This window comes from Solea solea, chromosome 3, assembly GCF_958295425.1.
Source record: "Solea solea chromosome 3, fSolSol10.1, whole genome shotgun sequence".
NCBI classification, from domain to species: domain Eukaryota; kingdom Metazoa; phylum Chordata; class Actinopteri; order Pleuronectiformes; family Soleidae; genus Solea; species Solea solea.
Window position 1 is genome coordinate 11,001,517 of NC_081136.1, and position 573,999 is coordinate 11,575,515.

General features: G+C 39.6%; 39 protein-coding genes, 1 long non-coding RNA gene and 4 other non-coding genes across 64 annotated transcripts; 24 read left to right on the forward strand and 20 right to left on the reverse strand.

Moving 5' to 3' along the window:
• Positions 1-2,962: 2,962 nt before the first annotated feature.
• Positions 2,963-29,539, reverse strand: vax2 (ventral anterior homeobox 2). Its single transcript, XM_058623564.1, has 3 exons — positions 28,196-29,539; positions 23,816-24,003; positions 2,963-6,857 (listed from the first exon to the last, which is right to left on the reverse strand). The coding sequence occupies exons 1-3, from the start codon at positions 28,431-28,433 to the stop codon at positions 6,360-6,362; spliced, it is 924 nt and encodes a 307-aa protein (XP_058479547.1). The 5' UTR covers positions 28,434-29,539; the 3' UTR covers positions 2,963-6,359.
• Positions 29,540-36,027: 6,488 nt separating this feature from the next.
• Positions 36,028-55,742, reverse strand: LOC131457220 (adipose secreted signaling protein). The gene is made up of 6 exons (XM_058626121.1): positions 55,435-55,742; positions 52,965-53,058; positions 48,804-48,943; positions 42,415-42,553; positions 39,486-39,611; positions 36,028-37,442 (listed from the first exon to the last, which is right to left on the reverse strand). Exons 2-6 carry the CDS (start codon positions 52,981-52,983, stop codon positions 37,342-37,344), a joined length of 525 nt encoding a protein of 174 aa, XP_058482104.1. The 5' UTR covers positions 52,984-53,058; positions 55,435-55,742; the 3' UTR covers positions 36,028-37,341.
• Positions 55,743-56,204: 462 nt separating this feature from the next.
• trnak-cuu (transfer RNA lysine (anticodon CUU)) lies at positions 56,205-56,277 on the forward strand. The gene has a single exon. It is a non-coding gene; the product is annotated as a tRNA-Lys (tRNA).
• A 342-nt stretch (positions 56,278-56,619) lies between these two features.
• Positions 56,620-56,693, forward strand: trnan-guu (transfer RNA asparagine (anticodon GUU)). The gene has a single exon. It is a non-coding gene; the product is annotated as a tRNA-Asn (tRNA).
• Positions 56,694-56,874: 181 nt separating this feature from the next.
• Positions 56,875-56,948, reverse strand: trnan-guu (transfer RNA asparagine (anticodon GUU)). The gene has a single exon. It is a non-coding gene; the product is annotated as a tRNA-Asn (tRNA).
• An 848-nt stretch (positions 56,949-57,796) lies between these two features.
• On the reverse strand, positions 57,797-57,870 carry trnan-guu (transfer RNA asparagine (anticodon GUU)). The gene has a single exon. It is a non-coding gene; the product is annotated as a tRNA-Asn (tRNA).
• A 177-nt stretch (positions 57,871-58,047) lies between these two features.
• gba2 (glucosidase, beta (bile acid) 2) lies at positions 58,048-72,470 on the reverse strand. Its single transcript, XM_058624787.1, has 18 exons — positions 72,318-72,470; positions 70,032-70,724; positions 67,400-67,491; positions 67,039-67,154; positions 66,516-66,734; positions 65,546-65,785; positions 65,315-65,417; positions 64,998-65,151; positions 63,941-64,066; positions 63,605-63,789; positions 62,989-63,093; positions 62,784-62,891; positions 62,206-62,357; positions 61,269-61,375; positions 60,965-61,107; positions 60,582-60,697; positions 60,140-60,331; positions 58,048-59,658 (listed from the first exon to the last, which is right to left on the reverse strand). The coding sequence occupies exons 2-18, from the start codon at positions 70,223-70,225 to the stop codon at positions 59,428-59,430; spliced, it is 2,583 nt and encodes an 860-aa protein (XP_058480770.1). The 5' UTR covers positions 70,226-70,724; positions 72,318-72,470; the 3' UTR covers positions 58,048-59,427.
• rgp1 (GP1 homolog, RAB6A GEF complex partner 1) lies at positions 71,919-79,377 on the forward strand. Its single transcript, XM_058624785.1, has 9 exons — positions 71,919-72,150; positions 72,338-72,453; positions 73,840-73,973; positions 74,173-74,256; positions 74,804-74,953; positions 75,940-76,086; positions 76,926-77,053; positions 77,146-77,323; positions 78,690-79,377. Exons 2-9 carry the CDS (start codon positions 72,338-72,340, stop codon positions 78,911-78,913), a joined length of 1,161 nt encoding a protein of 386 aa, XP_058480768.1. The 5' UTR covers positions 71,919-72,150; the 3' UTR covers positions 78,914-79,377.
• Positions 79,378-79,849: 472 nt separating this feature from the next.
• Positions 79,850-81,754, reverse strand: msmp1 (microseminoprotein, prostate associated 1). The gene is made up of 3 exons (XM_058624786.1): positions 81,542-81,754; positions 81,304-81,412; positions 79,850-80,146 (listed from the first exon to the last, which is right to left on the reverse strand). The coding sequence occupies exons 1-3, from the start codon at positions 81,648-81,650 to the stop codon at positions 79,948-79,950; spliced, it is 417 nt and encodes a 138-aa protein (XP_058480769.1). The 5' UTR covers positions 81,651-81,754; the 3' UTR covers positions 79,850-79,947.
• Positions 81,755-85,269: 3,515 nt separating this feature from the next.
• pik3c3 (phosphatidylinositol 3-kinase, catalytic subunit type 3) lies at positions 85,270-98,279 on the forward strand. Of its 3 annotated transcripts, none has more exons than XM_058625985.1 (26): positions 85,270-85,687; positions 87,535-87,723; positions 88,158-88,301; positions 88,435-88,564; positions 88,764-88,790; positions 90,082-90,168; positions 90,600-90,695; positions 90,826-90,897; positions 90,995-91,099; positions 91,287-91,379; positions 91,503-91,688; positions 92,456-92,586; positions 92,941-93,022; positions 93,910-93,974; positions 94,054-94,159; positions 94,250-94,366; positions 94,961-95,092; positions 95,190-95,318; positions 95,543-95,612; positions 95,792-95,856; positions 95,948-96,032; positions 96,129-96,203; positions 96,297-96,465; positions 96,837-96,927; positions 97,531-97,656; positions 98,011-98,279. In XM_058625985.1, the coding sequence occupies exons 1-26, from the start codon at positions 85,623-85,625 to the stop codon at positions 98,023-98,025; spliced, it is 2,652 nt and encodes an 883-aa protein (XP_058481968.1). In that variant the 5' UTR covers positions 85,270-85,622; the 3' UTR covers positions 98,026-98,279. The 3 variants fall into 3 exon arrangements, with proteins under 3 accessions (XP_058481968.1, XP_058481967.1, XP_058481969.1); XM_058625984.1 differs by having other exon boundaries at positions 85,271-85,687; positions 93,907-93,974; XM_058625986.1 differs by lacking the exon at positions 88,764-88,790 and having other exon boundaries at positions 85,272-85,687; positions 93,907-93,974.
• Positions 98,280-112,101: 13,822 nt separating this feature from the next.
• Positions 112,102-139,067, reverse strand: tesk1b (testis associated actin remodelling kinase 1b). The gene is made up of 11 exons (XM_058626012.1): positions 138,845-139,067; positions 136,888-137,584; positions 123,309-123,430; positions 122,847-122,895; positions 121,296-121,442; positions 120,220-120,302; positions 116,686-116,776; positions 115,533-115,616; positions 114,515-114,601; positions 114,125-114,221; positions 112,102-114,047 (listed from the first exon to the last, which is right to left on the reverse strand). Exons 2-11 carry the CDS (start codon positions 137,083-137,085, stop codon positions 112,942-112,944), a joined length of 2,064 nt encoding a protein of 687 aa, XP_058481995.1. The 5' UTR covers positions 137,086-137,584; positions 138,845-139,067; the 3' UTR covers positions 112,102-112,941.
• An 8,971-nt stretch (positions 139,068-148,038) lies between these two features.
• faah2b (fatty acid amide hydrolase 2b) lies at positions 148,039-155,286 on the forward strand. Its single transcript, XM_058624886.1, has 11 exons — positions 148,039-148,334; positions 149,242-149,324; positions 150,005-150,141; positions 150,428-150,637; positions 151,247-151,366; positions 151,824-151,959; positions 152,279-152,396; positions 152,481-152,600; positions 153,147-153,258; positions 153,688-153,876; positions 154,930-155,286. Exons 1-11 carry the CDS (start codon positions 148,140-148,142, stop codon positions 155,109-155,111), a joined length of 1,602 nt encoding a protein of 533 aa, XP_058480869.1. The 5' UTR covers positions 148,039-148,139; the 3' UTR covers positions 155,112-155,286.
• Positions 155,287-157,537: 2,251 nt separating this feature from the next.
• Positions 157,538-164,457, reverse strand: nelfa (negative elongation factor complex member A). The gene is made up of 11 exons (XM_058624885.1): positions 164,198-164,457; positions 162,202-162,373; positions 161,568-161,729; positions 161,369-161,458; positions 160,310-160,437; positions 160,124-160,193; positions 159,942-160,036; positions 159,705-159,813; positions 159,288-159,616; positions 158,317-158,416; positions 157,538-158,231 (listed from the first exon to the last, which is right to left on the reverse strand). The coding sequence occupies exons 1-11, from the start codon at positions 164,405-164,407 to the stop codon at positions 158,047-158,049; spliced, it is 1,650 nt and encodes a 549-aa protein (XP_058480868.1). The 5' UTR covers positions 164,408-164,457; the 3' UTR covers positions 157,538-158,046.
• Positions 164,458-166,101: 1,644 nt separating this feature from the next.
• On the forward strand, positions 166,102-169,670 carry nicol1 (NELL2 interacting cell ontogeny regulator 1). Its single transcript, XM_058624887.1, has 4 exons — positions 166,102-166,207; positions 166,407-166,562; positions 167,242-167,330; positions 168,623-169,670. The coding sequence occupies exons 2-4, from the start codon at positions 166,442-166,444 to the stop codon at positions 168,692-168,694; spliced, it is 282 nt and encodes a 93-aa protein (XP_058480870.1). The 5' UTR covers positions 166,102-166,207; positions 166,407-166,441; the 3' UTR covers positions 168,695-169,670.
• A 7,994-nt stretch (positions 169,671-177,664) lies between these two features.
• nat8l (N-acetyltransferase 8-like) lies at positions 177,665-192,390 on the forward strand. The gene is made up of 3 exons (XM_058624319.1): positions 177,665-178,142; positions 180,180-180,344; positions 191,792-192,390. Exons 1-3 carry the CDS (start codon positions 177,833-177,835, stop codon positions 192,157-192,159), a joined length of 843 nt encoding a protein of 280 aa, XP_058480302.1. The 5' UTR covers positions 177,665-177,832; the 3' UTR covers positions 192,160-192,390.
• Positions 192,391-202,456: 10,066 nt separating this feature from the next.
• On the reverse strand, positions 202,457-258,003 carry poln (polymerase (DNA directed) nu). Of its 3 annotated transcripts, none has more exons than XM_058625301.1 (28): positions 257,909-258,003; positions 251,756-251,930; positions 250,884-250,971; positions 250,147-250,527; positions 248,735-249,813; positions 247,039-247,136; positions 245,208-245,867; positions 244,963-245,120; positions 244,727-244,839; positions 244,391-244,527; positions 244,112-244,180; positions 243,971-244,031; positions 243,232-243,296; positions 239,257-239,340; positions 239,003-239,095; positions 238,175-238,231; positions 236,756-236,812; positions 236,015-236,080; positions 224,921-224,978; positions 222,233-222,310; positions 217,264-217,375; positions 215,813-215,895; positions 210,439-210,570; positions 206,019-206,129; positions 205,079-205,157; positions 204,555-204,622; positions 203,990-204,051; positions 202,457-203,240 (listed from the first exon to the last, which is right to left on the reverse strand). In XM_058625301.1, exons 2-28 carry the CDS (start codon positions 251,871-251,873, stop codon positions 203,148-203,150), a joined length of 4,260 nt encoding a protein of 1,419 aa, XP_058481284.1. In that variant the 5' UTR covers positions 251,874-251,930; positions 257,909-258,003; the 3' UTR covers positions 202,457-203,147. The 3 variants fall into 3 exon arrangements, with proteins under 3 accessions (XP_058481284.1, XP_058481282.1, XP_058481285.1); XM_058625299.1 differs by having other exon boundaries at positions 250,884-250,974; XM_058625302.1 differs by lacking the exon at positions 236,015-236,080 and having other exon boundaries at positions 250,884-250,974.
• On the reverse strand, positions 252,099-257,911 carry haus3 (HAUS augmin-like complex, subunit 3). Its single transcript, XM_058625303.1, has 5 exons — positions 255,670-257,911; positions 254,819-255,028; positions 254,342-254,574; positions 253,684-253,969; positions 252,099-252,652 (listed from the first exon to the last, which is right to left on the reverse strand). Exons 1-5 carry the CDS (start codon positions 256,678-256,680, stop codon positions 252,425-252,427), a joined length of 1,968 nt encoding a protein of 655 aa, XP_058481286.1. The 5' UTR covers positions 256,681-257,911; the 3' UTR covers positions 252,099-252,424.
• A 73-nt stretch (positions 258,004-258,076) lies between the features above and the next one.
• On the forward strand, positions 258,077-262,552 carry ptgr1.1 (prostaglandin reductase 1, tandem duplicate 1). 2 transcript variants are annotated; one of them, XM_058625304.1, is made up of 9 exons: positions 258,077-258,164; positions 258,853-258,982; positions 259,150-259,195; positions 259,311-259,370; positions 259,857-260,024; positions 260,794-261,067; positions 261,331-261,436; positions 262,025-262,143; positions 262,275-262,552. In XM_058625304.1, exons 2-9 carry the CDS (start codon positions 258,877-258,879, stop codon positions 262,383-262,385), a joined length of 990 nt encoding a protein of 329 aa, XP_058481287.1. In that variant the 5' UTR covers positions 258,077-258,164; positions 258,853-258,876; the 3' UTR covers positions 262,386-262,552. The 2 variants fall into 2 exon arrangements, with proteins under 2 accessions (XP_058481287.1, XP_058481288.1); XM_058625305.1 differs by having other exon boundaries at positions 258,092-258,164; positions 258,850-258,982.
• Positions 262,553-264,242: 1,690 nt separating this feature from the next.
• Positions 264,243-268,298, forward strand: LOC131455746 (thioredoxin-like). Its single transcript, XM_058623517.1, has 5 exons — positions 264,243-264,403; positions 266,157-266,261; positions 266,558-266,617; positions 267,261-267,326; positions 268,024-268,298. The coding sequence occupies exons 1-5, from the start codon at positions 264,380-264,382 to the stop codon at positions 268,090-268,092; spliced, it is 324 nt and encodes a 107-aa protein (XP_058479500.1). The 5' UTR covers positions 264,243-264,379; the 3' UTR covers positions 268,093-268,298.
• Positions 268,299-269,476: 1,178 nt separating this feature from the next.
• LOC131455747 (thioredoxin-like) lies at positions 269,477-273,128 on the forward strand. Its single transcript, XM_058623518.1, has 5 exons — positions 269,477-269,830; positions 271,682-271,786; positions 272,265-272,324; positions 272,593-272,658; positions 272,983-273,128. Exons 1-5 carry the CDS (start codon positions 269,807-269,809, stop codon positions 273,046-273,048), a joined length of 321 nt encoding a protein of 106 aa, XP_058479501.1. The 5' UTR covers positions 269,477-269,806; the 3' UTR covers positions 273,049-273,128.
• A 104-nt stretch (positions 273,129-273,232) lies between these two features.
• svep1 (sushi, von Willebrand factor type A, EGF and pentraxin domain containing 1) lies at positions 273,233-369,868 on the reverse strand. 4 transcript variants are annotated; one of them, XM_058623514.1, is made up of 49 exons: positions 368,727-369,868; positions 340,888-341,143; positions 339,381-339,557; positions 318,616-318,774; positions 317,094-317,273; positions 312,914-313,093; positions 310,337-310,531; positions 306,554-306,672; positions 305,768-305,897; positions 304,742-304,849; positions 301,233-301,364; positions 300,511-300,702; positions 300,288-300,409; positions 299,841-299,946; positions 299,536-299,739; positions 299,106-299,339; positions 298,856-299,017; positions 298,528-298,689; positions 298,220-298,381; positions 297,771-297,859; positions 296,984-297,080; positions 296,335-296,448; positions 295,809-295,922; positions 294,960-295,161; positions 294,508-294,665; positions 293,709-293,907; positions 293,354-293,529; positions 293,061-293,185; positions 292,557-292,686; positions 292,089-292,259; positions 291,513-291,686; positions 291,269-291,388; positions 290,985-291,161; positions 289,380-289,464; positions 289,031-289,222; positions 288,738-288,905; positions 287,526-288,192; positions 284,221-286,937; positions 283,876-284,110; positions 283,345-283,500; positions 282,757-282,820; positions 281,669-281,842; positions 281,293-281,466; positions 280,372-280,554; positions 277,949-278,119; positions 276,638-276,733; positions 275,601-275,696; positions 274,373-274,466; positions 273,233-273,534 (listed from the first exon to the last, which is right to left on the reverse strand). In XM_058623514.1, exons 1-49 carry the CDS (start codon positions 369,276-369,278, stop codon positions 273,504-273,506), a joined length of 10,881 nt encoding a protein of 3,626 aa, XP_058479497.1. In that variant the 5' UTR covers positions 369,279-369,868; the 3' UTR covers positions 273,233-273,503. The 4 variants fall into 4 exon arrangements, with proteins under 4 accessions (XP_058479497.1, XP_058479496.1, XP_058479498.1 ...); XM_058623513.1 differs by having other exon boundaries at positions 281,293-281,469; XM_058623515.1 differs by lacking the exon at positions 277,949-278,119 and having other exon boundaries at positions 281,293-281,469.
• Positions 369,869-392,056: 22,188 nt separating this feature from the next.
• On the forward strand, positions 392,057-410,092 carry slc7a8a (solute carrier family 7 member 8a). Its single transcript, XM_058624766.1, has 11 exons — positions 392,057-392,934; positions 398,554-398,758; positions 401,285-401,436; positions 404,505-404,630; positions 405,662-405,815; positions 406,806-406,929; positions 407,266-407,369; positions 407,805-407,901; positions 408,104-408,253; positions 408,686-408,863; positions 408,952-410,092. The coding sequence occupies exons 1-11, from the start codon at positions 392,796-392,798 to the stop codon at positions 409,122-409,124; spliced, it is 1,602 nt and encodes a 533-aa protein (XP_058480749.1). The 5' UTR covers positions 392,057-392,795; the 3' UTR covers positions 409,125-410,092.
• A 1,907-nt stretch (positions 410,093-411,999) lies between these two features.
• Positions 412,000-414,215, reverse strand: nedd8 (NEDD8 ubiquitin like modifier). The gene is made up of 4 exons (XM_058624445.1): positions 414,043-414,215; positions 413,878-413,925; positions 413,693-413,775; positions 412,000-412,970 (listed from the first exon to the last, which is right to left on the reverse strand). The coding sequence occupies exons 1-4, from the start codon at positions 414,058-414,060 to the stop codon at positions 412,844-412,846; spliced, it is 276 nt and encodes a 91-aa protein (XP_058480428.1). The 5' UTR covers positions 414,061-414,215; the 3' UTR covers positions 412,000-412,843.
• Positions 414,216-414,451: 236 nt separating this feature from the next.
• Positions 414,452-420,118, forward strand: gmpr2 (guanosine monophosphate reductase 2). Of its 2 annotated transcripts, XM_058624443.1 has the most exons (11): positions 414,512-414,596; positions 414,765-414,835; positions 415,101-415,253; positions 415,633-415,752; positions 416,014-416,097; positions 416,198-416,371; positions 416,469-416,550; positions 416,930-417,036; positions 417,622-417,664; positions 418,174-418,333; positions 418,429-420,118. In XM_058624443.1, the coding sequence occupies exons 3-11, from the start codon at positions 415,167-415,169 to the stop codon at positions 418,613-418,615; spliced, it is 1,044 nt and encodes a 347-aa protein (XP_058480426.1). In that variant the 5' UTR covers positions 414,512-414,596; positions 414,765-414,835; positions 415,101-415,166; the 3' UTR covers positions 418,616-420,118. The 2 variants fall into 2 exon arrangements, with proteins under 2 accessions (XP_058480425.1, XP_058480426.1); XM_058624442.1 differs by lacking the exon at positions 414,765-414,835 and having other exon boundaries at positions 414,452-414,596.
• Positions 420,119-420,232: 114 nt separating this feature from the next.
• Positions 420,233-422,581, reverse strand: si:dkey-183c6.9 (tripartite motif-containing protein 16). Its single transcript, XM_058624440.1, has 2 exons — positions 422,492-422,581; positions 420,233-422,080 (listed from the first exon to the last, which is right to left on the reverse strand). Exon 2 carries the CDS (start codon positions 422,011-422,013, stop codon positions 420,454-420,456), a length of 1,560 nt encoding a protein of 519 aa, XP_058480423.1. The 5' UTR covers positions 422,014-422,080; positions 422,492-422,581; the 3' UTR covers positions 420,233-420,453.
• Positions 422,582-423,125: 544 nt separating this feature from the next.
• On the forward strand, positions 423,126-427,193 carry homezb (homeobox and leucine zipper encoding b). Its single transcript, XM_058624441.1, has 2 exons — positions 423,126-423,258; positions 424,493-427,193. Exon 2 carries the CDS (start codon positions 424,498-424,500, stop codon positions 425,569-425,571), a length of 1,074 nt encoding a protein of 357 aa, XP_058480424.1. The 5' UTR covers positions 423,126-423,258; positions 424,493-424,497; the 3' UTR covers positions 425,572-427,193.
• cideb (cell death inducing DFFA like effector b) lies at positions 426,220-429,185 on the reverse strand. Its single transcript, XM_058624444.1, has 5 exons — positions 429,032-429,185; positions 428,634-428,748; positions 427,773-427,931; positions 427,473-427,663; positions 426,220-427,009 (listed from the first exon to the last, which is right to left on the reverse strand). The coding sequence occupies exons 1-5, from the start codon at positions 429,121-429,123 to the stop codon at positions 426,868-426,870; spliced, it is 699 nt and encodes a 232-aa protein (XP_058480427.1). The 5' UTR covers positions 429,124-429,185; the 3' UTR covers positions 426,220-426,867.
• Positions 429,186-430,366: 1,181 nt separating this feature from the next.
• tinf2 (TERF1 (TRF1)-interacting nuclear factor 2) lies at positions 430,367-436,155 on the forward strand. 2 transcript variants are annotated; one of them, XM_058624129.1, is made up of 11 exons: positions 430,367-430,452; positions 430,672-430,734; positions 431,294-431,496; positions 431,613-431,717; positions 432,350-432,445; positions 432,550-432,660; positions 433,055-433,178; positions 433,289-434,132; positions 435,212-435,258; positions 435,352-435,431; positions 435,832-436,155. In XM_058624129.1, the coding sequence occupies exons 2-11, from the start codon at positions 430,707-430,709 to the stop codon at positions 435,949-435,951; spliced, it is 1,758 nt and encodes a 585-aa protein (XP_058480112.1). In that variant the 5' UTR covers positions 430,367-430,452; positions 430,672-430,706; the 3' UTR covers positions 435,952-436,155. The 2 variants fall into 2 exon arrangements, with proteins under 2 accessions (XP_058480112.1, XP_058480113.1); XM_058624130.1 differs by lacking the exon at positions 432,350-432,445.
• Positions 436,156-436,292: 137 nt separating this feature from the next.
• Positions 436,293-442,453, reverse strand: dhrs4 (dehydrogenase/reductase (SDR family) member 4). Of its 3 annotated transcripts, none has more exons than XM_058624131.1 (10): positions 442,361-442,453; positions 440,105-440,196; positions 439,784-439,919; positions 439,128-439,305; positions 438,872-438,973; positions 438,681-438,751; positions 438,543-438,594; positions 437,687-437,821; positions 437,545-437,600; positions 436,293-436,969 (listed from the first exon to the last, which is right to left on the reverse strand). In XM_058624131.1, the coding sequence occupies exons 3-10, from the start codon at positions 439,894-439,896 to the stop codon at positions 436,855-436,857; spliced, it is 822 nt and encodes a 273-aa protein (XP_058480114.1). In that variant the 5' UTR covers positions 439,897-439,919; positions 440,105-440,196; positions 442,361-442,453; the 3' UTR covers positions 436,293-436,854. The 3 variants fall into 3 exon arrangements, with proteins under 3 accessions (XP_058480114.1, XP_058480115.1, XP_058480116.1); XM_058624132.1 differs by lacking the exon at positions 442,361-442,453 and adding an exon at positions 441,242-441,258; XM_058624133.1 differs by lacking the exon at positions 437,687-437,821 and having other exon boundaries at positions 442,361-442,449.
• On the forward strand, positions 440,481-454,341 carry efs (embryonal Fyn-associated substrate). Its single transcript, XM_058624125.1, has 8 exons — positions 440,481-440,707; positions 441,190-441,398; positions 443,748-445,058; positions 445,192-445,311; positions 448,162-449,103; positions 449,580-449,651; positions 451,029-451,286; positions 452,138-454,341. The coding sequence occupies exons 2-8, from the start codon at positions 441,387-441,389 to the stop codon at positions 452,321-452,323; spliced, it is 2,901 nt and encodes a 966-aa protein (XP_058480108.1). The 5' UTR covers positions 440,481-440,707; positions 441,190-441,386; the 3' UTR covers positions 452,324-454,341.
• A 249-nt stretch (positions 454,342-454,590) lies between these two features.
• On the forward strand, positions 454,591-476,736 carry acin1b (apoptotic chromatin condensation inducer 1b). 3 transcript variants are annotated; one of them, XM_058624122.1, is made up of 17 exons: positions 454,591-454,751; positions 456,241-456,312; positions 456,427-456,538; positions 457,777-457,850; positions 458,039-459,421; positions 459,612-459,688; positions 465,385-465,505; positions 470,106-470,151; positions 470,876-471,021; positions 471,268-471,414; positions 471,906-472,077; positions 472,281-472,426; positions 473,470-473,577; positions 473,772-473,879; positions 474,312-474,678; positions 474,772-474,869; positions 475,284-476,736. In XM_058624122.1, the coding sequence occupies exons 1-17, from the start codon at positions 454,617-454,619 to the stop codon at positions 475,602-475,604; spliced, it is 3,633 nt and encodes a 1,210-aa protein (XP_058480105.1). In that variant the 5' UTR covers positions 454,591-454,616; the 3' UTR covers positions 475,605-476,736. The 3 variants fall into 3 exon arrangements, with proteins under 3 accessions (XP_058480105.1, XP_058480107.1, XP_058480106.1); XM_058624124.1 differs by having other exon boundaries at positions 459,615-459,688; XM_058624123.1 differs by having other exon boundaries at positions 458,042-459,421.
• A 137-nt stretch (positions 476,737-476,873) lies between these two features.
• ajuba (ajuba LIM protein) lies at positions 476,874-486,681 on the reverse strand. Of its 2 annotated transcripts, XM_058624128.1 has the most exons (9): positions 484,190-486,681; positions 484,010-484,111; positions 481,273-481,374; positions 480,496-480,563; positions 480,021-480,083; positions 478,553-478,683; positions 478,116-478,167; positions 477,928-477,996; positions 476,874-477,419 (listed from the first exon to the last, which is right to left on the reverse strand). In XM_058624128.1, the coding sequence occupies exons 1-9, from the start codon at positions 485,562-485,564 to the stop codon at positions 477,285-477,287; spliced, it is 2,097 nt and encodes a 698-aa protein (XP_058480111.1). In that variant the 5' UTR covers positions 485,565-486,681; the 3' UTR covers positions 476,874-477,284. The 2 variants fall into 2 exon arrangements, with proteins under 2 accessions (XP_058480111.1, XP_058480110.1); XM_058624127.1 differs by having other exon boundaries at positions 484,010-486,681.
• A 4,507-nt stretch (positions 486,682-491,188) lies between these two features.
• mrpl52 (mitochondrial ribosomal protein L52) lies at positions 491,189-494,351 on the forward strand. Its single transcript, XM_058625411.1, has 5 exons — positions 491,189-491,259; positions 492,502-492,571; positions 493,445-493,512; positions 493,954-494,018; positions 494,131-494,351. Exons 1-5 carry the CDS (start codon positions 491,226-491,228, stop codon positions 494,281-494,283), a joined length of 390 nt encoding a protein of 129 aa, XP_058481394.1. The 5' UTR covers positions 491,189-491,225; the 3' UTR covers positions 494,284-494,351.
• A 7,147-nt stretch (positions 494,352-501,498) lies between these two features.
• mmp14a (matrix metallopeptidase 14a (membrane-inserted)) lies at positions 501,499-517,375 on the reverse strand. The gene is made up of 10 exons (XM_058625241.1): positions 516,987-517,375; positions 507,927-508,075; positions 507,666-507,791; positions 507,008-507,315; positions 506,704-506,865; positions 506,103-506,242; positions 505,495-505,633; positions 505,256-505,406; positions 504,180-504,295; positions 501,499-503,779 (listed from the first exon to the last, which is right to left on the reverse strand). The coding sequence occupies exons 1-10, from the start codon at positions 517,068-517,070 to the stop codon at positions 503,460-503,462; spliced, it is 1,695 nt and encodes a 564-aa protein (XP_058481224.1). The 5' UTR covers positions 517,071-517,375; the 3' UTR covers positions 501,499-503,459.
• A 2,477-nt stretch (positions 517,376-519,852) lies between these two features.
• On the forward strand, positions 519,853-529,479 carry lrp10 (low density lipoprotein receptor-related protein 10). 2 transcript variants are annotated; one of them, XM_058625973.1, is made up of 10 exons: positions 519,853-519,932; positions 521,129-521,289; positions 521,456-521,488; positions 521,886-522,030; positions 522,115-522,311; positions 522,460-523,055; positions 523,642-524,078; positions 525,308-525,502; positions 526,558-526,687; positions 527,827-529,479. In XM_058625973.1, the coding sequence occupies exons 2-10, from the start codon at positions 521,241-521,243 to the stop codon at positions 528,454-528,456; spliced, it is 2,412 nt and encodes an 803-aa protein (XP_058481956.1). In that variant the 5' UTR covers positions 519,853-519,932; positions 521,129-521,240; the 3' UTR covers positions 528,457-529,479. The 2 variants fall into 2 exon arrangements, with proteins under 2 accessions (XP_058481956.1, XP_058481955.1); XM_058625972.1 differs by lacking the exon at positions 519,853-519,932 and adding an exon at positions 520,102-520,121.
• A 1,133-nt stretch (positions 529,480-530,612) lies between these two features.
• On the forward strand, positions 530,613-537,492 carry LOC131456183 (ciliated left-right organizer metallopeptidase). Its single transcript, XM_058624260.1, has 14 exons — positions 530,613-531,805; positions 532,050-532,143; positions 532,587-532,638; positions 532,775-532,924; positions 533,071-533,196; positions 533,296-533,380; positions 533,666-533,811; positions 533,895-534,078; positions 534,270-534,339; positions 535,277-535,373; positions 536,068-536,175; positions 536,270-536,401; positions 536,678-536,781; positions 537,336-537,492. The coding sequence occupies exons 1-14, from the start codon at positions 531,370-531,372 to the stop codon at positions 537,490-537,492; spliced, it is 1,941 nt and encodes a 646-aa protein (XP_058480243.1). The 5' UTR covers positions 530,613-531,369.
• Positions 537,493-537,716: 224 nt separating this feature from the next.
• On the reverse strand, positions 537,717-541,219 carry LOC131456186 (E3 ubiquitin-protein ligase RNF19B-like). Of its 3 annotated transcripts, none has more exons than XM_058624264.1 (7): positions 541,056-541,219; positions 540,837-540,941; positions 540,474-540,551; positions 540,101-540,182; positions 539,905-539,999; positions 539,310-539,480; positions 537,717-538,231 (listed from the first exon to the last, which is right to left on the reverse strand). In XM_058624264.1, exons 1-7 carry the CDS (start codon positions 541,116-541,118, stop codon positions 537,746-537,748), a joined length of 1,080 nt encoding a protein of 359 aa, XP_058480247.1. In that variant the 5' UTR covers positions 541,119-541,219; the 3' UTR covers positions 537,717-537,745. The 3 variants fall into 3 exon arrangements, with proteins under 3 accessions (XP_058480247.1, XP_058480246.1, XP_058480245.1); XM_058624263.1 differs by having other exon boundaries at positions 540,474-540,557; positions 540,837-540,935; positions 541,056-541,218; XM_058624262.1 differs by having other exon boundaries at positions 540,474-540,557; positions 541,056-541,217.
• Positions 541,220-542,315: 1,096 nt separating this feature from the next.
• LOC131456190 (uncharacterized) lies at positions 542,316-544,508 on the forward strand. 2 transcript variants are annotated; one of them, XR_009239883.1, is made up of 4 exons: positions 542,316-542,398; positions 543,240-543,466; positions 544,171-544,278; positions 544,385-544,508. It is a non-coding gene; the product is annotated as an uncharacterized LOC131456190 (long non-coding RNA). The 2 variants fall into 2 exon arrangements; XR_009239882.1 differs by lacking the exon at positions 542,316-542,398 and having other exon boundaries at positions 542,558-543,466.
• Positions 544,509-546,413: 1,905 nt separating this feature from the next.
• LOC131456187 (ankyrin repeat and IBR domain-containing protein 1-like) lies at positions 546,414-549,546 on the reverse strand. The gene is made up of 5 exons (XM_058624265.1): positions 549,424-549,546; positions 548,410-548,515; positions 548,220-548,314; positions 547,595-547,765; positions 546,414-546,899 (listed from the first exon to the last, which is right to left on the reverse strand). The coding sequence occupies exons 1-5, from the start codon at positions 549,424-549,426 to the stop codon at positions 546,414-546,416; spliced, it is 861 nt and encodes a 286-aa protein (XP_058480248.1). The 5' UTR covers positions 549,427-549,546.
• A 23-nt stretch (positions 549,547-549,569) lies between these two features.
• On the forward strand, positions 549,570-558,622 carry si:ch211-212k18.13 (ubiquitin carboxyl-terminal hydrolase 47). The gene is made up of 12 exons (XM_058624261.1): positions 549,570-549,707; positions 551,595-551,735; positions 551,825-551,921; positions 553,281-553,396; positions 553,543-553,613; positions 554,218-554,343; positions 554,428-554,523; positions 554,616-554,744; positions 554,857-554,985; positions 555,099-555,139; positions 557,034-557,068; positions 557,601-558,622. The coding sequence occupies exons 2-12, from the start codon at positions 551,663-551,665 to the stop codon at positions 558,317-558,319; spliced, it is 1,632 nt and encodes a 543-aa protein (XP_058480244.1). The 5' UTR covers positions 549,570-549,707; positions 551,595-551,662; the 3' UTR covers positions 558,320-558,622.
• Positions 558,623-559,362: 740 nt separating this feature from the next.
• Positions 559,363-562,339, reverse strand: LOC131456188 (uncharacterized). Its single transcript, XM_058624268.1, has 4 exons — positions 561,975-562,339; positions 561,712-561,812; positions 560,589-560,762; positions 559,363-560,177 (listed from the first exon to the last, which is right to left on the reverse strand). The coding sequence occupies exons 1-4, from the start codon at positions 562,051-562,053 to the stop codon at positions 559,692-559,694; spliced, it is 840 nt and encodes a 279-aa protein (XP_058480251.1). The 5' UTR covers positions 562,054-562,339; the 3' UTR covers positions 559,363-559,691.
• A 3-nt stretch (positions 562,340-562,342) lies between these two features.
• On the forward strand, positions 562,343-563,795 carry zgc:194655 (uncharacterized protein LOC794380 homolog). Its single transcript, XM_058624269.1, has 2 exons — positions 562,343-562,522; positions 563,212-563,795. Exons 1-2 carry the CDS (start codon positions 562,378-562,380, stop codon positions 563,343-563,345), a joined length of 279 nt encoding a protein of 92 aa, XP_058480252.1. The 5' UTR covers positions 562,343-562,377; the 3' UTR covers positions 563,346-563,795.
• Positions 563,796-564,268: 473 nt separating this feature from the next.
• On the forward strand, positions 564,269-569,306 carry LOC131455732 (trichohyalin-like). The gene is made up of 11 exons (XM_058623497.1): positions 564,269-564,376; positions 564,463-564,568; positions 564,666-564,787; positions 564,918-564,988; positions 565,127-565,252; positions 565,569-565,664; positions 565,750-565,881; positions 565,968-566,096; positions 566,200-566,237; positions 566,772-566,812; positions 566,922-569,306. The coding sequence occupies exons 1-11, from the start codon at positions 564,346-564,348 to the stop codon at positions 568,733-568,735; spliced, it is 2,706 nt and encodes a 901-aa protein (XP_058479480.1). The 5' UTR covers positions 564,269-564,345; the 3' UTR covers positions 568,736-569,306.
• Positions 569,307-569,600: 294 nt separating this feature from the next.
• Positions 569,601-573,593, forward strand: LOC131455734 (uncharacterized). Of its 2 annotated transcripts, none has more exons than XM_058623498.1 (11): positions 569,601-569,911; positions 569,998-570,103; positions 570,188-570,309; positions 570,582-570,652; positions 570,734-570,859; positions 571,079-571,174; positions 571,264-571,395; positions 571,492-571,620; positions 572,274-572,311; positions 572,401-572,441; positions 572,536-573,593. In XM_058623498.1, exons 1-11 carry the CDS (start codon positions 569,857-569,859, stop codon positions 573,384-573,386), a joined length of 1,767 nt encoding a protein of 588 aa, XP_058479481.1. In that variant the 5' UTR covers positions 569,601-569,856; the 3' UTR covers positions 573,387-573,593. The 2 variants fall into 2 exon arrangements, with proteins under 2 accessions (XP_058479481.1, XP_058479482.1); XM_058623499.1 differs by having other exon boundaries at positions 572,539-573,593.
• Positions 573,594-573,999: the final 406 nt, after the last annotated feature.

The window sequence follows — 573,999 nt, forward strand, 5'->3', positions numbered from 1 at the left end:
GTATTTTGTTTTCACGTCGTTGTTATTGTTCACTGATTAATGATGAGGCTATTCTTAAAACCTGTACTGAATTTTATTGTGATTGTGTTTGTATATAGAGTCGACCTACTGTGCACTGATTAACAATGATATTAATTGTAATTAATGGAACATCTCAGTTCATACGGTGTAATATTGCTTGTGGAAGGTCAAGGGTTTGTTTTAAACAAACAAACATCACCACCCTGTTATTCAACAGCCTTAAAGAGGCCATTTATGATCAGAATAAACTGTGCATATATTTAATTATACATTTACTGTAATAAGGTAGTAAACGTGAACTGAATGATTTTAATGAGCTCAAAGCAAAGAGCAAAAGATTCAAATCATTGTTTGATTTTCAAGGTAGAAAAGGCAGTTCCTTTAATTAAGGACTAAACATACGTATGCCTGGATATTGCTGCCTAGTGCTTTGTTTCTTATCTGTGTTATATGCACTTTTGTATTGTGCAATGGTATGTCTGATTTTCGTTTACAAAATGCACAGTTATCTTTATTTAACTTACTGAATATAGTTTAAATGAACTTTTTACACTGAAGTAATTAAAGTTTGTCCACAATGTCCTTTTGTCGGTGTATTGTTTACTGTACAAACACTAAAAGAGCTGTGTCGATTGAACTTTTTTTTCTTTTTTTCAGTACATAATGATTAGTTTATTCTATTGGCCTATTCTATTTAATTGTGTTGGACAATGTTTCTATACTGTTGAGCTGCTGTGCACTGTGACTTTTAAACGGAAGTCTTCTTTGCAATAATTATTAGTACAAGCACTGGTGGAGCATGTATAATATGGCAGCTAATGGGAGACTATTGGTTAAAAAACAGCAATAAAAACCCAATTATCTGAGTGCTGTTGCTCCTCAGTGAAGCTGTTTAGCACCTCAGTTTGCTGCTCCTGTGTGTCGCCTCCCTGCTCTGCTCCCCATCTTTAAATCAGGCCACCCATCTGGTCTCCTTTCTGCTCGCCCTCTCGCCTCTTCCTTTGCTCCAATAAAGGTGCCAATCACTGTAATTGGCACCCTGTGGATCAATTGTCCCGGCCAGGAGAAGTGCCCCATGCTGCAGTCTGCACAGAGGGGAAACAAGAAGTGTGTTACTTTTTTTACCGGCTCCGGGTGCAGATGATCGTGAATGGCGATGTGTCACTATACAGTTTAGTTAGTAATGATAAAATAAATAAAGACTAATGATTGATGATTTATTCGACATGAAGTGAATTCTTTTTGAATGATTCTTGAGTGTTGTTTATTTTTACTTTCCCTGGGTGCGGTTTACCTACAGGTTTCCCTTACTACCTTTACTTGATTTTCTCATAATTCTTTCTTGTATTTATGAGTGTAAAAACTAAATAAATAAAATTATACATAAGTTAAAAAACTTTCCAAAAAAATAACCCAATGCCAAACAGCCTTTCCTCATGACAAGGCATTATTTATTTCTATTTTCTCTACATTTTCTACTTGTTATGAGTATGACGTAATTTCCTGTGAGTTTGTAATTTTAGTATGTATATCTTGTTGCCATACATTTAATAAAGAGTGACTTGTTTTTGCAGTGTTTATCTCACCCCTGCATGTATATATCCCAATTTGAGCATTGTTTCCCTTGTTCTGTTTTTCTTTGTCTCAGTTTAATGTCCTTGCTCACTCTGCCTGGTTTTGTTCTGTTTTATTATGTTGTGTTTTGCTTTATCTCTTCTTCTTGTTGCATCACAATATCTGTCTATGTCCTGCATTTATGCTTGTGTTTTGTTTTGTTTTTTCCATTTCTTTGTATTTGCAACAAAGAAATTAAAAGAAAAATGTGCAAGCTTTGTAATGAAATTAAATTTGATTAAACTATTAAATAGTTTAATAAAATAAATAAGTGGATTCAAGGTTTCTTTTTTATTATTATTTTTAAATTAGAACTTTGTTATCTGTGTTTTTTCACTCTGAGGTTTTTATGTAAAAACCTCAGAGCTAAAGCATCCAGTGTGATTTAGGCCCCGACACAATCACAATAATGTCCAGAAATTAAAACTAACCAGGAACTAACCTGGTGTCTTCTTATCAAAAAGGCCAAATACACCAAAACAACACAAATGATTCATATGTACTTGGATTTGCTAAAGGTTCTGTTTGCTTCAAAGTCCTGCTCTTTTCTTGACTTCAGTTCAACCAACATATTTCCACATTAAATGACAAAGAACAAAAGGATGTTGTGTCCAGTGCAGATATTGCTCTTTCCGATCTTTATATTGAATGAAAAGGGACTTTCAAACCACAGATGAAAGCTTAGATTTGTAATTTTGGAACTATTTGGTGTGAACGTTTACTTTTGACTTCAGAATTGTACAATTAAAAACCATTTATCTTTTTCTGTGCCTGCTCGGGTCAATACAGACTCTAGTTTCTTTCACTAATTCACCAGGGGGGGAAAAAAACTCATTTAAAGTATCAGATTTATTTCATAGGAGCAGAAAAGCCTGAATCGTTCAATATTTCGCGGCGCGTAGTCTCACATTTTCATCCAATCTGTGTCCCAAGGGCATGTCCGCTGCAGTGTCTGTGTGTCTGTAACATGTGAACCTGAAAACAAAAAATTCAAAGTGCAAAGTATTTAAAAGGCACAAAAAGACCTGCAGAGGTGACATGGCCACCGCCTTGATGTTTACGCCACACTGATGGAGCTGACAAAGAAGTCAAGGTTTTTAATAAAGCTGCGAGCAAGGCCCCAAACTGTGCAGTGTGAATTGACAGAGCCTGGATATGCAGATGTCAGTGAGACACAAAGAGAATCTCATATATTCACTGAAAAGCTGTTGATTAAATTTTATGTGTCATTGTTGTGGATTTTTTTCTTCTTCTTTTTTTTTTAACATGGCCTTGAGGCCTGATGTGGGTGAGGGGAGAAAACAGAAGACAGGAGGCAAATTACATAGACATATTTATATGCATATGAATAAAAATACATATACATATTGTACAGTATCTCGGCCGAGAGTGAAAACAGCTCCGTCAGCCCAGAAACAGAAGTAAGCCTCTTTAAATAAGTGCAAAATGTTAATGAGACAAAGAACTGTAAAGCATATAAAGTTGTTGTTTTTTTTTCTGAACTGTCTTTCGCATTTTGTTTTACCTGTTAAATTCACACGGAGCGGACATGGAGATCACTTGTGCAAAGACCCATTTATATATATATTTATATATAAAGTTATATCTATGTACATACAGTAGAGCTTGGTCATCGTAAGTAGTAGCTGGTGAAAAAAAAACAAAAAACAGAAGTAGTTATGGCCCATGAAGGACCTTGGCTGTGCATTAAGAGAAAAAAATAAACCTAGAAGAATCTGTTTTTGCTTCTTTCTTTTTTTTTAAATAAAAGGAACATTTCACACAATCTCAAAGGACTTCATCCCTCGTGATGCCGTCGCGAGATATCTCTGAGACGGTGGAGTCACCTGAACAAGTGCAAGATGTCACAGATTGCACACGACAACAAAAAGCCAAGCCTCCGCAATAAGAAGAAGTGAAAGAAAAGCAGGAAACAAAAAAATAAATAAAAAAAAACAAACAGAAGGCTTGTGTTTAAGTGATGCAAGGCTTTAAAAAGTTCCACTCGGTGACTGTTTCCATCCAGCTGAACCGATCGAACCGCAGCTGCTTTTAAGGTAGTAACTACAGATGTACATTAGATTAAAACCATAAAGTGACAGGATATGGAGCGAGTGCTGAAACGTGAGGGAAATAAAGAAAAGTAGGAGTTTTTTTTTGCAACCACTGAACCACAAAAACTGGATATTTGCTTCTTCTTTTTTTTGTTCATTCAAAGCTAAAATATCCATGAACTTGAAATCAACACTAAAACAATTTAAATATTTCATTAAATATAAAAATCGGGAGAAGAGATCATTTTGCTGAGGGCACAGCAGGAAAGCAATTCAGGGAGGAGTGAAAGAAGCCGGTTGTAAAGAAGAGTAAAGGGGGGGGGGGGGGTGTTGTGAAAGGGTACATCAGCTGTACATGAGAAGCAAGCGTCCTGACCTCTCAGCTTCATCTCTCTGCTCAATATTTGATATCACCACTTGTGAATTATGGATGGTGCTTATAGAAAATAATACAGTGTTCAACAACAGCCCCGGTGCACCGCAGCAAAGAGCCATGAGCAGATAACAGGGTTTCCTTCGCAGCACTGCTGCTGAGCTCTGAACACAACAACAACAACAACAACAAATCACCATCTATGAGGCAGCGCCGCTACACGGGCGCAAAAAGGCCCCGGTGAGGCGACAGACGCCAGGGTCAGAACCTTTCTGTGCACTTCACGGGAAATGTTGTTGCAAATGGAAACATGCTCAGCTGTTTTAGATGCGGTCTGGCCTTTGCTTGGAAGTGCCGCGTTTTTGTTTTTTTTTCAAATAATGTCATGGGAGTGTCCCCTTTCCTTTTTTTCCCCCCTCTCCTCTTCACGGATGTCAAGTCACCGTCAGCGAGAAAAAGGGATCAAGGGAAAAGGGAACGCGTTCAACCTCACAATGAGACAAAAAGCGAGAGAAATGAGGACATAAATAGGAAAATGAGGCGCAGCAAAACGCATGACGGGATACGGATCCTCTGACACTGAAGGGCCAACTGAAGGTTATTGGAGGTGAGTTTGGATTTCCTTTGGAACATATGGAGTCCTATAGAAGAAAAAAAAACAGCTTCATTCACCCTGCCCTGCATTGAGCCTGAGGTCAATTTAGGGTCAAATCCATCAATTAATGATGAAAAAACTTTACTTTACTGGAGAAACACAGATTTCTTTTCTCAATAAACCAACTCAGTCACTATGGGTGACTTTCTAAACTGTGAGGGTTTTCAGTTTTTCCCATGGATCAGAGGTTCAAACACGGAAAAGGGGAGATACCAGAGGATGTATCAGAAAACCTACAAACATAAAGTGCTTTCATTGCTAAAGATGGTCCAAGGTAAAGACTGACTGACAGGAGGCCGAGGCAAAAGTCACAGGGAAACAGGAAACATGGAGCAAACACCGAGACATCAATTTAAAGAAAAATACAAAGCCATTACAAAAACCCTTTGCATGATTTTGCAGCTTACTGCAATATCCAGTGTGAAAGACCACGAGATTCAGTCTCATTGTGGATGTAAACTGACATTAAACTAGAGCTGTTTCCATTGTTGTAACCAGGTCAAATATATACGACAGAGACACAACAGCGTTTCGGCACATTTGAGAACATGGAGCCAGAGAAAATTGGTTGTTTTTGCTTTAAAATATGGTTAAAATGACTGAATGAATGCCGTCGATCGACCAGTCTATTTATGAAGTGACTTTTTTTATATTTTCCACAATCCTGTGGAACCGTGGGTGAACTTTTAAAAAAAAAAAAATCCTTCAAAGAGAAATATCTGTGAACCAAAGAGGGATCTGCGTTCAAAGGTCATTCGTCTCACCCTGACCTTGACTGGCTCCACTGAACCTTTGGAGGCTTTATCCATAAAAGCTTTGGCAGAGTCTAATCAGCGTCCTCATACCATTATTCTTCCTGCTCACCATGTTCTTTTATTTTGAAACTATCGGATCTAGATATGTGATTTGCACCGTCGGTCCAGATCCTACCACAAAAACAAACACAAGCAAATAAAGAATTTACGAAAACTACCGCTGGACACCAAACAGACTGATATCAAAATGCTACGATTATTTTTTTTTTTTTGTTCTTGTTTTTGTTTTTTTCAGCGTTTCTTGTGTTTTGTGATAGCACACCAACTAAAATCAAATGTGGCCACTCGAACAGAAACGTGTACAAACTGCTCTCTTTGTAAAAACCACTTTTCTCATTCAGATGCCGATTCAGTCTGAACTATTCGTGTCAAGTATTTTCTTTTTTTCCTGAACAGTAAATGAAGGCCTGTGTAGAGAGAGAGAGAAAAAAAACACACACGTACATAAACTCACTGGACAAACAAATAAAAAGAAGAGTCACTCGAAAACCACTGCAAAGACAGTGGCGATAGAAACGTCCGTCTGTAAGGGTTCACGCAACATACACACACGGCATTTATGCAAAAATTCACTAGTTTCTTTTTTTCTTTTGTGTGTTTTTTTTAATGGGGGAGAGTCTCCTTCACATCGAGTCCTTTTCACCATTTTGTGTCAGCGCTGCGGCACAAAATGGTGACGCGGGAGAGAAACCTGGTCTCATCTGGGCTGATTTCTTCCCCCCGTTTGCAGCCACTTGTGTGTCAACCAGGCAGCGGGAGGAGAAACCGTCGCTCACAAAGACGAGTCTCCGTCACCCTCATTGTCCCCCAAACAGGGACGCTTCGCTTTAAGAAACCGTCTTCTTTCCACCATGATCTGCCTCTTTCCTGTCCAGCCGCATGTACGGCTCAAACGCCGAGGACCCGCAGCCGTACGCGGATGTGAGTTCATGGTGAGCGCCCCCTAGCAGAGGCATGGAGAAGCAGAGGGAGTGTGGTGGTGGGACGCCCAGCCGCGGTGAAGGCGGGGTGCCGCCGAGCGACGGCAGCGACAAACCGAACGCCCCCCCTGGTAGAGAGCTGGGAGGAGTGCTGCTGCTGATTCCAGGAGAGGAGGAGGAGCCTCCGCCGGGGCTGCTCAGCAAGGAGCCGTTGGCAGGGTGATGCGGGGGCCCCAAGAGGGCGTTGGGAGGCGGGACGGGGCCCGCAAGGAGGCGGCCCTGCTCCAGAAGGCGCAGGATGTTGCAGGTGGCCAAAGACTCGGACGTGGAGGAAGAGCGTTTGTCCGAATCTTTGGTGGTGTCCTTCTTCTGTTTGGTGCGGCGGTTTTGGAACCACACCTTGACCTGCGACAACACAAACAGGAAGACACATTCACATTATTCACGTTGCAAACACACAGCTGTCAGTTGTGGAGTGTGCAAACAGTGTATGCTCATCATACAACCATTCATTCACTGACTGCACAAAATAACAGTTCTGCTCCATTTTTATTTTACATCAGGTGTCAAACCTCACCAGGTATCTATGTGTAGTCCTTTTGTGGGTCATGTTTGCTGTTGTTGATGGTTAATTAATAGTACTAAGAGTATTTTATTTCCTTTAATATTGGGTTGGCCCGAGAGGAAAATGTCACTTTAAAAGGAGACCAAAATAAAACGTTCTATTATCATGAATGAAATTGAGATTTCTATGGATTTTAAGAGTGTTCAATTTATAGTTAATCATCATATCTTCCAACCATTCTCTTTTTTAATCCATGTTCCAACTGTTTTCTATTTTGCAAACTGCTTTTGTTCAAATTAAATTTAAAAAAAGCAATACTATCTGACCTGACTGAGGGAGTGTTTGTGTGTATGCAGCAGCAGAGCAGGGGTGGTCGGGGACAAGAAGCATTTATCCATCAAACTGCTGAATGACCGGATTTTTTAAAGCAGTTGTAACTTTTCATGGACACTTCTTCTCTTTGTTTCGTTGCTGTCGTCTGTCTTGACATAAAACACATTTCTGCCTTCATTTCACAATAGTTTGAATGTAACAGTCATGTGTCACAATTGTAATTGGGCATGTCACTGATGTCAGAACATGCAGCCTCAAAAGCAGACAGTACCACAGTGTGAAAATGTGTCATAAATCATGGGCTATTTACTGTTATTTTCCTCGTTTCACCACTGTGAGGTGTGTGGATCACTGCCGTTTCAACATGCAGCCTTAATAGTGATCAGAAATTCATACCCTGACCGTTCACCCGGCCAGAAGTTGAAGGTTTTCCTACAAACTCAACCCACGATTGCCTTCTTTATGACCTCTGCACTTCTCCCACGTTGCATGTTGTGTGCGCTGATGTTTGCGAGCGATGAGACTAGCACGCAGCATCTTCTCCTTTAACCATTAGCCGTGTGTACGTGTGGAGATCTGTGCAGAACAAGTGGAGATGCTGTAATCCCCTGGCACCAGCCATTGGATCAACTCTGTTGTTTTTTCCCCTGCACATTTGATCAAGTGCACTCCATCTCTCACTCACTCCCCACCTCCAACAGGCAATAGATGCACATGTGGGAGTAGGTAATGGTGTTAGTGAGGGAACATTAGTTCAATTACTCACAAGTTTCATTAAGATGGCATTAAGATGCCTCTCAAGTCAAGTTGTTGGTCTTGATTTCACTCAGGAAGAAACAACGTCCTCTCTCACGCGGGCAAAACTTCAGTTCCACCACACGAGCCGTCACATCACGCCAGCGGCAGCGGGCGGAGCGGAGCCTGGTGAACTCTGCCTGTCCTTGTCGGCCATGTTTAATTGATGTGGCTCAGCGTAGCTTTAATGCATAGCGTGTGGAAAAGTTGGGGCTGGGTGAGATGTTGATTGGAGGGCACGGCGGGGTCACAGGAGATCGCCGCACGGAGGGAAACCGCTGATTGGAATCACACACATCAAACATTGATGCGGGCCCTGACCGAGTAGCAGTGAGCTCATACACTCTGTGTGTGTATGTGGCTCTGCAGAGGAGCACAGTCAGAGCTCCACGTCTGATCTGCTTTATCTTGTTCTGAGCCATGGTTTGAATGTCAATCGTGCATTTTCAGCTTTTACTGGAGTGATACGTACAACTCTATAATCCCCGTCTACCCCGAGGGCAGGAAACTGCAGAAGTACCAAGTACTCAGTGAAGACCAGAGGTGGAAAGCAATGAATTACATTTACTCGCGTTACTGTAATTGAGTAGGTTATTTGTGTACTTGTGCTTTTGAAAATGTGTAAATGTACTGTTTTTTTGGAAGCACTGTACTTCACTACATTTTAAATCGCATTGGTTACTGAATAAAGAAAATATTGGCCTGAATTTGGCCGCTAATTCAGGAGAAAGTTCAAGCGTTTGTGACCTTTGACCCATTTTGACTGATACGTTAGGTGTTTTCATATTTGATTTTGTCAGCACTTTAATTTGTAAAGGTTTCTCCTTGAATTAAAAGAGCTACGTGAACACGCTCACACTCAGAGAGAGGTCACATGGGAAGTGAACACGCGACATGTACACACACACACACACATTAGCTGTGATTGAATCTCTCACATGACCTCATCTCGGCTCATTACGTCGGAAAGTTGTCAAGGATTCAGTTTCACAAAAGTTTCGGACCTTAAACATCTTCACTTGGAGGAGTCACAGTGAGTCTCTGTAGTTTGAACTCAGCTTTCTCTGAATAAAAGGCCAGACTTAGACAGATAAACCAAAACAAAGACTTAAATGGAACAGACTATGTCACATCAGGCAGAAACAACCATATCTATGTGTGCGTCACGTAAACAAATACAATAATTATGAAAAATGCCATTTTTGCACTCGTGAAATCCTACACAATGACTTGGAAGTGTCCTAAGGTCATCTTCTCTCTTTCTTTCTGTATCTTCATTTGTAATCAGATAACTGAAGCCTAAGAAGGTATTTGTCTCAAGTTAAGGGATTTGTTGGCGAGTTGTCCACAGGGGCTTTTCAACAGGATGAAAAACCAACCAATCCCACACGGCCCCCCCCTCCCCCCCCCGAGATTTGACTCTTCATTTTCAGTTAAAGCAGTGAAACCTTTGGTGGTTTTTATTGTTGATGTTATTATTCTTCCTCTGCTTGGTCTCCATGAAGTGAAATGATATATAATATTATATTTAAGCTGTATTCTCTGTCAGGCAAAACCATCAGACCAGACTGAGGGAGTGTTTGTGTGTGTACACAGTGACAGCACACGCTGGGTGGAGACGAGATGCTAAACTGCTGATTTAATTAATTTCTGAAACTTTTTGTGTGCGCTTCTTTGTGTTTTCAGTCATATCCCTAAATTGTTAGCAGCCGTCTCTTGAGTTTAGGGAAATATCACAGTAATGGCAAAAAAAATAACTCAGCTTGAAAGATGAATAAACCCATTGGTTGTGGATCGAGATTGTAAATGAAAGTCCCTGTGGTGCAGCCTTTCTATTCTGAAACACATGAGTCAGTATGACTGTATGGGCATCAGCTGTTGATTGTGTGGAAGTCATCAGGCCGACTGGTGTTAGCTACAGTAACAGGCAGCTGGAGCAATTGAGAACATAGTTTGGGCCACTGACCGCGACATAGATAATGGGATCGGAGAGGATCCCACAGCTCAGAGAGGAATTCTGACGCCAGCACGTCTTACTGCAAAGACCTGAAAGAGGCACAGAGGGAGGAGCAACAGGAGGGTGGGGCAGGCAGCAGACAGCAGCAGGAAGCATTTTGTGTCCCTGCATATTCCCTCCCTGTTAGCTCACACAGCGCTGCAGCAGCAGCAGCAGCAGCAGCAGCAGCCACTCCCTCTCTAACACCCACATCCCATAAAAGGCTTTCACATCTCTCAACCAATCCGTCTCCATGTCTGGGTGTGGCTCTGTTTTCTGTCCACACCATAGTCCGCCTATCCAATACTGAGGTAAAAATAAAAGAAAAAAAGATCCTTGCTGTTGTTTTAGAGGGATTTTATTAGAAAGGAGAAACGATGAGAGGAGAAGAAGGCAAACCTGCCTATGGTACATCTACACTATTGGATGTAAATCCTTTTTAATGGGATCCAGGGTTCAGAGCTGGGGCAGAGATTACCAGAGGAGATCTAGATCTGCAGTGACCTGCATTTGCCCCGACCTCTGAAAGCCCCCCCCCCCCCCCCCCCCCCCCACTGAACTGTGGCCTTCCGGGGGGGCGAGGACATGATGAGCACCGAGGTGTAGAAGGTGAAAGTGACGACCAGAGCAGAGCAACATGCAGGAAATATCCAAGTATCACAGGCCCGGGCTCTTCTTCAAATCATGTTTCCAGGTCAAATCCCCATTGACACAGTCGCTTATTGTCCATCAACAAATCCCATTAAAAAGACTTAAGTCATAAAAACTGAAACATTTAAATAATAGATATAAAGGATGCATTTACTCATTTCAGGAGACATTAAAGGAGACCTAAGAGGCACTTAAGTTATCAAATGGATCCTCAGGTGCATGTTGTATTTATTTGGGACTATTTTCAGCTGCGGGTGAAGATCAGTCAATATTTATGACAGCAAGACAGTATGTGGAATTGACACAAAATTAAATATAATGTCATTTTATTACAGGTTTTTTTTTTTTACTTGTTTTCTAATGACGTGAAGCTCCAGTAAGTTACAGTACATGCACACGATCCTCTAATACCATGATCATGGGCTTTCTGTGACTTTAATAATCAAAACATCTCCACAATCAAATGTAGAATAAGATCGTCTATTTATTTCATTTATTTTAAATGACTTATTTATACTTACATACATTATTATTATTGTTGTTTTACATATTTACAAGAACAAACCAGGACTATACCGTATATATTATATATGATGAATTAATATCATCTTTATCTTAACTCCCTGGGTTCTATTGCAATTGATTGATTTATTTTAATCTTAAGACCTGACGCAAAAGCCGGTAATACAAATCAGGTGCCGCAATAAAAGATGCAGGGATGGGGTAAAAAAAAGAAAATGAAAGGATGGAGGGTGACCGTCGGCGGGTCGGGATGAATTCAAGGTCAGGCAGAGATGATAAGGCCGTCCTGCGTGAATGCACAGGCCAGTCGGGCAGAGGTCAACCAATCACAGTCCTGCGCTGTGAATCCACACAGCTGCAAACGTGAGTGACAGCAAAACTGGGCTAGAGGCAGAAAGGTTAAGCCAGATCAAGACCAGGGTACAGAGCAACTGGGCATCCATATGTGCCATCTATACATCGCCCTGTGTCAGGAGAAAATAAGTTCCCTCTGAAGCTGTTTTGTATTTTTGCTTTTAATCACGTTATTTCCCTGCTTTCGTTTTCCATCACGCCTTAAATCTGAAGTGAGCTGAGCCACAATAACGAAGGGGATCAACATAAACATGGAAGAGATCACACTCTCCTGTCTGGATGGAACAACAGTGATGATACCAAGTGAAATCATTCAGAAGGACACTTGGGCCCAGTCCCATTTCTGATTTTTAACCCTGTTCCTTGTCTGTTGGAAGTTAGTTACAAGCAGTGATCATATGAAACCCTCAGATAATCAACATGGTTTTTATGTCCCTCAATTAACAGGATAATCTTATATTTATTTAAATTTAAATGTATTCTTCTTTTTTAAAAGACAAAAGAATCTGCCAATGGAGTCAGAAAATGTTGCTTGGCTATAATATGTTAAAAAAGTGTAATGTGCTTTAAAACTGCACAATGCTTATGTCACTTAAAATAAAAAGTTTGAGTTTATAAACTTTGAGTTCATACCATAAAATGTCTTATATTTGCACACACTCCAGTGCTTTCATGCAAGTTACTGGTAATTACAGCTTAAAGTCAGCAGACTTTCTTAAAATTAGATTATTCTATTCTATTCTACTGAAATTCTTGTTTGACAAGATACATTTTTTCCTTTTAGGATTTTGTTTTTATTTTAAAATAAATACTTTCTAGAAAATTCAGTGGTTGCATTGTGGTAAGAATGCGTTTCATCAGCGTTCACTAAATAGGTTTTTATTGCTTAAACGGGAAGGAAAAGAAAGGAGAGGTCTTACTTCTTTTTTATTAAGTGCCTTAAAATCATGCACTTGCCCTGGAGTTTGAACGAGGAACCAAAATAAAAGGTTTGTTTTTATCCGTTTCTGGCGCGTTAGTGTAACACCACATTTCACGTAAGAGTTCACTGGAGTGAAAAATCTCCGTTTAAAAGACCAGTTAGTATTTCAACTTGCTAACTGGTTTTGTAGAGACCTACAAAACCCTTGTGAACCTTTGTGTGCGTGCGCCGTACGAGCATCGGAGGCGTCCAAAGCAGCTCCAGACACAAACCCTACAGCTACAGCTGCACATGAACAAACAGGGCTATGTTGTAGGCACAGAGGTGAAATGAGATTGAGCTGTAATGACTGTCTTTCACACTTTCAATGAGCTCTCCAGCCGCTCATTGATCCCACAGTGACCCCGGTCAGACCCCCCTGATCCTCGGCATGTGACGAGCTGCTGCAGCGCATAAGGTGGACCGGCGGCCATTAAACTGGGTGTAACAGACCAGCGGATACTCAACAGTGCCTCAGTCCACGGTCCGTGGTGGTTTGACATGAATATAACAAAATAGATACATCTACGTCTGTTTATTAATAAGATCAGGTTAATAAAAGCAAAACTCATTTTAAAGCAACTTATATGGAACAATGTAAAGGTCCAGTGTGTAAGAATTAGTGACATCTAATGGTGAGACTATAACAAACGCAGGACTCCTCCCTTTCCCATGGGCGTCAGGGAGCTACGGTGGCCTTCACATGCCAAAAATGATGTTGTTGTGTCCATTTAAAATGGGAAACACATGCGCTGGTTGTTTTTTTATTAGCACTGTAGCTTAGCCCTTGCCTATATTACATATGTATAGCTTTTTCTGACACCATGCAAACTAAACCTAAACAAACGAAACATTTTGGCCAATATACGTTCCTATACTGCCTTAAAGTTACACACTGGAACGATTAAAGGAAAAATTACAAGCAATGTTGAAGCGGGAATAAAATGCTGTCTGTGCTTAAATTTAGTTTTTAAAAAACGATTAAATCTTATTAGTGTTGCATACCATTTTTACTGTGAAGTCCTTATTAAATTATTACTATTGGTAGTAGTAGTAAGATCAGACTGTTCTACTTCTTTTGTTGTCTATACTGGTTTGTTACTTATTTTGACTTTTTCTTTTTTTAATTATTCATTTTCCATCTTGTAAATCTTGTCTTAACTCTCAGTGCTTACATGGCACAGATCAGTGCCGCAGGTGCACCCGTGGTAAATTGCAGCGGGAATAATACACAACTTTTGATATGGACATTTTGGTTGTGCGTGTGTTTATGGGTCATAGCTTAAGCAATTCTTTGTCTTCTTATGTGTTGTCAAAAGTCAAAGAGTCAAATTATGATTCATTTTAAATCGTAAATTGCAAAAGTCACAAAATAGAGCCTTTTTTTAATTTTATTTTTGATCATTAAAAAAACGAACCAAGCTTAACTTTGAACTGTGACGTATTTCCAAATTTCACAAATTGTGACTACTTTTTGGTCATGTGTGTTCATATAGTTGGTAAAAATGAAAGAAAATCACATTTTTTTAAAGGTTACTGTTGAAAATCTGGAAATCTTCACATTATCAAATATAGTGCACATTCTTATCGCCTCTGTATATTCATTTTAACACGGTAATGGCAAAAAGCTGCGTAAATGCTCTGTGTTCTAAGGGTCAATATTAACGTTAATATAAATTATATTTCTCGGACACTTGTATCACTTATCATATCTTGAGCCCTGTTATATACTTTTTGTTTCAGTTTATTTTGTATTTTAAGGATGTGTCACAGATTTTTTGGGGGGGGGTTCCTCCTGCACATTTCCAATTTTTTTCTTCACCATTTCTTTTCCAGCTCATATTTTTAACTTCAAATATCTTCCCAGTTTCCTCCTCTCTCTAATACCAGCACCCCTGAAACCTGTGCCACAAACCATCACCACCTCCACGTGCACCACCACATTTCACCTGACCTCAGTCAGCAAACTCCGCCCACATGAACCTGCTGTGGTCGTCCATCGCTGCAGCACATGTCCACTCAGGTTCAGCCAGAGGTTAACCCCGTCTTATAGAATCGCTGGTAGATATGGCTGCCTAATCCTCCTTAGCACAAAAGCACTTGGGACTGTTGTTAGGCCCACATCTTTCTCTCCACCTCCCCCTGACCCTCTCTCTCTCTCTCTCTCTCACTCTTTCTCTCAATCCTGTCCTCCATCCCACATTCCCCCTCTTCCCTCACAACCGGTGGTGAAAAATAAGCAAATAAATCACCTTCAACCAGAAAGAAAAGAAAAATAAAGTTGTCTTGAGGCAGAAAAGTGGTGGAATGGAGCTGATACTGTCCACCAGTGGGAATCACAATTGCTTTAGTTGTTTAATTGTATTTATTTAGGGTTCATAGACGATAGTATAAATATCCTTTTTACATCGGTCACTGAGTCAGGACTCACACATTTGTGATGGGAGATTTTGTTTGAGTCATTAATAAATTATTTTAAGCATAAAAAGGCCAGAAAATGCCCTGTGAGTAAGTGCTTTTGCCCATTTTTCCAGAATACTTTCTCAATATTTGGCAGTTATTTACAATTTACTGCATGTTAAAATAGTGTATCAACAATTTAAAATGAAGAAAAACAAAAGGTTTTACAGAAACACCAGATTTTGCGCACATACGTAAAATAACACTGGTTTGAGTTTTTGTCTCAATGTCCAAACACAGGCCATAAAATTGAAAATGTCTCAGCTTTCAGAAACATCACGTACTTACACTAATGCAAAGTGTGCCTTCGCAAACATGTCGTATATGCTTGAATAACACACACATGGGATCAATTAATCAAACTTATGTCTTTAAAAAAACGTCTGGTTTATCGATTCAGAAATAATAATAATGTGTTACAGTAATGGCAGTAATGTACCAAAGAGGATTAGCGTCATATGTGAACATTTTTTTGGAAACAAAATTCTTTAAAAAAAAAAAAAAAAGAATAAACAGGCCAGAATTATAAACAATTATAGTTGGAATTCTGAGTCGGAATTCGGAATTTATAATTTCTTTAATCTGATTTATTTCTCAGAATTCTGATTAAAGTTGGTCTCTGTGTTTTTTTTCCGCACAGACAGTAATACAGACATTCTGTCGTTGAGAAAAAAAAGTCATAATTCTGAGAAAATAAATTGTGACTTTCTGACTTTAATCTCTTTTTTTCTTTTCTTTTTTTAAAATATTGTTTTCAAAAGTATATTCACATGTGGACCTTATCTCCTTGCACACACTGTACAACTTAATCAATATGGATAAATATTGTGTTGCTACAACAGACAGAAAGTTGTGTGGGGTCTTTGTTAGTTTGTTTGTTTGTTTGTTTGTTGCTTGTGTGTCACTTCTAAACACCTGTCCCTGAAATAGTTACCAGGAAAACGTCTCATGAAGATTAAAAGCCTCTTTTTTAAAGAGAGAGCAGCACGTTACAGACATAAGAAAAGACAACATTTATATAAAACTGAAGACAGAAATCTTTACAATTCAGCTCATTATCTTTGTGACTTTTCTGCCATTGACTTTTTTTTTTTTTAATTTTTACACCACTGCATTGTTTCACATCAAGAGTTAATAAATAAAACAGACAATGAGCTCACAACAAGTGACGCAACAGGCATTTAAATGTGTGGTTAAGTGTAAGCAAATGTCCAAACAGAGTTTATTTTTATTATTTTACTGATAATCCGTCCTGCCGTGTAACTTACTGCATTTGAAGAATTTCAATAATTATGTTATAAAGGTAACAAGGTATGTAGCTAGTAAATAATTGAATAATTAATTATAGTTTTCTTCAGTTTTATGGTAATTTTCCTATTATAGAATTAATAGAATAATGTTTTTTTAATGAATGACCTAGTTTAAGATTCAGTTTACAGCTACATTTGTGGTTTAAAGAAACAACCATCACATCAGATACATGCTTCTCTGTGTGTGTGTGTTTGGAAACTTACACCATCCTTTTCTTCTTACACACACACACACACACACACACTTCACTCTGCTATAAACGAATAAAACGAGTCAATTCAATTACGAGAGTAATTAAGGACAAACTAATACTTAATTGCTCTTGGTTTGATTAGATAATCAGAGGCTGACACACGCTGCTTCGTCTCCCTCCTCTTCCTGACCGTCACCGTCACTGAGTCACACTAAAGCTTCCTCCTCTGAAGATGATGCTCTCGCTGGAGGTCAAGAGCATCATCTTGTCGTTATTTCTGTGCAACACACATTTCGACTGAAAGCACAAAGCAGTGACTGTGTCTGTCTGTCAGTCTGTCTGTCTGTCTGTCTGTCTGTCAGTCAGTCTGTCTGTCTGTTTCTCTTCCTATTCCTTTCTCTATTCAGAACGTGTGGACAATCGTGGCTCTGTGCAGCCGCCTCTCTGCTGCATCTGCACAGCCACGCGTCACTGGCCGGTTCCTCTGCGGCCCAGACGAGAGTCCAGACACCGTCTGCTGTGACCATCGTGGAGAACAATAACACACAGTGGTGACATTCACTGTACTGTGTGGACCCACCCCCACACACACACACACACAAACACAACCCATCATTTTGTCTCCTCCGTCTGCAGAAGCAAACCGAGACGTTTGGGATATTTTTACAGTGTGTGAAACACTGAACTAAGTCATTTTTATAACTTCTTGACTACTGTTAATAACCACACAGGAAGTAGCAGTTAGACAATATGGGTTATTCAATATGACTGATGCCACTTTTTGGCCCATATATTTAGTTTTTAACTAATGATGATGACAAATAATACCACGGTTGTGGGTTATGAGAGGTGAGTGATGGAAAATGTGCTGCACATACTGTAGATGAGAGTGTGACTGAATGGGTGAATGGGTGAATGGCAAAACTGTAGTGTAAAGCAGCTTTGAGTGGTGATCAAGACTAGAAAATATAAATACAAACCATTTACATAAAATTGCTTCATTTCAGTAACTATGGGTTACTGATGGTCTGTCTGCACTGCAGTATTTTTAAAATATCAAATACATGCTAATCAAAAAAAACAAACAAACATGGAATTATAATGACAGAGTAAAGACATAAATCAGTTTAAAAAGAATATAGAAAATACACATTTTAAAGAAATATAAGGACGAAGACCAGCAGGAAAGGGTTGAGATTTAAGCCGGACGTGTTCTTGTGTAGTACTAAGAACATTAAGAACTTTGTATAAAATACTAAATAGATATGTAAATATTTGGTGATGGGATAAAGTGAGTGATACATTGAGTTGTGTGTAATAGGAATGGGGTCAGAACATAGAAGTTCATACTTCTGCCTACTCATTGTAAATGTTGCACATGTGTTTGAAATCTATCTTATCTATGACTTGGCAACATTTATTGCGTTTATTAGAGCAAAAATGCATAATTTGTAAAAAATAATTAAAAAAAATAAAATAAATGCAATTGTCCGATAGTCCAACATTTGTTTCCAGGGGGGAAAACAACGTACTCGAACTTCTAAAGAGCTTGATCTCTAAGATTTAAAAGGCCCAGTGTGTGAGAAATAGTGACATCTAAAGGTGAGAATGCAGATTGTAACAAACGGAGGACTTCGCACACCAAAATGGAGGTCGTTCTTCTCCATTCTTGAAGAAATCTTGGCTGAGGGAGCAACATCACAAAGCGTCTATAAGACAAGATGCTTGTCCAGAGTAAAGGTTTGTTTCATTTTAAAGCAGTTATACTCTTTTATACACCAATACGTATAAGTCTTGTGCAGCTTCTCCCTTGAAGAGTCACCACAGCAGTGTTTATCCTAAATGTGACACACTCAACCTTCAAAGAACCGTAAAGGTCCACCGTGTGTAGACCTACAGGTTTAAAGTCACTCCAGGTGTGAAGCTGACCTTCATAGCGGGAAACTACAAAATAAAAGGCCGCAACAGAGAGTTCCCACTAAACTGTGTCAGAGGATGAAGTACTTGTCTGTGATAGAAAAGACAGCAGGCAGAATGTGAGGGGAAAGTGTCACACTGATCTCTGACGCTCTGCCACATTTAAATTGGGGCGGTGATCAAGTGCATGAGAACATTAACTAAAGAAAAAAAAAAGAATAAATGACTCTTTGGCAGCTATGTCTGTTAGTGGATACGCACTTTGTGGCACAAGAGCATTTCATCCTAATGATGTCGAATGTTGTCAAATTGAAATCAAAGCTGTTTGTTTGAGTTAAATGGAAAGCAAGAGTTCAGACAAAAACAAACACAGAATCAATGTCAATTGGCGGGGACACATAATAATATTATTTTCCATAATATTACAATAATACACTTCACTGTACACTAATACTGTAGCTACTTGTACACTATGTTCAACATTACCGCAGCTGGTTTATGAGCTACTACTGGATAATTGTTGCCAGTGTCTCACACATGTCAATTGTCTCCACACACACACACACACACTTAGGACACTGCATTGGCTAAACAAAGCCTAAACAAAGCCTTATCCCTAACTTTAACCAGAGCCAGTGAATGCCTTAACCTTAAACTAACCACAATTAACCTATGTTTCTGCCTCATTAGGACCAGGTTTTGGTCTCCATGAGGAATACTAGTCCCAACAAGGCCAGTGTTTATGGTCCCGATACAAGGACAACACACACATTTTAAAGACATAATGTAATCCAGAGCCAACACAGAACACAGAACCCTCACACTTGTAACCTAAACCAATTCTAACCTCAACCATAAAACCAAGTCTCTGCACAATGACAGTGAAGAAACGATAAAAAAAAAAAGAAAGCAGTGTGGTGTCTGCTGTGATCACAGTGAGTCAGATCAATTATTTCAGCCTCTCACTCCATTCGTTTGACGCTTGCGAGAGTGAACACATGATGCACTGCGTCACGCACAAACACACAAACACATGTAGGTTCATGTAGCCTGAGAAAGACAAAATCTGTGAATAACAATCCATGAAAATAGGTGAGCTTTCAGGAGATTCTTTATGATAATAACAGGAAAACAACATTTATTCACAATAGATAAGAAGATTGTGACGTTCTTCCCACTTTTGAACGATGGTGTTAAATGTACGGCCCTGTGTGAACATTTCACATTATTATTAGAATCTAATCAGGTTGTTCATAATATGTTTTGTAAAAAGATATTTCATTAAATGAAAAAACAAAGGGGAACATTTGGATTTTGGGAGTCCCTGTTTATTTAACTGGTCCGGCCCACTTGAGTCAAAGGACAATTATTATTGTGAACTATTGTGAACAGTTAAAAACCTGCTTGTGCCCATCATCCAACCACACTTTGGGTGGTTTGAACTTGCACACCAAATAAACAGAAAGGCCAACATGTGGTCACATCTGTGCATTGTGCCGCCAGCTTTACATTAAAGATTAAACGCGACTGAGCTCCCGTCCATTTGCTGCGGGATTAGAGCAGTTTTAGGAACCATTAAATCATAGCGTCTTTGTGGAAGGACTGAAGACAACAATGGACTGATACAAATACAGCCGCTGCACGATGTCCCAGAAATCTCCTAAAACCTCACACTGACAAACCTAGACGGAATATTTGGCAGATTATACCTCACCCAGTCTTTTTTTTTACTTCTACTGGAATACACTTAAAGGGCCAGTACAACCCATGAAATGCACCTTTCCACTTGGCAAAAAGTCATTGCAGCTCTGACCTCGTGACCTAAAGGTTTTTCCTGCCTCAAAATCACTTGGTTTCATTCATGAGGGTCAAATTTGGCAGATTATACCTCACATAGGTCGTTTTACCTGCTGGAATCCCCTTAAAGGGCTAGTACAACCTAGAATAAGTCCATTCCACTTGATTGCAGCTCCTATCTTCTAACCTTAATGTTTCTCATGTCTCACAAAATCACATGGTGTCATTCATGAGGGTAAAAGTTGGCAAAAATATACCTCATCCAATGGTTTTTACCTGTGGAAATGACCTTGAAGGTCCAAATCAACTCATAAAACTTACATTTCCACTTGCCAAACATCACCAAACATGCACTACTTCGGCACATTATGCGCACCGTTTACAGTTTGACGCATATTTGTCAGTTGAATGTTTGGAGTGTGACTGACCTTCTGATTGAAGGTGAGTTTTGAAGACAAAACAATAAATGAAACGTGGGTGGAAACTTGGAAAACAAAAAACATTTGGACGCTGGAAATGAATCGCGTTTTTATATGAATTTTAATCCAATTTCCGCCAGTCGTTGTTAGACACTCTGTGACATAAAGGTCTTATAATTATTATCAGTCATTTCGTTATTTTTTTGATTCAACATTGTGGCTTTTTGGCTGAAGTTTTTTTAGGGGGTTTTCACGCGTGTTTCCCTCATTGCGTGTTTCAATACCAAATTGGAATTGCTGCATTCTAGGTCAATGACAGAATCCATAAATTAACCTTTGTAATTACTATTTGTGTGTCGGTCTCACATTAACACAGGTCTGTATAAATGGCTTGATTTAAAAAAAATGAATAAATAAATAAATGATTTCATTAACTTCTGTAAATGTCTCATTAAAACAAAAAAGAACGCAATGTCTTATTTTTCTCTGATTAGACTTTTCACTTAAAGGAGAGACTAAAGACATGTCTCAATTTAAAGCTTATTTTCTGGGGGGTTCACTTTTGAAATGAAGTGCAAACTCGTGAAAATGTATTAATAGTTTTATCTTCTCTATTTTGTTTGTATTTTTAGATAGATAGATAGATAGATAGATAGATAGATAATACTTGAAACCATTAGTGAGAAGACTTTTTATTCTTGTGTGTTCTCTGTTGAAGGTCAGACACTTTGCTTTCAGCCAATCAGGAGCCGAGCAGCGTCTCCTCAGAAGCAGCAGGAGGCTGAGGCCCCTCCCCCTCCCTCCTCCCTCACATTAACACCCCGAGTGTCAGCACTAATGAGGGACACAGTGGCTGCTCTGTGCTACCAACACACACACACACACACACACACACATCACCTTTATGCAGTTAGTTTCACAGTGGTGCGTAAATTCCTCTGTGTGTGTGTGTGTGTGTGTGTGTGTGTGTGTGTGTGTGTGTGTGTGTGTGTGTGTGTGTGTGTGTGCACCTGCCCTCTGATGAGACAAGGGCCACTTTTAAAAGACATTTCGTTTTCCTCTTCCTCGTTTTTAGTGGCCCATAACTTCTGTTTTTCATTCATTCAATTCAATTACATGTTCACCTGAAAAAGGTGAATGAATAATAAATAAGAACGTGCATTATCATAATAATTAAGAATATGGCCCCGTTCACTTCCGCTTTACAGAGCTTTAAGCCTGAAATGGAACTCAGCCATCCTTCATTTTCATCATTTAAACACTTTGACATTATCTTTTTAGTGTCTGTGGAAACATTTTAAAACTTTTCACAGCACATGGCCTCAGGTTGGCGCGTTATTCATTCATGAGGAATGTGTGGACGCAGTGCGCGTGCACAAATGTGCGCAGGTTTAAATGTAAAATATGATCAATAGAAAATGTTTTAACTCTTATCTCATGGAGAGAACACTTTTATTCGATTCATGCAAACTCGGTTTTGATGCGTCTGTTTTCACTTGCGACTGCAATAACTAAATGTATGTTAGACAAACTGCGCGCTTTAATTAGATTATATAGTGTTTGTTCTTGAAATTGTTTAAATCTGCTGCAGAACTTTACACTGTTATTAACGACAAAGAGCTGCAACTGTAGTGAGAGAGTGTGTGTTAGTGTTCAAGTGATGACGCCACTGATAAACACACACACGCACACACACACACACACACACAGGAGGGGGGGGGGGGGGCGCTGCAGGAAGATTTGAATGAAGCAGACATGAGGATGAATATGATGAATGAGTGTTTAGACTGAGGAGTGAATTCACCAACAGGCCAGTGTCTGTTAAATCAAGCTGTATATATACTAATATATAACCTGCAAATCCGAAATTAAACCGTTCCTTTTCAATGGACATATTTTAGTATTAAATAAATGGGGAAATAGGATGTTTTTAAGTTTGTCAGCTCTTAAAATACAAAATACATAATACCAGGTTAAAAAAAAGAGCAAAAGGGCCTTAAATATTTATAAATGAGTCCTTTGAGATTAAAAGCATTTTCACAAGAAGACAGTACAAACAATATTAAAAATGGCAGTCATGACACAAACAACAATTGTCACGCGCAACAAAACAAGTCAAACTTAATGAAAAGAATGAATGAAGGCACAATATTAACAAAGATCGCTGAGAAACAACATTTACAACGTTTTCTCCATCTTTGCAAACTGATTTCATTCCTCAAAACACACACACACACACACACACACACACTAACTAGAAACATGGAGGCTGTTTAAAATATTTATACTTTAAAATACATAAAAAATATAATGTTGCAGCCTGAAATTAAGTTTTCTTTTTTGAATATACATTAAACTACATATAAATGTAGATTTTGCAGTAATAAAGTGACATTAAAAGAGTCTATTTAACACCAATTTCGATTTCATAAGAGAATATTGTCCAATTTATCTCATTTAGTTGAATGTTAACACTAGAAGAATTAAACACACTGTGAATTTATGTTACATTTAACTATTTTAGTAGCAAAAATGTTACATTTAACAATTAATGTAATACTTCATAGTATATATTTAGTCCTAATCGAAATTGGACTCTTGATTGTTACTGTAACACTTTTACTAGTTAAATGAAGGCCTTTGTCTTCGAGGGTAATTGATTTCTCACCCCTGCAGTTTATTTATATAATCTTTAATATGCTGTGTTCAGATTAAAAATTAACCAGGACTGTTAAAAAAAAAAAACAAAGACAAAAAAAAAAAAAAACATGGTGACTTGTGTTTGACCCTGAACTGACCCTTTGTTAAAAGGGTGGATTGAAGGAAACAGTTTTGGGGCGGGGCATAAACACTACACTTCCTTTCTGATTGGCTGAGGTGCCAATTAAAGAGTTTAATGCACCTGTGAGGTTAAAAAAAATCACCCAGGAGCGCGAGAGCAGTGATTGGAAACACCTGTTTGATTTAGGCCACCGTGAGAAAATGATCACCATTATGATTGATTATTTACTGTAAAGTTAAATAATCACAGGCCTTTATTTGGTGGAAATGTATTAAATTGTTTATTGTTGGCTCGGCTCGGCTCTTACCTGTGTCTCGGAGAGGTTGAGCTGCCGCGCGAGCTCGGTGCGCTCGCGGCCGACGACGTACTGGCACCGCTGGAACTCGAGCTCGAGCCGGTACAGCTGCTCCGCCGTGAAGGAGGTCCGCGTGCGCTTGGGCCGGTCCAGGTCCAGACCTTTGGGCAGGACGATCTCCCGGATGGTGCCTTTGGCATCTGCCCAGAAGAAGAAGAAGAAGAGTCAGAGGACTTCCTGCAGAAAGATCTCTTCTCGTTTATAAGAATTAGCCCTTTAGATAGACTTATATATTTAACCCGAATCAGAGAAGAATAAATGTAAAATAAATCACTCAAACTGCAACTGATGTAAAACAGAGTCTGGGTCTGAGGGAGATTTATTTTGGGTCAACAAATAAATGTTTTCAGCCTCATACTTCATAATTGTATAAATATACATGTAAATAGCATGTATGTAAGTTGTGGTTCATTCATGAATCAAACCTCTCACAATTTGAATCGTGTATTACATGGTGATTAAAGACTGTCATCTTTAATACGAAATATTTGGCAAACACTGCTATTAATTCTGTGTTATTTCTAACATGTGTTAAGTAGATAAGGCCTAATAACAAGGCCAATGTCCGCTCACTAGCCACTTTATTAGATACACGTGTTGAAAAGCATCAGACTGTGACATTAAGTTGTAAAACGAGGACAAACGCTCTCCTCTGTATTAGTGACTGTGTGCTTTCTCACAATAATACCTGAGTCTTCTTATGTATTAAACTAGGTTTATAGTCTTAAATCCGTAAAGATTAAAAACCTGAATCCCTGCTGTTGTATCGTGGCACGTAAAATACGCACGAGCTGGCCGCGTAACGTGACGTTCACACAGGTGTCTTGTTTTTCTGCTCTTTATATGAAAGTTAAGTGAGGGAAAAAATGGACAAGGAGACTTTATGAAGCGCGTAAATCCATCCATGTGCGTAAACGGGTCAACCCTGCAGGTGGGTGTAAATCCTAATGTGTGTGCATTTCTATTTGTTTATTTACTCTCCCCTCTGCTGTTTTTTCTAATGTAAATGTATTTGGAATAAATGGCTTCAAAGACAGCAAAGCTTAATGTCAAAGAACAGCGAGAACAACAACATCACGTTCGCCTGAATGCAGTTTAAAGTTGATCAAATATTAGTGAGAAAAATCATAGCCTTCAGTGCACTCCTGCGTCCAGAAACTCTAATATATACTCAAATGAATAGAATTAATTTCAAAATTACCTTTTTAAAACACTGTCTTTCAACAAAAACAATATTTCGCTTGTTGCTCCACAGCACCACATTTGTTCATATTTATCACATCCCAGACCAAACATGACCTCCTCCTTTGTCCAGGGTTTTCAAGTCATAAAATATGTAAACCCAATAAAATATGAAGCGTGTTGAATTAAACATGAATAAAAAGAAAAATCTAACGACCATGCAGGGACAGTGCGTCAAAATATAATCTCTTATATTTTTCAAGGATACAATTGATGTATGAATTTAAAAATGTCCCTAAACGTTTTTTGTTTTTTTGTTGTTTTTTTAATTTTTGGATGGAGAGAACGTGCGTAAAAAGACGGAATGGCGAAGGAATCCACGGAGAAAATAAAACATCAGATGTGTTCACGTGCATGTGTCTATATTTGTGGATGTTTTATACTGAACGTGTTTATTTTGGCCGTTACATGACTGCGCTGCGCAATCTCTCACACAGACACACAATACCTCCATCTTTACGCACAGATTCTCTGTCTTTGCGTCACGACAGCGTTCTAATTCGCGGACGTATACAGTGGCGCATGTTGGCACATTTGGTTGGGGGGAGAGAGAGAGAGAGAGAGAGAGAGAGAGAGAGAGAGAGAGAGGGAAAGAGAGAGAGGGAAAGAGAGATCCGGCCGCGGTGTTTACGCAGACCTGCTGACCTCCCGGTGACCCCGGCCTCTGTGCGTAAAACCATGCAGTCAGACTGCGCTTGAGAAAACAGACCCTGCTGCTGCTGCTGCTGCTGCTGCAGTAGGCAGAACCAGACTCTGTTCTCTGAACGTCATCAGAACTGAGACGTGAAACGTGTTCAGGAGAAATTTCAGGTCTATTTTTGCTCCAGACCCTCAGTGTGTTTGGCTAACGATAAGAATCTACACACAACCACACACACAACCACACACACTTCTCCGAACATCGACCAAGAAAACTGAGCGACAACTGAAGCCATGGACATTATTTTCAACATATAATCAAATCAAACAGAAGAACTGTGCTGAATCTCATGTTAGAGGCAGCATAAAAACAGAAATAATTCATTCAACTCACCCTGAAAGTTAAAAGATTTATGAACATTCAGAATTCATTGTAATTAAAATTAAAACTGCTTTTTCTCCCTTCCCCTTTACTGAATGAGATGTCTTCAAAACCCAGGAATGTTGTAGACTATGACTGAATAAAATGTAAAGGTTTAAATGTAATCTCATATATACATAAATAATGTGTGTACATATTATATATACGTATATATGTATATATGTATATATACATATATATCTTCTCTCTCTCGCTCGCTCTCTCTCTCTCTCTCTCTCTCTCTATATATATATATAAATACATACTTACATTATGTGTTTAAAAGTAAAGTAATCAATATAGAGAGAACATGTGGAGAAAAGGTGAGTTTATCAGTGCGTGGAGTGTATAAAAACAAAGATAAACCACAATAATAATTAAATATGATCTTTAAAAAAGAAATAAAGGGAAATTAATAACAATAATTAACTATTAAACATGTATAATAGTATTAATAATAGTCATGTAATAATATTTAATAAAAATGTGTCCCTATTGTTTCTGCGCAATTAAACAAACCAACTTAAAGAGAGAATATACTGTAGGTCAATATCTCACATCAGAAAAAAAACATGAATTTACCTTTAAATGATATACATTAATTATTATATATTATTATAGGGGAAACAACTCAAATGTGACGAATATTGTATTACTTTAATGAGCAAACTATATTACAATAAATAATATTATTTTATAGTTTCTGCACAAGTTACAGCTCCTGAACAAACACGGTGTTCTTTATTTTAAACAAACTGCATCCATGTCTTTAATTCCTCCTCCTTTTTCCTCTGCTCTTTTTTTAAATAATCCCTGACAGAATGGACGCTCCCTCTGTCTTCCTGTCTAACTTAATGAACTGTTTGACGACTTTCAGAGTTCAATAACAGATCAAACCAAAACAAGCAGCAGACAACATATCGACTGTTTTGCCTGTGAGTGAGAACTGATAGGGCCGATATAATATGGATTATGTCCACAGCAAGCAGCAAAAAGTCATATAGGAAATATACAATATTTCTTTCTTTCCTTTTTTAAAAAAATAAATAAACTTTTCCCAAATAAATGTGATTACATTTTGTTCCCGGAAGGCATAGTGAAATATTTCCTATAAAATAAAGAGAATTTCTAATTTTACATGACTTCAATGTTTTTGGTTTTATTTATTTATTTTTTATTTTTTGGGGGGGGGGGATTTGTTTGTTTTTGTAGATCATTATATACAAATAAAGACATATTTTCTTCATGTTTTTCTCGAATACAAGACATCATTATTGTGCATTGTATCTTTTATTCACTTATTTATTCTCTTTAAGTACATACAGCATTTGATCATTATGTTTGGGGTTTTATTTTTAAGTATTATTTTATTTTAACAAGACCATTTTCTGTATTTCAAAAACGTACTATTTAAACATCCTGCTGCTCTTCAATAACACACACACACACACACACACACACATTTTTATATCAGTGTTTTAAATGATTATTGATCACCATTTTAATATAGAACATGATGTGTATGTTTTCACATAAGCAAAGGAAGTTGACAGGAAACAATAATGTCATTCATTATTTAAATGATGCTACAATTAATGTAAAATAAAAATAGAAATAAATTGAATATTAGCAGTGTGGCCTGGTGTTGCACTCACTTTAGCGTGGCGGAAGTGAAAGTATAGCTCATTGTTTACCTCAATAGATGCTCTTTACACAGCGTTAGGTATGTAAATAAACATTATTTTATTTATATCTCATTGTTATTATTTAAAGGACGCCTAATTTATTCACAAAGATGTTTCATGTTTTATGGATTAGGAGCCAAATACATTTATTTTGATGATGCAAATGCATTTGTGTGTCTTTTAAAATAAATGAGGATTTCTGGAGGTTGCACCATCTCTCTTTAGGATAATAGCGGACATAACATGCATTTTTTTTTATTTCTCTCCGTTTTAAGGAACCACGTGTGTTGGATTCACAGGTTTAGGTTTAAAAATCAGGTGTTTGCTTTGTTGTCGCGCACTTACCCCTCACTAATATCCTGCGACAGTAGTCCGGGTCCGCTCCTAAAAGTTTGTCGTGTCCGTCTTCGCTGGACGAGGTCGGTGTGGACGCTGAAGTCCCCGGGGTGTCGTTGGAGCTCGGAACCGGGGAGCGGCTGCCAATGTCGGCGCGGCATTTTGTCTCCATCCGGTCCGGACACAGCGAGTTATTGGGTCCACAGCGGTGGTTCCCATCGCCCATAGTTGTGGCCTGATCGAACATCTAACAAGTCAGATGAGAGTCAGTGTTTTTAGAAGATGATCTCCTCCTTCTCCTCCTCCTCCTCCTCCTTTATCTTCTTCTTCTTCTGCTGCTGCTGCTCAAACTTCACGTTCTTCTCTTCACCAGGAGATCATGCCCTCTTCTCTTTTAAAAATAAATAAATAAATAAATCCAGTTACAAAGGAACCACGCGGTCCAGGAACAGGACCGTGGACTGGTGCAGGTGTCGTGGCATGACGCGCGGTCCTGTAAGTCCAAACACGGGCCAGAGACACAGTCAACACCTCAGGACGAAAATCTGTGAGTGGATTCTGCTTTAACTACAACAGCCAGGAGAAATACTGCTGCTGCTGCTGCTTCTGCTGCTGCTGCTGTGGCTTCTTTGCTGCTGCTGCTGCTGTTGCTGCTGTTGCTGCTGCAGCCTGTGAGGTACAAGAGGGCAAGTGGATCTGTGGAGGAGCGGGGAGGTGCCACAGAGGCGGTGCGCAAACCTTACGCACACTCACAGCAGTGGAAAGTTTCTCCTGGTTTGTCCAAAAATTCAGATGATCCACTGTTTCTACTGCTGCTGCTGTTGGTCCATGAAGGTTGGAGGTGAGAGTGTGAGTCTTCTGTGTGTGGACATGAAAGGGAAACTGTCTCAGGAAATGGGAACTGGTCTCATTTCATTCCAATAAAAATCTGAATCACACTTGTCAGTTTGTCTTCTTTATAATTTGTTTTGCAGCACGCACACACACACACACACACACACACACACGCTGTCTCTGTGTGTGTGCACTAACAGATGAGAGATGTTGGTTTGTGTGGATAATATTTGTGCTGCAGATTTACACAAGCAGGAACCCCGCACGTCACTTCCTGCCCACGTAGGCTCGACGCCCATTGGTCCCGCGGGCGGGGCACGTTTTGACAAGAGGATGAGCGGAGGAGTTGCAGACCGGGATCAGGAGCGGAGACATGAGCTGATGGCTGACCGTGCACGCGCTCTGGAGACTGCAGCCAAACAGTGCGCACAGCAGAGCACATGAGCCAGGGCTTTCCCCCGCACGACTGCGCCACTCACTGCCGCTTAAACCACGACCACGTTCCGTTGAAGGCCTCTATGTGTATGTTTCTGTGGAAACGAGAGGGTCAAACAAGCTTCATGAAATAGAGTAAATGCAGGAAAACAAATATCTATATAAGCAAATATAACTTAATCCTTTTAATGTCAAGAGTTTCAAAAAAATACAAGGACAGCAATAAAAAAAAACTTGAAGGTTGTAAAAACCTATAAACTACTGTACAGTCAGTTCATTTGAAACCTTAAATGGGCTTTAAATCCACATAAATTAAAACAAATACAGAAAAAAACTTAGCAAACGTATACAGGCCTTTGTATGTGTACAAAACTATAAACCACAGTAAATCACAAATCAAGCTCTTTAATATGAATTGAAATCCACATAAACATAAAAAAAAGAAAAACAACAAAAACCTAAAAACAAAACACTTGATAAAAACCTAAATGATTTCAGTTCATTCGCAGATTTTAAGAAGAAAACTTGCTCACTTTACTTTGAAAAAACTTAATGAATGGAGGTGTTACCAATTAAATCTGTTGTTTTTTAAGACTGTGACCTTTTCAGTGTTTACAGTAAGTCATTTTGTTTAGCTGTTACATGGTTCTATTAAAGTTTGACAAACTCAGTGTTTGTTTATGTGTACACAATTTATAATTTAACATTTAATGGATGTTAAAAACCTCATAAAACAAGGATAATAAGGAAAATCATGAATACTGGCCTTTACCTGTGTGTCTATGTGAACAAAGTGATAAAACATGTTTGTATAATGTGACATTTTTTGATTAAAATGCTTCATGTACCAACAGTTTACTGTTAAATATCCATATAAAGCGTATGTACTGGGCTGAGATGCATGAAAAAAATAATAGAATATATAATCAAACGTTTTTGTTGTGTAAAACGCAATCGGACAAGGCGACAACATCTGCAAAAGTGGCTGTTACGGATACAATAAATTATTGAATTGACAAATAAATAAATCATATACGAGTGGTTGAACATTTTGCGAATTTACTGCAGTGAGGGACAGAATTGCACACAGGTCAAAGGTCAGCGAGTGATGGTGAAGGTTCAGTGATCTACAGTAAATACACAGACAACAACAACAACAACAACAACACACACACACACACACGGAAAAAAGAGTCAATTAGATCCTGTGAAACCACAGATTTAACAGGTGTTTGTTATTTCCAGCTTCTGCTGTGCGTGCGTGCGTGTGTGTGTGCGTGCGTGTGTGCGTACGTGTGTGAGAGAGAGCAGAAACAGGTGCAGTCCAGCTCCATGTTGATGCTGCAGCCTGTGGTTTGTTGTGATTGTGAGATAATTTCACACTGAAACACTGCATGGGGAGGAATTTCCTCTTTACAGGTAAAACGTCTTTGAAAACACAGTGTAAAGGAGGAGGAGGATGAGGAGGTGGTGGGAGATAGAAGCATTTTAAAGGAAGGGGGATTATATAATTATAGTTTTGCTGTGTGTGTATGTGTGTGTGTTCTTATTTTTCTTATGTCCGAGGCCATAATTACCGCACACACACAGCCGCGGGTCGTCGTTACTCCTTTCAGCTGGACCTAATCTCACACTGGATGAATAGAAACTGTCAATCAGAGGCTGCACTCAGCAGCAAGACAAGAGGGGACTGATTGGTGCTGCTGTGCTACTACTACTACAACACACACACACACACACTTTTCCTCCTCTCTCTCTCTCTCTCTCCCCAGTGTTTCCAGTCTCTCTGCCTTCACTGATGCAAAACTAACTGATTTTTCTCTCAAACATGTTTTATAAGGGGCATAAAAATCCATACTTATCATCAATAGAGACTTTTTATTTTTATCATCATCATTATTATTATTATTATTGTTGTTGTTATTATGGCCGCTGCGTTTGTTGCTGTAAAGGACCTTTTCTGCTGTTTTTATCCTCTAAAGCATTTTTTTTTTTTTAAATAGGTCTTAGAGATAGGCAGGTAAGAAATATTTTTTTTTAAATTTTCTGTTACATTATATGTGTGCTTTATTTATCTGTTTTTATCCCATTTCCCATCACAAAAACACACCTGAGTGTTCAGTGATTGACAGATCACAGCCGACACTGCACTCTAAACAATAATAAATAACAATAACACATATAATTATGTAAATAATAATGCTTAAAGTATATGACATTGACAGGGTTTATTTGGTTTTTAAGTGGAATTCCATGTTGCAGATGAATATCCATCACATGTGTTGGAGAATGTGTCGCCTTCAGTTTGCGTCAAAACTCAAAAGATGTTTAGCTTGTCCTCTGTGGGCTGTTGTAAAAACATGCTGCTCCAAAATGGCGACGAATGTAGAGCTGACCCAGCTCCTGATAGAAATATAAAAAGTGATTGTGCAATTATAAAAACTAATAATGATGATTTTATCCTACATTTTGACCAAATTAAACATAATTTGGCCTACATTTTGACATACTGGCGTTACTTTTACATGATTATAAATGACATAATCAACCAGTGAATTTAGTTGTTTGTTTGTTTTTACTGTAAATAAGCTAAAACTGCAATTACATCTGTATTTTCTGAATGTTTGTTTTGTCAAATCTTCTCAATTATTTCTTTTCAAATCAGTTTCATATGTCAAATCATAACATTATTATATCAAGACCTTACACTATTTCTATTATCATTAGAGAAACAGGAGACTCAAATGTAATGATGTTATAACCAATTAGTTTAATTATTGAATGATAAGTTATAATAAGTGTGTGGGTTTTATTTTTTTTAAAGTTTGTGCCTCAGTGAACTGTGAAGTAATGTAATTAATATGATTTTTTTCATTCATCTGAAAACACCAAACAAACCCTGCTGCTGATCTTCTCTGTGTCTCTCTGTGCCCACAGGCCTTTGTGCGCGCGCGCGCACACACACACACACACACACACGCTGATAATCTGCCTCCTCTCTGTGTGATTGCGGCCTCGCGCACATGAATCTGATCAATCAGATCAATCAGCAGAGATGACTGTATGACTGTCCCCCCCCCCCCGCAGGTCACTGTAAGGTCACGCAGAGTTCACGCGTCCTCACACGAGCTGCGCACAAAGACAAACATCTGATGAACACGTGGAATATTTATTTTATTATTATTATCTGAACTGTGTTTTTAAGGCTGAGCTGCCGTGAAACGTGCAGGTGCGAACTCCGACCATGATTTCTCAATCTATTTACCAAAGTTTTTATAATAAAATCAATTAAAAACAGTTTAACGAGTTATTATATGCGACATTCATTTTTTGTTTGATTATAACTTGCCGCTTATTTTTTTAATGAACCCGCAAATCCCGTGTTTTTACAGCTGGTAACGCATTTACATAAACCCGAGTCGGAATTAAACCTTGCATTAAGGAGGAGAATCATTTTATGGTAAAGACGTGTCCAACTTTACGCATATGCGTATTTACGCACGCAACGCAGTTTATTATTCAAATAAACACAGGACAAGAAGTGTCCTCGCCCGCGTGATAACAAGTCAATGTGAGGACAAAGTCACGGTGACAGATCATCTATAGGAGGAAATAAACCCAATTAAATGTGTTTTTCCTGTCTTTCCTCTGACTCATGACTTTTTTTCTCGGCGTTTTATTTCTGATAAAGAGCCTAAAACGTAGTTTCTTGTCGTGTCAGACAAGTGAACGTAAGGTCTATAAATCTATACGTCTGTGTAGGACAAAGGACACGTATGTGGTGTCTCATTTCGGTTCCAGTCATTGATTGTCTTTAAAAAGCCAGTATTTTACTTCCCCATGGGCACCAAGCACAACTTCATTGTAACAGATGTAGAACACATTTGGTCAGATCGTCTAGTGGAGTTGTGAGTTTAAACAAAGAAATAAAATCTAAAAGCATTAATAAAAAACTAAATGCTAAAATAGTGTTTTTTTGTTCTACACCTTTAACGCAGACACTCATGTTCATCTATGTATATATATATACACACTTAACTTGACTGATTAAAAATGCATTATTATGAGGAATGAATGTGTTTTTCTGCCTAACAAAACAAATCGTAATTATAAAAAGGGTTTAGTGAAGACAATTTTTAATTAAGTCTCAGTATGTAACTTTTCCCCTTATATTTCCCTTATGTTTCTACAACATACATAACATACAATTATTGTTAATAACAATAACGAATAATTATTATCATTATTATTATTACAATAAATAAATAATGATAATAATAGCAGTGATAAAAATGCAGACTAAGTCAAGTTAATATGTCAATAATGTTCTTTTTAAGATACTATTATTAAAACTTAATACACAAGGGTTTAACTTCTGCTTTATAACATGAGCCAAAGAGATAAAATGTGACACTGTTTTCTCAGTTTAGATTCTCCTTAAGACTTTACTTTGTCTTTTTTCTGAATGATTTGGAGCACTACCACACACACACACACACACACACACACACATGCACACACACACGCACACACACGTTTGTACAGCTCTTCTCAGGACTCTGCATCAACTTCCATTCATTTGCTCAGCCTGAACAAAGCTTTATCCTCGGGCCTTAACCATAGCCAGTTGATGACTAACCTTAACATTAACCACAATTAACAAATCTCAGTCCTGAACTTAACCACTTTCCTCAGAAATGAGGTTGTGCCTCATTAGAATAAGTGTTTGGTCTCCATGAGGACGACCGGTCCTGACAAGGTCAGTGTTTATGCCAGAAAAGAGAAAACAAATACAAACACATGCACAGTCACGTTTGTGCGTCATTCATAGTGAGGACCCTCACAGACATAATGCATTCCTTACTCCCTTACCCTTACCTTAACCATCACAACTAAGTGCCAAACTCTAACCCTTACCCGAACTTAAACCCAATTCTAACCCTAAAACCAGGTCTTAACCCCCAAAAAGGGCTTTAAAGAAGTGAGGACCAGCCAAAATGTCCTCACTCTGTATGGTTTATATGTTTTTTGGTCCTCACAAAACCACAAATACAAGAACACACACACACTAGTCCAGTTTGTATCATTATAACTGGGTTATTCACAAGCTCTAACTGTGACAACTAACAACATAAATATTGTAAAATACAGTATTTGTACAGGGAAATACTGCTTGATAACACTAATATACTGTAAGGCATTACCGCTGTGAAGTTACAGTATTTATCAAGAAACTATTGTGTAAATTAGTGTGTATTTTCTTGCCTGTGTTTGATTTTATGACTTTTAAGCATATGTAAGAAGTCTTTGAGCACGCTTTAAAAGTGCTATATGATTTTCTTTTTTTTTAAAATGTATTATTAATATGGCAGCAATGTCAAAAAATGTGACTCTTCACTGATGTGACGCACAAAGTAAAAGTCACTTTGTGACAAAGCGGTTGTTGCTGTTGCACTTTATTCATTTCCGTCATTAGTTATAAAGCTGTTCTGAAATCACAGTCACTGTCAGTTCCTCTCAAAACCAGAGTGATTTCATAGATTAGTGGAATTATTGCTCTGTAATAAGCCGTCATGTCTGAAATCTAACAAAAAAGCATTTTAAATGAAAGTTTTCCGGGGTGAACAAGTGTGTGCCATTTTCATAGTTAAAGCTGGGAAGAGACTTGGTGTTTGATTCATGCAAAAAAAGGATGGAAATGAAGTTTATCCCTCAGGAATTAAAGCTGTAAGCAACTTGTGTTTTTTTTCCATGAAAAAGTCACATTGGAGTCATTTGCATGAAGATACATGGGATCACAGCAATATATAAAAAAGACAAAAAAAAGTATATCTTTTATTTATTTTGAATGTAAAAAAATGTGTTAAAGTACTTGAATTATGTCTCATATGCAAAGCACTTCCACACGTTTACTGTGTTTTCACTAACTTTAACCTTAAACCAACAACAGTGAGTTACTGACGTGAAGCTGCTGCACACAAATGAACACTGACCTCATCTTGACTTTCAAAATCATCTCCAACGTTGGTGCCTGCCTCAAACTGTCCTGGAATAACACCTGAAATAACACAGGAGAGATATATATATATGTGTATATATATATATATATATATATATATATATATATATATATATATATATATATACATGTGTATATATATATATATATATATATATATATATATATATATATGTGTATATATATATATATATATATATGTGTGTATATATATATATATATATATATATATATATATACACACAAACACACACACACATATGGCACTTGAATGCCACATACTTAGATGGTGCTGTGTTGGTGTAGACTGCCACCATGTGTCTCTGCAATGAAATGACAGAACTCAAGAGTATTGGTAACAAAAATCTAACTCGTGCATTTTTTTATTCATTTCTTCACATGAAAAGTACAAACCGTACGCACGCACACACACACACACACACACACACACACACACACACACACACACAGGGAGGAAATACCAACAGTCACTACAAAGATTTACAAAGTTCCACAATGAGACAGGAAAAAAAAGCAACATTTTTGACCTTCATCACGTAAGCAGACATCTAATAAAATCTACGCTATACCAACATATGGACATATTACACACAGTTGTTTCCTTTAAGGCTATAATTGCATTGAGACAGGAAAAAAAACAAATGATAAAGTGTGAGAAACAGGAGGAGGAGGAGTGGTGTGGTAGAAGGATGTCAGACACTTGCTCTTTACGCACAAATAAAGTAAATCAAGTTGCAGTCGACGACCACAGTCAAATCTGTGACTGAGGTCAGATGAGGAGCTGGATTGTAATGACAACACATTTATTCGATTTAAAAGATTTTCCTTCCATGTGAAAAGTCCCGACTCTCACGTCACACATTCACCTTCACCTCTGGATCCACACTGGTCGATGTGTTTGTCAGTGGACGGCAACACAAACCCAACAGTGTCACGAAAGGCACTTATGTCACATGTGTGTGAGTGTCTTTCTGAAGGCTTATACACATTTAAACAGAACAGGACTATTATAATAAGAATATTAATAATAATCATAATAATAAACACTGGACAGATTGAAGCAAGTCTTTCTTAAAGGAAATATCCGCCCACGAAAACACCATAAAGCTATTATGTCCCCTGTTGATGAAACAATTCTTGGATTAATACTTTGTTGTGTCAAAAGATGGAAAAATGATTGTTAAAAAATATATATATATATATAGGATTTTAGGGCTGTGAACTTTGCAAGTGACCAGAGTATAGATGACAATTAACCTTTTGTCTTACTTTGGCAAACAGAACCAATGTGTTCCAATACTTGGTTTTGTCTGATTAATGCTCCAAAAATGTGCAATCACATAAAAGAGAGAAATAAAGAGCATGAACCCGAGAAGATTTGCCTTGACTGGGCAGCAGAACATAAGAGTTCTGACACCGACACTGAGACATTACAGCCTCAGCACTGCCTCTCCATGAATTGTTCAAATATGTTCCTTTCTTTAGAGTCACTTTATCTATTAAATCATATGGGATCAAGTTTGCCTTCTTCGTGCATGAGGAGAACAGTGCACAGGAGCAAAAAACAGCGAGGGGAAGCTGAGGCTGTACTGATTTAAAAGCACTGCTGCCCCCTAGTGGCGCAGTAACGACAACACAGAGAGCACAGTGTGACGGGAGCCAAACAAACGTTGTAGAGCTGAAGAAATAAGAAGCAAAACAAAAAAAGTTCCTTCAGATGTTTTAACAGCAGAGGAATGTCATAATGTTCTCAGAGCATCTGTGGAGATGACATGGTGTGTATTTTGGAGGGTGTGTCTTCCTATGGCAGCAGGTATCTGTGTGTGTTTGGGTACTTGAGGACGGATTAGTCAAATCCTTGCCAGTCACTCTGTTCGGAGTCGTACTCCAACTCCACCCCGATGCAGCGAACTCCCTCCAGCAGCATGGGTGTACCATGATGACGATCTGAAGGAGAGGCAGAGAGAATCTTTAACCTTTGGGAGCAAAGGGATTTTCACATTAAAAGGTCCAGGGTGTGACATTTAAGAGGGTTTTATTGAATATACTACACAAAAATGTGCGTGTAAAAGTGTATTATCGTTGAATTTCAGTCCCAGCTGTGCACATATGGGGATTTCGATCAAAATAAAAGCAGCAAACATTGACTGGATTAAGATTCTAAAAATATAGTTACAGGGAAAATAAATCTCATAAAAATGTACATGGTGTGCACAGGCCTTTAGAATAAGTCTTTTACAGTATATGTACTTTATGTTTCTACATCAGCCCAACAATGAGTGTGTGTTTTGCATTTTGAAACAGAAACTTCCATCCATTTTCTACCGCTTTATCCTCCACATTAGAGTCGTGGGGGCTGTACTCTGCTAATCTCAGCTGACATAGGGCGATAGGCGGGGTACACCCTGGACAAGTCCATCACAGGGCCACATATAGAGACAAACAACCATCCACTCTCACACCTGCAGTCAATTCAGAGTGACCAATTGACCCAAAATTCCACTGAACAAATAGCAAAACAAAAACGTTTGCAATATTGTGCATTGAAATCGGATTAAAGACAGAGCCGAGCTGCACCACAGTGTTAGATTTGACTCAGTCACTGATCTAATCATAATCATGCCGTTCAGAGCAGCAGTAGCTGAGGCAGAGATTAAACTGCTGATCTGGTCGACATCTAGGCCCCAATTACGCTGAGACATCTGGACAGATGTGCGGGCTGTGCTTTGTGAGTAACAACACAAACGACAACACAAACATCATTCATGCTCTCACGTGCAAAAACACCATGTATGCCTATAAAATGAACAGTGGAGTAAAAACATACAGTATCTAAGTGAGCACAGATGGAAACGTCCCCGGTTTCTCCATCTGCTGACAAATGCCAGCGGCTAATGCAGTCTTAACAGAGACATTACAGGCTCAGCTCCACAGAGTTTTTATAGCACATAGCACAGCAGCAGTTACAGTGAAGAGAAGCATCTTTTAAATACAGTATCTACAAACCATCCATTCAAACAGCACTGCAGCAAAACAAATGTGTTATGGCATTTTATTTGGCCTTTCCACAATTAAGGATTGATATTTTTTTTGGTTTTACATTTTCTTACATTTTTAAGGCCATAAAGCCACCATCGGGCCGAAATTCTGACTCACCAGCAGGAGGCAGCAGTGGACTGCTGGAGACGCTGCACGTTCAACCTGCTTCTAATCACAACCCATGCAGATGAGACACTGCAGCTGTTTTGTTGAATCAGCCATCCATCAAGTGTGTGACTGGTGAAGAGTTCCTGTTTTTCTGCGTTTCAGTTGTTTGTACAACACATTTGGACTTTTTGGATTTAGTAATTAACAGGGAACCAGACGGCTTACTTACACTGTGAACATCTTTTTGGTGCTTGAACCACAAATACACCTTGTTATAATGATCAGATCTTCAGAGCTATGGGGTAAATTATGGGACCTTTAATGTTTTTCCACTAAAATGAGACTAATGCATGATAAATATGTAATAACCAATGACTCACACTAATCAAAACCCCATACTGTGCTTCTGTTCATCTTTTTAATACATTTTGACTACAGCAAAGAATAAAATTCCAATCTTTCTTTGCCATTATAATGATTGATGAATAACATCAAGGAACAGAAATACAGAATTTCTTCACACTTACTCACTTGTACTGTATATCATTTCTCATATAGCATGACCTTGGCTCATGTATGAATTACTGAATAGAACAGAATTTGTTCCTGAAAAGAGTCAGTGAGTTTCAGCATCCCCAAAGCAAAAAGCCATAATCAATATCAACATTGAGAATAAAATACTTCTTTTCTTTTAGCTTTTCAAAAACATTTCTTAACCTGTGGATTCACTCGGTTGTTTTTTTCAATCCACTTTAGCCTTCACTCCATAAACGCATAAAAGAGTGTGGTGCAGCAGGATTAACTGTACAAACAGACGGCACAGGAACATGAACGTGGCCTCACCCATGACCCTGGCTTGAACTTTGACTTTGACAAAGACGTCGTCGTTGGCCTCGCTCAGCAGCAGCACCTCCTCGCACAGAACGCCCTCCTGCAGGGCCATGTACTCGCACGTTACCTTCAGACCTCCTGGAGAAAAAAATAAATAAATCAAAAAATAAGTACAATTACATGACATTAAAAAAAAAAGATGTATTAGTCCGGCTGAAACTTCAGTTGGACCAGAATCAGAACAGTGACAGTGACAAAAATATGGCTAAAAAGAGGCTGCTACATTCGTAGGACTGATGAGGAGACTGATTGTATGCTCTGTGGGCTTAAATCATTTAAGATTTGTAAAGTTTATGGATGGTAGGGAAGACTCAAAACATGTCATAAATCATAGAGAAACACAGTTGATGGATGAATACATTTTTTTTTTTTTGCAAAAATACTACTCACACACGTACAGTAGACAAACATAGATGCACACCTGCTGCTTTTATAGTATCAGCTGACAAACACAGAGCGAGAGAGAGCGAGCGAGAGACCATAGTGTAATATGAGGCGAGGAAGAGTGACCTGAAAATAAATGTCAGTCAACAGACGTGGTTACAGTCACGTACTGGCCTTGAGTTGCAAAAACATTTAGGTTTCAACTTTGGCCCAGGCCGTTAAGTGACGAGGTGTAATCCAGTAAAGACTCACAGACATACGGTCCGTTACACTTCTATCATATCACGGGGGGTTATTTTAGTCTGCACAGGTTCCTTTGACAGTGGTTACAGGAATTCCAGGGATGAACCAATACAATATTCAGTATCTGTATAGTCCGATGCTGTTTGAAACACTGGATTGGGGGAGAAAAAATGTAATCTGATAAATTCCAAAAAGGCTGTAAAGACAGGCTTGAGTGTAATTTTGTAAAAAAAACAAACAAACAAACAAATTATATCAGACTGGTATCCATATTAGTATTCACGTTATTTGTATCCACCCCCGAGGGATTGAAGACAAAGAGGGAAAACATACTGTATGAACGTGAGTCTTCTTTTTGAGGGTTTCTCAGAGATGGATTGTTGAGTTAGTAAACTACTGTGCTAGTCTGTTGCTGTAATCCTGAGCCATCTGGTCCATCTGTTTAGCCTATAAAGAGACATCCACTCAGATCTGCCTCCAACAAAAACAAGCACACACTAAACTTGTTTTTATTGTACAGAACACTGAAATAGAAAGGGCTCCGGAAGCACAGACCTCTGTGAAAACTACTGATCTGCTAGAAGTTATTTGGGAACTGGTAAAAAAAGTGCATTAGTCAGCTCTTTTTTGGCCAACACTTTGCTTAAGCACATATTCATATGCAAATACGTGAACATAACATATATATATATATATTTAAAGCTTTTATAACAAAGACGGACTGTAGCAGGAAAAGAAGGAGAGAAAGAGGTTGTAGCTGTTGAGGCCTATAGCTTGAGAATAGATTAATATTTATTGAGACTAGATTTATTTCTGATCATGCATAACTGTACAGGGAATCACGTACAATACGATACGATACACATGGTCCACAATGCCAATAATATTACGATACAACAAATGTGTGATAATCAATATATTGCAAGACAAGCATATAGAGACACATGGCCATATCTCTCCAACTGAAGAAAACAAAACGTCTGAGAAAAGTTTAAAGTGCAGGATTTTAAAGTCTTTGTCATCTCTTAACGTAGCTTTCTCCACCATTATGCCGCCGTAAACTCCCTCTTCATCAACCAGGGAACTTCTTCCCAAGTTTTCCTCATTCATTTGAATAGCGCCACCGCGAGGAGACATGAAGTAACGACACCCAGCAAGTGAGACTAGCAGGGACTGTTTACTTTAGAGCGCCTTAATTAATTAATTAATTAAAATATTGGTATTTGCCCTGGTATAACGATTGTTATATTGCTGACAGGAAGGAAGGATGACAGTACATCATCAAATGGATATTTTTGACCCACCCCTAGTGGATGTAATAAATAATGTTGCACTGAAAGTGACTTACAGCTGGTGATATGTCGCAGCTAAAAATCCTCATATGCCTTCGTCTTTGAAAAGCCTTTCTGTCACAATCACTTTCATAGTTCTGTTTTGATTCATTTAGTAAAACTTGCTCTTATTTGTACCCAAATGTTTAAATGCACTTATTGTAAGTCGCTTTGGATAAAAGCGTCTGCTAAATGACATGTAATGTAACTTAATAACCCTTTTTTCATTAGGTGCAGATGAGAGAAACTGAGTTGATCACTGGCAGCAATTAAGCAAACTTTTTTTTTATCTTTTATTCTCTTCTCTCTGGCAACAACACACACTTGTTCGGCGGGTTGCTATGGTTGGAGGATGACTGCAGACATTAATCAAAAGGAATAATGTAAAAGCTGACCCTGTCCCTGCCTCATATTTTTATAGTTAATTACAAAACAGGACAGGATCAAGAACACAAATCAAACGGCTACATCGGAGATTGCGGATAAGTGATGACCTAATCTCCTGTTGTTGTTGTTGTTGGAGAGACAGATAGTCGGGAGGAAAGATGCAACACGGTCCAGATAATAGCAAAACCTATTGAGTTATATTATCGTAGACACATTTATTGAATTATATAATTGGATTATGAGCAGACTTCACTCCCCCACACCAACCTATTCTCCCTGCTGCCCTTCAGTAGGCGATACAGACCCTCCTGACTCACACCAGCAGGATGAGAAGGAGATTTTCCCCTCAGGCCATGAGACAATTGAATAAACAGTGAAATGTGTGCAACACCACATCTGTGCATCTGTACAGTAATTAAAACATAGTCATCTTTTAGTGTCCAGTGTCCCATTTGACACGTTTGACATATTGTCCACATCTAAAACTTGTTTCTGTTCACTGAGGTTGTGTTTTCAACATTCTGTTGCATTCTCACCCTCTGGTGCTGGTGTGATATCAGTTATGCGGAGGTGTGGACTGGGTACAGGCGCTGGACACACATCCTTCCCAAGACTTGGAACCTCAGGTAAATTGAAGATTATTTCATATCGATGCTGCGTCTTTAGAAAGCCAACCTGCAGTGCAGAGAGAGAGAGAGAGAGAGAGAGAGAGAGAGAGAGAGAGAGAGAGAGAGAGAGAGAGAGAGAGAGAGAGAGGGTGGAAGAGGGGGGGAGAGAGAGAGAGAGAGAGAGAGAGAGAGAGAGAGTTAATAAGGATTATATGCAGAGTTAAATAAAGATTTCACCACTTGGAGGAAATACAATTGCTTCTTTCAGCCTACGATTAACTTAGTACTAATCCAACTGTGCCACAGGGAGAGAGGGCTTGGCCCATAAAAGAATAATGGTAAGAGACGGATTAATAAAGAGTGGAAACAGCCTCTATTTTGCCCTCTGATTACAAACTTTATGTCCATTACAACTCAGTAGGCAAAGGATTATGGTTTTTACGAGTTAAAAAGAAAATTGACTCTCATTAAAAACGGCACCGCAGGGCGAATGTTTCCTTGAAAGACTTGTCTAATTGAAATCATTCATTATTGCTCTTGTGCCCTCACCTCTGCTAGATTGCCAATTTTAATGGGAAATTAACCTCAATATTTCCATAACACAAATCCCACATAAATGGATTTGTCAGCAGTTCAGACGTTTAATCTTGTTCGTGCTTATGCGACGTTCTACTTCAGCATGGAGGCTGTAGTGGAGACAAAGTTGTACAGTCGGAGTGTAAGGGTTGTGTGTGCGTGCATACATACATTTATACTGTGTGGGTGTGTGTATGTGTGTGTGTGTAATAAAACTACAATGGCATTTTCTATTTTTAAGTATATTCACATGTTAAACACAAGCAGAAATCCGGAATTAAGCCTCTCTTGCCTTAATACGCACAAAACAACAGGAAGGCAGAAACACACCCAAGCATGGAAATCACTGCCAAATCACATACTGAGCATAAAGTGGCAAGTTTTAATAGATTTTAGCTTTTGTTTTTTCTCCAAAGTGGGAAGCAAAGAGCTAAACATACACCCTAATCTCACTGACGTATACAGCACAACACATTTTTACATACAGTGAAGACTGAAGTGAACAGGGGAGAGAAACAGCAACAGAGAGACAGAATGTGAGGAGTGATAAGCAAAGAGAATAGCTAATGAGCAATTCATCACTCAGAGTGAGGACAGCCTTACGGAGGAGACGGGTTGTAAAGAGAGACATTGAGAGAGTAAGAGGGGAGGAGGAGACCGCAAGAAAAAAAGAGAGACGCGAGAAGAAATAAACCTAATGCCCCTGCAGCAAGAGCTGCAAACAACAGATTCAGCCTCGCACAACCCCAGGTTCAAGCCTCATTACACAGAGGAAACACTGGAGGACAACAGCAAAGGGAAACAACCGTCATTCTGTGAGCGTATTAGTCCCAATCATGTCCACGGCCTGTGAAGTGTCACTGAAATGTGATTTAATACGTAATTTCATGCTACGAATGAGAAAATAAAGTCATGACAAATCTCTTCAGTCAAGTATAAGAGAAATAACACACATTTTGTGCAAGTTGCACGTCATTCCATTTCAACAAGACAGTGTGTGTTCAGAGAGGAGGGAAAGCTTATGATACAAAATATCGTAAAGTTCTGTTGGACAGCAACACTCCTTAAGCCGATACCGTCACAGCTACGCATCTCCACGAGCCCACACAATGGAACATTTTGAATGCTTTGTGCCATAACCACGCCTGTTTTACGCAATTCAAATTAACCCTCCTCAAACCCGTATTCACACAGCTGTTGTATATGCATGCCGCTCCAAACCCACACACTCCCACCTCATCTTGGATGTAGCTGCAAACAAGTGCCACCCATCTCTGTTTGTTACCATAGCAACACCACCCCCCTGAGTTCCATGATAAGCTACAGCACCAGGCTGACAGTAGTCTGGACTCACTCTTGTACATTGCTTCAAAGAGCTTTGAGAAAGACTCAACAAACAAACAAACACTCACTCACTCACACATACATACACACACACACACACAGAGCAGGGTGTGTGTGTGTGTGTGTAACTGTGAAGGTCACAGTCAACTTGTTCATCAACATGCGCACAAAAAGCTTTTTTCGGTAAACTGATTTAGCTTTAGTTTCAAGTTCAACACTTAAAAACACTGCAAGAGAAAAAACCATGGAAGAAGAAACCGCTGCCTTCAATGAAGGTCTTTCTTCAGGATATTCTATTAGGGTAGTAATACCACTGGAAGTACTTAAAGTTCCTCTTATGACAATGATTAAATACCTAATATCTCGTCTGTTTCTAAAAATCCACATTTTGAGGATGTTGGGGTTGAATCCAGAAAGGCTGGATTCAACCTCTCTGTCATTACAACTTTGCCTGATTTAGTATTTGTAATTTTTTGAATATGCAAGCATCACCCACTCGTCAGCAGGCTACAGCTCTGTCCTAACTACACAGCTTATTTTCAGCAGATGTCATTATTTTTGTGCGAAGCCTCCACTTTGACATTTCCGGTCAACAGCTAGACAAACTTTGTAAGATTTAACAGCTTGTCAAAAAAGACATATTTTGTGTGTGTGTAGGCAGGGGTTGCCTGAACAGTTGGTATCAGCAAAAGACTTTAATGGAACAGGAATGTTTTGGTCATCGGGTACAAACAAGATCCAAAGTGCCCTGTGAACTTTTGACTCCTCCGAAGAACAAGGAAACACTTCCCTTGTGGCCTTAAACTTGAAGAAACCACCAAAAGGCCTGTAAAGATTTATGAGGACACGAGGATGCAGAGTGTGTGTATGTGTGTGTGTGTGTATATATATATATATATATATATATATATATATATAAGCATTAAAGATTTGGTTTTATTAATATTATTTTCAAACCATCCTATAAATCTTCCCATTATAAGACCAAACATAATTTCAATCATTCATTTTTGAAACTAGCATTTAATCATTTCTTTGTGAGGTTCAAAACCCTTTCCAACATATCATCAGCTAACAAAATGGAAGTGCATCAATACAGCAAAACTTCCTCATACATATGTTTTCATGTTATCTTTAAATGAATCAGAAATGAACATTCCAAATCCCCAAATGTGGACATGCACGACCCTGTGAGCATATTTGTCAACAGCAGCCTATTTACCCATACTGTATTTACATATTTATGGTACAGTGCACGTCTAACTGACACATACTCATCTACAATCCTTGGCAGCATGTGGTTAAAACTGAAGAACCTAAGTTTGTGGAGAACCCGTGAACAGAAGCTCAAGTTAAATGGCACAATCGATGATTATTTTGTCAGATGGGCCCACAGGAGCAGCTCATACTTCTCCAGCCTCTTTCAAAGCATACCTAGCTGAACCTAAAAAGTAATGACCAAAGTACCCATTTGGTTGGAGCTCACATCTGTGAGACTGCTGGAGAAAAGCTTATTAAATTAGACTTAGTTAGTAAAGTTAATTAGAATTAACAGGATTTTTTTGAACAAAAACCCCAAAGCTCTCCATCCACACCCAGGCCAACTCCTCATTCTTCTGACCAACTCCTTGTATCCGAGTTTCCATGAAACCAACGGAATAGGTGCTCTCTGCACGTACAGGGACCTTTTTGGCAGAGCTAGCTGTGATTCTCAATTTCCTTGCATCCTCCCACCAGTGGAACCTCCTGTGAGCTGGCACATTTATCCTCTTCTAATTTTATGTAAAACTGATAAAAAATGACATACATACATTTGAGGCCTCAGGAGCTTTGGAGGGGCTGTTTCCACCTGTTCTACTTCTGCAGAGATGCATTTGTGAAGGAGACTTCCAGCTCATCAGCTTATCAACATATAAAGACTGAAGTTGAATAAAAATGACACAATAATTATTCAAAGAAGTTTGTAGTTACATTTAAGATGTAATATGTAATATGTCAATTAATAAATCACAATAATTTAAGATTCATTCACTCAGTGGCCAATTGATTAGGTACGATTTGATGAAAGCTGTCACTCATAATCTCACCCACTGCAATGTATTAGACAGCACAGATGGTCCTAATGACGTGTTTGGTGAGTGTTTATTTTGGCACTGATGAGACGATTCATTAGCCTACCTTCCACAAGGTCGCTGCAGAATGGCTGCAAGACTTCTCCAGGAGCACCCAGCGGTCTCTATGAGGCCAGTAGATGTAGACGTGGTGAGGACCCACGCAAGGTGACAGTCAGACATGCTTTGAGTGGGTTGGACAGTGGCTTTTAAAACATTCCAAGTCCTCCACAATGCGGATTAAAACCGTACCAACTGTTCCTTGATGAAGGTACTTGTAAGTTTTTGTGCTTTTGTAATTTTCGCGTCGTAGAACTGTCTTCACCAAGTGACGGCAGAAAATAATTAAAAATGTCCTCAAATGTTTTAAGACGCCATTTCTTAAAGGTAGGGTAGGAGATCATTTTCTCCTCCTCAAAACCAATTTTGTACCTAAATTAATGAATGCATTGTGACAAAATGAAAAATCTCAGTCACCTGTGGAATGAACAGGCCTATAAAAACACCATCCAATCATATTGAACAGCCCGAAAGAATTAATATATCCCTGCAAAGTGATGACATAGTGGCCCTGTTTCTACTGGACTCCAAAAAAGGAGGCGTAGCTTTGGAAGGAAGTCTGAAGAAAGGGGCTTAGACTTAAATTCAAAATGTAGCCTGCTCAAACAGATTGTCCAGGATCTCCAACCCTACCTCTCATGTCGTCCTCCAACGCAATAATACTGTATTACACAGATGTGGTACCTATCTGCCATTTCAATGGCGATAATTACCGATAATTTCAAGTGAGTGCCGCACAAAAACAGAAAGTCAGAACCTGAGTTACTAAATTGAACCTCATTGAGAAATAAGGCCTATAATAACTGTAACCTGTCTTGGGATTTGAACAGGTGACCCTCCAGTTCCCAATTCCCTTCCACATGATGTGTGTCGAACCAGAGTCTGACTCATGCTGGCCTGGGGGCTATGCACGTACAACACGTGTCATACATTTTGTATTTTGTGATGGAAAACAGATGTATCTTTTACATGAGTAATATCATATTACTACTCTATTACATAAACTAATTTGGACTTGGATTAGGTTAAGCTGTAGCAGCTGTACAGACTGAGGGATGTATGCAGATTGAAGGAGAAATGCTGCAGATCCTTTTACAATTCAATGATGGAACGTGACGATGTTAGATGATAACTGAGCTTGGGGAAATAAAACGATTCACGGTTTCCTAAATGAACGCCTGCAGATCTTCTCTTTGTGTCTCAAGTGTAACTCCCTGAAATGAAATGGATTCACGCCAGATCGTTAAGTGACTGCAATATTTGATCCTTTTCTACAAAAACACTCTTAGCGCTGTGGTTTTTACAAAAACACGCTTTCACATCTCTGCAGATAAATGCTTATGTTATGCAATCTAAATATCACGCCAGAACTTGTGACTCACATGTTGCTGTCAAACATATTCATAACAGCTCCAGTGTCTTTTAAAATGCCCTGATTTATTTACATACTGTGCTCAAAAAACATTCCGATCAATATCAGTATTACTGTGGGTTTGGGAATTAGGTCAGCCCTTACATCTTTGTGTGTGTGTGTGTTTGTTAAAGCTTATTGAACAATTTTTGAATATGCGAATATGCGTGTGTCAAGACAAGTGAGATTCTTTGAACAATTTTGAGATGCTTGGCATAAAAACCTGAAGATTAAACTAGGAATACATTGAAAAATAGATGCTGTTTCCATTTAGCTAGACGTGGTCTGCTCTTCATTGAAGTCGTAAGAATTAACAAACACTGTGAATGTGTTTGTTGAATGTAATATCTGGAAACTACTGGAAAAGAAGCTAACTAATTTGTCTCCATCATCAAGGACCCATCCCATCTGGGTCACAGACTGTTTGTCCCCATCTTGTTGGGCAAAAGATACAGGACCATGAGAACACGCATTAGCAGACTGAAGAGCAGCTTCTTTCCCAGAGCTCCAGCCTCCATTACCCTTCCTAATAGCTGCTACTAATGCACTCATACACTTTACAACCAGGACAGCTTAAATGTGATCACTTCTGCAAACACACATGCAGTCCACAAACCAGATACAGTTGCTGCTGCTGCCACCTCATGGTAATAGATGCACCACAAATTAGGTAATCATTAAAGTTGTTTGTTTTAAATCAATGAAAGAGAGTCACCACAGAATCTAATTTCCGTGCCCAGCCATACTGATGGTGATCAAAGTATGACATTCAGTGTAACTCTGTCGTGTTGGGATTTTGCTTTGGTTAAACCCACCTTGACCATGAAGTTGCCATCATCCTCTGGAGTGACCATGACGATGGAGTCATGCAGCTTTTCTTCAAAGTGAACATGTGACGGGGCGGCGGCGGCGGGGGGTTCCTCTGAGAAGCGCACGCCTCCTGCCTTCTCACAACCTAAGAGGAAAGAGGAAAGAGTAGCTGAAGGCCAGAAATGAACACAGGTGAATTACGGCAGGCAATGCTTTTAGTGGCATCGTGAAATTTACAGCAGAGCACTTCACACTCACTCAAATCTGCTCCAGGAGTCTGGATGAGCTGTTAGAGCACGTATTTATGCAAATATACAGTGCGGACTCACATAATATTTCCATCATTTAACACTTCAAAGAGAGATGGTAAGGGCGCGGTAGAGAAGATAAGCTTAAAGACTGTAGAAATCTTTTCATATTTCTTTTTTAACAGTTTTTTAACTAATTTAATCCTTTAACACTGAGCGTATCGAAGACAACAAGTCTGTGCGAGTGAAATTTGCATTACTGTAATTATGCAATGTTTGGGCAGTCAGAAAAATTTGAACTTTTTTTTCTGAAAGCTGAGAAGTTGTAATTATTACGGTAATTTCACTCTCGCTGTTGCAGGAAGCCGGTGAATCAGCGCCTTTATCACCAGAGAGGAGAGAGTTGGAAAAACACCTGTACATATTTTTCGTTTGGCCTGTTTTTGCACATTGAGACAAAAACTCAAACAAATATTATTTTAAATACGTTTTATACTGTTCTCATTTCAAATTTAACATTTCAAATTTAACATGAAAATCTGGTGTCCATGTACAACTACAGCATTTTTTTGCTAAATAAACTCTGCTTTCCTTCATTTTAAACTGTTAATACACTATTTTAACGTGCAGTAAATTGCAAACGGCCAGATATTGAAAGTTATTCTGGAAAAATGGGCAAAGTGCTTAATCACAGGACACTTGGTCAGAAAAGGCACAGATGTGGAGTGGACATCTATCTGTGATTTACCTCATCTAAAAATGTTAAAAACCCTCAACACAATTTAGATCCAGAAATCAGTGTTTTTGCTGCTGCTTTTCTGGCTCAGATGTATTTTTAATCTGTCTCAAGAAGCCAAACCAACTATTTCAAAAGCTACTTTGACCATATTGACCCAGTCATCTACAGTATAATCTATATTATTAATTAAAATATAAATATAGATAAAAATGCTAAAAAAAATGGGTGAATGACTTACCCTTTAACAACAGCATGTGTAATGTGGAAGTGTAATTGAGTCCAACATGTCTTGTTCTTAGCAAAGAAACAATTATATGCAGCCTGGTAACAGTGAAGTAAAGCCAATTACAACACAGTGTGCGTGACAAATTTGTACATACATTGAGGTTACTATCAACACAATCCTATAATGGAGAATTGCTTCAGCACATTTAACTCAAGTCATGCCATGTAAGTCCTTGAATTACATGAAGTACGGGCCATTATTGTCCCACATGGGCTCAGTTCCATTAAACGTTTATTTAGACACATATTAGAGATTAGAAACCCTTGCTGCAAGCAATGTGGGTCACAATAATGAGTGCAGGATAATGAGTACATCACGTGGCATATGTGCAGGATCACTGTGCAGAGACAGAAAAGTAAAAAATGATGTTGTTTACTGCTGCTGATATAGAGAAAGTATAGTATTATCAGTTAATGGAAGGCCTAATAAAAGATATTTAAGACAAAATTTAAAACAGCATTTAATACTATATGTCTTTATCTTTAATACTTTAATAGTTTGATACTTTAATGTAATCTATGACCTAAGTCATTCTTAGAACGGAGACATGGTAATTCAGAAAGGGAATTAAAGCAGGAAAACTAGATTTTTTCTAACACAGTTCCACATACGCTGTGTTTATAATTAAACTGGGGCCCGCCAAAGCCTTAGAGGGGCCCCAGTTGTCACTTCTCGAAATATGTATACCCAAAACAATGTCCTCCACCCACTCTACAGTGTGGAACTGAGTGGTTTAGTCTTGTCCCCATTGACCCCGTTCAGACCTGATATCAACATCCATCCTGAGTGTTTCAATCAAGTGTAGGCCATTCGAAATACAAATCTGATTGCTCCAAAGCCAACCGGAACATATTGCAATTTAGGGAACGCTAATCAACATTTTTCAACATTTACTGACATTTTTTTAACCAAACAATTATTAATTTCATGAAGAAAAAAAATCAACAAATGAATTGATTTTGGAAAATAATCGATAACTGCATGTGACTGGATCCTTTAGGCCGGATGTTTATACCAAGTGTGAATGGGACCTTTGAATTGCATACTGAAGCTACTAGTCCCGTCAATTCAAGCCCCTTTTATTTATATACAACATCACAAACACAATAAGCCTCGAAGGGCTTTAAAGTCTGTAAAGTTTGTTTTAAGTGACACCCTCTGTCCTTAGACCCTCACTTCGAGTGAGGAAAAACCCCACAGAAACCCTTGTACAGGGGGAAAAATGGGAGAAACCTCCGGAAGAGCCACAGAGGAGGGATCCCTCTCTCAGGACCGTCCTGTCCTCAGATTTCCTCTTGACCAAGCCATGATAGACTGAACATACATGATGTAAGATGTAGCATGAGATTATTCAGAACTTCACTCTTTGGATGTTCTACTAATTAATATGGGAACGGTCAACTCTTTTGTACCTAAAAGCACAATTAATTCCTTTAAGGATAAACAAATACATCAATTAGAGACACAGTTTTATGCAACAACACTGCAGAGCAATTTCACTTTCAAGTCTCATTTCCGTTGTCACTAAGATTATTTTGATTATGGAGCAGCTGACAGCATCTTTGCTTATGCAGGAAAAACTTATCTGTCACAATTTACTGCAAGACTCCTTCCTCCTCTTTATTACTTTCAGCAACTTTTTTTTGTTTTTTTTTTACTGGTGTTCTCGCAGCGATTATATTGAGCAATTATTTGTGTTTTAATTTCCAAAAAGGTGTACAGGGTACCAAAAAGAGTGATGTGAAGATTAATAAAACTCTATTCTGTGAACTTATCAAAAAGCACAAAAGGCCTACAGAATGGTCCTCAAATACAACAAACATCCATACTCCACTGGGTAATACAGGAGTCTTATTCATGTTCGTAAAATAAACAACATGAATCGTTTACAACCGTCTGCCAGGTCTGCTTCTCTTGACTGCTTTGTTTACACCAGTGGGTTTTTGTTCTGCATTTTGAGGAAATGAATTTGCTCAGCTCAACAACAACAAATAATAATAAAGCTACTGGAATTGACTCACCCCCATTTACACAGCCATTTTCCCAAACCCAATCAAGAGTAGAATTGATCGTGAATTTAAATTGATTCGAAAATCCGTGTGTATAGTATATTCCTCCAGGGTGTCTCACATGTGAAAAGGTTAATTTGGGGCTCTCCAACACAATAAATTACACAATTTCCCCCCTTTCCCTTATGTTGCAACAGTCAATCCTCCTACACTGAAACACTCGATGCAGGCCAAAGATTAAGGAAGTCTAATTCACCCACAGCAGATTACAGGATAGAGGTCCAGACATTATGATCAATTCCGACTCAGTAAAAGGGCTTATATGTCATGGGAAGTAATCCACCTCCACATTTCCTGAATTATTTTTTCACCTGTAAACGTTTCTGTGGTATCAAAATAAAATACATTTGTTTAAAGTGTTGTTAATTCTTAAGAAATAACACAATTAGCATTCATTTGCAAAGTCTGCAAATGAATCCTTCTATGTTTGATTGTTCTACATTTTCTGTCAACTTTTTTACTTGGGTATTTTTGAATGCATCTCGTAAGGTGCTCCTGTTAACTCAGCACAATGTGAACTCTGCATTACTTTCACTGGCTCTCATGCACAGGAGTTTAGAATATTCACATATTCGACAAATAATATCAAATATTTGAATAGCATTTTTTAAAATGTCAGCCCCCTAATTCCCACTGGTCAGAAAACCAGTTTTATCCTGCATTGATTGGATGTTTGAATAATAGAAATTCTGGGTATTTTCAAGATATTAATGTTGCTACTACTTTTATTGTTACAGTTTGTTAATTTTAAATTGGACAACACTCATTTTGGTGTGAAAAAGGCTTTTATCACATTAATTGCAGTGATATAATAACTAACTCACTCTTCTTTGCAGCGGCCATGTCACAGGAATTGGTCACACTTGGGAACACGCTGTCACAGCCTTGTCATCTCAGCAGTCTGACCTCAGAGCGACCCTGCAAAACCAAGTTAGGACAAGGAAGGCAGTTAGAGAGATGCATTTAGGGAACAGACAGACAGAAAACAATTGGCAATGATGAGATCAACAGGACAGAAGTTAAGGTCGTACACACGAGAGAAATAAAATGGCAAAATCACCTTTAGCCACACATTAAGCTTCCTAGGGTACTTAACTTTCTAAATTAACGACCCATGGTTTGTCTGTGGTTCAGCTCAGACCACAGCTGTGGTGTGCCAGTCGAGTCAGGAACAGAATAGACTCCCGGCAGAGACCTCAATTAAAGGAAAACAACAAAAATGGCTAAGAGGATTAGCTAAGGGTTGAATCTGAGGTTTGTGGTAGTATGGAAATGGGTGGTACAATAATATTGCATACTGCAAAATTGAGCCGCGCTAAATTATTATGGCCCACCGTAGTTTGGACAAATAAAAGTATGTTAAAAAACATATACATAACTCATAACTAACTGAAGCTGTGTAGAAAGGAAAACCTAATATCTTTCTTATGGTAAGAGCTGTCTCTGCATGTTGAGGCTTTAAAGAATTTAAAGAGGCCATAGCATGGTCCTATCTCACTTATATGTGAGATATGGAGATCTACTTATAAACATGAAGTCATTTTTATGGTCAAAAACCTCCTACTCTCTGCAAATGAGCAGATGTAAATCTACAACGATTCAATTTAAAGGCCAATATTTCTGTTTATTTGTTCCTTTCACACAGAAGCCACCTCCAAGAAACACTGGTGATCTGCACCTCCTTAGACCAAGGCTTAGAACAAAGACACAGCAAACAATGTTTGGCATTATGGAACAGAAAATTTAAAACATCACATCCACTGAGAATGTTCCACCGTAAGCAGTGTATAACAGTGCGGTGATGAGCACCATAAATGGTCACTATATCTTAAAAACACCAAACATACACACTCTTCTGCTATGAAAGCATCTTGTTAGATGAAAGATTAACAGTGTTACAAACACTGTGCAATCTCATAAGTGTTTACATAAATGTTTTAGTTAACTGTTCACACTCTTCTTAAATAATCTGGCTATGAAACAGTGATCTGGAGCTAACTGCTTGGGCTGCGATCTTAAATAATAAGTGATTTCAAAGTTATGATGACAAGCACAATCCACAGAAATGGTGGAAACCCCTACACAAATGCAAGGTGTGAAATTTAAATCTGTGATTCACACACATGTAGGCAGGGGGGAAGAAAGGCAGCGTTATTGGCAGCTGCATGGCAGATTACGATTCATTTGAATCCTTATATGATATGAATTTACACAGTGATTTCAGTTGTATTAAACAGACTTGTTTCACCCTTCAACGGGCATCGGCACTGAACCTCATTCACCACCATTTTATACAAACCCTAAGGCCTGCCGGCTTTGTTAGCACTATCGTTCTCTCTCTGCTGTGTGTCACAGTTGTCAAAATAAAATAGTCAAAACAGTCACAGGGAGGAGCAACATGTACTCATTAACTGCTTTGAATTTGTGCTTGTTGTTATTTTTGGTAAGTGATTTCCTTCCTTCTCTTGTTTACTCACTTTGGATGGTCAAACATGGTTGTATTGGATAATTAATTTAATCTAATTAATGATGGACACAATTATTTTATTTTTATTTTACCTTTATTTAACCAGGTTAGTCCTATTGAGATCAAATAACTATTTTACAAAGGAGACCTGGACAAGAGGACAGCAGCATAATTACATTAAAAACAATAAACATTGACACTTTCTTACATAAAACACTTGCACACAGAAAAGGTCAAGTGTAACAACTCAGTCAATGTAACAAGGGCTTGAAGTTGAAGTTAAGATTGTAATTTGTTACATGTGTTAGGTGCCAAAAACCTAAATGCTTTCTTGTACAGTTCAGCTCGTATTTTGTAGGAAATTGCAGAGAATCCATAGATCGGAGATTGTGACTTTGATGTTTTAAAAGACAAGACAAATAGGAAGGAGTGATAGCCAGGATGGTTTTGTTAATAAACACATACAAATGACTGAGGCGTCGAGCACATAATGAGGTCCAGTTAACCTTAGAATAGCTGAAAAAGCTGAAATGGGGGTGAAAAGTGCGTAAAACATTTCAATCCGTAGTAAAGAAATATAACATACCACAACATGAACATACTCCAAACATGTACACTACTTGGGTAACTCTATCTAGCTGCTTTCCAACACTGGGTAAAATAAATACCTAAAAGTAGCACAAATGCACATTAACTTTAGCTGCAGTCAACACAACAGGAATGAATGCACGTTAGCTATCCCCTCTTAATGCTAAGTGCCTGAAAAGTTGCTAAAATTATCAAACTAACATGACTTCTATGTTGTATTTTTCATCCGCCATTCTTACCTTACTTCCTTCGGGACAGGTGAGAGTCGTTCGTGGGTGTAGAGACAGCAGAAACACGGGAGAGCCGCTCACAAGTCACAAATCACACGGATAATGAAACACACTCCTTTCTCTTTTTCCCTCACACTTTTTTCTGTCTCACAATTTCCGCATTTGATCACGTGGTTTGCTCGCGCCCCCCCACTTTACACTGCTTACAGTACAAGCTCTTTATGGAGGTAGTTAAATAATCGCTCTGGACGCTGCCGTTAAATATGTGAGTAGCGCCTCTCTCTGCTGCTCTGGGGAGACAGAGGATACAAGACGGTGGACGAACAACGGCAACGTCTCGATTTCAGGGCAGCGGTACTTTTTACTGCGGCGTGGTGGCGCCATCTAGCGGTGCTTTGTGCACATAGGGAAGTTATTGAAATAGCCTGTTGCCAAGACACCATTTGTCGTCAATCGTTTGCTTGCGGAAGAGTATTAGGGACACATGTAAAAAAAATTCAAAGAAAGAAAGGGAGAAAAAAAAGAAAGAAAACGCAGGCACTTTATTCGAGATTAAAGTCAGAATTCTGACGTTTTTCTCAGAATTCTGACGTTTTTCTCAGAATTCTGACTTTAATTTCAGAATTAATGCTGTTTTATTTTTTATTTCCTTTTTTAAAAAATAAAATACATTAAGTCGTTCAAATGCTTTCTTGTACAGTAATGTACACATAAGTTACTGGATGCACCTAACTCAGGTTGCACATGTAAAATAGACAACATTTCGGGACAGTCTCCATGCCCGGCTAGCTCAGTCGGTAGAGCATGAGACTCTTAATCTCAGGGTCGTGGGTTCGAGCCCCACGTTGGGCGCATACGTTTTTCTTTGTGTGTTAAGAAAGTAGGTCCGTCCACGCGGAAATTGTGTTTTATATTTATTTATACGCCTCACATTTCACTGACGTAAAGCCTGCCTCCACTTCGAAAAACTATGTCAACCATGATTAGAGAATTGCTCCCTACATTTTTAACACCAATAACTGTTCTTTCTTGACAATTGTTTTCAAACTATATGTATGAAAGACAGAATGTATATATGAATGAAATGACCTTTGACTTTTTCAGAGCTTCACTTTTAAAGAAAAAAAGAAAGAACGTAACTGTCTGTGACTGTTTATATACAATATGTTACAATTATTCTGTTATGCGAGCTTTGTCTCTGTGGCGCAATCGGTTAGCGCGTTCGGCTGTTAACCGAAAGGTTGGTGGTTCGAGCCCACCCAGGGACGCTGAAGTTTTCTTTATTTACTCTCCGTGTATGTAGGAAATTTCTGTGTAGAGTTTTATTTATTTATACCTGTATTTATTTATGCATCTATTTATTTCTGTACTTATTTATACATAAATCAGGTTTCGTCTTCCATACGTAGTATATACTTCACTATCGGTTTTCACCGTTTCAACTCAAAACGTCCCTGGGTGGGCTTGAACCACCGACCTTTCGGTTAACAGCCGAACGCGCTAACCAATTGCGCCACAGAGACGATGAACACCAGCAGGGGCGTGGCCTACAAGAAATGCCATCGGCCCATCTGTATTCAATAGAACAACTGCCATATTTAATCCCATATACATTGTGTAAAGACAGGAACAGGAAGTAGAAGAAGACTTTAAGAAAACATATACACCTCCACAGAAAATTAAAAATGGAACTGAATTATCTTGTAGCAGCATTTATAACTAGGGCCCCATCCACTTGGAAACAGCACGAAATGTAAACAATTTTTTCTTTGCCATACTGAAAAGTTTCCCGTTAATACAGCATTGTTTCAGGAAATGTCTCCGTCCACATGGAACCCTCTAAGAAGACTTAAAAGGCTGTACATATGCCAGGCCTGTAGGTGGAGCTGTAGCGCTAGAAGAAGATGTTACACACATTACAGGTAAAAAAAATAACATAAACGAGAGCCAGGGGAAAGAAAGGGAGATGGATCGAAGATGATGATGATGACATAAATCCTGTATTTCTGTTGAAAAATGTCAGCTGCAGCAACGAGGACAACATGTAAGCGCAGTATACATAAGGGAGGATCTCTCTGTAGTTATATAATACATACAGTATAGTATGGAGGACGAAACCTGACTTATGTATAAATAAACCTACCTCATTAACATATGGACTCAGCAATAAATAAATAAATGTAAGTGAACAGAAAAGTATAAATAAATGTAAAACATTTATTTATAGTTTCATTTATTTATTCCTGTATTTATTGATTGATTGATTTATTATTTCTGTATTTCTTTCCACATTTATACATAAGTCAGGTTTTGTCCTCCATAGTAAAGTCAAGTTTTTTTGACTGACATGTAATTTTTTTTAAACTCAAAACGTCCGTGGGTGGGCTTGAACCACCAACCTTTCGGTTAACAGCCGAACGCGCTAACCAATTGCGCCACAGAGACATACACTGCAGGTGAGGGCGTGGCTTATTTCTCGGCCCACTTGTATCCAAATGAAAAACTGTTATAATCACATATACATTTAAGGCTGAGTAAATTCATCTACTTTAGGTATAGGCCGTTTCATTTTACAACCCGTAATCCCCCCCCAGACTTAATATGGGTTATAACAACATTCAGTACAATGTAGAATCTTTGCTTTTAATGCAATTACTCATTTTCTTATATTCATAGATTTATTCTGCATCTCATACAGACTGATTTGTACAGCAATGGCTCAATGAAGTACTTCAGTGTATTCACCCGGCATCTGTGCTTGTCATCAGTGAGTAGGGGAATTTTAATACTCGAGAGGGAGACTGGAAATAGCAGTTGTCTTGAAAGTATGTGTATGGTAAAGGGACATGCAATTTCCTACATGTCAATCAATACAAAACTTTTTCTGACAATACAGAGAGGACGTGCTGCAGCTATGAACAGTGTGAATAGACCGATTTATTTTCTGAACAATGTAAAACCTTTTCAATAGTATCATAAATGAAATGCATAAAATTAGAACAACATGTGCCCCCAAGATTAGCTAAATTATGTCTAAAATATAGTTGACTGTAAAACACTTTGGGCTGACACACTTCCTATAGATGATTTCATTACATCGTGGTTGTTTTCAATATATTACACATCACAATCGGAGTTGGTTGCATCTTATTCAGCAAGATTGTCATGAGTATTAGATCTTTATAAAACATTAAATGTCGCAGCCACATTCGAGTTCTGTAGATATGGGCCAACATGCAACAAGGCACAAAATGCTATTTTTTGAGAACATATACATACATACATACACACATATATATATATATATATATATATATATATATATATATATATATATATATGCTATTTTTTGAGAACATATACATATACATATATATATTTATTTATTTTCAACACTTCCAACATCCAATCAAGGAAAATAAAATGTATCTTTTCAAGTGTCTGTTACTGTAAATCAACTTGATTTACACACAGACCTTTAGATATACTCATTAGTTTTAGACCACAATGCTGACATATGGCTGGTACAAGACAACAGCATATAAACTTGTTGCAAGTAAACAAACTTCACTATGTTTGTACTACGATTGTTAATCATTAAATGTAGTGTTTTGTACGCATGTCCAGGAGTACAAATAGAATTTTGCTTTACTTTTAAGAAGCAATACATACTGGCCCTTACTTGGACAGAGCCTGGCCAACACTCTGCACTGCACACCTACACCTAAACTCTACCCCACCCCTAACTTAACCAATACAATGGCTGCATACAGTAGTTGCTAACTTTGTTTAGAATAAACCATCGTAGGTTTAACCTTAACCCAAAAAAATAAAACACCAGAGGGAAATTCACAGTCCATCATCAGTAAAAGCCGAGCACTGCAGGAGGGGAGTGCATATAATGGTGGTGGCTTTAGAGGTGGTTTTCCAGGGAACTTCATGGAAATTACTCAAAAGTCAAGGTTGACTATAGCTGTTGCGCTGGTTGTTGTTTGTTTTGTCTCAAACGCCATCTCTGCTCTCATTTGTGTCTCCAGCTGATGTGGCCGGAGTCGTCTGTGAGGTATTTAAGGCTAGCTGCATCGCCCAGATGCTCAGAGGCCTCATGTAAGCCAGTGAGCGAAAGCAGCCCTTCTCACTGTAGGCTTCAGGAGTCTGGAACGCCATGCCACATCTTTCCCACACAGTCCGGTAGCAACCTTCTGCTGTTCGCATTCCCTCATCCCACATGCCCTGAGTAACAAAACACAACCAAAGATGAGTGAGACAGTCGTTTGGTTAGCATTACCCTATTCTTGATAATCCACAGGTCCAGTGTGTAAGAATGGGTGACATCTAATGGTGAGACTGCAGATTGTAACAAATGGAGGACTGGAGGAAACAGAGAAACTGTGGCCTCTTTAAAGCAAAGCCATTTTGTATTCTTAAGCACATGTCCACTTGTATAAATGCACTTATAAGTAGTACATTCATTTTCGGCCAGGTAACATAGTTAAGTTAACTTCTGAGAGAATAAACATGAGCGTAAACATAAGGGAATGGTTGAACATTTTTTGACAGACCTGTTTTCTCACAGAAATCAACACCAAAGCAAATGTATATGCAAAAAACAAAACACCATAGTCAAATGCCATTTTTGTGGGTTTAGCTTGGTTTGCAAATCCTGTGTATACCTATACTTATTTTGTGTGAAACAGGCTCCAGACAAACTCACCTCATGGATCATAGTGGCTGCCAGTCCATACACTACTCCAGTCCAGACCTCATCTGATTGGATGCTGGAACGGTCGGGGACTCCTTCAGGACGCATGCCGTTGACTGCCCCCATCTGGCCTCCAGCAAAGCTCATTACATTCAAGTCAAAGATGGATTTTAGTGTGGTCAGCATTTTTTCTTTTGGGAAAGCCTAAAGGGAGGAAGCAGTGTTTAGTGTCATAATCCTGAAAAAAAACATTCCCAAGTTGATGTAACACATCTTTCTTCCTAGAGCTGACCATATATTTACCACATTTAAAGCTGCACTGCATAACTTTTTAACATAAACAAATGTCGGTTTTATTCAAACCATTGTCACATGGAAATATTTGAGTCAAACCTTAATCATACGATCGATATTACATGTGCTTAGCTGACAAACATTTGCTGCATTTACTTGCCTGATAGTCTCCCTCTCCCAGCCCGGATGCTTTTAGGAACCAGTGGCCAGCACACTGGTCAGACATGACACTGTTTGAATGGTCTCCACCACTGCTGTCGTAGTTGTAGTACTTTCCTAAACATGACAGGAAAATTAAAAATAAAGTCTCAAGCAGCTGATTATCACCCATTAGTTGGACCATACTAAACCTGCAAGATTAATTACTGCTATGAATTCATTAATTTTTTTCATCTTTGTAAAATAAATATTGGCGTCAGTCCATACATGAGAATAAAAGTCTTAACCCATCAGTCTGTCACTGAAGACAGGGTTAGCGTGTTTCCTGCAGGTACTTCCATATAAATACTGCATAGTGCACAAGAAACGGGTGTTTGAACTCACCGTTCCACAGCAGTTTGTCGAACGCAGCACTGCCTCTGTCTAAGATGTCTCTGTAATATTGGTATGATTCCTCATTGTCCAACAGTCTGGCCATCTTACACATCACACACAGGGACGCCAACCACAGCCCGCCACAGTACGCACTGTAAAACACATCAAATCATAGGTGCACATTGTGGTCATTTGTCACATCCTACCTTGCCCAAAGATAAAATATTAAATGATGTTTTTTATTTAAAATATATAATTTTCAGATGTGTGTTAAAAGTCGGCCATGTTTTTTCCATCCTGTCCACACTCTCACCTTGGTCCAGTCACTGTCCAGCCATCATAAGTCTGGTCAGCAAATCCAGAGTTTTCTATTAGTCCATCTCCATCCAGGTCAAACTTGAGCTCTGACTCCATCACCACCTGACACATGGACAACAGTTGCAAATGATGTCAGTAAAATTACTCAAGTCCTGAATAAATAAAAAAAAAAAAAAAAATATATATATATATATATATATATATATACATATACATATACATATATATATATATATATACATATTTATACATATATACACATATACATATACACACATACATATATATATATATACATATACAGTATATACACATGTATAAAGCATTTAGATTAAGAAGACTTTAAGTGAAAAATGTTTTCTCCTTTGCAAGGAATTAGTAGATTAAACAGTTGGTATGATTAACACAGGAAAGGAAGCTACAGGAAAGGGCCTTGATGAGTTTCTGCTAGTGTAGTGTTGCTAACTAAAATCTGCTGGGGCGGTGCCTGACTTGAAACACCTGAAACCCATCAGTGGGTGAAACAGGTAGCACGGCTGGGCGAGCAAAACAATCAAAGACAATAGGGCTGTGAACGGTGAATCACCCCCCCCCGGCTTGGCTGACTCTCGGTGGGCGGTCTCGGCTGGGTGCAATCAGTGTCAGCCCCGGTGTTCAGCCCATGTCTACCTACGCATCACAACCCGTACAGCCGTATTTTAATTGGAGTCGTATTCTGTGGAGCTTGCCTGCTACAGAATAGGCCAACAGCAAGATTTAAGTAATCCCGATGTCTTCTCTGTTCAGATTAAAATCTTCACTTCCTCATTCACTTGCATTATTTGCTAAATACACAGTAAAACACCACTGATAACTGGAACTTATAAGCTTAACATCATGTGCTTCGATTGATTCATCGCAGAGTAAAGTGTTTCAAAGATCATCTGTTATACCTTACAGATGGGCCACATGTCCTGCAGGTACTGAGTGTCCTGGGTGAGATGAAAGTCCCTGTAGACCTGCAGGACAAACTTCAGGTTCAGGTCCTTCCAGTCTGCCGTGTCATGAATAAGGTAGGCATTGACCCGCTCCCACGGCTCATCATCTAGGAAAAGAGTCATCATAAGCCTTGTTACGACCATGGCGTACAGTTCAATACATTTTACAATTGTTTGCATTTGGATTATTAAAAGTTTAGGGTATTAAAATAACTGATGCGTACAGTCCCCCTAGTGTGGAGGCAATGCTGCCGTTACGTTTAGATCAGAAGTTAGAACTGGGAGTGGTGTCACGCATGAGTTCACCATGTTCCAGATGGAAAGTCGGGAAACATGTCTCGGACTAGCCACTATTAGCAACACAAGTCGATAACGATAGAAAAAAATTCCCCATGACAACCAAATATGAAGTTTTAAGACTTTGCAGAACTGAAAAGAAACCTACGGCTGCCTAAATTTAACCTATGTTGTGAAGGAACTAGTTCCTCCACGGGACTTCCCTTGGAGTTGTAGTATTGTAATTGCTCTCTTACCTGGGTCTCCTATGTCATGAGGCACCACATTTTTGGTATTCACATAAGAACACTGCCCACTCATCAGATGCACCCTCTCTGTTGTGTCCTGCTGAATCACACTGCCAGCTGAGAAGAGAGTGAGTCTTGGTATTGTACTTTATCAAACACACACACACATGCTTTAATAATTGGAAATACACTGACATTACAAATATTCACTCACCAATGTCGTATTGTATGCTCAGAGCGATTTTGGGCCACAGCATTATGAGGGCAAAAGAGGCATAGAAGTGCACATCATATGTATTGTACATTCTGTACTCCTGACCTGGGGACACAATCATTGTTCATTAAAACATGAATCTTTCGTTTAAATTCAACCAGCCCTGAATATACAGTGCTTCAAAAAATGTAGATCTACATTAACAGCATTGATAATTATCAACTGCAGCCATGTTCATTTTCTCATATGAGAAAAAAGCCTAATACCTTAAAATAAAGTTAATTTGCCCAACCCTAAAACATATCCCTTTACTAAAGAAGTGAAGTGTGTAACAGTTAGGAGGGGTTTCTTGGCAGATTGTATACAGTATACTACATGGAAGCATTTTGTATACGTGTATCAAACTTTACAAATAAAAGCAGAAGCCTTAGAATAAGCCTTGTACTGTATATGTACTTTTATATGGAGGTTGCCGTGTCACATGGTTCTACAGCAGCATTGCATGCTTTGAAGCAGAGGCTTGCTACACAAATGACCAACGACATCCTTTCTGGTATGCAAAGGCCACTATAGTATAATACTTCATTTGTTACAATCTGCACTCTTTGACGTTTACCTTCAAGGTAGGCAAAGCGTCCGTACTCCTTGATGACAGCAGGCTGAGCTGGAAGACCCCCGTCCTCACTGCGAATGCCGCCACTGATGTCTGCGTCCTCTGCGAGCTCGGTCCACACTGTCCCTCCATCCGTCACAAAGTACAACTCATTAAACAAGGCCGATTTATACCAGGAGGGGAGAGCACTGTAATACCAAGAGAAATACATGCCAAGTTAAGTCATGAGGTGATGTCACATGGCATGACCACTGGATGTCTAGCACTGAAACCTGTTTCAGTTGGAGGATCATTTTTATATTTCAACCTACACAGATTTATTTCCCAGCTGTCAGTTACCTGTTCTGCAGAATTGGTCTCTGCCACTCCTCAATGCTTTGTTCCCACTGTTTGTAATGTGTAAGAGCATAGTGACTGAGAGACGGAGACGCGTCGCTGTTGGTCCCAAAGTAACGAGTGTACCTCCTGGAAAGAGAAAACACCACAAAGTGGTCATGTCGGCACAATAAGTCTCTAAATCCATCAAAAGATGCAACAATTACTAAAACAGAAATGATTAGATTTGGACACTCAGCATTTAAAAAGCCTTTATGTAAAGTCATGTGTGTCTGAACTTTGTATTCTCTTACTAGATCAATTTGTTTTACATGATTTATGTTTAGGTTCGAGAAATTTTTTATTCAGGAATCTTAAAGCATACAGTACTTTAGCGCTGGGTTATAAAAACTATCTCAACATAGAATATGACAAAAATGTTAAGTTACATTTGGTAAAATTCCACATTGTTTGACACATATTTCCTGTTTATGTGTTTATGTCCATCAGTTAATATAGAGGGAAACTTTATTGTGGGAGCTCTTATTGTGAAGGGGGTGTGTTGATCAGAGGTGGGTCATGCGGTGAATGTGTGGAAGACATGGCGGTTGTCAATAAAGAAGTGGTTCAACATCCATAGTTGTTTTGTTTCCATTACCAAAAAACACACTGCCAGTCAGAATCTGCCATTTCAGCATATATATATATACATGTTATGTCCGCTTCCTCTTGTAAATTGTTGCTGGGGAAGAAGCAGAAATGAGTGGAAGAGGAGCAGCAACCACACCCATAGTATGTAAATATTGGTTCATGCTGGCAAAAGTCTTTCACACAGCGTGAGATTTTGGTCCAAGTTATTTTGATAGTCAGTAATTGTCTTTAGTTGATGTTGAAGTCAAAAAACCACGACAAAGCTCCGGAGTTCAAAGTGTTCCAAAGGTCCCCGTCTAGAAAACTTCAGCAGCAGCAGAGGAGAGATTCTCAGCATCACATGACAAAATAGGAACTACTGGTCCTCACCGCAGTAACTTGTTTTTTCATACACATGACTCAGAGTAAACAAGAAGCTTTAGCTGTTTACCTTATGTGTTCCCTCTCTCCAGAACCAAAGGTGATTTTGGGCATGTCCCAAGCCAAACAGAACTCCAGCGTGTTGCGGCCCTGAGCCGCCACCGAGCAGCCCTCAGCCAACGCCGCTGCCACCGTCTCCCCCTTAGACGTCGGTGGGCTGGAACCTGCAGAGGCATAGACGTGTGTTCCTTCACATCTGCTCAAATACTGAAGTGGTGCATTCTTGTAGTGAGTATATTACTTTGCATCATACTATGATGTTCATTTCTCACATTCAGTGAATTTTAACATCCGCTCCCTATGCATCAGTCTCATCGCTCCACTGACCTGCAGGAGAGTCCAGTCGTCCATCAGTGATGAGGTCACTCCACAGATCACTGCAGGTTCCCTTTGGGCTGAACGCTGTCTGGTGACTGGCCTCTCTGTCCGGCTGTCAAAATATGCACACAAACAAAAGTTCTCAAACACGCACCTGCCGTCTTGGTGAATCTAAAACCTCCTGCTCATTAGCACAGCAGATTTCAATAATTCCCTTCTTCAAACGGCTACTATTCATACCTGCTCTCTGGCTGCAATGCACAGCGTGTAAGGGTTCACTGTAGTGCAGTGATGCAACAAGACTCCAGACACCGCCTCCCCCTCCTTCTCCAGATGGAATGGTTCATTCCAGTGTCCCCCGCTCTTGTCGCTCTTGTCTCCCGAGCCGTTAACCACAGTAAACATGATGGAGACCTCTAGATCGTAGTCGTTCTTGTTCTCTACGTCCCACACAAAAACAGCCACCGGGAGACTTGAGTCCTAAAAAACATTATTTCATTATTAGATGTTTGCATGGAGGACGAGCTTTGAAACAAAACATGTCAACCTACACCGTCTGTGTTCTTTGATTTGATGAGAATACATGTAAACAGTTGTACTAAGATGAATTTAGAGTTGAAGTTGGACTAACACACTCAGATAATGCATGTATACTGTAAATTCAACTGGACTCAAACTGGCCTCGATGCTCTGCACATGTTCTACAATCCCTGGCTTTGAACCGGAAATAATAGAAAAAAACTGGTACACAGAAGACGACAACAGCACAACAGCAAGACAAGCATTGTGAAATCCAGACTGGTGTATTTTTGGACTGAATTTACGCTCGGTCACCTTATGGAATGAAATATTTTGAACTTAATGGATTGTAAAAAGACAAGGAATGACGCTCGACATGATACCAACTAGCTGCCAGCTAAATTTGTTTTGGTGTCTACTGGAAAACCCCAGATACTATCAGGCTGAATGGGGGGGCATATTTCATTCAGTGAATTGATGGAACAGTTGAACTACAACCATACCCTGACTAAACTGTGCATGTAAAGTACTGAGGGGGAGCAGAGTTGTCCTCCGTCTGTTACAATCTACCTCTGATCTAGTCTAATCCAAATCCATTATCTCATAACAAATATTCAGAATCGATTGGAAGTGCAAGCGCCAGACATCATTTGCATAACTCAACTGTTGCAGAGAGGGATAGTGAAGTTACCTGGTAGTCATGGGGAATAACGGGAGAGATCTGTCTGCACGTTAAGGTGACATTCTGTCCTGGCAGGTGGTAGACAGTCCAGGCGCGGGGGTACAAGGCGTGATAGAAGGCATATTCCCCACAGAAGCCCCAGTTCCAGCCTTGTAATGTGGACGGTCGCTCGACAGAGAGCACCTGCTGGTAAACTGTTTGTCCTCCGCGACGCAAACAAACTGTGAACTTAGATCAAGGAAAAACACACAATAGTAACGTATGACAGTAGAGAGTGACACTCCTTTTCAAAATAATGGCTGTTCATAATTCAGTCAGAAAAACCTGACCCATGAATGTAGATAAACACCCCGGTTCTGTTTCAACCGCGTTATGAGGGCCTATTTCACTTTCACCACGTGCCTTAATGATAAGTGACGACTTATCAGAGGTGTAAATCTAGCTCTAGCAGGTTATGGTGTCTGTTTGCTCAGATTAAATGACGTTGAAAATGCTTTTACATGAGTCTCAGTCGATTCAAGATCCTGTGTACCTGGTTGGCTGTGACAGTTGTGTAGTGATACATTCCTGGGTTGAGTTGCCATCTACAGAAATCTCCCCTCCAGCCTCTTGTGATGGTACCTCCTCCAATACCGCCAAGTGGAACACCTGCATATCAGGAGTGCGGAAAACACTAGGAGTTCAATTTGTTTTTTTTTATCCGTTGTGAGATTTTAAATACTTGTTTGTGTCATGTACACATATGCAAAGTAAGACCATAGACTTTCAAACTGACTTTTTTTTTGTAACCAGCAGAGGTTCCCCCCCTGGTGGCTACAGAAATGCAGCTTCTCACCATAAAACTTCAGCAAACCTCCTGAAAATACTGTGTTCTGACACAGACTTGAACTCACCATATATTTGTTGCAAGGGTAGGGGACGAAACATATCAATGAACGGAGCCTTCTTTTCAACACGGGTCTTCTTGTACCACCATTTTATATACCTGGTTGAACATAAACACAGTACACCAATCACATTACAAATCATAAGTGACAGTATGTGAATGCACCGAAGATATTTTATTTATTTTACTAAATGTCCCAAAAGCCTGCACCAGATTGGATAAGAAAAAGAAATTGTTCCACTTTGCTGCTCCAGTAGCTTGGAATCATTGGCAAAACACCAGAGAGCTGGTGTCAGTGGATGTTTTAAATTAACTCTGGATAACTTAGATGAAGTGTAGATGTTTGACTGCCCTGTTTATTCACTATATGTTCATAATTCTATGGTATATAGTTTGATTTTATAAGCATGCAACTGTAAGTGTTTACTATCTCTGCTCCTTGTGACTTCTGGCAACTTACTTGAGCTGCTGATCAATTTGTCTTTGCTAAGTTAAGTTGCAAATGTTTGTCTTGTTGCTATTTCTCAACTTCAATATTCAGGCACACACACGTGTGTTATCCTGTCTTACGGCACATTACGGAAGCCTGTTGGTTTCGATACTGTTGCAAAATGAGTATCTGATCCATTTTTAGTCTCAGTTAATATCCAATTATAGTTGTTTTGACAAAACTAATCGTCTGATATTGGCCCCCAAAGGTAGCCACACACCGGGACAGAGAGAGAAGAGGTTACTGAGCAACTGCACAATTTTAAAAACTCGTCTGTTTGTTCGTGTCTTTTTGTAGGGATATATACAGTTACAGGAGCCTGAGGCCAGAGGCTCCAAAGTTCAAAGTCTGTAAGTAATCTATTATCATCTACTATCATGAAAGGTTTTGGTTGAGCAGTTTAACACAGGTCTTGGGTTCATGATTAGTTCAGCACTAAAGTGACTGTGGTGCTTACAACATAATGCCCCTCAATATATTTAGTCTGAATAAGCTTAGCTTTTAGTTAAAGTCATGGTACACTGCAACATCTGAGCTTGTGTTTGCAAAGCTTGACCCTTGGATTTTCAGTGTTTGGTGAAGGAGGGAGGTAACTTTGTGATCAGCAATATGATTAAATTACACTCAACAACTATGGAAACACAACCGTTTTGTTTTTGCTCCCATTTTCCATGAATTCAAGTAAAAGATATAAAATATCTTAAGAAGTGAAGAGGCCTCTTGGAGGTGAAAAGGTAACTCAAACTAGTCCAGTTGCCTACAGCTAACTACGTAAGACAATTTCTTACATGAAAAACAAATCAGAAAAATTGCTACTGTATTAGCGAGCACTACACCTTTACTACAATAATCCATCCAACTGGCAGGTGAGACACATCGACATGCTGATTAAAGAACATGACTATTGCACAGGTGTGCCTTGGACTTGTCAAAATAAAAGGCTACTCTAAAATGTGCACCTTTTTCGTGCAAAAACAAAAATGTTGCATTCATATTTTGTTGAGAATATGAATTATTCATGCGTAACTTGAGAGAGATCGATCCAGTTCAGCTGCAAACCTGCCTTGCATGAAAAAAACAGCACCTGACTTTCCCGCAAACAATAACCTCACACGAAAGCACATTCTAGAGGGACAAAAACGGCCAGCGGTGTGCCAACACCGCTCCACTCATGAGCAGATCAATGGTAACTTTCTGAGCGTGTTATTTGCCGTGGGCAGATTCTATTGTCCTGCAGGTGGAATGCAATGACTGGTTCCCACCCTAAACTCAAATTGTGAATACAGGCCGAGTATACTAACCTAACCTCAATCTAAAGTCTGTCTGCATAGAGGGCCATTTTGTTTAAAACAACACAGGTCTAGTATTACAATGAAAGCAATGAATACAAGGCAATCCCAAGCTCAATACCAGAACACCTGTTCAACTGCTTTTTAGTGCAGCTATCAATTTATATGGCAGCTATTCAGTGGATTTGGGCATGCAGTCCCACAATATGTTGTTCATCAGTGTTTGTAGAAAATATTAACATAAATAAATGAGTCATGCAGGAAGTACCGAACTAATCTATTTAATTAACTGATTCTAGAACCGCTTTGCTCGTCACTAGTTGTGTATGTGTGTTGTGTATAAAACGACGCCACAGCAGTTTTGTGCAGTTGTGCCATGACGACCCCACCCACGTTGAGGAGGTACTAAAGTAACGGAAAACAACGTATACCAAACGTATACCAAACGGAGTTGAGTCAAGTAGTGCTGGAACTGTATCATAGAAAAGCACCTTAGCATAGAGTTGGTCTAGGAACTGTAGTTTGACCTATGTCGATGTGAATTGTAACCAGCAAAAGCAGCACAGGAAAAAACTGCATTGTGTTCAAACAGTGCACTGTATTGTTTAACTTAATTTTTAGACAATGTTTGTATGGGATGGGCCGCTGAATCATGTGACTGAGCCTCATTCTGGAATAATGAAAAACAATTATTCATATAATCAGATGATTGTACATTTATAAAAAAAAACAATATAATATAATTGTTTAATTTTCAAATTATTAATTCTGAACACAGATTAGTAAGATTATAGCCTTACTCTTTGTTTAATCTATCATCTGTATTTTTTGAAAGGAGGACAACAGTTAGTACATCTTACCTTAGACCAAGGCCAATGTGTTCCCAAATGTAGGACAGCGAGACATCACCTGCTTGATAGGGTTGTCTCTTCTCCTTGAACTCGTGCGCCAGACAGATGCGCCAGCCCTCCTCGGGTACACCATATCCCATCTCCTTAGAGACATACCTACTCATGAGGTCTGCTGTGGATTTCTCACCCCACTCTGCAGTCATTTTGGACGAATTTCCAGCAGCACAGAGCTTCAAATAGAGAATGGGTGTGGACAGGTCTTGTGGATACAAGCACAGACCTGTCACCACCTGATTTCAAGAGAGCCAAATGTGCCCGTCTGAAGTAGTTGTTGTGAACAGTTTCTGGTCTTCAAGATGAAGAGTTATTTCAGACTGAAAACAAACTGACAAGCTTTTAATACTTGCAGAACAGGTTTTCTGGTTTTACCCAGGAATTCCTTCACAGATGATGTCCCAATCCTACCATTAAGTAATCAGTGTCCACATGATCAATCAGGTCTCTAGATCTCCAAGTTGAGGGGGCAAATCGGCAGGGGCAAATTATATCTTCGTTTTCTTTACCACAACCCCCAGATCTCCAGTATTTTTAGAGATGACAGACCACTTTGTATGAAGCTCAGATGCCACTGTGCTGTCTGAATGGATGACAGCTCAAAACAGTCAGGAAGCCCTGAGGATCTCAGTCAGTAAGCTGGTACACCTACAGTGGGATCAGACAATGTTATGTTATATTATCAGAATGTGAACAAAATGATAAAACATCATTTTTATTAGGGCACAGAAATTGTTTTATTAATTCAATGGTTTATCAATTGAAAATAACTAGCTGTTGTATGACTGGCAAATTGTCAAAATGTTATGTTATGCACAAACTTGTCAACTTATTTTGTGAATAAGGTAACAATAATTTGTCATCTTCATGGCTCCAAGGCCCACCAGTTGGCATCCCACCTTTTGGGAAGCACCGGTTTAAAATGCAGTTATTGCATGTATCTGCTTATCATTAGGAGAGCACATATGAAGCCACCATATCAATGACCCTGCTATTAGCTGCAAGGTTATATCATATCAACATAAACATACTGTATATGCATAAGCTTAAGTAAAACAGCAGCAACTAACTCGACATCCAAAAAATAGAGAAGAGGATACTGTTTTTAAAATACCTCAGCAACGTTCTAGTCCTTACGCAGCTTTGTCATCACCTTGTAACACTGATCTATAATGTAAATAATTCACATTTGTCACATATCCGGCGTCTTTTGTCCTCGAAAAAAGCCTACCGTATGAGTTTCTCTCAGGCTTTTCACGGCTACGCTACCTCCTCGTTTTACTGCATTATTTACTTCAAATCGCAAACATACCTTTAAACTTCACTGAATCAGAAATTGAAGAATACTTAATATTTGTCAGTAGCTCTTACAATCACTGTAGATCGCCCGTGTATGCCTGACAGCCCTGTTCCAGGGGCTCAAATTCCAAACAGAGGCGGTGTGGTGTCTGCCGAGACTGTACCATTCGGTTAAAAAATGAAGGGTACATTAAGCTCCCTTTTTTATTTTCCTCTAAATGACAAGTGTCGTGAAGTTTCCGTCAAATATACAATTTTAAAATATGTTATATGTAACACTTGTCTCAACAATGTACAGTGTTAGTGTACAAAACAACGGCTATTTGTAAATATTTAATCCACTGGTCCCTACTCGCGTTACCTCTGCCACGCGATGTATTTTTGATGGCCGACAAATAACTTTCCCAGGGTTGTACTTTTTTGTTGTATTCTTTAATAAATCTATAGAAAGAAGTTAAAACACCATTATATTAATAATATATTAACACGTTGTCGACGCTAATATGCATTTCTAATTTTCTATTTTCTTAATTTTACACTTTTATTTTTCCGTGGTTTGCGGTTGGTCGCACGGCAACCGCTACGGCATACGTGCGCTTGAATTTTTGTTTACTGTAGTAGGGAATGGTGGCTAGCTACAGCAGCTAGAAAAAAAATGGTCAAGTCTTTCAGAAACACGGTCAAAAACGGAGTTGTTTTATTCAAAAAGTAAAATTGGGTGTGTTCCAGAAAAAGGCGACGCAACTGTCTTGCTGCTGTGTAATTTGAGGCCAAGGTTTGTGTTTGAATAAACCTAAAATAGGGCAAATAGTGAGTCGAATCTAACAAGATAACGTCTGTCTGCAGCCATATTTATCTAGCTGGGATAGCTAAACGTTTATTTAAAAATGCCATTGTGATTTGTTCTCCGTGTTAGAAGTCGTGCTTTGTAGGTAACGCTACCTTGTTGTCTAATGTTACAGATGATTGAAGTGTTGGCCTCCGTGGCCCGAGGTCCTGTGTTTCTGGCCGGGGAGCTCATGGAGTGTCTCATCACATTCACCAACCCAATGTCCCACTTGTCCACCTCTGCCACCAGGTACAACTTTCCTCCTTTCACCTAATTGTCAATCATAGAGCTTCACACAAAACATGCCTCATGAGTTTGTTGGTAAAATGATGAAAGGTTGGAAAAAGTATGGAATTAACATACAGAACCCAATTGCACCCGTTTATTAGTGAGCTACTTTGGCCAATTTAAAGCTTTAATGTGTTTTTGTAAAGCCAAAATCGACATTCGTATTTCTGCTGTATGTGACTGTGTGAATCATATTTATTTAAGCAGCATGGCAAAGGTGTGAGGGTTGTGGCATTTTAAATGTAAATGTTTACAAATAGTTTATATATAATTAAATGTATTTGCTGCAAGCTTTTTTATGAATTTATTTTAAGTTCAGAAAAAAAGTCAGTTTTGTTTGTTTCACATAATATGTCAGATTGACTTTAATATGGAGGTTATGTTTTGATGAGATTAAGAGTATGTGTGATAGCAATTGTTATTTTATTTTACTGTTTTGAAATTGTTTAAAATGTTCTGTAGCTATTTTGCCAGTCCTTGACAAAGTTATTATAGTTAATGAATTAACGAAAATTAAAATCAAAATTGAAATAACAATAAAAATAGAACAATAACTAACTAAAACTGAATTGTGTGTTTACAAAAACTAACAAAAGCAACACACTTGTAGCAAAATGTGCATAGTTTTTTTCGTCTTTTTAAATTAATTTCATACATAAGCCTACATAAGACATACTAGTTCTTATGATGTATATTATTTTTTTTCTCTGCCATCAATTTTGAAAGGTTTTATTTGAGACAGCCATTTCATTCATAGTAAAATGATGTTTGGCTGTGCAGTTAAACACAACATTTGTTATGTAGTTAATTGAGTTGAGTTGGTTCATCTAAGTGAAACAAACCTCTAGTCTAGGGGTTTATTATTTTTTTTAATTTATTTATTTTTTTTATTTTGCTCATGTTTTCTCCCAGATTGAGCTCCCTGAGACTCCTCATTAGCTGGGTTTTTTATGGCAAAATACCTTTTTGAATGTTGAATACTCCAGATTATAAAAAACAAAAAAAAACGAAGAATTTACAAAAATAAAAACTAGCAACATCACTTTAAAAACTAATTGAAACTAACACATTTAAAAAAAAAAAAAAAAAAAAAAAAAAAAGCCAAAACTAAACTAATGACACATCCCAAACTATTATAACCATGGTCCTTGTCCATGGTGACACATTTTTTATTATTGTTTTCTGCATTTCCTTAATTAATCCTGAATTTATGTTTATATGATTTGTGGCCTTATTATCGTGTTATCTAAGGTTAGCTGCTAGTGGACGTATTAAGCACTTTTTATCACTCATTCACAACATTCCACTTCGCCATTGTATAACCCTTTTTTTCCATTTGTCTCCCAGTGAGATGTTGGCATGGGCCAGTGCCCAGATTCACTGCCAGTTTCATGCCAGTGAGAGCAGAGTGGCTCTGCCAACCCGGGGCAACAAACAGGATGTCCAGGCTGAAAGTGACACTGTACTCATTCCAAGTAGAGGTCAGTGGGAGACTGGGGGAAAAAAACACTATTTGCTGATTAGTAGTTTTAGCATAAACCAATTATTTTTTGCTTAAAGAGGTAGTTTACACACAGGTTTAAAAGGATTTGGGATTTATTAGCTTGGTTTGAAATGAAATTCTTGCTTCATGTGTAATATGTCTACAATTTCTGCAACACAAATGTTGGTCTTTTACAGGAGAGCGAGGGCAGTGTGTGCTGGACACGCCACCTAAGATACTGTTCTGTGACCTTCGTCTGGACCCCGGGGAGAGCAAAACATGTAAGTTAGTGTTGTGTGTCGCAGAATATAGATCCACAACAGCAACATGTTTTTTTAATGAGCTAAATCTACCCGTGTACCACAAAGTTGGGGACTGGTGATAACATCACCCATAAGAATCTGAACTCCCATTGCATGGCCTCCACAATTAAAGTTTGGCCGGTGCCATGTTGTGGTTTTGCAACTGTTAGTTCAGAGACGTCCCCTGCAACCAGGTTGCTATTGGACAATTTATTGCCTGTTTTCCTCTAAATATGAACATAATTTAGAAAAGTGATGTTATGTTCTATTGAAGAAGAGCTTAAACTAAAGATTGAGACCATTAACTCCTCAGGAAAATGGTTACTGACATGATCAATTAAGTGAGAAGTAGATTAGAACCCAGAAGACTACATACATTTTTTTATATACAACCCAAGGATGTGATATAATAACGCTCGGAAGATCGCCGACATCTTTACAGGCCAAATACGGTATTTTCCTTCAGTGTAATGCAGCATCTACAAATGACCATATATCTTTCTGTTTGTGATTTGCTCTGCCACAGATTCATACAGTGAAGTTGTACCCAAAGATGGTCCTCCTAGTTTCCGTGGTCAGTCAGTGAAATATGTCTACAAACTGACCATCGGCTGCCAGAGAGTCAACTCTCCCATTAAACTATTGAGAGTTCCCTTCAGAGTGCTGGTTCTGCAGGGTGAGACGGCTGTTTTTCAATATCAAATGCTTTTGCACTTTAAAACCATCTGTGGTAATTACAAATATCTCTTATCTCACTTCAATACAAGAAAAGTGAAATGTTTATTTGTACCATAGATGTTAATGAAGATTATAATAAGGAAAATCATAGCACCAAACAAACAATTGCTTTTTATTTCAGAGAGGTTTGTGTTAAGTGAGTGTTAAGTGATCAGTAAGAACATTTCCTTCCCCATTTAACTGGCCAACTGTCCATGTCTCAGTATCCCAACACCAGCAGGGATCACTTTATTTAATAAAGAGTGTCCGCCTCCACTACGGTAGATAGTGATAGGCCTTGTTAGTATTAGGAGTTTACCTGCTGACCTATTACATCACAGACCAAAATAACTTGGCATCATGGAGCACCATTGCATGTCTTTCTATTAACCATTAACTTCAAAATGTTTAATTCTTTAAGCTCAGAGAGCATAATTTCAGTGCCGCTACTTCTTGGTACTGCATGTTTCACGACAGTTGTGGAACGACCATTAAATGAAAGATAACGTTAGTTTAGTGTAAAGGCAAAATGTTTATACAAGAAGTAGTAAAAAGCTGTGAGACGGCATTGACATTGTGCGTGAAGAAGTTGCACAACTAAAATGAAAGATAACATAGAAATGTGTATTTGTCTTATAAGAATGACTACTCAAATGAAAGATTAACATTTATTTAGTAAGAATAACTACTAAAATTAAATATAAAATATAATTTTATTTTATAAGAATAACTGCTATATAACTAATAACTAAATGCAGTTTGTGCAGAACAGAATCAGGTTTTTGGTACAGAGAAATTCAATTTATGTTTGAAAATCTGATTTTTTTTTAACAAGATATAAATGACTGTCTTTCTGTTTCAAGATACAAAAAGACAGGGGTCTCATAAGGTGATGGCCAATGTATTTGTACATTAATGTCTGACATTTTCTCGGCCGATCTGTAGGCATGCCAGAACCTCCATTTCCCCAGGATGAAGAGGTTTCCCCATCGAACCCGTTCCTAGAGGAAGAGGAAGCAAGTCGCAGAGACACTCGGTCTTTGGAGAGAGCGCTGGACATGCTTATGGTCACCACGTCGAGACGCTGCCCACGTAAGTCCCAGCAGTGGCTTTTATATTAGTAAACCCACTGTCTCTAGATCTGAAGAATAGTTTTTTCAGCTACAAAATGCGAAATATTTAGTATTTTTCTTAAAGCATTCTGTCGACAAATCAAATCACTTTGCTGGTCTTTAAGCTTCACTGTCACATAATTTGTCGTAATTGACACCTGCATGTGGTAAAAGATCATTTGTAATTTCACACATTATATATTTAACACTATGAGTAAATAAAATATGAACTATACTCACATGGAGAAAAACATTAAATTCCATATAAATGTTCTATGTTTAACAATATGTTTTCAAATCAGATTTATTGTCATTTCTTTCTCACACAGTGCAGACATAAAGAAAATCAATTTTCCTTGATGGATAAACATAGAGATGCCTGATATTATCGGCACAATGTCATTACTGGCCGATATTGTCTTTAAAATGTATTCTCAGATATCAAAGAACACGCCCAGATATGACTAATGACTAAAACTGTGGGCTGAATATGCTGCTACCTCCTTGACTTCTATGCTGGCCCCCGCTCCAACAATTTGTTTTATGTTTATTTATTTTCCATTTTTTGAAGTATGCTAAATATTATATTTATTTCACTACAGAAGAAACTATATGACGTCTGCAGGGGAAAACATATCAGTAAATAAAAAATACAGTAAAAGTAAGTTAATGAAGATTAAAAAAAAAGGTGGAACAGATTGAGACAGTAGAATGGTTGGGACCTAAATGTTACACAATGATCTTTGCTTGCATTCTCCACTGTCATTGGTTTGGATGTGTGCATTGACCTCATGACCTGTGGGTTTCTCTTTCCTTCAGACATGTTCAATATCACCAACATGCGAGGAAAAGTGGCAAAGTTCTGCATCTTCAAGACTGTTTACAGACTCGGGGAGGACATCATCGGCACGTTCAACTTCTCGGAGGGTGACATCCCCTGCTTGCAGGTGTGTTAAGATTTAGTTGTGAACGGCTGCACACATTGACTGGTGCGTGTAATGGCTGTGTGAGTGACGCCTTCCCGCTTGTGTTTTTGCAGTATTCGGTGAGCCTCCAGAGCGAGGAGGAGATCCAGCAACAGTACCAGCGACGTCCCGGCCACGCCGTCAGTGTGAGTGGACACGGGCGACATCTGGAGTCCTGCCTCCATACGGCCTCCAGCCACTTCTCCCTTCCCATCCCCCTCAACGTCACACCAGGTTTCAGCACAGATATAGGTCAGTCTCCTTTGTACAGAACCATGTCTGATCGCAAGTGCATGCTCAGACGGATTTGTCTATATAATTTTTATTCTGCCATTTAGAATTACACTTGTTAGTTTAATTAGATTTGATAATGTGAAGATTCCTGGGGCCAATGGTCCCTTCAGACATTTAAAAGTTACATGCAAATGCAATGTTTTATAACTATTTTATTTTCATTTTCACAAATATAAACTTTAAATGGCAATGTAATCAAATCTAAGCCATACAAGAGTGAACAAATGGACGAAAGCATCAACTTTACTTGCATAAAGTAACATATACAGGCACATGGCACTAATAGTGAAAACCTGATTTAAAAGTTTAATACAATATATGTACTTTTTTATAACAATTTAGCAGTTGGTGAATCTGTGTATCTGTCTGTCACTGCCAGGATGTGAATCCTGGACTCTGGTTTCAGGGCTCAACTCCTTACCAGCTGAGCTAATGGGGACAGCACATGATACTCGTTATAGTGCTGTTTAAAATGTGTGCGCGTGATCGTATATAGAAAAATGCCTGGGCCGATTTCCTGTCCCTGGCCATAAATAATACATTATAAAACTGAACCGAAGCTGCGGGCCGTATAAAATCTTTGGACACGCCTGCCTTAAATGTAACTTTGCTGTAGAACAATTGAAAATCAGAAAAAAACAGCCGCCCCCTAATGATGACGAAGCTGTTGACATCGTGTGTCATGCCATCGTGGCAGATCAGCACTCGAAGGTTTACGCTCAATTCGCTACACTCGGTGAAAACAAAGCGACTCTTGTCTCGTGTAGGTGCAAGTAAACGAGCAACTCTCAGCAAACTCAGCAAACACATATACATATAACATGCTTCTATAGAGCTAACATTCTGCTGCTGCTAACATCTGCAGTGTTCTCTAGGTCTAATCAATTATTAATCGATTACTAAACTAATCGTCAACCATTTTGGTTATGAATTAATCAGTTAGAGGTTTGGGAAACACCAACCAACATTTTCTGTGAACTACTTATCAATTAATTGAGAAAGAATCCTAAAATGTATCAGTTATGCAAATAATTGTTAGTTGCAGTCCTAGCACAGTTTAACAGTGAAGGAATGCTGGGTGTAAATATGCAGCTGCTTCCCTCAAACACTGTTAGCATTACTTTAAATAACTTAAAATGTATACAGCTAAATACTAAATAATGCCAAGCAAAGAAAAGTATCAATAAGTATATTGATAAGCATTGGTATCAATAAAAGTGTGTAAGAATTAGTGACATCTAATGGTGAGAAATGGTATCAAATGAACTCTCTAATCACATCATAAGAGGATATATCAAGTCCAAACTCTGTCCTCTTTGTTCAGTCTCTCTTCGGTGGCGTCTGCACTTTGAGTTCGTCACAGCCCGGGAGCCTATGGAACCACCCACTGTACTGCAGAACCAATCAGAGGTCACAGTTTGGGCCGGGGCGGAGCATGTGGATGTGGACACCTTCAGCTGGGATCTGCCTATCAAAGTCCTCCCAACCAACCCGGCCCTGGCATCCTACGTTTCCCAGTTTACAGGGAGAAACAGCATTAATATTTGACTCTGAGGTGATCAGGTGTTAATGTTTTTAATGGTGATATCAACTAGTTTGTTTTTGTTTCCAGAGGAGGAAACTGTTTCAGCACAGATGTGCACATTTCTTGATCAAAAATTTTTTTTGTTTCCATTTTTTATGCAGACCTCATATGTTAAGTATGCAACCTATAATTTGCCTTTTTTCTTGAGCATTTTACGATGCACCCGGACTTTGATTACATATTCCTTTTCAGGAAGTCTACCGCACATTGACCGTGTGAAGTGCAACTCTCTCTCTGTTGTGCGTGTCTGTATTTATTTGCTTTTTTTTAAACTCCTTGCACACTCGATATTTGTGGGGGGGGTTTTCTTATCCGAGATATTTCTACAGTTTAAGTGTCTTTCTTTTAATATAAAGTCTAAAAGAAGAAGGACTATACTGAGATGTAAATACAAGAGAATTAAAAGTGTGATTTAAATGTAAAAAAATGGCCTTGTTTGTTACCACACAGAATTCATCATCATCTTCGTAAACAACTTTATTTTGGGGTTAAATGAGTTACAGCAGAGAACAGGTCAAATTCAGTAGATTGTGTATGACACGGTATATGCTTATATGTACATCAAGCACTGGAATAATCTGGCATTTGGGATCATGTACATAGTTTTTTTTGTACAAATCTTTTATATCTTCAGCACAAAAAGCTCCCAGTATGAATATTAAAGTGAAGGTTTCCTCTACTTTAAAGCCTATGATGACCACAGGTAGACTGATCCTGAAAAGGGCATTTTATCTAATGAAAAGTCGATGCTAAATTTGTGTATTTGAAGCATCATGTTCTGTGATTTCTGCTGGAAAATTCTGAGGTCTTACTTAAATATTCCTTCACAGACAAGTGTCACATTTCCTTCACTGAAACTTATATATGCTGTTAATGATTTGTATTTGTACAGTATGTATATGACAATAGTAACTGTTATTTAGATGAAGTGAGTAATGGTTTCACAGGCAAACAGGCTGAACACATAGTCGCTGATTTTAGCAGCTTTCTATAGTTTCTACCCCTCAAACAGCTGCTGCTGAAGCTGCTGCTGCTGCTGCTGCTGAAGCGGAAATGACCCATGACTGGGATCCTTGAGGTGGTCACCAGGGAAACAGGGCAGACGAGGATCAGCCGTCTGCACCAGGGTCACTTTACAGGTCACTGGCTCCACCCGTACCTGACACCACGCGGGGAAATCTACTGGCCGATGCACCCTGCATATGCCGGGAGGTAAAGATAAACATTTGTAAACTTTTCCAAGTGCGCACACTGTAAACTTTTGTGCGCACACTATAAACTTTTGTATGCACCGATAGGAAGGTGAACATCAGCTAATGGACGTTCTCAGCTATGGCAGTGAAAATAATCTTGAACTCTCTATGCCAGATGCTAGAGAGTAGCTTGAGTACATTTATCTAAGCACATACTTTGTTGTTCAGTATTGTACATGTAGTCTACCACATTTATTCTGCACAGCTATAGTTGAATATTACTTTCTAGATTATTCTGCTGCTGTTTTTATTTCTTTTTTAAACATTTAGTGCAATTAGATCGTTTTATTATATATTATATATATAATATATATATATATATTCTGGATATATATTTTGAACTCTGTCATAAATTATAACTTATTGTTTAAGATAGAGGTCGACCAATATGAAATCAGTGCAGCTAATGGTCAACATTATCATGCCACTTTTGTTCAAGATGTGACTGGCTGAATTTATTTCCTCCATCAGCTAAAATACAACAGTTTAAATACAACAAAAGATGTGCAAAATTGCTCAAATTAAATGAACAATTGTGGTCTCTCTGCTTTTGTGTACTGCAGACATTGAAAAAAAACTAAAACATAACTTTGTCAAATTAACTATTTGATACATTTATGTATACATAAGCAATAATCAGTGAATGTTGATTATTAAAATAAAATGGCATTTGTCAAATGAATCCATCTACTGCTATTTTTATGTGTACCTCAATTGTCTACAACTGCAGTAAATTATATTGTATTGTTATTTATTAATGAATTTTACTTGTTTTGTTGTAATATTGTATCTTTTACCTGTTTGAATTGTTGTTATGTTATTTATTGTATTATTCTATTCTAGTAACAATAACATTTTTGAGGGAACACATTTTACTTGTAATGGGTAAGTACCTTTTCCCTAAATCATAGTAAAACATTGTATCACTGCTTCTACTTAAATGAAGGTCTGGATGTCCTCCACTGACGAATGCAATAACACAGATTTTTCCATGATGCATATCAATTTTAGATCGAGTGCTGTGAAGTAACTTCATTCCGTCCTTCTGAATCTGACAATGGAGTAACCGTGAGTAACATGCAGGATGTTTGTGTACTCACGTCTCGCAGCAGCCGACGCCAACCGGGTGCAGACACGTGCACTGCATGCAAGCGTTGTCCATCCAGGTTTCACCCAGTGAGAAGTGTCTTCCCTCAAACACACACCGTGCTGGAACAACATTTGGAGGTCAGAAAATTAGAATCAGAAATCTATTTTTTAAATAATGGAGATGTATGTTTTATTTTTTTTACATGAAGAAAAGATGTCCAGTGAGATGTTAAAAGTTTGAGGTCTCACCTCTTGAGTCGAAGTGGCACTCCATGGGTGCAGCAGATCCACCGCTGCTCCACAGGAGAAAGCCTGCAGCTGCAAGCATCAAGTGTGCTCTGGCAATTTCCATCTTCATCTGATCTGGACAGCAGACTCTGGTCCCTCTTCTGCATTTGCACCCTCATTTATACGTCTTGACTGCGTCCACCACGGCGTGGAGGTGTGGTCCACAGTCCAGGCTGTGCCATCCACTGGGAATGAGGAGGTGGTGTTTGTTTTTTAATTTTTTTTGAATGGAGAGGAGGGAGTCTTGTGTCTTCTTGGCACTGTTTTTGGCGCTTGTGAGATCACCTCGGTGCGCTTCAGCAGGCATGAACCTCCAAAGTGATAGAAAGAATGACACATCCATGCCATGACTAAGAGAGGGAAAGGAAGGAGTGGTGATATGAAGGGCAGGAGGAGAGAGAGAAAGAGAGAGGTGACGTCCAAGTAGAAGAGGAGGAAGAGATGGAATTATCAAACATGATTCACCACCGCTCGACCTCTCCTATGGTTTTGTAGGACATGCTGCTGTTCAGCAAGTAAAGATGAAACACGTGCACAAGTAAAGCAGAATATAAACCTACAGTAGACTGAGTGTGTCGCTCTAGGTTAGGTACGAAGAGGCCATGAATGTACAGACCCTGATAAATGGTTACAGATGCTCCCATACAAGAAACAAGTTGTCACTGAATGCTTTGATGCGTATGGAAATAATATGAATCATGTGCTATGGCTTTCACAGTCCCTTAATATCATCTCATTGCCTATGGAGGGTTGACGGTGCACGCTAACATTGAAATGAAAATGTCAAATGAGAAAACATCTTTTGGGAAAATTACTGACAGGGAGAGTTTGAAAAACATGTTGAGTTTGTGTCAAGGAAACAATGAAGCCCTTTAAATTGTTACTCATTCAGGTCCATTACACTGGGATGTACAAATGTACTCAGTGGCCACTTTATTGGGTACAGGCGACCTAATAAAGTGTCAGGAGTAACCCCTGGTGTGGTCTTATGCTGCTCTAGCTCATCTGCTCCTCTGAACTCTGGCATCAACAAGGCATTTTCTCTCAGAGAACTGCTGCTCATTGGATGTTTTTTTCTTTTTTTGGACCATTCTCTGTAAACACTAGGGATGGTTGTGTGTGAATATCCCAGTAGATCAACAGTTTCTGAAATAATTCAATATATTCAAAGTGTCATTCTTTTGTCATTCTGCTACTCGGTTTGAACTTCAGCAGGTTGTCTTTACCATGTCTATATGAGCTGCCATGTGATTGGCTGAGTGTACAACAAACACTCGGTATTCCTGTTGCAAAGAAACCCATTCATCAGGATCTATGGACAAGAAAAATTGTAAGAACCTCCACAAAGATGACTCATGTTCTCTTTGGAAACCTTTAAAAAGGAACTGAAGACATTTCTTTACAGGAAATCATATAAATAGGGCCTTTGGTTCACCATGTATTTTTTAATGTATGTTTTATATGTGCTTCTAACCTACATCTGTAGCACTTTGAGATTTAAAAAAATATATTATTATTATTCAAAAACATGTCTGCAGAAGTGATACGATAATGTAATGTAAATGGAAGTTATCGTTGTTTGTAGATAGATAGATAGATAGATAGATAGATAGATAGATAGATAGATAGATAGATAGATTTTCAACCATTTTCTTTTTTCAGTGTGTTATGTATTAACTTTCTTAAAAAAGTTCACCCCTGGAAAAAAATTGAATTTAACCTGGCTTGACATTTCAGCACAATATCACTCCATGGTCCAATAAAGTATTAGCTCATCTTCTTCCACTTGTGTGCTATCTGTACATTGACATTGGAAAAATCCTCTCAAACCTCTTCCACAAGGCCCCAGGGCCAAATGACATGTTTCTTCAAGTGCCCTTTCTCTGGTACCCCCACAGTAGTAACAGTGTTAACACTGTAGGTCATCCTCATCGGTGGTGCTGCAACAGTCTCAGTTTTATGACTCACACTTGCCTCGCTCAGGCTGCTCAATGTTTCTATGAAGACCTGTTGTCATTGATATAAACATACAGGTAATTAAAAAGGCCTGATGGAATAATTTGGACATTTCTGAGTTGGATTTCCTTTTTTACTCATTTGTTTAGTTTGGATTCCATTTCTACGTTGCAGTGGTATTGCTCTGCTACAATACAGTGATGACAAGTTTCTAGCCTGATGAGTGGTCATCATCACTGATGAAAAGGGAGGAGCTCATCAAAACAAAAGATGAGGATTTTCCTGTCACACGCCTGTTTCCCTTCACGGATATGAAGTTAATTGATGACAAGAGCATTTTAAGTGGAGAGGCTTTTGTGTTAAAATTTTATGAGAGTGGTGTCATAAAACCCTCACAAGATGATTGTTTTTTTCTGTTTTTGTCACACTGATTAACGTTTAATGTCAACAAACTGCCAACAAAATACCGTATCTATAGCTCAGCATTACCAGATAAGTGGTTGAGGTAAAAGTGTATTGCATTTATCTGATACCACAATAATATTGGTATTATTGTTAGTATTGACAACCATTTAGCTTACTTTAAAAACTTGCTTATTTTGTAGAAAAATGTGTCCTCTTTCACACAATGGGCTTTTTGTAGTTGTTAGAGAAGACTGAGAGGAGGACAAAAAAGTAACTCACTCCAGTGTTAGCTTCTCTACACTGGCTCCCCATACACCCCTCACTCAATGATCCAGCCCCATCACAACTTAAAGAAATAGTTTTTTCTTATCATCCCAACAGATCACGTCAGCCCCAAAATTCAGGCTTATTTGTGGTTCCCAGAATCTGTGGAAGTAGAATGGGAGGCAGAGCCTTCAGTTACCAGGTGTCTCCTGTGGAACCAACTCCCAGTGTCAGATTGGGAGGTAGTCACCCTCTCTGCATCTCTGTAGTTTGACTTAAAACCTTCCCTTTTGATGGTGATGCTGATGATAGTTAGAGCTGGCTCAGAGAAACCTGAACCATCTCTCAGTGATGCTCCTATAGACTTGTATAAACATGTCATAAACAATTCAGTAATGTCCTCTCTCAACCTATAACTTGATACAACTGTTATAAATCTGCTCCTGGTCTCTCTCTTCTGTATCCACCTTGCCTCCCCATTTCCTCCTCTGTTCCCCATTTTTCATTTCACCCCAACCGGTCTAGGCAGATGGCTGCACATCTTTGAGTCTGGTTCTGTCAGAGATTTCTTCCCATTGAAAGGGAGTTTTTTTTCTCTCCAGTGATGCCTAGTGCTTGCTCATTTTGTGAATTGTTGGATTTCTGTTATCTCTATAATATTGTAACGGTTTCTGTCTTACTATGTACAATGCCTTTGAATAATCTCTAAAGCCTTGAGATGCTCACAGTAACATTTATCAGTCATGTGGTTGGGTTTTGTGGACATGCAAGTATTTAGGCAGAGAGAGGGAGAGACAAACACACACATGGTGAGAGGATTTGTATTTTCTGAGGAAATGGACATATTCTGGTCACTTAAGAAAGCACGTTAAATCATGCCTGTTGGTACAAAACAAATTATACATTTAAAAAATTGGATCTCGTGTGAAAAAGCCTTTTGAAATTGAGGCTAATGTACCTTTAACAAGTATGCCGGAAGACGGAAACTCCGCCTCTTTTCTACTTCCCCTTTGCTCCACGAGGCTAGGCTAATCAATCCACGATACAACGATAGCCGGCCTAGTTTTAAGTGCTACAACATCTAGAATCGATTACTACAGTCGGACTGGATGTCAGTTACTGCGGTGTTGTTGTGTAGCTAACAAAAACACAAAATCATGTTCGTCAGACAGCTGTTAAAATAATATTTCCTGTAACAACAGGTGTTCATATGTATATGTTTTAACCCAGTGCAGGGACTGAAATACTCTCTAACCGTGTGGGCGGTGTGTATGCTGAACTCCGCGGACTGTTTTTGTGCTGCTACGGGGCCCTGTCTCAAAGCCAGCCGCTAGCAGGGGCTTCCAAAGCCGTCCGGGTGATTTCATGTTGAAGTCGTCCGGTTGTTGGTGAAAACTGGGTGTTTTCCTGTCGGAAGATGGACACTGATAAATTCAACTATGTTTACAGTTGTGACTTGGATATCAACGTTCAACTTAAGATGTAAGTTTTGGCTGAATTCGTCGCTTTCTTGGTCATGCTGTGTCAATAATCTGGTGTCTGGCGACCTGACAGGGTGTTTACTGTGTTGTGTATGCGAGTCTACATTATATTACCTCGTGGGGACATGAAACCAGTTTACACACTCACGTTATGCACAAAAGTTAAGTCTCCACTACGTAAATTAAAATATTGAATGTAATATTCAGTATTTAGGGGTGGCCCCCCGCGTGTTGCGTGTTAAGTTTTTTTCGGCTGTGAACCCATGTTATGTAGAGCTTCCATACTTTATCAAGTTTAACCGAATGTACCAGCGATGGTAATCGACACCGCAATAATCCTGTATTAACTAGGGCTGAACTACCTTGTGTAAAGTTTGGGATTTTTATGACAAATTGTAGTTGTAATTTGATTTATGATAGTGTTTCAAAGGTACAGCGTTTAAAGCTTTAAAGGAAACATTTTCAAGTTGCACGTTGCAGCTGGGTGGCCTTCATCTCGACCTCCCCTCCCAGGTGTGTTTATTAACCTGTAGCTTTCAGTTGGCATCAAAACTCAAAAGAAGTTCGGTTTGTTTGTTGTGGGCTCCTGTCCAAAATGGTGGTCTCTGTAGAACTGAACTAGCTTCTGATATAAATATGAAAAGCTCATTCTGAGGTATTTCATCAAAAATATCAACTGTTGCAAGGATGCAGGAACTGCATTTTTAAGTTGACATGGAGCGTAGGACAATATGAGATCTAAAAAAAAATAGTAACATTAAATGGTTTTGCAATTTGTCAATTGCATTACTTCAGTTTACCATTTTGACTTGATAACAATTCATTTTTCAGTTCTCATATTAACCACATAAAGACAGTGGTCTGAATCTGTGTGCTGACTGTCACAAACCTTTCTCTCACTCTCTCACAGTAAAAATCTGTTTTGCTTCTGGGCAGAACATGTGCCCAGGCAAGGTTTAGTCCCTATTTATAACCTCTTTAATTTTGGCTCCTACAAACAATAATAATAATAAACTGCAAAAGACAGGTGTACATCAGGAATAAAAATGAAAATCAACAACCTTTGTACTATTTTAATTAAGATCAATGGATGGATTAATGATGTCTGCATAATGGTAGTCACTGTCATTACAAATGAGTAAAACTGTGTTATACTTTGTAATAATTATCCACTTAAAAAGCGCCTTTCAGGACACTAAATTAGAACGTAATTGAGTAATTGATTCATAACAGATTAATCAAAGAATAATTAATAATAGTAATTCTCAATGAAAATTCCCTGACTGACCTACATTTGGAGTATAAGTAAACAACTCCTCACATTTGTTTTGTTTTATTTCATAATTAAGTGACCATTTTTACAATGTGTTTAGAGTTGGACCGAATTCCTAACACTTAAAGTAAACAATAATGTTTTAAGCTTATTCTCTCTCCAGTAAGTTGAAATCAACTGATTGAACCACTCAATTTTTACTTTTCCTCTATGGCTCAGACAGCATGAAGACTTCACAAGAGCAATTGGCTCTGAATGGAAATCATGTGTCTAGCATGTGAGTCTAATTATTGCACAATGATTATTAATGAAGTGGTTTTTGGATTTGGACAGCATCAATTAGGGTGTCAACATTGTGGGCACAGTAACAGTTTGCTTATCCGTGAAGGAAACGGGCGTGTGAAAAAAATCTGTTCACTTGTATTAAAAGTCAAAATAGTTAAAAATTTAAGTCACGAAATAGCTCAGCCAATTAAACATGAACTTTAGACTCGGTAATTTAATCCTATGAGGGTTTTTTTTAAACAAACATCTTCTGTGTTTCTTTCTTTTCTCTGTTTTCCCCCCTCCTCCAGAGGCAGTTTAGAAGGTAAGCGAGAGCAGAAGAGCTACAAAGCACTGCTTAAAGACCCTATGCTGCGGTTCTCTGGCCTCTACCAAGAGAATTGCTCCGACCTCTACGTTACCTGTCAAGTGTTTGCAGAAGGAAAACCGCTCGCCTTACCTGTCCGTACCTCGTACAAAGCATTCAGCACACGATGGAAGTGAGTTCCAGTCTCTGTGTTTTAAAGACAAAGTCAATAAATTGCAGATTTAGGTTCTCAACGGTTGTTCATCTTTATTAAAGTTAAACATTTTAAGAATGATTGACATCTAATGGTTAGACTGCCGGTTGTTTAAAAAAGTGAAGCACATATTTTGTAAATGATTACAATAATTAGAATTTGTGTAAAAATTCTTACTTTACATCATTTTCCCCACACCTGCCTGAAACTACACTAAAACATTCTTCTTTTTTATTTTTTTTCCATTTACAGTTGACAAGACTAAAACTTTCTTCCACAAGAGCAAATCATTTTTCCTTAAACTTCATAAAAGTTGTGTTTCAGTTACATTTAACAACATTTATTTTAGTATTCTGACAGATTCTCTCTCTTTTATTTGCTTTTCTTGTTCACTCTTCTGCTGTATCGTGAAGCTGGAACGAGTGGCTGCGGCTGCCAGTCAAGTACCCAGACCTTCCCCAAAGTGCCCAGGTTGCACTCACGGTTTGGGACATATATGGGCCTGGCAAAGCTGTACCTGTGGGGGGCACTACTGTCACTCTGTTTGGCAAGTATGGGTAAGTCTAACCCCTACATCATTACTTGTGGTGTTGTGATATGCCACGAAGTAAAGGTGGCAAAGGTTTAAATGCAGAAGTGAGCAAAAAAAACACTGATAACTCTGAAACATGTCATTCTGTCTTGTCCTAGTATGTTCAGACAAGGCATGCATGACCTGAAAGTTTGGCCAGGTGTAGAGGGAGATGGAGGAGAGCCCACCACCACACCAGGACGCACCAGCAGCAGCCTGGCAGAGGACCAGATGGGCAGGCTTGCCAAGGTACAACATGTTTCCAATCAGGAGAACAGGGTTAAGAGAGAAAGAACTGCAATGGTGAAGGATGTAGTAGGACTGGAACACGGAGAGAAAATATGTGTGGAAGAGAAAGGACAGAGTGTGAAAAGGAAACATTGTGTGCATTGGATAAAGAGAGAAACCCTCCAAAGCAAAGCCCTGTCTAAACAACCATCTGTTCCAGGGCCCTGACCTGGAGGTACTCAGTGATGTGAGTACAAGTGGAGGAGTTAGTGTTGGCCATGCAGAATGTGTGTGTGATGTGTGTTGTTCTGTATGTGTGTGAGTACAATGCTCAGGCCCAAAATGTATTTTCACATTTAATTTTTTTTTTTTTGTGCCACACAATATTTTATGTCACAGTTACCAGACTAAAATAATTCACCCTGTGTCAGGAAAGTCGATTCAACTTCTGAATAGAGGTCAGCGGATGGTTTTCTATGGCTGATGCCAATCTTAATAAATCAGTGCAGCTGATGGCCATAAAAAAGCATCATATATTGGCCAAATTCAGTTTTTCCTCCATGGGAGTGAAATATAATATTAAATTATAATGGTACAAGAATTGCGTCATTTAAATAAAATGTATTTAACAATATTGATCTGTCTCCAATCTGCATTCTGTGTCTGCACTGCAGTGCCCCTATGTATATTAAGTAGAAAATAATATATGAACTAAATATTACAGACATGAATTTTGTCAAATGTTTAATTATTTAGTGCATTGAGCTTTATTAATCAACAAAAATTTGTAAACTGCTAGCATTTAAAATACGCAAACATTTAGCTGATTAATAATTATATATGGTAAGATTAGGAAATTCTGAATTTAATATAAACCAGTATAAATACATTTTGGCTCTGGTGTGAAGACGTGTTGTCTGTCCACAGGTATGGCTGTGTTCTTGAACGCATCACACATTAGTTTTTATGTTTTCTGCTCTTATGATATGTTGGTGTATTTTGTGTAAGTGTATGCATGGATTTCTTTTGTTTGTGGACATGAGGGAGTTATACTCTAAAGTTGTTTTAAAGCATTTTTTTCAGAAGATGAGGTCAGGGGGTATGTTTTCATTTCATACCACCCGATTGGTTTAGATATTTTTTAAATCACGTATTTCTTAAAGCAGACAAGCTTTTGGGCTCAACAAGGTTGTTTCTTTTAGATATGTTGTTTTAGGAGTGAGTGCTAATTCTAACCTGCTGAGTTGTGGGCTTCCTGTTCATGGCAAAGTGTGTGCTTACATTCCCACACCCACGCTGACTGAAGAGTGGATTGGCTGCTGAGTTTGTGAGCAGAGATGCTGGACTGGCTGCTAGCACACCAGAGTTTGTGCATGATTGGTTGAGCTGTTTGCACACCAGTCAACATGCTGTGACCGGTACTGCTGCAACAGAACGTCAACCTGCGTATTTTCTTCATTTTCTTTCTTGTATTTGAGTAAAAAAAAAAAAATTAACTTTCTTCTTCCTGTCTTTCTCCCTCTCTTGTGTCCATCCAGCTGACGAAGGCCCATCGACAGGGTCACATGGTGAAGGTGGACTGGCTGGACCGGTTGACCTTCAGAGAGATCGAAATGATCAATGAGGTGGGATGATTTTCCCACCTTGAAGTCCATTTACTCAGGTTTATAAACAATCGTGAATCAGATGTTGGAATCAGAACTCTGGCCATTAGCGTTCAAAACGGGATTGATAACATTGCCCACGCCTCTCCAGGCTCGAGGCCCTCATGAGTTGCCATATCTTCTCTGAAATAAGGAGCTACAGGACTGGGTTACTGGATGGGTGGTACAAAAGGCCAAAACACAAACCCGGAGCGCTACTGTGAACTACTGGCTGTACCATTGTTATCAGTTCTCTCAATAAAATTTGTTTGGGAGGTGTTAGATATTATAAAACGAATAAATTATGATGACAAGGGGAAAAAGTAGTAGTATTTTGCCTGTGACCAGAGCAGGCCAAACAAACATGCACACACACTCTAATCTAAAAGTCTTCTTTGTGTGTGTCTCTGCAGAGTGAGAAACGCAGCTCTAACTTCATGTACCTCATGGTGGAATTCCCTCGTGTCAAAACAAATGACAAAGATTACAGTATCGTCTACTATGAAAAGGTATTTCCATATTTATGAGCATGAACCAAGCTTCATATTAACATGTAATGTCCACTAAGTGGGAAACGTCCTGTATAAAAAAATGTCTCATCTAACTGCTCTATTGTTCTGTATATGGTTTACCTGTTAGGATGGAGACGACACATCACCCATTCTTACCAGCTGCGACATCGTCAAAGTTCCTGACCCTCAGATGGGGATGGTAAGAGGACGCATTCATGATGACTTTGATGTTGTCAGGTTGTAAAAATTGGAAAATATTTTAAACTGTTGTCATTTTTTTTTACGTTTTTTCGTAGGAGAACCTGGTGGAGAGCAAGCACCACAGACTCGCCCGTAGCCTCCGCAGTGGCCCGTCGGATCACGACCTGAAGCCCAACGCTGCAACACGTGACCAGCTAAATGTGAGGAACTATTTGTCTTTTTTTGTAGTAGGAAATAAAAATAAATCATCATTAAAAAGTATGTTTATTAAAAGCCGTAGCTTGTCTCACATCCTCCAGTGTGAAACTATCAAGACCATTTTTTAGTTTCAGTGTCAATCACTGAAACTGATCAGTTTGTATTGTGTATATGTGTGCGTGCCAACAGATCATCGTGAGTTACCCACCAACCAAGCAGCTGAGCTCTGAAGAGCAGGACCTGGTGTGGAAGTTCAGATACTACCTCACCACACAGGAGAAGGTGGGTGTGTTGATAGTTCCTCCTCTGTCTTATCCACATCTACTGTTTTTTTTCAGAGCTCTCTCTCCAAACCTCACTTATTCTAACTAAATCCTCTTTGAATTTGTCCTCCTCATGCTTCAGGCTTTAACTAAGTTCCTCAAGTGTGTTAACTGGGATCTGCCCCAGGAGGCTAAGCAGGCTTTAGAGCTACTGGGGAAGTGGAGGCCCATGGATGTGGAGGATTCCTTGGAGTTGCTGTCGTCCCAGTTCACAAACCCGACGGTCAGACGCTACGCTGTGGCTCGGCTGCAGCAGGCTGATGATGAGGTAGGCACGGATGGCAGAGAGGTCGGGAGGAGTGTGTATGTCTAGGTGGATGATGATAGGTTAGTTTGTGTAGAGGAAAGGCTTTCATTCTCTCAAGTATAAATATGTTAAAAATATTGTCATGGAGGCCACTAATATGAAACGTCTAAAGGTCGAGTGCATAAAATTTAGCAACATTTAATAGTGAAGTTGTGTGTTTCAGCTGAATAACCCTCACTTTACCCTTCCCTTCCAAGCTTGTAGGTGAACATATGTAGCCTTCAGTTAGCATCAAAACTCAAAAGATGTTTAGTTTGTCCATTGTTGGCTCTACAAGGTGGTCTATAGTAGTTCCAGCTGTAGAGATGACCCAACTGCTGATATAAGTATAAAAGGGTCTTTCTGGTGTAATAAAAAACAAGAAATCAAACAATTGGGTTACAGCATCACTCTTGTTATATACGTGCTTCTGTGTGTCTTTATTTAAAAATAATGTACAGTATTTGTGCAAGCAAAAGGCATGTAACAGTGTTATATGTAAATACAGACCATTTACTGTGATTTGTGTGTTTAACCTTTAGCCTAGGCCTCATAATCAATTTTCCGTATTATTATTATTTACTGTAAATTAAACATACTTCAACAAAAAAAAAATAGTTTTAGAGCTACAGCTGAAATAGAACTGAGTCTGATATGTGCTGACATGTGCATCACTCCGTCTTAGATTTTGTACTAACATTCACACTTGTTGTAACATCATTATATTTATGCACTTTTCTCTTTTCTAGGACCTGCTGATGTATCTTCTGCAGCTGGTTCAGGCGCTCAAATATGAGAACTTCTGTGATATTCAGGGAGGCCTGGAGCCAGGCAGCAAGAGACACAGCCAGGGACTTTCAGATGACTCGGCACTGGACAGGTTAGTACTTTGGATTAGGAATTGCAACAGCTACTTCGGCTGTGGATCATTTATTTATCAACACTGTTAGCAGCTTCAGGAGGAAGCCACATGTGGAAGCTGTCCTGTGTTCATTTCTACCTCCAGTTGCATGGGTCTAAATTTATCCCAGTCATTCTCACTTGATTATTTTTCTTTTAGAAACCATTATGAAGTCATTGGGTTTTGTGATTTTTATTGGCATATCCACAGCTCAGCTGGGAGCAGAGAACTGCAACTCTCCAACCGTGTTGTCCTAAAAATAAAACTCACTTCATCATGTTCTCTGATGCATTATTATTAATCTGTTCTGGTTTCTTTGTCCTGTTTGTGTAGTTCCCAGATTCTGTCTGGCACATCTGTATCCTCCACTGCTCCACAGAAAGGCAAGGAAGGAGCTGACAGTGAGAGCCTGGAGGTACAAATGTATATCGCATGTACTGTACATATATATAAATTATGAATGAACAATACGATATTCAGTTTTGGTTTTGGTTTGATACTTGGATTTTGTTTTTATTTATCCGATATCTGATTAGTACATTCTCAAGGCTGTGATATCAGTCTAGGTTTCAGACTTGAAAAAGTGTTATGTAATCATCCCTAATATAAATCCCATTAGGTAGGTTTCCCTTAAAAAAAAAAATTCTTTAGCAAATATTGGTAATTAGTTAGTTCTCTGTGATGAGCAGTAGGAGGCAGAACGTTTGCATCACCACAAAAGGGTAAGACGCTTCAACTTGATAACCTAAAATGCCAAGCAAGACCAAAAGGCATTTTATTGTTGCTTCCATCTTTTATTGTAGTAACATTCACTTCTTGAACTAAGTGTCGGAATGTTGCTTTCCTCATCAATCCACACATTCCTCCTCTTGCCCATTCACGTTTTTTCCCAATACAGCCAATTCAGGTATTTCCTACAATCTCATAATATGATTTGTATCATAATCCAGAACCCACAATTTGATAAGATACAGTTTTTTGAATAATTATGACCATATCTTATACAGACGTCACTACAATAGGTGCGTTATTAATCTTGAACTGCATGGGCCATATACGATATAATATCGTATTTCTTTTTTTTTTTTCATTACACTTTACGTTTTTTAAATTGTCTGTATTTCCATTGAAGGTTTTTAAGCACAAATTGAAAATATGCTTTGAGCAGGTTGATAAAAACCCCACTAATCGAGAAGCACAAACTCATGAAGCAGAAGCTGGAGTGTTAATTGTGTTAACCTGTCATGATGATGTATGAGAAAAGTCAGCACTGTGTGTATGTGTGTGTGTCTTTTGTAGCAGGACTTGTGTACATTCCTCATCTCCCGTGCCTGCAAAAACTCCACACTTGCCAACTACTTGTATTGGTGAGTACACAGAGCAGTTTAGTTTATTAATGCTGAGTTTGTGCATCTGTAAGCAAACCTATTTGGTTTTCCCAACCAGGTATGTGATCGTTGAGTGTGAAGATCAGGACACACAGCAGAGAGATCCTAAAACCCACGAGATGTACCTGAATGTCATGAGGAGGTTCAGTCAGGCTTTACTCAAGGTCAGCAGATAGCTTTGCATTACACCAGAAGCATTTACTCTCCTCATCTCAGCATTTGTGTTATTTATTAATGCTCTTACTTTGCTCCAGGGGGATAAGTGTGTGAGGGTGATGCGGTCACTCTTGGCTGCCCAGCAGACATTTGTAGACAAACTGGTGCAGCTGATGAAAGCCGTGCAAAGGGAGAGTGGGAATCGCAAGAAGAAGGTAATAACAAAATGAAATTGCTTTTGAAACACCAACTAGCCATAAATATCCCATTCCTACTCGTCTAAAAAACCCAGTTCAAACATGTTTTTGACCAGTGGAAATGTGTCTAATCTGCATTCACACAGGTTTTTATCTGCTTTATTTCTTTCTTTTACATAATCTGTGCAACGCTGTGATGCAAATTAATGCTACATCTGCACATTTGAAAGCAATTGAACTGTAATTTTTTAACGCAATGTTCTCCATGTGGTTAATATCACATGTTGCAGTAACTTGCACCCTTACTATATTTTGTTTTGCACACTATATAAAGAAATCCTGCCCTTTTTTTTTCCTTTTACAGTAGCCTGACTTATTCAGTTACAAACACTGCATTGACTCTGGTTGTTGATTTAAACTGGAGCAGACACGGATCCTGTTGAGTCAAGTTTACGTGTGTGTGTGTGTGTGTGTGTGTGTGTGTGTGTGTGTGTGTGTGTGTGTGTGTGTGTGTGTGTGTGTGTGTGTGTGTGTGTGTGTGTGTGTGTGTGTGTGTGTGTGTGTGTGTGTGTGTGTGTGTGTGTGTGTGTGTGTGTGTGTGTGTGTGTGTAGACGGAGCGCCTGCAGGCTCTGCTGGCCGACAACGAGAAGGTGAACCTTTCAGAGATTGAGCCAATTCCTCTTCCTCTGGAGCCTCAAATCAAGATTAGAGGCATCGTCCCCGAGACAGCAACACTCTTTAAGGTACTTTATTCTCATAAATCACTTCCTCATCAGTTTTAATCATTGAGCGATCCTTAAATACAAAGGTTATCATTTGGTCTGTGTGTGTGTGTGTCAGAGTGCACTGATGCCAGCCAAGCTGATCTTCAAGGCTGAGGATGGAGCCATGTATCCAGTCATTTTCAAACATGGAGACGACCTGAGACAGGACCAGCTCATCCTGCAGATCATCTCACTCATGGACAAAGTATGAATACTTACTCACACATTCATATTAAAATCCAACTGTGTGACTGGTTAGTAATCTCTTTGGTCATCTCAGATATTGGTGTATTGTTTTGAGTTTGTGATGATTATTTTTTTTGTACCATCTTTGATCTTTGAATGAGAGTGTTGCAGGTGTAACGATGACGAGTATTCAAAATGTACACTTTTGATAATTCCACTTAAAAAATAAGATTTTGTCTTCAGCTTCTGAGAAAAGAGAATCTGGACCTGAAGTTGACTCCTTACAAAGTTTTGGCAACCAGCACCAAGCACGGTAGGATCAATCATTACTCAATCATTATTGCTAGTTCCATTGAAAACACATTTAAAAAAAACATAACTTTTGGTTCTAACGTCTATCTATCAGTGACCATTCAAACACACAAAAAACAGGCACATATTGAACATCTATCAATAAAAGAACATCTTAAAAAAATATTGTTTTTGTTTCAGGTTTTATGCAGTTTGTCCAGTCTGTTCCTGTTGCTGAAGTCCTGGCTACTGAAGGCAACATCCAGGTGAGATATAGTTGACACGTAATATGTCAAATGTAATAACACGACTCACAAAATAGTATTTTCCTTTGAACCATGCCATATGTTTTAACAGAGCTTCTTTAGAAAACATGCACCAAGTGAAAAAGGTCCATACGGCATCAGTTCTGAGGTGATGGACACCTATGTTAAAAGCTGTGGTGAGACAGTTATATCAGATGCATCAGTGTGTTGCTATGTTTTACTTTGGGAACACACTCACTAACAGTTCACATCTCTGACCGGTGTCCTTCCAGCTGGTTACTGTGTCATCACATACATCCTGGGAGTAGGAGACCGACATCTTGACAATCTGCTACTGACAAAGACCGGTGAGGCAAACGGCTCCACTCATGTTCTGTTTCAGTGTACATCACAGTTTGCTGAACAGTTGAGAAGGAGAATCTTCTCTCTCTTCCCTTTAGGGAAGCTCTTCCACATCGACTTTGGCTACATCCTGGGCAGAGACCCCAAACCGCTGCCTCCACCCATGAAGCTGAGTAAAGAGATGGTGGAGGGGATGGGAGGCATGCAGAGTGAACAGTACCAGGAGTTCAGGAAGCAGTGCTACACTGCCTTCCTGCATCTCAGGAGGTTGGCCTAAAAGCATGTTGTGATATGTAGCAATAATAAAGAAAGCATTGCTAGTTAAACAGTCTAACAGCAGCAGGGAGGAAGGACCTGCAGTACTTCAGTCATTTTCATGCAGTGAGGCATACATTATTATTATTATTACTATAAAATCCTGAGAACGTTATGCTGATTTGAATTAAGACCAGTAGGGATTGTCTTGAGCCAATGTTTTTACAATTGAGTTTCTGCCAATAATGATCCAGTATTTGTATTTGCCTAGATAACAGTACTGTGTAAAAAAAAAAATGTTACCTTTAGCAAAATGAATAATTTGATTGGGATACATCACCACCTTGAACTAAATTCAGTGAAACATCCATTTCATTCTGCAGATACTCCAACCTGATCCTGAATTTGTTCTCTCTCATGGTGGATGCCAACATCCCTGACATTGCTCTGGAACCTGACAAGACTGTTAAGAAGGTAAGTGTGTTATTACACTTGAATGCAGTTATTCTATATTTATCTTTTTATGTCTCAGTATACCGTTGTTCCTTTGGTATTGTAATGTGCCAACATTCTTTAAATATTGTGGCATTTTCAGTGCCTCGTGGGGCTGTGGTTTATGGTAGCATTTCAAGTTTCTGAAAATACTTATTACAATTGTTTTGTAATGTTACAGTGGTCGAAAATGGGTTGTCATAAAAAAATGGTAAAACTTTAGGTGCCAATTACCATACTATCAATGACGAATTTTGCCCCACATTTTCAGTTTAGTATGGTCAATAAATTGATTAGTTGTTTAAGAAAATGTTTTACAAACTAAAATGAATCAGTTTTAATGATTGCCTTCTAAAGAAACCAGGAAATATTCACATTTGACTTTCAAACTGATTGAATCAATTATCAAGATAGTTGATAATTAATTTATTAACCAATCAATCAATTGCTGCGACACTGGACTATGACTTTGTGTTGAATGTTTTGTTGCATCAGTACATGATTTCCTTGGCACTGTTGCCATTTAGAGCTGCCTAAAGTAAAGCAACACGTGACATTTGTATTGTTGACTGTTTTTGCCTCCAGGTGCAGGACAAATTTCGATTGGACCTGTCGGATGAGGAGGCGGTTCATTACATGCAGAGTCTGATCGATGAGAGTGTGGGCGCTTTGTTTGCCGCTGTAGTCGAGCAGATACACAAGTTTGCTCAGGTAAGATACAACACACGGACACAGCACATTAAAAAAAAAAAAAAAACAGCTGAGATGATTTGTCTGATTCCCATCACAAACTAAACTACCAGACTGATCAATAATTCAGAGAAATCACTGCTGCTCATATGCATATATACAGTAAGTGTTTCACACGTTTTAAATGTGTCATGTGGCTCATTTACATAATAACACATATTTGAATAAGCATCTTTGTTTGCCCATATTCAAAATGAAATTTTTGGGAGATTTTGGACAACATACTTTGAGTCGCAAAATTCTCATAGTATGAATGTCACTATAATATTCTAATCCCAGCTGACAGCGTTTAACTGTGTTCTCGTCTCTCTTCAGTACTGGCGTAGATGAGCAGATACTTCCGAGAGGAGAATGAAGATTGAACGCACGGCTGACGACGTGACTGAAGCAGTGTGCGAGAGAACGAAGTGAAGAAACGCATCGACACTGTAAAATTTAAAAAAAAGGCCAAGAATGCACTGCCAACTTTCACTGCAAGACGGCTAAACAGGGACATGAATACCTTTGTTTGCTTGTGTATATATCATGTATATTAATTATTGAATGAATGAACTGTATGGCCAAATAAAAGACTATTGATACAACTTCATTTGTTGGTGGTCATGTATATTTCTAAAGTGTTTTTAGCCCCCAAGAAGTGCTGCCATACAGTGTTTATATCAAATAATGCACTTGTAAATTGACATACTATTTTTTGACTGATTTTGGACGACATACTATACTATGACATTTTTGTCTCATTTTGGACAACATACTTTACTATGACTTCTTTGAATGATTTTGGACGACATACTATACTATGACATTTTTGTCTTATTTTGGACGACATACTATACTATGACATTTTTGTCTTATTTGGACGACATACTATACTATGACATTTTTGAGTGATTTTGGACGACATACTATACTATGACATTTTTGAGTGATTTTGGACGACATACTATACTATGACATTTTTGTCTTATTTGGACGACATACTATACTATGACATTTTTGAGTGATTTTGGACGACATACTATACTATGACATTTTTGAGTGATTTTGGACGACATACTATACTATGACATTTTTGTCTCATTTTGGACGACATACTATACTATGAAATTTTTGTCTCATTTTGGACGACATACTATACTATGACTTCTTTGAGTGATTTTGGACGACATGCTATACTATGACATTTTTGTCTCATTTTGGACGACATGCTATACTATGACATTTTTGTCTCATTTTGGACGACATACTATACTATGACATTTTTGAGTGATTTTGGACGACATACTATACTATGACTTTTTTGAGTGATTTTGGACGACATACTATACTATGACATTTTTGAGTGATTTTGGACGACATACTATACTATGACATTTTTGAGTGATTTTGGACGACATAGTATACTATGACATTTTTGTCTCATTTTGGACGACATACTATACTATGAAATTTTTGTCTCATTTTGGACGACATACTATACTATGACATTTTTGCCTCATTTTGGACGACATACTATACTATGAAATTTTTGTCTCATTTTGGACGACATACTATACTATGACATTTTTGCCACATTTTGGACGACATACTATACTATGACATTTTTGTCTCATTTTGGACCACATGCTATACTATGACATTTTTGTCTCATTTTGGACGACATACTATACTATGACATTTTTGTCTCATTTTGGACAACATACTTTACTATGACTTCTTTGAATGATTTTGGACGACATACTATACTATGACATTTTTGTCTTATTTTGGACGACATACTATACTATGACATTTTTGAGTGATTTTGGACGACATACTATACTATGACATTTTTGTCTTATTTGGACGACATACTATACTATGACATTTTTGAGTGATTTTGGACGACATACTATACTATGACATTTTTGAGTGATTTTGGACGACATACTATACTATGACATTTTTGAGTGATTTTGGACGACATACTATACTATGACATTTTTGTCTCATTTTGGACGACATACTATACTATGAAATTTTTGTCTCATTTTGGACGACATACTATACTATGACATTTTTGCCACATTTTGGACGACATACTATACTATGACTTCTTTGAGTGATTTTGGACGACATACTATATACTATGACATTTTTGTCTCATTTTGGACGACATGCTATACTATGACATTTTTGTCTCATTTTGGACGACATACTATACTATGACATTTTTGAGTGATTTTGGACGACATACTATACTATGACTTTTTTGAGTGATTTTGGACGACATACTATACTATGACATTTTTGAGTGATTTTGGACGACATACTATACTATGACATTTTTGAGTGATTTTGGACGACATACTATACTATGACATTTTTGACTGATTTTGGACGACATACTATACTATGACATTTTTGACTGATTTTGGACGACATACTATACTATGACATTTTTGCCACATTTTGGACAACATACTATACTATGACATTTTTGAGTGATTTTGGACGACATACTATACTATGACATTTTTGAGTGATTTTGGACGACATACTATACTATGACATTTTTGTCTCATTTTGGACGACATACTATACTATGACATTTTTGACTGATTTTGGACGACATACTATACTATGACATTTTTGTCTCATTTTGGACGACATACTACTATGACATTTTTGAGTGATTTTGGACGACATACTATACTATGACATTTTTGCCACATTTTGGACGACATACTATACTATGACATTTTTGACTGATTTTGGACGACATACTATACTATGACATTTTTGCCACATTTTGGACGACATACTATACTATGAAATTTTTGTCTCATTTTGGACGACATACTATACTATGACTTCTTTGAGTGATTTTGGACGACATAGTATACTATGACATTTTTGTCTCATTTTGGACGACATACTATACTATGACATTTTTGAGTGATTTTGGACGACATACTATACTATGACATTTTGTCTCATTTTGGACGACATACTATACTATGACATTTTTGCCACATTTTGGACGACATAGTATACTATGTCATTTTTGTCTCATTTTGGACGACATACTATACTATGACATTTTTGCCACATTTTGGACGACATACTATACTATGACATTTTTGTCTCATTTTGGACGACATACTTTACTATGACTTCTTTGAATGATTTTGGACGACATACTATACTATGACATTTTTGTCTCATTTTGGACGACATACTATACTATGACTTTTTTGAGTGATTTTGGACGACATACTATACTATGACATTTTTGAGTCATTTTGGACGACATACTATACTATGAAATTTTTGTCTCATTTTGGACGACATACTATACTATGACATTTTTGCCACATTTTGGACGACATACTATACTATGACTTCTTTGAGTGATTTTGGACGACATAGTATACTATGACATTTTTGTCTCATTTTGGACGACATACTATACTATGACATTTTTGTCTCATTTTGGACGACATACTATACTATGACATTTTTGACTGATTTTGGACGACATACTATACTATGACATTTTTGAGTGATTTTGGACGACATAGTATTTGGACGACATAGTATACTATGACATTTTTGTCTCATTTTGGACGACATACTATACTATGACATTTTTGTCTCATTTTGGACGACATACTATACTATGACATTTTTGTCTCATTTTGGACGACATACTATACTATGACATTTTTGAGTGATTTTGGACGACATACTATACTATGACATTTTTGAGTGATTTTGGACGACATACTATCCTATGACATTTTTGTCTCATTTTGGACGACATACTATACTGTGACATTTTTGTCTCATTTTGGACGACATACTTTACTGTGACTTCTTTGAATGATTTTGGACGACATACTATACTATGACATTTTTGAGTGATTTTGGACGACATACTATACTATGACATTTTTGAGTGATTTTGGACGACATACTATACTATGACATTTTTGCCACATTTTGGACGACATACTATACTATGACATTTTTGCCACATTTTGGACGACATACTATACTATGACATTTTTGAGTGATTTTGGACGACATACTATACTATGACATTTTTGCCACATTTTGGACGACATACTATACTATGACATTTTTGAGTGATTTTGGACGACATACTATACTATGACATTTTTGACTGATTTTGGACGACATACTATACTATGACATTTTTGACTGATTTTGGACGACATACTATACTATGACATTTTTGCCACATTTTGGACGACATACTATACTATGACATTTTTGCCACATTTTGGACAACATACTATACTATGACATTTTTGAGTGATTTTGGACGACATACTATACTATGACTTTTTTGAGTGATTTTGGACGACATACTATACTATGACATTTTTGAGTGATTTTGGACGACATACTATACTATGACATTTTTGAGTGATTTTGGACGACATACTATACTATGACATTTTTGCCACATTTTGGACGACATACTATACTATGACATTTTTGCCACATTTTGGACAACATACTATACTATGACATTTTTGACTGATTTTGGACGACATACTATACTATGACATTTTTGAGTGATCATGGACGACATACTATAATATGACATTTTTGTCTCATTTTGGACGACATACTATACTATGACATTTTTGCCACATTTTGGACGACATACTATACTATGACATTTTTGTCTCATTTTGGACGACATACTATACTATGACTTCTTTGAATGATCTTGGACGACATACTATACTATGACTTCTTTGAATGATCTTGGACGACATACTATACTATGACATTTTTGCCACATTTTGGACGACATACTATACTATGACATTTTTGAGTGATTTTGGACAACATACTATACTATGACATTTTTGTCTCATTTTGGACAACATACTATACTATGACATTTTTGAGTGATTTTGGACGACATACTATACTATGACATTTTTGCCACATTTTGGACGACATACTATACTATGACATTTTTGCCACATTTTGGACGACATACTATACTATGACATTTTTGAGTGATTTTGGACGACATACTATACTATGACATTTTTGCCACATTTTGGACGACATACTATACTATGACATTTTTGAGTGATTTTGGACGACATACTATACTATGACATTTTTGACTGATTTTGGACGACATACTATACTATGACATTTTTGACTGATTTTGGACGACATACTATACTATGACATTTTTGCCACATTTTGGACGACATACTATACTATGACATTTTTGCCACATTTTGGACAACATACTATACTATGACATTTTTGAGTGATTTTGGACGACATACTATACTATGACTTTTTTGAGTGATTTTGGACGACATACTATACTATGACATTTTTGAGTGATTTTGGACGACATACTATACTATGACATTTTTGAGTGATTTTGGACGACATACTATACTATGACATTTTTGACTGATTTTGGACGACATACTATACTATGACATTTTTGCCACATTTTGGACAACATACTATACTATGACATTTTTGACTGATTTTGGACGACATACTATACTATGACATTTTTGAGTGATCATGGACGACATACTATAATATGACATTTTTGTCTCATTTTGGACGACATACTATACTATGACATTTTTGCCACATTTTGGACGACATACTATACTATGACATTTTTGTCTCATTTTGGACGACATACTATACTATGACTTCTTTGAATGATCTTGGACGACATACTATACTATGACTTCTTTGAATGATCTTGGACGACATACTATACTATGACATTTTTGCCACATTTTGGACGACATACTATACTATGACATTTTTGAGTGATTTTGGACAACATACTATACTATGACATTTTTGTCTCATTTTGGACAACATACTATACTATGACATTTTTGAGTGATTTTGGACGACATACTATACTATGACATTTTTGTCTCATTTTGGACGACATACTATAATACGACATTTTTGTCTCATTTTGGACGGCATACTATACTATGACATTTTTGTCTCATTTTGGACGACATACTATACTATGACATTTTTGCCACATTTTGGACGACATACTTTACTATGACATTTGAGTGATTTTGGACGACATACTATACTATGACATTTTTGAGTGATTTTGGACGACATACTATACTATGACATTTTTGAGTGATTTTGGACGACATACTATGACATTTTTTAGTGATTTTGGACGACATACTATACTATGACATTTTTGAGTGATTTTGGACGACATACTATCCTATGACATTTTTGTCTCATTTTGGACGACATACTATACTATGACATTTTTGTCTCATTTTGGACGACATACTTTAGTATGACATCTTGAGTGATTTTGGACGACATACTATACTATGACTTCTTTGAATGATTTTGGACGACATACTATACTATGACTTCTTTGAGTGATTTTGGACGACATACTATACTATGACTTCTTTGAGTGATTTTGGACGACATACTATACTATGACATTTTTGCCACATTTTGGACGACATACTATACTATGACATTTTTGCCACATTTTGGACGACATACTATACTATGACTTCTTTGAATGATTTTGGACGACATACTATACTATGACATTTTTGAGTGATTTTGGATGACATACTATACTATAACATTTTTGCCACATTTTGGACGACATGCTATACTATGACATTTTTGACTGATTTTGGACGACATACTATACTATGACATTTTTGCCACATTTTGGACAACATACTATACTATGACATTTTTGAGTGATTTTGGACGACATACTATACTATGACATTTTTGAGTGATTTTGGACGACATACTATCCTATGACATTTTTGTCTCATTTTGGACGACATACTATACTATGACATTTTTGACTGATTTTGGACGACATACTATACTATGACATTTTTGTCTCATTTTGGATGACATACTATACTATGACATTTTTGTCTCATTTTGGACGACATACTATACTATGACTTTTTTGAGTGATTTTGGACGACATACTATACTATGACATTTTTGAGTGATTTTGGACGACATACTATACTATGACATTTTTGTCTCATTTTGGACGACATGCTATACTATGACATTTTGTCTCATTTTGGACGACATACTATACTATGACATTTGAGTGATTTTGGACGACATACTATACTATGACATTTTTGACTGATTTTGGACGACATACTATACTATGACATTTTTGCCACATTTTGGACAACATACTATACTATGACATTTTTGACTGATTTTGGATGACATACTATACTATGACATTTTTGTCACATTTTGGACAACATACTATACTATGACATTTTTGACTGATTTTGGACGACATACTATACTATGACATTTTTGAGTGATTTTGGACGACATACTATACTATGACATTTTTGAGTGATTTTAGACGACATACTATCCTATGACATTTTTGTCTCATTTTGGACGACATACTATACTATGACATTTTTGACTGATTTTGGACGACATACTATACTATGACATTTTTGTCTCATTTTGGATGACATACTATACTATGACATTTTTGTCTCATTTTGGACGACATACTATACTATGACTTCTTTGAATGATTTTGGACGACATACTATACTATGACATTTTTGTCTTATTTTGGACGACATACTATACTATGACATTTTTGAGTGATTTTGGACGACATACTATACTATGACATTTTTGAGTGATTTTGGACGACATACTATACTATGACATTTTTGACTGATTTTGGACGACATACTATACTATGACATTTTTGAGTGATTTTGGACGACATACTATACTATGACATTTTTGTCTCATTTTGGACGACATACTATACTATGACATTTTTGTCTCATTTTGGACGACATACTTTACTATGACTTCTTTGAATGATTTTGGACGACATACTATACTATGACATTTTTGTCTTATTTTGGACGACATACTATACTATGACATTTTTGAGTGATTTTGGACGACATACTATACTATGACATTTTTGAGTGATTTTGGACGACATACTATACTATGACATTTTTGAGTGATTTTGGACAACATACTATACAATGACATTTTTGACTGATTTTGGACGACATACTATACTATGACATTTTTGAGTGATTTTGGACGACATACTATACTATGACATTTTTGAGTGATTTTGGACGACATACTATACTATGACATTTTTGACTGATTTTGGACGACATACTATACTATGACATTTTTGAGTGATTTTGGACGACATACTATACTATGACATTTTTGTCTCATTTTGGACGACATACTATACTATGACATTTTTGAGTGATTTTGGACGACATACTTTACTATGACTTCTTTGAATGATTTTGGACGACATACTATACTATGACATTTTTGTCTTATTTTGGACGACATACTATACTATGACATTTTTGAGTGATTTTGGACGACATACTATACTATGACATTTTTGAGTGATTTTGGACGACATACTATACTATGACATTTTTGAGTGATTTTGGACAACATACTATACAATGACATTTTTGACTGATTTTGGACGACATACTATACTATGACATTTTTGAGTGATTTTGGACAACATACTATACTATGACATTTTTGACTGATTTTGGACGACATACTATACTATGAAGTTTTTGAGTGATTTTGGACGACATACTATACTATGACATTTTTGAGTGATTTTGGACGACATACTATCCTATGACACTTGTCTCATTTTGGACGACATACTATACTATGACATTTTTGCCACATTTTGGAGGACATACTATACTATGACTTCTTTGAATGATTATGGACGACATACTATACTATGACATTTTTGAGTGATTTTGGATGACATACTATACTATGACATTTTTGCCACATTTTGGACGACATGCTATACTATGACATTTTTGTCTCATTTTGGACGACATACTATACTATGACATTTTTGCCACATTTTGGACGACATACTATACTATGACATTTTTGAGTGATTTTGGACGACATACTATACTATGACATTTTTGAGTGATTTTGGACGACATACTATACTATGACTTTTTTTAATCAAACATCTTTTTATTGAAGTATCCATTCTAACAACCATTTCACTTGTACATTCTGAGAAGCTTTTTTTTAATAAATACAAAATTCAAGTATACCGTAAACTTAGTTTTACAACATGAAAACAAGGTAAAGTAAAAGAAGACAAACATGACAAAAAAAAAACACCATCAAACTGACCATGATCCCCCACACTAAGCCACCCTCCCATTCGCCCGACTAATCCCTTCCCATGTATCCCCATCCCATCCACCCTCCCTCACAGAGACCTTCACTTTAAACCCATTGTAATCATCATATATCTTGTGCTAGGATGTGAACTGCCGTGTTGGATTTGTAGTTTTGAGGTATGATATGAGGTGTTCCCATGTCTTATTGAATAGTCTGAGCCTGTCTTTAAGCGTATACCTTATCCTTTCCAAATGAAGTGAGTTAAATCCTTTCGCCACATCTTAGTACAATGACTTTTTTGACAGATTTTGGAGGACATACTATACTATGACTTTTTTGGTGTCATTTTGGACAACATACTTCTTTGAGAAACAAAGTTCTCATAGTATGCATGTCACTATAATCTTTTAATCCCAGCTGACAGCGTTTAACTGTGTTCTCGTCTCTTCAGTACTGGCGTAGATGAGCAGATCCTTCTGAGAGGAGAATTAAGATTGAACGCACGGCTGATGACGTGACTGAAGCAGTGTGCGAGAGAACGAAGTGAAGAAACACATCGACACTGTAAAAATAAAAAAAGGCCAAGAATGCACTGCCAACTTTCACTGCAAGACGGCAAAACAGGGACATGAATACCTTTGTTTGCTTGTGTATATATCATGTATATTAATTATTGAATGAATGAACTGTATGGCCAAATAAAAGACTATTGATACAACTTCATTTGTTGGTGGTTTGTGGTCATGTATATTTCTAAAATGTTTTTAGCCCCCCAAGAAGTGCTGCCATACAGTGTTTATATCAAATAATGCACTTGTAAATTGAGCATTGCTGACCATCTGTGGATGGTCACACTGTCGAGTCCACACTGGGGGTAGAAACAAAGCTGAAAATCCCCAGGAGGGTCAGTGAGTCAGAGAGACTGACTCAGCATTTCCCAACACAGGACGACAGGAAAAGTGAAGTTAGTGCATGTGATTTAAGAACAGGCTATACATTTACTACCTTCTGTTCTTACGCTGAGGTGGTTTAATCTGCCTTTCTTTGGTTAAATATAATAAAGCTAAGAAAAAGAAAAAGGAAAGGTCTTAATGACAGTCATAATTTCAATGTGTGGTGGTTTTTCATTTATCTGCACGCACAACTGTTACAATAATGCTGAGTTTGACTCGGATCACATGACCAATCACAAAGTCAACATCCTGAGTGGAACAAACATTCTGAAAATACATAGACGTCAGCATCATCTCCTAAATCATCACAAGTATTCCACCACATTATTTGTAGTGGATACATTTGGTTTTAATAATGAAATAAATAAAGAATAAACCAAAATATACCGACTGTCTCTCTGAATCACTTAGAGAAGGGGATCAACCTGCGCGCACAAAAGGGCAAAGGTTTAATCTATAAATGCAACGACTGTCTCTGTCTATCTGCCTTTTGATCACACAACTGTCCAACAGTTCACTGGACAGGCTTCAAACTTGACAGGTGACTTTGAGATCTCAGATCAAACAAACCTGACACACAGCTAAGGACTCAAGGAATCTTTTCAATCCAGCCGTTTAATCTGGGAAGAACTTTTTGATACCAGTCAAACTTCGTTCCTGATTCATGATTTTTCCATGTCAAGCAATGGCTTAATCCATATTGTGGCGTATAACTGCTACTTTACATTATGCTTAACATTATGTACCAACTGTAGTTAGTTTGAAACAACAACTACCACTTTGGGAATGAACAAGGGAACTTGGACTGTTTAACCCTAACCACAATGAAGTTCTGCCTCATTAGGACCAGGTTTTGGTCTCTGTGAGGACTACTGGTCCTGACGAGGTCAGGAGAGAGAGAGAGAGAAATCAATCTCAGTGGAGATTTTCTGGATGCTGTGGAGAACAGCAGCTCGACTGTTGTGTAGTCAGGTGCTCAAAGTGCTCGTGCCAAACCTCTTGCTTCATACATTAAGCCTCTCTCCACAATATAAGCGCTGTGTTTATTAATAAAAGCCATACCACTGGCCTGTTGTGGAGCTTTGGACAACCCCCCACGTCTCTGTGGACTCTGGACAAGGTAGAAGGGGAAACAAACAATGCTGGACGGCCAAACCTCCGAGGCTCCGCTGCAATGTTGCGGAAAAAATGCAACACCAGCGGAAAAAACACGAGGCAGGAAAGCGAGTTTGTCAAGATGTTCCTTGTTTTCGCGCAGGAGGCAGAATGAGGTGTCGGTCACGGGCGAGAGGCAGCGTAGCGCCAGTGGGGGGCAACTGTGAGTCAGAAACACTTTCAGGCAGTGAATGACAGAAAAATGCACCCTTTGTTATCACACTGGTGAAGGCAGAACGACACTGCTGGCTGCATGTGTGTCAGAAGTTTTCTTAGTTCTTGTTTATGGAGTTGAAGGTTTGGACTGGCCTGGTGACCGGCAGAGGGGGAAGAACCGCAACCAGATTTAGATATTTCACCGAATCTGTGGACGTATACGTGCACAGAAAAACAGCTCCTTCTGGAGCCGATAGATAAACTATCTCTGCTTCACTGGTGAATGTCACTCATCACCGTCAATTCTCTCTGACTCGTATCAGACTAGCCGACACTCAGAGCCACAGAAATGTGCTTATATATTTTTAAATTGGGGGCCACGTTTTGATGACTTCATGCTTCTAGTGGACATCATCTGATGGAAAACATGAAGCTCCTGGGTCACGACCCTTGTCACACTTTCTGCTGAGTGACCAAGGTCAGAGGTCAAGTACAGAGTACAACACACACAGAGCTGGAGTTGATTCATCACTTCATCATTCTGGGAGAAATGGAACAAGTGTGAACATCAACGTTTTTGACTTAAAACAAGCTCCTCAAAAGAAATATATATATATAAAAAAAAAAAAAAATGTATTCATATAGGTATACATGTATGTATATATTACTATTAGTAGTTGTAGTATCAAGTGCTACTTCAGTCAATTAAATCCAAGAGCATATTTTTTTATAAAATTAGATGTGAACAAATGTTGAAATACTGTATGCAGTAAAATTAACAGGCTTAAAAAAAAATATAAAAAAGTGAAATAAATGTAAATAAGCAAAATATAGTACTGAATATAAATGTTTTTTGTGAAATGAGTGGATGCAAATTAGCTTAAGCCTCAGTTTAACAAATTAGAATTTGTTTTCGTTTCATATATTATTATTTTTTTTAAATAAACTGAAACAAATAGTTATTTTTTGCAAATATGTCTTGAGCAACAGCTCGGTTATTTTAATATTCTTAGATGTGACTTGGTTTTCTGAGCTCAAACACATTTTAGTCCAAGGGTCAATCTCTTCTGAGATGGACAGTAGCTCTACAGACAGCACCTCCTGCTGGAGACACCGGGGAAATGCACCACCACCACAAACAGCTGACGATGAGTCCTGTGAGAGCAGAGAGAACATGCTGCACATGATCAATCCCATTCTACTCATAACAAAGTAGGTCCAGCTTTATTCATCACAAAAATAAAGGCATCAATGATACATTCACATGCAGTATGAATGTATTTTTGTTGTCCAATAGTTCAAGTGATTTGATTAAACATTTCATTTTAAACCAAAAGTAAATATATAGACTTATGTCTTTGTTAATTTAGAATTTTCCATTATGGATAATACAATTAATCAGGTATTCAGTTTATTCTCTAATGGGATATTTTAGATAGAGTTTGCATATATAAAAAAAACTATTATTATTTTAAAAAATCTATGAGGATAATTCCATCCAACATCAGTGAAGTATGTTGTGTGTGAAATGTTGTGTTTAATTTGGCAAAAACACAAGCGAAATCCTGCAAGTGAGAAGAAGAGACAGAGTTATGACACGTTTAAAGCAGCAGTTTTTAAAGAGTCAACAATCAGAGAAACAGTGTCAGTGTCCAGTTGTAGATACAGTGGATATAAAAAGGCTACATAAACCATAACAACATTCTCCACCTTTTATGTGACCTATGACCTTTACATCTCAATTGCAAAACAAACTGAAATCTTTTAGGGGGTGAATAAAAAAAAATAACTAATACAAACTAATACGTTGAAGCACCTTTTGATTTTATTACAACGCTCATCGTAAATGCGGTGCAATTAACTGCCTTTATCTACAGATGCTTTAGTGACAGTTTTCGTGAACTTACAGCAAATAGAACACAGTAAGTCTTACCCCTGCGTCTTAGTCTGTACAGTGTAGGTGGTTTTAGAGCTTGAATGAGGACAGGTCCGTCACAGGTGACGGCCTAAGCGGATTCCACTGCAGTGGAACAGACTACACTGGTGACGCTCATGGACTTGCTCACTGATGGATGTTGACGCCTTCGAAGAGAAGAGGACAACTTAGGAAGAACATTCCTGGGAAAAGGAAAATGTTACACTTCAACCGTTTGATCTTTAACACTCACCTTTAATGAGCAGGACCACCAGGGCACCTGATGTCTCCACGGCAACTTAGGTGACCTCAGGTCAAAGAGGGCAGGGATGTGACGGTCTTAAGTGAAGCACCTGGGGTGACGACTTATTTCAAAGACACACTATGCAACTTTTATGTTGATGGATCCCTGAGTGAGTGGAGCCTCTTTCATTCCCACTCTGCATCTGAATCACTAACCTGTACTAGGTTTATTTGGCAGGTGAGTACACACAAAAAGAAAGAAATCAACTTGCATTTGCGGTTATAATAAAATGTACACCCACATGAGTAGAATTTGTGTTGCTCTCTCTCTCAGTATCAAACTCCATAAAGAAAATCAGCAGTTTTTGTGTTTCACAGCACACAGGAGTTGTTGATCCACTGCTGCCTCCATCAGTATGTTCAAATGTGTCATTTTGTGACTTTAGTAAATCCAAACAAATCATTTTCAACACCAAAACGATACAAACTCACCAAACAAGGCAGCAGTGGACCAGAGGCTCCTGTATCCCAGTGACCTAAAAACACAGGAGAGATAGAACGCAGAGATATTCATAAGATATCAGACAAGTTATCGCTTTTCTAAGGTTAGCCTTGTAAAATGTGTTTTCCCCCGGTGTGAATGTGAGTTCAAAGCTGTTCAACGGGTCGAAAAAAGTTAGAGCCACCAACACTGTTTATGTTCAATCAATCAGGAGAAAATAACATTCAATCTTTTTATTCAATGCCATCTTTAAATAAGAACCTGTACATCTTAGACTCGTCTTTGACCATTCATCCAAAAGTAATAGACATCAATATAACAGTAATACAGATGAAGTGCTTAACCAGGCAACCAGGAGGGCTGACTGGTCACACTGCAACAAAAACAATGACACACACACACACACACACACACACACACTCACTCTCACACCAGCAGTGCATACACCTCTTGATAATTAGTCACTAACGCAAAACTGCCTGTTCATTCAAGAAACAGCACCAAACATGAAAAAAATATAATTGCAACAATAAGAATACAAAGCTTAACATTCCTCATTTCTTTATCAACATCTTCAGTTTTATCAGTCATAAGAATCTGTACATCTGCAAATATACAGGATATACAGGATCGAACCCACTGAACCCTGAACCGGACTGTTTACATGCTGATCAGTTCTGGACGCAGCCAATCATCAGACGCATATGCAGGCACAGCTGACGCCCTCAGCCCAGCAGAGGGCGACAGAAAACAACAAAAAGAAAGAAAAGAGTCACCAGCAAAGACAGCATCTCTTTGTCCCACAGCACTCACAGCCAGTCAAGCAAATATCCATCAGGAGTGTTTAAGGAAACCGACGTGGACCCTCTCCATCTCTCTGCACCAGAGAAGTGTGTCTGGAAAAGAAGCGGGGTATTGCTGTGATAAAAAAAAAAAAGAAAAAAGAAAATCTGTGCAAACTTAAAGATCCACTTCACTTCCGAGGGAAGAGCTTCTGGTGCAGAGTCCCCACACGTGTCTTTACTGTGTGTTTTTGGTGCTAAAGAGGCAGGGGGGGCTTATGTCTGCACCCCCGGCAAAGCCAGTCCTGGCTGCAGGCTGGAGGTCGAAGGAGCAGAGGAGGGCAGCAGAGCCTTCGGCCCCGGACTGAGAAGCCCGTGAGTCGCTGCGTGGTCCCCGTTCAGGTTCTTGTAAGGGTTCCTGCGCGGTGGAGCTCGGAGACAGATGGAGGGGAAGCGGAGGCCGGCGAGGCAGCAGCCGGGACAGGAGATGACCTCCTCCTGGTCCAGAGAGTGGCCGCTGCTGGAGCCGAAGGGGGAGGAGCCTGCGGGGTCGCCGGCAGGGGAGTGGGGGCCGTTGTTGTTGGTCGTCGTGGTAGTGTTTGTGGAGGGGGTGCTCCACCCCAGAGGGCGACCGACAACCACGTTGTTGTTGTCCAAGTGAGAGAGCGGAGGCAGACACGGAGGCCCGTTAGAGACCGCAGAGCCCCAGCCGTTGGACAAGGCAGTGGGGGAAGGTTGGAGGGGAGTGGAGGAGTGTGAGGGAGGAGGAGAAGACTTGGAGTAAGGAGAGGAGGTGCTGTCCTGTGTGTCTGGAGAACTGGTGCAGTCCATGGGCTCCTCCTCACCTCCTTTCTCCTCCTCTTGGTCCAGCAGGTCCAGTGACAGGGGAAGACCTGAATCACCAGCCTGGAAAGTCCCGCTCTTTGCTTCAAACTCCTTCTCTCCCAACAGTCGGTCTTCCTCGCGCTCTGAATCCACCACGCCATTCCTCTCAAACGAGGACTCCTCCTCGGTGAGAACCGTTTTGGGCGCCGAGGTGAGGTGAGGGGGTGGAGTACAAGGCAGCGAGTGGCAGCGCCGGTGCCTCCGGGGCAGGACGACGCCATCTGTCTCGGACGAGGAGGCGTCGTCGCAGTCCGGAAGAGGCGGCAGGGTGAAGGTCAGAGAGATGACAGACTTGCTGGGAGTGTCAAACAGCTTGATCTTGCCACCTTTCAGGTCCTCCCTTTGAGAGAAGGGGTTGACGCGAGTGGGAGGGGCCAGGTTAACGTAGGGGGGCGTGTCCGAGGGGTGAAGCATGTCAGATTTACTGCGGGAGAGGCGAGGATCTGACGGGAGGAAGAGCGATCGACGCCGCAGAGGGCCAATCACTGGAGAGACGGCTGTTAAGAAAAAAGGTAAAAAAGGTGAGATTTCAGAAACAAATGAGTTGATGTTTACACAACGACAGAAAACTCACGTTTAACAGTTTGCTCATCTTTCTGCTTCCTCTCTGCTTGTCTCCTCTCAAGCTCTGCGGCGATGTGCGAAAAAGACGGACGAAGCTTTGAATCCATCTGTCATGAATGAGCAAGGATCGCATGAACATCAGCCTTAAAATTTACAAGCTTGTGCATTTACAGCAATATCGGAAAGCCCTGATCATCTAATCATTTTGACTTGGTAAATGAATCATTTGTCTATTTGATGTTTGGTCAATTAAAACAAAAATCTCCCACAACCCAGCATTTGAGTGGTTTGATGGCATTTAGACTCTGTTCTGCTACATTTTAAAAACAATTATGACCAAACACACGACAGTGAGAGACTAAATCAGGACTAAATCATATGAATCACACGAGTTCCTTACGTTACAGCAGGTATAGGCCAGTTGGAGGAAGTGTGACGGACAGTCGCCCACCATCTGCTCAAAAGTCTCCTTATCCAAACCAAAGTCCTACAGATGAAGACAGACATTACACAAGGGTTTACAGTCACTTTATCCATGAATTATCACTTCTACATAGGTCAAACTGTACATGGCATATATGTATAATCACTTATTTCTGACATAAACACCACAAGAACCATTAATTTGAACATGGTGCAAACAATAATAAAAATCTCTTTCACAGCAGCCTCTGATGGCCTAAAGATGGTGAAGGTGACGCAGACGATGGACTAACTTAAACTGTTGTGTCATTAAATGGACACGAGGGGGCGCAATGCTCCTGTGACAACTTCATAGGTTTGTTTTTTAAGGAGTTTTCACAGTTAGAGGCTGCAGCACATTGTGCCACCAGGAAATAGTGCAATACATGAAGGCACGGATGTAAGTGCAAAATACTGACACTATTTCACAACAAGGGGGTTTTTTACAATATAAAATACACATGTTAATAGGGCTGCAACTAATGATTCTACTAATAATCATTTAATCTGTCGGCATGGTGATCGGCATTTTATTCAGTTTTAATGATTTCTTTGTCACATGGAGAAAATAAACCAATTAAGAAGCTGAAAAATCAAGAGCTTTTTTTAAAAAAACAAAAACAAAACACTCATCAAAGTAGCTAGCGATTGATTAATCGACGCAGCCACGGTTAATCACTTATTTTGAATCTTCTGTCACTTCTTGTTCGTCCATCAGATATGTTTCAAGTGATGCTGTGATGTCATAGAAGGGGAAGATATCATCCAAAATGACTTCCTTATTACATTTTTCCACATGTCAGACAGCTATAATCAGATGTTCAGTGACATGAGATGATGAGAAGGTGATGACAGTGTGCTTGTGTGTGTGTGTGTGTGTGTGTGTGTGTGTGTGTGTGTGTGTGTGTGTGTGTGTGTGTGTGTGTGTGTGTGTGTGTGTACACTGTCGTTCATACCGCTGTGCGTGGCAGGAAGTCTGGGTCGGCCTGTATCCTCGCAATAATCTCACACAGGATGATACCGTATGCAAACACGTCCACCTGCACAGAGGAAGACGAGATGACATTCAACAGGAAGACTTGTGTCGTCTTGCACCGACACCTTTCGCCGGCTTACAGCTGCAGTGTTTAACTTTTGTTGCCAGGCAACATGACATCAAAACACTGATACACTGAGAGAACGGTGTGGAGTCCATAGACTTCATCAAAATTGTGTGAATTCATTTTGACCACGTAACAGACATGTGTTCATTGACCAAACCTCATGAAAATAATGCTTCAACAAAACACTATTCTGGAGAACGAGTAAAAAAAAAAAGGTATGTCATTGATGAAAGACAAGAAAACCCCCAGAAAATCAAGCTAGAATTTCTGTCCACTAAATGATTTTTTTTTCCCCCACATAAACACTCTTTCACTAACTGGTTACTGCAAACATGACAAATTAAGACCAAACAGTATCTGTTTTTAAAGGCTTTCACAGTATTACAATACAGAATTCCATCATTGCCTCATACTTCAGAAAAAAATAGTGCAATAATAAAAGAATGGCATAAAGGAGTGCAATGGCATAACAGATCTCAATCAAATATTAGTGGAAAAGGAACCACAAAGGTAAACTTGAGGCGATTGTGTAAGACCTCAGACTTAGAACAACATTCTGTAATAAGAGAATGAACTACTGCACCTTCAATACATTTAAAACCCTTCAAGTAATGGTTAAAGATGAACACATCTGTTATCTGTCATTTTATAACAATAAGTGTCATTTATTCAATGCTGTATGTCGTCATGAAGTATGACAACACACACATTTGAAACATCAATATTTCAAATTTCTATTCAGTCCAATTTCTCCCAGGTTTTTGTAACATATCCTTGTTTATCATCATCATCATCATATAGCTGTCAATTGAAAACATGAAAAACTTAGGCCAACACAAACGTTCTATAACTGAATTCCTGTTTGCTTTTGACATAACTGATTTATTAAATATTTATTGCCTGACTTCACTGGCTGCTTTGCGGGTTTATGTGACCGGCTTCCGTCACACCCAGTGTGGACTCTGAACAGCCGAGGGGGTAAAAGAAGAAAACCATCTATCACTACCTTCTCATTATAAACCTCTCCTCGGAGCACCTCCGGGGCCATCCAGTAGGGGGAGCCAACGACAGCCAGGGGCTCCTGGTCCTCATCCTCACTGCAGAGAGGAGAGGGGAGAGAAAGGAGTTAATGGAGAAGAGAGAAGTGGTGCTTAAGAACTGCTTTATTGCATTTTTGTCAGTTTTAGCTTATTGCTTAATAATCTCAGTTGAAATGAGGGGGAAACTGATGACAAATCTTAAATGCTGGTCTAACACTGTCAAAAAATGTGATTTACTTTCAATTAAAAATGAGCTGGTTTGACCTCTTTATGAAAAGTCAGTTATTGCAGGTAGAAAAGTGATAAAAAATTCAATTAAAAATACAAATTGTTCCATTTCCTACTGCTTAAATGTAAAAGGACTCATGACTTTTTGTATTGTATAAATATATATTTTAATTCACTTAAAAATTAAGGTCAAAATTGTTATGAATGAACACATCTTCAAACGCTCATGTTGATATGAAGAATAAATGTGTAACATTCAGTCATTAGCCATATTTCACATAAAAACATTATGAATATGTAAACACAGTCCCTCGTCTGTCTGATACAAGCAGCTCATTTCTAGTTGCATCTAAAACTAAATCATCAGGTTGTGCATCTGTGCTTTTAGTCTTGGATGGGGCGATTGCAAACTATCACCAAATCGTCACAAGTTAATCAGTATATCTGCATCTTATTGCACAGTTTCCTGCCAATACACAGCAGCAATGGTGTGTGTATGTGTATATTTGCACTTTGTATCCTAGAAACCAGTGTTTTTCAGTTATCAGTTAGATATTGTTGTGAAATTTAAACTAAATACAAAAAAAGGAGGAAGGAACACGAACGTGCTAGGACAACATACTTGCCTGTGTGCACACACACACAGACACAGACACACACACACACACACACACACACAGCTGGCAGAGACTTCCTCTGTGTGCTATTTCCATCTGCTGTGGGTTATGATACTGCAAAAATTACAAGCGTTGACGGGATGGCAGAGGGAGAAATGAGACGCAGTGACGTCGACCAGTCCAATGTAAACAGTATTTGGAGAAGTGGAGCGACAGAGTCAGCAGTGCACAAGGAAACGGAGGAATAACACAGTAGCTGCAGAAAGTTTTCAAGAAAAAAACAAAACAAAGTATGGCAGCATGAAGGAGAAGCCAGGAAGAGATTGTGTACAGCACAATAGGGTGACTGGAATAGTTTGACCATATTTGGAGTGCTTTTCCTAAACCTCCCTTCATCTCCTCTCCTTCCATGCCACAAGCACAGTGGTGGGACTCCAACACAAACACACGTGTATTCAAAAAGAGTCAACACTCCGTCCATTCTCTCTGCTACAGGATACAACAGTGTTTGATTAGAATAAAAAGCAAACACGGCCTTGAAAACGACAGAAACACAGTTCAGCAGCTGCTCTGGAGATCGAGACAGAGCAAACAGAGGCCCTCGGTGTTTGACAGGTGCAGGAATGCAAAAATGACAGACGGGTGGAAATCACACCCCCATGTCAGTAATTGCAGCTGTATATGAACATATTTCACCTCGTTGGGGTGGATGTTGAGGATGTTGTGTTTTCAACAAAGCAAAATGAGACTCCCTGAGGTTACAAGTTCTCTCCTACACGACAATGACGCATTTTTGTGAGTACAAAGTGTGTTTGTGCAGAAAGGGCCAGAGGAAACAGTCACAACACAAACACAGACAGACAGACAGGACAAGACAGGACAGACGCAGCTGTCTCGTTTCAGCAAAAGTAGTGTGTTTACTAAATGACTGCAGAGTGAGTGACGAGGAGCTAATGGCACATCAGTGTGTGTCATTCCTTGAAGGTCAGCACAGACATCCCAATAATTCATCTGAGGCTCAACATGGTTTTTAACTCACTGACTGTTGATTTGTTAATGTCAACTTAAACTCTTTAAAGAATAAAACATGGACACCAGGGCTGTGGCTGCAGTTATTGCAGTATTTCTCTTGTTTTCCAATGGCTATCAGGATGTGAAGGATTTCGACAAACGCAGACTCTATTGAATATGCCCATTTATTTTTGGTTGCGATGCAAATTCTGGAATCATATCTGGAACGTTAGGACGTGCATTCATCTCTTTAACAACTTGGAACAGCACTTCCTTTCTTCATTTTATCAGTGACTCACTTGCATTTGAAATTTGAATGAGGGCCTGGAGTAAAACAAAAAACAAAATTGGTAACAAATGTAACGTCGTCACCGAGCACTATCGTATTGTTTTCCTTCTTTCTCAAACTCGTGTTATTTCTGGTGTAGTGACGTCATGTTTCGTGCACACTGAAATGTGGCGTCACAAAACCAAAGACACACCACAGAAATGACAAAAAAGCTTCACCGAGTGCGTGCTTCTGCCCCTTTTTCCAAGATGACTTTCACTTTCGATATCTGGCAGTTATTCAACCGTTTAGGAATTACGGTACTTAGAGGCTGACAATCACAAGCGTACGACACGCTTGTGATTGTGCTCGCCTGTGATTGGACGGTCGTTCATACCCCAAAAGGCGGGGGAGGTCACATCCTGGACAGGTCGTCAGTGCATAGTTTCTGAATTTCCCGGAGTTACGGTAATGAGATGTACGCATTTGGTAACCGAAAGGATAATCACCTTTTTTAGCAGGTTCACAAATTATAGGTAAATTTTACATAGTGTGAAAAGTATGGAAATACAATATCCTGTAATGGATTTTTTTCCTCTCACAGACACTGGGACATAAAATTCTGAAGACATTACTAATGAGTGCCGTTTTCATACATGGTTTATAGTAGTAAAGTAGCCTTTACTCCTAAAACGTCTGCATGAGTGAAATTTTGAGGTCAGGACTATTTTCTCTTCTTTACTGGAATCTTTCCCCCCACTGCGTTTAAGTCAAATAAAAAGAATTTGATCATCCAACACTATGGGAGACATGGCGTCACTGGAAAACCAGCTGTAGAAAATAAAAACGCACACCTGACGACGGCTGTAACTTTTGTCATTTACGGTGAGAACTGGCCGGTGGAGAATTGACGGCGCAGAACAAAGTGTGCCACATAAACGCCACGTGCATTTGAACACACAGCTGCAAACACACGGGGGAAGAGGCAGAGAGTCCGTGGTGTGTTATGGCTGTTGGTCAGATTAAATATTGACAACACCTCTGTGAGTCAAGCTGCCGTGTGTGCGACCTCCTCGGCGCTGCACAGGATTAATAATAATTGTTCCACAGAGAGGGGGATTAACCACAACATGTGCCTGAGTACTGTGGAAAAACCTGACTGAGCATTGGTGAAAGTCATGGGTTTAATTTTTCTGTGTAACCGTGTCTCATCGGGGGGAAAATGAGAAGCAGTGCGAGGCATTTCTTAAGCACTTTGCACAGACAGATATGGCATGAGGGATAAATGAGGCAAAGAGGAGCGGAGGAATGTGATTTATTGAGTGTGACTTATCTAATCACAGAGTGTTGATAGAAGTTTTGATGAATGGACTGACCTGTAATCTGGAATTTTCTCCGCCAGGCCAAAGTCTCCCACCACGGCCGAGCACACGGCGCCCTCCCAGCGCACCAGGCAGTTCTGCACAGAAGGTCACAGAGGTCACACATGTCACTTTATTAACAAGTAATAACAGTAATGTTTAAAAAAAAAAAAATGATGGTGTTGAGATTTTCATTTGCTGTAAAGTGTTTTAAAAAATACAGAGAAACTTTCAATTCCTGAAAAACAAATTCTACACAATGAAGGGATTATTTCACAATCTCAAGAACCTAAGCAGCCATATGACCACAGTTACAAGTCAAATCTAATTTGCAAGTAGAAAGCACTTTCCACCATATCAACACTTCCTTTGTAGATTTCCTGCTCGATCTGAAAACAAGCGTTGGTTTTTTTTTAAGTCTATATTTTGAGTCTGTTTTTCTAACTTGTGTTGCTGCTTCCTCTTTATATAGACAAACTGGTGTTGGTGGCTTATGCAATTCATGCAAGATGGAGAGTGTCCAGGTTCAACATCAGGCAAATACTAACCAGCCAGTTTATTAGGTACACCGGTCATTTCGGAGCCAAAAATGATAAAGCATGTAATCTGTAATTGCCTTGACCATAAATATTTACAGCGACACACAATGTTTAACTGCAGATATCTAGTCAGGCGATCACATTGCAGCAAATAAATGCATTTAGGGATGTAGATTTGATCAAGACGAGCTGCTGCTAAACCAGAAAGGTGATTGAAGTGACTTTGAACACGGCACAGATGTAGATTTGAGTATTTCAGAAACTGCTGATCAATTGAGATTTGAGAGTGTCCAGCAATTTGTTGAATCCATGCCATGAAGAATTGAGGCAGCTCTGAGAGGAAAAAGTCAATCAAGGTGTACCTAATAAAAAAAAGTGGCCACTGAGTATAAGATTCTAAATTCTACACACTCTTGTAGAGTGACCTTTGTCAGTTTGTCTTTGAGCATCACGTGTGTAGAATACAGTGTGGAGGTACATGTATATCAGTCTCTACAGACCATCAGTCTGCCCTGATGTTCACTCATACGTGTGTGTGTGTTGTGTCGTCACCTTGGAGGTGAGGTCCCTGTGGAAGATGCCCTTGCTGTGTAGATACTGCAGCCCGCGGGCGATGTCCAGAGCCAGGCTGATCCTCACGCTCCACGACAGGTAAATGTTGCTGCCCAACAGCTGCTCCAGGTTGCCACCGTTGATGTACTGGATCATCGGAAGACACGGCAACACAGGAGACTCGTTAGTAATGAACAGTCGGTGAAATCTGAACCGTTAAAACTCTCATGACAACAGCTTCGTAAAAGCCTGTCATCAATGTGTCATTAAAATTAGCATATATACACACACACACACAGTGGTACAGATCCATATAATATCTACACAGAGTAATCTATAAGATAATTGTAGATCAGTCTTTTCATTCTTCCTGCCCACCACAATGACATTAAGACATGTCAGGTTCTGTGTTGGGCTGCGACAACTTATTGATTATTAAACAAAATCAACTAGTACTCTGTTTCAGCAGTTTGAGTGTTTACTCAATCATTAAAACAAACTCTCTGATGTGAATAACTTCTGACTCTTTTCCCTACATAAAAACAAAATCATTAAAAGATTTTAGAACATTATTTCGGGCAACAGTGATCAACATTTTATGGACCAAACCACTAATATTTGACAGATTCATTGTTATTTGTGAGGGGAAACATGACTGTTTGATTTCAGCCATATACTGCTGGAGTGAAAACAAGTGTGCAATAATTGTGGTGTCAAAGACACCTGGACCTTATAAAGTTTGCATAAACAAACTTTCTTTATTGTGTAAATTCATGTGTTTTGGAAGGTGAGTCAAAAAAAACCCATTTAGTAGTAAACTTTGAACAACCAGTGACCACAGAAGCGCAGACATGACGTGTGATGAAGTCACCAGGACTATTTATTTTTACGACATTAGCAAATTAACACTTACATGAAGATTTCTTTGTAAAACAAAAACCTGCTGACCTTTGGGATCAGCAAAAAATCTTTACAAGTACAATCAGTGCAGGTGTCAGAGCACCTAATCCCCCTCTTAACTACTGATCTTTTTCCCATTTCACTGTTGAGCTGCTCAGCTACCATGGCAACACCAGGTCAAAGCATCATATGTAAGAATGAAACAGGTGAAGGGTCGTGAACTGATTGAACCCTCGTCAGCACGGCCGAGACATGATCAGAAGAAAAATATACTTTCAAAGCTTAAACCTTATGATTACCTTACGATTAGTAGCCATAAAATTCTGTGACGTCATAATATTGAAAATAAAAACAAGAATATACATATTCAAAATATTTTGGAAGAGATGGTGTTCTGCAAGACTGTATAACAATGTCATTCATTCAGAGCATAATATCTAAACCAACTCAATTTAGAACAAATACCGTCTTAAAATAATAATAAAAATCATCAACTGCATAAAACAGTTTCAGGAGATTTAGCTCGACACAAACCCATCTTTAAAAGAGTCATTGCCAACAAGTGTCACTTAAATAAAACTAAAATAAAACCCCACACATGAATCCTCTTTAAAACCACTCGGTGTAAAAATAATGTCATTCGTGTCTTACCTCTGTGAGAGCGTGGAGCTGCCCCTCATGGACACACACTCCTATAAACCTGGTGTTCAAAAAGACAAACACAAAACTTTATCAAGTCACAAAAACAGACAAAACAGATTCATAACACTAATGTGAAATAAACTTTCAGAATCAAACAAACAAAGGGAAGCAACCACAGCAGGACGATAACCTAAGAGTGAGTACAATAGCTCGATATTCTGATAAAAAAAAAACCCATTAAAATTAGGATTTTAAGAGGTTTATGACAAGTAGGAATGTATTTAATCAGCATTCCATTCCAGGTCATTGGGGAGGCATGCAGGTTTTTAAAATCGGCTTTGGAGGGAATGCAAGACCTGGTCACCAAACATGTTCAAGATGTTATGTAGGGATGGAAATGCTAATAGAAGGAAGTGACAGGAAGTTGGCCAAAAAAAAAGATGATCACTGACAGCAGTGAGTTTCAGTTACCTGAGTATGTTGGGGTGGGACATTCTGTTCATGAGCTGGACCTCCCTGAGCATGTTGGCTCTGTTACTGGCCAGGATGTTCATCTTCAGGGCCATGACCTGACCTGACACACGATGCTGGACCTAAAAAAAAAAAACAACAAAAAAAAAAAACACCACATGAATGAGTTATTTTAATCAACTGAAATAGTGAAGTGAAGAGATTTCAAAACTGCAAGTTCAACATTATTGGTGTAGAAATCAGAAAGTTGCGGAACTTGTGCAACTTGGCGGTCGAAAAACAATTTTCCAAAACAAAACACTTGCTCAAACTCTGGTCAAAAGTAGGACAAGCATCAACTCTCTCCAAACAAAGCTGATTTTAAATGTATTCAAAGAGGACAGACCAGGCCTGCAGCTTGGTGTTTCTAATGATAATTAATTATTCATAAAAACAAAACAGCACGAAACTTCCACCACACAGCATTGACAATATTAGTGCTCAGGTGTGTTTGGACACTTCAAGCATTAGTGGGTCATCAGAGTTCCATTCAGTTGTTGTGGTTGCTCCTCTGCAACAACCTGCTTCAGTGTCGGCTTGGTATAGTAACCATGGAAACATGACAGGTTAGTACGAACTTGCCTGGAAAGACTTGCACAATAACTCACACAAGAAGCAGACACGTCCCGTGGTTCTTGTGGCACATGTGAGACACAATGGGAACACATAGGTGCAACAAGACTTGGTGTCAGCTATCTCCAGAATCAATTCAGACAGGCCTCCATTGCTCCAGGCTTAATCCAAAGCCAATAGACAGCAGTGGTAACGATGAACTGTGTCAAAGCAAGCTCGTGGTGGCTACTCATCAGTCAGGTTTGTGCAGATCAGCTCAATGTGAAAGTCCAACTGGGGAACAGTAATCACAAATAAGGTTAACTCTCAAGAAATGCCGGAAAAGCCTAGTTTGGGCCTTTTTCCTCACCATTACTAGTTGCAATTGTGTGTCCAAGTATGGCCGGGTACATGTCGTACTGGTCAGTATCTATCCAGCAGTTGTGCATCTGTTCAGAGTCTGTCACATCAGCTTCCCGACAGCCTGCAGTACAGAAGCTTGCCAGGTTTTCCTGCTAATACTCGAGCCTTTCCTGCACGAGGCTTCTTTCCATCTGTGCAATCAGTCAATTTGTTTGGATCAAATTCTTATGTTCCAACCTCTGTCCAAAGGAAACACTCAGCTTCTGCTCCTGCTAGAAAAGTGTCTTCACCGTACAGTCCAAGCATTCTAATTTTTCACCTGCTTGGAACGAAAAACCTGAAAACCACAGCCAGACAGTTTCCTGTGAATGAAGGATATGTTCAACGAAGCTACAAGCCCACTTCGTACATGGTCTCAGATGTTGGGAGTTATTCTCAAGTACCCGATACAAGTAAAACGCTCCTGTTGAGTTTGCACCAAATCGTCTGGAAATGCCAACAAGCCAGAGGTTTAACTACAAACCCAGTTACGCCTCTGAACAGAACCAGGCCACTGTGAACGCTGGCTTTGCCATCAGGTGTCAAAGAACCAGTGAGAGCTGCAACTAACGATTATTTTCATAAATCGATTAATCGTTTGGTCCATAAAATGTGAGAAAATGTTGATCAGTGTTTTCAAACCTGGAAATGATAATCTGAAATTTCTTGTTTTTGTTATGTAGAGCAAAGAAACCTAAATAATCACATTTAAGAAGCTTTGTTTTGATTGTTTCAGCTGTGGAACCATCAGAACAAAAGGTCCAGGAACAGAAGCACACACCTGGGATTTGTGGGTCAAAGAAATGATTAAATACTGGGGAAAAAAAAAAAAAAAAAAAAGATATTAATGGTTATGGTTAACTTTATCAAATGTTCGGATGAATGTTGGTGAACGCAGAGTCTTAGATAAGCAGTGCAAAGCGGTGAGTGTAGGGAGAGATGAAAAGAGAACATTCCATATTGCTTAGAATTGGATGAAACTGTTCAACGCTTATGTAAATATTTAATCAGCCAGTCACACTGCAGCACTGCATTTAGACATGGTGAATTCAAACTGAGCATTAGAATGATAAAGAAAGGTGATTTAAGTGACTTTAAACGTGGCATGGCTGTTGATCCGAGTAAACCGGAAACTGCTGATCAGACACAACCATCTCTAGTGTTTACAGAGAATGGTCCAAAAGAGACAAAATATTTAATGAGCAGCAGCTCCTTGAAAGAAAATGCCTCGTTGGTGGTGGAGGTCAGAGTAACATGGCTCAGAGCAGAGGAGTAGTTTGAAATGATAGAAAGGCAACAGTAACTCAAATGACCACTTGTTGCTACCCCAGGAATGCTGAACATCTCTGAACACAGATGGACTACAGCAGCACAAAACCACACCACGGTTACTTTAATGTGTCCTGTGTACCTACTCTGGTTACTGAGCATATTCTCCATATGATTAAGAATTTGACTTGACCGATTGAACCAGCTCTAAATAGGAACAAAGAAAACCATGTTTACTTGGATCTATTTTTAGTATAGCTCTTCTGAAAATACGTCAGTTGAGTAATAGCATGTTGCCAACCAGTGGTTGTGGTTTTGCGATGACGCCGTGTGCATTTTGGATCAGGAATCAGACTTTTTACTGCCTGACTGCAAACCAGATTTCCTTTGAGCTATTAATAAAGTGTGACGGGCAGTGGAGGGGTTTCAGGTTGTAACTTTGTTAATGACATGAGAGTGAAATCAAAGACATGGGGAGCCCAAGGTCTGAAGTCACGAGTGTGCTGCTGAAGTTGGTGCGACACACGTCTGGATCACAGTGGTGATGGTGGTGAGGGGGGGGATCAAAGGCTATAAGAGACCAGACTAGACTGCAGCAAGTAATGCTGTTAACTCAGCATCAGGCTTCCTCTTCTTAACGGCCAGTCAATGAGAGTTAATCCTTTCTCCACAGAGACACCTGAGGATATCAAGAAGCTTTAGGCCAAGTGCCGTGCACATGCATGGATGCACACATGTTCATCACACACAGGTTTGTGCAGCTACTTTTCTGCATTGACTTCCACTCATTTGGAGCCTAAACAAAGCGTTACCCTAACCTAACTTAGCCTAACAAGTGGTTATTCGAGTTTGTGATATACTCCGAACCACATCACCTTCAAGGTCATTTAAATCCCTTTTCACTTGTTCCGGTGCTCGGTCTGAACTTTAGCAGCTCGTTTTACAGTGTCTATGTGTCTAAATGCAACAAGCTGATTACATATTTGAATTAAGCAGTTGAACTGGTATACTTAATAAAGTGGTTTTCAGCACAGATGCACACTACGCAAGTCAAAATCAACTAGCAACACAAGACGGAAAAAGAGACTAGATTTCCTGCTTGACCGCAGTGCAAGTATTTTATTTTGTTTCTTCAATTTTTTATCTATAAAGTAAATGTTAATGTGCTGGAAAGGTGCTTTTTACCTCATCAGATTTGACTTGTAGCTGTGGTCATATGGCTGTTGGACCATATATACACACACACAGCACTTTGAGGATGAGGTGGACAGATGAAGCCCTGCAGGCCATTAGGAAGGCTCAGTATACAGTACACACACACACACAAACCCTCCTCCTCCTTCCATTAACACTGATTTATTTGGCAAACACCACTGAGGAGAGTGTGCATGGCTGGGGATTTACGTCATACCTTTTTGTCTGAGCATATCTGCCGTCTACATGGTCATTTTCCTGACACATAAACACACTCAAATTAAAATGACATTGGAGAAAAAAAATAAAGTTTTTAAAATACATGTAGACATGTTTGTCCAACTGAAATTGTACTAAACAAATTGAGTCAAGCTACTACTACCACCACCACCACCACCATCATCACTGGGCCTGGGTGCTCAGCGTATGCGATGCAGTTCCCGCTCCCCACCTAATGCCCGGAAATTATATTAAAAGCCAGTACACTGAAGAATAAGACAGCAGGCCTTTAAATGTTTTTAAACTGACAAGGAGACTGATTTGATGCTCCCTCAGCTTAAACAAATAATACTAAAATACCAAAAAGCTGAAAGAGGGCATTTCGCCTACTAGTGGAGTGGAGAACACATGTCATTCAATAAATTGACTCTGCACTAGTGATTGCATACTGGGACGAGGACGGTCATCCAACTGAACGACGCAGCTGAGCTCCAAACGTAGCTTAACTTAATTGAACATGGAAACGTATTGACTGAGGCAGGTTACAGTGCAAATGTGAGCCAACTGCTACTGCTATTGCCGACCACTTGCCACTGGAATGATAATGTTCACACCTACAAAAAGAGATCATCACAAAGCAAACACATATTATACCAATGACAGACATCTGCTTGCATGCACATTCTTAGACACTCCCTAAAGCCCTCTTTCAAACACACTTGGCCTCGTAAAGAGCTGCTGTCAGCAGAGGAAAAAGGTCACGGGCATCCCTCATCCTTGCCATCTTGCTCGATGCAGCCATGTCTGTCATTAGCCAGTGGCCCAATGAGGCGACTGATGCAGAGAAACAAGACAACCTGTCAGCAGCAGCAGTTGGAAGATGCACAAAAGGGCAGAAGAGACATGTCCGCTCTGAAGTTAAAGTCTGGGTTAGTACGTCTTTAGATAGAATATATGAAGACCAGGTGGACATTTTTGTATTCCAATCACTAATATTTTTTTGGGGAGAATATCCTTAATAAAAAGTCAGAAATGTTCCCATTTGTCATTGTCCAAAACTAACTTCTCTCACAATGATAACCTAAATGTTGTGTTAAACCCTTTGTGCCAATGACAGGAGCTTTACTGAAGAAATACAGCAAAATTAAAAAAAAAATGCTGTACCAAGAATGAACATGTGCTAAACGCTACTAGGGCAGCAATGATTGATCTATTTATTAATAACCAATAAAATCAGCTCAAGTGTTTTCATTTCAAACCAAGTTCAAAATACTTGATGTTGTGGTTTCTCTGGTTCATATTTTTCAAAACAATAATTTACACCAAATTCAGAACCAGTTACAACAATTGCAGTTGGTTGCAGCCTGACTAAAATCAAAAACCTAAGAAGGTCAATCTAAAGGTCATTTGCTTTATTGTAACTTGAAATAAGAGTATCTGTAACTAACTTTTCAGGAGTCCACATAATTTCACCCGGTTTGCAAAGAGAGAAAACACTCAGCAGGACAAGTTACATGCTGCTGCTGCTGCAGAACTGGAGTGTGACCACACAACTAACTACACACCAACACAGAGCAGAATGACTTTGCCTCAGGACACTGGGTCAACTCTACAGGCCTCCTTTCCCCTCATGGATGTCATGGTTACTTCCCCAGTTCCCACCAGCAGGAGCTATTGTTATCATTTCACCAGCTGAACGCACACTTCCATAAACCTTAACCAACTTTTAAATGAAACCACACAGCGGTCTACGAGTATATTTCAAGGACAAATCCATCACAGCACCACATGACAGTACTTGAGACCAGAATGTACACCTCAAAAACACACATCTCCATCTTTAAATGTACAACTTTTAGCATTTAAAACCAAGCTTTGCATTTACAATGAGCATTTTCTCTAGAAAATCCAAAACCAGTGTCACACTGGAGCTTCATGAGGCGCGAGGAGTCCCGGAGGACGTGAAATACTCCAGTCACTCTGTAAATGTGTTAAAGAGTCGAGAAAATTACAAACGCCTACAAAACAACTCAGGGCTTCAGTGATCGCCTGAGGCTCTGCTACTCAATTAAAGCGTGAGGAAACACAAAGTGTGTGAGTGTCGGAGTGAGAACAGGCGAGTAAGACGAGGCCCCTCTGTGCAGTCGTGCTGTTGATCATGTTTCCCCTCCACTTCATGCATGTTTAAAATCACCAGCGAGCTGTTCCGTTAGCCACAGCTCTGGTTTTAAAATGGTGAAAGAGCGAGACGTGGATTAGCAGTTGGGTTCACTACAGCGCTCGTCATCTGGGGAAAACAGTTGCACACTGTGGCTGCTGATGCTTCACTTATTCTACTGACCTTATTAAGCAGATCGGCCATAAACCTTAACATGACCAATTCGCGTTAAACCGATTCTTGCTCAGCGCCATAAAATTTTATCCGTCCACCATTACTCTAATTCACAGCAGACATAACTGAACTTTTAATACCACAATGTAATGCTGTCACTTTTTCCAAAAATCGAATGAATTCAAAATTCTGCTCCTTAAATACAGTTACTTTATAGAGAGTATTTATAACATACAGTAGAGTAGGATGAACAAGAGAAGCTCCAATAGATTTTAACAACAAATTAATGAGGTTACATGAGGAGGGAGAGACTGGATAAATGCAGGATTCATCCCTGAGATGTTGAGGCATCTGAATGGCACATTGGGTTGGGGCATTAAAAGAATCATAAAGCACTTAGTGTACTTCCAGAGTACACGATGACGCATGAAGAACCTCAAAGTGGATTTCAAAGCATAGTAACCTCTGAAATCCAATAGAAATACTGGAAAAACAGCTCCTTTCCATCAGGAGGTTGTATTTTGTAAGCAACATGAACGTTAAGTACCAAAAAAACGTGGATTTTGATGTCATGTGACTTTAATGTAGACTTAAAGGTTGCGAGATTATGAAAAAATGATATGAAGTTATGTAGTCCTGTAGCTGGGTTTCTTCAATCGTCTTGTACCTTTTTAAAGTTTCCTTATCATTTTTCCCCATGTGATATTAAATGTTTCCATTAAGGACAAAATCTTGCATACAAAAATATTCAAATATTAATAATATTAATATATTGCATTAAGTATTCAAATGCAGAGTAATGAGGACAAACTTCCTGGACAGTGGTGCTGCCGTCACTTTCAACACAGTGAGCATCAGAGATTAAATTCCACGGAGATTGGAGGCAGAAAATTCCACTTCTGATCACAATAAAAGATAAGTGACTTTTTTTTTTTTATGAAGCAGTTTGATGAACTAACTTAAAAAAACAAAAAAAAAAAAACCCTAGGGGACTGTGTTAAAAGCTGCTTCACCACAAAACATCTGACAGTTTTTGTGACACTGACTAGACACACATGCAAACACACTGAGCCATTTGTTTACCTTATAACAAGGGAGTGGCTTTCCTTGTGGCCTGGCTGAGGACTACCACATTGACAACATGTGGTCATGAGGAAACACACATTGTGCTCTGGTATAAACATAAGCGCAGTGTAGAGAGATAGATTTTCTAAAAACACCGATAAGCATGAGGGAAGAAGAGGAGGAGGAGGAAGGATATGAAAACAGATTATTGTGCAACTCTTGCCCAACACTTCTCTATTTTGATCTCAGGTCCAGTTAAAATATTTTAAGCAATCAACATGGGGGTTCCAGTGAAGACAAGGACCCTTTCGTGTTGTGTTTGTATGGCAGCGCGGAACATAAACACAGCTGAATTCTTGTGCAGTGAATGACAGGGGAGCAGGTCCTGACCCGAGCAAGGAGGAATAATGAGAAAGGTTCAAAGCTAAGCCACTGATGTTCAAGTCTGCACTGGCTCACTGGAGAGACGCACACATGACAGCCTTCTAATCCTGAATGCTGAAACTGATCACAAGCGCAGTGCACAGTGTGATGTGATGATGGACTGGTTTGTGTGTGTGCAGCTTCTAAAAAACTTTCCCTCCATTGCTGCCGTTTGAACTGTGCAAAGACAAAACTCTTGCAGCAGCTTGGATATACAAAGAGCTGCTCAAACACATCTTGGGAGCATCCCAACATAATAATGTCCCATGCACAGCTTTAACTCAAAGTTAACTAGAGAAAGCATGCAAAACTCTGCCATGGCCGCTCCGTTTCCCAGTAACCACCCAAATCTAATCATTTCTTCCATGGGTCATATCCATAGCCCAAGAATATTTCTGTACAAATCGGCAACAACTTAATCATTGATGTGATAATGCTCATTTTCCAAGGCTGTGTCTTGACTACAGGTGGTACAGGGTAATAGTATGTGGAATATTCACAAGATGCACAAAAAAAGAGCAAGAACTGCATGAACTGTGATTATTGCACAGGTGAGATTTGTTTTGCCAAGAACTTACCACAAAAGGTAATCAATTATTCTTTTTTTTTTTTTTTTTTTTAAATCACATACCATTATTTATCATATCATGCCTAGCACACTTTACTTATGGCACTTTTCCACTATACAGTTCCTGCACCCCTCAACGAGATTTTTCTCGTTGAGGGGTGCAAGAGTCTGGTGTATTGAGCGACGGCACTGCTGAACGCCGGCATTGGTGAACCGAATCCCAACCCCTTGAACCATGTTTGAGTTCAGTGACTGTGCTCTAGTCAGACAGGAAGTACTGAACTAATCTTTTTAATGAACCGATTCTAATGATTCAGTACACCAAACACTTTGCTTTGCTCGTCACTTGTTTGTGAGATAGTGTCGCATATAAAACGTCACTGCAGTTTTGTGCAGCTGTGCTACGATGACCCCCCACGTTGAGGAGGTACTACAGTAATAGAAAAAGAAAAAAAACAATGAACTAAACCATATAGTGGAAAAGCACCATTCATTCCCCTACTCAAACTGCAATACCATCCTACCCAAACTACTTGGTGGGCAAAGAAATGGAACGAAATGTTGAAAATGTTGTAATGTAAATGACGCATATTGTTTTCAGTGTCTGGTGTCTAGGTAAGTTCATAATAAAAACATTTTATGTCACGTCACTGTTGTGGACAAAATAAAGAGTAGATAAACAAAACAGACATACACGTGCAATTGAACCATATCAGTATTTGGCAACAGTTTTTCCTCACACACGTCATATAAACAGCATTTTAAGCTCTGCAGACTGCCGTCTGTTTTAAATCCACTCTTTATCCAATTATTCTTTCAACTCATCATCATCACTCTTATGTGAGCATAAAACAACCCAACACACACACCTTTATGAATAAACTCTAATTGAACAAATCATAGTGGTTTGATAATTTCCATCATGACTGGCATTGTAATTAGGGAAATTTACTCTCTGGACTATTTTTTTTATTATCAATATCACAATTTTCCTCCCACTTTTTTGCAAAAAGACAGATATTTAAAAAAAAAAAAGCCACAAAACCATTCCGTCAGCCAAAGATACCGACAGAATGACAAGTCAAAGTTGTCGAATTTTGTGCCAAATGTATTTTTTACGTTATTTTGATAGTTTCAGTTCTTTAATCTTGCATCCGTTGGATTCAAGTTTATGTTATTTTGAAACATTTTCAATAGAAGTGATTTTAGATAAAAGATTGAATACAACACAAAAGAAAAACTACATTAATCCATTCAGGAAACATGCACGGGGCTAGGCTATAGATGCTAGCATTTGATCTTTTAACTAATGATGTTAAAATGTTAAATGATGTTTTAAAAATGTGGCATGCATCAGTCTGTAAAACTATGACATGAACAAAGAAAAACTTATTGTGTATTTTAACAAGCTAACTGGTAGAAATGTATTGCATCACTGGCTAAGCTAACAGGTGCCCCTTTAGATTTAGCTTAAACACAACTGTATCTTCTCAACTCGTTGCAGACAGGAAGATGAAAGACAAATCATTCCAAAATAACTACGTTTATGTGGCTAAAAGACCAATAATACCCAATATTGATAAACACACAACTTATGTAACATGACTTGAGGCACTAAGGCTGCCTTTGACTGGACTGAGATGCTCTGCAGGCTTTTAAAAACAATGTAGTAAGGGTTTCCAAGTATCATGTAAATTCTTCAGAGACAAATGAGAACCAAATCTGGCAAAAAAGGGCCTGTTCTATCTTTTCTGGACAGTGGGTGCCTTTTATACTAGAAAATTAAGAGCAGTGCCATCCATTCATAACAGCTAAAAAACATACCATTACTGCGATTGGTAAATTAACTATCTTGTGTTGAACCGACTGTATTTTTGAGGGGTTTTAGTACACAAAAGCAGGAGTCGTGTATAAGGCCAAAATAGGTGGTAGACATGGGGGAACTTCCCTTTGAAGAATATTTAAAAAAAAGGAAGATGAAACAGCACCTGAAGGATTCGTCTTGACATGTACGCTCCCTTCCTTTCTCCCTCTTTTTTGTCTTGTTCTTTTATATATTTTTTTCCCTCCAGGTTGCACAATTGCACAGTGGAGAGGTGAATGTCGGCCTGCTGCGAGGCCCCATTGATCTGCCCCGAGGACTGAAGCTCAACAACAGCACACAAGTACACACATATACACACTGAGGCCAGAGCCTTTGTGGTCTAGTATAGGACATCCATTTTAAAGCCTGGGGGTAAAGTATATGCATTAAAGGAAAAAAACAAAAAACAAAGTGGAGTTGAACCTTTTCCTTGGAACTTAAGCAGGAAACGGTATCACTCAGTCAGCGGTTTATGTGGGAACATTTTTGCATTTATATGGCACTATAAAAAGGGCAAGCTGATCCAAATTGAAGTGCCAATTTGACAAGGCAATAGTAAAGAATATCACATTTGCATGCTCATTGGTCATTCAAAGGGCAAAGCTGAGGGGAGTGGCTTCTGAAGGCTGAGAGGCCTGAAGAGGCTTTAAAAAGAAAAAAGAAAAAGACCTCACAAGAGGCAAGCGACAACACAATAAGTCTGAGGGTCCACTCGGCCGTGTTTTTTCAGTTGGATTTTTTTCCACATATTTTACAATAAATCTCAAAACCAAATGTTTCAAAGAAGATGGTATCAACCATTGATGCCATGTTTGAACTTTGACCACACAATCCTGTCTGTTGAGTCATACCAAACATTTAACCCATCCCACACATCGATCAATAAAATGAATACGCATCAGCTTTTACAACTAAATCAAATTAAGGCATAAAAACTCAGAAATGATGAAAGGTGCTCTAACACAATGATCCCAGTCAGCTACAGACCCACAAATCAAACACTCTCAGCCACTTTATTTAGTACACCCTGCATGTTGAGGCAAATATCTTATCAGCCTTGTCAGTCTCTTGACAAGAGGAAAATGACCAGACTAGTTCATGATAGAAAGGCAACAACCACTCTTTACAAAAAAGGTTATGCACACGTTCACCTCAAAAAACACAACACATCAAACCTTGAAGCAGACGGGTGTCAGTAGCAGACGACCACACAGGGTGTCACTCTGTGTACCTACTATAGTGCACTGTGAGTGTATGTACACAGACAGTATATACTGTACAGCAGTGACTTGGCACTCGAGAGCAATTAGACTTTTTAATCTCTTATTAACAAGGCAACTACATCCTAAGTGTGTTTAATGCTGAATAAAAGCCACTTCATGTCAAGTGTCTGCTTCGGGATCAGTTTAACATGTTGACTGTGGAGCAAATTTATAATTTTCTTCTCGTTTCAGTCGATTTAAAAATATGACAAAAGCTAATTCACCAACTTTTAGTCAGACAAAAGACATGAGACCTTGAGAACAGAGCGTTACCTGAGGCACAAAATATCTTATGACAAATCAGCATAACCGCAGTAGATCACTTGAAACTTCCCACATAAAAAAATACATATTTGCACATGCAGCTACACGCACAGGAACCATTGCAGCCAACCAAGAAGAATCTACTGAATAGCCACTGATTCTGCTGCAAAAAATAACTTCAGTAACAGCAGAAAATTATACTCCCATTTAGAAGAAGTCAGGAAAATAAACAAAGTACGACACATAGGAGAGGACACCAGGTGTGATTGACAGCTGGTATTGTCTAATAGGAGCCTGGTTGCAGGCAACGTCTGAATTTGCAGGTAGCAAATTTTTAACATGGCACAAATCTGGAGGTGTAAAAACGGGATTCTGCTTCTTATGGGTGACACCATGACAGGATGCCACTTGATAGGACATCATTTTAAATGTTATTATTGATTTCCTGCACATATGAAGTGTAGCGTGCAAAGAAAATGACTTGCCTGATGCTAAAACTCTTATTTCGGTTATCGGCTTCAGGTGCCATCAGTGTTGGAAACACTAATTGCAAATTGTGGCATCATTTATAGAATTTAGCAGAGGCTAACTACAATTAAGCGATAGAGACTAAGAGAGTTTGAACAAGGGACCAAAGTAAAAGTTACCAAGTAACACTGACCGTAACATTGTCACCAAGCTGTGTTGTGTTGTTGTCTCATCTCATGAACGTGTGACAGTGTTGAAAATGTTGAGCAAGTTTAACTTCAGTGTTATGAAACAAAGGCTGCTGATTTGGTCAGTGAGGCGAGTGTAGAGTTACCGACATGTGCCAGATCTACCCGTCCTGACCAGATCCACTTACACCCCAAAACACCATGTCCTCCTTACGCTCTGAACATGTTGAGAGGATGTTTAATGGTGCCCCCAAAAATCAACTTCCGCTAATAATAATAATAATAATAATAATAATAATAATAATCCACCACTGTGCAGCTTTTTCTCCTTGGTGTTAGTTCCTAAATGCACTGGTTGCCATAGATACCACTAGATTGTGAGCCATCATGTTGAGTCCACAGCAAGTTAGCAACTCACTGTGGACTGTCAAGTTAAATGAAGTTCACACTTTTTATAACAATCTTAAATGATAATGTGCAGACGGAAACTTTGATTGCATGTGTCCATGGAGACCTGGAACGTGTGCACAAAGCATCTCCAAACATATTTTTGTTCATTTTTAAGTTTTTTGGAAAAATGTTGCACACTTTCACATCTGAAGACTGGAAGCCCCGTTAAAATGGACACCAGATGGATTCACAATGTTTCTACTGCTGGTTAGTGCAAATAACTATTCAGCCAATCACAAGGAAGCAACTCTGTAGTGTTTACAAAGAGGGGAACTAAAAACAGAAAATATCAAATGAGTAGAAGTTTACTGAGAGAAAATGCCTCTGAGATCCCAGAGGTCATAAAGACATGGACCAGATTGGTTCAAAGCAGTGACTCAAATAACCACTCGTTATAAACAAGGTACGGCGAGGACCGTCTCTGAAAGCACAACATGTCAAACGTTGAGACAAATGAGCTACAGCAGCAAAAGACAACACTGGGCCACTTCATTAGGTACCTAAAGAAGTGGCCCAGTGAATGTGAATACTGTCCAGCTCAACTGATAGAAAACATGATTAGGCTCTTTAACTCTTTGGGACTGCCTATAAATTTTGAAAGAACAGTTCCCAGCTGAAACATTGCAGAATACCCCGGAGGGAAATATAAAAAAATCAAGTCCAGTTCAGATGGGTTGACTGGAATGATTCCAAACCGATTTGTGACTTAGGACAATAACATCATGCATCTACTCTCAAAAAGGACAGATGACTCTTGACATGAGCATTTACATTGTGTCAATGGTAATAAGGCATACAATTTCATATTCATATGTCACGTACAATGTTTCCACGCAATGTTTTACCACATGTATGCGATATATATATGTACTTTTTTATTATCTTAATACTTTTAATATGTTAATAACGAAACATTGGGAGGCGGTAAGGATAAGAGTGAGGGATCACATGAGTTTCTGCTAAGGATCTGTGTACATAACTATAGTGTGAGTAAGTGAGTCATAAATCATTCCCTCTCACCTTGAACACCTCGGAGAAGAAGCCTGCCCCAATCTTCTCACGGTTGAAGTCATCTAAGCGGGCCAGGCTGGACACGGCGCTGCGCAGAGCCCGGTACGAGGACGGTCGGATCCGGTTGGTTCCGTGGACGCTGTGCATGGGGGGCTCCGCCGCTCCCTCCTGCTCCGACTCGACCCTCATCTCCAACTCCATCTCCATCTCAGGAGGAGGAGGAGGAAGAGGAAGAGGAGGGGGCGGGAGGAGGACGTGGGATGTGTGCGTAGTTTAAAATCCAGCCCGACTACTGTTTACATTTCCCATGTCCACTGCAAGGCCACACAGAGGGGAACAAGAAATGAGGAGCGCTCAAAATGTCAAATGCAGCTGTGGTCAAGGACCAGTTAGTCTGAATTCTTCTGTCAGATTCCTACACTGCTCTCTGCTCTGGAACAGGCTTCAGTGCGAGCTGCAGCTCTGCCTCCTGCACAGTCGGTGCGCAGTTTGGCTCGAGTCTGTCATGCCGAGCAGCAGTGGAGGCGGTGCCGCTTCCTTTCTCTGCTGCTGCCGTCTCTCCTTTTTCTCTCTCCGTTTCCTCTAACAGCTGTGCTCCTCCTGCGGCAGAGGGAAAGGCCTCCCAATTCCACCAATTGAATCGTGGGGTTTCCAGTGCGCACAGAGCTGCCTCACTCCTCACTGATGCTGCTGCAGCCTATTGACGCTGGAGGAGAGAGGGAGGGAGGTGGGGTTATTTCACTATTAAAATCAGAAAGCATGTGCATGCAACACCGGTCCTATCACGTTGACTGAATGAGCTGCAGCTATAAAGGCAACATGAGCCAACTATGAGTTTGAGAGAGAAAAGAGATGGAGGGAGAACACAGTTGGGGAGTTGGGCAGGAGGAGAGAGATAACCGACTATTCCTTATAAAACAAATGTTTTATTGGTGATTGCATTTATTAAAATGCATATTTCTAGTCCAATTACGGGATTATTTGTGGGGCATACTTAGATTATCGCGAGGTGGCAACAAGCGTTAGTTCATGGACTCCATGTGTGTTTGCATAAGTGATGAAAATGAGAGATTCTTGAATGCATCTTGAAGCTGCTCCTCTAAAGATCAACACGCTGTAGATGTCCCAGAAGATGATGATGACATTTACCAGGGTGTGAATGTATGAATCTCGTTAGCTCAACACGTTAGTGCATAAATGCATGCATTAGCTTCACAAGCCTGCGTGCATTGGTTTGGAATATTCAAATGTGTGACAAATAATCCCACTGAATATTCAAATGGTGCCTTCCTGAGAAATGCCCAACCCTAATATTTGACATGTTATCAGTCGCAGAATAATAACAGCTGTGCATGAAGAAGCAGCACTTTATAAACCTGCACTTTTACACACACACTGCATTACCAAAGCAACAAAGCATCACCCTAATCTCAACCATAACCGAGTAATGCCTAATCCCAACTTTAACCTAACTACAATTTAAATCACTAAACAGATCCAGCTCTTAAGAAATGAGGATCTGCCGCATTAGGATGAGGTTTTGGTTTCAATAAGGACTACTGGTCCTGACACAAACTATCAGAATAATCCCATCACTCAGTGGAACAGTAGAATAAAAATGTATCAATGGTGGCTCGGTCACACTGAGGGTCTCCACTCCAGGCAGGAGCCCCCTCCTGGTGATGATGCTCAGCGGAAACCTGCATGTCGTGGATCTCCCCACAGCCTGACTGACTGATTTGACTGCGGCTGGTAAATTATGGATGTCAAACTGAGCCGAGTTAGCGAGCTCGTCTGTCACGGGCTAAAGTCCTCTCTGTCTGTACCACACTGATACACACACATACACGAAACACACTACACATAAACACACACACACGTATACCACAGTGAAAACGCTGACGCATAACTGTGCCGAGCTCGAACACAGACGCATTAAAAAAAAAAAAAAGAGGCTCGAACTCACCTGGCCTACTCCAAAACTGCGCCGGTGTTCTCTAATGAGTGCACAGACCCGGACCAGCTGCGGTGTCACGTTACCCAAGGCTTTATTTTACTAATTAATAACGTTTGTGCGCCGCCCTCACGCACACAGGCTTCTGTGGTTTCGGTTTTCTGTTCGTGCTCGTGCTCCCTCGCCGTGGGTTAGGTATTGGCTGCATGAAGGAAGAGCAGCGCTGACTTTTGCTGCGCTTTAATGGAGGCGGGGAGGGAGGGAGGGAGAGAGGGGAGGGGAGGGGAGGGGAGGAGGGGCGTGTCCACACGTGATCACAGCAACAATGCACCTGCGGGGACGCTAACATTACCCCACTTGTCACCTATTTATGCGTCTCCTACAGTAGCTAAGCTTAGCCTAATGTTATTGATTCTCCTCAGGCTTTTATTTTAAAATCTATTGAATATATGATCCCAGTCAATTCAAAATTATTATTATTATTATTTTAAGGGCTGGAGCATTCAGTGGTGCAAGGACCTATTGGAATTCCTGGAATTTTTTTTCTTCCAAAAATTTTGATCATTCGCCACAAAACAGGAAGTGACCTGAAACTTCACCGTACATTGACCCAATCTGCTCAAAAGTTCATGTGTGAGACAAGAGACCCGGCCAACAACATCAGCACATGACAACTGAATCAAGGGTTTAGCGACATCCTTTCTGGTACGTGAAGGCCACCATAGTTCCCTGACCTGCACCTGAGAAAGGGAGGAGTCTTTTGTCTGTTACAACCTGCTGTATCACCACTAGATGTCACTATTTCTTACACACTGGACCTGTGTAATAGATTAATACCATAACTCATGCATGAGCTAAAGTTGTGATTTGTTCAGCCATGTGTTTTTTAACATAAGGACATTTAATATTCATTTCAAAATGTAACGACTACAAAAGCAATTTCATGTGGGGTAAAAAGTTAGTACACCTTCAAATGTATTATTATTAGTTATTATAAATCATTCCTAACTTGTCTGTAAAAGGGATTGATCATTTGTTCAGCACTAATTAAAACAGTTGAAGTGAGCCAAATGTGGATAGAGTTTTCATTGAATGGCCCATTACATTGTGAAAGTGTATTTATGTTCTTTGAGACATAATTGTATCCAGGTACAGAGCACTTTTCAACGCAGTAAACGATCAAATTGAATACATTGCCAATTTCAGAAGTAAACACGAAAACATTGCAACCTCTGTGATAGAAGTACAGTTTATGATGACACTGGCATGGAGGTTAATGCTCTTCACAAGTGACTGTGAACACCTGAAGGTGTTAGCCAGTAAAAATATGTGTAATACAACACGGAGCCATATCACACCTCGCAGACACATACTCCAAGCAGTGACACACGGTTCACACATTCAGCGGGAGGTGTGTGAATCTCGCCAGGCTGTTCAGGACAGAAGGGTGTGTGTGCGTGCACACGCGTGCATGTTGGTTTCTGACTCCGCCCCTCACCCTGAGCAGATCTGTGGTCTGTCACTGCATTATTAATACAATCAGATGATTGTCTGCGTTCTAAAACACTGAAGTCACACCGCCATCTACAACAATAATAAGTACGTATTTATTATTTAGTGCTGCTGCTGATCATGTATTCATTACACAGAATGAAATATTTGCCAGGAGTCCAGGTTTTGAGCTTGAGTGAGCGTGTGTGTGTGTGTGGATCTCATTTCTGAGGAATGGGTTGAGATTATGACTAAGATTTGAATTGTGGGTAGGTTAATGTTAGGGTTAGGCATTAACTGCTGATGCACAAACCTGTGTGCATGTGTCACGGGTGTCATTTCTTGACAAACCGATTGTCACTACTTTATCTGTGCAAAGAGTAAACAACAAGACAAACAAAAACATTGTACCTTTAGGGCAAATGCTAAGCATAGATACTTTTCCTGATCGAATGCAAGTGCTGTGTCCAATGTCAATGTCCATACACTCATGATATGTTTATGAAAGCTTGAATTTTTCTGAGAAATGGTTATTGGGCTGTTTGAGGTCATTATTTACCTCCATCTGGAGATTGGTTTTAGTTAGGTTGTTTGCAGGATTACTCTAAACCTTCTGAACTGATCTCCTTGAGATTTTGTGGAGGAGTGGAGCATGTCTCAAGTGAGATCCCATTATACAATTGTGGAGCTGATCTAATTAAGTGGGTGAATACAGGGTCGTATTGGTTTATGTTTTATATACAGTTTGTTTCCATTAGTGTTGGGATATTTCTTCGACATAATGTAAATCAACTGACGTCTGCACCTTCTCCAGACTCTTTGGGCAAACCTGACTCATGACTGGAGACTTTAGGTCGTTTTACTTAACTGTTGCACACACAGTTAGAAAGACAATAAACATCATCCATAAAAGTGTCCATGTCAGAAAATTCTTATGGAGATGGAGAGTTTGCTTCAGGTCATCTGAAACTAGTGGTTGACAGCCTTAACTCCGTAGGAAAATTCTAATTTTTATTTTCTTTCTTTTCTTGTGTTCTTTTCACAACAACAAGTGTCTATTCAATGAACTGTTACATCCTGCTTTGATTTACCCTGCATATGAAACAAGTGTGTCCATCCATGCTCAGCTGAAGTGAAGACACCGGGACAGAGAGTTGTGATCCCAAAATGTCAGACTGAAAGACCTGATGATGAAATTAAACAGTCAACTGTTTTTTTTTCTGTGCATCTCGCCTACTGCAGCTTTAATCATCAGGAGAGGCATGTGCTGTTGGTAAAAAATCAGTACAGTCAAATATATGGGCATGGGCTCACCTGTGAGCCCATGCAGCCTTGAATTGTGGTTTAGTTTCTTATACAATGTCAATACAATTGAACCAAATCTCACATAGAAACATTGTTGACATGGCCAAATCAATATGTGACCCTAATAGACCTGCACTGTTAAGAGAAGGCTAAGTCATTTTATAATAGTTGTTAGACTGATGCTACAAGGACCATAAGGGCCTAAAATCAATGTAAATCCATCTTTCATGATCTCACGAGGGACAAAAAAAAATGTATTTTAATGACAAGGCTGCTTCGTGTGCTTCTTATTCAGATCCCCTGCTGAGAAGTTTTAATGACGTCTGTAAGAAAGGGATCAATAACAGGCTCTAACACCTGAGCCGTTCATACTCGGTCCTTTCACAGGAGGACGCGTCAATCTCAAAAAGCGGACAACGGGAAATGTAACTAACAGATCCACAAGGCAAAGGAAACAATATCCTGACTTCCATATAAAGAAATACAGTTAGTCTATCTTTCATTTTCCAGACAAGACATAATAAGATTTCTACACTAATGCATCACTCCAGCTATTATGATTTACAGCCAACAGACTTCTGGTCAGTGCTCTTGAAAACAGAAACCTTGGTTTTAATAAAACATTAAAGCCCCCCCTACCCCCCACTTGTGAAATTCCAATTTTCCACCTATACATCCAGGTCTGGACAGTGCAAATCTATATCCTGAACCTGCTGTGTCCCCCATCTGACCATCCCAGCACTGTGGCCCCTCGGTAGAGCTCATCTGTGGCTGCTAACTAACAGTCACACTCTGCTCTGGAGCCAGGCAGGGGGGCTGGTGGGGGCCGGGCCTTTGTAATTGGTTTTAGGAACACACCAGCTGTTTCATGTGCCCACACGCCAGTCCCCGAAGGAGTTAGAGGAGTGAGGGGGTGGAGGAGCAGCCACATGGTCCACACACCCCCATCCTCTTCACCCGCCTCACCCCATCTTGGATGAAAGACTGCTGCCAAAGAGACAAACAGACGTTTGGAGATGGGTCATGGTGCTGATGCTGCTGCTGCTGCTGGTGGGGGAGGCCACATTAATGTATATATAAATGTGCAGCAATATGAACACAAATATGGTTTCTATTACTTGAATTTAATTCAGGTACTTCTCCAAAGAGGACATGTGATAAGAAGAAAGTCACTTTTAAAAAATATTGGTGTTTTTTACTATCTTTTTGGCAGTAATTTGTTGTACCAATGCACCTTTATTTGACATAAACCTGTACTGGAGCCTGTCAATATCAGATAGCCGTAAAAGAATAAAGAGAAAAATTAAATAAGTGAAATTATAAAGCTTATAAAGCACTTGTTTCATGTTTTTTTTTGTTTAAAGTTAGTTTGACTCGAATTATGACAAAACAATTTCAGGTTAACACATGAAAACCATGTCTCCAGAGAAGACGATGCTTTTAAGGCCCCAAAAAGAACATACAGCGGAAAACTCCTTCCATGCAGTTCTAACGCAGTTTTCTTGTACACATGTCAAAACAAAAATAACTTTTTGCAAACTTTAATGCTGCTGTGTGTGATTAACTTGTTCAGACTGCTTCTGACGTGCAGATTAAATTTTCCCCTGCAGCAAACAGAGACTTTGGACTTGCAAAGAAACGTGTTTCAGATTCTCCAAACATTTTAAATGTGAAATTTAATTGGTAATGCATGTTGTTTTGACTTGAATTATTACAGTGAATTATTAGCTTAAGTTCAATGTACTTCATATTTATTTATTTATTGTATTTGTTTATTATTCACATATAAAAAAAGAAGTTAAAAGATACAATGAACAGGAAGTCCCACCAGAATGTGAAAAATCGCTTAAAGTAGCCCTTTCCATTGAGCATATTACAGTATGTATATAAAACGTATTAAAACATGAAACAAACATTAACCTATCATAACATTAAAAAAACAGACTTGAAGTAAAATAAGAAAATCTGTAACCTGATATCATTTATACAAGAAGAGACACAAAAGCGTCAGACACTGATTCGATCCAGTTTATGTAATGAGCCCACATGGAAAATATTGATTTGTTAAAAGAAATGATTTCAGAGTCTATATCTTGGGTCTTTGATAAAGTGAACAAAACTGTGACTATTGAAGAAGAGCTGAAACGGGCAATGGGAACCATTAACTGCTCAGGAAAATGTTTACTGACATTATAAATAAAGTTAAAAGTATGTGCCCATTTTCTCTCCTCATTCCAGGTTGGTTTCGGCGAGGAAAACTGAAGACAATGTCTATGGTTTTACCCAAAAAAAAATAAAAATAAAAACTTTTACATTTACATTTAATTAATGTAAATGGTCATTTAGGCTCAGAAAAGAGCCAGTTTCATCCCAAGGGACAGACATATCAGCCTTCACTGTCCCCAGGGCTATGGAGGTGCTGGAAAGTGGATCAGAGTGAAATGCTGCTCCATCCAAAGGGAACAGTAAAGTAAATTACTGTCCACTCAGAGATGAGTGCAAACAGGAGGGGGTTTCCACCGTGATCTCATTAGGATAATTAAATGTGAGGATACTTATATGTGACCAGGATACAATTTCATTAGTCTGCAAAATCTCCAGTGTTGGAGACTATTTCCTGTTGCACGTGTAAAATGTGAGTCGCCGCGATGGCCTGTAGGTTGACGCCATGTGTTGACTGTCCCACGACAACAATGGAGACACAGCCGAAGATGGGCAATCAATACAAAAGCGCCCAGAGCCATCCTGTATCATTTTACCCTGAAGGCCTTAAAGTTCCCATCAAACACCACAAGACAGAGTACGTGCAACAGAAAACCCGGTTACAATTACATTTAGTTTATATGCACTTTCCCTGCAGACAGCAGCAGACAGCAGCAGAGCTGCAGCAGCCTCACCAAACACTGTGGACACTGTTTCCCCCTTCCTCTTGTCTCTACTTGCCCGCTAGTTTTCTGAACCTGGGGTTTCACCTTACAGGTGAGGAATGATCTGTTTTTCTGCTCTTTTGCTGGGATTGTGATATGTTTCTGTTATGTGTTTTTAGACAGGGCGTTCCCCCAGCACGGAAGTATTTATCTCTTTAATTCTGTGACTGTCACGTTCGCTTTGTCAACAGAAACGCTATTTGCTCAAGACAAAGCCTCTCGGTGATGTTTTAATGGGTTGAGAGGTTGTAGGTCAACATCAGTGAGCAAGAGGCTGCACCTTTCACTGACTAAGAAAACAACTATGCTCATATACTGTATGTATGTCATGCCTCTGACTTTTTCCTCCTAATCTCAAATTTAGCTCCAATAAATAGTTCAGAAGGGTGTATAGTATAATTCTCTGGATATTATTGAGTTCATATGTCACTTATTCACACAGTCAAACCCTAATATTGCGTTTTCCCATCCATACATGTGCACAAAAAGCCGTTCTCATTGGTGAAACATTAATCAGGGCTGTTAAGTTGATTTTTAAAGGACATCCAAATCAAGTTGCGAAATTATTTGAGCAATTATAAACTGATTTTATCCAATACATTGTATACTAAGACAATTTAGATCTTCCAATTAAGTAGAACTATAAATGAGTGAAGCAATATGAGACACACTTTTGAAAACATGGCAAGGACGCAATTAGAACAAACAAACAAACAGATTTTTGCCTCTTAATAAAAGGATCACCTAATAAAAATCTGCTTACGTCTACCATAAAGCTTTTAAGCTACTTTTTGTAATAGCTTGAGTTTGTGGCTCTTTGTAAACTGCTCTGTCGTTCGCACCAAAGTCCAACGAAAAAATCTGTGATTTTATGCAATGACACACCATCAGTGAATTCAAAGGTGTTATTTTGTGTTTTTTTGTGTTTGGAATTCTTCATTTGAATCAACGTAAGTGACACAAACTTATCAAAGGAAGGATCAGTAGACCAGTAAATTGAGCGTCCCCTTGAGTCAAAAACACTGATTTTATCTATGGTCTTAGGTGTTGGACAGTGAACAGTGTCCAGTTAAAAAAAGGCTCTGTAACAGTGAGACTTAGATGTAAAGGTCTAGTGTGTAACATTTAAGTAACATTGTTTTTGTTAGGCAGAAATGAAAGAAAATTATATTTTTCCCCTGGTTGTGTGAATTGTTGTTTTCCATAATCCCACAATGAGCCTTTTATATTTATATCTACAGAGGCCTACAGAAGAGAAAAAAATTAAAAAGCCAGAATTCAGGCTGTTTTATTATTTTTTACATGTGGCCCTAATCCTCTTCTGCCATTTTGGACCACCATATATTTACAATAGCCCACAAGAGACAAATTAACATCTTTTGAGTTTTGATGCTACGGCTAAGGCCAAAGGCTACATACTGGGTTCTCCAACAACCTTGGAAGAAAGAGGTGAGGGACATTTAGCTGAAACATACAACTTCCCCAATAAATGTTGCAACATTTTCCAAACTGTACCTTTAAGCGGGTGACATTTTGTTATGTGGCTAAAATGGGTCTACCACGTCACATGGTCCAAACTACGCGAGTATCACTCACCAGCAGGGGGCGCTCAATGCTCAAACAGAGCTGAATAATGTATTCACACTGAATAGTCCCTCAACTATCACTTCAGTGTGCCAAAAGGTTTAAACTTAACACTAACATTTACAGTACAAATATATGAGATTATGATGTTGCTGTACAGTGGATTAAATGTAATGGTCTGTGGTGAAGCAGCAGTAGCGATTTGACCTAAATAAGACTTTAATTTGGCACTTTAACAATAACAAAGTGGGTACAAGAATGCATAAGTTTAATTTTTAAGATGCTTTAATTCACATTTTGTCTGTGAGTCATCTTCAGTCAGCAACTGAACTTGCTTGAGTTCATTTATATTTAACGTATCGTTAATTTAATTCATATACTATCGTGAGCCATAATCCACCCATGCACAGTGCACACATGTGTTGCCTGTGTAATGTGCTGTCGCTGCAGCAGCAGCAGCAGCAGTAGCTGCAGCAGCAGCAGCAGAGCTGACAGTATAGATTCTCCACTAACCCACTGACCTGCATTGCAGAGGCTGTCTCTTTCCTCCAAAACGTGCTGTGCATGTTCACATGGAGTGGTGTAGCTTTCAGCCATGCTGCCATCTAGTGTTGACCTATCCAACACATTGAACGCTAAAATGTCAGAATATTTAAACACAGGTGTTCATGTCTATTCAGTTATAACTTATTTCAGGCCTCACAGAGTGTGTTATAAAATAATAATTGATGCATTCATGTGTACATCACTGTCGTGACACAGCCAATTCTCGTTATAAAGGTAGAAAAGCTTGTAAATATCTGCCCAATTCTTATATCATTTCATCAAATGACATTGATTGGTAAATTTTCTGGGTAATTACTAACTGTAAAGAATGTAAAAGTACAAAGTCTCACTTCAAACAAAGAGCCAGTATAGGTTATTGTTAAATGATCTGTGGATATATAATAAACTCTGTTTTATATTTAAAGAGAAGTGATCTAATGGTGATAAAAAGTGCATTTCATTTTGAAGCCTTTGGGTTTTTATTACATTTGATTAAACATCCCCCTTTTTAGTCTTTTAGACAAATTTGTTATTTGGTTGCTGTTTCCTGAAACCAGGGTGGCGCCGCAAATTATCAATCATGATTAATACTTTTTTTTAAATTCATTATTTTATAATGTATGAATTACTAGTGAAACAGCAACTGGACCCATTCCCTTGCCTTATTTAGCCAAACAATGCCAAAGACACCACAATGCCATATTATCGCGATATTTAAGTCACGATACGATATTATCACGCTACTGCAAAATACTGAGTATTTGTGAAATCATATATTACGATGTAATGTGAGTGCTTGGCACCATCTAGTGGACTGAAACCTCAATTGATTTGTTTCTGATAATCCAGAAATCGTTTGTTGATTTGTAACATACGTTCAAAGCAAAATCATATGCTAAAATCAGAAATCATATTTCACTGAATGGATCGTCCTCCCCCCCACCCCTAACTGGTACCTTTACGAAGTAACCTAACAAAGTTTGAAGCCTGTCAAACGGCTATGCAATCACCAGACAAACGGACAGACCAAGTCAAAGTCCACACAACACTTGCTGGTGTGTTCTTTTATCAACTATCATGTTTACATGACATTAGGAAACCCAATCGCTTTTAACACTGACTGTTTCTGTTTACAAAGACCAGTCATATTAACATCAACAATAAAAAAAAAGTTACGCACTACAGTTTGAAAAAGAATAGGAAAATAATATGTTTTTATTTATTTAAATAATATGTTTTTATTTTATAGCGATTTTGCTATGTGGAGCCCACGTCATGTGTGTCTTTTATTGTGAAGGAAAGCACCACATGACTTCTGGTCACATAGTGGTCCTTGCTCACCTGCGCTAACTTAGCAGGTTTTGTTTCACGGTGCACTCTTGAGGTCAGAGCAGTGGTGGAGAAACAGCGGAGCAATAGCGGAGCCTCCGTCCTTCACTCTCCGCGATTCAAACATGGCTCTGAATATACTGGAAGCGGCTCGGAGAGTCATCGCCTCTGTCGTCATCACAGCACTGCTCAGGGTCTTTCGCTTCTTTAGCGCCTGGAAAACCGCCGTGCCATCCGCAATCAAGCGGGTCCCGCCCGTGGGCAACCCGCTGCTGCTGCTGTCAGCGACGCAGCTCGCCAAAAAGATCCGGCGAAAGGAGGTGTGTACCCGGCGAAAGCTACCGTATACTGCCGGGCCCTGTTCGGCTTCCAACTTCTGCTTGTTTAGTTTTTCTTCACGTCAATAACAGGTTATCAAATTAAACCATTAATTATAGAATTACTGTGTAGACTCAGAGAATGTATATATATATATATAGAAGAGCTGAGTCACGTTATGAGTTTCTTTATGCGCTGAATGCGTGTAGCCTATATAGGCTATAAGGATATATGTATATACAGTATGTGTATACATATATATACTGTATATAACCAGATAAAGGTGCACTCTGCCCCCTTTTTCTGTACGTGAGGCTCGAAACACCTGTGGACTGTGTATATGTGTTTAACAATATAACAATATAAACGCGATTAATTGTGTCCAATTATTGCAACATAATAACGGTTGAATGTATAGTCATAATGTTTACACACCGTGCAGACACACGTTCAGATATTCAGTGTTTTGGAGAAGTTACAACATTTTTTTTTATTCCCAACTGTCAGTCTTGCTTCCACACTGACTGGTTTCAAATCTCGACTAAAAACGTTCCCTGAACGTTGACTAAAGCTGGTAGTTTCAGTGTTCCCACTTTCATGCTAATGTTTTTGGTCAATTTCCTGATAGTACATGATTAACTTTTCTCAATATATATTTATTTTTTTTCAATTATGTTTGTTTATTTCCATCCTAAATTCTACAAAACTTCTGATGGTGATTTAATGACTATCATTGCTGCGCCTTGTCATTTCAGCCCCAAATATTTGTTCATTCGAGCTTGCTTTGGTGTTAGTTTGTCTTGCTTTAATGTCAAATCACAGCTAAAGTCAATCGTAGTTAATTACTCAACGAGTCAGCCATTTTGGTAATTCATTATTCAAGTGCAGCATGTTTTTCTGTGTGTGCAGGTGTCAAGTGTGGAGGTGGTGCAGGCTTACATTGACAGGATCCAAGAAGTCAACCCTCTTCTGAATGCTGTTGTAAAAGACAGGTGAGAAAGAATTGATTAATTGATTGATAATAGGACTTTTGTGTTGTGTTTGTTGCTCCAGCCACTTTATTAGGGACAATTGCTTGACAACAACAAAAACAAGACACAAAGAGACAAACCACAAATGTATTAACTGATAATAAACAGTATACAATAACATATAGCATAATAAATATATTGTGTAAAATCTATCTATGGTAAGCAATCAGTGAGTCAGCCATTTTGTAATTCACAATTTGAGTGTGTGTATTCTCTTTTTGTGTGTGTTAGTATATTGGAGTATATTGGCTAAAACAATCCACTACAGATGTGTAACAATAACGTTTTTTTATCCCGTCTTCTTATGTGTTTTGACTGGTACAAGCTTTCATCACCTTCTTGTCTAATCAGCGTAAGACTTGTTGTCCCAGGCTCCTCCCCTCTTTTATAAACGCTGGCTTTCTCTCTCCATCCTCCCTCCTCTCCCTCACTCAGCTCACTTCGAAATCAGGCCACAAATCTATGGCAGAATTCCTCACCGTAAAGAGCAAACATACAGGACAACATTTCCCATGTTCTCACATCACAAAACCAGATCTTTTGTTACTCCATTGACTGAAAAACCACAAGCAGCTTGTGTTTAAAATGAAAATATGGATAGGATTTTTGACAAACACTTTCTCACTCCTGTGTTGGTGCAGGTTTGCTGCTGCCCTCCAGGAGGCGGCTCAGGTGGATAAGCTGATAGAGGAGGAGACTGGAGGAGAGGAGGTGCTGGAGGACCGACTCCCTTTATTGGGAGTTCCACTTTCTGTCAAAGAGTCTTTTGCCCTCCAGGGTAACTATTACAGGAATTCAATCTCTTGTCTGCCACTTGAAACCGAGCACTTTGACTACATATATCAACTGATATGGTAACTGGTATTGAAGTTGACATTTGATATTAATAACACACATCCACCCACACCCACACAAACAAACACTTCTGTTTACACAGGACAAACCGCATTTTCATGAATTACAAGAAAACAAGAATCTTATATAGTAAAAATAGTTCTGTGAAACTTTTGTTTGTAGTGTTTTTCCCCCCCCACACACACACCTTTGAATCTCCATGTGTGTAGGCATGCCCAACAGTACAGGTGTGATCACCAGAAAAGCAATTCTGGCCTCCATCGATGCTGCAATGGTGGCCCTGTTAAAAAGAGCGGGCGCCATTCCACTGGGCGTCACCAACACCAGCGAGCTGTGCATGTGGCTGGAGTCGCACAACCACCTGTACGGAATCGCCAACAACCCGTACGACCTGGAGAGGACACCAGGAGGAAGCTCAGGTCAGCAGCTGTTGGTTCAACTACTGAAATGTTACAGTTCAGAAATATAATCCCACCATATTAGATTTCTCCACAGAGGCTCTGCACCCAGTCTTTAGCTGCAGGAATGTGGGGAGGGATTTTACTCAAAGTGTGAACATTTCAGGACTTGATCTTCACAAAACAAGTTTTTCTTTCTTTCCCCTTGAATCCATGAAACATGATCATCTGAGGCTTTCTACAATCACGGCAGTGGTTATCAACTTGCTTTGTCAACCTAGATTTTCCTCAACAGACTGTTTTGACTCATATTTCTTATCGCATATCACCTAAGGAGCAGGTTATCCAAAAAAATTGTATTATTAGTGGTTCTGGCTAATGAATTGCACATTGTGCTGAAGAATTTAGACCTAAAAAAAAATAGCAGACATAATAGTTCAGTAAAGGACAACCTGATCTTATTTTGCTCACATTACTCATAGATTTTACTTGTAATATATTCTTTTAGCTGACACTTTGTCTAATTAACTACAATGACAGAAGACTAGGTGTAAAGCAGATCTGGTTACTAGATCAGCCTGCTGGTCTTGTTCTGATGTGATTTTCCCTTCCCTCCTGTGATGTGGTCAGGAGGAGAGGGCAGCATACTGGCAGCAGCCGGCTCGGTCATCGGCGTAGGCTCAGACATCGGCGGCAGTATCCGTATGCCCGCTTTCTTCAATGGAATATTTGGCCATAAACCCACTCCAGGTAAGACAAACTTAATTTTTGAAGTGTATGAGGTACTTTTGCAAAACACATTTAAGCCACGAGTGAAAGTCAGCCAAGTCCAACAGAGGCCAGAGAAAGAAAATTCTGTATTATTTGTCAAGTTATATAGTGTTTAATATTAATTTTAGACTTACTGTAGTTTTTTACGTAAACTTTCTTATTTATTCTCAACTCTATGTTATCTTTAAAACCTATAATCATAATGAATTAAGCTGACGTAGGGTGAAAGGTGGGCAGGTCACGGTCCATCACATGGTCAACACGCAACCATGCACTCTCACATTCCCACCTGTTGTCAGTATAGATTGTCCAATGAACCGTTGCATATTTGTAAGTGTGTAAAGTAACAGAAGCTTCTTTTGTCAAAAACACTTTAATACTGGATCATCATAGTCTGTTCTACAGCCCATAATGCTGTGTCAATGTGTTTCTGCAGGCATTGTGTCCAATGAGGGTCAGTACCCTCCTGCTTCTGGCAGACATGACGAGTACATCAGTAACGGTCCCATGTGCCGCTATGCTGAGGATTTGCTGCCCATGCTCAAGATCATGGCTGGACCCAGAGTTCACATGTGAGAACTCTGCTCATTTTTTCACTGTATCATCCTTTCAGCTCTGTTCTTCTGGATTCATGAGAAGCTTTCAGTCTTTTCTTGAAAGCTTTATTTTGGGTTTGAGACCCCGGAATGTTTCTCCCTTTGATATGAATGATATTCCCAGATTTGAAGAGAAACTAAATTGTTTTAATAAAGATGTATCTTGTCTTATCTTAGTCCCTATCCCTAAAGGTTTTGCTCATGGTGGTTAGACGTGTCGGTCGGCTTTGTCTTAAATACGTTCAGCTCTGCTAATGTTTTTTTCTTTTGCATTTGCTCACACATACGCACACAGGTTGTCCTTAAACACCAAGGTGGACCTTAAAAAGGTGCGCTTCTTCTCCATCCCTGATGATGGGGGCAATTCTAAGTCCTACCCTGTCAGCAAAGAGCTCATAGACATTCAGAGAAAGGTGTGTTTGACATTAAATGAGTGCTGGAAATCCAAACATCCCAGGAATGTTTTTATAAATAAATCCTTGTGTGACGTTCTCCAGGTGGTGGAGCGTCTGGAGGCTGATCTTGGAGTCAAAGTTGAGGAAATGCGAATCCCTGAGCTCCGTTATAGCTTTGAGATCTGGAGTACCTACATGAATCTCCCTGATAAGGAGGGCAAGGTAGGTCCATCTCATAGCCTGACGTGTCTCCATGCAACAGGACATTTAATTAATTTCATATATTTTCCGGAGACACAGATTTACACATTCGTGATAACTGCAGGCTCTGAACTGGCCACATCCATATTGAAGGAGCTAGCCTATTAATAGCTACTGATTTGTTTGTTCCCAGAGTCTCATGATGCTGGTTTTGTTTGTTCGCACAATCTGAGATCTTGATGTTCTTGAAGTAACAATGAAAGTAAAAAAACAAAAAGCGCTAGAAACAAATGAAACATTATAGCATAGCGACAGAAGCTACAACCACAGTCATCTCAGCAGTCTCTGGGATTTGGTAATGAAATCCTCCATGCAAGTTCTAAGCTTTTTTAAACAGTAGGTGAAGTGAACCATCCCTAACTCATCCGGGATGGGCCAGATTATGCAAATGCTGTAAACAGAGCCCAGTGTCTCTCAGATCACTAGGTTTTTACAGTGTTTCTGATCAACAATACCAAACAAAGACTCTGCCTACTGTACCTTTAAAAGCAAGTTTCCTTACCTTAGCCTCCTACGTCAATGGCTGAGCTGATGGGGGAACCAGGACGACCAGTGTGGCCACTGTGGGAAATTCTGAAATCCCTGATGGGAAAGTCAGACCATACCATCCCCGCTATTGGTAAGAGGGAAAAACAACAACATATAAGTATAATTTATTTTAGTTGGTGTCAATCAGCAAATGTCAATACTGTTGTGATGGTTGAGTTGAAGACAGTCCAGTTTCTGCTCGTGTACAGGACAGATATGAGGTGATCATCTGACACAGAGGACAATGACGGACAGAGAGGGCAGTTACACACCCTGCATGCATCTCCTCTGACCACATGAGATCAGATCTGGCTTATGTCGCCTCTTTTATTCAAATACACACTGACGCCGTGACTGTGAAAACAAAATGACATTTTTAACAAGTGTGACTGTACAGATGCGTCTGGTGTGTGTGTGTGTGTATTTGTATTTGTTACCCTTTCTGGCATAAACACTGACCTTGTCATGACCAGTAGTCCTCATGGAGACCAAAACTTTATGATCTGTTAACACTCTTCAGCCTTCGCCCTGACTCAGATGTCCAGTGAGTCGGAGCCGTCACCCTTCATCGTTCAGCTGAGGGAGAGCCTGCAGAAGAAGGTGGACAAGCTCCTGGGCACTGATGGGATTTTGTTATACCCCTCACACCCCAGAGTGGCTCCTGAACACCACACACCGCTTCTCAGACCTTATGACTTCCCCTACACTGGTCAGTGATCATCAGCTCCTCATTATTTAACAGCGTTATGTGTGAAAGAAATTCTTGAGTCATCAGTGTTGAGTAAATCTTATCTTAACTGCATGCATGGATTTTTGCATGGAGGAGAGACACTGTCACCAAGGACGGTCTAAAATGGTCTCTCCCCTTCCTCCAAAAAGCTTCACCACGTATACACAGAACAAACACCATACCTAATGTTTATGACCCCAGTAAATGTTATCTGATGTTTGACCAGTTGCCATCATGTGCAACCCTCACGTTGACCTTTCCTGGTGACCTTTCCCTATCATATAATCACCCCAGCATTCATTTACAGCTTGACTGTTAATTGTTGTCTTAGAACATTACAGGAAACAAGAAGAAAACCAGTTATTTCCCACATTTGGCGATACACTTTCATTATCCTTGATATTTCAAGCTGTAGTACGTAACTTTTAAATGCTAACAAACGTCTATTACATTCAAACCATTTGTTGAATGAGTTCAAGCAATGCTGATGATGTTTTATGTTTTGAGACAGACTACAACTGCAACATGCGCCAGTAAAAAAGTGAGACTGAAAACACAAAGCAATTTGCTGGGATAAATGCCTCTTATCAACACCCACCCCTGCTCTGCTGTTGTATAAACACAAACACTTAAGCAGTTATTTGTTAGTCATAGGGATGCACAATGTTGGACATCTTGCTGTTATCTGATATGCCGATTTATTAATAGAGCTTGGATATAAACTCCTTTCCTTTCACCCAACTGCAGAGGTCTTCTAGTCTCTTCTGTAGTGAAATGAACATATTTTTCAAACTTATTTTGCAGCATGTGTGGATATAAAACGTCTCCATTGTGCAAAAATAAATAAGCATTTAAAAAAAGAAGAAGAAAAAGCTGTAGGGGGCGCCTCATTTTTTGGAAAAAAACAAACAAAAATCGGAATTATTTATGGGCCACAGTGTAGTCTAAAGTTTGACATCAGTGATAGAAAAACTCACATGGATCGACCTCCAGTGTAATTGAACTGTATCTTCTGTTCTTGTCTGTCTACAGGCATATTTAACATCCTGGGGCTGCCGGTCACTCAGTGTCCTCTGGGTCTGGGTGAAGAGGGTCTGCCTCTGGGTGTGCAGGTTGTGGGTGGGAAGCTGCAGGACCACGTCACTCTGGCTGTGGCTCTGTATCTGGAGAAGACTTTTGGAGGTTGGAGAGACCCTGGAGCAAGTAAAGCATAGTCAAGCCTTTTTTTTTTTTTTTTTTCTTTACCAAATCTCTGCTTGCAGTAGTCCACAATCATTTAGAAGTACAATCAATGCAGTAAAAAACATTATTTTGTACTAATCACATATCAGCCACTCAGCCATCAGCTAAGTGTGTGACTTTGTTGTTCATTTACACATGCTTGAAAAAGATATTGATTGATTTTGTAATTAGAATGATTTGAAATTGAGCATTCATATTATCACATGAAACTACAGTGGTCCTCCTGCACTTGAAATGTATCGTGATGCAATCGTTACTATATTGCAAGATACATTTTTAAAACAACCAACATCATTTTAAAATGACCAACATGCCACTTTACACTCCAGTTTTTACCTCATCTAGTTTAATCAGCAGCTACACAGTTAACATGTGTAAGTGCAATAGAAGCTCTGATACAGTTTCCTGCCTATGGCCAGTATATGATGGTTTAAATGACTTAATAACCCTCTGCACAGGCCCAGTCCACATGTAGGCAGGTCTTTTTTTACATGCTTATACATACATATTCAGTTTTACTTGTTAATGGTGAGTTCCGATTGATAGTTGGAAATTCTGAGGTCAATTACTCAGTTTTCCAACTCAGAATCTCGAAGCAACTTTGCAGAATGCAGTGAACTCGGAGGTGACGTCACTCCCAGTTCTGTTAGAAATGGAACTCGGCATTAGTTGCCTACTAGAACAGGTAGTGACATTTTGTCTATCTGTCTTCTGATTGGCCAACAAGGCTGTTCTGGTTATATCACCACCTGTTGTTTTGGCATGTTTGGCAACTTAACAGTAGCTTTTATATTTCCATCTGGATGCACTTGTAGTCAGGATTATTTTTAGACCCGGAGGAGGAAAACCTGTTTCAAAAAAATACACGCCTACATGTGGACAACACCTCAGGTTCAGGTTGAGTGGAGCCAAGATGGGAGATTGTCACCTGACCCCACTGTTGTATACAAGAACTTTAGGGCCTTTTTACAACAGATATGTTTGGCAGGTGTTCCTGTTCATACCAACAATGGTTCTATTCAGTGTAGCCTGGAACTGAGCAAGGTAAACTAAATTCATTTGAATATTTTTACTTACCCACACATTGAAATGTCTGCCATGAAAAAGGGCCATTTAGATGTAGTTTGTCATCTACCAACGGGTAAATATAATCTAGGAAGGTAGCGGATAAAGGCGAGTGCCATCAGTCAGTGTAATTATTATACAGGTGTGTGGACAATATAAATATTTAACTTCACAACATGTCCTGTGGAAGATAAAGACTTACCTGGAACCCGACACTAGAAACAAACAGAAGTTTTAACACAAAAAAGTGCGAAACCTCTGTTGTGTGATAATATGAATGTTGCATAACAGTGGTTTACCTGTGGTGCCTGTTTTATGCTGGAACTTCTTTGTATCAGCAATTAAATTAAAAAAACAAACAAACATCTGACTCTTTTACCTCATTCATACTTAACGTTCTTGATAACTGAACCGAAATTGCAAGTGTGTGTAACACAATGTGCTCAGCGGACATTTCTCAGAATTTCAAAGTTGCTAATTCAAACTTTGAAGTCATAATAATAATAAAAACACTACACATCTAGGCATTTAAAGCATATACACACTGAAAACTCTTGCCAGTACTTGCAGCCTAACAAAGAGCAAGCAAAAGGATCAGGTGCCGTTGTTTTCTTTAACAGTATGTTAATCCTTACATCTATAATGCTTTACGCACTTGTGATAGATGGACTTTTGTTTTGTGAGTAAAACGTAAAAATAACTCATGTACAATATTTAATTTTGCACAATAAGTGGTATATGGCAACTGAGAAAGATCCCTTTCCTCCACTACTACAACTACTCCTGTGTGTTTTAACGAACAGCTCAGTTCATGTGAATTTTCCTCGTTTGAAACTTGATTTTCCAATTATTACGACATCGTGTGAATGCACAAGGTTAAAAAGAAAAGGGTGTAAAAAGAAATTCCTGCCTGTGACTATGTGGTACCAAAACACAACATAAAGCCTCGCCCTTGGTGTAGTACAAACAGCAAGCTGGTTAGAAATAATGGCACAAATACATCAGCTGGGATAATACTCCTGGGAGGGTACAGACAAAGGAAACCTTGTAAGATTATTCTTTTTACACATATTTGAACCAGCTTAAACCAGTAAGCCTTGAATGATGGAGGATAAAGAAATGAAACAATTTTTTAGAAAATACAAATATCAACTCCCCCATGTTGCTAAAAACCTGCTGCGTTGCCTTTAGGTTATTGCAGAGACAGTAAACCCTGATGGAAGACATTCATAGTCATGTGGTCATTTTAAAATAGAGTAGAGAAAAGACGCAGTTTCAACACAATTAAAATACATGAAGCTACTAATAATTAAGTACTCAAATTGACAAAGAATGATGAGAACTGTCCTTGTCACTTTATTTTCTTTCCTTCTTTTGAAAAAGGATGAAAAATTATGAAACATCTACCATGACTCTGCTCTGAAAGGTAGAAGAATAAGCTGCTGGATGCCTCATGACACAGAAAAATACAGTGTCTTCTGTCTCGACACGTGACATGCTTGTACCTCAGAGTACAAAATGTTGAAAAGGTGCTCATCATGAGATTATGTCCTCTGTAACACTCTCTCCCCTCCTGACCACAGCATCACTCAGGTGGGAGGTGACTTAAAAACAGAAACAGTAAAAGGAGAACAATCAACAACAAAAAAAGACACAGTAATATTCTTCAGAGTCCTGCAATCTGCCAGTGCAGGAAAAGGGAGGATGTGTTCTCTCCTTGACGTTCTCTTGTCCTCCCAGTGCTTAATTTGGCCCAAGTGTGTCTGCAAATACTTGTTTTTTTGTTGTTGGTGTGGATAAGAAATTTGGATGTGTGTGTGATTTTGATGGGAATGAAGCACCTCAAGAGGTATTGGTAATAGGTTTGTATTTCTTGAGACGGGTCCACTGTCCTGTGGAGTAGTTCATTTCGAAAACTGTGTCCACCAGCATGGTGGTGCTGCCTGTGCCGTCGGCTTTGGGCAAAACCTCTGTGTGTTCGCTCAGCTTGATCTGGATGATGTCCCCCTGCTCCGGGCATGGGTTCTCTGCAAGACATGAAGGAAGTAGACGGGTTAGAACCAACTTTACCAGGTTTGTGTGCAAGTGTTACAAACAGAAAGTGTCCCGAACCTCTGGATCCAGCCATGAAGCCCAGGATTAGGGCCTTCTCTGGTCTGGTGACCTTGTTGGCCGTCTTGAACATCTCCTGGGCAGCGTACATCTGGTCCCTCTGATGACAAACAACATGTGGCAGAGAATTAAATTAATTAAATTAATAGACGAGAGCACTACACTAGTACAGAAGTTTTAAAGATTAACAAATGTCTTTTACATCACTCATTGTACATCACTCATTGTGAACTCATTGTCAAATGAGTTCACGCGATGCTAAATAAACCTAGCAGATCCACATGACTCTGACTAGTGTTTAGAGAATGACAGAAAACACAAAGAAGCTTCCACGACACACAAGATTCTTCTTAAGTTGCAACACAGTTTCTAAGGTGTTTTTTTTTTTTAAATTTCTGTTTCAATTCAGGCTGCAACAATTACTGATTACCAATTCAATTGCCAACTATTTTAATAATCAATTAATCTGTTTATGTCCAGATGAATGTGTTCTGGTTTCTTTGCTCCATATATAAAATACATCGTAAACTGAACCATTTTGGTTTGTGGACAAAATAAGACATTTAAGAACATTATCATTTAGAGCTTTGGAAAACACAGATCAACACTTTCCAACATTTTCTGACATTTCTTCAGCCAAACAAGTACTCAATTAATGAAGAACGTAGTCGTCAGATTAATCAATTACAAGAATGACCATTAGTTGCTGCTGTAGTTTCAATACATTTGAAATGTAGTGGTCATAAAGGGGCAGAACTATCACTATGTCCCTGTTAATCTCAGAGGCTGCTTCATCTCACCTATTAGTTTGGCTGCACTTTGAGTGCCCTCTGCTGACGTAAAGCTTAACTACACGGAACGTGACCATCTGGAGAAATTGCTTTTGAAGTTAAAATTAATGAAATTATATTGCGTGTTTCAATTGACTAGGTGGACTTTTAGGTGGTGTAGGCTCTTATTCTATGACTAACCGTGAGTGAGAGATTCTTTTTAGGCTGGGGCTGTGGGGGTGTAGGTGTTGGAGTTGGGGTGGTAGTCTGTGGTGTGCCGGGAGGCTGGGTGGGTGCCTCCGGCTGGCTTGCAGTTGCAGCAGCTGGGGGTCCATTGTTGGCTGGGGTGGAAGCCGGTGTGCTGGGGGATGTGGGCGTTGCTGGATTGGCTGTGGTGCTGGCGTTGTACATTGGCGTCCTCTGTTTGTATTGGCCCGGTAAAGTGGGGGTGGCGCCAGCGCCCGCTGTTGCAGACTCCTCCGGTTGACGAGCCGACTGCAGCGTGTCCCGACCAGAACCACCAGCATTTGCTTCAGAAAAGGTGGAAGAAGAGATGAGATTGTGAGGAAAAATGCGATGTTCCGACACAGACAGGATACCTTTGTGGTGGCGTCTAACCTGGCTGTGCCTCAGAGCTGGGAATGTAAGAGGAAGAGGGAACCATGCTGGGTGTAGCTGGTAGATAGCTGGTTGATGGCAGAGGATTCTCATTCAGCGCCCCCAGTTTCTGGAAAAACAACACAAAAATGTTGAAAAATGTATGACATACAGAAGATAAAACAAAAGACCACACTAAAGGGACAATACAAGAGAAATCAACATGTGAGTGGTGAGATAGCGAGAAACATTAAGTACCTGTGCAGAGACAAGTCCAGCAGCATAGTCTGGTGTGGTGTTTTCCACCACTGCTGCTGCTTCTTCTTTAGCTGCTTTCTCTCCAGCCTCCGCATCTACAGCACAAGGAAATGTAATACAAGCAAGAATATAATGACACATTCATTTCAGCTCCTCAACGTGAACTGAGGGACTATATTTACCCAAAGTCTTTCTTCTCCTCTTAGCTTCTCTTCCAGCACCGACCATTTCCAGCTCTGAGATATCCAACAGCTGAACGAGAAACAAAAGCAGTGGTGAAGACATTTTGACCCTCAAACACACACAGAACAGATCATCTGCTGTGATGATGAGGATGATGATGATGCAGCGCTTGAACCAAACATTACCTTGACGCCCCTCTCCTTACGCAGCGGAGTCCGTGCAGGTGCAATAGGTGTGCGGTTACTGGGAGGACTGAACATACTGGGAGTAGTGGGGTTGCGGAATGGGGCCTTGGGAATCCCCTTGAGAGGAGCTGTGATGCAAATATTGATCAAATAGTTATTTATTTTTAATCACATGAAGTGCTTATTGTATCTTTACATGGGTTAATAAGAATGTAGTAATAATTGAGTAAACACTCAGGGCTACATCCAACTCCATCCAAATTGGCCTAAAACAGTTCTACAACACAGTTAGGCTTTGTTTTTGTTTATTTACCAACAAAGAAAAAAACTGAGATTGTAGTTCAGTGGACTACACTCCAGCACTGTAGGTGGCAGCCGTTAAATTACACCGTTAACGTTGCTGCCACTCAACATTAAATAAAAGCTACGTGGCTAAGTCAACTAAACAAATGGCCAGAGTTGCTGAAAGAAACACTGAGTTCAAGGTAGTGACTCAAACATAAACGTGTCACTTCCAGTTAGTGTACCAGCAGTGAGTTGTGTTTATTCAGCACAGTGTAAACCAACAGTAGCAAATGAGGAAAATGAGAATTGCACCCAAAGCTCTGAAAAACCACATGTAATTTCCTTCTAGGGTAGTGTTAAAAAAAAAAGAAAAAGCAATGCATTATAATCAGAAAACTGTGAAAGTGGTGTTTTTTCTTCAGACAATAATAATAATCATTGCATCCCTAGTCTGGAACGGAGACCTCTGTAAACTATGACGCCATTTCCTGTTCAAACAATGCAAAAAACTCAAAACATCAACACTTGAGACATTTATACAGCAACAGTCACATGAATGAATGGCACAAAACTATGAATCATTCAGAAGGGTAGTTTGACACACCATCTCTACTCACACAAATAGCAGCATGATTATGTGACTAAATAAAGAAGACTAAAGAATTTGCATTGCAGGAAGAAACAGTTAGAGTCTAGCAATGATGAGCTGGTGCTCAGTCATTTTACTGAAGAAAAACTGGTAGTAATTAAATGTATTATAGGTCTTTAACTCACTAGTAGTGTCAATCTTTTTGACCAGTCCTCTCCCTTTGGCATGAAAAGGCACTCCAGCTGTCTTTTTCAGCTGCTGGGCTGTCTCTGTGGCTGAAATAGAAAAAAAAAAAGAGATGTAACCTCAACATTACAAGCCAAAGGGAACACAACAATAAACAAACCAATAAATAACACAGAAGACAGGTTATTTTGGATTTACATTTCTGGAGCAGTTCTGCTCTGAGGGTGGCGCTCTTCGGCTTCCTCTTCAGCTGGAAATGTTTGACGGGGGGTGTAAGTGGACCAACCAGAGTGGTTAATGCACTCTTGTTCAGGTACTGACACTCCAGAGGAAGCATTGCAGATGCCTCACATTCACTCACTGAGGAAGAGCAGATTGAAGGAGATGAAGGTCAAACTTACTTTCTTTGTGTTAGGATTATTACAACCGTTTCACAAATCAACAAGATCATATACACTGAAGTGTCTGGTTGCAAAAAAAGACTGAATTATTGAACATGAAACAGATAAATGAAATATGACACAGAGAGCGTGACAGGAAATGGCATTTTTTGCGGCCGTCTGGCGTAATTTGTAGGAGACATTGGCGCGACTGTGGTCGGACTTTAAGTTACGTGGGAGGGACAGAGTTGGTTCATGCAACCAAACCTGCTTTCTAATGCTTTCTTGTTTGTTTTTACCTAATAAAGTTGAGTGACTGTATCAAATGTTTTTTCTATTGATATCACGGAAGTGTCAATCGCGATGCATATCGTTATCGTATTATCGCCCAGCCCTAGTGTAATATTTTGATTTTTTGATGTAGTCAAAGAAAGGTATGACAAATTCCTGACCTTTCTCTCTGAGTTCGCCAAGAATATCTTGCACATTTGGATTCTGCTCCTCCAAGTCCAGATTGAGAGAGCCAGTCTCTGGGAAGGACTTGAGGATGTCAGCAACCATCAGCACCCAGGGCTCCGAGTCCACAGTAGCCAGCTGGATTATTTCCGACAGGGCTTCTTTCATCTGGCAAGAGAGGAAGGTGGTATTAACAGATTTAATGTCTTATATTGCCTGAAAAGAAAACAAACCCAGAATACATCACCATTTTGTTCTGTTTTGTTTCTTTATTTTTGCGATAGACCTCTCTTGTTTGTTTTTAAATCAACAACATTAAACTATGCCTCATCAGGAGCCTGAACTACCATTTCCAGCTTTTAACATGGTGCAAATACAAAAGGGTATGGATTCTTTTGGTTAAAAGTGTGCATTATTACACATTTATTGCTTTGATTTTGGCTTGAATTTAAGTTGAATTTTGAGTTTTGTCTGTATGTTTTTATGTTCAGTAATAAACCTAGTCTGAGCTACAGTCCTTTTGTGGGTGATGAAGGTACTGCAGATAGGAAAGGCCAAGAAATAATCTAATAGAAAGATGTATAACTTTTTGTTTTGTAATTAAGATTCCTCTTAAATTAGGAACCCCTGTTCAACAGCTTCTTAATGCAATCATCCAAACAGCTAACATGGCTGTAACTCAGCACATTTAGACATATAGATATGGTCAAGACAAGCTGCTGATTAAACAGCTTTGAACAAGCATTAGAATGTTTGAAAATGACTTTGAACATGGCACACTTGTTTCTGATCTCCTTGGATTTTCAAACACAACCATGTCTAACGTTTACTGAAACAAATTGTCCAGGGAGTGACAATTTTCTGTGAGAAAATTCCTTATTGATGCCACAGGAAAATGGCTGGACTGGTTTGAGATGACAGAAAGGCAATGGTACCTGATTATTAATGTTGTGATTATTACATTTATGACACTGTAACACCTGTGGTTGGAGAACATAGTTTTTCCAATCTCATTTCCTCCATTACATGCAACCTAAAAGCTATATTTGACACCATCAATGACACCGACATAATTGCACCTCCTTCTTCACCTATGCCAAATAAGGAGTGTAGCAATTTTCTCAACCACTGACACAGACAATCATCTCTTAAAGCACAACATGCCAAACCTTGAGGCCTACAATTTCCCCCCAGGGATTAATAAAGTATTCCGATTCTGATACAGCTACAGAGACCCAACACATTGCCTTAATTTGGTGTCCTGTCTACCCAATAAAGTGGGCAGTGAGTATCAGTTGTTTTTTTTTAACATAGAGCCAATATCTGTTTAAATAGGGACTCGATTTCATGTGTTGTATTTACATTTGGTTTGCTATTCAAGGGACTGAGGAAACGTGCCTTTCTCGTAATATGTTTTATTCTGTATTCCTTTTTATATAGGTCTGTGCCGCACCTGGAATTTTTCTGTCAAATTAAAATCACTTTTGTGATTATCGTTTGTGACAGTTGCAGTAATACATGTCGGCTACAGCTGGGACCGCCCTCCAGCGCTGTTACTTAGCTCTTCAGAGCCCATCCCACCATCATGTCTGGAAGACACTTACCAGGCTAATGTTTCCTGGCGCTGCTGGTAGACCACTATGTGAAAACGCTATGTAGAGCTGGAGCCAGGTTAGGTGTAAATAGCGCTCAACAACAAGTTGTGTTTTTAGCAGAATTGTTATTTTAAAACAGAATGATAAAAGTTTAAAATGAGTAGATTGACGCGATATCGATTAAAGGGCGCCTATAGCACCGTAGAGTAAGCTAACGCTAACTATGCAGATTTAAAAGAGCAATTGAACGTTCCACGGGTAAATAACAAAACACATAGCAAGACTTGTTTGTAAAGACCAACTTAACGGGACTGGGCTTTTCACTAACCACGTATATGTTAAATATTTACCTAAACTCGCCAGATTTACACCAAGCTAACATGCTAACGCGGCTCACCTCGTCAACGGTCCGCCTGGGGAGGTGCAGCATCCCGAGCAGCAGCTTCAGCTTCACCGGCGGCGACAGGCTCGAAAAGCAGAGCCGTATGTTGTCGATTACCGACACGGTAAGGAGGGAGGCGATGCTCGGGGGCGTCCAAAGCTCGTCCGTGGAGCCAAGCTTGTTGTGAAGCCACAGGCCGGTGTCGCTGTCCTTCATCGACGCCATCTTGGAAAAAGAAGTGTTTTGAGTTCGGGCATTTTAACGGGCTACCTAAGAAAACAGCAGTCAGGACCCCGCCCACAATGAGCAGTGGCCATTTGTTTACAAGCAGCGGAGCATGAAGCCAAAAACGAAACTGCTGTCTTTCAAATTTCAGTATAGTTTCAATATTATGACTAAGACTGGATTTATCTGGTGTATTTGCTCACATTTTGCAAAAGAGATAAAAAAGGTGTTTTTTTTACACTTACAACATCAAACTGTATCTTTATTAACAGGCAGGAAAGTGCATATTATTTTCTAATCTTTTTCTTTTGCCTATTTTGGCTTTAACCTGCTACAGTTGGCTTGATATTGTGATCAGATGTTTTCCAAAATAAATATGTATTCATTGTATTTTTTTATTCCTTGAATGCATTGTCTTAAACTTGCAGGGAATCTTGTAACCCATCCATCTTCTACCGCTTTCTTCTCCACATGAGAGTTGCAGGGGGGCTCTTATGCCAATCCCAGCTGACATAGGGCAAAACATGGGATCATACACTGAACAGGTCGCCAGTCCATCACAGAGACAAACATCCATTAACTCTCACAATCACAACCACAGTCAATTTAGAGTGTCCAATTTACCTAATCCACAAATGTGCATGCTTTTAGACTGTGGGAGGAAACCAGATAACCCAGAGAAAACCCATGGGTAGAACATACAAACATTTCTACTGTACTATAGTGTATATCCATTCAAGCAGCACTAATAACAAACCTTTATATTATAAGTCCATCCATCCATCTTCTACCTCTTTATCCTCCACATGAGGTTCACATCTCTTCTATAAAATACACATTACAAATACACAATGAAACATTTAAGAAAACTGTAATCATTCAGACTAATTGATATTTTGTGAAAAATTTCAATTCACAAAAGTGGACAAATTCTATACCTTCTCAGGTTGGAGTCTGACCATCAGTAATTTGTTCAATGGAAGACATCCAACTATTAATGAAGTTATCAAGTAAGTGTATTTAACCTACCACATGCACCCATGCATGGTTATTAACTTGCAGAAATGTGCATATTATTTTCTTTTGATTATTCATGTCTTGAAAAAAGATGAGTAACCCCAGGTTCAATTTGCTGCAGTTGCTTTGGAAGAGTGATCAGTCGGTTCACAAGGGGAACATGTGTTCTTTGGATTTTGCCTGATTTGGTTTTAAACGTGCAAATCACTTTGTAAGCTCTTATGACAAGTGTTAAAATGTGTTATTAGTATTACTGTACACCAATAACGAAAGAATACTGTCTGATGTGACAATCAGGGTCTCAATCTCTTGCTTTTCACACATCATAACATGATCTTGTTGTAAGTAGCAATAAATACACTAATATCTATGGGTAAGTAAAAGAGTCACTGCTGCAAGTGTTACTGCAGTACCACATAACACAGTTTCAACCCAAAGTTAGAAACTTATTGGAGGTGGGGTTTATTGTTGTACCACAGTGTTAATACAGTAGTATTGACAAGCTAAACCAATTATTGAGTAATAAGGATTAATTCTAAATTCATAATTAATTGTAGTATGTGCAATATAGTAACATAACTAAATAAATCAATACATAACACGATAATTTATTATGTTTCTTAATTATTTGCACGTTTATCATGGCTTTATTTTTAATGTTCACCGGAAGTCTGCAGCAAAATGAACGGTGACAAATGCGCATGCGCACTCCAGTAACCTACATTAAACGATCGTTGGTGAGCGTCCTGCCCTGATTGTTGAAACCTCATCGATTCATTCGCGGTAGGTCTACACACAATTTGTCAAATGAACACTACGCAATTTACGCAAACTGTTTGTATTAATGTTAATCTTCGCCGCTGAAAATGACTGGTTTTGTTTGTTTTATTAAATCAAGCCTGCTTAGGGTTGATGATTTTGTTGCGCTGTTATATTCCTTTAAACCAAACACCTGCCGATCTCACGTTCTATGTTATCACAGGTAAAAGAGATCGGAGCATCATCATCATCACCATCATGGCATCCAGCGGTTATTGTGTGCAGGCAGCGGTGCTGATGCTGATACTGACCGTGCAGCTGCTGTGTCTGGGTGCAGCTGATGCGGATCAGGAGACTGGGACTGTTATTCCCGCTGAAAGTAGGTGCATTTTTATATTAGAGAGAGAAAGCTGTGTTTCTCTCTGCTTTGTTCATTGTTGTCAGGTGCACTGACTGAGCTGTGAGGTTGTGTAACACCTGCCTCCACTGCCTGTTGTTTCTAATGTGGGGAATGGAAGGTAAGCTTCAGTGGCATGTGCAGACATTTCAAGGAGCAGGGGCTCAAGTGGAAAGAGGGGCACCCCTCCTCATAAGTTATAGTCGTTACAGTAGCAATCCTGTACTTAATTGTATATTTATTTCAGTATTTTCCAAAAATTCACTTAAATTTGAATCCCCTGCCACCGCGCCCCCACATGCTCCACAAAATCATGGTTTTCTTAACCGTATGCACAATTTTAATTAATAATTAGAATTAATAAATAATTAAAAAAACAATAATTGCTACATTATTAACAGCGTAACAGAGTGGGATGTAATAAAGACTGCGTTCTGAGCACTCTGACTTTCCGTTCTTTATCTAAAATATAATAAAGTTACATCCAGTAGCCGTTTATCAATGCAGCTTAATTTCTGACATTATTTGACAGAAACACAAGTCTGTCATCTTGTTTTTTATGATACTACTTAAAATACAGTATCGTGTACGACCTCATGTGCTGGGAGGGAGCATACTTGTATATTTCTGCTGTGTTTGATTTTTTTTTATTATTTCCCAGGTCGACCGTGCGTGGACTGTCATGCATTTGAATTCATGCAGAGGGCGCTGCAGGATCTAAAGAAGACTGCGTTCAATCTTGATGCCAGGGTAAGTGGGGGATTTCTCCTCTGCTGGATGGTTTAGGATGGCCGAGTTACACACTATGCAAATTTAGATTCTTAGTACTCTTTACATTAAATGAGCAAATAAAGTTTAATTTTTGGGATTTTCTGTTCGAAATTGGTAATAATAACAACAACAGCTCCTTTCTGTATTGGAATTCTCTAAACAAAAGCCCTGTCTTCATTACAAGCTTTGCTTTTTTATCAAGGCTTTATTGTTTCTCTGTTGAGTGTAACAGTATTAACTGCAGGAAACGATGGACAACAAACCTAATTTAGACTCTGTAAACCTTTTTCTGCTTTTGTATCACAAATGAAATGGCTGTTTTCAGAACAAGATTAAACTGTTCACAGTGATTTGTCTTGGCAAGATACCAGAGTATCTCTCATGTCTTCTTACTATTTATACTACCAACTGCATTGGGCATTGTATTCACTAAAATGTGTTCCATCTCAATCATTTGTGTTCTTCTTATTTTTATATGCACTCTGTGTAAGGAATTGAATTAGCCTGTGATGAATGAAGCAATTAACTTAATGGTCCGGAGTGTAACATTTATTAGGGTTCATTGGATGATGCTGTCTGTACGTATGTTTGAATGAGACTATAATAATCACTTTAAAATGAAACTATGTTTTTTTTCTATATAAATAGGATTTCATAGCCTTTAAGAAGACTTTTATGCCAAGGGCCTTGCTTCACAGAGGCTGCCATTTTGTGCTTCCCTGACCATAGATCATATATAAAAAATGGACGTGGTCCTCTGATTCTCTCAAGGACGCCAATGCGGAAGTATATATATTGAATAAAAAACTATAATAAATAGAACTCACATTGAATGGGAGTCTATGTCTATAAGCTTCTAATTCCTACTTGATTTATGACGGTAAACATTTTGCCGATGGTTTAGTGGTCTCGTTTACTTGTTTCACCTCTTCTTCAGCAGCACTTGTCAACCGTCACTTTTTAAAATGATGTCCTCATGTAAATGAAATTGATGTTACAGCACATGAGTGAACACCAGGAACCTGGTTAAACTGAAAATGTCAACATGGCATCGGCCAAATCGCCATTGTGGAGGCTTCAAAATGAGATTCTTAATAGGTGACATCACAACTGGTTGTCTCACCATTAGATGTCGCTATTTCTTACATACCGGACCTTTAAGCTGATTGTTAACATAGTTATATTCTGCTTCATTTTAAAGTGTAGTAGAGAGACGTCGGATAAAGTCGTGCTAAAATCTTGCGGTGACATTTTAAATGTTTCTCTCGCAGACAGAGACGCTGGTGCTGAGAGCAGAGAGGCGGGCCCTGTGCGACTGTATGCCCACCAACTCACTGCGCTGAGGTCATCACCTGAGGACGCGTCCACCCGTCACCACACACTGGCCGTCCCACTCTCCTCATGTACAGCCACTCTCGTCTGAAGTCACCCACACAAGAGGCACTTTATTTTCTTTGTCGTCACGTCAACTGTCATTGAGTGAAGCTTTGGTTTCATGTCATGCATCTGAAGGCATGCTAGTGTTTTTGCCTTATTCTGGGTGGATTTTGTTTTGACACCACTGACATTTTACATCGTGAAACACACACCTGTTAGAAGTGAGTTATTTTATCATGGTCATAGGATTTGGTTCACCTCTCATTTGTCTTCTCGGAAACAAAAACTTTTTTGTACTTTTTAGTATTTCACTGTATAATGTAGATATACTATAGTAGAATACATTGGTAAATGTTCTCATTGAATGTGTCGTATAAGATGAACGTTTACAGCAATTATATATAAATATATATATATATACACAACTGTAGCATCACATGGAATTTATCTGCTTAACATAAAATGACTCTAATTTCGCAGATTCAAACTGTTGGATTAGCAGCATAGCTTCATCTGCAAAATAACAAAACAAAAACGGGGGGTGGGTTTGGGCGTTAACTTTAAGTATCTATTTGTTAAAAATAATTATTTGTAAAGAAATGTCAGCAGGAAGAAATGTGAAATGATATTTTCTGATTTTCTTTTTGTAGTTTCTGATTTAGCACAGCACTGTAGCATGAATTCACAGCACTTTTTGTTAACCTGTAGATTGTATGTATAGTTTATGTACAGTATATGCACATATACTTCTGTGTACAGACTTTGTCTAAGGTGGAACGAGTAGTGACGAATGCCATTAGCTGCAGCAGGGGACATAGAGATAGATACAATAAGTGTCTTGTTGTTGCTTTTTCATAAATACCTTTGACATGATGTCACAGAAACACCCATCTACTGTCTACATGTTGAACCTTAATCAATAAAAACAAAGAGGGATCTGGATCTGATTGTCTCCTTTCTAAGTAGTAAACTTCGTCAAGCACACCGTTTCCATGAATTAGCCTGAGACCTAGACACTCACTTTCAACGCAACAAATAAAAAGCTCACCATAATTACATCTATGCCTGCCTACACCTGCTATATACCTTAAGAATATATTTGTCACCCTTTAACTAAAAACCTTGAAACAAACAAAGATCTACTGCTCCTGTTGCTTTAAAAGCACAGTATGCAATTTCTTCCAAGAGTGGTCTCTTTATCAAAAACAATAACAAAAGACGAGAGTTTGATGATGTACAAATATTGCAGACTTGCCTCAGAGGTTATAGCAGAGATGGTAAATCAGAAGATGTCATGCAGAAATACAAATTTATATGGAAAATATAATATTAGAGTCATTGTTTTTTAGATATTGTGATGCAGAAATGTTACATATTAAGTCTTTAAGTTACCTGGAGCCCTTGTAAATCGTGAAAATCCATTTTTCACTTTTCTTTCATTGGCAAACAGGCAAACTGACACATGTGTCTACTGTATAGTTGCAACTCTAGATTGAAATCAGTGAGACTGACATGTGCAGTAGCTGTTGTCAAGTGTTACAGTTTAAAATCTATGAAAATATATGTGAGTGAAAACAGATGACGTGTTGAGCTGAGGTGGCAGGAATCCTCTCCTGTAAGAGATGATGTTTTTACATTTCATTTCACACAGGAGGCAACAACACTTGTCTGTACTCATCTATCAGAGGAGCTGCTGCAGAGCAACAAGCCTGACAGTGCAGTGTGTGTGTGTGTGTGTGTGTTCTTTTATTTGTATCTTTGTGAGGACCAAAAAACAAACAAACAAACATCTTTAAAGGGCTTTTTGGGGGTTAAGAACTGGTTTTAGGGTTAGGTATTTAGTTGTAATGTTTAAGGTTAGGGTAAGGGACTAAGGAATGCATTATGCCTATGAGGGTCCAAACATGCATTTATGTGTGTGTTTGCACATGTATTAGTTACTTCTTTAGGACCTTGTCAAAACCAGTATTCATCATGGAGACCAAAACCGGGCCCTTATGAGGCAGACTCATCTCTGAGGGACTGGTTAAGTGTAGGGCTGAGATTTAAACTGTGGCTAGGTGAAGGTTAGGCATCAACGGGTTATGGTTAAGGTTAGGGGTGAGGTAAGGGTTAGGCTGTTCAATTGAATAGGAGTCAATACAGTGTCCTATGCAGGATAGCTAGGCAAACCTGTATGTGTGTGTGTGTGTGTTACCAGTCATAGAATGTGATGTCGTCAGGTCCTGCTGTTTTAGCTGACCTCATCCTCTCCTGCACACACACACACACACACACACACAGATAGTACACTCCTCTTTATTTATTTACAACAGGGATTAGAGCAAGGAAAAGAAAAAGAAATACCCTGCAAGAAACACTCATCTACACCAGCAGGAGGAGCCACAAGTAAAGAGTGTCAGTTGTGTCGCAGTGATGCAGCACTCTCCACACTTCCCATCTCCCCCATGACCTGATACAGCAGGTGGGCTGAAACACTGTAAATAAGGAGAGAGGAAACCAAGGAGCTACACTGGCCACTGATGGACCTGCAGTGACCTGGCAATAATTTCAGTCTAGGCACCTGTTTGTACGGACAGTGCCTTCAGAGAAAAACCTCGTCACACTGCACCACAGCACAGGAAACCCCATTTCTCCAGCAGAGGCAGCTTGTAGCTAATCTGGAGAAAAGTCAGAAGAAGTTTGACTTAAGCAAGGAGGGAATACAAGCATTAGCTGAATCACTTTGGAGAAAAAAAAATCCTTCACTTTCTTTCTCTCTTTCACTGCCTTGTTCTCCCATTTCAAAGGCCTCCAGACGTGTCTTTCATCTGCTCCTGCAGAAGCTGTTTGAAAGGTTCCAGCTGTTTGAAATTCACCAGCAGTGGAGAGCAAGCAAAACTGCTCAATATTTTCTTCTCCTTTCCATCCCTTCATCTTACTTGATGTGACCTTGCCACAAATGTTTTCTCACCTCGCCTTTAGATACCACACCCAGAAGAACAAACAGGTAAAATAACAAAGTTACAGTATTTAAAAATGTACACGGTAGACTTCTAATGTCTCTGAGTAAGTCTGTTCTACCAGATTTGTAACATTACAAATAAAGCTGCTAACACATGCTCATCCTTAATGAATATATACATTGAACATGTAAACAATAAAAACAACAATAAAACCATTCACATGACGTGAAGTCACCACAAGGTTTAAAGAAAATCAAAAGGACACCCTTTAGCCTGCAAACATGATTATTATGTTAATTCATGCAAAAATTCACGCTGTCTTTTTTTTTTCTTAACCACGTCATCTAACCAGTTTCTTAGTTTTGGGGAATTTCTGAGCTTTAAGTGACTGTAACAAAACCAATGACCAAGACTACTCTGATGTTTTGTGTATTTTTTTTCTAGTGATCTCAGGGGTTCAAATATGCCAAATCTAAAAAAATGTTTATTGAAAAACAGTGTGTGGTGGCGTGTCTCTGTCCGTTAGAGAGAAGCCAGAAGCAGTCACAGCGGGGAGGCTGGAGAATTTGCCATGTTTGCAGGGCAACATGAATTAATCATATGCATGATAATGCATTAAATATACATATGTATATTTTTGCAGGGCTTTCATGAATTAGACATAGAGCGACTATCTTAGAAAATGCACGACCAATGCATAGCAGAAGCGAAACAGAGAATGACTGGAAAGTGACAGAGGAAGATGAAAATGCTAAATCTTTCCTGACATTTTTCAGACACTGCATTGGCTCCCAGTCATTTGGACAGCCTAAATAAAGTGCTATCTCTAACCTGGACTATAACCAGCTAACCTTAAAATCTTGTTCCTAAACATCAACAGTTCCTCAGAAATTAGGTTTTGCCTCACTAGCACCAGGTTTTGGTCTCCATGTGGATGACTGGCCTTGACAACATCAGTGTTTATGCCAGAAAACGTCCTAAAAAGGTCTTGCACATGTGATCACATTCAGGTTTTCTGAGACATTTACACAAATCATTGCCTTATACTTGCAGCTCCAGCTCTGACACAGCTATTCAGAAAAAAGTTAAAGTATAAACTATAAACTTTTTCAAATTGACACAAACGCTAATTTTCTCCTCTATAGAGATGTTATGAAGCAATATGACAAACATAGCCCTCAGTCTGATACAAACACTTTTTTTCTCTTTAGTACGCCGTGGCTTTTCAAACAGCCTTTCAAATGAAATAATGAAATGAGGTGATGTTTAACAGCTCATTGACCTTCAGTATCTCACCTTGAACAATGTAGGAGGCGCAGAATAAATGAATCAAAAACATTCAAAGCCCAGCACTAGTGAGTCTGGCATTTAATGACCAACTCTATGTTATTGAGATTTGATATTTCAGTCGTCCGTTATGTAAGTACAGTATGTTTGTTTTGATCTACTCTGCTTTAATCTCAACTGGGAAGTGAGTAACAGAGGATGAGGTGGAAATAATATTAAAGGCAATACGAGGCAACGTTCTGTACATGACACCATTTACGCTAAATCAATACAAAATGCTTTCGTTCTACCAAGGCTGCTCACTCATGTCACTTATGTCATGTCCTTAATCCACATCACCAAACCATCATTTACACCCCCATATTGTAATTTTTGAGCTACACAGACAGACAAAGAATAAGTTAGAGGGTGGATTTGTTACATTTCTACCACAAGTGTGCTCATTTTGTCATTTGGTTTGTCCATATTTCTCGAGTGAGGCTCAGGCCCTCAACAATAATACATATTCATGATGCATGTGAAGGTCGATATCATCCATAACAATGAAGAGAAAGGGATTTGGTCCTGCTCCCTGTCAGGAATAACTGATACACCTGTGACCACAAGAGGGAGACAAGCCTCTGGGTATATCTCTTTCTTTCCTTTGTGAGTGTGTCAGAACTCTAAATAGTTAGATGAAAACTACATGCAGATACAAAGCTGCCACACTAAGAAGTGAGGAGACAATCCACCAGGTTTGTCCTGCATCTGTGTGGGAAACGGGCCGAGCAGAGTCCCGCTGTGCTGCCCGCCAACTTAAAGGAGTCAGAGGTCGCGGCAGTGAAGTAAGACAGGCAGGATGAGCAGCAGTAGTGTGAGAGGAGGAGGGAGTTAACTCAGCTGCAGGAAAACACAGAATGTCACAGGTCACAGTCAGGCCTCTTGGAACAGCATGTGGATAGTTTCAAAGGAATCGGTTACACTCAGTATACAGTATACTGACATAAAACAAAAAGAAGACACTGTGACCTGTTTCAAACTGTAAAGGTGTGAAAAAGTGTGTGTGTGTGTGTGTGTGTCCTGCTGTGTTTGTGGCCACATTTCTTATGTTCATATCAAATCAAATGTTTGAAAAAACTATATACAAGTACAAGATGCGTGTATTAAAATAAATATTAGAATAAAAGAATACACTAAGGGAGATAAAGACGGTGTAGAAATAAGAGGAAATTGTGTCTTTCAAAAGTAAATGGTCTGTATTTATATAAAGTGCTTTCCTAGTCTTGATGACCACTCCAAGCTGCTTTACATTACAGTTTCGCCATTCACCCGTTCACGCCCATTCACTCACACATTCATACAGCGCATCTATGGCTATGTATGTCTTGCCGAAGGACACGTCAGCATGTAGACTAGCGGAGTGGGGAATCAAACCCACAGTTGAAAGACAACTCGCTCTACCACTGACCTACTGTTGCCCCAAATACTAATATAAACAACAATAGTAAATTTCACCTTGTATACAAGAACACCAAGTGACTGACTAAGCGCTATGAATCGCATTATCCAGGTATATCCAGACTAGCTCGATTTTAGTCTTAATGTGTTTACACGACAGTAAGAAAACCAAATCATGATCTTAGTCCGACTAAAATCGGACTTTTAACATGCATGTAAATGCACTGACTGTTCAAATCAAGACTCAGTGCGAATTAAGTGCATTTATTGCACTGGGGACAACTTCTTCCAAGAGTGGGTGATCAGGACTGGCCAAGAACGACTGCACTTTGCGCAAAACCAGGCTGTCATAAAAAACAGTCAAACAAAGCTGCCGTGTGTCACGGATCTTGCAGACAGGCAATTTATGTTCTGTACTGTGAGGTTCCCCATACCAAGAAATGATACATTACGTTAAAATGGGCTCAATCAAAGATTTATAAAGTAAAACCAGTATTCAGTCAGTGCAGAAAGTAAAGTCTTTGCAGGCGTGTTGAAGTCATGATTCCAATTTTTGTCAATCACCGTTCCCAGGGTATTAATAGCACGCCACTGTCTCAACAAGTGAGCCTTACATAATAGTTGGTGAGGTTGAGAAGGAGGATTTTCTGAGGTCAAGGGCCATATCTTTAGTTATTTGGCCATTTAACTTCAGAAAGCGGTCGTCACACCGCTCTACAAAGTCATTCAGGAAGGGATCAACCTCTCCAACCCAGAGCAGGCCGATTAACACTGTATCATCTGTGAACTTCAGAAGATGCCAACCATTGTATTTGCCCATACAGTTATTTGTAAAAAAAAAAAAAAATACAATGGGGGAGACAAAACACACCCCTGTGGTGAGCCTGTGAATGACAACCGCTTCTGGGACCAAAGCACCATCCTGGAGAACCTATGAAGCCTTCAGTGAGCATCAAAACTCAAAAGGTGTTTAGTTTGTCCATTAAAAACAAACATCCATCCATCCTTCTTCTACTGCTTTATCCTCCACATGAGGGTTACGGGGTGGCTGTGCCAATCTCAGCTGACATAGGACGAAAGGCAGGGTAAAAACAACCATTCACCCTCACAGTCACAGCCAAACTGAGTGGTCCAAAATGGAGGCCTGCATAGGGAAGAACCACTTCTGATGTTGATATAAAGGGCTCACTCTGAGGTAATTCAAATAATATTTCATTCTTTCAGGTGATTGTACACTAAAAGAGAAAAACAAAACAGTATAATTATTTCATATTTTATTTCTGCCAAATTGACAAATAGAAACAATTTTACACACTGGTCCTTTAAATTGTGTCCTTTTGTTTCATGATTCAATCTTTAATTTGCACGTATATTTATATGAATATATAAGTATTCTAAATAAAGAAATGAATTAATACAATGTGATTATGCAAAGAAATTTGCTTTTGCTGACATCACAGATATATGTAAGATAATGACTCATCGGGTTTTTTTTTTTTTTAAAGTGATGCTTTGCTGTTTGCCGTTTCATTGTTGCGATATTACCGACGGCGCTTGAACGCACCACTGTCAGGAGTTTGATCAAAGGGTACACAGTGCGCATGCGTGTAACATCCTCCACACACACCCGGTGTCTGCATGAAGTCACATTTGTTGCAGACACTATTCACATTAGAAAACCCATCTTCCACTATTTAAAGCGCGGTTTCTTTGCAGAGTAGATGTGTGTGAATATGTGAAAACCAGCAGGATCACGTGATCACTGCCTACAGATCATCCTCCCCCGTGTGTGGAAGGAAGAAGAGGGGGACACCTTAAAGTATTTGTGCAGTGGGGGTGGATGCAGACTTATCAATAGCAGGTTTGCCACCGATGATCCAGTTCAAACTAGTTCTGCTTCTCCATGAGCTGCGACTGTGAATCTGCGGGGTTTCCTCACACACACACACGCGTTATTCATAGATAAACTCAATATTGTTTTTTTCTTGCTTTAATCTGACCTATTGTGTTTGTTTGTTTATTTGTAGGGTTTGTTCTGCAGCAAAACACCAGGAGCAAATTGGCAAGAAAAAGGTATCAAAGATACCCTTCACAACATAGTACAAACTGCTGACTTGCACTTGCCTCTATCAAAGAAAACTTCATGGCATATTATTCTTGTATGTGCCCTTGGTGCGCAATAATAAAATACCTTTTTATTATTTTTATTGCAGTAAGAAAAAACATCCTGTTTATATAATTATTGTCAATACTACCACTACTAATAATAATAATACTATAATAAATAATAATAAACCTTTTTCTAATTATTTTTTATTATATTGATGATTTCAAAATAAAAGCATACCAATAACTGGCTGCACCGTCGACGACGAAAGCGTCACTTCGTGTTATAAGAGTAACGGTTAATTAAAGGGGAGTGTCGCGGGACAACAAAGGAGCAGAGCGAGCATCTTCATCAACGCCATCATCTTTTTCATCATCATCATCATCATCACCATACAGCCGTTGTGATAGTCGCTGCCAGTGACCGGCAGCTAAAATTGTACGTATACAAAACAGGGTGATGGGAGGTTTGAGGTGCGCAGTAAAGGCGAGGTGTGAGCTCCATGTTGGTCAGGAGGACGTTTGACAGGAGGAGCAGGGAGACGGAGCGGAGAGAAGCCGCTGGAGGAATCACTGCAGTGCAGCAGAGCTGTCAGTCAGAGAGGAGGAGGCTCCTCTGCTGCTGCTGCTGCTGCTGCACACACTCACCACACCGACTGCACTCAACGCTTTCACGTGTCAATAAAAACGCCTCATAATAATCACCCCTTACATCCATGTGTTACCAGTGGCCTTTCCTATGTGCGCAACAGCAGCAGCAGCAGCAGCAGCAGCATCATATGTGATGCGTTCATGAAACAGACAATAAAAAACCCACCCAAACCTAAAGCTGCTTTTGTCCAGAAGCTGCTGCATTTTGACGCAACAGCCTCTGATTTACCTTTGCGCCTTTAGTGCCGCTTCTCACAACCACAGAGTCTCAACAAAGCGAGGGTCTTCCTCGTTCTAAGACAAGCATGAAGATAAACCTGATCAGAAACACACACACACACAAACATGCGCAAACACACACACTCACACACTGTCTCTCCCTCCTCCCTCACCAGCTAACGACGTATCACGTCCACCAATCTGGGCAGCGGGAGGACAAACCCCGAACCCCCGAACCCCTGTCTACCCGCCCCGCCTGCTTATAAATACCGCCTGAATCACGCCGGCAGATCTTGGTCGACAGAAACGCTCAGGGTTGCAGCAGAACATCCCTCTTTCGTCTTATCCCCCTTCATCGTCTCTCTGTTTTTTAAGAAAACCTCACACCACCATCATCAACATCATCCATTCTCACAGTTTGCCCCGCTGAACTGTAGTTGTTTTTTTACGGCCAGTTGCATGCATTTGTCGTCTCCCAAAATGGTTTGCGAGACTAAAATCGTTGCGGACGAACACGATGCTATACCCGGGACCAAAAAAGAGTCGATGATGTGGAGCTCCGCCGCGTCCGGCGCGGCTCTCAGTCCCGCAGCTGAGGCCAGGGATGTGCTGAGGAAAGATGCGGTTTTTATCCGAGAGTTCGAGTGCGGGGATCAGGAGGAGGTGCGCCGCATCTTTTACGAGGGTATTATGGAGAGGATACCCAACACGGCGTTCAGGGGACTGAAGCAGCAGCCCAAGACCCAGTTTTTGTACGCGTTTCTCACAGGTAAGTGCCTCCTTTACTTTGCATTAGGAAGATTTTTATTTATTCACCAACGTTCCACTTAAAAACAAAACATTCATTTGGAATTCAATCCATTATCTGGAGGCTCCCGGTCACAGTGAAGCCTCTGATGCGCAAACTAATGTGCCGTTATCTGGGAATGTGGTCTAAAAATGCCGCACAGTGTAACGTTTCTCTGCACGATCTGGCCCCTGCCGACGGCGCACACTTCAGGTGGAAAGTGTTGGCCGACCCCACGCTGTGCTGTGCGTCCGAACAAAAGGCATGACCACCAGGCACAGGTGTATGGTGCATGTGTGGAACCGGCGAGCCTGCTGGCTGCTGCTGTGACGACATGCCGGTGCCGTGCATGACTGAATCAATGGATGTGAGGATTGGTCCGCAGGGTGCGCGCACGTCTCCCGAAGCACACCCCTTATTACCCCGCGGCGCGCACACGCGCCGTGCACACACCTCCTCCACCTCCCCCGCTTCTGCTCAGCAGCCAATGCGCCACATATGCACTCAACCGATTTGACTTCAAATTACAGCATTTTCATCACACACTAGAATATTTTTTTTATTGCACCACCTTTAGCTTTGAGTATGGCATCATTCACTGTTCCCATAACATTATGCTATCTCACATTTATATCAGTCCCGTTGCATAAATGTGTTGCCAATATCTTGTATTTACAAAGGAGTTGAACACATTTCGTCAAAGTCTTCTCCAGCTCATCCCAAAGATTCTCAATGGCATTAAGGTGTTGATCCTGAAGTGACCAATCCATGTGTGAGCCTGATGAATCTTGGCATTGTCATCTTGGATTATGCTCAAAAAGAAACTGGATATTTAATATATGGTTATATATATATATGTTATTAACATAACACTGCTGAACTCAACCTGACCAACTGAAGAGACCCCAGATCCCACTAATACCCTAATGAAAAACAAACAAACAGAAAAACAGGCCACTGTAGTATGTTATAAATATGTTAGTGCTGCCTCTGCCTGTAATGTCCCCCATTAACTGTGTAAAACAGAGTCCTTTCCCCTCTATATTCCAGCACTGATGCTTCACACCATGCTGGGGTGCTGTGGTGTAAAGTAACTTCTAGGTTTGTGCCTGTCACACACTCGGCAACATGCTCCGCAGCACCCAGCAGCCTGCATGTTTAGTAGTGGGCGACCCCCAGCGTCACATCCCGCTAATTACTCTAATATTGCTGCTTTGATGAATTCAACTCATGGAATGTACAAGAGGGTGCTTCCCAAAGTTCTCCGCCGCATCCAGAAAACACCCACAGATTCTTCTGCCATGATTTCACTCAAATGTGAAACTGACTCTTCAAACATTTGGGGAAAGAAAAGGCTCAGTTATGTGTTTTATTTTTTTTGTCTACGGCTGTTAAGAGCCAAAAATCAAGTTCCAATGAATGTTATGTCACTTTACAACTATTTACTCTTCCTATGAATATACTTGGTATGAATTTGCAGAAATACAGCAGCCAAATTGACGTGTTAGTCACTTGATTTCTCAACATGCCAACTTTTCCACCTCCCTCAAGAGTAAAACAATTATCTATTTATCTGGTATTTCATTTTTGAATCTTTGGAGTTTCCTTTCAGGGTTTGTTTTATGTGCTAGTCAGATAAGAGTCTCGTTTAACTTTTGTCCACCAATAATCACATTTGAATTTTTGGGATGGGAGTCATGTCCCTCTATTTGGAGGAGTGAGGCCAAGAACCTTTTGAAGCACCCTCATACACACATACACACAGTGTCAAGGTGTGTGATTTGACTGCAGCTATGCTAATGTGCCTTAGAAATGTCACTTTTACCGCCATGTGTGAAACTAATCCCGATTTCCCCTTAAAGTGTTCATATTGTGTTTTGATGCAACTGTTTCACTTAATGATGCTTTGAAAGTATATTGTGCCTGCTCTGTTTCTTCTATGGTCAAATTCCGCCAAAATCAAACATGTGATTCTCTCTTCTGACAGGTTTCGTTTATTTTTCTTCCATTTCTCCATAGTAATGTGCTTTTTCGTCACCAAATCCGTCACGCTGACGTGCTGTGCGCCCCTCATTCTCATGGGTGCACGCTACTTCTACAGCAGGAAAGTTATCCAGAGTTATCTGGACTGTGCTCTGCACACGGACATGGCTGACATAGAGGCGTATTACATGAAACCCACAGGTAAGACGTGGGAGACACATCTCACCACAGTAGGGTCAGTAATCAATGTATTTTGTTGGGTTTGATCATTTGGCAATGCTCCACCACCAGCGTTAATTTAAAGTGATAGTTAAAGGGATTTTTTTTTTTTTTTTTTATTGTACACACACGCCTCCTGCTGGTACAGGTCTGTCATATAAACTAGAGCTTTTAAAGCCGTTTTATGGGGTTTCGCTCTTTAAAACTTTTAAAGAGCAAAAAAAGAAATAGATGGTTTAGAGAAGGTTCTGTTTCCATGTGGATAAGACCTAAAATGCGTACACCCACCCCCCACCAGACATATTTTTCTGTCCGTACTAGCGCACTTTCCCTTCAAAAGGTATCAATCGATAAGTAGAAAAGTTAAGGGCTGTGACTTTGCTGCAGCAGAAACGATAAAACACAAAGCCTTTGGATCAGGAGATGTAAGGGAGTGTGACTGACACACTTAAAGCTCTAACGCAGAAGGAGTCTTCAGGCAACTCATCACACATGCACATGATGTTTCTGCATTCCCTCTCTTCCATCCTTTTTTCTCACCACTCCTCCTCCACGCATCTCCTTCTACATTCCTTCCCCCTCCTGCTTCCTCTCTGGCCACAGGACTGGAGGTGGGGGTGCATCTCAGAGCAATTGATCTTGTGGAGGAAAACTGCTGATGCACTTTCTGCAGCAAACACAGAATTGGCAAGGCTCATTTCCTCCACTAAAACCTCTAATTGAACAAAGCGTATTTTTACTCAAGAGTTTCAATTTCATTTGGATGTTTTTGATGATAACACACATCACATTTGTTATACATTCCCTTTGTCCTAACTTACAGGACATCCTCTTTTAACCCAAACCACATGGCCAGTATAGAAAGCAGGGGTTAGTTAAACCAGTCAATTGCCCCCCATTGTGTCATTCTCTCTGACACTGTGCCCTCTGGTCTGATAATCCACTGCATACACAACTGCAATTTAGCATTCCTATTATTGCTGCATGGCTGTGATGGTTTAGGGCGGGTCAGGCCCCACCGCTCTTGGACAATGCTAACGATTACCTCCAAGCTGAATGAATGGACCCAAGGGGTGGGGGTGGGGGTGGGGGCACCTGGGTTCCAACACAAATTCCGGACTTAGAGGCACGTCTGTTGTGACGGTGTGTGTAATGTGTTATGCGTGAGCGTAGTTGCGCGTAGCACGTGCATGATTACGTGAGACAATGGCGCTCAGCACTGAGAACTTGCTGCGCTTCAAGCAAGTGGATCCAACATGGATGCCCAAGTTAGACCAGTGAGTGTGTGTTATTGGGCTTTAACGACTAAACATGTGCAATAATTAACCATTGTCCAACCAAGTCAGTTAAACATGACAGCAGCCATAATAGTGACAGGTATGTCTAATAAAGGCATGTGTGTATGATGATATGACACATTTTTGATTGGTCCCACTACAGGAGCAGCAGAAAACAATAATAAGTAGGACTCATTCATTATAAACAGCAGGAAATGTAAGAAATAATGAAAAATATTAACGCGGCAAAATACGGCATCAGATGAAAGACAATCAATTCAGTAAAGAAAAAGAAAGAGTCCACATACGCTTAAAAAACATGAATTGAACAAACTCAAATAAGTGAATACTGACCACAGTCTGCTTGGGACAAAAGAACTAACTGACCAACTGGAGCCACACACACACACACGCCGCAAATACACCGATCAATACTCTTATCTCCTATGTGTGTGTGTGTGTGTGTGTGTGTGATGAGATCACTTACTCTGCTGCCACTTAAGGCCAGCTGTCACCTTTTTCTTCACTCCACAATAAAATGTGTGTGTGTGTGTGTATGTGTGAAGGTGGAGGGGTTGTAAAGCAAATTCAGGGAAACAATGGATGGGAGTATAAATGTCTGTGGACGAGCGAAAAAACTAAGACAAGTCTAATACACACAGTACATTTTCAAATCAATCAAAGAACTAAATTTAACATCTCAACCCAAATTCAGTCATCATATGAAGCCATTCAGCATTTGCTGACATAAACGACCAATAATGAATCAACCTGGTAATCAATATGTCACCATACACTGTAGCTGTGTCCTCGTTGGCTTCTTTGAATGAGGCTGACGGTTTGCCTTCACCAGATAGTTTTAAAAATATCAGATTTTTACAATGTTTTGTCTAATTAGGGGTAAAAACCAGCAGTCAGGCTTTGAGGGGCGGGAAAAACGAAGGGGGAATTGGTGACTTATGCTGTGTTTCTATCATAGTGCAGTTGAGTTTCTTAAAGTACGGTGCGGTTTGGAACGGAAAAGCCCTGGATCAGACTTGTGTATTGACACAATAGTACCTTTACTTGGTAGGCGGGGTGTGTGCTGGGCCCAATGGCCACGTCAGGGAGATACGTAGCCCAACACACGGCGATACTGAAAGTGACACAAGAGACACCAACAACACAGTAGACAACAATTGAGGACATCCAGCAGCTAGTTTCTTCGTGCTTGGTTTGCGGCCATTTGCCTCAAGCTTAATACGAGAAGAGAAAGAAACACCGTTTTTTCTGTCACCCAATCAGCTGACTGTGGTGGGTGGGGCTAGACTGTCTCATTTCTCAGAGCGCCTGACTGTCTTCTAACTAAGACAGAGCTTGTATTTGCTTATAAAAATCACTGGAAATGAAAGCTGATTAAACACATAGGTAAGAAAATGTTTCCCTTCAGGTTTAAGCAGTATATTTAAACCATATCACTTCCTTTGAATTTGCTCAATCACTTTAGGTCACTGTGAGGCAGTGAAAAAGTGAAGGTAATATAATGAGGCCGACACTAGACACGGAGTGAAACCCTCCTAGGCTAAATCTGATACCCACTCAGTCATACTGGTGGTTCAGAGCAGCGTCATTACCATTGCAGGGTCTCATCCAGGCAGGAGACATGATAATACCGGCCGGTCAGTCTCAGTGTAGCTCTGTATTATGTGTGGGATGAGTTTGAGCTTGAGAGGAGCAGCTTCCCTCCAGTGGTACTGGGCTTATTTTAGCTCTGATCGACAGAAAGAGGGAGAGAGAGACTGGGACAGAAGTGGGAAAAACGTGCAAGGGGGGGGGGGGGGGCTACGTAGAGAATGGGGGCACTACAGAGCATGTGATGGTGTGTTCCTCAATGACATAAGATACAGTAAATGTTCTGTTTGTGAGACAGAGAAATAGAGCGTATGCTGATGAGCACACAGACAAAGGGTTCATTTAGGTAGATTTCAGAGCTGTCAGCTGAAGGACCCAAGATTAACAAGCCGTTCCTCTATCTATCCTTCCCTCCCTTCATCCCAGCTTCTTGTCGAACAAGGGCATTTTTTTCTACCCTACCTGTCCCCCTCCTCCTCCTCTTTCTGTCTCATCAGTGCAGCGGCCAACTGGGTTATCCATCATCCTGACACAGTGGAAGTGCTGCTTCCGCCCAGCTAAGGAAACACATGCAAAAACACAGAGCAAAGGAGTAACTGGCAGATCATAGTACACATTTACAAACAGTGCAATTCACAGTAAACTTGAATACGTTAACGAAACAGCAAGACAAGTCGCTCATGACGATGCATAATGATGAATGAAAAAAGCTCTATACTTGTTTTCAGCTTCTGACGTGTGGCAATTTGCTGCTTTTATCACCGTAACTTCACCGTAACATCCATCAGACATCATGTTGAAATCTTTAACTCTTTTTCATTGTTTACTGAATGAAAAACATTTATTAGTAGCGCTGTCCCAGTTTTATTGTGTATAACTGAAGCCGTCAGTGTCCAGTGTGTGACATTTAGAATCCTTGGCAGAAACCTTGTTTGTTTAACTGTGGTGTGTGAGTGTATAATCACTGTAAAATCATTTGGATTTCATAGCCTTAAAATAAGTCTTTTATAAATACTTTTGTCAAGGGTCATGCTTTACAGTCATTGGCTTACGCCGCCATGTTTCTACAGCGGCCTATACACGGTAGAGCAGAGGTCTCAAACTCGTGGCCCACTACTCAACATCAATAACAACCAGTTAAACTGAGTTATTTTTAAAAATAATTTTTGCGTTGTTTCATAGACGCCCAAATGCTTTTATTTTGAAATTCTGTGAAATATCACAAAAATTGTTTCTGCTATATCATGATTTAAAACTCATATCACCCATCACCACTGAACACTTTTTTTTTTCACTTGACCAGACTTCATGACCAGACTAGATGCTCAGTGGCCCCCAGGACATTTGAGTTTGAGACTCCTGCTGCAGAGTGTACGTTTCTGGAAGAAGAACAAAGTTCTGGTATATGAAGGCCACCGTAGTTCCATTTGTTACAGTCTACAGTCTCACCATTAGATATCAGTCATTCTTACACACTGGACATTTAAAGTACCATGAATGAGCCTAAAAGTACATAGAAACACAGAGGAAAGCAGGACAACGAAGAGGTTCTTCAGCTGTCACTCCGTTAGCCATGTAGTTGTTTACATGTTGGTCTGACTGCTGTTCCTCGACAGTACACTTCACAAGTCCATTTCCTCTCCGAGATTGTGAACACGTGCAGTGTTTTAAGGACATAAGAGTCGATCATTAATAATGTATTGAGATCTCACAAGCCTCAGCCTCTGTTTCAACATTCAAAAATCAATACTGAACAAAGACATTGGGGGGGAAAAAAAAGAAAAGCTGATGACGAGTGAACAGCAGCTGCACTAACTGCGACACAGTGCATTTTCCACACTACCGTGACTCTCTGGTGAGTGATCACGGGGCTTGATGGTGACAGATAACTGATTTTCAAGCCTATTATTGATAGGTGGGTGATTAGTTGTGTGGTGTATAGATCTGAGGTGATTTCATTTACAACATACAGTTGAGCCTGTCCCTCCCTAATAGCCTTTGAGCCTAGAGGTCGACCAACATGGGTTTTTCTGTGGCTGATGCCGATTTTTAGAAATCAGGCAGCCAATTGACGATAACTGACAGTCGTTTTTTTTTTTGTAACAATCAGTCCATGCTGATTTAAAAAAACAAATAAAAGAAGTAAAATATTGGCCTGATTAATTGGCCCAACTGATGAATCGGTCTACCTCTACATTCCCACTAGCACCTTTTTGAATTAAAAAGACTACAGTCCACACTACAGTATTTAAAAGGCAACAACAGAAAAGTTTAAAACACTGCAGGCAAAAACGGCGACCTTTTGACCTTTAAATCTATGTAATAGTCTCAGTTTCACTTCATCATCAGCCTCATTAGTGCAGAGAAAATCAGCTCCCTGTTTAGACCGGCATGTGTATGACCAGCGTACCTGAATGGTCATGTGATGGAACAGATTTCTTCTGAAACTGGACTTAGCTGCATGGATGTAGCCAGAGGCTCAGGCTGTTGCTATATGTGAGCAATGGCATGCTCACAGTAAAGGGTAGAATGTGTGTAAAATGTGGACAAGTGCTGTAGTAGCTGCGTGTTTGCATACAAACAACATGTGTAGATGGGCAGGGAAGCAGTAAAACCGAGAGTAAAGGGCCAGATAATGAGCTCCTCTTAGCTAATGGAAATGTGATGCGTGAGTCTCTGTAAAGTGTATACATTATAACACACAGGTCAGTGCATCAGTCCACCTTGCATACCGAGTTCACCTTTAAGACTATGTTAATGGCAGAGGCATCGTCAGTCTATCCAAGTAAACATGAATTATTCATTTTTCTGTAACTGCATTGCTGTAAAGCACATCACCTGCGTTCGCTCTCATTTACCCGTGATAGAGGACGAATCTGCTGATGTGTGGGTTTTTCATGTGACAGGCTAGCTCGATCATACTCCCAGCATGCACTCTGATCTGAAGAGAGGGTGTGATATAGCTGTATGTACAGTATATGACTGATTAGACCACTTTCTCAGTTCACCGCAACTGGCATCAGCTGCCTGTCTATGTGATTTAAGGCTGCAATTTATGATTGTTTTTTTTTTTTACTTTCTAAATTAAATGATGAGTGGTTTGGTCTATAGAATATCAGAGACATGCTTGGTTTTGTCCACAAACCAAAATAAATTTAAAGTTCAGAAAATGTTCACATTTAAGAAGCTGAAAAATATAAGTAAAATAGCAACATTTATAGATAAAATCAATAATCAACAAATCATAGGTAAGCAATGAAATTAGTAATTGATTAAGACCCTGTTCAGACCAGAAGGTCAGGTTTCTGAACACTCCCAATCTGTCCCAAATGTTTCTTGACATCCAATCACAAAAACCACATTCGGAGGTAATTTCCTGAGCTGCATTAATGCAATCTGTTTCAGGACATATAGTAATGTATATAATATCTATTTATTTTTTTACACTAATGAGCGCACATATGATGATTTCATTGTAGCAACTGCTACAATATTAAAACTGATTGCCACATGATTTCTCTCCCTAATTTAATCATTTCACATTCACACTCATTAAAACATAACTTTAACGTAACCAGTCATGCAATACTACCAGACCTGACTGAGGGAGTGTTATACAGCAGCAGAGCAGGGGGGTGGGCGGGGGCAAGAAGCTTTTATCCTGTCAAACTGCTGGACGACCAAGTTTTTAAAGCAGTTGAATTCACTTCTTCTATGAATTTTGTGTTTTCAGTCATTCTCTAATCTTAGTAGAGTATCCCGGGTGACACACAATTTAACACCGCTATACTAAGAAAGACAGAGAGAGTCGTGTGGAGCTGAGAGACTAAATGAGCAATGTGTGAACTCATGTGACAATGATTTGAATCTCACAAACATGTGTTAGTATTGAAAAGTTACGCTCATATGACAGGATCACGGAGGACAGATGTTAATACCAGGTCTGAGCAGGACCAAAAATAACACATACTTTCACCATGTGGCTATTAATACACAAAACAACTAAGAGGAGAACACAGATAATAGAGTAGAGCTACTTGTGTGCTTTCATCAGGACAAACTAACACCTACAGAAGTGAACTGCAGGGCGGTGTCTAGACTGAACGCTTATCAAGTGAATTAGCCCGCTAGGTTTCATCTGGAAGAAAAGAGAGTAATCGTGTTAGACGCTACAGCAAGTACGCAGGAGTCCATTTGCAAGTGTTGAAGAATGCGTGCAGGTTTTTTCATACAGGGTTCACGTCACACCATCGGCAAGTATTTAACACTACTTCAGTACTTCGCTGTAGGGGACCGGACTCTCTCATCTTCAGGACTGAATAAGCCTCTTGGATGAAACATCTTCAAGCTTAACACAAGCAAGTCCAGTCACCTATAGCTAACTACTGAAGACGACTATGAGCTGAATGAGTGAGAGGCTTCACGGACATATTTAACAAAGGCATATCCCTTTAAAGAAGTTACACAAATTAAATTAAGGAAACAGTCATAAAACTTAGAATCACTTATGTTATTTCCACAATACATAGCTCTTTCTTCTGGTTCTCGCCTTAATTTACATTATTTCTCATCATGAGCTCTTCAGGACCCCTCCCCCTCTGAAATAATGGTAGATTCTCTGTCCTCCCTCCCCCCCTTCACATTTGTATGCCCCTAGCAGCAATAATGGACCCTTTCAGACTCATCCTTATACTGTTAGCGCAGATGCCTCGCCTCCCTCCTCCTCTGCTCACGCTTTCTTTCACAGAAAACAGATGAATGACTTTGTCTTTGTCCTGCTTCACTCTCTTTTTCTTACTTAGCTGATTCAAAAGACGTAACTGACTTTACTTGTACTCATCGAAAGATGGATAATGCAATGACTGTAGTACTGGTGTCGGAAGCTTTTTTTCTTCGGCACTGAGCAGCTGGGCTGGAGAACAGCTCAGGAATAGCTGATGTGATGTGAAGGACTGAGCTGCCTCTTGTTTATTAAGTGATATCTAAAGTAGCAGATTGAGGCAGTAGAAAGATATGAAATAAGGCAGAAAATTGGCTGGATGCAAAGATACCGACATCCCAAAATCTTTAGCAGCAATAGGTAAAGATGGAGATCGTTGTCACTTGTATCTCAACACACTCTTCAACTAGTCTTTTTAATTTTGCAGCTTTAACTTTTGACTTTGTGATGCAATAATTAATCAACAAATGACAGACAGCTGGAGCCATCACCAAAATATATGATATATGGAATATTTTTTAAATTAAACAAAGTTCCGATTTCAGTCCCTTAAATGTAAGAACTTGTGGCAAATATAGCGAAACAAAAAGACCCCGCCCAGTAAAAATACTCTAAAACTAAAATCTAACACAATGATTCAACTATCCTAAAGTTATTGTTTCTCAAGTAATGATTTTTTTGAAAGAAAACTGAGTGAAGGAGTTCTGAGAAGCTGGTTCTTCATCAGCATGCTAACATACTCGCAGCAATCATCTCAAACCAATGTAATCCTCCTTAAAGCTCCCCTCTTTCATTTTCATTCTTTCTCTTTTTCTCATACTCATTCCCACTGGTTTAAGCCAGTGGGATTGTGCATCTGCGAGTTGGCATCCATGCAGGTTTATATGGGATTTGGCTCCAAGTGGCATGAGTGGGAACTCAAGACTTGGGTAAAAACTCAAATTTCTTCTTCACTTTTGGCAGTATAGCAAATTCCTGGGTAATTTCCAGCACAACACCCCTTTTTTAGCAGGTTGAAAAAAACAAACCCTGGGTATTCCTGCTAATTTTAGTGTAAAAGAGGCTTCAGTGTCTCTTAAGTGCTTATCTCCCTCAGTAGCACAGCTCTCAGTAGTAATAACGACAGCTCACTACAGTTCAGTAGTATCACTGTCAGATGCAGCAGATGTGAAATTACATTAGGACGCTTTGACAAGAAAAGCAGATCAGAGGGAGATAACATACTGTACTTTAGTGTGGGTCATTGTTGAGTAAGCTTTTTGAGACATGGTGTTAAGTAATGCACAGTCTGATGAGCAGATAGGCAGCGGGTGGTTGGCATGCATTCTTTCCTGTGCTGCCCTCATTCCTGGTACAGGCACAGTTCAGACAGATGGTCAGGAGGGCTTTGTGGAAGAGTGCCCCCCCCAGCTTTAACACACACACACACACACAGTAGTGTAATAAGGCCAGCAGAGCACCACATGACTTGACACTGCAGATTTGACCTCTATCTATATTGAAACATCATTCCATAGATATAGTGGATGCTGTGATTTGCACAGACAATCTCTCAAAACATCAATCAAACAACCATAAGACAAGCCTTGTTTATGTGCGAGGCATACCTTATGGTCAGCATGCAATCTGCGTCAATATGCTCTGAAACTGCTAGGTGGCATACAAAGAAGAGTTTTGTTTTCACATCACACGCATCAGATACAATAGACTAGTAAAAGAGATGTGGGAAGTCTCTTAGTCTCAATGTTTGATACAGCTTACATGTGACTTCTTCCCTATGCTTTTTTAATTATGCCATAAAAAACTCTTTATCTCTTTCCAAAACATTAATCGCCTCTGCGATCTAGACCTGCTATAAAGATAGCCCTCCCCCCACATAAATTAAATTTGTGAGCAACACACTCAGAAAAAAGTGCTGTGACAAATTCTGGAGCTTCTAAAGTCCCGGGCAGTCATCATGTACAGTACTTTCTCGAGCATTTATATAAACCATGCTTCAGAGAGTGACCGAGACGTGCCTGGGACACATCACCCCAACAGTGGGTTGTTGGGCAGCCAGTGATCATACTTATCCCTCATCAGGGTGGTGTGTGCTCCACCGTTGGACCTTTTTGGCTTTGTCAGGAGCTAAATGCTAAATCAGTGGTGGTATCCATCGACGAGAGAGGGAGAACTGTGATTGGCCGTTTGAAGACTTGCAAATAAGAGGGCACACTCCAAGGAGCTTATAATATGAACCCTCTTTCATGAAGGGATGTTTTTTCATTTCCTCTGTGCAGGGTTTTGCACAGGTAGTGCATTTACAATTTCAAGGAGCTACTACATGAATTCCTGCCCCCAAACAGATTAGTGAAACACTGAGAAGGCAGTAAGTCTGTCGGGTTTCCCTGTTGCTGCATCTTACATTATGAGAGTTGCTGATTCTGTAACAGGAGCTTAATTCAGGTCTCCAGGGGCACAAAAATAAAATGCTTAACATGCTGGGAATCCAACAGAAACATGGTGGCACTGTTTGTTTTTAAAATGTATGTGTTTATGAGAGAGAGACTCAGCAGAAATAAAGAGGATAACAAGTTATGTGTCAAGGCAAAGGGGAATGAGAGAAAGAATTTGGATTTAAAACTCTACATGCAGCTCAGCCTCTGCCCATCAAAGAATAGTCACATCTCCTTCATCTATAACAAAACAGATGGCACTGTGGTACAACTACTGCCAACATACAGTTGTGTAACAGAAACAGAACAATGAAAGGACAATTTGCCTTGAAAGATTATGATAAGTAAAGTGATTTTAGCTAAGGCTATGCACCTAAATGCAATTCATTTAAATGTATTATCTTGATGTACAGTACTTGACCAATTGTCTCGCAGCTAATGAAGTTCAAGTCTAATGACACGGCCAACAAAAGAAAACTACTACTTGATAATAAATGGGTTGATCTGTACTCTGGTGGAAGAGCATTGTCTGTTGACATTTTTATTTGTACTGTTCTAACCTTGTTTGTATGTCCAAATATGTGTGAGTGTTTAATTTCTCCCGATTGTCTGGTGTATTAACCCTGGGATACAAGCTGTTGTAAAATGCCGATCTTTTGACCCTGTCCTTTTCATTTGACAAAATAAGATTCAAATTTATGTCACACAATCATGAAAACTTGAAGAAAAATATATAAATGTATTCTTGTTCAGGAAAAGATCAATGAGCCTGTTCCATCACACCTGCACTTTAAATGGGGAGCATCTGACTGGCTAATGCCATTCGGCACCAGTCAGTCACTGGTCTCATCTTGTTTGAGCTTACTGTTTGACATGCTACAAAATGCTGCTAATAGAAACACAGAAAGTATATAATTAAATTACAAAGTGTACAGTGGAACAGCTACTTAATAATACAGTAATTAAATAGTAAGTATAGATCAGTTAACCCTAAAATAACTGGCTTGTCAAAATAGCAGCAGCCAATTTAGAATGACATTGAGGAAAATTCGGGAAATATGTTAGCTTAGCACAAAAACTGGAAACAGCTAACCTTTGCCACCTACCATTAAAGTTCACAAGATAATAAGAAGACAGAAGAAGTTTCAATTTAACCAAATACTTAGATTTCTACTCCTATTCTTACTCTTAATTGTGATTATTATCGAGTTTGATTTTGTTACCCATGAACCGAGTCATATTAGTGGTTTCAATTCATTATGCTAAGCTAACTGAACATTATTACATGTCACTATAAGAGATTAGATCGGTCTAGTTTAACATCCCAAATGATGAAATAATATTGATACTAATGTCATCAAACATCTCATCTCTTGTTTCTGTCAGGTTCCTGTTTCTGGGTGGCAGTGCTTGACGGACGTGTTGTGGGCATTGTGGCAGCGCAGGGCTGCGAGGATGACAACACGGTTGAGCTGCGGCGCATGTCGGTGGATTCTCACTACCGCGGCAAAGGCATCGCAAAAGCCCTGGGCCGTCGCGTTCTGGAGTTTGCGGTGCGCAACAACTATGCGGCTGTTGTCCTCGGTACGACGGCTGTCAAGATGGCTGCCCACAAGCTGTACGAGTCACTAGGCTTCCGGCGAATGGGCCAGAGTGACGACTACACGCTTCCCGGGATGAGCCGCACGCCTCTGGAGAGGCTCTTCTTCCAGATCCGCTACAGCCGCTACCGCTTGCAGCTCCGTGAGGAGTGAGAGGTGACAGAGAGAGGGAGAGAAAGAGATGGAGAGAGGGAGAGGGAGATGGAGAGAGAGAGGGACAGAGAGAGAGAGAGAGAGCAATGACCCTCCTTCACCCGAGAGCCCTGACCACATCCTCTCCTCTGACAGCTTTTATTTATTTTGTGTCGTTAGAGATAACTTCAAGTACAAATTAATACTTCTGCTATTTCATCTTTAAAGTCACTAACGTTTTTATTACTATTATGCTTTTGTTGCTGTTGTTTTTGTATTATACTTTTACATTTTAAATAAGAGGTGGTTTCTTTCCTTCTACCTTATCAATCAATTTTTTTTTGTACTTTAACACCTCCCTTTTTGTTCTGGGATTTAAAAAAATGGCATTCACAGAAGACTAAATGGCATCCCAACTAGGCACCCTCCTCGGCCCCTTTGGTTTTAAACCCATGTGACTAAGATCAATACTCCCTTTCATGACTATTCCACAGTTCCTCTCTATGCTTACACACACACGTTTGCTCTAGATTCACACTCAGTTCTGGTCTCATTAGAGCTGTGGAGAGGGTCTCTGATAGGTTGGAGTGACAGGAGGGTGGTGCTTTCTCGCCACAGCATCCCCCTGACAGATTCCAAGATACGATATAGCTGCACATCGGAGTTTATGTATGTGTGTGTCACTATTGGGAGTGTGTGACTGTGTATGTGTGTATTTGACGAGGACATGGTTAGACATTACTCCATGCCTCAACAGTTGACGATGAATTAAGCTGTTTTTATTTGGCGTGAACAGATGCGCACGTTTCTTTCTATGAGTCACGTATTATCTAACTAACATTACTACTTTCTACAAGTGCTTATAAATTGTTTACGGATTGAATCAAGAGGAATCCTAACATTTTGAATATGTTTACTATTTGACTGATAATTAGTAATTTTATAACTTTTAACACATATTACCACATTGTAATATGCAAATTTTCACATAGTAGCTGAAGTCTACACACCACATACTTGATCCAGGTTATAACTTGGATATGAAAGGACAACAGGCAATACTTGCAATCCCAGTTTCAGCATCCCAAAACTGAGCACAAATAGCAAAATGTTATTGAAACAAATATACTGGCATTAGCATTCCACCTCCTCCATTCACTTATGTAGAAAAACTGATGTAGCGAACTGAGCATCACATTTTCTCCCATAGCACCTCTCTCCATCTCCATCCTTCAAACATACAGTAGAACCAGCAGTAGATTCAACCATCCATGACTCTGAGCCTAAGTTGTGTCATGAAATTGTTTGTAAAAAGAAAAATATAAAGTAAAATACAAAAAAACACAAAAGAAGAAAAAAGAGAAAAAAAAAACAAAAAAAAAACAGAATATAAATATAATCCTCATGAAGTTCGCACTGACCCTCCTCACCTTTCCACCCTTTCCCTCCAAACTCCCCCAACCCCCCACTCATGGCTCTGTCTGCAACCCTGGGCCAGACCCCACACCTTCAATTTGAACCCCACACACCCTCTGCCAACCTTTGACCTTTCCTGCCCCTGGGCCTGACCCATTCCTCCATCACCTCTGCATGCGCCTCAGAGCCTTGCTGCACTGCTTTTACTCCATTTGAAGCTTGTTGGACAAACCCTAAACCCTGCCCCTTACTACTCTGATGTCATCTGGGCAGTACGATGCTGCCTCTGCAAATTCAGATTAGTGCCAGGATGCATGTGTGGTTATATGCGTGTAGGAGTGTGTGTGTGTGTGTGTGTGTGTGAGACGAGGTCATGTGTGTGTTGATGCAGTCTTTAAGGAACACTCACCAACTGCAGCACTGCCTGGATGACATCGTGCCTGTCAGCCAACCAACTGTAGAATGCAAAAAGCAATGCAAGTGTGGCATGCCTCTGTACCCAGTGTGTGTACGGTGCCTGCCCTGGAAAAGTACAGAAAAAAATATTAACTGATATACATATATATATATACCATATATATAAATACAGTACATATAAAAAGAAAATAAGCTTCTTTTTTTTTTTAAACTGAAACTTTTAAAGAAATGTGTTTCTTTTTTTTTTTTTGAAAAAAATTGTACCATTTGCATGAAATGTGTCTTTGAATGCAAATATCACTTTTAGGGGAGAAACCCCTAGCACATGGCATACAGTGGAACCATAGAATTTTTATAATGTTTTTTTTATTATTATCTTAAAGAGCAAGAATCATTTGGAGCCAGCTGACTATTATTTGTGAAATTATATCCCATTTTAAAATGTTTGCTAAATTGGAAAACAGGCCTTTTCTGATATATCAATCACTGGCTTGAGGACAATTGCTGGAAATCATCACAGTATTTCTAATGTTTAAGCAGCTTGCAGAAAGAGAATAACCTCCATGGATATTTAGTGAATGGCAAAAGAACATAAAATAAATTAATATGTAAAATAAAATAATGTAGTTCAGTATGAAAACAAGGTGAAGATGATTTCTTGTCATAGGCAGATAAAGGAAACACGGCCGGGGAAGGTCAAATGATGAGACTTCGCTCCAAGTGTCACAGGGAATTTGACATTTAATTTGCCTCATTATTTTTTTAAATAGCAACGTACATGAAGAAAACAATAGCTACTTGTTGCTCATGTATGTCAGGTGCCATGGTACTAAGGCTGATTTCCATCCCTTTACTTTTTCAAGCCACTGGAATCAGACACATCGACAAGAGCATTTGCAAATGACAACACTTTAAAGTTAAGATTTCCCTCTGAACTTCTACAAACAAACAAAAGGCACAAATGCACTGAAAGCATGTAAAAGTATTGTTTTCAAAAACACATTTGTTGATTTTTTCTTTGGGAAGGCCCACACTACCTTGATGCCTCTGCTTTGAACATGGCACTGTTCTGACATGGTATAAATATCCTTCCTGACTGATCCACGCTACGAAAGCTGAGAATGGCCGTTGTCACAAAAAATCCTTCTTCGCTCTGTCATCTCGAGATTATGGAATAATCGCCCTCTCGTTTTCTTGTGATAACGGGATAGGAAAAGATAAAAGCTTGTTGGCTCATCAGGTTGTACTTTAGCAAGGGTCTAAACACAGGCAGAACTCAGAAGTGTTGGGTCTTATCATGAGATAACCAAATACATTATCTTCTTATACCAAGATAATGCATTCATTTATCTCATTATCACAAGATTACAAGATGTTATCCAGAAATTATGAGAAATGATTTCTTAATCTCAAGATAACTGAATGAAATAATATAGTAGTGACCATGGCTGCTCTCGGCTTTCGTACCAATCAGCTTGTTAAAGATAAAACTGAAGGTTCCCAACCTGTCCTGTATGTGGCCTCAGATCACTTCTGAATGTGATTTGAGGACACGTGTGATGGATAAACTGATATCCTCTAACCTGAAGTTTTCGTTTAAACAGTAATCAGTTCTCATACTTTGATTTCCACCACAATATTAACACTGATCGCTTAATGATTTCACACAAACATGTTGATATGTGACAAATCTGTACAGTCAGACTCATATAAAAATGATTTTGTTCTTGTGAACAGATATGAGGGTACATTTTAATGCCAGGTGAGCACAGTCATACGTGTATGTGTGCTAGTCACACGTGATCACGTGATGTTAATACTAGATGCAAGTGGGGCCAGAGGGACCAGAATGTATTATGGTGCAACAGCTACTACTAAACTAAGCAAGACAGTAGAAAACAGGACGCAACAGCTAAACTACAGTGGCATGTCTGCAAACATATTAAATCAGACTGAACATATATATTTAAACATTTATTTCCACAACAAAAAAACAGTCAAATGTGATGTCACAAGCCTCAGATTTCATCTGTCAAGCGACTTAATGTCCATTAAAGGTCCATGTTCTTTGTAAGACCTGGTTGAGGTCTGGAGTTTGAGAGAAACGAGCAGGATGGGCTGAGCTTAGGCGGACTGTAAAATGAACTGTAGCCTGGATCTAATGGAAGAATGTGAAGCCTGTTAACGCTGAGCCATTTCTGCTGCTGCCAATGTCAGTGTTTGCCTGGTGAAATTGAAAATGCTCCCTTATATATATTTTGGGAGAAACTATAATTATCCTTATACTCTGAACAAAGGTGGTATTCAAAACGCCTTTGCCTTGGCCTTATGCACTGGACTCTAATAAGTTTCAATACCTTATGGTCTGCATGGCTTCAGGTGGTTACAAAGGGCAAGTTTGAATTGTAAAGCAGAAGTGCACTGACTATAATACATTTATGTCTGTTTTCATGTGAAAGCTATGCCATACACTGTTAAAGCTGCAGTGTGTAACTTTGAAATATTAACACCATTCAAATCATTGATTGATGAGTTCACACAATGCTGATTAAGCCTATCAGCTCCACACGACTGTCTCTCTGTGTTTCTCAGTATAGCATTGTTTTGTTTTCTTGTCTGTGGAGACACAGAGTGATGTGTTTGGCATCATGACTGATGGAGGGAAGGCGGAAGTGCAACAGCTACGCTGGTTAAGTGAGACTGCAGTGAAGTTTGGGTTAAAGAATACCTGGAGAAAACCATGAGTGAGGTGAAACCAATGTTGAAAGACAATTTTAGGTTAAGGGGTTAACCCCTGTTATCTGAAGCATGAGTGAGGTAGAGAGATACTGAAACAAATGCTGAAAGAGAACCGTTGGGAGGTGGACCAAGAGTCGTCCTTTCAGAAATCTCTGCAGTTTCAGCCGAGGAGTTGGGGAGTAATGACACTAGCAGTGTTTTGGGGACAGAAGTTACACACTGGAGCTTTAAGTCTCGCCTCCCATTTGAAAGTGGTATTGCATACTTAATGTTAGAATGTAGTAATCAATTAAACTGTATGCAACTTCAACCAGAGTGTAAAATGAGTTTCAAACCATTTCTCTGAAATGTTCTGCTGATGTACAATCCAAAAACAAAAAATCTTACACCTTTCATATTTGGTTTTCTGTGATTTCCTTTTTCTTCAGTAAAAGTGTGCTTTGCTATTGGTTGAGGTTTGACAACTGCCACATAAAGGCCTCCTTTATTTCAAAGTGCTTAACCCAAAAATGATCAGCTGGTGGTCTCACTCTGATGGCAGATGCAGAGGCACAAGCTGAGGCTGATTTTACACAGCAGCGATTTAGACATGTTTGTTACAGGTCATATTAACGATGGCTCCGTCCAGTTCTTTAAAGTCGGGACAGTGTGACAGTGAACCAGCACACACCTTGAAACTGAGGGAGTTAAATGGAACTTAGCCATGAACAATTAGATTTTCCTACTGTGACCTGTCAAAGTGGCTGCTGTGCAAAGGGCCCACTGACTTCATCCTCTGGCCACATTAAGTTCCGGTAAAGGTTAATATAAAAAAAATTGTTATGGTCTATATTATATTCACTTTGTGTATTGGCAAAGGAGCATGGAACTCAAAACTGCACAAATGTAGAGAACTCATGGATGCGTTGTGTTACTTTGATGGTGTGTGTCCATGCTCAATAGCCTGGGGGGAAAACTCTCACAGGTATGAATGTAAACTGACTGCATTTATTATTATTATTATTATAATAATTTTTAATGTTTTTGAATCTTTTCTGGTTGCTTCTTTTAACTTTATGGGTAAGAAGAAAAGAGGAAAAAGGGTGAAAAGCAAAATCGGTTCTGATTAAACCACTACATTAGAAGTTAGACATTTCTATGTAATTGTAAATAGCTCTATCTCTGCTATGTCTGATGTATTATTTGCTGCAACCTGTCATCCTTGGTGGTTTTAACCAATCCTGATGGAGTTCATTATTTTTTTTGTCTCAGAAGATGGCTGTTGTCGCCTGGAATGTTTCACCTAACGAGGAGGGCGAGGGAGGAATGTACCACATTGGCAGTTTTAAAGGGGAGAGGGGTGTGGTGGGGCGGCGTGGGAGGAGGTATTCAGAATCAGGGCTCCACAGCATGGACTCCCTCTCTCTCTCTACCTCTGGTGAGGATTTTGCTCCACTGCAGCAAAATACAAAAGGACTCAACTCTGGACTGAGGCCACAGGTGCCAACAACTCATAAGCACTTGTAGCACAACTGTGTCTTGTTTTGCTAAAACCGTACAGATAGGTTTTTTGTTTTAAATATTTCCTATACGAATATTCTCCTGTAATACTGACTGTATGTATCTTTCACATACATCATATTAAAAACATGTGATGTATGTAATTCATACTTTGAACTGAGGTGGAAATTTCAAAGGTGACAGTAACTGCTGCATTTTTATTACTTGTGTAGCTATATTTTGTTCAACACAACCCTATTTGGTATTATTTGGAAAGATCCTGCCCATGTGCCATCTAATTAAGCAATAAATACAAAAAATAGAAATAAAACACTCAAAATAATGACCCACTATGTACGAGGATGTTATTTAAATACACTAAATGCTGCATTAATGTTATATCCCTGATAATGTATCAGTTGGTGGCAGTATTGCAACATTGTCATTCATGACGGGGTGTTTGATTGTTGGTTGTTTCTGTTTTCTGTGTTTTCTTTACAAAGATGTGTTTTTAAAAAACTCAGAGTTAAAGTACACAGGTGTACCTCTGCATGTTTGTACAGATGTCAATAGGAAATGACAGGAGGGGGATAATGGATGCTGAAGAATGAGCAGATCAAGCAGACAGGAAGAAAGATGGCATGACTGCACTCTGTTTGCTGCTGAGTCTCTTAACAGAGCTTTCATTTAACCACAAAGACTTCCAATTAACTCGTACCACTGAGACGTGTTCTGCAGCCTTACTGTTGTTACGATTGAAACAAATCAATCTGATCATAATCACAACACACGAACCACGTTGACTTTTCTTACAAGTGAGATTCAAAGTCCTTTTTTCTTTTTGAATCTTCAAGTTAGTAACTGTAAAGTTGTAAAGTATATTTTATTGTAAATAGCATCTGGGGGTCATTTTTACTCCTTTTGTAACAAAAACTGTGGATTTAAAATATATAAAATATATTTTAAGGATATTTACAGCACTAATAAAGAGATTCTACAGTAGTGCAGGTGTCTTAATCTGTACTACCTCACAACAATTCCGTACAGAGTAACAGCAGCAGCTTTCAGAGGCTACAGTTAATGCCATCTTATCCCTGTTTCTGTTCAGAGGCAGCTTTCCCTGTCCTGTCCTGCCTGTCTGCTTGAACTCTCAAGTTGTCAGTGAGAGAGAGAGAGAGAGAGAGAGAGATTGAGAGAGAAAAAAAAAATGCAGCTGCAGCAGCTCTGGTCATGAATATCAGTGGCTCTGGTCTGAGTTATCTAGCTGTAGCAAACTGCTGCTGCAGTGCAACAAGACTCTCTCTCTCTCTCTCTGTCTCTCTCCCTGCCCTGCGGCCCTGTCATGGCTGTTGTCTGTTGCCAGGAAACCACAAAGCACAGCAGCAGGGGATTGATATGCAGCCACACTGTGGGGAGGCAGGCGGGTCAACCAGCCCGCCACGATATGGAGGAAGGAAAGATAGATAGATGGATGGTCAGACAAAGGGGGAAGGGAGATAAACTGCAATGGAGGGAACTTTGTAACTCCAGGGTTGGGGACCTGCGCAGGAAGGAGGGGTGTCTTTAACTAGGGTGAGGAATTTGAGTGAAGAGGCCCTTGGTCGTGTAAAGTAGAGCAATGAGTCAACAACACCTGAGGCCCACTGGGTCATAGAGGTTATGGGAAGAAAGGTGAAAAAGCAGAGAGAAGGAGCAGTGAAGAGAAAGGGCTTAAGAAGAAGGAAAAATCAGAAAGAGAAAGAGGGAACGTAGGTGCTGGTTCAACCGCTTAGCTCTGATCACAGTGAGATTGCACATTCAAACCTGGTTTTCTTTAGGGACTATGAGCCGTCCCCTCCCTTTCTGTCATTCCTTTGGAAGATTGCTGTATTACCACACTGGGATTACTATTATTATTGTGATTATTAACTCTTTCTTTTGTACTGACAACAACTGGAACACTGTATAGATGTAAAGGTGGGGTTTCTTGCATTATGACGATGATTGAAACATGGATGTACATAAACTGTATCAATTAAAATTGACGATGCATTAAGCTTTTATATTTTGTGACTGTAAACGTTTTTCTACCCAGAGTTAGAGATGATTCAAACTGTTTAAGTGACATAGTTATTCAAGCAAAAACGGTGGGGCTCATCATACACGTCTGTTACACTCGATTACAACTAGTATTGTCCAAGGCAAAGAATGAAATGAATAACACTGACTATTTCTGATTCCAAAACGTTTCTTTCTCGTTCATCAGACAAGTTTCAGGAAGAATAACAGCAATAAAACAGATGACTAAAAACTGGTTAAATCCAATGCCATTAAATAAATAAATGGAAAGAAAAGCTCAATAAAATGTACATCATGGGGAAAAACATAGTGGACAAAGAATCAAAATTACTTTTTTAAGTCCAGATGGGAAGAGACCATGAAGACTGAAATAACTGGTCAGTAAAAAGTAGAAAGATGGCAGATGAACTGGATTTGTATGGAAAAGAGGAAAATAAGTGTACATGGGCATTTCTACAAAATGTTTTGGAACTGATTGGTGAAGAATACAAATAATATAAACTACAACAGAAGTGTAGTTAGTTTAATGTTTTCTCTCTCTCTTGTGGCAGTCATGATGTGAATTGTTATAATGGCCACTCTGCTCAAAAAAACAAACAAAAAACAGCTAAATAATTCGTATAAAGATTTTACATGTGATTTAAAGTGACATAAATGCCAGCAATGACAACCGTGAGGTTATATGGTTTACCAACACTATACATACACATCTCTCGGTCACCATGGCAGCTGGGAGAAGCTCATGCTGTTGCCCTTGACAACTGGGCTCTTCATGGGGACCCTCAGGCGGTGACTCCTGTTAATGGCACAGACCGTTAAAGTCAATCAAATGATGCACCGATAACTGTATTCATGTCTTTAAAATGTTATTAAAGTCCAGGAAATATAGTTGAGCTTAAACAGGTTTTCAGTTGTGCATCATTTTATTGCATATAACTGCATTTAAATTTAGTAAAAAGTGTCAGACCTGGAGGATGGATCCGTCCTCTGTGGCTTTTCCAGAGGTTTCATACATTTCCTTCCTGTTAAAGGTTTTTTTTGGGGAGTAAACAAGAGTCTAAGGACAGAAGATGTCTATGGGTACATTGTAAAAAGGACAATAGCATGATCATACAAAAACAAAAATGTGCCAACTGTGCAGGGCTAGTATATGATGTAGCATCCTGGAATTAATGTTATTTTGAGTGTTTGTTTTACCGTTGTAGTTACTTTGAGCACCCCCACTCTAAAAGTGCTGAGTGCACTCTAGAATTTGCACGTACCAGTCACACACTCCCCTATGAAAAAAGAAGAAGGAAAAAAATGGTGGGGTCGGGAGGGGGGGTTTGCACCCCAAAGCTGCAGAACAATGAAAGAATGGAGGGGCAGATTTCCATAACACTGTCCACGTCTGCAGCTCTGAGCTGCTCATATACTGACCTGGTGAGAAAATGCTTCTCTCACGTCAGCACATGGAGATCACACTCCTGTTTGTGGGGTTGAATGGGGCAGTGTGACAGGTCCACACACTGAAAAAGAGAGGAAACTGGAAGAGTGTAAACACAAAAACAAGACAGGAGCGTTGGCAGTCTGGATATTCCTTTGTGCCATTAACAGTGGCATCAACATACCAACTATAATTAGGATGAAACATTTCAAATAGGTAATTGGGGTTGGGCTTTGTTTAAAATGTCACCGTGTGAACGGCTCAGCCTGGAATAATTTTGCAGGTTTAAAAGGGTTGTAATTGGAGGAGAGTATAAAGGGGCAAAAAGAGTCTCCCTGTGGCTGCCAAAGATGAGGAAACTCAGTCAGTGTGCCTGGAAGCCGGCTACTGAGTGGGAGTGTATTCATGGTGACTGTGTGTGGAAAAAAAAAAGTGGGCGTATGTGTGTGTGCTTGTGTAGGAGCATTTGTGGAATGTGTGTGTGTGTGACTGAGGCACAAACAAGACAAAGGGGAGAGCAGACTGGGGCCAAATGAGCAGATAAAAGATGAGCTGGACAGTGTGAGACGCTGCTGGACGCTCACACCTGAGCAAAATGAGATCATCTGCATTCAATCAGCTGAATGCAAGCAAAACAAACAAGTCCCGGAATATCTGCTTAATGTAAATGACTGTTTTTCCTGGACTGAGATTTCTCTATCAACAATTGACTTTGACGTGACTGTTGTCAGTTGAATTACAAGGTTAATTACGATTAACATTTAACATGCAAATGAGCTTAAATTAATTGAGTTTAAGTGCCCACACAAAGAAAACAGGCATGAAAAAAAAAACTCCCGTCACAGATTCTTTTTTTGTGTAAGAACAAAGAATACATGCTAATTTTATTCAGCACAAACAAAGCAAAACAAGGAAATATTAACGTCAAACGAAGTACAACATGTTTCATATCCAAATCTAACCAGTTTTATGAACCAATAAATATCATAGAGCAACAGCACTCCCACAAACATGGAGCTTCACCTTGACAACGAGGCAGAGAGAACAGTGTTGGTCTTAACAAGGTAGTGTGAAAACGGAGGAGGATAACTTTTTTTTCCAGCATGTAGAGAGATAGAGAGAGAGAGAGAGAGAGAGAGAGAGAGAGAGAGAGAGAGAGAGAGAGAAAAAGGAGAACTGGTGCAATCCAGTCTGTGGCTCCTGCCGTTGCCCCCGGATACGGATGAAGTGAAAGCGCAAATTTGGAGCTGGAAGGAGCTGCAGCTGCCTGGTTTCCATAGCGATGGTGGATGCAGTTCAAGTGAAGAGAGAGGCAGAGAGAAAGGCTATAAGACAGTAGGAGAGATGGAACAAGAGACTCAGAGAGAGATGGGATCACACTACGGTGGACAGGAGGGATCAAATATTTGACTGTAAACAGAAGTGTGGTGGACAGACGGGCAGTGAAGGGAGGGAGGCAGGGTGAAGGGGGGACTCAAAGAGGAGGAGTGGGAATTTCTGTAAGGACATTGAACTCAGACATGGACCCCCAGGACTTGCCACTGGAGATCGCCACCTTCAGGGGGACCTAGGAAACATGCACAACACACATAAAGAAAAGGGGAAGGGTGTCGGCTACATCGAATGCCATCACTGTCTGAAATGTTGTCCAACTCAACACCAAGATAACTGAGATTTTGAGGCTGGTTTTATTACAAATGTATTATCTCCCTCTGTCCTCTTACTTCACGGCGGGTTCGTAAGTCCTCCCCAGCCCCGTGGTTGTCTGACTGAGAGAGCCACGATACGGGCAGCAGAAAGGAAATCAAAACACCCTGACGACCTGCTTTCCTAACATTCTCTTCTCTCCACCTCCACTGCCTCTATCTCTGCAATCTCTGCCAATCAATCTTTCTATCAGACTAAAATTCAATCCTCTTTCTCTAACCCCATAAAACTTACCTCGATCTTCTCTAACCTCCTTGACCCCCCTGCTCCCTCCTCCCTTCTACCAATTCACTTTGTCAACTACTTCACAAAAAAAGTAGATGACATTCGCTCTTCTTTCTCAACCCCACCTCCTGATCTCACCACTCTACCAACCACAAATTCAGCTCCTTCTCTATCCTCTTTCACCCCTCTATCTCAAGATCAAGTTCTTTCCCTAATAACCTCTTGCCCTGGTTGCTTTCCTCTTGTTTGCACCCAAATGTTGAAATGCACTCTTCTTGTAAGTTGCTTTGGATAAAAGCGTCTGCCAAATGACATGTAATGTAATGTAATATGACAAATAACTCAAACTCAAAATGATTTTACTTTCAGGCTCCTGTCACTGACCTTGAGATGGATGCCCAGATAGTCTATATGCTGCAGGGCCTCCATGGTGCTCTTTACCAGAGCTGCACACACATGGCAACACAAATATTAATGACCAGGGTTGTAAATGATATATTATATATATATATATTGTTACATGAATGAACCAAAGCAGGCTTTGAAGGTCCAGCGTGTAACATGTAGGGCAGTTTATTTGAAGGAATGACATAAACTACACATAATTATGTTTAAATGAGTGAGTAATTTCTTTAAATTAAGGGTTACATTTAAGTTCACATAACCTTAGAAAAGGCCTTTTGTGTACTTAAGGAATTATGAATGCTGCCATCTTGGCAGCCTGAAGAAACAAATTGGCAGCCAATGTACATGCTCTCTTGACATTCGTTGTGGTATGTGAAGGCCACCGTAGTTCCCTGATGTCCTTGGTAAAGGCAGGAGTAGGTGGAGGAGTCCTTCCCATTAGTTGTCACTAATTCCTCCATACTGGACCTTCCAATGTCTACGATAAATCGATTCATATTGGAAAACTGATTCCTGAATCTGACACTGAATGCAGCGCACTCACCCGCAAAGCGCTCCACCTGGGAGTCCTGCACTTCGTACAGGAGCTCGTCGTGGAGTTGCGCTATCAGCCTGCAGTTAAAAACACATTCACTACAACTACTTAAAAGTTTCCTACAGTTACCAACAAACAACCACAACAACCTCAAGTCTACTTTCTCTCTACTCTCAACATTCTCCTCTGGATCTGGTATACTTTGGCTCATGCTTTGAGTGTGTTTACTCGAGCTGAATGTTTGGCATGTAACAGCAGCAATCATTTGGGGAAAAAGCCTCAGCTCTTCAAAATTAGTTGGCTGGCAGAGTTGTTAAAAGCTTCTTGTGTGTTTTGGTCTGACAGCCTCAGTCACTTCCAGTCCATGAATATACACGTTTTACCTAGATTCAAATAGATGTGAGAGCTACCGCATATTTTGTTGCAGTAAACGTATGAAATGAAGGAAATAGTGTTAGTTCTAAATATGGGAGATATATCTTACACATAATGTGAGCATCCTTAGTCAGTAGAGCTGTGTTTAGTGTTTGTACCTGGCCGTAACAAATGAGGAGGATGTGATGAGGTTGAAGATTCTGATCATGGCCATCTTACAGAGATCAGCAGCAGAAGCTGTGCATAAACCATAGATTGTACAAAAAAAGAGGACATAGGCTTCAGATTCTCCTGAAGATGCCAAAGCAAAAGTAAACAGCCTTTAGGGAGCGACTCTGCTGGTTGCAAAAGGAAGTCTGTTTGAATTGAAGTCTATGGGGAAATTAGCTTCAAAGTCTGCTTGATTTATAACATCATTAAACATTTTCTTGAGGGGTTAACGGCTTCAATCAAGTTTCAGCTCTTCTTCAATTAAATCATATTCCCATTTAGAGGAAAATAGATGAAGATGAACATGGAACAACGTTTGCAGGTGATGTCTGGTTGCAAAATGTAAAAATGGCGAGTGAGTCCAGATACTTTTCTTTAGATTTAACTGCTTAGATAATAGTAAACACTTAAAATGTCATCAAATCCAACATTTTAAAACCTAAGGTGTAACATCAGTGATGTTATGAACAAAGGTTTAATAATACTGGTAACTGGCTGTCTAATATAGTTAAACAGGTCATAGAAGTGCAGGAAAAACACTATGTTACCCACAGAGACATGGGCTCATGTGTGTATTCTAAAGTATTCTAAAGTGTGTAAGTGTGGCTCATGCTCACTGCTGACAGCATGTAATTTAATATAGAGAAAGCGAAAGATTTGTATTCTAAATGTAAATTGACTGTAAAAAATGGTATTGATCACTTATCTTTTGGAAAATAAGGTGAAATGTGCAAGGTGGTTGATTTACAGCGCTCCTGTGACGGTGCATGAGATACCTGAGCTGTGGTGTGTAATTGTAGCAGCCCTTTTCGAACTACAGTACGATTCTGTGAAAACTTTAAGAAGGTCCACATCAAACGGACCACACATAACTACAGGTCATCCTACCTTGGACTGTAAAGTTGACAGCCTGCCTCTCAGCCTGCATGCGAATTCCCCAATCTGGAGACTTAATGTTAGGAAGAATTCGCCGACGACCCATGATGGATAGCACGTACCCTTGAAAAGGCAAAAAATAAATATGAGCTATAACCTTTAGACAAATTTACATTGAGGACAAATGGGCGTTTGTCTGAAGGACTGGCCCTCTCAGGACCCACTGAATAGCAGCTATGCTTCTTTGAGATTCACAGAACCCAGAAACCAGCAAGTATTCTAGTTCTACTTTTAAGTCCGACTCCACATCAACACATCAACCATACCATATATTTATCTGTTTATTTTCTAAGTGTAAACTGATAGTGATAAAAATAATTCACTTGAGGCAATTTGTCACAAGGCTTTTTCAAGTCAGCAAAGATTCTCTTTAAAGCATGCAGCTGATGTAGAAGGAAGCTCAAACCTAAGACTAGTAAATACATTTGTCAATATTGATAATTAAAAATATGCTCAGATACGTATCGATATGGGGCCACACGGTGGTGTAGTGGTTAGCACTCTCGCCTTGCAGCGAGAAGACCCGGGTTCGAGCCCCGGTTGGAACAAGGGCCTTTCTGCATGGAGTTTGCATGTTCTTATATTATTATTATAATATATATAATTATTTTCAGTATTTTCCTGGGTATCAGTACTGAGTTTCTGAGATGCATTGTAACAACACTGGTAGCAAGTAATTAAGTAAAAAAAAAACAAAGCATGTCTAGACTGAAACATTTTTGTGATGACGAGAGAAAATGTCTGGACTGACAAAATCACAGTTTTGAACTTCGAGAAGACATGAAAACAGCCTGAGTGTTATTTAAAGAACAGCTACATGAAACCTCTACAGGAGATTATTGTAGGGCTACAATGAAGAGTTTTTACATCATCAATTAATCTGTCAATTATTTTCTCGATTAATTGATTAGTCCAGAAAATGCAGAAAAATATTGATTGGTGTTTTGTCAACCTCAAAATGATGATGTTCTCAAATGTCTTGTTTCATCCACAACTGAAATGATTCCATTTTAATTACCTCTGTTATATGAAGCAAAGAAATCAGAAAATATTCACATTTATGAAGCTTGTTTTATATATTACAAAACACTTCAACTGAATAATCGATTATCAAAATAGTTGGCAATTCATTTAATAATTGACTAATAATCGATTAGTAGTTTCAGCCCTAGATTATTGTCACAGCAAGCTTAGAATGACATATTCAGCCACACACCAAGTTTGTGCAGCTATCCATCATGGTGACTTTTATTTATTAAGCAGCCTAACCAAAGCCTTATCCAGAACCTGAACCTATTTTTCTTCATTCGGCTTCTCCCTTTAGGGGTCACCATGAATGCCTGACCCTAAACTTAACCATCCATTTTCTACCGCTTTATCCTCGACATGAGGGTTGCAGTTCCTCAGAAAGGAGGTTCTGCATCATTAGGACCAGGTCTTGGTCTCCTTGAGGACTACTCGTCCTGACAAGGTCAGTGTTTACACCAGAAAAGGTCCTAAAGAGGTCACAAATCCAAGTAAAAGCACACATACACACACTATATTATGCAGGTATGTAGGTATGCAGCATGCACAAACACACACATACACAGTGAGCCCAGTACATTCCACCAGCTGAGCAACAATGACATGGGCTTTAGAGCTAAATCCTTTAGAATCCGTTACGATGAGGGAAACAAACCATGGCATTAAACCTGATTGACTCTTCCGAGAACACACACACACACACACACACACACACGTGCGTGTGTGAAGCGTGAATACATAGGAAATAAGCACACACCAACACTGACGACCACAATACCTTACTCACAGTGAATTCATCAATGACACATGAGTGCAACCTTTTCACTCGGAGCGTGACCTTTGTTCTGGGGCCCGGTGACAGAAATGTGGCGTGTACTTTGTGTCAGTGAAAACACATCACATGAGTGATTCCACTGATGGGCAGGTATACTGGAATGTGGGTGTTGGTCAAGGTCAAGTTGGTTTTTCTAGTTTGGACATTGCTGTTCATGATGGCCGCGCAGTTTTCACAGTCAGTGCTACAAGGGGAAAGCGGGAGAGTAAGTGATGGGCAACACTTTACCATCTCATTTATTAAAACCTTGTGGTATTGCACTGTGGTAAAATATGGAGCCTCAGAAGGTACAGGGAAAGAAAAACGATAGAAGGTTGGAAAGCTTGGAAAACTGAAGATGTACTTATGTGAGGAAAGGTTTTGCAAGGTCTCACAAACTTTAAATGCAGAACATTGTTTATTTTGTGGTTGCTTGGTCATTTAGGAATTAGTCAAATGGGAGAGTGATGGAGGAAGGGCGCTTAAGAAAACCTAAGCACTGAGTCCTTGCAAAAATAAATTTTTCGTAATTAAATGATCATATAATATTGCTGTAAGTGACTGATTTCATGCTACATATAATTTGTCTTCATAGAATCAAAACCAAATCAGATAAAGGTGCATCCATCACTTTTTTATAAAACAAACTGACCTCAAATCTGCTGTAACTGTATTCAACTATATCAATCTTGTCATTACTATCAAGCTTTTGCTGTTGTTGCTTATTGATGTAAAATAATGGAGAGATGTTTATTCCATATGCATACGTATGATTCTGGTTTTTGGTCTTCCGTATTTGTTAATCAAGCATGTTTTGTTTTCAGATTTTAATTATATTAAGTGATTATAATATATTCACAACTTTGGTGACAAAGAAAAACCAATCAAAATATTCCTGTTTCTGTCCTTTGTTCCCTTCCCTCTGGGCTGCTACGTTTTCCTCTTTGTTCTCCACTACATCCTATTTCTTTTCTTCTTTGTTTTCTTCTCCCTCTGCCACTACACCCACACTGTGACACTGACCTCACCTTTACAATGCCCTTTCCCATATGCTGTATTTACATCCGATATTTTGACAGTAGCACAGCCAGCAGTGCTCACTTTGTTTCTGCTCAGTCTGCCAACATCAAACTGTATCAGATACCAATCGACTTCACACTCACTGCAGAGTGAATCAGGAGCCACAGCATTAATCTTTGATCCGAGTCACAACACACCAACCAAAGGCAGTCAATCTACTGTCATACTGTGCACCTCCTTCCTCTCTTCTCCTCCTCCTCCTCCTACGGCAGAATATTTTATCGATCAACTAAATTTCTCTTTGGGAATGAGACACACACACAGAAAAATGGAAAAAAAAGAAGACAAAAAACAGACGACAAAAGGAACAAAGAGAAAGAGCCAGACAGACTGAGGGACAGCAAGACCGAGCGTGTGGGATGAATGGGGCAGATAAATCCCAGCACAGTCTCCGATGGGAGCATCACCATGGTGATGAGCTGAATAAAAACCCACTCTTTGGCGCAGCATCACTCTGCCCCTGAGAACGAGGAAGCTTCTTCTGAGATCCATGTGCAGCATTTTGGAAGACTGAATCCATTACGCTGCTTCGATTTAGAGGCTGACACCGGAAAAAGAGAAAGTGATGAGTGGGGAAAGGGGCGTGTCATCACTGACAGATTGCAGTGGGTCAGTTTTTTTTGATAAAAGGAGTTGGTCATTCCAGCCAGCATTAAACTTCCCACAACCCTGACCTGATTCATCATGTTTACTTGGGGACAAGGTTATTTTTCACCACTTGTTTTGCACGATAAAATTAGCGTGGACCTACTTTTCTAGACAAAAACAGCCAGAGAGACGTGCTGAAGTTAACAGACACAATTAGATCTTTCTCACTGATGCCGACTAATCGGATTAGGTTGTAATTGGTTTACATCGTAACCTCTCGGCGGTTTTATTAGTGGGAACGTCAACACTGCACACATGAAATGAAGTTAACACTGGGTTAGATGACAAACCAGCTGGGGTCATACTCCAAACATCAGTTGGATGAATTGTTCTGGTGCACTCTGACTGACAGTGGGCTCATGTTGACGTGTGCAATCGGGGTTAAAGTGAAGACTTTACACTATTCTGAGTGAGCGTGTTCAGGTGTGCTGTGTTGGCAGTTAGTTGGAATATAAATAGATCTCAATAGATCAGCCCCTTCACAAAACCCCTCCCCTTCAATATCGACCCTTGGCAGTTTGTCTCATTCCTGCTAATGTAAGCACATCCGCGTCTTCCTCAGCCAAACACACAACTCCACAGTGAGCGTGGGTGTATTTGTGCTTGTCTAAGACACTCGACCTACCTCGTAGAAGTCGAGAGTGCAAGGGGAAACACGTTTTACGCTGACATTAATCCTGAGCTTAACTTTGACCTTGACCCTAACTTTTATTTTGCTATGGAGTTCTGTGAAAACCCATTTCCTCCCATTTTGAGGTAATCATTTGCAAAGAGGACACAAATAGAATATGGATGTACACAGACCTTGTTTGTGGCACAGCTGGATGGTCTTCTGGATGAAAGTGTGGACTTCTTTGTATGTTTGGAGGAAGCTGTCCTGGAACTGGCTGGCCTGGTCAGCACTCACCCCCAGGATCCCTGATAGTCGCTCACGGCCTGCAGAGAACATTTACTCATAAAATAACGCACATTTAAAAATTAAAACTTATATTGGCAGAATATCCAGGGGATGTGAAGCAGATATTAAATGTATAAAAATGTGTATGAGTAATAGTAGTTAAACTTTATTAGTTAATATCAATCTGTCGCAATAACTCTGGACAAGAAAGTAATTAAACACATCTCCCCGCAACATTGGACTATTCCTCTAATATCAATGCTCTGCGGTGATTTGCATCATGAGTGACCTTAGTGCCAAAGACCTTGAGGGGACACATGACAAATCTGAGAATTTTAAAAGAGCTAAATCGCCTTTATCGTGACTGACTGAGGAGATGTGAGGGGAGAGTGGAGAGGCTAAGTTGAAAGGACGAGAGGGAACAGAGGACAGACTGGACCAGAGGGAAAGATAAATACAGAGGAAAAAAGGAGTAGAGCCAAGTGAAGGGTGAGAGATGACAAGAGGACAAGATAAAAGCAGAGTTGGCAAAATACAGGGTGTATGCGTGTGTGTGTGAGTGAATTGTGGATTACAGCTCTGACGGGTGTTATGTTGATATTTGGTTAGTGAAGAGTAATGTCACTGTAAGCAGCCTGAAAGCTAATCACCAAACCTGCATACAGCAACACACACGCTAGCTTATTGTTATATACTTTCAATGTTGGACCAGAAACAGATATTTTAAGAATGTTTTTTAACAAAAGAGGTTTTAGACTTGATAGTGTAAGTAGGATTTCAAGCCAATTGCGGTTTTACCCTTTATATATAGGTAAGTTGAATCAAGTTAGTTTGATACATTAATAAAATTAAGTTTTCCTTCAAATATCTTATTATTAATCCAACTTAAACCAGAGGTTTTACTGAGGTCCATCGTGGTTGAAATGACGGTTAATTACTGCATACTTTGATTTTTTTTTAAATTAAATTAAGTAGTGTTAGTTACTTACTACATCATTTGTGATGGCAAAAATATCCAACATTTAATTTTAAAGAGTTAGCCTCAGAAATTGCTGAAACATGAAATGATCATGGTTATGTGTTTTAGGGTGCGTTGAGCATGAGGCCCGGCATAGACCTGGTTTTAACATTCTTCTTGTGTTATCTGATCACATATTGATAGCTCTAATACCCGATCACAAACGCTTCTAATCAGCACTGATATGTTGGTTTATATGTAACCACCGCCACAAATTAACACTGTTTGACACATTATTTCTTTTTTTTCTAAAAAAACATAAAACATATTTCATATTTCACTAACATGGAAGAACACATTCATCGACTCACACAGACGAGCATAAATAAGACACGTGTGTAGTCAGACTTGTTAAAAACAATGTGTTATTCTCGTGAACATGACATCAGTGTGTATTTGAATAAAGTATGGGGGAAGCCAGATGTGATCACACCTGGTCACAGGCGACGCATCCAGGATGCATTTTTATGCCAGGTGTGAACAGTCTTTCTTAAGGCTGTCTGCATACAATCAGATCACTGAGGATGGATGTCCTGATGGATGAATCAGGACTAATACGTGGGACACATTTAGGATTCACTGACCAGATCCAGAGTTCTTTTAGCAAGGACCGTTAACTATACGAAAATATTTCTACACTTCTCAGTGTTTCTAATACATCGGGTTAATGTGGCACCCAAAAACACAGTCAACACTGACCACCACATATTGATTTTCTAATTTCTGTCCCTATGTGAAATGAAAAGCTGCCGTCTAGCAAATTGGTTGGCTCAGCCCCTCCTCGCTTCTGTCTCTCTCTCACACGCACAGACACACGGACCTGCTCTTGTCGAATTTGATTACAAATGACTTTTATCTGCAAATAGAGTGTGGAAATAGGATCTAATCACAGGTGGTCACTTGAGATGCATGTGGAGACGCACTCTGATGTAAGAGTGCTTTACTTGAAGCAGTTCATTTATGACGGGATTGTCATCCGAGTTTAAAGAAAATGGTAAAATGAAATAGTGGCTTCACTGATAATAATGGCACAGTCAGTATATTCACAGTTTTCCATTCTGTTCATATTAAGTTAATGTAATTAAACATAAAAAAGCTCTAAGAACAGCTTGACCAGAGGAGAAAAATGTTGAAAGCTGAAAGGAATTTGAAGATACAGTAGATGCCAGTGTGGATGATTTTCCACTACATGTTCCCAGCTCGCCTCGACTCTACACAGTTTGGTTTGTGTTTCCATTACAATATAGTACCTCCTCAGCTTGGGCGGAGTCAGCACAGCACAGCTGCATGAAACTGCCGTGACTTTGTTTTACATGCGACACACACAAACAAGTGACTAGTTACTTTTTAAGCAGTTTATTTTGAGTGTACTGAATCATTAGAATCAGTTAATTAAAGAGATTAGTTCAGTACTTCCTGCATGACCACAGCACAGACTCTGTCTGACACTGGACACTGGACCGAAATACAGCAGCAGGGTTTGTGATGCCACTCTTGATGCCACCCATGTTTTTAGTATTGTAAAGTCTTTTTAACAGATCTACAGTTCGGCAATGTTTGGCTTGATTCTTGTGTCACACGTCTTGCTCACGCCACTTCCTATGATGGCGCTCTGACCAACAATGGCCGGCAGTCTGACAACGTCACGCATAGTGTTGACTCAGCTTGCTTGGAACCTCGTCAGAGCAAGTGCTAAACAAGTACCAGGTACCAGGTACTATCACTAGTGGAAAAGGGGCTTATGTGCAAATGTTTTACATATCTTACATATGGCCCTGTAATGCCAGGTCTGATCACGGCTTAAGCTGAATATGTATAGTAACAGGGACAGAGAAAGATGATGTAGAGTGCACACGCTCTGGATAAGTGCGTCTCTGTGTCTGAGTGAGGCCACACACTCCTGCTGAATGAGGTCAGGTCAGAGAGTGACCTTTAACCTCTGTTCCCTGCACGGCTCCGTTTAAAATCCCTGCTCAGGCTCTTTTGTCCTTTTAGTTTGCACTCTCTCATCTCATCTTCTATTACTGCAGCAACTTTCCTGTTAATTCTGCCCCTAAAAAGTTCCGATTAAATATAGCTGTTGCTCATTTAAAGTCTTCACCTGACAAATAATGTATCATATTAATCTGATTGAATGAACAGGGAATGATATTTAACTTCTCGCTGCATCTGCTTGTCTCACTTCTTTCATCTTTCTTTTAATTCTCCAACATCATCTCTTGGTCTTTTTTTTTATTAGTTGACCTATTTGTTTAATGCATGCATGTGTATGTGTGTGACTGTGCTTGAGTCCACAGCACTGCTCTGCCCCTCCTCCCTGGCCTGATTATTGTCTCTCAGAGAAAGCTTCCTTTTAGTATTCAGTATCCATGGCAACGTATCCTTCCATGAAGAGCTGTCTGTCTATGCTGATCAGGAGCTCCCTCAGCTCCTCTTCTCATTTCTCTTGCTCCCTGCCCCACCCACTCTTTACTCTTCCCCTTTCCCCTACATTACACTCTCCTCCACCAGCTCCCCCTTTCTTTTTTGCCTTCAGCCTACATTTTCTGCATCTGTCCTACACCTCGCACTGTCTCACTCCATCACTACATTTTACTTGAAATTCTGAACTCTATATTTCTCTTTCGCATCCCATATGTTTCCCAAAATGTCTAAAATTAAGAGGTTTTCCTCCTGACAGGCTGAGCTTTAGTGAATCATTTACCTGTGTGTGAGTGAGTGACTCTGCTGGTTTATTTTTATTAACACCTGCTGAGCTGCAGTTCCAACTAAAGAAGAAATACCACACAACACTCCACCATGAGCTTGAGAGCGCCAGATATAGATAAACTCCTGAATGCACTGAAAGCCTGAGTGAGAGATTGCCACTGGCCCACTTCCATACATATAGTAACTGATGCAAAGCATGTGCTTTAGAGTTACAGCTGATTGACTGATTAAATCAAACATATTTTCAGCAGGATGAAAGTAGTAAAAGTCCTGTTTTGATGATATACTTTGGCTGGGTCGGAGTGACAGAGGAGTACATGAAACTAACAAACAATATATATATACAGTATGTATGTGTGTGTATATATATATATATATATACACATATATATATATATAGCGTCATCTATTCCGTCATAGGAACTGGCGTGAGCAAGACGTGTGACACAAGAATCAAGCCAAACATTGCCAGCGTAGAACTCAACAACCTATTCTTCAGCCTGCCGTTTTAGTCATTAGTAATTATCGGGGATCTCAGTGTGTTTGCTGATATCCGATAATATATTTTGAAGCCACTATCGGCCTATACCGATAATAAAATTGGTAAATTTATTATGGTTTACAAATCAAATCTCTTGTCACAATTCAAGTAGTAAACGATAATTGTGTGCACATGTGTGTACAAAATATACAAGTTTTTTAAAATATACATTTATTTTTTATTCCAAAAAATTAACAGCATTATTAAGTGTACGTTAAAGCTGCTGTCATCTGACATGATCCCATTTTTCAAAATATATTTGACTCCACTGGCCACATGTGTGCGTTTTTTGTATGTAGGAATAAATACATAAATAAATATGTCCATGGGCACCAAACATTTAGTAAGCCACAAAACATTTGTGGCTTTTTAAAATCCACTGCCAATGACGTGCCACATGTCCACTAATGCAAAAACAAACACAAGCACACAGGTCTCTGTGTGACACCGAGTTGTATCACCCTGGTCATGTGTCATGTTAACAAAAACACATATATGTGTGAACTGCAAATGGCACAGAGTCTCTTTATGAACCACAGGGCTGCATTATACGTTAATTTTCCTCTTCCTCCTCCCTCACATCACCCATCTGTGTCCACTGTGTGCAACTGGGAATGTGTTTGCTTTATCTCAGTAAAGATCACTGGGGCTCTGTCTTCTTGTTTGTGACTTTTAACACAATTACATCCTTTAAACATTTAACTACGGCAAATTCGAAAACAATCATGAAATAGGTCTTGGAATGGGACGTTCTATAATATCACACGGCATTGTGATAAAAGAAAAAGAAGCACTTTTAGTAGATTGCAGTAAAGCTTCTTTATCAATATTATTGAGAATGGGGAAGTTTTTAGTTTTTTAATTTTTTTCACTATAGATTTTTACATTAGTAACATTTTTGTAACATTAGATCATCAGAGGGTTCACCCATTTATACACCAATACCGTGATTCGATCATAAAGCCCCACTGCTCTGTGAGAATATGTTTGTCTGTGTGTTTGCAGTACTCACCTGCCCCGTACACAACAGAGTACACAATACGTTTGGCATGTTCCCGATCCTCAGAGGTCACCTCGCCCTCACTCATCCTTTTCCTGAACGACATAGAAAAAACATATGAGGTGAGTAAAAATGAGGGAACAAGACTTTTAATGGAACTCAAGCTCTTGGTTGATCAGTTGGTTGAGTTCTGACAAATAAAGCAGGTACTGATGACCCTAAGATGATGCTTTCCTCCAAAGTTGTGACTGCGTTTTGCTTTCAAACATGAAAAGAAAAATATTTAATATTCAATATAGAAAAGAAAAATTAAATCCAACATTTTTTTTTAAATAAAGACACAATAAAAAGCTATGAGAAAACATGGATCAGGTTTTAATTACTTGTTGTCCATTTTAAACAAAAACAAATGAGGAAACAGAGACAAGTAAGGAAGTGGACAAGAAACAAACAAAGAAGAGGGGTAAAAAAAATTAAGAATATTATGAAAAAGACGACAAATAGAGAGATTACAAAGGCAGATTAAAAAGTATTAAAGAGAAATGAGGGAGGGAGGGAGAGAGAGGGAGAGAGAGAGAGAGAGAGAGAGAGAGAGAGAGAGAGACAGAGAGAGCATGAAAGAACAGAACTTGCATGGAAAAAAGTAAAAATACGGAATGTACATATATACCAAAGATAGAAAGACCAAAGAATATGACAAGGACGGGGGGTAGGTTAGAGGGGATGGGACAGGGATTGACAGACCGAGACAGTTATGTAATGTGACTTGTAGACAGTCGTAGTACTGCACGTCTGACAGAGAGGAATGTCTGCAAAGAGGCATTTCTGGAGGGACTGATGGAGAGCTGCCAGTGGTGATCAGTGTTGCGTGTGCAACACACACACACACACACACACAGAAAAAATGTTGTCTGTAGCCTCAGCTTTAATATGAAGTAATTACACATGAAATGCTAACTGTTGTCTCCCACAAACACACTCAAATCAGTATCTATCTGCTACATGTGGGGTTAAAGTCAATATTGGGTGATGTAATCTCAAAAAGGTAACTTAGAGGTGAGCATCTCCCCTTATTGTCCAAATAGGGTGAGAAAATCCATACTAGCTTTCACTGCCCCCTGGTGGAAAGGCATGAATCTACTGGAGACTCTAAATTCAGTATACATCATATTTTTGAAACACACTCGAGTTTGTCTTAAGCTTTCCTTAAATTGATTAATTGAACATGTTGAGGGTGTATGAGGGTGTCCTGTCCATGAGAGAATGAGGCAGTTGTCATGGTAACAATGTTAGAGTAGTGTTTGAAGTGAAGGAGAAGGAAGGCAGACTGGAAGTGAGAGAGGGAAAGAGAAACCCTGTGGATCATCAACACTGGCTTTTACACAGGTACAGGTATCAAGTATCAGGGTATTTCCAGTGTGTGTGTGTGTGTGTGTGTGTGTCTGTCTGTCTGTCTGTCTTACCACTGAGAGGCCAGCATGGTAAAGACGTCGGCCTGGGGGTTGCTAAAAATGCGAAGCAACTCAGGGTCAGAGGAGAGATGAGCCAAGAGCCGCAGCTCCACCTGGCAGAAGTCTGACACACATAGTATACACTCATTAGCCACTTTATTAGGTACACCTGTTCAGCTGCTTGTGAGCTACAATATCTAATCAGCCAATCACAGGGCAGCAACTTAATGTATGCAGGCAAGCAGACTAGTGAAGACAACCTGTTCTAGGTCATCAGAACCAGGAAAAAAGGTGATTTAAAGCCGCAGTGCGTAACTTTGGGAATTTTTATTGTTGTTGTTGATGTTATTATTCTGCCTCTGTTTGGTCCTTGTGAACAAAAATGATGTAAAATGATTTGTATACTGCATCCTTTATCTGAAAACAGGCTCTGTAAAGCAATACTATCAGACCTGACTGTGGAAGCGTGTGTGTGTACAGCAGCAGTGCATGGGCAGTCGGACAAAAGAAATACTTATCCCATCTAATTGTTCAATAACCAGGTTTTTTTTTGTGTTTTTAGTCACACTTTCAAATCATCACTTTCCTTGCTCAATGTTACTTTTCGGTGGGTCTCGATCGGTTCACTTCCTGTGGGCAGCGCTGGAATGTTGCCACAAGACACAAGATCTTATTACTGCTATGCTGAGAAACACAAACAGAGTCACGTGGAGCTGAAAGGTTAAATCAGCTTTGTGAGCTCATTTTTGACAATGGTTTTAAACTAATACAAATAAAAGGAAATATACAGTGAGCAGCATTCCTCTGTTAGCCAGACGTGAGAAGAAAATGACCAGACCAGTTTGAAATGATAGAAAGGCAACAGTAACCACTTCATTAGCTGTCCTGTGTTACAAATTAGTCATTCATATAGATGAAGAGAGCAATAGCAAACAGTGACACAGTGACAGCAAAAGAGCAAGAGTGAAGTGAAGAAACTCTTTGCCTCTTACATGTTTGTCCCAGTGTCACTGATGATCACAGTGTAAAGTGGTGAGCCTAAAATATGGCCAATTTTCCCTTCTGCTACCAAAAAAAAGCATAATGCTGACAAGAGAAAGCTAAACAATTTTGTGCTATCAAAGCTGATTTTGCCCTAAAGTGGAGACAACTTTGGCAGCTTTCCACTGTGGTCAAACCCACACATGTACAGCAGCAACTAGTACGCAGAAATAAAACACTAGAATAACACACTTATATATCTTCAGACATGAGATATACGACAAATAAAAGCAGTTGATTTTTACAATGAATGTATCCGAGTTTCCTCAACAGTGCCTGCCATGTACCAGACAAAAACTGAAATAAGTACGCCAGGCAAATTTAATTCAAGACACTTTATCCAGTGACAGCATCAGACCATTTCATTTTGAGAAGAATCAGTGAATGCCATGTAACTCTTTGCTGGGAACAACCTACAGCAAGTAAAAAAATTCTGCACAAGGAAGTACTGTTTTTGTTATCAGGGAGGAAATGGCAGATTATCTGCTCTTACTCAGAAAATCATCCATTAATAGAGTTTTAAAGTTTTTTTTAAAACCCCCTTCAGGGTCTAGTTCAACATCAAAATTTATGGAGGTGTTTCGTAAATACATAATCTAAGTAATTTAATCAGTGGTTGTAAAAATGTGAGCGTATGCAGGTGTCAAGACAGCTCACAACAGAGGTCAACCATGTGATTCTTCATGACAACACAATGACACACTCTGCATCTTCTCCAATCAACTCTATTAATGCATCAATATGATCAGACACAATTTTTTATTTAACTGTGTCTAATGCTAGAATTTGTGCCTAATTTGCGGCATGACATACGTACAGACAAAACGTATTCAGAACAACTCTGTCTCACATTTGTGACACACATGCGCCTACCACTAGTGACAGATAACATGTCCTGTATTGACAAGTCTACACCTGTCTTGGCAGCTTGGCAGAATGAAACTGTAACATCTCTCAAGACAACACATACACACACACACACCTACATCCAGACAGCAGTACACTCCACTACTGCCATTTTAACGCCTCACATCTCTCCCTCTGCTTAACTGCTGAAAGCCAACTAAAAGCAGGAAAACGGAGAAAAAAAAGAAAAGATTTTTTGCCCAGTCAGGATGAAGCAACCGTGTGAAGTGGCATTCTGCTTATGAGGCTAGTAAAAGAATCATGAAGGATGGGTGGATGGGATTTTGAAAGTAGAATTTCATGCGCCGATACTTTTACAAAAGGAACAGTCCCATTTATTTCTGGAGATAAATGTGACAATTTGTCAAAAAAAAGGTTGAGACTATGAGAGAAACTCCCTAGTCTGTTCGGGGTTACAATGCAGGTCAAACTCTATAAAAGAGAGAGAACCCCAGAGGGATGGATAAAGAAAAGAGAGAATGTTGGGGGGGGGGTAATTGTTGAGGTGAGAGATGAGGGGAAATAGCCGAATGGCTTTGGTTATGAAGAGGTGAAGAATGGAGTTTCTAAAGATATCCTCCCATCAATTATTTATGAGCCTGATCACATTTCCTTCAAGCATGGCCTCCAGCTTCAGAAACACTGCTGACCAAGATAAGAGTGTGTGTTTTCCTTCATCCATAGGAGTTTTACAGAAATAGAAAAGAAGGAAGTATATCAGGATGGATTTATATGAAAACGTATGTGTAAAATTATATAATTGTATAATGTATAAAACCAAAATTACACTGGAATGTGATATATACACTATATAACTCCTATGTGTCTTGTACATGTGTTCGCTTCCTCCTCTCTGTGATAAAACTGCCACAATCAAGAATCTTTGTATTGATCGGCACAGGAATAGCTCGAACCTACAGTAAGCAATGTATAGATTGACCCTTATATTAGAGCAAATGAATGTCATATCACTTTCAGAAATAACTATGTAACTATGAATGTATAGCTTTTAATGGTACAGTTCAGGTCTGATTTCTCATAATATATTAACTATTAATAATTTGAATATTCACCAGTGGTTTCCGCTTGATCTTAACTTTAAAACAGTTGTACTCAGCTAATGTTAAAGCTATCAACAACAAAACAATTACAGTCATGATACGATATTATGGTGATGTGACATTTTCCAGTTCAGACTGTTCACTGCAAAATATGTATCTTGTGTAATTTTTGGAAACGCTATTGGAAAAGCAATTTTTGTGGAACAGTTTTCTGCTGTATCAGTAAGAAAATATTGATGAAATAATGATGAAAATATGAATGCATGTCTGTTTTTGTGCACACTTTCCTGATACAATGGAAACCGAAATGAGCTTTGTTAATAATATAAAAACATTAAATGTTACAAATGGAACAGGTATAAACAAAATGAAGGCAGAATATGGAAAGAGAGCCCTGCCCACTAATCAAAGCCAAATTTTATTTTATTAAGTACCACAATAATATTGTGAACTGCCAAGTGACAAGACATCTTGGTATTGTTCCATGTGTGGTTGTGATAATTGTTAATTGTCTGCATTTATCATTATTTCTTTAAGAACCAAATTATTAATAACTACAATAAAGCAAGGTGATCTGTAATTAACACAATATTTTAATCAATTAAAACTTCAAATACATTATTATACTACACCAATCTACTTCCATTTAATTATCTATACAGGATGTATTGTTTCACTGTACAGAATAAATAAGTAGGGGTGTGCTCCTGCAGTTCCTTGGACAGCATACTAAGATACTGAGGGTACTAAGTCCTGTCTCATCAAATTTTAATGCCAACAGCCACAGTGGGCTGTGCAGTCCTCAGTGATGCTTTGCAGCACAGTGCATGGAGTATGTGGCTTATGGGTAAAAGCTTAGGAGATCAACTAAAACCTGCAAATCCTTATGAGTATGAAATGTCTCTTGTGTGTCAAGAGAAGCTTCGAGAAAAAAGGAAACATGGTCACATAGGTTTAGATTAAATGGCCTGGCATTGTCAAAACCTGGAGCTTCTTAGTTTATTTTTAATTGCATTCCCAAGGCCTGTTATCAATGAATACAGGGAAGAAGAAGGCAATAAAGTCCAGTTCATTTAAAAAAGAAAACAGTATAAGAGATTTAAAAGTCCTCTGGCAGCAATTTTGACAGTTAACAGCACACCTAAATACATGTGTGTGATTGTGTGGGCACGTGTGGGTCTGATGCTGTGCATGTGCCTGCCAGTGGCTGTCATGTTGTGTGTTTATGTGGGATCCTCCCTCTGATCCCACTGCTGCCCTCTTGCTAACCCTGATTACGTAAGTGTGCAACACACTGTCAGGGCCAGCAGACACCCAGCATTCCCCACAAAGCTCTTCCGAGCTGACAGGGTCACAGCTCTGCGTTTACCGCCGGCACAGCATGAACCAGTGCTATGGGCCAAAGTGACCTTACCCAAGCTCAGGAGGTTATGTCAACCTACGGGTATAAACTTCACTGGCAAAAATGACAAAAAGTAGCCTTAGCAAGGAGACTGTAAACTTACGTACAAAAACGGCAAAAACAACTAAAGGAGGACGAGACTGACCCACATATCCAATTTAAATGTGGTCAGCTGTCAGTGGACGCTCACACGTTTTCCACAATAACAGCAGAGCTAATGTTGCTGTGCTGGAACCCTTCAACTCCTGTAGGTTAAGCTAGGATGCAGATCATGAGTGCAATCACATGCCTGAAAGCAGCTGAATTAATGGTACTAATTCATTTATTTCAAAACATGTGAGTTAAGCATTTACAACAACAACAACAACAACAACAACAACAACAACAACAACTGAGCATTACTAGGAGGAAAATGATTTAATAACCTTAAGATAAAGTAAAACTAAAGAAGATAACTAGTTGTGATGAAAAAATCTTATATATATATATAATATATATATTCCTTATTTTATATAGAAGAGTGTAAAATGTTTCAGAAAATGATATATTTTGAGGTCATATATTGTCCTACCTGCAGCAAGGAAGGTCCAGCCCTTTTGTGGGATGAACATGGCTCGAGGGTGAACAGACAGCACCTCTTCTTCCTTTCCTGTGGGACCAAACACAGAGCCTTGAGGAACACCTCAGCACTTCATATCTAGTAACTTAAATTCTGTACATTTTCCTTAAAATAAAAACTCTGCACATTTTGAATGTGTTTCATTGGCTATGAGATATTAATTGTGTGACTTCTCAATCTCACCCTAAGAAGTGTTGGTTTCGGGTAAAGTCAGACAAAGCAAAACAACTGTCTGGTCAGTACACTTCTTTAAACTGTGTGTGTGTCACACAGACTGTGTGTATGTGTCCCAATATTCTATTTATTCATTTTAAATAACATGCATAAAATTAAAAATGTAAGTAACTTTCCAAAGATCTATCAGAAATGATTGGTTAACCAATTCAACATTATATTAGGTGTTACAGATATGGCTGTAAGTTGGTCGCTACATTATCGCAGAAATTTGCTCTCGTCTTTATTTATATTGTGATTTCGGTCACAATAGTTTGCCAGCTCCCTATATAAGAACTTTGGGAAACACTGTTTTTTTAATTATATTATTCCAATAAGATTGTGCATTGCATTTACTTTTGGTCATGATCATTTTGACATGAAATCAACATGAAACACCCAATTCTATGTTTTCAGAAGAAGTAGGAGACAAAGACGGCACTACTAACTAACAAACTATTTATTAACTGTTTATTAACAGAGTCAGTGACACACAGGGACTCAGGAAAGCACTGACACTGAAGGGATTCGGTGAAGCAACAGAAATTGAGTTAATACCGACATCTGACTTAATGAGTTAAGTTATGCAGCCACAAACCCCATTTAGTGGCAAATCAAAATCCAATCAGGATCAATACATCACTGCACACTGCATTGATGTGGCCCACTACAATGAAACATCACATCCTATGTCAGCATGGAGAAAATACTGCATCAGCACTACATGCACACACAAATTGCTATCAGAGGTGTTTAAGGTTGCAGACTCTCTCCTGAAGGCACAAGATTAAAGCTGATATGGAGATGACAGTAGGAGAGAAGGAGGGACATGCTGGCAGAGGGAAAAGAAGAGGGGATTTGATGACAGGGAGCTTTGGGGATCCTGTTTAAGTGAGGAACAGCGTTGCTGATGTTAGTTCCGATAAATCACTCAAACAGAGAGAGAGAGAGAGCGAGCCAAAGAAAGACAGAAACAATGACAGAGCATGGGACAGAAATAGAGCTGCTCAAGTGGTTCAACTTGACGTCTCAAAACCACAACCGTTATTAGGAGCTGATCATTTATCAAACGCTATCTGTGTAATGACACAGTGACATCATATTGGAATACACCAACTTAGGCTAACATTACAATGCATTTTAGGGAACTGAATTAGTCCAGAATTAGAGATCCTAAATGTCTGAAGGAGCATTATCGCAGGTCATGACTGTACAACATGCACTGCTCTCAGTAGACCACACAAAACAGTTACTCATCCAATGTGCTATATATATAATATACTTTACATTAGTGCAATAAACACATGCAATATATAATGTTCAACCCCTCTTTATACTGTAAATATCAAGCCCATATTGTATATACTTTGGTAACTGTCTATAATGTACATTCTATTTTTTACTTTTCTATAGTCCTATTGTTCATATCTTATTTATTATCTTTATCTTTACTGTCTTTGTTGCTGTGATGATGTACATTTTAATAAAGGACTATCTTATCTTATCTTATTATTTTAGGAACCACTTTCTTTTTAATCAAATTCTATTATAACAATGACTAATAAGGTAAAATGGGCTACATTATCATGTTAATCAATGTTAACTTTCTTAAATCAGTGTGGTCAAGGGTGTTAATTTAGCTAAAATTGAGTTGGGCATTGTAACCGTGTTATAACTGCTGCAGAGCTCTAAAGCAGCTGTCGCGCAAAATGAAGAAGCAGGCTGTTTTACCCAAAGTGTCAGCAAAGTGTTAGTGTGGCAGCCTTTATCAAATGATGACTGTGTGCCTCTTACAAGGGCAACATGAAGTAATTAAAACTTTCACCAAAAGAGAAAGATGCAACAGACTGTTGTTTGCGGATTCGGAGACTCGAGACACTGGGAGAAAAAAAATCAAATCAAAGGTTGTCAATTTGAAGTGTGTGTCCATATGGATTCATCTTCTCCCCAAGCTGTTACGGAGAAAGAAAAAAACTCCTCCTGAGGTAAAATGGAGGTAGATTGCAGTTGAACGATGGATTTGGCAAGTCAATTGAGCACAGCTGTTCGTTTTCTCAGATGTTTTAAAGTGCCTTTTTAACAGCATGTAAAATATACTATAAATCTTGGGAATTTGCTTTTGGTAGTTACCTGAACAACCACTTTTTGCTGTCCCCATCAAACCAGCATATCCTTTCATTGAGAAAAAAATGGCTTTGAGAAACATGATCAGGGCCAGTAGTCCTCGTGGGGACCAAAGCCTGGTCCTAATGAGGCAGAGCCTCATTTCTGATGAACTGGTTAAGTTTAGGGGTAAGATATGAATTGTAGTTGGGTTAAGTTACGGTTAAAGGTTAGGGATAATGGTTTGTTTGGGCTGTCTAAATTACCAGAATAAGTGTGGGGAGAGAGAGTGTGTGTGTGTGTGTGTGTGTGTGTAGACCTCACCTTGGATGAACTGCTTCCTGTTGATTTGAAGAGGCTGCCTGGGAAGGGCCTGAAAGTTCTAATTAAGGAAAAAAAATACATGTTGTAAAACAGCTGAAGTTAACTACAGCCACGTTCAGTGTAGCTATAGATACCATATCTAACAGTCTATCATTCCTACACGGCAGTGGCTCCTCTTTATAGCAGAGTTTTATATAGATAATAATGGTTCCCTATTCGAGAAAACCTGAATAAACTAACAAAGCTGTGTATAAATATTAAAGGTCATATACTGTGTCATCAGCCACTCTCAGCATGTCGCTTAGAGATGAAGGGATGGGTGAAAAGCTGCCAGGGGTGGAGGTGACCTTGTGTTTATTAATGTGTGGTAAACCAGAACAGTCTGACCCTGGGAGTACACACACGGGAGCACACACACAGAATTGGTGTAGTAATGTAATAATATGTCATTAAAGGTCCACTATATTTGAAAAAGAGCATAATGGCTAAATATAAATATAATTTGTTTTTCGTAGTCTTTATGAGCCTTACTTTATATATACTGCCATACTTCTATACCTGCTATGACTTTTAAAGGTGTTCCATTTTTCTGCAGCAAACAACTTAAAACTACCCCTAAAGACAAAATGTATGACCTTTACATGAGATGTAAAAGTTTCATAATCATATCTGCTGTTCTTTGCTTTATGGCACCTCTTGAAAATCCCTGCATAGTATTTAAATGGGGCTGGCTGTTTTCCTTGGCTATGATTAAGAAAAACTGAAAACCAGAGATTTCAGCCAACACTACGGCTCTTTGAAGTTTGCAGACTCACATCTTAAAATAGAAAAGGCCTGATGCTCATTGGGCTGCTGGCCCAACCTCCATCAGTCTACTGCATAACATGTTGCTGATAAACACACACATACACCTGTTTTCTACAGTTGTGAGGACACTCATAACTAGTATTGCACGATGATCGGCACAGTATCGCTATCTGCATTAGGCTAAATAGGCTGCTACCTCTAGAACTTTTATGCTAGAGCCCTCTACAACTATTATTTTCCATGTTTATTTATTTTGTTCAACGAAGAAATCTACATCTGCTGCGAGATGAGTAGGCAAGATATTATGTTAATTTGACCCTAATCTTAATTCTGCATTTATAAGTATATTTATTTATTATTTATAAGTAGTGTGCAACTTTTGGTGATTTTTGTTGACTTTTGTGCACCCACACATTGACACATTTGTTTTGCCTAAAGGAGGAAAGTGGACATGTGAATAGGTCCACCAGCAGCCACCTACACACACCCACACCCACTTATACATGATGAGAAGAAAAAATGCAAGTTCCGACTCAGCAGTTCCATTTTAATCCGTGTTAATCCCACTGTATCCACCTTTTTAACACACACACAGACAAAGAGGGGGGATTTGTGTGTAAGGAGGATGTTAAAAGTTAAGTAGAGGCACACCAACTCATGGACATGTACCACCCTGATTAACATTGAGAAGGACAGAGGTGGAGAAAAAGACACAGAAACATGGAGACAGACACTCACTCCCTTGCTCGCTCACACAGCTGATAACGGCAGTGTTCTCCATCATGGTGAGAATCCAAGTGTGTACCCAGTGAGTGTGCATGATTGTGTGCAAGTGAGAAAACAACTCTTTACTATTCCAACACTCATTCATTATTAGGTGGTGGGGGGATGGGGGGGAGAGGGAGGGGGGGGGGGGGGGGGGGAGAGAGAGAGAGAGAGAGAGGATATGAAAAGACAGGATTGCGGTGACAGGGTGTGGACGATGAAAACAATACACGGAGGACATAGCAACAGTCCCCTGATGTACCAAACACACACATAAACAAACAATTGTGTGTAACTGAACACCTATTTCTGTTAGACTTGCACGTAAGCTGTGGTGTGTATTTGGGGCAAAGAGGACAGAGAAGGTTGCAGGTTCTGAGGGTAATTGTGTATGTGTCAGCTTTGTGGGAATTTTGCCCTGTAATGTGACAGCCAGGTGATTCAGTGTGTCAGATATGAATGCTCAGCTTTCCCATCATGCTCAGTGTTGGAGTGATGGCAGCATAATCAGAATTTGACACACACACACAGCGCAGTGAATAGCCCGACAAACTGCCAGCACACTCGATCCTCATTTTTCCCAGGTATTAAAACGTTCACTCAAAACTATGTTTCCTGTCTGATATGGAAAAAAAAGAAGTCTCACAAAAATATAGAGTGATTTTGATGTTGTCATAAAGCAATTTAAGAACACTTCTATAGTTCTACAGTTGTGGGCTGGACAATATTTCATTCACAATATATAAAATAAATATTTTCTTCCATATAAATAGTTTCACAAAGTCTCAAGTCTCAGTCTTCAATTATCAGACATTTTATCATGATAACTATTAATACTGACGAATAACTTTTTTGGCCATAGAGCTCAGCCCTAATTGCACTAACATTGTGAACCAAAATTTTGGTCAGGATCATCGTAACATCTTCTTATGTATCTCTCTCTCTCTCTCTCTATATATATATATATATATGTATATATACTGTACATTATGAATTGGCTATTAAATGTGTGTTTTTATGGAAAAGTTATGAATTATAGAATCAGTTTGATTGCACCAAAGCATTGTATCTGGTTTTTAACGTTTTCATTTGTTGTTTGCTTTTGTATGTCTACCAGCATGTTGTGTGTATGCCAGTGTTTTGCAGTTGCAAAGAAACACATGAAGAAAAAAGCATGAGAAAGAGTGTACAACAATCTTAAATAAGAAATCATGACATCCTGCAGGGACTGAAAAAGATGTAGATGCCCCCTTGTGGCACAAAATCTTGTGTTCAAGTTACTCAAGTGAAATATTTATGATTTTCCTCATTTAAGATGATCCCACTGATGGAAATTAACCATGATCAATATATTGTAAGTTCCTTTTATCATGATAAGTGATAAAATGGTATCCCTAGAGGCAACTAATGTTGTGTCAAAGAGAGTGTTTTGAATTGCAGTCAATCCTAAGAAAATGAGCACAGGCAGATTATCACAAAGATGAAAAGATTGAAAGAATGAAATAATAAAGACACAGAGGGCTTCGGATAAAACGTGTCACTGCAGAGAGAGCGTGAGAGAGAGAGAGAGAGAGAGAGGATGAACATGGAATTGTAAAATATAAAATAGCCCAGGTCAGCTTCCTCTGCACAGTGCTGACCATACAGTTTAAAAAACACACACACAGAAGCCAAAGGACACGATCCATCTTCCAGCAAGGTTCAATATGCATAAAGATCGAAGTACACACACACACACACACAAACAAGCAAACACACACACAGCAGCACAGATACTGTGAGTATAATTCTTAATCCTCAACAAATAATCGTTTTTGGAAGAGAGAGAGAGTGAGAGAGAGATGATATTTATAATGGAGGCCGAACCAGGCTCCCGTTAAAGATGACAGGTAAAACAGAGCATGCAGACACGGAGGAGTCATAACAACACAAACATGACTGATAATCAATAGATAACCTATAACATGTACACAGACAGGCATATTTATAGTTTATACTCAAATTACATTAGCACTCACACCATCTGTACACTCTAAACCAATGAATTAGTGATCAGAAATGTATCTACCAACTGATGAAATCAATAATCTACAGCTAATCTGGTGATGTTGCCTTTCCTGCATCTTAAACGTATGATATATGATATCATTCAGCTTTAAACAGTAAGAGTTAGGAAAAAATAGGCAATGTAAATACAGTATATAGTAGAGTACTGATGTCTTGAGCAGAGAGTAATATCGTATTTGAGTTGTGGGGCTGTTACCCACGTTCACAAGCCCATTTGAACTCTCCACCGTCATATTCACAACCTGTTAGTTTATACGCGTGAACGGAGCAATAAACAGTAGTACGAGTAACAGGCCACGTGGTCGTGACAGAAAATAGTTCAAAGCTTCCAGCTGAAGACGATGCTCCTATTTTGCTTCCAAAGAAAGCCCTTATACTCCTGGACATTAAAAACGTCATGCATACATGGTCTGCACTAGGGCTGTCACTTTTTTTTAATCAGGGTTAGATACCAGTTCAAAGTTGGGAGAGGGTAAGTTTAAAATATCCAGCCACGTGCCTGAAGTAATTACTGTGTGGTCCATCAGAGAGTGCTGTGAGCACAGCTTGACCTTGATTCCGATTTCTAGAATAACACCTTAAATGGCGAAGTAACAATGATTGAGACATTAACACAACAGGGAAATGTTTTCTGGCGTTATTAATTAGGCCCATTTTCGAATAGACCTCCATTTACACAGAATTCTTTTTGCAACCAGCAGCTATTCACTATGTTATGACTCCCCGTTATGCTTCAATCAGCATACTGGAAGACTACATCAACATTATATACTGTCATGGTCTGCACATAATAACAATAATGTTAATTTTGGACTCTAAACCTCAAATACAGCACACAAACACAAAATCAGTGTGTAAAAAGGTACACTAATAAGTAATTTACAATGAGAAAAACACAAGCAAGGAACCCATTAATGAGTGGACACTGTGAGAGTCACTCTGAGAGAAGTTGATAAGTGGCCAAACAACAAATATCCACGTGGGTTGAGTCATCACTGCACTGCTAAATATTGAGATTTTAGACATTTAACGGGTAATTGTTGGAAAGTACCCCACGTTTTTAGGATTGTTAAGTCTTTTTAACTGATCTACAGTTCAGCATTGTTCGGCTTGATTCTTGTGTCGGACGTCTCTTCCTGTGACGAGAGCACTCTGACCAATCAGTGGCCAGCAGTCTGGCGATGTCATGCATAGTACCTACTCAGGGTGCTTGGAATCTCGCCAGAGCAGGTACTAAAAAAAGGACCTGGTACTATGCTAGTGGAGACGCAACTTAGCCGTGCCGTGCCGAGGCGGTGGAAACCCACCAATAGTGGACAAGGGGCCATAAATGTCTAAAAATTCAAGTATATAAGAACAGGAGCACAACCAGCCAAGATATCCTGCTACAGCGACCTCACAAGCAGTTGCACAGAGTGTATATGGTTCACTGAAACGCACAGACAGACACAGAAAAACAAACAGATGACAAACAGCCAAGCAATATCACAGGACAAGCTCCATTAAATGGCAGCTGCTGTTGTTGTTCCTCCTCCCCTAATTACATCACTGTGCATAAATTATACAGAGCTGACACAAATACATATGTTTTATTCTATGTTGCACACATCATAACTATTACCAAGCTGTAAAACATAAGCCACACACACGTGCACACACTGCTGGGGCTATTTACCGTCAAACATGCTCTTGTTTTCGTCTGCTGGGCTCATTGACTCTGAACAGGCCACTGAATCATGCAGATGAGATTGGTTTCTGTGTTGTTTTCTCCACTGCTCACACTATGCACCGCACTGTTCCCCACAACAACCTGGCTGCCTGTTGTCTTTATTAATATAGTGACGAAGTAATGAATTCCCCCTAACTGGTCCTCCAGTGGTGCTGCTCAGACCCCACAATAACCTGATGATGACACTTGTTTCATAAAGCACCCGTTAGTGCTGCTGCCCAGTATTTAAATTAGCATTGGGTGGAATATTCACAATGGCTCTTATTATTTCCATGTAACTAACATCAGAAGGATTTAAATTAAGAAATAACCAGAGTATACCAGTGTGAATGAATGGTACTGGATATGTATTATATTAAAGGTCCAATTAAAGTATGAAAATGAGTGACATCTAATGGTGAGACTACAGACGCCAACAAACGAAGAACTCCTCCCTTTTTCCAAGTGTGTCAGGGAACTCCTGTGGCCTTCATATAGCAGAAAGCCCAAAGGACGTCATTCTTTATTTGCATTAAGGCTACATTATTTTCATAATTGATGAATCTGTTTGTGACGAATCAAGTACTTGTTTGGTTCACATAATGTCAGAAAATGTTGATCAGTGTTTCTAAAACATCAAAAATGACGATGTTCTCAAATGTCTTGATGTTTTTGATAATACGGGGCAAAATAAATACAGGACCAGGAAATATTCACATCAAAGAAGCTGAAAAATCTTGTGGCTTAGTCTAAAACATACTTATTGGTATAAGCAATATCTGCAAAAAAACAAATCTATCTTTATGAGGTACATTTACATCTGGGGCCATCTTCAGGTCAAGTTTTTTACAAAAATATTACAAGTTAAAGACTTTTCTCAAACTTGCACTGTGGGACATGGAAAGTATTTTGAATCGCTCTATGTCAGTGCAACATATTACATTTTATTTTATTCTATTTTTTTATTCTATTTTTATTTATTCTATTGCAGTGCACAGGTCCTGCAAGTGTTCATTTTACAAAAGCTCCTACTTTAGCCTCTCACAAGTTAGCACCAGGAGACAGATACATGACTAAATAAACAATTTAAATGAGGCGTTTTACAAAAGAAGAGTGTACATTTCTAAAAGTATCCAAATGACATAGTATGATTATAGCTGTACATGCACCCTAAACCCATTGTAGATTCAACTATATGTCTGCTTATAAGTATTAGTAAAATATTGGACTAATCATTGTGATTTAAAGTGATTCCCAGTGCTACCGTCGTTGATCTGGCACAAATTACACACAGATCGTGAGCACAAATTGAATAAAAGTCGCACTGCAAATTTGCGTTGCGCTTTTAGAAACGTAAATCTGGTCCACAGTGATACATGGCGACTCTCAGAGGAGTAATGCCTTGTTAAACAGATGGGGTTGACTGAACCACTGTGCTGGCGTGGGGTAATTTAATCACACTGCACCAGTTTAATGACTCATCCCAGAGCACATGCACACACATGCTGCATAAATGTATCTTTATCCACATGCAGACGCACCCCAGCTTGCACACACAAACAGATGGACAGAATATTAAATTATCTCTATTTACGCTGCCACCACAAACAATCACACCCACTAAAATTTATATGCACACCAGTGAGAGAGACCAGCACATGGCAATGGCAACTGGCCTATCAATGAGTTGGCCACTGAGTGGAGGGCACTAAGACCCAGAGCAGAAGGAGTTCCCTGCTCCCACAGTGATAAATAAAATGATAGATGTATGTAATTTTATATGCAGAAGTGTGTTTTAAGCTGTGTGTGTGTGCACTACAGTCGCCAGCATGTCAGTAGGGAACATGACACACACTTCAATGAAGTGCTTAGATCAGCCCAGAGAGGGCTTATCTGTAAGTGCAAAACATTTAATGACTAAATGCAGAGCAATCTGAAACGAAGGCCAAACACTCAGCGAAGCCGAAAAGTAAGCTCAGCTGCCAGTTTGAGAAAAGGCACAACCACAAGATGAAGCACAACTTGGTAGGGTATGAAAATTAGTGAAACAAAGACAAATGTGTATTGTTTATGCATGAAACATTATCAATCAACTATCTCTGGAAATGGATGTTGCTGGAGCATTGGCCCCATATCTGGCCGTCGACAGCAACAGAGGCCCCCGTGGCTTTAACGTCAGTAAACGTTCAATATTGGCTTTAACGTCAGTAATGTGAGAAAGCAGTGCTCTTTCTGTATTTCTGTATCAAATTTTGTGCACCACATTAAAAGACTTTGATCACGTCTCAAATTGCAATTGTACCACATATTTTTAACCTAGACAACAGTTAAATTATGAAGAGAGAGGCAAATATGCACAGTGCAGAGGCACAGTTCCCTAGGATGAATTGTGGGGTGATGAATATTGCTGTGGGAGGACGTACAGCATATGAACAAGTGAAATGGAGACAAAAACAAATGGTTGGTAGTAAATCCCAAAATGACATCAGCTCAGTGTGCTCTCTCTGTATTTGCATGAGGGAGTGAGCGAGTTTGGCGCATTTGTGGGAGGCAGGATTGTATGACTCTTTGAGCGCCATAAAGGACTCGGGCACTAGCTGGGGAGAAAGGAGAGGAGAAGAACACACACAGCAGATGATATGTGGTGGTGCACTGCATCACATCTAGGAGCCAACACTCGCTTCTTAATGCACATCAAAGTAGAGGGAGGAACTGTTAATGTGTGAGAACGTGGGGAAAACAAAAAGAGTGGGAAGATATAACACACAGAAGAAAAGAAAGAGAAAGACATACACAGAGAGATGAAACTGAGGAAAAAGCACTCTACAGCAAGGTGGGAGTGGAATACATGATGGACTGGGAAAGAGTGGGATGGTTAAAAATGAACAGAGGTAGAGATAGAAAGAATGTAGATGAAGAAGGGGAAGTTTACAGGTTGATCATGTGTTTGCTTTAACCAGATGAAATCATGAGGTGGAGGAGAAATCCCCCTCTTCCCTCTGCAATGAGATTCATACTTTGCAGAGTTTTAAACTCAGCAGTACCATTTATTTGGCTGTCCTGCTTTAATGCAGGCTTTCCTTTTGTTGCTGCAGTGACGCTTCACCTCAAGTGAGCCCACAGATGAAAACTAAACCCCTCCGCAACACTCCTAATTTAAATGTGTGTGCGTGTGTGTGCACATGAACTGTATGTGTGTGCATCGAGTGACAGAGCAGTTCCATTTTCTCCCTTAACACCAAACTAGTGTATAAACCAGCACATTCCACTCCATAGATTTATGAGAATAATTACGAATGAACTTCATCTATGTGTTTATACAGAAACTGGCTATAAACTATTCATTACTCTCTTTGTATCGCTGCTGTTACACTGATTGGATCTCACTGATGGTTAGCAAAGGTGAGAGGAGCTTCAGTGAATCAAAGCTCTACTGAAGCTGCTGTAACTGCTGAAATGTGATTTAAGCAGAAGAAAATACATTTTGTTATTGGGACAGTGGCTTAATATATGAGTGCTGATCACAGTAAAAATAAAAAAGGGACAGAGGACGTCAGCACATTTGGTGTCAAAACCGACGCTCACGCAACTAAGGAATGTGGACATATCTGTCCTCAAACCACCTCTAAATGTGGTTTTTGTGATCTGATCTGAAGACACATTCAGTGAAGTTTGAGTTCAATCCTGAACTTAGCACAATCAGCACAAGATTGGATCACTTTGGACAGATATTAATACAAGGTCTAAACAGTTCATAAGTGTAGATTTATTTGCCATCACTCGTTTCCTATTAAATACACAAATAATTCACTGCCACATTCAGCCTGCTCCATAAAAGAAATATTGTGATTACTTTGCATCTCAAAATATTTCGGTTACTCATTTATTTAGCTATTTATAAGCAACAACCATTAGAGCTTAGTGGGAAAATGGGACGAGAAAAAAAAATGCAACATGAGTGCTCACTGGAATGGAAATGGGAACAACGTGGCTGCACTGTATATGACGCTTTTTAACCATTTAGCCACAAAGGCATCCAAAAACAAATCAACCTCACAACAAATAACTGGTGCTTAATCTGACAATTACAAGTAAAACTGAAAAGTATTGCACAGCACACAAATCAACGACTAAGTAATTAGAGCAGAGAGGTCAGAGCTGTTAAATTACAGCTGCCTGACAGTCATATATCATTCAATAGCAGCATGATCGATTCACCGTGTAGCTCACACCCGTCCCAAATTGCGAAGTGAGATTAGAAAAGTTGTCTCTACACTTATGTGTGTGTGTGTGTATAGGCGAGAGGAAGACAGAAAAGCATTCAGTGACAGAACCTCTGGACACCTGCCAGCCTGGCGAAGTGGAAATTAGCTATCGACCACCCCCTTACTGGACGATATAGAGGGAGGGAGAGCACGAGATAGACAGAGAAGAAAGGTGTGATATTTGAAATGACAGCAAGAAAAGAGACAAATATGTGTGTAATATTGACACATTGATATATTCTTTAGTGTGTTCTGTCTAGATAAGTAATTAGACTGAGAGAGAAAAAAACTGAAAAATGTAGTTTCTCCATGACCTACATATGGTAACAACACACACACACTTGTCTATTAATGTGAAGGGGCTAAAGTAAGTGTTATCCCTAACCAGTTAATGCCTAACCCTAAGCTTATCACAGTTCAAATCTTAATATTGTTAGCTTTTGCTGTCTGTAACATACATTTTCCGACAGTTGTCAAAAACAAAACCATTTACCAAGAGCAAATCCTACTTTGTGTTCATTTAAAAAAAATAATATGATTAAAAATGTTTACATAATGCAAGGTGCAACTTTCACAATAGAAAGTTCACATGAATAAAGTACAGAATTTATTGTATTATAGGTAAACAGTGTAACAATGTTGCACACAGTGCTGTGTTAAAGAGTCTGATGACAGTGGGGATGAATACTGTTTGATTTAAATCTGATTTCATTTATTTCTCGCTCGCACTCACGTTCAGCCTGCAGTTCAGAACATGGATAACTCCATAGCCTCAGCACTGGCGTCCCATTGAAGGAGCTGATTTAAAGCATAGTGTAGTTTCAGTTTATTCTTAACTGTGTACTTATTTGATTCTAACATATAGACAATGGTAACTTCACAAAATCTCCCGTGCACCACCTGGAACCAGCTTGAGCCAAAGACATTAAAAACTGATTGATCCTATATATGCATTCTTACGATACCGTTAAAATATGTTGCTGCTTTTTCACATTGTTGGCTTGCCTTTCCTGTTTGGAAATTTAAGTTTATGTTGTTGTTTTTTTAAACCTCTCACTACCAAAGGTCTCGGTACACAGGAGTTGTTGATCCACTGCTGCTTCCATCACTTAGTCCAAATGTGTTAATTTGTGACTTCAGTGTCCATTGTTCGGCTTTTCCACAATCCTTCCAAATGAGGCAACAGTAGAGCAGCAGATCCCATGTCCTTGCAAGCTAAAGCAAGCAAGATTTTCTCTATGGACTTTGGTGTGAGAAGTATTCTTAAATGGTTAAAATCTGTTAATCCTTGTGTCAGCCGGCAGTCATGCTGGCTGAATCCTGGCGATGATGAAGTCATTGCAGACTCTGTGTCAGTATCTCACACAACCACACCTCAAATAAATAAATAAAATAACTATAATTTTATGTAATATAACTAGTGAAACATATTTACAAAGGAAGAGCAATAAAAGGAGACGTGAGTGTGAAAACTAAACTTACTGGGTGTTTTGCAGAGATTCTCCCAGTTATGACACTTGTCTGGTGCCATGTAGAGGAAATGTAGTCCTGATGAGTTTATCAAAGAGACACACATCAAAAGTGGTCAGATATAAATTAATCAGACACAGTAGAAACCACACATATACAGTATAAGTATTTGCTTTGGTGAGTCAGCTGTACGATCAATCATGTTTCCATGGAGCTGATTCCAGTCCAATTCAGCCTATAAACAACAGCTGCGATACTCATTCACCTCATCAGGGATTCTGTGCTGACATGCATCAACAGTGAAAGACTAAGGTCACACACTTGACCAGTTATTTTTGTATTTGTTTTTGTCAACAGCACCCTGCCGGCACTCACCACCAGACAACTCAATGCCATCAGAAGCCAAACAGCTCTGTAGGGCCAGAAGGGATGATTCGCAGAGTTGAGTAAGCAGAGATCGACAAACACAAGCTGCTGAACCCTGACAGAGTCAAATTAATTCCACGCAGAGAGACGATCACACAGTGCCACATCTTTGCTTTGTCAACTTAACTCAGCACATTTATAGGTATAAGCACTGTTCTTGTGCACTAATGCAAAACTCTGTGATCTGTGAGTAAAGAAAAACAAAAGCTGCAGGATCTTATTGGGTCCGTGCAGTCTGAAGCAACCTCTCCAGTTTTTTTACAGATTTATGAACTGTCCTGTTTTTAGATGTTGTCGTGTAACTGTCTGAAAGCAGCTGTGGCTCACCTTACTCATCATGCATGAGAGAATCCCATCAACAAAAGTGGACTTGATCTTGTGAATCTAGGAATAAAAATAGAGAATTTTTTTCAAGATACATAAATAAAATAGAGAACATTATAATCTATATAATAGAACACATATTGAAAGGGATACTTCAACAGCTACAAATTAAACTGCTGCTTAATGTAATAAGTAAAATAAGGAATGAATAGGGCTGCAAGGATCAATCGCTTAGTAATCAATTACCAAATTAATTTTCTGCTAATTTGATAATCAATTTTGATTGGTTAGAGTGGGGTTTACAATCAAAACAGGTTGTCAGATTTTTCAGCTTCTGAAATGTGAATATTTTCTGGTTTCTTTCCTCCATATATCAAAGAATTCATTACAACTGAATCACTTTGGTTTGTGGGCAAAATAAGACTTTTGAGAAGATCATTATTTCAAGGTTTGGGAGACACAAATCTACATTTTTCACTACCTGTAGAGAAAAGATAATTGAAAAGACTTTTTTAGCAGGTCTAGGATATAGTGATGTAACTTACAGACATACTGCTGCCACCAACCTCAGGCCATTAAATTCCTCCCAGCTCTGAGATTCATTGCTGGCAACAGCTACACCAGTCATCACTGTGTCCTATGCGATAAAGTTGGCTGGCAGAATAATCTCTGGCATCTGTTCACCTTTAATGCTCTTATCAGAAAATTACCTAAACATTTTACATCTAACGGCCTGTAACTGTTTTAAATCATACTGACGTTTTGTGTGACTGCGTCTCTCGCTCTGCTTGGCCTAGTCTTAGCTTGATGTCTACTGTCAAACTTGTCATTGAGGGTCCCCCTCAAGTGATTTGTCATGCACTGTCAGTTATGTTAGTTACTTTTAGTTTAGTGTCACTTCCTGTTTTATTTTGTGTTAGTTTTAGTTCAGTGTTACTTCCCGTTTTATTTTGGTAAGAGTTTTTTTCTACTTCCTGTGAGCACCTTGTTCTGTGTCTCGCCTGATTCCCTGATAGTTTTTACCTGGTGCTCCTTACCCTCACTCCCTATACTCCCTTCTCCCATTTCCTGTTGCCAGAGCGTTTTACGTGTGTTGTCAGAGTCCGTGCCACTTCAGGTTACGAACAAAGAAAGAGATCTTTTGTTGGCATAGTCTAGGTTTTTGTTTATTTCTCAGTTCAAGGTCAAGTTTAGCTTAGTGTTTAGCCTTTTTTCAGAGCTGTTTCACATAGCCTTTTGTTTGTGGATTTAAGGAGTCAACAAAGCTTTTTTAAACCCTTCTCCTGTTTCTGGTCTCATGCATTTGGGTCCAAGCTTTGTGAGAGTTCCTAACATGATTTTTTTAAAGACCGTTTTAGAAAGAGTGGTGCTTCATTATTCTATTCTGAACATAAATGAAAAGGAGCTGAAAACATGACTTACCTGTCTGTACTCGAGAATGATCTTTGGCAGAGGATGTAGGCCCTGAAGCTGCAACAACTACAACAAAATCAGACACAAAAAATAAAGGATCAAATATACATATGTTTAACAGAGTCCCGTGTTTTATCCCGTGAATTATTTGTTATTTGAAGATCTAGTGCATTTTTGTCTCTTTATTAGATGAGATTTAGCTGTCCTATTGCATGTCTATTTCCTGTTCTACTTGGCCATTGTTAACCCTTTAACACCGAGCATATCGCGGACAACATGTTTGCGCAAGTGCACTTTGCATTAACGCAGTTACACAGTTTGTGAAAGCTGAGAAGTTGCACATCAAATCCAACATGTGGTTATTACGAGAGGAGAGAGTTGGAAAAACGCCTGCACATAGTTTAAATTTCTTTGGCCTGTTTTTGGACATTGAGACAAAAACAAATGTTAAAATATTTTGAATTGTACTGATCAAATTTCAAATTTAACATGCAAAATCTGGTGTTCATGTTCATCTTTATTATCTTAATAAAACTTTTTTGTTAAATTGTGAATACACTATTTTAACATGCAGTTAATTGTAAATAACAGCCAGATATGGAAAGTTATTCCGGAAAAAGGGGCAAAAGCACTTACTCACAGGAAATTTTCCAGCCCTTTTATGGTTAAAATAAGAACAAATTTTGAAGTTTGGGTGTTAAAGGATTAATTGAATAATTAAATCAAGAATAATGAACCAGTGTCAGTGCTCAACTGAAACTCGAGAATTTCAGTTAGATTCGTGTTGCTTTTCTCAGTTTAAAAAATATTGTCTTTGCGTGTGTGTGCATGTTGCACCGCAGCTTCTGATGTTGACTGCAGTTTGTTGATGGTCTTGGGAAGTTTCTTGTTCTCGCAGCGTTCATGGAGGCGCAGCTTCTCAAACAGAACCTTCAAATATTATGAAGAAGACATACATCCAGACATACAGCAACATGTGCTGGCATTAATTGGACACATACAAACACAAAAACAGACACAGAGGACATAAGAGACAATCCCTTATCTTTGGGACTGAGAGAATAGTTATGCAAACACCTGAAGGTACACACCGTTCGCAGCTGAGTGTTGCTCGTGATGAGGAATATTTGACCTGCTGCTTGGTGAGCTTCCTGCTCCAACTGCTTCATCTTAGTCTGGCAGAGGCAAACATAGAAAGAGACAGCGATAAAGCATCAAGGTATATTACACATGACCCATGGAGATATTTTACATGACCTCCCAGCTGTGTAAACTGTCACACTGTATATTATATAATACAATATTACCCACCTACCGAATGTTCTTTAAGATTAACAAAGGAGAAACAAAAACACACCGGAGCCATATACTGTACATTTAAGTTCCATCTGAAAGGAAATACATAACATTTCATTTTAGTATTTGTATTACTCACTGTAAAGGCAATTTGTAGATTCAAGAGGTTTAATCACAAAAAGCTACACATGGGGCTACATCGATTACTAAATGAATCATCTATTTTAATAACTGATTCGATCATTTGAGTGTTATCTGATTTTTCAGCATCTTGAAAGTCAATATTTTCTAAAAATAATCAAAAATGACTAATTCTGGATTGTAGACAATATTGAAAATAATTGTGAATCTTTTTTTTATATAATGCAAGATGCAACTGATCAACAGCCGTTTACATTTTATTCCATTACTATATTTCATGTTTTTTGACAGAGTTCTTCCAGATTAGATCTGTTTTATGGAATATATGAATCCAGTTAACATGGTTCACAGCAACAGGTAGCTGAATTATTTAAGTACGTTAAGTTAAACTCCAGACTTAAGTATGAAGTCTTGTCCTTTTAATGACAAGCAAAATCACACACAAAATATGACACACTTATATATACATATAACAAAGAGATACACACTTCAACTGATACATAGTGAATGTTAAAGACACAATGGTTCAATGATGTGACAATCCAGTACAGCATCTATATATGAACTAAAACTGTCATAAGCTGAAAGAAGGGCAAGAGAAAGAGAAAAGATTTGGCCAAAGGGAATAAGGAAGCAGGAGAGGTAGAGGAGAGGAGGAGCAGGAGAGGATATGATGAAATATGAAAAGGAAAGAGAAAAGGCGACTAAGGATGAGGAAACGGCAAAGAAACAAGGGAAGGAAAGCAAAAGAGAGTGAAGGATAAAAGCACGGAAAGATTTACCTTTGGTGACAAATTTGAAGAGTAAATGAGATAGATAGAGAGAAGTAAATGAAGGGAAAAGGGAGAGAGTAAACAAGCATTTGATTCCTGAATGTGTGTGTGTGTGTGTGTGATGACTGCCTTGACACCCACAAAGCAGCAAGTGTAAGTAATATTGAACAATAGTTTTTAATAACTTGATGAGCAAATGAGAAAACAAGAAAAAAGAAGCAGACCCCCGAATGGAAAAACAAACAGTTGGTTGGGGTGAGGTGATGAAATAGGAGACAACAAACAGAAAGAGGAATATAGTAACTTGCTGGAGGGAGTAGAAGAGTGAAATGATTGAAAGGTTAAAATATGACAGTGAAGGATGAGACAAATACAAAATGCGGTGATGATAGAACTTAATTTAAACCAAACAGACGAGCGAGACTAACAGAACTTGATGGCATGGCAGGCAAAGGCAGGAGAAAAGAAAATGGCAGAAAGAGCAATGAAGAAGAGGAGGGTAGAAACAGAAAGACACACTGCATAACTAATGTAGAGATGAAGAGAAAGAGGAGGAAGACAAGGACATGGCAGACAAATTCCAAATATGTATAGTACTTTCTGTGTTTCTCAATTAGTGCCCAGAGCAGGCTCCAGACTGCCTCATCAATATTGAATTAATACATATTCACACTCACACATCTCTCGCACACACACACATACACACAGAACAAGAAACAGAGCAGGGAACTAATATTGTTGTGCAATATTTCTTTGTTTTAAGATTAGTCTTTGCGTTGCATTCAAATGAGTTCATTTTTTATTCCGATACCTGATGACAGATTTTGTGCATAAATTAATATCAAGCAATTGTGAATATCATTTATTATTGTAAAGCTTTTGTATATTATCATATGGTGGGGGGGGGGGGGACATTCTTTAGAAAGTTTATTAAAAGGTTGAAGATGTCAGAATACTACAGGTCTGGAATAATACCTGCGGGCATTATAAGAGTCAGATGAATTCAGTCTGTCAGCTTCTGTGATACAGTGCCCGATGATCTTAACAAATTTACAGTGCATAGTGAACTCTGACACCTTGAAACCGGCATTCATTTTTGTAACTTTTCCTACATTTTTCCTTCTTTTTTTTTTAAAACAATAATTTTGTTTTTAATTTGTCAGCTTTCAAAAAACTCAAAGCTTTGGTCTGTTGTGCCACCCACCCAGAAACACAGCTTATGGCAATTCCACAAACAAGATGCCAGCAAAGTAAGCAGAGAGTAGCTAGCTGCTATCGTAAATACTAAACGCTATCAAAAAGCCTCTCAAAAATGTTGTCAAAAAAACGAGGGTGTGCAGTGGAGATATGTTATAATAAAGACAGCTGAAAAGGGAGAGAGGGAGTTGTCGACAGATGTGTCTGTGTTGATATTTCTCCTGAACAGGAAAGCAAAACTCGTATTCATATTCCAGTTCACCACGCCTTTCGCCTTATGTCAGCTGGGATTGGCACCAGCGCCTCCTGCGACCCTCATGTGGAGGATAAAACAGTAGGATATTCTAGTTCTCCCACCTCTCTCCAAACAGGTAGCACAACTGAACAACATCTAATGAAAGCAAATGACTCTGCATAAATACCATATACATGTCACCTTGAAAATCCCCAATCATCCTTTTAATTAATGCTGGTTAAAAACACAACACAACGTTTTGAGCAGCCTTGCAAGATGCAGCCTGACAGTAAAGAAGGCTCCTCAGCGTGGTGCTGAGCAGATAAGTTAGAAAGAAAACAAATTAAACACGACAAAGCGGAGACAAGCATGATTGTACTGGCAGGCTCTTATTACGAAAACACGAGTGCACACAAAACTCTGCAGCAGTCTGCACTTCACTGCCTGTGTGTGTGTTGTCAGAGGCAGACAGCGGTGCTCCCTCCTGCGGCACAGCCTCTTGGAAGAAAAAAGACAGACACCCCAGTCTATTTATAGTAACATGACAAGGCTCCAGGACTCACTCTCCACAATAATGTCTCTGCTGACTCATACAAGAGTTGTAAATGTGTCTAAGAGTGTGTGCATCTCTGTGATAGATCATTAAAATGATTATGAGTGTGTGTATTTCTCTTTGCGTGTATATGTTCACTGTCAAATCGCTCTTCAGTCTCCAGGATTGGCTTTTATCTGCATGTAAACAGTACAGGACTCTAGAGGACATCCACCCACCACTACTTCACTAATCCAACACAGAAAACCCATGGTCTCTCCTGTTTTCCCCACATTCTCTCACCGCTTTGCTCCCATCTGTATTAATACAGCATCTGTCTGCTGCACCATGTTTCAGCAGAATGATACAGTTCAAACGTGAGCCGACCCTGAACATTATAACTAGTCAGCCTGGCGAAGGTTAAGCTCTCCCAAAGGAGCTTTTCCACTATATACTGTGTGTTGGATGTGGAAGTTGTTACTTCCGGCAACACAACTTTTCTTTTCAAGGATTTTTTCAAGGAGTGTCAAGTGTCGTGATCTCAAGATCAGTTTATTGCTTCAGATTTGAACCAAAAAACTTATTTATTTCACATACATAAAATACCAATTTGCATTTAAGCTAAACATTGACCCAGTGTGATCTCAGTTCTGCGGTATTTTGCAGTAAATTAAATCAGAAAATGTATAATTGTTTGACTTGGTCCCTGGTCCATTGTTATGTTCTGGTGGGAAATTAACATTAACCATGAGGTTAACGGTGATAACTCCTGACTGCAGTAGATAAACCTGTCTGCTGGGAAATGCTGTGCATTTTATTTGCTCTGCTCTGTTTCTCAATAACATGGTCCACTATCTGCATTTTACAAATTGCAAGAGATAATTCGTCTTACCCCCAGCAGATCTGAAGTCCTCTTGAGGGCGTCTTTGTCCACGTGGATGCAATGACTTTCCATGGCTGAAACAACACAGACAGAAATTCACTAATCTACAAGGTTTTAAGCAGTGGACCACTAAAAACAAAAAAGTGAATGACAAAAATAGCATCATGTTTCATGCTGGTTTGGTTATTCAGATAAAAATGGCAGGCAGCTACATTTTTCTTCAAGGTTATTCACAATTTGTTAAAAGAAGAGCAGTGATGATAATTGTTGGTAAACTTCATTATCTCTCAGGTAGAGCTTCAAATGAAATAGCATTAGTAATCAATTACTAAATAATCTGCAATTATTTTGATAATCAATTAAATGTTGTTGTTTCTAATAGCTTCTTAAATGTGAATATTTTCTGGTTTCTTTGTTCCATAACAAAGAAATCATTAGAACATAATAATTATGTTTGTGGGGAAAACAACACATTTGAGAACATCATCCTTTTTGAAGTTTTGGAAACACTGATCAACATGTTTTGGACCAAACAACTATTTGATTAATCAAGCAAAAAAATGACAAATGAATCAATCATGAAAATAATTGTTAGTTGCAGCCCTAGACTGAATCAGACAATGCTGCATCCTTATTAAAAAAGACTGTTGTGGTACTTTACGTAATTATTCAAGGACTTTCTTAAATTACATTTTTCACCATCAATGAAGTGTGTCAGTGTTATTAAGGAGGTCAAAGCTGTCCTCACCTGCCAGGACCGGAATCATGTTCAGCTCCATGTCTGAGTAAAGCTCCCACAGCCCCTGGCTCTGACCACACATACAGTCAGTATGAGAGATCTGTGTCTTCTGGATGTATGCGTGTCTATAATATGTTTATATTTGCCAACCTGCAGTTTAGAGCATAGCTCCAAATTAAGCCAGTAGAGCGAATAGAGACCTGAGATGACCTGGGACACCTGGAAGAGTAAGACAAAGGGACAGACAGAGAAAGAGAGTCAGTGAAGAGAAGATTTCTTTGAGGAGAATATTGAAGCTTTTTCATCTTTCTTGTCCCTTGTAGTTAAAAAACAGGTGCAGACATAGAGAATCATCTATGCTGTCCTCCAAGACAATGAAACCAGCTACAAGGATTTGCTGTGTAAATAAATAACATATTATTTTCTAACCTTATTTGTACCCAGCGCAGGTGTGGTAGTTGGTCTTTTGTAGTGTTTATTGAGAAGATCCAGGTAGCAAGAGCAGGGATCTGCAGGGTCCAACAGCCATGCAGACACCTGCGGGTCCTGAATGTGACAGCCTGCCACTTATAAGAGAAAAAAAGTATTGTATTATGAACAGGTTTCAGTATACTGATAAGATATTTTATAACACATGCTGGCAGAAAATCTGTATGATAATGACTTTACAAAGTTGCAGTACACAACTGGAAATAAAAAAAAAATCAGCATAGAGTCTGTACATCTTGCGTGTTCATGTGCATGTTTGTATGCGTGGTAACCTACTGTGTTTCAACGTAAGATCTCCTTTGTAAAACTGCAGGGCCGTACGAAGCAAATCTTTGGCTTTATAGCAAACTACCAGTTTAGGTCTCGATAGCACCATCAGCAGCATATCTCTACATACAGAGGCACCATACAAACATAACATACTGTACAATTAAACATTTGTTAAACAAATGTTTTTTAACTGACACTTCTAACTCATCATAGTCATGCTGACATCTCTGTCATACAAACACCTTGTAAAGAGCTCCTGGTTCTGATGTGTAGGTTTTTGTTCAGATAGATTTAAGTAGAGCAGGTTGCTGTTGTGTCCAAGGGAGCGTTCTAGTGCGCTACTGTCCAGATCGCTCCAGACCATCAGAATGAGGAGACCACACACGGCAGGAGTGAGCTTCTATAGTGGCGGGTCAGAGAAAGAAATTACACAAACGTTTGCAAATTGTCTGTTTTATTCTAAGACGGCCTACTCAGCTCAGCTCACCTGCTCTGGGTTTAACTGAGTGCTTCCGTCCTGATGCACCATGGTTAGCACCAGCGTCTTGGCTTGTGCAGCCATCTGAAGCATCTGCACCTTTTCATCCATGTTCATATCCCAAGAATCTTTCACTCGGGGGTCAGACGTGAGGGATTTAGTCCGTTGGCCAGCTTTAGATTGGGGCTCACCAGTATTGTCCCATCCACAGGATATTTTTGACTTTGTTTTACAGGTCATGAAGGCTGGAGTCTGTTTGGAAACACTGGTGAACTCATGGCACCCCTCCTCCCTCTTACTGCTTCTTTGTTGCATTTGCTTAGGGACACATGGATGTACACCTGACATTATTCCTTCCCTCATCATTACCTGTGAGGAACAAGGTGGCTCCCATTTTGAACAACGCCTGGTTTGGCAAATTTTGGGTGGGTTATCTTGTTGCTGCAGTGCTTCATGTTTCCTCTTCAGGGGAAATGAAGCGATCAGAGAATGAGGATATAAATCAGGTTGGAAAGTTGAAACTTGGTTGCACTTCTCCAGATTTTTGTTTGTTTTCACAGCAAATGAGGCCATGCCCTGAACCGTTGGGGCGATTTGTCCAGATGTAAAAGTACTTGCTGGGGAAGGTGATATGTTTGTGCTGGTTCCCTTGCAGCTTTTTCTCATGCTCTACAACAGATAAGGTGAGAAAGAAAAAGTATGATTTAATTAAACTTCTAGTTTCTGCCTTTACAAAGCTTCTGTGGGATTGATATCATATAGCAGTAAAGCAAACCACATCCAACTTAATACACCTTGCCTATCTTTTTGTAGAATCTAGACTAAGAAAAAAAGGTGTCAAATGTTTGTTTTTTTGAGAAAAGGAGAAAGGGAAAGTCAAACAAACAGGAAAGGGAGAAAGGGTGTGATGAAATACACTGGTGCACCTTTTTAGCCTTTAGTAATGATAGATAAAAAAAGACAAAGAGGAACAAGATGGAGAGAAATTTGAGCCTGATCTCTGAAGAGCACACCCTCACCTCTGTTTAACCTTTCCAGAAAAAAAGTCTCCATTATTCATTATCATGCACACACATGTTTGGGTTCTTTGAATGCAAACTAAAATAAGTGAGTTTGGTTCTTTTTTTATATATACACACAATGATGTATGGTTGTCAGCAGTGGGCTCAGTATGTAAAGATTCCTGTGATTCAGCTCCCTGAGGAGTCTTCCTCATTTCCCCGAAAAATGCAGCCTGATTTCCTGCTGACAAAGTCACCCTGGTTGCTGTGCTACAGGATAGAAGGATATAGATATAGCCAGTAGTCCAGTACTGGGTGCAGTAAAGGGTAAGAACGGATTGATGCTTTTGCTGCTGATTATGGCAACACAGTGAGGTACAGCACCTCTTTCTGTCTTTTTTTTTTCAGCCTATCCTGCTTTTCACCCCTTCAGCTCTTCTACTGCATTTTACAACCACACCTTCCTCCCCTTTAATTTGTGCTGTGCATTGTCTTTTTCTGCCAAACTATATCAGGGACCACTGTGTCAGAGCTTTTTTTACAACACAGTGGGGGACTATCATATTGTCAGAGTGCTGCAATACTGCCGATAGTACACAGTTTCACACAAGCCAGATTGATTTCTATGTGCATCAGGGAAATAGAAGCCTATTCCTTTTCAAAGATGCTACAGAATTTCACTTTACGTGGAATATCAAATTACAGTTGATGACAAGGCAGTATTTAATGTGTCAAAGAACAGAAAACAATAAAATGTGCCCCCTTTTCAATGTTTACCTCAACAAAGGTCTAAAATGTCAGCAGCAGTAAAGTTGCAATCTCGCTCTACAGAGACTCACTTGCATGTTGTCATGGTGTTGACATGGCACTTTCAGCTCTCCTGCCCAAAACTCGTGGGACAACGCTGGTGTGGGACACCTTTCTCTCCCCGAGCCCTCTAGATGGAAAATGGCACAGACATTTGTTTCTGCTCATCACTTTTTTTTCAGACACAACCTGTCGTGTTGTCTAAGCAAGTGATGAAGCAAGCATGTATGGGCTTACATGTTTGTGTGCGTGTGTGTATGTACCTCAGTAGTGTGTGACAAGACAAGGTCAGCCAATACAATCAATCTGGTGAACATCAAACTGACAATTCACGATGGCATAAGTTGTTTTGCTAAGCTGAGTATGTCTTTATGTGTGTGTGTGCTGACTCAGCATTGTCTCAGCAGCTGAGACTCAATCTCCCTTCCTGTGGCTGTAAGGTGAGCAGGCTCACAACATCTCTCGTCAGTGCTGAGCCACTTCAGTTCTGCTCTGTCATTGTTGCTACCACTCCTTTATGAACCCCCCCAAATAAACAAACAAAAAAAACATGGCTGAGAGCCGGTAGTACTGAGAAAAATACTGCTTTTCCTCACAAGCAGGTGACAAAATAAATAATTTTAGTTTTAAATTCAATACTAAATGAATTTCATTAGTTTCCTGGAATGAATAAGTCAATTTTTAAACACAAATAATGACTCAGATGACAAATTATACCATTATGGTGCATTTTGTGATTAAATAATTGTAATTAGAAAATCTACAACACAATCCTGAATTGTACAAAATAGCCACATGACTCTGACTTTTACTATAAACTTTATAGTATAAAGGTATATTGCTATGCTAATAATTTTTCTATACTATGATGACCAACTGAATGGGTAAAATTCATACTTAATGCATCAAGTTTCTTTTAAAGAGACCCAATGGCTTAATACATTTTTCATGCAACAACTTCATCTCATAAATTGAAAATACTGGGGCCTGTATGGCTGGAGTATATAACTGCTTCAGTCGTCTGAACATACAGACCAATGTTCTAGCAGTCTCTAGTGGTAATCAGCTGAACTACACCTTAGTTAAAAAATCATCACAGCAAAAAAGGTGGCATTAAACTTGAAGTAACATTAAAAATAGTATCATGTAGACTTAAATATGATGCTGAAATCTAAAAATCTAAAATAAATGACTGCAACTCAGTGTTCTACTGAACATTTAATGCCACATGAAGTCAGACATTGAGGACTTTTAGTCATTTCCGATCCTTTGTTGTAGAGCTTTTTTCTGATTTAAACCACTTATTTATCATTTTATTTTTTAGATTGTTTTATGTATTAACTAACAAATGCCTATCCCTATTTGGGGATTAATAATGTTTTTATAATCCAATTTTAAACAGCAGGGGAATCTCTGGAGGATCCAATTGAGTGCAGCTGGTTAATTCAGTAATGATATGCATCACAATATGATTATATTCAGTATCATTCGAGGTTCACGCATTGTGCAAATATACAATGAGACACTCAATTGATATTAAATGTTTTGACTGAGATTTGTGAAACGTTTCTGTGTTCAACAAGTGTTTTCTGCCTATAAAGAAGTTTAAAACCATAATTAACTGGTTTCTCTAACTTTCACACAGGAGCAAATAGAATAATACTGAATAATTCTGTTTTTGGCCATAACCAAAACTGAGTGAATGTTTGAAAACAGTTATTCATTTACCTGTAGATGTATCCTCCTCTGCTTGCTCACGGTCCCCTTGAGGCACCTCCTTGACTTCTTCATAACACGTCTCAAACTGTCCACCTTTTAGCTGGATGTCAGAAAACCTGTACTGTTCTGTCTCACCAGCGGTGCCTGTATGATTGTCTCCCTTTTTTTCACCTTTGATATCCACTCTAGAATCAGCCTTCATCACATCTACTCTTTGTCCCGTGGGTCTGTCCAGGTGATCTGCAGTGGTGTCACCCAGCCTGGTGGACTCCCACTGCATCATTGCCCATTTTGTGTAGTGCTTCTCGGTTTTTTCATTCACAGATTGGGTCAAGAACTTGTCGGTTCCCCTTTCTAAAGATAAGGAGATCTTTTTTGGACAGCTAGTGTAACATCTCATCGATGTATCTTTACTCTTGAGACCAGGTCGATGCTTAACAGCCTCTGAATAACAACTTGATGTAGATGCTGTGATGCTTTCATTGCTCTCAAACAGTAGAGATCCATCCATTTCATCGGGTGACACTGTCTTATGTGGTAGAGATGCATACATTTGTTCTGTCTCTTGGAAGTGGACTCCAATTGATTGAATGTTCAGTTCATGTTCACTGTGTGAAATTCGTCCAATAGCTTCCACATTCCTGTCCACTCTCATATCTTCCTCCACATCTCTATGTCTTGTCAGATTGAGTGAATTTGCAAGACAGCTTATGTCTGAACCACTCAGAGGTAAATGTGGCCTCTCAGTTTTGCTTGTTTCAGACTCTGAGTGCTGAAATAACACTCCTCCATCTTCTCCTCCGCTACAAGCCTCTTCACTCGGGTCAGTTGGAGGTCGCTTCATTTTTAGCCGATTGTCTGATGTTACAGTACCTTCTTTCTCGTTTGAGACATCCCAGCATTTTGCATCTTTATTTTCCTTTAGTGGACTTGATACATGATTACATGTATCAACACTTACTTTTAAACTGGATGAGACTGAATGACAACCTAAATTATGTTGCTCTTTTAGGTTTTTTTTGTGTTCTTCAGGATTTATGTCACCTGAAGAAAGATCATTGATGAAAGATGGTCTGATTTCTTCATTGCTACAATGAAAGAAAACAAGTGTGCAATATTAAAATGTGTTCATTTACATGTCAATATTACACAGTGCATAAATAGCCTAAAAGCACACAGCAGTTAATACAGAAGCCAACACCTTCTGTTCAGAAATGCCTTATTACCCCAACTTAGGGCTGGGAATATCCTTCAATATCCATATAAGAAAGGTTCAGTGTACTGTACAAAAACATGGTGTTATATGCACTGTGCGAACCCACCATGAGACACATAATTGCTATTAAATGTTTTTCATCAGACTGTTTTAAAATGTTTGTGTGCAGCTTAACACGGCAATTCAAATTTCCTTTGCTACTTACTTTGCACAGTGATAGCCAGAAAGCCTGGCTGGTATTTGGAGGGACAGAGCGTGTTTATCTTTCAGGGTGAACCATGCCATCTTCTCAGAAACCTTATTCTGCATGAATGATGGAGCCTGGCTGGACTGGTGAGCAGGGCTTTTGGAAGGCTTTCTGTGGGAGTAAGCCTGCCAGTGTTCATTACAGGCTTCCTTCTGAGGCATGTCCCGTTGGAGTGAGGATTCCCAGTACAAGGGGGAGCAGGAAGTGGCCTGGGATGACAGGGAGTTGTCTGGTGTCTGCGGGCACTGATAGCACGCAGAGGACAGAGAGATATGCCTCTCATTGGGAGTGTTGTTGTGAGCGGTGGGAAATGAGGAGACCTGGGGCCTGGACCATGGCCTGAATTTCGACATTGGGAGAAGGATCCATTTTAATTTCATGTTTTACACTTACAAGAGCATTGGGATTTAGATGTGTTACTGCTTGGTATAGTATGGAATATAAATGTACCCCATTTATATTATTTAACAGTCAAATGTATTAACTGTGTCCATTTTGCTACAGTCCAGCCAAAAGCTACGACAGATGCCCTTTTGCCCTTGTTCTATATATGGAAATTAAATTATTTTTGGTACTGTGCAAATTAAGATACCTGCACACTCTGCTCAAGAAATAAAATAAAAAGTTTTGCAATTGAACAGAAGTGCAGATGGTGATAAATGTGTGTAGCCGTTACTTGGTCTGATTTGATTTACCAATCCAAGTCTCTGTCTTTTCCCTCATCCTGAGTCATGCTCCTGCTGCAGTGAAGTGAAGGCTCCCTCTGGCTGTCAAAAATCCTCCCTGCTACCACATATGAAGAGGAAAAAATATGATCTCAGAGAAAACTGAAAAGAAATAAATGACAAGTGACAAAAAGTCATATCAATATCAATAACTTGATATTTATCATTTCTAAGTGTTTCGACACAAACATATAGTACAATGTGCGCTAACAAAGTGAAGCAGCTTGTATTTCATTGAGCAGCATTGAAACCAGGCTTGGATACTGAAAGGAAAAGAGTGTTCATGACGTAATATTTTTTGCTCCACAATACCTACAATGAGGCCAAGAGGAGCATACACGATTCCCAAGTGTGGGTTGTAAGAGGTTAATAAATTATAATTACTATAATTTTAAAAAGGAACTTTAAATTTTCAGTTTCATACTTCAGCTTGAAATAATGTCCTAGGATATATATTACATGTTATTCTGCATTTTTAATAGTCTGCGGGCCGACTGTAACAGGTGTCACCTCCTTTGTTGACCGCTCGATCATCATCATACCACTGAATATCACATATCTTTTGACATTTGTGGGATTATTATTGTTGACGAAACATTACAGTATACATTACGCCAGGTCGGGTGTGATGAAGTAGTCGCTTTCAGGTGGAAAAATAAAAACTAAAAAAACTAAAATGACTGCGTTTTACTGAGAATCGTATTTAACATTAACTTACATGTAACGCTTGGTTTCAAAGTTGCCTTTCAAAAAATCTTCAGGAGAAAATATACTTAAAAAACTAACTAAAATGTCTAATGAGAGGGAACAGCAGACAATACTTCATTACATTTTTCCTCTACCTGACTGACTTTGTTTGCGACTATTGCAGCTTTTGCTCTGGGCCTGCAGAACAGCCAGAATCTTCTGGGCTGCCTGGGATAGAGGTCCCGAGTACAACAAGTTGTTAGACTGTTCCATTTCCCCCCTATCAGAACAACTGTTCCTCTTTCTACCTGAAGATCTCTGACTCTTCAGCTGTGAAAGAACAGAGGGACAAAAGAGAAAACTAGGTCAGTAACAGTGGCATCTTAAAATGTGCAAGAACAAACTGACCAGGTCTTTTGTACAGCACACTATTTTAAATATGCTAATAACCTTCACAAGCATGTTGAGTATACCTGTGACAGACAAAAGTCATACAACTATATTAACATTGTACTTTATTTACCAGATGACTTAAAACAAAAATAACAGTAAGGTTTTGCTTTCCAATCATTTTACAGACCATACTGCTCTCACAGAACAAAACATTTCCCACAAGTTGAGTCAGTAAGTACTTAAGGAATTGATCTCCGTCTCCCGCATAAACCAAGTGATCGTTCACAGAGGGCTGAGTCAGTAAATCTCTTCTACTGAAGGCACAGTACTCTTCTCAAATCTTGTCATACTTAAATTACACAGGTTTACTCCTTCAGCAAAAAAGTTACACATTGAGTCTGTCCTGGCTGCCATTATCCTGGTATGTTTTACTACTGCTGCCCTCTCTTGGCTGCCATCTTGCCCTCGAGATCTTCCACGATTTTCTGCAGAAGTAGGGCATCCAAGTGAAAATAGATGTATAATTGTCTCTCCCGCCTCAGAAGGGTGTTGCGCTCAAGCTGAGAACGTTTGGTTTTAACTTCCCCCATGATTTCTTGCATTACTTTCTGCAAACTCTGCAGCTGAGACTCTGCTTCCACAAGCTTCACCGTCAGCTCCTGTAGAGACAAAGTGAGGAGGATGAGAAAAAAAGGGTTGAACAGTGAGGGTACAGACATAGGCTATAAGGCAGGGGTGGGCAATTATTTTCCCCAAGGGGCTGCATGAGAACCATAAAATATTGTTGAGGGCTGGACCAATGGGCTGAATTAATTCTGCTCAATATTAATTTTCTCTCTTTATAAAAATAAAAGCTGTGAATTGTATTGTTTTGGTGTAAATTGAGCAGCATACAAACACACAATAAACAAAATTAAGGATAATGCATATTTTACTAACTAAATAACTCTATTGAAAATATCAAATTACTACAGTATATATTGAATACTATTATACTAAACTACTGTGGTGTAGTGCAGTGAATATATTGTCTGACACAACCACAAACTGTGACTTCTGTAAACAAATATTTAGCAGTCCATGTCTTGTTGAAAACGCAGCATTCGGAATCAACTGGCATGACACAACTGGCTAGCGTCATCTGACACAGATACACATGTCCATAAGTCAGGCTTTTCAAAATAAAAGCATCACAGTTGTACTGCATGTGCAGCATAAATACGTTAATCTGTGTTTATGACTGACATAAATCCGGACAGGGATCTGTAAGTGTGTGAAAGTGGCTTTAAAATAACAATTTAAGCTTGTCTTGAGCTGACATGTTTCGCATTTTAAAGCAAGAGCTTATGACGCAAACAACAGTGAACAGCTTTGTCTATGTAAAACCAACATGAGTGGAAAAAACATGAATATACTAAAAGGTCAAAAGGACAAATACAAACATTACATCACTGCAACTATCTAATAAAACTAAAACATTTATCATGCGGCAAAGCAACACCGTGTTATTACACCAAACACCCATGTCACTTCTAGTTGCAATATAAGTGTGAAAATAGAAACATTCTGTGCTACCAGCTAACCTCACCAATAGTGACAAGAGATGTAAAAATAAACTGACTCACTCAAAAGGGATTTCTTCTGAAATTAACCCTGTATGGTTATGTGAAGTAAAAGGAAAAACACCAACCTGTGCATTAGGACAGAGCAGCTCCTGATCAGTGATGGCCGTTGGACATACCTGTGGCCCTAAGACCAGCTGCTGGAGCTCTGTGTACATGGCTCTGTGAAGCGCCTCACAGTCACCATAGAGACGAGCAGCGGTGTAGTGCTGTTCACGGCCAGCACCAGCTAGGGCATCTCTTGTCACCTGGAGGTTTCCTGCTAGCTCACAAGCAGCCTGGTCCAGTGCTTCATATGTCCGAAAAGGCTCAGATCGGCCATGATCTGAAACACTGTCCAGGATCTGAAGCAGTCTGGAGAAAGTGTATTAAGCACAAAAAGGATTGCCAACTTTTAGAATACACTACACCAGTGTTCTTAAAACAGAAGCATGCAATTCCTTTGTCTCTTAAATCAATTCAGTTTTTAACTTGAATTATCAATTTATAATTTGAATTTCTGAATTAAAAGATTAATTGTTGCAGCCCTAAAGAATGTAATGACGAAAATGAGCCACTCAGCCCACTGAGTTACATGTTGACCTTTGTAATCCCCAATATGAGAAAGACAATTTGACAGAATACTGAAATATGTGATATATACAGTGCTTCTAAAATTCCCAAATTAACAAGAAACAAACAATAAAACAGTTTCAGCTCAAGACAGTTATGTAGCATCCGTCATACCTGCTGAAGGCTGCATCTTTGCAGCTGATGATAGGGTTTGGCCTGGGATTGATAGCTAGTTCAGGGTGTGCCAGTGACTCAATTCTGAGACTTGCTTCTTCACCTTCCTTTACCATTCTGCTGTTTACTTCTCCCAGCTGTTTCAGACACATTCTCCAACGCCTCAGCTCCATCTCCTGAGCCAGAAGGACCAGGTCAAAGGAGGCCTTCTGACGGAGTAGGTAGTCACGAACCTGAGGTGAAATTTATTTTCACTCTTATTGCCACATAGTTTTGCAATTACTGGTACAATTTAGTCTCGTCACATTTTGACAGTTTAAATACCAGTTGGGTTTATATGACTCAAAAACATTGCCTTTGTGTAGATAATTCTTCATTATTTATCCTTTACTATGAAAAATACTGTAGATATAAAATTGTTACAAGCTTATAGGAGCCATCTAAAATCTCCCAGGATGAAAAACTTCACTGACTAACCTGGTGCTGTCTCGAGGTATAGTAGTCTTGCCTGGCCAGTTGCAAATCCAGATCTCCCCTCACCACTGGCACATTAAGAAGCCTTGCTGACTCTCTGAGTGCAGCAGGTAGAGGTCCATGAAGCAGAGCCTCCAGCTCAGCCTCCACATCCTGCAGCTCCTTCCTGGACACAACTTCACGTACATGCAGTGAAGACGACGTGGAAATGCTCTGACAGAGTGAAGAGACAATTATAATTTAGAGCAGATTATTAAAACAATGAGAGCAGTGATACAGAACAATATTGTATAGGAAAGTGGAAATCTCTAGGAATTATTCAATTACAATTCAGCGGGCTATGATCCAATTTTAAAAGGATCATCAGTGGATCTCAATCCAATTACAATTTTTATTTGAAAGGTGTATAATAAAAATAATCAATACTTAAATGATTAGATGTGTGTCATTTTCTTGGACTAATGCAACATTGCAAATCCAACAACATTGAGATTCTAAAGTCCTCTGCACGCCACTCAAGTGTGGGTTCATTTAAAGCTTAATGCATTTACAGAAAAATAGAGGGAAAAACAAAGTTATTCGCTGATATAGAGTCACACTGTCTGAAATGGTAAGAGAGAGGGAGTGGGGACAAGCTGCAGCAATCAACTGATTCTCTACAAGTCCTCCAGGTGATTTGGACCAAAAAAGACATGCCTACCAATGATATAGTCACACTGATTGATATGGGTTTCGCTAAAGCAGATTTTCTTTTTCATTCCATCTGATGTAAGGGAAAGACTTTGATTTGCTACAATGACTCAAGTTTTCCTTTACAACCGTAAAATTATACGTACTGTATATATTTGCTTTACCTTGGTATGAGACGAGTGCTCTGAGAGCCAGTCCAGGCCAGCCTTGACACTCTTCTCCTCTGCCAGAGCTAGCATCAGTTGGTGTTGTGTCACAATATGGGACCACTGAAGTCTGGCCATCTCTGTCCTCCTTCGCTCCACCAACCACTTCTCCCTCTCTTTTCCTTTGTGCTCTTCCTTCAGGTCCTCCTCCTTTCCATCTTCACAGGAACTGAGGTCGAGAACCTGAAATCGCTCAGAGCAGGAAGTCTCGACGATGTCAGCGATGCCCTGGAAGAAATGCTTCCGTGTGAAGGTGGCTAGTGTTTTGGTGTTGAGCTCCTCCTGATGCAAATAGGGATCTAAGGACAGCTGAGAGAGGAGTACACCGGGCCTTTTGGAAATGGAGGGTTTTGATGGGGCCAGAGGTTCTCCTGTTTCATTTTGCATGGTTTCTGGTTGAGCAGGAACATATAAAGCAAGTTTCCTAACCTCCTCTGTTAGGTTTTGTAACAAAGAGTTGGTGTCTGCATTCTCAGCTGCGACAGAAGTACTGGCATCCTTTAGTTTACAAGCAGCATTCTCCAACTCTGCAGTGAGTCGTAGGTCAACATCTGCACGTGAAGTGGCCACAACCTGTAATCTCTTGTAGCGTCGCTGCTTCAGGTCTCTCTCTTTGCGCAGTGCGTGGAGCTCTGCCTCCAAATCCTCTATGGCCACATCACCTTCTGCCGCAAATCCAGAGGATGAAGGCCCACTGTCTCCATCTGAAGAGCCAATGGTTTTAAGGACCTCACCAAGTGCAGATTCATCCAAAATAGGTTTGCCAGATTTCAGTAGTTCTTGATAAGCCTTTGCCTCCTCCGCGGTGAGAACATTGTTCCGGTTTAGGGACCGACAAACAAAGCGCAAGAAGTGAAGATTCTCTGGTGCACAGTCAAACAGCCAGTCGAACTCTGAGGCCTTCAACAACGATGCATCAGGATAACCTAGACGACCCAGCGCCTCCACAAAGTGGCCACCGTCTAACATGGTGAGTCAGCACCCTTCCCCCTTGTTACTGTGCTAGTCAGTCAGCTAGTAACAGCATGATATAGATAATAGAAAATTAGTTGAAAGCAAACATTAAACATTAAGAGAATGGGAGAGAAATTAAAAGATCCTCATAGTCATATTCACATTTGCTTCTTGATTGCAAGAGTTATATTAGCTATTTAAAAAAAAACAGGGAACGCTATTAAAAAAATATCACAATATCCTTGCAACATAAATTCACCACAGAACATCAATATCAAACTGCTGTGCACAGGTGATTGTCTTAGGTGTTGATTAACATTTCAGTCATCTCAGCAACAACAGTTTGTTGTTGTGCTCCAGAAATGTATTGTGTTAAACTGAAAGTTACACTTGAGCTGTTATCTTCACAACGTAGAAGAAAGAGGGAAAGAAAGTTTATAAAATAATCATTTCCACAGTAATGCAATACAATTAAATAACGCCACAAACACATTTGCCAAAATAGCAATAATGTAGTGAGGTATTAAGTGACTCCCATCCCTACACAAAGCTATTAAGGTGCATACGATAAAAACATGTATAACATTGACACATGTCTGAGAAGCAAAATGACATCCCTGCTTAATGAGTAATATAACCTCTTATATAATGTATAAAGCAGTGCTCGCCTGGGCATTACTTCAGTAACAATAATTATTTCGAAGAGCAGAAAAAAATATATTTTATTCCACAAATTATGATTTAAAGTTTATCCATTACACACTTTGACTTTGAAATGTTCATAACCGAAATGTGTCTCTATTTAACAAGTGCGTTTACTCTGAAAGTAGAAGTAATGGGTTGCTCTACTTTCACTCGAGAAATATTAAAGGTTTACATGTCTGACATTTGTCGTGGTTATTATCGATTCCTACTGATACAAACATTTCTATTGCGGTAGCCTGTTTGGACTTTATCGTCCAGTCCTAAAATAAAGTTAAAAAAATCCTACACAACACAATCCTCCATCTGTCCGCTTCAAGTGAGCAGGCTGGCAGCAGGGCAACTGACAGAGGGCTAATGTTAGCTTCACTGCTATGTAACTAATGTGAACAGCTCGTATTGACAGCCGGTTAAAAGCTAATGAGCTTTGCTAGCCTGGTAGTAACTGACAATATATGTTGCTGTTGATAAGTACAAAGTGTCACTCACGTGTTATCTAACTTATCTTAAACAAACTCAATTAATCACGTAATTTACTCACGAACTCCGCTCCGCTTGCACCCTTGTCCGAGCCAGTTAGCTGATTAGCTGGCGCTGTACCCGCCAAACATCCAAACGGACCGGACGTGAACACGCAAGCCCAACGTAACGTTCTACGTCATACGTCAGAAAGCAACGCTGGAATTTCAACCAATCCGACGTATCTTCCCTCCCGCTCTACCTCCTCCTGTATAAATAGGAGCAGCCTGGACGGAACGTAGCTCCCAGTGTCGTTTCGTTGTGGGAAGATACATCTGGTAAGTCCTGCGGGCAAAGATGAGATTTGCATTGTGGATATTGACTTTTGTGTGACCTCCGTTAATGTTGGAGCATCAACATCCGTTAGAAACCTTTATTCTGCAAAATGGCGTTCACTTCTCATTGTTAAGCCTTTGACTTTGTCCAGTTTGCGTAGTTACATGTAATATGTATTAATAGCTTTATTGTTGGTATATACTGTGAAGTTCCACGTGTATGTGAACTTATTGGATTGGTTTATTTCTTGTTTTCTTTGTCGTTCTTCTTCATGTGTATGTGGCAATAACACATAAGTATGATAGTGTTCATGTGTGCAGACATGCAGTATGTGTGTGTGAGGTGAATGCATTTCTCTTCAATTACTGGTTTGCAGTATATAGCAGTGATCATTCCGTTATTCATCGATTACTAAGTCAATGGCTAGCAGTCCATATTAAGAACGACTAATTATAACCATAGTTCCCAGCCAGGATACTTCAGTCTGATAACTTAATATAACACCTGCAGTGACAGTATAAAATAACTGTTATGTCCAAGTGTTAAAACTGCTTAAAACAGGAAATGACTATCAACGTGACAATTAAAAAAGGAAGTGTTGGTTTCAGATTGATTCACTGTATCAATCCAATCCACATTGTCCTTTCTTCTCACTTTCAACGGGGCTTCAAATGGGCTTTGGCAAAGAAGCTATTCCACTCACGTCACCCAGTCATGGTCCAAGCCAAGAAGTGGATCCTGGTCAAGCACTTTGATGGCTTCCCGAAGGACAGCGACTTTAAACTCAAGATGGAGGAGCTTCCCGAGCCCAAAGATGGGGGTAAGGTGATTTCTGTCTACTAATTCATTCCATCTCAGCTTAAGGCGTTGGTTGTGTTATTTGTCTTCATTTTGTCTCAAGCATTTAACACCTAGCACCTTAAATGACCCTATTAATATTTGACTGAGACACGTTTACAGTTGTATTTTTTTGTCTTTTTGGTTCAGAGGTGCTTTTAGAGGCAGTGTTTCTCAGTGCTGATCCATACATGAGGTTAGTCCTCCACCTGGAGAACATTATGATTTTGCAAATACTTTAATATTACACAATCATTTCTTCATGGGGAAATAAATGCATTTCAACTTTATGGCACATATTTTCTCCCCAGGCCGTTCAGTAAGTTTCGGATGAATGAAGGTGATGTGATGATTGGAACTCAAGTGGCCAAGTAAGAAACAAATACATCCACAGAGAAATGTTGTATATTTATCATGATGAACTGTTTACACCTAATAGCTTCTGAAAAAGAACAGGCAACACCTGTTCATGATTACAACATACTTTGACTCATCGTAACTCAGATGTTCTTGGCAGAGATTTCAAACGCTCCATTTGTTTCAGACGGAATGTTTTTGTTGATAAACACACCGAATTAATTACTTGGTGACCAAACTTTCCGAAGAACTTCAAAACAGTCACTTTCAAACCCACATGTTGCATTTTCCTCTTTACTTTGTTCTTAACCACAGTGCTAAACTCATCAACCACACAGCTGGTAGCCATATGGTTGTCTAGGATACCGAGACACTCTGTACACACAATAGTTAAAGGCTTTGCGTGTTTGCTAAACATAACATGACTGCAGAATGGATTAGCAAAAGATGGGAAACAGTTGACGGGTAGATGGTTATTTGCTTGTTGTTGTTTTCTGTAGAGTGATCCAAAGTAATAACCCAGCATTTCCCGTGGGAAGTCGTGTTGTCAGTCGTGGTGGCTGGAGTACCCACACACTCAGTGATGGGACAGACCTCACCCCCGTCATGGCTGACTGGCCTCAGGATGTCCCGCTGTCACTGGCCCTGGGTACCGTCGGCATGCCGGGGTAAGAAAGGTTATTTCTGATCTGGTAGCAAGTAGAGCTGCAACTAACGATTATATTCATAATCGATTTAACTGTCGATTATTTTCTCGATTAATCGAGAAAAATTAAATATATCAGAAAACCTTAAAAAAATTTAAATGACGATGTTCTCAAATGTCTTGTTTTGTGCACAAACCAAAATGATTAACTTTAAAGCTTTAAAACGATTAATCGGTTATCAAATTAGATTAATAATCGATTAATTGTTTCAGTTCTAGTAGCAAGGCTTCCATGTGTAAGAGTGGAATTTTAAGTTTTCCTCTGCTGTAGTATAAATGCTCTAAAACCATGGTTCTCAAACTGTAACTGTAACTTCTGGTGACTTTACTGTTCCTGCCGCCTCAGGAACATTAAACAGATCCTACAGGACCCGTCTCACCCTGGAAACACACTGTTTGAGCGTCTGCCTTCAGCCCATCAGACCATCTGCCATCACCTGTTTAAAAGCTGCTCGACTAGATATTTTGATCTAGTCTATATATGCTTTTCTTACTTTCTATATTTTTACTATGTTTTGTAAACGTTTGCAATGGCGAACCTGCACTTTTAATTTCGTTGTGCATTTTGAATTGAATTTGAATTAAATCATTTGACGATAGTTTGAAGGTAGCATACATTTCTTTACATTTAAAAGACAGTTTGAGGGTAAAACTTTATTGAATTGAGGTGAAGCACAAATATTTAGACTTTTATATATATTTTATACATCTCATGCTTTATCATGCCCCAGACTCACGGCGCTGTACGGGATCGAGGAGGTGTTGGGACTCCAGAAGGGAGAGACCCTGCTGGTAAATGCTGCGGCAGGAGCCGTGGGCTCCGTGGTGGGCCAGATTGCCAAGAAGATGGGCTGTAAGGTGGTGGGGTCAGCAGGGTCTGATGCCAAGGTGGCCTTCCTTAAAGAGCTGGGCTTCGATGAGGCCTTCAACTACAAGACGATCGGTTCCTTGGAGGAGGCATTGAAGAAGGCTTCTCCAGAGGGATACGACTGCTTCTTTGAGAATGTAAGCAGTAGATTTGTGATGCATCACAATGCTTGTTAATTAGTCATGCTATCTGTATCGATAGCGTGCCTATCCTATTAATGTCACTATTGCTTAACATGCAAACTCTCACAGCTGTTTACAAACATGCATTTCTGACGGTGATACCTCGAATGTGTCGAATCGTCCCCTCGCAGCACAGCTACACTTGGCATCGATTGTGTGGCTTAAAATGTCTTAAAAGTCTTAAAAATTAGTTATTTTCAACACTGTTTTGATTTCAGGTGGGAGGCCCTTTTTCAACAGTTGCCTTGCAGCAGATGAAAGACTTTGGAAGAATTGCTGTTTGTGGAAGTATTTCTTTATACAACGACACCACACCGCAGACAGGTACGCCCTTTTAATGCTCTTGTCTTCTATATCAACAGTCCTGATACTTTCTTTCATGGCTTTAAAGGGTCCAGTGTGTAAAAATGTGTGACATCTAATGGAGAGACTGCAGACTGTAACAAAGGGAGGACTCCTCCGCTCTCCCTCACATTTCCAAGCGTGTCAAGGGACTATGGAGTCCTTTACATACCAGAATGGATGTTTTTCTTCTTTGTTTGCATTGCAAGCTTCCATTCAAAACATCCATCCATCCATCTTCTACCGCTTTATCCTCCACATGGGGGTCATGTATGTGTGTGTGTGTGTATATGTATGTATATATGTATGTGTGTGTGTGTGTGTAAGGGTACTATATTCCCTATATTGCCTTCTGGCTGTGAGGCAACCCTAGCCACTGTCCTGCTATGTGACTTTTAAAAGACTTCTCTGGGGGTTTTTTTATATTAGGTGATGGAGGGAAAGATTGATGCCCAGTCATAATTAGCACTGTTGTCCAGAAGGGGGCAACAGAGTATTACTGAAAAATAAATATAAACGTACTATTAAGAGAACTGTGGGTTTTTCTTCAACCATCTATTTCTCTCAAAGGCCCGTACCCTCATCTGACCATAATCATCAAGCAACTCAAGATGGAGGGCTTCATGCAGTCCAGGTGGGAGCACAAGCACGCTGAATCACTCAAGAGGCTGATGGGATGGGTGAAGGAGGTAAGCATTTTATTATCACACCTGATGTGACACAGCGGTTTCTTTGTTTCCTCAGCATAGGTTTAATCCTCATTATTAGAAGCAACTGTGTTTCTGTTCTAATGATTATTTTATTTACGTCTCATCTGCAGGGCAAACTGCACAGTCGAGAGCACATCACCAGGGGCTTTGAGAACATGCCAGCTGCCTTTATGGGGTTACTGCAAGGAGACAACATCGGCAAAGCCATCATTGCAGTTTGATGTCGATCAGAATATCTATCAATATCTAAATAACTGTCAGAATTCATACATGAAGGACTGAGTAATAGACAGCTACGACTAACCATATATTTTCTTTTTTGTTTAGCATGTTAATGTTACTCTTTTAATAGCCACAGTAAAATAAAACATAGCAGCACTTGTTCCCACCTTTTTATATGACTTTTTTTTCAAGGTTTACATGTTACATGTGTTAAATGCGGACTTAAAATTGTCTGGTGAAACTTTGTATGTCCAGCATTTTAGAGGTCTTACGAGTAGAGGGGACAAACAAAAATCCAGTGTAGTTTTTTTTTTTTCTTTTTAAAGTGGACTCCAGATGATGGAATAGGAGCTCTTGGTCTCCTGCTGCCAAGCCAAGCTTTTTATTCCACCAGGAACTAGATTATTTTTGGTCACTAATCTGAATTTCATGAGGTCATGGAGGGCTCTAGCTCCATGGTTACACAGGAGGTTGTTTATTTGCTATGACTGATGTCAGTCCAATGAGGGAGCACTGTTTACACGTTTGTAAAGTAGACTGAGTGTGGCTGTTATATCATAAATGACCAGCAGAGGTCCCACAGGGGCTCAAGGATCACAGTGGCATTATGTGCTATGAATAACTTTTCACAAGTGAGCAAAATATTGTTTTTGTAAAGATGTTGGAAAAATAATTCTGACCCTTATATGCTGTATACAAAGCTATTGCTTAATTTAGTAACACTTTAGGGTACATTAATTATCATTAATGAATGCTGTTATATGCATTTACTAACGGTCAATCAATGTTTTAATTAACCATTTATTAATGTTATTCAGGTTAATGAAGTTATGACTTCATATATTGTAATGGACCTTGGTCTGGCAAAAAAAACAAAACCTGAACTGATATATTATCATTCAATGGTCTATAAGGCTACTGTTAATGTCAGTAATAACTGTAAACAGATAGTTATCATTAGCGTATGATCTACAGAGAAACCAAAGATAAATATATCTCGACATAAGTTGGAGGTCAGTGGAATTGAGCTGCGATGTTAAAACTTAGTCGTTTACGGTAAACCCTCCTGGTATGGAATTTGTTGAGTCATAGTGACTGGACTTACTCTAAAACCTTTATTTTTGCCACTATATGTGAATTATCACATATAGTGGCAAAGTATTATACTTGGTATTATTATGGATTAAAACGCACAACTATAATCAGATCATTTCATTCGGTAATGTAAAATGTGTTTTATTGGGATGCAACATCTGACAGCGTAAAAAACCTCACACTGTTGTAAAGCTCTGAAAACAAGTAGCCGGGTAGAATAAAGTGTGAATAACCTTCAAAATAAAAGTATTCCCTGGTCAAAACGATATAATTCAGTACAAGTAAAGCCGAATATAATACATTTTTTGGTATAGTGCTCTTAACAAATGCTAAAACACGCTATACATCAACAACTTAAAAAAAAAAAAAAAACATAAATATAAATGACATGTATAAAGCATATGTTTATATGTTAATGCATGCATTATTCTAATACATACACATATTTCCATTAAGGAAGAAAAAAGTATTTTTCAAATAAAGTAATTTTGGCTAATTGCTAATGGCATTGATGTAGAATTTTGGCAGGTTAAAAATATTAATACATAATAGAAACATATTAGTTACATTAAATAAAATACATTAATGATATAAAACATAAGACCATACTCAACAGCAATACAAAAAATGAATACAATATTAGAAATAAACTTAAAATATATAAAGAAAATAGAGTGCATAGTAGAACAACCCACTCCTCCTCCATGTTGTCATGAAATGTACTAACAATGGCAGACTTTTATTTCGAAAGGGCAGTGACATCCGCTAATGCAACGCCGTTACGTGACTTGATTCGTTGCCATAAAACCACGGCGTGTTGCTAAGTAGAGATCACAGATTAATTTACTATCTTCATCGCCGGTTGTCCTTCAGGAGACACAACCACTCTTCTGTCAAGATGGTGAAAATGGTGGACGATTTCGTGAGTTGTGACTCGTTATATTTCGCTGCCTATTGTACTGTTCAAGAGCAGCCATTTTAACATACATTAGCAATTCTATACATTTCCCTCCTAAACGGCTGTTTAGTCCCGCGATTCTTCCCTTTGTAATTATCCATACGTCATATTTTCTAAGGCGTTTCTGTGTAGTTTACATCAGGAGTCCACTATCGAACTACAGACATTTAAAAACATGTTAAATGTCTGTAGTTGTTTTTGGTTGAAACCGATGATGATGATAGACGATCCTCGAGTTAGCTTCTCATTCACAGGTTGAGTCCACATTGAGGAGCTTTATCGTTGTCAAGGTGGATAAATTGTCAATTAAAAGATGAATGTACCATAGCTTAGTTTTATTGTGTATGTCAATTGGACACTCAAAAAAAATCATTGTGTTGTTCTAAACACATTTGCTTCTAATGTATGGTTTAACATATGATATAGATGAATCTGAAGCTAACTTCATCTCAGCGCAGTAACCATGTGTTTGAATGAGGACTTGGCCATCTTGTAGAGTGTGCCGGATAACGCGTGGTTATTAATGCTGTCACTAAACTCCAGTAGATCTCATCTTTTGTCTCTATTTCTTTTTTGTGTGAATATCGCATACATACCATGTGAGTTGTTAATGAGGCTGCAGAAGTGCAGGCTCTAACGGGACGGGTATTTGTTTTATTTGTAAATGATGGGACGACTAACTGTACGTCGTGTTGCGTTAACAGGGAGTGTATCCGTGTGTATGGAGAGAGTGTTACTAGGATAGTAACACACCGCTCTGCGTGTGTTTGTGTATGAAATTTGATTTGGACCACCTTGTTAACTGGTTAGTTACTTCAACCATTAAAAGTTAACGGACATTTTGAAACGTTCAGTGAATGTAAATTCATATTCATGCAAACATATGGGAGAATGGGCTGGAAAACTATTCAATCAATCCATCTTCTACTGCTTTATCCTCCACACAGTGTGTCACACTGGTGACACAGGGCATCTTTGAAACAGACAAATGCAACGATTAACGTATACATGGCCAAACATTTAAATATTACAACTAACAGTAGCCTCCTGACTTAAATGGACTATGCAACAATGAAACTGCAACTGCACTGCAAACTGTTATTTAAAAAATAAAAACATCATCATCAACAAAAACAGATGATGGCAATATGACTACACTAGTGTAAGGACAAGAAACGATAAAGGAATCAGGCACCCCTTCCTATATATTTTTCAAGTTATTTAATTTCAATTTTTTTTAATCTATTGTTCTGTGTAGTAGTATTTGTGCTCTGGGTTTCTGTGATGAGAAGTAGCACATACAGGGAGGTGTGGTTTCTCTATTATTTTGATATTTTTTCACTATGCTGACCAAACTAGACACCACACACGTGGCCCTTCTCAAACTGTGGTACGCATACCACCAGTGGTACATAAGCAGAAATACTGTTCTTCTATTGTACATACCAGAGTGGCACTGAGGAAATTGGATTGGAGTGCTTGGAAAATTAAATGAATAACAAAAGTATTATTAGTCGCCTTATATCTCACTCCATCTTAATCTAATGTCACTATACCAGTGTCTGTACAAGTACATGAGGAGGAAGAGGATGATGAGGGCAAATTATCTTATTTGGAATAAGACTCCAGAGACTCCATAGATGGACTTGAAGAAACCAGTAAATTAAATGTCATTCAAAGCAAACATCACGTTGTCATTTGTTTTCTTCCTGTGCAGGATGACTTCAAGAAACAGATGAAGAATGCCGGAGACAAAGTGGTGGTGGTGGACTTCACGGCTACATGGTGCTCCCCCTGCAAAATGATTGCCCCAATTTTTGAAGTAAGTTGTTGCGAAAACCAGACTTTTAAAACACATGTTTTACTTGCTGCCAACTAAAGTGGAAACTAAATAATGTGTGTATCAGTGTACACATGCTACAGTTGTAGCATGGAAACGTACTGAGTGTTGTTAAAGGAGCTCTTTCCTGAGGGATGTTTCCCTTGAAGAGCATCTGTTTAGAGAAGGAGACTGTTGCTGTGGCAACACTCCTTCAAGCCGCTCCCACTTACAGAAGACATTTAATGGGGTGCCTGTTTGGACATATTTATAGCATCGGTTGATCCTCTGTTTTGCAGGAGTTGGCAGAAAAGTATACGAACATGGTTTTCCTGAAGGTGGACATGGACGAGGCTGAAGTAAGTGTGTGTTTTTCACTGTTCACACAAGGTGAAAAAGAACAAATGTGTACATATTGGATTCTGGTGTGAGCAATGCATTGTGGGCCATTTTGTTACCATTGTCTATAGATTAGAGCAGCTACATTTCTATCTGTGGAGTATGTCTCTAACAACCTTTCCTTTGCCCCTATTTCAAAGTAAAAGCAGGAAGTCTTGTTAAACAACAAAAGGTTCTCCATGAAATCTCAAAACAGTGCAGACTCTGTGAAATTAGAGCTACGTCATGTGACCATAGTTGCAAATGAAAGACCGCTAATGCTTGCATGCTGTAGACAACACGAACGGTCTATCGTAGCCTTTGTCTGATTTTTCATATCAGTAGATCGTGGTGTGTTTGCCAATATCTGATAATACATTTTAATGCCAATGTCAGCGGATAGCGACAATATCGCGCATCTGTCGGAAGTTCACTTTATTGACCTTATAGAGGCCACTGAACTGTGCAACCTCTGACTGTAGTGTGTTAAGTTCAACATTTTCAATTTTTTGTCTCTGTAATCGCAACGTGGTTATGCATCCTTTAAAATCAGGCGTGTTTACCGTCTGATCACACATGTAGTGTGGCATCAGTCACCTGACTGTTCTCTTCCCTCTTTCTCAGGACGTCGGTGAAGAGTACAATGTTACTAGCATGCCCACATTCATCTTCATCAAGAATACCAAAGAGGTAAGTCGTCAAAATTCACTCCAATAGAAACGTTAACAGTTTGTCTCTGAATAAAATGAATGCATTTGTGTAACAGCTCTCTATAACAGGACACATCTAAAAGCGGCGATACACATCTGCAGTTTAATATGAGCAGTGTTTCGCATTACGGCAGCCCGCAATATGGACATCATGTGACTCGGATAGTTTATACTGCTATGGTGGCAGGAGGAGGATTTGAATAGTGTGGCTGTTGTTTTGGTTCCGACTGTTGCGTGATATTAATGCGTAACATCAGCAACCAGAACTCTGTTGTCATAACAACACAAAAATGCAGCATTTTGCACGCATGCTCACTTGCACGTGCACCATTACGCTCTCAATCAAGTATTGCTGTCGAGATGGAAAGTGTTGAAACAAATCTTCACTCTTTATTTTCTAGTTGTAGAGTCAACTTTACTATAATTCACTACTTCAAACACCCACTACTAACTTGCTAACTAAGCTCAGATGAGGGTTATTCTATGGTTTAATGGCACTAAAATGTATCAGGAGCCACTTCATTTTTTTCAATGAAACACTGAGCAACCTCCTTTTTCATATATATATATATATATATATATATATATATATATATATATATATATATATATATATATATTTATTTTTTTTTCATATATATATTGAATGCTTTTTCTCTGTGTGTGCTGTCTTACAGTTGGAGCGGTTCTGCGGCGCAAATGGAGATAAACTGAAAGCTAAAGTGGAGGAGTTTTCAAAACAGTAGTTCCAACCTTTGCACAAAAAGCTGTTCATCTCTGTCCACCTCTGACATTTCCTGTATAATAACCTCTAGGTCCACCATAATTATATACATTTGTCTCCATTTCTGCAAGTCACTTTCTCATCAACCTGTTAAATTCTGTATCAACTGAGACCCGACTGAATTACTTTGAATTTAACATGGTTGAATTAATAAACGAGATGAAGATTTTTCTTTGAACTGTGTGATGTATTACACATTTCCATTACACCGGACCTTTAGTTTTCTTCATTCTGAGTTGAATTATCACATAGCGACAAATTATTATACTTATATTATAATACTGGATTAAAACGCACAACTATAATCAGATATCGGTAATGTAAAACGTGTTTTATTGTGTAGCAACATCTGATGGTGTAAAACCTCATCCTTGAGGTGTAAAGTTCTGAAAATGAGTAGCCCAGTAGTATCCAGTGTGAATAACTTTCAAAATAAAAGTATTCCCTGGTCAAAACGATATAATTCAGTACAAGTAAAGCTGCATATAATACATTTTTTGGTATAGTGCTCTTAACAAATGCTGAAACCTGCTGAACATCAACAAGAATCTTAAAATAAAACATGCTGGTAAAGTGTGTATATATAACATGTATAAACATGTATTTCTTATTATATACATAAAGAATTATACTGTAACTAGGTATTCCACTGAGTTCCGGTGAGTTTAGTTCAATTTTCTCTATTTTAGTGAGGAAATTGAAATAATATTAAATGACTAAAAAGTGTGAAGACATTCTGAAATAAATGTTTATGCATTCATTATTCAATCAAAAGTATATTTCCATTAAGGATGAGAAACATTTTTTAGCTTGAAAGACATTTTAGCCATTAGCTGAGGGCATTGAAGTTGAATTTTGGCAGGTGTAAAAATATTACATTTTGAAAAGATAATAAACTAAATACATTAATGGAATATATTAAACACATAAGACCATGCTTCACAGCTATGCAAATACAATGAATACAATATTAGATAAAAAAATAAATACAGTATACAGTAGAGCAACCCACTCCCCCTCAATGTTGTCTTAAAATGTACTAACAATGGCAGACATTTATTTTGAAAGCGCTGTGACATCCGCTAATGCAACGCTGTTACGTGGCTTGATTCGCTGCCATAAAAGCGCTATTAGTCGCCGAAAGATGTGTTACAGAAAAAAGAATCCGACTGTCACAGGTGGCTTTCGAAACTCGAACTCTAGATTCAGACGCACAACTCCTTGCCATAAATAATACGTGCTAAAAACCGAAGCTGCGGGCGGAACAAAATCTCACGGACTTTGGACTTGCCTGTGTTATAAGAACTGGATGTAGCCCCGCCCCATTGGCTCCGTTCATTCCTATGGATCCCACTCCACGGTTGAGCTGCTCACCTCGCGCATACAAGAAGGATCTAACCGCAGACAGAGATAGAGTCACGCCCCACAGGTAGAGACACGCCCCCTCCATACCAAAAAAGTTTGAGTTCCGAGTTAATTCCCGTATTGTCCGACCCATACAACATGCGCAGTAGTGTTACACTAAGTTGTCTTCAAGGCAGAGGGGGCGGTGCTCTATCCAGTTGTTACAATATATTCTTGGGTGTTGCCTGGTAGAGAGCAGACGGAGTATATTTACTATTTACTATCTGTGTGGCCTGCTGTCCTTCAGGAGACACGAGCACTCCGCTGTCAAGATGGTGAAAATGGTGGAGGATTTGGTGAGTTGACTTGTTATATTTCACTGCCTATTGTACTGTTCAACAGACGCCATTTTAACCCAGAGCATTTAGGATGTGTTTTCCCATTACTACATTTATACAGAGCATATAATAATGTGCATTATTCAATATAGGGTTTTTATATCCTAACACACCTGAGCAAAAAGTACTTGAATATGTTTGATTTATCTTACTGTCACAGACAGAAAAACAGAGATCGAGCAGTTTTCAAAGCTTGAAATTGTAAAAATAAGTATTCTAAAACTGTAAACTTGAACAAATATGTTGTAACAGAACAAACAAACCATACAAACCATAAATAATAACTTCAATTCCCAGGATAAACAAAGGAGGGTGTCACATTCGAATGGCAATGCTCTCACAAGCAAACACAGTGCTCAAACATTGAAAATACTTATTCTGACAACAGCAAATATGGAGAATTGTAGTGAATGGACTTACATAATTCACCCTTGCACCTTGTGTTTCTATACACTTATGTCATGTTATGCATGTAGGAAGGACTGTTCTGGGATCATGGTCCCTTTAAGTAACCATGTTTGTGATGACGTAGAGCCCTGTGCTGGTTGGTTGGTTACTGTACGTCCTGATCTTGCGTTTACTTCGGCTTCGCTGTTTTCAATAAACGAGGCACACAGTTTGTGCACTCAAGCTGAGAAATTGCTTTTACCTGTTCGAATGCAATTCCACAGCATTATATTTCAAAAGATGCAATGACACACCTTCTTTCCAGTCTTTACATGACTCAGCAAAACAGTTCCTGTCTGGCTAGACAGATTAGTCACATCCAGAGAGTGGTGTTGTGCACACTGCTGGTACCCCTCTCCCTCCGCCTCTCTTTGGCTTCAGTGCTGATACTGGGCTCTCACCATCTGATTGGCTATTGCTATAATACAAAACATATATATACAGTATATATATAGATATAATTAGTTTTTTGTGGCCAGCGTTCATTATGAGCTGGTAGATCAGCCAAACAACTTACCTTGAATCAAGATGAAAAAGTGAGTCTTCAACAAAGCACCTCCTTTTTCCTGCCGTGCACCTTCCAGGACACTGTGGTCCCAACTGCTCAGCACTGTAGTCACTTAAAATTATTTTAGTATTACAACATAAAATCAAGAATTTAAAGACATTCAGACACTCAATCATGTTTTCTTTTTTAAATCAATTTGAGTGTTTTCACTTTCATTTCACCAGAGAATCCCTGCTCTCCCAGCTGCGCACACACAGCTGTCTCTGAGCTGGACACAGACTCTACATAACTATACTGACAGGAGAAAAAAAACTATTTACATTCGAATGATCCATATCTATCTATGATTAAATTATGAGAGAACAAACGAGTTTCAGAACAAATTTACGTTGGTTGACACGTTGAATTTTGCACATTTATTGTCCCCTTTCGTTCCATTGTCAGTCCCGTGTGATCCGTATTGCTGTTGTTTTTCTTGCTGTTAGTTGTTCGCTGTCCTTTTGTACCGCTCTTCTCCATATGCAAATGAGTTTGCGAATGGACTTGATGTCATCATTGAAAAAGGTCACAAAGTTCACTTGTTTGGTTTTTATCAACACAAATTAAAACTCATTGGCCGACAGCCTTTTTTTAGAGCAGTGGTCGAATTGACGTCTATAGCAGTCAATGGCAGCCAATGAGTTAAAGAAAAAAACGGCTATTTTGTGACTTCTGCACAATTATCGCTACTTTGTTTTAAAAAAAATTACAATAAATAAATATATGCCACATAAAACCCAATCATAACTTTGTCTCAACAATTAAATGTCATTCAGAACAAACATCACATTGTCATTTGTTTTCTTCCTGTGCAGGAGGACTTCAAGAAACAGATGAAGAATGCCGGAGACAAACTGGTGGTGGTGGACTTCACGGCTACATGGTGCCCCCCCTGCAAAATGATTGCCCCAATTTTTGAAGTAAGTTGTTGCGAAAACCAGACTTTTAAAACACACGTTAACATGACTGACACACCCAGATAATGTGAGTGACTCATCCCACCTCAAACCTGGGAAAACGCATCAGAAAGTGACAAAAAAGGCAGTGACGTCCACGCTGGTGTTTGGCATTTGTTGGACTTGGAGACCGACTTGAAAGAATGGAAAATTCATGATGGTCATGGATGGTAACAACTATCTGCCAACTTAAGTGGAAACTAAATAATGTGTGTATCAGTGTACACATGCTACAGCTGTAGCATGGAAACGTTCTGAGTGTTGTTAAAGGAGCTCTTTCCTGAGGGATGTTTCCCTTGAAGAGCATCTGTTTAGAGAAGGAGACTGTTGCTGTGGCAACACTCCTTCAAGCCGCTCCCACCAACAGAAGACATTTAATGGGGTGCCTGTTTGGACATATTAATAGCAATTGTGTGACATCGGTTGATCCTCTGTTTTGCAGGAGCTGGCAGAAAAGTATACGAACATAGTTTTCCTGAAGGTGGACGTGGACGAGGCTTTAGTAAGTGTGTGTTTTTCACTGCCACTGCTGATGTCAGTAGATAGCGATAATATCGTGCATTCCTAGTCTGAAGTTCACTTTATTGACCTTATAGAGGCCACTGAACTGTGCAACCTCTGACTGTAGTGTGTTAAGTTCACCATTTTCAATTTTTCGTCTCTGTAATCGCAACATGATTATGCATCCTTTAAAATCAGGCGTGTTTACCGTCTGATCACACATGTAGTGTGGCATCAGTCACCTGACTGTTCTCTCCTCTCTTTCTCAGGACGTCGGTGAAGAGTACAATGTTAGTAGCATGCCCACATTCCTCTTCATCAAGAACAGCAAAGAGGTAAGTCGTCAAAATTCACACCAATAGAAACATTAACAGTTTGTCTCTGAATAAAATGAATGCATTTGTGTAACAGCTCTCTATAACATTCATTTTCAAGTATTCAAGTTGACTCTTCATTTTCTAGTTGTAGAGTCACCTTTACTATTAGTCACTACTTCAAACACCCACTACTAACTTGCTAACTAAGTTCAGATGAGGGTTATTTGATGGTTTAATGGCATTAAAATGTATCAGGAGCAGGAGAAACACTGAGCAAGCTCCTTTTGAACGTTTCTTTTTTTAAATGTATTGAATGCTTTCTCTCTGTGTGCTTTCTTACAGTTGGATCGGTTCAGTGGCGCAAGCCAAGATAAACTGAGAGCTAAACTGGAGGAGTATTCAAAATAGTAGTTCCACCAACCTTCGCACAAACAGCTGTTCATCTCTGTCTTAATATGGCTGAATTAATAAACAAGATGAAGACGAAACTTTGTGAACTTTGTGATGTTTGACATTTCCACTGCACCGGACAGACACAGCAGATCAATCAGATCCACGGCCTCTTAGAACAAAGAATATGATGGAAATATCATTAAATGGTTTTATGCTTTAATAAAAATGTGAGAATAGTTTACACATATACACTGAACAACTGAATCAATAGTTTTTACACATCGTACAAGTATATAGCAGCATATGTTTAATACGGTTGAGTCTCTATATGAAAAAATACAGCTTTATTTTACAAAACGGTTCTTGCTGTGCCTTTTGCAGAGAGATGAGAATGGTTTACAAGTGTGTCAGTTGAATGTACAAGAATTCCCTTCATAGGACAGTTCACATGGAGAGTGGAGTGGGAGCTTTTAGAAGTGATAGTATCCTGATTTACGTTTCCTGCATTGAGAGGGAAAAACAATTATTAATAAAGCAAGTTTTCTTTGAAAACATTGTATTTTTAAGGGAAACACTGCCTTGTGTCTCTACTGTTACCCATCAATAGAACTTTGTCTCTGAAATGCCTTTAAGATCTTGCTCCTCTGGTTTTAATCGTGTGACATTGTGATTAAAGAAAATGGGAGCACAGGCAGTGGTGATCACACTCACAATGACTCGGCTCAGTTCATATAATACAGAAAAGGGCAATCAGATTAATACATAACGCAGACTATAGAGAGCACACAAATTAACTCTTATTAAAAAAATACAAGCTCTAAAATGACTGGATCTGATTCAGTTTGAAGCAGCACAAACAATATTCAAAGCAAGAATTCATTTACTTCCAAATAAAATAAAGACATGGGGGGATATCATTTAAGAGGGAAACTAAATTTAAAAAATGCAGTGTGCCAGGACAACTTTAAAAAGTCTCGGGATCTCTTTTAAATAAATAGGACGAAGAAGAACAGCAGTTTAATCCAGGTCGTGTTTAGAGACAGACGTGATCTTGTGTTGTACTGACAACATTAACAACATTGTATAAAATACTGTATAAAATAAATATAAAATACTTTTGCCTACTCCTTTTCAAACATGTGACAAGATTGTTAAATTCGACAGTTAAATGATCGTGTTTATTGAGGAAAACAGTTGCAACACGCTTCCATATAAGACTGCGTCTTTGTCAGGTCTCTTCATTTGCATTATATTTACATCTTACATATTTACACACACACAGAGAGAGAGAGACAGAGAGAGAGAGAGAGAGAGAGAGAGAGAGAGAGAGATAGATCACCTGGAGCAGTCATGTCCGCTCCACCCTGAACTGCAGTGACACCTGTTTGGTCGGATGCATCTCCCTCCATTGAGACAAGGAGATGAACACACCGCTGTGGAGAAAACACACACACACACACACACACACACAGGATCATCATCGTCGTCAGCAAAGGCGTCTTTGTGACACAGCATGCATGTGTGGGGTGTGGGATGTGCCCCCCCCCCCCCCCCCCCAAAAAAAAAACCCAACGTAAAGTGTCATTTACTCAGCTGCACAAAAACAAAAGCATATCTTGGTGCAACTACCCTTTAAATGTGCAGTGCTGCTCTGCCCTGTGGTCAGTGTGTTTGCTTTAGGCGGTCAGAGAACAAAACGTGAACACACTGTGGTGACAGAGTGAAACAGATGGTGAAGTGCGCTCTCTCTCTCTCTCTCTCTCTCTCTCTCTCTCTCTCTCTCTCTCTCTCTCTCTCTCTCTCTCTCTCTCTCTCTCTCTCTCTACTGTTCATACGTGTTCATGGGACTCATAAGGTACAGGAAGAAAAACCTGATGTCACAATCACAATGGGTGTAAGATTGTGGTTCATGGGGAAACAATGTGCAAACAATGTGCAAACAATGTGTGCATCCTGCAGTTCTGTAGAAAATTAATTCTTAAAGATCCGGTTTTAAACAACTGATAAGAGGGGAATCACATGCTGTCATCACATCTAGTTATTTAATTATAACTAGATGTTATTTGTTATTTGTTATTTTTACAAGAGCATTTCAGACAAAATGTGAAGACTCATACTGTCAATTCATTAAAACTAGTGCTGTCTTTCCCATATATCCATCACATTTCTACTGACGTCTCCGGCATTTCTTATCAATACAAAGTGAAAGTGGAGTCACGTGCCAGTTCTGAAGCCTGTCACTGTGACTTACAGACAGACAGACAGATGGACATCCCTCACATTTATGGACTGACTGAGCCTGTTTATATTTTATGCAGGTGAAATGAATTCCAACTAATCGTATTTGTTTAACTAATGACTATTTCCCACTTTTGACACTTTTCCATTACTATTACTTACAATTAGAGATCGATTAATAATCCACACTATCAATAGAGGATACAAATCAGAGAGAGTGGCATCGGGGAGATGGTGCTAACATGTTAATTGTACACACAGCACAGCTAATAATGCACAGAGTAGCTGCGGGGGTGTGTGCGTGCGTACGAGCCTTAACATGAACTCACCGCTGTGACAGCGTGTGCCCGTCCACCCGGTGGGACACTGGCACTGGTAGGGTGCCACGCAGCGGCCTCCGTTCAGGCACGGCAGGATGCAGATGGCTGCAATGACATGAGGATATGAACGGGAATCATGAGGTCGTCTGAGGTCGCGTGTCCCAGTGTTGAGACAGTTTTAATAAGCTACTCCTGACGGGCGGATGCAGTCAGTTTTAGTTTCCACGTCTTGTAGAGGACACGGGGTCAATTATTTCAGAGATTTCACTGTTCTTTAATGTTTAATGTCGCAGTGAAGTCATAACACAGACTGTAACTGGGATCATTTACAGTAAAACCATTTTGTGTTTTTATTGTGAAATTAGGTTAGCCATTACAGGAAACTCCACCCGAGAGATTTATTTAGAGTGCGACGTCTGTTCACTCTCTGCTTACTCACTGTAATTTCACTATTCCATTTTTTGTTCACTGTGTTGTCCTGTTTTATTTCTGTAAAGTGTCCTTGAGTGCTCACAAGGCACTTATACATAAAATGCATGATTATTATTGTTATTATTATTATTGACTAAAGTTAGATTAAAACCACAGTCAATTTACAGTAATGTACTGTAAAGTGATACATTTTACATTTACTGTTTGTAATTTGCTGTGAGAGGAAAACAACTAACTTCCTCTTAATGAGAACGTCATTTACAAAACTGACATCATGTTCTATTGCTAAGAGCTGAAACTTGTGATTGGGATCATTAACCTCCTCAGGAAAATAAATAAAAGTTGCAAGTCAAAGGTCATTTTCCCAGACTTCCATCCACTTTTTTTAAAAAAATTTTATTTAAACAGTGGAGTTTTGCGCCCAGGTGACTTTTAAATGAAATTCTCGTGCTCTGGTCATGGAGGAAGTGCTGAACTAATCTGTTTAATTAACTGATTCTAATGATTCAGTAACACTGAAAGTCACAGCAGTTTTAATGCCGCTGTGCATTGATGACTCCGCCCACGGCAATAGTTTACTGAATGAATGTGGTCTGTTGTGAGTAAATACGTACGCTCCTCACAAAGCCGGCCCATCCAGCCCTCGGGGCAGGAGCAAGTGTTGGGCCTCTGACACACTCCTCCATTCTGACACTGCAGCCAACACACAGCTGAGGGAGACACACACAGACACACACAGATACATCAGGTTAAATCGAATCACAAAGCAACATCACTATGCTTATTGTGTGCACAGACACAGTAGTAAAGGAATGTGTCCAACCCCACCGCCCACTGAAATGAGATAGAATTACTTCTGTTATTTATTCTGCCACAGCCTTCTGATACTCTGCCGCAAGTCTTGGCCATGCAATTTCATGCACTAGATCAAACGCAGCATTCGCACACTGTATTTTAAACTCTTTTGTACAAATTCATCATAGACATGACATCATCAGAGACCCCTTGAGTGTGTGTGTGTGTGTATTTCTGTATAGATCTCAGCAGCTGTTAAGCTCTTGAAAATGAATGTCAACCACTAATTTGATCCTCACATTTGTTATCTGTACCAAAGTTTGTAATGTATGTTTTTATTTTTGTCTGTTTTTGCAGTGTGGTTGTACGAGGTACTGACGTCTTAGATCTGCAATATCTTAAGAATATGTTTGACACTTTATCTCGCTGTCCAAGCGGAGCATTTGATGTTTTTGTCAGTTTTGTAAACCACTGACTCCATGTACCAAAGTCCATAGAGAAAATCTAGAGATTGGGAATCCACTGTTGCCTTCATCTTAAATTCAAATGTGTCATTTTTGTGATTTATCATATCACAGACCTAACAAACACGGAAGCAGTAGACCAGCAGCTCCTGTGTCCCTGTGAGCTAAAAACACAGATTTGTTGGACTTTGGTGCAGAGAGGGAGGATCACAAACCTCTGTTTCCATCAGAAAAAGTCTGTCTAACAGTGGGATATAGCAGCAGACTATTCTTAAGATATCATAGACTTAAAAAAAAGGCCTAATACAATCTACATGTCCTCTCTGGTGAGAGAGAACGTCCGCGTCTCACGCTGGATCTAGCAATGGTGAAAGTCAGTGCTTCATACAACCACACTTCAAAAAACAAGAACCAGGCAAAAGAAAATGCTCACGTATGTGAGAGTGCACAGATGGAGACAATACAGTACAGCAGAGAGGAAAAGTGTCTGTGGAGAAGTTTCTCTGTATGTTTACATCCTCCACAGAGCAGAGCATCTCTTAGAGAGGAAAGGTAGGAGTCCAGGAAGGAAAGAAAAAGCAACAAGGTGTCATGTGCGAGAGGGAGAGTCAGCTGAAACAGAAGTGTCCTGGGAAAAGGACAGAGTCCCCTCTGTGTTCTCTCTACCTCTGCATGTGGGAGGCGGCGTCCAGGTGCCGTTCTCCAGACACCTGCTCCTTCCAACGCCCTCCATGGCATATCCGCCAAAACACGAGTACACTGCCACATCCCCGAACTGGAACACCGCCCCCCGCACCACCCCGTTGGCCACATGGAGGGGGGGACCACAGGACACCCCTGTACAACAGCCCAGATGGAACGACCCACATACGAGTTACTATACTACTAAAATGCTGATGCTGACCTGACCACAGCTTTGTTCTGACACTAACAACATGGACCAAACAGTTGAAAAGAAGTGTCTTCTGTAAAGGAAAGTGGAAAAGTAGCTAAGCCTACAGGGAGTGGACACAATAAATGGTACACCTTTACAATACTGTGAAACTAAGGTTAAGTTCAAATGGGATCATTTTCTTCTTTTCTGAAGTTGCTTCTTTAGTCATTTGGTTTTTCCTTTCTAACCATTTAGTTCTGGAAGCAACCCACTCACTGGTCAACACTTAAAATGATAGTTCAGGTTTTTTTAAAGTGTGGTTGTGCAAGTTACTGACACAACCAGAGACGTGCAGACCCTGTGTGCGCTCATCAGGGAACAGTCTGAGACTCGGCCTCACTAAAAAAGTGGCTGCCAGCAGGGACAGATTCATAAAAGGCTCAGCTAATAATACTTATGATATCTTAAGAATAGGTTTGTCTCTATTCCCATTTACTTTTTTCACTCCTGCCACCAAGGTCCATAGAAAAAAAAATCTATTTTTTCATTGGTCCACTGCTGCCGCCATCAAATGCGTTGCTTTGTGACTTTGGAGTCCAAAATCCTTTATTTGGAATGACCTCAATGACACAACAAAGCAGCAGTATACCAGCAAGTCCTGTGTCCCCTATGAGGTAAGAACGGATTTTCTCTATGAACTTTGGTGTGCACTTTCCAGCCAGTATAGATAATTGGACAGTGAGATAGAGTGGTGACTATATTCTCTAGATTTTGTGGATTTAAGTGGGCGTCACTGGTTAATGGCCATGAGAGCACGCCTCCAGGTCTCAGGTTGGCAAGCAATCAGCTTTGAAATGTACTTCAAAACACCAGAATAATACCTAATGTCTTAAGAATATATTTGTCACTTTATCTCACCATTTCAGTCTTTTTTGGCTGGAATTGTAAGTTTGTAACCTGTGGATACAAAAATCAAATTTTTTTTTTAGTTGAAAAAGGTTGTCTAAAAACACTTTTCTTATGTGGCTAAAATCTGTTTTTCTCTGAGTCCCCGCTGGAAGTGATATTCTCAGTGAGGGCGAGCATCCGTGTATCAGGCTGGTTTCCAGTGCTGGTGTGTGTCAGGACCTCATACAACCAATCACACTTCAAAGAACCTGAACTGCAAAAATACTAGCAGTGACCAAATACAGCAAAGCTGAACTTCTGTTGTTTTCAACAAAAAAATTAATCTCATAAAATGTAACTAGTACGTGGCATTGTAGGTGTTTTATATTATTTTTGTCTACCCCCTGTATATACTCACAAACAACTATGCAGCAGAGAGAGAGAGAGAGATGTGTTGATCATGAAATTAAGTGTTTCCTCTATCCCTCATTACCCAGAATCACAGCATGCAAAATATCCAGATGTGACCCAGTCTACAGCGGTTCTTATGTGTGGCTTATCGGTCACAAAAACAGGACTCAATCAAATATGGTTAGGCAAACATGCATAAAGGAGAGTAAACCCCCATGCCAATACAAATAAAACGCCATGGCAACATAAGCACCATTGTGTTGTATATTCAGGACAACTGCGCATAAGAAAGATCAGAGGACATTCAGACAAAGGTTGTCATAGAAGCTGCAGAGGTGCCCATAATTAGTGAAGCACCAACGCTGTGTTTAATGCAGCCTCGTTTTGTCTTGATGAAAGCCCAGCGACAGACTGGAAACAACAGGCAACAGGCATGTTATAAGTGTGCAGGTAAATCAGTACTTGGCACAAGACAAGCCGATCATGCAGACATTTGCATTTTGGGACTGAAATTTGAATACTGAAATTATAAATTATATTTCCGCCATGTCTGATTTAAACATTTGAACACATTTAGCAATAATTACACACACATAAAAACAAGTTCAATCGGAAGTCTATGTGGAGTGACAATAAAATGAATATTTATAAAAGTTAAAGGAAAGTAAAATTCATATTTCTGTCTATCAGCAAACACAGCTAACAATAATAAATGCTTGTTGGTATAGTTAAGTTAAAATGTAGCTATATCTTTGACATAAAGTGCAGTTATACTTTACACATTTACTCATTGTGAATGTACCACATTGTCTGTAAGCAACTTTGACTATTAGCATGAAAGCAGCACATTTTATTTTTTATTACATGTTAGGGACATAAGTAGCATTTTTAAACCTGTAAACCTGATGCTACCTACTTTCACACACAGAGGTGATGGGGCTCCAGGTCTTGTCCGGCCTGCAGTTGATAGTGCCGCTGCCTTTCACCTGCTGACCTTTGGGGCAGGTGACACGCACCGACTGACCGACATGAAACTCCTGCTGGGATCCGTCTCCACTACTGTCCTCCTTCCAGCCTGGAGGAGCTGGACAAGACTGGGCTGTGAGGCACAGAAATTATGGATTCATTTTTAGAAACATTTTTGTTTTGATTTATATCTTGCATTCATTTCAAACATTTTATTTTTCTTTCTGTGTGACAAATATCTGTTCATGAGACTGTTCCAGAGAACAGTCTCTGATTCAAACTATAACTATCTAGGGAGAAGTAAGGGGAACACTGACTCACCAACCTGTTGTCAAAGACACTCATGAAACTCAGTGATGTGAAGTATAGGAAAGAGGTGGGGTTGTTTTCCAAATGCACAGCTGTTCTAACTGTGATAATGACTGGTTGTTGTTAGGGAGTCAAACATTACAGGAAGCCACAGATATGAAGAAACAGTCAGTTGTAGGCTCCTCTGTGTCTTACCTACATGTTTCTTTAATTGGATGCTTCACATTCTTTTCTATGCAGTTGTTGTTAAGGTTCTGACACTGTGCAAACCTGCTGCCTAATACACACTGGCGCTCACTGAAAACATGGCTACCAGTGGGGAACCACTGATTTAGGCCACTTAAAGGGATCACTGAATAGTGAGCGGTTTTCAACCCTCAGTTTCCAGCCAGAAAAGGACTTTCTTACTGTGAGATTAAGTGACAGACATATTCTTAGGATTTTGGACATGTGGCATAGCTGGCTGGCAGCCATGTTTTCAGTGACAGCAAGCATGGAGGGCAGCGCGTCAATACTGAAATCACACTCAAACTGTGTGTTTGTGTACGTGTGTGTTTCTCACGTTGGCAGGTTGGGAAAGTGGAGCTCCAGGTGTTGCCCCCCATACACACCACCAGAGGATCTCCCACCAGTTTGTAACCTTTATCACACTGAAACTCCACAGCACGCCCGGTGTTCAGGTTGTGCTCCTGCACTTTGCCATGCAGCATCTGTTTTGGGCTGATGCAGCCTCTGGCTGCTGTCATTAGAAACAAATATTAATATTTTCACTTAATACATTATACTGTAATTCTGTTTTCTATAGTCAGTAATCAACTGTTTACAGCTTTGTGCATGGATTGTTTGTTTGTGCATTTTTCTCTCAGAAGGTGATGTATGATACGTTTGACAGCTGCAAACATAAATATAAAAAATTATAAAAATGTTTTCTTGTATACCTTCACATGTAGGAGCTGGCAGGCTCCATGTGCCATTGGCAAGACAGACAAGAGTCCTAGGGCCGACCAGCTGCATTCCACCATTACATACATAACTGGCATTCTGTAGGTAAGTGTCTCCTGTTGTCTGCAGCTGTGCATTTATTACAGTGGGTGGAGGCCCACAAGTCTGTGCTGAAGAGAGAGTGAGACAAGTGAGACGAGTAAGACAAGTAAGACAAGTCAGCTCCATCGGGCCTACTCTCATCTGGATGTGCCAGGTGGTTATGTGAGGATTATGTTCTTTGATTTTTCAAGTGCATTTACTGTAACACAATACAGCAATCCATACTGAGAGATAGGCCTGTTGCCAACTGACTCTGGCTGAGTGCATCAAAAACCAAGAAGATGGTGGTAGACTTTCGCTTAGACTTGACCCTAACCCTTATCCCCCTCCAGACTGTCAGCATACGAGGTGAGGACATTGAAGTGAAGTTGTGTAGTTCTATAACCATCTTGGTGTGCACCTGAAAAACAAGCTGGACTGGTCCACACACAAGGATGCAGCCTTCCTCCTTTTTTCTCTGTCGGCTCAGGTCATGTGTGCATGAGAATGCTGCACATATCAGTCTGTGGTTGTGAGTTCTTTGCTGAGAATTTTCTTTGCTGCTATCTGCTCGGGAGGTGACTTAGAAGACATCGACAGAAAGAGACTGGACATGCTCATTAGAAAGGCTGTCTCAGTATTGAGCACCCACAAACTGGACACTATGGGAAAGGTGGTGGAGAGTTGCACCCAGGCAAAAGTTCCACCCTGAACAACCACAGACACCCTCTGAGGTTCATCTCAGTCCCCATGTCAAATATGGGGCTGTGCAGATGTATATTTAGAGGTTGTGATGTAAACAAGCTGTTGAGGTTTAAACTGAACATCAGAATGGAGAGTCAAGGTGATTTAACTGACTTTGTATGTGGCATGGTTGTTGGCCGGAGTATTTCAGAAAATGCCATACACAACCATCTTCACAGAGAATAGTCCAAAAAAAGAGAATTTTATATTTCACCACAACAACAGACAAGTTAAGGTCGGTCTGTGAACACAAACCTACCAACACACACTGGCTGGGTGCCACTCCACGTCCTGTCTCCCTGGCAGGTCTGAATTGAGTCTCCCTGTGACAAAGAGAATGGTGTTAAGCCAAGCAGATTACCCAAATGCAGCAACGGGAAGCCTACTTTATAATTATTAGCAGCAATCTCAGGAAACATAATGCAATCAAGACTGACTTTGTATACATTGTCTTTTATTTCAAACTCAAACAGTGGCCTCTATGAGTCGTCTGTTCTAAAACTCAATGAGCAGTGAAACAGAGGAGTATAGTGTATCATTGTGTCAGTGGAAGAGTGACTCAGCTCATTCTTTTCTCTCTCCATAACAGCACATTCCTATTGACCACTGAAGAGAAATCATGTGACTCTGTAATCTGATTGTTCGCCATTAGCTCAGTGCAAACACCCAGCAGTTTAAAAGCACAGTGCAGGAGAGGAGATAAAGCCTTCTGTGGCACCATCACATTTCTTAGGCTTTGACTACAAGTTCATAATGTTGTTGTTTTATACTTGTCATTGCGATGTCTAGATTGTTTGAGTGTGACATATTTACTGAGTTCATTTTGTGGCTTATTGACAAGTAGTACCTTCATATAAAAGCCAGGGAGGCAGGAGTACATGACAAAGTCTCCATAGTTGTAGTTGTCTCCCTCAGCGACACCATGAGGAAGGGGAGGGGGTTTCTCACACATCACCAGTTTGCAGGAAACTGTCATGATTCCTGGAGTCCAGCCTCCACCCAGCTGATCACACACAACAAAAGACAGGAAACAACTATATTATTCATGAGTTCTTAATGCCATGTTCTGAAGAAAAGAGAGAGGCGAGCAGAGTGATGCATATTTTATTTGAAGTAGAGAGAGAGAGAGAGAGAGAGAGAGAGAGACAGAGAGAGAGAGAGAGAGATTCATTCATTCATGTGAGTCATTGCTATCCCATAATTTGGATTTTTTATGATAATATTTTCGAATTAGTTTTAACAGTACAAACAGATTTAAATATTTTATATCAACATCTCTAGGAAACATGATTTCACAATGAAAAAAAAGCTAGAAAAACATCTTGTTTTGAAACTATAATTTATTTACTTCCTTATTATTCATCAACAAGTTCCCTACCTGACATTCAGCCAGTGGTGACCCCTGCAGGTAGAAGCCAGGAGGGCAGGAGAGGGAGATGGTGCCCCCGACAGGTGTGAGCTCCTTCCCAGCAATTACCAGATGGGGGATGGAGAAGTTGGTGGGCAGCAGGCAGGGGGAGGGACGGCACCGAATGCTGTGCTTGGACCATGACCCGTGACTCTGGCAGGAGAGGGAAGCCGTCTGTGTTGCTAGAGCATACCCTTCCTCACATCTGCAGAAGAAAGAGGGCAACACATGACAGCAATTTGAGTGGGCATACTGTAAATAAAGATAAAAATGTCACTTTTCAATACATGTTAAATGAATGATATCAGTATTTACCTGTATGTGATTTGGTTTGGGAAGGTGAAGGTGCCTCCCACCACATGAGCGTGGGGTACAGTTGGAGGTTTTCCACAACTCACAGGCTCACAGCTGATCCTGGGTTCCCCCCACCTGCCGTCTCTTCCACAGGACAGGCGTGGGTATCCCTTTGACTGATAACCGGGCCGACACCTGTATATCACTGTGTCTAAGAAGGTGGCGCTGCCTGCCAGGACAGCGTTAGGAACTGTAGGCGGGGTGTCAGTACACCTTCCTCGGCCACACGCAGGCACCCCGGGGTTCCACACCCCGCCCTTCTCACACACGGCCTGTGAAGGACCCAGCAGTCTGTAGCCATCGTCGCACTGAAATTGCACTTGGGCCCCACAAGCACGGTTGTTCCCAAGAATCACACCAAATTTTAACAAAGGGAGGGCACAGATGCAGGGCCGGCACAGAGGCACAGTGCCAATCCAGAAGCCTTGAGCAGAGCACTGCAGGATGGGATCCCCAAGGACCTCATAGCCATCGAAGCATACGTATTCCACAACGTCGTCATAGTTGAAGCTGGAGCCATTCAGGAAGCCGTGGCTAATGTCCTCAGGTGGATCACAACTAATGATGTCACAGTGAGGCGCAGGTTTGTCCCAAAGTCCATCTGACTGACAAACCCGTGTGGAGTCTCCGTTTAGTGTGTATCCTTCATCACATTCATACTTTACCTTGCTATTGAGGCCAAACTCTGATCCCAGCACTCGGCCATTCGGTATATGTGGGGGTTTCCCACAGCGGGCAGGTACACAAGTGGGAGAGATGTGGCTCCAGGTGCCATCAGCCTGGCAAACACTCACAGATTTCCCCTGTAAGAGGAAACCAGGCCGACAGCTCAGTTCTATCTCGTTATTATAGGTGTACTCCTCTCCTTTGAAAGTAATGTCAATGGGGAGTTTAGGAGGACCACAAGACAGTGGCTCACAGTGAGGCTTTTGTCCATTCCACTTTCCATCCGCTTGGCACGCGATAGTGTCACTTCCTTTGAGGACAAAACCAGGACGACACTCGTAGTGCAGAACTTCAGGATACACAAGAAATCCTCCGTGAACTGTGCCATTAGCTATAGCCCCTGGGTCGCCACAGGAAATGGGCCGACAAACGGGGGCTTTATTAGTCCACAATCGACCTGACACACACTGCCTCTCTGGCTCGCCCTGTAGCTCATATCCCTCCTCACAGGTATACTTGACCATGCTGCCCAGGGAGGTGTCAGTCACATTTACCCAGCCATGTTCTGGACTGGGTGGTGTTTCACACTCTGCTGGGACACAGTATGGTGCTGTTCCATTCCAGCCTCCATCCTCCTGACACACCAACCTGACAGGACTTGTGAGGTCATAACCATTGTGGCAACGGTATTCAATCAATGACCCATGAAGAAAGCTCAAGTCTGGTGGGGCTAATGTTCCTGTGTCTTTAGAGGGTACCACAGAGCCTGCCTCCTGCACCCTAACATACTCTCCAAAGTCGATGTGAGGAGGCAGGCCACAATCAGATAGCACACAGACAGGAATAGCACTTGACCAGCCAAACTCCTCACAGGTCAGGTGGTCTTGGCCGACGAGCTGGAATCCAGGAAAACAGCTGTAGAAAATAGTGACACCAAAACTGTGATCCTGACCTTCTACAAAACCATTATCAATAGGCTGCGGTGGCGTGCAAGATATCTGGATGCAAACAGGTGGCTCGGAGTCCCATTCCCCACTTGCCAGACACTTGAGAGTCTCTGGGCCTTGAAGTCGGTAACCACGACGACAGGAGTAAGAGGCACTGTGACCAAACTGGAGTTTTGTGTAAACCACCTTTCCACTGACTATCTGTTTAGGGATGGGGCATTCAATTGGACGGCAAGATGGGACCCCACCGATCCAAAGTCCCTTTTCTCCACAGAGGACAGTGGAGTTACCCACCAAATTATATCCAGTCCTACAACTGTACAGGGCTTTGCTGAGGTACATCAGACCCTGGACATCAACAATACCATTAGAAATTTCCACAGGCTGAGGGCATTCAACAGGGATACACTCTGGGTAAGGATTACTCCACTGGCCACTTGCTAGACAGGATACAGAGCCCTCTTTCCGTAAAGCAAAGCCATCCATGCATGTGTAGGTCACCACTGAGCCAAAAGGGAACGGGGAAGAAGACAAGGGAGTCCCTCCGAAAGACACTTCGGGAAGTGAGCCACAAAACACTTGCTTACACACTGGAAAGGTGTCATTCCACTCCTGGGATGGCGTGCAGCGAAGAATCCGTGCACCCTCGAGGACGTAGCCATCCTCGCAGGATAACTCCACGGTTCCAGATTCAGAGTCCAGGCCTTTCAGGACCAGGTGGTTCTCTTCCAGCGGCGGCTCTGGACACTGCACAGGTGAGCAGCGTGGACGCCTCGTCTTATCCCACCGACCGTATTTCAGACAGGTCCAGATAGAATCTCCGACCAGCTCGTAACCCTCATCACAAACATACTCCACTTTTCGGCCCACCTGGAAGTCCGAGCCCCGGTAATATCCATGGGTGACATTGGGAGGAGGGTCACAGGTCAAAAGGACGCAGGTGGGAGGGTCGCTGTTGGACCACTGCCGATTGGCTTGACAAACTCGATCTGGACGACCAACCAGTCTGTAGCCAGGATTACAGGCATACATCACCTTGCTGTTGAAGGTGAATCGACCTTTTATCTAGAAGGGGACAAACACAAGGATATAGTTTATCATATAAGAAACATGAAATATCAATATACAGTATGTGGAGTGGTTTGATTCTGTTTTCGGTAAGTGGAAAGCTCTCTTTCTCTTAGCAGGTGTCATTGTAGGTGTTGCTATTTTGGCTTTATGTGGTTGTTTTATTGTTCCATGTGTTAGAGGACTTGTTGTTCATGCAACTGATAAGTGTCTCCCACCAAATGATGAATTATTCTATCCTTCCCAATTATGAGTTCCCTGACTTATTTCCTCCTCCTGACTGGATTGACGGCTACAAATCCGAACCTGACTCTGAATCCCAATTGACCTGAACCACAATCGTTCCTTAAACTGTGAATATCGTCGCTGCTTTCTAACTGTAGTTTAACTCTTTGTGTTTGTCTATGCCACAAAAAAACAACTGCACACTTTTCTCTCCGTCCTTTAATCAAGATGCATTTTAAACCTGTGATGGTGTAATGCATTTGATGTTCCTTAGGATGGTACTTTGCTTATGGTGTTTGAATTTGACCTTGTTTGTTTAATGTTTTGTTTTTCTCCATTGATGTGGTGTTTGTGGCTAACCTGTCCATTCTTGAGTGGAGGAGGGGTGGAGCAGGACACAGGTACACAGATAGGGAGAGCTCCTCCCCATTCCCCATTGGCCTTACAGGTCCTCCTCTTCTCCCCTCTGATCAGGAAGCCTGCGAAGCAGCTGTACGCCACCACAGCTCCAAAACTGTAGTTTGTCCCGCTGATGTAGCCCCTGTCAATGCTGTCAGGCTTGGAGCACCTTACAGGCACACAGCCAATATCATATGGCGAAGGCTCCCACTCCCCTCCCATTAAACATCTCAGTGTGGCTGTAGTGTTGAGCATGAATCCCTCTTCACATTTATAGCTCACTTCAGAGTTGCTGGCATATTTGGGTTTGTTGATGGAGTCTAGGATTGCATGGTGCAGCTCAGGAGGACGTAAGCAGAAGTTTGCAATGCAGCGAGGGGCCTCCATGCCATTAGGAGGTGCCCACACACCATGAGCATTGCACACCATCTTGGAATTGTTGCTGGCAGTGAATCCGTCAGTGCAGTAGTAGTTAGCAGTGTCCCCAAACAGCTGGTGACTCTCATAGGGCTCTGCATGGTCAATGGCAGGTGGGGGGCCACAAGAGCGAGGGACACACTGGGCAGAGCTTTCACTCCATTCGCCACTTGGCAAACATTCCCTGGTCTCTGGGCCAATCAGAGTGTAGCTGCACATGAAGAAGATTAAAAAAGAGATTAATAAAATGAAGACTCAGCACTATTAAAGGATCTTATACTATTAATGTTCATTAGACAACTGAAACTGTCAAATATACCTCTCTTTATTTCTCATATTTTATATTTAGGTGTTTTAAATTCTAATACAGCAAATATGATTTCAAAGCTTTTGGCAAAAATTGATGGAGGCAGATGAAAAGACACTGCCCCATTGTGTTCTCTTTTTGTTCTCTTTCTGCAGTAAGGAATTTGTGCACTAACAGAGTAAAGTAAATAAATAATATAATCAGATATCATCTTGGTGCAATCAAGTTAAAAGCAAAACCAGGCATTCAGGTGTAACCTGAGTGTCCCTGTGACTGACTATTGCAAAATCGATTGCAATGGACTGTAGAATATTTCCAAATATACAGCATCAGTGACTGCCGGTCAAATTGCTTCACAGGCATTCATCAAAAATGAGTTTTAACATTTTTCACACTTTCAACTGATACATTAACAGCATATTAACAGAGAAGACGTCAACCACATTTACCCTTCCTTGCAGACATAGTGCACCTTGTTTCCCAGTTCATAGTTCTCTCCTACAGTCACAGCATCTCTCAAGGCTGGAGGTTCAACACACAGGATGTTCACACAGCGGGGGAAAGGCCTGCTCCAGTCCCCGGATGCTTCACAAACTATTTCCATGGAGCCCTGCGATCTTTGCATCAATATAACTTGAAGTCATTACACAAACACACACGTGCAATAATAGTGTCACAAAGATTTGTAGATGACTAATTGTATATATATGCAACATTGCAGCTGGTGGTAACTGATCCGTACCTGTATCCCTTAGAGCAGGTGTACTTGACAGTGGACAGGTATGTGTTTGTGACGAGGTCGTAGTCAGCATTCTCAACAGTTGGAGGGCTGCCACAGGTCTGTGGGTGACAGACAGGTGGAGTCCCACTCCATCTCTGACTAGTGAGACACTGAAAGTCATATGGGATCTCAGGCAGGAAGCCCCTCTTACAGCTGAGACGAATGAAAACAGAGTTAGATGCAGATGTTAAAACAATAAACTTCACACTTAATGTTTCTATTGCTCAGCATTAATGGCTTTAACTATCAAAGTGTTAACTTTTAACTGTCATCATGACAACATTGTGTGGTAGGGGGATGCAAATGATACCTGAAAGTCACCTTGCTGCCATAAGTGAAGTTGTCGCCCTTCATCATGGAGTTCTCTGGCACAGTTGGTGTGGGGCAGGAGAGGGCTGTAAACATAAACAAAATCATTAAGGAATGCAGATTTCACTGACAACTAAAAATGACCAAAAATAAAGAATGAAAGCGAAGCTACTCTCATCTTTAGCATAAATAAGCTCCAAACATATTAACACACTCAATGTAGTTTGTCATTTTGTGAGGATTAGTCAGATATTAGCGTGGTGTGATACTAGTGTGGCTATAGAAGTACTTGTTGTCATGATGGCCGATCATTTCTGTGCAGCTTCGACTGCTATCTTGTCCATTCTTTGTTTGATCTTTCTTGGGAATTCTCCTTTGGTCAATAAAATCACTATCACTAGAGTAAATATTTAACCAATGTCTCTCTCTGTCACATTTCTTTGGACTCTGTTCAGTTTTCCAGCGTCGGTCTAATTCTTCGAGCCATTCATTTTTCTTTTTACCAAAATCTAAATTATGCTTAACACTTTGGCAGAACCTTTAATCTTTTGATTGTGGAAAGAATAAATAGTTTCACTTTTCACTTTCACTAAGATGTTCTACAACCATGTGTGCTGAACACTAACAGACTGGCACAGCCTGTTTGCTGAGTAAATCGGTTTCTCTTTCTCTATGAGGAAGACGATGGCTTAGAGCCAAGATGGAGATGCTGCAGTGGTCATTTCCTTTTAGGCCGCTGTGCAGTGGCAGGCAAAAAAAAAACAGCTGTAGATATAATCACCCCTTCACAGCAACAAGGATGAGGCACGACGCATAATGTTCACTCTGGAAAGTGTACTAACATGTACAGTATGTTTGTGTTTTTACAAAGTATTGTACAGTAAATGTGTATAAACACACATAGTATCTTTGAGAATTGTATTATTCTGTATCTTTTCTATCTGCATAACAACTAAACTGTGATTAAAGGGATAATTAAGGTTTTTTGAAGTATGGTTCTATGAGGCACTGACACACAGTCAGTTCTGGCTGAGCTCTGCATGCCCCCTGCTGGCCCCTGCATCTAGATGCAGCATAAAAAAGGCAGGCAATTGCTCATTGAAGGAAACACAGCCATAAGCCATTCAACAAAATCGCACAATATCAGCCTTTTCTGACGAGTAAGTGAAGTTTGTGTAGCTGAATAAACCAGTGATTCCCTACACCAAAGTCCACAGAGAAAATCTGTGTTTTTACATCACAGCACACGGGTGTTTTTGATGCACTGCTGCCTCCATTAGTAAGTTCAAATATGTTATTTTGTGACTTCAGTGTTTGAAACACTTCTTTTAGATTTACTTATCAGACAAAAATTTACCAAATGAGGCACCAGCAGACAAGTGGCTCCCGTGTCCCTGCAAGCAAGCTTAATAAGTATACCAACTTGAGTTTCCAGCTGGAAAAGGCTGACGAATGGAAAGATAAAGCTGTAGACTTGAGGTGTAGAATTTATTAGGTGAGCCTTTTGTTAATAGGCTACAATCTGTTTTCCCTCTATCCCAGTTGGCAGCTATATACCTTAAAGCCATTTATTATAAAATCATTTCACAATCACTTAACATCTCACCTCTGCAGTATGGCACACCATTGTCCCAGTTTCCAGTGTCCATGCAGTAAAGTTGAGACGAGCCAATCAGCTCATAGCCGTCCTCGCAGCTGAAGACGACCTCACCTCCCACCAGAAAGTTGCTGCCACTTCTGTGACCAAATTCCAGAGACCCAGGATTCTCACACTTCACTGGCTCTGGAGGGAACATACACATACAACAAGATGATCCTTTTTTTTTTTTTAAACCTTTACTATAATTTCAGTTATTAACATTATAAACAGGACATTTAAAGTTTCCCAACCTGTGCAGTTTTTGCCATCTCCACTGTACGGGTGATTACAAGTGCAGGTGTAAGAGCCATCTGTGTTATGACAGCTGGCATGGTCATCACAGTCTGATCCCAGAGCACACTCATCCACATCTAAACACAAACACACACTGTTCTGTATGTATCACATTGTATTCTGTCTTTTTAAATCTTTCTGACAGACGTATTTCCCATATTTATAACAATGAAATAAATAAAACATAAGAGAATTAGGTACCGAGACAAGCGGGTGAATTTCCTCCCCACTTGCCGCTGTTGGTGCAGTGGACCTTGACATCGCCCAGCAGGTAAAAGCCAGCATTACACTGATAAACCACAGAACTGCCAGAATGGATATCTGTTCCCTGAATCAAGCCATTCTCCAGAGGATGAGGAGGTCCACAGGACACACCTGTAGGACAGTAAATAGTAAAATGAACTCTTAGGCCTTGTGTGTTTGAGAAAGTAATTCATGTACAATAATTACTTTGTCATATATTTTAATAAAATGCACATAAACGCATGTACATAATCCTTCCATCTGTACATAAACAGAGACTAAGAAAGATGTGTAGTACACAGGTTCTGTGTCAAAAACTAGATCATTTAAATTCAATATTTGTTGACATGTTTAGCAAATGATTGGAAATAAATGCCACACTCAAATTTACAGAAAAAAAACCATAGAAATTGGTAAATATTTAGGCTTATGTATTTTTATTTCTTCAGATTTCAATACAAATCAGTAAAACAAGATCAGGTTTCTGCTCATTTGGAATGCAAATCAAAGTGTAGCTCATGTCAGGAGTCTTACGTTCACAGATGGGCAGAGGATGGCTCCACTCTCCTTTATTCTGACACTGCAGCACCGGCTCCCCCACCAGGTAGAACCCGGGGTCACAGGACAGCTGGACCTGAGCACCGGGGCACACCTCCACAGTGGAAGCATGCATGTGGGGAAATGCATTCTCCAGCTTTGGGCAGTCTGAAGAAAGAGGGCGGAATCCATGGCAATGTGACTTTACTTTCATATATAAGGTCCCAGTCTGAGAGCTGCATAGGTACAGTATTATAATCTCATATACACTGATCTCGAACAAGATCAAAACTGATATCTTTTTCACTTACTTAAGACATAAAAATAGACCAAATAACAAAACCTATGAAATATGTATAATCAGCAAATTACCAGATTTTATCTTGTGGTTGGTTGAACTAAAGTCAACGGCCACATGGCAAACATATTCTTGCGCTTGACATGAGCATGGATTACATTTCTTACCCGCACAGAAAATGCTGCTGCGGTTCACTTTGACTCGGCCCACTACCCCATTGAGAAAGTCTGGCCAGGCAAGGACGTTCCCTCTGTGGGTCACATGGGATGCTGGACAGCTGCTGGCCAGGACCTTGATCTGTCAAATAATACAAATTAAGTCAAACTCACATGTGATATTCGTGCTAATATGATTGTGTCATGTAAGATAACCTGGTTAAATAAATCTAGGTGACGTGGGTTCAAATTTGCATAAACAATCTTAAACAACATATTTGGAGTACAAGCTCACCAGCCACTTTATTATTTTCAAGTGTTTGTTTGCAAATATCTAATCAACCAATCACATGACAGCAACTCAGTGCATATAGACAAGTTGAAGTTGCAGCAGCAGCTGAGGACCACACTAGGTGCTACTTTATTTATTATTAAAATGCAGTGTTCATATGAATTCAACTAAATCTAAATTATGCATATAAGGTTTTAATTCACTGGTGGTTATCTTGTGTTTACCTGCTGTGGCGTCAGGACACGATCCCAGATATTGAGTTGACTCATGGACCCAACAAAGGATTCAACAGGGTTGAAGCCCTCACCCCTCTGGTCTTGGTCCTGACCCAATACCAGCACCCCACCACCTACAAGACAGGGACAAGATCCACGATTAAACACTGCTCATTGAGTACATTTATCCTTCCGTCTACTAGTTTACTGTTTGTCTGACATCAGAATCTGATATATTTTACCAAATATTAAGACTAAGAATAATTTGTGGAGAGTTAACCAGGTCGAGGATAGCACTACACCTGGGATAGTGGTGCCAACTGACAGGCCTTTGCCTCCGTCTGAGGGCTTCCCATTGATGTAGATTCTCCAGTCGCCATCCCAGCTTCTCCAGGAAACTCCGATGTGGTACCAGTGACCCGTGTTCACTGCAGGACAGTCGGTGATGCGCTCCTTCCCATTCACATACAGCACCCACCTGTCAATAGGGGAACCAATGGGAAGAAGGAGAATATGACGGAGAGAAATTCATGCAGCAGAAAGGAGGGACAAGGAAAGGGAAAATATAAAATGCAAGGAAAATTACAAAACATCATGCACTACATTAAATACATGTATGTGCATTTATACTCTCTCATCTCCTGGTATATCACTGACCCATTATAATCTATGAGTAGGAAAGCATTGTCGCTGCCATCCACGGCATAGGAGACAGGTGTGCCATAATTAATGGTGTCTGACGACCTCATCCAAAACGTGCAGGTGATCTCTGTCAGCGCCGGCATCACTCCGTCCATCATCACATACCCATGAATACCCGACACCTCAAAGTCCAGGTTGAAAGCAGAGGACATCTCTGGTAGGACAGTACAGGAAATAATAAATAGAATCAGTGTGCACTCAAAACAATTCTATTTTCAAATAATCAATTAATTGCAGATAATTGCTTTCTTATTAATAAGAAATTACTTGAGTCAATTTTGTTGATGTTGATTATTTGTTAATGTCGTTAGAAACAGGCAAAACTATATCCGACCTGACAAAGGGAACATGTGTGTGTACAGCAGCAGCAGCAGAGGTTGGCCAAACAAGGTTTTATTCTGTCAATCTCATTCCATCTCATGACTTAACTACCACAATGTTGCTGTTGGCTCCATCTGTCTTGGTATTAAACAAATCAAGATCTAAACACTGCTTTACTGAGAAACACAGAGAGAGTCATGTGGAGCTCATCGACTTAATCTGCATTGTGTGAATCCATTTGAAAATGGTTTGAATGTAACAGACAATAAATAATAAAACCCTCCTCCATTGGGACATATCCATCTTCCTTCAGTGGTTGGCAATGAATAATGTACTTGCAAGCTGTGCTTCAAAGGAAATTTCAGGGTACATGTGATTGACCGATTGTCTTCTCTATCCTTCCCATAATGATGTGTCATCTGTCCTATAGTACCTGTCTCACACATGGTTCCGTTGAACCCAGGGAGGCAGCGGCAGGTGTACAACCCGAGACCGTCCAGGCAGCTGGCTCCGTTCACACAGGGGTTAGGATCACACTCATCCACATCCACCTCACATAGACGGCCCCGGTAACCCACCACACACTGACACCTGGGAGAGGACAAACAGGTAAACAAACCAGAACACATTAATGCCGTATTCTCACTGTTGTTGTTCACTTATCGTTTTTTTTAATGCATACAACATTATGTAAACTATTACTTTTACTATAATCCAGGTTTTTATTAAAGTCAGTTAATTTTACTGCTAATTCCTTTACTTTTTTGTTTTTAGCTATACATTATTCAACTGTTGTACTAATTTGCATTTGGTCATTTGTATTTCATGTGTATAATATATTAGTCTCTATGAAGAGCTGCATCTTTCAGTTAGAATTTTTATTACCTGAAATTATTCACAGCATCCAGACACGTGCCTCCATTTAGACAGGGGGCGCTGTAACATTCATCAATGTTGACCTCGCAGCGATCCCCAGAGAAGCCAGCAGCACAAGTACAGATGTAACCGCCTGTCATGTCCTCACACACACCTCCGTTCAGACAAGGATTGGAAAGACACTCGTTTATTTCCAGCTCGCAACGGGATCCTGTGGATATGTGAAAAAGTTATGTGGAGAAATAAAGATTAAAAAATATTCCATATAATATATAAAGTTGCCATAACAGTGCAGAGAATATACTGTAAGCATAACGAAAGTATGGTTAATAGATGACCTATTAAGTATTATTACTGTCTACATGCAATAGTCTAGTAATCCATATGGTTATCTCAAGTTAGGTCAAACAATTTAACTGACTGAGGACAAGCTGGCATTCAGAATTTAAGGTCCAGTGTGTAAGAGTTAGTGAGAACTAGTGGCATCTAATGGTGTGACTGAGAAGTGCAATAAAAAAGAGTAGACCTTGACAAACCAGGAAGGATGTAACTGCTCAACACTTCCACTTTCTCATCATTCTCCTTGTTCTTTTTTGTTTGTTTATGCATCTGGTTAATGTGAGAGGAGCCATTTATTTTCATTTTTGTAATCCACTTATGCTACAAAATGCAGATGGTGACTTACATAAAGCCCTTGCCTACAGTACATATTAAAGGTTTATACTAAGATTATCTTAAGGCTACGATACACTTATAACACAAACATACTTAAGGGTAGTATATACAATTTCTGCCAATAAATCCTCCTAAATGTTAAACACTGGACCTTAACAGGGTAACGTCATCTTGTTTTCCAACCTGTGTAGCCTCCAGCACAACTGCAGGTGAACTTGTTGACCTCGTCCACACAAACGCCTTCATTTAGGCAAGGGGAGGACATACACTCATTCACCTCAGCCTCACATAGAAAGCCTGAGACAAACAGAGAAGAAAATAATGTAATATGTTTAAGTACAAATGAATTACACATATGACTCTTATAAAAATATGTGGTGTACCATAAAGAAAATATTCACATCTTGGCTCAAAGACTGCAACCTCAACATATTTCTCCCATTATTGAATTCTAAAAGTTCCCCAGATGATTTTATCAAGTTCATTCAAGTTTATTTTTATTTCCTTCATTTCTTGGTTTTAATGTTTTGAATAGTTTGCTTTTTGTTTTTGTTATTATTATTATGATTGAGAGGTCAGAAAAACAACTCTGGGATTTTACCCCAGATAGATTCCTATGGCTATTAAGTAAGCCACAAATCATTGAAGTATTGTACTGTACCATTCACTCTTAATAAAATACAAATACAATACCAATCTTATTCCATACCTACAAATCCTGGTTTGCACTGACACTGGAAGTCTCCCATCCCATCCTTGCACAGGCCTCCATTCTGGCATGGAGCAGAGTCACACTCATCAATGTCGACTTCACACTTGGCACCTGAGAGAGAGAAATATCAGTAGCTCCATGAAGCACTTATCACAACAAAGTCACATACAACACAACTGTGACAAACATTTTGAAACAAATGCAAGACAGCTGATGACAGTGAACGTGATTTCAAGAATAAAATGTGAATCCTTTTGAAGTATAATACAAGAATAAAAAGAAGTAAGATGTAAGTAATAGATAGGAAAACAAATCCAAATCCCAGTTTCCAAAAATACAATAAATTACAGTTTACAATAGCATGTTTCACACAAAACATCAAAAGGGAACATCTCATGGTTCAGAAGCAATGAACACTTTTCATCATGACCTGCTAAAAAAAAAATCCCAACCAATATTAACTTTAAATCACTGCTGTCATACAGAGTTTCTGATATGTATAATTTCAAGTAATTTTGTGTCAAGATGCCCAGCTACTCCTTTTTATGAAGTCTTCTCACTTGACACTGAAACATCACAGACAACATGATGCACGTATGTGTGAATTGCTTGATAACCTGACATGGTAAAAGTCTGACTGGTTTACCTGTGAACCCAGGTGTGCAGGTGCAAACGTATCCAGCCCCGACTTCTTCACATGTTCCTTTATTCTGACATGGATTCAGGAAGCACTCGTGGAAAACCTAAAGTTAATCGGATCATACATTTACATACACAGACCTCAGCTTGGAGATATTTAATTTGGGGTCATTTGTTGATAATATATGAAAAGAAAGAGTTGAAATGTATTAACTGTATAAATGTTTAGTGGAAAAATGTTGTATATATATATATATACATATATATATATATACACATATACATACATACATGTATATATATATATATATATGGGAATGAGGAACCAGATTAATCATATGAAATGATGCTTTTAAAAGGGACAGGTCTGACCTGTAACAAGATCCTGTGTACTATTAAAAAAGGCTGATATACAGATTTTTCTTCAAATGGAGCTGTTGAGTTAATTGCTCTATACATCTTTAACATACAGGTACATGTTGTGAATAAGTTTTTTTATTAGATATTTCCTTATATATCATTTTAACATGACTTAATGCTAAAAGAAAATAACTGGAAATGATAATCAGAATTTGAATTGAGAAAAAATATAAAAGATACCCAACCCTACTGGGTAATCAATAAATCTAGTAGGAAAGGTGCCAACTTACTACTAAATAATAACAATAATAATAATGTTACAATTAAGTGGGGTAATAGATAAATCAGACATTATGAGGAATTGCTGTTCTCTGCATGAAAAAGTAGCTGAGGCCAATTTGCCTTCTGTATATGACCGTATTAACAGTACTAACTTGACTGCTTGCTTGGTAGTCTTCACTGGGCTCCACCTCGGGAGCTGCTGTTACACTCTCCTCTTTTGGAAGAAAACTGGAGCCAAAACCTGACAATGACACCCACAGAAAATGCAGACAATGTAAGCAAACACATGTCAGAAGGGAAAAAAACAACAAGGATCTTTCCCTTTGATTCCACACTGACAGACCGTTGTGATCCAGCTGGACAGAAGTCTATAGTCTTATTGAAAACTGTGTTTTAAACACTGATGATTCACACACTTGTAGACGTGCAGTGATATTCATTTTCATTCTGCTCGTGTTACTTTCTTTCCCTCTCAATCCAGATCTGGCACCACACAACTGGAGAAGTGGAAGCAAATTTTAGGGACAGATTCTGCAGTCTGTGCATTTTTGTTGGTTTTGGAAAGGAAATAAAATGAGCTTTTCTAATGTGGGGCACTCACTGGAGCAGTGCTGAATGGTGGTTGCTCCAGTAACAGTTGTGGTTCCATAGAAGGGGCAAGAGAGGCAGTAGGAGCGGCCATGTTCAGGCTGGTAGTAATCTCTAGGACAAGGGTAACATGGGACCAGACCAGTGCGAGAGAAATGACCTGCTGAACAGGGGACTGCAAGGGAAGCATAAAAAAGAAAGAAAGATATGAATTAAGGTAAAAGAAAAGGTACAGAATAACCCTTTTTTTTTAAATGATAGATTAAATAAGTAAGGACAGTAACGGAACATTATGCGGAGTGTCTAGTCAGACTCAATCACCTCCACACTCTGCGTCATCAACTGCTCCTCTTGTGACAGTGGACGTGTCATCAGGACAAACCAGACACTCCCTGGCACCAAAACCCGACTGGAAGTGTCCCAGTGGGCAAGACTCGCAGATCTCCAGACCATTCAGAGAATGACTACCAGGTTTACACTGCCCTGCAATCAGATACAAAAAAATACATTAAAAATAAGCTCCATTTGTGAATTACTATCATTAATCTAGTCTGCTTCTGATTTCACAGTACAAGTACAGGCACCCAAGACTATAAATTGTCCTACAATAAACCTGAGGTTGGACTCTCCATATACACATGCTTCGTACCTTTACATTCAGCCACACTGCGAGAGTGAAGATAAGCTGTGGAGGTTCCTTCAGGACAAGACTTGCACTCCAGTTGACCCTCCTTGTCCTGGTAGGAGCCCAGCCAGCAGCTCTCACACTCATTAAACTCCAGAGAGAAGTAAGTTCCCACCGGACATAGGACTGTGAGAGAACTTACAATAAGTAACTTCATGGAAATATTACAAATTCAAAATGATAAAATAATAAAAAATATTGTCCACACACTCACCACACATCCGGCCTTTCAGCACTGAGCCGGGCCTGCAATACAGAGATGCCCTCTTGCTCTCCAGAGATTTCGGATCGGCCACGATCATCTCAGAGGACACATGGAAACTGGACAGCGGCTGCTTGGCCAGTGTTCGCTTCAGTCGGTTGGTCAGTTGCTCTAAGGTCCGCAGGAGCCTCTTCTGATTGGCCACCTCTATTGAGTCGTTCCTCGACAGGGGCAGAGGGATGCTTGCTGGGAGTATGGACAAAGTTAAGACGGCTGATAACTAAAAACACATGTTTTATACAAAACGGTTGTGCACTGTATAGAGTACATCATCATAAGTTAGTCAAGTTTAAATTAAATTAATATTTAGATCATAGTATAAAACATGTGTTCCCGGTGCTGCGAAGATCCAGAAAGACAAATAAAATCATGTTTTTTTTACCTGTGATGTTGAAAAAGATCTGGATCTTCTGGTCTCTGGTGGGGCCTCGGATTTTTCGGTGCCTCTTGGTGCGGTGGTGTACTTTCTTGCTGCTGTCTTGCTGCCTGTTAGCGAGCTGCCGCGTGCCTGTGGCGAAGCCTGACTCAAAGTAGGCATAGTCCTGAGAACCTTGAGGACTCCAGCTGTTACCCCAACCCCCTGGTGCTGATGAATATGAGACAAGAAGATGAAGGAACAATGAGCTAATAAGAAGGTTCTATAAAAATGGTCATTAGTGAGGGTGTATTTGTGCATGTAGATCTTACTAATAGAAAACCCATTGTCATAGTCATAGTTGTACTCGAGACAGTGACCCTGGGATGTCACCTCCAGCTTGCAGGTGACGTCATCACTGCTACAAAAGTTGGGAAGCTGTAGAGAAGACAAAAACAATGTTGCACTTGTTATATTATTTATATTTATTATTTATTACATTTAGAGGTCCAATTTGTAACATTTAATAGTGTCTTTGTCACAAAATAAATATAATATCCATGATATGAACTTCAGGCAAGGGCCTTGGTTTAAGGAGAGGACCATCCTCCCCCGCCATTTTTCTAAAGCAGCTTGAATGGAACAACCATTCAAGTTGTCTTGCAATTTGCCATGATGCCTTTTCTCTTGTCTTTAAAGAAGCTTGAATTGCCTTGTGGAAATGTGCTCAACGAATAAATATGCCTTGCCTTGCTATGTGTCTATGTTAACATTCTCACCATTCCTTGGAGTTTGGTGTTGAACTCTCCAGCAAATGATTTGAGCAGATCCACATCGTCACAACGCGATGCTTTAAATAGCATCTCAAAGGGCTTGAATCCATTGTTTGCTACACGATTCACTGAGAAAGACAAATAAGGTTTTATACAGCACAGTGTTGAATTTCAAGTTGCTCAACACAGACAAGTATTTACAGTAGCACAATACCTGTGCTGCACTTACCTGAACAGTCAGGTCTCTCTGGAGAGTATGGTGGCTGCCAAACACCATTATATGCACAGGAGTATCTGTGCACTGCATCCTGAGTGAAGCTATAGCCTTCCTTACAGTGTAGAGTACAGTTAACACCCTCCTCTTCTTCAGAGCAAATGAACTCTCCATTCACAGGGACGTATGGTTGTTCACAGGTTGTTCCTGGACAGACAACATGATCACAGTCCCATGGTATGTTCATTATGAAGCACAGTATTTGTTAATACAACCATTTTTGACATGAATAATTAATCAAAGCAACTATAACTTGTTAACTATTGTTATTACAAAAGCTATCACATGAAGACACCCTAGAAATAATACTGTAATACTCACCTAATTACAACAATATGACCATTGTTATTACTGAGCTGTTAACTGGATATTACCTTAAAATAGTAAGATATTTCTGTAATAGTATGTCCTTACTATCACAGTATTACCACTGTTACATCCAAGGTAGAAATTGCATTAGAAATAAGATAGTATCATCAAAATAATGCCCCCCCCATGACACAATTACTACCATATTAGCATGTTGTTACTAACAATTTAACCTTAAAGAGCAAAACATTAGACAGAATGTAGAAGTAATAAGTACAGGTATAAGTATTTAATTATGTATTAATTCAAGAATCAGATTTCTTAATGAATTCCATTTTGAAAAGGTGCGACACGTGTCAGCTCTGTACCTTGTACAGTGACGGTGAGGTTGCAGATGCGACTGTTTTCAGCAGCATCAGTAGCAGTGTACTGGACCACAGTCTCGCCTACTGGGAACAGAGAGCCTGGTCTGTGGCTACTGGTTACTGTGAGGCGGCCACCTGAGCGAGAGAGAGAGAGAGAGAGAGAGAGAGAGAGAGAGGGAGGGAGGGAGGGAGAGGGGGAGAGACAGAGAGAGAGAGAGAGAGAGAGAGAGAGAGAGAGAGAGTGTGTGTATGAGTCATGTGTATTGATCACTTGTTATATTATTTGTATTTCTTATGAAGCCTAACCAGTCTAAACTAGATTTACCATGGTCAAATCTAAAAGTAAACATTATCTATGAATTGAAAAAAAGCTAGCAGATGTTTTCACAGGTTTTGTTTGTTTGTTTTTTGTTTAATTACACAGATGTGCAGTAACTGTTTGGGGGAAATACCAAAGGTAGTGTTATAATATTTCCGACACAACAATAACATGAAGAGTTTTTTTGTTGTTGTTTTCTTTTCTAATACTGGCTGAGATGGAATCTTGGTTTTATGAGACACAATTGTGAAAAAGATACTAGTAGTGATTTATAATTCTTAATATTTAGTGATTAAAAACGCAGATCTGTAAAATAGTGCTTCAGTCAGCATTCACTTACAGCCAAAAGAATTCTGATACTATGACATAGAATTTTAAGATGCTCTGGTCTAGGTCGTTCTTAATCTCTAAAGGTCTTGGTCTCAGTTAGTGTGGGCTTGACTACAGCACGAGACATAGGTAAAACAAACATACATACTCTGTACCTTTAAATATGATACTTTTTTCCCCTCACACAAAATGTACCCTTAGGAAGATTGTTTCAACAAATGAAAAAGTCCTCTGGAGTCGGACGTGGTTCTCAGTGTGACCTGCAGTGGGCGATCTTGGCCTGACTCTAGTTTCCAGGACTAAATGAGTCATTATACCACAGAAGCTATGTTTAAGTCTGATACGATGACATGTGAAGAGTGAGTCTTGGCATCGCATGGCACAAGAACGATCCACCTCTGGGACTGGAGAGGAAAATTGCAACAGTCTGGCTGGCTTGAAAAAACACTGAACGTGTGGAGCGTGATGGATAGTGATATGGGACAGGCTGCAGTGCTGAGAGAAGTGTGTGTCTGTGTGTGTGTGTTACCTCTTTAGGACCTTTTTCTGGCATAAACCCTGACCAGGAGTCCTCATAGAGACCAAAACCTGGTCCTAATGTGGCAGAGCATCATATCTGAGGAGCTGGCTAAGTTCCAAGCTAAGATTTGAATTACGGTTCAGTTAAAGTTAGGGCAAGGCATTAACTGCTTATGGTTAAGGTGAGGGATACCGCTTTGTTTAAGATGTCCAAATAAATGGAAATCAATGCAGCGTCCCTAAGAAGCACTTTGCAGACCTGTGGGTGATACTGTGTGGCCTTGACTGTAACCTCACACAGGTTGTGAAGAAAATGCTGTGAAAACATCTGCACTCAGTGTGAGAGACAGATGGGATAAAAAAAAAAATGGAAAGAGGAGGGAGAAGTAAGTGATTGACCTTTCGTTTTACTGAAATCTACCTCTTCCATTAAGATCATTCCAACAGGGCTGACACACGTCTGGTCTAGTGGAGTCTGGTGTCTCCCCTCATATATAGCCTGTGCGTGTGTTTGTATGTGTGTTTATGTGTGTGTCCACCAAGTCGTGACTATATATAGCTCTGGCATCAGGGTGTGGGCTTGGAAAAACAAAACACTGACGTCGAAGCAGCGCTGAGTTGACGTCGTGCGGCCCAAAGCAGCTGCAGCAGCCTGTTATTACAGTGTGTGTGTGTGTGTGTGTGAGGTAAATGTGTGTGAGTGTGTATTTGATAGGGGTGAACCTCTGCAGACAGGTGGAGAATGACCCTTTTAGGTCTCTTGTGAGTTTCAGGGCCTGTGTTTGTGTGCGGGCCCCTGTCCACCTCAGTGTGTAAGCACAGACAAAAACACACACTGTATGAGAGCACTGTTTAAGTGTTGTTTATGTGTGTATGTGGAGCCAGAGCCAGTGAATTACATGCTCCTGGCTGTGGCCTAGAACTCTGGAGAAGTCTGGTTTGTTGTCTGTCACCACCACTGCTGTTTGGGTACAGCTAGAGTGCCAGAAGAAAGACGGCCTATTTAGTCTATTTGGCCGCATGGCCTTGATGGACTCCTTTCGACCAGGATTTGGCTGAATTGCTTCACATCAACGTGTAGTGTAGTAGGGTGGCCTGGTCTTAAACGAGTCCCCACATAAAGTCCTGACAACAGGTTGTCAGAACTTTACAACATCATATTATAACTTCATAGAAAGTTTAAGGACATTATCTTTTCACTTAGTGCAAAGTTCAGCACATTTAAGTGACGTTTTTGACATGATGTTTACATGTGAATTATTTTGGTGGTTCACTTGTGGCAGCTGTCAAATTCTTCCAAGATGTTCAAGATGATGTTCAGGTGAGTGGGTTCAGAAACCCATTTCTGCTATCTGTTTATAATAGTGCATAAAACATATACTATAGTCTGACCTCTGCATAAGGAAAACTAACAGCACTAAATGCTGCCGTCAGGAATGTTGTCTTTCAGCTCACTTCCTGTCTGTTTCTTCTGCTATCTTTCTCCTCTTTTTGTGAAGTTCTGGTTCCTGATTAGATCAAATGTTTTGAGACACAGGAAAAGATGAATCCTTGATTTACACATGTCACTGTGCAAACACTTTAGAACAATGAGAGCTGTCAAGGTTATAACTCCAACTTCAGATCCACACTAAATTTACTTTGTCTACCTTGAAAAAAAATATATGATCTCAAGGGATTTCCTGGTTAAATACAGGTTAAATAAATACCTATTTAACACATAGGTATTTTACTGACAGCAACTTTGTAGAAATAAATAGTATAGTTTGCCTTTGGTTTCTCTTGTGTAATATCAGCTTACTGATTACTAGCTGGATTTATTGCATATGGCAGCCACTCTGATTGGAAAAAAGGATAATTTGACAAGTATTTAAAAAATATCTTACTCCCATGTGAGTACTGTTGGTGTGTGTTTGTATAGTTATATAAATGAATATGTGAAAAATGGATGGAATGAGTACAAATTCCCACAAAAGACGATTTTTCATGACAAAAACACCTGCTCTCTCCACTACCTAAGTCTGATTTGACATTAATGACATTAACAGGCTCATAATGACTTCATCTGTTCACAAGTCCTGTTCTCACTCTATCTCTCGAAGACACAGATGCATAAATGAGGCATCCATGCACACAATTACAATCCATCCGCAATGTCTCTCTTGCCATTATTCAGACACAGACACAGACACAGACACACAAAGCACATAGTCTCGTCCTGATCCCCATTTTTCCCATTCACCCCATGGAAAATCATCAGTGGAAGAGGGGGTGGAGTGGAACAGAGGAGCAAAAGAGTAAACCATCTACGAAGCTGCTGTCTGAGAACGGCGACCAGACATACCTGAGTTGTCGGAAAACTGTGGCACCTCCCAGATGACCACTGTCTCCACATCTGTGGCTTGGACTGTGGGTGGAGACCTGCACCTGTCAATCACTGGAGGCTCCGTATCTAGAAAGGGATAGAAAGTCATGGACAACACGTGGCCAGATGAGAAGCGCACAATTAAAATAGTATAACAGTCATTTGCCATCCAGCACCTGCAAAAGCAATCAAACCTGCAATCTAAACCATGCGTCATCACGTGTCAAAGGTCATCATTGTAATGTACAAACACATTGTTGTTCTGAAGAATGGAACTACATTAAACCACACGAAAGAAACACAGTTGGTTGCAGTGTGCTAGGCTGTGATCTGGCTTTTTTCGATGCAGCAGTACAGAGTGTCAGAGGGCACTAGTTAAACACATGTCTCTAATAAAAAGCCACAACGTTCCACCGACATAATAACATATGGAAATGTTCACAGCTACCATGCTTGAGGTTTTTCCCCCTGACTGCTGTGATTATTGAGCGGTTGACACGGGACACCCCTGTTTTTCGCTCTCCACAGTAACACTGTTTGGCACCTGCTGGGGCCGACTGACTCCCTCACTGCCGAGTGCATCAATTAAACTACAGTTTCTACATTCTACAAGAGAAATTAGCTGCAGAACAAACGCAAACACATCAGGATGTCGGTTCTACGCTGATGCACAGAGAGACTGTTCTGCTGTTCTCTTGTGTCTAAACTAAAACTAGTTCATTTAGTTTACCCAGGCAAGTATGTTTACTAAAGTAAAATATTGACACTTTACACACATTCAGTGTCTTATACATGTGATACACATGTACTATATTCTACTAGGACTAAAGTCTGTAAGTGTGAGAGATCCTAAAAGAATCTAAAATGCCAAGTGGAACTGTGCATGACTGGCCGACAGTGTGAAACCAACCCTTCCTCTCTTTCTCTCTCATTAAAACAGACCATGGCAACCAGATGCTGCACGCTTTGTTTGCTTTGATGTCGTCTCCAAAGGGATCAACTCACCAATGACTGTGACTGTAAAAGAGCAGTTGGCCTGGTTGCCGGAGCGATCGGTCGTAATGTAGGTGATGATCTCCTTTCCAATGGGTAAAAGCTGGGGAGGAGTGTAGACTGGCTTCACCTGCACCACCACCTGGAGGAGCAAGAGATTATACTTTAAATACCAAGAAGAGAGGAAGAGTCTCAATACTGGAACTGAGACTGACACTGAAAGATGCAGCGGATCTGTCGCAACATGGAGAAAATTAATTACTTAAGATTTACTTAACCCCTGATCAGAATAAACAGGTAATTTACTAATAATTATATGAAACTACGAGTTGAAGTCTACTCACATATTATATATTAGATATTTAAAGTTTATCCGTGACGGCTTCAAATGTAGCATTGCAGTATGATCTTGTATCTGAACTGTAATCTATAAACTGTTTATCATGCATGTTCTCTGAAAATGGTGTTATGTTCACTGAGCTATATGATTTAATTTCTTTTATGTGAAGTTAAGCTGTAAGGCGGTCTTTCATACCTGAAAAGGTGCCATATTAATAAAGTATTTATGTATATCAGTCCAGAAAACAAAACATTCTCTTGTTCCTGCTTTTCTCCAAATAGTTTTACATAGAATATGTCTGAGCTTTCGATTATTTGTTGGACAAACTGAGCTATGTGAAGTTGTCACCTTGGCCTGTGTAATACACTGTGCATTCTGTTTCTTATCATTTTATAGATTAAAGATTTAATCCAAGTCTTTGAGATGTTTAAAAAGAAGTGAACTGTTTGATGTCCAACCTCCTCTTTTGAGTTATCTGTGGCGTTTGGTACGATCCAGTTGATGATGGCAGTTCCACGCCTCTCATCTGTCTCTGCAACAATGTCTGCGGGACACTGGATCCATGGTGGTTCAGCATCTGAGGAGATGGAGAAGAAAATGTTGTTAAATTTAATTTAATTATACTCGACCATTGCAGAGGTTCACCACCTCCTCAGCCTGGTCACCGAGGGAGTAGGTATGTGAAGTCATCTGACCCATGACATCTTTAATCACAATACATCACACACTCATTACTGGTCATAACAGAGAGTCCACAAGTGACCTGTTCCAACAGGAAGAGACTCCACACATTTACACCGTTATCTTTGTTCATCAGGAACCAAGAGTGGAGCATAAGTCAACAGAGATAGAGGTGAAATGACGCAAGTTTCGGTTATTATTGTCATACCAGATGGGCTCATGGAAAAGATTGGATAAATTATAAACTTTAATCATTATTTATTTTAGTTGTAAATGTTAATCATCCTTGAGGTTACAAAATGTTCATATTTGATGTGTTGACCGCTTGTCCTTCTGAAGTTTAAGAAGTATTTCAGGTTTTTTGAAGTGTGTTTGTATGAAGTATTGACACATCAACGGTGACAAAGTCAAGCTCACCACCATTTGTGAGAAACAGTCTTTGACCCAGACATTCCTTTGTAAATGATAGCATGGCTACCAGCAGAGACCAAAGGAGAAATGGGTTTAGCCACTTAATAAAAGGTTCAACTCATAAAATCTACTGCTCACTCCCCCGCACCAAAGTCCAAAGAGAAAAGATGTGTTTTGGGTTCATAAAGACGCAAGAGCTGCTGGTCTACTGCCGCCATGTTTTGTAAGTTTGTGTCACTGAGGTAAATCCAAACAAAGGATTTCAAACACCAAAGTCACACGTTTGAACTTACTGATGGAGAGGATCAAAAACCGCCATGATGTAAAATTGCTGTAAAATGAATTTTGTGTACTTAATTTGGGGTGTTACGATGCAAAAAACTGGTTCTCTCCCTCTCTCTCTACTCTCTCTGCATGCACAATGAAGTCAGGGTTTATAACATATCAATACCTCACACAACCACACCACAAAAACCTGAACTACCCCTCTAGGATACACATACATGGGGAAAAAAAGCTCCAAACTGGGATTGAAATCATTCAAATGTACACAAACCTCTTGCCAAATGCTGATCTAATGTATTTACAGCAGGAACATTACAAAACCTTTAGACTAGCAGTAGCATTTAAGTTTGAGTGACTCTGTTATGTCTGCTCATTCTCAGATAATCAGTCAACCTTTGGCTGCAGAACAACAATAAACCCTTTATTATATTTGATTGTATTATTTGCTTTAAGAATTACTCTTTATACCAGTAGGAAAAATTGGATTATGGGAAATATTACTCTCACTTTAAAGCACAATGTAGTATGGTTAGAAGAAGCCGTTTGGCTGGTGGGGACTCACTAACCACCATGACCCTTGGATGAAACCTTTTCTTCCTTTGTCTCATTCTGCATGTCTGCAGCATGTTGTGATGAAGCGAAGCCAGCACAGTACAGTTCAACTCAGTTCAAGCCTGCAGCAAACGAGTGAAGCCTCCAAGAGCTGCTAAATCTTCCATTGATCGAGAGTGGTCATGCCTGTTGTGTTGTGTAAGAGTTAGCTAGTTCCCATCTGGACCTGATGACCCATCTACTTAGGCATTCATCTCCACTAAACACTAACACTCGCAGCTTCAATCAGCAACATTTATCTTCATAGCAAGGGAGGGATATTTTCATTTGAGTGTCATCAACATGAAGTGAAAGGTGAAGGAAGCCAGAAGTTGACAAAGACTGCTCTGTTAACTTTACAACAACTTCACTATCGTGATCTCATCATCTCACCACAGAGTTTGTAGCTCACCCTTCTTTATTCTCTCTATCCCATGCACATCTCCTCCTTAAAGGTCCAGTGTGTAAGAATTTACAACATCACGGTGAGACCGTAACAAAGAGAGGACTACCCCGCTCACTCCTCCCTTTCCCAAGTGTATCAGGGAACTACGGTGGACTTTCATACCAGAAAAGGAATTTGCTTAGTAAACGTCTGCTTCAAAATGTTCTGCCGAGGGTTTGTTCATCTTGGCTGCTTTAGAAACATGGTGACACCAGATGGCCTCGTCTAAAAGGCATGTACATACAAAACGCTTTTTCTAAGGCAAAGAACACCAAACAATCGTTGTTTTAAAACCATTATACACTAAAACAAACATATGGGTAGTATATCCAATATCTGCTAATAAACACTTCTCCCTTCATTCTGCTGAATAGTAAAAGGTCAAACATAACAGTACAGAAACAATATTGTAGCAGGATGGTAATACTGCAACCATGAGTTTGTAACAGGGAAGTTATATTATGACAATGCAATCTAATTTACACAAGTAAAAGCACATAAATGAGGAGTCATTCATATTTTTATAAATTTAGATTAGATGTGAATGTATTACACTAATAGAAGCCTATAGTAATCCTTCGTTGGCTATCAGTTGTAAATAACATTATAGTTTATAGTATATTACAGTTTAAATTAGTTTATTCTTGTTTAGTTTTTCTAGGCATTTAGATGAGTTGTTTACGCATTGTTTGTTCGCTTGCTTGCCGCTTGTGAGCGGACGTGCTTGCCCTTTCATTGCTCCTAGGGGATGAATAGTATTGTTGCAATGAGTTTGAATTACGTTAAAAGTTACACAGGGACATTTAATGTTTAATTTTCTCTGTTCTTTTTCATCTTTATTGCACCTCTTCCTCTGCTTAATGACAACAGTTCCTCCATTAGTAAACTCTCTCCAAGAGGAAATGAGGGGATTGTGAACACGCGAGGGGAGGCAGCCACAGCTGCTTTGCACCACCTGTTTCACCTGCGAGGCATCTGGACGGAGGTCTGCAGTCCATTACAATGACCTCCAGACGGAGCCCAGTCTGGAGTGAAGGGCAGCAACATGAGAAATTGGACATGGGATGGTTTGAGTTAGTCACCAGTGGTCTGCTTCAATATGGGGTTAGCACCATTCTCACAATCCACAAAGCAGAGAAGAATGCAAAGAGGGGGAATGGAGGGTGGAAAGGAAAATCTCCGTCCAAGTTTCCTGCTGCTTTATTTTTTAAATCATTCTCTCTTTCGCCGCTCATATCTTTCCTTTAAACATTTTTTTCTGTGTGGCAAAAACATTCAAGCAATGCAAGTGTCATTCACTTAGGCAATGGAATATTAACGGAATCCTCAAAACAGCCACAATTTAATGGAGGATATCTAGCTGATTAGGCAATAGTATCAATGAGGACATCAAGCAAATGGATGCATCAATTTCTAAAATTCAGTCCTAACACGCTGGAGAGTTAGATCGGACAATGTGAAAATGCTTTTTATCTGTATGATACATTCATTTAGTTCATACACATCACCTGTAAGAAAAGGTTTTGAAAATACAGAAACAAGAACTAAAATAAAATAAATCACTGGGACTGTACGTTTGGTCCAAGTCCAACCCCTGGACAATCAGAGAATAAAGTATTTCTTAAAATGTCAGAACTATTGTGTAAACTCCAACTAAATCACAACAATAATTAGGAAAAAAAACATCCTTCCCACCTCCATCTTCCATACTAAAGCTCAAAATCACTTGCATCCATGTTACGACCTTTTTTAAAAGCCCACATTGACCCTGACCTCTGATATCAAAGCTCATATGCACACACACACACATACACACATTCACACGTACCTAAACAGACAGCTTTATGGACATTAGCTGTCCAGTTTCCCGTGCCCATGCACACTGCCTTCCTGTTTCCTTGGAGACTGTAACCGTGGCGACAGGTGAGCAGGCAAGCGGAACCCGGTGACGCTGGTCTCCTCCCACAGGCAGGGGGCGACAACATGATGTTCTTCAGAGCCGTGATCGGGGGACAACGCACCTCTGGGGAGAAAGTGGGGGAGACCAAGAGATGAATCGGATTATCTGATTCTGTTTACTTTGTTTCTTGAAAAATATCTGCAGAAAAAAATTCTCGTTTTGACCGATCCCCACATTTCATGGGTGTTTTTTATTATCAAAAGTAGTTGAAAAACCAGAACCCGAATGGACTCATTGAGAATTTATTGTAGATTAATGAGATCAGGAAAAAAGCTACTAGGTATTTGAAGATAGAATTGATAAAAGCAGAAAACAAGTCTTGTTTTTTTACCCAAACATGATAAAATGTTACTTTGAATGGTCTAAAGTATAAATGCCAACAATAAATCTAATTTTAGTGTGTGTTTGTGTAAGTGTATCAAAAAACAGCACAAGAAAACAAACATTTGGTCGGAAATCAACTTCTAAAGCGCTGACCACAGGACTCATACACTTTAGGCCCTTTTGGGGTTTTTACATGTGGTTTTGACTTGATGATGGATAGATCATTCCCTGTCTCTCCCTCTCTAACTCCTGTTTCACTGGCTTTAGCTGCCAGAGCTATGACGGGAGAGCTCACCAAGAGGGAGATTTCAATCAGATGAAAAAATATCTCTACATGCTCTCGGGGCAGCTGAGGCGATCCTGTTTCACCACTGTGCAAACAAACACTAAAACAAACCGCTCAGCTGCAACAGCAGCCCACAGAGCCATGGCTCTTAGCTGTGTTAAAGAGGTAACGACAGTCAAACTCCAAGATGGTCAAACAAACAATCTGTAACTCAGCCAGAGTTACACATGCCAGAGATGCCAGATATTGATAACCAAGGGTTTTTCAGAAGCGAATCAGTCGGGCGTTTTAAATAGAGCTGCCTGTATGGAAGTGAGTCAGTGCAGGCCAGAGGTTTGTGGTCAAACACTCTCACACTGACTCCCCCCTGTGCATGACATGGGTGCTCCTCTGTGGTGGGCATGAGTGTGTGCAACTATTTTAGCTTAACTATCAGTTCTGGAGAGTGTGGGTAATTCCGGGTGCATGTGTACGTATATGTGGTGACTGTAGTTTCGCTATGAGAAAGCAGATGTATCGCTTGTCGCTGGATGATGCAGCGCAGCTCGGTGCAAATCCGCACCATATGTTTAGACGCCGCGCATGTGTTAGTCAGTGTTCTCCTGTGTGTTTACATACGTGTGCAAAGCCACATGTTTTTACAAAGAAATTTCCCGATCATGTGTTATTTTAGAATCAGTCATTTATCTTAGCCAGACAGATTTCAGTAACCTAAACGGATAATATGAGCTTACGTCAATATGTCTAAAAACAGTTAGTGTATTTGTCAATGATCCCAAATCTTTCCAGCCATTTAAAAACTAAAGAAATCCATAATTTTAATCAAAGTAATGGTCCATTTCATTTGGTCGCCTGTGAATGGCGTTGTATCCCGTCAGCGGATGAGTTAACTTCGTTGACGTCTGCAGTAGGACAATCCCAAACGGAAATAATCAAATAATGATGGTTCGGTGCAATTTATCTGCCTCAGTTTCAGGTTGCATGCTGGTCTACCGTTATACTGTCCTGACTAATATTTACCGACTGCCATGGTATCTGTGATCAGTAATACATGTGTTTTTCCTGATGAAACATGTCAAAATGGCTGCTGAGCAAATGGCCCATTCCCACGATTTCCACACCAAACACAAAGTCTCCTAAATCTGTCTTTTGTCCTTGTGTTTAATTTAGAAACCAAGGATGTAATAAAAATGACATACTTTGCATTTAAACAGAGTCAGACTTCAACAAAGATGTAGCCTAGTGTGTGTTTGTGTGAACACAGGCCTGCGTGATTTATAACGGGGAAAAAAGCTAATTGTATAACCAAATGAAGAAATCTAATTTAACCTTACAGATGATCCAAACTGCAAATAAAGACATGACGGCCGAAAAACGCAACGGAAAAAATGTGTGGTGGAGAAAAATGAATTAATAGATATTAAACTGAGGGAAAGTTTGACCCAATGTCTGATCGCATATTGTTATTAGGATTCATGCCACAAAAATGAGAGATACTGTTTGTTATCTGAATAAAAAGTGAATTAAATTGATAGCCCAAAAACGGGTCTCTCTTTGCAATGCAAACAAATAAGAAAATTGACTTGTGAAGAAAATGCTTTATTTCCTTGGTCATCATTACGGGCTTCAGGGCCTTTTCAACGTTTTGCTTTTTGCCATGAATCTCATCATTGTTTAAGGATTATATATTCTGCCTTTTCAGAATGCCAGTGTGTTTTGATAAACAAAACACAAATGTCAGAACAACCCCCAAATTTAATTTCCATTTAAAACATGAATTCCTCCATCTTTTTCTTTCCAGGGTGAGATAGTGACTTGAGGTGATGAAGGCTTACCCACACACCGAGGTTGGGGTCCACTCCACTGTGAGTTGGCCTGGCAGGTGAGTCTGGAGTCTCCCTCTAGCCTGTAGCCTCGCTCACAGCCTGCCTGACACTCTGCCCTGAAAGAAGCACCGCCATCACTGCACCTCAGGAACCCATGCTGGGGCCGGGAGAGCGGCAGGCAAGAGTGCACTGTGAGCAGATAGATATATATATATATTAACAAGAGGTTAACATTAAGCAAAACCAAGGCACTGAATAAATATTGTTTTTTTTTCTGAAAAGTCAGTGGCTTGTGATTCAACAAACAGTAAAGAAAAACCCAGCCACAGCCAATTTAAAGATGTACTCTCATTGGCCACTTGATTAGGTACACAGGACACCTAATAAACTTGGTGTGCTCTTCCTGCTGCTGTGGCCCATCTGCCTCAAGGTTTGATGTGCTATGAGTTCAGAGATCTTCCAGTCATCTGCAGATTCTTGTTTTAAGGAGAGGTTATTTGAGTAAATGTTGTCATTCTTTATTTTCATACCAGTCTGGCCTTCGTGCCAACCCTTTCTGCCCAGAGAATTGCTTCTCAGTGGATTTTTCTCTTTTTCACACCATTCTCTGAAAACCCTAAGAGATGGTTGTGTGTGAAAATCTCAGTATATCAGCAGTTTCTGAAATACTCAGACCAACAACCATGCCACGTTCAAAGTCATTTAAATCACATTTCTTCAACGTTGTGATGCTCAGTTTGAACTTGAGCAGCTTGTCTTGACCATGTCTATATGACTAAATGCACTGAGTTAGGTATTATGTGGCAAGCAATATTTACTAAACCAAAAGTCATCAATATAACCTTCCGACCTCTGGTTGCAACAGTGTTATATAAAGGAAATCTGTCATCTTTTTTATATTTTTATATTTTACATTTCGGTCATTCAGATCTGTCCAACTGTTGTAATCCAAAGGTTTGAAATGAATATCTTCTTAATGCATGTGTCTTTGTTGTTACTGCTTCACCACCAATGATTTCTTGAGTATAAATAATTTTTAAGTGTAATTTATGTGATATTGCATACATATATACATGTAATGTTGATTACACATTCTGTCCATTTAATCCCACATATCAATTTTCAGTCAAAGTCTTTGAAGCATTAAGACAATTCATTTGCAAAGCCAAATTATATTAATAATACAAATGGTTTGCATTTAATAGCCAGCTGCTGTAAAAGTCAGTTCACCCTTCATTAGTGAGTTTCCAAACATCCACAATGGTCGGAAAAAAGACTTTACATAGGATTGTTTTCAGCTGCTCTTTGCTGGAGGGGTTTTTGTCTCTCTTACTGATGCTTAAAATTTTCCTAACACGTTTTATTGGAATATATTTGTCCAGGTCATAGTTTTCACTTTTTTCTTCTTTGTGTATAGGATCATTGTCTTAATGGGGAATTTCCTCTCCTGGCTTCTCCAGACTATGAGTCATCTTTTCATTCAGCATTTGAGAACACAAACGTACATTTATAGTGATGTCTATGAAAGTCTTCTCCCCCACAAGTTTTGCACACATGTGGCTCAATATCACCAGCTCCATGTTTTACTGTCAGCACTGTGGTGGTACTGATCAGATCCATGTCAAAGACAATGAAGCCTGTCTGATCAAAACACAATGATTTGAATAACTGTGCTGCCAAAATTAATTAAGTTAGTCTTTCATGTTTGGCAAAGTTTCTAAAGATCTTGCAGTTTTGGTTCAGTTAAAGTTGATTCATGCAAGTACAATGTCTGATCAGCCACTCAAACACCAGTTTCCACAAATAATCCTTGTGCCAAATCTGAAGCAACGTCAATACAAGGCTGCATACTTGGTTAATTCTGCTTCATTTGTTTGGAGTCAGCTCTTCCTATACCTTTAGAAACCACTTCTCATCACTTTCACAATCTGGTTTCTTACTTGTTCAGGAAATTCTTTACCAAGTGGAGCCATGATGCAATCCAGGAAAAACTGACTAAGTTGCAGTGTTCACAGATAATTTTACAACAGTTTTATTGATGCAGTTGACCTAAATTTTGTTGCATTGTGGTTGTACTTTGTGTCCCATATTTTCAAGTTAATATATCTTACCAATTTGCATTCAGTTTTTATTAAACACCATAATTAAATGTAAGGTGATACTATTTATAATGCATATGTAATGTTGTTGAATACTGTCAAATTGATGTAGTTGTGTGTTTCTCTAAGATGACAAGAACAAATCGAAATTGATGTTATTTGCGGTTTACAAATAATTTTCCTACAGATTTCAGAAATAACCAATAACTAAACACCAACACTTTAAATAAATCACATGTAGAAGAAAGTTGTAAAGCAGCTACAGGAATGCAACATGCTATAGCATATGTTGCTATAACCTATCATTTAACCTAAAACATGAAAGTCCCAATGAAATACAAGTAAAGCTCTTAATTATGCTGAAGTCTGGGGGAAAGTGCGTGTAGTGTGTTATTTCTCATCACCACCCACAGACAGACAGACAGAGGGACAGACAGACAGGCGGTTCAGAGGAGACCCCCTGCCTCAGGGGTTAACTAGTTGGGAGGTCCTACAGTATGTGGCAAAGACTAGACTTAATGTTAACACATTCAAGCAGACTTATGCACACACACACACACAAAATATATATACCCAAAACCACATTCTATAAATCTCCAACACACACCCTTGGATATTCAGTGTCTTGGTATTTCTATGACTCACTGACTCTGTTGCTGTTTTCACTGTTAAAACCCCATTTACCTCATTAATCTCTTGACTTGTCCGACTCCCTCTTCCTTCCTTTCTTTCCTGTCTGTTCCAGATCTCCCTCACACTCATATTCCTTCTGTAAAGTCATTTCTTCCTTTCCTTACAGTCATTCTCCCTGAAAAAAATAATTATAATAATAATAATAATCCCTACCTTTCCTCCTCTCAACATTTGGTCTGGTACAAAGCAGTAGCTCTCATTCATTCATTCAAAGCACATATGATATCAAAACTTAAGAAATCTTATCATTGCCTTAGACACACACATGGCTCTGTTTTGCTCACACTTGGACAGAAGTCAGAGCAACAGATGGAATCCTCTCCTTATCACTAAAATGATATTGTGTTGTACATGAAGACTTGCAGAGATCAGAGAAGTGAAAGGTTTTCATCAGATTTGTGATGTGGAGCAACCTGCTGACATTCATTGAACACACTTGTATGTTTGTGGTGAATTACTGTACACCCAGGAGCAATGTTTATATACGGCAAGTATGTAAACATTAAGCATTACACAGTCTGGAACCGTGTAATGTAAAAACTGGATACAATAACCTTCATTTGAAAGACGAGAGCGAGAGCGTCTGCCTTTATTCTACCTGGACTTGCTGATAAATAAACATACAGTATATATATATATAAATTATAATAAAAACAAATGCTAACCAACACCGCTTACCAGCCACTTTATTAGGAACACCTATGCAAATAGTCGTTAACAGAAATATCTAATTAGCCAATCACATGTCAGCAAATCAACTGAATACATTTGGTCATATAGACATGGTCGAGACAAGCTGCTGAAGTTCTAATTGAGCAATGAGGAAGAAAGGTGATTTATGTGACTTTCAAATTTAAATGGTTGTTGTTCCAAGTATTTCAGAGACTGCTGATCTGAGTTTTTCCACACACAACCATTTCTAGCAAGAATGGTGTGGAAAAAAAAAGAGAAAATATCCAGTGAGCAACAATTCTCTGGCCAGAAATGGTTGGGACAATGGTCCGAAAAAGAGAAAATCTCTAGGAGGAAATGAATTGTTGATGCCAGCAGAGACTGTAAAAATGTAAATACAAAGCAGCAGCAGCAGCATTTTGACTGAGTCATGTTGTGGGTTCTTGATTTCTCCCTTTATGAGAGCAGAATATTTGTTACACAGTTGGAGCATCGATGTTTTAAAAAGGCTGGTTAACTGCTAGTGATAGATGCATCATCACAAATGTGTCGTTAACCGCTTAGTGGTTTAACAAAGATACTTATGATTCTAACATATCATATTGCAAACCAAAAAGTCCAACCAATTTCTGCTGCTGGACTGCACTGAAGAGAAAGCTGCCAAATGGATTTTCACTCACAGGAAGTTTCAAGTTCTCTAGGAGAAATCCCTTCATCCTCCTCACCTCTACAACTGGCAGGAGTCCCAGACCAGGAGCCGTCAGCCTGACACAGTCTGATGTTGGTGCCTTGGAGGTCAAAACCTGGCTCACATCGCACACCGCACGCAGCATCAAAGTGGTTGTTACAGGCATTTTGGATGAAAAAGCCATTCTCTGGAGGAGACAGCAGTGGACAGTACACCACTGGGGAGGAGAGGAGATTAAAGAAAACTATCTTAATGGTGCAGGTAGTTGGCTGTGGAGCAGAATGCAAACCTTCCAACCATAACAAAACATGAAAGCAAGAAAAAAAGAAAAGAAAGTTGGTCAAACATCACCTCCCCAGTCTGTGAGAGAAAACACACCAGTGTAGGAAAGTGATAATAAATTAACATAACTATGCTCAGCTCAGGGAGGATAATGGAAATGTCTGGTATTCATGATATAGGATGCTCGAATCTCACACTTCAGGGCTGCCTTTATGGTTTTCAGGATTTTCACTGCCTTTACTTGGTGGCAATAGTGGACACAATTACCATATTTATTCTGTCCATCATGTTCATCAGTTTCCTCATTATAACAATCACTTAAGCTCTGAAATTGATACTATTTCTGCTTTCTAAATGGATGAATAAAATGCTATTGATTGACTTTTACCACATACAGAGTGAGATTGCATTTAAATCTAATTTGTTATATTTTAAAAGGAGGAATTTATTTTTCTGAACTAAAGGGAAAAACATTGCAAAAGGAAACTAAACATTGCAAAACAAGAATATTCTCCATTTTTTCATAGTTTTCATTTGCATTACTCACTGAAGTCATTGTGACCAAGTGAGATTTAATGTCTCTAATTGAAATATTTGTCCCCTGCATTAGATTACAGAAAGCAAATCTTATTTATTGAGGTCTTATGGGTGGCTGCGTTTCCCATAATTCAGCCTAATTTTTTCAACGTGTACAGTCACATAACATTTTCTTTTTCCTTCTTGTGTTTTTTCAAGTTTGTATACAGCTTTATCCGCTTGCTAAACGTCATGTTCTGTGTTTGGTGTATCTCTGTGGCCACAGTACAGGGTCACTTACAGGCCTGGAATATAATATGACAGCATTTAGAGTAATTTAGGGGTTTTTGTGTGTTTGAATACATTTGTTAAAATGATGCCATACTTGAGGTAAACTTTGTATAAAAAAGAAAATGTCAAGGCTTGTATGAGGGCAGTTCTTTTCCATGTGGATAAGGGCTTGAATATGGTTTTGTCACCAACCAATTTCAGAGATGAGGATAATCAGTGCCGTCTATGTAGATCAGTTCACATTCTTGCTGCAGTGAAAAAAGGAAAAACAACCACTTCCTCCTGCAACGTTACCGTGTGATTCTGTTTAATGAATGCTGAGCAAAGCAAAAAACATAAATACACAAGCAAGACATGGGCTTAATGTCTATCACTGACAAAGACAAAATATCTCTGCAAATGCAAGACAAGACAGGTCAAGCTTAATCAGGAATCTTGGATAGATTCATTAACAGATATGTTCCTCTTACCCTGGCAGGTCATGCCTATTGGCTGATAGCCTGGCTTGCAGATACAGTCACTGAGGGAAGTGCTGCCAGGCTGTGAGGTGTGCTGCAGGTCAGGACATGGTAGGCAAGTGCTCAGACCTCCCGGAGTTCCCTCTGGTTTATAGGTGCCAGGCGGACATGCTGGGAGGATAAGAAGGGATACAGTTACCTCAAAATTATAATCATGTCCTTTCTGGCGAGTTTTTATGGATGTCTTTGTTAAATGAGTTTACACAATGCCGATGAAGTCTATCAGCCCCACATGACACTGTCTGGGTTTCTCACTATAGCAGTGTTTATATCTTGTGATCCCCAGTGATATTCCTGCAGTATTACTGAAAACACAAAGAAGCATCTGCAAAACGTTTGTGTGATTTGTGAAAGTGGATTTTACTGCTCAAAAATCTTGGTTGTTCAGCAGTTTGATGGGATAAACGCTACTTGCCCCCGCACTGCTGCTCTACATACACAAACACACAAAGGACCTGACGCAGCAAACAATTCATGTTACATTGTCTCTGTTTAAAAAGAGAAAACAGAGGCAGAATAATAATAAACAAATATCACCAGTTACATACTGCACCTTTAAATTTGTTTTAAAATATTTTAAATGATGTTACTACTCTCTGCCCTGTGTCTGCGTAGTAGCTATATTAGTCGCATACAACATACTGTTTTCTCAAAAATGATCTTGTATGAATGTCTATATGTGACGGGTGGACTGTAGAAACTCAGTCTTCAGGGCTTTATGATTTATTTTCTGTATCTGTAGAAGTCACTATTCTTCATAACTGATTTCAAAAAACATCTTTTACGACTTATGAGAAGACTTTGATGATATTAATGTTTGGATGGGAAGTTGTGGAAAATGTGGCAAAGATGACAATGATGTCAGTGGCTACGTAAAAAAGAAAAAAGGGTTCAGTGTAGCATCTTAATTATTTCAAGAAGGGAAAAAAGTGTTTTTTTTTGCACCGGAGCATTATCTTGAAGAGGAAAGACAACAATTAAATAGAGGTTCTGAGCATCTATTACAAAGTTGTGGTTCTCAAGTTAGCACACATGGGCTACATTAGACAAAAAACCTTTTGATCACCTGCATGTGGACAAGCTCGCAGACACACAGACATAATACAGTATGCTTCCTATTAGCATCACCTGAGTTGGATCAGGAGGACATGCTGTAAACACAAAGAAGCAGAGGTCACAGGAAGGTCGGCCAACATTCTTTTATTCACCATCTATCAACGTCTAGAAAAGCACTCTATGCATCACTTGTGCTGCAGAGGAGTGAAAATGAATGAGTGAACGGGTCTTATCAAGGTTTAATTTCACATGAGATTGTTTCAAAAACACAAATTACCTGATTAATTGCAGTCACTGATGTAATATTTTCAATGACGCAGTCTTTTTTCCCTGAGATCTCATGAGTCCACTTTGTTTTTAAATGAACTAATACCTATTATCTACAAAATGGAGTTTGAATGACGTTAATGCCAGATGTAACAGCCCTTCTTGGTCATTTTATGGGTAGTTTTACACAAGCAATTTGCTGTTCAGACAATTCCCATAATTCACTGATGCGCTTAGGAGGCAAAAACCTTTATCAGCTGCAACCAACATTTGAGGATAATTTCTTTGTGTTTGTTTTATTGTTGTGCATATTAATGGGTGTAAAAGGATGTTTGTTTCCGAACAGCACAAACACATTGATGATTACAGTTATTCTATTGAAATTTACACACCTCACACGGTTTCACCATCACATTAGACTCAAACATTTTAATACAATCCGCTATTCTGCTCCACTTTCAGTCACAGGATCTCCACACATGATACAGGGCTGATTGATTAGTATTCAACTACTTATCTTGATAAGAGATTCATGGGTTCTTTGGTTGGAGTGTTTTTTATTTTATTTTCTGCCCTGTATAGCAAAGAAATAATTATTAAATCTAAAGTTTGTGGACAAAACAAGACTTTTGAAAACATCATCATTTTGAGGTTTGGAAACACTGATCAACTGACATTTTATGGATCAAACTATTGATTAATCGAGAAAATTATCACAGATTAATCGATTCTGAAAATGATCATTAGTTGCAGCCCTAAATGTAAATATTCTCTATTGTCTTAGCTTCTCTATTAAAATAACTGAATATTTTTGGTTTGAGGACAAAACAAGATACTGGAAGGTCATTTTGAGGTTTGGGAAACACAGATGATTATTATTTTCAGTATTACAACATTGTATGACAATTTATAGATCACAGAACCATTGATTAAGAGAAAATATCCAACAGATTAAACAATAATGAAAAAATCATAAATTGCAGCCCTAATGTGTGTAAACTGTCTCAAGCTGAACTCTTTGGTTTACATTGTTTACAGATGGTGCAGTTTGACGTTGTTGCTCAGTACAAACTATTGCTAAACCAAAGATTTATTCTCTGTTATATCCCCCAAGTACACAAATAAAATGAATCTGTTAACAAATTACAGTTGCCATTCCGTTAATTGGTGCTGCTGCACCATTACTCATGTCATAGTTGTTGTTTTTTAAGCAAATCCAAATGTTGCTCAGTTTAATTGGAAAAACAAACCAAGTTTGACGCTGACTGCACACATTTCCGAATCAAAACATGTTCTTGAGGAAAGAGAGTTTCAGTCAACTTTAATTTGGTGCCATGCACTCCAAATGAGAAAACCATAAACTCTACCCACACACACCATTTTATACAAACAAATATGCAGAACAACGCCAGTCCTTGTGGGATTTGTGATTCAAAGCCTTTTTTATGTTAACAACAAGAAAAGAAATGAGCTATATTTCAAGACGTAAAGAAAAAAGTAAACCTTTTTGTCACTGTTTTAGTTTGTCAGAAGCAGTTCAGAGAGTTTGCGTGGTCCCACTTGCAAGCAAGCAGGTTTAATTTTAAGCCGCACTATAGGTGCAACTGAGAATCCACAGTGCTAAAAGTCTTCATAATTTATTTACTCCCAGCTACTGCACATCAGAGGCCAGGTGTGAATTTCCATTGCTGAGCCGATGCCAAAGCCTGGCATCTGACCACACTCACCCTTCCCTCCTCAGCTGAAACCCAGCAGCAGTTCATACACTCATGGTAATTCCAGCACTGGCTGCTGGCACCAAAATGCACCCACTTACCCACATCACACACACAAAACCAACACAGTAAACCTGCTCTGGTTCAGGCGGTGCATTTGTGTCACTCAAACTTGTCTGTAGTTTTCATTTCATAACAAAAGGAGCAACTTCACCATCTTGTGTCTTTTAAACTCAGGGGATGTGTTTTGCGTAAGATGGAGCAAGAGGTGAACTGAGTATTAAAATATTCAACTCAAGTAAGGGTGTGAGTGGTCATATTTCAAGGTTAAACTAGAAATAATAATTCAAGATTATACAAGAAATATTACCAACTCATCATTAATGTCAAACTAGTTTTTTTAAAGCAAAACCATTACAAATTAAATCTAGAACATTGCCTCTGTTTGGTCTTTGTGAACAGAAATGATGGAATCTTATTTGTATGCTGCATCCATCTGAAAAGGGCTCTGTCAGGCAATTCAATCAGACCTGGCCGAGGGAGCGTTCATTCCATCAAACTTCACGTCTGAAACCTTTCATGGGTGAGTCTTTGGGTTTTCAGTGATCTCACTTTACTAGCACAAGGTTGCTGTTGCCTCCCTCTGTCTTTGCGGCAAACAAAAGAGTTCCTGTGAGCAACACAGGAATGTCTACAGGGTTTTTTTGTCAATACATTTAAAGGTCAAAAGTGTTGTGACTTTCTCTAAATGACCCAAAGGAGACCAAACTCTAAGTGTTGTGACCTTCCACACTTTTCTCCTGTCAACAAATTACTGGATTAGTTTATTCCATTTTTTTACTCAGTATAGAGTGTGATTTAAAATATAGTACACTGCTTCAAACATATTAAAGTAAAATTACAAATTTTAAAAACGACTTAAATAGTAGTACACAGTTTCAGAATTGCGAGTACATGTAATTCGTTACTTTCCACATCTGGATGGAACTACAACTAAAAGTGTCCCCTCTGTTAAAGTCCTCAGTAATGTGTTTAACAGCTTCATTTAAGGTTTACAGGAAGCCTAGTTATTTTTAATGTGAATAATAATTCACCTGGAGCACTGCAGTGGAAACAGTGTATCAAAAAATATAACATTTCATTGCCTGGCATGTTGCACATCTCATACACACACATACACACGCACACAGTGTCGAGACCAGACCTGGCGTTCGGCTATGGGAATTGGGAATTGGGAATTGGAACAAAAGAAGGGATGAACAAGGAGGGATGAATGATGAAAGTATAAGTGTCCTTGAATGTAAAATGTAACAGAAATGCTGGAAGGTGAACACAGAAACTGTGCAAATACACTTTAAAATATGTCACTGCTCCATGACTTCAGCCAGAAGATGGAATCCATACTGAAACTAATTGTGTTTGGATGCCAACGTCTCCTTTCAGATCCATCTACTGCCTGTCACCAGTCATTTAGAGAGGAAGTGGATCGTCAGCAGCCAGATGACCATAAAACAGAAAGAACATGCTGTGTGTGAACTGGCTGTAACTGCATGTATGAGAGACAGCAGTTGGTCAAAGAGAATACTGTGCACAGTAATGATCTGAGGGAAGGAAAGCACAAGCTATTTATTTAGTTACAGCAATATTTGAGCAATATAACTAATAACTAATAATGAAGGTAAACATGTCATTATGTCATAACATCTTTAATGCTTTCTTATTCTCAACATCACTTTGAATGATTTCTTTCAAAACCTACCAACTTAAACAAACAGCGTAGTGAGAGGACCATACGTTGAAGTGGGGAGATAAGACTGAAATTACTTCTGTAACTGACAGAACTTCTGTCAGTGTCAGTTACTTCAACTGACACTGACTTGAGGTCTGGACTGCTGCCTTTTTTGGTCCCATAAAAAGACAACTCAAAAACAATTAAACCGTTAATGCCTGTGTTTAGTCGTCAAAGGCTGACATAATGTGCATCCGTGCCATAGAGTTCCAGTGATTTCCAAAACTACTAAAAAGCCACTGAGCCACACTGATTTACTACATGAAATGCTCCTACATTACCAAGAAATAGCTCTATCAACTGTTATTGTTCCCAGAGGTTTTGCAGAATTACTCACCTTCTTTTCAAAATTAATAAAAACATTAATATAACTTTACTACCAGTTATGATCTGGTTGTTACGATTTACATTTACATTTTTAGAACTGTTACCAAGAAAAATTACAATAATTCACTTCTGATGCTATTTAGATACATTGTTTAATTTTCAAGTTAATTTTCAAACATCTCTTACATGTGGAAGAGTGAGCAACAAATCTTTTGCATGATGTCCAGGATGACATCTATTCATCACCCAAAAGCCAGCAGACTTTTGGTCCCGTGAAGAGTTGGGAGAACTGGGAGGAGAAATGCTGATAGATAGAACTGAGTAGGAGGACTTCTATCAAGGAACATCGTGAGAGGCCCTTACTCTTCCTCCTCCAGAGGTGAGCTAATGCATTTACCCCAGCTAGCATCGTCACCCTGTAGCTTTTCTGTGAAGATTGCTCTAGAGAATTGGGACCTCTCAGACACGGAGGATGTACGTTCCATTCTCATTTTCATCCGTGATTCTCCTACTGCTTTTCTCATCACTTCATTGGTGGATGAAGATGAAAACAAAATGCTACATTTGCTGTAGCATCCATTTCACAAGTGATTAAATGTTCCATAGTTCACTTGAATGCAGTCAGAGACGACTTTGTCAAGCAAACCTGAGTCCAGTTGCTTGGTTCGCATTAGATGTCTCAGACTGAGTTCACGCTGACCCACACAATCCAAAACAAGGCATAAAAGCTCCATAGTTCGGGTGAAATGGAATAAACAAAGCTGTTTTGTTAATAACAGTGAAATTCCAACTCGAAAGAGGAGCAACAATAAATCAATTAATCACTTAATTAATCGCAAACAACTTTGAGTGTGTTTTTTATAATTAAAACAAGCTCTCTGATGTTACAAATAAAACATCTTATTCATCACAGAATAAGATTCGAGAACACAAAGAAATTTGAGATAATCATCATTTGGTTAACGAAACATCCATCAACATTTTCTGACCTTTTATGGATTAAAAAAAATGAATTATCCAATTATTCGAGATTAATTAGTTATCAAAATAAGTTATTTGAAGCCCTGCCATCCTAAACCAGTTTTAAATATGTAGTTTTCAACCCCAGCAGACACTTAAATGACATATACAGCAGTTTATCAGAGTTCATGCAGCTGGTCTTGTCATTTGTGGAGTTTCTCTCTAACCCTTACTCAAACAAAGTCCTAATACAAGGATTTTTACAAGAGTTTAATGTCTGGGACGTCATTACAATTATTCCACACACAGGAAGTGAAAAGGGAAAGACAATGACAAAACCAAGCACAGACCAGTTCATCTGCTAAACTCCTTTTATCCAAACTGGCAGGCACTTCTGGTCCGGGAGCCAAAGTTACTATCACACAAGAATCTCTCATGTCTCTGGAGGGATGCTGGGTTCGATTAACCAGGCCTAAAAACAGACTGGGACTGAAATGATGAAAGGAGATCCAGAGGGAGAGCAAGAACATCTGCCTCCTCAGCCACAATGACAAACAGAGAGTGAGAGTTAGTGAGAGAGTGAGTGGTTTTCATCTTAGAGGGACGTTTTCTGCTTAGCCCAACAAAATCCACACATGGCTCGCAAACACAAATGCCAGTCTACAGCATACGTTTACACATATTGCTTCTCTAATGTTATGAATATTATGAGTGTTTAAAAAGGAGAATACATTTAAAAAAATTATGTTTTCTAATCCAATTAAAATAATTGTGTTAGTCAGTTTAATTTCAGTATTAGTTCAGTGACTCTGGTATTGCATAACCTTCAGAAGAGCAAATGTTAAAACAATGCCCAGGCCTGTTCACATACTTGGCAACCCTGGAGTTATAATTTCTTTCCACCAACTGAATCAGGCAAATATGTAGAAAAGAAAAACTGGAGAGGTCATTTCCAGTATGAGGAATGATGAAGAATGATGAGCAACAGCAGTAACCAAAAAGGCAGACACCCAGTGAAATGAGCAGAGACGGGCCTGTACCCCTTTGTATTCTTCAAATAACAATTATTTTATTTTGACATAAATTTCCCACACATGTTTAAGCTCACTGTTGTAATTTTTAATGACACCTAAAATTACTGACATGGCTACCAACAAAACAAACCTTTCCTATGTGTGCATGTAATGAAACACATAATATATAGGACTGCATATCACTTGGTAATTGTCTATTGTTATAATTGTTTATATAGTATATAGTATGACGAGGCAATAATTCAATGTATTACATTACATTATTTGAGATACAAGGGCACACCTGTCTGACATGTTAAGCTTTTCTGCCCATAGAGGAGTTTAAAATCAGAGTTAACTGGTTTCTTTAACTTCTTTAACTTTGTATTGTGATGATGTGTTTGGCCTATAGCCCAGCCCTACTGTAAAGTGGAATGGACTGCAAAAATGTTATAACCTTGCATAATACACAAGTATTAAGTCAAGAATCCTATCAACAAAATATATAACGTGGCCTACAATATTACTGAGCATGATTCTACAATCATATTGTGTGCAATATATTAAATACACAATACGCTCCACTATATGGAACCTTGCTGTTGAAAAATTACAGTCATGTAAATATGTTATATTTTATTACTAAGCATTTTATATTTACTGTCTATTTAACTTTTGTGTGATTTACAGAGGTGAGATTTTTTAATGCATGTGGGAGCTGCTCTTCTAAGCTCAACATGCAGTGCAGCCCACATTACCCACACTAGCTCTCATGCGCTGGTTTTTTTTTTTGTTTGTTTTCTTGAACTGCCCTCTGGCAAAATGATGTCTGATGTAGAAATGTAATTTTAAGTCTGTTTTGGTAGGTCTGGCTGGAGCACTAACACTTTTTTACCGCTTCATAAAAATGTGGTGAAGTTAATTTGAAGAAAGCACACACTGCTAAATCTGAAAGAGTCAATGTGTGGAACAGCCAACCTGAAACGTACTTCACAGTCAAGTGCCACATTGTATTTATACATACTCTAATAGGAAACACTTCTCCCTACAAACAACAGAAAACAGTTCTATTGACAGTAGCAGTTATGTCGTGTTTAGTGGCACTTTGCCCAAAACAGTAAGAATATTAATGTGTTTATATAATAGCTGTGATGCCGTGATCAAGTAGTGTGTCTGTCATCTTTAAATCCAAACAGTGACTGAGACTGCGGCATGTTGTATAAAAGGCTCAGAAATTTGGACAGAGGCCTAGCCACTGTGGTTGAAGTCCCTCTCACACGAGAAATGTTGTTAACTCGGACCTTCAATCCCAGGGTTATTCACTGAGAAAACAATGTTCACACGCAAGAAAAGTTTCCACTCTCAACTGAGATTTCCCATGCACATTTCAGGTGCATAAACAGACAATAGAAATGGACAATTAAAATGTATAGTCTAGCCTATAAAAACAGACATATATTCACGCAAGAGCCTGACAGAGGCATGAAAAAAAACACCTCACTGTTGCTCAGTCTGAATGTTTCATTTCACATAAACACAGACTGGATATACATTTACTCAGAGCCAGCAGACTACATGCATCTGACAGTGAATTCATCTGGACCACCTGGGGAGGCTCAAATAATGGGATTTAGGGATGTGAGGAATGTAAATGATACATGTGTCCAGTAATGGACACTATAATCCTTTAAGTGTTAGAAAGTCACAAATGTCCCTAATGACACATAATAAATACTACATTAGACTCTTCTGAGAGCTCGAGCACCTGTCTCCCACTGTTTCATTCAAATTGCTGTTATGGCAGAGCTTCCCTTGAGTTTCACAAACTTCAGGACTCAAGAACTCATGAAGTAGATCACCACAAAGCACCAGAAATCTATGAACAAGATGAAAATACGCACAAAACCAAATCACGATAGGAAAATCCCTCACTGCCGAAATGTCCAAAACCAAGACCCTGGAAGGCTTCCTGCTCCAATAAAACTTAGATTTCAGGTAATTATATTGGGCCCGGAAGCTTTCAGCAGCAGGTTTCTTACTTAAAAGTCCTCTGAGGAAAAACCCCACAGCTGCAGCCTTCAGGCAGCTGTCACTTGGTTTAGTTATCCTTTCACATGGGTATACACTCCCCCCCGTCATAGAGGCAAAAACAGACATCGAGATGTGCAATGAGACTGTGATTACAACTATAAGGGTGACCGGGATTTTTCAACCTGAATATATGGGTCACCTGCAGCTAAAAAAGTTTGGGAATCCCATCTTCATGGACTGTCAGGAGGCTCTAAATCACATTGAGGCTTGCTGAAGTCTGGTCTGTTCTCCAGCTGGATTACAGAGTTAAAAAAGGTGGAGGGGGATGAGATGTGGCTGCAGTGCAGCTGTCCACCTACACATCCTACGCTTGGGGCGGTGGGACCTCCGTGGTCCCCCTGATCCAAGGAATGTAAGAGTTGTGCGATGGGATGCAAGACGGTCTTTGGAGAGGAAACTGAGGAAGTTCAGTGGCTGCTCCATTGCAGGTTTGCCTGCTTAATATTCAATTGTATTCCCCAAGGAGAATTGTTTTACCACAATTTCTAGACACATTTTATGGATTTCTAAGGACAGGGGAAGCATCCTGCTTGTTTGATTTCACATTCTGTGAACACTGGGAATGATCTAAAGAGAGCAAGGCAAACCACTGAACAACTGTACAAACACAGGACGGTCTCCAGTCTGGTGCGCTTGATTACAGATGTCAGTGTGCTGAGAAATGTTGTGATATAGTGCCACAGTGTGTTCTCAGTACACTTGGGATGAAGTAAGACAACAGTCAGGAAGGTAACACAAATGCAGACTCTACAGAACAAGGCCTTTCCAGGTGTTGTGTCAGTAATTTCACACTTCCTTACCCTGATTTAAGAGTATCTCTCATGTCATGTGCACGAACAATCGGTATCAGTCAGTATTAGCATTGGTCATCACAGTTTGTCATTTTTATTTGTTCTTTCCGTTACGTTTGTTATATTTGCTTTGTGATGTAGGGGTGGGTGATGGCTGGGATGGTGGGCTTTGTTTTATCATGTGTGTACATTTTATGAAAAGTGCAGCACTAATTAAGTCTGACTGATTGGTTTGTTTTAAATGTGCACCCACATGAAAACATTGGAAGAAAACACTGCACAAAACCACCAAACAGATGTATCTGTTCCAACAGTATATAATCTCAGAATTGGTTTCCAAGTGGGGGCTGAGGGAGTGATCTACTAAGTAGATTTACTGACAAGATACAGTCTCAGTGTCTGTATTTTTAATGCATCTTTGTTTGTGTTGTGGAGACACACAGGCAGGAACACATGGTCCAAACAGACTGTTCAGTTTCTAGATCTGAATATAATGTCACACTGTCGCAGCAAAGGCCACTGTGTCAGTACAGAAGGTGATTTAGTTAGATGAACCTTTTCCAAAATAGCTGCTGACTTCCTCTGACCTTTGACACAGCATGTATCCCTCTTCATCAGCTCCCTCCAGCTGAAGAGCTTTCAGTCCGTCAGTTCAAACCTCACACAGTGAGAAGATCAGAAAGTCAAAGGAAGTGGCAGGCGAGGGTCACCACAAGAGACAAACATGCAGAATCCGAAAAAGGTCAAAGAGCTTGAAAAAAAACAAAAAAAAAAACTCTGAAGGGAAGTACTTGTGATGCTGAAGCAGAAAGTCAGTCCACCTTAAATTCTCGAGGGTATATTTGTCAATTTAAATTATGTGTGACAAGGAAATGGAGGCACAAGACATTAACATATTTGAAGAGCAATAAGCCGAGGCAGAAAAGATGTCTCTAAACATGAGATCATGATATAAAACAGGGCTACAACATTTAATACACTTGATAATTGGTTTATACCCTAACTGAAAACTATTTTGATAGTTAATTCTTTGGTTCAAGTTTGTTGTATGTAAGTTCCCTGATTGTTCAGCTTCTTCAATTTGACGTAAACTGAACATCTCTCAGTCTTAGACAAAACAAAACATTTGAGAGCTGAGAGCATCATTATCATTTGAGGTTTGGAAACACTGAATTACTTTTTTTAAATTTCTAGACCGAACAAGCATTCAAATAATAATGGCGACAATGGAGTACATTTCGAAAGATAATCATTAGTTGTAGCCCTAATTTAAACATAAAACATGTATATAATCAATTTGGTAACAGTATTAAATAATAAGTTATTGATTTGTGTGCATATTATGTTGAAATTGTAATGTATTTGTATTTCTCTGTCATTAATTATGAACACTTTTTTGCTGTGAACCATAAACAGAATCTACATTGTTATACTAATCATGTAAAAATGACTTTTCATCAATCATCTTTTATCAGTGCTGTTTTATGTAGTCAGTATCAGAACTGATGATGTAGTAATGACAGTTCAAATCAGGGTCAATTAATAAGTTAGTTGATCAATTTTTTCAAATGATTTCTTACTGTGCAGAATTGCTGCTCAGTATTGTTTGGATAAAAAAAGCTATTCAAACAGGTTACCCTTCATCTTTTCATCCTTCATCGGCATTTTCTCTGCATATGTTTTGAAACAACTAGTATAAAATAACAATCAAATGATTACATTAATAAAACAAAATATTATAGGCCTAAATGGACAAAAACCAAGGGAAGGGGAGGATGAGTGCAGAGTACTCCATTTCTTACACTCTGCAGTCTCTCAATTAGATGTCACTAGTTCTTACACACTGGATGTTTAAGAATACATAACCATCAGGGAATTGGAGCAAAAGTGCATTTCTGATTTACAAAATATCTTACTGTAAATGGTTATTTTATGTCTGACACACCTGTAGAGGGCAAGAGGAAAATGAAACAGGCAATGGATGGAAAGATGGAGGGATGGATGTTAGAGGGAGTGTTAATGACACAGTGACGGTCGGATTCGCACCACTGGCTGTTTCACGGCTCCTTGTTTTCTGTGTTCTCCTGTAGAGGAGGGTCTTATTGGAGCCTGTTTATAAGCTGGCTGCCTTGTCACTTCTTCCTCTCCGTCTTTTTTTTTCACACATGCATGCGTATACAGAGCAGCCTCAGTTTATAACACAAGTCACGTCTGCTTTACAGCATCTCTGACCTACTATAACAGCAGCAGTAGTCATCAATTAGGGCCTTTTACAGACCTATATATGTCATTTAATGAGGGAATAGGAGGTGGATAGGGGCAACACATGTGGGGCTGAGGGAGGGAATAATATGTATGTCAGCACTGCAGTGGACTTTGTACTTTCGCATGTGTGCAATCTGTTCTGAAGAAAAAAAACATCAAACACCTTCAAAACACAGGAAAGGCTGTCCAAAATCACCCAAGGGCAACAAAACCCTATGACCTTTTAAAAGCAGCAGAAAAAAAACCCTTCTCTCTTCTTCTCATTTTCATCTTCTATTTCACTTGTTGTCAACATACCAATTTCTAACAACTACAGCTTTTTGACCAAACAATCAAAAAATAATCAAAAAATCAATAGATATTTAAAAAAAAAAATACTAGTAGCCCTAGTACTGTATGCTTTAAGCAAGTCTTTCTGAACCCATTATGGACCATTATAGACTTTACCCATTCAGAGAACTAAGCCATGAAGCTGTGAATCTGTGCTCACATTGGTGCTTTGTGCTAAACACTATGATGGCATAAATACACTTCCACAGGTTCATACAGAGTGAAAAACGTGAACTTACAGTACTTGTCCATTCATCTCATCTCTGTAATTCTATTCTATATATGTTTTGTTTGTCTGGGTTTTATTAGCATAACATCACATAATATGTTACGGGTTGTAAATCACTTTGCAGTTGTAAATAATCTATATTACTGAACTTGTTAGCGGTACTATTTTCCTTTTTCTCTTTCTGGCTCTGATCCAGTGTGATCTTTGCCTGGTCAGTGAAAGCTCTCCATCCATCTCCACCACAAAACACCCATGGCCCCGGGTTAGGAATTACCCTCCGTTTAGGTCTTTCCATTTTCTTATTTCACGCAAAAGAAAAACAGAAAAACCCAAACTTCCATCCAATCAACTCAGGCAATTAATGTGGTTTGGGGGAATTGGAGTTTTGGGGAATGGTCATATGTTAACCCTTTAAAAACCCTCCTGCACATTTGCCTCCTGCTCACAACTACAAAACTGATCCAGACTTTGTGTTGAGCAAACAACGCTTTGAATTTCACCGCAAAAAAACAAGAGAAACAAAAACTTGGATGAACGGAGATGTAGCATGTAGAGGCAGACAGTCTGCTGGAGTTATTGATGCTGCTGGGATTTATGCAGTAGCAGGAAATAGAGAGTCTTTATAAGGGAGTTTATGTAACATGTTGGCTGAATTCACTGCTCTGGTTAAAGTATGTTTACTTTTGAAAACGTTTAAGTGCAAATTACAAGGATTGAGTAAACAGAAGCACAGATTGTAGTAAGGCTGCCACATTTCATCTTGCACCATCGTGATGTTGACATTTACCAGTGACAAACAACATTATGGTCAGGTATCTTGCAAACCAGTAAATATGAATGGTCCCTAAGAGTTCAACATCCATGTTTTTGCCATCATTCTCCTTTGCTGCAGTCAATGGACACAATTTTTAGCCGCATTTGTGACTGCACTCTAGATAGAGCAATGGAATTTTGACTACTTTGGTCCAGAGACCACTATAAATATTTTTGATGTTTTTCTCCTCCTGATCTTACTATCACCAGATGACATATTGTCGTTTCACAGCAGGTCATTAAAGTTGCTGTAAAAACTTACGTACAGTGGAGCTTCCTTTCATTTTTATGTTCCTCCTGCTCGTATTGTTCTTTGAGGACTTGGCACATTCAAGTTCCTCTAAAAGAAGCCTTAATTTTTCCTTTATGTGGTGCCTTAACAATTATACGCACATCCTTCAGAATGAAATCATAAATGTTCAGGAAAACTTGTACTTTTGATGTGTTTACTTTGGAGAAGGTTAATTTTTAATTCCCCTGACATCTTGGCCTGTTCTGCAGCACCACCAGGACAAAAATAAACAGTATTAATGTGGTAATAAACACATCTTTATGTATTGGTCAGGTACAGAATCCAGCAGCTTTTCAAGCTAAAATGGCAGTAAAAACACATTGTCATGTGACATCCAGAGCTCTATCGAGACCATGTGGGTGTGAGGGTTGGTCAATTTAAAGACAATAATAATAATAATAATAATAATATGTGAAGTTTCTGCATTGATATATCTTATATCTACGGCTACTTACATTAGCCGTAATGTTTCTAACACTCACACAATAAACATAAATCCATAGCAGACAATTTACAAAGTCACCCTTTCATGATGTTATCTTTTTACCATCTCTGCTATGACTTCCAGGACAAAGCCCTCTATAAAACATGAGGAAGGAAATATTCAGTATTACGAGTTAGCCAGTGTGTTTATTTATCACTAATGGATCACTGCTACTTGCTGCATGTTCTGCTGCTGAAGATCTCCCCATTAAGTACAAACACATTCAAGGCAAACGAGACAGTAAGACAACAATTCCCATCAACCCACACTGCTTCCTTACATCATCATACTTATGCTGTGTTCAACGTCTATCGCGCCACACAAACATTTTGTGACGCGATGGGAGGGCTGGCCACAAGTCGCCGTATTTTAAACAGGAGTAACAGGTATTTCTTTTTCATTCAAAAGTATCGCAAGAAACGGCTCTCATCCATAAGGAGCTCCCAAATTGAACGTTGAAACTCGCCAAGTTGTGTCCGGCTCTGCATGGTGTGTTGTGAAACCACACAAGATGACAGTTTCTTTCTTCTCTGCAGACATTTCCACAAAAGATAAAGTGTCATACAGCTCCAAGTGTCCACCAACAAAAACAATATGTTTCCCTGAGCAGAGTCTGGCCGCTGGCAAGTATGTGACGTCGTTCGGTTTGGATATTATGAAATATCATGAGAATATAATGTGAACACAGCATAAGTATTTTGTTATAGTTTTGAATGAGAGACTAGTGGAAGAAATAACATACTGTGCATTTAAGGCTGCTAAACATACGTATGTTAAACATATCACTTCAATTCAAAGACTCATTAAGTGTCATGTTATATGCCACAGCGGGTGTGCTCTCTCAGGTGGTATGAACAGACTGCACTACTGCCTCCTCAGACAGTCATCTGGTATGTGTCACATCCTGGAATGGTACAGTATATTTTAATGGGTGAAAGGTGTGGGCACGCAAAGCATGCCAAAAACACATGACCGTGCGTATGTGTTAATCCCTAAATCACATAGATACTTGTGTGTAAGCAAGTGTTGCAGTGAGATGAGCTGCAGAGATTGGAGGACAGAGACGGTGACTAATGTGGCGTCGAGTACAGCTGCATTCCTCAGAGTTCACAAGAAACATTTATGCTCTGTAGTTTATGGGATTTATATTTTGACTGTTCTGCATTTACACTAGAGACCAGTGCAAGAGGTTGAGGGAAAGAGAAAAAAGAAATAGCAATTGCAACATTCCTACTTTTCATTGTCTTTAACGGTGAACAAACTCCACCCTTCCACTTGTCATTTTAATTCCCCTTTAATATTTATGTCCACCAAGAGGCTTCTCCTGACAGAATCTCCCGGCTGTTCACATCGAGACCACAAATATTTACAGTGCACATGCAGTTGAGGCAACGCACCAGTCAAGTCCGTCCACAGAGAGATGGATGTTACATTCAGGGATGAGTCAAAGCTCACCAACGCCACACGTCTCCTCTTGGGATCAAGAGGCTTTTATGACCTTAATATTGTAAACATTGTGCAATTCTTCCAGTATCATTTCTGAAGAATTGTTTTGTTACCCTCAGTGTGTTCCAGTCAGCAGTTCATACGGTAAACCGTCTAAATATGTTTCCTCATAATTGCAACATATCTGACAATAAGTAAAGACAAAAACAGTGATATACAAAATAGAAAGCACATTTAGTTTTTCTAGTTTTTTATTCTTTTAGTTCTTTTCATCTGTTGCCCCAGAGATCTGATCGTATTGTACAAAAGTAGGTAATGTAAGTTATGTGAACTGAAAAAAAAGAGATGCAGTTGAAAGTTCCAGAGAGAGTGTCAATAATTTTCTTCATTAAAATGATGTAGCTGGAGACTGATTACAAAACTTTCAAAGGGTTTTAACTCAAACTATTTTTTCCAAATGATCCACACCCATCATAATATTTCAGTCAGTCTCTGAAACCATCAATCATACTGTCTATAGAGACAAATTACAGTCTGGGGAATAGCTAATATTTCATGGCTTCAGTTTTCAGTACACTCTACTGTTTGTTTACAGTCCAGCTAACACGAGGCATGAGAATGGAGTTGTAGTTGAGATCCAACATCTGTAGCCATTTCTTTTTTCATACCACGATCAATTTTTTGGTTTATCCTTATGAATAGCTGTCAGCCATCTTAATTTAGAATTTTAAATGAACTTTAATTATTAATATTAATTCCAGTTTATTACTATAAATAATGAAACATTTTAATGCTTTGCAGTCAATCGCCTGTAAAGCACTTTTAATGGCATTTGTTCGAAAAGTGTTACATAAATAAATCTTAACTTTTATTATCGCTGTCATTTAAATGTAAAACCTATTATGTAATATTTCTGTTTTCTTTTTGATATTTTTTCTTCTATTTAATGTTTTTTACTAGAAAATTGCCATTTGAAGAATGCTGAGCCCTCTACTCTGAATGATAAACCGTATCCTTTATGCACAACAACTCTCCATATAATTTTCTTATCTTCCTATTCATATCATCTTATGTTATTCCTTTGTTTCCTTCATAATTTCATTCTCTCTCACTCTCTGTCTGTCTCTCTCTCCCTCTTTCTCCACTGATCAGCAGTAAAGCAGTCCTGAGCAGCAGAACAGAGCCAGTGCTGCTGACACCACACTAACACAGTCCAGAGCTCCTGTCATTCTCTCAGGCTACAGAAGAAGCTGATAAGCCAGAACGTGTGACAGAAGGAGAACATGTTTCACCCTCCTGCAGCTCCACTTCTCTTATCCACTTCCCCATTCCTCTGCTGATCGTATCCAAAGATTGAGGTTGGCATTAGAGCGATTCAACAATATTCTGTTTCGATAAACCAAACTGCGCACAATTAGGGTTCATTGTCCGTTTCTATCTGAAGGGATTCCAGTCGTGTTTTGTGGAAGAGGCTGTTTCACTTGGCTGCCGACAGATTCATAAACAACACTGCTGTGCACACAGTGTTTCCAACGGATTCCTTCAGCCAATGATAATAATAATCGTCTGACAGGCCTGAGGTTTGGTCACATTATTTTCAGATGTCTCAAAGAATGAATGTGAATGAGAGAAAAGAGAGTCCCTTCAAATCTTCAGTCTAAACAATGAACTCACCTGAAAACACACATCACCCATCAAGTTTATATTAACCAGAGCAACTTTAACCCAGGCTGTGTCAATCAAGAGCCCTGCCATGCATGTCAGTCAATTCCTACAACACCTACGGTTCAGCCAAGCCCACCAAGGTTAAAGCAAAGGAGTATTAAAGCAAGATGCTGGGTCTTTTTCTGAACACAGCAAACCCTTGTTGAGTTTATATTGTATGTACCTTGGTTATTTAGATGCAATTCCTTTTGGAGATAAACATTACTTTAAAGCAAGAGATCAGAAATAATTTGCGCTTGGAGCTTGAAATAATCAAACATTTAGGATTATTTTTTAAAAGTTGCTTTGGAAATTAGTTACGTGCATTTTATATTCATTTGACATTTTATAGATAATTTACAGTGCAGAATAAAAACATTTACTGCTGTATAAGAAAGTGAGTGAGAGACAGACAGACAGACAGAGGAAGCAAATCCTCAGCTGCAGTTACAGTGCCTCACTGTGTCCTTCCTTCCTTTTGTCTGCTGGGCCAACCCTGCAGTCTGCTCTCTGCTGTTAATTAAACCATTAAAACAGATTAATAAGCAAAGCGGTGGGGCTCCAGTCTCGACAACATCTGATGTGAATTAAGGAGGCGTGCTTTTTTGGCATGATGACCCTGATGCCCTTTGCTTTGGATTCTCACTCTGCAAATTCTCCTTCTTATGGCCTGCTTCTTATTTTAAACACTGATTCTGGGGTGACAGAGAGTCAGAAAAAGAGGGCAAACACTATCAATCTGCAATCTTGAAGTCAAGTGCTTTACCTTAACTGTGCAGTAAGTATTTTTCTTAGGCTGCATCCTACATACTACAGTTTCATTTAGAGATCCACCGTTTCAGAGTTACCAAAAATTGAGTTTAAAAACACTGCTGGTTCTGTTCTAGTCTAAAATTCTGAGGCTGCTTTTTTAATCAGGACAGGCCAAAACAAAGACCTTTTGGAAATGATAATGCAGTCAAACTTATTCACTTTCTGATTGGCTCTCACAACTTGATCAGCTGTGAACACAAAGCTCCACCTTATTGTCAGCCTTATACAAGAAATACCTGCTCATACTTTTCACCATTGCTGTTTCTTGTTAGTAGAACTTTCTAAAACTAAGCTAACAACTGCAATAGAGAGAATCAGTGTCATGTTTACACTGGCATGCACATGCCCATAACTAAATGGTCAAGGGATATATGTTCTTAGGAGTGTTATTATTGACACAGATTACTGCTATAAAGAGAGATTCAATGCTCCTCTGGACGCAGATTGTTTTTAGTGGAAAGCGTTTCCAAATGAAAATGAAGTACATGCACCAAAGGTGAGCCACCAAGGTCAAACAGAAACACACATCAGCCAGTGCTGTTCTGCATTCTAACATTACATACCGCTATTATCCTCTGTGAGTTTGCAATATTGTATCAGCCTTTATCCTCAAACGATGGAGACCACCTGCACCACGCTGTACAACATGGAGACTTAACAGACCAAAGAAGGGACACTTAGAAGACAAATTGTTCTGTCATTACACAAGCTGCTGCCAAGTGTTTTAACTTGATTGTCTGCAGTGTTGAATTTATTTTAAGCAACGCGCTCAAACTAAACATAATTTATGCAGTGCAAGTGAAGATCATCAATCACTACTGTGGTGGGACCTTTCAAAAAGAACAAAAGCTGAATTTGAGGGTTTCCTAAATAAAAGAGTCAATGCCACCACTTCTACTCAGAACAGACATTATGGACGATTCTGGAGATAAATTATTTTCTGCTCATCGTATTTGCAAAGCATATTTCTATTATTGTGGTTATATGATGTGGAATGTGGAAATAAGAAAGAGAATTGTTTGACCGTTTTGAAACTGTACAGCAAACTGTTTTGTTAAACATTTGAACTTCATATCATCAAGATTTCAGACTAAAGTGTGTATAATGTGTGATGTGTATAATTTTCCCCACACAAGACATAATTCCATATGTTTGTGCACACCACATTAATATCTGCATGGACATGCCTGTGTTTTCTTTCACATGTTTATGGTCACAAAAATACACAGACGCTCTTATCTGAACTCAGATTTGTGTCCAACCATAAAATGATAAGTCATGGATGGCCAGTGTTATAAATTACATTTTAAGTAGTAAGGAACTCAAGTATAAAAGGAAAAGGAAGGAAAAGCACTCTGGCAGGAGATGAAACAGATGTTTTAGTTCTTTAGATGGACATGTGTGGGACAAAAGTGGGAGGCAAAGCAACAAGAGCCACAGTTAGTTTTAAAAATGACAGCAGAATTTCTTTTTGAATGGAGAACGGAAAGAAATGGAGACATGATGGATCGTGATTTAAAGAAGGAAAGTGAAGGAGGAGAACAGGATGTGATGTGTCCAGCCGAGTCAGAGGTGAGAGAAGGCCATCCAGGAACACACACAAACATCTCACTGTCTCAGTCCTCCGTCCCCTCTGACGTTATTGAGTTTGCTGATTGTGATCTACCCCATGGACAGCTTAAGTGGAAAGGCTGCTTATTTAACTTTCACCTAAGTGAGTTCAACAGCAATTGGAGGCCAAGTTGCTGTGATTTGGAAGAGACACTAACAGGTACAGGAAACATAGCAACTAAAAATGTTAATAAAGCATGATAATTTTTAATTCAAAAACTTCTAGGCGTAACAAAAAACAGCAAAGCTAAACATGCCACAACCAAAGCTTTTACTGAGTTTGTTGTTTACTTTATTCTTGGGATTTGCTGTTTGCAGACGGTGGTTGCCACTGCTCAAGCTGTGGGCTGTTTCAAAGTAGATAGTTTGTCACGAGCGGTGACAAGTGGGGAGACATTTGCTGTTGGTAAGGAGGACAGGACTAGCTGTACATTTGGCACCTCCATGGACAAAGTACTGAATTTAATGTAAAGTGTTGTTTATAATTTTTGCAAAAGATGTAAATATTCGGTTCCAAATCATCTTCCGAGATACACAGAAAGACAATGTATAGGTATAAGGAAGATTTAAAACAAACAACTGCTAACCTTAGGAGATAGAGGAGTCAAATTACACTGAGAGAAGGTTTGAGGTTTACACTCGGAAAATTACTTGAAACACAAGTTGTAGTGTGAAGCAAAGGTTGGTAGAATATAGTAAAATCGTGGTTTATGCATCCTACCTGTGCACTCGTGCTGCAGACCCTTCCCATAGTATCCCTTCTCACAGATGCAGTCATACTGTCCGGTATGTGTGCCACATTTACAGCTTGCCATCAGGTCACAGCAATCCCTGCCTGCTTCACACAGCGAGGAGCAACGGGAGAGATCCTCCTGGATGTAGCTGCCTGTGGGGAGGTCTGTGGGTTGTAAATAAACAGAGATTGCAATTGGATTAAATTAAACCACCTGGAAATTACACAATTTACTAAAAGTGTTTTGGTTAATTTGACTGTGATAGCCCAACCAGGCAGGGCTGAGAGTGCACATGTTTTAAGTGAGGTTTACTGGCACAACTTCATACTGGTGCAAGGTGGATGAAGAAGGAAAAGCTGTGCCTGGAGTAAAACAATTCCTCACGTCCTCAGAATGACTTAATTAAACAATTAGAGGAAGCAAAATAATTTTTTCTTACAGGACAATATTTCGTAATACCGAAATGAAAAAAAAGGTGTGTAAAGGGACCGTTTCTGTTTTTGTAATTAAGACTAGCAACAGGATGAACTAGCAGTTACTTGCAGAACAAACACTTTTACTATAGAAGTAGATACAAATCTGCAAATATACACACCACATAGGTGTAGCTGACTAAAAAGCAAACAGCCACAGCAGGAAAAAACTGCTCTGAAACACAGCAGTAACTTTAAAAAGATAATAAATTTGAGACATTTTTCCAAACAAAAGGTTTGACAATGTAACTGGCAATCCTAACTGCTTGCTTTAATTTTCCTCTAATTGAGAGAACAAAACTACAACAACAAAAAGGAAGCAGACATTTGTTCGGAGTGGTTCATTATGAGGCTCTATGTTTGAAAAACAGAAAAAGCCTCTACTTTGAGGCTACCATTGGCAGAGTTACTGCGCAGCATGTGTGTGAACATGCATGTACAGTCTGCAAGTGCTCCAGTAAGATTTATAGCCCTCTACTCAGTGCTGTATTCAACGGTGATATTTTGTGGTGATATTTTAAGTTTTAAAGCCACGACTCGTTTCGTCTTTTTTACCAAACTGTGGGAAATTCCCCTCAAGGGTGGGAAAAGTGCCTTGCTCTGTTCAATCTGTACAGATGTGAGATCTAATGGCTGCTGGCAGCACATAACAGAAAAGAGACCATGTGAAATGCATGTTGTCAGAGTCCATTTAAAATATGGTCTGCTTCCTTTTAAGTACATGCTGAATTGTAACAGGGTCAACACCTTCATTTAAGAAATATTGCTATAGGTCAAAATGGTGATGATGGGTGAACTTCCAGCTTTAAAGAGAAAAAGTGTAGCCATGGTAGTTTTAACTTAAATAAGGCTTGATGTAACTCTACCTTGTGCAGCTCAATTGTGTAAGTGGGAATGTGGCGAGATATGTTACGTCTTTGCAGCAGTGAAGCGGGATCACAGATGTTTCTTTGAATTGAGTTTACATGATCCCCTGAGGGTTGTGATTCTGTCTTTAAGAGAAGTAAATTCCTTTTCTCACCTTCATGCAGTGCATGGCGAGCCAGGGCCTCAAACTCTGCAAAGTTGTGTACCAGATAACAATGCTGGTCCTTGGGTTGTGATGCCATGTCATGGAGCTCCCTGATGTTTCCCTGCCAGATGCCCAGAGTGAAGATCTCAACGCCACGTTCCCTAAGAGCTGCCGCCACTGGCCGAGGGTCTCCACCATTAGAGTAGCCATCGGTGATGAGGAAAATTACCTTGGTGGCATTAGCACGAGAGTGCCGCAGGATTTGCTGTTAGACAGGAAAATATGAGATTATTAAATCCTCTTTCACACAAAGAAGGTATTATTGGGATTTTTTTAACCCAAGTGAATGCTTTAACACCATTCCTGTTGCCAGTGGCTGGTCTGTCCTTTGTGTGAATTGTGACATCACATACATGCAACATTCCATACTTTTGACATGAGACAAAAGAGCATCACAGTTACAGTTGAGTGCTCAAGACAAACTCCAGATCTGCAAAAGACTTTTGACGACAGCACATATGGCCATTAATAAAGTACATGGAAAGAGATAATGGCTGCTTTTGCAACTTGCCTCAGCAAAGACATGGCCCAAAATGTGTTTCAGATCAGAAATGACCTCTATTGGAACATTTTGAACATAGCACACAGCCAACTTAGCAAGTTTGATATAAAAAATAAACATTGTTTTGTCAAAAAACTTTAATATTAAGTTGACAGGTGAGAATTGTTGCCTCAGTTAATGTAGTCATGCTGTTCCATTTATTGTAAAGAGTCAACCATTCAAATACACACATCACACACATTGCTGTGCCTGCCAACACGATACCAACTTAGCTCCAGCTTTAGTGACATGACTAAATTGAATAACGAAGAACGTCACACACAACCACTAAAAACAGCCCTCAATTCTAGGGTTCCTCAAAACCCTACATCAGCAGGACAGGCAACGAGGGCAGGACAGGGAGGAGGGACAAAAAAAAGGGAGAAAGCTCTTCAATTGTAGTTATTTCTCTTACAGAGTATAGACTTCTCGCCAGTGGTCTAAAACCACTGGGCAACACACACCAGGCTGCTGTGTCCGCCCCAGACACCGGCTATAGTTCCCAAACTAACTTTAGCCACCGTTTACAATCCACCACATACAATTAGACAAGACATTAAAGTCAGAGAAACATATCTTATTTTCTCTGGAGTAAAGAGAGAAAAATAACAGGACCATTTATTGGCTTTGCTGAGGAGGCTACGCTCAAAGTGTCTGGTTTTGTTCAAAGTGCGTTTTAAATGAAGTTTAGAGGCTACATGGATATAAACCAATTGATCCAACTGATGAAAAGAAAAAGAATTTGGAGCAATTAGGTTGAAAGAAAATGAGCCAAGATGAAGTCAGTAGGACAGATATCCACTTACTGAGTGAAACTCAGAAAGGTATATTGTTGGAAATATAAAGGAGCTAGAGGGATAACAGAGGATATTTGTTTGGAAAAAGTGCAGGATCTTTCTCTTGGCTAATGGGACAGGGGAGCTACACATGAGAGAATGTAAAATGCGCGAGGTGAAGAGAGTGGAGACAGGCAAAGGGTGTGACCACCGAGGGAGGGAATACAGGGCACGAGAGAAAGCTCTGGCCTTTATTGTCTAATTGGCTAAGCTTCAAGCAGCGACATAATTACAGAGCCCATGAGGCAAGGGAGTAAAAGAGGAAAAGGAGGATGGATGGAGAGAGAACAGAAAGGAGGAAAAGCCTGGTTTTTGTGATCCTCAAAGCTTCAGGCTGCCTGCTGCGCAAAATCCCAGCTGTCAGTGCACTACATCAGGCCTTCAATGCTACTCGACCTGGTCCTCATTGGCTTGTACCAGTTGTCAGCACAGTGTTAATTTTTAACATCTTTCCCCATGACAGAGCACAATAATACCTCACTCCCACTGCTTAAAAAACCTGTTTGATCGAAGGGTTAAACTGACTTTCAACCAGAAGGAATGTGTTTAATAGGCTTTCCATGCAACAGATGCAGGTTTCATCAGCCGTGGCTTTGATCTGCATTATTGGGAATACAAAACCAGAGTGAACGAGCTGATTTGTTAATGTTTTTTTGGCTTAAATTTTTGCTGCAACACAAGTTCCGGCATCATCTCCAACACATGAGCATCCAAAGCAGGAGCTTACATTTTACTACTTGGTACAGAGCTAAATATTTTTTTTTTTATTTGATTTTACTTGGGGTCACACCTAGGCATAGTAGCAAGCACTGTTGCCTCACAGCAAGAAGTTCACTGTTTCGAATCCCGATTCAACCAAGGGCCTTTCTGTGTTGAGTTTGCATGTTCTCCCTGTGGGTGCATAGGGTTTTCTCCGGGTTGTCCAGTTTCCTCCCACAGTCCAAATATGTGCAGAGGCTAATTGGACACTATAAATTAACCGTAGCAGTGAATGGTTGTTTGTCTTTATGTTTGACCTGCGATGGACTGGCAACCTGCCCTAAGTCAGCTGGGATAGGTCCAGTCCCCCTGCAACCCTCATGTAGATGATAAAGCTGTAGACAGTGGATGAGCATTTCATTTTATACTTTAGTTTACTTATCTTCATATGCTCCTTAAAGTTGTTTACTTGCCATTGACTTTGAACAAGGAGGGACCTAAGAAAATACAAAATAGTAATGACTGTAACATTGGCACTGAACACCATTGTGGAGGTATTGTTTTCTTTTTTGTTTTCAGGGGTGATCATTAAGTCACATTTTATATACAGGTGAAAAAACACCACAGGACAAAATAACTACTGGCAACCTGGTTTTGAGCAAGTCAAAATATCCCACAAATTTTAGCGTGAAAGAAGTTTAACAATGACTGGATCTGTTTGTGCACGCATGTTGTTGTCCTTTCTTACTGTGTAAATTGTTTTGGGATGGTCTAAGCTCTTTTATTAGGAGTGCGGTTCAAAGTGCTGCTGGGTCACAGTGGTTTCAGTTTCAGCTATGAGTCAGTGGTTGTGTTAGCAAGTGTGGAGATGCCACCAAACTGAGCATATGCATGCATAGCCACTAATAATACCCCTGTGAGCAGTTTCCACGTACTTAAGGTCAGCGTATTAACATAAAGGCGACCGCAGGAGCCAGTGTGTGGCAAAGAGATGTCCTTTAAAGTAATTTTCTACATGCACCTTATCACTCTAGGCATGCAACACAGAGAGCGATATTGACCAAATTCACTGTACATGCACCTGGTTTCCTCTACTGGTAATGCTGAAAAAGACAGAGAACGTGCAGATATGCTTAACATATTATGTTTATGTATGTACAATATGCCTATAATATGCCTAATTCAGTGGATTTTCTTCATGAAACAAATTTCCGCTAATTACCACACAAGAACAGAGGTTGTTCAGTAAGAACAGAGGGGAAAAGAAAAACAAAAGTAAACCATAGAGATTAAGAGTCATGTGAGGCTCAGCCAACACGTTGTTAAAGTTATGGCCACAGCAGGTCATTTGCTCTTTTGTACCAATCCTAAAAATGTGAACCTTCCTTAAATCAACTTAAAAGCTACATGAAACAATGGGATGAGAGCATTTTGCGCTAAGTCTTAACTGTGTCATTTAAAACAGCTGCTTTAGAGCAATGTTGTTTTGGTTCTGAAAACTTTTGAACCCAATTTATTGAAATGAACAAGGAATCCAATACCTCACTGTGACAGAAAAGTCAAATGCAAAATAAAAGGATTATTAAAGTGTTTATGTTCAACAGCTTTTTAACTGTCCTTGAAAAAAAAAAACCTAAATAATGATTTGTCTGTCAACAAACAAGTTTTCTTATGAGTGAAATTGTGCAGTACTGCAAAACATCATCATAATGCTGTATTCTTCTCAAACAGTTTATTGTTGTCAATTTGGCTATTGCACTTAGCTGTATTGCTGTTTTGATTATTTTGCGAGTAAATGGTTAGCCGTCTCCTACATAGTTTTCATTTTTCTCACACTATCATTTCTTTCAAACTTCTTCAGCATCCCATGCATTTTCCAATTAGACACTCGGCAGACACTTCAATGGTCCAAAGAAAAGATAATAAACCAGCAGCAACGGAGCAGTTGAAGTGTGTCTGGTGTGGAGCCGACGATATCTGTCAAAGCAGTGGTGATAGCCCAGGGATCAGTGGGTCTGGAGGGATTAGTGGTTAGAGCTAGAGAATCTATCTCCGCTCCAACACGCCTCAGACTTTGGCAAGAGGCAAGAGATGACACTCCATATGTGAAGCTGGTGTCCACTTTTAAATGGTAGAATCACAATCACACAAAATTGTACACAGAATAATTGATGCAATTATAGTTGAGGATCTCAGAAAAGGACAATATATTTTGTGCTTTTAGAGTGTAGAGTGATCCGAATCCAGTCTTGATTGCTTGCTCTGCTATTCTTGAATGATACCATCTCATTAAATGTGGCGTGTTTGAACAGACATATTCTCCTGACAGACATTACTGCCGCCAAAATGATCTTAGCTTCATGTCGGAAACCCCCGCATCACAAAAATTCTGTGGATTAACTAATTTATTGATATTATTAAATATTATTGTACAAGTCTAACTCACTGGAAGCTTGTTAATGTATAAAACTAACTTTCAATCCAATCATTCCATTAAAAATGCCAAAAATCATAGAATGGAAGGTCACACTAAATACTGCTTTTGGCTATTTTGTTCAGACTTTTTAATTTATTTGTTAATTTTGGTGTGAATATTTTTCGTCATTTTCTTATTTATTTCTCGACACAAATGTGGGAGATGTGTGATGTATTTTGGATACCTGAATGAATAATTATAAAATGTAGAAGTCGCTCAAGGTTTAAAGGGCATTTGTTACAATGAGAGCTATTTTGAAAGATATTTTTGGAAATGGCAAATGCTTTCTGAAATGCCATACATGCACAATGCCACCATTGTCATTTTTCATTCTCATAATAAATCCTCAATATAAATGAATAAACTCTATATATTAAACAGTCAGTCCAGTGATGGAAATAAGAATCATTATTCTCAAAGTCTCAAAATCTCCAAACAGATGCTTGTATGATTTCAACTTCAAAGACAGGCACCTCGTTGCATTTGGCAACAGGGACTAGGAAATCTTTCAACACCTTGAGGGGGCAAATGATGATGCCAAGGTACACCAGCTGCCAATCAAAAGCTTATATATGCATGGCGACTATTCTGAATGTTAAATTGACCCCCACACCAATCGACAACATGCTGCTGGTCGCCAATTAGCCCCTCCTGTGACTTTGATCAGAACCTGAACCCACATGGACTCAGGCAGAGCTTTATGATTTGAACCCCAATGAAAAAAGGCATAAAAAGACAAAGTCAACATCACTACATAAGTCAAATGCTTTCCTTCGTTTAATGCTTATTACAGTACTGGCTGGAAAACTTGACACTCTCTTTTGAATTTGATGTGTAGGATCTTGAGATCCAAAGATCAATAAACAGTTACAGTTTTAATGAAGATAAGACAACAAGAACAGACGTGATTTCTTCACCCATACCGATCGTTCAGCAGTTGGTTTCATCAGGGGTTAGATCAAAAGTACTGTATATGTGTCCAAACTTGCTGGAGCTGTTTTAATCAATTAGTTTTTAATCCCAAATAAATTATTGAAAATCCTTTAGGCTTTAGCATTTCTAGATAATAGATACTGACACAGCCAGAGAGATAAATCCATCAGTTACTTCCCTGAGATCCATCTTTCAAAAATAAAAACAAAAACCTTATTAGCACACATTCCACTGACTCTGCAACCTCACTGTGCTAATTTGGAAAGCTTTCACCCCGATGGTCGGAAGCAAGAGTGTTTGTTTTTACAGGGTATCTGCTCATGGCTTGGGTGGTAAGAATAACAACAACAACTCTGCAGGGCCCAACAGAACAACATGCACACAAGTGAATTACACACTTGACCCAACTTTGGTTTGGTTGTGCAACATTCTCAGGGACACATAGTTTGGATATTTGAGATAAACCAGGTCACTGTAAAGGATACTTCCTGCTCTTTCTGGTCAGATCAGTGAAAGTCCACAAGCTTCATGCCACAAACATGTTGTTTTTGTTCCTCAAATGTCACATGATTCACAGGAATGGGATTTTTTCCCCCTAGTTCTGGTGATAATTAACTTTTAACCCTGTTTAGATCCGATCTGAGAGTCAGTGAATCCTGAATATATTGTCATATGAGAGCATGTGTAAAACACATGTTTCTGGTGGTATTAGTGAACATTTGTCTTCAAGCTTTGATGATGCCCCATGATTCTCACATATTAGTTTCATGCCACATAATCTGTTTCTCTTACTTTATTACTGAAAAACTTTCTGTGTTCAGTGAGTAGCCACACAGTGGGAGAAAAAAGCTTGATTTTTCTACAAGGGGCCACCCAGGATGCAAAGAACCATGTTTTAACACCTGTACTGCGAATCAGTTATTATTTACAATAAACATGTCTTAAAGTCCTTAAGTTAAGTTTTTCAGATTTATTTCCTTCCTCTCAGCCTGTTAGTTTGTGTTCAACAGTGTGGTATGTTAATCAACTTGCAGAGACTTGAAACATCTCTGTCTTGAAACGTCTCAGATACAGCAGGCTAGCCATCTCGTAAATGTCAAATCGTCTTTTTTGGCAGCGTTAGGTTATTATTGCCTGCTAAAGCAAGTTTGAAAAAGTCTCTCACGCTGCTTCTTTCAAGGAAGGCTTCTTAAACACCTATGATTTAAAACTAAAAGAACATTGCCTTTGGAGACGAGGCTAAAAACCAAACCCACAGTTCTTTGTTTCAAAAGGCAGATGTTAGCAAGACAATACTCAGATGTTCTGATATGTACTCACATGGAAAGTGATATACTGTAACGTTTCCTGTGTCGGACCATCTAAAACCATATGGTACAATTTGGGAATTGGTCTGCAATCAAGCATGCACCGTTTTCCGTTAACAGATGAAAATGTGCAGTATTTTAACACAGTGAACTTTTATATTTAGGTTTAGATGGTGAATGACTTTCTCTACAATGGCAGTGGCAGCTGAAGAAGCCTTGCTGCGGCCCAGCTGTTTCTTAACCGTTATATGTGACAGACATAGTGACAAACACCACAGAGTCAACTTGCCAGGATGAGTCAAACAACTGTCTATGACTATTCATTCACACTGCGGATCTGAGCTGTAACATTACTGGAAATGACACCGCAAGCATTTCTTTGTCTTGACCAGTGCCCAAGCCAATATAGCAGCCAACAGGCTACATACATAATGTTACACTTTTATCTGAATTTTCAGATAAACAGCATGTATAATCATTCCATACTAACAACACAAAATGTCCAATCAGGCACACTGGGCATGCATGTGCTAGTGTAAACAGAAACTAGATTATTTTTCCTCTGCACTTGTTTACATAGTTTCTGAAAGTACATTTAACAAAATAACAATTGTAAAAGTTTGGGAATGTGTGAGAATTCTATAGTCACATGCACAATTTCAATAGCATAAAAGTCATAATGGGATTATATTGCCATATCCACTAAAGTAAAAGTTAATTGTACCAGTAAGCTCACTAAGGGACCTCCAGAGATAAATTATACGGAAAAGATAAATATTATTCAGATAAATAGTCATTCAAACATTAGTGGTAAGTCTTGTATCTTCCCATCCTGAAGAAACTTGATGGGAATGTGTGTGTACAAGGAGTAGACACGAAAAAAGGAGTATCATATTTTAAGAAAGATTGCTCATCAATCATTGTGCGTTAAGTAGAGGTTTCGAAAACCACAGTTACACAGAGACGACACACTGTAGATAATTGTTAACCTGTCTGGGTTATACTTGGCAAAATTTTAGGGATGGAAAACTGTTCCTTGTACAGAAGAGTCATTATAGGAAAATGCTCCCAATTTGGCAGTATTGGTATACTTACCCTGACAAAATTATTTTAAAGTCTTCAGTAAAACCTTTCTATGTAATGACGACAAGGACCAAATAATGACTAACTAGTGCAATGCAATCCAGGGTGTTGCAGAAGAGAGTGCGGACAGTCAGTTAATTGTGAGACACAGCAGGGTGGACAGCTGTGTGTGTTAGCATGATGGTTTCTGTCACAACACCATTCATCAATCTCAGCAACTCAACCAGGAACAACAGTAGAGAGAGATGGAGTAACACAGGGAAAAAGGCAGAAACTAATTTCACAATGTGATGCCAAATGGAAAGGCTATCAAGGCTGGCAAATTAGAAACCAATTCAATTATCCCCCACTCGCCTCTCTGTTGTGCTGATGAAACCAAGCACTGACAGAAACAATCTAGGCAATGACCATGCTCTAATCAGACACGCCATTCTGGGTAACTGGACGAGGAAAGCAGGTTTGATTGAGTGGGAGAAAGAATAACAAGAGCAGTAACAGTCGGAGAGCCAGTTGGATGGTGCTGGCCTCAGCCTGGCTTAGCTTAATTGTTCATATTTATTATAAACTGTTTTCCATCGCCATGGCAAGTTTAACAGTTTAAATATTTAAATTGCCTGTTTATTTTTTTTTGGTGTGTGGTTCAGAATACACCAAAAGCTTGTTTTAAGATCAAATGATAATTTTGAGGGTACTAACCACTACATGTACAGTCACATGTTCTGCATAATATGAAATGTAAACTAAAATGGAACAAACTGAAGTTATGTTAGCAGAAATGCCATTCAGTTTTTTGTCAAAGCTGGGAAAATAACACCCGGTGTCCCACGGGAGGACATCTTAGAACAGTCAGCTTGGTGTTCATCCTCCTACAGTGAGGAGATGAGACAACTGGGAGGAGCCATCCCTTGTCTGAACCGAGTCATAGGAATTCTGCTGTGGATGTTGTCCATCCTGCGGTCTGGGAGGTCCCAACTCTTCCTCCTCTGCAAGTAAGAAAGCACATTCAGGCCAGCTAGCATTGTCACCCCGGAGTGTCACAAAGCCGTCAACTTGTGGCTGATTTTCGGTCACAGACAGAAGGTTCCTGAATATGCAAGTGTTGCCCTCCCCTTCGGGGCCATTTTTGCCCTCCTGCCAACAGCTGAGAAACTGTGGCAAGTCAACACCTTTGCAGTGCTCCAGGGTGACAATGCCCAGCTGTAAATGTGCTAGTTTACCTGTGGAGGAGACTGCAGAGAGTTGAGACCTCCCAGGGCTGAAGGAAGGACGCGCTGTTCTCAGTCCTGTCTATCAGCAGCTTTCCTCCCAGTGGATGCGGAAGAACACACTGAGGCTGTAAGCTGTAAATGTCATGCTTGCATTGAAAAGTACGGATGAAATTCACACCAGAGATGAACCATTCCAGAGTCCACATGGAAGTGGTTTGAGACCACCAGAGTTTGGTTCTTTGATTCGAATCAAAGGTCTCAAACTAAAAACTTGGCTCAGAAAATCTAATCACCAATCAAATCACACTATCTCTCACTCCTAGGTTAAACACAGAACACAGAACACATTGGACTATTGATAATTTTCACTATTTATTATGGGTTTACAGAAAAGAGCTATTAAACAATGGCTGATCGTTACGAAGAAAATAATCATCAGGTTTATTGTTAGGACTAGGTTTTTAAGTGCAAGGTTAAACTAAAACAGTGGATTTCTTCAAATGCAGCTTAGTGGCCATGTTTATTTTATTTTTTAAATAACCAAAATCAGATGTTATTTTATTCCTTTGCATCAACAACAACTTGTATCCAGTGGTTATTCTATGATTTACTAGAGTAATTCAATTTTTTGGTATAGTTCTGTCAGTTAATCATGTTTGGATGTTTTGTGGGATGCCTTTGAGCAACTAGAAAAACCGGCATGAAAAATACTGCTGCTTTCAAATTTAAAAAGATGTGGAGTGAGTGATATTACAGTGAGTTTCTCCTCATCAACTATTGGTCTGTTTAGGTTGCAGAGAAACTTTTCGGACCTGATCCTAAAACCTGAGATGATTGTGGTACTTTAAAAAGTTTTCAGTATCTAACCTGGCCTGCGGACTCTGTTCAAAATTATGATGAGACATAAAAAGCTGTTTTTTTTACAAAATTATGTCACGAAGTGGAAGAGATCGCGTGAGTTATGTAATTTTTGAGAGATATACATGAGATCATTACCTCACTAACTGAGCACAGGGAATCCATGGTACCATTTCTGTGGCTGAGCATTGATTTGGAAATAAACAAATGTAATAGTGTGGTGAAGTGCAGAGCTTTTCCTGACTCCAGACTGGCACGTTGAAAGTGCTTATATGTAGGGAATGATTTGGGGACTGTCGCCCTCATAAAGCATCCATGAAAATGTATCCCATCTTGTCCAGACTTAGCTCAGACCACACTGCACACACAGACGCAGCATTTTCCTTTGTTATGTTGACTGGTGTTGCTGTAGTTGCATTTCTTCCTCATGCTTCTCTCTCTCTCTCTCTCTCTCTCTCTCTCTCTGTCTGTCTTCCCCCCATTTCTGCTTTAGAGGCATTTGTTTGTCTTGGCACCAGTTGGTGGTGGAGATTTCCTCTAACGGAGGAGGTAACTGGAGCAATGTCAGTGTTTGTTGAACAGATTAATGGAGAGGTTTCAACTTATTGATTGTTTGTTCTGGACTCAGCCCTCATCGGTAAGATAAATAATATTAGATCTCATGACATCAAAAGGAAGCACAAGCTGGGAGGTCATATGAGGAGGCACTGTGAGGAGACAGTTTGTGTCGTATGGCTCAGCGATCATTGGCCTGGGTTACCTTGAATTTCAACAAAAGCTATTAACCTCAACATAAATCAAGAGAACTTTGGAGCATGAGATGATGCTGCATATACTGTACTTATTCTCCAAAACAAACTCACAAAAATATGAACACAAATATGCCGTTGCTGGGAGACACCTGCGTTTCGTGTGAGGATACCCTCAAATGAAACCCATTTGTATGTTTTTGAGTTCTTCGTTCAAAATTAGTTGGGCGTCTAAAGCGCTCACAATCGACTCTTGGGGGATACGTTTCTTGCCAACACTCAGTATTTCAAACATGAACTGATTACAGTTGAAGCAAGAGTGTATTTCTTTCTAAGGCTGAAATCAGAAACTGAAATCTTGCACAATCAAACCTGGGACATGTTAAAAAATGTTACGTAAAACTCAAACAAAGAAAGTAGGATGTAGGCTTATTTGTGGGCTCACACTGATGTAACAATTACTTACTCTTAGCAATTTACACAAACATGCATTCGTACAGACTGTCAGATAAAGACGTACAAATACACACACACTCACCAAAGAAAACAAGCCAATGGAATCTGGCAGTGTCAAACTCTAACCTCAGCATAGCAAGTGGTTTACTAATAGACCTATGTGCCTTAGTTCATAAGAACATGTTATTTTGTTTGCCACTACTGGCTCTTTTAAATACTTTTGGTTGCTTCAGGTGCCAAATGTATGATGCTTTTGGTAAATTCTAATCTTAACGTGCCAAAATAAATCCATATATTTGAAGGGCTTGTGTGATTTGTGTCTTTAATTACAAAGCTGTTGACTGTACATGGTTTTGAGAGCATGCAGTGGGATTTCAGAAGTGTGAAGTTAAGTTGTTGTTTTTCATGTTTGTTTGTTTTTTTCATTAAAATTACAGTTCAGTTACTCACCAAAGCCAGTTACTGTTAACTGTTTAAATGCATGATGATACCTCACTATAGCACATGTTAGTAGTGGATTTAAGATGTTTTAATATTAATTCTGATTTTATTACCTTGTCTGTCCAGAGACCACCAAGTTTATTTCCAGCTGTAGGATATTCCATGAAACCAACACAGAAAACATATGAAATCATCCTTGTTGATATATGCAATTCTTAAATGCTGATATTTACTTGGATTTGCTGGTTGAAAAGAAATATTTGTGCTGCCAAACTTTCCTCTATTCTGCCACCTGCCACATCCTGGCATCATCCTCACATTTCAACATCTGGCTCAACAATTGACCATGAGTGTCTGAAGCACAGTCTGGCCCTCTGTTCCAGGAAATGTGATGGTGACACAGTGCTGATGAAATAGGATTTGAGTTATCTTGTGTATCTTTTAAAAAGTGCTTATGGAATACTTAACAACACTCATTAACAACACAAATGGCACTGCTGGTTTTAATGTATATATTATTAAACTGAAGTTAACATGCCTCTTACACAAGAACCATTATACAAATGATGAGTTTTTTCAGACAGAACTGTACAAGTTCCATTATCAATGCACATACATATGATTGCAAATCTTAAAATCCAATACAACGGTTGCATAGAAATTGTAGTTTTCAATCTAAAGTTTCAACCAGTTTTTCAGCAGTAGAATCTACTTTTCCATCAGCATTTCCAGCTGAAGCGCAACCTGCTGCAGTTGTCTCTCTTTACTAGCACCATGTTACTGATTAGCTCTCTCCTTGTCTCCATCAGTCTGAATGTAAACTGGATCTCTTCCTTTGCACATTGCGCAGCCTCAGTTAGGTCTGATAGTATTGCTTGACAGAGCCCGTTTTCAGATGGAGGTCTTTTCGGTTCACAAAGACCACATGGAGGCAGAATAATAACATCAACAACAACCAAATCACTAAAAGTGATGCACTGCAGCTTTAATTAGCAGATGTAATTATTATTTTACTTAAAATACAGCAGTTAAATTATGGACTTATAACGGCTAAGAGACAAAAGCAGCATCTTCAAATATATGAAGGAGCAAGGCTTTCAGCAGCACAGACCACAGGAGCTGTTGACAGTCAGTTCCTGTCCAGCCTCACGCTTCATTGACCTTTCACCTTGCCAACAAAGAATTATTCTTCAAAGCCTCCTCGCCAAACGTTTCTGAACTCTCACTGACCCCGCCCCCTCTACTTTCATTACTTTCTCTCTCTCTCTCATACACACACACACACACGCATGGCTGTGTCAGCAGCACCTATCAATTGCTGAGCAGTATTTTAAGTGAGAGCCAATCTGTGTGAAGGTGCATGCATGTTCATGTGTGAACGCACACTCAGTGGAAAGAACAAGAAGCATGTTCAAGTGAGTGAGCATGATGTGTGTAGGAAAGCGTGTGTTCACAGACATAGGTCTAAAGCTACCAAATGGTATAAATACGTGAACATGCTTTATTTGAATGCTCAAATTAATTACATATTCTAAAAAAAATATTGCGCATCAATTTCCATCAATAAAACACATTATGAAGGTTTGAGGTCACCTAAGTGCATTATTGACCTTTTTAGAGCAGTTAGTTTGACATAGTTTGGCACTGACATACCAAAACAGTATGCATTGTTTGATTTACAAGTGATGCAAAACAAGTCCTTGGATACACTTGCAAAAACTCAGAGCAATCAACAACCGTATGGGTATTTCAATGGCCAATCTTTAGAATTCAGTGCAGCTGATTGCCAACATTTACTGTTTATCAGCTTATTGGTCTGACTGGCAGACTACAAGAGCATAGGTGTGAGTAAGATTGACTGAATAGCCGCAGTAGTGTATGTATTTAAAGGTCCAGTGCATGAGAGTTAGTGCAATCTAATGGCATTAGGAAACTGTGGCCTTTACAAACCATAAAGGACGCAATTCTTCTTGATTTGCGTTAATAAACTTCTGCTTCAAAATGCACTCTCTGGCCAAGATGAAGAAAGCAATGCCCTTACCCAAAGCACATGTAAACGGCTATGAAAACCAAGCAGTTATTATCATCATCTAAAGTGATTATACAGTATACAAATAAACTTATGGGTAGAATACTCAATTACTGACACTGAACCTTAAATGTTATTATTTATTTTCTGGTATGACTAGTCAATATTTCTAATGTGAAAAACAAAAGCCATTTGGGGAGAAACATAAGTGAAGGGTTCTCAGTTCCAGTCTGGTTCCAGATGTCTGAATCGCCACCCACATCTTCTGCTTTTTCAGTGTTTGAAATCTGGTGTTGTGATCAGTGACGGCTCTTTCCACAGTTAGAAAATCAGTCGAAACAATCTGAGCTTTGTAATCGTCCTGTACCAGTGCCAAAATCCATTCTAAAATAAAAGAGTGACAAGCATGGATAAAATTGATTCAGTTCTCTTTAAATTCTTATGGCGCCAGCCATGATACTCCTTCAGAACTATTTGTTGGACGGTCAAATAGTTTCAGAAACCCCCTCCCGCACATTTTCCTAATGATGGATTGTGAAAGATGGGTGTGGGTGTGTGGTTGTGTCTGGTTATTTCTGTAACTTCCTGAAGAATACAAGGTGACATTCACACCCATGTCACGTTGTGATTCACCACCAGAGGTGAGAAAATTTGCAGGATTTGAATTTCTCTATACTTCTCTACTTCTGTCACTTTTCACCACACCATTCAAGTTCAATGCCATAAATGTCTTTCTGTAGAAACTGTCTGACAATGTGTCCAGTTATTCCTAATTTGAAACAACATTGTGTCCCCACTTTATTTCATCCTCAGAAGGGCTGTAAATACTTTTGATTTCAAATGTGGTCTGACAACAAATAGTAGGACCTACTGTACCTACAAGTACACCTTGGTTATCATACACTTGGCATGATGGCACGATTTCTGGAAAAGGTGACATACCCTGCTAGGTATACACATTTCTTTAATCAATATGACATTTACGTTTACTTTCACCTAGGTTTCTGTGCTGAACACAGTATCTGTCATGACTAAGGAAATGCAAGCTCAACATTACATTAAAAGTACTTTATGAGTGCATTAAATTCAGGTTATCTTACTTTGTGTGCTTTGGGAGCAGAAGTGGAGAAATCTGAAGATATAAGTTAACAGCTTCAGCGAATTCCCCACATCTGATTTTTATAACAAGCCGACACTCCTCCTCACTGCAGTCATTAAATTAAAAACCTTTTCACTGGGGAACAATTATTTATATGCTCCAAATACACAAAAAAGGCACATTGATGGATGTGTAGACCTGACGTAGAGAGGTCTGAAATTACACATGTTTCTGTTGAGGTGGTTTAATGGCATCTGTGTTTAACACAGCTAGGAAGTGTATAATGATTGCCCTCTCTCCTTTGCCGAGCTCATTCCAATGCCACATTTTTTTGGAAAAAGGGTGAAAATAGGAGGGTAATTTTAACCTCAGTCTTGCAAGAAGCAAGTGAACAATTTCTTTTGAGCCTGTATTCAAAGACAAATCAGTGTTTGGTAATTTGCACTGTGGCAATTTGACTGACTGCTGACGCATATAGCAGGAAGAGAGGAAGAAAAAATGATAAAACACTTGATTGATGCATTGCCTAAGTAAAATGACACTTGTTGCAGTTCTCAATGTCTCGCTGGCTTTTGCTATTTCCCCTTCTTTTCTGTATTTCTGCATTTTTAAGCTATGAATGTTGACATCTGAAGTCACTAAAAACTAGCTTATCAACAATCACATTCATTTTCAGTAAGATGTGGGGTCTGAGTGATGGCTCTGGTTATGTTTTCAATCTTCAAGCTCTGTTTAGCAGAGTGACCACATCCACTGAGGGCATTAAAAATCAAAAGTCTTCTTTCACAAGCATGGGAGCAAACTCTTGATACATCAAGTCTAAATTGGTGTCATGCCAAATACTGCTTATCATTATATAGTTTTTAGTCAGTGTTTTTAACATACTATATGGGTGTCTCAATAAGGCTAAGGCAATCAGGGATTAAACTGTGTTTTTTTGACCAGTGGGAAGAGTATATTATGTATATGCACATCATTTCTCAGTTTATTTTAATATAATATTCCAAAGGTATTTATATGCCTTAATAGAGCAATTTGAATTTCCCACTGTCGGTATGATGCTATATCAATACACTTGCCTCATCTTAAGAAACGAGGCCTTGAATCAGTGCTCATCATGGCTGTGATTTCATACATTCATACATAATCATACATTTCCTTGAACACACGCAGTGTTTTCCACTGACTTCAGTCACCTCATTTTCCTTCAATAATTCTTTCTTTAACAAGAGTTGCCGGTTTTGGCCACAGAAAAGCCCAGTTATTTGACTGCAGCAGCTTTCCATAGCTGTCCACAGTGTCCAAACTAGTCCATACTGTGAACACTGATGTCAGCAACTAAAAAACACACAAGAGCAAACCCCTCAATGTTGGACAAAAGGCATAACCCACAGACAGACCAGACGGCAGAGTGGAAGGTGACAGAAATCTGTCCGTCAGAAATCACCAGGTGGTCCGAGTCAAATAATTTATCAGCAATCATTGACAATGTTTCAACAGAGTCTAGAACAAAGAACACTTTCACGCCGCAACTTTAAACAGCTCGACTTCGAAACTCTTTAGTCTGTCTAAAAGTTGAACACACTCTTGACGTACTGTTCACACACATCATCCATATCCATTTCATATCCATTCAGCGCCTGCCAGATCCCTCATCCAACATCATTCGCTTTGTGCAAACACTTTGTGTTAGACGTTGTCTCAACATTGACTAGTTTGTTCCTGACAGAGGAAGAAGACCAACCAGAAAAAACATCAGATAAAAGAAGATCTGCTAAGGTCTTATATTGGCAAGTCTGTGGCTGTTGTAGAGAATGCAGATGGAACCAGCTGTTGAAGGAAACCAGTAACCTTTGATTTGGGTTTTTTAAAAAGAGCTATTGGATTGAAAGATTTTGTTCCAAATGAGATATCCAACATTTGGAAAATCTATTAGAAAATGGTTCAAACCAAAAGGATTGAAAGAAATTGTGCTATTATCTTTTGTGAGACTGTAAATCACCACATGCTAGCCTTGAATGTTTGGTTAAAAAATTATTCACAGACAAAATAATTTAACCTTTAATTCATTTCTTCAATTGGGCTCCATCTGCAACTGCAAAGATAAGACTGCCCTATCTGGCAACTTATCTGTGAAGATCTACAGTCTGGTTTCCTAACAGGTCAACAATATTTGAGCCATGACTGCTGAACTCAGCCAAACTGTCAGTGTGCATTTTTCCACTGTAACTGGCTACCTGTCAACGCTTCCAGGGAAATGTGATCGTGGGAGAATTTTTAAAGGTGGTCTGTTATCAATACATGATGACAGAGAAGGGAGCTGAAACCTTTGAAAATAAATGATCTTTTAAAAATGCCAAACAAAGCATTTAAAGGTCCAGCATGTAACACTAAAAAGTCCGTATTGGCAGAAATTGAATAATAAAGTATGTTTCTCTAAAAGTGATTTATCACTTTAAAATAAAAATAGCTTGGTTTTTGTAGTCTTTGTATAAGCCTTTCAAGTGTAATTTAGGTAAGGGCTTTCCTTTGCATCACCATGTTTCTACAACAGCCTGAACAAAACAACCAGGGCGTCTGTTTCGAGTTATGAAGGATAAGATGTCTACTCAACATAATTATTTAAAGCAGCAATAGACCAACTTATGAAGTTAAAATTACTTACACAGTGTAATGTGATACAAGAATGACAACATCCAAGTTTATATTGATCTCCTATAAGCTTTTGCTTTCACTGTCTTTTTGCCACTGGGATGGAGTTTTTGAGGAAAAATGTCTACTGCGTTATACTGGATCAAAAACAATCGGGAATAGCATGCACACGCCGCTCTCTAGGGCTGCAACTAACGAGTATTTTAAGAACTGATTAATCTGTCAATTATTTTCTTGATCAATCGAGTACTTGTTTGGTCCGTTAAATGTCAGAGAATGTTGAAAAATGTTGATTGGCATTTCCCAAACCTGGAAATGTTCTCAAATGTCTCGTTATGTCCACAAACCAAAATTATTCAGTTTTAATGATTTCTTTGTTATATGGAGCAATGAAAAGACAATATTATTAATATAATAATATATTCATATATTATTAATAAAAATCCGACAGCTTGTTTTAATTATTAAAGGTGACATCGAATGCTTGTATCACACATATGTTAGTTATGGAGGTCTACTTACATATATTAACTTATTTTCATGGTTAAAAACCTCCTAATCGCTGCAAACGAGCCGATCAAAATATCTCCTCACTCACGCTCTCGTCAGCCGCGCTGTTTCAGACCAAAATCACACCCCCAGAACGTGGACTGTGTTGTGATTGGCCAGCCAACGAGAGCTTTCCCACTGTCCTGCGATTGGCCAGGTACCTGGAAGTGACGTAATTGGTAGGCCAGCTCTTAGATACACAGCTCCCCCTCTGGCACGGTGGATGCTCTGCATCTCAGCAGCTACAACGAGAGTAGTTCTTCTTCTTCTGCGGTTGAATGTACGCAACCGGATGTGCCCGGACTAGTGCCGCACCAGGAGGCGCTACGGTAGTGAGAGGAGTGTTGAGGATTTATGATGACAACATCAAATTACGGAAGTGCCGATCCGCTTCGCAGAGCCCAGGAAAACAATACAACACTATTTTCTCAGCAGTGGCTGAACTGTTTGTTCTGAAACTTTAGGGTTTCATAAACGAGGTAATGACGCAGATACACACACAAACGCAGCGTCAATTGGAGCTTCCGGTCTATGTCGCCTTTAAAAAACACTGAAACGATTAATGGATTATCAAAATTGTTGATGAATTAATTTAGGAATGGATTAATTACCGAACAGCCCTGATGCCACCTATCGTGTTCTTAGTCCTTACTTCATTTTATTTCTAAAATAGGAGCCATGTTACACCTTTTTTATTATTATTTACTATTTCTTGTGTGTGTCTTGTGTGTGAGTACGTCAGCCTCAGTGTGTCTGTGTATGAGATAATGGCCTCGGGTCTTCTCGACATTCAGAGGTCAGAAAAAAGGCCCCTCTTTCTGGAAAATATTCGGTATCCATTTCAGCAAGGAGGGCAGGGGTGAGTGGATTGTGATGAGAGAAGGGAAAAGCTGTGCTGTTAAGTAACAAAGCCAAATACTGTCTATACAATAAGACAAAAGAAGACAGGGTGCAGTTCAATCAATGGGCAGGTTGAGGGCAGGTTGTACGCATCTTGAATTTATGTATTTAGTCTTCACTATAAAAATAAACCACCTTTGAAAACAAAATATCAAATCCACTGTGTCAGCAAACAGCTTAATCTGATCCTGCTGCCTTTTCTCAGGGATGGATCCACCATGCAGCAACAGCAGCTCAGCAAGCAATACGTGTTAGGGTAAACTTCTAAGTTGACTGCTTGAGTTGAGGTGAAACAACCACAACAATAACCTGAATTAATTTAACCATTAACCGATAAGTAATTCATGTAGGAACAAAACCTTATTTGGTTCCAGATAAGCTGCAGTCCTCTGTTTAATATCAGAGAAAACAAGTTGGACAGTAATCAAGTAATTTGTTGCTGCTGACGTCACCTTGAAACCCAGGAAAATGTGCAGCCGTTTACGCAACCAGTATGCCAAAAAAAATTAAGACAAAGTAATGTACTGAGAAATCAAAGAAGAAGTGGAGTCCTGTGAAATTGAGTTATTGTTGAATAGTGAAATAGTGCGATCCTTGGATCAAAGCTAATTTCATAAAAATAGCCAACAAGGAAATGTTAAAATATCACTTCAAAGCCCACAGTTTCTTCCCTGGAAACTTTAATGTTAATGTCAATAATGACAGGGAACAGCTCAGTCACAATGTGTGAGAACACAATGTGCTTCAAAGCTGTTTTGGGATCGATGGACAGAGTTCTAAAAGGAAGAGAATGGAGAATATTTCTGCCATAATGATTCAATATGAGGAGGAGTGGAGGGGAACAGCCTGCTGAGACGAATGCATTTTTTCCTCCTGAACCCAAAACACACACTTCATGGACACAGTCATGTTGAGTCTATTGTGTCGATCACCGTGACATTGTCTGAATATTTTTCCAAATACGCCCTGAGCATCGAGGTGAGGTTAGCACCCAGTAAACAGTGTGCACATTTGTGTTTTACATATTAACATATGTAAAAAAACAATCACATTTAAATATCTGATTACATTTGCCATATATCGTGGCTTTTACTTTCTAATGAAATAACAATGTACTGACATCAAAACCTAAAGACATAAATATATAAACTACCGCCAAATAAAATTATTCATTGGATGTGAATCAAAATCACTCAGCTCTTGACATATGCTGGACAAGGCATCAGAATAGGGGGTGGTTGATGACCATCTGCATTTAATTAAAAAATTCTGTCTTTATTCAAAACCATCTTTCACTTTCGAGGGCTTTTTCCAATGACAACATGAGTGAATTAACTTAGAAACAAATCGTATTTTTCTTGCTGTATTTTGAACATTTGTAAAGTTACAGGTTCCATCTTTAAAAGCATAACACTGCTCTCCTCTTAGACTGATCTAATTTTAAGACTAAAAGCATCTGTTGAAGCGTCCTAATTAACCATCTCACAGATTTATGAAGTGCTATATACAGTAACGGTGGTGACCCACATCCCACTGTAGACTCAAAAAAATGAAATATGCTGTCTAGGGTCTGTGGACGTTCCTGTCTGGCCTTAGTCTTATCGGCTGGTTGGTGAAGCGGCCTGTCTGCTCCATTCTTCTCTTTCACCCATCCCTGTCACAGACCCTCTGATACTGAGGAGGAGGAGGCGATGGGGCCGAATTGAAGGAAGAAGCAGATGCAGTGAGTGGGAGGAAATGATTAAGGGTGAGATGGCGGGAAGTGGCAGTTGCGCAGACAGGAAACAGAGTCTTTTCTTATCATCTTATCACAACTAAGTCCAGCCTTGGGGACCAGATCAAAGAGGTGCACCTTGCTTTCATTTGTTTGCATCCACCCTTTGGTAGAATTGCAGTGGTTTGCTTCATTCCTACTACGCTTTGCTTATACTAACAGATTAGTTCAGATTTCTCAAAAACTGTCTGTTAGAACTCAACAGCCTAACTTTTTTCCAGTGTTCCTTGAACCCTGCCTTATGAAATAAGGTCATATTAGACTGCAAATACTGACATTTTCAGTATTTGCAGTCTAAATGTTGACCAGTGTGTTGTAACTATGAGTCTATGCTAGTATGCGTTTTCCATGTGTCATATGAACATTGCCCATTTCTTTCCTATGGTCGTTAGTGTTGACCAAGAAATACCAAAGATGTGACAAAGTTGATTTAAATCCTAAAAATGAAATTCAAGTGGTGATGAGCAATTTCATCTGTTCAGATGCTTGGTATTGAGGATGCCATGAGGTCTTGAGGCAATAAGATCAGAAGCACAATATTCATGCTTAAGGAAAGTTCTCAAACGGGTCAGATAAGACTGAACACTGGGGAAAAGAAAAACAAAACCGAAAGGTTTCTGAAGATCACCTTACTGTTGGCAATATTTTCCAGCAGTCAGGTGACGGTGATTGTGTTTATTTCCCACCTTTACTTAATCTGCTCTCTACTTCTATTTACTGGTTATTCAGAAATTCAGTCAAATGCTCAGACTCTAAAACATGACTGCAAGTGTGTGTGTCTGTTCAGAGAGGCCAAGAATGTACAGGATCTCTACAGTTCATCTCAACAGGCCTAATATAAACAAGTTACACCAAGCTCATTTAATCTAATAGACAATGTTTTGAAAAACAATACTGCATATTGTGGCTGTAATGCGTCAAAGCTGACGAAGATGACATCCCCCCGCCTGAGAGACTGCTGGGGGAGGTCTGCAGCTCTGGAGGAGAGCATAATGGAAAGGCATAGAAGCGGAAGAAATGAGGAAAAAGTAGCGCTGACCCACGGGAACGAGACAGGGCCCTCCCAGCCCTCCATATTTGTTTCGCTTATTGTGGCCTGGCAAAGCTCAATGAAGAGAGACATCGCCTCACATAGAGTCGTATGAAGTGTGACTGACAAGTGACCTCCATATTTGAAACCATCAACTTGGACTACACTGGACAAACACTGGCTTTGAGTCAGATTAAATTGGAAAAAGAAATTGCAGTTTTGCTCGAAAAAAGCTGTATAATTCCTACACTTTTCAATCAAAACTGTTTAAAAAAAAATAAAAGGTAAGAAATGGAACATTGTGCTTAATTTTACATCCACAAGGACTAGTTTAAAGATGTGAAACTTCCACAAACTTTCCTGATTGGTCCGGCTTTCATGTTATTGTCCTAAAACTCTTTCAGTGAATTTTTCACTACTTTAACTGGATTCACTTTCACATTTATAGTGATTCTAGACACATACAGTAATTCTATAAACGCAAGTGCATGGCACATTCTCACACAGACACACACTAGTTTCAAGTCTATAATATGAACTGTCTGAGTTATACATCATGACAACCGTGTAAAAACATGCAGCTGCAACGTAAACTCTGTGTGCGTGAGTGAATCTGTGTGAATAATGAGCATGAATGTGTGCTTTCCTGGTGAGCCATGCACACCAAGAGGCACTGGAACTCTTCACTGAGAAAGCAGAGGAAAAATGACACACCTGTTATTCCAAGTTTTACAGCTATCAGTCCTGGAAACACAAAGGCTGAGCAGAAAGATCCTTTTATAAAGTGACTAATTTTAATGCTATTAAACTACTCACTCGCTTCAGACAAAACACAACACAACTATTCAACAGGTTAAAAAAAACAAAAACAATAGCCACTGGAAAGAGCCACATTCCTCCTCAATCCAAGGCTTTCCCCCTTCTTTTTTCCTCTCGTTCATCCATCTTTTTCCCAAACTCCTCCTCTTTCATCATCTCTCTTCACACGCTGCCCATGTGTCTGTGTCTTATGCAACTGACACCGCAGGTTTCTTGCTCAGTGATTCTTTGCCAAAACTGAGTCTGTCTTTAGAGGGTGTTGGGGATTTATCTGGTAACACATGGGAAGACCCAGAGGTAAATCTTCAGAATGGAGATGAATGACAAGACAAGAAAACGAGCGACGGCGGGGATTTTTTTTACTGCCTGTTACAAATAAAACAAATTCTCTCCCTGTATTATTTAAAGCAAGCCATATTTAAAGCAACAGAAAACAAACTCAATTCCAGCATTAACTTGAGTGCAAGAAAACCAGCAGAATAAAATGAAAAGCTTTAAAGATGTATTGGCTTTAGGGTTATTTGGCATTTTTGGTGTGGAACATAACATGAGAGCTGAAAAGAAAGACTTTTTCAGAGCAATTACAGAAGAAGGGGGCGTCACCCTTTTCTGTCTCTAGTACAGTACTGGTCTTATTCCTCAAGTGTCTGAAAACATTTAAACATTTACTTTAAGTCACCAGTCAGTGCCCCCTTTGTAACACACAGAAGATAATTATGTCTGCTGCGAGGCTGAAGAGAGACAGATACAGTAATGAAAGGCTGTGAATTGTCACAACAAAGAGCTGCACTCTTAATAATCACATAATGTATTGACATGTACCCTCATCTACATTGTTTCATACACAGACAGACCGGTGTGCTGGTTTTCATCAGTTTCACAGAGACAGGATATCAGACCTCAGTGTTTGATTGACAACATTTAAAGTTGGCAGGTAATGTTCAAATATGTAGGGCTGTTGGTATTGAATTGGAAACAGTGTCAAAATACTTCAAATGATGTGCAGTACTAAAGCTTTCAGTATGCTTCAAATAAAAAGCTTACCATATTGTCAGTTATTGTCAAAACTCTCTTTTCTCTGGTGGAACTGAATCAATGCGGTCTCCATGTGTGAAACAGACGGAAGTATCCGGCCTGTCACACCGCAACCGGCCCGGGCTCACAGTGAAAGTCTGGATGTGAACATATAGCTTTTGCTCCTTTCTCATCACTGTACAGCTGACCAATCACTGCTTGACAAAGGTGTTAATGTCAGATCTTTGGTTTCAGAAAGTCACACCACAAATGGTCAAACACTGAGCCCCCTTTTTCAACACTGTAAAAATATTGTGTTACAATATTGTAAGCAGTTCAGACCGAGTTTCAAGGCTGCATTTGAATAAGGCCATTCAGTAAACTTTTGCCTTTAGATGTGGTCAGATGACACATCAAAGAACCCAAGTCTCTTGCAGCATGATACCATAGGAGAGAGGGAATGACAAAGCGCCTTATTCATTTAAGACAGATAGATTTTAAGTGTATAAATAAGTTTAACACTTAATATAATATTTGCTTAGGCCAAATTTTCCAATCATTTTGGAAGCTGCATGCGTTGATGCTTTAAACCTACTGCGTGATGTATGAGGTGAAAAGAGAGAGAGATGAAGAGGAGAGCTCTTGTCTCTACATGCACGGCTGGTGGAAAAATGTCTCTCTTAATGGATTCCAGCTTTCTACAGTGCTCAAAACAGCCAAGACCAGCCAAGGGAATAAAATATGGCATCATTATTATTTTACAGCAATTCTCAATTATACCGTCCCTCATTTTTTTCTTACTTTTACTGTCTTTTCTTTTTTTAAAACAGATCCCCTCACATCATATGAATTTATACACGCATGCACACGCCAATAATTGTCCCTTCAAACCAAAGAAAGAGATACATGGTGGTACAAACACTGTACATGTAAGGGCGAAAGCACAAAATCACTGTTTACGAGCACTCATACACATCACAAAATTCCCACTTCAACACAAACGCACGTGCACACACGCTGAGAAGGAAGCCCAACACTCCAGTCAGTACATGATGACAGGCAGATATGTGTTAGCAGACCAATCCTTTAAATGGCTAAATGAAAGAGACGACAAACACTAATTTTCAGACAGATGACCAAAAAAACATTCATGGCAAGTGAAAAATCACAGACAAACAGTTTTTACTTTTTTTACATTACTTCCTTAATCATGCACACACAGTAAATGTCAGACTAAATCCATCAGCAATGGTTTCTGGAGTACGGTTGATGTGCCGCTTCTCGCTCTGTATCTGTTCGGCTCGTTTATCTTCCAAAAACAATATTCGCCTGTGTAGACGGCACGTAGCTCTCTCATTACTCTTACATCGCTCACGTCAGCCTATGGACTCTCACCATGCAGCTGCCACACTGGAGAGAAATACTGTAGATTGTTTGTTGGCCGTTATTGGTGGTTAGTAGTATGCCCTGTCATCTCTGAATGAATGAATGAATGAATGAATACTACATCGCTTGATAAATGATTTTGATTAGTCACTGAAGTTCGCCCAGAAAGCATTTTCTTGGTATTGTTGTGGTCTTTGGAGGCTGGGACATGGCCAGTAGGCTCTTTATCAGCACTTAACTAAGGAGAGCGAGATGAAAATCTGCCCTGAGGGCCAAGCTTTCAGCGCTAAGCCAAAGGATTCAAACCAAGGCTATTAGCTTTAAACAGGAATGAAGTGGAGGGTATAACTGCCAAAAGCCATCTTACCTGGGTTTTTGTCTGAAAAATTAGGCTGATGTGATGCATTTGTGGAACCCTAAAGAATGTCGAATTAATTAAATTATCCAATCAGACAATCTTAAGGCATAAGTGTAAAGCTTAAAATCCTCAAATTGAACAAAAGCTTTGGTTAATCTACAGAGATGTTCACACAAAACAACCTCTATGGTTAGGACAAAATGTGGGGGGAAACAAAAACTGACCTGAACTTCAGTTTTGTAGGAGACACTTTTTTGACAGGAGGTTAAAAGAGAATGGCCAGACTGTTTTAAGCTGACAGGCCACTGTAACTTAGACAACCATAGTTACCACCACATCAGGTTCCTCTCCTGTCAGCCAAGAACAGAAATCTGAGGCTGCAGTGGGCTCAAGATCAACAGCAATGGACACATGAAGACTTGATAGACATAGCCTGGTCTGACAAATCTCCCTAACCAGAGATAAAAGGCTCAACATTTTACATCAGCAGCATGAAGCTTTGGACCCAACCTACTTTCTGCCAACAGTCCAGTAGGGCTGGGTAATTCCAGCCCTATAACCTTGTGATAAAATATATCATAATGCCATGATACGATACAGGATGCAATCATTTTGAATAACAACCATATCCCGCATGATGTCTAATGACCTCTGCTGCCACTCACTGGGTTTATTTTGCCTTGCATCTTAGGTCATGATGTCTCAAGACTACCATCAGAGCATTTGCTGCTGTATCAACTCAGTGACACCGCAAGTGATACATGCATTAGCAAGTTGCACCGCACAATATTTTGCCACGTTTATTTCTTTTTAGAACAGCCCTACAGTTCTGGGTGATGGTGAGGAAAGAATTATGAATGAATAGGAGTATAAAAGCCAGAGGATGATGCTGGTTTTGTGGATAATAAAATATTGATTAATTAGTCTATTTTGTATGACAGACGGTCAAATGTTTCACATAACTTATGGATTCTTCCAGCAAGTTCTGTTGAGCTTGATCATTAAAAGAAAGCCTTGCTGAGTTGAACCTGATTCGTAGTTCACCCCTCTAAATAAGCAAAAGTAATGGAATTTTTAAAAAGTAATGCAACATTTAAACACAACGAGTAGTATGTAACAAATGACATTTTAGATGTTTATCAAATCATCCTAAGGAAGAGATGCACACACCTAAAAGGCAAACATTTGTCATTTTCTAAAAATCTAATAGCTAAACCTAATGTTTATCTACCTCATGATGGTCAGTGACTGGACTGAGTCTCTGCTGCACTTCAACCAACGTTGAGTTAAACACACCACATCAGTGACAGTGTGCAGATGATGCTGCAGCAGCCAGCAATGAGCTGAGCTATTTGGGCAGCTATTAGCTCTGTTTTCATGTGGGACGGCATTCAAGTCTAAGAAGTTTGAATCTGTTTTCCGACTTTGGTGCACTTCAGTCATAACATAGACTTTGCATATTTGTCTCGCTGCCATGATTTCAACCATGTCTCCTTTCATCAGACTTTAAAATAACAGAAATCATTTAATAACATATGTAGCATTTATTAGCAAGTTTACAGAACCTGGCAGCACCTGAATTCTGTACTGTGTGGTCATTAAAATGAAACTAACTTCAGTGTATCACAAGGTCCAAACCAAGGGCAGATCTGGGGTGTGTGTGTTTATACATGACCAGCCCAATACCACCAACACAGTTTTAAAAGCTTGGCTGTTTGGACTTGAGGGATGAACAGTGCCATATATCCTGGGCGTAAGGGTGTGCATGCTGTTGGGTGTCAGGCTTCTCAAATCAACAAACCATAAACAAGCCGGAATTTTGACCCCATGTAACCCCATATAATCCCCAAATACCTCTCTACAAGTTGTAATGCTTATATTTAAGAACCAAAACTGTCTGGCGTAAGAAAGACAGGCAACATTGTTACTGTATAAGTTATCAATAGCACTGGGTTATCCAGAAAGCTGCTGAAGCTTCATGTACACCAAAAGAAAAAAAATCCTTGACTTGATTTATACGTGTCTTGCTGTGTGTTCCACTTTTCAAAACCTCTGTGTGTGTGTGTGTGTGTGTGTGTGTGTGTGTGTGTGTGTGTGTGTGTGTCTATGCATGCATGCTCCTTCGTATTTTCACTGGAAACCCCTAAACAATTAGCTGGCAAGTGGCTTCCCCTCTCAATCTGCTGCTGTGTAATTTAGAGGAAGCAGGAGCAGCAGCAGCAAATCCATGCAGGGCCTCATTAACATCAACTTACTGAGCCACAGTCACTCCCTGAAAACACAGCAGACTGCAGACAGAGCAGTGCACACACGCACACGCACACACACACACACACACACACACACATACACACACACACACACACACACACACACACAGTAAAACACTGCAGACACATACAGCTGAGGTTTTTGATGAAGCAAGCAAGGTGTAAGATGTAATAAGGGTATAAGGAAAATAATAATAATAAGTCAAATCTATTTAATGAAATTAACTATTCATACACATGCAGACACTTTAGGAAACAAAGGCTAAGCCCCATGCTTCACTGGAATTAACATTAGAGTAACTTTCACTTTGTCTGACTCACCGCTGCTCTCTGGAAGGCTCCTTTGGTATAGGTACCTCCTCCTCTGTAGTTGATGGCTGGGATCTCCTTGTTGAACAGGAAACACTTGTGGTAGTGCGACTTGGGCGCTGTGATGTGGTCCACCCTTGTCACTACATGGGTCTTAGATGAGAACGTGACCAATGCCACCCGCGTGTTCTCAGGTGCAACGGGGAAGTCAGACAGCATTTTGCGTACAAATCTCAGCTCGCTCAGGAAGTTATTGGCCCCCACGCTGGATGACTCATCCACCAGGAAGACCAGATCCAGACAGGAGCTTTTCTCACGCAGCTCACGGACATTACGCTTGAAAGCCTGTCCAAGGCGCGCCACTTTGGTCTCTGCACTTTCTGACAGGTTGCCGGCTGATGAGGAAGAGGTTGTGAGGGGTGGCATTTGCCTGGAGCGGCGGGACTGCAGCTGGGTTTGGGATTGTTGGGCAGCAGACCAAGCTGTGGTCCATACATCCAGGAAGCACAGGACTAGAAGACAAGAAGTCCATGATAGTGTTAAAGAGCATCTTTGAGAAAGCATAGTGAGAGTCAGCACAACACCTGCACTGGAGGACTTGAGAATTAAAAAAGAAAAAAAAAAAAAGGAAAAAAAAGACAAAAAGGACCCGTCCAGAGTATTTCAATGAAAATATGTGTCTTATTGCTGCATCAGTGTCCACGACACTGCAGATAGCAACAGTCCAGTGCAAAGTTCCTCAAAAGCATTGCTGAATTAAGAGGATTCTTCTTCTTCTTTCATTCAAAATGTATCTCTATTTCTTTCCCCGTCAGCAGAAGAAAACTACAGCCCTGTCTGGAAACCACTCACAGGTTATCTGTGTATCGGTCTTTCCTAAAAAAATAAAATAAAACTACAGTATACTGTGTGATTGTTTTCCTTATATTCTCTACAATCTGCGTGTGAATATATTATTTAAAGTCTGTTAAGTGTCAGTAAAAATCAAGTCCTCTCATTGCCCTCCAGTCTGCCTCTTCCAGTCAATCTTGTCGTCTGTGCATCAGATCCAAACCCCCAAGCCTTGTCGCTCCTCTTCAGTCCCTGCGTGCTGAGCTGCCCCTCAGGCTCCTGTTTGCTTATGTGACGCTCCTGCCTGCACCGTCAGCCCAGCTCCGAATGCTCGTTCCCCTCTTCTCCCCAAATCATTTCAAAAACACACAGAGGAGGAGGAGAGGGAGGAGGAGGAGGGAAAAAGTTGAGAGACAGAGAGGGAGAGAGAGAGAGAGAGAGAGAGAAAGAGAGAGACAGGGGGAGTGAGAGAGAGAGAGGCTGAAGGGAAAAAGGGGGCAGTCCAGCAGTGGCCGTGAAGTGAGTTTTTCCCCCTCTTCATCTCTCCTCCTCCTTTCCTCTCACCTCCCCCCCTCACTATCTCTTTTTGTGTGTGTCCTGTGCCCCCCTTCCTCCCTCTCCTCTCACTCTCTCTCTCCTTCCATCTGTCTACCTCTCTCGTCCTGACAGTGGAGTGAGGTTCGATGTCAGCAAAGCACCTCGCCTGTCAACTTGTCAACATTCCCAAAGAAAACATCAGCAACAGGCACTGTGATCAACTCCATATGTCCACAAGTGCATACTGGATGTGCACGCCAGATAACATCAGAGTGAGATCAAACGAAGTGAGAATGAATGGTGGGATGAAGGGTAGAGGGCAAAATGATTCATCAGATTTAAAACTCAGACAGGGTTTAGGAAAGAATATCAGAGGTTTGGAGTTTAAAAGGACAGACTGTATTTACTTCAGAGTTAAGAAGCATTTATAACCTCTGCTCTGATGCATGCTTTCTAAAATCATTATTTGTCTCTCCTGTTTCTTGTTGAGGAAAAAAAAAAATATCTCTCTTTGCTTTGTCTACTTCTTCATGCACAATAGGACTCCCACTGCCCACTTTCTCTACATCACTTCACCATAGTTTTTGCAGTTTTTTCTCCCTTGTTCTACGTCTCTTTTTCTCTCTCTTAGCTGCCATGTTTTCCCTCAATGATTTTATCTGTAACTAAAACAAAGGCGGCCGGTGTTACAGAGGCACACTGCCCCTATTAAAGCAAAAGATTTACAAGGAGCTGCAGAGGCTCACAGAGACGAGAGAGAGTGAACGAGACGGGACGATACAGAGAAACTGAAAGAGGCTGAGCAAAGCAGAAAAAGACTGGGAGAGAGACAGATACATTAGATGGCCAAAAGTGTGTGTGTGGACATCCAAAAATCTCATACCAGACCATGAGTTTTAATCTGCTCTAACTGCATCTGCCCTTCTATGCTTACAAGACACTGGAACCAGGCAGCAGGATTGTGTGCTCTTTCAGCATTCAGAGATCTGAAGAGAGTGGAGGTCAATTCTCTGTGCAGTCGTTCAACAGCAAGTGGGGAAATCATGTCTTCTATTGTGCAAGACAGAATTATAATGTTGAAAGAGTAAGTTCATTACATGCTGTAACATAACTTCCCCTAATAGGAAGTTTGGTCGTACCAAACCATTACTTAATGTACCTATCAAACTGTGAAATGTCAGACAATGGCAAAAACTGTGGCAAAATACCATCAAGACCAAAGAAAAACATTTGATCTCATACAACATACAGTCCTAACTCCAAAGATTTAATACAATCACATAAGATAGAGACACAATTCCTTACAAGTTACATGGCTGAAATTAAATAGGTGGTGTTTTGACTCAAAAGTAAATCCACAATTGCAAAAATTAGCAGTTAATTGCCTTATTGTTTCAGAACCAAGAAGAACTAACAGCAGAAGGTGGGCAGGGCTGTCTACATACATTTGGAAATGGATTCAATTTAGAGAGGGGAAGCAATAAGAAAGAAAAAGTGAGGAAATAAAGACAAGAGACAAGAAGGACAAGAGACAGAAGGGAACGTCTGTGTCTGTGAAATCCAGTGCATTCACACTTGCACATACTTTTTTTTTGTTATTCCTCTTTAGCCAATATTTCTCCCTCTCTTTTTATAACAGCACTGGAAACTTCTGCACCAAAGAGGTGGGAATAAAGCGAAGTGTTACACTGGTCAGATAAAGTAGACGAGAAAGCAGCTGAGACACAAACACAGAGAGACTTAGACACACACGCCCTGACCCAGAGCTACACACAGATGCAGATAGAGACAAGAAAACACACACACACTTGCACACTAACTCGTGGTGAAAGGGGGACGATCACAGCTGCGACTTCCTGCTTTTTCAGCAGTGGGGACCCCATCATCAGACTTTCGTGGGAGTCCCTCAGGAGACAGGGGTTGGTGGATAAAGAGAAGGCGTGCGTGTGTGTGTGTGTGTGTGTGTATATAAGTGTTGATGGGGGGGGTGGGGGGGTGGATTGTGTGTATTTGGACACAGTGTATATCTTGCCAAATCAGTCAGGGTGGGGCGCCCTGTTTGTACAAGGCCACAACAAATGTATCTGCACTTTTTGAGTAAAAGATTTAATATCTTTTGCAAAGTTCTAACACTTCACACAGATAACAACACCACTCCCACAACAAAGTGGGTCAAAGTGAAGACACTGAAGACTTTCTCATCTTCCCTACAAGTCTTAAATCAGCCCTTTTGTTCTTCTTCTTAGGTTAAAATGTGCAGTTCGGCACAACAATAGGAAACAAATTAGACTGCTAAAGGCGTCCACCTCTTTAGTTTGAGTTAAAAATCCAAATAAAGCCGTGGGAATTGTCGTTGTTTTCAAAATATAAAATTAAACAATATACAAAAAGACAGGACAAATGAGCAAACATGGTCATTCAGTCTGCCACAGATTAAATTTAATGTCTGCCTTTCTTCGATCCCCAACAATTTAAGGCCCTTTTTTTAGACCCACACTTTCAAAAACAAAAATTAAGACTTTTTCCCACAGCTGTGGCAAACATGCAAACATAAGATGATGGATGTGTACGAAGTGTTGCATGCTGGACTTAAATATACTATACACATTTGCACTCATTTTGGTGAGGGTAGTTTTTTTTATTTTACAAAATTATTTAGTGTGTCTAGTGTGTAAAATGTGGGTGAAAATGTGTTTGTTTGGCAGAAAGTAAAGATAAAATACTAATACTTAAAGTTTAAGTTGTTGTTTTCCCTTACCTCAGAATGTCAAACATGCAAATTCATCAATATATTTTACATACTGCACCTTGGATTATATGCTCAAAATGTGTGAAGACTTCACATCGGCCCTGAACTGTTTATTCTCCTTCATAACCACACTGATTATAACAAAAATGTGTCCAGTGTTGAAATAACAGCTTAATTAGTACATTGACAGATAATCAAGGTGAACCTCAGCTCTGAGAATACTCACATCTGCTTTCTTCCACATCCTTTCTTCTTCTCCTTCTTCTGTAAAAAGTAAACAGACTTAGTTTGATGAACTCTCTGACACACATGCACACACCTGTTCTTTCACCTGACTGTAATCTCCTGACTGCAGGCTAGATACAGTAGCTACAGATGAGAGCCTATTCCTCATATTTCTTACCATGTTTTTTTTTAACCTGAAGGATTTGGCAAAGTTTTGAGGAGGAGGATAACCTTTCCAAAAACATTCCTTCACTGATTCACAGTTTGATCTTAGACCAGGTTAAACATGCTTCTCTTGCAAAGACAAAAGAGAAATCATTGCACAAAATAGGCTCTCTTCACCCTATGGTTTAGTATACAGCCTTGAGATAATCTATACTACCAGTGACTTCTATATGCACTCACCAGACACTTTCTCCTGATGTTCAGTTTGAATATCAGCAGACTCTTGAACATGTCTGCATACCCACAATATCAAGTTATCTCCATGTGTACCTAATAGTTGTGAGTTGTGTTGTGGATTTCGCATATAATTTATTTACTTTCTTTTTTTTACAACTTTGTGGTGCTTACAGGGTAAATGTTAGCAAGAAAATTAAATAAATAATAATAAAATAGACACAAGCTTTCTTTCACGGCAGCCATACACAAAACTTAATTTATTGATTTGATTATTTACACCTGTGCTCTTATCGATATTATACCAAATTGGCTACTTTGTACAGAGTGATGGAAGCTAGAATTGCGAACTTCATTTCCCATGTGCCCCTGCGTTAGAAGGCACAGGGTAGTTTTTATAAGAAGGCACAGGTGTGTTTGATTTAATTACATGGTTTTTACTCTTGTCAAACATTTGGACAAGCAGACAGTCTGTGTAAAGAAGATTTACCATGAATATATATTAAAATAACACAAAAGCTAAACTATATACTTCTTGGTACATGCCTGTCTTTTAGCAAATTATTAGTGTCACTTTTCTTTGCTAACACATAAATGTAGAAGCGCTGTAGGCGCCAGTTACCTAATTGATATGAGACTAGCCTCGCCTTTCAAGAGTAATTAACACTGAAAAGGAACCCTCTTTCTTACCGTTTTTAACGAAAAATGTCATCATTTGGGAATCTTAACAGAGCAAATAAAACAACCACAAATGAGCGCCAGGCTACAGTAAACCTAACAAAGTCTGTTTAATAGGCGACAAGCAAAGTGAGCCACAAAAGACAAACCACTGCGTTTTATCTTCGTCAGTTATAAATGTTTTGAAATAAAAATAAAAGCTCACTAACCGCTTTACTGCCAAGAGTCTTCACCATAGCTCAGTCAGTGCAAGTGTGGTTACAGGATGATATTACACTGCCCTCTGCAGGGGGCTCCAAGTCACTGCACTGTGACACCATGAGGACGCAGTGATACCTTGCTGCCGCTAGATAGAGTCCTAACAAGACAGGTTTAGCTAATTCATTCATTCAAGTTACATTAATAATCTGACCTTTGTGTAAATAAAAGCAGTAAAACTGCATTAAGTTAATACCGGGATATAAGTCTTTAACATTTTATTTAGCATTAGTCAGAAAAAGGAAACACTATCTCAGTTATAAATAAGTATGTTCATAAATGAAAAACCAGATACTAATGACATTTTCATAACATTAAATAAAATGAAAAGGCAGAATAACAACAAACATAACTGGAATAATATACTATATGAGCAGGTGGGCAATTATATGATATATTATATTAAATTATATTAAAATTATAAATGATTCCCTAGCAAAATAGAGGCTTTATGCAGGCTTGAGTGTAAAGTTGGCCCAATGGCAATGTTTTTGAGGGTGTCAACATCTCAATTTGAGTTGACTGATGGCTTTTTATAGCTGTCTCTGATGTTTCACAACCATGGTGTTGTAATGAGAAAACACAATGAGGCCCAGCGTCATAATGTGGATGTGAAAGTAGGTTTAACAAGGTTGCATGGATGCATTATCTTATGGGTGGGTACACACAGTAAGATTAGATTAGGTTAAATTAGATTAGATTACTTTAGGTTAAATTAGAAAAATTGCCATGGCAAAGGATTATTGCACAGCAAAGTAAAGCTGTGCACACGTGATAGTATTGAAAAATAAGTAAATACATACAGTGGGTTAACATTAAAAATAAGAGGTCATCATGCAGAGGGGGAAGTAAGTCTGTACTACGCACATGACAGCATCCTGCACTACTGAGCAGCAGACATCACGTTTTGTACTGGTTAAAGTTGTGTAAATCCCCTCGTGCAGCTGTCAAAGCACTTTTTTTGTAAGAGGTTCAGCTCTGCATGTCTGCGGCTGCGGGGCTCATTTCCTGCCTCTTCCCTGCAGAGCCACTTATCTTGCCGAGCTATATGGAAGTTCATTAAACACAAAAGAATTTGAGAGCAAGCAGCAACGGCAGCCCACACTTTGCACAGTGTGTGTGAAATTAAGCATAATTTATTGGATGTTGCAGCTGGATATCCCTCTCCTCACCCTTCCTTTCAAAGTGAGTTGGAGAACCTATGTAGCTTCAGTGTTGTAATGTAACAAAGTACAAATACTTGTTATTCTACTAAAGTGCAAAATTCATGTGTCTGTACTTTCTGTGTTTCTCGTTACTACCAAATAAAATCAGAAGAAGAAGAGTTGGTAACGGTCTGTATTTAGTCTTGATGAACTGCTTTACACTACAGTTTTGCCATTCACACGCTCCAACATGGGGTTAAATGTCTTACTCAAGGACACTTATAGACTAGCAGGGTCAGGAATTGAACCCACAACCTTCCAGTTGAAAGACTGTGTAGCTTTTCAGTTAGCATCAACACTCAATTATGTTTAGTTTGTGCATTGCACATTCTGGGGCGATGAAATTGATGCAAGTGATGTAATTTGCAGCCTCCTTAAAGCAAGGCCTTTACCCTGAGGGCCTTGCATGGCCGCCATTTTGTGCCTCCATGTTCAATCCTTTCACGTCTCTCTCCACTGTCTCTGCTGTTTCTTCCTTCTTCTGTGTGGCTTTATGTGGGTCTTCAAAACGTGAAATCACACAAAAATTGCTGTTGTTGTTTTCTTCTGTTCAGCCAGCCTTCGTAAAGCAAGGTAAGTATATATAAGAGACTCATTCTGTGGCTACAAAAACCAAACATTTTTTATTAGAAAGATTATAATCTTATGCAAACATAGTCTCTGTCAATAAACAGAATTCAAATAAAATAAAATAAAAATGTAATTTAGGTTAAACTGGTGAGATGGAATTATCCTGTCCAAATCTGTTCTGCAAATTACAGCTATTATTTGATTATTTTGGACACTAGGGGGCAGAAGAACAGGTTTCTGCACGTGACATAGATACAGTATACTGTATGTCTAAAAAAAAAGTAAGTCTCCTCACTTACACACTGTATGGAGGAGACAGAGAGCATGTGTTGCTGGGACATGATAAAGATACGTCTAAAAATAACTCTTCTTTTTGTTCTTTATTTGGTCTTTTGCAGTCTCCTGGACACACCTGGCTTCTTCTACTTATTATTATTATTATTTAGTTTGTTTTTTAGAGCCTTAAATCTGAGAAGCATTAGTTAAGGTTTCATAACTAATAAAGCATTTTTAGTTTGACATACTTAACAAAAGATAAGACATAAGTCTGAGAATGTGCTCAGCATCTCTCTTCCCTTAGCATATAAATGACATGCACACTGATTGATATGACCATAATCAGACAAAGAGCAGTTATTGATTTGTTTGCATCTGTAAATTTTCTTCATTCTTAGCCCTAAGCAGACAAATGCTGACACTCATACTGGGCACACCATCAGACCACAGCTGGTGCAGGGTGTGTGTGAGTCTGTGAGTGTGTGAGCTCCATACAGAATATCAATACGTCAACATGATCTAAATTCAGCCTGCATTTATACTCTGTCAATGCCACTGTGTACGAATTTATGAGTGTCTCAAACGTAAAGCAGTGCAAGATGGCTGTAGTGGAATTAATGGTTTTATGTGTAGCTCAGGCTATTTATAGCCACTGCTGCACTCACACACTACATAAATATTTTATAAGTCCAACCAGCCTGCAAGAATGTGACATCCATGAGAAAGCAGACCTTACACACACACACACACACACACACACACAGGTTTATTGACCTTTACCGAATAACGTCACACATCACGATCTATACCACCATCACCTGATCAGGTGATCCTCCAGAATATCAACCAGCACACAGTCTAGTAATGACTGGTGCTCATACCCTCCAAGGTTAAAATGTACAAACACACAATTCAATTTAATATCAGCTTCTATATTAAATGACAAATACACACATTAGCCACTTTATTACACAGGACACCTTTTAGTCATGTCTACAAACAGACCTAAATTAATTTATTTCATAACTATTAGTTCAACTTCTCTGCTGTTTTATAACATTATCATTTGCTTATGTCATGTCAGTCAAAATGAACTATACTTATGGATGCTGAATAGTCCTTCCCAATAAAACTAATAGTCTTCATTTCATTGCTTGAGTCATTACATACAAAATTGTTGAACTAGTTATCAAATTCTGTCAAGCAAATTTTATACCTTTCTTTACCATTTCTTCCTGTAAATGTCTCCTAAATTGAACAATTGCTCTCAGGTGAACTTCAGCTTTCACTCACAAGGAGGTGTAACCAATGACAAGCCACTTGTTCACAGTCACTCAGTGTTATGCCCGGTCTAGGGGTCGGAGGGCATACCATATGAGGTTGGTTTCCACTCCCAGGTCCCAAGCAGCCACAAGGCGCTCTCCCTGGTTCAAATATCATGGATCCTCCGGAACAGCCAATCCTCTCCGTGGGTGGGGTCGGCAGCCACCAATCCGGGACGTCAACTCTCCTGAGGGCAATTAGCACACAGAATTGGCAAGCAGACAGGCTCCCTAGCCGTAACACTCAGGGATGAATCACATGAACCCTCACTTGGCAAGCATATATGAACCGAGCAGGACACAGTGTGTACCATTTCTACAATTATGTGACACAGAAATGGAAGGTCAGCATCGTGGAAGAGGGGTGAGGATGAGGGGAGGAAGGGGAAGCGGGCGAAACAGGGGAAGAGGGAGAAGAGGCCAAATACATAGAGAATTGCAAATAGTATTAAATGTGAAATTTACGTATTCAGTGTCTTGTACTCACTTACTCCCCTAACTACAGCAATGTGTAACTTTACTGTAGTTTTCAAAAGGCTGTACAAGTAGTGTATAGTGCTGTCTTTTTGCTGCATTTTCAGGTAGTGTCACTGAGTTCTGACACTGAGAGAATAAACTGTGATATCAGTTATGAACTATCTTGTTCATAAACGATGGTGTCAAGACTTCTCATTTCGATGACACTGGCAGTTTCATTGACATGAATACTTGCTTTGGTGGAATGGTCTATCCATTTTGAGCAAGTGACGTGCTTTTGCAGGTTATCCACTAGGTTTTGCAGTTTTAACCAATTGTTTTGAGAAATGCGCTAACTGCTGTGCAAATGTTAATAGTGATGTGAGAAAAGCACCAAAGCGACTGAGAAAAACTGTAATGATGTGTTAATGTGTTGATGTGCCTGCGGCATGAGATTGTTACTGTTCTCTGTAGGTAGGTAGGTAGATAGATAGATAGATAGATAGATAGATAGATAGATAGATAGATAGATAGATAGATAGATAGATAGATAGATAGATAGATAGATAGATAGATAGATACACTAGGACCAACAACCATGTTCAGTGTCGGCATAGCTGCCATGCAACAACTGGTCTCTGGTGTGACTTTAGGCTGTTTACTTTGCCTTGTGGAACTTCAGTTGCCATATTGATTCTGGGGGTGTTTTTTTTGTGATTGTGAGAGACACACAAATGCACACACAGTCACACACAAAGAGGGCAGAGTATGTAAGAGATGGGAGGGATGTGTCCTCGTGGGAAAGATCCACACAGAGGGAAGGTGTTAGATTCTACACCTTCACTATAGAGTCTGACCATATACAATGTGTGTGTGCATGGAGAATAAGATAAGATAAGATGCAAGAATGTTCATTTTTGTCAACCTGCTGTTTCAAATGTCAAGAATAAACTTGTCTGTTGACATTTAGTCCAGTATAACTTAATTCATTCTGTTAATTATGTTCCTGTAGTGCATCTCTTTACATATAAACAAGTTTAGATATTACAGATATACAGGAGACATATTTTCAACATGTCATAGCACAAAAAAACACACATGCTTTGCTTCTAAATTCATTAGAAATGACCCCATTGTGTTCAAACGCCCTTTTTACGTAAAGTAAATGTGATCCAACATCCACAACACCCGGAGCCTGAAACTGACACAGCTAACTGGAACTCAGCCAGGATTCACTGTTTTCCCCGTGTGTGTGCGTGTGTGTGTGGCCCTCATGTGGAGGATAAAGCAGTAGATGAAGAACAATTAATGAAGAACAATTAAAAAAAAATAAAACAAACACGTGTGGTGCATGTCAGCATTATGTAAACTGTTTATGTCAAGTGTTATTTCAATGTTATTCTTCTGTAATCAGATTGGGTAAAACTGCATCAGATCATGATGTTTGTATTTAATCCGCCGACATGGTGCAAATGAAAAGAACATCCACATTAAATTATAAATCTTATTGTTGCACAGACAGTGTTCCCTCTGTGGTAACAAATCTTAGGCACTTCCCCAGAAATGAGGTTCTGGCTCAGTAGGACCAGGTTTTGGTCTCATGAGTACTACGGGTCCTAACAAGGTCAGTGTTTATGGCAAAAGTGTTCGAAAGAAAGAGAGAATTGCACTGGATTCAGACTGACTTCAATAAAAAAAACAGCCTCGTCCAGGCAGCACTGACTGTCAGAGGAGCTGGACATGAATATGACAAACACCCAAACACCCGCACAAAGAGCCCAACTTGTGTGTGTGTGTGTGTGTGTGTGTGTGTGTGTGTGTGTGTGTGTGGTGCATGTCCTCAGTCTGAAAGAGGAAGCTGTGGTCATAGAGCGTAGAAATGAGTGTAAAACACAGACATGCCTGTGAGTATTAATAAGTTGTATATGACCTCCCTCAGTTATTGTCAATGACTGCCTGTTTGTTGTTCTTCAGCCTCAGTGAATGACAAAATATCAACTGTGACTGTGCATTTCTTGTTTTCTTATCAACAAAAGTGAATACATCATTTGTTATCATTATTGTTCCACGGAACTGTTTACATTACACTCTGATGTCCTTTGTCCCCGTGTTACCCTGCCCATGATGGGAATACTGACTGTGAAATTCATCGGTGATGTCACGGTAAACAAAGAGAAATGTTATGTGTGTCAGCTGCAGTCTGGAGCCGGAGACGAGTGCTGATGCGATGAGACGCCGACAAGTTCAGACAAGCTGTGGTTCTGAGACACAAACGTGATCAAGAACGGTGACTGTGGTCATAAACCAATCATGTTTGAACTATACCTGTCAACAGCAATAACATTGTAAACGTTTATCTTACAAAGTGTCTCCCTAAAACTGATAATCATTAACCCTGTGCATTAATAATTGGTATTCCAATCATAGCACTATAATTGTCAACACATTAGAAATGACAATCTGACAGTCGACAGTTGTTACTTCAAACTCTTGATGCTTTTATTTTGGAGGATGAGTCATGTTAATGGCATGTCCTGTACTCTGTAACCATCTGTGTGTAAATTATAGTGATAGTTACAATTTCTATCTGAAAACACAGCATTAGCACACTATTACAAGTTGATGCAGCAAAAACGTGTTAGATAACGTAGATTTTTGCTGAAGAACAGAATGAGAGTTGTCAGATTTAACATAAACAGGGTCGCATGTAAGGAAACCAAAGAATACTGAAAGACTTTATAATGCTATAGCTGAGAGGAACCTTACCTTTAAGAGTTCAGGAGTTTGAGATTAATTGTTAGAATAAAATCAATGTCAATGACACTGTCAGTAAATACATGTAAAACCACCTTTTAGTACACGTGTCGATCCCATATTGAAAGCTTTATTTCAAAATGCATACATTAAAGAATTAAAAGAGAAAAAGAAATGAAACTGTTCCTCCTCTTGCTGTTATAGAACCTGGCTGACAGATTCATTTTCATTTTATGTGTTTACCAGTTACATTTTTAGCCTAGATCCAGTTCCTGGAGTGAGTTGTTTGGGTCGAACACGTGCTTTTAAAAACACGTTATCCGAGGAACTCATATGTTTCTGGAAACATGGTAAACAGATGGCTCAGATTACCATCTCCACACTTGTGCTCACATATCCCCTTCACCATTCCCATTCTCCCTCCCTCCTCCTTCCCCAAGCCTTATTCCCTTTCTCTCTTCTTTTTCACGTCTCTTTCTCTCCAACTCTCGCTGAAAATTCACACATTCCTCGACTTCTCGAAGAGGACACAAACTTCTAGTCTTTCCAAACCTTGAGCCCTGAATAATTTCCACGCTCCTTCTCTCCTTTCATTCCATATCCTCCTCTTCACTTCCCCCCCATCTTATGTTTCTGTACACAAGCGGTTATGAGTCTCCAAGTATGAATAAACAGCACACCCCATAACTGATCCCACATTGGAGGGACATGTGCTCAGCTTTTCTCAGGACGGGAAGACACAGAGGCTTCTAGGAAAAGAAAGGGGCGGCGCCTGTCTGGACCAGCGTCATCACTCTCGTCCTTATTTGGTTTAATGTGCAAAGCAAAGGCTAAAGTGCTGATATGTTTGAAAGTGTGCTAAAAAAAGAGCATCTCTCCACCGTACACGTGCACAGTTTTCATCTAATCAATGCAAATATACAGACTCAGGGCTTTTAATTATAGATGTGTTTAGTGTGAAGTGTAGCATTTTAAAAGCACTAAAATACACAAGGAGCAGTAAATGTTTTCTTCTCAGAAAAAAAATAGCTGTTAATTATTTATTCTCACGTTCTGTGTGATAAACTGTTGAGTGCATGTTTTCTATTAAAATGTTTTGTTCCCTGTGTTTTTCCTCTTACAGCCTCGGCTCCTCCCCCCCCTCCTCTGCTTTGTCTCCCTTTATTTTACTGTATAGTTACAGTGAAGTTGTACTGAGTGATCAGAAAATGCCAGGGCGACAAGTCCCAAAACACCTTTGTTCCCCTGCCATCACTCAAGCATGATCAAATGACAGACCTTCATGCAGAGTATACTGTGTGGAAAACTTGCAACCTGTTTTTCAAGAGGCTTATAAATAAGCTTTTAAAGGTGGAGAATTAAAATGTACTCTAACCAGAGGAAACTGTGATCAGGCAACAATGTGCAGAGTCCGCCTCGCATGGAAGTAAGGAAAGGGAAATGGGTTGTCAGGGGAGATAGTATCAAAGTCAGATCATAAAAGAACATTCACACAACCTGTTGTTTACAACATGTCTCATCAATCTCGTTCCATGAAACATCACACTTCAACTGTGCTGGCCCATTCATCAAATTTAATCATGGTAAAGCAAATCACCCTGATGAAATACTCAAGTAAGTCAACAGCTTATTGTGTTGACATGTTAATTATCACCCCCATCACATAACAAAAGGTTTAAAACGATAGCTGTATGAGGGATCACTGATTTGGTGATGTAATCATTGATTTGGCCATATTTCTTTCCAGATACACTACAAAAACAACCACAATCTCATTCAAATAAAATGGTTACTGATGAAGTAAGTTAAAGGTAAACTAAATGAAGTGTCTTGTTGAGAGGCAGTCATGTGTGCGAGCACACAGTAAACAGAGAACAGGATGAGCTCAGCCAACTAAGTGTACCTATTAATAAGATTAAATGTCTCAGCTCTGGCCAACCTACAGGTCCTGTGCTGAGTTTAAAACAACATCAGTGTAAACACTTTTCCACTGTTTCTCTGTTCTGAAGGAATTTGCTGTCATTATTTTTTATTTAACCAACCTATCCTCGTTTAGCTTCTCCCTTAATTAGCTTCAGTTGAGCCTGACTCACTGAGACACAGTACAGGAGCATGTTTGTTTTACAAAACCTCAGATCACATCACATGGTTGACATCAGAAATGACTTGGAGCATCAAATGGCAGTTGTATAACAAGTGGGGAAAACAGCTTTAAAACAGCTAGTATAGTATAGTATAGTATAGTATCATATAGTATCATATTGTATAGTATAGTATACTATTGTGTGGTATGCGGTGTGGTGTGGTGTGGTATGGTATGGTTTGGTATTAAATCGTATTGCATAGTATAATATAGTATAGTATAATATAGTATAGCATAGCATAGTATAGTATAGTATAGGTAAAGTGATATAGGCCTACAATTTAACTCTTGTCAGTTAATGTCACATCTGCAGAGATTGAAATATTAACGTTGATACTTCAATCTTTTATGGAAGAACAGTGAGCTAACCAGCCCCGAAGGGTGATTTCCTTTTTATTATGAGTCACTGAACATCCCAAAAATTCTTGCTCACAAAAGTGCCAAGCCTTCAAGAGAGACTCCATTCTCCTTAGATAAATCTATAACTGCCATCAACCATTTAGCTTAGCTTAGCATAAAGAGGGGTACATTAGCTATTGCTTGACCAAGCTCTCATAAAGCTCGACAGTTGGCATTCATTTAGTTTTCACAATTACACAAAAGAGTAAAATATGATTAAAAAAACAAACTGCGTGCCATACTATATTGACCTGGAACAGAAATCTTTTAAGCTTTTGAACAGAATAGTTTCCAGTCCTCTTGCTAATCTACAAATTAGCTTGCTGTGACCTGTATTAATACATGAATGTTTACAGCTAGAAACAAATTTAGCTTCACATAAATACTAGACACAGGGGTTAGTTAGTAAGTTACCAGTTCCAATCAAGCTGTTTAAATTTCACAATAAAAGAGGTGTGGATATAAATTATATTATATTGTGTCATTGTTGCAGAGACAGGTTAGCTGTTTCCAATCTCCCTCCTAATTCATGCACCAGCTCATCGTTTGCCTTAATTACCTGACTGATACAACAGTGGCAGCAGTCTTTTTCTTAGCAAGCACTCAAATAAGCTTATTTTGTAATGTTTTTTTATATTTGTAATGTTTTTTTATATTTCTATTCCTGTCGTTGGCAAGTTACATACTTGCCAATGACAGGAAAACCAACCCACAGATCACCATCTGTGGCTGTACTTTATTTTTCACAGCATCTTATTATAAATTTGTGCAAGATACATTTCGCTGCACGCAGGTTAAATAGTCTCTCTTTGTAAGCCTCTCTTCAAGCAAAGGCTATTTTTGCCCAATCAATGATACTGCTTTTAAAAGGCTCAGCTGATACACCAGCCATTACTGCTGGTCAGCTCCTCCATCTCCATATGTGGTCTACCTGTCTAGTACCATGGCCATTACCTCAATGTTTGCCTGTTATTGTTCCAATTTTCCAGCCACTAAGCAGCAAATCACTTGGAATAGCTGGGTTGCTCATTAACCCGGCCTTATCTAGAGAATCTCTGTGCCTTTCACAACATGATATGTCACCTGTGTAAGTGTGTGCATGGACATATGTGATGCACCCGTGTGTCTATGTGATAGGAAAGGCGGAACATGAGAGCTGAAAATGTGTGTTTTTTTAATCTACCTGTAGCATCCTAAGTATGACTTGTCTTGCATATGACATACTGTATACATTTACTCCATGTACATAGAGTGTGTTTGAGTGAGGGAGTACAGGTTTTGTTTGTGTCGCATGTGTGCGTCCCTGACACTCAGCTATGCCACAGTGTGTGTTATCAGAGAAAAAGGCCCAGGGTCAGCTTTACTACGGTGATAAACTCCCTGTAACAGCTGACTCAGGACATACTGAAATTCAAACAACACCGTCACTCCTCCCCGTCTCCTCTGGAAATCACTTCTCTTCCTTTTCCTTATCCACTTTTTTTTTGTATGGCAGTGAATTTTTCCCACACAGCATTATTGCCGAATTGGCAGTCATGACTCATGTCTGATGGTTACTGTGTACATCCACAGAGGCAGAACCAGATATTTTTGACATCATTTGTACTCCTGCGAGAACAATGTGGGACTTGCGGACCATTAATGTTCTGAATTGTAATGGGATAGATTAACACGCAGAGCAACTATATATGCTTTTTTTAAACACACCGCAGTGGGTTATTTCTGACCAGTCAACAACGTGACCACAGTCCACCTGAGTTTTGTGGTCTAGCAGTCCAGTCCAGACCGGAGTGCAAAGATGCTACAGTTCGAGTGTGGTGTCCACTGAAGTCTGTTAGTTGTACATACTGTATGTACATGCGGTATTTCAGTTAGCAAATATGTTGTTTTTCTCGACTTAAAGTTCATGTTGACAGGTCTAATCCTGTGCAGTTGCCAGACTATGTGTGAAAGCTGGACACAGTGGTGCTTTCAGCTAAATGTTGACATGCTCACAATGACAGTGCTGCCAATGTGATGTCGGAAAGATAGTTTTTCCCACCATCCTAGTTTATAGCAGAGGTTGACAGATTATTTGCAAATTGCATGAATTAATGAAGTTTAAACACTTTGCTCTTAGGATCTGAATAAATGCAAATGAAAATAAAATGCAGATTAAATGACAGACCTTAAGGGTTTGTCAATAAATGTTTTTCTAAGTTTCTAAGTATTTGTGTGGTATTGTTATTATTATAATATCTATATTTTATTAGATAGTGGGAGGAAACCATCAAAATCAAATATCCCTTTGGCTGCACTGGTCTATTAAAAGATCATATAGTGTTAAGAGCAGTCGGACAGCGGAAAGCCTCCACATCTTCCGCCGCCAACTAAAAACACATCTCTCATCCGACTCTACCTTGACTAAGACGACGACGACAAAAAAACAAAAAAAACAAACTTATACATAGCACTTATGACTGGCACTTCATAGTTTGGCTTACTTGAAGCTCTTACTTACTTCTAGCTCTTATTTGTACCCAAATGTTTAAAAGCACTTATTGTAAGTCGCTTTGGATAAAAGCGTCTGCTAAATGACATGTAATGTTGTATAAAGTACCTTAAAGGGTTACCAGAAAATGACTGTGGTAGAAGTTGAAGTCACGTCTTATAATGTAAGTAAAAGCCTTAAAGTATATGACATTTACTGTACTTAAGTATCAAAAGTAATTGTCTTGCCATGGTGACTCAATGGTAGGGTTGTGGGTTCAATTCCTGGCTCTGCTAGTCTATTATGTCCTTCAGAAAGACACTTAACCCCATGTTGCAGCATGTGAAAGGGTGAATGACAAAACTGTAGTGTGAAGCAGTTATAGGTTGAAATGAGTGACGAGGATAGTTAGGGGAAATGTCGTGAAGTAAAAGTTGCTAGAAATATAAATAACAAAGTAAAGTGCAGACATGTGAATTTTGTACTTACGTACAGTAACAAAGTATTTGTACTACGTTATATTACAACAGTAGTACTATCACTAGCAAATTCCAAAGTAACTCTAATTACTGGAATTTATCCGTTTTTAATTATTTTCGCCATAAATTTAAGTACTGTATAAATTGGAATTTTGACTTGTTGATGCTGGACTACAAATCAGGAGATCACAGAACTTATAAGGGGTGATCAACATTGAGAAATGAGTGTGTTAACCATTAAAGTCAATGGGATTCACGAGCTGAGCATCATTAATGTCTGTACAAACATTACTGATACTGTACAAACATTACTGATGGGACATGTAATATAACTTTTTCCATTTACACGGATATTCATTTTTGTGCCCTCAGGCTGCTGCATTCAAAAGATTAAAAGGTAAAGCAAACATACAGTCACCGCGACTTGAACAGAGCAGACTTGGATGCTGTTTTCAGGCGAGCACTGCACTGGATATTATGATCATTAAAGTACATTTCTTGGCTCTGTCCTTTCTGTCTGCCTCTCTTCTCTTTGTATCCTAATCTCCAGGGTTTTGACACGTTCAAGCCTTATGTCTTTGTTCAAAAGGTCTGCACCAAAACACACACACGCAACCCCTTTCAAACTAACGCAAGATAGAATTTCCTGTGCTTCTGGAAGCTGATGAGTAACAGCAGTGCAGTATTTTGGACTCCTTTTGGTACAATAAATCGTGAAAAATGGACATACTTCATCTTCCAAATGATAAGTTTAATGTTACCAGCAGGTTAGGTTTATATGGTGACTGCTTCAACATTTCACTGCTGATAGTATTTGGAAATACAAAAAAATTTAATTGACAAGATAAAAAAAATGGGACTGAATTTACAACTGCAGTTCTTTTGATATTAATTTAAATGTGACTTATTTTATGCCAACTAATTATGTGAAATGTGGAGAAACAACATTAAGATTTACTGAAAATATAGAACTGAATAAGTAAAATAAACCTGCATTTCTGAACCTCTGTGATAGAAAACTCACCACTTCGTAACCATTAAAACAGTTTAAGCTCTTGACAGATGATGTGATTATAATGATTGAAAACAAATCTGATCAAACAAACAGCGTAAATGAAAGACTGTTTGTGACCAATCAATCAACGACCAACACAGCCAAACAATAATGACTGCTATGTCTGATAACAAAGGCCTCTTTAGAGAAGCTGACTGAAAGACTGTCAACGTAAAGAAAGAGTTTCTTTACAAAAGGAAACGGCATCCTTCCTTTTTCTGTTTATTTGTGATATCTGCATTAAAACTACTGACTTGATTACAGTATGATAGGTGGATACAACCTTGATCAGAGGTATCAGGAGATTAAATTAAATACCATTAGCATATTCTTAATGGTAACAATGACCTTGGATACATACATGTAAATATTCCAATGCCAAAAATACTAATATATTGCATTTTGTTATTGGTAGAAGACATTTTGACTTAGTTCTCAATCACAAAGAATACAACAAGGTACCCTTTTAAATTAAATGAATCCAAAATGATATGAGGAATCCGATAATCAGTGTTTGTTTTATGGACTTTTATGTAGTTGCAATCAACTTAAGCTAAGGCCTTTATCAAACTTTAAAAACAGACAAATTAAGTCAGATTTAAAACCTGTCATCTCCTGATATGAAACTTAATATCCTTGATATTAATATTCCACACAAAAAAAGATGCAAAATAACAGACATTTCCCTCAAAACAATGTATTTATTTTTAAATCTGGATAATCCAGTCACAACCCGACAGATCCATCACCTCTACGATACCATGCAATCTAACATTTCTGGACAGATTAAATCAGTAAGAAGCTGTGTCCCTAGCTGTTTATATGGTTGATAATGGCACAAGCAGTATTGATCTCTGTGTCAACCGCAGAATGACACTAAAACCACGGCCATAATTGCTGGTATCCTAAAAGAACACTTTCCACACAGATGCTCTAAACCAGCCAAAAGTCAACAAAGTGGCCTACTAACCTGTTTCCTCATGGCCAAGCATGTGTGCTGAGAGTCAGCACTATGTAGCTCCTTCTATCTTTACTGTGGACTCCGAAAACAGGAGGTTGTATTATGTCATTATGATGGTGATGTGGTTTTCCTTAAAAACACTCATTGTACACGACTACTCTGTTTAAAGGTTAATCTATGTTTATGTACAATAATGACAGGTGGGACTCTCTTCAATAGAGACGTGTTTCGCATTGGTATTTATTTATTTCTAAAGCTCAGGCCTAAGCTACATTTTATTAAGTTTGACCTGAAATGTTCTGGAGTGCAGCTGACTCTTCAAACAAAAACAGAGCACATACTTTTTGACTTTGCTGAAATTTGATCTTATGTTTACCAACTTTCTGTCTATATCTGTCCTTCTGTCTATCTGTTTTATTAACTACCACTGTTACTGTCAAGGAAACAGAAACAGTCAAGTTTTACCATACAATACCATACATACCATACCATACCATACAATACCATACCATACCATACAATACCATACCATACCATACCATACCATACCATACCATACCATACCATATCATACAATACCATACCATACCATACCATACCATACCATACCATACCATATCATACAATACCATACCATACCATACCATATCATACAATACCATACAATACCATACCATACCATACCATACCATACCAGACCTGACTTGAGCTTAACTTTCCATACCATTCCATACCAGACCATCCCATCCCATGCCTGATCTGACCTAACCTTAACCTTAACCTTAACCTCAACCTTAACCTTCTATACCATACAATACCTGATCTGACCTGACCTGACCTGACCTGACCTGACCTGAACCTTAACCTTAACCCTAATCTTCTATACCATACTATACCTGATCTGACCTTACCTTAACTTTCCATACCATACCATACCATAGTCCTTGACAGTGCAAAAACCAAACTCTCACCTTATCCCATTGCATAGTGCCTAATCCAGAGTCAAAAATGTGGGTCAGAGCTGAGCAGCGCTTTAGTTTGGAGTAATCTGAGGTGATTGATGTGACCTTGTTTTTCCACTCAGCACAGCAACACTGGTTTGCTAAGTTTCTCCAGAGATTATAAGTCTGGTTATGTCACTCCTACTTTTTGTTCTGCACTGGCTATCATGTGTCAGTGCTTGGATAGGAAGTGTCACTCAGGTGAATGTCAGGTTTCAGCAGTTGCAGTAAATGAGTTGAGTCATGTCTATATGCTAACATTTGTGCTGCCGGGGTGAACCCTAAATCCAGACCAACTTCAAAGACTATGCAGTCCAGTTTTGTTGTAATCTCTCCAGAGAGCAGGCAGGAAGATCAACATCTAAAATCGTGGACACTGGATACTTTGACCTTTTAAAAGAGACGTGAGACATTGTGTTCTGCACAACAACATTCAGCCAGTATCAGCACTCAAAAGTGGAGCAGCAACCTCCTCAAACAGATTTGAAAAAAAATGTGTTTATACATAAACCAAAGCATGTAAGACTACTGTATAAATTGTATGAATCATTATGTTGTTCATTTTTCTTATTTATTTATGTATTTTCATGGCTTTAGGTAGGTGTATGTGTGCTCTGTTTCTGTACTATTTCTATAGGATCTGACCACTTAGCCCCATCTCAAGACTGTTCCCTTTTGTTATATGAGGTTAATTGCCTGATATTTTGGAAATTAAGGCAATAAAGTTAAGTGCTTTAGTTTTCATTGTAGAAGTGAGGGCCTTGCTGTACAGAGGCCACCATCTTGCCATGCTGCCATGTTTCTACACCAGACTAAAAGGAGAACCCAGCCAGTGTGTGTTTGTGCACTGAAGTTTACGACACAAAATGAAGAACAACAAGAAAAATGAAGTGTACAGTAGTACACTACACACATGGGAAAGGAAAGGGTGAGTGGAGGATTGATATGGGCTGCGGTCTCACCATTAGATACTAACTTTTGCACAAAGAGGAACAACTTTTGTTTCCTCAAGAATTGTTTTCATTTGTGAGGTTGATAGGATGTCAAGGACAAATTCAGATTCAGAAACTGTAGAAAGGAGACGCTCTTGTTCTTCAGGTAAAACAGCACAAGTGTTATCTCTACTGTCTTCACCACATGTGGCCAGGATATATTATTTCCCTATGTTTATTTTTGCCATAATGTACACTCAGAGCTTTCAAAGAGTTGAGGTGAATGTACAGGATATATATAATAATATGTATAATATAACTATTATTAAAGCAAACACTTGGTGAATGAAACAGCTGCAATGTTGCAGCATGCCAAATGACAAGTGGTTCAATTCAGACCGAAGCGTGTGCTGTGTGTTGAATAATAAGTGTGAATGAGTGAGCTTGTCTTGTGCTTGCAAAAGAGGCGAAATAGGAGGTGAGGGAGTGAGAGAGAACCACACACAAGATGAAGGAAAGGAAAGGAAACCCCACTGCTGTATTCTGAATGTGGATTCTCTTGTGTGCGGATATATTTTCTGCATTTGGAGGACATTTACATTTACATGTCGGTGGTCAGTGACGTCACCTCTGAGTTGACCACGGTTACTCGGGAAGTCAGAGAAAACCATAATAGCAGTAGACCCACAGATAAAAATTGAACAATACTTCTGATTTACTATGAAACAGATAAGACAGAAGTACAAATACCAGTAAAAGTAGCTGCTTCTTCTTTCCTAGTTCTTTCCTGTTGAAACAACAGTCACTCAACTTGGCAATTTTGACTTTTGACTAAAAATTAAACGCACCATTGTTCTATGGCCATGACAACCCAAGAATTTTTATGATAAAGAAACGATACACTTATATAAATGAACTTATCGGTAGTATATTTAATTTCTGCTTAAATGTTACACACCGGCGCTTCATAAGTTCTTGTGAGGATAAACATGGTGTTCCATATTATGTAATCAACAGAAAACCTTTTATATACTTTATTAATCCCTTATGGAAATTATTTCTCGGCATTTAACCCATTCTCTACTAGGAACCTTCCTAGAATTAGGAACAGTGGGCAGCCACTGAGCAATGGTGGTTGGGTACCTTGCTCAGGGGCACCCCAGCCCTTTGCCCTAGTGGGGACTCTAACCAGCAACCCTCCAGTTACAAACCAAAGTTCCCTTTCCAACTTGGCCATGGCTGCCCCATTACCAAAGGGTAATTACACACTTAAAATTTAAGTGTGAAATTACACCAACAGAAATAATATACCTAACAAATAATTGCAACATGTTAATGTATGCATTGTTGAAATCGTCTAAACCAGGTTCCATAATGTCATTTTGGTGTCATATATTATATATATCACACGGAACAAACCCTTTCTCTCCTCGTCCTGTTCTAATGTTGATTGTGTTTATTATTTTAAACACACAAGCTTGATAATGAAACAGAAACATATTTAAATGCATTTATAAAACAAGCCTAACATATGATGCAAAACACAGATGGGAGGAGGATCCTGGAGGCTGACGGACCCCAAATGGGCGGGGTGAGGCAGAGAAAAGGAGGAGCAACGATGTTGTTGCCGAGAACATATGAACGGGGGAACATGTATGTCGACTCAAAAGCAGCCTGTCTTCTTCACGGGTCGCCTGTTTGCGCGGTGAGACAGACCAGAACGACCTCAAGTGACTTTTCTGTGTCCTTTGTTTTGCCGCGTGCGCTTGTGGAACAGCCAGAGAGGATGTGTTTGTGTCTTCAGCCCACACCTGCAACAAGGAAACAGTGAATGGTTCTTTTGTTTTTTTATATATATATAATTCTTTCCTGTTGTTGCTTTCACTAAGTTTCCTTGTGTTAGGTTTAAGGACTCTCATTGGAATATGCGCCTTTTGCGTGACAACCTGGACTTGAATCGGGTTTAGACTGTGACCTGGAGCACCACCTTTGAACCTGCGGCGGAACCTGGCTGCAGACCCAGCTGATGTGTTCCTTGATGAAACCTCGCTGTTTCAGTCTGGAGTGACGCGCTGTGACGCTGACGCGCAGAGTTGTTGTTTTTTTTAACAGCTTTCACTGACACCTGCAGTTTTTTCATAGTCTTGCAAAAGCCTCATTGTCACAGGCTGCTGACATCGCATCACCATCCAACTTTTTTTCTTTCCAGATAAGCGCGCCGCGCGTCAGCGAACGTGCTTTTTTTACGCACACTCAAAAAAGGCGTTTGAGCGCAACGCCGGGGTCGAGCGCAAGGGCAGCACCTGCCGCTGTGAGGTGGAGAAGATAGATTTTTTTGTTTTATTTATTTTTAAGACATTAGAATAAATAGCAGACATCAAGATGACGGACGGTCCGAGACAGAGAAGCAGTATCGGCTCCGCCAAGGATGCTGCCGGCGAGGATGCTTCCGGCAAGGACTCGGGAGGAGTTGCGCTCAAGAAGGAAATCGGGCTTGTGAGCGCCTGTGGCATCATTGTTGGTAAGAATCTATCACCATCATTGCATTATAAGAGACTGTAACCTATTATATTATGGTCATGTGTATTTGCCTTCGAGCAGATGGGTTAGGGTTACATACAAAGGCATAGAATGACAAAAATGGGTTGAGTAAGAGTGTGCCCTAAATGTTTTAGTGCTTATTTATACACAGTCGGCTCTTGGAGCTGTACAGAAGCTGCACTGGGATCAGATTCCACCATAGCATAATCTGTTTTATTGCCAAGTTGGTGTTTACCTTACAAGGACTTTGCAGAACAAACACAGAAACATGAACAAAATCAATAGTCATCAAAAAAGATCCAGGATTAATTAACGTAAAATGAGTTAACGAATGAGCCTTTTGCACAGCAGCCATTTGGGCAGGTCACAGTGGGAAAATCACAGGTGTAAAGAATCAAATGAATGATGGCTGAGTTCCATTGAGCCTCCTCAGTTTCAGCTGGTTAATCAGTCCCACGGTCCTGATATTGTTGATGTGGTCACTAAAACATGTCACAATGGCTGCTGTGCAAAGGCCCCATTACATCAAATATGCATTCATTCATGCACACACTAACACATGCACACACTGTATGTTCAAAAGTGAGCATGTGCTTTCTTTCTGCACCATTGTGACAAATGCACAACACTCATAACGGCACCCTTTGTTCCTCCAAACGAGCATAGTTCAGAGGCAATTTTATGCTTTTGAGAATACCAGCCTATAAATGAGTTGTAAACTGGTTTGATTATTATGTGTAACTCTTCTGCTCTGAAGTGTTGTTTTGCAACATGACTCACGCCCTCGTGTTCTCATGGCATGGTCGGGAATTCCTGGCGCTTTCATCATTTTTCTGTTGCCTGAAGATGATTTCACCACCCTTGAAAACTCTGTGCTGTTTAGGGACTTTCATTGAGAGAAGGGAAACTTAAATCTGTCAAAGTAACCAGGGATGCCATCAGTAGAGGGATCTGTATTTGCATAGTTTGAAATGCAGTGAAATCAGGATCACTAAACTTTGTGTGAACCTTTTAATTGTTGAATTGTTGACACTCAGGTCCAGTGTGTAAGAATGAGTGACATCTAGTGGTGACTCCTGCACCCATCCCACACTCGTCAGGGAAAGCAAGGCCTTCACCTACATATAAAAGAAACAAATTTTCAATTTTTGCCAATAAACCATATCAAATGAAACACACTGAACCTTTAAAAATGTAATAATGTGTCTTCCTTTTTCAAGGGTGTGGCCTAAATTGTCACAAGGACACTATGTCCTCCTTTGTTTTTGCATCAGCATGTAGAAAAACCTGATGTGTTCACATTTAACATGTGATTATTCTGATGTATCACTAGACTTAAATCAGTGACACCTAACATTACACTTATCACCTTGTAATGGCGTTAAATGCCTAAAATAAACACAGGAGTGGGTCTGCACAGTGGCCAGCCCAACACACACACACACACACAGATAACACAATCAGACGTTCTCATCGATCGACACCAAACACACACTCTCACAGAGATGAAATATGGCACAGGTTGAAGAGCGCGTGTGTGGTCTTCCTGTTGACCTTGACAGGTTGAAGAAAAAGGGAGAGGATGACTCACCCATTCTTGTGTTTCCACGGTAACGGGAGGAAAGAAGAGTCTGCGTGTGCACACACACACATGAGAAATCCAGAGAGGCTCATACTGCAAGTGTGAGGAGACAGACGCTGGGCATGTCGGGGGTGGGGGGAGGAAAAGAAAGTGAGAGATGAAGAACAACGTTGTCACTGAAATTTTGGTGGGGAGACCTCATTATTTCTCATTTTATAACTCACTGCATACATCCTTGAGCTTCCACTGGAACGCCCTAATTTCTGGTGCACGAGCTATCTTCTGGTTATAAATGATTCAATATATTTTATGCATTTTCTAGATTTTATAGATACCGATGTCATAATCACTAACTATGTAATATCTCTTTTAATAAGGGATGGCTTGTTATCATTTTTTTTTTTATCTCTGTTAGTTATTGCAATCTTTGGGCCAGTGTCTAATACTGATACAAAGTCTTGTATTGGTGTTGGACCCATACCGATACCGAGTATTGATACAGTACTCAATACCAGTATGGGACCTATATCAATATGTATCCGTTCATCAGTTGTTTAATTCAAAATACAAGCAAGCGATTCCTGTGCAAGCTGCTAACATTGTCTCCCTGTCGCTCCACCCTTTAATCTCTCTTAACACCATTGTTAGTTTAATCATGAAATTTATCTCGATATTAACAGACAAGTTGGCAGCGGCAAAACCATCATACAGAGGCTTTTTATGGCTGTCCAGAGTCCATGCACTTTGGCACAGTCATCAGACTGTTCTTGGCTTGGGATTACGTCCTTGATCAAGCCATTCATTTAATGCTCCTTCATCTCCTTGGGCTCACGCTGTCATGTGTAAGAGAGAGGTGTGAGCTCAGGTGACTTGTCTGATCCTTTTGATCATGAACATAGCCCACTGGGTTTCTGTGAAAAGGGCAGAAGGATATCAAACACGTTTATGGCCTATTGTGAAGTATATGCATTTATTGCTCATGCACACAACACTCTAACATCTAAAACAGCGCAAAGGGCCACGTGGAAGACGTGTCCACCCTTTCTTACTTCTTACTATTTAATTTGGAGTCTTGGAATCACTCAACTCTCAAGTTTAGCTTTTTTTTCATTGTTTTTATACTTCAGAACTTGGCAGATAATTGGTTTTATCGATTAACCTTGATTTGAACAAAAATATGACAAAGCTGGACTTGCCACCTGTTTGTCTTCATATCTAATTTTACGGTTTGCGTAAATTTTCCTGTGAATTTGTTCCATACTCCACATGGCTTGTACAGCACTGGCCTGCATGATCTGTGTCAATTTACCACCAGATGGCTGATCGAATGGGCACCGACAGGAAATCCAAGTTCTAATATTATGCAGCTGATTGGATATAATAATGCTCAGCAAACACCCACAGACTGGTTAATATTCACAGCCTTCTGTTGGCCTGCAAACGCTCCATCTTATGTCTCTGTGTGATTTCTAGAGTTTGAAAGATAATGCCACCTTATGGAAACATACTTAGGGATAGTATATTATATATATTACATTTCTGCCAATAAGCTCTCTTAAATATTACTAACGTCACCTTTAATTGTTCTTATTTTTATGTTTCTATATATCCTCCTTTGTCCTCATTTGAGACAAAAGGATGTAAAAGCAACTGCAAGAACAGGAAACATAAAGATTCCACATTAGTCAGCACTGGCCTCAGAAACGTGCAAGTGTGCACTTTTTGGTTCCACCAGCTCTTTGAAACAGCCAATACGAGCATCTTATCTTTACTCGCTTTTAAAACCGTGTTGCAGAATCAGAGGCTAGAATTTACAGGAGCTAATTACTGAGTAATTTTTCCAATGCAGCTACTGTTTTGTTTGATGTCAAAGGTCACGCTCAGAGGACCACCGCTGTCATAAAGATGTCAAAACCACCAAGGGAGGCATGGTGTGATGGTCCTGTTTTTACCTTTAACCTACAACTGCACTTACATAAGTGCACGAGCAGCTGACCTCACCACCGACACATGATGCTTTTGGGGAGTCTGTAAAAACTGTTAAAAAAAGCTCCAGTGTGTGACTTCTGTCGACAAAACACATTCTAGGTTTATATTCCAACCGTTCAAACTTGATTTCACTATCTCTGTCTTCCCTCCATCAGTCGTGATATAAAGCGCATCACTCTGTGTCTCCACAGACACAGAAAACACCACACTGCTATACTGAGAAACACGGAGAGAGTTGTGTGGAGCTGATAGACTTTAATCATGATTGTGTTGAATGTAACAGACGTTTGTTTATAATTAAAAGTTACACTCTGCAAGGAGAATCTTTTAAAATATTTTTTAAATCAATTTCGTCGACGTTCTAAACCCAAATCAGACTATTGATTAAGCAATTAGCTACTGATTACTCATTACCAATTCTCAGATTTTTCAGCTTCTTTAAAGAGAATTTCTTCAAAACCAGCGGGGGGGGGAAAATTCAACCAGTGATTGTATTACTTATGTTGTCAATATGATTTTTGACTTTGTGGATCCTTAAAGGCCGAGCAGAAATTGAATACTGTCAATAAGTTTGTTAATGCTTTAGTGTATTAGCACTTTAAAATAAAATAGTTTGTTTTTTGCAGCCTTAGTAGACGTACTTTAGGCAAGGGCCTTGCTTTACAGAGGCCACCATCTTGCACCACCATCCAGAATATAATGTCTAAGTGAGTGCAGCGGCACATGATCCGCACACACCCTAACGCTTCACTTCATACCTTTGACCTTTGTACATATAATGCCACTTGGCATTTAAAGTCAGCCCGTTATGATTCAAAACTTCAACCTTTCACCCTGATGTCTTTTTTTTTTTATGATTGGGTGCCAAGTTCACGCACAGTCAGAGCACATGCAGTCTACTGGATCTGACAGCAGGTTCCTAACGTCAGAGGAGCGACTCCTTTCATGTCTGACCAGAACCCAGTCATCCATCCCTCCATCTTTTAGCTCCTGTGCAAACTGCCTGGCACTCTGATGATCATTGAATATGTCACTGAATATGCCCCCCCCCCTTCTGCGTCTATCTCCCATCCCTCCTCCCCTTTGCACTCTTTCACCCTGCTCTCTGTTTTTGTCTCCTCATAACTCTGATAACTCTGTGTCTAGTCAGCAGAATGCATGTTCCCAATGTGTCCGCTTCATCTCTGTTTGAACTGTGTTCGCCCCCCATTTCTACCATTAAGAAGGCACCTTTTCTTGTTTTTCCTGTCCTGTTCTGTCTTTTTACAGTTGTTTCTCCCGTTTCCGCTCTCTTAAACTTAATACAATCTTTTCTCTTGTTGAAAACAGTCTATAAATTCTGGTGTTTAAGGGCCATTCAGCAATTTTCTTAAGGAGTCCCATAGAAGACGTGTTATAAATAATAATGGACGTAGTTGACTCAGCAGACGCTGAGATCTACTGGCTTTATTCCACAATATGAGTAAAGCTTCAATATATCAAAGCCCTAGATGCTAGACTTCCCATAATGCAACTGGGTAGCATATATCAATTGATTAAATGCTAACATTATTCTCTTGAGCACTCTAAGTGGCTTATTTCCTCAAGTCTTGACAACGTTCATGCAGAAAACAATACAGCTTGATCTGCTTTTGCATTTCTATTATTTAGAACCGGTCTTGTAGTTTCCTTCTCATTTTTTTTTTGCATCAACAACGCCTTTTCTCCTGCCACTCACTGGATATTTTCTCTTTTTTTCTGACCATTCTCTGTTAACTCTACAGATGGTTGTGTGTGAAAATCTGAGTAGATCAGCATTTTCTGAAATACTCACGTCACCAACTACACCAAAGTCACTTAAATCACCTTTCTTCCTCATTCTGATGCCCGGTCACGTTCTCTGGTTGCTGCTTCAGCAGTTTGTCTTGATCACGTCTTACTGCCTAAATGCATTGAGTTGCTGTCTGGTGATATTTGCATTACCGGACAGTTAACGTACCCAGTTGCACATGACATTTGACACACTTCTCCCTTCACTTCTTCCTCCAGGTAACATTATCGGCTCAGGTATCTTTGTCAGTCCGAAGGGAGTGCTGGAGAACGCCAGCTCTGTGGGCTTTGCCCTGATCGTGTGGATCATCACTGGCATCATCACGGCCATTGGTGCGCTGTGCTATGCCGAGCTGGGTGTCACCATTCCCAAGTCGGGGGGAGACTACTCCTACGTGAAGGACATCTTTGGAGGGCTGGCAGGGTGAGTAAAAATTATACTTGCATAAAGACGTTGTTATGATCAAATTGTATCTGAAAAGCATTGGGGTGACCAGTGGTATGACTGTGATCAAGTGCAGACATTTAAAAGGTCAAAACAGTTGTGCCAAAACCAAAAGCAATTGACAGAAACACACTGTTACTTTGGCCCCTCGTTCAAACTCATAAAAGAGTGCAATAAAAAATATTTACCGCTGTTACAAGTTGTAAAGGTTTGCTAAAGAAGAAAATACAAGGTGAACTGCTGTAAAATTAATCTCTGTCTTGACACCAGAAGTTGTATTGCTTTCATAAATGAAGCAGACAAAGAACAAATGAACGCGTTCACCCAGGTCTTGTGTTCCCACTAATGCCAATCAGAGCAGAAGCTGATTAAAAACCTGTGTGTACTGCAGAGTCATTTGACCCGGGGAGTGAATGCTGATTGAACACATTCCCACTGGTCAAAAAAACTAGTTTTAACTGTTTTTTGACTGGTATATTTATTACCTTTATGCGTTTTAAATCATCATGTCTGGTTTACTTATTCAACAATAGGTGAAATGCAGCTTTCAGTAAATGCTCGGGAACCCTGCTACGCTAGTTTCCTAGCAAAACAATATCGTTTGTTAGCGTAGATTTCACACACACTATGTCTTTGCCCAGACTGTAAACACAGATTAGACCATTGTTTTATTTAAACTATCACAGGAATTTCAGCAGCGGTGTTTTGGGAGAGGAATTCAACCAGACAAAACAGCCAATGATTGTTTTTGTCCCTTTGTAGAGGAGCTATCAATACACATCAATGCACTTTTACCTCCAGAGACTTTGTAGACGCTAAGTTTGAAGTGTCGGGGCCACGGTACTTTTCTCTGCCCTCCGTCCTGGATAAATACACCGTCTTCAAGAGTTGTTTGTTTGCGTTGGCCTCCCCCTCCCCCCACCCCCCCCGTGTGTGTGTGTTTTTATGTGGCCGTGGAGTTGTGTTTTCCGTGTCCACATAGGTCAACGGAGACGGAAATGCTTACATTACATTGTCGCAGCCAGGTGATGACGGGCTTGTTGTAGAGAAAAGGGACAAATTGTAAAGCTGTGTACAAAAGGATACTACGACTGTGTTATTCTGGATTTACAAAAGAGTTACGCTCATAAGTACATGCGAATAAAATCAACATTAACTAGGATTTTTCAGTATTTTAGAACAGTCCAACATAGGGCTGCAGCTTTTTCTATAAGGAATGAAACTTTATTTTCTGGATTAATCAATAAGTTCAGAAAATGATTAATATGTTCTTAATTTTCTGGATTAATTTTCTGGATTTCAAAAGCTATAACATATTCACATTTAAGAATCTGAAACCAAAAATACTAAACTAGAATATTTAGTAAGTAACATTAAAGATGTATTATTAACCCTATGCACTGAATTGTCACGAGTAAAGGTATGTATTATGCAGAAGGACTGCTATTTGAGCGTTATTAATTATTAATATGGTTTTATGTTGTGGCCGGTCAAAACAGTGCTACATTAAACTACTCTTAGTTTGTTCAGTCCACATTTGATACCAGTTTATTTTGTATGTAGAATATGAAAAACCTCATATATAAAGCAAAAGTGAGTGAAAACACACACACACACACACACACACACACATTCCTGTGAGATAATCCTATTAATGCAGTCAGATGTACTGATCCTTTCTAAGCTTTTGGAGAATTTTGCAGAAGAACCACATGCCTACTTCTCTACCACACTCACAAATATCCCGTCTCACATCTGAAATCCTGCTCGATGGCTCTCTAAAAGTATTAACTCAAAGATGCTTGTTGCTGAACATGAAAAGCAGAAATGTTGGTATAGTAAATCAATAATCTTCATGTGCTTTCCCCTGTGCCACTTTCTCAAAGGTGGCAATAATTTGTTATTTTTTTGTCACCTTAACCTGTTGGCTACCGGATTTTTGTCTCAATTAATTAATTAATCTCCGATTTTTCAGCTTCTTAATGGTGGATCATTTATTTCTTTGCCCCATATAACTGAATTTAAACTGAATATTTTTGGTTTGTGGACAAAACATGACTTTTGAGAACATAATTAGACCATTAAATAATCAACAGATTAATCAATTATAAAAATAATTGTTAGTTGCTACCTTAGTTAAGCCTGTAAAATAGCATAAGAAAAAAACAAGTATTTGAAAGAGGATAATTTGTTCCTTCCACATAAAGTACAGCAACAGAAAAAACAAGGATCAAGTCCTCATAAAAGACTGGAACTAGGGTCAGAAAGGCCAAGAATAGAATGAAAAAAAAAAAGAATGTAGTTTCAACTAAAAATAACCAGTTTGAATAGGAATCTGAAAAGGAAGGATGTATATGTGGCGATTGTACCTTTTGTGATGTGTTCCACCACCTGTTATTGCTCCCACACACTGCATTTGATCCCACACACCCCTGCTGTTTCTCCCATGTCTCGCGTCTCCCACCATCTCTCACCGCCCTCCCTGTCCCTCTTTTTTTTTTTTAGGTTCCTGCGTCTGTGGATCGCCGTGCTGGTCATCTACCCAACCAATCAGGCTGTGATCGCGCTGACATTCTCCAACTACGTCCTGCAGCCTCTGTTCCCCACCTGCTTCCCCCCGGAGAACGGCCTGCGCCTGCTGGCTGCCGTCTGCCTCTGTGAGTAGCATGTGACTCGTGTTGTGCAAATGCTACCGTACGACACAGACACATATACGGTTCCACCTTAAACTTCAAACAGCTGAAACACCATTACGTATTATATATGTTATTATTATTATTATTGTTGTAACATGTTTCAAGCGTAGTGTAGCCTTGTGGTTTTGACACCAGTGAAACCTGCCAGGTAAGAGCTTGACAGGAGGATTTTCACAAAAATGAGACACTTCCTCCTCTGCTTCAGCTCTGCTTACATCCTCCACACACACATACACGCCCTTAAAGGTCCAGTGTGGAAGCATCAGTGACATCTCGTGGCGAGACCGCAAATTATAACAAACGGAGGACTCCTCCGCTCACCCCTTTCATACCCAAGTGCATCGGGGGAACTACGGTAGCCTTCAAATAACAGAAAGGATGTCATTCTTCTGAATTTGCATAGTAAATGTCCACGCTGTGTTCGACATCAGACTGTACAAAGGCCCTTGGATCAAGTACATATGAAAGACTTATTCTAAGGTTAGGGAAACAAAAAAAGTCTTATTATTAAGACTTATTATTATTATTATTATTATTATTATTAAAAGTCTTATTATAAAGTCTTATTATACACCTATACAAATCTACGTATGGGGAATATGTTCAATTTAAATCCTTCTTAATATTACACACTCGACCTTTAATGTGTTTATACAATGAAATGATATTACGCAAAATAGTTTTGAGAGTCTTGAATCTCTTTTGAAAATAAAGTAGCAGATAGATTGTCAACACGTCACAAAATGTTCTCTTCCATTTTTTGATACTTACTAATAATTTCAAGAGATTACCAAGACGCCGCTTGATTAATGAACGACAATGAAACACAACACGTTCACTGGCAACAATGAATATCCAGTCATGCAATGATATGTGTGTGTGTGAGTGTGTGTCACAAATTAGTGCCATATTACGATCATTTCTGGGAGGTTGACGGTTGACGGAGTTACTTTATTCACTGCCTCACTTATTCAGTGTAGATTATGCAGAGATAGTAATAGACCAAGAATAGCCTCAAGAAATACTACCAAACGTGTTTGAATGTTCCTGTTGAGACAAGCTCAAGTGCCTAGAAACAACTAACTGCACTATATTAAAACAGAGGGAGAATCCCAGTAATTTACTGGCTGCTTGAAATGAAGACAGAGATAAATGACGGTGACTTTTTAAGACAAAAAGTGCAGCCATCTAAGTTGTTATTTAAAGTGGTCACAGATTTAATGGATTGAGTATTGATTGATTAATCTGGTTTCTGTCCGCCTGTGGCCGAGTGTTTTCCACTCTTCTCTGAAGCTCTTCTGTCATTCAGCCCTCTGCTGGAGTTTCATCCATGAGAAAAAGGAGCATGAAAGAGGTAGAGGAGGAAAACGGCAAATGTGAATGTGTCACAACAAATGGATGAATGTGTTGACGAGGACATGACAGTGGTGGATTTGAAGGTTTCTCGGCATAGTTCACACTCACTGGTAAAATACTGCAAGCAGCCTTCAGACAGAGAGAGAAAAGGGGGCTTCAAGATGTCCACGCACAGATGGGCCCAGTTGGCGGTAGTTTGTTTGGCCCGACAACGTGGACACATCGTTTTCCTAAACATGGACAATAATCTGCACAGACCGGATGATTCATGGCTAAATCACGTTTCACCAAAGCTCTCGATGCTCTTTGTTTTTGTTTACACTCCAATGAACCACATATCCATCTGTATTCTTTGTCTCACTTCCATGAATAGCTGGAAGGAAAATGGGATTAGTTGTGACAGTGATTGTTTGACAGGGATTTTACTGCCTGGTTCTGATTTGTTCTTCCGATCGGGCTCGGCCAGCAGAATGATGGAGTTTCTGTCTATAATCAATTAGAGCATTCTGCAAAAAAAGCAACTTTTTTTTTTGCAGATTTTTTGTTCTGAAAGTAGGTGAGAGGTGACCTGCCACAGCACTTACGTCATCCATGCTGTTTTTAGCTTTTTAGTTTGTCTGTGTGTGTTTTTTTTCTTCTTCTATTTCTCTGTGATAATGTGTGTGCAGAAGAAGATCACATGATATCACATGATATTACATTCAAATCCAGCTGTAAGTGACAACTCTGACCAATGTGAGTGACAGCAAGTGTTCACTTGCTGTCACTCAACAAAGAAAACAGGGGAAGGGATGAGTGTTTGTAGCAGAAGGATCTCTGTTTACTTGTGTTAAACAAGTTTACTTTAGTATTTTAGTATCCAATCCTCTCTGTTTGTGTCCATCTTTAATGTGGGAAACAAATGCACTCTTATTTACCTAAAAACAAACCTTCACAAACCTCTCAAAGACATCTAACATGAAGCCCACTCTGCAAACCACACTCTGTCCAGCAGGGCCACACACGTTTGTTCTTGTGCATCTGTCGCATCTGTTGCAACTCAGCTCAGGGTTATTTAAATGATGGCCTTAATCACACAAAGTCAGAAATAGGCCTATTTAACGATTGTGCCCAGCTGGCCTGAACTCACTGGCCTGTTGTACCCAGCGGTAGAGGTCAAATCAATGTATTTGTCTGCGATAGCTGAGCCTGAAATGGGAGTGAGATAAAGAGAAAGGGGGGGGATAGATCTGTATATATCCACTATTAATTAACAAGCACTAAGGTTGTGATTTATTCAATAAAAGTGTAACTAAATCCCTAAATGTAAGGATTGAAATTATACCCACTGTGATAAAAATGAGCACCTCTACTGCCTCTCTGGTTAAATACCAGCTACTGCATTCAAATTTGACCACCGGCTATTTTAGTCCACACTTTCATCACTCTCTTATCTTATCATTGTCTCAGACTCCTCCCCCTTGGCATGGCTGCCAATAAGAAAAAAAAATATTTTAACCACAGTACAACTCACCTCAAAAAAATGATTGCCTTAAAAAAATTTAATCATGTAAATGATTTGTGAATAGTCAAAATTACTGTTCTGATGCTGGTAGTTTGAGTCTGGTTTTCAAAATGCGAACTAAATCCTAACCATGTGTTTAATTGTTAATATTGTGTGTGTGTGTGTGCAGTGCTGCTGACTTGGGTGAACTGCTCTAGTGTGCGATGGGCCACCAGAGTGCAGGACTTCTTCACAGCTGGCAAACTTCTGGCCCTCGGCCTCATCATCATCATGGGCTTCGTGCAGATCTGCAAAGGTGAGCTGTCTGATGCCATCTGTGCCTCCCTATGAATGCATGTGACCTCAGTCCTCCTCAGTCCTCCTCAGTCCTCCTCAGTCCTCCTCGTGGTGCCAGCGTGTCCGCGTGTGCAAAGCAAAAAAGGAAGAGTCACCGTAGGACGTCCCCCTGTCACAAGGGACAGCACAGGCGCTCAGTGGACTCAACAGGGGTCAGGAAGTTTCTGGGGCCCCACTCAGCTAATAGCAGCATGCATGCGTGGGTTTGCAATTCAAACATGGCAAGGGGCCAGTTATGACAGGGGCCACTGAAAACAGGCCCCTGTAAAAACAGATTGGGGATTTTTGAGTTGTGAATAATGAAGAGCTCAGAAGATGGTCGGATGGGAGATTTTAAGGCAAATAAAGATTCGACTTATTTTCCTACTGCTTGTTGTAAAGTTCATCTCAGAGGAAAAAAAACTATGTTTACTGAAGATCATGTATTGTTTAGAGAGGTTAATCACACTCTTTCATTCTATGTTTTACACACAATGATGTTGATTCTTGACTCAGGTCCTCAGGTTTACATCAAGGACACAGAAAAAAACAAACAAAATGAGGCAGTTTCGATTCAATCAATGAAATCCACTCTATTGTCCCCACAGGGACATTTTTCTTTTTCTTGGGGAAAACTGCTACAGCAGCTGCAGAACAATGCACAGCGTGACACAGACAACAAAGGACATAGTTCACCGAATTTAAATAACAGAATTAACAAAGAAGAGGAATATTGCATAAGCCCTAAAAATACAAAAACGCAAACAAGACCAGATATAAGTGAACCGAAAGTACAACACTGTAAAAACAGTGTTTATGGAGAACATAACAGAATGAACCTGTGTCTTTGTTGAGTCGTGTGACAGATGTTGTAATATAAAGAGCCTCAGACAACTGGTTTTTTACGTATCTTTAAGTTCTATAAACTGCAGGTGACAGATTATATTTTGTTCTGGAATGGAATGTGTTTTCATTTTGCCTCTTCTCTTCCATGAACGTCTCCACCTGCAGGAGACTACTACTGGTTGGAGCCAGCCAATGCCTTTGAGCCCTTCCAGGAGTACGATGTGGGTTTGATAGCCTTAGCCTTTCTACAAGGCTCCTTCGCCTATGGAGGGTGGAATTTCCTCAACTATGTCACAGAGGAGCTGGTGGACCCTTATGTGTAAGACACTCGACTCTCTAGTTGTATTGTGATTTAAAAAACAAAAAAAACCATTGTATTAAATCTGTCATCGCCACTGGGGAAAAAGCTCATTTATGACTCCCCGTCTCAAACCGTCCATTTTGAAGCGTATCAGCCAACCATGGTGGCTTTTGTTAATCCCAAAATGCTGCTGCAAGTCTAATCACCAGAACAAGTATGAGCACATGACCCTTGTCCTGGCGTACTGTTAGCTTCTGTATTGACTTCGAAATTCTTGTACTTACTTTTTAAGCCTTAAATGGCCCTTATTTACATTTCAGAATTGTTGAACTGGTCTGTGCCAGCCTGACCACCGAGATTAACCAATAGAGCTGTATTTGTTAATCCTAAACCTCAGTATGTGACAAAAGGAGATTGAGCCTTTGCCATTAGAACTATGGAACTCTCTTCCTATTGATCTTAGATAAATCAAATCCCTAGCTTTCTTTGAAGTCCCTTCTTAAAATGTTTGTATGAAAGTTTTTGGGAATATGATCCGATTTGATCACATTTATTGTGACTTGTTCTTATTTTTTATTATGTGTTTATGTTTCATTCTATGTGTTTTAATCAGTATTATTGTATTCATATAATAGTTTTTAATTATTTTGTAAAACACAATCACATTGTTAAGAGTACTCAAATTAGAATTAGAATTAGTTATTATTTGCACACACACACTAATTAGTGATAGTAAATTTGACCTCTGCATTTAACCCATCCTTATTACTTAGTAGTGAACACACACACAAGCCGGCAGCAGGAGCAGTGGGCAGCACGTTTTTTAATGCTTTAATGCTTGGTGTATAAAGTGATCTATTTAATAATTTCCTGTCTTCCTTTCAACAATCTTACATTTGTCATAACCGTGCTATCTATGAATACACCTACCCTGCCTAAGATACCACTTTTAATTTCCTGCTTTAAATCTTTTCCATAAATTTTGGGCTGTGTTTTGTGTCCTTTCAGGAACCTGCCACGCGCTATCTTCATCTCCATTCCCCTCGTGACCTTTGTTTACGTCTTTGCCAACATCGCCTACGTCACAGCCATGAGTCCTCAGGAGCTGCTTGCCTCAAATGCTGTTGCCGTGGTGAGTCGATCAGTCTGTGTGACGTCCCTCAGACAAGCATGCTAATAAAAGAATGACTCTGTCGCCCTCTAGTGGTCTTTGTTGGTCCAGGCTAGCCAAATGAATATAAAATAAATGTTTTGTTACCATTTTAGTTGCATATCAATCATGAACATTACATTACATTACATTACATGTAATGTTCATGATTTATATGCATGTAAATAATTATAAGATGAATGTTTGGTTACCATTTTAGTTGCATATCAATCATGAACATAATAAAACAAAGTCTAACCTTGCACCTGTGTGTCTCATCCATCTTGAAAACCTTCATCCTTCTTTTGCCCGTCGCAGACGTTTGGTGAGAAGCTGCTGGGAGTCATGTCGTGGATCATGCCCATTTCTGTGGCTCTGTCCACCTTCGGGGGAGTCAACGGTTCCCTTTTTACCTCGTCAAGGTTTGTAATTCACATGTATTCAAACACAAAGAGTCAAAAAGTGAGTGTCATGTAATAGGTACAGCAGGTTATTACTAATTCTGACTCTGATGCTTATTTTACTGGTTTCCGTAATAAACGATGATTTAAATCATTGATATTTAACATTTCGGCTGATCCTGGACTTTCCTGAATAATCCAACATTAGTCCACTGTTGTAGAAAACCCAGGGATGGACCACTTAATACAGTTAATATAAGCTGACTTGTGATTATAATTATGTTTTTATAGCTGTACCACCTCAATAAAATTGAAATATACATCATTTCTTGCACACAAATCCCCAAAATCAAAATAATAAGATCTGACCTGGTCTCTCATTTTCGTTATATAACATTTGAATTTCTTGTAAATTTGAATTCTGTCTTAAACCGTGTTCGTCTCTGTCTTGTATAGATTGTTCTTCGCTGGAGCCAGAGAAGGCCACCTCCCCAGCCTGCTGGCTATGATTCACGTCAAACGCTGCACTCCCATCCCTGCGCTGCTCTTCACCGTGAGTTTAACTCTCCGTAATATTATCTCATTATGAAGTGTGTGACAATTTTCCCAATCTACGAGTAGATTTCTGATCTTGAGGCCATGATTCAATTCAGTGCCACTGATAAACTCATCATATTTTACGATGTGACAGCTTCAAAGATTGGCTGCATCATATCTTGATATCAAAGTTAACTACAACTGTTGTTCCCCCCCAGTGTCTGTCCACTCTGCTTATGCTGTGCACCAGTGACATGTACACACTCATCAACTACGTGGGCTTCATCAACTACCTTTTCTATGGAGTCACAGTCGCCGGGCAGATTGTCCTGCGCATCAAACAGCCCGACATGCACCGGCCGATCAAGGTCTGTTTATGTGACGAAATTTGATGTGTTTTCGCTACATTTTTAGCCTCATCATGTGCCTAATTTCTACAGTAAGTTCTCCTCTTTAGGTCAGAATTGACAATTATGTAAAGGCTACTATTCGCAGAATCACTGAGAGAATGACTCAAAAAGAAATTGAACACTAATGCATCACTTTGGCAACGAAGAGAACATAAACATACCCTATATACTGTAGAAAAGACACAGGTACAAGTGATTAGGGCTGGTGAGGCAATCATACGAGTGTGAAACTTGACAGGAAATTTAGAAATGACACCAGAGACTATCAAAATAAAAGACAGAACAGACTAACTGACAACTAAACTACAAAGTATATGTTTATTTCATATGTTGGGAAAGTGTCAAAAGTGACAATGACTAAGCCTTATGTTACATTGTTTCTTCCTCCAGATCAGTCTGATATGGCCGGTTATTTACCTCATCTTCTGGGCCTTCCTGCTCATCTTCTCTCTTTACTCTGAGCCCGTGGTGTGCGGCATCGGCCTGGCCATCATGTTGACTGGTGTCCCTGTTTACTTCCTGGGAGTCTACTGGGACAACAAGCCACAGTGCTTTAATTCTTTTGTTGGTAAGTTAACTTTTACCCCGTTAACTTTAACGCAGTTGGAATTATTATCTGTTGAAATATAACACTTTTTTCTTCTATTTTCTTCCAGGCAAAATGACATACTTGGGCCAGAAGTTCTGCGTGGTTGTTTACCCGGCTGAAAGTAAAGGCAGCAGCAGCGAGAGCTGCAGTGCAGAAGGAGAGGAAGGAGAGGAGATGAAGGAGACCAGATCTCCTCTGTCCAAGGACGACGGAGATTCAAGCAAGACAGCGGACTGCTAAAGCTCCTTTCTATCATCACTCACCTTCCCCTAACATAAACAGATGCACATGTGGGCGCACACATACACAAAGACACATGCAAACAAACATGCGATAGCCTACGTCACAGTTTGTCATGGATCAACACATCATGTGTTTTATTCATTTTTTTCAGTATTGAACTAACCAATAGTTTCTTTGCCAAATATAATCAGAGATGACACGACCTCACACTTTTCTATCTTGGGTCTCTCAAAAGTGCAATAAAAGGTTGGAGCCTTCCAACTTCTGCGTACGTGCTCAAACAGACACAATTTTACTATTCTTCATCATCATCATCATCATCCTCATCATCCTCATCCTGCTTCTAATCCTCCCTCTTCCCCTCCACACACTGTCTGCACACTCCCACTGTAACGGTGACTTTTTAAATTTTTTTTTTTGTATTATTATCAAGAGACTTTCACTGTTATGCGTTGGCTACGCAAACACGTCTTAATTTTAATTATTTGTTTTGGTCCCATTGTAAACTTTCCTTTGTCGTACCTTCAACACACCAAAGCTACATTTAGATAGCACAACATTATATTCAGATCAAACCATTTCAGTTTCAACAAGTGCTGTCGTTTTTTTTGTTTTTGGTTCTTTGTTGTTTTCCTTCTTAAACATGGCTGTGATTCCAAATTGTTTCTCTCTCTTTTTTTTTTTTTAGTGATTGTGATAATTGTTTATATCAATTAACTTTGTTGTCATTATAGTTTTAATATGTACATGGTTTTTTTTTTTCATTCGACATCATATTCATTCGGGCCTATTGTTTTTTTATTACTCTTGAACCAGCAATGTTGTGTGAGCTGTATTTTGTGTTGGTAAATGCTGCACAGTTCTTGTAAACTGACTTAAGTAGGATCATTTCTGTACTCTGGCACCATTATTGTGGAAGATACATTGCTGCAGAAGCATTTTCAGTTCATAAAAATCCGTTTTTTATGAATTTTGACTTCTTGTATGGACACTACACTCATAATGTTGTGTCAAAAGTGTAGGTTCAGCTTGGACACACGACTAGAAAGAATAGTTAAATCCCAGTAGTATATTTTCACCTCATATGCATTGTTAATGTGCAATCCCCTACACCGACTCATGTGAATGCCCTTGGGAATTTTTTTTTTTTTCTTAAAATCAGCAGGCATTGATTTCAAGTATTTTTTAAGCCTACCATCTAGCCATGTTTGGATATGTTTGTGCTTTGTTTAGGGTGTAGAGAAAAAAAAGAGCCTTTCATAAGAGAATATTTTTTTGATTCATACAAATCACTAGAGATTATTTTATAGTGCAATATAATCACAGGCACCAGCAGAAAAAACTGACCGTGCACCTCTGAATGAACCCATTCTGTGTATTGTGGTTATAGCTACAAATGTGTGTGTGTATATATATATATCTATATATATACTATTATTGCTCACAACACTCCTTCATAGATAAACACAAAAGATATATACTTAAATGTTGTCAGTGGTTCTATAACCTGTTCGTGTCTCAGGGCGTCCCCACTGCCTTCTCCTTACATACACTGCCGCAACTCAACAGAGCTGACTCATTGCTTCTCTGAAGTCCCGTTTGTGCTTAGTGTTTGTACTGGTGCTCAATTTTTCAACCAATCCCAAATAGTATCTGTGAAATCTTTGTCACATGTCGACTTAATAAATCAATTTATGTTCCATTAAATTTGGGCCAGTACTGCAAATGTTGCTCTTCTGAAAGTCTAAGGGGAACAGGGTGTCTTGGATGTCTTTACAAATACAATGATTGTGTTTTGTGCCTGTACGGTAACAGTTGTTGTGTATTTACATTTATGCACAGATTTCATGACAGTCTGTACTTTGTTTTAGAAAATTTTAAAAAAGATATACTCGTAAATCAGGGCCTCTTTTATGTAAAAAAAGAAGCTCACTGTCATAATCTTAAACCTGTTATCCTATCATTTGGCATAATTAAAGGTCCAGTGTGTAAGAAATAGTGACATCTACTGGTAAAAAGCCAGACTTACAAACGGAGGACTCCATTTATCACATACATCTCCCAGGCACATCAGGGAGCTATGGTGGCCTTCAAATACTTAATATGTGAAGTAAGCTTCCACTTCTAAATGCACTTGTAAGTTTGCTATAATACTTTAAATCACATTTTTTCTAAGCAAAATACTCATACGTATGGGTGACATATTTCATATCTGCCAAAAAGCCTTGTACATGTTGCACACTGGACCTTTAAATTCCTGTAATTTTCAATGTTTTCAATAATGAGAAGACGATTAAGCACACGTAAACCCTCACTGTGCATAAATGAGGCCTGGAAATGCTGCAACTTTGTGTCATGTGGTCAAATAGCTTAAAATCTGAAGGATGTTCACCAGTGCTGATATCTTTGACTGACTTGTGTATCTGCCTCACTGTTTGGGGTCCCCGTAAGAGCTACAACCTCAACTTTACTATAGTTTAGACCAAAACAATCCTTCATCGTGGAGGAAATATGATGTTTCCTGTTTTAACAGGCATTATGTAAAAATGATCAAGCATCAAGCATTTCCTCTTTTTTTGCAATATATCAGAGGACAATAATATAACACTTGGTGAGAAGGTTTAAAACTAAGTCATTCTATGTACACACTGGTCTTGATAAGTTAAATTGCCTTAGTTTACTGACCATACTCTCATATCTCTCAAAACATTTGTCTATTTTTATGTTGTAAATGTACATATTGGTGTGTACAGTGTGTGTGTGTGCGTGTGTGTGACAGGAATAAAAACTACACATGTGAACCACGGTTTTCAGTCTCCTTTGTTAACATGTGAAGAATAATGCACACAAAAAGACAAAGGTGAGGCATATATGTTGTGTCAATGTCATTTTTATTATACTCACTAATCCACAGCATAGGCCAGCAGCATGATAGTTCTGTACTCACACTGAGGGGAAGGAGTGATCACAGCAATCCCAACTGTTCACACTACTTCTCTAGACATACAAACATACATCAGTGTTAAACTGAAGCCACTGTCTAAGTGGTTGACACTCTCCTGGTCTTCTTGCTCAAGTAAAAGTGTGCACTCAGCACTAAAATCTAACTAAATACTTAACTGACAGAATGGACAGGCTACTTTTGAAGCGGGTGGAAAGCACATAATAGTAAGTGGTACATAATCAAGAGAAACTGGCAGGAGAAGCAATATAAACATGTCCTGTCCTTATTTCCCATAAAAAGAATATTTTTGACATTTTAGGTACATTAACATATTCATTTTGGGGCATGGAGAGGGATTGGGGTGTCACCTTTTCAGTGTCCTGTGTCATAATATAAGATGGATGTGGATGTTTCTATCAAGGCTTTTGTCAGTTTCTACTTGCACTGTCAATGGAAACCTTTAAAACAATACTCAAAACTAACGCCAAAATGTCAAAATGAATATATATATTTTGTTTAATTTTTAATGTATTTCTCCTTTTTCAGCTTCAATATTGAGTGTCTAGCTATAACAGTTGGTGAGAGGTTTGCGGACCACACATTTATGAGGCTGCCACAAGCAGAACTTATCTCTTTACCTACTGCTCTGTGTTGCCTACAATGTAATGCCTACAGCACCACCAGGGGACTCTGCAACCGTTGGCAATGTGTCGTTCATGTAACCTCATTGGTGTAGGCATTGCAAAAGCTAAGAGGTGTTCTATAGTAACGGCTACAACGCCAGTTTGGATTGGAGGCTTATGGGTGAGTGGAGCAGCTGTCCTCCTCGCAGAGCTAGTACCAAATGGAGAACGGAGCCTCCCTGGATTTTATAGTCTGCCGCTGTTTTCTCGTCATTCCTGAGAAACGCAAGCAGAGAAGAGGACGTCAAACAGCAGAAACACCTCTATTGCATTATATAATTGTAACGGTGACAACATTGATAAACATATATGAAGCAGCATGATACCGTAGGTGGGTTTACTGCCTATTTTTAATGAAATTTTTATTTTTGCATAAAAAAACAGAATGGTAACACATAAGATAAAAAAAGGTTAAATAAACAGTTTAAAAGATCATTCATTTAATTATCTCTTAAACTGTTTATGCTTGAGAGTGGTGGAAATTTGGTTGGTCGATAAAAGATAAAATGAAATATTACAATTGAAACAGATTCTGAAAATAAAAATATGACATTAAGAAATCATGTGACTGAAGCATCACTCCATCTTCCACATTTTCACTGCACTGTCAAAACAGAGGAAGAGAGGAGGAATGTGTGGACTGATGAGGAAACTTAACATTCCTCAACTTTGAGCAAGAAACTAATAATAGGTGGAGGCAGCAAAAAAAGACACCAACAGCAAAACAGGAGCTAATAATCATTTCCATTTTCTTAGTGAACTAACTCCTCATACTTGCATTTTATTTTACATTTTGAGGAATATATATAAGTATAATTCCCATACTATCATTAAAAAGAAACAACTTGTAATGTATCTGAATAAGAGAAAACTGTTCTGATCTGGCCTTTTTTTACATGATAAAATAAAACAAAATGTCAAACGTGTAATGGTCTTACATTTGTTTCCCACTGTAGATCAACCTCTGCTGCTGGGGAGGAATCCCTTCCTTCTCCTCCACTCTCTCTTTGATCCGCTCCACCTGAATGGAAATTGATGAAAATCACAATGACTGGTTGGACATTGTATGTTCACAACACGTGAGTGAGTGAGTGAGTGAGTGGGTGAATAAATCAACAGATACCTTATCTGTGGGCTCTATGTCAATCTCTATCTCCTTTCCAGTGAGTGTCTGTGACAAATGTACATTCAAATTGTTATTGAAACATTCATGACGCTGATAGCAACTGTTTAAATGAGTGGCTAACTGTTAAAAACCTGGCTAATCGTCGTGCATGGTGTGCCTTACCTTCACTTTAATCAGCATCTTTGTTTTTGCAAAATTAACGAAATGTGTTTGACTGCTTGTTTGGTGAATCTATTCCTGTAATAACTTTGTATTTTAATACGACTTTATTAGCGAGGGACTAGATATTCCCTTTTAAAAATAGTCAATGGGTGTTTCCTGTGTTTCTCCGCAAATCCGTCCGCACCTTTCACCCGTGTGACAATGGTTCCGCTTCAAATAAAGTCTCACTTGCGTCATTTGCCGTTGAAAGTATACCAAATATGTTGGAATAATTAATCTAGTATGAGTATGAGAATCGCCAGATAACCAAACGATATGGCTTTCGATACATTTAGATAATCCTTACGACAGCAGCACAACGTGCCGTAAAGCAAGCCTAACGTTGGTAGTTTCTGCGTGCTTGGCCTGCTTGCCGCCTTCGAGCAGAAGTTCCTATAAAACTACAAGTCAAGTCAGTTGGTGTCCGGTCCGCCCGCTCTCTGCTTCCGACGTGAGCAGTGAAGACGGCGGAGAGGAGAAGAGGCAGCGACACACACAACTACACTTTTCGAAAGGTAAGCATATTGTTAGAGACATACGGTAATTTACTCTTCGTCAATTGGAAGCTAATGCTCAGATGCATGATACATGTTTTGAATTGAGTTTACACGTGACTCTCGCTCACGTAACCTTGAGTTTTGACGTGGGGGGAAGAGGTGACAGTGTTCTGGTCTGTGTGGCAGGGTTTTCATGTGGACAACATTAGCAATAGCATCTTCTGTGTGGATCAAAATAGGAATTGTACGATTATCAGGTAATTTACGGTGGCTGTATTAATTAACTACAAGATAGTTATAACAATTCTATTAAGTATTTTGTAAATGACAAGTAAAATTGCATTTTAATGACAATTCCTGCCTGTACTAATAATACTAATAATGTGTAGAACTTCTCAAAACAAAGTTACAATTATTTAAACGTAGATAACTTTAAACAGTAGTGTAATAATAAAAGAAGAAAAACGGAAAAATAACGTAAAGAAGCCATTCTGACCTCCCTGACCATTTTCTTCTCCACAGATTCACATTCCAGGACACACTGCTTTATCTCCCATTATTTTCATTTCATTATCTCCTGTTTCCAAAATGCCTCGGATTGAGAATGACATCAAGTTGGATTTCAAGGATGTCCTCCTCCGGCCAAAGCGAAGCACGCTTAAGTCTCGCAGTGAGGTAGGTACACAATAGATTGCTTAGTTTTTTTTTCTCATTAACCCATTTCCAAAATCGTAGGTTACCCACAAATATTTACACATCCTCATTGGCAGCTGTAAGTTGTTCAAAGAGAAAATAAGGTTATATTTCACATGCTGGTGAGAGAGAAATAGTTCCAGTTATATATAACACAGATGCAACTTTTCCAAGTTTAGTTTTGTTACAGGAAAAACATCTATACAATCTGGAACCACTAAAAATGCTGTTAAATATCATAAAATACAGTAAGAGTTGTCGGAGCACATCAATAGGGAAGAGAAATGTTAACAATTTTAGAGGATCTTGTATATGGAAACTATCAAGTGCACTTAAGAGTTCATTTTCTTGTCTATTGCAGGTTGACCTATTGAGGAGCTTCACTTTCAGAAACTCCAAGGGCGACTATAGAGGCATCCCTATCATTGCTGCCAACATGGATACTGTGGGAACCTTTGAGATGGCCCTGGCTTTGCACCAGGTAAGCTTTACATGACTTATTTTGTTTAAAAATGACTCTCTCCCTCACTCTGTTAACACTATAATGGCTAGTAAATAAATATATTCTATGAGGCTTTTTTGCTTGATCTCCCTTAAAGTTTTAAAACCAGATGGAATCCAGCCTTTTTGATCATGGTTTCCTGATGCTTTAGTCTCTTCTCTGCAACTCTGGGTGTCTTTGCTGCAATATATCTGCATAAATATCCTCCTTAATCTGTTGTTCTTTGCTTACTCTTTTTAGTTCACTCTTTTCACCACAATTCACAAACATTACTCAGTGGATGAATGGGTGGAGTTTGCAACAAAGCATCCTGAATGCTTGGAGGTATGAACGTTTTTAATAATCATGTACTCACTAATTTCTTGGGGTTTATTGATACTTGTCTTGGTGACGCTGCTCTGTCTCTCCTCTCTTCACTTCCCAGAGTATTGCAGTCAGCACAGGGACAGGTGAAGGTGACTTTGAAAAGATTACAGCCGTCATAGCGGCTGTGCCTCAACTGAAGTATATCTGTGTAGACGTTGCAAACGGTTACTCTGAACACTTTGTGCAATTTGTCAAAGACGTCAGGCAAAAGTTTCCTTCACATACTATCGTGGTGAGTAGATATTTAACACCTGCTTTATAAAAGGAAAGAAATGTTCACTATAAAACTGGTTTTGGGCTAATGGATTAAATCTTTTTATTTTTCTCAGGCAGGAAATGTGGTAACAGGTGAGATGGTAGAGGAGCTGATCCTTGCTGGCGCTGACATCATCAAAGTAGGCATCGGACCAGGTGATCACACTTAATAACACATTCTACATTATGAAAGAACCTGTTGTCACTTATCCAGTATTTTGCCTTTGTGTGGTCTTCATGGATTGAATCCATGCATCATTTGTAAAACAGGCTCTGTCATGCAATACTATCAGACCTGACTGAAGGAGCATTTGTGTGTATACAGCAGCAAAGCAGGGGGTTTTGCTTCAGATGTTAAAATTATATGGCAGCAACAAATGCTGTGATGGTTGTCCTGTGACATTAACGTCACCTAATATGTAATGCAGAGTAAAGCCAATGGGTGGCAGCAGAGGTCAATTGTAGGGATTCACAGTATTCTTCTTGAATAAAGCCAATTCAGCAAATCATCTTGCCTTGTTGTCTTCCTCTACAGGATCTGTGTGCACCACCCGCAAGAAGACAGGGGTGGGTTACCCCCAGCTTAGTGCAGTGATTGAGTGTGCAGATGCTGCCCATGGACTGGGTGGCCACATCATCTCTGTAAGTATATCTCTGCTGAATTTGGTCTTTTTTTTAAGATTACAAGTTTGATAGCACTCTTCTTCATGTGTACTAAATATGAAGTGGCAGCCAGTTAGCTCAGACAAGTATTAAGTCTGAAGCAAACTGTAATTTTTGCACTGTGTCTTTTTGTGTCTGTTTTTTGAGTATTTGTTACTTAAAACAATTGCAAATTAGTATTTTGTGACATGCTATTCCTTCAAAGATATTTGGAAATCCTGCCCACACACCTGCTCTTACGCACACTTGAAGATTTTACTTACTTACTGTTAGTAACGTGAGTTTGAACACTCATTGAGCTGCCCGTCTGTGATACCTCCATCTAGGTGGAGCTAACAGTTGTGTCCATAGATTTGTTTATCATTTTGCCCTCCTTCTTATTATTGAAATGATTGACCTCCCTTCCATGCTTTATTTTTAGGCTGACATGTAAGTGCTGCATATTACCATTTTACTCTTAAATGCATTTTGCTTTACATGCAGCCATGACAATTATAAAGTCACGCTCATTCACTCATTGTTTTTCACCTCTCGTCTGTCTCTCTCTTTCTCTCTCTCTCTCAGGATGGCGGGTGTACCTGCCCTGGAGACGTCTCAAAGGCTTTTGGTTTGTGTTTATTTGTTTTTTTTACGTGTAACCAAAGCAAGGATTATTTATTTTAAAACTAGAGATGGTTCAATGTCACATCGTCAATGTTAGCACAGCCATGAGTATCTACCAATATCCGTCAGATACAGTCAGTCATCAACGTATTTCAAATACGTAATTCTCAAACTCTAACAAAACAAAACATCTACAGCAGCCCACATGAGACTCTGCTAAAATGCTGTATTTACATTTTTAGTCGGTGCATAGTGAAGCATGCAATATATATACTGTGTATGTATGTATATATATATATATATATATATATATATATATATATATATATATATATATATATATATATATATATATATATATATATATATAGGATTTTTGAATGGAAATTTTATCCAGTCATTTGGACCACTATCAGGCCAATGGCGATACTAAGTCTCATATGGGCTCATCCCTAATTAAAACCTACTTCTGGCTGGCTGTTTGTCTCTGTAAACCTGTGTCTGTGGTCTCAGGTGCTGGAGCAGACTTTGTGATGCTGGGTGGTATGCTGGCAGGCCACTGTGAGAGTGGAGGTGAGACCATAGAGAAAAACGGCAAGAAATACAAGCTCTTTTATGGCATGAGCTCTGACACTGCGATGAAGAAGCATGCAGGTGGTGTGGCTGACTACAGGTAAGGGTCACACTTATGTCAGTGTTCCTGTGTTTTTCTGGATGTTTTTTTTCTGTTTTCTCTAAAAATAGTACTTGTATTTTTTTTGGATACAGAGCCTCAGAGGGGAAGACGGTGGAAGTTCCTTACAAAGGTCCTGTGGACAACACAATACGAGACATCCTAGGTGGGGTCCGCTCCACCTGCACCTATGTTGGTGCGGGAAAGCTAAAGGAGCTGAGCCGCAGGACCACCTTCATCAGAGTCACTCAGCAGCTCAACAATGTCTTTGGCAGTAGCTAAATGTCTGCTTTTTGCATCAGATGGAAGGATAAGTCTGCACCACTGTATGCACAAATGAAGAGACACACACATTATTACTTAAATACTGACCTTTTTATCCTTTTGGTTACATGTAAGTACAGATTCATAATGTTGATTTCAGTGCCATTTTAGTATATAAAGCACATATCCGGTATCATAGACCCTGTTCAGGCATGTTATTATAGGTATAGGTCTAAAAGCACCCAATGAGTCACTCAAAAACCACATGAGGAAATGCAGTTCTTCATTTATTTGTAGCCACTCCCACAATATTGACACTGTTTATTACTTTATTTCTTTTTCTAACTGATACACTCTGAACAGTGTGAGCAGAGTTGAATTCCTCAGCTCCTCCTGAATCTTAACTGGTTTCAAGGTATACCACTGTATTAAGAAGTCGAGTGATCAAAACCCCCAAAATTTTCTGTCATACCATGCCGTAGTTATGAGCTGTTTTAATGACTCCTCAAAAACAGAGTGCAGGTAGCACTCATACAGTCCCTCGCCTACTCTGTACTGCTCACATGCAAACAAACAGGACAGACACATATTTACAGTCAGAACCAGTTTTGTTTGTTCTCACAGAGACATGACGTCAGTGTTTATTTGAATACAATGCAAGTTAAACTCAATCCAGTCACATGTGATCACAAGAGACACATCCAGGAAGTGTGTTACGCTGCCCATGTATGATTGGATCACTCAGGATAGACGTTTGTACCAGGTCTGAACAGGGCAGTTGTCTCTATGCAGTAAGATATAAGTTGGAGCAGTATCTCTTAAGCTTTTTGCATGTCTGCAGTCTCATCATTCCAATGCAACATCCTTACAAATTCTTCTTACACATACAGTATGCAAAGCTGTGTAATGAGATTGTATTGACAGCCTTTGTCACCAAAAATGAAATGATATCAAAAGCCTTATTTATGTGACTGCTGGTTACTTGAAAAGTGAACCATTTTTAAAAAATGTAATCATTCCATTTTGTTGCACTTTAATGATTTGAGAGTCGTAAGTTTCTCTTATTGTTATTAGTATCATATGTCCCCTTCGGCATGTACTACTGAACATGCATCTTCATTAGTAAGATTTGTATGAATTAATATATGAATTTGCTGTAAATTCAGTGTGACTTCAGTAAAAGGGCACTAAATTCATAATATACAGATTTTCCATCTTTGGTTTTAGCTGCTCTTGATCTATACCAATGTTTTTTAGTGACGCACACCTTTAAATAGGTTTGAGATGAATAGCTTTTAAATAAGCAGTCATTCCTCTAGAGTTTTTCACTGCCAGTTTACGGTGTCACTTCAGTGTCTGTTGTCACTCAATTTCAATATGTTCTTCCGTCATCTTTGGTTTTGTTTGTTTTGTGCAAAAGTATTTATATGTTGCCAAAACATAAAATGAACTTTGTAATTGACTTCCACCTCTTAACCTTTTTATTTAGTCAATAAAAGCATTCCACAGCTTAAAATTTCACTTGCTTTATTATTGATTGGCACCACTTTTATGGAGATAAATGCCTTAAACTACAGAAGAAAAGAAGCGTTATCAAAAATACAAGAAAAGAAAAAACATCACAATTCAAATATACTCAGCTGTTACTTTGCTATTTAATGTTAGATTGTCCATTCTGTGTGCCCTCCACAAAAAAGATCACACAACATGGGTTTATTATTGACAATTCCACTTATAGCAAGTTATTTTCATTCAACAGGAACTCGAATCAATGAGGCCTCCTCTCATTTCATGCTGTCAAATGTAGATTTTTATATTTCTTAACTCTTGTATGTTGATTAGCAGAGATTCACTAATTACTGAAGTTCACAAACAACCTCTGTGATGCGGCGGGCACCGATGATTTGTCCACAGGGACACTGAGTCTGGTGACTGAACTGGCACATTCCCTGGTTGTACCTATGGCTATCCTTGCTGTAAATTTTACCGCAGGAGCACTTCCACTGATTCTGTAATGAATGTGCACTGTTCTGGCTATTTTCCCAGTTTCCCAGTTGAAAAAAGGGGACCAGATCCCAGTCGAGGCTCACCTGAATTGTGAGTATTTCTTCCCTCTTGTATTGTCCAGTTCTTCTGAAGAAAGACAATGAGGAAGCAACAAAATTCCAAATTACTTCCACCGTTTCAGGTGGCTCTACATTCTCATCCTCTCCCTCTGCTCTCTGTTTTAACAGTGGCGCTGAAACCCTCTTTTGTTTCTCCATATTAGTTGTGTTCACATCACCTTCCTGATGCTCAAGACCTATTAATTTGGTTGTGCTACCTTTGCAATGAACATATTCTGTCTTAAGTGAGCAGAGCTGGTTGTTTTTGCAGCAAAGACCGAAGACCGGTCCATCCTTCAAGTTCTTTGAGGACTTTTTGTCACATAAACCGATTGTCCAGTCAGACTCTGTGTCAAGACAGACCAGCCAACTCCGAAAGTTAGGAATATCTTGGGTACTACGAATTAGAAGAGTGGCAAAGCATTCCCCTAACCAGCTATTGTAGAAAACCTTCCTTCCGTCTTCAGACATTGACATGGCTTCGCCCAAATTCTGTGGCTCAAAGATCAGGTCTGAATAAGTGGCAAAGAGCTCTTGGTCAGGATCAACCATCTTCAACAAGGATTCCGAAAAGTTGTCTGCTTGCTGCATTAGTTTTTCACCATTCTCTCTTATCTCCTCGACAAGCTTGTCTTGATCACTGCCAGGCTCCAACCCTTTCCTCACATCCACAGCCTTGGCCTTCTCCATATCCTGGTGCACCTGTGAATACATCTGCAGGAATCTGAAGGTGTCCTTCTCGTTCTGTGCTGCTTGCATGCTGCTCTTGCTTGTTTTAATGGCCACCATTCGAGCAGAGACTGAACTCTGGACACTGGTCAGGGTTATATCACGCAGGTTAGTCACTGCCTCAATGAGGCGCACGTTACAGTGACTCAGCTTTTCTCTTTCACTCTTCTCCCACTTTTCCAGACTCACGTTCTCATCATCAGTTTTGACCAGTAAGGCCTCCTGCTCAGCTTTGAGTTTTTCCATGAGCTCTTTTTGGGCTGTGGAGAAGGTTTTCATATTGTGTAGTCGGTGCTGGTCTTCAATGGCACAGGAAACGCACACACAGGTCTTATCATCCAGGCAGTAGTACTCTAGGAGTTTGCCATGTTGGGGGCATTTGGTGGTGCCACTTAAAGCCATAGGTTCAGTCAGAGGGTGAGTTTGAAGTAAGACGGGTGTGGTGAGGTGGACTTGCAGGTGCTGCACGCACATGGAGATCTCACATTTCATGCAGGTCTTTTTTGCTGGTTTCCTGTCCTCCCCAGTACACATGTCACAGAGGATTACTTGCTTCATGTTGTTTTGCAGATTGTCAGACATGTTTTCTGAAACTGGAAGTCTTGATTTGACTTGTTTAATAATGTCTCTAGAATCCTACCTGATGCTTCTGTTGTTAAAAATAAAAACAAATATTAGGGAAGTAGTAAAGTAAAGCAATCTATTTTTGTATTTAAAGCATATTTGATGCATTGAGCAAATCCAAAGTGCTTTACAGAAAACAGAAACGAGTAGAGATGACACAACAGGAAAAGTTAAAGCAATACAATGAATTAACAAATGTAAAACAGTTTTACTTGGAATTAAAAAATATCAAAAGAGAAAAAAACATTGCGGTATAAAAAGCAATACACATCAAAATCAAAGACCTAAAAAATATATAGAATGCATTGCTCTGGAGATGAGAGTTGCTTTCTTACAAAATCTGGCAAACAAAAAAGGTTTAAGAGCTGATTTAAAAGATTTTAAAGCAGAAGCAATACTCAGGTTTTCAGGATGTATGATCCAGTCTTCAACTCACCTTAAATTATTTAAGTTGTTTTTCTGTTTCTGGTTTTTCAGTGTCTCATCAGAACACTTGGTAACAGCTGCACTGCACAACAGTTTCAGGTTCCTGAGTTCCTAGAATCAACATGGGTTTGTCACTGCCCAACCTCAATCCACAGCCTTGGCATACTTCCTTATTGTTCTGTGTTGCTTTTATACTGCCCATTTCTGCACACTGACCTCCCTATTATTACTTTTCTGATTATACTTATCAGAACCTACTGTACCTAAAGCACTAAGGCTTTAGTGAATTCTGTTAAATCACTTTTGAAAATACATTTGTATAGATTTGTCTTTATGTGACGTCATCTTTTCATCTTTTATCTTGGTTTGGGATGCACTAATAGTACCAAAAATTACCAATACAATTACCAAGTCAATAATTATGTCATTATAATACAAAACGCTCGCGCACACACACACACACACACACACACATATTGAATATATACATTACATAAATTACAAATGAAAACAAAGCTTCTATATTATATTTAGAGTTACATATCAGATGCAATATGTGTAATAATATAATAAACATATGTGTTTATATTCTGAAAGTCATTCTGAGTTTATGGGAATTGTAAACCAACCTAGTAACCGCCACTAGATATTACAATAAACTGTACTCCTGTAAATGGGACCAGAGTTGTACATCTATCAACTGAACTTGAGCAGCAGAAAATATAGAAACACAAAAATTAGTTCGTTTCTACTTCTGGACTTGTTGTGCTTTTAAAGGTAAGTCTTTATATCCCCCGCTGACTTGGGAGAAAACGGGACTGAAGAATTACGTTTGGTTTACTGTGTTCTAAAAAGCTACTTAGCAAGCTAACCTTCACATTGTTCGCATAATTGATAATTGAGTGACATTTTCTTGAACGTCACTTAATTTTACTGATGAAGCCAGTAATTAAATCCGTGGTATTTATTGATAATACTACTAATAATGGCATAACATATAGCTACAGTTGGTTACGAGCTATATTTAGCTAGTTTAGCTAACATTAGCACAGAAATTGTACTCAATTATGTTTGTTAAATACAAGTGTTAAATTTATGTATGCAGTTTATATGTAAGTTTCTTGGCTATCTAGCTAAAGACCTTAAAGCATTATACTCTAAATCAATATTTGCTGCCAAAATATTGGAATATTGATAGATAAATTAGATAGATATAGAATTATAGATTACATATTAATATTTCATATACTATTGTGAGAATATCATATTGTACATTTAATATGAATAATTTGTTATAAAATATTATTCAAATTTAAAATATTATTTATAGTATTATAGAAGAAAATGACGTGTAGCTGTATCTTTGTTGAACTTTAGTTCATTAATGCCAGATTTTACATCAATAAAATATCGCAAATACACTTGCTGGTCCCTTTATTAGGTACACCTGTTCCCCTTCTTGTTAAATGCAAATATCTAATCAGCCAGTGACATGACAGCAAGCCATTTAGGTGTGTTTGAATGTGGCATGGTTGTTGGTATGAGTATTTCAGAAACTACCGAGATTTCCACACACACAACTTTCTCTAGTGTTTATAGAGAATAGTCCAAAAAGAGAAAATATCCTTGAAACATGAGTAGATGTCCTGTGAACCTAATAAAGTGGGTGATGGGTGTATTTTAAGCTGAAAAAGGAAAAAAGCAAATCAGCCAAGTGAATATTTATTGAAAGCTTAAGGCAAAACATGACAGATCAATTACTTAATTAGATTACTTTATAATAATTCTCCTCACTGACTTGAAATTAAGCCCTTACCTGCCAAATACAACTTTGAACATTCTGGAGATGCTCATTGCCTACTTACTTTGGACTAATGCCAAACTGGACATTATGTTGTCTGGATTGTTTTTTTTTTAAATTATTATTATTATTTGTGAATATACATTTTCCTCATAAAGAATTGTTCCCATTTTCTGTTCATTCAACTGTTTTTGCTGTCTACATGAGCAGTTACCATGGACGAAGGGTTTCCTGGGCTCAGACAGAAAAAACCTGATGCTTATGGCAAGACACAAGAAACAAACATGGCTCCCTCGACTTTCAACATGAACCAAAACTTTGCAGTAGTTTTCCCCCTGCTCTCTGAGAGTCAGAGGCTTGTGTGGGTGCACTCAAATGAGATCGACCTCCAGCTGCTGGATTGTGTTGCTGAACTGGACCAGGCCTTTGACAGCTTCCCCTATCTCACGCAGAAACAGACAGCTGTGGTGGCACAACGCTGCTCTTTACACCCAGACCAGGTGAAGGTGTGGTTCATGTTACAGAGGCTACGCTATGGCATCAGCTGGGACTACAAGGACATCCAAGATCTTCGGAAGAAGTTCAAGAATGGTCACGGAAAGGCTCTGAGCAAGGAAGAGCTGCAAAGCATGAACACAAGAGAAAAGAAGAAACGGGGGAAAGTCAAAGAGAGTGGGTTGAATAAGGTGGGAAAGGGCAGGAAGGAACATGTGGGAAAGATAAAAGGAGAAAAAGTGAAGAACGCTGAGCAGCTGGAGAGAAAAGTAATGCAGGAGAAACCTATAAACCAAGAGAAGAACAGCAAAGTAGAAAAAACTGATGAAGAAGACTGGTGTCCTCAAAAAAAGCGGAAAAGGAGGACAGGGAGAAACAAGATTGAAAAGAAGTTGAAGCAAGATGGGGATGGTGCTGTGGAGAGAGCAGAAGAGGAAACAAGAGGTGATCGGGTTAAGATGGAAGGGGAAAAACCCTTTAAGTCAAAGAAAAATCTTCCAATAGGAACGGAGAAGAGAACCATGATGAGGTTAGCATTCTTGAACTGCCAGTATCCAAACAGTGAGGACTTCAGCCACCTGACAGCGTTGATTGGCATCCCTCGCTCTGACTTGGTTCAGTGGTTCAGTGACATGCGCTATTACGTGAAGAACAGGAGGCCACTCTGGATGAGTCAGGAGCAGCACAGGCAGGCGCTCGCCAACATCCAGCAGCGGCAAAATATTTTCATGTGGGCGAAGGAAGCAGTGAATGATTTCAGAGGAGAGAAAACCCAGGAGAAGATGAAAACATAAAGGAACCTTCAGATATGATGCCTCAGCCTCTGTAGCAGAAAAGGGAATGAAGACGGAGAAATCACATCTTCACAGTTGGAAAGTTACAGTTGTATGGTGCTAATTCTGGGTCCAGCTGTTTCACAAAGGGCTGAACAATTTGGAGAAAATGTCTAGTTGCCATTTGTTGGACATATATTGGAAATACAATTTGAGTTTTTAGTTATAAATACATTTTCAGGTCTCAGTAAGGAATGCATAATATACACACAGTGTAAATAATGCATATAAAATAAGCACAATTCATATGCTTTGAATGTCAAACAGGCTACCAAAAAACTAAATTGATCAAAAATAAATCCAATGTTATAAAGGGAAAACCTAAAAACAGCAAAACATCCATAACAAAAAAGAGATAAAGTTAAAATTAACAAATTACAATTACAAATTAACAAATTAAAATATGTTGCGTTACAATCAGTATCATTTAGTTCGCTTTAGTTCAATATTGATAGAATTGAAACGTCTTTAAAGATATTGATTATTTCAAACCTTTACTGATTGCATTTTTAATTGGCATAAAATGTACAACAATCCAATTAGAGATTTAAATTGCAGCTGTTGCAAAGGGGAAATGATTGATGTTTGTTCACATACACATTCAAGTCATTCAAGTTAAAACATTTACTTTGTTTATTGTTCGAGTGTGACCTCATGAAAACACTCTTTTTCAAAAGGAGACAATGTTGCAGATCAAAAAAGATTATCACCACATCCTGTTTGTGAGCAGATTATATGACACTATTTCTGGATAAAAATAGAATAATTACCTGCTTTTGTTAACTTTACTCTGTTGTTACTAAAGACAGTTTCCAATGTAAAATGGTTACAGATTTGCATTTTGTGTAGATTGTTTAAAAAGGTAGAGTGTGCAAAATATGTTCAGTTTGTCCATTGTGGGCTACTGTAAAAACATGGTGGTCTAAAATGGCTGCCTCTGTAGGGCTGAGCCAGCTCCTTATATAAATATAAAAGGCCTATTCTGGGGTAATGAAAAACAGCAATTCATAAAATCAGGTGATTGCACACATGTAAAAGAAAATTAAATAAAGTTATTTTATATAAAATTTAGGCCAATTAAAGATTATTTCACCCAAATTTTACACGCTAAACCTTTAATATCAGTGTTATATATATCTAAAGAGATGTTCATGCCATGTTTATTTCGTGAGGATAAGAACAAGTCAGACAAACCTACAAGTTCTTATTTAACCAGCCATTAATTGTTATCAGACTTAGTTAATCTCTGTTACTTGTTCAGTTCCACCTGGCTGTGTACTCTGCTCTCTGTGGCTGCCAAAACTCTGCTCCTTCAATAACACGTCGGATCAAGGACGCTGAAGTGATGAGCAGGTGTCCGGCAGCCTGAAGGAGGGTGGAGGCCACACGCAGAGCTTCTCTGCAAAACACACAAGTGATAACAAGTGGCATCAGAGTCTTTTCTCTGCTGAGACGGAGCCACAGACTTCATCGACTTCAAGGACTTTGGACTACATTTCAAAAGTTTATTGCAGATTTCTGTTTGTGACAAAATGTGTATTCTCTAACTTCTGTGTGAAAAAATAAAGATGATAACAAATTCATATACTTGCTTACATTTTAACTACATTGTTCCTTTTTTTTTTACTTACAATACACATTTCAGAGGGACGTATAGCACTACTTGCTTCATTTAAACTGTTCAACTAATTTCCACTCATAATAACTCATTATTATTATATTATTATAAAAGATTACACCAGTGAACCACTGGTGTACGTCTTCACCTCTAAACGTTTAAATAAGAGTTTGAGGAGAAGTACACAGAGATATGCTATATATATATTGCTATTAATACCTTTAGCACCTTCCCTCTTCCTTACCTGATGACTTTCTTGGGCCCAAGACACTGGAAGTCAGCGCTCACAGAGTACAGGCCTTGAAATGTGGCCTTCACACTCAGAGAGCCAAATAGATCTTTAGGACTCATCTTGTAAAGGTCAAAGGTGACTCGAGCGATGTCTTTCCCATTGCGAGGCTTGTTGTGATCTTGAGATTTGGCCACGACCGCACCCTGGGGGGGGGATCAGCAATGACATCAGTCAACAACGTCGGTCACACGTGGGTGCATGATCCAAATCTGCTTTAAAGGAGGTTTTGTCATGTATAACTTGAAAACATACAGTCTGTGGTCTCCATGTCTGTCCAGGCTCCAGGGCCATGAGAGTGGTGTTGTCAGGCAGCGTTATTAGGAACTCGTCAGAGTCGACTTCTGTACCGTCCTCCTCACAAACCAGAGAAACGGACAGTGCAGACAGGGACAGCAGCAGCGCCTGGCATACCTACAAGCACACCAGGTAACATCACCCTGAGGTCTTCACTCCCACTGTGTTTAAATAGCACAGTATTTAGAACTTCAACTGACGCCAGAACCAGGTGAACTATTTCTGTATTACAACAGTTTCAACAGTTTGATATCAAAGCGTTCACGCTCATATTCTGAACAAAAACCTTGACGAACAGCAGTGTACACCCGCTTTTGTCCCCACTAAAGCATGTATGTGTGTGTGGGAAACATTCGTATGCAGGCTAGTGGAGCTGGGAATCAAACCCTCGACCTTCCAGTTGAAGATTGACTTGCTCGACCACAAATCCACCGGTAGTCCTCATGCGGACCAAAACCTGGTCCTTATGAGGCAGAATCTCATTTTTGAATAACCGGTTAAGAGCTAAGTTATCTCCAGGTTGTCCAATTTCCTCCCACAGTTCAAAAACATGCAGATTTGGGGATTAGGCAAATCTTCCCTCACGTAGTCATTTGTAACTGAACAGCTAAATAACCTCGCCATGCCTGTATTCCATATCTAATCAGACTTTACAGCACTGCCTGATAGAACAGGAACATCATACTCATTATGTGGCCCTGTCATGTAATCATGTATTGACATCAGGACCAAGAGATATGTCACATCTAATCAGCATGTTTAAGACCAGTATTGTTTTTTTTAATCACTTTAGTTGTATTACTCTCCATTGTTTCACACCCTTTCTTTCAGCTCCTCCAGGGTTCCGGCTGTGATGCCCTTCCTGATCTCTCTGTTGTGACAACACACCCTGAAAGGTCGCTGCACCGGCGACCACACTCGCTTGGTTACCGATCTGGGAACAGACACAATTTAAATGACGGAATGAAGGAAATGATTCATTTAATGTGTTGTGGGGCGTCATGTAACAAACAACAGACATTTTCACAGGAGACACAGCAGGAAAAACATCGACGACTCTGCTATAATCCACTGTGTTCTCCTATTCCCATTGTCATAGAATAACATGATATTACATAATTAAGAGTAGACTTATTTACTTAAGTCTATAATCTACATTAATTGGTGATTGGGGATCAGGCTAATGTATTTTAAAGGAAATGTAAAGCTTTACTCACTTTAAAAATGAGGATGTGCTCTCCATTGTTGCGAGCGTCTTGCTGTTGCTCCTCTCTGTGTTGTGTTTTATTTTTGTGTGTTCGTATTTCATATCATTGACCCATAGTGGACTTTACTCCAAACCTGGTGATGACTCTGATTCAGAACAGTACGGGGCAAAGTTCATCCAGCCAGCCTGTGTGTGTGTGTAGAGGGCTGTGAGGACCAATTTTCATTCAAACCTAAGACTTTTTTGAGGGTTAAGACTTGGTTTTAGGGTACAATTGAATTTAGGGGTTAGTGTTAGAGTTTTAGTTGTGGTGGTTCAGGTTTGGGGCAAGGGAATGCATTATTTCTGGCATAAACACTGACCTTATCAGGACCATTAGTCCTCATGGAGACAAAATCCTGTTCCTCATGAGGCAGAACCTCATTTGTAATGCAGAGTCCTGAAGAAATAGCTGCAGAAAGTGGTCACTTTCATAGCAGGTGTGATTAATTGAGGGCATTGAAGAAGGAGAGGAAGAGATGCATATTAGTATTAGTAAGGAAGAGGCAAAGGGGGTAATCTGGGAAAAGGCTAATCAGCTGAGGCAGGTCAAATGGGATAGGGAACAGAAGGGTCGACACTTTTACCAGGTGCAGCTTATTATTAAGGGGCGGGGGGTCAGGAGAAGCAGAAGGAGAGATGAGACAGTATGGATGAGGTTGAGGCTTGGACACTCTTCACTTAATAAAACATTGAAACTGGTGGGGCGGCATGTGGGGAGGTGGAAGAATCAGTGGAGCATGTACTGCTGGGGTGTAGGGCATATGAAGAGCAGAGGAGGGTGATGATGAACAAGTTGAGGGGTGTTGGGGTCCAGGGATTTGAACTAAAGGATATTCTAAATGAGGGTGGAGGGGCTAAGTCGAAGGCAGTGATGGAATTTCTGAAGAGTGTAGGAGTGTACGGAAGAATATGAGGGGAAAGGGCCCAGATCTGGGAGTAATGTGTATACAAGTATGTATGTATGTATAGGTGTGTATGTGTATGTGTATGTATATGTGTGTATATGTATATATATATGTATATATATATATGTATATGTATATGTATATATATATATATGTATACAGTAGATATAAGTTAGTATGTATGTGTGTGTGTGAATATCTTTATAAATGCTTTATTTGTTATTATTATTATTATTATTGTTGTTATTGTTTTAATTCTTCTTATTATTAGCAGTCATTTCTTATATTATTTATTTATTTATTATTTTGTATTAGTATTATTAGTATTTATATTTAAATAAGTGAGAAGTTAAGGAGAGGATAAAGGGGCCTGACCCACACCCCGGGTCAGTAGGTGGCGGTAATGCCGCATAATGTTGGTGACCAGCCGCCGTTAAAAAACCAAGAAGAAGAAGAAGTAGCAGAAGGAGAAGATTTTTAGCGGGTAAACAACAATAACACATTTGAGACTTCTGTGTAAATAGACAATGTGAGGCAGCACTGGAGTTAGTAAACATATTCTCAGCAGCAACTCGCGTATGTTTTTGCCCGGGGAGACTGCTGACTCGTCTTTTTTGTTTGGAGGTTCACTCAGGGAGCAGCCTGTTCAAATTGCTAAGCTAATATTAGTTAAACGTTAACGTTTTTTTTTGTCATTTAACAGTCGCTGTTAGTGCAAAATTCATCTGGATCAGTGAGATGGCCACACGGACACCTAAGGATGCTGGTAAGATAACAGCTGGGAAAAGGGTTGCGATTAAAAAAATCATGGGGAAATCGTAAATATTTAGTGTATCTAAGTGACTTGTAAATCCTCTCCAGCTTACCAACATTATTCAAAGGCTTACATGTTACAGTTTCCAGCCAGCTGTCTTATGGCGAGAAACTTTGATAAATATATTTGAGTCAAAATCTGTTTTTCCTTCTGTCCCATGCTGTCTCCGTGGATGGCATCATGCTCAGCAAAGTCAGTGTTAATAATGTCAACACCTTGTACAACTACACTAAAAAAAACCTCAAGTACCGCTTTTTAAAATGCTCATTATAAAGTATGAAACCTCAGTAAGGTCAAAGCTTGGTGAAAAGCATCAAATGAACGTAGATTACCCACAAGCAGTTCTGGTCACTATTATCATGACAGCAAATGTCTCAAGACAGCCTATGTTAAAGGTATTATTGGGTTAACCAGTGTGACAGATGATTAAATTACCATCGTTGCTTTCGTTTACCAAATCTGTTGCTGTGAATGAATTGACTCAGCAAGGTGTGTTTTGACTCCTGCACAGATGTCAACCTCCCCTTCGCTGCACTTCAAATACTCGCTCCGCCCATGCGCCTGGTGTCTGCAGCTCTGTGGAAGGTGCTGAAGCAGAGGGATGTGATGCAGTATGGGGTTGTGGAGGAATTTGTGACGTCAGCTTGTGAGACTGTACCTGGCATGCTCACCGTGAGACACCAGGGAAAGCTGACTCTGGGGCTGAGAGGACGCGTGAGTCTTCATAGAGCGAGAGAAATCAGCCTTTTATTTTTGACACCCATCATACCGACCTCCCTCTGTTTCAGTTTCATATGTGTAAATATTGTGCATGGTTTATTGTTTTCCAGCTGATCTTAGAGCTGTGCCGTACACAACCTGATATGCAGGTGATTGAGCCTCACCTGAAAAGGATCCGTGCTCCAGCTGTTCCTCCAACCGCAGCTGCTACAGTGGTAAATTATATCTCATTCTAGCCACTACAGTCCAGGAAAAGATGGTCCTCCAGGGCTAATAGACTGTTCACTGTCATCTTGAGGTGCATTATCTTGTTCTCAAGGGGATCCAGCACACGTTTAAATGGGCAGTAAAAAGAAATTAATGCTATTATTCAACTGTACAGCCAAACATCAACACAGAAAGGCATAACAAAGCACTAATCCTACAAAAAAAGTTATACTCTAGATGAGGCACAGTAATGGTAATCAAAATAAAAGCAATATTATACATTAAAAATAAGAGAAAGAGATGCCACGACAAGCAATTTATTTTCAGATGGGAATACTAAACATTTTTAAGTAAGCACACATGACATTCAAAAAGATCTTAAATGTGTTTTGTCAATTTATTAGAGTATATTCAAATATTATCTTAACATTTTTAACTGGAATCTATAGCACAGGTTAAAAAAAAGGTGAAAACGGTAGGGCTGTAGCAGTTAGTCGATTAATAATCAATTACTAGTTTATTCATCAACTATTTTGATAAATGATGAATCATTTTCTATATTTGTACACGTTTCAAAAGACTTCATGATCGATTCTAATGATGAAGCAATTCGGTCCATTTTCGTTCTTTTGTCTCGTAGAGGAAGGACGTCAAAATTACAAGGACAGTTGAAAGTTTCCATTCATTTATTCACACACTGCTGACAGAGCCCGCAGAGAGAGAACTGTTCTACAAGGTGAGTCCTCGTCCTCCAATGTTTCTCTTTTTACCCACAGCTACCGCTAATGATTCTAATTCACTCTGTACTGTTGGTGAGACTGTGGCTCTGTCCTCTAACAGGAGGAATTTCCTGTGGATTATGGCCCGAAGTTCGACGAGGAATTGGAGAAGCTGCTGTGGGAGTTTTTGATTCGACTGGACCAGTTGCTTCCAGTTCCCAACCTTGCACAGGTACCAAGTTACATCTTTCTTCAACTCTTATTATATTGCTGGTTTCATGACTGCTTTTTCTTTATCTGTGAGGAGTCACACCAGTCTAAAGATGATTCAAACACTGAAATTCTGTAAAAGTTGCCACCCGCAGTCAGTGTGTGAGAAGGCTGTTCACTGCTGTGGAAATGCAGTATTTTTCACACTGTTCTTTTCATATTCAAGAACACACATCCTGGTACTATCCCGATTTTTTCCACTCCCCTTTTACCGAAAGAAAAATAACAAGTAATTCCAGCAGCTTAATCAAACCACAAAATACCAAGAATGTGAAAGCTAAGTAATCCTATAATGACTTAACCTCAATCAAAGTTGATTTTGTTAAGAAAATGACTATCTCTACATTTGCCTCTAGACTGTGTCATGGCTCAGTGACACCCCGACTGTCCTGGAGGAGTGTGCTCGCTCTGCCACGCAGCCTCAGCTCCTCAACATTTTGCTGCAACATCAATCCTGTCTTGGTCACCTTGAGCCAGCAGGTACAGCGAGATAACTTCCTCCTAAAGTGACGGCAAGACTCAAGTTTAATCCTCAATTATCGATTGTGTCATTGCCTTTTCTTTCTTTCTTTCTTTTTTAATTTAAACAGCGTCTCTCCCTCCAAACATGGGAGACTCCATCCTGGAATCACTTTCTCTTCCACTGTCTGGAAGAGCGGCCTCAAAACAACAAACCGGAGCGTCTGCTGTGGACCCGTCCAGTAGAGGCGCACAGACGAGAGACAAAACACCATTCATCACACCTGTTATCGGGCTCATATCTAACAAAGACGTACCAGTCATGATGTCTTCAAATAAAAAGCCCCTGAGAAGCAGTGAGGCCTCCAGCACAGAAAACGCAACAGACAAACTCTCACAACAAAGGGACAGCGTGAGAGACAAGAAAATCACAGACGATGAAGACAAAGAGAGCGAGGAAGAACAAGAGGCGCAGAACGTCTCCAAAAGAAGCAGAGGAATTAAACGCAAGCAGCCTGACAAAAGACAAAGCGACTCAGAACAGGAGGATGAAGTGGTACTAGACATGAGCAGATCTGGGAGGATGAGGATAAGCAGGGTCAAACAGAGCGCGGACGAAAGTAAAGGTGATGGAGCAGAAACTGTAAGAAAGGAGGAGTTAATAAGCAGAGCATCCTTGGCCAACTGTTTGACCCAGCTGGACCTGAAAACACTCTGTCTGCCTGATGATCCGTCCCTCTGCTCTGCGCTTGTGTCATGTCTGAGCAGCCAGCCAAAAGTCATTGTCCAAAAGATGCAAGTGGCTTTTACTAGTGGTAACGGAAGCGGCAGCGGAGGAGGAGGAGGAGGAGGAGGAGGAGGAGGAGGGACTATAAATAATGCACGGCAGAGTTCGAGGAAGAAGACGACAAATAAAACCCAGAGCAAGCGAGTTGAAAAGCCTGACTCTGACCTTTCTGGCTTGGATGATAAAGAGTAAGAGACATGCTGCAAAGTAGGCCTTTGTGCTAGGACTGAACATTTCATGATTTTCAAATCGCAGTTAGAAAACAGCTCAATTAGCAAATCATGAAGGCTGCAGTTTAATCGTTTTACAGCAAATGCAAAATTGCAAGACATACATTTTAGAAACGATACATACAGACTTGTTTTAGAGACAGAAGTTCATATTTTATTTGGGTCTCTCATGCAGTAAGGTGTTTTAAATCTTGGTAAATTTGGTAAATTTTCAACTGGAGCTTGATTTTAAAGAAATCATATTGCTCTGCATGTTACAAAAACTGCTCGCCCTACTTAGTATTATGTCAAGTTTATAAAGCAAGACTTAAAAGCTGCAGTGTGTGATTTTTTTGTTGTTGTTGATATTATTCTGCTTCTCTTTTCCTTCATGAACAGAAACTAAACATTATTTGTATTCTGCGTCCTCCATCTGAAAATCAAAATGCTGAACAACCAGGTTTTTTTTGAGCAGAAGAATTGGCTTCTGAAACTTTTCCGGACACTCTTTGCGTTTTCAGTCCAACTCCATCCTACTTGCAGTCATCTCATTGTACTAGTACAATGTTGCCTCATAAAAACAATCACTTCCTGTCACCGGGCGACTTTAGATCTAAACACTGTGTTACTGAGATAGAATCTTGACAATGGTTTGAATGTAACAGACGTTTGTTTATATTTTAACGTTACACACTGCAGCTTTAAGGTTTAAAAAAAACAGTGTTTTGCGTTGCATCATCATGTCTGGATTTCATGACTTTGGTTCTTGTAAATATTAATGTTATTAAATTATGAATAAACACAGATTCTGGTCTGCTGATGTTTTTAAATTTTAAAACAAGTCTTAAATTTTAATTGTCAATGAGAGTGGGCCCTAAAACACACTCTAAAAATGTGGTAGTGTATCTTTAGAGCTGCAGATCTTACCTTATTAAGCTGCATTTCAGTGTTTCTAGTTTGTTTTCAGACAAACAATTCAGCAGTGTTGTTTTTGAGTTCATTGTATTTTTTGTCTATCCACAAATTAATGTTTTAATTATGTTGTTTCTACTTGGCAGAAATCGCCCCATATTACCGAGCAGCTCTCACATACAGGCCAACACAGGTGATTTAACGTGCCATGTAAAAGTGGAATTACCAAAAAGAAACAAAACACCTGTAAATACTGTAATTTAACCGTCTTTCCTGTCGTGTTCAGAGACGCTGGCCTTTTCTGGAGACGGTGAAGACTATGTCGCTGATTCAGAGGATGAGGCAACAAAGAACTTCAAGGGCAGGGTAAGTTGGCTCAAACAACAACGGTGAAATGTAGTGTCTGTTTTAAAAGGAAAAACTATTAGATGTTGTTTTAGAAAATTGTGCATTTATATTAATCTTTAATCTTTTAATATACATTTTCCCCGTTCTTTATGAGTTCTGTAAGTCATCTCACAATGCCAGTATATCCCAAAGCATCAGGACTTTGAAGCCCTTTAAATCAAAGTTGCTTTGATATCCATCCATCCATCTTCTACCACTTTATCCTCCACATGAGGGTCGCAGGGGATGCTGTGGGTCTTCTTGCTACAAAGTCAAGAGTTCCAACCACGACACCAACCGTGTGTCATATTTATTGGTTCAATAATCTCATCATTAAAGGCCAAAAACTGAGTCGCCTTCTGCTGTCTGTCTCCCTCAGCTGTTCATGAAGCGCTACTACAAGACCAAACATGGCACTTACGTTCCCACTCTGAGGGAATTCTGGAAACCGGGGATGCCACGGAAGGACTTGCTGTCTTCTTTTAGTAAACGCAGATGATCGAATGAATTTCCACACCCAGTATCAAGTTCAGTTTAATTCTCTTATATTGATTTATGCTGTCATCATGGATGGATCGCGATGATTTTTTTTTTTACCTTCAATAATGGGTAATAACTGATCATGGACGGTGTCTTACAAGTAAAACTTTTTTTTTTTTTTTAAATGTTAGTGTACAGTTTTGTAAATAAAGATGAAGCAATATCTATCATATCAAGCCCCTTTTTTCCCAAAAAGAAAACCTTTAGCACAGCACAGTATTCTGTTAACTGGTTGTGGTTAAGGTAAGGGATAGCACTTTGTTTCAGCTGTCCAAATGAATGGAAGTCAATGTAACTGTGTGAAATAGTGATTAGTAAACATTTATTATGGCAATCAACAAACCATTCCTACACAATCTACAATATAAATGATCTAAACTAACATTTCTGATGAGGTTTACTGCCATCTGTGTGGCAGCTCACAACTTTATTTTAAGCATTTATGTCATCATTTGTAAGTAAAAATTTGGAAAAGTTCAGCATATTTATTTGGAAACACTCAGGACCCCGAAAGTCTTTGGGAATGACTAACATAAACTGTTATTTAGTCACAAAATATTATGTAAAGAGAAAAATCTGCATCTTTCCCCTTTAATCTATATCACACTGCACCAAAGTGTAATGATTTATTTCTGCTGCCACACAGTTTAAGTGTATGATCCTGCACACAAAACAACAAGGATGAAATCATTTTTTTTGTGTAATTATTTCACAAGTGTCATCTTACATCCTCACTAACAGTATCCTGGCGTTCTCTGCAGTGAGCTGGAAGCAGAGTGGATGTAATCACAGTGCAAACAAAATCAATCCACACGGAGACACACGGTTAAGTGTGTGTATTATTTGCATTGCTGCCGGAGGCTCAGAGTCGACAGCCCATCCCTCCTGAGACCGTGATGGTCTCTCCTGTGATATAGGAAGCTTCATCAGAACACAGGAAGGCAATCACTTCACTGATTTCCTTAGGCTCTCCGACTCTGTAGGGAGCAAAGAAGGAAAGAAGTGAAAAGCAATGCTGTAAGAAATAGGAAATACTTGACGTGTATGCAGTATTAAAATGAATAGAAGCTATTTAGAAGCCGTAAGTGATTAGCTGCACAGAGCTGCATGTGAAATACTGACATTTTCTTTAGATTTTACATCTATATATTTTTATTTTGCTTAGGGCTGCACGATTAATCACATTTTTTCCAAAATCACAATATGGCCTAGTGCAATTTGCTTAATAGCCAAAATGTGTGTCAAATGACCAAACCTGACCTAAACACATCATAAGCTGAAGAGAAAAGATCAAATATCTTCACAAATATAACATAGTTATCATTTTTAATGTGTTATTCAAATGAAAATGACAACAACTGTCAATCATATCTCAACTAGAGTCAAAATAATCCCAATTAGATATTAATATGACATCATTCAGCGCTATTTTGTGGTGTACATATGCCCTGTATTTTCACCTGGTGGCCAACTTGTTCATCCATAAATGACTCGCATATTTATGGGAAGACACATAATTGGAGGCTAATTTCCACGTGAGCATGAACTGTACCTTTTAATGCTGAGCTGCTTTTTGAAATCGTCCAGGAAATCCTCACTTTGCCATAACTTGGAAAGAACAAAGCAGAATATCATTCAGTGGGAGTAACTTAACAAAGAAAACACAACTGTGTGTATGTGTGTTTTCTCCTCACTGCAGAGCTGAAGTTTGTCTTAATAAGTCCAGGAGCCACACAGTTGACTCTTATGTTACTCTGGGCCAGTTCAGGAGCCAGAGCTCGGGTCAGACCCAACAAGGCTGTCTTACTAACACTGTAAGGACCTATGATCTGCAGGAAGAGAACCCAAAAACATCATGTCACGTCTTTATGCTCTTCATGAATGAATGCTATTTGAAATTTCTAAACTCCAGCACATGAAAACGTGAAAATAATGCACGATTCACTGTCTTTTGCACTAATCGGATGCATTCAAAGACCCTGGTAAACGTCATTACTTCTGCAAAACACACATGAAGTAACTTACTAAATGCTTGCTGCTGCCACCTTGTGATAATAGGTCCACCACATATTGGGGTGGTCATTGGTGTAGAAATATTAGTATTTATAAATACTCGATTGAATAGATAAAAACATTTGTTTTATATATTTTCAATTCTAAGAATTGTCAAAGTCATTGTTCGACTATTTATAATCAAGTGAATAATCGTGCCTATCTCTAATATTTAAGTCAGTTCTTATTTTTGAGTTTGAATCCTAAGCAATTGGTTTATTGAGTTCAATAGTGAAAGTAACATGACGTATAACCACTTGTTGCAACCAATGTATGAAGAACATCTGTGAATGCCTGTGTACCTAATAAAGTGGCTTGTAGGTGTACAACATTGATTATTGCTCATTTTTTAGTCAGTCTAGCCCAACAATATAATATATAGTCCTTCAAACCTATATTACACTAACTTTTAATTTTCATTCACAATATAATACGAACAATATAAGTCATTTTCTTAAACATACTTGACATAAATGTTCTACTCATGCCATCACTAACCCTGATCGGTTGGTATCCAGCCACAGATGATACAAACACAACATTTCCTCCTCTGAAAGAAAACATTCAAAGCATTTGAAGTCATATAGGTTTGAATGTCTGGATCAAATGTAGACGTTATAATATTTTGTCACTCACCCCCTCTTTTGCATATGAGGCATCACCAGCTTCGTCATGAGGAAAAATACTTTCACATTGACAGACAGGACCTGGAAGTAAAAACAATGAATTTTCATGAACTAAAGAAGACAGGCGTCACAGACTGATTAGAAGAATTCCTCAGCTTTTTTTCCCCAGCTCACTAAATGAGTCATGGAGCCTCCATGTACCTTGTCCCAGATTTCCTCAGTAGAGTCCATGATGTTTCCAAAGAAAGGGTTGACAGCAGCATTGGACACCAGGATGTCAACACCTCCACACTTCTCCACAGTCTGTTCCAAACACAGAGTGGAATCACTGATGAGGTACTGTAATCACTGTCTCTGATATCTGTCTGACTATGATATGTGTCCAATATCCCTCTATTCTTGGCGTAAATACTCCCTTTAAAGACTCCTTAGGTGCATCCCCGAGTCAAGAGCTCACCAATTTAACCAGGTTCTCCCGGTCTTCACTCTTGTCAACGTTACAGGTGGTCCCAGTCACTTGGATCTTCTGGCTCTGCAGCCACTCCACGGCCCTGTCCACGTTTGCCTGTCGTCGGCTGCTCACCACCACATGGGCTCCTCTCTTTCCCAGGGACTCAGCTGCAGCCAGACCAATTCTGAGGAGGTGGAGAGAAGTAAAATGACACACTGTATATCGAGACCCACAGAGAGGACGTGAAAGATTTTTTGAGGTCGCCAAATAACTTTGCACACTTTGTTTGTGTGTTTTAGTTGACATAAATGTGCATAAACTCGCAGACCACTTTATTAGGTACAGGAGGACACTTTAATAAAGTAGCAGGAGTGACACCCAATGCGGTTTTATGCTGAGTAGCACATCTGCTTCAAGGTTTGTCATGTTGTGCATTCAAACTAAGGCTGCACAATATTAGGAAAACATGCAATATTTGATAATGTAGTTGAATACTGCAATAAATAAACAATTGTCTACCTTAAATGTAAGTTTGTGACTTTGCACAAACTAAAGGAACAATAAGAATATGTTTCTTCGCTTTCAAAGATATCATAGACTGAAGCAGGTGTGTAATTAGTTCACAGACCACAAAATAGAAGTAACAAGAATAAGATTCTTACCCATCTGTGGAACCGGTAATTATGGCTACCTTTCCAGAAAGGCTGCTTTGAGACATACTTCTTTGACCAGCGACAAAGTTGGTCCCAAGGCACCTGAAAGCACTCCTCCACATTACCCGAGAACAGTCAGCAGCCGCTGAGTTTATACAAACACCGCGTTAGTAAGGAGGGCAAAGGTCACTTGAGCTGTATGCCAGTAACATATGTAATGTAACGAATAAAAAAACCTGATTTGTCTGTCATTCATTCGAGTTTGTGCAAATGGTAGGCTACGATGTAAAATGTGATTGTGCCAAAATACGAGTAGGAGAATAAACTCACCCTTTTATACGTTCAAACTTTAACATGGACGTGTTTGCACCTTCGGTTATGGACGGATCCAGTCAGACAGACTTTTCTGGGTAAAAGTCCCTCTGTCAAAATAAAAGCCTCCGATGAACACCCACTCGTGTTTGGTTAAATGCAACAGACGCATTCAATGAAATGTCAATTAGACTTGACTGAGGTAATTCTAAAATGTGTTTTAGCGACTAATTATAGTAGCTGTGTGTGGTGTTTAGTTTTAGTTTTCAGAATTGACTGTGTAGTTCCGTAATTAACGACACGATTGTATCGTCCTCAAACGCAACTCAAAAAGAGTGAGCCAATCACAAAAGCGGTGTGCCATGAGCCGCGTTTGGCTGCGCTGACTTCGTGTAGTACTGGATGGGTCTACCCTTCTCATACAGCATGGCCTTAGCACCCACATTGCACTTGTAGATCAGCGGACAGCGTGAACGTGCTAGGAGGCGGGGATCATTTTGTTGTCACCGTCGAAGATGATTGAACGTCGATGGCCAGAGATTTTCACGCTTGAATAAAAGTGATTTCAGGTCTTACAGTGTGCGCCGATAACGAAGTTTATCGTGATAAGGAAAAAGCAAGGTAACTGTTGTACATATCTGGCTTTTTGGTGCTAATGTTGGCTCAGTACACAAATATGCTTTCGTAGGTTTACCCGACGGTGCTATTGTTGTTTAGAACTAAATGTTAGCATTAGCAGCGAAAGACGATGCCGATAAGCAGCGCTAGCTAACGTCAACGATACCAAGCCAGGCCGGGACAACATATATCACATTCTTGTAGTAGTTATTTTTTTCATAATGTATCATTGAAACTGTTCGTGCTGTTACATACTCAACTATGTGTTATATGGTTTTCTGGTAAGAGCGCACCTCTCATTTATCTACGACGCTAAAGCTTACGTTAGCACTCTCTGAACGGGCAACATTTAATGTAGCTGGGCGTGGAAAGCATAGACAGGTGGTGTTGCTGCTGCTGCTGCTTTTTTCATTTCCCACGAGTCTAGGTGTGTTGAAAATGAGTTGCGAAACAAATGTGATAAAGCGTTTTCCCATTGATTGCAGGATCCATATGACGGCGCACGACGAGGCGCTCGGATTCTAAGATGAGTCTTACCCAGGCACAGCTGTGTCTCGGCGGCACGGATTTTGTCTGGTGACCCGCACCTCCTAGAGACACACTGCACATCTTGATGGACGATCCAGATTGACCAGGGCTTGAGTTTTAGTTTCTCTGAGACTTGACCAATAATCTCGCCATAATGTCTGTCTCCGTGAGTACTAGTTTGTTTGATTGAACATGTTGTATCTATTTGTGTAGCATCTCATTAACGAAGGGCACATGTGACCAAATCTCTTTTTATTGTTTTTTATTGTTTGTTTGTTAAAATGGATGGTGAATGTAATCAAACATTGTGCCAGAGTTGGCTAAAAGGCTTGTGTTTTTATCTATAGTTTATGATATAATGTGATAATACACACTATTCAAATTAGGGTCAGAATAATAATTAAACTAGTAACATTCATTTTACTAGTTTAAAAGAATTATAATAACCAGCTTATAAATTCGAGTGTTTTTTTTTTGTTTTTTTTAGATATTAAACATTTTCTGGTTTTCAGCCTCTTTACCCCATATGAAGAAATAAGACAAACTAGATATTACACACCATGACCAATTGAGTAATCATGGAAAAAGATTAATCTATGATGAAAATAACTTCGAGCTGATACCTGTGAGCCAAAGTCACATAATAACTTAAAAGCCATAAAGCAATGGCAAAAAAAACAAGCAGCAGGACAATATAAAAATACAAATATATTATTATCAAGCACATGCAAGCATTAGTATACAGAAATGTGCAAAGGGACAACACAAGACTGCATTTACAATATAGTGCACGTGTTGTTTCCTACGTAAAGCAACAGTACTATTACAGAACATAAATACGGTGCAAGACCGTACTAAAACAACACGGGCAGAGTGAAACGCTGCAGCACGTACTCTAGTTGTCTTGAAACGAGAGAGAGTTGCATTGGAAACATGCCCATAATATTTTGAACTTCTGGCTAGTACTTTGTCAGAATGCACATGAAACAACTGTCTGTACACAGTTAATTAGAGGCAGTGCCCTTCACACCCTCTCTCTTCAGATTCTTTAATTTGCAGGTTCAGACATACTGCTGCATCCCCAAAGCATTATTAATTTGCACTATTAAAATGAGAAGTCTCTCCTACCTTGATTTTTAGAGGTTGATCGTGAAGCTCATCCAATGGGCTTTAGCTTCGGTGGGACCCCTTTGCTAAATGCTGTTAGTGATGCCACTTGTGCTGTAGAGGGAAAAAACCTGTCAACAAAGACCAATATCAATGTGAGCAACTTTAGCAAGGCAATGTTTTATTCAGGATATTTAGTAGGTTACATAGAGCTAAGAATCATAGTTACAAATCTGATTAGCCTCTCTTTTGTGATGTTCGCCTTCTCATATGTATTCCCTCTTTGTGATTAGAGACCAGAATAAACCAGTGCCCAGACCAACATGACCTACATCTTCCTGCCTCTGTCCCTACATGGCCTGTCGTGAATTATGAAAAACACATTACGTAATAGTTCCTGGCAAAGAGATTCTCATTGGGAAAAAAAAATTTAATTTATCCTCTATACAGGTTTTCGCCTCATTAACATTGCTGTTTAGTTTAACAGGAAAGGCATTTAACATCTGCAATTATCAAAATAACTCTGCAATGGACCATACCCAAACATTTCTGCCACCACAATACAGTTAATGGAGGAAATAGAGCACAGGGTGACGTAGCAGAGAGTGTCAATGAGTCACATTTTTTTAAAAAGACAATTGGATGATCAGTATGTGTTGAGTTTTCAATGTGTGATGAGATATTCTTCATCCTTTTGTGAGCCTGGAACACAAAAGCCTGTTTAGCTAAAAGGCACATTTCTAGAGGGCATAACATTAGTATAATTTACATTGTTTTATGTTCCTATCTCACCAGGTTTCAATATTTTATCTGGATACTCAATGACTCTATTACAGTTTTATTGGGGGTCCCACATGGCACAACCGAGCCCAGTGTTCCCCAGGGGGTTTCTTTAGAGAATGAAAGGGGGCTTGACTCTCTGGCTTTGGGTTGGCAATTAAACTCTAAACAGCAAGGGACAGATGTGCCTCTCATCCCCTCCCCCCCCACTCATCTCCCTCATTACCATTAAGCCCCTGTTGTCCATTTGGTCATTGATCCTCCCTGAGTGTGCCCCATTTTTCGCCCTGCTTCCTGGGACAGTAGTGAATTTGGAGATAATTATGATGGTGGTTTTTACATTTTTACATTTTTAACCATCTTCCTGTCCTCTGTCACTCAGACACTCTATGAGATCTTCCCCATACAGCCCTATTCACTCTTCATTCAACAACTCTAAACAATCATCCTTTTATATACGGCCTACTTGCTATTACTATGTCAATGGATTTGCTTGTTTGTTGTGCTCAGATTAGAGACGCTACATTTTGTCTGTTGATTAAAGCCTACTTTAAATGGCTATTTTGTGTGTGTGAATTAGTGAATGGGTGGTTCACGATTTCTCCTCTTGTCTCCCTGCTCCTTTTAGACGGTTTTAGCAAAAGCGCTGTTTGACAACACGGCAGAGAGCCCGGAGGAGCTGGCTTTCCGGAAAGGTGACATCCTGATGGTGCTTGAACAGGAGCAGAGTGGGGGGCCGGGCTGGTGGCTCTGTTCTCTTCATGGAAGACAGGGCATTGCCCCTGCCAACCGCCTTCGTCTTCTTCAGACTGCCCCGGCCCCAGGCTCAGATGCTCGCCGTGGCCCTGGCGAGGACTCTGTTTACCTATCACCCGGTGCCCCACTGACTCGATCTATTGTCAGCAGCAGTGCCGAGGACATAGATGGAGTGTATCGCTCTCCTCCAGGTGCAGGTGAAGGCCGAGGCGCTTTAAGGCCTGGAGAGCTCCGCAGAGTCGAGGGTGGACGTCCACGTTCTCACTCCAGCTCTGGCACCCGGCCCAGACCTGACTGGGATATTGGAGTGGCAGGACGTCCACGCTCGCCTTCTTTGAGGGGAAGAGGTACAGAAATGACAGGAATGCTCTATCAGACTCCAGTCAATCCCATACAAGCATCAGCAGCTCAGCATGCCATGCAACCAGGAGCTGTAATGGCTCAAGAGTCTGTCTACCTCTCTCCCAGTGGAGCACAAAGGTCAGCTGATGAGCCAGAGGACACTACATATCTCATTCCTAGAGAAACACTAACGGGACCCTCGGATGACTGTTACTTGGTACCCAAAGGTACACCACTCGCAGGTGATGATGTTTACCAATCCCCCACAGGAGGAGTTGCGTCTACCTCTGTCTGCTGTAATGGCCCTTCTGCAGTCAATGGTACTCCCCAGTCCAAAGTGAGTCACGACTCACCTGCAATGTACCAAACACCCACTGCTGTGGGAGCAAACCTTCACAGGACTCCAGCCACTGTTTTGGCCCACCAGCACCCAGCTCAATTATCCCCAGCTCAAGCATCTCCCAGATTTAACCCTACTGTTGCCAGAGGCAAACCCGGCCTCGCCAGTCACCGGGGATCGCCTTTGCTGGTCAGAGCAGGGCAGGTCAGGGTTCCAGGGTCACCAAACTTTACCCGCAAGCCACCTCCACCTGCACCGCCGGTGAGGGGAGTCACCAGAAAAGATACACAACAAGCAATGCAATCATCATCGGTCGATTCCAACTCTGTTCCCAAACTTGGTCCTCAGACAAACTCTGCAAGTTTACAGCAGGAAGAAGACAAACCGAAGGAAACTCCTCCCAGTAGGGAGGAACGTATGAATAATGGGCTGGAGAAAATCATGAATGTGCACAACAAAAAAGGAGGAAAAGAGGACCGCTTAGATTCTGTGGATGACCAGGTATGTGTTAGCTTCTCCACATAGTTGCAAAGTGATTTTGCATTTGTCTGAGTTTCATCACAATGTTATGGCAAATCATGGTTGAGAAGGCCTGCAGTAATAATAGTAATACATATATTTGTTGACCATGTAGGTGTATGACACTCCTCCCAGTGGCAGATGGCAGCGTCCCATCCTGTCTTCCCTTGGTGACGATGACAGCATCTATGACACCCCTCGCAGTGTCCCACCACAAGCTGACTCTGAGACAGAGGTACAGAAATCTGGTTACTTTGCACGTTTGCTGTGTCTTGCTTAAGACCATCTGTTGAATGGCTTTGTCTTGTTTGTTACCCTTATTGCCAAGGCCTTTACAAACCACTAAGTTATTCACACATGAATAACATTTTTTTTAAACCTGTATCCAGTCTATGCAGCTTCCACATCAGCAATGAGCGTAACTGTGGTTTTTAGTTTTTTCCAGCTGGCACACTACACATCTAACCAATCGGAATGTATGTTGATGATGAAGTAAGATTACAAGTAAGGAAAAGCACACAGCTGGGATTGTTAATTAACAAACATGAACTTCCTCATTAAGTAAGTCCTGAAGCTGTAAAAATTGCCTGAACAGTTCAGGCCTTATCATCATCATCAAAACAGAGCTATACAATGTTTTCTATTTTGTTCTTAAAAGGTTTTCCGTAAACATAGCATTGTTTCAAGAAAGGTTTTCATTCACTTGCACTCGTCCAAAATGGCTTTAAATGCTGTAGTACATATTCCAGGCCTTTTATGTGATGCTCTAACACTGCCACAGAAATAAACCAAAAAATGGAGAAGAAGACGTGGAGCATGTGCATAAAGCATGTGCCCTGTTTGCAAACTTTTTTGTTTAAATAAAACTTTATTTTAACAAGTAAACATTACACTGTATACAATCACAGAAACAGAATGAACCAAGCCAGGGGGGAACAAGGAAAGAAAATAAAAGTTATTGTAAACAACAATAAACAAACAAACCCCAAACACAAGACGACAACAATGACGAGGAACGTAGGGATGGCAAAAGCAAATTGCACATTGGTTGTATAAACTCAAGGGTGGTGTTATCCAAAAATAGCATTTTAGGTCTCCCAAAACACCAATGTGGAAAAAAACCCTGAAAAGATGCTCCACTTCAGCATTGACCACACTCACGGATATATATTTGCTTTTTTCTGTTCATTCAACCCATCATCACTACGTGCTGACTCCACTCTGTGACACGATTTATATTTTCTGGTTCTTACCATTTATTCGCTTAATAGCGTCACATTTGGTGTCGAAATTAATCTTTGAATAATTCAGTTTTGTGCCGTGCATTTCATTCACTGTATTAGTCACAACAGTAGCTTAATATAAGTACTTGCTCAAGTGTTAAGTATGTGGGTGGTTTTTTTTATAGTAGGAGATATTTTAATGTTTTTCTTTTTGCAGAATTGACATTTGGTTTTAATTTGTGTGCAGACATTACCTACATGTGTAATTGCAGTTATCCATTTCATTTGCTTTAATTACAAAGTGGAAATCCTGAGTAATAACTTCCCCAGAAACGAGTTGGGAATTGTGACAAACTAGTGTCGAAATCATGTCTGAACAAGTGAAGTGATTCCACAAGAACAGATGACTATCATGTATCGTGTCACAGTTTCTCACATTCTGCTATTGGTGTATCTCCCTGCCCCCCTGTAAGGCGAGGCCACACCTGTCTCAGTCTGTGGTGGGAGCTTGTCTATCCAGTCCAAATGCTGCTTCTATTTTCTCCCAGTCACACCCATCTGTCAGGGCCGTGCCAAGGCCAAACCACCACCACTCTACTCCCCAAGTGATCTCCCCTTTAATGTTACTGAAACAAGTCTGCCAGTTGTTGGATTTTTTTTTTGCTCTTTGCCCACAATTACTGAATGTGGACTGCAGAGTCGGTGCTTTTACTCTTTAATGTTAAATGGTCCAAATGTGTCTCTGCCATTAGTGGTCAGTGAATCTGTGTTGAATCCTTGAACAGCTTTCAGTTAGTTTCACTTTACCAGATCTAGTCTGATCACCCAGTTCACATGGGGGGCTTTAGAAGATATATTAAGCAACCAGTATATTTACAAGAAGGGAATTATTGTGTCGGTCCGAACAAAACTCAATCAGAAAATGTACTAAACTCAAAGTCGGATTTACACCACACCCAGATAATGCGGTTGGGAGTGAAATTACTATTGCATGTTTACATTCAGCAGGACCCAAACTGGCTTAAATCTTTTGCACATGTTCCACACTCCCTGCCACCAGACTTTAACTGGAAAATAATAGTATAAGCAGGTTTTTAGACTGACAAGGAAATTAAATGTATTAAAATTTATGGATGAAGAGAAAGATGGAATGAATGAAAGATATGGAATGGTGCGCAACATGATACCAACTAGCTACCAGCTTAAATTCTTTTGGTCAGTGACATAAAAAAACCTTATACTAACACACTTCATTCAATTAAACAATTCCTTGCTTGGACTTGTATGCTGAGACGAGGACTGTAGTCTATCTGAGTGGTGTAGTTGAGTAACGACAGAAGCTTAAATTAACTGTGCATGGAAATACTGAATCGTTCCCAGAGGCTGTGTTGCAACCCACAGCTGGGTCTCGGGAGACAATTGTTTTCGTAAAATGGCTGAAATTCTTCCAGCCTCACATAAGATTGATCTGTAAACATGCATAAACAGAAATGTGTGGTTTCAAAATAATATCAGCTTTTACAAATGGTAGTAACAATACATGTGACAACAAATTTGCCTTTGTCCTGTGTCGTTTTGTGAACTGCGATGGAGTAGTTAATTTTTAAAAAGTGGGTTCCCATATTATAAGTTTAGGTGAACAATGGTCTAATTATTACAAATGCTTAGGGTAAACTTTGAGTACGTAATGTATTTGTGATGAAGTTTGCCTCAACAGCACAATTTTTCATCATCTACTGTACACAGAAAACCTGTAATTCAATGAATGTGGTGCTCATATATAGAAATGATCTTTCTTCTGCCCACTCGTAAGGTAAACAAGACAAAATATCAAAACATCTTCTTTGCTCCCCTAATTCTAGGTTTATGATGTTCCCACCATCACTCTGAATGTGTCAGCAGCTGATGTTCAGCCTGATGAGACTGATGATGAAGTTTACAGTGTCCCCACACTTCCAGGTGTGCCTTTGGGGCCAGGAGAGTCCACCACCAGCCTCTCTGTTGAGGACGTTGCCCATGTTGGACAAGCTTATTGTGTTCCCGGACCTGAGAAACGAGCCAGCAGTGGAGATCATAACCAAGACTTTTCTGAGCCCGACTGTGGCATCTATGACATGCCTGCTTTGATTATTGAAGTCCTCCCTCACTCCTCCTCATCCTCCTCCACTTCCACACGCCGCCTGTCTTGTTCTAGTAATGGTTCAGGAGATGTGCAGTGGAGAGCTAATCTTTCCAGTCTTGTCCACTCAGTGCTGAGCACGTCCTCTGGCCCGGCCTCGTCTCTGTCATCACGTGACCTGGCCGCCTCATTGGCTGAAATCCTGTCCACATGGAAAGCCAGTCATCCAGGTGACCCACCTCCACCTCTTCAGCAGGCTTGGGCTCGTCTATCAGATCTGCTGCCGGCGTTATCTGCTATTGGCGGCGCTCCTCCATCTGAGGGGCTCTTGTCGCTGATTCAGCGGTCCCTTGAGGAGAGCGCCCTCCTTCTGCAGGCCCAGGGACGACCTCGCCTGCCTTCCCAAGAATCCCTGTCCCGCAGGCCATTGCCCGCTCTCCCCGTGCCTGATGGGAAGTCATCTGGTGGGATGGGCTCTCGTAAAGGCAGCTGGATCCAGGAGAGACCCCTGCCTCCAACCCCTCAGCCTGCCTTCCCTTTGCCTCCTGCTCCATCAACTGTTACTCTCACAGTGGGACCTATTAACGGAGAAGACGATCCCAGCAATGAGTACGCTGGTATCGGCTTGACTCCTATTCCTGCTCCAGTTCCCACTGGAGACAGTGTTGGATATGTCAAACTGCAGGTCAGTTTTTATGTAGGCATGAATTTTATTGTCTGGATTAGATTTTTTTTGCCATTTAGGTTTTAAACAATCTAACAAGAAGAAAATAAATTAAAGCTGTATCTGGATCAACATTAAGGCAAATTAAGTACAGATAATACATTCATTGTTTAAGAATAGGCAAAAATACAGTTTAAAAATCTAAACAAGAATTTCAACTTAATCATAAGTTTAGACATATTCCAATGATTTTGGTACTAATTAAGTCTAAAGACTTTTTTTCTATGAAAACCTTTTTGTTTTTTAGTTTATTGAAGACCTGTCTCATTTATTTAATATTAATTTATTTATCTGTGTATGCAATATTCAGTGTTCTGATGTTTTCATGATTCAAAACATTATTTCCTTTTGATTCAATTTTTGCAAAAAAGCAACAGGTAATAAATACCAAAAATGGAACTGCAAACGTATCTGTAAACCTTTTCTTCCCACACAAGGGCAAACCAGAGCCCCCTTCTGATGTCATGGTCGAAAACGGACAAATACAAACCATCACCACAGAACCAAGGGTGAGTGTTTTCCCTCTGTATTTTTACCTCCACACATTTAATTTTGTTCACTTCTTCAGTTTTAAGCAAAACTAAAAACACAGTCAATCAATGAGTTATCTGTGTTGACTCGTCGCATGTGTGTTCACTGTGCTCTTTGTTTACTAACGACTCATTGATCCAGTCTGCAGCTCCACTTTGGCTTATGATCTTGTATAAATCCATCTCAACCCCAAAAACCAAGTTCACCACGTTTACCCACGGTTTACTGAACTTTATGTCACAATCTCCTTTGTGGGTTTTTGACCCATGAATCCGACATCGACAGAAGGTGTTTATAATATCAGAGCTGAATGCTGTTCTTCTGTTTACTGTTGCTTTAGAATGAGGTCATGTCTTGTTACCACTCCGTCTGCAGATTCTTCTAGATTTCTTGCTCATGCCACTGACGAGTAACAAGAGATCACTTGTGAATCTTTAACAATATTTCCTTACATTGAATGGAGGCTGCAGGACAATGGGTGAAAGAAAAGCAGTCATTCTGTTAACAGAGTCACATACTGTATGTGTGACTTAATTTTTAGTAGCAGACTTGGTCACGCTTATTTAAAAGAGACTGCACATGAGTGCTGCAGAATGATTTTGGTAAATTATCAAGTGGAGTTGTAAAGCCATATTATAGATTTTATAGAATTTGTATGTTTTCTGGGTTGAGGAGGTCAGATCTGCTAGCTGTATAATCTGCTTCGACTCTGCTGCTCTGATGGCATTGAAGGGTGGGAAATCAAGGGCCCGCCCTGACCTGGTTATTGAAATGGTATGCTGCCTCTTCAGAGTTCAGAAAATGGACTGTAATATGATATTTATGTGGGTCCCTGGACTCTCAGGAGTTGAAGGAAATTAAATGTCTGATAAACTGCATTGGCCAAGGAAATAAAAGATCAGGTCTCTCTTGTGAATGAGACACTGGTTCTCAATGCGATTATCTGTACAAATAAAATAAAATTACGTTTTGGTGCATATAAATGTTTGCATTTGAACTGTTTTCAAAACCATCTCAAGTCTTTTTTGGCCTTGAGTCATACAGTTTTTGTGTCATCATTTTAAATTGTTTACAAATGTTAACTCTGCATCCTGGTTCATTCATCTGCCTTACACTGATTCACAGCCTGCATGAAACGGAAAGCATGAAAAATTAGTCAAACAAATATCTAAATGTCCAGTTCATAAAGAAACTGAATGTATGTATGTATTATTTTTAACTTAACTCAATTGTGATGTTTAAGCAACTCTTACCAGTGTTTCTTGATTGGGCCCTTTTGAGTTTAATGATAACAGTTCACACTATTTGTGTGAATTTTCTCTCATAAGTTCTAAATTAATATTTTTCATGTGCAGTTGACCCCTTCCCCTCCTCTGCCGGTGTCCCTCTCGCTGGAGGATTCGGAGCTGCTGTCCTTCTACTCGTCTCAGAGCCTCGCTCACCTCTCCTGCCTGGCTGATGCCATAGACGTGCTCTTTGGCAGCGTGCAGGGGAACCAGCCCCCCCGCATCTTTGTTGCACGAGGAAAGAGTCTCATCGTGACGGCACACAAACTGGTCTTCATCGGGGACACTCTCTCCCGCCTGCTCACTTCTGCTGACCTGCGGACCAAGGTATCTTTTTTTTTTTTTTTTTTTTGGAAAATGAAAATTCACATCATGAATGCTCATTCATTCCCTCACTCGATGTCTACCGCTTTATCCTTCACATTAGGTTTGCGGGGCTGCTGGTGCTAGCATTCACAGATCATGAATGCTACAAAAAAGAAAAATTAATTAAATAAAAAAGAAAGAAGACAATGTTTTCTCATAATAAAGAGAAAAAGTCAGTCAATTTGAACATATATACTTTGTATAACTGTGTATACATATACTGAATACAGACATACTCGCTGCATTTGAAGAGAGGGTCCAGGGAGCCCAACTTTCCATCAGTTTTAGTCTATATTTAAAAGGCTCTCTGATCTCCTCCCCTTAATCATGTTTGTTACTTCACCCCACGTGGTGGAAGTGAAGTATTGTTTGTTGTGGCTCTGTCTGTGTGTCTGTGCTTCCGCACTTGCTTGCAGTATAAGCAACAGAGGCTGCAGGCTTTTTAGAATTTGTGATAGGCACACACGTTGCCCAAGAATTTTGACCCTGATGTGGACCCTTCTCATCAGGAGTCAGACACGCTACCGTTGCGCCACAGAGTCTGTTACACATACAGGCCGACAGAGGCTTGTTGCGTGAATGGGGTGAAGTCTGCCATATCTGATTGCCTTGTTTTTGTGTAGTTGCTTTGCCCAGAGACTCAAATCATTTCTGTTCTTGAACTTTTATTTTCTTTACAGTCTTGAGCAGTTGTTTCTGACTCAAAGTCAGTTCTCTTGTACATCCCCATGTATCTGCCCAGTTTCATATAAAAAGTGACATTTATAAAACTTTACAAATGCCCTTTTGTTTATTTCTTCCTCTTATTTCAGATCACAACCTCAGGTGGGCGACTCTGCCAGGCCTTGAAGGCGGTCGTGGTGGCAACAAAGGGAGCTGCACAAAACTACCCCTCAGTATCAGCCACCCAGGAGATGGTGGACCGCGTCGCTGAGCTCTCCCAGCAGGCGGCTGGCTTCTCCACTCTGCTCCAGCGGCTGGCAGAAATATCTTCATGATATTTCTAATCTCTTATGTAAATTTATATACACTACACATATATTTTCTCTCTTTCTCAAATGCCTTATTTGTTGGTACCTTTTGAATGGGATTGGTGTAAGTGAAGTCGAATCCTGAAGTAAGTGTTTATCCTTGCTGCAGCTGTGACTAAACTGGGTTTGGACTGCTGGTTCTGTCTTTAAATTGTGTGCTGGTTTTCCTTTGTTTATATTCTGACCTCTGTGCTTTGATGCTGAGCACACCTTCTTTTTTTGAGTGTTAACTTATTGACTATTTGAAGCCCCTCTAAGGCTTTGATTGTCCATGCAGACTGCTTATTTTGGGAGCTTTACTTATTATGTTTGCTGTGTCCCCCCCCACACACGATAGCCATGTGTCCTTCCTTCCTCTATTTATTTAGCCATCCCACATATTTCAAAAATAGCACAGAAGGAGACCTTGCATCCTGTTTCTGGCCCTGTTTTTGCTATGATACCTGAAAGGCCTCTTGTGATATTCATTTTGAAGCAGTTGAGGCAGCACAGCAAGTGTTTGGGGCTAAAAATTGTAGAAAAGGAAGAGGATGTGGATGTGGAGCAGGACATTTGCCTTCCATTCATAATATGTGCATGTGTGTGTTTTGTTTGTGTAGTGCCAATTTCTCCTTTGCACACAGAGGTATGACAGTAACTGTAACCTGTAACAGCTTGAGGTTCTAATCCACTCATTGAAGAAACATCTGTATTTTTCAGTTTGCATTCATGCAGCCTCATGGATTAACGCCCCTGTCTGACAGAGATAATATCTGAGATTTAATGCAGTAACTGTCAGTGAGCAATGGTAGTTGGTTGAGAAATTGCCTCATCCTGTTCTTTCCCACAGTCTTGTGATATTCTTTCAGTAGATGTCAAACTTGTTGACCAAGGTTACCAGTCCCTACATGTTCTGCATTGCCACATTTGTTTGACTTTCTTTGCTTGTTGTTGTCACTTGTCAACAGTGCCTCTGATTTTTAGTCGGCGACTTTGCTGTGTGGGGCTAGGATAGAAACTCTGGCTGGTTATTATATACATAAGAATATAACAGTGGATTGCAGTTAACTGAAAATCAGTTGTTTTGTGTTTTCTTATCAATATATTTACCATAATGATATGTCCCAGCCAAAGTATAAACTGAAATGAAGCACAGTCCACTTTCTCATCGAAATAAGGCAATCTTGAATTGTAATCCCATGAAAACAGTTCTGTTTTGCATATCAGACTTCCATTACCTTCTGACCCTTTTTATCTACATCGGACATTGAATGCAATAGTCATCAACAACATAAATACAGCTCAATATGAAGCTACTTTTAAACTTGTTTTTCATAATCGCATTAGACAGTTTGGTGCTTGAGTGTGCTCTTCAGTTGTGTATTTAAGTTGTTTTTGGATTTATTTTCTGTATTTTAAATTATATTGCATAACCCAGGTAACCATAACAGTATCACCAGACCACTGCATAATCACTTTTTCAGTTGTGTGGCATAGTGTAAACATTCTTTTTGAATATAGTTTCTTCCTGCTGTTACATTTTTTCCTCTGCAGCGCCACTTTGTGGACGTTTGACGCAATCCATACCTCTCTGCCGTAACACTATACTAAATGAATGAAGGGAGCACAATAAGTAACCTTTACCTGCATATTTATTGTGATAATTTTTCTATATTATGCTTTTCAGTTTGCATGGCTTTAACTTACTTACATTTTTTATATGAGCATCCTTCACCAGGGTTATTTTCGATGATTTTCAATGAACAAAATAAAACATCTGGGGAAAAACATTAAGTTTTGTACAAAAAAAAGTTTCCACACTATGTGAATACGTTTGAGTCTGTTATACATATTTGCTGAGGTACCGAAATGACTCTTGACTTTTCTCCCACCGGAAAAGACACATAAACCTTTTTACTTCACACTACATTGGATGTCTGCCTGTCTATTGTCCCTGTTCAGAATGCACAAATACATCTTTTGCTATTAAACAAATGTTTGGATTATTTATTTGTAGTGAGTGTCTGTCAAAATGTATATTTCGTGTAACTGCAGGAATAGTTGATCATATTCCAAAGATCAAAATTCAAATCTATCCAAAAGCCACTTCGGCGAGATTAAATAGTGTCGAAGTTTGAATAAAAAGTGAGTGGAGCGTCAGAATTACCCGGCAAATGGTGACATTCGGGCAGGCCGAACCTTGCCGGAAACTGGCGAGTGGTGACGCCGAGAAGCAGCCGTAGCGACGCTTGTTGGAGTTTAGACAAGCGGAGGGAGCAAAATGGCGGACGAAGATATTACGCTTGATGGAAAACCTCTACAGTCGCTCCGCGTCGCGGATTTAAAAGCCGCTTTGGAGCAAAGAAACCTGCCCAAAAGCGGTCAGAAAAACACGCTCATTAAGCGACTGAAAGGGGTAAGTTTTCTCAAATTTGTTGTGGACGACTGTGTCGAGTCTGGCTAAGTTCAGCAGGAGGAGAGAGAAGGAGGGGGGTGAACGTTATAGGAGGCCGTAACGGTGTGTGTGTGTGTGTGTATATGCACGGAAGCGGGAATACATACATCGGTTTGCTCACGCTTGTACACATAAACAACAGTTTTTCTTCACGGTTGTTAGTTATTGACAGTGCAAAGAAAATGTCTACCCAATGAGTTCGTACTTGGTGGGTAGGAACTCGCAGTGCATCGTGTTGCACACAGTTAAATGTGCACCTGTCAAGTCGAGGCCTAAGCTGAGTGTGAGCAACGAACGGCCGCACACAGTGTACAGTATTCGACTGCACCCGTGCTTTTTGTGTGTTTAAGTCACGGCTGCGCCATGTAAACACTTAACGACTCGTTAACCCAAAATTGTTGTAAAATAAATCCGATTACAACAATGTTGTTGCTGTTACACACAAGACTTTGGGCACATAAACAACCACAAGTATCCGGGCCGCACCGAGGTTATAAATACTTAGGTCACTCGTTCTCCCCTGCAATAGAGACATTGCATGCACACTCCTTGAAAGTATAAGAATACATTTACGCTAAATTAACTTCATTAACTGTTCTCATACTCTTTGGACATTATCATCTTCGATTTTCGAGATGCAAGTTTCTGTAGCTGTTTTAAATGCCCTGATAGGCTGTTACATGTTGGGGAGTAACGAGTCATTTCAAATATTTAATTGTTTTAGAGCTGATCTTAAAGTTGTCGAAATAACTGGTGTATTGTGAAAACAGTTTGCATGTAGGAGTCAGGGGATTATCTTGGAACAGGACACCCGAGTGTCATCTTAAAGGGATAGTTCACCGTTTTAAGCGCGGTGTATGAGGAAATGGCACATTATCGTCAACTCAAACAAGGCATACCCCTGAGTGTGCCCATGTGGGACCAGGAGTCTTGTTGTCACAAGTAACATGGCTACCGGCAGGGACAAATGTTTAAGCAGATTTTAGCTATGTTATCTCTATGATACCTTACTATTTTTACCTTTTATCTAGCCTTTATACAGGCTTTTCTGGCTGGACACTTAACTGATTGCTCTCCTGCACCAAAGCTACCATGTTTTGTCAGTTTGTGTAACCGTGGTAAATAAAAACAAATCCAAACACCAAAGTCTTCACAAGATATCACATGTGTGGATGCAATAGTGGATAGTTCATAAACTAAAGTTTCTAGCCAAAAGAAAAAGTTGCTCTAAAGAACTGACAAATCCCTCCAGAAACATGTTCTCTGTAGCAGCTTTCTCCCTTGTTTCTTTACTGTTTGTGTTTGAGCAAATGAATAAGAGCAAAATGCATGTAAAATCATAAGATCTGGTTTACATTTCTATCTATATTGGTTTACAATTCTATTCTTGGTGTAATGCCATACAGTATAATTTTGCATTTAAATGATTTACCTTATTCATCCCTGGCAGGCTCTAATGCTAGAAAACCTACAGAAGTCATCCTCCTCCCACACCCACAGTGCACTGCAGCCCAACTCTCAGGTAGGAAGAGGTTTTTAAAAATTGGTGGGGGGGGTTTTAAATCTTAAAATAAATAATACTTTTGATTCATGTGATATCGTTTCCGTGTTATTTATGTTTTTGTGCTTGTTGTAGATTGGGGAGGAGATGTGCCAGAACAGCTTCATAAAACAGTACCTGGCCAAGCAACAGGAACTTCTTCGCCAGAGACTTGAGAGAGAGGCCCAGCAAGAAGAAGAGGCTGATGGTACTTCAAAACACACACATGATCCTAACTACTATAATATACATGTTTTAGGAAGAATAATACATAGCACAACAAATATTAAATAAATGTGCCCTCTTACATAGAATTTTGACTGACACGTATGTTGTGTCGTAATATACAGCAACTACTGACATACATCACATCATTGAAATCACTGAGATAACATGACATCCTGAGACATTTAGGGGGATTTCAGTTTGTTTTATAAGGACTGATGATTCCATTGTTTTGGACCAAATGGGACTCTCATGAATTTTAATCCTAATTTAGTTTCTCTGTGGTTTGTAGTCTGAGCTATGATGCTGGTGTCTATGTGGGTGGGTTTATCTGACATTGCCCTGAACAGGATTAAATAATATTTTTCTGACATCAGATTCTGTGTGTGAGGCATCCCAAGGGTCGGTTTTGGGACCAATTTTGCCCAATTGACATCATATATGCTCCCACTTGGACATACATACACAAACATTGTGTTTGTTCCATTTTTATGCTGACAGCATGCAGCTGTATATCCCTGTAAAGCTCACTGGCCTAAGCATGCCAGGTTTTCTACAAGACTACCTAGATAATATAAAAAACTGAATGTTCAAGAAAGCTCATTTCTTGTTAGACTGCTGTTGTTTTATGTTTTATGTTTTATGCAACACTAGTCACCTACTGCCATCTACTGGAGACTTGTCTATACTTCATAAGCCTGTTACTACACGTCTCTGTGTTTTATGTGATTGCAATTTAATTGCAATGTGCAGCCTATCGCTTAACTGTTACAAATGTGTTTTTATAAACTAAGGAACATTACCAGACTCAGCCCATGTTTAGTTTTAAAGATACTGAAACGATCTCCCAGGGTTTTGACCAAAGTGAACACTTTGGTCAAATCCCATATCAATCATATCAAACACATATCAATCCTCTTTACACTGGCTTCCAATGGCTTCCAATAAGTTTTTGATTTGAATTTAAGGTTCTTTTTAATTACTTATAAGCACATATTCTCCCTAGTGTATTAGTAATTTTCTGTCTTAGCTAAATACTTAGGGGACAGAGGTTTTGAAGAGACTCTGGAACTCACTACCAGAGGAAATTGTTGTTTTTATTTGTGATGCATTTATAACATTGTTTTGTGAAGCGTTATATAGATAAGGATTATTAGGATTAGGATTATTTTTGATTTTGGTGCTGACATGAAACTTCTACTTTGTGTCTGTCACTAACAGAAAGCCCAGCAGTGCCAGAGGATGATGACGAGCACTTGGAAGACAATGACAGTTTCTCCTATGTCTCTACCAAGGTCAGTAAATGCCACATGTCAAACAATTAAATGAACAATACTAAAGGTTATCCTTAAATGTAGCTGGTACTTTTTTGTATTATAAAGTTTTGGTTTTGAAAATGCTTGTGTGTTTAAATTTTCTGTGGCCTTGAGTTGATTTCAAAATAAAATTGTGTGCCATATGTCATGTCCATATTTGTGTCTAGCAGAATTGCCCCATACCATCCCAGTCCACTCTGAGTAGGGCAGAAGAGAAAGGAGGTGGTGATTCAGTTGTGGGTCATCGGATGATGGCATACAGCACTGACATGGACCCCAGTCTTGCCATTCACTGCCAGGAGTCCTCTGAAACTCCGGGACCTAGGATGCAGCAAGCAGCAGGGCATAAGGAGCCACCAGTCCCCTCACCTCCCCGTGCTGTCGCCTCACTGTCAGTGCGTGTCCTAGGTAAGCCTGACCGCCAAGGGCTGCCCCCTGTTGTGCCCAGAGTCCAGGAAAAAGAGGGCACTGCACCGAATGAACCAGGATCAGCTCATCCTGTTCTCCATCTCAGCCGATCTGCTGGAGTTTCATCAGGAAGTCATGTCCTTAAGGACAGCGACGATGAAGATGACAGTGATGATGAGCGTGACGATGATGACGATTGGGGCCCTGGTCCTGGCAAGGCACGAAAGGGAAACAGAGTCCCTCCCCAGCCGCAGCAGATGTCCCCTACTGTGGCTGGTGGAAGGTCCAAACGTAAGCTTCAAGTTCCGCAGCACATCCCACCACCACAGGTACAACACACCCCCATGCAGCTGCGCCACCCCACGCCTCCTCCCTCACCACCACCCAACCTGTTTCCCCTCCCTGATACTCCCAAGCAGAGTCCACCAGACCAAGAAGACCAGGAGGGAAAAGCTCCTGCACTAGGCCCAAGGATGGGGTCATTTCCACCTCCTACCATGCAGAGGCAAGACTCTGACTCAAGCTCGTGCTCCAGCAGTCCTGAGCCTCCTGTGAAGCGTAGGCCAGGACCTCTTTCTCTTCTTGTACACAAGATGGAGTCAGAGGGGGCTTTCTGTACATCTACAGAAAAGTCAGAAGATACATCTCACTCTACTGCTGGGTCCTCCACCGAATCTCCACAACAAAAACTGGAGAGAAAGAGGCAAAACGAGGACAGAGAGATGGAGGGGCAACTAAAGAAGGAGGAGAGAGAAAGAACAGCAGGAGAGAGAAAGAAAGCACAGGAACAGGAGAGAGAGAAGAAACACATGGAAGAAGAGAAGGAGAGAAAACAAATTCAAGAGGAGGAAAGAGAAAAAGAGAGAAAATGCCAGGAAGAGGCAAAAGAAAGAAAACATCAGGAAGAGGAGAAAGAAAAAGAGAGGATATGCCAGGATGAGAAGAGAAGAGAGGAGAATCACCTTAAGAAGGAGCAGGACAAAAGACAGCAGATGGTGAACAAAGACAGGAAGGTTGCCACTGTGACCGAGGGACAAGATTCAGGTTCCTCATCAGATTCTGACTCCAAATCTGACTCCTCTTCACAGTCATCGTCATCATCATCCTCCAGGGATAAAGCCTCTCCTGCCCGACAGCTGAAGGTCAGTCATTAAGGTGTCAGTCACTAATCGGGGCATTGATAAATATAAGTATAGTGTTAGTGAACAAAATGTGTTTCTTCAAAGAAAAAATGCCCTTTGTTACTTTTATTAACTTTCATATAAAGCTTAAATTCTTTAGACATATTGCGATTTGTCTTTCATTGTTTTTACTTTGAATAATTTCACACAGAAGGTAGAGGAGGCAGAGGACGAGAAAACTAAAACAAACCTGTGTAAAGAAGTGGAAAAACAACACCTTTCAAAGAGGTTAGTAAAAATCTTCTTTATGTCTTTGTGAATATTTTTTATTTTGGAACTGGCTAGAGAAACACACAACTACAACAGTGTGGCATACAAAAGCATTTTACCCATAACAAAACAAGAAAAATATATATTATCTTAAAAACTGTAATTGAATAAAACAATAAATGAAGTTATGATCACTATAATGTTGCATCATGCCCACACCATCCTTTTCTGTGATTTTGCTGTGAGTACTGTGCATACTATTTATTATCTCTGAAGGCTTTATCAGCTAGGGCCAAAACAGTTAATTGATTGTTAATCAATTACTAAAGTTATCTGATTTTTCAGCTTCTCAAAAGAGAATATTTCGGCATTACTTGTTCCATGTGACAAAGAACTCATTGAAACTGAATTTAGGTGACATCATCATTTAAAATTTTGGGAAACCCTCTGACAGTTGTGGACCAAATAACAAATAGATCAATCGACAGATTGATTATGAAAATCCTTTTTGGTTGCAGCCTTAGTGTCAGCCATTTGAACTTGAACAGTCCTTCACAACAAATCAAGTGGAACAAAGATTTTACTATGAGTTTTCAAGTAAAAATTCATTCATTCAAGTATTGATGACTAACAAATGTAATCCATTGTGCTGAATAATTTATGCTCAAACAAATCTAAGAGGGACTTTGTATTTCTTTTGACTTGGATGGCAGTTGGGATTTTACGTCACTTTTCAGGATTAACTTAACAACTGGTTCGGTTTTGCAGTGCCAGACATGGAGCAAATTAGTGCAAACTTTGTTTCAATGCCATTGCAACTAAAGGCAGCAGGCAGGTTTGTGTTTTGTTGCACTGTAACCTTAAGGGGAAATACATTTTTATATCTTGTTAAAGTAAATGCAAACCATTTGTATTATGTGTTTTTAAGAAGAAAAAAGATCAATGTAAATAACGGATATCGTGTTTGGTGTAAAAAGATTTGTGTTTCATTTAAAAGCAATCTGAGATTTACTTTTAAGCCATATTGCCTAGCCCTAACTTATACATCTATCTTCACCCCTGAATGCTATAATGTAGACAACACAGACTAATCATTTAATTTCTTGGGATATTGTGGTTGATTTAATTATCAATATCTGGAGGTCATGGTTGACTCTTATGTATGATTTCTTTTACAAATGACAGGACTGTGTCCATGAAGTTGAACTCTGACTTGCACTTTTGAGGGTTGTGCCAGGACTGAATAAATATTTTCCAATTGCATATCATTTCTCAATATGGACATGCATAAGTGTTCAAATTTTAAACACTGCTCACAAAACTGGGAGCATATCTGCCAAATGTTGCACATTTAATCAATTAATCAGTTACTAATCATTTGCAAGATTAATCACGAACTATTTTGTTATGGAATAATTCAATTTTTTCTTTCAATAGGAACAACTCCTGTTATTTAAGGATCATAAATGTGAATATTTTCTGTTAAATTTGCTCTTCTGTAGCAGTAAGTTAAATATTTTTGGTTTAAAGGTCAACAGCATGAGGTTGTCATCACTTTTGCCTGTGAACCAAATAATTAATTGATTATCCAAGGAAAAATATTGAACACATTAATCAATCATCAAAACAGTGGTTGACTGGAGCCCAATTTTAAACCCAACAGGATGAAGTAAACAAACCGTCTCTGTGCTGCTAAATATAGCAGTATATTTCTTTTCAGGCGTTCTGTGCGGCAGCCCAGCTGCTGGCGGGACCACTGCTGCTGCTTTTCCGGGGTTCTCCCGCCCTCATTTCTACCTTTCTCTGCTGAGTTATTGTGTTGCGTGTCATAACCGCTGGCATCAAATCATTTTTACGGTTTTTTGGGGGAATACGCCACATTCGGGCGAGTAACAGATTTTCATTTTATTTTGAAAACCCTTGACAGGAAAACGTGTGTTTTTTTTTTTTTTTATCACTCCGGTAGATTTGACACAGGTCTCTGTAACCAACATGGCCGCCATGCATCCCTGATGCCGACGCAGTGTGCGTTTAATCAGCAGTAGAAACAACCACGTCCAGATTTGTTTTTATTATCCCCTATTTTATCCCACGTTTAAGCGGAGTCAGCGCCAGCGACAGATTGTTGTTTTTTATTCTCGGGGCTTTTCCTTTCAAGACCGGTCATTATGCTGTCCGAAGGCAACAAAAACGGGTAAGAGTGAGCCAGAGGGCGACTGAAGGCTTCACTTTCACACAACTGATTCAGAAAACAGCCGGTCACAGCCTACAGTTGGTCTGGTTGATAATTTCCGTTGCCGGTTAGTTAGCAGCTCTTAACTGCCGCTAATATTTTATGTAATTTGATCACATTGGCCTGTTGGGAGCGTGTTACACGTGAGGGGGACCGGGGGTGGGGACGCAGTGAGAGTGTCTTTTGTTGGGTGAGGGAGTCGGGGAGATTTTTCTTAGGAGAGACAGAGGGGGGTCTCCTTTCTTTGATCAGTGCCAAAAATAGCTTTACCATGAAGTCATATATTGTTGAATAAATAACAGGGTCACATTGCATAGGCCTTATTCAGACTGCTTGATAAAAAGCTGATTTTCCTGCTTATCCATGTTTTGTCCAGATTGTTTCTTTGGACAGCAAATATAAGAGAAAATAAATTAATTTGATTAAATGTTTTAGTCTGATTTAAACCAGATTTGGAATTAGTTTTGAAATTAGATTTCTGAAGATGTGTCTCAATCTGAACAAGCTGACTGCACATTTGCATCATTCTTAATGCGACATACAGTAGTAGTATTAGAACTGGTGGTGGAAGTATTCGCTCATGCTGCAGAGCATTATAAAGCAAGCTGTGTTTACAGCACCAAAATGCAATGTACACACACCAGCCACTTTATTAGGTAGAATGCATCTAATGAAGTGGCAGAGTGGCACCAGGTGTGATGTAGGATGTAGTCTGCTGTAGGCCATCTGTGTTCTAGGTTTGACATCTCAACAACGCATTTTCTCCCTGAGAACTGCTGCTCATTGGATATTTCTTCTTTTTTGCTGTCTCTGTATACCCTAGAGTTGGTAGCGAGAATTTGGGTAGAACAGCATTTTCAGAAATACTCAGACACCTGGCTCCACCACTCTAAAAGTCATTAATGTCATTTTTCTTTCTCATTTTAATGCTTAGTTTGCATTAAAGAAACTCATCTTCACCATGTCTATATGTCTAAATGCAATGAATTGCCGCCATATTGATTGGCTGTAGTAGTTGAACAGGTGTACCCAATAAAGTGGCTGGTGAGTGTATATAGGAGTCTTCTCCACTGCTGTTTTTTTCCATGCGATAATGGACTTTTGTACCACAACTTGACAGGGCTGCTGTTTGGCGTGAGAGATTATGCACCTCAATTTTTTCCCCCTGAATCAGCGTTTGCAAACTGTGTCGCAAATGTGGGTATAACTATGCTGTTACCAAAGCAACCCATGCAGCAAGTTTGGTTATTTCTGGACATTAAATTACGGTTTAATTACTTGCAATTTATTGAAAAGGTCTTTATGTGAGAAAATGCTGATTTCTCTGAACTTAGGCATAGAAAAAAAATCTTGTTTGTGATATTTTCGATTTTAAATTTGATTTATTTTGGCCATTAAGGCTCACTTGATTCGTGGTCATATTATTCTGCATCATGTTGTCTTGCCCGTGGAGAATTATGTTTATTTTTTTGTATTTGTGTGGCTGTAGCTGTTAAAGATCTCACTGGTGTCAAGAAAGATCTTGAAAACAGACATCTGTTAGTTGTGCAGTCACTGTGAATGGGCCCTTATGGTGTGATATAATTCTCCCAACTGGCGTCATATCTCAGACTAATGTTCACTGGGATATGATTACATGAGTAGTTGACAGTGTTTGAATTTTATGAGTCAGCTTGTTAATTTGCACATGATTTCAGTAACTCAGTTGGGCTACAATCTATTTGTGTTGGTCTCTTGGGTTATACTCTATACCTATGGCATGTTATGTCAGGTTTTTTTTAATGCACTTTATATGGTACGTTTTACAGATCTTGATATTGGTGATACAGGCTGAACCTATACTTACACATGTTTCTTCATTCTAGCCTATACATAAATCTCTTGATTTGTAAAATAAGAGCTTCAAGGCAGGTATTTAGCAAGGAAGAGCCAAGCATCATACTGACACATGGTAATACATTTGTTGTGTTTTATTAGTGATCATCACCTTTCCTTCATTTCTGATCCAAAGTTGTATTTCTATTTAACGTTTGTTTCTCGTTAAAACTTGTGCAGGTGTGCCAAAGAACTTCACATCACATCCAGACACCAGCATCCCCATCTAATACCAAAAGTGTTTTGTAAATGATGGGAAAATGCCATTCTCCTGCCCGCACTTGGTTCTTATGTCATACCTGAACCTCTCTGTAGTCATACACTCACATTACTGACCCTTATCCAAAAGATGCTTGAGGCAGTGCTACACATCAGAGTAAGAGTAGAATTTGAACTTTGACTGCCTGAGCTGGCCATGTGAGACTGTGTGGTTGATAGTTTGCAACTTATTAATGTATTTTACATTTATGATCACCTAGTTTGCAAAAAAAGGTTATAATTTTATAATATATAATTTTATACTAAAAATGTTTGCATCTGTGATATGATTTTGATGATTAACCCAATATCTCATGGCCTGGCCAACTCCAGACTGCAGACTCGTACTCAAATGAGATTGAGATGCAAAGGGTGTAGTCACCTCCCATTTTCAAGAGGCATGACCAATGGCCTAATGACAGCATTGCTTTATTATTACACAATATCCATATATCTATATGTAAAAAAACTACACTATAACACGACGCAGTGATTAGTATTGGCCCTGAAATTTACTATCGCTACCCAAAAAATATGTTGTTTTTCTCCTTAATGTGCTGTTGGAAAAAGGACTGCAAGGAGTCAAACTGCAGAGTGGTGTGCACTATGATGGAGAGAAGGATGCTAGAGAATATGATCCTCCCACCTCCGGGGTGCTTCCTCAGTGCCTGTTTCATCATATGGACACAGCTGAGGAGGCTTTTGATAATGCTGGCAGAGAATGTTATGGTTGTGGCATAAAATATTACAATGTGACCATGATTTTTCTTTGTTTGAGATGGCAACAACAAAATGTGATGAAGGCTTAGACTGTATGTGGTCTAATGCAAAGGCACTATTGGCTTTTTTTTTCTGACCCAGCATAGATCAAATGAAAACCATAGGCATGGAGTCATTTGTTTGAGTTAGTCCGAGGTGTGTTTGTGACCGTGGGTGTCAGTTAACTTGCAAGTTATTTATAGGAGTGACCCAGATCAGTGGCCTCCAGCACCCTTCCTCTGACTCTTGCTGTGTTTTCCTCTTGTATTAGACATCGTTGTGCTCATGCTTGAACTCAAGAGTTGTTTTTGCTCATCTATCAAGTTGTTCGCACCTGGTGTGATGTAATTAAATTGCTCCTTTTATTGACGGAAATTCATTTATTATCTCATTACAGACAAAAAGCACATTGTCACGAAAAAGGAGCTATTTGTAGAAAATGTGTGTCATCATTTTGGTTGAAAAATGACATGACATTGTTACCTGTTTCTCACCAACCTAGTTGTTCAGACCAGTCCGTGCCCTCACAGCCCTGGTCAGAAATGTAGTGATAGTCACTCCTCACCCCAATTATTTTCTCTTCCTGCAGGGAGGTGTCAGAGCCCAGTGCAGCTGCTGTGACAGAGGTGGAACCAGAGTCTGAGAGTTCCATGGCTGAGCAGCCGGCGTCCGAGGCTGAGCCGGAGAACAGCGAGAACCGCCTGGAGGAGGTAAGGTCATGGAGAGCATGGGGGTGCCCAGGTTTTTGTTTTTTCTACCACTAACCTGCATCCTCATTCACACACGGGCATGTGTTGTTTAGAGGCTTACTCAAAACCAACACAACCCTAATGTTTGAACTGTCATTTAAGGCCTTTGTGGAGAGGTTATGCTTTTGAATTTGACTCTGATTTAACCACTCCTACACCTTTTCACCTTTTAAATGCTCACTTGGGTGATTATGCAGTTTCTCACATGTGAACAAACATGGGTTGAGTTGGAGCTGGGTTTTGAAATAAATAGGAATGAACTAATCCTTTCATTTGTGTTTAATGCAACTAATATTTCATTACTAGCTCTTTCACTTTGATGATCTCTCACACATGTCCATTATATGGCTGGTCCTGCAGAGGAGAGTCATGTGCTAATGCTTGAATGCAAAGAACTGGGTTCATAATAAGTGTCAGTGGCACTTATGTTAGTGTCAGACTAGGTTTCCAAGAGTGCATGTTCTTCATATGACCGTGCATATATGTGTATTAGGGAAGTAATGAGAGAAGTTAAAACTTAAAATCACATGACCACGATACATGAGATCAAATATCAGAATCACCTTTTATTGTCATTATACAGTGTACAACGAGATTAATCACAGTTATACCACAGATAACTTTCTAAGAGCTCAGATTTTGCCAGATAAAGAAATTGATAAATTGCAGCATAGGTTGCTCACAACCAAGTATTCATATGTTGCATGTTCTGTTTTGATTATCTAGATTAATGATGCCTATGCTATTGAAGTTTTTACTGGCATGTCTTTTTTTACTGTTTTCTTGAAGGTGGGTGGGGTTTTGATTTTCCCTCAGCTTTGCATGAGTAATGGACCCTGACAGTATGTGTAGAGATCCAATTCCTATGCTGTTCCTTTCACCCTCTTTTCATTCTCCCTGCTCTGTTCTATTCGCTGTCTCTCTTACCCTCTTTGTTCCCATTTTTACCTCTATATCCCATCATGAACGCTTCTCTCACTATATATTTATGGTGTGATTGCTGTTTAAAACCCCATTGATTGCTTTGTTATGAAGGTTCCCATGCCTCTTCCATTGCCCCTAATGGTACCTGCTGCGTACTACTACCACCACCACCACCAACACCTCCTCCACTCCTACTCCTCCTACAACTCCTGTCCCGCTATGCCCAAGTGCGTCGTTGGTACCTGAATTAGGGCCAGAGTCTGCAACCATATGGCACTGAGTAAAACCTGAGCCTGCAAGGCTGCCCCTGTAGCCCTCCAGTGATGAGCTGAGCCAGCAGATCACCACCGACAGCAGTGGCAGCCATGGTAACTGCAGCAGCACACAGTTGTCATGGTAACCCAGCCTTAGGGTTGAAAGCCTGCTTGCTGATCTGAACCGGACTGGACTGTACTGCACTGTGTTGGTGATGAGTAACGGGATAAAGAAAAGCGAGTGTGTTAAACGCCTTGTATCATCTCATGCTCTATCCACCTTTCCCACCTCCTATTTTGAAGATATGTACAGTCTCGCAGTGCTGTCCTCCAACATCGACACCTCTGTACTCTAAAAGCCAGATGCAACTCAAGTTGAGTGACAGAAGTCTTCATCTGCCCAGGTTTAAATCCATGCCCTCTGCTTGTGGGGTGTAGTAATGACTTTGGACTGAGAAATGCTGCAGTAACCCATACAGTGACCAGAGCATTTATATGGTCACTATTTGGGGGGTTTAAACTTTGGAACACAGTGGAGCCTGTGCATGGTCTATTTGGAAGAGATGCTTGTGGGACATTTCATGGATTAGACATCTATATATCTGAGGATGGGCTGTGTGCCTGCACTCATACTTCAAATCATCTGGAGTTGTGTAATTATTTGAGTGCGTAAGGCTGAGAATTGTCATCTGGCCTGGAAAACCTTTTAAAAAATGATTTGCATTATTGAGCTGTGCAAGTGAAATCCTCCTCTGTTTGATTGCATGTAAATTCAGTCATCAGTGTGATCATAATAAGAGAACTGCTCCCCTGGACTCAACACAAGTAGGGATTTTGGGGAAAAGAAAACCAGCATAATGCCAAGCACAAGTAAATGGACACATTATGAACTGTGGTATTTTGTGGAAGTAAAGTGTCATTCATCATCCACACCTGGGCTAAAGAGAGCTGCACATGTCAACAAGAAATCATCAGTCCATCTTCTATAGTCACACTGTGGGTGAACTCAAGTGTGACTCAGTGGATTTTTCATGACAGAATCAAGACATGGTGCTCGAGCTGCAGTGACTACTGCTACACCCACAACCTGGCATCTCAATTGACTTCATATGTGTGCAGAAACAATGCACCAGAGATGCTATTATCTTTTTCCTTTTTCCTACTACCTAGAATTGAAATGAACAAAACCAGTGGATTATTTTTTAATCTTCTATCCCTTAAAGACACTGATCATCTTTTTCATCACAGACATTTGTTCTTCAACCCATCTGGTTATATACACCCCATAAACATTTGTAAACTGGAACCGGATTTCGGAAACATGTTTTTGTCATCTTGACATTTCAAAGTCAGAAAGACTTTGAGGACTGTTTTATCGAATATGGACATTGACATTTAAAGAAGATACATTTAAGCCAATGGATTTTTCTTCTATTTGCTGGATGGATGTACCGCACAGATCATGGACATAAACTAAATACACCTCACCCTGGCCCTCACCAGAATTCATCATCAGCCAGTTTGAAACTTCAGACCTCCCAAAGACTGTAACACAACTCTGTGATCAGAAGTCAATCGAGAAAAGTTCTCCCCAGTCCCAATTCAAGAAAAAAGTCCAATCCAGTGACAAGTTCCTGCCTGGTGGCTAATCTGCACTCTCAAATCAAGTCCCACCCTCACTCCTCTGCCTACTCTGATTGGATCCTTGTTGCCTAGATAGTCAAGCCAGTAAGGAATCAGGTGTCAAATGGTTTCATGGTGACAAATGGTTTGATATGATTTACAGTTTAAAAAAAAACAAAAAACCTATTTTTTGTTAGTAAGAGGAGTAAATTGTTCTCCTCTGTGATTTATCACCAATTTTTATAGTCATTAGTCATATTTGCTGCGGTAATAATTTTGAACGCAAGCTCAAAATCCTCTTTATAAATTTGATCACACTCTGGATCTGCATTTGTTTGTTGTTAAATACAGTAAATAATTAAGATGAATTTCAGCTGTAGCATATGTAGTCCTGCTGACAGATCTGCGAGGCTTCAACACTCTGCTCTCTACCCCTGCTCTACAGAACTCATCAGCACACTGGATTCAACAGTATTCTTATCTCCATATTAAATGTCGTGACAGTTATTTAGAAACGTCGGATTTAGAAAATGGGTATTTTATAGAAGTTAATGAAAATGACAGGATCTTTTAATCAGATCCTCATTGAAGTTCATGATGGGCTCAAAGGAAGTGGGCCATACAGAAGCAATAATGGGAAACAGCTGTTTCTTTAATGGATATATATATATATATATTTATATATATATATATATATATTTATATATATATATATATATTTGTTACTTACATGTATGACTTTAAAATGTTGGTATTATTTAGCAGTAAAAAATTTTTTAGCATTCATTTAGTTAACATTTTCTGTTGATCAGGCTATTTAGGTTTGATCGTAATGACTGTTAGGTTTTTATGTAGTTTTAGAAAACTACCAATAAGGCTGAACAACAAATTGTTTTCGAATCAAAATATCAAAATCGCAAAAAATAAACAACTCTACAAGCAAGTCACAAGGGCTGCAATTTAGCTAGTAAAACATTATGCTGCTAAATAAAGGTTTATTGTAATACACACGTGAGTAATATCCTTACATTCTCATCCTTGCATATAAAGGGGTTTATATATTGATGGTGTCATGTGTTAATGCTCCTAGTATTTTTTTTTATTTATTCAATGGTAAATGTTGAACTGAAAGAGAACTTTTGAAATGACAATTGCAATATTAGGCAGAAGAATCGTGATTAGATGTTGTCTAGCTATCCCTCCTAACAAGTGCGGCTAGTAGTCAAATAAATAAATAAAATCAATGCAGTCAGTCATGTGAAGTGACGGGATCGATTCAAACCCGCTTACAAACACTTTGCTGGTCTTGTTTTACCCTTTATTCCCAGAGAAGTGTGATAGACGCCATGTTGTAATGTCATATTATAATATATGATCCTCTCTGATTTTCACAAAGGCGTATTCATGTCCTAGTGCACATCATGTACTCTATTTGTCCTTGACGCATGCACACACTCGGGCACTCGCACACACACACACACAGAAGGGTAGAAGAATAATGATTTATGTCAGTGTCTTTGAGCAGAGGTGGAAAGCAGAAATGTGTCTGGAGTCTCTATCGACCGCGGAATCATCTTCTTAATGTACATTTGGAGCCTGTAGGCCTCTGTTAGTTAACGAACCCCACCCACCCTCCCCTCCACTTGTCCTGTTTTACCTCCTCTCTGTTAATGCCTGTTTGGTCTGTACTCTTGGTTCTCATCTTGCCCCGCACCCCTGGGGTTTCTGTATGTTCTCTTTCTGTCTCTCTCTCCTTCCAGAGCACCACTCCTAAGGCTTTTGCTGCTCGCAAGATATCCTTGACCAGTGAGTATACCACATGTGTTTTCCCAACACCTGGATGATTCATCCTACATGAGGACTGGGGAAAGAAACAAGAATGAAAAGGAGAACACCCACCCTTGAATATTTTAGTCACACTTAACAGCGTACTTGGACTATCTTAAATTATGATTAATTGGTCTCATCAAGTAGAATAGCAATAGATTGCATGTTAAGCTTCTCTGATGACAGATACTTAAATTAATTAACACTATAGTAGTTTGTATGGAAAGTAAAATTACATTAGTGTCATCCTTTAGCATTAAAGTCACAATTACGGTCACAGTGCTTCAGTGTTTCTCCATATTTTAATACTCTTATGCAAAGACCCTGTTCTTTCTTCTGGCCTCAGTCCCATTGCTCTTTGTTCATGTTTGCCATTTATAGTTAAGTTCTTTTTTCGTTTTTCACTAGAGGCTGTGCTTCTCGGAAGCTCATTTGTGGCAAAAAAATATTCCACATGAAGTATTGTGCACACATTTTTGTAAACAGATTAGAATCACCACCTGTGAAAAAGCAAACATGTAATGTTAAGTATTGGTTTAAATGGAATTCCATGTATAAACAGATATTAGATGCTGCCTCTCTTAAGTAAAACAATTGAGGTTTAAGTATTCAAGCAATTATTCCTTCAGTAACTTGACATCATTTGTGCAGTGTCTCTGTCCTTTGTGATAAATTGCTGTTTTATTTTTTTATTCTTCTACAGGCAGTAAGTCTTCCCCAGCCACTACAGATGGAGGAGGAGAGGGTGAGACAGGAACTGCAGCAGCAGGGAGGAAGAGACGATGGGGCTCCAGCACAGCAGTCACTACTAAGAAACCATCCATTAGCATAACTACAGACTCACTGAAGGTACGACTGTTGATGTTTTACATTGATTTACTGGACTATTTATTTATTTTTATTTTTTTAAATGTGTGCTCATATATTTATATTTAGCTTTATATTTATATTTATTTATATTTATAAATAGCTATATTTAGCTATTTATTCACATTAACAACCTGAAACCCTTTTCATCCAGGTTTGTACCGATGTGTTGAGCCCTGTACTGTTTTTGCCTCTAATTGTTCCTTCGTCTGTGTCTCTGTCCTCCAGTCTTTGATCCCAGACATTAAAATAAACCAGGAGGCAGTGGTAGACCTACATCCAGAGGAGCTGCAGCTGTCTGAGGACGAGAGTAACCAGGACAACAGCCGCAGTGATGAGGACAAAGGACTCAAGATTCGACGCACTGTCACACAGGTGAGGAAAAGACATTTTTTTTAGGCAGCTGTTCCTGCATGTTACATGTTCATCTTTTAAATAATCTTATAACCCCGTTTAATAAGTCTATGCTGTCTTAGTTGGCAAAAAGTGGCACTCTCACTCGCACACATGTGGAATTGAGAATGTATATTTTGCTGGTGCAAGAGAGAAAATTACTTTCCTTACCAGAAGGTGGAAATTGTCTGTTTTTATCATAGGAAAAATGGCTAACTGAAAGACCAGTTAGGTGGCAGCGGCGGTCAACGACATAGTTTGTTTATCTTGTCAATTATTCATCTCACAGATGATTCGGATGTCCATGTTGTAGTTGTACTCATGTCCAAATAAATGCGTAAGCTATGGAAGAAGGATTATATATGATTCATAGGTGTGTGCCTCGTTGTAGTTGCTTGTTTCACCATGTCTGTTCTCCTCTCACACTGATTGACTGTCACATGATTGTTTTGCTACCTGTAATTCCTCCCCAGGTGGTTCCAGGTGACAGCCAGGAAAATGGCCAGACAAATGAAGAGGAGGAGGTAGAGAAAAAGGAGAGGGAAAAACAACGCCGAGTTTCCAGAGACAAAAGGAAGAGCAGTCTCTCAGAGGAAGCCTCAGAATCACAGACGTCTGTCAAAACTGAAGAGGATGAAATGAAAGGTAAAGTGCCTTGCTGAAAAATCAGTGGGATTTTGATTGCTGTAAATTGCAGGGTACAGATATCTGCTGCTTCTGTCTCCCATCATCCCTCAGGCCGCATTTTCATCTCTCCCTCTCAACTCGATTACACACGTTCCAATTTAATTTAATTTTTTTAACATGTCTCACTTAATCTTCTCACCTCTTCTTCATCTTTCCCTCAGTGACCCCCAGCGACAGCCTGGTGCGTCGCTCTATTAGTCAACAGAAGACTGGCGTGTCTGTCACCATAGACGACCCTGTTCGCACAGCTAAGCAGCTCTCGCCGCCTCGTGGCAAAATCTCAAATATCATCCATGTGACCAACCTGGTGAGTTTGTAACAGAGTGTCTTAGAGCACAAGGTGTGCAGAAAGTGTGTGGTGCTTTTTCCATATGTGCGAAGCTTGTGTTGAGTTTGGAAAGTCAAAATGAATTTTATACTTTCCCCACAAACTAAAATTACATAGAGGGGAAATGTCTGGATGGAAATATCCTGCTTTTCCAATTACACATACACCTCAATGAGACATATTGTGTTAATGCCAGTGGAAATCGTATCATTGTCATACCCATAATTTAGAGTCAGGAACGCTTACCCAGGTAATATGGGTGTAGTCAAGCATCACCTTTAAGTTTGAGGCACAAAACAGACTTAAACAAGACAAGACATTGCACAGTTAATGACTAGAATTTGTGGATTTTCTTTTTTGTGCTTCACATCCACTCATCTATGGAAGAAACAGGATGTTGGTTAAAAAAAAAAAAAGGAGAAACTAATCTGTGGTGTAGAGTGCATTATTAGAGTGGCAGTTTGGATGGATGTGAAATGCAGAAAACAGATTGTGAGGTCTGGCCTGAGGGTGGCGCCAGAGAAAAGACCATGTTGTATAAAAGCTGTGATCTTCTGAACTGTAATTGGGTTTATGACATAAATGCTTGTTTTACTGAAGCATGAGTGGAAATTCAGGCATAAGTTTCTGAAGTGTCTTGTCATTATGTGTTAGAACCCAGTTAGGAATTTCTGTGCCGTAGCTGTATCTGCATTTGGACTTGGATTGGGATTGTCATGCAATGATTTTATTACATCCTGAGTTCATTATATTAATCCTAATATACCTAATATAAATTGGATTAATATGAACTTGAATATGTAAATTAAATTAAATTTGAAATGTTAACTTCCAAAAATCAAACCTTTGCAGTCAAGCATCAGCTTCTATCAACTGGAAAATCACCATGCAACATTTTTCGGCTGTTTTTGATGATGTGCTGCAGAGTCGTCCACATTGAAACACTACCAACCTACTAACACACTTCTACTGTCAATCCGTCCCCAACTGACAGTTTGTCTTATTCTCCCTCTCTCACAAAGGTGCGACCCTTCACTCTGGGCCAGCTGAAAGAGCTGCTCAACCGGACTGGCACTGTGGTGGAGGAGGGATTCTGGATCGACAAGATCAAGTCTCACTGCTTTGTCACAGTGAGTGCAGATAAATCAACCATGTTAACTTGTCCGCTATCACATCTGGCCTTTTTTGTGTTTCTATAGCGTATTGTCCTTGTCCTGTTGAGAAATTACAATAGCACTAGTTTGTCACTCTCCAATAGACTGAAATTAATGTTTTCTAAAATCAAAAATCTAACAAACCTTTTCCTTTTCGTTTGGTTTCATAGTATGCAACAACAGATGAGGCAGTCGCCACTAGAACTGCCATCCACGGCGTCAAATGGCCTTTGAGCAATCCCAAGGTCCTCAGCGTTGATTTCTGTGAACAGGATGAGGTAAATATTTCATATTTAACTTTACCAGGATTCTTGCAGATGAAAGAACTGATATTGCAACAGAAGAATGACCAGAAAAGAGACAATTGGGCACTAAAGCAAGCAATGTGACAAGTAGTAGGCATCTCTTGATTTCAAAGTAAAATGTACAAGGAATAATATATTAACAGGTTCATTTTTGGAGCCGTTTTATATGTGCACCATCATACTAAACAAAACTGTTCCGTTTTTAAGCTGGAGATTTGCGGTTTAACACTCCATCTTCAGCGAACATTACCAGTTCTCTACGCACTACAGTCCGATGTACAAGGACTTTAAAGAGCGCAGAAGACGCATTATGTTATATAGTTTGTTATAGTTACACCTGTTTCTATAGTCTTACATTTGTGCTTTTCCATAGAATCAACTTAAACATTGTGTTTTGATTTGCAGCTGGACTTTCACAAAGGTGTCCTGAAGCCAGAGATAGAGGACCATGTGGTCCAACCTGTTGTTCCTCAGAACCGGCTGCCTCCTCTGATGCCCGAGAGAGACAGAGAGCATGACAGGGACCGAGACAGAGATAGGGAGTGTGAGCGGGACAGGGAGCGAGGAGCAGCCGGAGTGAGAGACATATGGGCAGAGCGCGAGAGAGAGATGGAGCGCCGGGAGCGAGCCCGCGGTGAACGGGAATGGGACCGGGACAAGATCCGGGAATTCGCAAGACCAGGGGAGGATGGACGACGATCTCGGTCCAGAGAGAGAGAGCGAAAGAGGAAGGACAGGGCAAAGAGCAAGGAGAGAAAGACGGATAAGAAAGGTAGGAGAAGATGAAGATGATGCTGATGTGAAACCAGTTCTGTTTTAAAAGACGTGTTTCCGACTGAAACCATTATTTTTCCCTCACTGACAGAGAAGGGAGATGAACCGCCGGCCAAACTTCTAGACGACTTGTTCCTCAAGACCAAAGCCGCTCCTTGCATATACTGGCTTCCACTCAGTGAGGAACAGGTTGGTCCTTCACACATTAGTCTTCTTCACACTGCAAGAAAACATTGTATTTTCTTTCATATCTACTTTTAATCCAGATTTTTTCCAAACGTCACAGAAAGAGAGTGTCAACTTTCTTTTGCACACATACACATGGTTTTAGAGACAGGGCCCTGCTCTGAGAAGGAAGAATAAGCTGATGTCAGCTATTTGATTAGCCATGTTATATGATATGATAACAAGTTTTTAGTATTTATTTGACAATGCTAATAATGCTAACTCCCGTTGCCCAAAGGTGCTTTAAACATTGTAAACCTTCATTTTAACATAGTGTAACCGTGAATTTGGTAAAAAGTGATGGATAGCGCTTCCGTAGCATCATTGAGAATTAATAGAAACTGTTTTTGTTTTTTTTTGCTGTTTTCTGTCCATCAGTCAGCACAGAGGCTGCTGGACCGCGAAGAGAGGCAAAAGGAGCGTGAGCGGCGGCGCAAGGAGCAGGAGGAGGAGGAGGACAAGAAGCGCGAAGAAGAAAAGAAAGAACGGCTGAAGGCTCGGGAGAAGGACGTCGCTGTGACGGTCGGCGGCGGAGCAGCGGGACGAGGAGCTGACGCGGACAGAGAGAGGGATCGCGGCCGAGACAGAGAGGGGGACAAGAGGAGAGACAGCGGTCACCGGCCCAGGCGACCCTCGGCAGGTGCTGGCAGCGGACGGCGGTCTCGAAGCCGCAGCAACCCGAGAGATAGACGCCGCTGAGGTGTAGGGACAGCTGCTGGGAAAGCTGAGGGAGAGCGAGGGAATCGGTGAAGCAGAGGACACAGCAGACAAAGTCTTGGGGAGAAAGCTTGTTTCCACCTGGCCAAGCATCTTTCACCTCAAATCCAGGACTTGTCTGCTCCTCTCTACCTGCTCCACCACGCTTTAATTCATCCACTTTAACACCAGCATTGTCTTCCAAACGATTCTGCCATTTTTCCCACCATCCTAATGTCAAATCACACAGAAAATGTTTAAATACATGCTCGGTTTGATGTGAATTAACGCTCCATCTAGCTCCACCCTTTCTCTTTCCGTCTTCCAGAAGCAAAATCCAGTCCCCTCCCAGAGAGCACAGCGTTCCCTCTCTCCTCCGTGTAGCGCTGTTAATTATCCTCCGTTGAAGAACAGAGGCATGGAAGGGAGGTGGTTTTTCTGGCTCGCCTCAGCATTTTGTCCCTCTGAGGTTTGGGAGCCCGCCTCTTTATTTTAGTTCTGTGGCTGCACAGTTCCTTCCTCCTCAGAGCCCTGTAATAAAACCAGTCCAAAATAGATCTGACCCTAACGTGTTTTCTCTGATCAGTTTTAGTGTTTCACTCTGCTGTCTTTTTTATTTTATTTTTTTTAATACTGTATACGACTAGATTCACAGGCTGTCGTCATGAGGAAAAGTTGTTTTCTTTTGTCAAAGTTTTATGGAGGTCCAATTTATTTGGCCTTAGAGGATTGTTATGTGTGTGATGACCATCTTCACGCTGTAACCTAGATGAGGTAGTGTATGTTCATGCGTGTGGTGGTGATGCTGCAGACATGCAAATGCCCGAGTCTCTTTGATGGTTGATCCACAAAAAAAGGGGGTAAGATGAAATTCATGTCAGTGGAGGTTTATTCTGTAACAAAACAGGAAGCTGAACCTCCCTGCATTGAAGTCTATTTGAAAATCCCTCCTTTAACCTTTCAATCAAATATATTTAAGGAGGTGGGAATAATGTTTCTTCTAATAGTGTCATGGTTACAATTTTAATGTTTTTAGTTTGAAGTTTGATTTTTGCTTTTTCTCTTCCTGCAAGTGCTGAATGTACCAAGAATTTAAAAATGAATAAATTTAAATGGGTTATCAGCTTTTCCTCTAGGATGGTTTTACTATTTTCTTACAAATGCATAATGTGACCTGTTGTGTTTTTCATCCTTTGTGTAATGGCAAAACGTTCAAGTAAAAATGGAAAAATTGCATATCTGACCGTGTGTAAAAGTAGGCAATTGTTGGAACACAATTGAAAATATTTATTACAACATACAAATTGCAGTAAATTGGTTTTCCCCAAATTGTACAGATTCACGTAACAAATCTTACAGTAAAGTCAAATTTAAGTGCAAAATGTTTTAGCAAAAACAGTTTAGCAAAATCCCTTGTTCTTCTACAGCAAACAGTAGCCACATTAGGGTAAAAAAGAAAAGCAGTAGTTTTGTTCCCGTTCCCTTTAAACTATGTTACAGTAATAGTACAAGAAGTACAGCAGGCAGGTCATGTGACACAAAGGACCTGATCAAAGTGAATCAGTGGAAATATCTTAATATCAGCAGTTTCTTCTTGAAAATGACTGAGCAAAGAAATGTTAGGACCAGCTTTTTTTTCTTTCTTTTTTTTTTTTCAAGCATACACGGCTGCATAGGTACTGATCAGTGAGTGTTGTTGTGAGGGGGAATGTTGTGTGTGGTGCACACTCTGCTCAGGTGACAGGAGTGGCAGAGGAGATGAGAGTCCAGGGGGAAACACTGCGAACCGGGCTTATCGGAGAGCTGCTTACCACACTCCTGTGAACAGAGAGAGACACAAAGATGAACGCCAGGAAGACGTGATGTAGAAAGAAAGTATGAACCATGGTAAGACATGGGCAAAAATTGCCCTTGAAATCTGCACAATGGGGTGTTAAAATAGATGGTTAAAGATGCGGTCTGTAAAACTAAGCATCATTTGAGATGTTGAGTTTGTCCATTGTGGGCTACTGTAAAAACAAGGTTGTCCAAAATGCTCCAGATATAGATGTAAAAGGCTCATTCTGGGGTCATGAGAAACAATTCAAAATATTTTTTAATCATCGTGCACTGGTCTATCATGCAGCATTACTTGGTCCATAATTAAAGTCCTAAAATGTATGCTGATCCTCATTTAGTTAAGACTATTATGCCTTTGCAGTTGGCATTAAATGTCATTAAAATTGCTGTTTCAATTTGAAATGAAAACAATTAACAGGCACCTGTTTAAAAAAATGATTTACTACCCTGGTGTGAAGAGTTAGTGGCTGTGATTTAATGCACTCACCTCGCACTGGTAGCACTCGAAGTGATAGTCCTTGTTCATAGACACGACCCTGAGGATCTCCTCGCTGCCCTGAGACGTGGAAACGGGGGACGAATGGAGACTTAAACGCAGTTTATGGTCATCGCATTTAGTGATGAGAGGGGAAAAAGTTAAGTGAAGCGGCATAAACCCCACACACTCGTACTCACCTCGGTAGGTAAGATAGGTTGTAAACAGGCAGCACACTTGGGGGCAAAAGTCCTGCACGACGAAAAGAGAATAATTTATGTATTCACTCAGTTAACCAATAATGACATTCTTCAGATGTTCTACAAAAAACAACTGCATGTTAAAGACCCTCGGTTCACTTCTTTCTTGTACAGTGGAATTTTTCTTCTATTTTTTATTTTGTTGATGTTGCAAAAGCTTCATCTTCTTCAGAAAAAACTATATTCTCAAGTGAGGACAAAATTTAAAGACGTTCATTGACACTGGTTCTGTGGGACCCGCTGTCCTGCATGTTTAAGGTGTTTCCCTGCTACAACACACCTAAAACATGCAGGACAGTGGGCAGTTTGAAGCAGGCATGGTCAATATTTTTGCGTCCATGTGTCCAGATGTGACTGAGATGAGATGTGCGACTCACTTGTTGTAGTCTGCGACACAGTAGATGTTGCTGTGCTGGTCCACGGTGAAAGGAACTCCGTCCAGAGCCTTGGAGCACACCACGCAGCGGAAACAGCCGGGGTGGTACGAGTTTCCGAGAGCCTGCAGGATCTGAAGAGCACCAGTAAGATATTTAGACAAGTAAACACAGAATTTACTCACATGTATATAGATGTATATTTATATATACATTGCATAAAATATCCCAAAAGCACAGGGAATAATACAGAATTATAAAAGGTATATAAATGCAAATAACTACTTTTAAAAGGAGGAATCTCTTCCACTGACTATAAAATAGCTCTGCATCCAACATTTTTCAACTAACTCCGAGTCTCCAGCTTGTTTAACCACATAAACTGATCCATCTGTTGAAAACAATCACTAATTAATACAGTTTAGCACCAACATGCTTATTTTTGTTATTACTTAACAAGTGAAATTCCTACCAGTGCGTTACCATCACAAACAAGGCTATTGAGCATTAAACCATTCGCACTGAGCAGCCCATAATATTGCCTGTTCTCAGACACACTGGTGGCTCTCGTGTTTATATTATGGGTATTATGGGGTTCAAATATGGTAAAACATTTAAGCTAATCAGCACAGAGCCTTATTTCTTGATTTATCGTCCAGAAACCCAAGGCAAACATTCCACTGAGATCTGCCGTGGGAACCCAAAGAGACGCCAACAAAAAGACGTCACTAAATTTCTCTATCCTCTGGGACAAAAAGGGGGGGGCGGTCGGGGGTTGTTCTTGAAAGGAATTCAAGGCAACAGGATGCAAGTTGACTAAAAATGACCAAGGAAGTTTTTTTTACGCTGTAGTTGCGTGAATTTAAACCTAAACAAAAGAAAGTTACATTCAAACGATTGTAAAAAGACGATTTCACACAAAGCAGAATTAGCCTCTCTGCTCCAAATCTCGTGTCACCCCGCGACATTCCCGGCACGGCACGTGGATAGTAATACACACGGAGGCAACGGCGGCAACATTGCGCTAGTTAAGCGAAGCGACTTCAAAACAGGCTGGAGTACGACTCCAGGTACAAAACAAACTCCTGTTGTGAAGACTTGAGATTTATAATTTGATTGACACCACCTGTCCATCCCACTGATGGCCACTCACATGAGCTGTATTTTATTATCTTAATTCATTTAAATTAGAACATCATTTACAGAATGATCATGTTCTATTAAAGAAACTACTTAATGAGATCACTAACTCCTCAGGAATATGTAGAAGCTCATTTTCCCACAGCCTTCCAATCAAATGGAATTCTTTTTACAGCCAGCAGAGTCGCCCCCTGGTGGATAACTGCTAACTTCTAGGGCTTCACTTTTCACGCCAGAAGACTACGTCCGTTTTTATATTCGTAAAAACGGACGTAGTCTGTGTGTGTGACTTCTTCACACACACACACACACACACTCAGTCAGTGCTCACCTGTTCGAGAATAAGGTGGCCACACACGCTACACTTCTCTGCAGCTGCCTGGAATCCCGAAAACTGTAATTAAAACAAAGAGATTATCATCTGTGCTCTTATACTCTGAACACGTCTCACTCTCTTCCTGACAGGGAGTGAGTCAGAGCGTGAATGAATGAATGAATGAATGAAGTCAGTGAGGGTTTTTGTCAGTGATTAACTTTGACGACAATTTTTTTTTTTTTTTCCAACTTAAAACCAGTCATTTGGGGGCAGCTCGTCCAATGGAGGACAAAAACTGCACCTACATTTAGAGAGCAGTTTTTCTGCGGTCAATGGTTAAGCGTAGGGTTAGACGTGCAGTGCTTATGGTTCAGGTTACAGTAAGTCAGAAGGAATGTCTGTGTAATATCCTCGAATGACCAATAATGTGTTTCTGAGACTCTGTGTGTGTGTGTTGGATGACAAAACACGCCTTGACCTCAACTCTTACCATGTAATCCTCTTTACAGTACACAGAGCCACTGACATTGTAGAAGTCCTTGTTTCTCAGGGTGCGTGCTGCAGGTGGACACAGACGGCAGACAGTTGATCAAGACATTTTGGTTTAAAAGGCAACAATTTCACTTCATCACTGTGTGATTGGATGAGGCAGTGACACGTATTATTGTCTGTCTTACATGCCGCCGACTGCAATGTGTAGTACTTTTAGACAAAGTCTTGATAGATTTGCTGCTTTATCTTATTGTTGCATGAGTTTTTCAAGCTGGACGCTTAAGTTTGTGAACCGCCCACTCTTCTGCGCCAAAGTCCATAGAGAAAATCAGTGTTTTTAGCTCTCGGGGACACAGGGGCTGCTGCTCTACCGCTGCCTCATTTGATCGTTTTTGTCACTTCGATATATCGGAGCACAGGATTATAAACGTTGATGTCTCTATGGACCTTTTTGTACCTTAGTTTCCAGCACGAAAAGGCTGTATAACAGTGAGATAAACTGACAAACATATTTTTAAAATGATCACAGACCTAAGTAGGAATAAATTTTAGGTTATGTGTCTAAAATCCGTTTTTCCTCGTGTCCCTGCTGACAGCCATGTTATCACTATGAGTGTGTCAATACCTCATGTAACAACACTTAAAAAAATACTAGACCTATCCCTTTAAACCAAAAAAAACGGTGTTTAGAAAAGGTGTGGCTCTGATTTAATTTTATTCAGGTGCTTAAATTCGTCATCACTGCTTCTGTGGAGTGGGGGGGGGGACGACTCACCACAGGACACACAGGTGAAGCAGCGCGTGTGATAGAGGCTGTCCAGAGCCTGGCAGGCATTGTCTGCCCCGTACACGCCTTTCCCACACTTCACGCAGGTTCCTGTCGGCACAATGGGGGAAAACAAAATGGACACAAACATGCATTTAGTGGAAAGTAATCGCTCAGCGGCTGTTAACACTTCGTTTACGGCGCATTCCGAGAGGATGTGTCTGAAATCCAACTCCACACAAAGTGTCAACACTTGTAAATCCTCTCGTTCGCACCACCTAGGGGATTTTCACACAGTTAAAACCCAGTTGCCCGTGCCAGCCTGTTTGCGCATCCACTCAAGTGTCTCAGTTAAAGCTCTGTTATTAGAGGGAAACTCCACCGGATCTGACTTCTTGGCAGCCACAGAAAATAGACTACTCTTTCTTCTTGAGAGTTTTAATGAGGACGTTCCTTTAAATTTCATCCTTGCACCCCACAACTGCGGCAATTTGGAGATTAAACAAGACTTATCTTAATGTTAGGAACTTAAAATACCTCAGGAAACAACAAGCAGTAGTAAATTACAATGGAAAACTATTTTTCTCCATTTATTTCAATGGAGCAGATGCTTAGTTGTCACTTTCGCCCCTTGTGAGGTTTTTCACGACATTACAGTGAGGAACAAGACAATAAACATTTCTGTGTAGTAGAGACTGAAACATGCTGGCACTTAATGTAAAGTGGAAAAAGTGGTGGTGGTCCAACCGACTGCGTTTCTGTGATCTATTTAAAGGGCCTGTGTGTGTGTTTAATTCCCCCTTTTTAATGTGGCTGAGGAACTACCGCACAAATCCAGAATTCTTACACACTTGGACAGTCCCTTCGATATTTAGGAACAGGCGTCGCTCTCTGCCAAAGCCAGAAACCAGAGGCTCGAGACTCAAACTTCAGTTTTTAAATATAGCGTCTGAAGCAACCACATGCATAAAGGAACAAGGAGGCTTTTAAGGTTCAAAAATCAGAGAATATTTAAGAATAAATATAACATTTTGTGTGCACCACTTATTTATTTTGGCTTTGTGGGACAAAACGCCAGTTCTCTACAGATAAAATTATATATATGTATATAAAATTTCTTTTATCAAGGTGGTGTTTTTCTCGTGTTGTTGTTGTATTGAGAGTGTGTGTGTGTGTGTGTGTGTGTGTGTGCGTCAGCTGAGTTCTGAGCGTCTGTCTTGACAGCGTCTGATTCCTTCCTAATGGCTGAGAGAACTACAGTATTGTATGTCGCCTCCGGGCGCACATACCTGAGAAGAGAAAACAGGCTGCAGCACACCGCCCCTGCACACACTGAGGCAGCATTACACACACACACACACACACACATGCGTGAGTCACACACACACACAGACACACAGACACACACTGCGTTACTGTGGCCTGAAGTCACTCTGGGGAAACACACCCTGCCGTAGAGAAACAATACACACACATTCATACAGCCACCAATGCTGCGCCATCAAACACACCGTCCTCCCGACTTACTTCTGTGACTCACCCCAATGGTCAGTGTTGTGTGTACAGACTATAGAAGCATGGAACTTTGTGTTACAACGGAATTTTGCAGCTTAAGAGCCTTGTGGCTACGCTGCATTCGCCTACTACGAGCACCACACTGTGGAACTGCATACAGATATGAAGTGAATGAATCATTGTTTTGAAATCAAAATATCAGTTTGAAAGCTGCATTTAAATCATTCTGGTGTTTTTGACTAATCTATGCCATATTTCCGGAAATGATATCTTACGGTGCTCACGCTAATATGACATTATAAAATATACCATATACCGCATTACCACAGCCATACTTAATTGAAGCTTGACTTCAAAAAAAATTTATTGTAATTTCAAAATCGAACGATTAACCTCATATCATTGTTAGAATGTATTCCTTTCCTTTAATTTCTAAGCAATTAAAATGTTTAAAAGGTCCAGTGTGCAAGAACGATACTACAGACTGTAGCAAATGATAACCCTGTCACAGGAAACTACAGTGGCCTTCACATACCAAAAAAGGACGTCGCTTGTCTTTGTTTGCGGTGTAAGCTTCTGCTTTGATACAAAATGTTTGTTCCGACTGGTGTAGAAACAAGGTGGTGTCCTCTGTAAAGCTAGTCCCTTACCTAAATACATATAAAAGGCTTATTCCAAGGCTACAAAACAATTTTTTTAAATTATAATTATGGATTATGGATATTCAATTTCTGCCAATAACCCCTCCTAAATGTAAATAAAACCCTTAAGACGCTGGTCCTTTAATGGGGCTCTCTTTATTTCTTTTTCTACACATCTACTTGTCTCAATTGGTATCTGAGGCCTCAGCACATTTATGCCTTGCATGCTACAATCCTACATGTCTCTGCAGGTCCCAAAGCACCAATCATCCATCCATCCTTCTATATACTCTTTGAACTATTAATCTGCCCATCCATCCTTGCATCCAGCTCCACAGCCCTTTCATTTGCAGAGAAACCTGTGATCTGACACCAGGCAGCAGAGAGGGAGAGAACAATAATAACACGCTGAGGGCGGATGCTGGGCGACACAGTGGTCCACCATGAATGCACAGGATGCCATGCATGTTCGGTGACAGCACTGGCTCAAATTAGGGATGTTATTGTACAATTTGAGTTAAATGCAGCCTTGTTCAACCTTTCTCCTGTCCTTCTCTCTGAAAATAACAGTTAAAAAGAAAGGATCTCACCAAAGTATTCCTGGCGGTTCTCCACACCCTCTCTTCCAGCTCCGACTCCTGGGTCTTCCTGAGGTTTCAGCGGTCCCCCGGCCGAGGAAGGACCCACGGTTGCTGCGCTCGGTTTGGAAAGAACAGTTGAGGTTAGAGCCTGCTCTTTCAGCATCAGGCCAGGAGCCATCAGCCTTTCACCTTCAAGTGCTGCATCTCTCAGAAGAAGCCGGGTGAGCTCTTCCTGGTACCGGGTGCCTGGCAGGTCTGAGTAACGGGCCCTCTCTCCCATTACACCCCCATCTTTGCCCCTTACTCCCACCTGCTGTTCATCCCACCATTCTGGGCTGCCCTGGTAGCACACTGCTCCTGGACTACCAAGAGCTGGAGGGTAGGAGTGTCGACTATCATTGGCCCCTGGACGCAGGCCTTCCTCTAGGTACTGAGCCCAGGCCTCCACTGGGGTCACTCCAGATCTTCCTGGAGCACCATAACCAGCCACTGAGCCACCTGTCTGAATGCAGGGGGACTGCTGCTGCGGAGGGAGGCCTCCAGAGGCAGAGTAGCGGGAGTCATAGCCCAGGCTGATGCCACTGGTGCGGTTGCTGCTACAGCGGCTCCCCATGGGGCTCCCGCCTCCTCCACCACTAGCCGTGCTGGAGGCAAAGCTGGACCTGGGACTGACCAGCACCGACTCCTGGAGGCTGAACGACGAGCATGGGCTCACGGTCGGGCCTGGCGGGTAAAAGAAGCTTCCTCCTAAGCCTCCTCCCATCATGTCAGATGGACGATGTGGTGGGTGAGAGAGTGATGCAGGCCTGGTGCTCTCCCACAGTTCACTACCTGTGCTCCGGCGTTTGTAGAACAGAGCCTCCTGAAGAGAGAGGCGCTTGTGCCTCTCAGGCTCTGGGAGGTAGCCTTGCTCAGCCAGACCCCTTGGGTTTGAACCATAGCCTGTGGTGGTGGGGTACGGTGGAGGGACGGAGAGAGGTGGTGGCTGGGATAGGAGCTGTTGCCGTCTGACCAGCTGCTGGAGCTCCAGAGAGTAGCGCCGTTGGTTGAGGGACGTCTTGGAGCCAAGTGGGTCACACTCGGGGCCCAGACCTGATTCACGCCGCATGTGGGAATCCACACCTTCCCCCAGGTAACATGAAGCTCGCTGTTGGGGGGAGCGACGCCTCAGTGGTGCCAAGGTGGAGGGGTGAAGTGGCTGCTCACTGTCTGAGGGTATGGCGCCCACTGTGGAGGAAGTCTGTGGTGTGGTGAGGAGCTGAGAGGGTGGCATTCCCATGCCGCCTCCTCCTCCTCCTCCTCCTCCTCTCCCACTCGCTGGCACACATGCCTCACTTGTGGTTACAGGGGCAAGCGAGAACTGGCCAGGTCTGGAGGGCGAGGCTGAGGGAGCTGGTGGCAGACCGCTACCCCCACCACTGCCGCCTCCAGAAACGCCAGCATTGGCATTGCTGTTATTTGCGTTGCTGGCAGAGTCTTGTTTTTTCTTGGAACTGTTGAATTTCACACTGCCAGAGTCAGTTAGCTTTAACTTCCCCAATAACTTGCTTATCGGCCTGTCCATGGTGAAGCCTTGTCGTGTTTGTGTGTTGTTGTTTTTTTAAATACCTGTCTGGGCAAAGTCAAGTCCTTGAAGCTTCACGTCTGAAGTTACAGATTGATGTGGTCAAATACAGTGTGGTTACATGTACAGCAGAACAAAGCTTCGAAATGTCAGCTTTCAAATTGTAAAATAGGAAGTTAAAATAAAAACTGGCCTTAATCAACATAACCCAAAGCGAAAAGATAAGTAGGACCACTTCTATTTACACACACAATAAATACAAAACATATAAATAAGACTTCAAATAGACATTTCAGGGTGGTTACATGACTAAAGTCCACTGAGTCATCTGGTTCGCCTTTATGTGGGGAATCCACAGGCACAGGTAAAATGTGGTGAGACAGTCCATTAGATTATTAGATTATGACAAACAGTTCACCTCAATTCCAGGCCAGGAAATGAGAGGAAACATGGATCCAGGACCCTTGAGTGTGACCTATGGTCGCGGAGGGCCTCCTTTGTGGACCCTCATGTGGCTCCACATCTGCATCCTCTCTCAGTCTGAGCTCTTCTCCAGTAAAAGTAGTTTTTTTTAATGTGGTAATCCAGTGTGAAGTGGTGCGCGTTTGAAGTTTCCTTTTTTTCTTTTTTCTTTTTTTAAGAAAGGACACAAAGCAGGGAAGTTCAGCAGGATGCAGGCTGTGGCATCAGCACTTCATGTGGGCTCCAGTGTAGACAAGAAAGAAAGAGTAAATCCGTTTGCTTGCATGTAGTTCACTCACAAGACTTTCCCCATTCATCTCCGGGGGGTGAATTTTAAAACAAAACGAGCAACTTTTGTCTGTGGCGACAGGAAACACAAACGTACACACTCTCCCTCAGTCCGTTCGTCCGTTCGCTGTTTTTATCATTCCCATTCTCAAAGACATACCGGATCCAGCTTGAAATAGTAGCGGAGAAGTTTAAAAATACAGACGGAAATCCTGAGTGAGAGCCCGGTGCTCCGCTACTTTGCTGTCCCGGCGGAGCGGTGCCTTTACTAACCGAGCCTCCGGAGATAAATAAAAAATCCCTCCCCGTGTGCACTGCACGGTCGACAACTTTGTCTCTTTCTTTCTTCCCCCTGAATAATTACTTACCTCCCCCCTCTGCTTCTTTTTCGAGACAGCGTCGAGTTAAAGTGGGGGAGCAAGCTACTTCCGGTACCATCTTTTCAAAATAATAGTGGTTCCTGACGACCATTTACCTCAATTTTGTCTCAACTTCCCCAAAACTCGAAAGAGGCCCCTAAAGACCCCAAAATGGGTTTACACAACTAATTTGTTGAGTATTTTAGTCAACAGGCCACCTACATTATGTAGTCCCAGTTTTACAGATAATCACTTTAAAGCCACCCACTTTTTTTTAGGTTGTGTTAAAATTGTGTGTAAAACCATACATTCAGAAATTTTAGTTCACATTATTATTTTATAATATCAAATTAGTAATTATGTAAACCAGTTTTGGTTAAGTGACACCACAAATAACATCTTTTAAAAAATATGACATGGTTAAAAAAAATCTCTCTAAAACATTTTGAACTGTACAGTGTACAGTTTATAGTTTATTTCAGACAATGTACAGGTCTTACCTACCAGTCAGGGTAACAGACTTAATAGTACATTTATTTCATTGTATTTTAAGAATGTTGAATGCTTACAGATGGACAAAAGGCTAATTTGTTTGGAAGTGTATGAGGGTCACATAGGATTTTAAAGTAAAAAAATATAACAGTAAAAGAAAAAATGAAAGAATTCTTTTTTTCCTCATAATTCTGATTTGATTCTTTTTTCTCCTTTTTTTTTTTACATGTGGCCCTAATACTCTCCTGTAAATTTGTTAGGACTTCCACGCTGTTTTTCTGCTTGTGCTTTATTGTGAAAGTGCACTGTGTGTGCGTGCATGTGTGTTTGTGTGTGTGCGCATGCAGCTTGACCCATGTGTGCTCCTTTATCAGTGAGCAGCGGCGGCTCGTTTCCTCTGCAGCCCGGAACACCTTTCCACCAGACATGACTGTTTCGTCATTCATACGCAAAACTCCTCAGAGCTGGAGGCGCCCCCTCCTCCAAAGACCTGCTCCTCACCAACAATAATAACCAAAAGTGCTCTGATATTCACTGTGGGAACTTGTAGTTCCATTTAAAAACAAAACAAAATGAATGTGTCTCAATTTCACCACCCACAGGCTTCCACTGAGGTCATGTCTGAAGTATTTTTGGTGTCAAATGTGAGGGTTTGTCAGTGGAAGTGGACTGTCTGGAAGGTTTTATTTTAAAATGATATGCTTTAAATGAATACGGCTACAAATATATGTACCAAACAAGTAAAAATACCAAGTTTAAACATCAAAAAGTTACTTGAAGTGTATGAAGTTCTCTTTTCTGTTAGTTTGTTTGTTCTTGGTCTTTTTTTGGCAGTTGTAATGCTTCAAAATATGTCATCCATTACAAATAGCACACTTTATGTCAGTGTCCTCAAACTCAAAGTGACCTGGGGGCCAGTGAACTTCTAGTCTGGTCAGTGAAAAAAACGTGTGGGAAAATGATCTGTTTAGTGATTAGAAATTAAAATGATATCTTGGTAATTCATTTAAAAATGATATAGTAATTAGACTGCAGATTCAATATTTTCAATTCAAAATATATCATCAGCTTGTTAAATGGGACACATTAATGAACCCCCACCAACAACATACACACCTACATTGTTACATAATAATAAACTGATTTAGTGACCAAAAAAGAGTGACATAAAATATCCATACTCTTTTCTCACTTCTCTATAAAATAGATACATGTCTACAAATATATCTATATATATGTCCATGTATAACTGCTTATCCAAAATCCATGTTTCAACAAAAGTAAAAATTAAAATAATATATAAACAACGATCCCGAATTGATTTACAATTTTTTTTACATGAAACAATGTACTGTTTAATAGCATATATGTATAGATATACACATATATATAATCATTATTTATTCCCTATAAAAACATTTCTATTCATACAGGCGTACATAATACCAAGCTAAATGTAAAATGCATTGCTTTTGCCTACACGTTGTTTTTTTTGTTGTTGTTAAAACTGTCTGAAAAAGCCGCCGTGGGCACTACTTTGTTGAACCAGCAGCCTGTGGAATGCGCGGAGGGGCACGGCGCGGTGATGTGGCTGGTGGTGGTGGATTTTTGTGCGGTGTCTGTGTTCTCCAAGGACGATACAGAGTAAACATCCCGCTACTATTTCAGGACTGACCGGCGTGAGTCAGTCAGTGCTGCTGCTGCTGCTGATGATGATGATGATGATGACTCCGGCCGTTTTTGTGGCAGTTAACGGCTACAACAGAACACACACATAGATAAAACACCGCTGCTAACATTGTGTTTGACTGTTTGCCCTTGCGTGTTTGTGTGGGCTCTATCTGCCCCGGAGCCCCACTCCTCTCAGCTCCACATGAAGCCTGTTTAATGGCCCCTGCGGTTCACAGCAGCAGCAGCAGAAGCAGAAGCAGCAGCAGAAGCAGCAGCAGCAGCAGCAGCAGAGTCTCTAAACTCTAAAAGTGCCTGCGAGTGGCAACATGTCTGAAAAGCCAACAGAGAAATTCTTCTGGGCTTAGTGTCGCAGCAGTTCACACAAAAACAACACTTTGAAGAGCTGCCTTTTCTCCTCCTGCTGAATACAGTTATGATCGTTTTACTACATCTTTCCCCCTGTCTGTATTTGTGGCATTATTCCTTTAAAGCTAGTGTTTTCCAAACTTAACTAAATAGGTATAATGTGTATATGTATAAATAATAAAATATGAGCCACCATCACACATGCTGGTTTTTGCACCTTTCTTTAATAACATTATTGATGTTTTCTTTGTTCCTCTTTAAAGTGTGAACACTTTCTTTCAGTCAAGATAAGTTATTGATAAGTTGATAAGTTCCTTTATTTTGTAACACAGTTTCAGGTTACATTTACCGATTCACAGTGTTGTAATGTAGCAACGTACAAATACTAATTGTACAAAATTCATGTATCTACCAACTTTTACTTTTCCCCTAACTATCTTTGTTACTCGTAACAACCAAATAAAATCAGTAGAAGAAGAGTTGGTAATGGTCTGATAATAGTCTTGATGAGCTGCTTAACACTACAGTTTTACATTCACACGTCTTTCATAACCATTAACAGGCTGCAACATGGGTTAAGTGTCTTGCTCAAGGACGCATATGCTGTAGACTAGCAGAGCCAGGAATTGAACCCACAGCTTTCCAGTTGCTTGCCCCACCACTGGCTTAATCCTAACTCATGACTCCTGACTTTTAATACTTTTACTTCTAAAACTTAAGTACATTTTATATCATAAAATGACTTTTGATACTTACGTACAGTAAATGTAATTTACTTTAAGACGTTTACTTAAATAATATTATAAAAAGTGACCTCAACTTCTACCAAAGTCATTTTCTGGTAAGATGCTTGTCCTTTTAAGGTACTTTATACAAGACTGCTGATGCAGCAGCAAACTGTTTTAAAGGTCCAGTGTGTAAAATGTTGAAATTATTTTTAATTGGCAGAAATTGGCAGAAGATAAAAATAATTATTATACTTGTATGATTTGACCAATATGTTTTTAACAGAAGTCCACAATGGACAAACTAAACATCTAGTTCTCCATAGGTTCTCCAACACACTCGGTCTGACTAAGACAGGAAACTGGACAATTTGGAGAAAATCGATTTATTTGCTGTGTCCATTTGGCTCGCCTCCCTAAGTGGTGTTTATACGGTTTATACGTCATGTCCTTCTACTTCTGGGTCAAAGACTGCAGAGGAAATGTTGGTGTATGCGCAGAACACGTCTGACTCCAGTCTGACTAAGCGTATACATGCAGGAGAATTTGGACTATGAATCGCATTATCCAGTATATGTTAATCTGACTAAGACTAGCTCAATATTAGTCACTGTGTCCTTTATGTACCAGAACTTTTTATTTATTAATGTACATGTAAAATGTGTATTCTACTTTTTTTTTATTTTAAAGTGATTGTACACGTATTCAAACATACATACTGTATGGGTAGTATACTAAAATACTGCCAAATAAACCGACCTGAATGTTCCACACATGACCTTTAATGGGTCAAGAGTCAAAAAAGTTGCATAATCACTCACTGCTCATGTGATAAAAACATGTTTTTCTCAAAAATACCAAGATGACCCTAATGATATTATTGTATAATTATGACATGACAGAACGCATCCATAACATGTTATATACGATATATGAGGTGTTTGAATGGTAAAACCATCACGAATATGGTTTAGCTCTTTGATGATGTACTTGAAAAATGTACATTAAAAATAATAATACCTAAAAAGATAATAAGTCTATAGATTTTAAAAAAAGAAGAAAGAATTAATAGCTTTAGAGATTAATAGCCTTAAGTGAGGCGGTTCGTTTTCACAGATAGTCAAAATAAAGTGTAAGATTAACATCCCAATCACCTAAATGAGAGAAACTATAGACTGAGGAATTATTAAAATAATCTTTGCAATTAAAAACAATAGAATGAATGAGCCTGACCCATCACTGTGTGTGTGTGTATCTTTAGCGCCCTCGGGTGGTCATCTCTAAACACTGCAGACAACATGGCGGCCACCATCAGGACACTATGCTGTTCGGGTAAGACAGAGGTTATTTACTAATTCCGCCGCTGTTGTGAGTTACTTTAAAACAATAAAGCTCACGACTCTAGCTGTAAATGTCACTTTACGTTAGTCGCAGCATTTAATTAACTGTCTGTTTGAACCAATACGACAAATAATTACACGGTCGACAAGCCAGGCTAACGCTAATGCTAACAGGTCAGTGTAACTGACAGCAGTGATGTGACCCTGAGTCTATTCTTCTACTGAAACACTTGGTTCAAATTTAATAAACACAGTTTATAACCGTCGTCTGCCCCTGAAGCAAGACTATATATAGTGCCTCAAGCATGGCTAAAGAAACGGGGGAGATAGAGCATTTTCTGTGGCAGCTTCAAAGCTGTGGAACAGCCTTACTTTACATGTGAGAGCTGCCCGAACTCTTGAGCAATTAAAGAAAACACTTCTGAAGCATTGAACACGTTTTAGGTTAGACAACTTGGCCTCACTGTACAGTCAATGGACTGTTGTAATTTATGATTTCATCATCTCCCTCTCTCTTACACACTCCTGCTCCTGGTTTCCTTCTTTTATTGTTCTGTTGTTTTGTTCTCGTTAGTAAGAGTTTCATTGTTGTGCTGTTTTTGTCATTTTGCTGTTGGTCCATGTTCCCACTCTCTATTGTTAGCTTTATTTTAACATACTTGTTGTATTGTTTGTTCGTTGATTTATATTTTTTCATCTCACTAGAGCTGCAACTAACGATTATTTTCATAATCGATTAATCTGTCGATTATTTTCTCGATGAATCGATGAATCGTTTGGTCCATGAAATACCAGAAAACCATAAAAAATATTGATCGGTGTTTGTCAAACCTGGAAATAATGATGTTCTCAAATGTCTTGTTTTGTCCACAAACCAAAATGATTACTTTGTTATCCAGAGCAAAGAGATGAAGAAAGTATTCATATTTAAGAACCTTAAACAATCAGAAATCTTGTTTTAATCATGAAAAAAGCTTCAAACCGATTAATCGATTATCAAAATAGTTGTTGATTCATTTAGTAATCGATTAATCATCGATTAATCATTTCAGCTCTACATCTCACCCCAACTTCCTTCTTTCCTTGCATGATCAGGCAAGATGACATCTTGTCATATTTGATTAGGCTTGATCGCCCGTTAAGCACTTTGTAACATTTGTTGAGAAGCGTGCCGTAATATCACCGAAATGAAGTGTATCCTGTGACAGGAGTGCGGTGTCATTTGTGTTTGCAGTGTTGAGAAACCACAGCAGGCAGTTCAGCACCACATGTGGCGTTCAGGGTGGAGAGAAATGGAGAAAAGAGTAAGTGACCAGCTGGCATCATGAGCAAACGCAGTCAGTGTTCGTACTAACAACAAACCGTCTGTAGTGTGTTGTTGTTACATGTGCACCAACTGAATTTATCAGGAAATGGGCTTCAGGAGCTCACATCCTTTGTCTTACCATTTCCTTGTCGGTTTGTGCTCATTTTAAATGAAACTTTGTTCATTCATGTGCATGAAATCCCGAACACAGTATCACAGACGTGATAAAGACCTGAATGAGTTTTCTGCTTTGTTACATGATTGAATGAAATTGTCTTAAAGAAGGTCATGTTTACAGGTTTTGTGACTTAAAATTAGGAAACATTAAGGCTGCAACTGATGATCATTTTCATAATCGATTATTCAAGTACTTGATTGGTCTGTAAAGTGTCTGAAACATTGATCAGTGTTTTTCAATCCTGGAAATGATGATGTTCTCAAATGTCTTGTTTTGTCCATAAACCAAAATTATTCCGTTTAAATGATTTCTTTGTAATATGGAGCAAAGAAACCATAAAATATTCACATTTAAGAAGGTGAAAATCTGAGAAACCGTGTTTTACCGATTAATTGACCGTCTAAATAGTTGATGATCAATTTAGTAATCAATTAATAATTGATTAATCAAACAATCATTGCAGTCCTAATAAACATGCAGACTGCGCTAAGGATGGGAGACAATAGGGGAAAGGAATTGGGTTTATAGAAGCCAATTAGCTTATTTTCATCCCTGGGTTCTTTTATTTTTTTATACACATTGCATCATCTTTTTAGTTCCTGGGATGAAGTGTTGATCCACCATCATCACACTAAAATCTCGCTGAAACATTTCCTGTTGTCATAATGTGTGCGTGCGTGCGTTTGCTCTCAGACATGGACTTGCTCGAAGCGGCACAGAGTATGGACCTCTCACTGATCTGCCCGACTGGTCGTTTGCAGGTAACAACACTTTGTTGTCAGGTCTTAGGATTTAGGATACATTCAAAGTTCATAGTTCACAGCATCAATAAAGGGGATGTGATGTTGATGATTTAGTAGAACAAGTCCCATGGGGCTGAAGAGTTTGGCTGATTTTAATAAGCATATTATTTGTTTGTTTGGTAACACTTAATCTTGAACCCATAAAGATTATATTGTTACAACCATATTAACATTTCTGCTCAAATCTCGGCTACTTTTACTGCAGTTTCATTTGTGGAATAACTTTACTGTGTGATGGATTTGAAACAACCTCATGAGATGCTTTTAAAATATGAATTACTATACTTATGTGCAAGGATAAGAACTTAGAGAAATGAAGGGTTTAACGTTTATGAAATGCAGTTGTTAAAACATAGAACAGTCAAAATTAAAACAACTCTTCTCTCCCCTGGTGAACAGATGGAAGACCAGCTCCACCACTGAAAGGCCAGCTGAGAAGACAACAAGGGAGAGAAGATTTAGCTGTAAGTTATCACACATTCAAAACAACCCACTATTCATCTCTGTAATTCAGTCTTTCTTTTTTTTTTTTACTCAGACACATGTGTGACACTGCTTTTTGGTTTGTCCTCTCAGAGACGTGTCGTAATGCTGAGCACAGAGATGGACAGAGGAGTCGAGGTGTGGAAGGAGAAAGAGGAGGAGGCCAAAAGAATGGAGGAGCACAGAAAGTCTCTTTTATTAAAACCTAAAGGGAAACTCTTATTGAAGAAGAAATCTCAAAGTTAAAATCCAATTGTCGCCACAGTCATTTGTTAATATTCCTGAATCCCTGAAATAAATTTGTATTGTATGTGTATGAGTTTCTAACTTTATTATGAAGTGGTTACTTCTTGTTTGGATGATTTTACAAATGTATATCTGAGTTAATGTCTCTCAGCTTCCACTAGAATGCAGCATTTCTCTTTTCAGGCAGCATGTGAGCACTCAAACGCCATTTTGTCTGGTGTTTTTTTTTTTTTGGTCAGGCAGAGGAAGGGAGGAGCTGGCAGACAAAGTAGTACTGATTCAGGACTATTACTGTGTGTGTGTGTAAGAAGGAGAATAAGTGAAGGGCTCACACTGCTTTAACTCTATCATTGAAAATATATGGTAGATGTTTTGAGCCCAGCCTGTTCAAATGGCTTTATTAAGCTAAATTCAATATCCATTAAAAAAGAAACAAGAGAAAAAGACAAATGACTATTCTTTAAGTTATTGTCCTCATGTGACTTGTTAACTTTAGTTTGAAGCAACTTATTTGAGTGTTACCAACTTGAGAAGTTTCATTTTCTTGTTCATTGTGCACTCTAAGTGAAAGCAAACACACAATGAAAAATTAAACTTTTATTCAGCACCGGAGTCACGAAGCACAGTTCTGTCATGGTTGATGTTTATAAGTAAATTGAGGTGTTTTTGGCAACAGTTTATCCCTCAGTAATATCTGTCTTAACTTTTTATATTTGTGGGGCATCTCTCCACCAACTTAAAGTAAAAGCTTTGATTTTGAATGTGCGTTTCTGCAGCCTGGTGTCTGGAAAGACGATTATCTCACTGCAGCCAAGTTTGTCCCATAGAAAGCAATATTCTCTGGTATCGGCTCAGTTTATGTTTTTTTTTTGAGCTGGAAAGAGTCTCTAATCAAGTATATTTCTATATTTGTGAAAGCAAAATACACATTTGTTTTAGTTTGAAACTTGACCTTCTGTTAAAGTGTAAAGGGACATTTAGCAGAGACGCCGAGCAGCTGTGCCTTTGCACAGTCAGCACGGATTTTGTGTAACTTTGTCTCATAAACAGACTGTTTACAAAATGAGGTAAGCCCCCCTTCGCTCCCTCTCTTTCTCCTCTCATCACATTTGCCTTCTTCTCCTATCTTCCCCACATCTCTCTCTCTCTTTCTCTCCATCTGTCTCCCTCTCTCTTTGCCCTGGTCTTGTTGCAGACTTCAGCAAAGCCCCACTGTAATTAGGGTTGAGAGCAGCTGACTTGCAGATTCTTTCCTGTGGAGATGGGAGTTTTCTCCCCCTCCTCCCCTTTTTGTCTTGACTTTTTTTTTCTTTTTTCTTTTTTTTACATAGTTGACCAAAGGCAGTGAGTGTTTGTCATTTTACAAAAGTGTCAGAGGACATTGAACAGGCCACAGAGCGTGTTAAAAACGATAATAGTAGTAAAATAAAGTGTTGTTGTGGTTAACACCACGGCACTTCTAATCCTTTTTCCTCATTTGCACACACTGTATTCTCACACCTGGCCCATCAAAGAGCACCAGACTGCAGCCAGAGTGAAAAATGTCACCCTGTCTGCCATTCTTTCTCCCGACTCACCATCTTTTTCACATCCTGCTTTTCTGCAAATGTCTTTCTCCTCTCACCATCCTCCCCCCCCCTCCCTGTCTCTCCCTTCCTCTCTTCCTTGTGTTGTTTTGGTTTTTGTGAAATGAGAACCAGATGTTGCTTATTGTGCAGAAGTCAGCGACAGAGGGAGGGAGCGAAGGAGGAAGGGGAGGCGGATGTTTTGGGGGGGGGGGGGGGGGGGTGAGGGTGGTGTTGTGAGTGTAAGGTGAGGTCAGTGTTTTAGATCGAGGATAAAAGGAGAGAGAGGAGGTGGGTGTTGAAGAGATGAGAGCGATGTGGTTGCTTTTGAGGATTAGCTGACAGGCCTTCAGTAGTTTTAGCCACAGAGCAGGAGCAGGGAGGGCGTCCTGGCATCGATAGGACTGGGGTTGTAGGAGGATGGGCATCGCCCTGGTGCAGAGTCGGGGGTGTTTTTGTGGAGGTCTGATTCAGCAAGTTGTTCCTTAAGAACGCTCGTTGACCTGGTTGTTCCTGGTGTGTGTACGTTTACACATACATACTGACTGCACCACTATAACTTGCTGGCATTGTCTTTGTTTGAAAACCATGTAGTTCCTTTGAACTTATTGCTTATTTTTTTTATGTCATTTATAGAAGTGAAATTACTTTTAATATCATGGATGATGAGTTTCACTCTCATTTCATGTTTCTTTGTTAGTGATTGTTGTTTGGCACAAGATGAGGAGCAGACTGGAGGTTAGTTAAGGTCAAAAAAGTGCTCAAATCTTAAAAGTAAAAATGCACTTTAGGATAGATATACTTTTATATAAAACTACTGCATCAAGAAGTAGAAGTTCTTTTTGTTGTTGTTGTTGTTTTAAAGTTTTATTTCCACCATGTCAAACTTCTCAATTGGCTGCAGTTTAAAACAAAAATACAAACAAGCGTAATTAAGTTGTATAAGTAGGTTAGAATAGTCCATTATTGAACACGTTTGAGTTTTCTTAATTTTTTTTTACTTTGAATAATTATAATCACTTTACAGAACTGGAAAAATCTACTATGGCAAAACATGTTGAGTCCAAACAGCTGGACAAATAGTTGTTTTGTGTTTTGTGCTTAAACTTGAAGGAATTGAAGCAAAACCTCACATTGTTAAGTCCTTCATGTTCATTTCAATTAAATCGGCATGAAATACGGCTGAGAAGAAACATACATCAGCATTAGGTGGACATTCTCACACCTCTAACCTCTGCTTCATTACAGTGGTTGAATCGGAAGTCGAGTAATATGAGAAAATGAGGAGGGAAAAAGTGCTGTTGGAGTTACAGTAGAAAGTAAATGGTGCCATAATGTAGGTCACCCAAACAAAGTCTCACGTTGAATTACAAACAGCTGTCTTGGCCACTTCCTGCTTGGCATGGTCAAGGAGTGCTGAGCCTGATGGTGGTTCCTGCACCGCCCAGCCACACCGTATGAGTTCAGCAGTAAAATGGCTGACAGTGAAAGAGCGAGAAAATGAAAAAGACAAGTAAAAGCCAACATGGCTGCCAAAGATGTCATCTGTGAGACCTACAAGACGAGGAGAACAGATGTTTGCCAGATAGTGTGGAGCACCTCCAAACACAAAGCCCTGTAGGAAGAGAATTTCTTTTCGGCCTGTTCCTGATCAGCGACATCTCTGACAACCGTGTCTCTTGACTGACTGTTGTGTAGCCATCAGCGTGAGAGCTGTGAAGCACAGTTTCCTATTAATTTCCTAGAAAGCAACAGAGAATTCTTTGCGCGGGTCCTGGAAAGTATTTGGGAACGTGGAGACCATGTTGAACACAACCAGACAATTAATTCCAGTTTTAAGAGCAGCTTTAGCAAATGTGACCTTTCAAGAAGATGGGAAAGTAGAACAGGTTTACACAAAATGTAATGTATTATTACATCAACATCAACATTTAGGAGGGTTTTCTGGCAGAAATTGTATATATTATCAGTCTTGTATAAAGAACATTAAAGGGATACTTGAGTAAAAGTACAAGTATCTTACCAGAAAATGACTTTGGTAAGGTTTTAGTCACTTTTTAAAGTGGAAGTCTTAAAGTATATGACATTTTCTGTACTTAAGTATCAAAAGTAATGTTCTGATTCTGACTGCTTTGGTTCTCTGTTGGCACTCTGCAGTCTCACGACTAGATGTCTTATTCTTATACACTGGACCTTTAATTCCTCTAGTGTCTGTCTTTTAAAAATCTTACAAGATCTTTTGTAACAATTTTCGTTAAATTATAAAATTTATAATTGTTTTATTTATTGTGTTTGATTCATAGAAATCGTCTTGTCACCCACTTGGGGGTTGCAAATTGATGCATTAATACACATGACATATTCACATGACTGCTTTGTAGTCGGCAGTTAGTTTGTGAATGGAAAACATAAAACAAAAAAACAATGAAATAAATAGCATATTTTTGCTAATTCATCAAAAGGACTTGTTAATTCTTTATGTTTGTTGCCTCATATGTTTGTGCGTGTGGAAAGTAAGTGGACACATTTAGTTTTTCTCAACCTGGCAACCTGAAAACAGTTTTTAAGGTGTCATGACTGAGTTATAAAGCATAAAAAGAAAGGTGTTGTAACACATATAAACACAATGATGTGTGCTTGGGCGAGTGAAGATGACATTTTGGAAAGAGGGAGTGTTCGCACACAGTTGAGTTCAGCAGCATGTGCACACCGATCACTTTGTCCACAGAGCGGAATCGGTCACGACAGTAACTGTGCATGAGAAAGGTCCACTGAGACAAATGGAAACACCAGGTGACACAGTTTGGCCTGTGCTGGAGGAAAGTGGATGAGCAGATGTGGGGAGGAAAAAGTCAGGTCAGTCAGGTTAGTGTTCGGTGAAACTTCACTAAACTATATGTAAAAATGGAGTTGAAAACTTGTGGCTAAATTCCAAATCTGAAAGACTTACTTACTTTTTAGCCTAATATTAACTCTTGAGAATTATCACCTGAATCTGCAGTTTCTTTCAGCCCTTCAGAGCATTTTAGCATCCTCCAGCTTCATTGTTTTCATTTTCTGGCCTACTTTATCCACACAGAAACAGAACTTTCCCTGTACAATCTTTTTCTTTTTGTTCTTAAAAAAAGACGGCATTGCAGTACATATGCCAGGCCTGTGTGTGGTGCTGTAACTCTGCTACACAAGTACACCAAAAATGGAGAAGGAGAAAAGCATGCGTGCTGTTTAAATAAAGAAAGAGAAAGAGGAAGTAAGAGGTTGGACGATGACATCATTGATCAGTGCTTCACTAAAAAGCTTTGGAATATGTTGTATCTTTATTTAATCTCCTGGAAACAATCATCAGATGAACACACTCCTTTCATGCGCCATACGCCTCAAGACAGTCTCTCTGAAACTCTGTGTTAATATTGACGCGTCCTATAAATGTCTTGTACACTTTAAACCCCCCCCCCCCCCCCCCCCAAAAAAAAACAACTGTATTTACGTGTATTATGTAGCATTAACTATACTTTCAACAGTGCAACTGCTAAAAGACAAGACATTTTAGAAAGGGCAACTTTTATGCTAAATATTATGGGTCAAATTGACCGGACCGTTGGAAAATTCATAAATTCTTAAATTCAACTTAATCAAGTAAATGAAGAATTATTTTAAGTAAACACTTCTTCCATGGCGTAATTTCCCTTCTCGTAAGTACAACTTTATTCAGTTTTGTCTGTTTTTTGACCTACTTTTCCTTGTTTTGATGCACTTGCTGCTAGTTTTAAGTATTAAAGTATTAAGTATTGCTTATCCCATTGGCAGATTCTTCTTCTCGGGCTGTTTTTCGCAGTGCGATGTGTTCTGGACACTGTAATGTACATGGAAACGGTTTTGAGAGATTAAAGCATAATTGCAAACACATTCCCAACAAAATATCTTACATGTGTTGTTTTTTTTTCAAACCAATTTTGTCATTTACTCAAACTGTATGTAATTGTTGTTTACCATGACACGCTATATATGAAAACTTAAAAGCGTAGGAGAGCACGAGCAAAGAGGGGACAGGGAGAGGGGAGGGGGCTGAGATGGAAAGAGCAAAAGCAGAGCTGAGATACTTGTGGTGAGAAGAGGAGTGGTTTGAAAATGAAGCCTCATAAAAAAGATCAGTTTGCTCTGGTTCAGGAAATAATCGCAAGGACAGAGAGGGCAGAGGAGGGGGCTGCTGACAGGAGGAAAAAATTTCCTGAAACAAATGAAATAATTTCTGTTCTTGTGGACTTCTCACTTCTCTCACCTCAACTCTTCTTTCCCACTTTCTTTCTCCTCACACACTATTTCTTTTCGAACGTTTTTACAGTAAATTTTAATAGGGGAGAGCTGGGGCGTAACACACACACACACATGCAGACTACAGCTGCTTCGGCCCACGAGGCTCAGATGTTTGTCAAGAATACCAGATGCTTAGCGGGAGCTTGCTCCTCTGAAAAATGTGACCGTTTTATCATTTTTTCCTGCACTCATTCCTCAACACACGGCCACAGGCTGCCTGTCCAAAACAACCAGTGCTGTAACTGTAACCAGACGTTTCCATCCGTCACCAAAAAAAGAGAAAGAATCTCCTGCACTGACCTGGTTCTGTCAGGAGAGGAAGACCCTGAACTTCATCACAACCAAAGATTTATGTCATTTCACTTATATCTCTCTGTGACTTCGAGGAATGTCTGTGTGTGTCTGTTAATCACATAACTGTCCAATGGTTCATTTGACAATCTTCAAACTTGGCCGGTGACTGAGGCACTAGTGAGATTTATCACATGGGTTACTATGGCAACCATGGTAGCAAATGACACACTTGAATGTTCATTGTTAAAAGAACATTATTAAATAATTGTGTCTGGATAAGACATGGGAACAGGGGCTGTTTTAATAGTTAAATTCAATTAAAGGTCCAGTATGTAAGAATTAAGGGCTGTAGACACATGACGGCACAAGATGGCCGCCTCTGTAAAGTAAGGCCCTTACCTAAAGTACATTTAAAAAGGCTTATTCTAAGGGTAAGACAAAGGCAGCTGAATGGAACTCGACCGTCTTTAACGTGATTGTTTACACCTGTGCTTTTTTGACCTGTCAAAATGGCCGCCATAAAAGGGTTGCAAATTAGGGGGGAAAAAACACCTTTGCCTAATACAAAGAAAGAAAATGAGTAGTATTGACATATCTTGCATCACATCATATGAAAGCACAAACTGGTATTAGTTTCTAGATGCTAGCCACCAATGCCACACATGAGAAAGCCTTTGTATAAACCATGTATGTATCTGGGCCACTATTTCAGAATCCAGGTTATCATTATATATTTCTGCCAAATTTAAGACCACTTAATCCCTACAAGTGTAGTTTAACCACAATGATCATGAGGATATTTTTCAAAAATAATCTTCGACTGAAAGTTCCCTCAATAAATGTTCTCAAAAACTGAGAATGGAAATCAAATAGGACATTATTTTAACTTTTAAATCCAAAATGCAGCTGCATCAATAGCGTTTGTAAAAATGTTGTCACTTACTAGTGAAAAGATTCTAAGAGAATTTTTTTTTGTAGAAAATAGTTTAATTTCACTTTATCTATTGAAATACAAAAGTAAAAACAGGCAGGGGAAAAAAAACAAATCTCATTCCATTTTATTGATATCATCATTATAAATATTATTACCATTATCATTGTCATTATCTAAATCAATTCACCTTCAATTTTGACCAAGTAAAAAATAAACAGAGAGAGAAAATCATTGAGCACCATTTGTATCAAAGTACATAAATAGAATTGCTTGTTATTCTGTGCTGACGTCACATTTACCCTCTGATCTGATCTAATTCACCCTCCACTGAATGAAAACTGGGATTCATTTCCATCATTGTCACATTATGCCTCTGTCCAGCAGGACTTTAAATGACAATATACTAAAGCAAAAAAAATAATTATAACTTTACCAGGAGAACAATAATAACAATAATCATATTTATAATAACAACAGTTTCCCATAACAATGATAATAATTAAAAAATTGCACCATATTGTTGGAAAGTGTTCTGTGTACTGACCCATTCGGACGAGCCGCTCTGCTCGTATCTGACAACAACAACAAAAGTACAGGAATGTCTCGGAACCGTCATGTTATGGGATAAAACTTGAAATTCTCGTCTGACTGCTTGCACTGAACAATTTTGAGTTTTTCCTGAAACTCTGATGACCTGAAGCTGCAGTAACATCTGTGTGTGCAGATGTGCAGACTTTCAGATGAAACCCCTTTAAGCAGCCTTGTGTTAAGTTTGGCTTTTGTAGACAAAATCCCAAAAAGTCTGCAACCATCAATGCTCAGACTTTCTCCTTAAAGGTCCAGTGTGTATCATTTAGGAAGGTTTACTGGCAGGTTTACTTGAATATACTACCCATAATTAGGTTATTGTATAATCACTATTCTTGAAATGAACTTTGATGATGTACTTCTAGCAAGAATATTGCTTTGGGGTGTCGCCATGTTGCACGGTCATGTTTCTTGCAACAGTCTAAAGGGACTAACTAGCCAGAGTATCCAAATATTTGGTATCCAAAAGCCACTGTAGTTTCCTGACTCACTTTGGAAAAGGAGGTGTGAGTGGACGAGTCCTATATCTGTTGCAAAGTGCAGCCTCGTGGTTAGATGTCACAGTTTCTTACACACTAGACCTTTAAAGAGTAAGTGTTGTGACATTATACTCAAACTACAGCTGAAATGGTCCTCTTTGGTGTAAGGCTTGCTGTTGTTTTAAAAAGTGTTAGTTAAAATACTTAAGTACCAAAACAAAATTGATACACATGTCAGTACCTTACTTTCAGGAGTATAAACATTATTCTCTTGTTTTTGCATGAACACAAAAGGCCTCACGTGATACATTCTCAAAGACGTCACACAAGCAAAAGTACAAGTGCTAAAATGTGATTTAAATCTGAGGCTAAACAAGCAAACAAGGTTATGAGTAATAGGCTACTTGCTGGCTGTTGCTGTGGATTTGTGGCAGTGCTGAAGAAGTCGGAGGTTTGATACCCAGCCTCCAAATGTTGCCAAAATACAAGATTTAACAATAGATGTAGAAATGATTAAGTCAAAATAAAAGTACAATGACGTACAGATGAATTCCACAGCAACAATAAAAATCGTGTAACAGAGATGAATTATTTTTAATTAAAACACATTTGTAAAGTTTCTGTTGGTTTGAATCAGACAGCAGTTCAGCTGGAGTCGTCCACTTAAAGGAGAGGAAGCAAGGAGGGATGTTTCTCTTTCTTTAATACCTGGGATGTGAGAGAGGAGAGGCGGGAGGGAAGTCGATGAAGAAGAGTCTTCACACAACAGCACATGTACATAGTTAACATACAAATACACATTTTCCTGATTTCAGTTCCTAGGGCCCTTTCCCTCTTTCGTGGCACATACAAACCACTGACAACATTTTTTTCCCCTCCAGTTGCTCCCTCTTCTTTCCTCTTTCACTTCCTCCCTCTCTCAGTTTCAGTTGGCCCTCGTTCCTCTTCTCCTCCTCTCTGTCTGTCCCTCTGCATCAGTCTGTCAGTCACCCATCGCTCTGTCTACACCTTGTCCAGTAGGGATCTCTGGCAGTAGAGGAGGCGTCGAGGCGTTCCGTACTTCCTGAAGAACAAAAGCACTCCGAGGGTGATGATCACCAGCACCAGGAGCAGGAGAGGGATCACCACGGCAACGGGCCCAGCCCCGCTCTCCACTTCGTCCACCTCGATGATGATCACCTCCTCTTCCCGACCCTTCTTGGGCTCCTCGCTTTCACAGCCCATCCAGTCTCTGAGCACAGACTTAGGGTACCCTGACTCCACCTTCATGTACTGGTTGTTGAACTTCCAGTACTTGTTGGCTTTGTAGAAATATGTGTAAGCTGAGGACAATTGAAGGAAAACAAATTAGTTTTGTTTCATTTAAAACAGCTGAATTTCAGTCCAAGAAAGAGCTGCAAACTATTTCATTTTCATTTAATCTGCCATTACTTTTTCCATCCATTTATCAATCTTCCTGTTGACTAGGTCAGGTCAGGAGATGGCATCAGAAACCCAAGATGTTTCCTTAAAACACTCAAACTACTGATCATTTAGCAAAATTGTCGGCAGTCATTTTTAATTCCAAAAAAAACACTCAACACAAAATCTTGTCCGTTTCTTGTTGAGGTAGAGGCGTAGGGTGAAGTGTGAACGCTAACTAGTCTTGATGTGTCCCACTTCATTTTAACTACTACCCCATTAACTCAGTTCCAATAGGGAACAATAGGTAGGAAAACTCACATCCGTCTTCACTCATGATGGTGGCCTTGATGTTGTCTGGTGCGCCACTCCACATGCTGATGGGCTTTGGATAGCCACTGTCCACGGTGCGAGTTTGCTCGTTGAAGCGATAATACCTGCAAAAAAGTTTAAAAAAAATTATTAGAAATAGCTGAGGTGATTAATTCAGACTCAGAGCTGTGGAGAGAATGACGTCTCAGTCTTTTGTATTACGTTTCACAAAGAAATGACACATAGCTGCGTTATATAATAAACATATTTGGGTTATTATGACTACTACGATTTTTACTACTTCAAATATTTAATACTTTTCCTTATATAGTCTTTATAATGCGTGTTTAATAGACTTTAGCTTTTTTTTTTACAATCTGTGCTAGTGTAACATCGCAAATGTCCCTGTTGTGGGACTAATAATTAGGGCCTGAGCGCGAATGCTATGGGCCGAAACGGCTCCTGGCACGAATTTGTGTGAGGAGCCTAATGTTTTTCTTCAGATTATTATTACTATCATACCTGTGACTTCCCGGTGTAAACGGGAGTTAACATGCATAAAAACACTTGGCAATAGTGGTCAGGTGTAGCAACAATGTGATATTGTCATAGTGCTCGTTGATAAATCTTTTAGCCTGATTCAAAAAATGTTTTACACTGTATATTTTATTGTAATTAAATGATTTTTTTTTTTATCCACAACTAGAATAAATTATAAATGTGCTATGACATAAATGGAAAAGGACTTTTTTGAATTATCCAAGCATTTCTCAAAGCCTGTTCGAGATGTTGTTAAGTTGCGTTATCACGGTGAGTTTCGCATACCGCACTGAATAAAGGCAAAAGTATTTCTCTTGGAAAAAGAACTATGCTGTTAGATAAAATAGGTTAGAATCCAAACAGTGGGTTTTTTGTGTGAGCGAAATGGAAAAGATTTAATCTCTGCATGAACGGTGCAGGAATGTTTCATATGAAATCTCGAAGGTCGAGTGGCAATAACAAAACAAGTAGTTAGTGCAGAATATTAGTGGATATTATTTTTCAGTGGAGTTAAGAGTACCAGAGGCAGTGAGTGGATGACTCACTTGTTGCCTCTGAAGAAGTACGTCTGTCCTGTTGGTGTGTAGAACAGAGCAGCATCCAGCTTGTCCTTCGGTAAACCAGTGCCCAGGTCCTTCAGGCTGTAGGGGGAACCCTTTTCCATGCTGGACTCACTGAAAACCCAGTATTTGTCACCTGGAGGCAAACACATGAAATTCATCACTGTTGCAGTGATGTGTTCATCCTAAATCTGGTTTTAAGTCTAATCTGACAGGGAACCTACCCTTGAAGAAGACAAACTTCCCATCATCCCTCTCATAGGCGGCATTTATGTTTGAAGGCAGGCCCTTCCAGAAGTGACTGATGGTCATCGGGTAACCGGGCAGCACCTTGTTGTTACGCACACGCCAGAACCATTTGTCCTGCAAGACATACGGGAGGTTTTATTAGAGCTAGGGTAGAATGTATTCCTAGAGAGGAGAGTTTTTGACTTTATTCCATCCAATAATATATAAAAGCATGAGGAGTTTTTTTCTCAGTCCACTTGAAGTGGGTCAATACTGCATAATAACAGGAAATGTTAAGGATAATCTAATTTAGTTAACCCTAACCCTCTAGTTATTTTAGTATAGACTAAAGAATGAAATAAATAAATGCTGTGAACATCACAATCATCTTCTGGTGTATTTTAATTATAATATTAATAATAATTTAGTGTTTAATGATTTGGTAATCATGACAGACATACACCCTTCAGTTATTCCAGAGATTATTAGCTGTATGGGATTACTGCCTCTTCCTCTCAGTCAACCCTTTCTATGGAAGCCATTTTTACATATCATAGCATTAAGAGTTCAAACTAATTTGAGGGAAAAAAACCTCCTGTTCTACCTTGAATACGAACTTTTCTCCTCTCAGAATGGCAATAGTGTCAAAGTGTCCCTCACAGATGTCTGGGCCTTGTTCTGGTTTGTCAGGGATGGACGGCTTTGTGGGTCGAGGAGGAGGAGGGGGAGCACCAGACTTGGTTCCTGAGGTGAAGATGTGAGAATAAGGGAAGTTAGAAATAGTTCATTTGCAGTAACAATAGCTAAGCCTTTTTTTTGCAGTCCTTTTCCTTAAAACAAAAGAATCTAATAGAATTTTAGGTGTGAAAATGACCTTAGTCAAACACAGTGAGCTGCAGGTATGGGTCAGAGCTGCAGAACATTGCTGAATCTAAAAAGCCTCACTACTCTCTCGCTCTCAAAAATGTCAAAAGAGAAGAAAAAACCTGCAGTGTCTGCAGTGGAGATGCATTAAAGGCCCCTTTCTCGACTTTCTACACATATATTTATTGTATATAATGCGTTTGCGTATGTGCAAGAACACAGTTTTACACAGGCCCTGTCGCTGTTGTACGTATTTTACGTGTAGCCCCTTTAATTTGATGCATTCATGGAGACAACTGCTGCTACAAAAAAATGATAACTCTCTCAGGAGAGCAACACACCATAAACTGTTTGGATGCCTCTGCGGTCGTCGTCGGGGAGCTGGAAGTTTTCAGTGTCAAACCATTGGTAGAAGGGAGCCATGATGGCAGAGGGGTTGTTTGAGTGTTCCAGACCCAGAGCATGACCCAACTCATGGACGGCGACCAGGAAAACATCATTACCTTCAAACACACACAGAGAGAGAGAGAAAGAGAAAGAGAGAGGGAGAGAGAGAGAGAGAGAGGGAGAAAGGCCGTGAAAATGTAGTCTGTCTAAGTTTAGAACAAGATCTGTCCTTTCACCATCTCCTCGTCTTCCTCTTACCTCCCTGGTCCACGGCCCCGGTGGTCCACGGCTCGGCGAGGTCAAAGTGTGTATCCCCCCCAATGCCGTGTCCGGGGAAATAGGCGTGAGCCAGGAAGCCCCCCTCGCCGTCGAAAGGAGTGCTGTCTCCGTGGAAACCATCCGCAAAAGAGAGCATGATGTCTGCGAACTTGTCAACCTTGCCTTTGATTTGGCTGTATGGGATCTCTCTGAAGGTGAGCGGGATGGCGCTCTCCCACACACTGAACGCCTTTCGAATGGCTTCAGACGTGGCTCGCTCCCCGATCTTAGGGGTGTAGTTCTGTATGCTGTCATAAAGAAGGAAGAGACAGACAGTTAAGCCTCTTTCACACTAAAATTGGCAGGTACAGCATATCCAGTGGTAGGGCGAGTTGTCTTTCAACTGGAGGGTTGTGGGTTCAATTTCTGCCTCTGCTAGTCTATATGTGTCCTTGAGCAAGGCACTTAAAGTTAACTTTATTTTGTACCTTTTCCTTCAGTCCCTTTTTGACTCGATCTTCCAATTGATCAACAATTTCGTGCTGGTGAGGGTGGGACGTTAGGGATGGGATATGATGGACATTTATTCAAAATGATACCCTGAAGAGAAGTGAAACAGGAAGTAGCCAGTGCAGGTATTTAGAGAGACTGATCTTACCTGTAGGTCACCTCAGACTTGTCCCACTTCAGACCCTGCACGGCGTATCTCTTCCTCCTCCGCAGGTTTGTTTTCAGCTGCGGGCCAAACTTGTCAGGGACACCACACCGTGGCCGGCTCATCGCCCTAGCAACGACAAAAGAAAAAATTGAGATTTTGAAAAATATTTTTGACATCGTTTTAAGGACACATTCTTTTGTAAATGTTAACCTCTATGCCATTTAATGATATTAAACCATGTATGTGTCAATCAGGACTCACTCTAATGTGTTTACGTCTATAGAGCCGGTGACAGTCAAACCATACAGCCTCTGCATGGCTGCTATCGCTGTTTCAATGGTCTTTGGTGAGCGGATGGCCTGAGCTCTGACATCGCCAGGAGGAAGATAGCCATACTTCTGCAGCCAAGCCTGAGGGAGAAGAAGAAGATGATGGTGTGTGTTTGATTTATGGGATAAGTGAATCATTGTTTTTTTTTTCTTAGCTAAACATATAACTGTGCCTTGGACAGGATAGAATGAATCACTAAACCTGCACAAAGCTTAACACAGTTCCCTCTATCAGTATTGGTATTTTAGTATTTTAGTTTGCAGTTCTTCCATAGAGTTCTTTACATACATTGTTTTCTGCAGAAAAACAATGCACATTGCTGTCTGCAATTGCCCTCATGTGAAAAAAGCAATGTTTTTTTTAAACTTTATGGTTCCATAAAAAGAAAACATGCTAAGAAAACAAAGAATTGTCGAAAAACTGGGCTGCTAGAAATGAGTAAACTTTAAATATATACCAGGTAATGATGACGTGTGTAATAGCACTTATTAAGGCCACTTCCTTCTGTTTTACTTAAATTTCTGGCTCAGATTGGTCTTAGAAGTGACACATGCCAGAAACAACAGGGAAACCACTGGAAAACATCTTAGTCAACAAAAAAACAGGGGATTGGCCGCTTGTATGAACCTGTGGGTGTTTGGCTTCTTCCAGTGAAGTGTCAGTGCTTGTTAGGAGCTGCTTCTCTCTCTGCTCAGATGTGTGCAGCACAGATTGAGAACGAGGGGGACGAAGGGTGTTTGCACATATAAGTGGGTTTGTGTGTCTTTTTCTGGTGACATTATCCCCTCTACAATATCTTAATACAGACCATCACCAAATCGTACGCTGAACTTGTGACAGCCAAAAGACTTTGTTGTGGGGTCATAAGAACAAACGAAATGAAAGAACCAAATAAAACACACCAACTGAATACGCTGATGTCATATTAGTCACACTGACCCCGTGCTCTGTCTAGACTATTGCAGCCAAAGACAACCAGTGGTCATAACGCTGGAAAAATTAACATTGTCAGCAACATTTGGGCTCCTCAAAGCTTGAGTTTAAGACCCTACTGCCCGTGTCTCCGTCTGTCCTCCTCCTTCTGTCTCTGTCTGCCTTCATGTCAACCAAAAACCACCACTATTTATCTTCACACATGAAAGACCAACCTATTCTTTCCACAGCCTGCTGCTGCTGGTGCTCTAAGACTGGATGAGACGCTGCCATGCTCAAGGCTGGGGTTTGCTTTTAATTTCTATTTTTAATCCACAAGGAGAGGATTAGTTCAATTAAATTTAAATTAAATTGCCACACATTGCCTTGTACGTTCCTTGAAGTTTTAGGTGTAATTAGAGCCAAGGCCAATTCAAAACCTGCATTGCATTGCAGAGTCGTTTGACCCAGGAATGAATGCCACCTCAAAAACCTATTTAAACCTGGGATTAAACCGGCTTTTTAACCAGTGGGAATGTCTAAATATAGTTGTTTTTTTTATTCATAGCACTGGTAATGAAACTAGTACTGTAATGCAGAGCTGTTGGTGATTTATATTAATCTGGAGATTGTTTTCTTGATTTATTATTCCATAAAATGATTTAAGATCAAGAAAGCGTTCAATCTGCACAATTAAGAAGCAGCTGCTGTGACTTTTTTATGTTGTAACTGTGCCATGTTGAAATTATTGTTGCTTTAATGCGTCTTTAAGCTTCCACTGTGTAAGAATAACATGTTTTTCACACTAAAATGTGAAAAACATTTTCAGGTCAAATGTGTATTTGACCTTTGAGTGAATTTTTTTTTGTTTTGTATCATGTAATCCTCACATATCTCTGTTGTTTTTCCAGCCTTCCTCCAACAAATGTAAGGAAAAGCAGGAGGAGGGATGGACTGAGAGCAACTGTGCAGGACTACCTGTGCACACACAGCCACTGTTAGTCCCACAGTGGCCAGCAGAGAGGCCAGCGAACAAGGGTCACTTATGAGAGGCTGCAGTGAGGCAACACATCCCCAGTCCTTCTCTGCACTCCTACATCCCCCCCGACTCAGAATTTTGTCAAGATTTCTCTGCATTATTTAAGCATGTAGTTAACTTAATTTATCTCCTGACTCTCTCTGAGTCAATCTGCCTGTTAACGCCACATTTTCTCCCCGTGCCTCTCTGCTGAGTGCTGCTAGTGTGTCCTGTGGCTCCAGTGTGGTGACGCGTCTGCTTCTATAAAAACACTCCCATGAAAAGTCTCCCCCCCACACTGTGAAGACCTGCATTTCTCTCCCCGAGTACTAAAAAGTACTCCACACACTGCCACCACCACCATCACCACCTCCGGCTGAGACGCCAGGTATCCCAGCATACACCCCTCCTCCCCTGGAACTCCCAGCAGCCACCGTCAAAGCCTCTATTTATTGAGACTTGAGTACATGGTCGGTATTGTTGGCGTCAGAGAAGCTATAGGTAGCACAGCCATGTGTGGTCAAAGGGCTGACTGCCACCCCTCAGTCTGTGTGTGTGTGTGTGTGTGTGTGTGTGCAATGACATGAGGTCTGAATGTATAAAGCACAACCAGCATGATGTAAACGTGACTGTGACTGTGTTTCTGTGGGGCTGTGTGATGCACACATGGATTGTGTGACCCTGCGGTGACCTGACGGCCATATTCCATTTTGACTTACTCTATTATTAATTTCTGTCACTTTTGAGCAAAACAAAACATATAATATGTAAATAAAGTACCTTAAAGGGATACTTTAGTAAAAGTAGTTCAGCAGAAACTTTGACTTTGACTTTTACAGTATTACTTGAGTAAAAGTCTTAAAGTATATGACTTGTAGGGATATATATATATATATATATATATATATATATATATATATAAGTATATGTACTTGCTGTACTCAAAATTCATTTTCCTGATATAAAATGCACTTAAATTTTAGGAGTAAAGGTAAAAGTGAGTAAAAGTAAAAGTTAGAATTGAGCGACAGTAGCTCATTTTCGTCATTCAACTGCAGGGTTGTGGGTTTGACTCCCAGCTCCACTAGTCTATACGTGTCCTTCTCATGTAGATGCACTGTATGGATGTGAGAGTGAATGGGTGAATGGCAAAACTGTAGTGTAAAGCAGCTTTGAGATGAGAAAAGCTCTATAAATACAGACCATTACCAACTCTTCTTCTTCTGATTTTATTTGGTAGTAACCAGTAACAAAGGTAGTTAGAGGAAATGTGGTGGAGTAAAAGTAGAAGTTGCTAGAAATATAGATAAAGTACAGACATGTGAATTCTGTACTTATGGACAGTAACAAAGTATTTTTACTTTGTTACATTACAACACTGGTGTTAAAGCCTATAGTGAAATTCCTATCTTTGGGTTTGGGACCATTAATTGGACAAAATGGGCTTTTTTAGTATAAGAAAGCTTCAACATACTGGGACAAGGACAGTAATGCAGCTGATATATAACCATATGTACATGGAAACGTGTCTGTGAGTGAAACGTGTCTATGTTTAACAAGTTTTCTGTCCATAAAAACCATCAAAAACACAATTCTTCTACTTTCGCACAAGAACAAAACCTAATCTTTACCTATTTGACATTTTATAATGACAATCATTGATATTGACTAAACTGACACTTATTTATCATGATAATGTTTATGACAATATGACCCAGCCCTATTTATTGGTGCTATAAATTAGAATTGCATTCCCATGACATTCCAAAAACCTGTTAAATGTGCTGCTGGAAGTCAGGTCAGCAACTTCACTGCGAAATTCTTACAACATGTAGAGTTTTTCTCTGCTAAAATGTCACCTGGCCTTAAATTTGAGGAAACAATTCCGGAAAAAAAAGCAACACATAAGCACAAAACAACAAATACATTTTCTACAACTATATTTTGAGACATATAAGGCCTCAGTGTCTGGTAGACTTAAAACGTAATGCCCCTAATTATGTCAGGTGCTGTTGTGCCTTTTGTGTTACACATTTCTGAACAAATGTTCATCAGATGCTCAGGAACAAACATGTCGAAACACAGTGAGACACGAGTTTTGTGGGCTCCTGATGTTTTGTGGCGTCGGAGCAGCTGCTAACTTTTGCAATCCTGTCTTTAACAAAAGGTAAGCAGCATGTATGTAATGTCTGAATGTTTGTCCCGCATCACAGGACACATCTGATATTGTCACACACTCATTCATGTGATATGTGCTATGAAAATCAGCCGACCACAACTTCCTACAAGACTTATAAAAAAAACGAAAAACAAAAAACAAAAAAATCCCCTGAACATTTATAGATTTGTGGTTCAAAGAAAGACAATGACGACATATTTATGGGAAGAAAAGCTGTCACTGGGTTACTAAATGCACCGTGTTGGTTGGACCAAAAATAATGATGTGATATTGTGTTGAGAGGTCAGTATTGTGTCAAAGTTTGTGTATGGTGAGTCGGTGTAAGTGTCACAGCATTATTTCAACAAAATTAAGCTTTGAAAATGACTTTATTTCCCATCTTTTAAATGTCACCAGACCTGAGGAAAGAAAAAGCCCAGACAAAAAAGGTGAAGGAGAGCAGGCGATGATCTAAGGAGCAGAGCTGCGCCACAAGACAGGGAGGTAAAGACATTAGAAGGATATAAGAGCGGTAAATGAAAAGCAGGGCAAGAGAAAGAGTTCGGAGTATGGCCGAATTTAAATTTGAGGGACTGAGTCAGATGTTCCTCTTGCTCGGTGCCAACGGAAAAAGCAGAGAATTCTGCTCATGAGCGGTTGAATCTCACATTGCCTTCATTATTTTGGCTCCTCTGACCCAGTTAGCACTCACACCAGCACCATGTGTGATAGTTCTCCTTATTTAACATTTCAACCGGGTCAAACGGGTCACATCATACCAGAGGGTTTTTTAATGTGCTTGAAGGAAACCTTATTATACTGATGCCTGCCAACTTCACACGAATAAACACCGTTACAAACATCTGTCATCTAACAGGACAGTAGCACTTTATAGATTACACAATTATGTTACTTTTACGAGACTTTTTAGTTCAACACACTAAAATGCAGATGTTTCTAGTTTCTTTGCAGACTAATGTTTCATAAACATAAAGCATAGGAATCCATTAAATATGATGCAGAATAAACTCCACATAAGGTATTCTCATTTTTTTATACTATATTCATATGTATTACATTATTTATTTCTGATAATTAATTGTTCAAAAGTACACTTTAGGTTGAACTTTCGGGACTGTTTAGCCCTGTTTTGTAAGGATCCATTTCACATTGACTTTTACATACATGTTCATTTGCTTTTAGCTGATGAAACTTTCATGTAATTTGACTTTTTTTTGTGCAAGACTGTGTTTATGTTCTTGGTGTTGCTGAGCACTTCTTCTGTCCAGGAAATGGCAAACTTTGGGGGCATCTATTCTTTATCTAAAGTGAGTATAGCATAAAATATGAAATATACTGTAGCATCAAACATAAAAGTCAATGTAAATTTTGCTAATTTTGACAAACAACAATAAGAGGGTATTCAATAATAATAAATAACCTTCAGCTGGTGATGTAGACTACAAGATGCTGTCGAGAGTTCCTGAAAACCAAATGAGTTGACTTTGACCCTTGAGTGACTTTATCATTTCTTAAAAGAGTGTCGTGAAAATGATCATGTAACAAAATGATCTGAAATGATCTATGAAGTAGGAAGTATTAATGAACAATAACAAGTATCATATTGCCCTTTGATTTGTTGGATACTTGGAATAACCCTTACCCTTATAAAATAGAAAGTAAATGTACAACAAGGAAATGTAGTCCTATCTAACCAGCTGAGACAAACACCAGAGACTCTCTTTGATGTCCTGAATGGACGATTTTCTCAGCTGTAGATAAAAGATAAGATACTCCCCCCCCCACCTGAAGTCCATCAGTTTCACATTAAGGCTGATCCCAGAGTATTTTTGGCATTTCTTAAGTGACAGCTGCAGCACCATGCACCAGATCATGAACAAGTCTCTCCTTTGATGCTACATCGACAGAGACTCCAGTGTAGATAAAGACAATTGAACCCAGATGTGTTTTGGCCACATCTGTATGCCTCAGCACTGCGATCACGAGACTTGTGTCTCCAGATGGCAATGATAAAAAAAAAAATATATATATATATATATATATTTTGCCAGATATGGAGAGATCCCGTTTAAGTTGAAAGACCATGTTGTTTTCTTTGCTGCCCACTTCCTTTGCTCACAATGTGCAGCTTTGCATTTTATTTAAGCAAAAAAAAAAAAGGTCAGACAAGGCAAAAAAAAAAAGGAGGAGAATGAAAACAGATGCCAGAGGCAAAGGGACCCGACTTCACCAGAAGAGGATTTCAATATTCAGAGAATAGCTGAGGTCTTACTTCTCAATTTGCGGAGCTTCTCTTTTCACTCAGTGTGGATTAAGTGGGTTTAGTTTGTCAAAGTGAAGTCAGACAGGGACATTTTCAGATGTTGAGACACACATGATGAACCGCAGAATTCCTCTAAGTTCAGTGTCTGCGTCTAAGTCCTGGCTGCTTGCTCAATCCACCCAAACCCCATAAAAGTGAGCACCATTAAACATTTATATCACTCCTACTCAAGTTTGTCTCTCGTGTCTGTGCCCGACTTTCTCCGCACACAGACACGTCTATCTTTTGATCACAGGGTTCACATGCAGCTCACAGGTGATGTCATCCTCAACCTCATAATTAAAGCTGATCCTCGCTCTGCATCAGCATCGCAGCGCCGAGATAAAACAACCTGCATCAGGAGACAAGATGGTCACTTTTGACCCGCACTGAGGGTTGTTATCATCCCGGCACTGAGGTGACATCAGTGACAGCAGCAGTGATTTTAGAGATGTTAGCTGCAGTAAACAGTCGCGTTGTCTCACTTTGTTTACAGACATTCATCACTGTTGGTGTGTTCACCACAGGAGGGCAGCGGCCTGAGGAATCTTCTAAACTGTCAGACTCTGACTTATCCACCATGTCTGGCCTGACTCACATGCCAGCAGCTTGTGGTCAGTGACTAAGGCCCTCCTTTGCGCATCCTGTGTTCTCTTTAAACTACAGCGTAGACTCTCGTATTTACACATTTACAGCTAATGGACTTTTTTTTTGCTTCATGTGACAGCTGGCTGTGAGTCTTGCATCCTGTCCTTTATTGAGAAACACCATAGACCACAGGAGATGAGTGGATGTAGTCTCCCGGTTGCAAAATATAAAAAATCTCCCACTGAACCAGCGTCATATCAATTTTAGGAACTGAAAGTTGACTAACGTCACCTGCAACCACGCTCCTAATGGGCGCTACCAAATGTGCATCACCCTGGTGCTCACTCATATGTTATCATATATCACCTATTTTTCTCTTCAGTGGAACATAATTTACAAACGATGTCATCACTAAGACCATTAACTCATCAGGAAAATGTTTACTGACATTTTCAAGCAAGTGGGAAACATAATTTTCCCATATACTCCCACTCAAAAATAACAACCGGTGGAGTCGCCGGGGGGGGGGGGGTGGCAATTCAATAAATAGTTACCTTTCAAGCAGGAAGGCTATAGATCCATTTTTTATTCACATTCTAATAGAAACACCTTCGATGTGCATTTCCTTACAATCAGCCTGAACTTGACCAAATACTAATGTGTTACACCCAATATTTCATGCACTTACCCTCAACAGCCATTTCTTTAAGTATACCTGATCAACTTTTTATTAATGTAAATATCTAATTAGCCAGTCCAATGGCAGTAACTTAATGCCTTTAGACATTTAGACATGTAAAACTGAGCATCAGAATGAGGAAGAAGGGTGATTTAAGTGACTTTGAACATGGTTGTTGGTTTGAGTAGATCAGGAACCCTGGGTTCCCTGGGTGGAAAAGCGTAAAGTCTAGAGGAGAATGGTCAGGTTCGAGATGATAAAAAGGCAACAGTGACTCAAATAACCACTTGAAACAGCCAAGATATGAAGAAGGCCATCTCTGAACTCACAGCACGTGAGCTATAGCAGCAGAAGACCACACCAGACACTTTAACAGATATACATAATACCTAAAGAAGTGGCTGATGAGTGTATATGGCTACTGGCTGTTTATTGGTGTTTTTCACAAGGTGAACTGAAACATTCAGGGACGAAGGACTATCTTTAAAAGCAGTATAAAATAGGCCAAGACTGGAGGCGCCCAGGATTCTCAAACCTAGTCATTTACCACATCTCTGCACGAGACCTGATGACAAAACATGTTGTTTTGATGAGAGTTAAATTGCACTTGAGGCATTTTTACACCCTCGGGCCTAAAGTGTCCCACATGGAGTCAAAGCCTCGTGTCCAGCTTGTTGTGAAACGCAGACCGACTTCCTGGCTTTCTGTGTGTGCAGTCTAAACAGGCGGATGAAAACCATTAACCCCCTCCCCCATACCACCAACCCCAACAACCCCACTGCCCCCTCTTTCTCTGAACAAAGCAGCACAGCTGAGGTTTTCCAGTCTGTACACTAACCCTGCATGGCTGCGTCTCCTCCCTGCTTCATTCCCCTTCAGAGGCTGCAAAAGTTTCCCATTATACTTATTTCCCCTCTATTGTGTCTTTTATCTGCTTTTATTTCATGAAAACACTTGTTGAAAGAGAAAAACAAAGTTTAAGAGTGTTTGAGGGAGGGGGAATACATATAGAAAGGAGATGATTGATTAAACATTAGAAAAAAAAGACCCCAAAGATAAAAAATAACAAACCAACAACAACTACATTTCCTTGTGAGACAATATAGCTTAAAATAATTAAGATTGCTGTTAAAGTTGCCAAAAAATGACTTTAGATTGAAAATACCAATTTCTTATGGATTATTTTGGCCAACTTTGATGAAGAATATTGATACACACATTGTTAACACTAGATAATATGATGTCACATGATATCTTTGGACAACTATGTATACTTAATCCATGTAAATGAAGCATGTTTGCGTGCCACTTACCTCAGCTTGTAACACATCTGCAGAGGAGAAGCCGGAGAAGCAGAGAACACAGGCCACAGTGAGGAGCTGGGGCAGCATTCTCATGATCTGCAAACCACCGCCCCACCAAAACAACACTACAGCTCACAAAACTAACTGTAGACACGTCTCCGGCCGTCTTGGATGGGGTTTAAGAAAAGATCAAAACAGTCTCGATCGATGTAACTCACTCCGTTATGGTTTTAAAACGTGGCAGGGAAAAAAGAAATCTGCGTCCCGCCTGTCCGCGTGCGCAAAAGCAAAATCAGCAACATGAAAAGCAGCACAAACTCATCAGGTGGCGGTGAGCAGCGATCAGCTAAGGATCCACAGTTTGACTGCTGTTTGCCTCCGCGAGTGGAGAGTGTGTGGACGTGGAGAGAGAGAGAGAGAGAGAGAGAGGGAGAGGGAGATGGATTTTCCTCTGGGTCCTCCTCCAGATGTGCAGACGTCATTTATTTATTTTTAATGGCTGCATGATGTTCATCCATTCAGATGTCACAGTAAAATTCAATGAATTAAACAAAAAACCTGCACGTTTATGTAATCATTCAATGTTTAGCTTGAGTATAGCAGTACATTTTATACTTTAAAGCTGACCCAGTGTGTAAGAATTAGTGACACTAGTGGTGAGATTGCAGATTGCAAATGGAGCAAGTGAAATACAGTGACCTTCAAATACCAGAAAAGATGTGATTATCTTCACACTTTTCCACTATATGGTACTGGCACGGCTGGACTCTACATGGTTTGGTTGGTTTTCCATTACAATATAATACCTCCTCAACATGGGCAGGGTCATCATAGCACAGCTGCATGAAACTGCCTTGACTTCGTTTTATATGCGACACACACAAACTAGCGACTAGTACCTTGCAAAGCAGTTGTTTTCAGTGTACTGAATCATTAGAATCAGTTAATTAAAAAGATTAGTTCAGTACTTCCTGCATGACCGGAACACAGTCTGACAGTCACTGAGCTGAAATACGTGATGCGGCTCGCTTCAGTAGTGTTGTCGCTAAATACACCAGACTCCTCTGTTAAATATTGAGATTTTAGATATTTTCGTGCTAAATGTTGAAGATTGATGCAAGTTTCAGGATTTGTATGTCTTTTTAAGGATCTACAGCTGAGCATTGTTTGGTTTGATTCTCGTGTCGTACGTTTCACTCATGACTCTTCCAGTGACGACACTCTGACCAAACAGTGGACAGCAGTCTGTCGACGTCACCCATAGTATCTTCTCAGCTCGCTTGGAACCTCGCCAGAGCAGGTACTAAAAAAAAGTACCAGGTACTAGGTAAATATGAGCTCTTGACATGAAAAATTGACATAAAAGTTCCAATCGCTAGTTTCGGAACATGATTTTCATCACTTTTGTGAATCATGTTCCCATTTAGAGGAAAATACATAAAGCAGGACACATACGAGTGGACACCAGTGTGATTGACAGCTGGTATTATCCAATAAGAGCCTGTATGCATCTGTGAACTTCTGGTGTGAAACCTCAAAATGGCGCAGCTCAAATTGTGACTCTCAAAGCTTAACCCTGAGACTTCAATATGGACATTTTTGTCGATTTGGGCAAATCTGGCCATAAATATGGCCGACGTGTTAGTTCATATGACACAGTTTTGTTTCTAAGAAAGTCTCTCCCTTGACAAATTTTAGAATTCAAATTTAAATTTTTCAAATAGATCAATAGAAAACTGTGACAATGTTTTATCACATTCTTAAGTCATTAAAGGACAAATATGTCCACTTCAAAAAACTGTTATAAAAACATTACAGATTATTTTTTCAGCTTTTCATACATCTCTTAAACAACTTCAGCCCTGCTCAAAACTACCAAACATTTCAACCCTTTAAATGTCGTTTATAAATGTTGTTTATAATAAAAACTGGTTATTTTCCATAAAACAAATGTTGGATTCAAAAAATCAATCAAAGTTTAGAAAATATTGACTTTGGTGAATTATTAGTTTTTGTGGAGCATCAGATAAAATGTGCTATCCTCTTAAGTCATAAAGGACAAAAAACTGGTATTGGGGTTAAACACAGGAGTCACAAATGGTGAAATGCATATTCTGTATAAAACACTGTAGAGACATATAAAAGGCGCATTTTAAACCTTTGAAAACCAAACAACTTTTATTTTAAAATGACTATAAACTTCATACAAACATACTTATGGTAGTGTGTTCAATTTCCACTCATAAAACAAAATGTTACACACTGGACCTGAGTAAAGGTTCCCATGTAAAATTGCATGTATCCCATGTAAAAATTAAATGTTTTACTAATTCATGGATATGTTTGTATGAAAAACCAATGTATTTTGACTCAACAGTCAACAAGGAACACGGGAAAAAAGCAACAACACAAAACAAAACAAACAGCATGCACTTAAATTAAAAACTAATCAAGTAATCATAACACATGTTTAATCAAAAATATTAAGACTTTTGTAAAATGTCTGTAATTTTATTTTCAAAACTCTGTCTTGACAATGGGTCAAATTAATGATAACAATACATTGTGCGTTACGGCTTTAAGTCAAATTTAAAGATAAAAATCACCGATATTAAGCACAGCATTAATAAATGTTTTAGTCATACTCAAGTCATTGACGGAAGTCCGGCTTTTTGTGAATTAAAAGTGATGTTGGACACTGACACCTTGCGTCAAGAAATTCACATTTAGAAATAAATAGAAATAAAGCTGCAGCTGTTAGAAGCACATACATTCATTGTCAGTGTTTAAATAAGGATAACATTAAACCAAGTAGGTTTCATTTTAACGAAATTACGTCTATTCTTTATGAATGAAAGGAAAAAGACAATATATCAAGCCCCGCCCCCTCATGTCATGAGCTAAAATACACGGAAGTAGTTTAGAACTTGTCAACAAGAAAGGCCGTCTGACATGGTAACGTCCTCCGTTCGTCTCATTTTCAGTCATATTATAGCATGTCCATCGCCTTTGTTCTTTGTTTAATGATTTACTTGGTTGTTATAACACAAAATATCGTGCTGGAAGTGGGTTTAATCCCGCGTCGTCATCTAAAAGAAGCGAATAAACGGAGAGAGGAAGAGGATGTTAGCTGTTAGCTCGTGGGTAAGCTAGATGTTAAATGTCTAAAGAAGGCGAGCGGCTGATGTCTTCTTCCTCCTTCTCCAAACAGAAACTAAACTCGCAGCGTTATTTCAGGACATTTTATAGACATGTGGTCAACGACGCGAGCTTTTCGTCGACTTTAACCGAAGATTTAAACAGATTGAGAATGACGAAAAGTCAAGGAAACTGTTTTATTTTTAGCTCGGAAATGGTGGCTATCCTTCTCTGGCGTCATTGTTGGGAAGATTATGCGAAGGATATTATTTGAGTCTGTGCGTGAGACCATTGTGTTGGAGATTACAAACAACGTCAGTTAACAAGCACATCTCTGATAAATTACGATATTTAGTGAATCATTTATACGATAGTATCACAAAAATTATTCACTAAATATCGTATGAATCATTTGAATCATGTGATACTATCGTATTTTACATTTTTTCTTTTTCCAATATATTGTATTGGCTCGTCCATTATTATTTATTATGTATTATTATAATTATCTATTAATACTAGCCTATAGAAAGGAGGTGAGACAGGCAGTTGCTATCTGACAAGGCTTGAATTACCGACCTGTTTTGGTACATGTGTTAAATGTCTTATAGTAGGAGTGATGGCGTTAATAAGACTGACAGTCTCCGCGTTTAATAATTTGCTTGATAAAATTGTCATTTAAAGTAATGTTACTTCGTACTGTGCAGGTAAGTTGAAATGTAAAAGTAAAGTGTAGTCTGCAAAAGACCAATGAATATCCATGTATTTGCTTCAGAAAGTTGTTTCTCCAACTCTTAACTTTCTGTGTCAAGACCCATCCATTGCTCACTGGTAACAGCAGTGAGGAATGCAAATAATAACAATTATAATGAAACTGGTTATAATGATAATAGTATGTTTTATTTGTGTACGGCTTACACAAAGTAAGTTGATGATGATGTTTTTGCAGTGAACTGTAATTTATTTTTTGCTTCCTTTTGATTAATCTTCTCTTATTCTCTATCCCTTTGCAGGAGAAGTCTTCCTGAATAAGAAACTAAGATGGTGGTCCTCTGACATTTTATTTCTAGCCCTTTTATATTTTTTAAATTTAATTTTAGCTTTTAGAGGAGAATCATTGCCACAATGATGGTTACTTACAACCTTCGCACGCTCCTGGTTTTCACCGTAGCAGGTGAGTGAATACTAAATGTCGCATTCATCTATGCTTCTAATTCTAATGTTTAGCATGCAATGGTCACGTTTGCATTTACAACAAGAACAATTTAAGGTCTCTCTTTCGCTGACTGACATGATGATTTTAAAAAGTGACCTGACATTTTTGGTTGTGTCCTCTGCAGTGTGCTACTGTTTCAACCCTGCCCCCTGCTTTGGTAAGGAGACAATTCATGTTGTGTCTGTGTATCATTAAGTTTTGTTTTTTTTCACACTGTCCTGTAACTTGCAATGTGACATAGATGTGTTTTCGTTAAGTGTTTTATTTTATCCTGATCTGTTTATGTTAACACTGTGAAGCAGTTTTTTTCTACAAAAAATCATTAATCATCAGATCAATTCATTTTATTTAGTTATCTTCAGCTGATCTATGTGTGTGATATAAATACAATTTAAAAGGCATTTTTTAACCTATATTAATTATTATGAAGTTATTATGGTGATCATATTGAACAGCACTTGTTTCACTACTAGGCATGTATTTCTCAGTACTTTGACATTATTGTGTGAAAAAACATGTTAACTTTGCACCTTCTGTGTTGCTGTTTTTTTTAGCCCTTTGTGGACACACTCCTCAAGTCCTTGACAACAACGTGGGAGAGATCAGGAGCTCGGCTTACCACAGCTGGTCCTATCGCTTTGGCTCTACCTGTGACAGCTGGGTCATCAAGGGTTTGGAAGGACAACCCATCGTTCTCAGGTAAACTCCAGATTTTACTCCGGTTTGCTGATTTCTCCTCCTGTTGCCAATATAAGAGTCTCTGATTACAATTCTTTTCCCCAGCTTTTCTCAATTTTCAGTGCGGTGTAAGAAGGAATGGGTGACAATAAAATCATCTTCAGCTGGCAGTGAGCCGATTGTCCTTTGTGGGTCTAAGTTGCCACAGCCCATGGAATTCCCAGGTGGAAATATAACAGTGGTGCACCACTTCCTTCCACATCTGTTTCCAGTGTCATCATTTCTGTTAAGCTATGCCAGAGGTACAGTGTTAAAAAAAATTTAAACAATGTTTAATTTGCAAAATGCTCTACTTTTGTACTGAAAACAAAGTGGCTGTGAGTGTCCACTGCCAAATCATTACAGTTATTTATTTAATGTTTTCACTCCTTTCTGTTTCTACACATTCAGATGTGGGTGAATGCCCTGTGACGTCCTTTGAATGTCTGTTAGGGCATTGCCTTCCCCTCTCCTGGCGCTGTAATGGCCAGGTGGAGTGTTTGGGTGAAGGTCCTGGCCTTGGCAGTGATGAACAAGGCTGCAATACAGAAATGGGAACTCCAGCACCGTCAAAGAATAGTAGAATACAGGTAGAAGAGCCCAAAAGGGAAATTTACACAGAGAAAAAACAGGACTCGCAGAGACAAAAGGCCATAGATGAAACTCAAAGCTCAGACAGGTCAGCTGAGAGAGATACCGAGTCTGATCTGTGGGCGCTGCTGAATGAGAGGGAGGAGGAAGAGGAGGAGGATCAAGTGCAGCATCAGACCCACAAGCCTGCTGTGACACCAGTCCCCATCGAGTGGCCTTGCGGAGGACTACTCCAGACATTTTATGGGACCTTCTCCCCTCCAGCTATTCGAGGTTCTGCTCTGTACTGCGTCTGGACGCTGGATCCACAGGATTCAAGGCCACTCAGACTGGATCTTCAGCAGCTGATACTGGGTCCAGGGGATAGACTCACCATCTACAATGGGAAACAAGGCAAAGGAGATGTTCTTAAAATTGTGAGTTGAGAAATGAACTATATTTATCCAAATTTTTTCCTCAAAGTTATCCACTTGTTTTTAGAACGTAATCATCATGAATCAGTCCCTGAAGCTCCTTTTCCACCAAGCGGTACGCTTCTGTACAGTTTGGTACATTACACAATTAACGTTTTCGTTGTCAAACAGTTGAAAGGTACCAAAATAACTGCACCATCAACAGACCAATTGTCCAACTGATCTGTACCATCCCAGTTTTTGGCACCTTTCCACTGGGCTACCAAACACAGTGTAGTCCAGAGAGAATTGTCTCTTCTGTGCAATGGTATTGTAAAACAAACTGTGACAGAGAGAAGATCAAGGCCTTTTGTGTTTAATTTCAGTAAAAAAAAAAAGTGTTTCTTTCTTTATTGTGGAATTTATTGCTGGACTGCGCTGACATGACTAATCAGGTAGCTGACATTAGCTGTCAATATCTGACCCTCGCACCCTGCGGTGGAAATTCAAACCAGATCAGAGTGTACTATTCTATCACACCATGGTGAGCTGAACTATCCGCTACCCCTTGGTGAAATGAGGCTTATGCTGCTTCCCTGTGTTTTGACAGATCACCAGTACCTCCAATTACAAACCAATCCAAGTGGAATCCCCTACTGGCCTGCTGTCGTTGACATATGAGACACTTTCTGACTCAGAGGGAAGTGGTTTCAATGCCACATTCCATGTTGGAAGCTACTGCCCCCCGTGGGAAGGTCGGTGTGGAGGAACATTTGGAGGTTGCTTTACCCAGGAGCAGCGTTGTGACGGGAAATGGGACTGTCCTGAGACGGGGAAGGATGAGGAAGGATGTAGAGGCTGCGGTCTCAACCAGTTTGCCTGTGGAGTAGTGGGACAGAGAGCGGTGGCATCTGGCCACTTCGCCGGCAGACCTGTGTGTTATCCGGTCAAAGAGCGATGCAACTACCAGCTGTACTGTGCTGATGGCAGCGATGAGAGGGACTGCACTGTTTGCCAGCCAGGAACCTTCCACTGCGACAGTGACAGGTCAGTATGTGTTGTTTGCTTGTGTTGGATTCTTTGAGGATTTTCATTCTTTGATGGAGCATGGCATAAAATTGAGTATTAGAGTTCATTCTTAATCTTGGAAATAGCAGTTCAAATGCTCCATTCATCATATTATGGCTTGTCATCAGATTCAGTTTGCTTAGTTGCCATAAAGCCTTTCATACATGACTTTTAGCACACAAACTTAGACTGGGTGCAGCCTATGCATGCATGCTTTTCCCTTTTAAGACCTGTTGCTCCATCTAAGCGTTTCCTGGTGTAGAGAGCCAGATGACCCCTGAGCTAATTTTATGACATAATTGTCACCAAAAGTGTCATAAGTGATAAGTATGTATCGTAATACACATCATGCTTTTTAGTACAATTCTCTTTCAGACGTTGAGGAATAAAGGGTTTTATGAGCAATGATAATTCTGTCAAACTTAAGGAGGGTGTTATCAGAAAATGCTCAGGCCCTGTTTAAAAAAGCTCTCTTAAAACCTTAGTTTGAACTTAATGGGTAACATAAGCTTATTTTTGATCTTAGAAACAAAGTCTATTTCAACTCTCTGTTTAGTTTTATATAGATTGTTTTGTGAAATGTTTTTTCTACATTGTGCTCTGATGAGCTAACCATCTAGGTGTGTTTGGTGATAACACAAGCGTGTTAGTCACAGTGGTGTGCTCCCAGTATCTGGGAGAGTTGTACTTTGAGAATGTGTGACATATACTTTTTTCAATTTATTTTGCATTCAGCAGAAGAGACATTTAAATTTAATTGAAAAACAGTGACACAGTATACACCACTGAAGATATCTTTAGGTCCGGCATATTCAACTACTTCTTTCGAAAGTACATTAAGTACATTTAAGAAAAAAAATGTACCCTATGATAGAGATTTGCATTGTCTTGTGTCTCATCTGTAAATCTAGGAAATGTTATGAAAAAAACAATGTCCCCATATTTATTAGTTTACAAAAAGAACCATCAAAAATCAGTGCCTCAGGAATAAATATTTCTGTGCTTAACAATCATGACACATCCTAAATTCCTTTGTGCAAATAGCCTGCATAAAAGCCCTTTGCTTTGTCTGAGTAGCTTTATCCTTCGGCTCCTGGTCTACAGGCTAGTTTCATTTTGGGTTAGCATTGCATTTTCACTTGAAACCGAATCTCACTCGTCCTGTTCCCGGATATTAACACACAAGTGGCTCATTGTCCCGTGTGCAGGTGTGTGTTTGAGAGCTGGCGCTGTGACGGCCAGGTGGACTGTAAGGACGGCACAGATGAGCTCAACTGCACCGTCATCCTGCCCCGCAAGGTCATCACCGCGGCAACGGTTGGGAGCCTGGTCTGTGGTCTCTTGCTGGTGATCGCTATGGGCTGCACCTGTAAACTGTACTCCCTTAGGACCAGAGAGTACAGGTGATTTTTTTTTTTCTTATCCTGTTCTTTTCCATATTTGTTAGTTTCTTAGTAGTATTTAGTAATGTCCTATGTTGTTGTTTTTTTTTAACAAGAAGCATCATGGGCATTTTTATCACTACTGACAGATTTTGTGTGGAAGGTCTGAGATAGTGAGTCACAAGAGGTACACTTTGTTTTCATGGCTGCTTCAGTGGTTGCCAACTCAACCAGACGGCACCTCTTTAACATTTTACCACCTCCCACAACAAAGCCTAGAACACATCATAGACAGAAAACACATCATAGACAGAAAACACAAAAAACTAACAGTCATCTTCCCTCAGCCAAAGTGGGTCATGTCATATATACATTCTTTCAACTTTGTACAGCATCTTTATTGAGTCAAATCCTAACTTTTATTTGACAAAAACAAACCATTTGTGGTTTTAGGTTTGAGGTCATTGTTGAGGTTAAGTCTGTAACAAAGGCCTTATTCAGACCGAGGAGAAAACTAAAAGGATTTTACATATCCAGATTGTATCTTTATCTTTTAGCAAGGCTGGTCATGAACAAAAAGCAAACATGTAGAAGTCTCCACTGTTGTTGAGCGTTTCTTGTGAGATGTAGAAGCTAACAAGACAATTATTTGGATAGAGAGATGACGCACCTCCGTTTTCCCATATTGATAGGTTTGTTATGTCCAATTTGTTCACTCGCAGTTAACAGTACAGAGACAGTCTGACGGAAAAGATCTGATTTGAGAGGAAGGCTGATCATATTTATCCTGCAATCTCATTATGGCTAAAGTTGTGTGTTCTTGTATTTGATGCCTCTTTAGGACCTTTTCTGGCATAAACTCTGACCTTGTCAGGACCAGAAGTAGAACCTGATCCTAATGAGGATTTCTGATGAAGATTTGAATTGTGGTTAGGGTAATGCATTAACTGGTTATGGTTAAGGTTAGGGATAAGGCTTTGTTACGGCTGTCCTAAGAAGAATAGTTGTGCAAACCTGTGTATGCATGTTTATGTGTGTGTGGGTGAACGCATCTGAATATGTGTGTTTTCTTGTAGCTTGTTTGCTCCAATCAGCCGCCAGGAAGCAGAGCTGATCCAGCAGCAGGCCCCTCCATCCTATGGTCAGCTGATTGCCCAGGGCATAATTCCTCCAGTGGAAGACTTCCCCACAGAAAACCCCAATGAGGTGAGTTTTTCTATGTCTGATGCTAATCTTGTCATCAGAAGAGATGGCCTGATACCACTTTGTGTCCGTGTCCGATACTGATATCACAACAATGAATATCTACCAATACGTATATCAGTCCAATAGAGTAGTTTTACAAAATTACACACGTTTCCTTTAAATTTGGTTCACAGTCTGACGGCCAAGGATAACAAGTGTCACTGAAAAACAAGTTGGTAGCCACAGGCAGTCTTCCATTTTCATATATTTGTACAAAAACATGTTGTTTTTGCAACTTCGACTTATTTATGACACAGCCTTATTTGCGTGGGCACTTAAATGCCCTCAAATGCGCCTGACAGTAACTTGAAAGCACGTCGCACAGGAAATCAAACATTTGAACCTTCATTCATGGGAAAAGAGCACATGTTGCTGAGATGTGCATTCTTCAGCTCTTAAGCCACACTGAGTTCACAATATTATCTACAGTCACCATGGCGTGTCATCTGTTTTAAGGTCATGTGCTCCACTTAAGCACACCAACAACAGTGTTGCCATCAAACTAATCCTTGACTCTAAGGTGCTTTATTATTCAGCCATGAGGACAGTGAAGGATTAATTGATTGAAAGAAGCATGTGCTATGTGATGGGACACACTCAAGCTGTAAACCCCTTTCCTTAAAGCTGTAGTACATAACATTTAAATATAAATGACTGTGTGATTCTCTGAGAGTTAAGTGATAACAATATCTCTCATGACTTTGTCTTTCCACAGGAAAATGTTTAATAACCACCTTTCCAAATTTGAAGGATTTAAAAAAAAGTCACCAAGTGCCTAAAAATTACACTACATCCTCTGTTCTAAAACACAGGGGGCGTGTCCACTGTAGGTGCCTAACACACACACACACCTACTGACCTTATTGCTTTAGTGGGGACCAAAGGCTGTGAACTAAAAATTAAATTAAAACTAAATAAAACATTTTTTACAACAATAAATCAATAATAACAATGAGAACAAGTAAACAATATGACTGTGATGATGATGATGATGATTTTAATATCAGTTCAGGAAAATATAGAAGAGATGTAAAATAAATATTTTGTGACATATTTGCTTTTCTCTGCTCTCGATTTCTTTCCATCTTCTTCTCTGCCAGACCTCATCTCTGTCTCTGAGGGGAATTCTCCAGCTCCTCCGTCAGGATGCCGCCAACTCCCCACATCGCAGACGCAGGCCCCGGTTTGTCCGCCGAGCTGTCCGCCGCATGAGGAGGTGGGGTCTAATCCCCAGACCTCCCTCCAGGCCTACACAGACGTCAGGCTCCAGCCAGCAGCAGTCAGACAGCGCCCCTACTGGTCAGGAACCAGCTCACTCTACTCCCACAAGCTCCTCGTCGGCTGTGGAGGCGGTCAACCAGCCGGTGCCTCAGAAACTCGGCTTGTCCGAACAGCAGCAGCAGCAGGAAGCTCCGCCTCCTCTTCTGCCACTGCCCCCGCCTCCTGTCACCTCCCCACCACCTCCATATGCTCCCCCTGCTCCACCCACAGTCACCCCACACTCTCCCACTCTGGCCGTCCCCCCTAGCAGCCCCTCTCTTGCATCCATCTTCCACACACTGGGCCTGAGCATCTCCCTCTTCAGAGCCTCACCTTCCTCCTCCTCCACCAACTCTATGCCCCTCTCTGCCTCCCCCTCTTTCTCCTCAGCCTCTTCGGATGACGAGGTGCTGCTTATCCCTCTGTCTGAGGACGCCACCTCAGAGGATGATGTGCCCATGCTCACCTGAACGACTCCCTCACTTTTCCCCCGTAACCCCACACCTCCTCCTCTATCCCCTTTTACGCACTAATAACTGAAACCCAGTCTTTCCACGTTTGTTTGAACTAAAGCACAGGAGCGGCCCACAGAGAGACGCACCCTCACTGTGCAAGTCTGGTGCCTTTATTTTGAAAATTGCTGAGTTGAATTTGTTGACACAAGGAATCAAGTGTTTTGACCATTTCTAAAGACCTCCTTCAGAAAGTTTTAGCTGTAAAGCATGGCTCATGGATGTGGAGAGCAAGTGTCGGTAAGTATTGGTTGTGCACTTAATGAATGAATGCTGGGCTGCACATTGAAGGTAAACTTTTGCACAGAAGAATCTTCCCTATCCTGAGGCAGGCTACTGTCACGCTGAATGATTAAGAGTTTTTAATGATGGTAATGAACATGTTTAATGTGTGGTTGTGACTGTGTGAATGCATTTTAGGCTTAAACCTAGACAGTGGAGTATGTTTGTAGATGCTTTTTGTCCTCACATACTTCTGCCATTTAGATCTGGTCTCCCGCATAGACCGTGTATAAAAAGTGGATGTAGTCGACCTATTTGCAGGGTGAGTCTAACCAGGAAGTAACCGTTTTTTTAAATATCCAACTTCAGTCCCACTTTTAGTTGATTGTTCAATTGATTTGATTGATAAAATAACAATAATAACAATAATAATAATTAAAAAAAATGTATGGTTTACCACCAACATTTTTGTTATCAGCTTGAAAATGGCTGTGCATCAGCGTTGCACTGGAAGTGTTTCAGGAATTTGCACCACTGCCAGAAATGAAGCAGATCAAGGGGAAAAAATGCTCTAAAAAGCTCATAAAACCCAATGTGCAATGTAGTCATTTGACCTGGGAGTGAATGCTGAGTAAACACTGGTCAAAAAAACCCATTCAAGCCCTGATTTAAATGGGGTTTTGATCAGTGCAAATGTGGTGTTTAATTCTCACAAGAAATGGTAGTTTTTGTTTGCAACTGGAAGACCACATCCACTATATATATATATATATATATATATATATATATATATATATATATATATATATATATATATATATATATATATATATATATATATATATATATATATATATATATATATAAAATAATCATGTCCCCTATTTAAGTGCCTTTTGAGAAGTTTCCTGTAGATTGCAGGAGGTGGTTGATGACAAACGCACTGCACACAAGACACACAGAGGCACGTTTTCCTTACATCGCAGCTCACGGCGACATTTCTTTGACTTTACTATAACTTGTAACAAAAGAAACGCATGATTACTCCACAAACTGGCAATAACTTTAGCAGGACCCCTATCTTTGTGCACAGTGACCACATCATAACACGTAATTACACACGTGTGTACACTTCCTAAGTGAATGTATATTATATAGAAAGCAAGTGTGTCAAAAGACAATCTCTCTGGTGCCTGATTTTAGTGTGTGTGTGTGTGTGTGTGTGTGTGTGTGTGTGTATGTGTCTGAGAGAGTGAAGATGAAGCGCCCTGGTGATGAAAAAGGGCCTGAAATCACAAAAATAACCTCAACTTGAATCTTGAGCCCCTGAGGGGAATATCATCACATTCTGTCACATTTTGACACAACAGACTTGTGGTGTGCCATTCATATTGTACTTTATATGGTGTTTTTATTTCAGCAAGTTGCTTCTCTTCTGTTGTTTTCCTCTTATGTTCTCTTTGCTTTGAATGTATCAGTGTCGATGTACAGTAGCAGTTTTAAATTTAGCTTAATGAGAGCAAAAGCGATTTTATGATTTTTATTAGGGTCAATTTCACTGTATATAAGTAAAAATGTGGCTGAGATTAAACGATTTGCACTTTTAGGTTTTGGTGTGTTGTGTTTGTTTTCGGTTAGGATTGGCTGACGCCTCTGTGACAAAGAGATGAAACAGTTGCTGTTGCTGTTGCTTTGTGCTCTGTATTCAAACGTGCTGTCGAGTTTCTCACACAGAGAATGAGATGAGCTCTTCCTCGTCAGTGGTCGTCCCGGAGAGAAGGCAGATGATTATCATCACTGTGATGTGAAGGATTAAAGGTGGATGTAGAGAAAATGAAGCTGGCCACATGGAGCGACTGCCTCTGCTTTAAACTATAAGGTAAATAATTGAATGAAGCGATAATTGAAGCAAAGCCCAAAGCTAAACTGGGCTCGAGTTTAGCTGCCCTGATCTTAAATCAGAGCTGACTCACGATAACCTTTTGATTTAATGAAAGAGATGACTGTTTTAATGCATGACTTATTAAGTGGAGCTACTGGGTGTACTTATCGTGAATCTAGGACATATCCACATTTATAGTGACCCAATGTTAAAGGTGCTTCATATAACCATTTTTACATTACAATTTGACATTCGGCCAATATATTGTTATATTTTCTTAATATTGGAACACTAAAATAAGCTTAACACACTCATGTGTAGCTTTTTTAAAAATAAAAATATATGTTGAACTTCCCAGTTATCAGGACAAATAATTCTGCAGCATTTTATTCCATTCAATTTTCCAGGTAAGTAACTCTAGTGTTCAGAATTACTATTGCTGCTAGAATATCTAAATTAATGAGCACAATCATTTAATCATGTAATATTAGAGGTGAGTTTTCTCACTGTCTTGTTTAAATTTCTTTAAAAAAAAAATTATTTATATTCATATCAGGTCTTTGGGATTACAACAAAAAACAGTATACTGTGAATAGTCTATAGGAAATTAGCTCAAATTATATAGTTTTAGAAAACAACTAGTCAAACAAACTACATATCACAATTATACATATGTATATTCCCGCTATCATTAATGGTGGTCAGATCTGATCAATGACTTGTCATCCACGCTCATTGTGACCTATAAAGAGGTTCCAGCCATAGATATGCCTTTACCTCCACCCCTGAGACCGTGGGTGGTGGTGGTAGTGGTGGTGTTGGTGGTCACAGTGGTGGTCAAACCCTCTGGAGCCTTGCAGAGGTGCATCTTTGATGAGGTTCAGGCTCAGGTCAGGGTGGTCAGAGCTGCCCCAAACCACACAGACAACCTGACCAACGAACCTGGACTCAGACTCTCGGCTGGGGAAGAGCACCCGCTCACTGCTGGGCAGCGAACCACTAACCAAGGAGGGAGGACAGGTGTCTCAGTTAAACATAGGGGTACCCGCAGAGAGATGACCTCATCCCCCGCTGCCTCGCCACAGCCAATCAGGATCCACACCTGGATCCCAAGAGAGAGCGACAACATATCGGACGCTGAGAGAAGTCGACTGACTTCAGCTGTGGAGGAGGCTGTGAAGAAGGTTTCCTCTTTACTGTCGGGTAAAGAACAGAACACACACACACACGCACGCACATTCTTATGCAGCATTCTTAGTGTGGACACTCAAAGACATAATCTAGCCCCTTACCCTAACCTTAATCTAAAACCTACAAACAGCCCATTCGAGGTGTGACAGAATGGCCTTGCTCCCTGTGGTTCATAAGTCTTTTGGTCCTCACAAAGATGCATGTCCAACAAATACACGCACAGACTAATACGTGTCAACTATTGGTCTTTATACAGTGAACAGGATTCTGGGTCCTTTGCTGCTCAGCAGAGACGTCAACAAATACTGCAAGTTTGTCTGGAGCAATTCAAGAAATGCCAACTACAACAGGTGTGTGTTTCTGTCTCTCTGTGTGTACTTTTATTTGTTACCTCTTTCTGGCATAAACCCTGACCTTGAGGGTCATGAGCAGGAGTCCTCATAGGGACCAGAACCTGGTCTACGAGGCAGAACTGAATTTCTGCGGAACTGGTTAAGATTAGGGATACGGTTTTAATTGTGGTTAGGTTATGGTTAGGGTTAGGCATTAACCTCAGCCTAACTGAGGTTTCGGTTAGGCTGAATCTGTGAGTGAATGAATGTCTCGGTGCAGTGTCCTTACAAGAAGAGCCGAATTCAACTCTCGTCTTTCTATCATGAAATTCTGCTGAAATCAAATGATGGAGGATTATGTTTCCGCGTGAATATCTGTCGGGTATGAACAATGATGTCACCCTCGGTCCTCTCTTTTAAACAACTAAATACAGAGGACTTATTTGAGTTTGTTTCTTCAGGTGTGGCCGAGCCAACATCAACTACAGGAACGAGACGTGTCTGGATGTGATAGTAAGTCCGTCTTACTGATTTTATTTTATAAGCTGTTGTGCGTCTGTGCTCTGTCCATGAGTGGTGACGCTCCATCATCTTAAAATTTTACCACCACACACAGAATGTCAAGCAGTGTTTGGTGTTGTCCAATCAGATTCCAGATGATCACCTGACTGGCTGTGATATTTACCCAGAGCCGGATTCACCTGGCAGGACTGTTCTCAGAGCTGAAGGAGCTGGAATCCCTGACACCGACTTTCTGCTCTATCTCCACATTCGCTCCACTGACAAGTGTAGAGCACAGGTGAAGACTTCACTTTCTTTTCTTTCTGTTTGTCATGGAGCATCGTGACATAAAAATGATAATGGATTACATGGACATGTATCAACTGGAGGTAAAAGTGTGTATCTGTACCCACTGCTTCAACTTTATTTAATTTTATTTTCCAGCCACATGTGTTGGCCTATGCTGTCCACTGCCAGACTGACACCCATGGGCGACCAGTGGCAGGGTTGGTGGTCATCTGCAGGCACAAACTGAGAGAAGCTGCATACAACCACCAGACTACAGTCCAGGTTCTACTTTCTATAACTAACTAAAAAATTCAATCATTAGAGTTGTCTGTTTAGATTTTTCCCTGAAAATTAGACTGTAAGTTTGTGTGTTTTTTCCAGACTGTGATTCATGAGCTTTTCCATGCACTTGGATTCTCTAAAGATCTCTTCCACACATGGAGAGACTGTTCATCCACTACCCAAGGTTTTTCTTTTTAATGTCATTTTTTTAAACATTATATACTATATCACTATATCAACTTAAATGTGGCTCTACATTCTCAATAATACTATTTTGCAATTGTGTGTGAACCAATGTGAAAGAAGTATCTAATGAAAATAATATTCTAATAAATTAATTGAAATGTAATCATTTCAGGTAGTTGGAATGGAATAAATACAACAACAGTAATGTATAGTTAGTATATCACATGTCAAAACAAAAATACAAAGTGCTTTACAGTGTGTTTTTCTTTTGTTTAAACTGCAGGGGGAGCTGGATGTTCACCTCTGGGGAAACTGGTTCACTCTGATGGATCAGGCCAGATGAGGATTTACAGCCAGTCTGTCATCTCTGCCCTGCAGGAACACCTGGCATCAGCTGACCCTGAGCTCGGAGGACTGTTGGAGAACCTGGTACGGAGAGCTCAGGTTCTACAACCTCTCATAATACCTTCATTTTTCAACAAAAGTTCTGCCTTCATGTCTTCTTTCTTCAGCATGTGGCAGCAGGCCGAGTGTCCTCTCACTGGGAGTCCCGGGTGCTGCGTGGGTCCATTATGACTGCAGTGCTGGAGGACTCGACCACAGTCCGGATCGACCTGGTCACTTTAGCTGCATTACAGGACACAGGCTGGTACACTGTGAACCTGAGCCAGGCACAGAGTCTGGTCTGGGGCCAAGGTGAACTCTATCAATATGAATATTATCACAAAAGAATAATGTTAACATCATACCACAAAGTAAACATACAGCAGCTAAAGTTTAAATATAAAATCACTTGACTTTTATGTTTGAAAGATGGTTTATCAGTGAAAAAATACATACATTTTAACGATGAATGTCTATTTACAGATACATGTGTGTGTTTTTAGGTGAAGGAGCCACATTTGGCTCCCTGTCAACCTGCAAAGGCAACTCCTCATCCTTTTTCTGCACTGGCAGGTAAATTTAATGGTCCTGTGTGTAACTTTTAGGAGAATTTATTGACCAGACTTCATTTTCGTAACCCCCCAGCTAAACCTTTTGTAAGAACCTTCTGTAAATCGAGGCCCTCGCTTTACATCTTGTGAGGCCGCCTAGAGGTGTTTACATCCGTTTACATCGGAGGTCAGAACTTGGAGTGAAGTCACCACGTTCCTGCTGAGAAGTCGGAAAAAAACATAGATGCATATATATATATATATATATATATATATATATAGCTCCGGCAAGCCATTGTTAGTAATACCAATCATTAAAAATGCTCATGTTATTCCACATTGAGATTCAGATTCAGATAACTTAATTTATCCCAAAGGGCAATTTAATTACCGTGGTAGTTTGCACCCAAATGTCCACAGATAAAAATTAAATGGTACTATGTGTACGACTGATTTACTGTAGAACAAATATGACAGAAGTGCAATTAACACTTAAAGTAACCAGTCTTGGGTTGGTCCAACTTTCTGATTTGACTATCTATGTTACATTACATTACATTACAGTAAATGTCATTTAGCAGACGCTTTTATCCAAAACGACTTACAATAAGTACATGTCTGCATTTATTGAGCTGTGCACTCGTATTGTACTAATAAATACAGACCGATACTTCAGAACTAGAATAATAAACATAAAGGTTTACTATGAACCTACAAAGACTTTTTATTATTTACTTCTGCACTTTAACATATTTAGATATTGTGCATTTAAAAACATTGGAAATACTTATTACTAGTGATTTTTTTAACACTTATTATTGTGAATCAAAATTGTGTTGAGGAATGCCTCCTCAATTTGGAAATTCTGACTTCCGATTTCACCTGGAATCATCTTCATGTGCTTGGGAAAAGGCATTTTATGTCACTAATTGTTACACACTGGACTTTCCCTCTTCTAGTGGACTTGGGTGTCATTTTCTTCACCTCCATAAGGGGGAGTGTCAGACTGATCCATACCTGGAGGGATGTAGAGTTTTTAAGCCTCTGAAGAATGCAGTAAGTTACTGTATTAAAGATAGAAGAAAATATCACACACAAGGAAAGTAATTTACTTCTTTAAACTCATATTTTTTTGTCTATTTATTGAATTAAAATAGGGTTGTTGCAAATGAATGAACATGAGCATGTAGACATGACCGATCACAGCTAGAGGTTCATTTACATCTGTCGTCCCACAGGTCGGTGGTACAAAGCCAATTACCTTTGTTTTCTATAAAAGTGACAGGTGATAAGGTTCTTATTTTTATTGCACATGCAGTGGATTAGTAAACGGTTGAACGTTGCCCTTCTGTGCAAGGTTTCAATGGTCAATCTCAAACGATAAGCTTGCATTACTATTGTAGTTGGTCACAAATCAGGCTTGTATTTTGCCACATCTTTAAAGGAATATCACATGACAAAGTGTGTGAAGTGTCATATGAACACAAGTGTTGGCAGCCATCTTATGTCGGGGTTTGTGATATTGTTGCTCCAAGTTGGAAATGCTCAACTCGGAAATTCAGACTACAACTGGAACGCACAAACTAGAGAAACTAGAGAAATATAATGGTAATAACAGGCAGTAGCGCTGGACTTCTCAGCTCCTTAATATACTGTATCTGTATGTTATGTATTTATTTGTAATCTGTACTTTTGTGTTGCTCCCACAAAATCACCTCTTCACCGTCTTTCTTTCACCGTCAATCTTCAGAGTGAATGTTGGAAGTGGGAAAACACTCGACAGTCAACTGCGGAGGAGAGGAGTGGAGAGATTTGGGGCTTTGACAGCCGTTGCTTCTTCTCCAACCTGACCAGACAGGTATGTGTGTGTGTGTGTGTGTGTGTGAACATGAGTCCCATTGACCTGCCTATTTCTAACTTTTTCCTTTATTTAACCCCCCTCTAACCAATAGAGACAGCTGCCAGTGTTAAGCAGCTCCCTGGAGGGCCGCTGTTACAGACACAGGTGTACTGCACCAAACAGGTATCGAATCCAAGTTTCTGGCTCTGACTGGATGGACTGTCCAGCAGGGGGCACAATTCAGGTAACATGACCCAACTACTATATCATAGTCTATAGTTCTATTTTCCAAACTTTGATAATGGGGACCCAATGTTCTATCTATCATAACCATGTTTACAATATAAATATAAATTGCAATAAGAGTACATTTGAGCATAATATAACGTTTCAATTTAAAAGCCATTTCTGTAGTAGTTGTACTAACATCACATTTAGATTAAAATGTACACACAGAGCAACAAATACTGTATATCTTTTTAAATATATACACATGACCTGTTTTGCTTTTTATTCTCAGATAAAAGGGTTCCAGGGTTTAGTTTCCTGTCCACAGAGGAGGTTATGTCTGTACCCTGACATTACTCCTCCCCCAGGTGATGTTAATCCTGCTTCTCACACCAGGCAAGTATGGAAAAATAAGGATTGTTTTTTAATCACAATAATAATTGTTCAAAAATAATAAGTATTTCCAATGTTTTTAAACAATATCTAAATATGTTAAAGTGCAGATCTAAATAAAAGTCTTTGTAGGTTCATAGTCAACCTTTATGTTTATTATTCTAGTTCTGAAGTATCGGGTCTGTATTTATAAGTATAATATGAGTGCACAGCTCAATAAATGCAGACATTTCTCATTTAACAGATATCTTGTTTCATTAATAATAACAACTGGTTTTGATCATTTCTATTTTATGTATTCATTGTATGGTGTCCAGCAGAGTTTATGCTCTATAATCTCTATAATAGTTTAACATGAATATGATTTTTTTTTAAATGTCATCTGCAAATATAATAACGTTCAAGTCATTAGATACTATGAAAATATCAACATAACATGGTAATAACTTCGGTCCCAGTACTGAACCTTGTGGAATACCACAGGTTATTCTTCTACAATGGGATTCAGTATTGTTCATTATAACATCCCAAACTCTTATTTATCTATATTTTTTCAGCGACCCTTATGAGATGTTCGCCTCTGTGCCAGTGCTGGCCTTCGCTGCTGCTGCTGCTGCTGCTGCTGCTGTGTGTCTCCTGGCTGTGTCCTACAGGAAATGTCGCTCATGCAGGGACAGGATCCACACTGTCCCAGAAGATCACAGTCACCCTTAGAAACATCCACCACAGAGAGACTTGAATAAAGTAACTGTAAGTTGTTGTTTTTTTTCTAATGACACCAAGTTTTGTTTTTTTAAATATATATAAATGTATTGTATTCAAACCCTTGTCAAACAAGTTGACAGTGCTGATTGAGCTTGACATGACTCTCCATGTGTTTCTCAGTAAAGTGGTTTGTAGGTCTTTGTAAATATCACCTACATTAAGCACCGCAGCATTAAAATAAAAAATCGGTGCCATTGCCACTTCATGCAGAGATGGGCCTTCTTGTCGTTGTTCTTCTTCTGTGCCATATTGGAATGGAGGTCTGTCTGGGAGCCACACCACTGACACACATTTGAAACGGCGTACTGGTTTTACTACATTTATCCTTTGATTTCAGGCAGATAAAGCAGAACACCACTTTGCAGCGAGGGCAGGTAACGTTTTTGCATCTCTGCTGGTTGTGCTCCACCTTCAAGCCACATTTGGGACAGGCTCGCATTGAAGGGCAGTTGGTAGCGCCCTTCACCTCAGGAAGACTGATGGTGCGGCATGACTTCAGAATCTGCAGGTCCTTGTTCACACAGCCGGAGTTGCCGCATTGGTAACGTTGGGGGGCAGCACCCTTCCACGGCTTTTGACACTGCCAGCAGAAGAGGGAGTTTGTGGGATCATCAGCTGCACAAATGGTGCATTTCACACACAGGTTGGATAGATCTGTTCTCTCCACGTATGTCTTGCACTGTGGGCACTGATATGGAAAAAGAGAACAATTTAAAACAGGTCACTTACAGGTCATTCAACAAAAACATCAATAGCTAACTCTTCCAATCCAATCCAACTTTATTTGTTAAGCACTTTAAACAAACCACAATGGACCAAAGTGCTGTACAGAATAAATAAAAGACATAATAAATAAAAGGTTCAAAATTAGATAAAACAGCTTAAAATAAATTATAATCATAAAACACAATAAGAATTAGCAGCCATACAATAAAAAACAATACATTCTATTCAAATTAAAATATGTAAAATAAATTAAAAACAAACGTCTCATGAAGTGTCAAAGGCCAAAGAGAAAAGGTGGGTTTTAAGAAGGGATTTAAAAACAGACAAGGACGAGGCCTGTCTTATGTGCAGAGGCAGATCATTCTGCCTCTGCACATAAGGTCATTGTAATCTTGAAGATTACTATGACCTGGATGAATAAGAACCTCCACAGACAACATGTAGGAGGTTTTCTTGGCAGAAATACAGAGGAACGGGTTGTGATGTGGCTCACCGTGCCAGGACCATGTAGTGGAAAAGTGGCATTATTGGACTACTGTCTTTGTCCCAGTTTACAAGCACTAGCAGCTACACTAGGTAGTGATATTCCCCACATTAAGCTTGTTTGTATTAGGCAGTTTCCGGTTTAGGTGTCAGGTATTTGTGAGCAAGTCAAGTGCCATTCCAAGTTTTCCTTACTATCCTTGAATTTATATTCATATATTTAATTCTTTAAGAAGATTGATAAATGCAGTCTCCCGGTCTGGATTTCACCATGCTTCTCTAACTGTCTTCTTCTTTGGTGTACTTGTTTCTTCTATAATTTCCATTTCCATGCAATAGTAATTATAGTAAATAGTAATAGTAATTCAACTCCCAACCACATTATTAAAAATCGATGTATTTTAAAACTCTGTTTTTAGTCCCACTAACACAATAATTATTTTATTTCATTTTGTAAACATACTGACAAACCGAGAATAATGACATTTAGGTGCACTTGATTTTGCTTTAATTATTTAAATAATAAAAATCAAACAAAAAAACATTGGACCACTTACTGGCTGAGTCTCACAGTAGGATGTAACAGCGAGGTGGGCCATGGTCATTTCAAAGTCTTGCATTTCTTTAGGAGCCAAATCAGCCAGCCTGCGCACTTCCTGGTATGACCAACGTTTATCGCATTTTTTGGTATAGTTTACTAGAGCAGGACATCTGAAGTGGTGATCCCCCTTTAAAAAGCAGAGACAAAAAACAGACAAGCATGAGACAACAGTACAGACCAAACAAGCACTTATCAATTATGTAAATAATCGATTGTGCGGATATTTCAAAACACTTTTTGTTAAAAAGTCTTTAGGAACATTCATGCACTTTTAAATGAGCATTTTATTAAATTCAGGGCTTTACCTATAATGGGAGTATTTTACTTTGTTATATTGATACTGTAACTTTAGAAATCTGGGTTTTGTCTGGGTCCAGCTCTATCCGGAGCCTTTGACATATCATGTGACATGTTTTCATGGAGTCAAACAAATAAATAAATAGACGGTGTTGTTGCAGTGTAGCTGTACTGTGTCAGTCACACCTATTGGCTCCTGCCCAAATTAAGGCACAAAAAAATAACAACAAAAAAGAGTTAAAAGGTGTAGATACCTCGTCCAACCTACTGCGACACCACCCCGTTAGAGTTTCCGGGGTGACAGCGTGGCCGCATGACATCAGTGCTTTGAGACAACCATCGTCTGACGCTGCAGTGTAAGACAACGATTTAAAAAAAAATATATATTTTTTTTTCATCACAACTCTCATTGTTTTCTGTGTCTGAGAGAGCAAATAGATGTTATCTTACAAAATGGATCAAGGTCGTCCTGCCTGTCGACAAACGTCATGGTTTGATCCTTGGGGTCGTACATCTTCCTCACACTCAACGCCTTGTAAATCAGATCAAAAGTTTAAGTTACTTTCATTTTCATAAAATGTCACTGTTCAGTCCAAACCAATCACTACACTACTTTGCCATGTGGTATATTTATGTATAGATAAATCAATCAATCTATACATAAATGTATTCAGTTTTTTTTTGACCATTCATTTTTGAATTAAAAATATTTTGTCTCAGCATCATTATCCATGATCTCAATGTGGATTAAAAAACTTTTTTTTAGAGACAACTAAGTTGTCACAACTTTGTGTTGTGTTTATAAATCTACAAATGAACACACTGGATCCAGGTCCTCCTCCTTATCGACAAACGTCAGGGTTTTGTCCTTGGGGTCGTGCATCTTCAGCTCTTTCCCTATCTGCACCTTGTAAATCAGATAAAAAGTTTAAGTTAATTTCATTTTCATAAATATCACTGTACATTCCAAACCAATCACTACACTACTTTGCGAAGTGGTATACTGTATTTATGTATAGATAAATCAATCAATCTATACATAAATGTATTCAAGCAGAGCCTCCAAAACGTCATCAAAGTCCCACAACATTTAAGTAAATATTGATAAATATTTAGTCTCAGCATTATTATCCATGATCTAAATGTGGATTAAAATTAAATTAAAAATAAAACATTTTAGAGACACCTGAGTTGTCACAACTTCACGTTGATGTTTGTTGTTCCTGTCGACATACGTCAGGGTTTTATCCTTGGGGTCGTGTATCTTCCTCGGCTCTTTCACTCTCTGTATCTTGTAAATCAGATAAAAATCCACATTATCTCAATGTGGATTAAAAAAACATTTTAGAGACACCTGAGTTGTCACAACTGTGTACTGTATTTATAAATATACAAATGAACACACCAGATTCGGGCCGTCTTTCCTGTCGACGAACGTCAGGGTTTTATCCTTGGGGTTTTGCCTCATCTTCAGCTCTTCCACACATCTTGAAAACTGCAATGTGGTAACATAATATGTTTAACATATATTTTAACAATTATCCTGGTTTATAAACGTAATATGAATGTTGTTGTTACATAATGAATTGTATTACTCTTTGACTAGATTCTATGTGGGACCAACCCTTCAGCTATCATAATATGGAGGATTTTTTTCCAGGAAATAAACACCTAAGGTTCGGTTTAGTACTGTAGTTACGTGCAGGTCACACACTAAGCCTTTATCTCAACCAATATTATTATGATTACAATTTACTGCAGTCTCCTTTGCAAGGTTCTGTGTACCTGCAAACGTACAAACAAGAATAACTTGCAACTTAAAAACAGGATTGTTGTTGAGGAAGTTCATGAATTAAATATTGGATTGTATAATGCAATTTATGGCCCTTCCTGCCGACAAACATCAGGGTTTTATCCTTGGGGTTGTTCCTCATCTTCAGCTCTGCCACACATTTTGAAAACATCTGCAATGTGGTAACATAATATTTTTTAAGATATGTTAACAAATGTAATATGAATGTTGTTATTATTGCCCGGGGGACCCTAAATTCCCTTGGAACACCCCTGACAGTTTTAATAAAATTATAATATTAATAAAAGTATTAACTTACATTAGCGGTGTAGTGGTTAGCACTCTCGCCTTGCAGCGAGAAGACCCGGGTTCGAGCCCCGGTTGGACCAAGGGCCTTTCTGCATGGAGTTTGCATGTTCTCCCCGTGTGTGCGTGGGTTCTCTCCGGGTTCTCCGGCTTCCTCCCACAGTCCAAAAACATGCAATGTGGGGATTAGGTAAATTGGACACTCCAAATTGACCATAGGAGTGAGTGTGAGAGTGAATGGTTGTTTGTCTCTATCTGTGTGTGGCCCTGCGATGGACTGGCGAACTGTCCAGGGTGTACCCCGCCTATCGCCCGATGTAGCTGAGATTGGCACAGCACCCCCCGCGACCCTCTGGTGGAGGATAAAGCGGTAGATGATGACTGACTTACCTTAGCGTGTCGGTGTTTTGTTTATTGTCAACAGGAAGCGTTGAAGACCGAACTACATGGCAGTTAGTTTCGCCCCGAGTGAAACAGGTTGTAAAGTGTGCAGATATTGTGAGATGTAGTGAGTAGGCTAAGTTGTGTCTGTGTTTGTCCTCTGAGTCCGTCTGTCTGGCTGTCCGCGTTGTCTCCTTTTAAGCCCTGACGACTGCTGCTGGCTTAGAAAGTGAAAGTTAGCAGGAGGGAAACATGATATTGGCTGCTGGGTGAGTATCGCTGCAAGTTTTTACTATCCCATTTTATCACGCAACAACCAAATGGCGTGACATTTGGTTGTTGTGACATGGTAGTTATCGAAGTTATATTGAGCAGTTTCTACTTTACAGTGCGGTTATGATTGTTTTATCATGTGTGTGACTTGTTTTGAGGCAATGGACGGTTGACAGGGGCTGGAACACCAACGCAACTGATGCCTTCACGGGCCATAGCGTAAAACAAGGGCTGGACTATGTGATCAAACAGGTTACCGTGATTAACGTTTTCTAAAAGAGTAGCTATCGTGAGAAATTTCACATAATTGAAGATTAATTTTGAACGGTGAATAAACCGTTACACGTGGTTTTAATTTACTGCAGTCTCCTTTGCAATGTTCTGTGTACCTGCAAACGTACAAACAAGGATAACTTGCAACTAAAAACAGGATTGTTGTTGAGGAAGTTCATGAATTAAATATTGGATTGTATAATGCAATTTATGGACAATTGAGGTGAGGTTTTTTGAGAATGTGTCCAGATCTATTTACAAAGGTTAATGATAGGTGGTTTTATAACTTCTGATGAGATGTGAACTTATCAATAAAGCTGACTCACTGTGTGGATGCTCAGGGAGTTTCCACCTGACACTGTTACTTATGGATAACCACAGTGTGAAAAACATCTTGTATATCACATAAAGAGTTTAAGTTACTTTCATCTTCATAAAATATCACTTTACAGTCCAAACCAATCACTGGTTTTAAATGTAAATAGAGCTCCGGACGTCACGTGACTTGTGCTTTTCTCGCTTTTCCACTACATGGTCCCGGCTCCACCATGGATGTATTATAAGAACTGGATAGAGCACCGGCCCCTCTGCCTTGAAGAGGCCACTTTCGATTACACCTGGAATCATCTTCATGTGCTTGGGAAAAGGCATTTTATGTCACTAATTGTTACAAACTGGACTTTCCCTCTTCTAGTGGACTTGGGTGTCATTTTCTTCACCTCCATAAGGGGGAGTGTCAGACTGATCCATACCTGGAGGGATGTAGAGTTTTTAAGCCTCTGAATAATACAGTAAGTTACTGTATTTAAAGATAGAAGAAAATATCACACACAAGGAAAGTAATTTACTTCTTTAAACTAAACATGTCTATTTGTCTATTTATTGAATTAAAATAGGGTTGTTGAAAATGAATGAACATGAGCATGTAGACATGACCGATCACAGCTAGAGGTTCATTTACATCTGTCGTCCCACAGGTCGGTGGTACAAAGCCAATTACCTTTGTTTTCTATAAAAGTGACAGGTGATAAGGTGCTTATTTTTATTGCACATGCAGTGGATTAGTAAACGGTTGAACGTTGCCCTTCTGTGCAAGGTTTCAATGGTCAATCTCAAACGATAAGCTTGCATTACTATTGTAGTTGGTCACAAATCAGGTTTGTATTTTGCCACATCTTTAAAGGAATATCACATGACAAAGTGTGTGAAGTGTCATATGAACACAAGTGTTGGCAGCCATCTTATGTCAGGGTTTGTGATGTTGTTGCTCCAAGTTGGAAATGCTCAACTCGGAAATTCAGACTACAACTGGAACGCATGTAAACAAACTAGAGAAACTATAGAAATATAATGGTAATAACAGGCAGTAGCGCTGGACTTCTCAGCTCCTTAATATACTGTATCTGTATGTTATGTATTTATTTGTAATCTGTACTTTTGTGTTGCTCCCACAAAATCACCTCTTCACCGTCTTTCTTTCACCGTCAATCTTCAGAGTGAATGTTGGAAGTGGGAAAACACTCATCAGTCAAATGCGGAGGAGAGGAGTGAAGAGATTTGGGGCTTTGACAGCCGTTGCTTCTTCTCCAACCTCACCAGACAGGTATGTGTGTGTGTGTGTGTGTGTGTGTGTGTGTGTGTGAACATGAGTCCCATTGACCTGCCTATTTCTAACTTTTTCCTTTATTTAACCCCCCTCTAACCAATAGAGACAGCTGCCAGTGTTAAGCAGCCCCCTGGAGGGCCGCTGTTACAGACACAGGTGTACTGCACCAAACAGGTATCGAATCCAAGTTTCTGGCTCTGACTGGATGGACTGTCCAGCAGGGGGCACAATTCAGGTAACATGACCCAACTACTATATCATAGTCTATAGTTCTATAGTTCTATTTTCCAAACTTTTAAATGGGGACCCAATGTTCTATCTATCATAACCATGTTTACAATATAAATATAAATTGCAATAAGAGTACATTTGAGCATAATATAACGTTTCTATTTGAAAAGCCATTTCTGTAGTAGTTGTACTAACATCACATTTAGATTAAAATGTACACACAGAGCAACAAATACTGTATATCTTTTGAAATATATACACATGACCTGTTTTGCTTTTTATTCTCAGATAAAAGGGTTCCAGGGTTTAGTTTCCTGTCCACAGAGGAGGTTATGTCTGTACCCTGACATTACTCCTCCCCCAGGTGATGTTAATCCTGCTTCTCACACCAGGCAAGTATGGAAAAATAAGGATTGTTTTTTAATCACAATAATAATTGTTCAAAAATAATAAGTATTTCCAATGTTTTTAAACAATATCTAAATATGTTAAAGTGCAGATCTAAATAAAAGTCTTTGTAGGTTCGTAGTCAACCTTTATGTTTATTATTCTAGTTCTGAAGTATCGGGTCTGTATTTATAAGTATAATATGAGTGCACAGCTCAATAAATGCAGACATTTCTCATTTAACAGATATCTTGTTTCATTAATAATAACAACTGGTTTTGATCATTTCTATTTTATGTATTCATTGTATGGTGTCCAGCAGAGTTTATGCTCTATAATCTCTATAATAGTTTAACATGAATATGATTTTTTTTTTTAAATGTCATCTGCAAATATAATAACGTTCAAGTCATTAGATACTATGAAAATATCAACATAACATGGTAATAACTTCGGTCCCAGTACTGAACCTTGTGGAATACCACAGGTTATTCTTCTACAATGGGATTCAGTATTGTTCATTATAACATCCCAAACTCTTATTTATCTATATTTTTTCAGCGACCCTTATGAGATGTTCGCCTCTGTGCCAGTGCTGGCCTTCGCTGCTGCTGCTGCTGCTGCTGCTGCTGCTGCTGCTGCTGTGTGTCTCCTGGCTGTGTCCTACAGGAAATGTCGCTCATGCAGGGACAGGATCCACACTGTCCCAGAAGATCACAGTCACCCTTAGAAACATCCACCACAGAGAGACTTGAATAAAGTAACTGTAAGTTTTTGTTTTTTTTCTCCCCTCACTAACATGATATAAGGTGCTTTATATTTTTGATGTAAAACAAAATGAATAAGAACAATAACGAATGCTAACTCAACATTCCCAACTAATTAAATCACAGACACAATCCATGTTTAATAAAAAAATTTATTAATACAAAGGCAGTGAGGTTTTTATATTGCACACATTTGGAAAATAATAGTGTTAGATTCTGGTATGGCTGCACACACATCATGATTTAAAGTCTACCCATTTTACATTTATATTATTTAACATGTTTTTTTTTTTTGATATATTAATATTGTTAAATATATACACTTTAATTGCAGTGATTTTGGTGTGGCCACCCCAAAAGGGAGAAGTTCCATTACTACAGGTCATACAATTTAAATTATTATGGCATTATTATTATTACAAAGTAAGATGTGCAAACTGGATTATACGAGTGTGCACTGTCAACAGAGCTGGTTACTAATGCTTTTGCTAAGCAGCAGCAATAACAACCATTTTGTTTACACTGGCAGAAAATTAATTGTTCACTATTTGTGCTAATGACACCAAGTTTTGTTTTTTTAAATATATATAAATGTCTTGTATTCAAACCCTTGTCAAACAAGTTGACAGTGCTGACTGAGTTTCACATGACTAGTGTTTCTCAGTAAAGTGGTTTGTAGGTCTTTGTAAATATCACCTACAGTAACGCACCGCAGCATTAAAATTAAAAATCGGTGACATTGCCACTTCATGCAGAGATGGGCCTTCTTGTCGTTGTTCTTCTTCTGTGCCATATTGGAATGGAGGTCTGTCTGGGAGCCACACCACTGACACACATTTGATATGGCGTACTAGTTTTACTACATTTATCCTTTAGTTTCAGGCAGATAAAGCAGAACTCCACTTGGCAGCGAGGGCAGGGAATGTTTTTGCAGTACTGCTGGTTGTGCTCCACCTTCAAGCCACATTTAGGACAGGCTCGCACTGCAGGGCAGTTGGTAGCGCCCTTCACCTCAGGAAGACTGATGGTGCGGCATGACTTCAGAATCTGCAGGTCCTTGTTGACACAGCCGGAGTTGCCGCAGCGGTAACGTTGGGGGGCAGCACCCTTCCACGGCTGTAGACACTGCCAGCAGAAGAGAGAGTGTGTGGGATCATCAACTGCACAAATGGTGCATTTCACACACAGGTTGGATAGATCTGTTCTCTCCACGTATGTCTTGCACTGTGGGCACTGATATGGAAAAAGAGAACAATTTAAAACAGGTCACTTACAGGTCATTCAACAAAAACATCAATAGCTAACTCTTGAAGATTACAATGACCTGGATGAATAAGAACCTCCACAGACAACATGTAGGAGGTTTTCTTGGCAGAAATACAGAGGAACGGGTTGTGATGTGGCTCACCGTGCCAGGACCATGTAGTGGAAAAGTGGCATAATTGGACTACTGTCTTTGTCCCAGTTTACAAGCACTAGCAGCTACACTAGGTAGTGATATTCCCCACATTAAGCTTGTTTGTATTAGGCAGTTTCCGGTTTAGATGGCAGGTATTTGTGAGCAAGTCAAGTGCCATTCCAAGTTTTCCTACTATCCTTGAACTTATATTAATATATTTAATTCTTTAAGAAGATTGAGCATTAATGTAGTCTCCCGGTCTGGATTTCACCATGCTTCTCTAATTGTCTTCTTCTTCTTCGGTGTACTTGTTTCTTCTATAATTTCCATTTCCATGCAATAGTAATTCAACTCCCAACCAGATTATTGAAAAAATCGATGTATTTTAAAACTCTTTAAAACACAATAATTATTTTATTTCATTTGTAAACGTACTGACAAACAGAGAATAATGACATTTAGGTGCACTTGATGTTGCTTTAATTATTTAAATAATAAAAAACAAACAAAAAAACATTGGACCACTTACTGGCTGAGCATCACAGTAGGATGTAACAGCGAGGTTGGCCATGGTCATTTCAAAGTCTTCCATTTCTTCAGGAGACAAATCAGCCAGCCTGCGCACTTCCTGGTATGACCAACGTTTATTGCATTTTTTGGTACCGTTTACTAGAGCAGGACATCTGAAGTGGTTATCCCCCTTTAAAAAGCAGAGACAAAAAAACAGACAAGCATGAGACAACAGTACGGACCAAACAAGCCGTATATTATGTAAATAATCGATTGTGCGAATATTTAAAAACACTTTTTGTTAAAAAGTCTTTGGTCTAGAAAATTCAGGAACATTCATGCACTTTTAAATGAGCATTTTATTAAATTCAGGGCTTTACCTATAATGGGAGTATTTTACTTTGTTATATTGATACTGTAACTTTAGAAATCTGGGTTTTGTCTGGGTCCAGTTCTATCCGGAGCCTGTGACATATCATGTGACATGTTTTCATGGAGTCAAACAAATAAATAAATAGACGGTGTTGTTGCAGTGTAGCTGTACTGTGTCAGTCACACCTATTGGCTCCTTCTAAGTGCCCAAATTAATAGGCACAAAAAAAGAAGAACAACAAGAACAAAAAAGAGTTAAAAGGTGTAGATACCTCGTCCAATCTACTGCGACACCACCCCGTTAGAGTTTCCGGGGTGACAGCGTGGCCGCATGACATCAGTGCTTTGAGACAACCATCGTCTGACGCTGCAGTGTATGACAAATATTTTTATTTTTTTTCATCCCAACTCCACAACTCTCATTGTTTCTGTGTCTGAGAGAGCAAATAGATGTTATCTTACACACTGGATCCAGGTCGTCCTGCCTGTCGACAAACGTCAAGGTTTTATCCTTTGGGTCGTATATCTTCTTCAGCTTTTTAAAACTCTTCCTCAATTTTGACCTAATCTGCAATGTGGTTACATAATATTTTTAGTTCACATTAACAATTATCCTGGTTTAAAAATGTTATGTTGTTATTATATAAAGAATTGTATTACTCTTTGACTAGATTCTATATGGGACCAACCCTTCAATTATAATATGGAGGATTTTTTTCCAGGAAATAAACACCTAAGGTTCTGTTTAGTACTGTAGTTACATGCAGGTCACACACTAAGCCTTTATCTCAACCAATATTATTATGATTACACTTTACTGCAGTCTCCTTTGCAATGTTCTGTATACCCGTGAATGTACAAACAAGAATAACTTGCAACTTAAAAACATGATTGTTGTTGAGAAAGTTCAAGTTCATACTTTCATTTTACTTTCATTTTCATAAACCGTCACTGTACAGTCCAAACCAATCACATCTGCGATTTGGTATATTAATTATAGATGAATAAATCAATCTATACATAAATATATTCAAGCAGAGCCTCCAAAACGTCAGGGTTTTAAGGCCCACAAAGTCATCATATCATCTGAGTGCCACAACATTAAAGTTAATATTGAACATTCATTATTGAATTTAAAATGTTTTGTCTCACCATTATTATCCATGACCATGATCCATGGATTAAAACATTTTAGAGACAACTGAGTTGTCACAGCTTTGTGTTGTGTTTATAAATATACAAATTACTGTTATGTGCAATTATATTTTCTAACATGTTTACATTTTTTTTGTTCTTTTATTTAAAGATACGCGGGTGTATTTAACTGCCACATGTTGTTATTTGTCCATTATGAAGTTATTCTATCATTAAAACAATTATTTTAACTTTGCAGCGAATTATCATACCCCCGCCCCCCCTCCCTTGAAACACCCCTGACAGTTTTAATAATATATATAATAATAAAATGTAACTTACCATAGCGTGTCGGTGTTTGATTGTTTTGTTTTAAATGTACACCCCTTTATTTTCAACAGGAAGCGTTGAAGCCGAACTACATGACAGTTAGTTTCGCCCAGAGTGAAACAGTCAGGGTTTGTTGTTAAGTGTGCAGATATTGTGAGATGTAGCGGTGTGTCTGTGTTTGTCCTCTCAGTCCGTCTGTCTGACTGTCCGCAGTGTCTCCTTCTTTTAAGGATGACTGATGACTGCTGCTGGCTTAGAAAGTGAAAGTTAGCAGGAGGGAAACATGAGGCTGTTCGGTGAGTATCGTTGCTCATTGTTTTTACCCTCCCATATTATCACACAACAACCAAATGGCGTGTTGTTGTGACGTGGTAGTTATATCGAAGTTATATTGAGCATTTGCTACCTTACAGTGCGGTTATGATTGTTTTATCATGTGTGTAACTTGTTTTGAGGCAACGGACGGTTGACAGTGGCTGGAACACCAACGCAACTGATGCCTTCACGGGCCATAGCATAGCATGTAAAACAAGGGCTGGACTATGTGATCAAACAGGTTACCGTGATTAACGTTTTCTAAAAGAGTAGCTATCGTGAGAAATAATTGAAGATTAATTTTGAACGGTGAATAAACCGTCACACGTGGTTTTAAATGTAAATAGAGCTCCGGACGTCACGTGACTGGTGCTTTTCTCGCTTTTCCACTACATGGTCCCGGCTCCACCATGGATGTATTATAAGAACTGGGTAGAGCACCGCCCCCTCTGCCTTGAAGAGGTCACTTCCGTGAACTGCAGCAAAAAATACTCACGGGCCCAGAAAGCAATTTTACCACAATAGTAAAAGAGACTGTTATAAAAAACTGTTCACAGGACACCTCCAGACACGGACATAGGCATGTATAGATCTTTATATTCTATATTTTTAGTTCATAGAGTTTCATATTTGAAAAACCTTCCTAAAGGCCATACCAATCCCAGAAAAATCTTATTTCCCAGAGTGACGTCACAGCTGAGTACGGGTACAGCAAAGCGCGGTCATGTGGAGTAGCGGGAACGGCTACTGTCAGGGAAGCATACGATGTGAACACTTTATGAGAAATGTGTACAAATGAAGGCAATGAGGAGTTTTCTTATACATTTTTTAACATGCCGAGCCAGGCGAGAACGCGGACGGCTCATTCACATAGCCGAAAGGCATCATGGGGGGGGAGTAACACTACTGCGCGTGCTCATGCTCTACACAACCCGGAAATAAACGCGGAAGTCAGAAACTTTTTTGGCATATGAGCTGGGTGAGCAACTCCATAGGAATGAACGGAACCAGACTGGCGGTGCTCTAACCAGTTCTCATAATGGTTGGTTGGTTTTCCATTACAATATAGTCCTCCTCAACGTGGGGCGGGTCACAGCACGACTGCATGAAACTGCTGCGACTTTGTTCTATACACACAAAACTAGTGACTTGTAAAGCAGTTGTTTTCGACATACTGATTCATTAAAAAGATTTATTCACATAATCGTTCAGTACTTCCTGCATGACTGACAAGTCACACCAGACTCCTCTGTTAAATTTTGAGATTTTAGACATTTCCGTGCTAAATGTTGGAGATTAACACAAGTTTTCAGGATTTTCAAGTCTTTTTTAATTAATCTACAGTTCAGCATTGTTCAGTTTGATTCTTGTGTCGGATATTTTGCTCATCCTGTGATGGCACTCTGACGACGTCACACATAGTATCGGCTCTGCTTGCTTGGAACCTCGCTGAAGCAGGCACTAAAAAAACACCAGGTACCAGGTACCATCACTAATGGATAAGCAACAAAATGTCAGAGGTCAAGATCACTGTGTCTCTGTGAAGACTGTGCACTTCCAGAGAAGGCTTTGGTAATTAGGGTAGTGAGTTACAAAATGTGTTTGATCTTGTGAATGCAACATCTTGAGCTCACCTTTTTATGAATGTGATGTATTAAAAATGTCTTCACAAAAGGTCATCCAACTAATTTCAGTTTGGTGGTCTCTTGAACATTAAATTCCTTTTAACTTAACAAGCACATGTCATGAATCTGGATAAACATTTATATAATGAACCTCATGATTTAGCAGAGGTTTACAAGCACTGTGCAGTCGTGAACTTGGGAACCTTGTTCATCATGTCTTCTGTATCTTATGTGCTTCCACAGGCTAAATCAATACATCTGGAGAAAAAAGTTAATGTACTCCGTGAACTAAAAACGATCAGCAGTCTGATATGAAGAACATCAGTATAAATCAAGGCCGCGTAGAACTGTTTCGAGAGAAACTTGACAACTTGGCCATCTCTGGTAAGTCACATATAAGATTCAACTGTTTAAACATGTTGGTCATGATTATTGCTCGGTTTAATAATGATATTGATGTTTTTTATCTTCAGATTACCATGGCCTGAAGAGTCCAGGTCTTACATGCTATTTGAACAGCGTGCTTCAGGTGCTTTTTATGACCGAAGACTTCAGGAGCTCCATAAATCAGTTTGTATAAGATTTCTTTTTTTTATGTAAAGTTGAAGGTCCAGTCAGTGTGTAAGAATCACTGGCATCTAATTGTGAGACTGCAGATTCTCTGTTCGTGCCTCCCTTTCCCAAGTGTGTCGGGGAACAGTGGGGAAATTTGCATTGTTACAGCACTAAGACTATGAAAAAAAGAGTTCAAGTAGAATGTACATTATAGACAGTTTGCTGCCGCTGTAGTCTGTGGAGTAGGAGGCTGTAATCCGGAGACATGTGGACAGATATCAAGCCGAACAGCGCCGAATTGTGGATAAGTTAAAACTACCTAACAACAAACCTAAAAACGTGGGTTAATCTCCAACAACTGCAGAAGTCTGGTGTAAAGTCACTAGTCACTCGTGTGCGTGTGTGTGTGTCTCGCATATAAAATAAGTCACTGCAGTTTCACTCAGCCGTGCAGTGATGACTCCACCCATGTTAAGTAGGTACTTTCTTGTAGTGGAGATGCGACCTAATTGTACCATGTCGTGCCGAGGCGAGGCGAGTCGGTGGATATGCGCCAATAGTTTACCAGAGAGGGTGTCTTCTTTTCTTCGTTTGTGTCATAAGCTTCTGTTTCAAAAAAAATGCACTGGCTGATTTGTCTGCTCATGCTGCAGTAGAAATATGGCAGCACTAATTCATTCTATAACAATGAAAATACAAATTACACACTGGACCTTTTAGAACAAATTAATTAGTTTACCTCTGTGCATCATAATATGGTAAATATGAAGCTGGAACTTGCTGTGCGTTAGCTTAGCATAAAGGATAGATGGAAGCTTGCAGAAAAAGCTACACAACTAATATATTTTTTATAAACAAAAGCAGTGGATTGGAAATTCTAGAAAGTTATTTGTCTAAAGCAAGAGAAATATTCTGGCACAGAAGAAAGTAAAAATATTGAGTTTTACTCACTGGAGGAAAAACTTCTTGTGATTAACATGACAAGCGTTCAAAACAAAGAAAAAGACTTAACTTAATGAGCTTGAGTTGTCTCCACTTGCATATATGAATTTTTTCCAACATAGATGTGTATACAGAGAAGACTACATGTACAGCTCTCATGCTGAAGACAGACAGACCACAACCTAAGCAGCGTTTCACTTTATACCACAGAGGGAAAAAAAAATCTGGGACAGGATGTAACCTCCGACTGTAACCGTGAAACATTCTAAATCGTGCTGAGGCAAATCATACTAAATACACACTATTAGAGATATTTAAATATGCAATAAATCTTAAATTTCACTGACAATTCCTTGTAAACATATATAATCATGGTAAATAAACTGACTCAGTTTCTCTAAATTCAAGTGTCTTTTCTTCCATGTGCTACAGATGCTGCAGTAAAGATCCAACAGCCTTTGACGCACTCCTGGGAAATATGTTTGCTGAACTGGAGAAAGGATTGTCTAAAACACACAGCATCACAAAAAAGCTGGGGATCACAGACGGTAAGTTTGCGTTCCACACATTTTGCTGTAGGTGCTTGAGTGTTAAAGTCCTGCTGACTCTTGAGCCTGGTTAAGATTAAGAGAAGCAGAATATCATGTGTTAATGATGAAATCTAATATTTTTATTCACCTCCTTTCACTCGCAGTTTACGAGCAACGTGATGCTGCTGAATACTATGAGAAGATCCTCTGTCTGTCCAGTGCCAAGGCGTCCAAGGTCGGGACACATTCATGTGTTTGTTTATAGGGAATAGTTACCATGAATCGGCCCTTTCTTTTAGAAACATTGAGGTGTATGTGTTGCAGGTCAATTTAATTCACAAATAATTGTAAATATCTAATGTTTAAAATCTGTTAGATTACAATTATTTTGACAACGGGGAAAACTTGGGGAACTAGTTCCAGACGGACAGCGACTCCAAGCCTGTGACTACTACCGGTCCATTGAGCTGTCGCTCCAAAACTCAGTAGCCAATCAGCAGGCAGCTTCCTAAGGCCCGCCCCGCAAACCTAAAAACACGGCACAAAGAACAAGTGAGGGAGTGCAAAATACAAGTGTAGTTTTCAAACAATAAAATACAATATTTTTGAATGATTAAATCGATATTTTATTTGCTTCTTAAAAAGTGTTGTTTGGAAATATTGACACAAAACCAATGCATGAACACACTCTAAACTTTCACGAGATGCATCCAGGACACATTTTAAAGTTGAACGGTCCTACTTGGCGATATCCACATAAGATCGGATAGCTGAGGACGGATGTTAATACCAGGTCTGAACGGGGCCTAAGTGGTCTTCTGCTGTGTCTTTGTGTGCAGATATTCAAAGGTGAGCTCATCCATAAAACCACATGTGTCGCATGTAAGAAAAGAAACAATTCCAGGAGCCGTTTTTGGATTCTGCCACTACCAATGGAGGACTCGCGTGATCGAACCTACAGCGTGGTATTATGCCTCATCATGTGTTTTTCAAATGTAAAAAGAGAGAAGGAAATGCTGCATAATAAAATAAAATGAAAATGTTTACAGGAGAGAGGCTTGAAGGCTTTCTTCAAGAAAGAAAAGGTCTTTGGGGAAAACAAGATGTACTGCAACCAGTGCAAAGAAAAGCAAGACGCAGTCATTGTGAGTAATCGGTTTGTTCTCTGTCAAGGTATAATGAGACTTTGTCACTATTTGCTGCTGTCAATGTACATTTGTTTTACTATGTGATTCAGGAGAGTGAAATAACACAAAATCCAGAGATTCTGACCCTCTTGCTCAAGAGATTCACCTTCAACTACGAGTGCAATTGCTACATCAAGCTTCACTGTAAAGTTTACCTGCCAGAGACTTTGCACATGGAGGTATTTACTATGTAAATATGTTTTTGTTATTATTATTATATTTTTATCATTTTGCCTTTTCTTTTCTTTCTCTTTTTTTTAAATAAGATGTCTTCATTTGATCTCTTTTCAGAATAGTAAATATGACCTCTACGCTGTTGTGAACCACTTTGGTGACCTCACAGGAGGTCATTACACTGCAGAAATCAAATCCTTTGAAAATGGAGAGTGGTACTGCTTCAATGACAATGTTGTTGAGAAGGTAAACAAATGTTTTATTTAAATTTATATATATTATATCCAATGTACTGTACATACAAAAACAAATAGTTAAGAAATTCAGCATTTGGAAACTGACTGTTTTCACTTTTACAGGTCAGCAAGTCGTTATTCAGCTCTGGGAACACCTCTGTAAGGTAAATACAGTAGTTCTTCATTTTTAATCATAATCCCTAGTTTATCCTACTTCTATCAGTGATTCTCTGACTTTTTAAATACTTCAAGTTGATATTTACATTTATTTCTAAAGTGATAAAAATGATCTTGTCTAAATTTGTCACAGGAAAATATTTTATTGACTAAAATTAGGTTTCCCATACGCTTTAGTGTGGTCCAAAGCAGGCGGAAATTGCTGTTCATCAGTGTTTGTACAGAATATAAACATAAATGCTCTGGTATCAAACCACCTGTTCAACAAACATGCAACATTTTCACAATTTCGGTTGCAGTTGAATGACATGTTGTACACAAACGCAGTGCTGGTTTAGCTACAGGCCTCCCTCTCTCCCCATATCTCTTTCTGCATGTCACTTCTTTATATTTAAGAAGTTTACATAAATTGGCAAAGCTTTTTGCAACTAGGGAAGATGCATTTGTGTGACAAAGACATCTGAGCTAGCTAGCAAATCAAAGGCAAGAGTGTAGGTGCAGTTACTCATGGGTGAATGTGTGAACTGCTGAAGGTTTCTATTAGGTGTGTCATGATCCTGTTTGTAAATCAAATATGAATCGAAACGACGTCACGATCTCGACCTGGAATCAACACAGACTACCTGTCTAGCTTTCAATTGCTTCTTAAGGGATTACTTCACCGATTTGCATTTAGCTTTGTATTACTAGAATATGAAAAATTGTGCTTCCCAACCTCAGTTTCCCCTGAGTCAAGAAATATCTTCATTCTTCTTCTTTTTTACGTGCCCTCCAGTGACACTTGGTCCGAGGCTTGAAACTGCAACGCTAATTCCGCACTTTTTAGACCCACTGGTATGGGGACAGGACCTCATTCCCAGAATGTAAACAGTGTCCGCCATCTTTGCTAACAGTTATGCTAACAGGACCTAAGTGTCACTGGTGGGCACGTAACAAAGAAAAAAATGAAGATATTTCTTAACTCACTGGAAACTGAGGTTTTCAAAACCCCTATTTTAGTAATACAAAGCTAAATGCAAATCGGTGAAGTATTCCTTTAATTGGACTGACAGTTGTCCACTCCAAGCCAGCATGGAAGCTGTGTGCAGAGGGGGTGTGGCCTGGCAGCTTGTTAAACCTTGTTGTCATGTCCTCAACCTTTTGCACAACACCCCTAGTTTTTATATTGTTACAGCCTTTGTGGAGGAGTTATGCTAATTATGGCTCAACATGCCCCAAAAAATCCTAAACAAATCCCTGAAGAGAAACAGTTTTCAGTCTTTACTTCATCACTGCAAAGGCTTTTCCCCTATGTTGTCGGCTACAAGTTTCTTTAAAGAATATTTTGTAGAAACTTTAACAAGGCATGAGCCACTGCGACGCTCATTATCAGAATTTGTACGATACTGGTCAAATTCACAAGATCAAAACATTCTAAATATCAAATAAATGAGTCACTGAGCACAGTCTGAAGAAATGTAATGAAATCGCAGCAACAGCTTTTTAACTTGTGTATTTCTTCATGTTGCACAGTTGATACATATTGTTTATGAAATGGCTGCTTATGGCATCAACACCAATGTGTTGTTAGGAGCTGATTAGTTCAAAAGATGTAAAATATTGAAAAGGGTTCTACTGGTTATTGGTAAAGAGAGTCGTATCCAGTCATCACTGTTTATAACTACTTAAGTACTTTACTCGGGGCCTGATTGTGGCAATTTTAATTTCCAAATATTATTCACTTGGGCATGTGTAGGAGACGACACCTCGTCACCATGGTAAAATAATGCAGTTGGGAATGCTATTTAGTTTCGTGTTGCAGCTTCGGTTTGTGTGTGCCTTGCCCATGGGAAATTAAATAATGTGGTTGGTGTTTTAACACTTTTGTTCTTCTGTAACTAGGTCCCAAACAGCATACCTCCTCATGTACAGGAAAGGTAAGCCAATGCATCACATTTTATTAAGTTTTTATATGTATATATACAGTATATGTAAATGTGTATGTGTGTGTGTGTGTGTTTGTGTACTGCCAGACCTGCCTGAGGGAGCATTGGTGTTTTTACAGCATTTATCCCATCTAACAGTTAAATATCCAGGAGTTTTTTTTTAGCACTTTACTTTCACTTTACTAGCTCAATGTTGCTGTTGCCTCTGTCTGACTTGACATAAAACAAATCGGTTTCCCGTGTGAAGCTTGGCAATTTAGCTGGACGACACAAGATCCAAAACACTGCTATACCGAGAAACACGGCAGAGGGTTGTGCTATGTTTGATCAGCATTGTGTGAACCAATGTGATGTGGTTTGAATGAAACCGGTCTTTGTTTACAATTGTACGCAGTACAGTTTTAAGTACCGAGCTCAACAAAATAGAGACACTCTTTGCTATTCCTCACTTGAAGATGTAGTTTTACATCAGGATAGGCTGTTTGTGTTATTCAAGAATAACCTCTCATCTTTCTCTCCAAAGAGAGCATATCTTCTGAAAATCCTCAGCATCAAGCTCAATGTTCACACTTAGACGTGGAAGAAGGAAGACATGTTGCGCCACAGAGGCGTCATTGTAAACTGGATGAAAGTGGCAGAGGAAGGGACCTGTTTGGCGATGCGTTGAAGACGAGCAACGGTACCTCCTCTGGGAAACTGGAAGAACACAAGGACTCGTTGCTTCAATCAGACTCTGAAGAGGGTGTGGATATTTTGGAGCCAAGCTGGGTAGAGCAAAGGTCACATTTTTCAAGGATGCAAAAAGACAGAGGACATCAGCATCTTCAGATTAACTCAGAGAGAGTTTCAAAGCACTGTGACTTTAGTAGGTTTGAACAGAGCCAGAGCCAGATTTCCCGAAAGAATATACTAAAGCTGCATGATATCGCCTGGGATCGGACAGAGAAACACTGCAGTGCTGGAAGAACTGAAACAAAAACTAAATGTGGGACTGAGGGAAACCCCAGAGCTGAGTCTGCGGAAAGTGGGTTTGTCGCAGATGAAAGTATAGAAGGGACAAACAACAGCTGTTCTCCCTCTTCAGTTATTTACCCGTCGAAACCCTTGCTTAGTAACCACATCGTGAACAAACCCAGCGACTGTTGCCTCCGCACAAAGCACAATAACCACGCGAAAGTGCGGCAGGTCACGTTTGCAAGTCGGAGGATGACGCCAGTCAAACAGAAGCCGTGGAAGTGGTGAAATAGGAGAAAAGATAATGTGATGTAGATTCAGTTGATCTTTTTTCTGCTTCCCCCAAAGGTTTTCAGTGCTGTTTTTTTCATCTCTCGTTCATCTTTGTTCCAGTGCAGCTTGCTCAGTGACACATTTAGAGGGTGGTGTGTGAGGCATGGAAGAACCTATTTACTTTTAGAGTGGATCTGATCACAGGAGAGTGATTGCTTCACTTTCTTTAAAGAAATGTACTCCTATTTCTTTGAGATAGATGTATAGACTTTAAAAAGGGTTTGTCATAAAATAAATATCTGCAGCAAATGACTTGTTGATCTTAGCCAACTTGTTTCGTAAATCAAAACTTTGTTCGTGAGAGATTTGCTTTTCTCTCCTGTCAAACAACATCAGACATCAGAAAAATACAGGAGATTAAAGCTGGGGTGACCTTGTGAATTCCCCCCTGAATTCCCCTTGGTATTTTTAGTACTACACATGACAGCCTAGGTCGTTTTCTTTTGCTTTCAGTCTCCTCTCACTTACAAGAAGTCATGTTCTTTATCTGCATAGACACAAACATGTTGTTGTGCCAAAGTCTGATGCGGGAATGTCGGGTGGTTTTCCATTTATAATTTCTATGATGTCAACAACACAACAGGTTGGACGAGAAAATGTCTTCAGTGAATAGACTAAAATGGCTGATAGACTGTCAATGTATCATTTTCATCATATTTATTATTTTCTGCCTAGTTTATGTTCTGGGTCATGTTTGTCTGTGAGCAGCTCAACTCAAAAAGTAAAAGACAGATTTTGCTTCAAGTTTTCTGCAGATGATGGGTAATTTCCACTTAAGATCCTGGTCATTAAAGAAAATGACGGTTATCCAAATCTGTCTTTTCTCTAGTTAATATCAAACCAATTGTATTGTCGGTTATTTTTGCACTGTCCTGGACTTTTGATTAGCAGGTTTTTCATGTCAAACACAACACTGTAATGTCACTACATGTCCATGCTGTTTATAGTATTTATTTTATATTCAACTTTATTAAACACCTGCTGTACATGAACCGTTATGGGTGAGACACCAAATAAACAGTCTGTATTTGTGTATATTAAGCCTTTATTAAGTTATACCGCAGTTATTGATTAACCGTCATTGAGCATTCACTTGAAAAACCTTCAACAGCAACTATAAAATCAAGTGATTACACAACAGCATAAGAAAAAGGCAGAAATGCAAGATTACAGATGCCAACTGACATTAAACACCAACAACAAACAAAGGAGCAAGACATATTTACTCTGCCAGAGGATGACAAAGATGAAGGGTTCTTTTTTTTGTTTGTTTTATTCTACAAGAATCTAACTATGGTATTGGAACTAAATTCTAAAACAGTATGAGCTAAGATAAGAAGAAGCGTATGCATGTTTCCTCTAGGTTTCTGTGCCACACAGGTATCAACGTTTGTCTGGGCGCCACGCCGTCAGAGCACGGGATGAAGTAGGAGCTTGTCAGCAGACACTCCTCAGTGAGCTTCAGACACACGAAGCAGAACTCCACCTGACAACGGGGACAGATGATGTTCTTGCAGCCTGTCTTGTCGTGCTCCACGCGCTGGCCACAGGTGGGACAGGCCCGGATGGAGGGACACTTCTCGACCCCCTGCACCTCAGAAAGCGCGGTGTCCTTGCAGTTCTTGAGAATCTCGAGGTCGTGGTTGACGCAGCCGTCGTTGTCGCAGCGGTCAGAGCGTGGAGCTCGACCTTTCCACGTCTTCAGACACTGCCAGCAGAACTGGTATGGCTTCTTGTCTGCCTGACAGATCGTGCACTCCACATTGAGGTTTGTGAGGTCCTCTCTCTCAATGTTGGTTTTACACCCAGGACACTGACGGAAGGGAATCATTCAGTTAGGCCACATCCATACTGCAGTGTTTTCATTTGAAAGCTTTGCAGATAAAAACAGTCTTTTAGATGTAATTGATATTTATACTAACATACCTAAGAATGTATATCATGCCACTGTAAATAGGAAGTTGGATAAAACTGGAACAAGGATGTATAATTTCGACCAACATTGAGGTGACTCTGAATCCAAGTTTAACTGAGCTTTTCATTCACAGCTGATTAGAACCAATCAGGAAGTGAATGTGTTCCAGAGGTCTCCATTTTTGCTCAAATACGGCTATGGAGATTTGGAGCAGCTTTTTTAAACTCCTGTTTTGTTTTCTGGGGGCTTAAACACAGAATAGATGCATTTCTTAAAGCGAACAATGTGGATGTTGCCCAAGATACTCACTGTTTTGAATTCACAGTATTCACTGGCAGCCAGATGAGCCATGTGCTCCTCAAAGTACTGCATCTCTTCCATGGTCAGCACTGCCAGTCTGCGAACCTCTTGGTAAGGCCACAGAGCATTGCACTGCTGCTCGGTGCCGTCCTTCAAAGCCGGGCACCTGAATTTGTACTGGCCCTGAAAGTAAACATCAGTCAGGTATCGTTGCTATGTGCAAGAGTTTATGACTTGGATTTCACCACCACATTTTTAGACAACGTTGTAGTCTATTCATCCATCCATCTTCTACCGCTTTACCCTCCACATGGGGGTCACGGGGCGCTGTGCCAATCTCAGCTGACATAGGGCGATAGGCGGGGAACACCCTGGACAGATCGACGGTCCATCACAAGGTCACATAGGTACCAGGTACTATGCTAGTGGAAACGCAACTTAACCGTGCTGTGCCGAGGAGAGTCGAGCCGTTGGAAATACGCCAATAGAGACATTCAACCATCCAGTGTCACACTCACACCGACGGTCAATTTAGAGTGTTCAATTTACTCCCAGAGCACACACGGGCAGAACATGCAAACTCCATGCAGAAGGCCCGTGCTCCGACCGGGTCACAAACCCGGGTCTTCTTGCTGCAAAGGCAAGAGTGCTAACCACTACACCAACTGTGCGGTTCATAGCATGTGGGTAACAAACTATAACAGGAATGGCCAAAAAAAAGGTTTTCAAGTAAGAGGATTATGACTGACCAATTGTAATTCTCGTCTCTTTACAGGCTGAATTAATGATTTTTAAAAGAAAGTCATGCACAAACAACAGAAAATAAACAATGTTGCAAACATTGACAATTTCCTGTGTGTAGTGTGGGATGGCACGTGGTAAATTGAGGTAAATTAGTTGGCTCCGCCCTTGTACAGTTATGGTCAGATCTCTTTTTAAATCAGCAAACTATAATGTATTTTTTTTTTGTTTCATGAGATAGCCAGTAGTCTGTCCTCCCCACACGTATTTGCTTGTCTATAATCATTTTATAACCTTCCCTTTACATTTTATGAAACAAACAAACAAAAAAGAACTTTTGTACATTTTACTATATTGGTAAAAACCAGCAGAGTGAGTTTGTGTGAGGTACCTGATCGAGCAGGCTGCGACACCAGCCTGTCAGTGACTCTGGAGTGACTGCGTGTCCACAGGACATTTCTGCTCTGAGACACTCGTCTCCATCTTCTGGGGCTGAAAACAACAAGAGTGGACATTGAACTCATCACAGCCATAAGGTCTGATGATGACGCGACATCACTGAAGTGCATGAAGTCTAATAAATTAGCTTTGTTTATAAAAAAAAAAAAAAAAAAAATATCGTGCAAATAGCTATGAAAGAAACGTAGTTCTTACGCAGTGGATCCAGATCATCAGGCCTGTTGACGAACTTCAGAGTCGTGTCTTTGGGGTCATATCTTTTCTCGTCTGTCATTTTGTGTCAGATCCTCTGACTTCTTCTTCTCAGTTTGAGCTTTGGTGAGGACTGGGACTATTGCCTGGGTCTGACTGCTCTTTACTGACTCATCCCAAACGAATCCGTCTACTTTACGAAATTTCTACTTTCGCTTTCGTCCAACAATTTACAAGAAATCAGCTGGACGCGTTGAAGGCGTTTGTTTTTTTTCTCTTTTGGGCAGTGGAAACCTATTCGCCTCAGTATACTTCAGCTGTCCTCAACGCCCTCAGGTGTCATTACGCCCCGTTCCACTGCACACACACACACACACACACACAGAAAGAAGATAAGAAGCACAACATGGGGAAAATCTACCAAGTGACGGTTGATGGGGTACGAGGGAGGAAGATGGTCGTTGACCTGTGCAACACCGAGGAGCAGATGCAGAAAATGACGGTCCTGCAGCTGAAAGAGAAGATTGCGCAGAGACTTCCTCCGTCAGCAGGTAAAAAAACCCACTAAAAATAAATACACCAATGATGATAGAATGTTGTTTGTATCAGCAGAATAACCTCGGATTTAGTGCAGTGATGGGGAAACAAACTTTGTTTATTTACTAAACGTAAAGCAACGCATAAATAAAGTCATAGATCGAAGTCCAGATAATAGGGTGAAAGTCACACGCGCACAATACCGACCTACTTTTCCTCTGAATGCTGCTCAATAAGTCGAAAAACGAATATCCCAACTCGACTATAAGCTTAAATTCTACAAAGTAGGACAGAATGACCTTTATTGGCACTAAAGAGCGCAGTTGAACACTTTGGGGCAATATATCGAATTTTTGGCAGATGTGATTTGCAAAATGTTGAATGCAATTTATTTAAAGTCAGCTTCAGCTCGGTGTTGATTGTGCAAACAATTCAACATGTCCATGGATACAACTTTGCAGTGAAAGTGTCAGTGTTGGTATTTATGGCGGCCCTCTTGGAGTCTTATGTCAGGGTTGCTCTGACTTTCTGAGTTGGACATTCTTAACCCAACTGGCGCCATTAACCCCTTAATATGTACTTTTGGCAGGGAAGTATACCAGGGCTTTAAGAGTTTGGTTCTTTTTAAAGGGCACATAAAAAACTGTTCAGGAGTCCATGTGATTCAGTGATTCATTCCTTTGGGTTTGATCTGTGTTTGCAGGAGAGGAGCAGCTGCGGATGCTCTTCGCAGACTCGTACCTGGAGGTTGACGACAGTCTCCTATCCTCTTATGGGATCCAGCACCAGTCCATTATCCATGTGGTGTTGAAGGTTCCTGGAGGACTGACTGCCTGACCAACAACCAACACCATCTCGCCCGACACCATCACCGTTGCCTCCTCTACTGTTTACGAATGTTTAACCTTAATGGGATGTTTTATGCTGGCATGCTAATGTGACTTTTTCCTTTTTTTCCCATGTTGCCTTTAAATATGTTAAAAAAAAAATCCAACTGTTGTTGACACATTAAAATAATGTTCTCTCTAATGCCTCATGTTTAAGTTTCTTATGTCTCCTGACAACGGCATGTTAATCAGAGGGTCATATACAGTCAAAAAAGCATCTTTCATTCAAATAATCGATGTATATTAAAGAGAACCAGGGCTGTTGCAATAAAGATATAAATATGTTTGTTTGTTCTTTTAAAAAACAATCATTGGAAACAAAATGCATGTAGAATAATCTTTGACGTAAATAAATATTTGCATTATCACAGGCAAATAAACATGACATCAAGACATGTAAGTGTGTGTTTACTGTGTTTACTTGTCAGGACCAAAAACAGGTCCTAATGAGGCAGAACCTCATTCCTGAGGAACTGGTTAAGTTTAGACCTAAGATTTGAATTGGTGTTGGGTTAAGGTTATGGGAAGTTTCTATGTAAGTGTGTAAGTGTGTGTGTGTGTAAATTAAAAATGTTTTATATCATATATAGTCTTCTGTATATCACTGCTAGATATTTCTTTCTTTTGTGCTTATGCCGAGTATAATTTTGACTCAGAATTCCACTCAGTTGCCGAATTATACTGCAGATGTATTTTTATGATGGTTTTTAAGTAGTTCTAGTTTTAATATTTATTATAAAATTGAATTTCCTTGTTCCTTGTTAAATAATGGGGCATGCTCCACAAGTGAAAGTGAAAGTATGTGAGAAGTTGTGTGTGTGTGTGTGTGTGAGGGAGAGAGACAGCTGCAAACGTTTCCCAAGAATCTGCTCTGTAAAGTTTGACGGTACAAGGTGCGACAGAGTCAAACTGCAGCTCCATGTGTGGACGTGGACGGACAAAGGATCCAAATGGACAACAGGGACTGCAGTCGACCTCCGGGTAAGATACCACGCAAGTTCTGAACCTCTCATGTGTGAGACATTTGTGCAACTCACAAGCACTTCCTAAGAATCTCTTTTTAACAGCTCCTGCACAGCCTCATGGTTTGTTAAACCAAGGATCAACGTGTTATCTGAACAGCGTGCTGCAGGTGTTGTTCATGACCAGAGACTTCAGAGAAGCCGTGGAAAGGTTTGTGACAAAGTCCAACTCATACTGTATTTGTTTGAAATGAAAGTACAATGCCCATATATGTCAGTGATGGACCTGACATGGGATTTTTGTTCAGGCACACGTGTGAAAACCCTAAATCTGAGTGGATTGACGAGCAACTCAAAGACTTGTTTGATGAGTTACAGCAAAGGGAAGCATACACCTATAAAATCACAAACAAGCTGGGCATCAACAATGGTACATACTTTTATTCCTGTTATTCACATCTGCTTCCTGTGCGTTATAAGTGTCAAACTTATCATTTCAGATCCATGGGAAGAGATTTTAATAATCTGTATTTCTTCTTTTACTTCTTCCCTGCATTCAGTGAATGAACAACGCGATGCTGCTGAGTATTTTGAGAAGATTTTATCTCTGACCAATCCTGATGCATCACAGGTAAAGACCAAAGGTTTTTTAAGGGGCTTTGGGGACTCATGGAAAAGGCACAGGCTGAACTCCACTCAGTTTTGATATGAACACGTGACCTGCATGAAAAAGTAACACTTGGTCTGTAAGTATGTTTGTGTTTTGCAGGTTTTCCATGGAGAGTGCACACACAAGACCACATGTTCTGAATGTCACACGTGCAGCGATGCCGATGGACATTTCTGGCATCTTCCTCTTGAATTGCCAGATTCCTACAGTGAAGACTATAGTGTGGTGAGGATCTAACAGAACTTCACAGCAGGTTTCTCTTGTTTTGAACGAGACCAGTGTTTCACAAACCTTTAACCCTTAGTACTCACACGGCGCAATCTTTCATTCCCATTCACACACTTCCAGGAGCAATGTGGGGTCAATCTGCAAGCCCAGCTCATCGGCATGTAGACTAAGGAGGGAATCAAACCCTTGACCTTGCAGTTGAAACCCTTGGCCCTCATTCATAATGACTCCATGAGATTTAAACATAGCATACATATCAAGATGATTGCCTTGACGAGCACTGGTCCAAAACACTGTCATGGTTTTTTTTAAGGTGGATGGGGTTGAGCAATATTTCCGAACCTCACATTTCGACGGAGAAGACCAGATGTACTGTGACCCGTGTGATGCCAAATGTGATGCCACCACTGTGAGTGATTGGAAAACGTGGTTCTAATGTTTTGTCATGAAAGGGACTCGTATCACCGTGGTGCCTGTGTGTGTGTTTCACTCAGAAATGTGTAATGAAGCATCATCCAGAGGTTTTGACGCTGCTGCTGAAGAGGTTTGATTTTAACTACTCTTACATGAGGTATGTCAAAAACGACCGCGCTGTGGATATTCCCTTCATCCTACAGATCCCAGAGGTATGTCGTGTGCTTTATGTTTCACCTCGGCACACCTTATTTCTTACTCCTGACTCCAATTCTTGCCATTTGTTCATTTCTTTCAGAATCAGACCTATAAGTTGTATGCAATTGTGGACCACTTTGGTGATCTTAGAAGTGGACATTACAGGGCAACAGTCAAATCACCGGATGATGAGAGATGGTATTACCTCGATGATGCCAGCGTCACACTGGTGAGGATGTACACGCACTGTACACATCAATGTTATTTCTTCAAAAATCAGACTGCTTAAAAAGAGTGATTCTTCACAGTATGTCTCTTTTTTCATTACACAGATTAGCTGCCCGCCATTCCAGGGTAATATCATTGGGAAGTGAGTTTTAATCATTCTTTTTATCCAAATGTACATCTCCTTATTTCTTAATTATGTCTTTGCATTAGTCTCTGTCTGACCTGCTTTAAGTCCTCTCTTAAAAACACATTTCTTTATCTTTGGCTTTTAACTCAGTTAGAGATGTTTTTATGGTTTTACTGCCTTTCATTGTTCACCCTTGGAACTCCTTATATGGACATCCTGAGGGGATGTTTATAGGTCATATATTCAGGCTTTAAAAATAAGTTTTATATTTTTATTAGTGATATAAAGTAGCAACAACTGTGCAGAAGTCTTTTTGTTCATAAAAACACGAGCCAAGAGAATTTTGGACTGTGACGCATTTCCAAATTTCACAAATTCAATCAAATTTTAAACATTTTGAGTACTTTTTGCCCAGGTGTGTTTATATAGTTGGTGAAAATGAAAATGCATAGTAATGGGGAAAAAAGCAGCCGAAAGCCCCTTTTGTGAAAGACAAACTGTATATTATGCAGAAATGACGTTTATTTCTTTTCACATTTCTCCCTCTAGCTCCTCCAGTGTTTATCTCCTTTTTTACAAGAAAACAAAAAGTGAGCGATGTGTATTGTCATTATTCTTATTCACAAGTTACGGGAATAATAGCATCAAATCATTAAGTGGCTGTGCTTTGCTTGAATTCATTTCAATCCTATCTTTCAGCCCATGATGCAGAAACGTGTACTCGTGGAATCATCAATAACGGTTCACCACCTGTGACAAGAGACGAGACTGCGGTTACGGATGGAGAGGAGGGGGAGAAGGGAATAGAAGTGGGTGATGATAGAACTGCAGAGGACATCTCCATGGGTATAGATCGACCTAAAAAGAGAGTAGAAGATCAGGATGATGGAGCCAGGCAGCAAAGCAATCACTTGTGCGGTTATCCTCTAGCTGAAAAACCAATGCAAGATAAGGAGGATGTAGTAAAAGATGATCAGGAAGGAGGTCAGACAGAAGCTGAGGAGCAGGCAGCACAGAGAGAACTGTTCCTCACAAACAATCAGCTTAAAGACAGAGTAAAGGATCAGGACTTTGGTGAGGCAGGGAAATATCATATACCAGAAACCAGTGACAGGCATGACCATCTTAACAAAGACGATAAGACGAGGGAGAAGAGAGGAGAGGGTTCTGTTCTAGATGCTCACACTGAAAAACAAAAGCAAAACGAGGGGAACGCACTGAAGGATAGTGAGGACGGAGGACACACGGGAGCTGATGAGCAGGTAGAACAGAGTAGAATAGAGGATCAGGATGTTGGTGATACAGGGAACAGTGGAGGTATACATAAGAGACTAGACACAAATCGTGAGTTTAAAGCCGATTCCAGTGACAGGAGTGCAACACACCATCATCGTAACAAAGGAGATGAGATGAGTGAAGAGAGAGTAAAGGATCAGGACTCGAATGATGAGAGCAGTCACTCGCCTGAATCTGATCTAGAAGCTTTAAAGCAAAAGGAGGTGAACATATTGAAGGATGATGAAGAAGCTGATGAGCAGGTAGGAGAGGATCAGGACTTTAGCAGCGCACAAACAGATGATGTAAAACTGGAAACCAGCCACAGGCTTGCAAGACCTGAGCCTGTTTGCGAAGAAGATGAGATGAGAGAAGTACAGAGGGGAGTATTGAATCTGAAGATGTCCAGGGTTGAATCAAGTCAAGGTGATGGGGAGGAAACAAAGGAAAAGTCCTCTTTAGAAAACCTTGTCCAAATGGTGGACAAGGAGAAGGGAGAAATAGAGGTTAAAGATGACAGAGATAGACAGACTGGAGCACATCGACAAACACTTAGGAAAAGACAATACTTTTCCAGATATGATCTCTGCTATCCTTCTGTTATTGAGGATAAAAGGCGAGCTCTGGAAAAGAGGGAACTAGATGATGAAGACGACCAGGAAGGAATGACTGAAGGTGATAGACAAACAACAGCGAGTAAACCTCTCTTGACAAAGTATGATCTCTGCTATCAGGGTCTTCAGTATATAGCAGGAGTTGGTGACAGTGAACGGCAGAAAAGATCAGAAGAGGACAGGTTGTCTGACAGACATGAGCAGCAGAGACAGGAGAGGAGGGATAGAAACCGAGGTAAGGAACAAAGTAGAAGAGAGGATGAACCAGCACAAAGAAAAGAAACATCTACAACCAAACGTGGCTTAAGTGCAAGTTTGGAAGATGAGAACGAGAGAGAAGTGGATGATTTTAAACTGAACAAACCAGAGCAGCAAATCAGTGTTTCCAATACAAAACATGAATCCGTTAGTGCAGAGGAAAAGACGACACAGGGGGATTCGAAGCCAAAAGAAAAATCTGGATGTAAAGAAGTCACAGAGGGTGGAGGTGGATCAGGAATATATTTGAAGATAATTGAGGAGGAAACTAGGAAAACACCTGGTGGTAATCAAATAAGTAAGAGCGAAACCATAAGAATGGAAAGAGTAGGAGAAACTGAAGAAACCCAAACAGAACAAGACTGATGCAAATGTTATCTATCACTGCTGCGATCATGATTGTACTTGTAGTGTTTAGTGTACTGAGCAATAATGCAGGTTTATGCAGATAATACACTGTCCTGGACCTTTGACCCTATTTGGTTAATGTTCTCTGAGAATGTCTTTGTCAATCTCTCTCCTCCCTCCCTCCCTCCCTCCCTCCCCCTCTCTCTCTCTCTCTTTGGTTTGATTGATCCAGTTAAAACAGATTTTACAAAGACAATATCTCTGTCCGTTTTATTCTTAGGGGTTAACGCTCAATGTAAGTTAAGGTGTAGTTTAAGATAAAAAAATATTGTGTGGAAATTCAAATGTAAACATTTGTATGCTGTGGATACTTTAACTTTGAATGTGTTCTTTTGTATGTAACTGCTCCAAACTAGAGCTGTTGCTCTCCATGTTGCTTACAGGCAAATTACATTTTCTTTTCTTTGAAACCAATAGATTGTGTCGTTATTTACCATAAACCATTAGGGACTTTCATTTATTTTTTAAAGAATAAAACTGTGTGGGGGATCATTGAAAACTGTTTCTTTATATTTGTGTCTTGCCATAAGATTTCTTCCGTGTTTCTTTCTACATTTCCTAGAATAATTTACAAATATTTATATAAACATACATAGAATGAGTTCCTAAACCTGCAACATCGATTGGAATGTTTTAAAGGTCCAGTGTGTGAGACTGCAGATCATAATAAACAGAGGTGTCCTCCGCTCACCCCTAAAGTACCTTTAACTGTACCTTTACTTTATCCACAAAGTACTTTACCTGTCCTGTAACACACTTGACCTTCGGTCTATGACCAACACAATAATAATACACATTTCACAGCATAAACGAAGGGGCTGCGCATCTGATACAAGTTGTCTCACAAAACTGCTTAAGTACAATATAGGAAAGTTGTTTTGACAACTGGTGAATTTATTTTCACAACCAGGGCAGCAGTATTCAGGTTTCTTGTAAGTCATGTGACCATGAGTGCAGCATTCCAGTGAATGGCGGGCAAGTGAAAGAGAAAGTATTGCAAGGGCCATGCAGGGGAGAGAAACCTGTTTGTGTGACTCGATGCATCAGACGATGTGGATGTGGACTGATGAAGGATCGAAATGTCTGACTTACAAATAGATAAACACTTTGCCAGTGGCAGTTCCGGACGATCAGGTAAGATACACTTTCTTAACCTGGTCATAATGAAGTGAAATATCGATGGAATTTACAGGCATTTGATTAAAATCTCTATTGAACAGCTCGTGTAAAGTATCACGGTTTGCTCAACCAAGGAGCGACGTGTTATTTGAACAGCGTGCTGCAGGTGTTGTTCATGACCAGACCCTTCAGAGAAGCTGTGGAAAGGTTTGTCACAAAGTCCAACTCATAACTTGTTGGTGTGAAATTCCTTTATATCTGGGATGGACCTTATGTGTGAATTTCATTTAGGTATGCGAGTAGAAACTCTGAAAACGAACATATTGACCATGGACTGAAAGCCTTGTTTGATGACTTAAAGCAACGATGTGCCAATACCTCTAAAATCAAACGCAAGCTGGGCATCGACAAAGGTACAGTATTATACTGGCACATACGCTCACCAGCCACTTTATTAGGTACATCTGTTGAAGTACTTGTTAACACATACATCCAATAAATCACTCTCATGGCTCCCAGCCTTTTTACTTAATATTAATTAAATAACACACGCATGGCAGGAAGTTGTCATATTGAGTATTGTCATTTAATAACATTGTGTGATTCATATCCTTTACTCTAAAACTATAAGAACCATAGATAAAACCTTTAATGATAAACATTTCTTCTTTTTGCTCCTGCTCAGCGTATGAAGAGCAGGATGCTGCTGAGTACTTTGAGAAGATTTTAAGTCTGACCAGTCGTGACGCCTCACAGGTAAAGACATCATCATTCTTGCCGTAAGTCTCATGAACAAGTGACACTTGCTCATCAGTATCTGCATGTTTGTGTTTGCAGATCTTCCACGGAGAATTGACTCACAAGACCCGGTGTTCCAAATGTGCCAAAAAGACAAACACAAATGGACATTTTTGGCATCTTCCTCTTGAATTAGTTGATTCCAACAGGAAAAACTGCAGTGTGGTGAGGATCTGACCGAGTAATTCTTACTATACAGACAATGTGAAGCATAGTTTCCACAAAGTTGGGTGTTCGGGTGCACAGATACATGCTGCTGTACTGCCCTCTACTGTACAAAACTTCCAAACTGTTATTGTCAGATTGGTTGCTTGTGAATGGTCAGTAATGTGTGTCCCTACTTCTGTTCCTTGGTACAGTAAATGTTTCTTGTTCTCACCTTAGGTGGATTCTATTGATCAATACTTCCAAACCTCACATTTCAACGGCGAAAACCAAATGTACTGTGACAAGTGTGATTCCAAATCTGATGCGACAATTGTGAGTCATGTGAAAAAAATATGTCTGATTTTGCATTGACCATGTGAATACTTGATAACTGTTATCGGGTGCCTGTTTGTTTCCCTCAGAATTGTCAAATGAAGCATCATCCAGAGGTTTTGACATTGCTGCTGAAGAGGTTTGACTATGACTACAGTTGCAGGAGTCATGTTAAATATGACTGTGCTGTGGATGTTCCCTTCGCCCTCCAGATTCCAAAGGTATACACCGTATATTTTACATCTTAGCATGTTATCATAGCACATTCGCTTCATTCCTGACACTAATTTCTAATTATTTTTCCATTTGGCGACCAGAATCAGATGTATGAGTTGTTTGCAGTTGTGGAGCACTTTGGTGATCTTAGAAGTGGACATTACACAGCAACGGTCAAATCCCAGGATGATGAGAGATGGTACAACTTCGATGATAACAGTGTCAAATTGGTGAGACTTGGACCCACATGTACACTTTGAGTTGATGCTTGACAGTGGGCAGGCCTGATGCCTGGTGCTGGAGGTAGCTGTTGGAGGTTATCAGAACAGTGTTTGTCGAAAACTATGTAACAAGAGCTTCTCATTTTGTGAAAGTCATGGTGATGCGATGTCCTCCATTGTTGGGTGCACTCACTCATTGTCTGCCACTTTATCCTCCATATGAGGATCATGGGGGGACCTGGAGCCAATCCCAGCCGACATAGGGTGAAAGGCCAGGACAGGTTGCCAGTCCATCACAGGGCCACATAACAACAAGGTCAATTAAGTGTCCGGTTAACCTCTGCATGTTTGAACTGTAAGAGAGCCATGGGGAGAACTTGCAAACTGCATCCTCATGTGGCCCTGACAGGTTCCTGTCTTGGAATATTTGCATAGACTTTTTTTTTTAACATTTGAAGAATGTAAAAAGCATCATTTTCATTTTCATGAAGTATCATCATTTGCTTCAATTGTATTTCACTTGGCTGCCACACTGAAACTCCCGTTTTGTGCTCTCAGAAACGGCACCTATCCCTCAATTGAATGAGTAGATAATAGTGCATTTTAGTTTTGTGTGGTGTTGGTCTATCATCTAATAGCTAGTTATTATTTTTCATCAACAGCTTGACTACCAGCCATTCCAGACTGATAAAACTGAGAAGTAGGTTTGCATTCCTTCTTTTCTTTCTTACAACACATGCTGCTGCACATGAACATTGCATCTCATTCTTTCCACTTTTCTCCCAATAGGTACCACAATGCGTATCTTCTTTTTTACAGGAAAAAGACTAGTAAGTGGCACAGATTTCTATCATGCGTACTCATTACTCGTATGAATGAATTTATCTTTATTAATATGTTTATTTTTTTGTCTGTTATGTGCAGCAGATATGCAAGACACCAGACAAATGTTCACCAATAAAGGTCACCCATCTGATACTGGACGCAATGCCAACATCAAACCAAAGTATGATGAGAAAGGAATGGAAGAGAAGACAGTATTGTTCCTTGTAGAACCTGGACATGAAGTAGTTAAAAGAAAAGGAGATAAGACAAGACATGCCAGTCTAGAAAGGAAGAAAAGGAGTGAAGGTGATGAGCCAAGTAGGAAGAGAACGTTCTCCGCAAGATATTCTGTCAGGGATGAAAAGCATCAAAACAAACCAGGATTAGACCGTGAGGAAGCAGGTCAATGGAAAAACAGACAAGGTTCTGAGATTCAAACTGTTCATGAGGACATAAAGAGAGGTGATGTTAAACATGGCACAGGCGCAAAGACTTCTGCTATTAAATCAAGGCATTCAAAAAAATATGACAGCTATCATGACGGTCATATAGAAGAAAGGTCAGGTCACAGACAACAAAACATGTCCACAAATTACCCACAGGGTAAACAGGGAGGCAGCAAAATGTTGCCCAAAAACAAGATAGAGGAGCGGAGGGAGGTTAAGGGAGAGAAGGAACAAAAGAGAGAAGATGAGGAAACTGCACAAAGTAAAAAAAGAAAAATTATCAATCCTAAGCAAGAAGATGAAAAGGACGCCTTTGAAATACAGTTTGCTGAACTGAACGTGAATGATCCAGGAATGGTTCCTTGTACAAAAAAAGCACGTAAAGTGATAATTGGAAAGAAGAGCTCATGGTGGTGGAAAAGATTTGATGGGTGTTTCAGTTTTTTGCGTAGAAAAAGGAAAAAAATGCAGCAGAAAAATGCAGACAAAGACAGCCGAAGATGAAGTTCTCGCTTCATCCTATGTGATAATGGACTGCAAATGTGTAAACTATGTAAACCATATAAATAATTGCATGTTTCCTTATTTTACACTTAAATAAATTAAGTAAATTACACAGACGCTTTAAATTTTTTTGCTATCTGATCCAAACCCGTGATGCTTTGTTATTTACCTTTGTCACCCTTCATAATAATAAATAATGATTAAAGTCTGGTTTTCAAAGGTGAAAAATTCTTGTTTAATTCATTTTTTTCATTGATTCGTTTATATAATTAAGAAGCAGTACGTTCATGTAATACTTGAAAGAAAATCACATATTGGAGGGATACAAATATTAGGGAAAAAATAAATGAGCAGGAAAAACAACATAAAACCTACGTGGACCTCCTAATGGAGCAACCTTTAAAACACAATATTAAAGCCAAAGATAAAGAGAAAACAGAATAAGACTGAGCAGATATACCTTCAATGTGATGCATGTTTTGTACAGTAAAAAATGCTTTTGAGGATTTTGATAAGGAGTATTTTACCGTATGAATTTACTCACATCAGTACTGAGCTTTGAGCAGAACTAACCTTTAATGTTCCATATAGTTCTCCAGTATTACTGTTCGAC

Excerpts from the sequence above, each read along its gene's own strand:
- nelfa (XM_058624885.1), bottom strand. The coding sequence starts at position 164,407 with ATGGCGTCGATGAAGGACAGCGACACCGGCCTGTGGCTTCACAACAAG. Across the intron at positions 161,730-162,201 it reads TGGCGAACTCAGAGAGAAAG|TGAGTGAATGTGAGGCATCT; the intron begins GTCAGGAATTTG and ends GCTCTTCCTCAG. Across the intron at positions 160,438-161,368 it reads CAAAAAGATTGACACTACTA|CTCCTCTCAAGGGGATTCCC; the intron begins GTGAGTTAAAGA and ends TTTGCATCACAG.
- msmp1 (XM_058624786.1), bottom strand. The coding sequence starts at position 81,650 with ATGAAGATGGAAATTGCCAGAGCACACTTGATGCTTGCAGCTGCAGGC. Across the intron at positions 81,413-81,541 it reads GTGCCACTTCGACTCAAGAG|CACGGTGTGTGTTTGAGGGA; the intron begins GTGAGACCTCAA and ends ATGTTGTTCCAG. Across the intron at positions 80,147-81,303 it reads GGCGTCGGCTGCTGCGAGAC|GGTGCATCGGCCAGTAGATT; the intron begins GTGAGTACACAA and ends CGGCATATGCAG.
- si:ch211-212k18.13 (XM_058624261.1), top strand. The coding sequence starts at position 551,663 with ATGAAGAACATCAGTATAAATCAAGGCCGCGTAGAACTGTTTCGAGAG. Across the intron at positions 551,922-553,280 it reads TTCAGGAGCTCCATAAATCA|ATGCTGCAGTAAAGATCCAA; the intron begins GTTTGTATAAGA and ends CATGTGCTACAG. Across the intron at positions 554,524-554,615 it reads AAAAGCAAGACGCAGTCATT|GAGAGTGAAATAACACAAAA; the intron begins GTGAGTAATCGG and ends TATGTGATTCAG.
- ptgr1.1 (XM_058625304.1), top strand. The coding sequence starts at position 258,877 with ATGGTCCAAGCCAAGAAGTGGATCCTGGTCAAGCACTTTGATGGCTTC. Across the intron at positions 259,371-259,856 it reads ATTGGAACTCAAGTGGCCAA|AGTGATCCAAAGTAATAACC; the intron begins GTAAGAAACAAA and ends TGTTTTCTGTAG. Across the intron at positions 260,025-260,793 it reads GGTACCGTCGGCATGCCGGG|ACTCACGGCGCTGTACGGGA; the intron begins GTAAGAAAGGTT and ends ATCATGCCCCAG.
- svep1 (XM_058623513.1), bottom strand. The coding sequence starts at position 369,278 with ATGCTTTCTCAAAGATGCTCTTTAACACTATCATGGACTTCTTGTCTT. Across the intron at positions 294,666-294,959 it reads GATGCTGTGAATAATTTCAG|GTGTCAGTGTGTGGTGGGTT; the intron begins GTAATAAAAATT and ends GTCCTCTCCCAG. Across the intron at positions 293,908-294,507 it reads CGGAACCATGTGTGAGACAG|AGATGTCCTCTGCTTTCAAC; the intron begins GTACTATAGGAC and ends CTGTCCTACCAG.
- mmp14a (XM_058625241.1), bottom strand. The coding sequence starts at position 517,070 with ATGAGAATGCTGCCCCAGCTCCTCACTGTGGCCTGTGTTCTCTGCTTC. Across the intron at positions 508,076-516,986 it reads CAGATGTGTTACAAGCTGAG|GCTTGGCTGCAGAAGTATGG; the intron begins GTAAGTGGCACG and ends CTTCTCCCTCAG. Across the intron at positions 505,407-505,494 it reads GAAGTTTGTCTTCTTCAAGG|GTGACAAATACTGGGTTTTC; the intron begins GTAGGTTCCCTG and ends GTTTGCCTCCAG.
- dhrs4 (XM_058624131.1), bottom strand. The coding sequence starts at position 439,896 with ATGTGGAGGAGTGCTTTCAGGTGCCTTGGGACCAACTTTGTCGCTGGT. Across the intron at positions 439,306-439,783 it reads ATTACCGGTTCCACAGATGG|AATTGGTCTGGCTGCAGCTG; the intron begins GTAAGAATCTTA and ends CCACCTCCTCAG. Across the intron at positions 436,970-437,544 it reads AAGCAGCTCAGCATTAAAAG|AGTCGGAGAGCCTAAGGAAA; the intron begins GTACAGTTCATG and ends TGCTCCCTACAG.
- LOC131455734 (XM_058623498.1), top strand. The coding sequence starts at position 569,857 with ATGTCTGACTTACAAATAGATAAACACTTTGCCAGTGGCAGTTCCGGA. Across the intron at positions 569,912-569,997 it reads TGGCAGTTCCGGACGATCAG|CTCGTGTAAAGTATCACGGT; the intron begins GTAAGATACACT and ends TCTATTGAACAG. Across the intron at positions 570,310-570,581 it reads CAAGCTGGGCATCGACAAAG|CGTATGAAGAGCAGGATGCT; the intron begins GTACAGTATTAT and ends GCTCCTGCTCAG.
- LOC131456186 (XM_058624262.1), bottom strand. The coding sequence starts at position 541,118 with ATGAGGCAAAACCCCAAGGATAAAACCCTGACGTTCGTCGACAGGAAA. Across the intron at positions 540,183-540,473 it reads AGGAGGAGGACCTGGATCCA|GCGTTGAGTGTGAGGAAGAT; the intron begins GTGTGTTCATTT and ends CTGATTTACAAG. Across the intron at positions 538,232-539,309 it reads CCTACTGTGAGACTCAGCCA|TGCCCACAGTGCAAGACATA; the intron begins GTAAGTGGTCCA and ends TTTCCATATCAG.
- LOC131455732 (XM_058623497.1), top strand. The coding sequence starts at position 564,346 with ATGGACAACAGGGACTGCAGTCGACCTCCGG. Across the intron at positions 565,253-565,568 it reads ACAGTGAAGACTATAGTGTG|GTGGATGGGGTTGAGCAATA; the intron begins GTGAGGATCTAA and ends GTTTTTTTTAAG. Across the intron at positions 566,813-566,921 it reads TTTTTACAAGAAAACAAAAA|CCCATGATGCAGAAACGTGT; the intron begins GTGAGCGATGTG and ends CCTATCTTTCAG.
- ajuba (XM_058624127.1), bottom strand. The coding sequence starts at position 485,564 with ATGGACAGGCCGATAAGCAAGTTATTGGGGAAGTTAAAGCTAACTGAC. Across the intron at positions 480,564-481,272 it reads CTTCACCTGTGTGTCCTGTG|CACGCACCCTGAGAAACAAG; the intron begins GTGAGTCGTCCC and ends GTCCACCTGCAG. Across the intron at positions 477,997-478,115 it reads AACCTATCTTACCTACCGAG|GGCAGCGAGGAGATCCTCAG; the intron begins GTGAGTACGAGT and ends TCCACGTCTCAG.
- cideb (XM_058624444.1), bottom strand. The coding sequence starts at position 429,123 with ATGAAATACGAACACACAAAAATAAAACACAACACAGAGAGGAGCAAC. Across the intron at positions 427,932-428,633 it reads TGGAGGAGCTGAAAGAAAGG|GTATGCCAGGCGCTGCTGCT; the intron begins GTGTGAAACAAT and ends GTGTGCTTGTAG. Across the intron at positions 427,010-427,472 it reads GGGCCCAAGAAAGTCATCAG|AGAAGCTCTGCGTGTGGCCT; the intron begins GTAAGGAAGAGG and ends TGTGTTTTGCAG.
- lrp10 (XM_058625973.1), top strand. The coding sequence starts at position 521,241 with ATGATGGTTACTTACAACCTTCGCACGCTCCTGGTTTTCACCGTAGCA. Across the intron at positions 521,290-521,455 it reads CCTGGTTTTCACCGTAGCAG|TGTGCTACTGTTTCAACCCT; the intron begins GTGAGTGAATAC and ends TGTCCTCTGCAG. Across the intron at positions 523,056-523,641 it reads AAGGAGATGTTCTTAAAATT|ATCACCAGTACCTCCAATTA; the intron begins GTGAGTTGAGAA and ends GTGTTTTGACAG.
- slc7a8a (XM_058624766.1), top strand. The coding sequence starts at position 392,796 with ATGACGGACGGTCCGAGACAGAGAAGCAGTATCGGCTCCGCCAAGGAT. Across the intron at positions 398,759-401,284 it reads ATCTTTGGAGGGCTGGCAGG|GTTCCTGCGTCTGTGGATCG; the intron begins GTGAGTAAAAAT and ends TTTTTTTTTTAG. Across the intron at positions 401,437-404,504 it reads GCTGGCTGCCGTCTGCCTCT|TGCTGCTGACTTGGGTGAAC; the intron begins GTGAGTAGCATG and ends GTGTGTGTGCAG.
- si:dkey-183c6.9 (XM_058624440.1), bottom strand. The coding sequence starts at position 422,013 with ATGTCTGACAATCTGCAAAACAACATGAAGCAAGTAATCCTCTGTGAC.
- haus3 (XM_058625303.1), bottom strand. The coding sequence starts at position 256,680 with ATGTTAGACGGTGGCCACTTTGTGGAGGCGCTGGGTCGTCTAGGTTAT. Across the intron at positions 254,575-254,818 it reads ATACCTCGAGACAGCACCAG|GTTCGTGACTACCTACTCCG; the intron begins GTTAGTCAGTGA and ends ATTTCACCTCAG. Across the intron at positions 252,653-253,683 it reads TGCTCTGTCCTAATGCACAG|GAGCTGACGGTGAAGCTTGT; the intron begins GTTGGTGTTTTT and ends TTGTCTCTACAG.
- acin1b (XM_058624122.1), top strand. The coding sequence starts at position 454,617 with ATGGCGGACGAAGATATTACGCTTGATGGAAAACCTCTACAGTCGCTC. Across the intron at positions 459,689-465,384 it reads AAACAACACCTTTCAAAGAG|GGAGGTGTCAGAGCCCAGTG; the intron begins GTTAGTAAAAAT and ends CTCTTCCTGCAG. Across the intron at positions 474,679-474,771 it reads GAGAAAGACGGATAAGAAAG|AGAAGGGAGATGAACCGCCG; the intron begins GTAGGAGAAGAT and ends CCTCACTGACAG.
- zgc:194655 (XM_058624269.1), top strand. The coding sequence starts at position 562,378 with ATGGGGAAAATCTACCAAGTGACGGTTGATGGGGTACGAGGGAGGAAG. Across the intron at positions 562,523-563,211 it reads GAGACTTCCTCCGTCAGCAG|GAGAGGAGCAGCTGCGGATG; the intron begins GTAAAAAAACCC and ends CTGTGTTTGCAG.
- nicol1 (XM_058624887.1), top strand. The coding sequence starts at position 166,442 with ATGGCATCCAGCGGTTATTGTGTGCAGGCAGCGGTGCTGATGCTGATA. Across the intron at positions 166,563-167,241 it reads GACTGTTATTCCCGCTGAAA|GTCGACCGTGCGTGGACTGT; the intron begins GTAGGTGCATTT and ends ATTATTTCCCAG. Across the intron at positions 167,331-168,622 it reads CGTTCAATCTTGATGCCAGG|ACAGAGACGCTGGTGCTGAG; the intron begins GTAAGTGGGGGA and ends TTTCTCTCGCAG.
- rgp1 (XM_058624785.1), top strand. The coding sequence starts at position 72,338 with ATGATTGAAGTGTTGGCCTCCGTGGCCCGAGGTCCTGTGTTTCTGGCC. Across the intron at positions 74,954-75,939 it reads CAGAGTGCTGGTTCTGCAGG|GCATGCCAGAACCTCCATTT; the intron begins GTGAGACGGCTG and ends GCCGATCTGTAG. Across the intron at positions 77,324-78,689 it reads AGGTTTCAGCACAGATATAG|TCTCTCTTCGGTGGCGTCTG; the intron begins GTCAGTCTCCTT and ends CTCTTTGTTCAG.
- nedd8 (XM_058624445.1), bottom strand. Across the intron at positions 413,776-413,877 it reads ACATAGAGCCCACAGATAAG|GTGGAGCGGATCAAAGAGAG; the intron begins GTATCTGTTGAT and ends ATTTCCATTCAG. Across the intron at positions 412,971-413,692 it reads ATCTACAGTGGGAAACAAAT|GAATGACGAGAAAACAGCGG; the intron begins GTAAGACCATTA and ends TGCGTTTCTCAG.
- mrpl52 (XM_058625411.1), top strand. The coding sequence starts at position 491,226 with ATGGCGGCCACCATCAGGACACTATGCTGTTCGG. Across the intron at positions 491,260-492,501 it reads CAGGACACTATGCTGTTCGG|TGTTGAGAAACCACAGCAGG; the intron begins GTAAGACAGAGG and ends TTGTGTTTGCAG. Across the intron at positions 493,513-493,953 it reads GCCCGACTGGTCGTTTGCAG|ATGGAAGACCAGCTCCACCA; the intron begins GTAACAACACTT and ends CCTGGTGAACAG.
- LOC131456187 (XM_058624265.1), bottom strand. Across the intron at positions 547,766-548,219 it reads GTCGCAGTAGATTGGACGAG|GGGGATAACCACTTCAGATG; the intron begins GTATCTACACCT and ends TGCTTTTTAAAG. Across the intron at positions 546,900-547,594 it reads CCTACTGTGATGCTCAGCCA|TGCCCACAGTGCAAGACATA; the intron begins GTAAGTGGTCCA and ends TTTCCATATCAG.
- gba2 (XM_058624787.1), bottom strand. The coding sequence starts at position 70,225 with ATGACTGCAGAGTGGGGTGAGAAATCCACAGCAGACCTCATGAGTAGG. Across the intron at positions 67,492-70,031 it reads CACATTGGCCTTGGTCTAAG|GTATATAAAATGGTGGTACA; the intron begins GTAAGATGTACT and ends ATGTTCAACCAG. Across the intron at positions 62,892-62,988 it reads GAGCATACAATACGACATTG|CTGGCAGTGTGATTCAGCAG; the intron begins GTGAGTGAATAT and ends CTCTCTTCTCAG.
- poln (XM_058625299.1), bottom strand. The coding sequence starts at position 251,873 with ATGGAACAGTCTAACAACTTGTTGTACTCGGGACCTCTATCCCAGGCA. Across the intron at positions 244,181-244,390 it reads CTGCGCTGGGTACAAATAAG|GTGTCCCAGGTCATCTCAGG; the intron begins GTTAGAAAATAA and ends TTACTCTTCCAG. Across the intron at positions 206,130-210,438 it reads CCAGCTGTGCCACAAACAAG|GGTACGTGCTATCCATCATG; the intron begins GTCTGTGTACAT and ends TGCCTTTTCAAG.
- gmpr2 (XM_058624442.1), top strand. The coding sequence starts at position 415,167 with ATGCCTCGGATTGAGAATGACATCAAGTTGGATTTCAAGGATGTCCTC. Across the intron at positions 416,372-416,468 it reads TTCCTTCACATACTATCGTG|GCAGGAAATGTGGTAACAGG; the intron begins GTGAGTAGATAT and ends TATTTTTCTCAG. Across the intron at positions 418,334-418,428 it reads GGTGGTGTGGCTGACTACAG|AGCCTCAGAGGGGAAGACGG; the intron begins GTAAGGGTCACA and ends TTTTGGATACAG.
- LOC131456183 (XM_058624260.1), top strand. The coding sequence starts at position 531,370 with ATGCCTTTACCTCCACCCCTGAGACCGTGGGTGGTGGTGGTAGTGGTG. Across the intron at positions 532,144-532,586 it reads AGAAATGCCAACTACAACAG|GTGTGGCCGAGCCAACATCA; the intron begins GTGTGTGTTTCT and ends TTGTTTCTTCAG. Across the intron at positions 536,782-537,335 it reads AATCCTGCTTCTCACACCAG|CGACCCTTATGAGATGTTCG; the intron begins GCAAGTATGGAA and ends ATATTTTTTCAG.
- LOC131455746 (XM_058623517.1), top strand. The coding sequence starts at position 264,380 with ATGGTGAAAATGGTGGACGATTTC. Across the intron at positions 264,404-266,156 it reads TGAAAATGGTGGACGATTTC|GATGACTTCAAGAAACAGAT; the intron begins GTGAGTTGTGAC and ends CTTCCTGTGCAG. Across the intron at positions 267,327-268,023 it reads TCATCAAGAATACCAAAGAG|TTGGAGCGGTTCTGCGGCGC; the intron begins GTAAGTCGTCAA and ends GCTGTCTTACAG.
- tesk1b (XM_058626012.1), bottom strand. The coding sequence starts at position 137,085 with ATGGAGATGGAGTTGGAGATGAGGGTCGAGTCGGAGCAGGAGGGAGCG. Across the intron at positions 123,431-136,887 it reads TCTTCTCCGAGGTGTTCAAG|GTCCAGCATCGTGTGTCAGG; the intron begins GTGAGAGGGAAT and ends TTTTTTTTTTAG. Across the intron at positions 114,222-114,514 it reads TGGCCTATACCTGCTGTAAC|ATGGATTCAAAGCTTCGTCC; the intron begins GTAAGGAACTCG and ends CATTCATGACAG.
- LOC131457220 (XM_058626121.1), bottom strand. Across the intron at positions 42,554-48,803 it reads ATGGCAACTTCATGGTCAAG|GTTGGCTTTCTAAAGACGCA; the intron begins GTGGGTTTAACC and ends TCTGCACTGCAG. Across the intron at positions 37,443-39,485 it reads AGTTCAAGCCAGGGTCATGG|ATCGTCATCATGGTACACCC; the intron begins GTGAGGCCACGT and ends CCTCTCCTTCAG.
- homezb (XM_058624441.1), top strand. The coding sequence starts at position 424,498 with ATGGACGAAGGGTTTCCTGGGCTCAGACAGAAAAAACCTGATGCTTAT.
- pik3c3 (XM_058625984.1), top strand. The coding sequence starts at position 85,623 with ATGGACACTGATAAATTCAACTATGTTTACAGTTGTGACTTGGATATC. Across the intron at positions 88,302-88,434 it reads ACTCTGTTTGGCAAGTATGG|TATGTTCAGACAAGGCATGC; the intron begins GTAAGTCTAACC and ends GTCTTGTCCTAG. Across the intron at positions 92,587-92,940 it reads GATGACTCGGCACTGGACAG|TTCCCAGATTCTGTCTGGCA; the intron begins GTTAGTACTTTG and ends CTGTTTGTGTAG.
- LOC131456188 (XM_058624268.1), bottom strand. The coding sequence starts at position 562,053 with ATGACAGACGAGAAAAGATATGACCCCAAAGACACGACTCTGAAGTTC. Across the intron at positions 561,813-561,974 it reads TGATGATCTGGATCCACTGC|CCCCAGAAGATGGAGACGAG; the intron begins GTAAGAACTACG and ends TGTTGTTTTCAG. Across the intron at positions 560,178-560,588 it reads AATACTGTGAATTCAAAACA|TGTCCTGGGTGTAAAACCAA; the intron begins GTGAGTATCTTG and ends CCCTTCCGTCAG.
- faah2b (XM_058624886.1), top strand. The coding sequence starts at position 148,140 with ATGGCTCTGAATATACTGGAAGCGGCTCGGAGAGTCATCGCCTCTGTC. Across the intron at positions 150,142-150,427 it reads AGAGTCTTTTGCCCTCCAGG|GCATGCCCAACAGTACAGGT; the intron begins GTAACTATTACA and ends CCATGTGTGTAG. Across the intron at positions 152,397-152,480 it reads TCATAGACATTCAGAGAAAG|GTGGTGGAGCGTCTGGAGGC; the intron begins GTGTGTTTGACA and ends GACGTTCTCCAG.
- tinf2 (XM_058624129.1), top strand. The coding sequence starts at position 430,707 with ATGGCCACACGGACACCTAAGGATGCTG. Across the intron at positions 431,718-432,349 it reads CAACCGCAGCTGCTACAGTG|AGGAAGGACGTCAAAATTAC; the intron begins GTAAATTATATC and ends TTTGTCTCGTAG. Across the intron at positions 432,661-433,054 it reads CAGTTCCCAACCTTGCACAG|ACTGTGTCATGGCTCAGTGA; the intron begins GTACCAAGTTAC and ends ATTTGCCTCTAG.
- vax2 (XM_058623564.1), bottom strand. The coding sequence starts at position 28,433 with ATGTTCGATCAGGCCACAACTATGGGCGATGGGAACCACCGCTGTGGA. Across the intron at positions 24,004-28,195 it reads TCGCAGGATATTAGTGAGGG|ATGCCAAAGGCACCATCCGG; the intron begins GTAAGTGCGCGA and ends TCTTCTGGGCAG. Across the intron at positions 6,858-23,815 it reads TCAACCTCTCCGAGACACAG|GTCAAGGTGTGGTTCCAAAA; the intron begins GTAAGAGCCGAG and ends GTGTTGTCGCAG.
- efs (XM_058624125.1), top strand. Across the intron at positions 445,312-448,161 it reads AAGCTGACTCTGAGACAGAG|GTTTATGATGTTCCCACCAT; the intron begins GTACAGAAATCT and ends CCCTAATTCTAG. Across the intron at positions 451,287-452,137 it reads CTGCTGACCTGCGGACCAAG|ATCACAACCTCAGGTGGGCG; the intron begins GTATCTTTTTTT and ends CTCTTATTTCAG.
- LOC131455747 (XM_058623518.1), top strand. The coding sequence starts at position 269,807 with ATGGTGAAAATGGTGGAGGATTTG. Across the intron at positions 269,831-271,681 it reads TGAAAATGGTGGAGGATTTG|GAGGACTTCAAGAAACAGAT; the intron begins GTGAGTTGACTT and ends CTTCCTGTGCAG. Across the intron at positions 272,325-272,592 it reads TGGACGTGGACGAGGCTTTA|GACGTCGGTGAAGAGTACAA; the intron begins GTAAGTGTGTGT and ends TCTCTTTCTCAG.
- nat8l (XM_058624319.1), top strand. The coding sequence starts at position 177,833 with ATGCATTTGTCGTCTCCCAAAATGGTTTGCGAGACTAAAATCGTTGCG. Across the intron at positions 178,143-180,179 it reads TTTGTACGCGTTTCTCACAG|TAATGTGCTTTTTCGTCACC; the intron begins GTAAGTGCCTCC and ends ATTTCTCCATAG. Across the intron at positions 180,345-191,791 it reads GTATTACATGAAACCCACAG|GTTCCTGTTTCTGGGTGGCA; the intron begins GTAAGACGTGGG and ends TGTTTCTGTCAG.